This window comes from Odocoileus virginianus, chromosome 16 (genome assembly GCF_023699985.2).
Source record: "Odocoileus virginianus isolate 20LAN1187 ecotype Illinois chromosome 16, Ovbor_1.2, whole genome shotgun sequence".
NCBI classification, from domain to species: domain Eukaryota; kingdom Metazoa; phylum Chordata; class Mammalia; order Artiodactyla; family Cervidae; genus Odocoileus; species Odocoileus virginianus.
This window is the reverse complement of record NC_069689.1, coordinates 53,001,743-53,578,458: the sequence shown is the minus strand read 5'-3', so window position 1 is coordinate 53,578,458 and position 576,716 is coordinate 53,001,743. Positions and strand designations below refer to the sequence as shown.

Genomic DNA, 576,716 nt, shown 5'->3' with positions numbered 1-576,716 from the left:
GGAGAAGGGAACGGCTTCCCACTCCAGCGTTCTTGCTGGGAAATCTCACGGGCAGAGGACCCTGGTGGGCCACAGTCCGTGGGGTCGCGAGGAGTCAAACTCGACTCAGTGACTGCCAGTTTTCACTTCCCATGCAGCAAGGCCACGTGAAGGACCAACGTTACGTTTGTCCCTGTCCTAGGCAGGGGGGCTAAAACAAGGCCGACGGTGCCAGTGCGGCCAGCATGACAAGATGCTGGTTCAGGTAGGCCTAACAAGGGCCCGCAGAGATGCTCCCCTGCTAATCCCCTGAACCTGTGGCCACATGCTCTGCCCTGGCACAGGGGCCTCAGCAGAAGAGACTACTTTCAAATTTATTTTTAATTGGGGTGTAATTACTTTACAACGCTATGTTGGTTTCTGCTATACAACAAAGTGAATCCGCCGTACGTACACATAGATCCTCTTCCTCTTGAGCCTCCCTCCCGAATTCCAGCCCATCCCAGCCCTCTAGGTTGTCCCAGAGCACAGGTTTTAGATCCTGTGTCATACGGCAAATTCCCACTGTTTCACATATGGTAGTGCATATGTCTCAGTGCTACTTTATCTGTCCCACCCTCTCTTCCCCCACTGTGTCCACAAGCCTGTTCTCTATGTCTGCATCTCCACTGCTGCCCTGAAAATAGGTTCATCAGCACCACCTTTCTAGATTCCCTATGTATGCATTAATATATGATATTTGTTCTTCCCTTTCTGACTTACTTCACCCTGTGTAATAAGGCTCTAGTTTCACCCACCTCATTAGAATGGGCTCAAATGCATTCCTTTATGTGGCTGAGTAACATTCCATCGTATACACACACCACAGCTTCTTTATCCATTCATCTGTCGATGAACACCTAGGACAGGTGACATTAAGCCGAACAACCTGAGAGGGGAAATGATCCTGGATTATGAGGGTGCGCCCAGGGTCACCCCAAAGGTCCTTCCAAGAGGAGGCAGGAGGGCCCGAGTCAGTAGTAGGAAACGTGGTGACAGCAGCGAGATGCTAGAGGGATGCAGGGAGGGGGCCATGAGCCAAGGGACTCGGGTGGAGTCAAGAAGCTGGAAAAGGCAAAGAAGCAGAGTCTCCTCTGAAGCTACCAGAAGCAATGTAGCTTTGCTGGCACCTCAATCTTGGTCTCTGACCACCAGACTGTGTCTTCAACACAGGGTGGTGGTGACTTTCATTATTGATAGTTCTGGGGATGTTAACATCTTTTATTTGTTTCTTTAAAACCTGTCCACAAGCACCCTTTATAATTTGCTTTGTTGCTTTTTAGTCTGGCCCCACTAAGCCACCTGGGAAGCCCGCCCTCTGTAATTAGACACTTCCTTAAAAGTCTCCTCGCTTAAACCATCTGAATGAATTCCACTTCCTGTCTGGACTCTGACTGATGCATCCACGAGGAGGAATACTTCTTCCCCTTTGACAAGAGAGGCAGAGGCAAGAATGAGCAGAGATGCAGATGGGTTGGGTAGAGATGAAGTGGACAGGAGTTGGGGGAGATCGCATGCTTGACTCCAATTTCCTTTATGAAGAAAACTGATAGTGAAAGTGTTAGTCCCTCAGTCATGTCTGCCTATTTACAACTACATGGACTGTAGCCCGCCAGGCTCCTCTGTCCATGGGATTCTCCCAGCCAGAACACTGGAGTGGGTGGCCATGTCCTTCTCCAGTGGATCTTCCCAACCCCGGGATCAAACTTGGGTCTCCTGCATCGCAGGCAGATTCTTTACTGTCTGAGCCAGCAGGGAAGCTGTTAAAAAGAAAGGTGGAAAATTAAATGCTCAAATGGAATCAAGGCAGTAAAGCTTTGAAGCGAGTGGCCGAAGAAGTGGAAGGACCACCGTGAATTTTCTGCCTCTTTGGGTGATTCTTTTTATCGACTGAGCAGCTGAGTCAGGTCACATGTATCTTCAGGGCTTTGTACTGTTCCGCTTATGAAACCCCAACAATAGCTAACAGTCCAAATGATGTTCAGGGCAGCTTGAGTTCATGGACTAAATAGGGCTCACTGTATTTGTCACAAGGGGATCAACAGTTCTGGGCACATCAGTGAAGATCAAATGCACAAAGGCTGCAGAGTGAGGGCCCTACCCCTTCACATCTTATCTTGGAATATGTCATGGCTGAAATTATCAGAGGAGAGTTCATGACTCCTAATTCACCAAGGGCCACGTCAACTGACTGTGTAATCCGCAAACACAAACACCCATGTTAACGCCTTGAGACAGCATGGAGCAGTGGGACAAGCAAGGAGTCTGGATAACTTGACGACTCACTAGGTGAGTTTTGGCAAAGCCCTTAAACGCCTTGCCTTTCCTCTTTCTCATCTGTAACACGAGGACACGTGCGTGTGTGCTCCGTTGCCTGAGTCGTGTCCAACTCTTCACCACCACATGTGCTAAAGCCCACAGGTTTTCTCTATCCATGGGATTTCCCAGACAAGAATACGGTTGCGGGGGTTGCCATTCCTTCTCCAGGGGATCTTCCCCGACCCAGGGATCAAAACCAGGTCTCCTGTACTGTGGGCGGATTCCTTACTGATTAAGCCACCACAGAAGCCCTTTTCTTCAAGTGATCTGAGCCTTTGAGCCCTGAGAACCAGAGCTGAGCTGGGAAAGGCGGGAAAAGAAGGGAAGCAGCATTCGACTCGTCGATCCTGGAGCAGCGCTGACTGCAGCACCTGCTACAGAAAGAGCGCTGAGTGAGGGCATCATCTAACACACACACAGTGAGAGGACCAGCCTGTACAACGGACCCAAACCCGAGGCTCGGAAAAGTTAAGTCACTCACCCAAGGTCACACAGCCAGAAAGCATTCTTCCTTGGTGTGACGATGGCTAGGCGTGTCCTACTCCAGTTTTCTTTATTTGAACTTTGATCTACTTGATCAATGGTTGCAGCTGACATATACCCACTACTATGAATATATGGGCCTCCCAGGCGGTGCTGCTGGTAAAGAACCAGCCTGCCTGTGCAAAAGATGTAAGAGACACAAGTTCGATCCCTGAATCAAGATGATCCCCTGGAGGAGGGACAGGCTACCCACTCCAGTATACTTGGGCTTCGGTGGTGGCTCAGATGGTAAAGAATCTGCCTGTAATGAGGGAGACCTGGGTTCGATCCCTGGGTTGGGAAGATCCCCTGGAGGAGGGCATGGTAACCCTCTCCAGTATTCTTGATTGGAGCATCTCCATGGACTGAGGAGCCTGGCGGGCTACAGTCCTTGGGGTCCCAAAGAGTCAGACATGACTGAGTGACTAAGACACACATCACAGCTGGTTCCCTTTTCTGTACAGCAGAAATGGACAGAACATTGTAAAGCAGCTACACTCCAATAAAAGTGTTTTTGGAAAAGAAATATCTGATTTTCTAAGATAAGAGATAGTGCTCTCGGATCCACCTGTCTCCAGATGGTTCAGACAGTGAGCAAATTCAGCCAGCCCCATATCCCCTTGCTAAAACCCACACTGAAACAACTCAATAATAAAAAGATGAATAGCCCAATTAAAAACTGGGCAAAGCATCTGAAAAGACATTTCTCCAAGGAAGATATGCAAATGGCCATTAAGCACATGAAAAGATGCTCAACATCGTTAGCCATCAGGGAAATGCAAATCAAAGCCACAACCAGATTACCACTTCACAGCCACTTGCTACGGTTGTCATCAAAAAGTGAGATAGTAGCGAGTTCCCTGGTGGTCTAGCGATTGGGATTCCAAGCTTTCACTGCCTTGGCCCATGTTTGATCCCTGGTTGGGGACTGAGATCCCAAAAGCTGAGATGCACAGCCAAAAAAAAAAAAAAAATTTTAAAGTCAGCTAGTACAAATGTTGGTGATGATGTGGGACCCTGAGACATTGCTGGTGAGAACACACAATGGTGAAACCACTGGGGAAAACTGTCTGGAGGTTCCTCAGATGGTTAAACATAAATTTATCATATGATCCAACAGTTCTTCTCCTAGGTACATACCCAAGAGAAATGAAGATGTATGTCCACACAAAAACTTGTACATGAATGTTCATAGCAACTTTATCCATAACAGCCAAAAGGTGGAAACACATCAAGTGCCCATAACCCAATAAATGAATAAATAAGATGTGATGTATCCATACAATAGAATTTTATTCAGCCATGGAAAGGAATAAAGCACTGATACACGCTATGCATAGATGAACTTGAAAACCTGCCACGTGAAGGAAGCCAGTCACAAAGGACCGAGTGGTATGCAACCCCGTTTCACAAGAAACGTGCAGAGCAGACAGCTCTATAGAGACTGAAAGCAGGTGAATGGTTGCCAGGGGCCCGGGGCGGGGAGCTGGCACTGCAGGGTATGGGGCTTACTCTTGGAGTGATGAAAGTGCTCCAAAATTCATTGCGATGGTGGCTGCACAACTCTGAATTTATTGAAAGCCACTGAATTGTCCATTTGGAATGAGTAAGCTGTATGGTGTGTGAATGACATCTCAATAAGCCTTTAAAAAAAAAAACCCACCATACTGTGCTCACCTCAGCCACACACATACTAAACTCGGAATGATACGGGGAAGATAACCATGGCCCATGTGCAGAGGGGACACGCAAACCTGGGACACATTCCATATTTCATCTGTTGTCAAAGCCAGACCTCCTCCCAAAAAATGCTGAAACCTTTTTGGTATGCTTTGCCTAAAGAGAGAATCCACCAACATAACTCAATTTTAAATGTTTTCTTTGTTTGATTTCATAATATGCAAATGTATCATTTAAAGTCAAAAGCACACATTGTTTTTAAAAATGGTATAAGGTTTTGAAAGACACAGTCTGGTTCCCAGACCTGCCCGGGGCTGAACGTTGGTACATTAGGCTAGTCACTTCCGCTCTGGGCCTGGGTCTCCTCTCTGCAAAGGGGGAACAACATTACAGGGTGCCTATGCTACCCTGTAATGGGGTTCAGGCTGCACCTCACCAGGGACATCCTGCGAGGAGGTGAGGGGGGCCCGCTGGCTGGATCTGCTCACTTGTTGGTGCTGTCATGTCTGACACTTTGTCACCCCATGGACCGCAGCACGCCAGGCTTCCCTATCCTGCACTCTCTCCCAGAGTTTGCTCAAACTGACGCCCGCTGATTTGATGATGCCATCCAATCATCTTGTCCTCTGACACCCTCTTCCCCTCAATCTTTCCCAGCATCAGGGTCTTTTCCAATGAGTCAGCTTTTCACGTCAGGTGGCCAAGGTATTGGAGTTTCAGCTTCAGCATCAGTCCTTCCAATGAATATTCAGGGTTGATTTCCTTTAGGATGGACTGGTTTGATCTCCTTGCAGACCCTCAAGGGTCTTTCTCCAGCAGCACAGTTTGAAAGCATCAATTCTTACGCACTCAGTCTAGAAATACTATTTCTAAAATGCTAAACAGGGACTTTCCTGGGGGCCCAGTGGCTGGGACTCCTCAGTCCCAATGCAGGCCAGGTTTAATCCCTGGCCAGGGGACTAGATCCCACATGCTCAAGTAAAGATCCCAAATGTCCAACAAAGGTCGAAGATCCCACGTGCTACAACTAAGTGCAACCAAACCGAAATTCATTAATGACACAATGACAATGCTTTTAATTAAATGAAATAAAATGCTAAACAAAGTGAGGGTGCAAGCTAAGTGAACAGCTGAACACACAGGATGCCTTCCGCTGCAATAACAGAAGACACTCTCACAAAACTGCAAATCCTGAAGGACAGTGGGGACCAGGAGGGCTAGTCGGGCCCCTGCTCAGGTGTGCCTTTCCTGAGCTGCCCTGTCCTCAGCCAAGAAGCCCGATGGCAGCAGTGTCTGTGCTGTGGGCATGTGTGAGCACGCAGTCATGGCCAACGCTTTGCAAGCCCCTGACTATAGCCCACCAGCCTGCTCTGTCCATGCGGTTCTCCAGGCCAGAATACTGGAGTGGGTTGCCATTTCCTCCTCCAGGGGAGCTCCCCAATCTGTGTCTCTTGCATCGCCTGCATTGGCAGGCAGATTCTTTACGACTGCGCCACCTGGGAAACTTGTAGACTGACACTCGAATGTCCCAAGACCTCACATCTTAGAGACTTAGCGACTCAGGAAGCTGAGCAGAGTTCTACGTTGATCCACTTCCTGAATGTCTTCCGTCAGGACTGACGCAGGCTGAGCCCACTTCTAGGTCCTGGAGATCCTTACATCCCTGGGGGAATCAGACAGTGATCAGAAAACAATGTGAAGACACAGTAATTCCTGATGGTGAACAGTTAGGAAGAAAGAAGCCGCGGTGAGCGCAGCGCCCCTGGGGAGCAGACTGCACAGGGTGCTCTGGGACGGCGCCTCCTGGCAGAGACGGTAGCGCTGGGGAGGGCAGGGCGGGAGGAGACCAATGAGGCCGGTCCTGGATGGCCGTGTGCACGAGCAGTTCTGCTAAACTCCAAGAAAAATGTAAAGCATCAAAGGACGAGAGGGGAGGACCTCTGATGTGAACAACATGGATTGAATCACGGCTCTGTCAAATGACTCCCTTTGCCTGACCCTCAGTTTCCATGCCTGTAAAATGGGATTAAAAAGGGACTTGGTGCTTCACTGGTTAGGAGTCCACCTACCAGGACACATGGGTTCAATCCCTGACCCGGAAAGACTCCACAGGGCGGGAGCAACTAAGCCCACGCACCACAGCTACCAAGCCTGTGTGTCCCGGAGCCCGTGCTCCACAGAAGAGGAGCCGCTGCAGGGAGAAGCCCCAGCACCGCAACCAGAGAGCAGCCCCTGCCCACGGCAACCGGAGAAAAGCCAGCACATAGCAAGACCCACCACAGGCAAAGATAAATAAATAAAATAATAAGAAATAAAAAATTTAAAACTGGGATTAAAAATTCCTACCTCCAGACTTCCCTGGTGGTCCAGAGGTTAAGACTCCTCATTTCCAGTGCAGGGGGCATGAGTTCGATCCCTGGTCGAGGATCTAAGATCCCACGTTGTATATTTGAAAGCTGCTACAACAATAGATGGAGAAGGAAACGGTAACCCAGTCTAGTATTCTTGCCTGGAGGATTCCATCCAGAATACATATCAGAAGTTCTCATCACAAGAAAAGAAAAAAAAAAAATTGGTCACGACCTAAGGTGATGGATGTTAACTAGACTCTGTGTGGTGACTATTCCACAATATATACAAATATACAAATACCATTATGTTGTACACCTGAAACTAAAGTAACATCATATGTCAATTATCTGAACTTAATAAATAACTCATTCACAGGGTTACAAGGACAAAACATGAAAATGGAAATGTACATTACAGCCCCACAAAAATATTAGCAACCTCTTCCACTTGTTTTTTTTTTTTTTTTTAAGGAACTGAAGCCTGAGATGTTTAGGGGGAGATGTCTGCAACCTGCTTTGAAATGCATCAGAAAAATAAACCGTTTTGATGGGTTGGGAGTGTAGGTGGGTGATGGGTGTGTATGCAATGAAACAAGTAGAATAAAATGTTAATAGATGAGTCTGGGTAATAGATATATGTCTATCCACTGTAAAATTCTTTGCACTTTAGCTGTTTTTGAAATTTTTAGTAATAAAACTTTGAGGAAGGAAGAGAGGTACCACTATTTTTTTTTTTTTTAAAGAATTGCAAATGCTTGTCGCCTCCCTCTGCAGTTTCTTTCTTGTCTGATGGCGTTAGCAAGTCACCCCGTAGCGAGTGATTCGGTCCAAAAAGCGGGATAGCCACCCAGGTTTGATGTGGGCCCCGGCTGTGCGCTGACCTTGACGGTGACAACGCTCCGGGCTTTGCAGGGAAGCCCCTGGCTAAACCCAGCCTTGGTCGCTGGAGAACGTGCGGGGCTGCCGCCGCCAGAGGGCGCGCTCGGGGTGTCCTGCACTCGGGGCCGCGAGGACCGCGCGGCGGGAAACCTCGCTGCTCCCCTGGAGCCCACGGCCCTTGCGACGACACGACCTACAGAAAACAGCCCTTCGACCGGGACGGTCTCCCCGCAGATCCTGATGAAGGGAAGGAGGCAGCGCGGGAGGGAGCAAAGTAACGTGGAGCAAGTGTCAGTGTGAGATGCTTCCACCACTTTTATCTCGTTTTAGTTTTGAATTGGAGAAGGAAACGGCAACCCACTCCAGTATTCTCGCCTAGAGGGTCCTGTGGACAGAGGAGCCTGGTGGGCCGCCGTCTGTGGGGTCGCACAGAGTCGGACACGACCGAAGCGACTTAGCATGCATGCATGCATAGTTATGCATCAGTCTGAAAACTGAACGGGAGTTGAAGCGCAAAGGATACAGGCGTCATTCCTGGCAGAGACTCCCTGGTTCTCCCGGGGCAGGGCAGCTTTTTTCCGGGTACTGACATTTCTCCCCAACCCCCACCCCTCCACAAAGGGACTCAGAGTAGCTGCGTCCCCAGGGCTGACAGAGCACTTCGTGGTGGCTTCCGGTGACCTCACCCAGCATCTTCAAGGAGCCCACCCACCCCACCCAGGTCTGCCCGTGGGGCTTCTTCCTGTGGGGTTTCGGGTGGCGGGAAGAGGGAAAAGGAGGTGAACTCTTCCACAGCTTCATCTAAAGGAAACACTTTCAGAGACCGTCTATCTGGTACCCTAGTTACCGAGATTCATATATAAGTTATCAATACCTGGGTATTTTTAAGTCATAATCACTCAAAGCCACTCTATACAAACCAGTAGTTTGCTCAAATTTTCTTTTTTGTGTAACCAGAGCCTACATGGGTGCTAAGTGGCTTAGGTGAAAGTGTTAGTCGCTCAGTCGTGCCGGACTCTTAGAAACCCAATGGACTGCAGCCCACCAGGCTCCTCTGTCCATGAGATTTTCCAGGCAAGGATACTGGAGTGAGTTGCCATTTCCTTCTCCAGGGGAGCTTCCCAACCCAGGGATCGAACCCAGGTCTCCTGCACTGCAAGCAGATTCTTTACCGACTGAACTAGGAGCTAAGTCTCTTTAGTCATGTCCAACTCTTTGCGACCCTATGGGCTGTAGCACCCCCAGGCTCTTCTGACATGAGATTCTCCAGGCAAGAATACTGCAGTGGGTAGCCATTCCCTTCTCAGGGGATGTTCCCGACCCGCAGATGGAATCCAAGTCTCTTGCATTGGCAGATGGGTTCTTTACCACTAGCACCATCTGGGAAGACCTGAAGTCTCAAATGCTATCCTCAGAAGCTTCTACCCCATGCCCCCATCTCTCCATCCTACAGACCAATCCAGAGCCTCTGGGTGTGAAGCCCCGGGGCCAATAGGACTTCTCAAATATCAGCCACGTTATCCTCCCCTAGAAAGGAAGACGGATTCTGCCAGAAAAGTCACCTCCTGACTTTAGACTTGCCAGATTGGGAGGAGAGGAGTTCTGAATCCCATGGAAATTTGGTTAGAAAGGATGATATGTCCCAGATTTTGATTGGTGCTTCTTTGGTGTTTAAAAACTTGTATTCACAAGTAATACATGCTAAGCCCAAGAAATAAGATGAGCATGGAGAAAATTAAATTCATCCATGAACCCATCCTGAAATAAACAGTCCTGTGTTTTGGTGTATACTGCACTGAACTTTTTATTTCTGTGCATCTATCAACACACATGCCATTTTTCTTTAAAAATATAAGGTACCTTATTTGTAACTTGTTTTTGTTATTTAATAATGATAATGAGTAGCTTTCAATGGTTAAAGGATAATTTTTTAAGGATGAAAGTATGACTCTCCTACATATGTAAAATGAGCACATGTTTCACATTTTATTTAATCTGTTACTAATGAGGGAACCATTCAGTTCAGTTCAGTCGGTCAGTCATGTCCGACTCTTTGCGACCCCATGAATCGCAGCACACCAGGCCTCCCTGTCCATCACCAGCTCCTGGAGTTTACTCAAACTCATGCCCATCAAGTCGGTGATGCCATCCAGCCATCTCATCCTCTGTCGTCCCCTTCTCCTCCTACCCCCAGTCCCTCTCAGCATCAGAGTCTTTTCCAACAAGTCAACTCTTCACATGAGGTGGCCAAAGTATTGGAGCTTCAGCTTCAGCATCAGTCCTTCCAATGAACACCCAGGAGTGATCTCCTTTAGGATGGACTGGCTGGATCTCCTTGCAGTCCAAGGGACTCTCAAGAGTCTTCTCCATCACCATAGTTCAAAAGCATCAATTTTTCAGTGCTCAGCTTTCTTCAGAGTTCAACTCTCACATCCATACATGACCACTGGAAAAACCATAGCCTTGACCAGATGGACCTTTGTTGGCAAAGTAATGTCTCTGCTTTTTAATATGCGATCTAGGTTGGTCATAACTTTCCTTCCAAGGAGTAAGTGTCTTTTAATTTCATGGCTGCAGTCACCATCTGCAGTGATTTTTGGAGCCCCCAAAAATAAAGTCTGACACTGTTTCCACTGTCTCCCCGTCTATTTCCCATGAGGTGATGGGACCAGATGCCATGATCTTAGTTTTCTGACTGTTAAACTTTAAGCCAACTCTTTCACTCTCTTCTTTCACTTTCATCAAGAGGCTTTTTATTTCTTCTTCACTTTCTGCCATGAGGGTGGTGTCATCTGCATATCTGAGGTTATTGATATTTCTCCCGGCAATTTAGATTCCAGCTTGTGCTTCTTCCAGCCCAGCGTTTCTCATGATGTGCTCTGCATATAAGTTAAATAAGCAGGGTGACAATATACAGCCTTGACATACTCCTTTTCCCTATTTGGAACCAGTCTGTTGTTCCATGTCCAGTTCTAACTGTTGCTTCCTGACCTGCATACAGGTTTCTCAAGAGGCAGGTCAGGTGGTCTGGTATTCCCAACTCTTTCAGAATTTTCCACAGTTTATTGTGATCCACACAGTGGAAGGCTTTGGCGTAGTCAGTCAAGCAGAAATAGATGTTTTTCTGGAACTCTTGCTTTTTCGATGATCCAGCAGACCCATTCAGAGGTAACAAAGGAGGCGTCAAAAGCAGAGACAGTGGTTTAGAACGCGCCTGCCAATGCAGGGCACACAGGCTCCACCCCTGATCTGGGAACTGATCCCACACAAGAGCAACTAAGCCCAAATGCCATAACTGTTGAACCCACCACCCGCAACTGCTGAAGCCTGCCTCTCCAAGAGCCCGAACTCCGCAACAGAAAAGCCACTGGAACGAGAAAGCCTCCCACGGCAGCTAGAGGGTAGCCCCCACTCTCCACAACTAGAAGAAGCCCTCATGCAGCAACAGAGACCCAGCGCAGCCAAAATGAACAAGTGATTTTAAAAAGAAAGCAGAGACGTTTATGAGAAATGCTGAAATGGATTTACAAATGAATGCGAAAGTAGGTTCTTCCACTGGAGAGGGGCTAGTCAAATGAACCGCCACTGGACACAATTTATTTGCATGCCTATAAAGAATTATTTGCATGGCTATCTGTTGTGAGGATACAAAATAGCCCAAAGGCCATGAAATGGGAAGAACCCGGTAGGATCAGAATCAGTTAACCCAGGCACTTTGCTGGTGGTCCAGTGGTGAAGAATCTGCCTTGCAATGCAAAGGACAGGAATTCGATCCCTGGTCCGGGAAGATCCCATGTGCCTTGGACAGAGCAACGAAGCTCGTTCACCACAACTAGAGAAATCCTGAGGGCGGCAACAAAGACCCAGCACAGCCAAAAAAAAGAATCAGTTAACTGAGTGGCTATGCTTCCCACAATGCCTAGTTTTCAACTGAGGCACAAATTTTCTCTTACACTGCATAAACAAATATATATCCTTGCTCTCTTTTTGAGTTCAGTTCAGTTGCTCAGTCATTTCCGACTCTTTGCAACCCCATGGACTGCAGCACGCCAGGCTTCCCTTTCCATCACCAGCTCCCAGAGCTTGCTCAAATTCATGTCCATCCAGTCCATGATGCCATCCAACCATCTCATCCTCTGTTGTCCCCTTCTCCTCCTGCCTTCAATCTTTCCTAGCATCAAGGTCTTTTCCAATGAGTCAGTTCTTCACATCAGGTGGCCAAATATTGGAGTTTCAGCTTCAGCATCAGTCCCTCCAATGAATATTCAGGACTGATTTCCTTTAAGGTTGACTGGTTGGATCTTCCAGTCCAAGGGACTCACAAGAGTCTTCTCCAACACCACAGTTCAAAAGCATCAATTTTTCGGTGCTCAGCTTTCTTTACAGTCCAACTCTCACATCCATACATGACCACTGGAAAAACCATAGCTGTGACTAGACGGACCTTTGTTGGCAAAGTAATGTCTCTGTTTTTTAGTATGCTGTCTAGGTTGGTCATGATTTTTTTCCAAGGAGTAAGTGTCTCTTAATTTCATGGGTGCAATCACCATCTGCAGTGATTTTGGAGCCCCCAAAAATAAAGTCTGTCACTGTTTCCACTGTTTCCGCATCTATTTGCCATGAAGTGATGGGACCAGATGCCATGATCTTAGTTTTCTGAATGTCGAGTTTTAAGCCAACTTTTTCACTCTCTTCTTTCACTTTCATGAAGAGGTTCTTTAGTTCTTCTTTGCCTTCTGACATAAGGGTGGTGTCATCTGCATATCTGAGGTTATTGATATTTCTCCCAGCAATCTTGATTCCAACTGTGCTTCACCCAGCCCAGCATTTCGCATGATATACTCTGCATAGAAGTTAAATAAACAGGCTGACAATATGCAGCCTTGACATACTCCTTTCCTGATTTGGAATCAGTCTGTTGTTCCATGTCCAGTTCTAATTGTTGCTTCTTGACCTGCATACAGGTTTCCCCGGAGGCAGGTGAGGTGGTCTGGTATTCCTATCTCTTGAAGAATTTTCCACAGTTTGTTGTGATCCACACAGTTAAAGGCTTTGGTGTAATCAATAAAGCAGAAGTAGATTTTTTTTTCTAGTATTCTCTTGCTTTTCTGATGATCCAGCGGATGTTGGCAATTGGATCTCTGGTTCCTCTGCCTTTTCTAAATCCTACTTGAACATCTGGAAGTTCACGGTTCACGTATTGCTGAAGCCTGACTTGAATTTTGAGCATTACTTTACTAGCGTGTGAGATGAGTGCAACTGTGCGGTAGTTTGAATATTCTTTGGCATTGTCTTTCTTAGAGATTGGAATGAAAACTGACCTTTTCCAGTCCTGTGGCCACTGCTGAGTTTTCCAAATTTGCTGGCATATTGAATGCAGCACTTTCACAGCATCATCTTTTAGGATTTGAAATAGCTCAACTGGAATTCCATCACCTCCACCTGCTTTGTTCATAGTGAGACTTCCTAAGGCCCACTTGACTTCACACTCCAGGATGTCTGGCTCTAGGTAACTGATCACAGCTCATGGTTATCTGGGTCATGAAGATCTTTTTTATATAGTTTTTCTGTGTATTCTTGCCACCTCTTCTTAATATCTTCTGCTTCTGTTAGGTCCATACCATTTCTGTCCTTTATTGCTCTCTTTTTAATGGTCACATATTTTTATTACATTGATATTTCTATAATTTATTTAGCAAACTGTTACTGGACTTCCAATTCTTCATTTGTATAAAGAAAACAGGGACATTTCCTTCACTTTGAATATCTTTGAACATTCCCTGGTTAATTCCTTCAGATAACTTCCTAGAAATGAAGTCTTGTGTGGAAGGATAGGCACATTTCCAAGGTTTCTGATACCTGATGACAAATGGCCTTCATAAGCCTCTTTCTAACACACTTTAAATCCACCCTCAAGTCCAAACTTTCTCAAGTCTGATATAGATTCAGAAACTTTAGGCTCCACTGAGGTAAAACAAAGGTTGTCAGTTATTTCTCCAGCAAAATTGGGTTTATTTAGGATCAGAAAAGAATTGCAGCTTAGGGTCTGCAACCATGATGAGCCACATGCAAACCCACCAGGCAAAAACCAAGAGGAGCGCCCTTACACCTGGGAAAGGAAGTGAGCGGGCTGTAACATAGTCTGTGGCTTTTCATTGGCTGGGTTGTGATGGCCTCTCATTGGCTGAATTCCTGTGTCCCATTAAGACGGAGTTCTTTCTTTATTGAACCTGAGAGCTCCTTGATCTGGTCTTCCGACTTTATATTAATTGAAGTTTCTTTTTATTAATATTTTAGATGCCCTTTAGCAAGAAATGATTCTTTGCACTGAAATTTCACTCGGTTTCTCAGTAAAATTATTCACTAATGAAGGAAAACACTTCAGAGTGTGAAATCAATGGAGAATTCAAACAAATGGGCAGATAAATCAACCTGCAGTTTCGTGCATGCCAAGACGCTTCAGTCATGTCCGACTCTTTGTGGCCTCGTGGAGCGTAGCCCACTAGGCTCCTCTGTCCATAGCGATTCTCCATGCAGGAATACTGGAGTGGGTCGCCATGCCCTCCTCGAGTGTCGCTCTTTCATAGTCTGCTCCCAATAACACCCTCTCCTCCCTGTCTCCACCACCACCAAGAACTTCTCCCCACCCCATAGCACCCTCTGCTCAGAAGCAGAGAGAAAAGAATCCTTCGGAACACAGATACCAGGACTTCCCTGCTGGTCCAGTGGTTAAGACTCCACGCTCCCAGTGCAGGGGACCCAGGTTTGACCCCTGGTCAGAGAACTAGATCCCACAAGCAGCAACTAAGATTTGGCACAGCCAAATAAATTTAAAAAAAAGAAAAGAACAGCAGTGTCTTGAGACCCAGGTTTTCCCGCCCCTACTTTTTCCCAGTTAGAGTGATTTCCCAGCACTTTTGAGCGAAGATCGAGGACTTCTTATTCTACCAAGTGTGTTATAAAATTAGTCTGATAACATCTGTCAGTCAAGGTCACTGAGATTTTGATAATGAACTTTACCCAAACCCAGTTCTTCCAGCAAACAAAGATGGTGAAGAAATTTCCCCCCAAACTTGTATGTTTCAAAGTCCTTCCATCATTTGGCATTCTGGAAAACAGAAAGCATACCGCAAAGGACTGTCCGTCCCATCTGACTTAAATAAGACTTGCTTCAGGCTCTCTCATGACTCCCATAAGACTCACAGATATCCCACTTATTACCTGTGATGAGGCCAGACATAGTCCTTCCCACCTCCCGTTCTTTGTGATTGCACAAACTATTGGTCCGCCTGAAACTAGACACAGAGGTGAACACTTCCTGTCTGGCTGACTGAGCCGCCCCCCTGATTACAAAAACAAGTCCAGTTGGATGATCACCCCATAGATAACTTGTCTGGTCCTCCCTAGACAACTTTAAGGTAATTTCTTTTCAAGATTCTTTTTTTATGTGGACAATTGTTTAAGTCTTTATTGAATTTGTTACAGTATTGCTTCTATGTTTTGGTTTTTCCACCACGAGGCACCTGAAAGCTTTTGTCCTCAACCACGAATCTAACCCACACTCCGTATATTGGAAAGTGAAGTCTTACCTACAAGACCAGCAGGGCAGGCCCCAGGACTCTCCCCTACAAGACACTCAAATCTTCAGATCTAGAGTATCCTGCCTATTGCAATGGCTTAAACCAAGTCAGTGACATTGGTCTGATTTTTGCTTGGTTTGGAAGAGGAGGGTGGGAGTGATGGGGGACCTTTAACAGACTTCTCTTAACTCAGAGTGCAATTCTCTCTCTCCCTGGCTCTCCTCTCTCACTCCCAGAAACCATCAGCTGGGGGTAACTCCCAGCAAAAGCCGAGGTGCATCTTCTCCCACCAAGGATCCCACCCCAGGACCTCTCTGCCTGTTTCCTTTCTTTAAGGGGTGCCTCCAACTCCTGAAGACTTCTGCTGTTTAGCATCCCCACCAAACCCTTGGACTTCCCAGGGGGCACAGTGGTCACGACTCCACCTGTCAAAGCAGGAGATGAAGGAGACATGGACTTGCTCTCTGGGTGGGGAAGACCCCCTGGAGGAGGAAATGGCAGCCCACTCCAGTGTTCTTGCCTGGCAAATCCCATGGACAGAGGAGCCTGGCAGGCTACAGTCCATGGGGTCACAAAGAGTCTGATATGCCTGAGCACGTGCGTACACACACACACACACACACCCCTAGCCCATAGGACTCTTGTGCCCATTAGAAGGAGTGCCCATTAGAAGGAGTGCCCATTGACAGACCCAGCACCCTGGTCCTGTCATGGGGCAAAACGTTTAATACAAGTTAATCACTAAAGGGATAGTGCCTATAAGCGTTAATTATACATAACGGCCCATCTCTGGCAACCCTGCCTCCCAGGTAATGAGCATTAAGCTAAAACACCTTTGTTCAGCTCACAAGAAACATCTCCACCAGCTCCTTCCATGACTGGTTGTAGGCAGGAAGGCATTAACACATCCTCACCCCACCCCCACCCCCACCTTCCTCTCCAGAGTCTGGTCCAACCAGGTCTCCCGGCTCCGCTTTTGCATATAAATGAAGCTTGAGTTCTAACTCAGGGAGGATGGTTCTCTGGGACACTGGTCTGCTGTCTTCTCAGTCAGCAGGGCTTTCCCATAAAGTCACTGAGGCTCGCTCCAGTAACTCGGCTCTCGTTTTACCCACCTGACGCACCGCGAGCCAGAGGAGCGTGGGCTCGTGATAGACTCCGCGTCTGGCAGTCAAGGAGCAGGCTGGCTTTTAAACCCCATCCCTCTCCTCGCCCCCTCCGCTGGCCACCCCAGGTCAGGACTCCGCCGGCTCCTCTGTGAGCGGCTTCAGGACGGAGAAGCCGTGGAATCTTCTGGAAGGACGGGCAGGACAGGTGGAGACGGGGAGGTGGGGGGGAGGGGGGAGGGGCGTGAGAGCAGAGGCAGGGTCATCCAGGCGGAAGGGGTGCCTGAGCGGCCCCCCAAAGTGGGCAGCGAGGAGCAGCCCCTGGGGGCGGGGAGCTGCAGCTGGAGCCCTGCCCCGCGGGGTCACAGCGGGGTCCCCCCCCTCAGGCGGAGTGCTCCCAGCCCAGAGAGCCCAGACAGGGCAGCCTGGTGACTCAGAGAGCGTGGGCCTCGGAGCCGTGGACTGAACTGGCCGCCAGATTCGTCGTCCCCAGAACCTTAGAAAGTGACTGTGTTTGGAGACGGGTCCTTTAAAGAGATGAAAGTGAGTTGTGTTCAGCTCTCTGCGACCCCATGGACGATAGCCCACCAGGCTCCTCTGTCCATGGGATTCTCCAGGAGGAATACCGGACTGGGTGACCATTTCCTTCTCCAGGGGAATCTTCCCAATGCACTGCAGGCGGATTCTCTACCATGTGAATCACCAAGGAAGCCCTTTAAAGAGGTGAGAGAGTGAAGTCGCTCAGTCCTGTCTTACTCTTTGTGACCCCAAGGAATGTGACTGTGTTTGGAAACGGGACCTTTAAAGAGATGAAAGTGAAAGTCATGTTCTGTCGTGTTTAGCTCTCTGCAACTCCATGGATGATAGCCCACCAGGCTCCTCTGTCCATGGGATTTTCCAGGCAAGAATACTGGAGTGGGCTGCCATTTCCTTCTGCAGGAGATCTTCCCCACCCAGGGATTGAGCCCAGGTCTCCCGCGTTGTAGGCAGACGCTTTACCATCTGAGCCACCAAGGAAGTCCACTTGAAGGAGGTAAGAAGGTTACATGAGGCCACCAGGGTGGAGCCCTGGTCCCATCTGACTAGTGCCCTCATAAGAGGGAGAGGCCGCCGAGATGCACAGGCTCAGAGAAGAGCCCCTCTGAGGACACAGGGGGAGGGCGGCCATCTGAGAGCCCAGGAGAAGGGTCTCCCGAGAAACCGGCCCTGCCAGCACCTTGGTCTTGGACTTGCCGCCTCCAGAACTGTGAGAAACCAACGTCTGATGTTTAAGCCCCTGGGTCCTTAGATCGCGTTTTCATTAGAGCAGCCTGAGCAGGAGTCAACCTCAGACTCCAAACCTCCATGCACGCGTGCTCAGTAGCATGCAAAGGGTCCAACTCTTTGTGACCCCATGAACTCTCGCCCGCCACGTTCCTCTGTCCATGGGCTTCTCCAGGCAACAGTGCTGGAGTGGGTTGCCAATTCCTTCTCCAGGGGATCTTTCTGACCCAGGGACCGAACTCATGTCTCTCATATTTCCTGCACTGGCAGGCAGGTTCTTTACCACTAGTGCCCTGTGGGAAGTCTCCAGACCTCCTTACTGGGTACCAAAGGCCTCACTCAGCCTCTCTGAGCCTGTCTCCTGATCTGATGCATAAGACAGAGAGAAACCCCACCCAGGGCAGCCATGAAGCTGGAGTGAATTGTGTTTGTGAAATGGGCATCTAAGAAGTGTGCAGATGTGGACAGAGACTGTAACCTCTAAAATGAGATACAGGGACTTCCCTGGTGTTCTAGTGGTTAAGACTGCACACTCCCAATGCAGCAGGACCCAGGTTCAACCCCTGGTCAGGGAACTAGATCACACATGGCGTGACTAAAGATCCCGCATGCAACAACCAAGATCCTACATGATGCAACTAAGGCCCAGCATGGCCAAATAAAAATAAATAAAATGAGGTGCATGTACCTGGGGTAGAAGGGAACAGACGCATGGGGTGGGGGGAGGAGGAAGAAAAGCTAAGAACTTCTTTATTCATTTATTCTACATCTTCCCAGTACTTGTCCCTTTTTACATACAGTGTTCATGGCGTAATACAGAAACACATGGGTGTTTCCAATGTATGAAGAAACATCACCCTTATACATTCTTAGTTTGTGCACGGTCTTAACGCACCTTATACATAAATGCAGTGCTGTGTGTATGTGTGTATGTGTGTGCGCTCAGTCTGACGTGAGTAAACAGATTCGCATCTTGTAGGGGTCCGTGATTCTTAGATGGACTGACATTGTTTCTGTTGTTTAGTTTCCAAGATGTGTCGGACTCCTTGTGACCCCATGGACTGTAGTCCACCAGGCTCCTCTGTCCATGGGATTCTCCAGACAAGAAATACTAGAGTGGGTTGCCATTTCCTTCTCCAGGGGATCTTCCTGACTCAGGGATCAAAACTGCATCTCCTGAATTGGCAGGTGGGTTCTTTACCACTGGGCCACCAGGGAAGCCCCAGATGTGCTGATAGGATTGTGCAATTTTTGGGAAAAAAAAAAAAAAACCTCTGGAGACCTGTGTGGAGAATAACAACTTGGCCACTAAGATTTCTGTGCATCCTCTGATCTGCCAGGGGAGGGAGGGAGTGTGGCTGTGGCTAGATGGCATCAGGATGTGGGAGTTTAGTGGAGAAGGGCAGAGTACCTGTGTCCACCTACTCCTCTGGACAGGACCTCTGGGTGGGAGCTCCAAATCTCTCCAGAGAGTCACTGTGAGATTCCATCAATGAATGAGGGCCTTCTCGGCACTGCGGGAGCCTCACTGGCACAGACATTGGCCTGAACATCACTCTTCAGATGGTACACTTTCAAGATTAATAATACTGTGGTTATAACCAGAACATACTTAATAGTCACAGCAGGAAAGCCGTGAAGGATAGACAAACAGAAACCAGAACACAGGAAAGGGGAAAGGGGTGGGCGCTGAGTGAGGGTGCCCCTGGCAGCCTGGGCATGTGTGAGGCTCCCTTTGAGGCCTCCCCATAATGAGCAGGGGCACTCTGATGGGGCAGGACATGTGGGGGGACTAACATTCGTGTTTGGAGAGATAAATGGCCTGGGGCTCCTGTCATTTGGGCATCAGTGTTAATGTGGCCGGTGTCACAGTCACAGGCCGATGAACAGTTGAGGGCCCGTGCTCATGAGTTCTGTATGTCACGGAATCTCTGGGTCCGGGGAGCTCAGTGCCTAGAATCCTCACGAGGTGGCAGTCCAGGGTTCCCCAGAGCAGACCCAAGCGGGGAGGAAATGGGTCTGCATTTGCCCAGGGAGCAGCTTTTATCTGTTTAGCCTGAGAAACACAATATAGACCTCTCTGGGTCTGTGATGCTATGTTGTATCCAGAAAAAAAAATGCCCAGACTTTGGTTTCACCCAGTTGATTGAAATTCCTGGCTGTGCGACCCTGGACAAGTCACTTAATGACTCTAAATCTCAGTTGCTTTGTCTGTTGTTTAGTGATTCTGTTGCGTCCAACTCTTTGCGACCCCACGGGCTGTAGCCCGCCAGGCTCCTCTGTCCGTGGGATTCTCCAGGCAAGAGTACTGGAGTGGGTTGCCAGTTCCTACTCCAGGGGATCTTCCCAACCCAGGTGTTGAACTGGTGTCTCTTATATCTCCTGCATTGGCAGGCAGGTTCTTTACCACTAGTGCCACCTGGGAAGCCCTACTGGATTGGGATCCAGCCTTCATTTTAACTTAATCACCTCTCTAAAGATGTCATCTTCATATATGGCCACATTCCAAGATGCTGGGGGTTAATGCATCACCATATGACTTTAGCGGGTGGGGGATACAAATAGCCCATAACATTGAATAAGTAAGAAAGATTCTGTACTATCTGGGAGCTCAAAGAGGTTCTCTGACTCCTATCATTAAAGCATGTGCATGCATGCTAAGTCACTTCAGTTGTGTCTGACTCTGTTCAACCCTATGGACCATAGCCTGCCAAGGCTCCTCTGTTCACAGGATTCTCCAAGCAAGAATACTAGAGTGGGTTGCCATGCCCTCTTCCAGGGGATCTTCCCAACCCAGGGATCAAACCCCTGTCTTCCTGTCTCTTTCATTGGCCAGCAGGTTCTTTACCACTAGCACCACCTGGGAAACCCTATCATCTAAGGCAGTTTTCAAATATATTGTAGGCGACCTGTCTTACTATGTAAAAAAGATAAAAACTCTGGTATCTCTTGTTGCAGAAGCAAGAGCAGGAACCCACATCACACCCCCAGGATCTGAAGGGAGTTCTCAAACCCTTATCAGGACTGTGAGATCTTGAAAACGAGTTACAGCTATGGTTGATTAGGCAATGATTACAGGCCATAGTGCACTTCTAAAACCAGGAGCACATAACTCAGGCAGCAAACACCTGAGATGAGAGCTATAATCCCACTTTACAGATGAGAAGGCAAGCACAGAGGAGGTCACTTTCCTTCTCCAGCTGACTCTGGAGCCAGGACTTAGGCTGAGCTTTCCTACAAGCTGCGAAAGTACAAGGTAAGTAATTCTGACTCCAGGGCCGTCAAATCATGATGATGATGGTAATAATGACGCAGAAACTCTTGAACTTCATCTTCCTGGAGGGAATGGCTGCTTCCTCTAGACCAGGGATCTCCAACCTTTGGGCCCCAGACTGGTACCTGTTATCAAATCAGTGGTGGCATTAGATGAGAAATAAAATGCACAAGAAATGGAATGTGCTTGAACCATCCTGAAACCATCGCCCTCCTTCCCGGTTCATGAAAAAACTGTCTTTCACAAGACAGGTCCCTGCTGCCCAAGAGGTTGGGGACTGCTGGTCTCAACTGCTTTCTCTGCCGGGTGCCCGTCCTGCTGTAAGTGCCTTCTGTGATAAGACATCTCTAACGTTTGGGGAAGGAAACCACGTGTTCATTAGGAAGGAATACCGCTTGCCTAGGCAGCCCCCTTTTCTTCAGCCAGTCACAGGAGAGTGACAGGGAGACAGAATATGAGAAAGTCTGCTAAAGACGTGAGCTAGGCACTCAGTGAACATTAGAGGACAGACATGGGCATCCAACCCACCTTATACTATACAACATCAGACAAACGCTCTCAGTTTTCTGAGCTCTGGTTTCCTTGCTTGTAAAGCAGCAGATCCCATAATAGATTTTGCCCACATCAAATGAAATGATAAACAACTTACCCAGGACCTGGAATATATTGGAACCCAGCAGGCATTGCACCACCCCACCACCACCCCCAACCGCCCCCCACACCGGGCGGTTGCCTGGAGCCTGGTCCAGTGTGGTTCTACACTGCTTCCGTCTTGGGGTAGAAAGCTGAGGATTTTGAAGCCTGGTCAGGTTTACCGCCTGCGGGCACCGCACTGGGGATGGGACACAGCTCTCTGAAGGCGCAATTAGGCATCATTTGCATTTCTTATAGAGAGCAGATGCTCATTTCCATCAAGAAATGTTCCCATACGGCCCTGGCCTCGTTGCAAATTCCATCAAGGGCCGGTCTTGAAACTCGCAATTAAAGGTGTCTCTAGGCCGCGCCAGAAAAGGAACTGATTTTCCATCTGGCCCAGAAGTTCTTTGTTGCGCTTTAAACAGGAGGGAAGCCGGCCTTCTTGCGTGCAAAGTCCGCAGCAGCTCTCCCTGATTCCCACGTGGGGGAAGGGACAGGCGAGCACCAGGCTCAAGTCCGTCCGCACACGCCATCTCCACCTGGGGGCGCCCCTGGGATTCTACCCCACCGTTCCCCCGACCCCACCCGGGATAAATTTGTGTGCGTGCGCTCAGACGTGTTGGACTCTTTGCAACCCCACCCTAGATTTGGCTATAAAATGGAGAATCGGATTCCCAGATCAGGAGACTTCTTCATACTAAATATGCAAAGGGGGCTCCCCTCTGGGCTGCGGTTCAGAGGCATCCTCAGAGTCCTAAGGGGTCTTCAGGCAGCCTCCACCGCCGCGACCTGATTGCTGGTCCAGCTCTCCTTCCTCAGGGCCTCCAGTTCATTGTAGCTTTTCCCCAGGCTCTCCTGGCCTCGCTTCTTCAATCTGATTCCTGACCGTGCCGGCTTCTCTCACCTCCACCCACCCGCCTCCGCAACTCGCCCTCCCCTCCCCGGGACTGCGTCCCCCATCGGTAAATGCATCCAAAGCTCTGCGCACTTCTCAGGCGCCTTCCCAAAGACCGGCCCCACCCACCTGCCACCCCGGCAAGCTCGCCCTGCTGCTCGGCCTCGGTCGTGCCGTGTTTTCCCAGAAGTGGCCGTCAGAGGGCGCCGGTTACCTCCCGTCCCCTGCCCTCTGTCCTGCTGCTGACTCCAGGGCGGCCACTCAGTCCCCGCCTGCAGGGACCACTCAGCCTGCCCTCCTAAGCAGGGGTCCGGGTCTCCCCTGACTGCCCTCTTCCATCGCGAGATCGTCTCCTTTTTCGTCCTCTCAGGACCCGCCTGGGCCCTGAAACCCTTCACTGGAAGTGTGAACTGAACTCCTTGTCCTGTCTGAACCGCACGCTCCTTAAACGTAAACCGGTGGATCGGGTGTGGCCACAGCCGTATCACTGGCTATTCGATGATTCCATGAGATCAGTAGCAAAGTCTCTCTCCGCTTTCTGGGAGGCAGGAAATGTCTTGGAGGGAGCGTGGGCCAGAAAGAGGCCATCTCTCCTTGAGTTGTTGTTTAGTCATTAAATCGTGTCTGACTTTTTGGTGACCCCCCATGGACTGTAGCCCACCAGGCTCCTCTGTCCATGGGATTTCCAGGCAAGAATACTGGAGTGGGTTGCCATTTCCTCCTCCAGGGGATCTTCCTGACCCAGGGATTGAACCTGCATCTCCTGCACTGGCAGGCGTGTTCTTTACCATCTGAGCCACTGGGAAGGTCCCGTCTCTCCCTTATATCTCTTCCAACCGTCCCAGGAGTTCCTAGCAGACGTCCTCTCAAGGCCTGTAGGCCTGAAATATGCCATATGCCCTTATCTACATCCACCAGCGACAGAGTTTGGGCCTTCATGACTGACTTGGATCTATCAGAATTGTTCCCCTCAGGCTGGGGCTGAGATGAACGCCCCTCGAAGCCCAAAGCTGACTGAAGGAGGACAGATGGGTGTTCTGATCCGGAGAGGAAGGGCGGGTGGGTGAGAAATGAATGTCGAGTGGGCAACTGGCAAACTTCTGGTCCCCAGATCCCACATGGCTATAGGGCTCTTTCCACCAGATTTTTTCAGATCACGCCTAAACACCCATCCATGTGTTGTAGGCAAAGTTTGGCAGGAAGTGGCAGAAGGTAGCATCCCACCAATGTTCTGATCTGACGTCAGTAGCACAAAGGGTGAAAAACAACTCGATCAGCTTTCCTGCTGGTTGCATAAACTCGGAAGTGGCTTTTTGAAAGGTGGCTTTAGGAGACCTGTGAGAGGTGGGGCACACTTCCCTGCTGTGAGTCCATGAGCCAGGACCTGGGCTGTGCCCGCCCCTGCTGTGTTTCTTGGCTAGAGCCCTTCGGACGCCCTGCACGTAAGCTCCACAGCAGAGAATCCCATTCACCACCTTTTCAGCTGGGAAAAGAGCCTGAGAGGGCGATTCCAATCAGGCCAGTTGGTTTAACCTCATGAAATCAGGTGGTGAGCAGTTGGAAAAAAAATCTGTCTTTTCTTGAAAAATATTTATTTTACTTTTGGCTGCACTGGGTCTTCGTTGCTCCGTGGGCTTCCTCTAGTTGAGGCGAGTGGGAGCTGTTCTTTGCAGAGCAGGAGCTTTTCATTTTGGAGGCTTCTCTGTTTGCAGAGCACGGGCTCTAGGCACGCGAGCTTCAGTAGTTGCGGCTCATGGGCTTAGCTGCTCATTAGCATGTGGGATCTTCCCAAACCAGGGATCGAACCTGTGTCCCCTACATCGGCAGGTGGAGTCTTATCCACTGTACCATCAAGGGGGTCCAAATGGGTTCTCTGCCGTCAGGCTCCAGCCGTGGCAGCCTCTGAAAGGAGCTACGGTCGCGGTACCCCAGGCCCTGTTGGGTCAGTTTGTGGAGAGCCGTTGAGCTCTGGCGGCAGGAAGGGAATCTCCTCTGAAGCCAGCCCTTACGAGGGGGAGCCTCAGCCCAGTTTTCCTGGGATCTGCAGGGCTGGGGCAGGGGCCTCTGGACTGGGGTAAGGGAAGCCACTTGGCGGCTGGGGCAGGCTGGGGGTGGGAACCGTGTCCCTGGTAGGGCCTCCTGGCACAATTCTCCTTGCCCTTATAAAGGGACATAAATGAGAGAGGGACGCTTCCTGCCTCAGAACTTTGTACCTGAACATGATACCTGGACCTGCTTCAGCCACCCTCTGGCCACACAGGGACCCTGGCCTAGGAATGGTTCAAACACGTGGAGAAGTGCAAAGCCAGGAGACTCTCAGAGAAGCACAACTGGAGGAGGCGTCCCCGCCTGTCCTGCCTATGACCCTCCTGTTTTGCTGGCTTAGTTGGGGTTGGTCATGTAGACACCTGTGTGACACGTGGTGTGCTTCATCAGACCTGATTAATATGGCGCCCACCCCTACTGGGCCCCTAAAAAAGATCTTATTTATTGCTAGTGGCAGCTAATAGAATTGTGACTGCCAGTGTCTGTATTATTTCATGCATCTTAAGGATTCTTTTGGTTGTCTGTGACAGTCACTCAGAGATAAAGAAACCATCTGCTAATGCAGGAGACGTGGGTTTCGATCCCTGGGTTGGGAAGATCCCAGGAGGGGGTCACAAACTCAGCAGGTGAACAACAGCAACAACAGTCACCTAACTTGAAGGAGGTTTAAACACAAATGAGAATTTACTGTCAGAATACGGGCCTGTCTGAGAACACGCAAAACTTGGAATGTGGTTTTGGTCTTGAGAACACATTGAAATCGAGGTTCCAGATGCCCTCAGGCCACCTACTCTGTACCTGGGTTGTGTAGTGTCCCCAAAAACTCATGTTGACCTGGAAGCACAGAATGCAGTCTTATTTGGAAATAGGATCTTTGCGGTATGATTAGTTAAAATTAAGGTGAGGTCACACTGGGTTCGGTTGAGCCTTCATCCAACGACTGGTGTCCTTATAAGAAGACATGGGGAGGTCTTCCCTGGTGGTCCGGTGGTTAAGAATCCACCTGCCGACGCAGGGGACATGGATTCCTTCTCTGATCAGGGAACCGAGAACCAACAGGCCGTGGAGCAGCCAACCCCGGGAGCCACACCTACTGAGCCTGTGCTCCGAAGCGAGAGAAGCCCCCCCCCCCCCCCCCCAGTGAGAAGCCCACGCAGTGCAGCAAGGAAGCCCAGGTGCAGATGAAAATAAACAAAAACAAACATCTTAAAAAAAAAAAAAGGAAGATGTGGAAACAGGTGCAGAAAGAAGATGTTGTAAAGACACACAGTGGAGAATGCCATGTGAAGACAAACACTGAAATATCGGAGTGATGTGTCTACAAGCCCAGACACGCCAAGGACTGCCAGCAGAAGCTAGAGCAGAGACAGGGAAGGATCCTCTTCTGGAGACTTCGGATGAAGTATGGCTCTGCTGGTGTCTCGATTTGGAACTTCTAACTTCCAACTGTGACACAGTTTCAGTTGTTTTAAGCCCCGTAGTTTGTAGTAATTTGCTGCAGCAGCCCTTGGAAATAAATATACCTTCTTCTTGCTTACATCGGTTTCTCTTTTCCCTCTGGCTACAGACCAGCCTCTCTACACCTTAATCCACCGAGCTGCCAAGAGCTTGCAGATTGGATACTTATCCATCAAGCTTCAAAGAAAAAGAGTCAGTCCTTTCTGCCTCCCCAGTGGATTTCTCTGGGCAAGAACTTGAATTAGCCCAGCTTATTGCAAGATAAATCTGGATCAGTTGGGACTTCCCTGGTGGTCCAGTGGTTAAGATTTTGCCTTCCGGTGCAGGGGGTGCAGGTTCAATTCCTAGTTGGGGAGCCGAGATCCCACATGCCTGGTGGTCAAAAAATCAAAACATGAAACAGAAGCAGTATTGTAACAAACTCAACAAAGACTTCAAAAACAGTCCTCATTTTAAAAAAAAATACTATAAAAAAGAAATCTAGACCAATCAGCTGTGGCCACAGGCAGTGACGTGGCACCGGGATGGTAGCTCCCAAAATACCCATGAGGATGGAAATGAGGGTAAAGGAGAATTTAGGGTAAAAAGTGCTCACTGCAGACACCCTTAAGTCATTATTCCATAAATATTGGCTTCTCTGGACCATGTTCATCTGTCCTTAGTATGTTCATGTGTATCTGTTGATGAAAACTGGGGTAAAAAAATGGAGAAAGAACAATGAATCTAAAAAAGCCAGAAATCTAGGCTGACCGATGGAAGACTTTGGCAATTTGCAATGTCAAAGAGAGGAAGGATGCCAGTGTTCCTGGAAGGACTAATGGCACAGCTTACAAAGTAAATAATTTGATGGTCCTTACCCCATGCTGTCTGCCGGGAATGGTGAATTGATGGCATTCAGCTCTGTGGATCTCAAGAAATGGTCAAAGAAAACGGTGCTTGCTTCAGTCTTTGTCTCTGCGGGTATTTCTCTTCTCATTTGCAGTGTGGAAACGGAGACAGTCACAAAAAGACACACACTGTGTGATTCTACTTACAGGAAGTAAGCAGAGTAGGTAAATTCATAGAGACAGAGGGTAGAATGCTGGTTGCCAGGGGCTGGGAGGAAGGGAAAAATGGGATTTATTGTTTAATGGGCAGAGTTTCAGTTTTGCAAGTTAAAAAAAGTTTTGAAGACAGATTGCCCAACAATGTGACTGCGCTAAACTCTACTAAACTATACACTTAAACATGTTAAAATGAAAAACTTCACATTACGTGTATTTTGCTACAGTTTAAAATATTAAGTCTCCACTAAGAGCATCATTCAGTTACTGCCCCAACTAGAGTAGTGAGGAGTGGTTAAGAGCACTTATTGGGTTGACCAAAAGGTTCGTTTGAATTTTCCAGTTATGGAAAAACCTGAATGAAGCTTTTGGCCAACCTAATACTTTGATGTGAAATAGACCTGGGTTCACCTCTGAGTTTCCCACAGACCTGAGCATGAACTTGGTTGGGCAACGTAGATGCTCAGTTTTCAAAAATGTTTATTGAACCAGAATATACATTTTTCTCTTTCAAGTAACTAACTCGTATTGAGTGCCAGGTTCCCTACAGTTCTTTGGGCCACCATCCACAAATTTGCAGTAGCCTCTGATTCCCCAGCCCGAGCTTGAGTTGGCAGACTGCCCTAGCCCATGAACATCTGGGAGTGTGCACTTTCTCTGCTGTGTGTGCAAGGTACTGACAGCATTGCAACTCTGGCTTCAGAAATGAAGAGCAACGTAGCCCCACTGCCATTAAACTTGTCAAGTTTAGTTTCCCAGAAGGTACTTTGCATATCTAACACTGACACCTAACGAGGACCCTGGTTGGTTACTTGGACTCATCTAGCCCAGCTCAGCAATGCAGTCATTGACGTTCTCATTAGTCTATTAGGCTCACATCAGGAGGAGCTGGAATTCACCCCTTAGAATGTTCAACATGGAAGAGTCTCAGCCATCATTTAACCTTCTGCTTGTTTTTTTTTCATTCATTTTTATTCATTGGAGGCTAATTACTTTACAATATTGTAGTGGTTTTGCCATACATTGACATGAATCAGCCATGGAATTACATGTGTTTCTGTTTTATTTTAATTTATTTATTTATTTTTGGCCATGTGGGGTTTTAATACCAACCAGGAATTGAACCCATGTCCGCTGCAGTGGAAGCAAAGAGTCCTCACCAGTGGACCTCCAGGGAAGTACCCCCCCTCCTTATTTTTATTTATGTAGTTCCGTTTCGGCTGCATTAGAACTTCTTGCTTTGCCTGGGGTTTCTCTAGTTGAGGAGAGTGGGGACCACTCTTCATTGAAGTGTGTGGGCTTCTCCCTGCAGCAGCTTCTTTAGTTGCAGACCAGAGGCTCTGGAGTGAAGGCTCAGGAGTATTGGCACATGGGCTTCGTGCTCCAAGGCATGTGGGATCTTCCTGGACAAGGGATCGAACCCGTGCCCCCGGCATTGGCAAGTGGATTCTTATCCACTTCAGTACCAGGGAAGTCCCCCACCTCCCCCCTTGTTTTTAAAAATGAAGAGACTGACTCCCAGAGACAGTTAAGGGGCTTTTTAATAGAAACAAAAGGTAGAAATGGGGATCAAACCCAGACCTTTGGAGACCAAGTACAGACAAATTTCCACTACAACAGGCTGCCTTCTAAGTTTTTCAAGTCATCTCTGCTCAGGAACTTAGCCAATTTTCTTTGTACTTCTCCAGTTTTAATGTATGCACTGTCAAAGTAAGCGTGTATAAAAATGTACATTGTTAACTATGATAATTAAATCCTGGACTCCTCTGTACATTTTACTATAATAGCATATATCACAACATTTTATAATTATCTCTGTGGCCTGTCTCCCATTCCTCCCCCACCAGACTGTAAATCCCCTGACAACAAGGACCGTCTTGTTCTCAGGACCCAGCAGAGCAGCTGACACAAGTATGATCCCGGATGGATGGTAGTTAGATCATTAACTGTGAGCAAGACGTGTATCGTCCATAATAACAAACATGCATTTCATCTCATAGCTTTAGGAGAAGCAAGTTGTCTGAGAAAGCTTAGGGTATCCGTAGAGGCCCCAGTAAATTGTCAGAAGCATTACAGAATTCTGCAGATTCCTTGTGGGTTTTTGTTTAGGAGGTTTTTGTTTTATTGCTCCGTAATAAATTTCAAGCGTCCTCTATGTGTCAGGAGACAGGATAACTGAATCAAACTTTTTAGCAGGACCCAAATTTTAAGCATGTGATCTGCTCTATTTTCAGAATTAACTCAGTTCTTCATTAATCCTTTATGTGTTAAGAAGCTGGGTGGCCCAGCCAATGATATACCCATCTGGGAACCAAAAGCAATTTTAGAAGAAGTCAAATCCTTCACTCGTGTTTCTCAGAAACCAGAAAGTACAGCTTAACACGTGGTCCAGAGAAGCCCTTGTTAGAAAATCCTCTCTTTTCCTAATGCTCTCCCTCATAGCCTGCAAATTTTCAGCATCACCTTCTATACCTTTTTGGTGCACTTCTGGATCAAAGTGGTGAAATCATGTCACCAATGCATCTCCTCTCCAGCCTCAAGCCAATAAAATGGTACTAAATTAATTTTAAAGGTACACCCAATAGAAAAGAGATGAAAAAAATACAAAAAAGAAAAGAAAAGATGAGGAGATGGAATACAAAGAGGCAAGAGATTTCAGCAAAGTCCTGCAAGACAGTGAGCACACTGAGACACCAGAGTAACTACTGGGTGAGAAGAAGTCCCAGCCAAGAATATTCTAGACGCTATTACACTTTGAGAGGCCCGCAGCCTCTCAGGCAGACAGAGAGACTCGGGATTCAGAAATGCTTGGTGCACGTGAAACGTGAGACTGAAACAGAAAATTATCAAATCTGTGCCCAGGGAGCCAGCGGACTCACCACTTCACACACACACACGTGGAAACACGGACATCTGGAAGCAATGCATACTCCCCCCACGCAAACAATCAGACAGCTTCTCCTTAAAGAAATGGAATGTTCCAGGGCAAAGAAACTCTGTGTTCTGGCATCTAGGCACCCCGGATAATGAACAACAGCTCTCTTGATCATCTTTCTCGAGAAGCCTCACCTGGGAAATGCAACAGGGTACAATCCTTACAAAGGGGAATTTAGCAATACCAAGGGAAGTGACATATGTGTTTGTTGTCAGGCCAGCAGGTCAGCGTCCACAAACCTACTCAAGCAGTATGAAAAAGACATATGCACAAGGATATTTTGTAATAGCAGCCGACTGGGCCCAAACATCATCCATAGGAATGGGTGGAATAAACACTGGTACATCAAGGGACTTCTCTGATAGTCCGGTGGTTAAGACTTCATCTTCCAGTGCAGGGGTTTTGGGTCCAATCCCTGGTCAGGGAGCTAAAATCCCTCATGCCTGGGAGCCCAAAAAACACAACATAAAATAGAAACAGTATTGTAGCAAATTCAATAAAGACTTTTTAAAAAAATGGTCCACATTTAAAAAAAAGCTTTATAAAAAAAGAAACAGTGGTACCTCAAAACAATGGGGAGATTTACTACCATAAAGGGAAATGAGGAAGTTGCTTATAAACTTAAGACCCCATGAACTGTAGCCCACCAGGCTCTTCTATCCATGTGTTTCTCCAGGCAAGAATATTGGAGCAGGCTGCCATTTCCTTCTGCAGAGGATCTTCCCAGTCCAGGGATCGAACCCGCATCTCTTACATCTCCTGCTTTGACAGGCGTGTTCTTTCACTAACACCACCTGGGAAGTCCTGCAGCAATGTGATCTGCCTTTATTATACATACATCCCCTCCCTCTAGAACCTCCCTCCCTTCCCCCCAATCCCATCCCTCCAGGTCATCACATTAACAGGGGGGGAAAAAAGCAAAGTACAGAGCAATATTTAGAGTATGTTACCTTCTGCATAAGAAAAGAAATATGAAAGAAAAAACATATTTTTTAAAGAATAGAATGATAAAACCAGTTGTAAAAACCATTTACCTAAACACCTCACTTAAAAGTCAGAAATTGACAGACTCAATAAAAACAAAACCTAACTGTGCAGCATACTAACACATATATATGGAATTTAGAAAGATGGTAATGATAACCCTATATGCAAAACAGAAAAAGAGACACAGATGTACAGAACAGACTTTTGGACTCTGTGGGAGAAGGTGAGGGTGGGATGTTTCAAAAGAACAGCATGTATATTATCTATAGTGAAACAGATCACCAGCCCAGGTGGGATGCATGAGACAAGTGCTCGGGCCTGGTGCACTGGAGAGACCCAGAGGGATTGGGTAGAGAGGGAGGTGGGAGGGGGGATCGGGATGGGGAATACTTGTAAATCCATGGCTAATTCATGTCAATGTATGACAAAACCCATGAAATGTTGTGAAGTAATAAGCCTCCAACTAATAAAAATAAATGAAAAGAAAAAAAAAAACCTAACTGTATTATTTGCAGGAAACACACTTGAAACATAAAGATGGAGGCAAGCTGAATGTAAAAGGATAGGTTAAGATCTTTCACTAAGCATAAGAAAGCTGGTGTGACTCTAAAAATAGTAGACAAGAGACTTCCCTGGTGGTCCAGTGGCTAAGACTTCACACTCCCAGTGCAGGGGGCCCGGGCTCTATCCCTGGTCACGGAACTAGATCCCCCATGTAACTAAGGCCTGGCACAGACAGATAAATTAGAAAAGAGCTACCAAGGTAAACGTCAAGAGAAAGAATACTACTAACAATCAGAAAAGGGCATTTTGTTATAATACGGGGGTCAATTCATCAAAAAAAAATATAGAAATCTTAACTGTGCAAGCAGCTCATAACATAGCTCCCAGATACATGAGATAAAATACGAGAGAACTGGTTTTCATAGCAGATCCCTGCAGCTTTAGGCGGTAAGCTTCTCATTTGTCACTTTGAGAGCGTGCCTGGAGTTGACAGTTGGCTGCCCTGATTTATCAGTTTTGTTTTTTTTTTAAGGCTTCTCCTGCTGTTAACAATAGCCAGTGTGCTCCAGGATCCTCATGCTTTTCTTCGCTCCCTACCATCCAGCTCACAGCCACTGCATCAGCAGATGCCTTGCTTTCCACCCACATTTTGCCCAAATTAACCACAGGTTAAAGACTTAATTGCCACAATACCATTGCATGCCAGGTGATCATCACACCCTCTTATCACTAATAACAGGATCCTCAAGGCTTCAGTTGGTGAGTAATCCAGCTCCAAACATCTGTCTGCTTTCTAGGGTCACACCTGTTATGACTATATGACTATCTCTGTCTGAGCATCCCAGGCAGCCAAACCTGAGGCCATCTGAAAGAGCTAGTGTGTGTGTGTTGGGGGGTGGGGGGGGGAAGGAGAGTGGGCTGCAGGGAGGGGAGGGGAGGGGAAGCGAGGCAGGAGGGAGAAAGAGCCGGTACAGGGGTGTATTGCCAGCTGGCCATTGCCTATTAACGTGCACAGCCCTGTGGGACCGCTCGCTTCTCAGCACAGTCTGTCTAGGAGGGGAAAAAAGGGAAGAATTGATCGGTTGGCTCCATCTCCACCAGTCAAAGGTTGGCCCTAGAGTTGCCCTTGTGGGGGCACCAGCAGAGAATCAGAAAGTGTCCCACCTCAGCATCAGTGGGGTAGCCCTCTGGCTCAAGACTAGAGTCTCTTAACATGGGAGTTGTGAAGGAAAGTGCTATCAAGGCGTGTGATGGCAGTCAGAGCCCGTGAAAAGAGGCTTCTTGCAGCAACAGCTAGGAAAGCACATCTGAGGCAGAGAATCCAGATGGTCCATAGGAAGGGTCTGATACAGCGTATCTGCAAAACCCAAAGAGTAAATTGGTGCAGCCACTATGGAAAACAGTACAGAGATTCCTCAAAAGACTAACAATAGAGCTATCACATGATATAGCAGTCCCACCCATAGGTATATATTTGGGGGAAAAAATGAAAACAGGAATTCAAACACATGCATGTTTATGGCAGCATTGTTTACTAGTGCCAAGATAGGGTAGCAATCCAAGTGCCTATCAACAGATGAATGGATAACGATATGGATAAATATGGTATGTGTATACAATGAACACTACCCAACCAGACTGGTTCCAAATAGGAAAAGGAGTACGTCAAGACTGTATATTGTCACCCAGCTTATTTAACTTATATGCAGAGTACATCATGAGAAACGCTGGGCTGGAAGAAGCACAAGCTGGAATCAAGATTGCCAAGAGAAATATCAATAACCTCAGATATGCAGATGTACCACCCTTATGGCAGAAAGTGAAGAAGAAATAGAAAGCCTCTTGATGAAAGTGAAAGAGAAGAGTGAAAAAGTTGGCTTAAAGCTCAACATTCAGAAAACTAAGATCATGGCTTCTGGTCCCATCACTTCATGAGAAATAGATGGGAAAACAGTGGAAACAGTGTCAGACTTTATTTTTTTGGGCTCCAAAATCACTGCAGATGGTGATTGCAGCCATGAAATTAAAAGACACTTACTCCTCGGAAGGAAAGTTATGACCAACCTAGATCGCATATTAAAAAGCAGAGACATTACTTTGTCAACAAAGGTCCGTCTAGTCAAAGCTATGGTTTTTCCAGTGGTCATGTATGGATGTGGGAGTTGGACTGTGAAGAAAACTGAGTGCTGAAAAATTGATGCTTTTGAACTGTGGTGTTGGAGAAGACCCTTGAGAGTCCCTTGGACTGCAAGGAGATCCAACCAGTCCATCCTAAAGGAGATCAGTCCTGGGTGTTCATTGGAAGGACTGATGCTGAAGCTGAAACTCCAATACTTTGGCCACCTCATACGAAGAGTTGACTCATTGGAAAAGACCCTGATGCTGGGAAGGATTGGGGGCAGGAGGAGAAGGAGACAACAGAGGATGAGATGGCTGGATGGCATCACCAACTTGAGGGACATGAATTTGAGTAAACTCCGGGAGTTGGGGATGGACAGAGAGGCCTGGCGTGCTGCGATTCATGGGGTCGCAAAGAGTCGGACACAACTGAGCGACTGAACTGAACTGACCCATCCACCAAAAAGAAAAAAAAAAAATAACGAAATTCCACCTTTACAGTAACACAGATGGACCTAGAGAACAGTATGAGAAAAATGAAATACTGCATGATATCACTTATATGTGGGATCTAAAAAATAACACAAATGAACGTATGTGAATGTAAAACAGAAACAAACTCATGGATATAGAAAAAAAAATAGTGGTTACCAAAAGGGAGAGGGAAAGGAGGAGGGACAGATTGGAAGTATGAGATTAACAAACACAAGCTATAATATCTAAAATAGATAAGCAACAAGGATACATTGTATAGCACAGGGAATTATGGCCACTATCTTGTAATAACTTAGAGTGGCGTATAGCCTGCAAAAATTCTGAATCACAATGCTATACACCTGAAACTAATATAATATTGTAAATCAACTATACTTTGATTTTTTAAATAATAAAATGGGAAATTCTCACCATCCAAAAGGAAAATCCCTACAAACAGTACACTTAAATGTGAAGTATCAAATGCTTTCCCCTTGAAGTCAGAAAGGAAACAAGGTTGCTAAGAACACCATTTCTCTCTGAAATGACTCTCCAGGGCAGGTCAATAAAGCATGAAAAGGAAAGAAAAACTATAAGGATTGGTCAGGAAGCAATAAAGCTGTTATTATTCATAGAGAATAAGGCTGTATTCTTAGAAAATTTAAAAATCTATAGATGAACTATTAGAATTAATAAGTGAATTTACAAGGGACAGTGGGAGAAAAAGGTCCGTTTAAGAAGTCAATTTTATTTCCACATGGGAGCAACAAACCAATAGAAAATGAAAATTTTAAACATATGCCATTTACAAAAGTACCAAAAACACCAAATATTGCTCAGCTCTGGAGCCCAGAGATGAGCCACTCAACGCTAATTACTGAAAGGCAAAAAAGCAAGTCAAGATAAAATGAAGTAAAAACGCTCAACGCCCAAATGGGCTCTGAGCTATTAATTTCCATTTCTGTTTCATTTCATTCGTTGCCTCCAGCCTAGCCCAGGTCCTGTCTACAGTAGTATTCCTCCCTGGGAGGCGTAATTGAAAAGGTGATAAGACCTGTTCTGTAAACTGAAAGATAAATATGGGAGGTAGATTGAATACCACCAGACCACTCTGAAGGCCTTCTGGGGAAAAGTCAAAGATACTCCCTGGATGAAATTTGACTCTCACAGTGTACCTGGAGGCCAGAATGTGAAAGAGGAGCTCAGAAACTTTACAAACTGCATGATGGAGCCTCTGAGTCTCCTCTCCTTCCACTCAGACATGGCATTGGGAGACTCTGCTCTGCACCTGTGTCAGTCAGTTGGGAGAAGAACCTTTCTCACCCACAGGAAAAGAAACCTGTCCGTTGTTTAAAGAATTGGGCGGCAGCTCCCCTGGGGTTGAAAAGTGAAAAAGTGTTAATCATTCAGTTGCGTCTGACTCTTCGCAACCCCATGGACTGTTGTAGCCCACCAGTGTCCTCTGTCCATAGAATTCTCCAGGCAAGAATACTGGAGTGGGTAGCTGTTCCCTCCTCCAGTGGATCTTTCCAACCCAGGGATCGAACCCGGGTCTCCTGCATTGCAGGTGGATTTTTTACCCACTGATCTACCAGTGAAGCCTGGACGGTTTATCCACAAGGCAATTTGGTTTCCTTAACTAAAGTTGACAAGGTTTAAATGACCTACTGACATGCTAGAAACAAGGGGAAATGCATGGACTCTAAAACACAAAAAGGCAGTGCAGTGGTTAAGACTCCACACTTCCAATGCAGGGGTTCAGGTGCCAGGCAGACTCTTTCCCATCTGAGCCACAAGGGAAGCCTGGAGTCTTATATATGGGCCTCCAGAATTCCCAAGGTGGGCTTGCAGGGAGCTTCACAAGTTGAAGATTAAATGAGATCATAGAAAGTAAACTACTTTGAAAGAACAAGAAGTATCTGCATAAATGCCAGTAAATGTTTTTTTAGGCTCTTTGAGGATCTCTTCTTATACGCTGCTTTTCTGATATTAGAGAATGAGTCACGATTCCCCAGGCCTCTTCCATCCCCAACGCCTACTCCTGTTTCCTCCACTAACCCAATCCCACTCTAAATCTGCCACCCAAGCCTAGACAAACTTCAAGTAAGGAAAACTTTGCTCATCATTTCTTGCGCCCCAGAGAAATGTGGCTTTTCCTAAGGCTCACAGGCTCACAATGCTACATCACCCGTGCCTAAAGTGAAAAAGGTGTTAGTCACTCAGTCGTGTCTGACTCTTTGTGACCCCGTGAACATCAGCCCACCAGGCTTCTCTGTTCATGGGATTCTCCAGGCAAGAATACTGGAGTGGGCTGCCATTCCCTCCTCCAGGGGGTCTTCCCGACCCAGGTTGGAACCTGGGACTCCTGCATTGCTTTACCATCTGAGCCACAAGGGAAGCCCCACCCATGCCTAAGGTATCAGCAATTGATTTAGGAAGATTTGGGAACCAAGACTAAGAGGGGAAAATTCGGGGACAAGTGGGTCTCCTCAGTGCCCTGCCCCAGGGACAGGCTCGTGGAGTTTTTCAGTGGTTGGGGAATGGAGTCTGGTGGTGGTGGGGAGATGTGCTGGCAGTAATGCAAGTGATGGTGGGGGTGCGGAGAAGCAGATAAACCTGTCCCACTGCTCACCTCCTGCTGTGTGGCCGTGGACTGGGGGCTGGGGTCCCCGGCCCCAGCCCACTGTCATCTGTCCTCCTGGAACCCTTCCCTGTACCCCTAAAATGTTCCCAACATACTTAGCTCTCATACTTAGTCCTCCAGGATTGAAGCAAAAGGGCATTTCTTTCCTTCTTCCTCCCTATCTTGGGCGTTTGAAAGCTCTTCTCAGCAAAAGCAGGATTGTCTCTCACTGTTGTTAGTTCATGGGCAGAGGATGGTAGTGATAATGATGATGTGTGTGTGCATGCTCAGTTGTGTCAGATTCTTTGCGACCCCATGGACTGTAGCCCACCAGGCTCCTCTGTCTGTGGGATTGCCCAGGTAACAATATGGAGTGGGTTTCCTACTCCAGGGGATCTTCCGGCCCAGGAGTCAAACCTGTATTTTCTTCATCTCCCACAGTGGCAGGCAGATTCTTTACCATTTTCGTCACCTGGGGAGCCCAATAATTATGATACTAATTTTTGTGTCAGTTGTTTTTAAGGGACGTAAGACCACACTTGGTATCTGCGATTTCTCCCAGCAGCCACTTGGCCTTTAGAATCCATAGTCTCAAACTCTAGCAATTATTAGAGAATGTGTGATTAACCCAAGTTTTGCTCATGGTTTAAAACAATCCCCTGGGGTGTTAGAAGACCTTGAGTCTAAAGCACTGGGGGTTCTTTGAGGAGATAGTATTTCCCTGCACTTGGCATCACCTGTGGAGTTACAGACTAATGGACAGAATCAGGAATTTTCTTCCCTACCTGCCAAATCTGCTCTTCCTCCTCTGCTCCATTTCTGAGTCTGAAATTGCTCATTGATTCACCCTCTGAACCTCAGAGTCACTTTCAGTTTCTCTTCTATCTTCATGGCGAAAGCCAATGTCAAGTTCTTCTCCTGTGACCAGAGGCCAGCCCTGCTCTGAATCCTTGCCCTGTGATCAGTCCCCACACCTGGAGCCTACCCACACTGGTCCTTACCAAACAGTCCAAAAGTTGATGTTTTCCCAACCGAAGTTCATGTTATGAAGAGCTGGGGATAATTCCTTACCTGATCATCTATCGGGTTAAGGAAATTTTCTTTCATTAGCCATTTAAAAAAATCAGGAATAAGGATTTAATGTATGGCACATATTCAATATCTTTTAGCATCCTGTCATGGAAAAGAATCTGAAAAAGTACACATATATATGTATTTACATATGTGTGTATGTATATGTGTATATGCATACATATGATAAAAGTATATATGCTGAATGTTTGTATACTGAATCACATTGTCATATACCTGAAACTAACACAATATTGGAAATCAACTATACCTCAGCTGGGCTTCACAATTGGCTAAAATGCACAGGGAATCTGTCTGGACTTGGTGGTACTCGTGGTAAAGAACCCGCCTGCCAATGCAGGAGACATAAGAGATCTGGGTTTGATCCCTCTGTCGGCAAGATCCCCTGGAGGAGGGCATGGCAACCCACTCCAGTGTTCTTGCCTAAAGAATCCCATGGACAGAGGAGCCTGGCGCGCTGCTAACCATGGGGTCTCAAAGAGTCAGCACGATTGAGGTGACACAGCACAGCATACCTCAATTACATAAACAATTTTTAAAATCAGGAGTAAGTATTAAGTTTACTATTTCTTTTTTAGTATCTCAAACAGCATGTGGAATTCTTATTGGATCTACTGGTATGCTATATCTTATTAAAATATTTTCTATTTTTATGCCATTTTTACCCTCCTATGACAAACCCTACTTCATTGTCATAGCAGATAATTGTTTTATGTTGAATTTTGTTTCTCAGTGTTTCATTTGGAATTTTCACAGATATGATTCTCAATAATTAGGGCATTACAACAGTAATGATTTTCGAACAGTGAGCTGTATGGCCCTTAGTTTCCACAGAGGCCCCAAGTATATCTGAGGGTGAGAAATAGGAATAGGAAGGGGAATAGAAAAAGGAATAGCAACTCTTTAATTTGGCATTTTTATTGAAATGATTGTAGATTCACATGCAGTTATAAGAGATAGTCCAGAGAGATTCCTTGTGCATTTTGGCCAATTTACCTCATTTGTAACATTTTCAAACTTATAGTATAATATCAGAACCAGAATATTGTCATTCTGCAATCCAGGGTCTTACTCTGATTTCCTGACTTTTACTTACACTTAGTGTGTGTGTAGGTTTAGGTAAGTTCACCTGTGTAGGTTCATTTATCCACCAGCACCGTCAGGGTACTCAACAGTCCCAGCACCACAAAGATCCCTCATGTTACCCTTTTATAATCACTCCCATACCTCCTGACAACCCCTTCACTCTGCTCTTTTCTAATCCCTGGAAACCTCTATTATGTCCTCCATTTCTTTTTTTTCCCCCACTTAAAAAATGTTACTTGAATGGAACCATATAGTTTGTAACCTTTGGGGATTGGCTTTTCTCACTCTGCATAATTTCCTGGCTACTCATTCAAGTTATTGTATGTAGCAACAGCCGGTTCCTTTTTCACTGCTGAGTAGTACTCCATGGTGTGGATGTTCCAAAGTTTGTTCAGCCATGTGTCTGCTGAAGGACATCTGAGTGGTTTCCAGTTTTTGACTATTACAAATAAAGCTGTTATGAATATTTGCATACAGGTTTTTAGGAAAATGTAAGTTCTCATTTCCCTGGGATAAATGCTCAATTGATGGGGTGTATGGTAAGTGCATATCCAGCCTTATAAGAAACTGTCAAACTGTTTCCTGGGGGTGATGGTACCATTTTATATTCACTTCAGCAAATGTAAGAGTGACTCAGTTTCTTTGTTTCCCTGCCAGCATTTGGTGTTGTCACTACTTTTTATTTCAGCCATCCTGATAGGTAGGTAATAGGAGCTCATTGTGGATTTTTTCCCTTTGAGATGTAGTTGTATACAACAATTATTAATTTCAGGTGTTCATCATGGTTTTATTTTGCATTTCCCTGATGGTTGATGATGTTTAAGACCTTTTCACATGCTTATTTGTCATGAACTGACAATGAAGTGTCAATTCATATCTTTTACCCATTTTTTTTTTACTGTTTTGTTTTTTACTGTTGAGTTTTGAGTTCCTTATATGTTCTAGAAATTACTCCTTTGTTGAATATGCTTTGCAAGTATTTTCTCCCTGTGTGTAATGTCCCCTCTTTAGAACAAAAGTTTTAAATTTCAGTGACATCCAGTATCAGTTTTTCCTTTTATGGATCATGTTTTTTGTGTGTCAAGTCTAAGAACTCTGTCTCTAGTTCTAAATTCTAAAGATTTTTGCCTGTTTTTTCTTAAAGTTTATGGCTTTATGTTTATGTCTATGATCTGTTTTGACTTAATTTTTGTTTAAGGTGTGAGATTTAGGTGAAAAGAGATTCTTTGTGGATGTCCAGTTGTCTTAGCACCATCTGTTGCAAAGGCTATTTTCTCCTCCATTGAATTATTTGCACACCTTTGTCGAAAAAACAGTTAAGCATAGTTGTTTGGGTCTATATCTGGATTCCCTATGGCCTTTTGTATATCTCTCTGTCATTAACAAACAGCCTTGAACACTGTCGCTACACAATGTCCTGAAATCAGGTAGATTGATTTTTCCCACTTTATTCTTCCTTTTCAAAATTGTTTAGTCTATTTTGTTTTGTATGTCTATATAAATTTTATTTTTTAAATTTGTATTTATTTTTGGCTGTGCTGGATCTTCATTTCTGTGCAGGCTTTCCTCTAGTGGCAGTGAGTGGGGGATGCTCTCTATTGAGGTTCGTGGGCTTCTCATTGGGGGGGCTCCTCTTGTTGCAGAGCACAGGCTCTAGAGCGCAGGCTCAGTAGCTGGGGCACATGGGCTCAATTGTCCCATGACATGTGGGATCTTCCCAGATCAGGAATTGAACGTGTCTCCTGCATTGGTCGGAGAAGGCAATGGCACCCACTCCAGTATTCTTGCTTGGAAAATCCCATGGACAGAGGATCTTGGTAGGCTGCAGTCCATGGGGTCGCTAAGAGTCAGACACAACTGAGCGACTTCACTTTCACTTTTCACTTTCATGCACTGGAGAAGGAAATGGCAACCCACTCCAGTGTTCTTGCCTGGAGAATCCCAGGGACAGGGGAGCCTGGTGGGCTGCCATCCATGGGGTCGCACAGAGTCGGACACTACTGAAGCGACTTAGCAGCAGCAGCCTGCATTGGTAAGCAAATTCTTTACTACTGAGTCACCAGGGAAGCCTTCCATATAAACTTTAGAAAAGGCTTATCTGCATCTGCAAAAAACCTTGTGAGATATTGATAAGAGTTGTTTTAAACCTATCAGTCAGTCTGGGGAGAATTGGCATCTTTATTGAGTCTTCCAATCTGTAACAGTACATCTTGCCATTTACATAGTTCTTTGATGTTTTTCATCAGCATTATGCAGTTGTTAGCATTCAGATCCTGTACACGTTTGGTAAAGTGTGTAAGTATTTTATTTTCATTAGACTGACTGAATGGTATTGTGAGAATATCTTTATTAGTTCTCAGAGGGTTGGGGGAGGGGATTTTCTTTGTAAACAGTCAGGACATCTATAGATAAAGGTAGTTTTCTTTTTTCTTTCTTAATCTGCATGCCTTTCATCTATTTTTTCTTAAATTTGTGGAATGGCTAGCACTTCCAGTACCATGCTGAGTAAGAGTGATGAAAGTGGACACCTTTTGCCTAGTCCCAGATCTTAGAGGGAAGGCAGTCGGTCTTTCACAGTTAAGTTTAAAGTTAACTAGGATTTTCATAGAGGTTCTTTATCAAGTTTTAGAATTTCCCTTCTGTCACAAACTTGCTGAAAGTTTCTATCATAAGTGGGTATTGGATTTTATCAAATGCTTTTGTGTCATGAGAATCAGGCTGCTGACACAGGTTTGATTCCTGGGTAGGGAAGAGCCCCTGGAGAAGGAAATGGCAACCTGCTCCAGTATTCTTGCCTGGAAAACTCCATGGACAGAGGAGCCTGGTGGCTCAGAGTGAGGCACAACTGAGTGACTAAGCACAAATTATAATCACATGAGTATTGTTTTTTAGCTTGTTTTTAGCTTGTTGGATTTCATTGAGTGACTTTGAATGCTGAACCACTCTTGCACACCTAGAATGAATCTTACTTGGCCTTGGTATATAGTTCTTTTTATATTTTGCTAAATTCCACTTACTAGTATTTTGTCAAAGAATTTTGTGTCTGAGTTCATGAGAGAGGTTGGTCTACAGTTTTCATTTTTCGTATTGTTTTTGGTATCAAGATAATACTAACTTCATAAAATAAGATGGGAAGTGTTTCCTTCTCTGTTTTCTGAAGAAATTATATAGAATTATATACTAATTATATAGAATTATATAGAAATTATAGAATTATAATTATATAGAAATTATATAGAATTATATAGAAATTATATAGAAGAATATTAATTCTTCTTTAAATGTTTGGTAGAATTCTCCAGTGAATCTGTCTGAGGATGGATATTTTTTTCAAGACTTTTAAAATGACTGATTCAGTTACTCTAGTGGTTACAAGACTAGTCAGGTTGTCTGTTTCATCTTGGTTGGATTTTGGTAGTTTGTGGGGTTCTTTTGAGGAAATGGTCCTATTTAATTAAGTTGTCAAATTTATCACTGTAAAGCTATTCAGTATAGTATGCCCTTGTTATCCTCGTAGTAAAAGATCTATAGTGCCCACTTGTTTTTAAAAGAGAAAAACATAGAGTTTGTTACTCTGTTATATGTTACAAAAGAAATATATATTGTGGAATGCAGTTTAAAGATGACATATGCCAACAAGCACCTTGTATTATATGGCACTGCCATAATTCAAAATTTTTTTATCTTGGAATTGTTTGGAACCAAAAATTAAAATTTGTGTTCACAGGCACACCAAGGTGAGTATCCTATAAGGATGATATCAGTGACTTTTTAAAGTTGTTATTATTCCAGAGCCTCAAACAAGCATTATAACTTCTGCGATAATAATAATTATTTGAATTATTTAATTATTTCTTTAACGTTTTAATGTTTATTTCTGTAACACTCTACATTGATTTTTGGAAAATCACCCCCCCCTTTTTTTTTTAACAAAAAGGGTAGGAAGTTTGTTACCCTATTGAATGACAAAAAATTGACAGAATCTGTAGTGATATCCCCTATTTAATTCTTTTTATTGTTAATCTATGTCTTTTTCTGCTTCATCAGTTTTCCTACAGCCTTATCAGTTGTACTGATCTTTTCCCCAAAAACCAGATTTTTGTTTCATTGATTTCCTCTATTTTTCCTATTTTCCATATCATTGATTTCTGCTTTTGTCTTTATTCCTTCCTTCTTGTTTTGGGTTTATTTTGCTTTTCTTTTTCTAGACTCTTGAGGTAGACACTTGGGTTATTAACTTGAGACTTTTCCTCATTTCTAATATAAACATTCATTGCTGGAAGCATCCCTCTGAGCACTGCTTTTGCGTCATCCCAACATATTTTGATACATTGCATTTTTTGTTTTCATTCAGTCCTATAAGGTTTAATAGAGTGTGCTTTATTCATTCTCCAAGACCCACTCTTAATACAATGACGCCATGAAAAGCTTCAGTTTACAGACAATTCTCAGCTGTGTCCTGTGTAAAAAAGAAAAACACCAGGAAAGTAGAAATGCTCTCAAACTCAAGTGTGCATCTGGAAGCAATTCAAAGGTATCACACCGACAGTAGAGGGTATTCAGGAAGAAATTGTGTGGGAAGAAGTGAACGTAGTAGACAGTCAGTAGAGCCAATGTCAGCTTCCTGAAGACCTGCCCTCCTCCTTTGAGGAGGAGATACGAGGCATTTACTAGCTGGTGTATGTGAAATTCAATCCTCTTTTCATTATGCCAAAGAGCTTCTTACTAAGACCTCGTTTTCTCTACTTACAATAGTTTTACTGGGGATTGGACTTCTGTGGCCTTTAATATTGAAAAGATGTCTTACTGAGATTGATTGTGTGTGTGTGTGTTCCACTTGTTTTTTTCCCCCGAGAGGAAGGCTTCTTTTTTGATCCATAGTTTTTAGGAACTGAGTTGTTTAATTCCTACATGTATAGAAATGTTCTAATTGTCTGTTATTGATTTCTAGTTTGATTCCATTAGGTCAGAGAACATTGTGTGATTTCATTTTATTTGTCTATTTTTTTATTAAAGCAATTTTGTTTTTTAAAAAATTTATTGAGGTTTATTTTATGCCTCAGAAGATCATCTATCTTGGTGAATATTTCTTGGGCACTTGAAAGAGAACTTATATTTTGTTGGTGGGTGGAATGTTTTATAACTGTGAATTAGAGTCTGATGACTGATTATGCTGTTCAGACCTCCTGTATCTCTGATTTAAGGCTGCTTACAACTCTAGTTGTTGTTGAGTCACTAAGTCATGTCCGTCTCTTTGAGACCCCACAACCTGTAGCCTACCAGATTCCTCTGTCCATGGAATTCTCCAGGCATCTAATAATTCTTTTTTAAGTTATTTTTTATTCATTTAGTTATTTGGCTGTGCTGGATCTCAGTTGTGGCATGTGGGATCTCTAGTTGAGTGTGGGCTCTAGTTCCTGGACCAGGGATTGAACGGGGGACCCCTGCGTGGAGAGCTTGGAGCCTTGCCCACTGGATCACGAGGGAAGTCCCTGTAAGATGCTGAGGAGGGAAGTGTTGAAATCCTCAACTATAATTGTGGATTTGTCTGTCTCTCCCTCCAGGTCTATCAGTTTTTACTCCACCTATTTTGAGGGCCTGTTGTTTGCTATATATGTAATTCTATTTTCCTAGTGGATTGATCCTTTTTAATAACTTTTTAAACCCCTTTTGTTGTCATTGAGCCCTTTCTGTTTCCTCTTCAAGGTATTTTTTAATAACCTATATTTTCCCAGAAAACCTTCAACATCATTGAGGGTCTCAAAACATTTTGCTATCCCAAAGCATATTGTGTGTATATGCATACATGGTGTTTCTATATTTACACAGTATAAACAATAATGTGCAAACACTATATACTTTACAGCATTGCTTTGGAAGATTTTCTAATATACATAAATGTGATTGCACCCTATGTATCTGTTTGTAGATTGCTTTTCTTACTCAACATCGTGTTCTCCAGATGTATCCATATTAACACACAAAGATACCTCGTTGTCTTTAAGTGCTGTGCAGTAACCCTTTGTATGAATACACATGTACAGTTTATTCGCCCTGATGCCTGGTCTTTCCTGTCCTGAATTTTCATTGTTCTGGGCCTGCGTAGGCGCTGATGCAGTTCAATTGGCAGGACAGTTAACTGGGAGTTACTCACGCTCTTCCCTGCCTCCTGGAGTTCTCTCCTCCCCCCCCCCCCCACCTCCCATCTCCCTTCTCCCTGCCCTCCACAAAACTCCAGACTCCTCCTGGGGCTCCTCTTTTTTTCTGAAATCTCTCTCCGCAGTTTTTACATGTCAGGCCTTTATACCTTGGGAAGCTTTCTCTACCCCTGTGGAATTTTCCTCACTCAGTCAGCCCAGGGCCAATGCTGTTGTTGTTCAGCCTCTTAAGTCCTGTCCGACTCTTCACGACCCCATGGACAGCAGCATGCTAGCTCCTCTGTTGGAGAAGGCAACGGCACCCCACTCCAGCACTCTTGCCTGGAAAATCGAATGGACGGAGGAGCCTAGTAGGCTGCAGTCCATGGCATCACTAAGAATCGGACACAACTGAGTGACTTCACTCTCACTTTTTCACTTTCATGCATTGGAGGAGGAAATGGCAACCCACTCCAGTGTTCTTGCCTGGAGAATCCCAGGGATGGGGGAGCCTGGCGGGCTGCCGTCTATGCGGTCACACAGAGTCAGACACGACTGAGGAGCAGCAGCAGCAGGCTCCTCTGTCCTCCACTATCTCCCAGAATTTGCTCAGATTCATGTCCATTGAGTCTGTGATGCTATCTAACCAGCTCATCCTCTGCCGCCCCCTTCTCCTTTTGCCTTCAATCTTTGCCAGCATCGGGGTCCTTTCCAGTGAGTCGGCTCTTCGCATCACATGGTCGTGGTATTGGAGTTTAAGCATCAGTCCTTCCGATGAATATTCAGGGCAAACACTGCCTCCAAAATTCATCTTTCCCTCCTCAGCTCTGCCTCAAACTTTCATTCGAATCTCTGTGGAATTGTCAGTTTCATTTTGTAATGTGTGCATTTTCTGCCCCCACTGGGTCTGGTTTGTGCTATTTTTAAAGACAAGTACAATGATTCATTGACCTCTGTGCCCCATCTCCCTTCAGATCTACTCCGCTCCCAGCGTTGTTCTAGAAACTGCTGGGTGCTTGATCGACATTTTTCAAATCAGCACACCAATGAACAAAGCCTGCAGCTTTTAAACAACTTCTACAGGCCACTCCCACTCAGCTATGCAGGGACTCATTTGAGTGTGGAATAAAATCCCACAGGGCACACTGGCTGTTTTCCTAGAGGAGCTTTTCTGGAGCCAGACTCAGGAATCCTGCAGTCCAGTCCTGGCCACAGCCTGTACTGCTTATGTGCATGTTTGAGAGAGGTCCTGAGAGGTGGAGGGCCCCCATCCCAATAACCGGGAGGGCTCAGACCCCTAATTGGAACAGATTTTCAGGGGTGGCCAGTGAGAGGGACAGGGCTCCCACCTGTCCAGCTGGGGAGTCACCAGAGGCCACCTGCAGAGTTTGGGTATTCCCGAATAATAATTACAATTAATTCAATACCTAGGGTAAGGCACCCAGAAACATTCCTCAGCACTTGACAAATCCCAGCTGCTAATTGTTTATGGGCTATTAGGCCCAAGACTCTGGACTCGGTGCTCCTCGCAGGCTTTTCTTCTTAACTGAACCTTTTTAAGTACCGCACGTGTGCTTCCTTGCTGGATCATCGGCAAAGAATCTGCCTACAAAGCAGGAGCCGCAGGAGACCTGGGTTCGATCCCTGGGTCGGGAAGATCCCCTAGAGCAGGAAATGGCAACCCACTCCAGTATTCTTGCCTGGAAAATCCCATGGACAGAGAAGCCTGGTGGGCTAGTCCATAGGGTCGCAAAGACTTGGACACGACTGAAGCGACTTAGCATGGCATGGCACAGCAAGAACCCTATGTAGCAGGAACTAGGAGCAGTGCTAGTCATACTATTCCCACTTTCCTGATGGAGAGTCTGAGGCTCAGATGAGGCAAAGTATCCTGCTTATGGTCACACAATAAGTAGCAGAGCTGGGATACAAGCCCAGGTGAGTCTGCTGTCTCCAAATGCTGTTTTTCCTTCCCTCCCTTCCTCCCTTCTCTTCTTTCTCCCTTCTTGTTAAACACGACTCTTTATCACACAAAGAAAACCTGATTCCAGGCCACATACGTAGAGTACAAATGTTCTTTACCCTTCTTCTCCCATCCTGGGCCTTCACTGGTGGCTCAGATGACAAAGAATCTGCCTGCAATGATGAAGACCTGGGTTCTATCCCTGGGTTGGAAAGATCCCCTGGAGGAGGGCCCTGCAACCCACTCCAGTATTCTTGCCTGGAGGATCCCATGGACAGAGGAGTCTGGAGGTCTACAGTCCATAGGGTCACAAAGCATTAGACATGACTGAGTGACTAACACTTTTTCTCCCATCCTAATCTGAGCATAGAAACACGTGGCTCTATTTCATTTCGAAGCCCGTGACTAGTTTTTAAATGATATTTTTGGAGAGGCAATAGATTCCCATGGCTCAGAAATCAAACTCTCTAACTCTCCAGGACTGTCAACACCTCTACCCCGCACCAGCCCCACCTCCCCTCCTCACCCACTGGGCCCATTTTTCCAAGTCCTCCCAGAGCATCTTCATTTGCATTCATGCGTGGACATCCAAGTCCTCCCAGAGCATCTTCATTTGCATTCATGCGTGGACAAGTGCCCTTTCTGATTCCTCCCACTTTGTGCCCCAGAGATAGCACGTTCTGCACACTGTTTTGCATCTTCAACAGTTGTTTATGAACCATTGTTCCATACTGTGTTTTGCCTCTGGTTCTCGAGAAGGAAGGGAGTGGGTTTAAGGCCCCAGCCAACATTTCTCAAAGGAGGCGTTTGTTCTGAAATGTTCTCTTATCTTCCTTCCTTCGCTTCATTCCCAGTCCCTCTGCCTGGCTCCTCTTTTGCTGGTCCCTGGATGTCTGTCCCTCGGTCTCTGCATGTGCCCACTGACCAAAGGCATTTCTCCCTTTGCCCTTCCCACACCTCCAGGATGCACTGCTTGATACAGAAGCGTGCAGGTCCCACTCTGTTACGTAAAAGGGGCTTTTCCAGCGGTGTGGGGAGAGTGCCTGTGACAAATGGGCTTCATTTGTTGTTGTTCAGTTGTTCAGTCATGTCTGACTCTTTGCAACCCCATGAACTGCAGCACGCCAGGCTTCCCTGTCCGTCACCAACTCCCTGAGCTTGCTCAAACTCATGTCCATGAGTCAGTGATGCCATCCAACCATCTCGTCCTCTCTCACCCCCTTCTCCTCCTGCCTTCAATCTTTCCCAGCATCAGGGTCTTTTCCAGTGAGTCACCTCTTTGCATCAGGTGGCCAAAGTATTGGAGTTTCAGCTTCAGCATCAGTCCTTCCAATGAATATTCAGGGTTGATTTCCTTTAGGATTGACTGATTTGATTCCCCGGCAGTTCAAGGGACTCTCAAGAGTCTTCTCCAGTACCACAGTTCAAAAGCATCGATTTTGTGGGCTTTATGGGCACTGCTGAGATCGCCAAATGGCTACAGCCTCTTGGGGAGGAAGGAACAGGAAACCCAGAGTCCTTCTTCCTCATGCATTCCCACGCTGCCACCAGTGAGGGCAGGACACTGTCCCCGCCTCCCATAGCCTCTGTCCTGCCAGCCCCAGCCCTGCCCAGCTCCTTTGTACTCCCAGAGCTGAAATGATGACTCATCAGTGACCTTGATCCCTGCTGCTCCCCCAGAAGGGCCATCACTGCCTCCCGGCCCCTCCCTTGGGAACCACAGCTGACAAAGCCATCTCTTGCCACAGCCTTGCCCTAGGTGGGGCCCACCTGACCAGGAGTTCCATTCTGGGGGAGCTTGACCAAAAATGCAAGTCCTGATTGAATGTATCCAACACTGAGATCAGAAACTTAATGGTGGTTAATACTGCTTGTAAAGTACATTCAGTTCATTCTGAATTCATTCAGTACAGTGGTATGGGAAGCCTACTATAAAGCAGGCACTCTTTAGGTCTAGAAATGGAGCAGTGAATACAAACCCTTGTTCTCAGGGAATTTACATCCTGGGAGAGCAGGCAGCCAGTTAGATACCCCCAAGCCAAGTAAAGTGTGTGTGTGGAGGGGTGGGGTACTGCCAATACTTGTGTGTTTGCATGGTCAATCAGGAATACCTGTAGATGAACAAGTTGAGCTTATTACTTGTTGCAGTGAGGGAGCCCACATACCATGGGAGAACTGAGGGCATCTCAGCCCAAGGGTGTTACGAGGAACCTAGCGTAGGATTTGGGCTTTGGCTGGGTAGTTTGGGAGAGAGCCCAGGGAGGTGGGGGCATTGATTTGGATGGTGTGCTGTCAGAAAGCAGTGATGAGTTCATGATGGTGTATCTTAGTAAGCCTCATCTAAAAGGAAGGAGACCAGGTGGAGGCCAAAGATGCAAGTTATAAAGAAACAGAGGTCACTCCTATTAACCAGGAGACACAGACTTGAGTATTTTGGGGCTGGGGTGGTGCTCATGTTTTGCAGTGTTCAGATGTGATTATGGTCTTGTTTTTGTCTTGACCCAGTGTGGTCACAGAGAGACCTTGTCTGATGGTGATGTTCTGCCAAATTATTTACATTCAACTGGAAAACAGCAAAGCCTAGCTGTGCATGCAGGGCCAGCTCCCTGGGGTCATGGCTGCTTGTCCGTCAAGCTCTCTCTCACTTATTCGCTCTACCTTGTCCAACTCTTTGCAACCCCATGGACTGTAGCTCACCAGGCTCCTCTGTCCGAGGGATTTCCCAGACAAGAATACTAGAATGGGTTGCCATTCCCTTCTCCAGAGGATCTTCTCCACCCAGAGATCAAACCCAGGTCTCCTTCATTGCAGGTGGATTCTTTACCATCTGAGCCACAGAGGAGCCCATATCTGCTAGTATACCTGTTTAAAAAGATAAATAAATAAAAAGACCCCTCCAGCTGCTGTGTTGAGAATGGACTCTAGGGAGCAGAGATGGAAGATGCTTTGGGGGACTGCTGAGATGGCTCAGGGGAGGAGAGATGATGGTGGTTTGGATAAACTTGGCAGAAAAAGTGGTAGGAAGAGCTCAGATTGGACACAGATTTAGAGGTGGGGTAAAACAGAACGGTGCCAAGATTTTTCTTTCAAGCAAAAGATTGAATTGTCCTTTCCTGCGATGGGGAAGCCCCCTGAAGGAGCAAAATGTCTTTTGCAAGGTAATGGATCAGGAACTCCCGGGGCGGGGAGGTGGGGAGGTGCCAAGTTGAGGTGTCACTAGAATCCAAGCCCAGCCACTGAGTAAGCAGATGTACCTGTGGGCCTGAAGTTTGGTGGGATGACAGATTCGAGAGCTGCCAATGTTTATGTGAATATAAGGCAGGGCCCTGAATGAAATCACAGAGATCTGAGCCCAGATGGGGAAGAGGTTTTGTCTGTCTTCACTCACTTCCCAAGCACTCCAATATTTGGACATCTGGGAAGTGAGGAGCAATCACCAGAGGAGACTATCACCAGAGGGAAAGTAACATCCAGTGAGGTAGAAGAACCAAGAGTTTAGTAATCTATTCACAAATATGTATTGAATTCTGCACCAGAATTTCTAAGACTTTAGATTTTGAACTACTGGAATACTGGACAGGTGGCATTGCCAGGCTGGGGAAAAAAGTGTGAGCCAAAACTGTTGGCTGACACCAAGCATCTGTTCCCTTTTTCTTGATAAAAGAACCACGACTCTGTTTGGAGAGGCAGTGTACCCATATAAGTATCTACATAAAATGTAAATGCAAGTGTCATGTGGGACTTTTGCAGCCTGCTTCAATGGAGCTAATGTGGTTGGGAGGCACACACCTGCTCTTCTACTCTTATTCCTTCCTGCTGTCTGAAAGATGGATGTGACAGTTGGCGCTCCAGCAGCCATCTTGAATCATGAGGGCTCAGCAAATGGAAACCAAGCATTAAGGATGGCAGAATGGAAGTACAGAAGCCCATAATCCTCCTAACTGTGGAGTTGCCAACAAGTCATAGATTCCTTAACTTTAGATTAAGTTAAGAAAGAAACTTCTGTTTAAAATTCACAGTTATTTTAGGTTTTCTGTTATACTGTAGCAAAATTCAATTCTGACATGAGATTTATTCACAGTATTTCCAAACTATGTGGGCAACTTGTGTGAGGAACCAAGCTGTCTACAGAGTTTGTCATGGTCCCTGCTCTCCCAGGACTCCCTGTGCAGTCAAGGGCTCACCAGTGCACCACTGGTACTTGGGTCATAACAGCATTGGTTGGTAGGGGCTGTGATGGTGGGTGTGCTCCGGGGTCTACAGTGAGGACTGAGACAGATGGCAAAGCAAGTTTCATCTTCTCAGTTCCTTTCAAACCATATCTAAATGCAATGACTCAACACGTGTTCTTGGTCTGATTTTTGTTCCATTGCCTACATTTAATTTTAATTTATTCCAGTACCTAATTTAAGCTTGGAGTTGAGGAGGGGGAAAAAATGATAATGTGGACCAGATTTTAGGTGGTTGGCACTTATAATTTCAGAGAACTTCGATGGAATAATAAGTAATGGTTATGAACTTGCTAAGAATCAATTTGGTATGTGGAGCTTCATCCAACTGACAATTATATAAAGACGCAAGCTCTAGAAAATTGGCAGGAGGCTAAAACTACAAATGTGATCTGTGTCATTTCTTTAATGGACCAGTTATTTTGATGCCTCTTTTTCCCCTTGGAAGGCACCTTAACACACACTTGGCTAACTTCTTACCTCTGGCCAAGAATGCTCTTGACTATCAGAACTTTTGTCAGATCGAGGCCCAGTGGAGACATAAATCTATTACATGTGTAGGCTGTAAGTGCTCAGTCGCGTCTGACTCTTCTGACCCCAGGGACTGTAGTTCGCCAGGCTTCTCTGTCCATAAGATTCTCCAGGAAAAATACTGGAGTGGGTTGCCATTTCCTCCTCCAGGGGGTTTTCCCTACCCAGGGATAGAACCCGAGTCTCCCTTGTCTCCTGCATTGGCAGCTGGATTCTTTACCACTGCACCACGTGGGAAGCTGAAATCTATGATATACTGAGCACCTACTAGGTACCAGGCCCACTGCACGTGTTCTCTCATCTGTTTACAATAACCCTGCAAAATAGGTTCTAGAATCTTCCTTTCACCAATAAGAACCATCACTCAGAAAGCCTGAGCACTCTGTCTCTAGTCCTCAGCAACTCTTGAGAGGAGAGCTGGATTTCAAGCCCTTTGCTCTACACCATAAGGCTTCTCTCCCACAATGCCTTGTGTCGCCCCCTGTCCTCTAACAGTTTTTGAAGCCTGGAATCTCTTCTGTTCAATCTAAATGGCTTTCTGCCCTTGGGGTCTCCTTCCCAGGGTCCACCAGTCACAATCCCACCCCTCACCCAAATCTTTTGTGCAATCTCCTTCCCTCGCCAGAAACTTCCTTGTGCTTCCCGTCTGTGTGAAGTCTGCTTCCTGGGAATTCTCCCCACCCCGTGCGTGGCTCTTGCAACGCATCCTTTTCTGTACTTCACCGGGGCTTTTTGTTTCTTTAAGTGACATAGCTGAATGATCCATTTTCAGTGGGAGGGAGGAACGATAGGACATTTTTTTGTGCACTTAATTTTGTTATAGGAGTTTGTTTCTTTTGATTCCTCAAATAACCCTATGAGGGCTTTTTAACGCGCCACTTTACAGATGAAGAAGTTGGATACACAGCCACCTAAAGCGGTGCAAACCCAGGAAGCAAGGAGAAATTAAAATCCGCCCCCCCACCCCCCGCCCGCCTAGCCTAGCTCATTGCTCAGGCATCCAGCAAATGTTTGTGGAGTGAATTAATGAACGGATGAATGAATGAATGCCTGCCGGTCAGCTTCCAAAAGGAACTCGGTGAGAAATGACACCAGGTGGAGGTCTGAAGTACCCTGAAAAATACAGATTCCAAGTACAGATGGGGTTCAGTGCTGAAGAAAAGCTCAAACACTGAGGCAAGCTCAGAATAAAAGAGAAACGTTTGTTTAACACTTTAATGACTAAAAGTATGTCTTCGAAGAGCAGGCAGAGAAGAGGTATTCGCAGTCCACAAAGCTCGCTCCTTAGGAGCGCCCCGGAACACCCGTCGGGTTTTGTTCACCAACTTCGGCCGGTCGCGGGGGCGGCCCGGCGCCTGCCCCTTTAAGAATCTGGTCGAAGTCCTTTTCCTCCGCCTGCCCCGCCCCCTCGCGGAGCCGGCGCGTCCCGGCGCCCACCCCTTTCTCTCCCGGAGGGCTTAGCTACGGGCTCGACTGCCCTTCCGTCACAGAGGCGCCGCCTCTGATTGGCTGCAGGTCGGGAGGCGGGGCGGGAAGGCCGGAGAAACTAGTTTGTTGGCGGCGCCGGGGCTGAACCGCAAAGCGGCGGCGCGCTCCGCGGCGTTCGCGAACCGGGGGAGGGGAGCGGCAGCGGCAGCGGCGAGGGCTGAGGGACCTCGCGCGCGCGCGGCCAGGGGGGCGGCCTCTGAGCGCGGCGGGCGGAGCAGCACGGAGCGGTAAGTACCGGGACCGGGCTGGAGACGAGAGTCGGTCTAGCAGCACTCGCGGCCCCGGCGTTGGCACTTGTCACCACCCACCCCGCCCCGCGGCCGGGACCTGGGGCGCCGGGTCCTGCGCGCCCCGCTGTGTGAGCAATCCCCGGGCAGAGCGAGCCTCGCGGGCCCGCCTGCCCAGGGAGCAGCGCCCCGGGGCTCGAGCCCCCGGAGTCCCCTCGTGCACCACGGGGTCTCGGGGCCGGAGTGGGGGGCTGGAGTCGGGGACAATGGTGGGGAGTGGAGGTCTGGAGAGAAGCACCCCTCCCAGCTCCGCTCCTCCGGCCTCGTGCGTGCCTGGGGACCCGGCGAGGGTATTTGTTTGAAAGCTCTGAGCGACGGAATGAATTGTTTTGCAAATAGGATGTTGCGCGCGGGAGCTGCAACTCTTTTTTTTCCCCCCTGGGAGTACTTGATTCATTGAGTCCGCAGACTCTCTTTTTAAAAAATTACTATCGATCCTGGAAAGAGGAGGCTGCCTGTCTTTGAGGATGTGAGCGGCCCGGGCTCTGCGAGGTAGTCCCCGCGCACTTGACGCCAAGGGGCCAGATGGTTGCCTGCCTCTCGCAGAGAGAGAGCCGAGGGGCTTCCTCACGGGAAAGATCGTCCACGCGAGCCGGGCCCCGCTTGCGTCCCACATGACGGGGCCCCTCGTCCTGTGCTGGAGCTTGGAGCCGCCGAGGAGTGGGCACCCGCCCGAAGTCCCGCCCCCCGGGGTGGCCGCCACCCTAGCGGGTGCAGAACGAGCCTCCTTTGGCCCGGCTGTCCGGTTCACCCCATTCTGCCCGGGCTCCGGGACCCCGCTGCACCTGGGCACGCCCTCACTCCTTTTCCCCCTTGTGGTTGCTTGAGGGATCTTCGGGTTGGGAGGCCGTACCCCTCAGGGACACCGTACACTTCTGCGCTGGTGTTTCAAAGCTGCCCCCGCCAAATTGATTTGCGCTCTCTGAGCAGAGGAATCTTTATAGAGACCTTAACAAAGGGGTTGGGGTGGGGACCCACCCGGGACCCCCGCAGGTTTAGTGCTGCGGCTCTTGGTCCTGCTGGGTTGCTTTGGGGCTGGGGCAAGGCTCCCTGAGCTTTGGCCCTCCCTGCTGACTCAGGGCGGAGAAGGCCAGGTGTCTGGGCCTTTTGGTTTCACTCTGGCGGCATGCTGGAGGGAGGGAAGTTGCCAGTGGCCCTGGGAGAGGAGGCGGGAGCCCCAGCGGCTTGTCATGGGCCAGACTCTGGTGACTGTGACTTGAGGTCAAGCCTTTTCGCACCCAGGGCCTCAATCGCCCCATTCACAGGTGGGTCTGATGCTCTTGAGCCCAGGTGCTGTTCTGATTGCTCCCGGGTGTTGCTAAAGGCTTGCATTTGAGGACTGGGAGGAGCAGGACCCAAGGCCCACCCCACCCAGGGGGCAGGTTTGGTATTCTTAACGTGGGGGCCTCGAATCCCTAAGACCTGCCTTTGAGGATGACAAGTCTGTCTTTTTACAGGCCGGGCGGCTGTCTCCGCCTTGAGTCATTCCCTTTGTCAGGAAGTGACTCCGCGGAGGTTGTTAAAAGGAAGGTAGTTAATGGTAGAGACCTTGGTCCTGGGGCTGCAACCGGTTTTATGTTTGCGGTGCCCAGAGAGGAGCTGGGGGCGAGTTGCACCCTCCCCCTCGGAGGCGGTCTTTGCGGCCTGATGCCCCTTGATAGCATCTTGGACCTGCGGGCGCTCTGTGTGGGAGAGGAGAGCAGGAAGAGAGACCACATTACTCGGGCCTCGGACTTCCTGGGCTGCAGGGAAAGAAGGCTTGGCTGTTTCCATCTCTCACTGTCCTGGGCTAGGGGAGTCAGAGGGAGTGTCCTTTAGCGGGTGGTGTGTTCATTGGTGCATTAATTGATGAATCGGTTCATGGTTTGAAGGGGCTTGATTGGGCTCACGCCTTCCAGGAGGCCCCCTGGACCAGGATGTGCTGCCACGTGGGGTTAGGAGGTGCCCACGGTACCCCCAGTGACAGAGACAGCGAGGGGATTGAAGAGGGGCACAGGAGGGGAGCACGGGTGGCGAAGGCTTCCTGGAGAGAGGATGCTCTGCTAGAGTAAAGATGAGAAAGGCACGTCCGGGGCTACCGCCTCCCCCCACCCTTTCATGTTTCTCCCAGAGGCCGCTTCATTGCCAGCCTCCAGGCTGGTGCCGGTTGAGGGCAGAGAGCAGGAGGTGGCAGGCACTGAAATGTTCACCTGGGACTGTGGTGGTCTGGCCCAGGAGTCCCCCAGGAAGAAGGAGGGAGGTGCTCCTGGATGCAGCCTCTCTGCTCAGGGAATCCTGGGAGGTCCCACCCCATGAACCCCCAAGACCAGCCCGTCCCCTAAGCCTTCAGTCACTCTGGACCGACCAGCTCTCAGTGTGGGTGTGGCCCGTGAAAGGAGGCGGCCAGCAGATCTGGCGCGAGAAAACAGGGTGACCAGACACAAATGAATTGGCTGATTGAGATGCTGGTTTTCATCTAATGTGGTAAATTTCATAATTGAATTGCCTTAGGCAGCCCAGGCGGTTGAAGCGTTTTCCCAGCCAGAAAACACTTAGTTTTCCCAGACATCTGGGGGGCGGGGGGTGGCAATGGGGAGAGTGTGTGTGTCCACAGCTTTTTACACCCCCTCCCAGCAAGCCTTTCCCTTAGCAACCTGGGTCTGCCCGAACTGATGGAGTCAGTCCCGCCTGCCCAGCAGATTCCAATCCCTCTCCTGGACCCCCTGGCCCCTGAGTCACACTCCTCCCAGCCCGATCGGAAGGCGGCTGAAGCTGATGCCTGTCACCTTCAGGTGCTCACCTTGCCATCCAGACTCTGGGTCCCTCAGCCGTTCATTAGGAGCAGGGAAGCGGGTGTGTGGGGCTGGAGGTCAGAGAGGGACTCGGGGCTGGGAGGGCTCCCTGTTACGAAGTCTCTGCAGCACCTGGCTGGGGAGGAGGGAGAAGAGCAGGGGCTCTTTGAACCAGACTTGGGTTCACATGAAGCTTCTGTGTCTGTGTCAGCCTTCTCCTGCGGCCCCGGCCACCTGCAGCCACCCTGCCCCCTCCCTTAGTGCCAGGAGACTCTGTTCTTTCTTACTGGTAAGCCTTTCCTTCCCAGCCCTCTCACTACCCTTTTGGATGAAAAATGGTAGGCGTGTGTGGCTCATCAACCTGTTTTTAGAAGTGCCAGCTCTGTGGTCTCAGAAACCCAGTTAAGCTGGGAAATTTCCCTACATTTTCTGCAAATACGCAACCATCTCCCAAGCCGTTCCTTTCCCCACAATCGTCTCCTGTACCCTTGGGCTGGACAGAGTTTAGAAGAGGGTCTCTGGGCCCACCTTGTTTCGGTGTGACCGAGGCCAAGTCCAAGGCCACCTCTTCACTGGCCATCTCGCGGTTGGAACCCTCGCACCTGGAAGGTGTTGGCAAATAGAGCCCTGACGGTGGGGTCCTGGGGTCCTGCCCCACCTCTGCTTGGCTATGTGACTTCCCATAGGCCTGCTTACGTCTCTGGGCCTTGATTTGCTCTTCTGCAAATTGGGTGGATGCTTTCCTGTACAGTGCTTCTATTAAATGTCTTGCTGTTAAATCTCAAGGAAGATTTTTGGTATCATGTCGTTTTATAAGGCATGAGTTATTTGCATAGCTCTCCTGGGCAGGAGCAGGGGAGGGGCAGCCGGTAAAGTGGAGGGAGCTGAATTAGAAGGCAGGAGCCTGGCATCCTGGTTCCCAGCTCTGCCTCTGACGACGGGAGCTGGGCCTTTGGGCAGGTCACCTTCCTTCTCTTGGCCCTCAAATTTTCCACCTGTAGAGTGAAAGGAGGGTAGTAGGCAAGCGCCCCACTTCCTTTTCTTTCTGGGTGAGTGAAAACTGAGTCAGACTTTCCCAGTAACCCCAGAGGGACAGGGCTGTCCCCTGCCTCTGGCCCCTTGGAGTTCGGGGCCCTGGGGTGAGGGGCAGCAGGTGTGGGAGCATTGAAGTTGCTCCCTCCACTCTGGAACAGATGGAGTGAGACCTCGCCTGGGAATGCCGAGGGGACACCTCGCAAAGGAAAGAGGGACAGAGAGGTTCCAGGATCCAAGTGGGATCACCAGGGAGTCCAGGGGCACAGAGGAGGACACCGGGCTCCAGGGGCACAGAGGAGGACACCGGGCTCCCCGCACTTGGCCAAGGAGGAGCCTGCAAGACCAGTCTGATGGCTCCACGTGTGAGGAGGCAGGCGGCGGGGGCTGAGCAGGGCCGTGGGAGAACTGTCAGACGCCGCCAGAGGGAGGCCCGCACTGGCTACGGCGCGCGGCTCCCCACCCACTTCTGTCTGCCGGGAAGGCACCTCCTGTCGGGAAGGCGACTGTCGGCCGCCCCTCAGAGTAGGATGCAAGGGATCCTGGAAGCCTGGCTGGTCTTCCGCCTACTCCTTGAAGGAGAGGCTGACCACAGATCAGCGCAGGCTCCCCAGAATTGATCTAGTTAAGATAAGGGAGGCTCCGCTCCTCAAACTCCAGGACGAGCTGCCTGCCGGGTTTGCAGTTGGCCAGGTCAGATACGTCTGCTTCGTCTGGGCTGGGGTGAGGGCCGAGAGACGGGGGAGCTTTTTTCCTCGAAAGCCATGGGGATCGCATCCTCCATCCAGTGTTCAAGTCCTGCTGTGTCCCAGCGGGGCTTGCGAGATCCCGGGCAAACGAGATTCCCCTTAACCCACGAGTGAGCGCCTGTGTTGTTCGCAGCTTTGGAAATCCGAGGAAGTGAGAGGTCCAGCTCCATTCAGGCAGCGAACATGTATTTAGCATCTTCTGAATGGCTCACCCCGGACTAGAAACTGGGAAGGGAAAGTCAGGTTCAAGGAGGGTTGTGCTTGGAATTCTGCTCAGCCTCTGGCTTGGGAGACGGACAGCTAGCCGGGTGGTTATGGCTCAGAGCTAGGCTGTAAGTGACGTGACCGGAGCCACAGGACGCGTGAGGAGATGGACTGTCATTGGTGGCCTGATTCTTTGTGTGGCCGAGGAATTTTTGAAATTTTGTTTATTTTTGGCTATGCTGGGACTTTCTTGCTGCACACAGGCTCTCTCTAGTTACAGAGAGCGTGGGCGACTCTAGTTGCGGTGCTCAGCCTGTTGCTCTGGTAGCTTCTGTGCAGGGCATGGGCTCTCGGTGCATGGGCTCAGTAGTTGGGACTCTCAGGCTCAGTTGCTCCATGGCATGTGGGATCTTCCCCGACCGGGGATCAAACCTGTGTCCCCTTCATTAGCAGGCCGATTCTTAACCACCAGGGAAGTCCCCGATGAGTGTTTTTTGCAAGCTGTTTTCTGCCAGGCTCTGCAGTGCAGCAGAGAACAAGGCAAGGTCTTCACCATCCTGGAGCCCCCATTCAACTGGAGGAGGCAGACAACAGATAAATAAACAGAGCTGAGGTTGGGCTGCAGGAGGTGGGTGGGGTGGGGTGGCAGCGAGAGGAAAAGGATTGAGGTGGGGCATCCGCTTAGACTAGGGAGCCTAAAGAAAGCTCCTCTAGGCTGATGACGTTGACCTCCAGGACAGCAGGACGCAGCCGTGGGAGGATCTGAAGGAGAAGGTGTCAAACAAGTGCACAGGCTGTGAACCCTGTGTGCTGGAGAGGGGTTTGAGATGAGACCCAGAATAAGCTGCTCTTCTGATTTGTACAAAGGCCAAGAAAACATGTTCCTTTTAAGATGCTTTATTATCTTTAATGTCAATCATACATTGGTGGATTCCTTTATCAACAAACAGTATTAGAAGAAGTGGAACCTGCTATGAAAGCAGCCTGGTCCTTGGTATCTGTCTGCAGTTTGGGGCATATCCTTCTCGTCCCCCTTTTCATATTATGTAATTTGGATCACACTCAGTATTCCAGTGGCTATCACTTAGTGTGTGGGTGGATCTTGTTCCCTTTTCACAGCTGCGAAATAGTCCACAGCATGGCCAAACCACTATCTTTTTTTTCTTTTAGTCTCCTAACAAGAGACTTTTGGATTGTGTCTGATTTTTTTCCTTTTATCCTCCGTACAATCCATGAATTCACATACATCTTGGTCATGTATCTTTCTGGTCTTTAAATTTTCATTGTCAAGACTAAAATGCCCTTTGCAAAGGCTAATAAGCCAGTTTACTCTCCTACTGATGTTGTCTGGGAGCCCACCTCTCCACCCATACTTGCTATTATCTACATTTTCCCTTTTAGCTAATGTGATTGGTAAAAATGATCTCATACTCCTTAAAAAAAAAAAGTGATCCAGTTTATTCAGGCTTCCAGTTTTTATTGTAATCCATCATTGTTTTTTCCAGAAGACCAAGGTTTAGCAAGTGCTGGCTCTGCCTCTCATTGGTCTCCTGACCACGGCTGGGGACTCAGCCTTCACCCTGCGTGCTCACATGTGAAATGAGGCCCTTTTAATCCCTGCCCCCTGCCAGGCTGCTCTGTGTTGCGCATGGGGAAACATTCCGGAAAGTTCATTTTATGCTGAAAAGCTCTGCAGACATCATGGGTTTTACTAGTGAAAGGAGACTATCTGGAGCCTAGAACATTTGAACGGATGTGAGTGTTTCTAAGCAGCTAGCATGTCCAGGGGAGGGGCCGGGGTGGCTTTAGGTGGGACATACACCTTGTATCCCTGAGATGGAGGGGCCTCATCCAGCCCAGGAGGATAAAGAAAATTCTGAAGCTGGTCCAAGGAAAGGCTCAGAAAAGGGCATTGATCACCACAGACTGATCCCTCCTTTATCTTTTGTTCAGTCGCTAAGTCGTGCCTGACTCTTTGCGAGATCCCATGGACTGCAGCATGCCAGGCTTCCCTCTCCTTCACTGTCTCCCTGAGTTTGCTCAAACTCATGTCTGTCGAGTCGGTGACGCCATCCAACCATCTCATCCTCTGTCGTCCCCTTCTTCTCCTGCCTTCAGTCTTTCCCGGCATCAGAGTCTTTTCCAGTGAGTTGGATCTTTGTATCAGGTGGCCAAAGTATTGGAGCTTCAGCTTAACCATCAGTCCTTCCAGTGAATATTCAGGATTGATTTCCTTGAGGATTGACAGGTTGGATCTCCTTGCAGTCCAAGGGACTCAAGAGTCTTCTCGAACACCACAGTTCGAAAGCATCAGTTCTTGGCGCTCAGCAGGAACTCTCAGATTCGCACATGACTACTGGAAAAATCAGAGCTTTGACTACGAACCTTTGTTGGCAAAGTGACATCTCTGCTTTTTAATATGCTGTCTATATTTGTCATAGCTTTTCTTCCAAGGAGGAAGGATCTTTTAATTTCGTGGCTGCCATCACCATCTGCAGTGATTTTGGAGCCCAAGAAAATAAAGTCTGTTACTGTTTCCAGAGGCCAAAGGCTGGGGCTCCTAGAGTGTTGTGGATTGCCACGTTTATTACTTTGGGCCTGCTTGTCTGTTGCCCTGTAATGGGAGGATTTAAGCAAAAGATTGACCCAAGAGCTTTTGTACTTGATGTGGAGACAGGCAGGAAAACGGTGGGGCCTGATGAAGGAAAGATGGGACCTGGGGCCTCTGGCCCCATAGTGGGGAGGCTGGGGCGCTGGTGTACCGGTGTCCCTGGAGAAATTCATCTTCACTGGGATTCAGGAGCCTGGGGACGTACAGCCAGGCCCTCCTGTCCTTCCCCAAGTGGGCTGTGACATGGCGAGCCCCTGTCTTGGGGAGCAGGCAGCATCCAGGCTTGGCTACAGTTCCCCTGCAGCTGCCTGGGACCTCAGGCCTGGCGGAGGCGTCAGCCTGACTTGGTTGGGACGGCTGCAGGGCCACGGACCGGAAGGTGAAGCGGGGAGGGTGATAGCATGTGAACGAGGGGACAGTGGCACTCCCAAAAGGCTCCGGTCAGGAGGCCTCCTGCCTTTCTAGCTTTGCAGCCAGCGAGCAGGAGGAGAGGAGGCGGGGACCGCGGCTGCAGACGTGTGTGTGCATTTATTGGTTGTTGCTCAGTCACCAAGTCATGCCGTCTCTTCTGCGACCCCATGGACTGTAGCCGGCTGGATCCTCTGTCCGTGGGATTTCCCAGGCAGGAGTAAGGGAGTGGGTTGCCATTTCCTCTTCCAGGGCATCTCCCAGGCCCAGGGATCAAACCTGCGTCTCTTGAATTGGCAGGTAGGTTCTTTACTTCTGAGCCACCAGGGGAGACCTTTTTGCAGTTATTGGGGTTGGGTTTTTCATGGAGGGAGTGGGGGAAGCATCTCACACAGGAGCTGGCCAGGGGGCAGTCAGTGGGGGCAGGGCAAGGCAGGGTTTTCTGGCTAGGTACCCCCTCACTGCATGCCCAGCCCGGCTCAGAGGGGCTTTGTGGAGTCAGAGTCAGATTGAGTCCCCAGGTTCAGTTTCAGGCAGCAGGATGGACTGGCCTGTCCATGTCGCAGGAAGTTGCAGCTACTATTTTTACCGCTCCAACTAGGACTTTTTACAGGAAGGTACAATTACAATACAAGCAAAATGTCAGGGTTTGGCTGGTCAGCTGAGCCCTGGGAGGCTGCCACAGCCCCAGGCCGAGACCACAGCACGGTCTGTGCATGTGTAAAGTGAGACTCATTTGCCTGTGGACACATGCCTACCCTGGGTGCTGGGTGACTTCCTCTGAACTGCCTGCAGTGTCTGGAGTTTTTCCTTCAGGCCAGAAAGAGGCCTTTGCTGGGATTTGCCTAGATTGGTACCCCTGATTGGGGCACCTTGACCTTGTGGTGGTCACACAGTGGTGAAGCCAGCCTGGACCATTCTGTTCCTGACTGCCCGGGAGGTTGAAATCTTATCAAGTGAGATTATTGAGAACCTGCCATGTGATAGCCACACTGCTGAGTGCTCGGGGCAGAGGTGGGTTAGGCAGACCCCGCTCTCGAGCATCACCTGTGTAGCGGTAAGGACGCAGCAAGTGTCAGTGGTCCCTGAAGTGTTTGGACAAGCACCTGATTTTTTTTTTTTTAATATCTATTTATTTGTCTGTACCAGGCCTTAGTTGTGGCCACACGGGATCTTCAGTCTTTGTTGTGGCATGCAGGACATTTAGTTGCAGCAGGAGAAATCTTAGTTGCAGTATGTGGGATCTAGTTCCCTGACCAGGGATCACACCCATGCCCCCCTAGATTGGGAGCTCAGAGTCTTAGGTACTGGACCAGCAGGAAAGTCCCCACCTGATGTTTTTCATGTACATGCGTTATGGCTAGAGGACAGGCAGGGCTTCTGTTGGCTTCTGTTGCTGCCTAACAGATGAGCACTGACTTAGTGGCTTAGACAGCACCTGTCTGTTAACTCACAGTTCTCTGGGCCAGGAGCTTGGGCTGACTCAACTGAATTCTCCACCTAGACCGTCAGAAGGCCAAGGTCAAGTGTCAGCGGGACTGGGCTTTTGTCCTGCGGCCTTAGGTTGGGGGTGGGGGAGGTTCTGCTTCCAGGCTCGTTCAGGTTGTTGGGAGAATCAGGTTCCTGGTGGTTGTGGGACAGAGGTCCCTCTGCTGCCTGGCTGTCAGTAGGTGGGCTCCTTAACTCCGTGCCAAATAGCCCTCTACCCTACCCCACCTCCAGACCAGCAGCGGACCCTCAGGTCCTTCCCCGCTTCAGATCTCGGATGTCCACTTCTGCAGTCAGCTGAAGACTGCTTTAGAGGACTCATGTGATTAAGGCAGGCCCACCCAGAGCATCTATTTTAAGGACTCCTGATTGGTTAGTGACATCATCAGTTATGTCTGCAACTCACTTTGTCATGTAGGTAACATGGTCACAGGGGTGGAGATCAAGAGAGTCATCTTTGAATTTTTCTGCTAAGGGCTCATGTCAACAGGGTATATGATAGCAATAGTATTAGTAACCTCTGTTCTTTTGAATGGAGTGAATTTTGTGTGTTTCACTGTGTTCTTTACATGGGCTGCCTCTTATTTATTTGGCTGCGTTGGGTCTTAGTTGTGGTATGTGGTCTTTCCCTGTGGCATGTGGGATCTTAGTTCCCCAAGCAGGGATCAAGCCCTCATCCTCTGCTTTGGAGGGCAGACTGTCAACCACTGGACCACCAGGGAAGACCCTGGACTGTCTCATTTAATTTTCAGGATAGCTGTTGATATAGAACAGTTATTTCCACCACCCCCCCCCCACCATTTTCCAGATGGAAATACTGAGGCTCAGAGAATGTAAGTACCTTGGGCCAGTCATACGGGTAGAAACAACAGTGCTAGGATTTGAAATCAGGGCCTTAGCACCTCACCACCCCATCAGGGTGCTTGCGGCCAGCATCTCCACTTTGAGTCCTGTGATTGGCAGGACACCCTTTAGAACACGGATGAAGGTTGCTCTTTTCCATCCAACCTTTAAAATACTTAGGTGTGAAACATGCCAATCACACTTCAGGTTAACACAGAAGATGCTGAGGGCCACTCAGGTGGATATTTTTGAACCTTATTGAAGTGGATATTTGTGGTTCATCTACTTCCCTGCTCAGCAATATTATAAAATATTTGATATATTCCAGGCAGCAAAGAAGACACAGAATACCATCCCACGGACTGTAACCACCAGGCTTCTCTGTCCATGGGATTTCCCTGGCAAGAATACTGGAGTGGGTTGCCATTTCCTTCTCCAGGCGATCTTCCTGAGCCAGGGACTGAACCTGGGTCTCCCATGTTGGCAGATGGATTCTTTACTGCTGAGCCACTGGGGAAGCCCTGATCGCAGGAGACAAGACAAAAAAATGTTCTCTTATTCTCTGCTGTGTTCCTGGTGCATAGCTCAGAAATTACTTGTTAGTTTTTTGAGTATCTGTTGGGTTGGTTAAAAAGTTTGTCTGGGATTTTCTGAAGAATGGAACGGAAAAACCTGAGTGAACCTTTTGGCCGACCTAATACTGTGCCCGAGGTCCTGTACATGCCAGACAGATGTCAAGTCCAGGAGGCTTTTGGAGAGAGGGAGTGGGGCTTGAGCAGGATAATGGGGGAGGAGAGAGCTTGAAAGTCCAGCATGTGCCCCAGCGAGGGGCTGGGGAACAGAGTGAACGAGGCTTGGACGTCAGAGCCTCCTTGAAGGCTTTTGAGCAGGTGGTCCAGAACCAAGTGTCTGGCACCGCAGTGCCAGGAGAGGGGGAGCCCAGCCTGCAGTGGTCAGGGCCTCCCTGTGTTTCTGGAAGAACTAGCCACACCAGGGACCCAGGAAGGAGGATTTAATGGAACTTGGTGGGGCCACACGATATGCTAAAAATGTATGTATGAATGAGTTGCAGTTTCTGGGCACCCATGTATTTGGCTATAAATACACATTACATGTGTAATTTCAAGAGACCAAGAATTATCAGCTGCGAAGCCCAAGAGCAGCAGCCCACGCCCAGCCCCTGTAGTTTGCTGTCTCAGGCCCTGCCCTCTGCAAACCGCCAAGGACTGTTATTTGGGGGGAAATGAGGGGTCCTGTGGCGAGAAGACAGCGTCTGGTGATGGAGGGCAGAGGGGCCTGGGCGCCCCGAGGGGAGGCAGCAAGTGGGGATCAGAGGGCGGCCCCTGTATGCCATGTGCCTGCTTGCCGGAGAGGGGCTCTTATGAGACCCTCTGAGCAGCTGATTGCCCTGTCACTGCCCATCACTTTCCATGGCAGTTTCTTTTTCCGAGTTCTTACTTTAAAAACATGGTTCACGTGGAGGGTGAGGGAGTTCTGCTTCTCACAGCGTGGTGCTAGAAAGTCCCTGGGATTCTTTAGGGGTCCACAATGTCAAAGCTGTTTTCATAGTAACACCCAGATATTATTTGCCTTTTTCACCCATTCCCTCCAAGTGCACAACCCCGTGAACCAGTGTTTTCCAAGTAACCATTGCACAAAGCCATCAAGTCACGCATGGGTAAATGAGCCAGAGTGCAAGACAGACCGAAGATGGGGAGGTCAGAGTACACCTGTTCGCTTCAGGGCTCAGGTCCCCCGCTGCAGCTGATCTTTAAGAAACTGCTGCTCAGGCTGCCCTGACTCAGTGGTGAAGAATCCGCTTGCCAGTGTGGGAGATACGGGTTCGATCTCTGGTCTGGGAAGATCCCACAGGCCACAGAGCAAGTACTGCTCGACAAGTCTTAGCGTTTTGTCAAAGAGGAATATCCACAATAATCTGGAGAGGCTCTTAAAATCTCCCTTTACCAACTCCCTATCTGGGCGAGGCTGTATTTTCTTCTAGTCTTCAATGAAAATATTTTACAATGTTTACGAGTATGGGATTCACAAATACATACTACTATATATAAAATAAGCAATGAGTATTTACTGAATAGCACTGGAAACTGCGTTCAGTATCTTGTAATAATCTATGATAGAAAATAATCTAAAAAAAATATGTAACAATCATTTTGAACACCTGAAATTAATACCATATTGTAAATCAACTGTATTTCAGTTAAAAAAAAAAACACTTAACAATAAATTGAATGCAGAAGCAGATAGAGAATCTGGCTGTTAATAAATTTTTTTTGAAACTAGATTTATGAAAAACAACTTATTTATGCTAACATATAATGAGTTTATTATTTTCAGTTAACTAGTAAACATTTCAATTTTGTCTCAGTTTTAATTTTGTATATGATAAATATCAATAGATTTACGCATGTAACAGAGGCCTCTGAGGGCCCTCAGTCACTTTGAAATTGTGAAAAGACCCTGAGACCAAACCGTTTGAGAACAGCTGTGCAGGGCAAAGCCCCTGCGAGCTGGGGGCTGGATATGAGCCCAGCACCCATCTCTGTTCATCTGTTTTCCCCTTCAGTCCCTCAGGGATCCTGCGAGGTCGGTGTGATTCTCTTCACACCCATTTTACAGACGTGGAAGCTGAGGCACTGAGTGTCTGAATACCTGGCATAAGCTGTGCAGTACAGAGGTGGCTTTGCTGGCAGCACCGGCCAGCAGGGAGGTCCCAGACCAAAGTCCCTGCTCCCCAGGCAGGTAGGAAGGCAGACGCCCAAGAGAGAGCCTGTTAACGCAGGCCAGGTCTGTCCTCATGTTACTTTCAGATGTATCACGCGCTCTTCAGGGTGGCACGGGGCCTGGCCAACTGTGAGCACACTTCCTCACCCTGCCACCTCTCCAGAGGCCCAGGAAGGAGGGCTCAGGTTTGCCAAGTGGCAGCAAGGCACTTGAGAAATCAAGTGCTTTTCATTAAGAACAGCATCTCCTGGTCAGGCGCACACAGCCTTGGCAGCCAGGAAGTTTCTTCTTTCTCAACAGCCCATAAAGTGCCATTTGAGCAGGCACTTTGGGGTTTTTTGGTTGGTTTGTTTTTTTCCCAAGCTTTAGTAATCAGGAATAAAGCTGCTGTAATAATTTTTATACAGGTTTTTGAGTGAACATGGTTTCATTTCTCTTGGAAAAATACAGAGAAGATAGTGCTGCTAGTTACTGAACAGTGATTTATGTACAGCAGTTTCCTGGCGGCTCAGATGATAGAGAATCTGCCTGCTATGTGGGAGACCTGGGTTTGATCACTGGGTTGGGAACATCCCCTGGAAAAGGGAATGGCTACCTACTCCAGTATTCTTGCCTGGAGAATTCCAAGGACAGAGGCGGGCTGCAGTCCATGGGGTCGCAAAGAGTCGGATCCAACTGAGCAACTGATACTTCCACTTTTCATGAATATTGTATAAATGTATTAAATGGACTTTCAGTATAGCACAGAAAAAAAACACAGTAATGATGTTTTGGAAGCAAACTTTCCAGTTCTTTAAGCCTGCTGACTTCTCAAGGCTAAAATTTCACATTAAAACCTTGGTCCTTTCTTCGCTGAAAAAGGCATTCGGTTGGCCCAAAAGTTCATTAGGGTTTTTCTTTTTTTCTCTCTTTCTTATTTTTTAATGGGAGGATAATTGCTTTACAATGTCGTGTTGGTTGCTGCCACACAACAACCCGAATCAGTCACAATTATATATATATGTCCCCTTCCTCTTATGTCCCTTGCCTCTCTCCCATTACACCCCTCTGGGTCATCACAGCATGCCAGACTCGGCACCCTGTGTGAGCAGGGACTCTGGAACAAAACAGCTTTGAGTACTGAGGGCGTGTGCACATTTCTTACCTTCGGTGGGCCTCAGTTTTCCCATCTGTGTAATGGGGACAATGATGGCCTCGAAGAGGTGCCATAAGAATACAATGAAAGAAGGCTTGTACAAGGCTTGGCAAAACACTCGCTCAAAGCAGGGTTTAAAAAAAAAAAAAAAGGTGACCCTGGGTCTGGCATAGCATCTGGCAGGTTCTTGGGGTTGTGAGGTGAAGACAATTTTCTCACCCTGCTCACCAGCAGTGCCTACTGTCAACTGGCTTTCTTGCTCAGCCTACTGAGCCAGTCTATGCATCTCCAGCAGGTGTGTGTGTACTGTGGGTCTGTGTGGGTGACTAGGTAGTTGGTTTTTAACAGATGTAAGAGACAGCCTCCTATTCACAGCACTTCTCGTTTTAGCAGAGAAAGCCAGTTGCTTATTGTGTGTGAGTGTATATATATATAGTTCCGTAGTACTCCACTGTATGAATGAACCACTGTTTCTTTTACTGGGCCTCTCACTCATGAACATTGAGGGATTTGCAATCTTTTGCTTGTAGCCAAAAGGCAACAGAGGGCAGGATTCCTAGGTGTGGAGAGGCTGGGGCAGAGGGTATGTCTTCTGTCCTTTTGAAAGATCTTGCCAAAGCACTGTCTAGCCACACACCCCTGCCCTCCGCCCTCCCCGTGGGAGGGGACAGACAGAGCTGTGTCCTGGGCTTCGACACTTGAGGCACCTTCCCATTCTGGTCCGACACTGCCAGCCTGGACTAGAAGAAGCTTCTGGACACTGGGAGAAAGCAGCTCATGACCAGTAAGTGGCTGGTGCTTCACTGGTTTTTTTTTTTTCCCCTCTTCTGTCCTTTTCTGCATGTTCATTTTCCTCCCAGGCTGTCACTCCAGGTGGCTTGCTGAAAGTGATATCTAGGCCAGAGTGCTCTTAATGGCTCCATCTGTGGGCCGCTGCAGATCTTTCAGGGGGCCAGACAGGAAGAGAGACAGCCTCCCTCCCGGTCCCCAGCCCCCGCACCACCTCTGTTTGCCAAGGGCCCAGCCAGTCCCGCTGGCGGAGGAGGAACCCAGGACCGGGTGGCGATGTTTGCTTTGCACGGGGGCTGTTCTCTGGCCCCTGCTTTGTTCTCCGCTCTGTCTCGCTCTGGATAACTGAAAGGAAACAAGCGATTTCAACAGATGGGCAAACCGGAGCACCGAGGTCTTTGTCCCCTCTGAGAGCCGGGATGTCTGTTTCATTGGCCCTGCTCCTGTCTGCAGCAGCAGCTGGGCTTGCAGACTCGCAGACCCCCAGTCTCGGGGCCAGAGCTGAGGAGCAGCAGGACACAGCAGTGGGGCCCGGGTGGCAGCCTCTCTCTGCCCCACTGAATTTGGAGGCATCTGAGCCACCGCTCTCTAAGCTGAAAGAAGCCTCTTTGTTGCCAGGTTGCTTTCCTGAAGCAGGCTAAACAGAGCTGCTAGGACAATCTGACATCAAACGTCTGTAATAATTCTCCAAAGATTTTTATCTCAAAGCGAAAGTTGCTCAGTCATGTCTGACTCTTTGTGACCCCATGGACTATACAGTCCATGGAATTCTCCAGGCCAGGATACAGGAGTGGGTAGCCTTTCCCTTCTCGGGTTCCATCCCTGGGTCGGGAAGATCCCCCGGAGAAGGGAATGGCTACCCACTCCAGTATTCTTTCCTGGGAAGTCCGACGGACAGTGGAACCTGGTGAGCTACAGTCCATGGGGTTGGAAAAGAGCTGGACGTGACTGAGTGAGGAAGCACACCTCAGCACAGAGATGTTGTTTGTTGGATACAAATTCAAAACTACGGATGAATGAATTAGGAAGTCAGGGTGGGTTCTGTGCTGCACAGACATTAAAATTACTGCCAGCGATCCCAGAGAGACTGAGCAGGTTCATCCTGGTGTTTGTAAGCAGGAGGCCCAGCCAGTCTGTGTTCAGTGATGAATGGAACATGCCGACTCTGTGAATGGGTAAAAACAATGTGAAATCGTGTTCCGTAACTGCAACAATGTAAAATGTTTGGGAATAATGGCTGAAAATAAGAAGCCAAAGTGAAAATAGTTACTCTCTTCAGTATTTCTCAACCTTAATCACTTCCCTACCACAAACCTTTTTGGACCTTTTATTCCTAATTGCATTCAACCCTGTGCTTCCCCCGCATAAATTTTAATACCAGGTATACTATAAGGATATACTTAACCTTCCCTGGTGGCTCAGATGATAAAGAATCTGTCTGCCATGCCAGAGAGTTTGATCCCTGGGTCAGGAAAATCCCCTGGACGAGGGCATGCAATGCACTCCAGTAGTCTTGCCTGGAGAATCTCATGGACAGAGGAGCCTGTTGGGCTGCAGTCCATGGGGTCACAAAGAATCCGACACGACCTAGCGACTCACACTGTGTGTCTGTGTTTGGTGTGTGTGTCTGTGCTTTGCACCTAGAACAAATAAGAGTTTTTTCTGTCCTCCAAGAGCCAGTGGTTGCCTCCTTAGGACAGTGTTCCTGCCCACCACCTCCTGATAGCCTCATCCCCATGAGAACGTCTGTGCTGGGGCTGTGATTCCTGGGGATCTTCATCTTCTGTATTTTGCCTTCTCTTCCGTGTTGTCTTCAGTAATAATGACTGAGCTCTGGGGTGTGCCTGTTGGCCTGTCTCACTTGGTTCGTGGAGCCACACCCAGCGGAGGGGGTCTTGAGCAGAAGAAGGGGCACTGACCATCCGTGGCTGCATCTCCTGGGCTGGACGTGTGGCCCTGGCAGTCATTTCAGGGAGTCATTCCACATCTCCTTGCCCTGTGTCCCAGCCTGTAAAAAGCACTCAGCACAGAGCCTCGTACGTAGTCGGTGCTCATCACTATGGTTTGTTAGTAGTACTGTTGTCATCCCCATTCATCTCTGAGCTTCTGTTTTCTTATTTGTAAATTACAGAACCGAGAGGCTGTGTGGTAGGATCCCACCTCTGATGCTCTTCTAGGTGAGTGAAGCCTCATGACTGTGCCTGCTAAGTCATTTGGGTCGTGTCTGACTCTTTGCGACCCCATGGGCTGTAGCCCACCAGGCTCCTCTGTCCATGGGATTCTTCAGGCAAGAATACTGGAGTGGGTTGCTATTTCCTCCTCCAGGACATCTTCCCAACCTTGGAATCGAACCCATGTCTCTTAAGTCTCCTGTACTGGCAGGTGGGTTCTTTTACCACTTAGCGCCACCTGGGAAGCCTAGTTTTGGCCAGTGAGATGGGGGCAGAAGTGATGTGTGTCCTAAGCCAAGCACCAGTGCCACACTTGCTGGATCTTTCTCTCTTCCCAGTGGCTGTGACTGGTGCTGTGGTGTCATTTGGGTCGCCGGGAGTGATGGTGATGGGAAGAGCACTCTCCTCCCCTCACCCCAACCACCAGCTAACCCACAGAGCACATCTCATGAGCAATGAATGTCTCTGCCCCCAGCGCCACTGAGGCTCGGGGGTGTTGGTTGTCGCAGCACAGCCCAGCCCATCTTGATTAGAACCGAGTCATCACCTTGTCAGGCTTGGCTATGAGGATGAAATCTTCCATGTAAGATGCCCAGTGCAGTGTGGGTACATGGCAGTCAGGCGCTCCATCTGGCTCCCTTCCCGACCAAATTCCCCGCTGATTCTTTGCAACAGGTGTTGCTTCATCTTTCAGCAGCCTTTCACAGGCCTTGACCCCTTACCTCCTGTCCTCTGCCTCTTCTGGGAAGAAAGCCTGTTGCCCGGGAAATGCCAGGGCAGCGTGCCACCCAGACCCTTCCTCGGGGCGGCCCGCCCACCCTGGTGGAGCTGGCATCCATCCAGCATGATCAACTCAGAATAATAGCCCTGATGACCAGAGGCCACTGTCCGCCTGGGATCTGGCTTATATCAATCATGAGAGCCCAGTGGCTGCATTTCAGGTGTGCTTAACAATCGTGTGCATCAGGTGAAAAGGCCGGAGCATGTGGAGAAGGCCCTGAGGCGCCTGCCTGCCCCTCTGGGTCCTCTGGGACCCCGTTTCCCTTCCTGACTTTGGGTGTGGGTGACAGGGTCACTGCCCGCCTGGGAGTATGTGTGAGTGTGTGCGAGTGTGTGAAACCCTTTTGCGGTGGCGCTGCTGCTCAGATCTCAGGACCGCAGGTCGGGACCTGGCTGCCCCACAGGGTGCCTTGTAGGAGGGTGTGCAAGGGCTGGGCTTCGGCCCCGTGGGGGTGACCTCTGGGGTGGCCTCCGTGTTCTAGAACCGCCCCCACGGCCAGCCCAGTGCCCTGCAGAAGGGCTGGGGCTTGCGATAAGGCCAGGCTTGGGGGAGGCCGCTGGCTGGGGCAGGGCGGAGCAGCCCCCAGCAGACGCTATAACCACACAAGACCAGGAGGTGTGCCTTACACAGTTTCGGGACATTCCTGCACGTTTGAAACCTTTCACAATTCCAAGCTGAAAAACGAGATCAAAATAAACGCACAGTGGAAAATATCAACAGTTTTAAAACAGGCCAAAGATGAATAGATGTATAGTTTTTTTTTTTTTTTGGTTCTTTTTTTTTTTCAAAGAAAGGGCCATTGAAAAGTAGAAGCATCTAGGGAAAGGCCCCATTGACAATTTGTTTGTATCTAGAGTGATCTGTGGCTCTTGCTTCTGTTATATTGGTCATGCTGATTTTACTTTCAGTTAGCAGGTCTGCCTGCTCATGAGGGGCTTAGTTTGTTTTCCACTTGAAACTTGAATGGATGGCTGCCCCTGCACCCCAGGGGCTCCCCGAGGTGTGTGCGTCCTCCAGGCGTGGGCAGAGTGGGACTTGGGCTGCAGCATCATGGGGTGTCCTCTCAGAACCCCCCTCCTGGGACCCTGGCTGCAGCATGCGACCCTGCGTGGGTGTGTCATTTGATAGCTTTGGAATCCTTCCTTATCACAGTTCTAGAAGTAACCCAGACCCAGCAGGCTTGAGGAAAACCTTCAGTGTTTTTCCTGACTACAAAAATACTGCATATTCATTAAGGAAAAAAAAAATCAACTTAAAAATGAACAGAGTGGACAGTGAAAAAGCCCTTTATTCAGAAGTGAAGCTTGCCGTTGGAGCATGGCTGGGGGGAGTGTCTTCTCTGATTATTCCGTGGCAGTGGTAGTGGCAGCAATAATTAAACAGCTGGCTAGGTGAGGAGGAGAGGGCCCGGCCGTCCCGATGCTTACCATCCACTTGTCTCATGTATTCTCCCGACAAACCTACGAGGCCGCAGCTGCTTTCATCATCACTTTCGTGGCTGAGAAAAATGGGCGCAGAGAGGTGAAGTCACTTTCCCAGGGTCACGCAGGAAGGGCTGGGCTGTCTCCAGGGGCCCTGTTCCTGTGTGGCAGACCCGGCTGCAGAGTGCACGCTGCCCCTCCGCTCTCCGGGCTGGGGTCCGCTTCTTACAGCTGGGACGTCCGAGGCGAATTCTTCACGCGCACATCTGGCTCCAGGGCTCCGGAGTCCCTGGCCCCGTGTGATGGTGTCCCTGCCCGTCCCTGGCCTTGCTCTTCCCTGCAGGGCGGCGGAGAAGCCTCCCTTCCCTGCCGGCATATCCTGGCTCCACGCATCACTCAAGTCTCAGGCCACGCGTCCCTTCAAAGGGGCCTGAAAGAACCCGCCGTGGCCTTGTTGCCTCGTGGCCCACCACCTTCTTACTTTCTTCATAGAACTTATGAAAGAGAAGTGAAAGTGTCCAGTGGTTTCCTCACTGCAGACGGGTCTTGTCTGCCCCTTCCCTCCTGCCTACCCCAGCGTGCAACCCTGCTGAGGCAGGAACCTGTCTCCCCGCCTGGCATGTGGGAGTTGTTCAGAAAGTTTGTGGTGGATGAGCGGGTCAGGACCACATTACCTGCAACCCCTCAGCTGGGCCCTGGGCTTTTCCAGCTCCCTCTGGCCTGGAAGGATGGAGTTGATACCCTCATTCAGAAAATTGCTGACTCCTGGCTGGGGGTGGAAGGCGGGGAAGGGTGAGTGATACAGGACAGAGCTGGACCTCCCAACGAGTGACCCCCAAAATGCAGCTCTGGTCTCCTCCGGCACCTTTTTCTCTGGGAATGGCACTGGAATCTTTGGAGAGCTTGGCAAGGTTTCTTCTGAATGTCTTGCCCCTTGGCTTGTTTCCTTGTTTATTTGAGTAACTTTCCAAGGGGCATGGAAGGGGTGAGCTGGAACCCATGTTATTTGGTGCCTTATTTTTGGAGGAGGGGGCAATTTTAAAACATTTATTTTTATATATTTTTTATTTTATTGGAGTATACTTGATTTATAATGTCAGTTTCAGGGGTACAGCAGGATGATTCAATTAGACATACACATATATTCTTTCTTTTTTATTGTGTGAGGTGATGCCTCATTGTAGTTTTGATTTGCATTTGTCTAATAATAATAAGCTATGCTGAGTGCTTGTTTTGGCCATCTGTATGTCTTTTTTGGAGAAATGTCTGTTTAAATCCTCTGCTCATTTTTTGATTGAGTTGTTTGTTTTTTTGGATGCAGAGCAGCAGGAGCTGTTTGTATATTTTGGAGATTAATTCCTTGTTGGTCACATTGTTTGCAAGTATTTTCTCCCATTCTGTGGGTTGTCTTTTCATTTTGCTTATGGTTTTCTTTGCTGTGCAGAAGCTTTTAAATTTAATTAGATCCCACTTGTTTACTTTTGTCCTTATTTTCATTAGGAGGTGGACCCAAAAAGATACTGCAGTGATTTATGTCAAAGAGTGTTCTGCCTATGTTATCCTCTAAGAGTTTTACAGTGTCTGACCTTACGTTTAGGTCTTTGATCCATTTTGAGTTTATTTTTGTGTATGGGATTAAATGATGTTCTGATTTCATTCTTTTACATGTAGCTGTCCAGTTTTCCTAGCATCACTTGAAGAGACTGTCTTTTCTCCATTGTTCTTTCTGCCTCCTTGGTCATAGATTAATTGAGCACAGGTACAGGGGTTTATTTTTGAGCTTTCTATCCTGTTCCATTGATCTGTTCTGTTTTTGTGCCAGTACCATACTGTTTTGATGACCATAGCTTTGTAGTATAGTCTGAGGTCAGGGAGTCTGATTCCTTCAACTCTGTTTTTCTCTCCTAGGAATGGTTTGGCTGTTCAGGATCCTTTGTGTCTCCATACAAACTTAAGAAAATTTTTTGTTCTAGTTCTGTGAGAAATACTCTTGGTAATTTGCTAGGGATTGTATTGAGTCTGTAGATTGCCTTTGGTAGTACAGTCATTTTAACTATTGACTCTTCCAATCCGATCTCTGTGTCATTTTGATTTCTTTCATCAGTGTCTTAGTTTTCAGTCTACAGGTCTCTTGTCTCTTTGTGTAGGTTTATTCCTTGGTATTTTATTCTTTCTGATACAGTGGTTAATGGGATTGTTTCCTTAATTTCTCTTTTTGATCTTTTGTTGCTAGTGTATAGAAATGCAACAGATTTCTCTGTTAATTCTGTATCCTGCAATTTTCTCAGATTCACTGATGAGCTTTAGTAGTTTTCTGGTAGCATCTTAAGGATCTTCTGTGTATAGTAGTATCATGTCATCTGCAAACAATGGCAGTTTTACTTCCTTTCCAATTTTGATTCCTTTTATTTCTTTTTGTTTCTCTGATTGGTGTGGCTAGGACTTCCAAAACCACACTGAATAAAAGTGGTGAGAGTGGACATCCTTGACTTGTTCCTGATCTTAGAGGGAAAGCGTTCAGGTTTTCACCATCAAGAATGATGTTAGATGTGGGTTTGTCATATATGGCCTTTATTATGTTGAGGTATATTTCCTTTGTGACCACTTTCTGCAGAGTCTTTACCATACATGGGTGTTGAATTTTGTTGAAACCTTTCTCTGCATCTATTGAGACGATCATATGACTTTTAGTCTTTGGTTTGTTAATGTGATATATAACATTGAAGAGTGTGGTGACATTTGTTAATGTGGCGTATAATATTGAAGAATCCTTGTATCCCTGGGATAAATCCCATTAGATTGTGGTGTATGATCCTTTTAATGTATTGTTGGATTCAGTTTGCTAGAATTTTGTTGAGTATTTTTGTGTCTATGTTCACTGTCCATGAAATTCTCTAGGCAGAAATACTGGAGTGGGTAGCCATTCCCTTCTCCAGGGGATCTTCCCGACCCAGGGATCAAACCCAGGTCTCCTGCATTGCAGGCGATGTATTACCATCTGAGTCATCAGGGAAGCCCCTCATCAGTGATACTGGCCTGTAATTTTCTTTGGGGGGGGGGGGGCAGTGGTGATGTCTTTGTCTGCTTTTGGTATCGGGGTGATGGTGGCTTTGTAAAATGAGCTTGGGATGTGTTCCTTCCTCTGCAGTGTTCTGAACAAGTGTCAGAAGGGTAGGTGTTAACTCTTCTCTAAATACTTGATAGAATCACCTCCGAAACCACCTGGTCCTAGACTTTTGTCTGATGGAAGTTTTTAAATCATGGTTTCAATATTAGTACTTGTAATTGGCCTATTCATATTTCCTATTTCTTCCTGGTTCAGTCTTGGAAGTTTTTATCTTTCTAAAAATTTATCCATTTCTTCTAGGTTGTCCATTTTACTGGCATATAGGTGTAGTAGTCTCTCATGATCTTCTTTATTTCTGTGGTATCCATTTAAGTTCTCCTTTTTCATTTCTGTTTTTATTGATTTGAGCCCTCTCCCTTATTTTCTTGATGAGTTTGGCTAAAATTTATCAATTTTGTTTATATTTTCAAAGAACCAGGTTTTAGTTTTATTGATATTTTTCTGTTTTCTTATCTGTTTCATTTATTTCTCTTCTCATTTATTTCTCTTCTTTATCATTTCTGGGCCTTTGGGCTAAGATCAAATGTATTTCTGCTCTAATCTTTATGATTTCTCTTTTTCTAACTTTGGGTCTGTTTGTTCTTTCTCTGGTTGCTTTGGGTATTTGGATTTTTTTGTTCTTTCTCTAGTTGCTTTGGGTATAAGAGTAAGTTATTTGAGATTTTTCTTGTTTCCTCAGGTAAGACTTTACTACTGTAAACTTCCCTCATAGAACTGCTTTTGCTGCATCCCAAAGGTTTTGCACTATCATATTTATGTTTTCATTTGTCTCAAGGTACCTTTTGATTTCCTCTTTGACTTCTGTGATCCACTGATGGTTTAGTAACGTATCATTAAGCCTCCAGGTTTTGTGTGTCTATAGTTTTTTGCCTCTGTAATTGATTTCTAATCTCACAGCATTGTGGTTGGAAAAGATGCATGATGATATGATTTCAGTTTTCTTAAGTTTACCAACGCTTGATTTGTGACCTAAGATGTGACTCTGTGTTGGAGAATGTGTGATGTGCAGTTGAGAAGAGAGTGTGTTCTGCTGCTTTTTGGATGCAGTGTTCTATAAATACCACTTCAGTCCATCTGGTCTACTGTGTCATTTAAGGCCTATGTTTCCTTATTGATTTTCTGTCTAGGTGTTCTGTCCAGAGAAGTCCCTCACTATTGTGTTACTGGCAAGTTCTCCTTTTGTGGCTGTTAGTGTTTGCCTTATGTATTGAGGTGCTCCTATGTTGGGTGCACAGATATTTACAGTTGTTACATCTTCTTCTTGAATTGATCCCTTCATCATTATGTAGTGACCTTCCTTGTCTCTTGTAGTCTATTTTGTCTGATGTGAGTATGGCTGCTCCAGCTTTCTTTTGATTTCTATTTGCGTGGAGTACCTTTTCCCATCCCCTCACTTTATATTTGTCCCTAGATTTGAAGTATGTCCCTTGTAGACAGCACATATACAGGTCTTGTTTTTATATCCATTCAGCCAGTCGATGTCTTGGTTAGAGCATTTAATCTATTTACATGTAAGAGCTAATTATCGATATGTATGTTCTTATTTCCATTTTAATTGTTTTATTTTTGTAGGTCTTATTTCTTCTCTTCTTTTGTAATCTTTTGATTTGATGTCTATCTTTATTGTATTTGGATTGCCTTTTCTTTTATTGCTTGTGTATTTACTGTAGATTTTTGGTTTGTGGTTCCTGGGAGGTTTTGATATTGCAGGTTTGATATTTATGTGCCAGTTTAAGTTGCTGGCCTCTTTTTTTCCCAGTGCATTTCCAGTATCCTGCATTTGTAGTCTCATCTACTCACAGTTACTGGCTTTGATATTATATTTAATGTGTAATTGGATTTACTTTATTTGCCTTTACTTTGGGTTTGCCTTTATTGATGAGCTTTCCCATTTGTAATTTCCTTGATTCTATTGTAGTTGTGGCCTTTTCTTTTCCATGTAGAGAAATTCCTTTAGGATTTGTTTTAAGGCTAGTTTGGTGGTGCTGAATTCTCTTAGCTTTTGCTTGTCTGTAAAGCTTTTGATTTCTCCATCTAATCTGAATGATGAACCTTGCTGGATAGAGTATTTTTGGTTGTAGATTTTTTTTTTTTCCTTTCATCACTTTAAATATATTGTGCTACTCCCTTCTGGCTTGCAGAGTTTCTTCTGAAAAACCAACTGTTACCTTGTGGGGATTCCCTTTTATGTTATTTGTTGCTTTTCTCTTGGGCTTTCAGTGATTTTTTTCCTTGTCTTTAATTTTTTTCAGTGTGATTAATATATGTCTCATCCTCTTCCTCCTTGGGTTTGTTTTGTATGAGACTCTGTGCTTCTTGGATTTGAGTGTTTCCTTTCTTGTGCTGGGGAAGTTTTCAGCTATTATGTCTTCAAATATTTTCTCAGGTCTGTTCGTTCCCTTTTGGGACCCCTAAAATGCCATTGTTGATGTGTTTAATGTTGTTCCAGAGGTCTCTGAGACTGTCCTCATTTCTTTTCATTCTTTTTTCTTTATTCTGTTACATTGCAGTGATTTCCAACACTCTCTTTCAGCTCAATTATTTGTTCTTCTGCTATTCTTCTGCTGTTCTTTCTGCTATTAATTCTTCCTAGTGTATTTTTTTAAGTTTAAAAAAAATTTTAATTTTACTTTTTTTTGGCACAGCATACTATTACAGAGGTACATTTTGTGGTCCTTTCTTTTTGCTTTTAATCTTTAAAGATTTTTTATTTAGTGTTATTTTTATACAATTTTAAAGGTTACTTTCCATTTACAGCTGGTCCTGGGGCTTGTTCAGGCTTCCTGGTGGGCAGGACGGGTGTGTGCCCACTGGCACACGGAGCTGGGTCTTGTCCTGGTGGTGGGCAGAGCTGCATCCAGTGGTGTGTTTAGAGGTGACGGAGCTCAGTACCGCTTTAGGCGGGCTGTCTGTTGATGTGTGGGGCTGTGTTATATGCTACTGTTGGGCCTGAGGCGTTCCAGCACCGGCGCCTGTAGGTTACTGGGTAAGGCCAGGTCTTGATGCCAAAACGGCAGCCTCTGGGAGAGCTAACTCTGGTCAGTACTCTCTCGGACCTCTGCCATCAGCGTCCTGTCGGGCAGTCAGCCACAGCCGACCCTTGCCTTCCTTGGAGGCCCTCCAGGACTCATAGGTAGGTCCAGCCCCGGGTCCCATGGAGTTCTTGCTTTGGGCTGGGTCTCGGTGTACGGGAAACCCTGCGCGCCCTCCCAGGGTGGAGTCTCTGTTTCTCCCAGTCCTGCGGAGCTCCTGCACTCCAGCCCCACCAGCCTTCAAAGCCAAATGCTCTGAGGGCTCTTCGTCCCGATGCCAGACCCTCAGGCTGGGGAGCTGAGCAGGTGCTCAGGACCCTCTGGTGGGAGAACCTCTGTGATGCAATTGCTTTCCAACCTGTGCTGCAGGATCCTGGCTGCAGGATCTGATGGTGTCGTGAAAGCACCCCTCCTACTATCTCGTGGCAGCTTCTTTGTCTCTGAATGTAAGATGTGTTTTGTTTTGTTTTGTTTTTTGGTAGCTTCCTGTCTTTTTCTGCTGATGGTCATTCAGCAGCTCATTGTGATTTTGAGGTTTTTGTGAGACAAGGTGAGCTCGAGTCCTTCTGCTCTGCCGTCTTTTCCAATCGAGAGCCTTCCTTCAGTTTGAATGCTTACCGTCTCTTCTGCCTGTGCTGGCTGTTCCCCTCTTGACACGGGGTATGCAGGCTCAGAGGCCCTTGTGCACCACTGTGATGGCGTGGGCAGCACTTGGCATCTGTTTGCAGGTCTCGTAGTGGCAGCTTTTGTCCAGGCCACTCCGGGGACAGCGGGAGCAGGGTTGGAGCCTGCTCGTAGGTCTGCTTGGGAATTCCCTAGTAGCTCAGTTGGTAAAAAATCTGCCTGCAGTGCAGGACACCTGGGTCAGGAGGATCCCCTGGAGAAGGAAATGGCAACTCACTGCAGTATTCTTGCCTGGAGAATCCCATGGACGGAGGAGCCTGGCAGGCACCAGTCCTTTGGGTCGCAAGAGTCGGACATTACTTAGCGACTAAACCACCGCCACCACATGGGTCTCCTGGGGGCAGCTGCTGTCTGTGTGTTCCCGGGACAGCGGGCACAGCGCTTGGCACCTGCTTGTGGGTCTTAGAGCGGCAACTCGCTCCCACCCCCAGAGCTCCTGCAGGCAGTGTCCTGTTGCCTAGGAGCAGTCACAGGGAAGCACACCCTTATGATGGTCTGGCCCCTCTCCCGGGGCTCCCCCCTTACCTCTCTGGCGGGCCCCGCTGCTCCGGAGCACACCCTCGGTTGCCACACCCCAGCCTCTTCAGGCCATCTTCACGCGGCCAGCCCCTGTCCTTTTCCTGGGTCTGACCTCTGAAACCTGAGCCAGTGCCCAGCCCCACCCACACCAGCAGATGACTCGGGGGAGCTCTGGGCGGCGGGGCCCACCTCCCGTGCAGTTCCTCTCTGTGCGCCTTCTGCAAACCGGTTGCCACACTCTCCTCCCTGGCTCCGAAGCTCCCCCTCCGTCTAGCCTGATCTCCCCGCCAGTGAGAGGACTCCCCAGCTTGCAGGGACCTTTCCTCCTCCACAGCTCCCTCCCTGGGGCACGGGCCTGTTCCGATTCCTTTCTTTGTCCTTGTGTCCTGCGTGGTTACACGGAGGTTTTCTTTCCCTTTGAGGAGTCTGTGGCCTTACGGCGGCATTCAGTAGGTGTTGGGCGTGAGTCATTCCGCTTGCAGGTGTGTTATTAGCATTTGGTGGGAGCAGGTGAGCACCCCATCCTGGTCTCCTGCCATTGATCCCGTCCCTTCTCTTTGCTGCATTTTAACCGCTTCCCTGCAGGGAAAGCCTGTGGTCACAGGAGCAGAGCTGCTGTAGGTGGATCGATACTTCTCAGCGGGATGATAAATCGCTCGTTGGGAGCCTGGCAGTGTCGTGCAGGTCATTGATGTGCCTCGTATCCCTCAAAGCCTGGGGTGACGCTTAGGTCATCAGAATAATCCTGAGATGCCTACAGCTCGAGAGTGTCTGACTTACTGGGGCCCCCGAAGGCAGGGGGCCTTGGACAGACAGGTCAGATCAGGACAGACCTGACTCTGCAAACACATTGTTGTGTGTTTTTGTTTTTTTTTCTCCCTTCTCAAAATCTTTAGTTTTGAGACAGGAGAGAAGTCTTACAGGTACTCATGGAAAAGCAATACATGATCACAGTTGACGCGAAGACAGTCCAATTGGAAGGGTTTTACACCTGTCAGCTAATGCTGAAGCTGAAGCTCTGAGCGTGGCAGGCTGCAGGGCTCAGAGGAATGGGAGGTAGTATCCCTCCCCTTTTCCTCTCTCTCTCCCAACAGAATCCACGCCAGCCTCCTCATAGTCCTCCTCGAGGGCAGCCATGTCCTCATGGGCCCCAGAAAACGCTCCTTCCTCCGTGCCCCGACCCACGTGGCCGTGACCAGAGGCACGCTGGGCGTATATCAGGTCAAATGTGTGGTCCAGGCTGCAGCGACGGCCATGGTGTCGCTCAGCAGGCACCCAGCTCACTGGACTTGGCCCACGCTTTCGGCACTCACCCCTCCCGCCGCGGGGAACCTTCCGGCTCACTGTCTCCGGGTCCTCCAGCCCCAGTCACTGGAAATCATCCTGTGAAACGTATTCGTGGTGAATGGGGTGGCCTCCCCTGGTGGTGGGAGGGGTGGCAGGACTCCCCCTGCCGAGGCCCCCTGGCAAGGCCAGCGTCCTGTCCTCCCGGCGGCCCGGGACGGGAAGGAAGGGGCAGATGGCCTCAGGTCGGCGGTCACCAAGCCCCGCACTCCTGCGTGCAGCTCCCGGCCTGTGTTCAGCCTCTCAGCAGCCCCGGGGATGGATGCCGCATCACCCCGCAGCTGAGTCAGCACCTCAGACTAGCGTCTCCAGGCCCCTCCTGGGTGTGGGGCCTGTCACCATGGCTGGGCAGGTGCTGGGACCCCGGGATGCGGTGTTTTGGCCGGCCCTGGATCCCATAGATCCTATGTCTAAACAGCCTGGAGTGGGAAGAGAGTGGTTCCTGAGAACAGGCGGGTATCCGGGTAAGCAGGAGGGGGTGCCCTGCTGGCTCAAGAGTCTCCCACCTGGGTCTGTTGTCACAGTCGGCCTGGTAGCATCCACAGCTGGGTCTCAGCCTGCATCTTCTCTGGGCCTGGAGCACGGCCATGTGAGCGCCGCAGCGGATGTTAGCAAGGAGAGCCTGCGCGCTGTGCGCACCTCGTCTTGGTCATTCAGTCCAGCCGAGCCTTCGCTCCATGCCAGGTCCTGTCAGTTAGCACCACGCACGGTCCTTGCCTTCAGGGGCCGGAGATACAGAAGGCAGATAAGCCTGTGGTTGTAAGCTGTGACAGGTGCTGTAAGTGGGGAAGGTGTGGGGAGGAGATGGCCTCATCCAGGCAGCCACAGTCAGGAGCAGAGCGAGCGAGCCACTCGGGCAGCGGGGTGGACGGCAGAGCATTCCAGGCAGGAGAGCAGCTCATGCAAAGGTCCTGAGGCCAGGCGCGTCCAGCAGGGCTGGAGGGGCCGCTCCTCGGGAAATAGCAGCATGTGAGGACGCGGGGGCCACGGTGCGGGCCTGGGATTTTACCGAGAGTGCCGAGACGTCCCTGGCAAGTTTAGAGCTGGGTGTGGTGTGATCCAGGTGGTGCTTTTTAAAGGATGACTCTGGTCTCTGGGTGAACTCAGACCCAAGCAGAAGCAGAGGCTGGTTTGGGGGTTCTGTGAGTCGGGATGATGGGGAGGGTCAGACAGGGACTCGTGTAGGAGGTGGGGCCACAGGGCTTGTGTGAACAGGTGTGTGTGTGTGCGGGGTGGGGTGGGATTTGAGCACCAGGGAGTGTGTTGGTGCTGTTTCGCAGGTTTGGGGGAACACTGAGAACTTTCTCAGACATGTCACAGTGGAGGGAACACCTCGGCTTCTGGGGATCTTGTAGCTGAGGCGAGGAGCCCAGGGTGGGGCACACAGCCCCGGGGGCACCCCAGCTCCCAGGCCTCACCTCCCACACTGCTGGCCCAGAGCTGAAGGGCAGCCCTGGGTACCTGTGGGCCCCGGGTGGACACTGCGGTCCCCTCCCTATGTCTGGGCCTCAGTATTCCTGTCTGTAAACTGGGGGCAGTGGGTCTCTCACTCCCTGGAATCCTGGGGCTTCGGGGCTGTTGCTAAAAGGCTGGCTCAGGTCCTGGCATCTCCTGAGAGGACGTGGGACAGACGGAGGCGGCCAGCCTGGCAGGTGCCCCTGCTCCCAGCTCTGCTCCACGGAGCCAGGCTGGCCGCCGTCTGGGGGCCAGAGCCCTCTGGGTGTATCTGGGCACCTCAGGATCTTGGCCTGGGAGGGGGTTGGCATCAGCGGGCAGGCATCCTCTGCTGGGCAGGACAGGAATCAGCTCTGGGCCCCAGCCGCCCACTCAGCGCTGCCCTCGGAGAGGTCACCTGACCTCATTTGCGGGCACACGTGGCCACTCTGTTGGGGTTTGCTGTTCTCTGGGGCACTTTTTCATCTTGGAATCCTGCTCTGTCCTGCCCCTAACCCCCCACCCCCACCCCCACCCCCACCCAGGGATCTCCACCTGGATCCCTCCAGGGCGGTCCTAAGCACAGCACCCCAGGGCGGAGGCGGGTCCAGCCCAAACCCATGGCTCCTGGGCTGGCCGCCCCAGCATGGACCTGGGCCCGGAATGGAGGGAAGCAGGTCACACGGGGCCAGAAAGCCTGAGAGGGCTTAGAGTCTGTGTCCACGTGTCACCACGTGGGGAGAGCAGGGCTGTCCACTCTCGGGCTGGCCCTGGGGCCAGGCCCTGTGGGCAGCAGCCTCCAAGCCCCCCATAGGAGCAGGCACTGGTGACATCCTGGTCACATGGTTGGCATTTCGCCCTGGCACTGTCTGTAAAGTGAGTCTAGGAGGACTTGGGTGCCCACATGGGCGTCCAGGCCCCAGCATTCAAGACCACACTCCAGTGGGGCTCAGAAGCAGCCTGGCTTCCTGGCTGGGTGGGGTGCTGGGCAGCGGTGCTCAGGGTCCGGGAGCAGGTGTGGCTGTGGGACAGCAGGAACTGAGGTCCAGCCTCACTGTGAGGGCCACGAACCGAGTCCTTGGAGCCAGTCCCCCCGGCACCCCCAGATCAGAGGCCACGTCCCTCTAACAGCCCTGGCACACAGGGGTGTGGTGGATGGCATCACCCAGTTGCACGTGTGTGTGCGCTCAGTCGTGTCCAACGCTGTGCGACCCTGCAGACTGTAGCCCGCCAGGCTCCTCTGAGCATGGATTCTCCAGGCAAGAATACGGGAGTGGGCTGCCATCTCCTCCTGCAGGGCATCTTCCCGAGCCAGGGACTGAACTCAGGTCTTCCGCGTCTCCTGCATCGGCAGGCGGATTCTCACCACTGAGCCACCTGGGAAGCCCCGGTGCACGGCCGCATTTGGGAAGGTGTCCGATGATTGAGGGGCAGAAGCGGGAATGAGGATTAAGCCGTCACACAAGGTGTGAGGACCGTGCTGTGCAGTCTGGAATCGAGGGTGGGCAGTTCAGACCTGGGTGGGGGTTGCCGCTGCTGAGCTTCTGAGGCCAGGTCAGCACAGCCTGTCGTCTGTGACGCCCGGTCCCAGGGCCGGGCTTGGGGGTCAAGCTCTGTAAATAATTGCCAACAAGTGGGGGGCTCTCAGGAGGCCTGAATAGGGCAGGCCTTGCAAAAGAGGAAACGGAGTTGCAGAGGAGGGCGGTGCCCCTGGGTGGGTGGTGGCACGGGGCCACTGTGTATAGTCTGGTGTGGGGTCCTGCATTCTCCCACTCCCGCGGACTGCACACGGACAGGCACACACCTCTGAGCCTGAGCACATCACCTGAGTCCCGTGGCCCATAGTGGCTGGTTTGCACAGCAGTGTTCCTGGCGGGCCACCAGCTCACAGTCTGCCTGGAGCTTGGGGGCCAGAGCAGCAAGGCCAGGCCCAGCTCCAGTGACTTCCCCACCTGGCCTGGGAGCTGCGGCCCTGCCTGGGCAACTCTGATCACATCACTGTGGCTACCCTGGTTCTTTGCCAGGAGAGGCGTGAGCAAGGGAGACAGCCGTGCACTTGGACTCTAATTTACAATCCACTGAAGTTGGAGTGCCGCCTTCCTTCATCAGGTCATTGTTGTTGTTCACTTGCTCAGTTGTGTCCAACTCTTTGCGACCCCATGAACTGTAGCACGCCAGGCTTCCCTGTCCTTCACCAGCTCCTGGAGTTTGCTTAGACTCATGTCCATCGAGCCGGTGATGCCATCCAACCATCTCATCTTCTGTCACCCCCTTGTCCTCCTGCCCTCAATTTTTCCCAGCATCAGGGTCTCTTCCAATGAGTCAGCTTTTCAATTCAGGTGGCCAAAGTATTGGAGCGTCAGCATCAGTCCCTCCAATGAATATTCAGGGTTGATTTCCTTTAGGATTGACTTGATTGATCTTGCTGTCCAAGGGACTCTCAAGAATCTTCACCAACACCATACCAGTTCAAAAGCATCAGTTCTTTCATGCTCAGCCTTCTTTATGGTCCAGCTCTCACATGCATACATGACTACTAGCAAAACCATAGCTTTGACTATATGGATCTTTGTGGGCAAAGTGATGTCTCTGCTTTTTAATACACTGTAGGTTTGTCATTGCTTTTCTTCCAAGGAGCAAGTGTCTTTTAATTTCATGGCTGCAGTCACCATCTCGGTGATTTTGGAGCCCAAGAAAATAAAGTCACCAGATCATTGCTTCAGTATAAAAGTGACTTGGAGTTGAGGAGGGGTCGGGGTAGTTACACACTTTTGAAAGTAAAAATGAAAAGGGGGGTTTTCTGGCCTCGTTACCAGCTGGAAGCACAGACTTTTGGGTTCAGGATGCTGAATGCAGTTTGCTTTTGGCCACTTAGAGGCGTTGGGTTTTCCTGCTTGTTGGCTGAGCCTAGTTTCCATAGCACCATAGTGGGGTCTAGGGTCATGTCATTGGCCAGACTTTATTAATTAAAGTGTTTTGGGATCCCCATCTTTGAGCCCGTGTCTGCTTGGGACCAGCAGAGATGGGCAGACCAGGGTACATGGGGCGCTCGCTGTGGCCCAGGAGCCTGGAGTCACCTCTCGGGACCAGGGAGGCTCCGCTGGCTGCAGGTGTTCCAGCTGCTGTGGTTGAGTCAGATTCGGATGCTTTAGTGTCCCGCTGTCGCCCAGGACTTGGTCTCGGCTTCCCACTGGGATTCAGACTTGAGCAGGTGTCCAGCGGGTGAGCCACAGGCCAGCTGGCCTCATTGCAGCTGGGTCCAGAGGCCCCTAGAGAGCCCTGGATTTGCGGAGCGTGTCTACAGTGAGCGCTTGGGCTGTGACAGTGACTCAGGGGGAGCTTTCCACGGGCAAAGGGGATGAGGAGTGTGGCCGAGGCTGCTTGGAGCCCAGCTCAGGACAGGGCCCCGCTGGGGGCAGAGCGGGGGCGTGAGCCTCTGCGTGGGGTCTGCGGCTCCTTGGGGAAGTTTGCAAAAGTCCCCCTGCATGAATCTGAGCCTCCTTGGCTAACGGGGTGGCAGCTGGGCTGGAACCGGACAGCCCACGTGGGAATCCTGGCTGCAGGAGTCAGGCAGCTGGGGCGCCTCTCTGAGCCTTGGCTTCCCTCGCTGCAGAATGGGGCCATGCAGCAGCATCCCTGAGCTGAGGAGTGTATCCAGAGCACATGCTGCTTATCACTGCCCCGCTGTCCTCTTTTTTATTAAGATTTATTTCTTATTGGCTGTGCTGGGTCTTCGTTGCTGCGTAGGCTTCTCTCTAGTTGCAGCAAGCAGGAGCTCCTCTCCAGCTGCAGTGCACCGGCTTCTCATTGCAGGGGCTTCTCTTGTTGCAGAGCACAGGCTCTGGGGCGCACCACCTTCAGCAGTGGCGGCTCGTGGGCTCAGTAGTTGCGGCTTCCGGGCTCTGGAGCACCCGCTCAGGAGTGGTACACAGGCTTAGTTGCTCCCCAGCATGTGAGATCTTCCCGGATCAGGGATCCCGTGTCTCCTGCATTGGCAGGGGGGTTCTTTACCCTTGAGCCACCAGGGACGCGAGCCCACCTGCCGTCTTCTTAACCAGGCTGGGGACAACGTGGCATGTTCTTGCAACCACAGGAGATGACTCTAGGTCAAGGTCACCTGGGCAGGCTCCTGTCCAGAGATGAACCTCAGGCTTTACCACCCCAGTCATCCTTTGGCCGTCAGATTGAGGGGCGGAGCTTGGTCTAGGTGTGGCAGGGGTGGCGGGTGCTGGGGCTGGGTTTGGGGGGCCCAGCGGGGAGCTGGGGCCTGGCCCTCTCTCACCTGTGGCCTCGTCCTTCCCCCTCCCCCTGCAGCAGGTCGGCTCAGCATGTCGGTCAGCGTCCACGAGACCCGCAAGTCGCGGGGCAGCACGGGCTCCATGAACATCACACTCTTCCATAAGGCCTCGCACCCCGACTGCGTGCTGGCGCACCTCAACACGCTGCGCAAGCACCGCATGTTTACCGACGTGACGCTCTGGGCTGGCGACCGTGCCTTCCCCTGCCACCGCGCCGTGCTGGCCGCCTCCAGCCGCTACTTCGAGGCCATGTTCAGCCACGGCCTGCGGGAGAGCCACGACGACACGGTCAACTTCCAGGACAACCTGCACCCCGAGGTGCTGGAGCTGCTGCTGGACTTCGCCTACTCGTCGCGCATCGTCATCAACGAGGAGAACGCCGAGTCGCTGCTGGAGGCGGGCGACATGCTGCAGTTCCATGACGTGCGGGACGCGGCCGCCGAGTTCCTGGAGAAGAACCTGTTCCCGTCCAACTGCCTGGGCATGATGCTGCTGTCGGACGCCCACCAGTGTCGCCGGCTCTACGAGTTCTCCTGGCGCATGTGCCTGGTGCACTTTGAGGCTGTGCGCCAGAGTGACGACTTCAACAGCCTCTCCAAGGACACGCTGCTGGACCTCGTCTCCAGTGACGAGCTGGAGGCGGAGGACGAGCGCGTGGTCTTCGAGGCTGTGCTGCAGTGGGTCCGGCACGACCTGGAGCAGCGCAAGGCCCACCTGCCCGAGCTCCTTCGTGGCGTGCGGCTGGCCCTGCTGCCCTCCGACTGCCTGAAGGAGGCCGTGTCCGGAGATGCCCTGCTCATGGCAGATGAGCGCACGCGGCTGCTGGTGGACGAGGCTCTGCGCTGCAAGGCCCGGATCCTGCAGAACGACGGCGTGGTCACCAGCCCTTGCGCCCGGCCGCGCCGGGCCGGCCACACGCTGCTCATCCTCGGGGGCCAGACCTTCATGTGCGACAAGATCTACCAGGTGGACCACAAGGCCAAGGAGATCATCCCCAAGGCGGACCTGCCCAGCCCCCGCAAGGAGTTCAGTGCCTCGGCCATTGGCTGCAAGGTCTACGTCACGGGGGGCCGAGGCTCCGAGAACGGGGTCTCCAAGGACGTGTGGGTGTACAACACGGTCCACGAGGAGTGGTCCAAGGCGGCGCCCATGCTGATCGCCCGCTTTGGCCACGGCTCTGCCGAGCTGGAGAACTGTCTCTACGTGGTCGGGGGCCACACATCGCTGGCCGGCGTCTTCCCGGCCTCGCCGTCAGTCTCGCTGAAGCAGGTGGAGAAGTACGACCCCGGGGCGAACAAGTGGACCATGGTGGCCCCGCTGAGGGACGGCGTCAGCAACGCCGCAGTGGTGAGCGCCAAGCTGAAGCTCTTCGTGTTCGGCGGCACCAGCATCCACCGGGACATGGTGTCCAAGGTCCAGTGCTACGACCCGTCAGAGAACCGGTGGAGCATCAAGGCTGAGTGTCCGCAGCCCTGGCGCTACACTGCAGCCGCCGTGCTAGGCAGCCAGATCTTCATCATGGGCGGCGACACGGAGTTCACGGCCGCCTCCGCCTATCGCTTCGACTGCGAGAGCAACCAGTGGACGCGGATCGGGGACATGACCACCAAGCGCATGTCCTGCCACGCACTGGCGTCAGGCAACAAGCTGTATGTGGTGGGGGGCTACTTCGGCACCCAGCGGTGTAAGACCCTGGACTGCTACGACCCCACCTCGGACACGTGGAACTGCGTCACCACCGTGCCCTACTCGCTCATCCCCACGGCCTTCGTCAGCACCTGGAAGCACCTGCCCGCCTGAGGCAGCTGCGGAGCCAGCCAGGTGAGCCCCCACTCCCCCGCCCGAACCCACTCGGGGCAAAGGCTGCATCTTGCAAAGGAGGCTGGGCCAGTCAGGAAGCAGGTGACTGGGGTCCCTCTGGGACCCCTTTTTTCTACTCTGGAGCCAGAATCTAGTTCCCCCCCTTACTTAGTTAATCTTGAGCAAAGCAGGTCACCCTTTTGCCAGATGGGGGCAGCCGTCTTAGACTAACTCCTGGGGCCTGGCTGCAGATCAGTCATCAGGGATCTGTGGACAGTTCCTATGTGGTGTTTAGGCTAACTTTTGAAGTCTGAGGGCACAGTCTGTGTGCAAGGGCACCCTCAGGAAATGGGGGTCTCCAAGGACGTGTGGGTCTGCAACACTGTCGCAGACACCAGCTGTGAGATGAGGGTTCCCCAGAACCATCTTAGATCCAGCACTGGAACCGCTCATGAATGTGCTGAAGGTGTATATCCCCAGTTATGGTTTATTTACAGGGAAAGGATGCGGATTAAGAGGAGAGGGCGGAGATGCCTGGGGCAGAGCCCTGGACGGGGGTCCAGACGCAGAACACCCCGTCCACTCCCCGTGTACTAACAGCATCCGCGAGTGACGGCACACGCACAGTACTGCCCACCAGGGGAGCTCACACAGCGTGGTGTCCAGAGTTTTTATCAGGGCCCCATCGTGTGGGCGTGACTGACTGATTGTCCACACGGTTACTCTCAAGTCAGCTGGTCCAACATGACCCAAAGGTCACACAGACTTCACTCTAAACAAAGACCCTCCTATCGGGTATGACACAGATCACCTCCCAGAAGCTAAGAGCGGACCTCTGGGGATTGAACTTGGGTCAATTACAGGCAGATTCTTGACCGTCTGAGCTACCAGGGAAGCCCCTCTGTTTGGGCAAGGCCACTAATTCTGTCCTGTGCAAATGCTGAGCCCAGGCCTCAGCCTAGACCACTGGAGTCGGGGCATCTGGGGCCCAGGGCTCAGAGCCATGGTAGCTCTGGGCGAGTCCAGAGTGCAGTGAAGGTGAGCACCCCGCTGGGCAGGCCCATGAGGAGCAGCAGGAGGGGGGGTGGGTACGGGCACCGCGGAGCCGGGTACCACTGAGGGCATTTGGCGGGGCCATGGCACTGGGCCCAGTGGCCCTGCGCTGGGCCCGGCCTCTCCTGGGGGCAGCGTGTGCTCCCCTGTGCGTGGGGGAGCCTCTGTCTCTTCCCTTCCCTCCATGAGATGGAGAGGAGGTCTTCCTTGGAGCATGGGAACAGCCCCGAGCAGGGCTGCCCCGGTTACCCCAGGTTACCACACTCTCTGATCTCGGCAACATCGTTTCATGAAGTCACTGCGCGAAACAGGAAGGCCACAGTGGAGGCCAGGGGCGAGGTGACGTGTTCAGGCGCTCCTTGTGGGCATCAGAGGGGCAGGGGGATAGATGGAGGGGCTTGTCCAGGGTGCAGGACGGATGCAGTCAGGGGAAGGGGGCCAGCCTGTCCTGGCGGGGCCCTTTCTGACGGGTGGGAGAGGGCTTGCCTGCAGCCCCCCGGGGTGATCCAACCGGCGCTGAGGTTGGATTCGTGTGTTCTGAGTCAGCCTGGCAGGGACGTAGGGGCTGGGACGGGGTGCAGGACGGATGCAGTCAGGGGAAGGGGGCCAGCCTGTCCTGGCGGAGCCATTTCTGAGGGGTTGAGGAGGTGCTTTCCTGCAGCCCCTGTAGGGTGACCCATGGCCGGTGCTGAGGTTGGATTCGGGTGTCCTGAGCCAGCCTGGCAGGGGCGCAGGGGCTGAGACGGGGTGTAGACTGGTGGGCGTTGGAGAAGGTCGTCCATGGTCAGGTCCCGGCTCTTAGCTCGCCTCAGGTCTTCATCCCTTGGGGCAGTGAGGTCCCGGGACCCCTGGTGGACAGGGCAGAGGCGTTAATCCTGGGGGCACCAGGAAGCGCGGGGGAGTGTGGGATCAGATGCCAGGTCACGCCAGGGGCGCCTTGACGCCCCCTAGGCTGTCCTGGTCCCAGCGTCTCCCTGCCCACAGCCGCCGCGCCGTCCTCCTGCACATCGGAGGAGCCAGCCCTTGGCCCGTGCTGTTCAAGCCACAGGAGCCTCGTGAGGAGCCGGCCTGAGCTGAAAATTCCTCAATGGCCTGGCGACTGCTGACAAGAATGCTGAAAGCTCCAGGCGGCGGAGGCAGTCGTACTTGGCTGGGTGGCTTCTGAATGGAATCTGATGTTTCAGCTGTTAGATCAGATCCAGCCAGGCCTTCGAAGCCCTTAAAGGGCTCCATCCCTGGCAGGCAGACAAGGCTGGCCCCCGCGAAGGTGTCAGATCTGTACAGATCGTAAAGAACGGCCTGGGTGGGAACAGGCTTTGTTCTCTGTTAAGGTTTCTCTGCGCTCTTTGTTGAATATGCTGTCTTCCTCTCTGGGAGAAAACTCTGGCCGGCCACAGACTTGGGTCCCCTGGGGAGTAGGCTTCAAAGAGAACGTTGGCGTCTCCTTGGAAACCCGTGGTTGCCTATGGGCCCTGACGTCTCGTCCCATCTCAGGCCACCCAGGGCCAGGGACTCAGACCTCGTCTGGTGTTGGCCTGTTCTCGGGACCCTGGAGGGCAGTTCCTCCCAAGTGGGACAGAGTGGGGGGGAGGTCAGCAGGATCCCACGAGCCTTCAGCTTTCCCAGGACTTTCCCCTGTTTCAGGCACTGGGGAAGGGAAGCAGGCGTGGGCCCTCAGCTCTGACTCTTGCTGGCTGCTTGACCCCAGTTGCTTAACTTCCCTGAGCCTCAGCTTTCCCATCTGGGAAATGGGGATAAAAATAGTATTACTCACAACAGTTGGGTAGAAGAGATCAAGTGAGGGGCCGGGTTCAGAGTCAACTTTCCTCCGAGGCTGTGATGAAGCGGGGATGGTGGTGATGGTTTCAGAATGCTTTGGGTGGCCGAGGCCCCTGGATTGGGAAGCCCTGGGCCAGCCCCTCCTTCTGGAAGGGCCCCTCCTACACGGTCAGGATTGCCCTTTCTGCGCCCCTGGCTGAGTAATGCGCAGGCCTTGTCCTTTCGGCGCTCCCCAGCCCGTGGCAGGGTGCTGTTGTCTCGGATGAGGACCCAGCAGGGGCGCTGGGGCAGAGGGTGACACCTGGGTGTGCCCTACCCACCCGTGGCTCCAGGTGGATAGCACGGTTGTGGCAAGATGGCCACCTGTGTCTGCTGCTGCCAGGACCAGCGCAGAAGGCCCCGGCTCAGGTACTGAGGGTGGTCCTGGGCCGGGGACAGGGGGGTGGTGGCAGGTGGACGGGGTGGGAGGGGCCAGACAGCAGCGGTGGGTGAGGGGCTGGGCTCAAGCACGCTCAGCAAGGCTCACGGAGGTCAGGTTGAGCAGAGACTAGTGCCCCTGCTGCCCCTGCCCCCTCCAGCATGGAACCCCCCCCTCCACCCAGCCTGGCTGCTAGCTGGGAAGCCCCAGTGTCAGGGCGAGAGAAGGGGGTCCGTACCCAGCATGTCCCGAGTGCACCCCTCCCTGGGCTGCTGTCCCAGACCCTCCTGCAAGCATCGGACTGGCCTGGGGTCCAGCCTGCAGTGCCTCTCGGGTCCCCGAGCCAGAGACTCCAGGGACCACCAGCCGGAGAGCCCCGCACTCTGCAGCCCCTCTTCACGACCCCGGTGACTCCCCCGGTCACCCCCAAGTGTTCTGTTTCTCAGTCGTGAGCTAGTTCTGTCTCGGAAGCATTTGTTGGAGGTGCTGCTGGCACCGAGACCCGGGGTGGGTGGCTGGTGTCAGGCCACAGCTGGAGGGCCGGAGCGGGATTTGAGCCCTGGCCGGGCCCCAGGTCTGCAGGGGGCTCTGGAGACCCAGGCCCTGAGCATCCCCGTGTCTGTGCCCTGGCACCGGTCGCTGCCCGCTGCAGCCCACACGAGTGCTGCCTGGCGGTGGGGGTGGGGCGCTCTTCGAAGCTCACCGCCGGCAAGATCTCCAGGGCCAGCCCTTGGCTCCCGGGTCGCAGTCTGATCCTTGTCTCTAGGTGACAGTGGCCAGGAGGCCCCTGGAGCTGGGGTGGGCGCCCATCTCTCTGGGCTGCCCGCCAAGTGTAGACCATGCATGGACGTTCTTTTCTCTTGTTTTCTCTCCCCCCGAGCTCCCCATCCTGACCCTGCCTGCCTTTGTTTGGCCTGTGGTCTTTAGAACATCAGGGTGGAGATGCAGGCTGCCAGGAGCTGTCTTCTCCTCCTGGGCACCGTGGGGGACCAGCCCCTGCGACAGCCCCAGGGGGTAGGGGTAGGGGCACGCGCTCCAGTCCTGCTCTGGGAGAGGCTTAGCCTGTTATTCCCCCCCACCCGAACCCCAGGGGCCCCGCCACCACAGGAGGGTGGATTCAGCACGACCTGTCCTGCCTTAAAGAGGTGGGGGCCGGGAGGAAACCGTAGACCTCCGGGTTCAGAGCTGGGCTGGTGCGGCCAGGGGGATGAAGCACCCTGCGTCCGTCCGTCCGTCTGCACAGTGTGGCCCCATGCCAGCCGGGATGGCGTTGGTGGCTGCGGGCCGCCTGCCAGGCCCCCCGTGGGTGACCCTCAGGACCATGAAGGGCGGTCACAGGCCTGGTGGGATGGCTGTGCATGGCGGTGGGGTGACCGCTGACCCCACGTCTGCTATGTGGGGTGGACACGGGTCCTGTTGACTGGAAAAACAGTGCATAACCTAAGGGTTGAGAATTATGTTTTGTTCAGCAGACAAAACTCAGGACTTAAGCCCAGAAGGCAGCATCTCAGCTCTGAGGGACCACTCTGAAGAGGTCAGAGGGGGAGCCAGGGTATATAGGAGATTGTACAATGAAGACCAGGGAGTTGGAACATGAAAAGATAACTGTTAAAGAAAACGAGCAGCTCAGCTGGTAAAGAATCCATCTGCAGTGTAGGAGGCCCCGGTTTGACTCCTGGGTCTGGAAGATCCCCTGGAGAAGGGACAGGCTACGCACTCCAGTATTCTTGGGCTTCCCTGCTGGCTCAGATAGTAAAGAATCTGCCTGCAATGCGGGAGACCTGGGTTCAATCCCTGGGTTGGGAAGATCCCCTGGAGGAGGGGCATGGCAACCCACTCCAGTATTATTGCCCGGAGAATCCCATGGACAGAGGAGCCTGGCGGGCTACAGTCCACGGGGTCACAAAGAGTCGGACGTGACTAAGCAGAGCACAGCACAGACATCACAAAAATTCTTTTCTGCGTGGGAAGATGCAGGGGTTCGGGCTCTCTGCACGCACCCCTCTGATGTGCTTCTCTTCCTAGTCTCCTGTGGGTGCACCGTCCGGGGGGGCGGTGATGGCTGAGGGCTGCAGCATTTTTCTTTCCTGATGTGGCAGGCAACTTTTTTTTTTTTTTTTAATACAGTCCCATTTCACAGATAAGGAAACTAGGTCCCAGAGAGGCAGCTGCCAAAACTCCGGGGGCCCAGACCAGGGTGGCCTGGGTGACCTGGGAGGGGGTGCAGGCCTGGGCAGTGCTGCTCCCCAGCTCCTCTGCCTTCGGGGTGCCCCCTCCTCCTCCTCAGCATCTCAGGACAGCCTAGAGGGGCTCCCCCCCGCCCCGCCGGGTCAGAGCTTGGTCTGGGGCAGCAGTGGCACCCTGCCCCGAGGGGAAGTCCATGTCCGCCCTGTGTGCCGGGCAGGGCTGGGGGGCCCAGGCCCCCGAGTTTTGGGTTCACCACCTTAGAGCACCTCTGGGTGTTCGGGGCCCGTGAGGAGCTCTGGCTAGCGAAGCCCTTGGAGAGATGGGGGCTTACAGCAGTCGCCCTGCCCAGCGCCCCCTTCCGGGAGCTTGCTGACCCCACGCTCCAGCAGCTTCGGCAGAGCCGGAGTCCGCCTCCCAGAGCCGCGCGAGCGAGGGCTGCGTCCCAATGAAGGACAAGGGTCCACAGGCCCCTGCGCTGGCTGGAATTGTGTTCGTGATACTGTTACTTAAGCACGTACAGACTTACGACTTGATGTCAGCTCCCTGCCCTTGTAGCTGACAGCTGCCCAGGTGAAAGACACCCAGAGCTGTAAGACTGAGGATGCGGTTGCTGGTGACTGAAGCTCTGCCGGAGGTGGTGTCGTCTCTGCCTCTCGGATGGCTGAGTGTGCGGGTTTACGGGGAGGGGGCGCCTCCGTCTCTTTCCTTTTGGAGTCCCCATGACACCCCCTTCGGCAGCTGGGTGTCGTGAGGCGGGGGGCATCATCCGTGTCCCCTGGCACAAACCTGCCTCCTTGGTTTAGGGCCACCTCTGAGCCCATGGCGCTCAGCCAGCCAAAGTAAGAGTGGCATCTGGCATGGAAATGGTGCGTGGATGGGTGTGGACCGCTGGGGTGGGGAAGACCCTTGGCGAGTACCCCAGCCCTGTTCCCAGTACTCCAGAGAGCCTGCTTTTGTTTTTAGTATCTATTTATGTATTTGGCTGCGCGGGTCTTAGTTTCATGTTTACCATCTGAGCCACCGGAAGCCCTCAGGTTCGGCATGTGGGATCTTTCATCTTCGTTGCAGCATGCCAGCTCTTAGTTGCGGCATGCGGGATCTAGTCCCCTGACCAGGGATTGAACCCAGGCCCCCTGCATTGGACGCATGGAGTCTTAGCAACTGGACCACCAGGGAAGTCCTCAGAGAACCTGTTGTTAAAACAGAACCGCACGGAGGGGGACAGCCCTGCGTCGCTGTCCCGAGTGTTCCCCGCTCCGCACCCCCTCCAGCTCCTTCCTGGGCCTGCTGTGTCCTTTCTCCGCCAGGTGAGCCTCCCAGGAGCTGAGCTCCGGCCAGGGACCCCACCTGCTGGACGGACACACAGACACGGCCACATCCCTGCTTGGAGTCGGGCCCGATTACGCCGAGCTGTCGCTGTGGCTTGGGCTTTAGAAACTGACCGTACTGGCCAGTTGGGTTTTCTTCGTTGCTTCCAGGACGGTTTACACTACACCTCTCACATGCGCTAGATGGCTCCATCCTTCTCTGGGAGGCAGGTCTCTCCTCGTTTTCCTGTGAAGCTCAGAGCGGATGCCACACTGCGAGCCCGGCTCTGCAGGGTGGGCTCTGCAAGCTTCTGACCTCGTTCACCGCTGCATCCGTCCTGTGGGGTCGGGGTTGACAGGCTGTGCGGTGAGTATTTGTCGAGCGCAGGAATGAACGTGTTGACTGCTGCCCGCAGCTGTGCCGTTCCTCCTGACGACGTGACTAACCGTGACCGCGTCTGTGCACCTCCCGCCCCCTTCTCTGACCACGTCCACCCGCCCTCCCTTACCGTTTCCACCTCACTGGCCTACATTAAAATTCTCAGAAGTGCAGGACTCCCACCCCAGGGTCTTCGCACATGCTACTTCTTCTGCCTGGACTGCTCTTTGCCTCTCGAGCTAATTCCTGTCTGTCCTGCAGGTCTAAGGGTGTCCTTCCCACACCCTCTGCCAAGTAAAAGTCCTTGTTTTAATCTCTAATTTTTTCATTTTAGTATTTAAAGAATTTTTTTTTATATTGGAGTAGAGCTGATGAACAATCTTACGTTAGTTTCAGGTGTACAACAAAGTGATTCAGTTATATGTCTACTTATATGTATTCTTTTTCAAATTCTTTGCCCATTTAGGTTATTTTAGAATATTGAGCAGAGTTCCCTGTGCTATTCAATAAATCCTTGTTGGTTATCTTTTAACTTTTTTTTATTACTTAAAAAAAAATCTTTGTGTCAGAGGATAATTGCTTTCCAGCATTGCGCTGGTTTCTGCCATGCACTCTGTCTGTGCTGGGTCTTTGTTGCTGCGTGGGCTTTTGTCTAGTTTTGGGGAGTTGGGGCTGTTCTCTGTTATGGTGTGGGGGCTTCTCACTGCAGTGCTTCTCTTGTTGGGGAGCACAGGCCCCAGGGCGTGCAGGCTCAGGAGCTGAGGCTCCTGGGCTTAGTTGCTCTGTGGCGTGTGGGGTCTTCCCAGACTGGGGATCGAACCTGAGTCTCCTGTATTGGCAGGCAGATTCTTTACCCCAGAGCCACCAGGGAGCCCCTCGTTATCATTTTAAAATATAGATTCAAACTCCCAGTCTGTGCCAACCCCCAGCTCTTCCCCTCTGGTAACCATAAATTCATTCTCTTAAGCCTGGGAGTCTGTTTCCATTCTGTAAATAGGTTCATTTGTATCATTTTTTCCTATCCAAAGTGATATCCTATGATACTTCCCTTTCTCTAACTTCACTTGGCATGAATCTTTAGGTGCATGCATGATGCTGCAAATGGCACTATTTCTTTTTTTTTTAGTTCAGTTGCTCAGTCATGTCTGACTCTTTGCGACCCCATGGACTGCAGCATGCCAGGCTTCCCTGTCCATCACCAACTCCTGGAGCCTGGCTCAAACTCATGTCCACTGAGTTGGTGATGCCATCCAACCATCTCATCCTCCGTCGTCCCCTTCTCCTCCTGCCTTCAGTCTTTCCCAGCATCAGGATCAGTGAGTCAGCTCTTCGTATCAGGTGGCCAAAGTATTGGAGCTTTAACATCAGTCCTTCCAATGAATATTCAGGATTGATCTCCTTTAGGATGGACTGGTTGGATCTCCTTGCAGTCCAAGGGACTCTTAAGTGTCTTCTCCAACACCACAGTTCAAAAGCATCAATTCTTCAGCGCTCAGCTTTCTTTATGGTCTCTTACATCCTTACATAATTACTGGAAAAACCATAGCTTTGACTATATGAAACTTTGTTGGCAAAGTAATGTCTTTGCTTTTTAATATGCTGTCTAGGTTTGTCATAGCTTTTCTTCTAAGGAGCAAGCGTCTTTTAATTTCATGGCTGCAGTCACAATCTGCAATGATTTTGAAGCCCAAGAAAATAAAGTCTCTCACTGTTTCCAATTGTTTCCACATCTATTTGCCATGAAGTGATGGGACCAGATGTCATGATCGTTGTTTTTTGAATGTTGAGTTTTAAGACAGCTTTTTCACTCTCCTCTTTCACTTTCATCAAGAGGCTCTTCAGTTCCTCTTTGCTTTCTGCTGTAAGGGTGGTGTCATCTGCATATCTGAGGTTATTGATATTTCTCCCAGCAATCTTGATTCCAGCTTGTGCTTCACCCAACCTGGCATTTCGCATGACGTACTCTGCGTATAAGTTAAATAAGCATGGTGACAGTGTACAACCTTGATGTACTCCTTTCCCAATTTGGAACTAGTACATTGTTCCATGTCCGGTTCTAACTATCACTTCTTGACCTGCATACAGATTTCTCAAGAGGCAGGTAAGGTGGTTTGCTATTCCCATCTCTTTAAGAATTTTCCAGAGTTTGTTGTGATCCACACAGTCAAAGGCTTTAGCATAGTCAATGAAGCAGATTTTTTCTGGAACTCTCTTGCTTTTTCTATGATCCAACGGACATTGGCAATTTGATCTCTGGTTCCTTTGCCTTTCCTAAATCCAGTTTGAACACCTGCAAGTTCTCAGTTCATGTACTATTGAAGCCTGGCTTGGAGAATTGAGAGCATTACCTTGCTAGCATGTGAGATGAGTGCAATTGTGTAGTAGTTTGAACATTCTTAGGCATTGCTTTTCTTTGGGATTGGAATGAAAACTGACCTTTTCCAGTCCAGTGACCACTGCTGAGTTGTCCAAATTTGTTGGCATATTGAGTGCAGCACTTTCACAGCATCATCTTTTAGGATTTGAAATAGCACATCACCTCTACTAGCTTTGTTCATAGTGATGCTTCCTAAGGCCCACTTGACTTCACACTCCAGGATGTCTGACTCTAGGTGAGTGATCACACCATCATGGTTATCTGAGTTGTAAAGATCTTTTTTGTATAGTTTTTCTGTGTATTCTTGCCACCTCTTAATATCTTCTACTTCTGTTGGGTCCATATCATTTCTGTCCTTTATTGTGACTGTCTTTGCATGAAATGTTCCCTTGGTAGCTTTAATTTTCTTGAAGAGGTCTCCAGTCTTTCCCATTCTGTTGTTTTCCTCTTTCTTTGCATTGATCACTGAGGAGGGCTTTCTTAACTCTTGTTGCTGTTCTCTGGAACTCTGCATTCAAATGGGAATATCTTTCCTTTTCTCCTTTGCCTTCCGCTTCTCTTCTTTTCTCAGCTATGTGTAAGGCCTCCCCAGACAGCTGTTTGGCCTTCTTGCATTTCTTTTCCACGGGGATGGTCTTGATCACCACCTCCTGTACAGTGTTATGAACCTCTGTCCATAGTTCTTCAGGCACTCTGTCATATCAGATCCCTTGAATCCATTGGTCATTTCCACTGTATAATCTTAAGGGATTTGATTTAGGTCATATCTGAATGGCCTATTGGTTTTCCCTACTTTTTTCAATTTAAGTCCGAATTTTGCAATAAGGAAAAATTGTTTCTTGTAACAGACTTAATAAAGTCTGTTTTGTCTGATATGAAAGAAAGCTCCAGCTTTCTTTTGATCTCCATTTGCATGGAGCACCTTTCCTCATCCCCCCCTTTCAGACTGTGGGTGCCCTAGATCTGAATGGGTCTCTTGTGGACAGCATGTATCCTCTCCTTTTGCCATCTTGTTGATTTGTTTTTGTAGATCTTTTTTCATCCCACTTTGTTCTCTTGTGATTTGATGACTAACTTTAGTGTTGTGTTTGGATTCCTTTTTCTTTTTTGTGTTTATCTATTAATTTTTGGTTTGCAGTTACCTTAAGTTTTGTTTTAGCAGCCTATATATAAACAAGTTTGTTTTAAGTTGCTGATTTTTAAATTTCAAATGCATTTCCAATATCCTGCCTTTGTATTCTTCTCTCCTCACTGCTGCTGCTAAGTCACTTCAGTCGTGTCCGATTCTGTGCGACCCCATCCCTGGGATTCTCCAGGCACGAACATTGGAGTGGATTGCCATTTCCTTCTCCAGTGCATAAAAGTGAAAAGTGAAAGTGAAGTCGCTCAGTCATGTCTGACTCTTCGCGACCCCATGGAGTGGGGTCTCCGTCTCTCCTCACAGTTGATGTCTTATTTGTGTATAGGTCATTTCCTACCTTAACTGTATGTTTACCTTTATCAGTGAGTTTTCCCACTTGTAATTTTCTTGTTTCTAGTTGTAGCCTTTTTTTCCCACCTCGAGAAGTTCTTTTATCATTAGCTGCAAAGCTGATCTGGTGGTGCTGAATTCTCTTAGCTTTTGTTTGTCAGTGAACCTGTTGATTTTTCCATCAAATCTGAATGAGAACCTTGCTGGATAGAGTATTCTTTGTTGTAGATTTTTTCATCAGTTTAAATATAGTGTGAAGCTTCCCAGGTGGCTCAGGGGTAAAGAGTCCTCCTGTCAATTCAGGTGGTGTGGGTTCAGTCCCTGAACCCCTGGCAGGCAGATCCCTGGACAAGGACATGGGAACCCACTCCAGTATTCTTGCCTGGGAAATCCCGTGGACAGAGGAGCCTGCTGGGCTACAGTCCACAGGGTTACAAAGAGACGGCTGTGTTCTCAAGATGTGTCTAAGCAGCCCGCCTGCTGAGGGGTGGGTTTGGGTTCCCACCCTGTTGGAGCCCCGAGCTTGTTGGGTGGGGTCAGGTCCTGGTGAGAAAATGACGCCCTCCAGGAAGGCTCACGTCAGTGAGTACTCCCCAGAATGACCACCTTCAGTGTCTTTGTCCCTGCCGTCTGCCACAGCCGCCCCCCACTTCCACAGGAGACCCTCCAGTACCAGCAGGTAGGTAGGTCTGGCCTAGGCTCTTATGAGGTCACTGGTTTTGTTATTTCTTCCCTGGTGGCTCAGATGGTAGTGTCTTCCTACAACGCAGGAGACCTGGGTTCGATCCCTGGGTCGGGAAGATCCCCTGGAGAAGGCAGTGGTGCCCCACTCCAGTACTCTTGCCTGGAAAATCCCATGGATGGAGGAGCCTGGTAGGCTACAGCCCGTGGGGTTGCAGAGTCAGACACGACTGAGTGCCTTCACTTTCACTGGGTCTTCGTGCGCCTAAGATCATCTGTGCGCTCTCCCAGAGTGGAGTGTGTTTCTCCCAGTCCTGTGGAATTCCTGCAGTCCAGCCCTGCCGGCCTTCAAAACCAGGTCCTCTTGAGGTGCCTCCTTCCGGTCCAGACTGGGGAGCCCGACAGGACCTCAGAACTTTCACTCCCATGGGACAATTTCTGTAATAATTTCCAGCTTGTGAGTGTCCCTCCTCGCAGGTACGGGATTGGATTTTATCGTGATTGCACCCCTCCTGCCATCGTATTGTGGCTTCTTCTTTGTCTGTGGAAGTAGCGTGTCTTTTCTGGTAGGTTCCAGCTTTTTTTTTTGTCGATGCTTTTCAGCAGTTAATTGTAATTTCGGTGTTTTCCTAAGAAGAGGTGAGCGCACATCTTTCTGCTCTGGCATTTTGTCTCCGCTACTGTTTTATGCACTTGCTTCCTTCCATGTTTTATTGGCTCTTTTTTCCCTTTGAGTGCAGCTCAGTATCACTTGCTCATAGCTTGCTGGCGCAGAAGGCTCTCACCCAGGATTTTAGACCACAGTTCCTGGTGCAAAATGGCTCTCTAATCTCACTTTTTTTCCCACATACAGCACTTCTGTGTGTGTTGGCTGTATACATTTGTTCGTACAGGCCTGCAAGTTTCTCCCACTGGAGCCGATCCACTGAGATGGTAGCTGTGTCTGCCGTCCCCTTTCTCTGGGCCTGGCACGGTGCCTGCTGGGTTGAGGGTGTGCAGCGTGTATGTCTGGAGAAGCTGGATGGAGGTGAGCAGAGCCCAGCTCAGGGAGGTGACGGGCGAGCTCCGTTCTCACTCCAGGCCTTCCGCCCAGGGTCTGCACCCCAGCCCCTCCTCGTGGCCTTGTGATCAGGTCCGACTCCAGGTGAGGACAGAAGGCAGTGGGCGCGACTCACCTTTTCTCTCTCGTTCCTCTGCAGACGCTGTGTGTTTCTCCCCGCCCCACGGCCGCGGCCCTCGCTCTTGCACGTGGCCTGACCTTGTCTGTGGGTCGCTCCGCCCGGCCCACTGCTCTGAGTGGCCAGAAGCCGGCCCACCAGCCCTGGGAGCGGCGGCCTTGGGGGCTGCTCCGAGCTTCAGGGAAGAAGAGCCGTCTCCCGCGTCCTGTGGGTCTGGCTGAGGCCTTGCCTGCTTTGTGGTGGTTTGCGGGGGGAGAAGACCTTCCAGGGGGCTGTGGACGGACAGCAGGAGTCCCTCGGCCTGGAGGAGAAAGACACGTCTGCAGAGCCTTGAGGGCACCCTGGACTGGGGCGGGGGCTGGGCGGGTGTGGGACAGCACAGTCTTGGGCTCCGGGCTTCCCTGGTGGTGGTGTAAAGTCTCCCCACACAGGACGCCCCCAGCCCCTGGGAACTGGGTGTGTGGGGGCTGAGCAGGATTGTGCTGTGGAGAAAGTCTTACGGGAGAGAACCGTTCAGTGACAGCCACCAGGCCACCAGTGTTAAACAGGCTCCCGAGAGGCGGGCCTCACCCCCAGCGACCCCACCATCTCTCGGGTGCAGGCACAGGTGTGCAGGGACCCTGGGGGGCTGCCCATCACCTCCCCTCAGCACCCAGCCCAAGAGGCAGGGATGACCTCAGAATTGGCCCCTACCTGCCCAGACCAGGAGCAGATGTGAGCTGGGGCCCACTGGGGGACTCCAGGATGCCTACGACAGACCCCACCAAGGGCTGGACTCAGCTTGGAGAGGATGACAAAGCCCTGTGCCACTGGCCTCTCAACCTTCCAACTGGTGATGGGGTCTGCCTCACGTGTCCCCTAAGCTCACAACGTGACAGTGGTTGCAAGAGAACTGCCAAGCATTTGTTCATTCTCCCACCTTCCAAGTATTGGGCACCTCACAGGTCCAGCCGCAGCCTCGGGCTTCTGGAAAGGTCAGCTCCTATGGGTGCCCCCTCACCTAGCGTTTGAGGGTCTGGCCTTGTCCCTTGCCTGCCCCGGTGCACCGCGTGGCCTGGGGCTCCCAGGTAGGCTGTACTACTTGTGGGGCCAGTTGCTTCCCAGTTGGCCCTGCCCCCTACAGGACCTCTGTGCTGGCTCCAGGCCTGTGGGTGTCCCCGGGGCCCCAAGGGCATCTTTAGGGCAGGATTGGCCCAGAGATGTGCACCAGCCATAGCCCATCCGCTTCCCCTGGGGAAAAAGCAGAAGGCGCATCTCCAGGTTCCTGGGACCCCACGGCCCCCACCTGTGTCCGAGGCTCCACCTTGCTCTCGGTGCTTCCTCTCAGACACCCAGAAGCCAGGGGCCTGGTCCCCGGAGATGGCCCGGCCCGAGACGCCGGGGAAGCGGCAGCCCCGGTCCAGCGCCCGCACCGCCTGGCCTGTTGGATTGCTGTGCTAGGCACGGGTCTGGCAGCACAAAGGACCTCACAGTGGTGCTTTCTCCACAAGTTGTGTTGTTTTTACCCATTTCTAACTTAATAAAAGAGTTGAGAAATCTTGCCTTTCTGGGGTGCTGAGGCCAGTCTTGGGGGATGCAGGGTGTGAGTGGGCTGATTTCCGCCGCAGCAGTCAGGGCTCACGGCCTGCCGGGCTGGGGGAGACCCACCGGCACCCAGAGGTCAGGGCCTCCTGTCCTCAGATCGTTTCAGCAGCACAGGCCTCATTGTCTGAAAAGCCCGTGCATGAGTGTCAACTTAAAGGTCTAATTCCACCGATTGCCACGTTTGTGCGCTGTGAGCCCCCAGTTAACACTAATTTGTGTGAAAGTAACATCAGCTGCGTTAAGGGGGGCATCACTACTCGAGTGTCTAGCATCAGTTACAACACTAATGCCCATGTTTGCCTGCGCTCCTTTCACTCATTTTCGTAGCTATTAGGTGCTGTAAACTCCAGGTGGGACAGGCAGGGCTGTGACAACCACAGAGTAAAGAGGAAGCCCTGTACAACGTCCCACCGCAGGCTCTGGACACCAGCCACACCCCTGATGAAGGGGACAGTGGCCAGCACACCGTGGGGAAAGATGAGGCTGGCGTCCATTCCAACAGTGGCCTTCACACCCAAAATACTGGACTCAGTCTATGCAAGGATGCTCCCACATGAAAATACCCCTTCAGGACCACAGTGAGTAACTTTTCCGTCTAAACTTACAGAGATGAAAGTAAAATGAAAAAGCAGAGGAACTAATCCCAATTAAAAGAACAAGAAATCCTGTGAAAGAACAAATAATGAAGCAGACCTCACCAGTCTACGAGACCCCAAGTTCAAAGAGCAGGTAATAGAAGTGCTAAAGTCATTAAGAAAGATTATTGATAGAAATTACTTCAGGCATCTTTTCTGAACACAACAGATATGAAGCTCAAGATTAATCACAGAAAGAAAAATGGGGAAAAAACCAAATACATGGAGACTAAGCAACATGCTACTGAAGAAGCACTGCTCAATGATCAAATCAGAGGAAATACCTTGAGACAAAAGACAATGAGAACACAATCTTAGAAGATCTATGGGACGCAATGTAACAGTTCTAACAGAATTTCATAGCGATACAGGCCTTTCTGAAGAAACTAGAAGAATCTCAAGCAACCTAAAAGAATTAGAATAAATAAAACTAAAGTCAGCAGAAGGAAGGAAATAAAAAGTTCAGAGAGAAAATAGAGATTAAAAAAGGACAATGGAAAAAAAAGTGAAACTAAGATACTTTTTAAAAAATAAAATTGACAAACCTCTAGTCAGGCTCATCAGGAAAAAGAGAGAGAGAAGCCAGATAATCAAAATAGGGACGGAAGAAGAGAAATAACTTCTAGTACCAGAGAAACAAAAACATCATCATGCTGGAATACTAGGAACCATTGGTGGTACAGTTGCTAAGTCATATCTGACTCTTGTGACCCCATGGACTGTAGTTTGCCAGGTTCCTCTGTCCTGGAGATTTCCCAAGCAAGAACACTGGAGTGGGTTGCCATTTCCTTCTCCAGGAGATCTTCCCAACCCAGGAATCAAACCCGGGTCTCCTGCATTGCAGGTGGATTCTTTACTGACTAAGCTATGAGGGAATCCAGTGGACAGTTAGGTGGCAACAAATTGGACACCACAGAGGAAATAGGTGCATTTATAGAGACCTACAGGCTGCTGAAATTGAGTCAAGGAGAAGCATCGTTTTACCAAACCAATCACTAGAAGTGAAACAGAATCTGTAATTGTAAAAACTCCCTGCAAACGGAAGTCCAGGACTGGACAGCTTCACTGGGTAAACAGAGGATTTATCCTGATCCTTCTCAAACCCTCTCAAAAGACGGAGGAGGAGGGAACAGCCCCAAAGTCACTCTATGACGCCACTGTCACCCTGATAGCCAAACTAGACAAAGCCACTAAAAAAAAAAAAAATTTACAGGTGACTATCTTTGATGAATATTGATGCAAAATTCCTCGACAAAATATTAGCAAACCTTGACAACCGGCAGTCTAATGAGAAGGATGTATCGGGATCACGGCCGCAGGGACTCTGTGGGATCCCCAGTACGTGGCCTGCTCTAGATCTTTCTGGTGTGCATTTCTTGGCCTGGGACTGGGGCTGGGCACCAGGGAGACAGGGACTTGGTTACCTTTTACTGAAGGTTGCTGGGCCAGGTACAACTGCCGGGTGAGGGTGGACAGGGTGGGTCCCTCTCCAGCATGCCTCCTGGTCTGTGCCGACACTGGAGTTCACTTCGAGTTTCACTGCAGGCATCCTGCTGGGGTCAGCTAGCCAAAGCACTCAGAAATTTTCACCAACGGAAAGATGTGCTTCCTACAGCAGCTTCTGTCATTTGGACACCCTTTGTGCGTGGAGAAAGTACTTTTTATCCTCCACTATTGCTGCAATGAAAAAAAAAATCAATAAAAAAGACTAATAAAAATACGGGAATATTTAAAATAAAAAACTCAGCACACTGAGGGACTTCACTAGTGGTTAAGACTCCTTGCTCCCAATACAGGGGACAAAGGTTCAATCCCGGATCGGGGGACTAAGATTCCACATGCTGCATGGTATGGTCCTAAAAAAATAAGCAAACAGAATTCAGCAGTACATAAGAAGGATTATACACCATGGTCCAGTTGAATTCATTCCAGGTTTCAAGGATGGTTCAACATACACAAATTAATAAATGTGATATACCCCATTGACAAAAGAAAAGACAATTATGGGTAGCAGGTTATACAGAGAAAAACAGCATACATATCACGCTGCGGTACAATCTAAAAATGGATAGAAGTACATGAATTGACCAAACAAATACACTCAGAGGCTTAGAAAAGAAACCTATGGTTACTGGAGAGGGAAAATACTGGACAGGGATAAATTAGCATGTGCAATTATTATATGAAAATGGTATCTGTATAATCAACAAGGACCTATTGTTTTGTACAGGGAACACTAGTCAACACACTGGAGAAAGCTATCTGGGAAAAGGGGGCAAAAACCAGTAGATGTAATGGTATGTATAACTGAAGGCATGTGCCTGATGGAGAAAACAAAAGCAACATTGTTTATCATCTCTGTTCCAATAGAAATAAAAGTGATACAAAACCATAAAAAAAAAAGACAAAAACTACATGATCATCTCAGTAAAGGCATTTGATAAAATTTAATATCCATTCATGATAAACGCTCTCACCAAAGTGGGTATTGAGGGAACATATCTCAACATCATAAAAGCAATTTATAACATCCCCACAGCTAATATGACAGTGATGAAAACATAAAAACCTTGCTAAATTAATCGAGCAAGACAAGGATGCCCACTCTCACAACTTCTGTTCACAGTATTGAGTCCTAGCTGTGGTGACTGAAACAAGAAATAATAGGTATTCAAATTGGAAAGGAAGAAGTCAAACTCCCCACAAACCTAAGGCCTAGAATAGAGAGCCCAGAAATAAACCCACACACCTATGGTCAACCTACAGCAAAAGCCAGAATATACAGTGCAGAAATGGCAGTCCCTTCCGCAGTGGTGGTAGCAAAGCTGGACAGCTACATACGCTAACAAATGAAATTAGAACACTTCATATACAAAAAGAAACAAAATGGTTTAAAGACCAAAATAAAAGATAATGACATCCTAAGACTCCCAAAAACACATGGGCAACAGCGGTGGTATTGGGAAAGCTGGACAGCTACATATATTAACAAATGAAATTAGAACACTTCATATATAAAAAGAAACAAAATGGTTTAAAGACCAAAATAAAAGATAATGACATCCTAAGACTCCCAAAAACACATGGGCAACAGCGGTGGTATTGGGAAAGCTGGACAGCTACATATATTAACAAATGAAATTAGAACACTTCATATATAAAAAGAAACAAAATGGTTTAAAGACCAAAATAAAAGATAATGACATCCTAAGACTCCCCAAAACACATGGGCAACAGCGGTGGTATTGGGAAAGCTGGACAGCTACATATATTAACAAATGAAATTAGAACACTTCATATACAAAAAGAAACAAAATGGTTTAAAGACCAAAATAAAAGACATGATATCATAAAACTCCAAGAAACCATGGCAAAACATTCTGTCATAAATTGTAGCAATATTTTCTTAGGTCAGTCTCCCAAGACAAAAGAAATAAAAAATAAATGATACCTATTAAAAGCTTTTGCACAGCAAAGGAAACCATCAACAAAATGAAAAGGCAGCCTATGGAATGGGAGAAAATATTTGCAAACAATGCAGATGATAAGAGGTTAATATCCAAAATATACAAACAGCTCATACAACTCAATAAGAACAAACTACCCAATCAAAAAAAAAAAAAAAAGGGCAGAAGATCTAAATAGACATCTCTCCAAAGAAGACAATACAGATTGCCAATAGGTACATGAAAAGAAGCTCAACATCACCATTAGAGAAATGCAAATCAAAACCACAATGAGGTATCACCTCACATGGGTTAAGAATGACCATGATCAGAAAGTCTATAAATGCTGGAGAGGGTGTGAAGAAAAGGGTACCCTCCTACACTGTTGGTGGGACTATAAATTGGTACAGTCACTACAGAGAACAGTATAGGGGGTCTGTTCAAAACTAAAAATAGAGCTACCATATCATCCCATCACTTCATAGCAAATAGATAGGGAAACAGTGGCTGGCTTTATTTTTCTGGGCTCCAAAATCACTGTGGATGGTGATTGCAGCCATGAAATTAAAAGATGCTTGGTCCTTGGAAGGAAAGTTATGACCAACCTAGACAGCATATTAAAAAGCAGAGACATTTCTTTGCCAAAAAAGGCCCATCTAGTCAAGACTAAAGTTTTTCCAGTGGTCATGTATGGATGTGAGAGTTGGACTATAAAGAAAGCTGAGCACAGAAGAAATGATGCTTTTGAACTGTGGTGTTGGAGAAGACTCTTGAGAGTCCTGTGGACTGCAAGGAGATCCAACCAGTCCATTCTAAAGATCAGTCCTGGGTGTTCATTGGAGGGCCTGATGTTGAAGCTAAAGCTCCAATACTTTGGCCCCCTGATGCAAAGAGCTGACTCATTTGAAAAGACCCTGATGCTGGGAAAGATTGACGGCAGGAGGAGAAGGGGACGACAGGATGAGATGGTTGGATGGCATCACTGACTCGATAGACATGGGTTTGGGTAAACTCTGGGAGTTGGTGATGGATAGGGAGGCCTGGCATGCTGCGGTTCATGGGGTCACAAAGAGTCGGACATGACTGAGCAACTGAACTGAACTGAACCATATCATCCATCAATCTCACCCTGGGCATATATCCAGAAAAGGTGAAAACTAATTTAAAAAGAACATGCACTCTAGTGTTCACAGAAGCACTATTTACAATAGTCAAGACATGGAAACCAGTGAGGCGTGCATCAGCAGATGATTGGTTTAAGAAGATGTGGTATATATAAACAAATATTAATCGGCTGTAAAAGATAATGAAATATCGCCATTTTTAGCAACATGGATGGACCTAGAAATTATCACACTAAGTGAAGTAAGAGAAAGACAAATAGGATACCACTTCGTTGTGGAATCTAAAAGATAATACAAGTTAATCTATATACAAAACAAACAGACTCACAGATGTAAAAAACAAACTTGCTGTCATCCGAGGGGAAAGGGAGGGGTGGGGAGGGATAAATTAGGAGTATGGGATTAACAGATACAAGCTACTATACATAAAAGAGATAAGCAACAAAGATTTACCATATAGCACGGGGAAATATATTCAATATTTTGTAATAATCTACAATGGAAAGTTACCTGGAAAACACACACACACACACACACACACACACACACACACACACACACACAGAGCTGGGTCACTCTTCTGTATACCTGAAACCAACACAATATTATAACTCAACTATACTTCAAATAAAAAAATAAAATTGTGGGCACAGGCAAGACACACCCCTGGGCGGTGCGGGTGACCTGACTGCACGGCGCCCCCTGGTGGCAGGGGGAGGGCACCTCTGCTCTAAACCTCAGGGTGTCCAGGCCCCCAGAGCCAAGCCTGTGTTAAAGCCAAGCTTTAACACTGTGAAGTAATGCTTCAGATGCTGGAGTGGAGTGTTACATTACGTTTCTCATAAAATTGATCATCACATGAATGAGTGAGTGGATCTCAAAAGTACAGTGCTGGTAGAACAGCCAGGAACAGAGCTGCCTGCGTGGCCTCCAGGGCCACCCCTGGGAGGACACTCTGGCCCCATCACACTGTTCACTCCTGCTGCAGCGCTGAGAACAGCCAAGGCAAGCACTATCTCCTCCCAGGCCTGAGATCTGGACACTTGGGATCGGCCTTGGGTCAGGCTGCTGTAGAAAAAGCCCAGACAGGAAGTAGGTGGGTTTCTCATTTATGCAGCTGTGCTGTGAGTGTAAAGAAGCCAAGACCAGAGTGGCTGCACAGGGTTGGGCCCAACCTCCTCCTGTCTTGTGGATCTGCTGGCTTGCATTGAGGCTTCTACCTCCTGGCCCAATATGGCCACCTAGGCCCTGCCCTCTCATCTGCATTCCAGGCACTGGGAGGGGAAGATTATGATATGACCAGCAAGCCTCTTTAAGGACACATAACTTCTGCACACTCCCAAGGAAGGCTGAGAAGTGTCGGTAAACCTGTATCACTGAACAAAGGGGAGAGAAGCTATCAAGGGACAATACCATCTCCATCTACCTGCCTGGTGTGGAGTGGAACCTGCCTATGTAGACCTGCTTCCTCTTCTCTGAGCAGGACATGTGAGTCCAGCTATCAGCCCCTGACAGAGCCTGGCCCCTCATATGCTGGCATCCGTCAGCTGTAACTCTGGTGCCCTGACCAGTGCTTTACATCCTCACCTCCTTTAATCTTCACAACGACTCCCTTGGAGGTGGGCATCCTTGTCCCCTTCCTGCTGGTGAGGAGAAAGGCCAAGAGGTTAAAGCTGCTCGTCACAGGCTCACACTGGTGGGAGACACCAGGCTGCGGTGGACAGAAGGTGGCCTTCAGGGCTAAGCCCGCTGTCCCAGCTGTCTCATTTGTGTGCAGGCTTGAATAAACCATTTGACTCTCTGATAGAGGCTTACCGATGGCGGGGTTAACAGAAGAGATTGAGGTCAAGCTCTGAAAGCACTAAACACCAGGGGGCCCTGGGTACAGTAGGAATGGCCACCACCATCGCAGGGGGTGCGACATGCGCCCAGTCCATGCCCTGCAGGCGTGACCCCAGGCTCCTTGGCTTCCCAGGGGCCACACCAACTCTGGGATGTGAGCAGGAGCCCTCCCACCCGTGATGGGATAAGGGGTAAATAATGAAAATGTAAAAGTCTGTTTGGTCAAAGCTATGGTTTTTCCAGTAGTCAGGTATGGATGTGAGAGTTAGACTGTGAAGAAAGCTGAGTGCCGAAGAATTGATGCATTTGAACTGTGGTGTTGGAGAAGACTCTTGAGAGTCCCTTGGACTGCAAGGAGATCCAACCAGTCCATCCTAAAGGAGATCAGTCCTGAATATTCGTTGGAAGGACTGAGGCTGAAGCTCCAATACTTTGGCCACCTGATGTGAAGAGCTGACTCATTAGAAAAGACCCTGATGCTGGGAAAGATTGAGGGCAGGAGGAGAAGGGGACGGTAGAAGATGAGATGGTTGAATGGCATCACCAACTCGATGGACATGAGTTTGAGTGAACTCTCGGGGATAGTGAAGGACAGCGAGGCCTGGCGTGCTGCAGTCCACGGGGTCACAAAGAGTCGGACATGACTTGAGTGACTGAACAACAAAGAAAGGAATGTTTGAAAGGACACGACAAAGCATGAGAGATGATTGACAAAATTAAACACCCTCCAACAGCAGGGTAGTGTCTCTAGAGCTGCCGAGTTTCCCAGGGTGATGAGGGGCGCCCACTGCCTCCCCTCCCTGCTCCTCAGTCAGGGCACCCTCCCGGAGGTTCCAGGAGGAACCTTACTCCATAAGGATCTTTGCCATCGACATGTTTGTCCCCAGCATTTTCACTGCCTGACTAATAGGTCATAAAAGGCAGTGTTGGTGCAGAAAGTAAAATAACTGGTTGACAGTTTCATAACTGGTTTCATTTATCCCTTGATGCAGTCTCCTAGTTACATATTACATAAATCTTAGGAATTTTCAGGAACCACTGGCATTTAGCATTTTCACAATGACGTATGCAGTGACAGGTATAGACGTAGGGGTCTGAGAAGGGTGGATGACTGACCTCCCTGGTGGTTCAGTGGCAAGACTCAGCTCCCAATGCAGGGGGCCTGGGTTGGATCCCTGGTCAGGGAAATAGATCCCACATATTGCAGCCAAGAGTTCACATGTCTCAACTAAAGATCCTGTATGCAACAACTAAGACCCGGTGCAGTCAAATATTTTTTTTAAAACTGTGGCTAAAACCACTACGTATATGGCTACGACATATACGACAGAGGATGAGGTGGTTGGATGGCATCACTGACTCGATGGACATGAGTTTGAGTAAGTGCCCAGACTTAGTGATGGACAGGGAAGCCTGGTGTGCTGCAGTCCATGGGGTCGCAAAGAGTCGGACACGACTGAGCGACTGAACTGGTAACGGCCATGATGGGGCTTCCCAGGTGGATCACTGGTAACGAATCTGCTGCCAATGCAGGAGACATGGATTCAATCCCTGGGTCGGGAAGATCCCCTGGAGGAGGAAATGGCAACCCACTCCAGTATTCCTGCCTGGGAGATCCCATGAACAGTCCATGGGGTCGTAAAGACTGAGCAACTGAGCACACATGCAGTATGGACATGTGATGAAACTTACTGCAGGTGTGAAGTAAGAAGGTGAAGCCATACTATACTGCCTGCTATACTAGGCAACGGTAACATGGCAGTTTGCAAATCCTTCTGTGATCTGAAGACGCAGAGCTGAAGCTACATTTCCAGTAGAACTTTGGAACCTCTATCAGTGGACATGTGACAAAATGCCAGAAACAGTCGTGAAAGAAGTTTTCACAACACAACATAGAGCTCACCTATGAATATGCTCTTGTTGCTTGGAAAACAGGCATTTCATACCTTTCTTAATGAAGGAGGAAATGTAATGAAAAAAGTGTGATATCAGCAAAACAAAAGAGTAAGTCCAAGAAATGTATAAAATACTATGACTTGGAAGATAAGTGCTTAGGTACAACTCACAAAATCAGTTATTTCTGCAGTATTGCCATGAATCTACACATATTTTAAATATATTCAAATATTCTGTGTGTCGCAACAAAGTTTTTTATTTTGTTATTCATTTCTCATGTTTTACTATGTCCTTTTTAATGTCCCTCTCTTATTTTTCATTATTTTATCTTCTTAGACAAAGTTGCCTTATGGCCAATTAGTTACGCAGTGGAAATACTTGGAGCAAACATGCTTAGGGCAAAAGAACCAGACATGCATCCTGGTACACCTGAGCCTGTAAATTATAGTGAGGAAAGAAGGACCTTTAAAAAAAAAACCAAACAATTGAAGTGTGTTGATTTACAATATTGTGTTAGTTTCAGATGTACAGCAAAGTAATTCAGTTATACATTCATGTGTTTTATCTGTGTGTATATATGTGTGTGTGTGTGTGTGTGTGTGTGCTGAGTGCTTTCAGCCGTGTCCGACTCTTTGTTATCCTACGGACTGTAGCCCACCAGGCTCCTCCATTCATGGGATTTTCCAGGTAAGAATACTGAGTGGGTATTGCATTCATCAAGAATACTGAAGATCCCTCCAGGGGAATCTTCCCAAGCCAGGAATCAGAACCCACGTCTCCTGCGGCTCCGGCACTGCAGGTGGGTACTTTACTGCTGAGTCATCTGGGAAGCCCAGATATACACTGTTGTTGTTCAGTCGCCTGGTCGTGTCTGACTCTTTGTGACCCCGTGGACTGCAGCTGCCAGGCCTCTCTGTCGCTCACCGTCTCCCGAAGTTTGCCCAAGTTCATGTCCGTTGCATTGGTGATGCCATCCAGCCATCTCATCCTCTGATGCCCTGTTCTCAAATATATATGAGACCTCAAGTATATTTATATTTCCTTTTCTGTTATAGAAGGAGCTGGAGGGTTCCAAGGGACAGGAGCCCGTGGCCCAGGCTCACTGTGGGGTGTCCTGCAGGGCCCTCAGCCGGGCCCCAGGCCCCCGGCAACCCTCCCGCCCTGATGTCCAGTACAGGAATGGCAGGGCCTGCCCGGCCTTGAGGTCCACTCCAGCGCCCGGGTGGGCAGGCCTGGGGCCCCTCTCCTCCCTGCCGGCTCGTGTGGCCCTGCTCCAGGGGCCCTGGCCAGACCTCAGGTGATGTGCCCAAGCTCCGGCCACCCCATCCAGGGGTCCCAGGGCAGCGCCCACTCGCTGAGCCTTCTCCTGACCCTCAGTGCTTCCAGGAGGCCATGGCTGTAAGAGCTGCTCCTGGGCTCACGTCCAGCCTTATCCACCCGACCGCAGGAGGCCAGCCCTGCACCCTGGGTGGGAGACGGGCCAGCTGTGCCTGTCAGGCGCCCTGAGTACAGCGTGTGAATCCATGACAGGTCCACGAAGCCAGGATCCCGTTTCCCCGATCCTGGGAAGGCCTCGAGGGCCAGCCCGAGCCACGAGCCCCTCCCCCGGGGCCGGGGCAGAGCCTGCGGGTGGGATGGTGCTGGGTCTGTGCAGCCCGTCTTCCTGTGCCCGCTCACCTGGCCGCCAGGTGCTTGCCCAGGGCAGGACCTCCTGGCCACTTCGTACGAAATGACTGTGAAGGATCTAAGTGGAGAAGTTCACACCACATGCGTTTCATCCTCCAGCATGCACGTGCATCTGACAACAGGCTTGGGGATAACCCTCCACCAGCTTTTGTATTCTTTGGCTTTCGTGTGTCCCTGTCCCGCTGCTCCAGACAGACAGGACCCTGAGACTCACACACTCGGGCCTTGGCACGGACCCTTCAGGTCCCTGTGCTTCAACTGTGTGCGTGCCGAGGAGCTTCAGTCGTGTCCGACTCTCTGTGACCCTATGGACCTTAGCCCACCAGGCTCCTCTGTCCCCGGGATTCTCGTCGGTTGCCATCCCTTCTCCAGGGGATCTTCCTGATCCAGGGATTGATCCCGCATCTCTTATGTCTCTTGCACTGGCCATTTCACCGGGTCCTTAGGAGAACTGAACACATGTGAGTCTTAGACAAAGTCCTGAGACAGCGCCTGGCGCTCAGGAAACGCTCCACAAAGGTCAAAGTGAAAGTCACTCAGTCATGTCCGACTCTTTGCGACCCCATGGACTCTACAGTCCATGGAATTCTCCAGGTCAGAATACTGGAGTGGGTAGCCTTTCCCTTCTCCAGGGGATCTTCCCAACCCAGGGATCGAACCAGGGTCTCCTGCACTGCAGGCGGATTCTTTGCCAACTGAGCCACGGGGGAAGCCCCACAAAGGTGTGCCGCCCTTAACTCTCACCGTGAGCTTCCTGTTGGTCAGCACATTTCCCTGAGTTGAGACCCCACCCCGGCTCTTTCCCGGGCACGTCTCATGCAAGTCGTTAGGGGTTATCAGTTGAATCACCACAAGTATTTTCGTAAACGTCACTCTCTCCTGTTGATGCTTTGGGCCATACTATACCCAGAGGTCAGACTGCCCGCAGTTTTCATGGAAAAGAAGCAGGCGTGGAGGTGAAAGGGGAGGGTCTGCACTGGAAGAGCGTCTAGCTTCAAAGCCAAGCAGATCCCAACTGATCTCTGGCATCGCCCCCAGCCAGCCTGGCCTTGGGCAAAAGACTCTCTAAGACTCGTTTTTCTCGTTTGTAAAATAAAGAAGAATCCTTTTACCTACCTGGAAGGATTGGTGGTGCTGTTAGTGGTGGTGATTTAGTCACTAAATTGTGTCCAACTCTTTGTAGCCCACCGGGCTCTTCTGTTCATGGGATTCTCCAGGCAAGAATACTAGAATGGGTTGCCATTTCCTCCTCCAAGGGATCCTCTGGACTCAGGGATCAAACACACATCTCCTGCATTGCAGGCAGATTCTCTACTGCTGAGCCACTAGCGAAGCCTGGAAGGGTTGTTAAGGGGCTTTGTATAAGAATATGCCTATTTTTTCTTCCCTTAAAAATCGAGTTGGGTTGGGAAAGATCTGGGGGTGGAGGGGGGGTCCTCCAACTTCAGGCTCAGGAGGGGGCTTCAATCCCTTTGGGATGCAGACTTTGGGCCCTCAGGCATCAGGGCGCTTGCTTGTCACCTGGAGCTCCGGTGTCTGCCCTGTCTGGGCATTTTTTCCTAGGTGGGCTTCAGAGGCCGGGGCAGGGGGGCGTTCTGGCGTTCTTCAGAAGAAGGCTGAGCGAAACAACTGTGGTCAGGACCTGGGTGGTACCAGGGAGCCTCAGCCAAGGGGGTGGGGTGGGGTGGGATGGGATTTCCTGGGGAGCATTTGGGATTTGGTTTAGAGAGCGTGGGCGTTTGTTCCTGTGCCCAGGGCGACCACGTGTCCTGGTCTCAAGATGTGGGAAAGCCCCCTGGAGACCCGGACAGTCGCTCGCTCCTCCCGAGGCCCCTCTGCTGACCCCTGGCCTTCCAAGGGAGCCTGGCTCTGGGGCTGCGGCTGACCTGGGTGCGGCAGCTGGAGGTCAGAGCCCGGGGGTCACAGCAGAGGAGAGGCTCTCGGGCCTCCAGCCACATGAGGGCCACAGGAGGACCCCAGCATCTCTCCAGTCCCGCGTCTGTCAGGAGGACAGTCACCCTTCGCAGGGTTGATTACACACACTCCTGTCTGAATGCGCCCGGGGGCAGTCCCCGAGGCAGGCAGGCAGTCAGTCACTGGCTTGTTGAGCTGAACTGGGTAAGAAGGGAGCTGCGCTGGCCTTTCTACAACAGAGAGAGAGGAAGGGCCTTGCTCTGGGACCCCAGAAGGAGCTTCCGGACACCCCTGTTCTGCACAACCAACTAATTCATCTGATGCGGGGTACCACCCCACACCAGGCACTGGCTCCAGGTGGGGGCCTGTTCCCCTCCCGGGGTCCTGCCCTCCCTGTGAGTGACAGGGCCACCCCCCCCCCCGGCCCCCACCAGACACCCACGATTGTAAAGCTGTTTGCAGGTAGCCCTGTGCCTGCGGCACCTGTGACACCCAGGGTGGTCCCGCCCAGCAGCACCCTCTGGGGTGGGGATCCAGGGGAGGAAGACGGGCATCTCTCCCGTCCCCAAGATTCATCCGAAGGCCAGCACGGAGGGGAAGCGGGCTCTGGGACCAGGTGGCTTCTCTCCCCCACAGGGGCTCATTTCAGCTTCGCAATATCTTTGAGACAAGCCTACCCGTGTCCGCAGAGGGTCACGCTGGTGCTCTGGGTCACATCTCCTACGAGGGTCTTGTCTCTACCCCTGTCCAGCCCCAGTTCTCAGGGAGAGACATGAGAGTTTAACACGAACGAAGAAACGATACCCCAGAGGCCCGGCTGCCGAGTTCGGCTGGGGGTCCGGCTCCCCGCTCTTCTCCAGGCTGTGTTCCGATGCCCCGGCCCCTCCCGGGGGAGGCTGAGCTGTGCTTCGGCCTCGCAGAGGGTGTGTGCCGTCCCCACAGCTGAGCCCTTGGTGCACGCCCCAAGGTGGTATAGGGGTGCGCTGGGAGTCAGGCCAGCGGGGGCCCAGGTTGCAGCCCCCTTGTCTGTGGATACTCTTATCCAGAAGGTTCCTTTACTCCTCAGGAAAATAAAGACCTCCTTCCACAGCGTTCTGTGCCCCAGAGACGTTTCCAATGGAGTCGTTGTGGGGGACGTATTAGGAAAAGCATCATCACAAAGGAGGAAGCACTCCAGAATTCTGGGGGTGCAGGAAGGGTCAGAGGAAACTCCCATCAGAAATCCACGTTTGCCCATGAACCCTGGCTGCAGGAAGCCCGGAGCCGCCTGGGAGCCTCAGCGCTGAGGCCACCATCTCCCTCATCGTGGTACACATGCTTCCTCCTCCTGCCGAGGCCCGGGTGTTCACTTCAGGAGCCAACAGTTCCTGCAGTCATAGGACCTCGGCTCCTGCCTAGAAAGCGAGCAGAGTCTTAAGGAACCCACTGTGGCTCCTGATGCAGAGACGTCTCTCCTCGGGAGGCTGACTGCCTCCAGGAAGGGCTCAAACTGCAACTAAAGACTGTGTATGCTGCAACTGAGACCTGGCACAGCCAAATAAATGAATGTGTATCAGCCGCTCAGTCGTGTCTGACTCTGCAAACCCAGGGACTGCAGCCCGCCAGGCTCCTCTGTCCGTGGGATTCTCCAGGCAAGAACACTGGAGTGGGTTGCCATTTCCTTCTCCAGGGGATCTCCCCGACCCAGGGACCGAATCCGAATCTCTAGCATTGCAGGCAGATTCTTTGCCATCTGAACCACCAGGGAAGCCCAAATAAATAAATAAATCAGTTAAAAAAAAAAATCAAACTTCTTCTGGGGGAAACAAATTCCGAATTGGCCAGTTTGCCAGTAAGGATTGGCTTTGTTGATTAGGTTATGTGGTAGACGTCTCCTATGAAGCAGACAGCTTAAATCTTCAGCCCTCAATCTATTCAAAGCACATAAATACTGTGACAACTCCTAAAGTTTGTAACTACTAAACTTGTGACATCATTTTAGAGATCAACTTAAAAACGCAAGAAGTGCACATTGTTCTGCAATCATTTTCAGAAGGACACGTGACCCTGAAAGTCTGCTGATCGCTGCCTGGGTGGCCCGTCCTGTGCTGGCACGGGGCCGGGGTGAACTTCTCTCTGCCTTCTGGGCCCCCTGGGGTAGAGGAGCCTCTGAGGCCAGAAAGGCTCAGAAGGATCATATGGGATTCCCCTGATTGGAATTAATTTGCTGCATTATTGGACTTCCTGAGTGGTACATCGGATAAGAGTCCGCCTGCCAATGCAGGGGACGTGGGTTTGATCCCTGGCCTGGGAGGATCCCACATGCCTTGGAGCAACTAAAGCCTGTGCGCCACAACTGTGGAGCCTGGGCTCCAGAGCTCACGAGCCACAAACACCGACCCCACGCGCCGCAACCACCGAAGCCTGTGAGCCCTGGAGCCTGTGCTCGGCGAGAGGCAATGAGAAGCCCACACACCGCAGCTAGAGAGTAGCCCCTTCTCAGAGCAAGAATCCCATGGACTGGGGAGCCTGGCAGGCTACAGTCCCAAGAGTCAGTCACGGCTGAACGACTAAGCTCGTATGCATGCAGCACGGAGGACCCAGGGCAACCAATAAATAACAAAAAACTTTACTGCATTATTGAACGTAAAAGGCTATGTGGCCATCAAATATTTCCTAACCTTTTAATGATGTGGAAAAATGATCATGACACATAACCAAGTGTAAAAAGAGCAGGGTTACCCCATTTTGTAAAATAATCTGTTCAGAGAAAAGAGATCGGAAGGATATATCATACTGTGAAGTGTGCTTATTTCTAGATGCTCACTGTAGGTGATTTTTAGAAATAGTTTTATGGGGTGTAACAGATATGCCATAAACTGCACCTATTTAAACTGTACAATTTTATACCATTTGAGGTATACCCATGAAATCATCACAGTCACCAAGTGTTGTGCTATATCCATCACCGTGAAAGTCCTACACCTGTGAGTGTATGCACAGGGTTACGTGACCATGATCAGAGTCTATTTTAGAATATTTTCATTCATCCCAAAAGAAACCCCATCCCCATGAGCAGTCACTCTCCTTCCCCGCCAGCTGCCGCAGTCCACGGCAATCATGGATCTCCCTGCATTTGCCTGTATTCTGTACATTTTGTATAAATGGAATAAAACAGTGTGTGGTCCTCTGCGACTGGCTGCTCTGACTTTGCACGATGTCTTCAAGGTTCATCCTTATAGCAAGTATCAGTACACTTTGGTTAACCACTTGAGAAACCGTCAGAACATTTTCAAAAGCGGCTGCATCATTTTATATTCCCAGGAGCAGCACACGAGGGTTCTCATTTCTCTACAGCCTCCTGTACACTTGTTATCTGGTTTCTTTTTTTTTTTTTAACTATTATAGCCTTCCTAGTGAGTGTGAATTGATATTTCACATTTTGTGGTTTTGATCTGCATTTCTCTGATAACTAATGATGTTGAACATCTTTGCATGAGCTTATTGGCCATTTATGTATCTTCTTTGGAGAAATGTCTGTTCAGCGGCTTTGCCCATTTTGAAATTTGGTCATTTGTCCTTTTATTATTCAGCTGAAAGTGTTCTTAATATATTCTAGATAAAATTCCCGTGTCAGATTAACAATTTAAAATATTTTCACCCATTCTCTGTGTTGTCTTTTCACTATTTTGATGGTAGCTTTTGAGGCACAGAAGTTTTTAAATTTGATGAAGCCCATATTATTTTTGACACTTGTGGTTTTAGCCTCATATCTAAGAAGGCTTTGCCTAACCTCAAGTCATGAGGATTTGACCCTGTTTTTTTCTTAGCTCTTACAGTGGTGTTAGTCCCTCAGTTGTGTCTGGCTCTGTGCGACCCCTGGGCTGCGGCCCACCAGGCTCCTCTGTCCATGGGGTTCTCCAGGCGAGAATGCTGGAGTGGGCTGCCCTGCCCTCTTCCAAGGGATCTTCCCGACCCAGGGACTGAACCCGTTTCGCTTATGTCTCCTGCACTGGCGGGGGGTTCTTTACTGCCAGCGCTGCCGGCTCGTTTACTTGGCTGCACTGGGTCTCGGTGCTGGGATCCATCACCCCGGCCTGCTGCTTCCCTGTGGTGGCGTGCGGGCTTCTCTCTAGTGGCACGTGAGCGCGGCGGCTGAAGTTTGGGGGCTTAGCTGCCCCAAGGCCTGTGGGGTCTTAGTTCCCCAGCCATGGATCGAACCCGTGGCCCCTGCACTGGAAGGCACATTCTTCACCTCTGGACCACCAGGGAAGCCCCTGTCCTGCCAGATCTATCTCCCTTGATCTCATGACTCTCAGCTCCATGCCCTCAACTTGGGGAGTCTTCCGGATCCCACCTGTGCCTTCATGCTTGGCTGCAGCTGGGAAACTCAGGGCAGTTGCAAGGCCTAAGGTAGGCTCAGACAGGCCCTTGGTCTCTTGGGGGTACCTGTACTCTGTTGTTTGATTTCCAGTGTCCTTAAAACCATCATTCCACATATTTTGTGTGGAGTTTTGGTTGTTTTAGGTAGGTGAGTAAATCTGGTCAATATTACTCCAACTTGGTTGGAAGCAGAACTTCCTACTATAATTTTTATTTATTTATTCTACATATTAATAGTTTCCACATTTTCTCTAATAAACATGTGTTTACTTTGAAACGGGGGGGAAGTGGTGCTATAAACCAGCCCTGCATGTTATTTATAAGAGTGAAACGTTGGCAATACCTAAAGATATTAGGTACCCAATGTTCATATGAAAATGTGAAATGAAGTAAGTAGGATATAAGTGTCTATATAGAACATGACTTTAATTCTGATAAATAAAAATGTGTACAAAGACTGTTGGTGGGAATGTAAATTAGTATAGCCACCATGGAGAACAGTATGGAGCACCCTTAAAAATAACAACAGTGACCATGTGACCCAGCCATCCCATTCCTGGGCACATACTTAGAAAAGATGAAGACTCTAACTTAATGATCCATGTGGGGCTTCCCTGGTGGTCCAGCGGCAACGACTGTGCTCCCAACGCAGGAGCCTGGGTTTGATCCCTGATCAGGAAATGAGATCCCTGCAACTAAACTGATCCTGGCAACATGCCTGTGACTAAAGGTCCCACACGCCACGACGAAAGAGATCCGGGATGCTGCAACTAAAAAGGGCCCCAAACAAAAGGATACATGCACCCGAGTGTTCACACAGCACAGCTTACAACAGCCAAGACACAGAAGCAATCAAGACGACTGGTTTAGGAAGATGCAGTACGTGTATACAGTCATCACAAAGAGTGAAATATTGCCATCTCAGCAACATGGACGGACCAAGAGAATGTTATGCTTAGTGAAATAAGATGGAGAATGACAAATACTATATACCACATCACTTATACGTGGAATTTAAAAAATACAAATGAATCTATATACAAAACAGATTCATAGACATAGAAAACAAACTTATCATTACCAAATGGGATTGGTGGGGGGAGGAATTAGGAGGATGGCATTAACAAAGTAATATACATAAAACAGAGAAGCAATGAGTTTCCCAGGTGGCTCAGATGATAAAGAATCTGACGGCAATGCAGGCAACCCAGGTTCAATCCCTGGGTCAGGAAGATCCCTTGGAGGAGGAAATGGCAACCCACTGTAGTATTCTTGCCTGGAGAATCTCATGGACAGAGGAGCCTGGAGGGCTATAGTCCATGGGGTCACAAAGGTTCCGACATGACTGAGCGACTCACACACACACACACACACACACACACACACACACACAGTAAATAAAATAGACAGCAGTTGAAGATTTACTGCATAGTACGGGGCCAATATCTTATTATAATGTATAATGGAATATCATTTGTCCCAACAAACAAACCCCAAATCACTATGATGTACACCTGATTTACATATAAATTAACTATACTTCAATATTTCAGTATTATAAATTAACTATACTTCAGTTTAGAAAAATGAGTATAAAGAAAACATGACGAAATACTAGTGGATAGTTTTTTTCTGGCTGATGGGATTATAGGTGTTAAAAAATATTTAAAAAATAAATCTCAATATTTCCCACGTGTTTTTTAGAGAATATGAATTATAATCATATCAAACAATGAAGCCCCCCCGCCAAAATATTAAGACAGCATCCTTACAGAGGAGTGGCTCCTGTCACGTTGGGATAGAGGGTAGGTGGACAGGCTGTGGGTGTTGAAGGGCAGGTGGGGCTGGAGAAGTGGCCCTGTGGTCTAGAATCCGTGGGGGAAAGTCAGCTGGAGGTGGGCACCAGAAGCTGGGACTTGCAGGCGGCACCTGACTCAGCCCCCAGAGAGGGCTGGGTGCGCTGTCTTCTCTGCCCCCCACTTTCAGGACTTCTGGAGGCCCCCTGATGGCGCCCTGGGGCTGTGCTCCCCAGGGAAGAGCTTCTGCCTCCTGCTCCCTTGCGTTTACCCCCCAGCCTGTTTGTGAGCTGTGCCCAGCTCGGTGCAACCCCGTGGACTGTAGCCCGCCAGGCCCCTCTGTCCATGGGATTCTCCAGGCAAGAATACTGGAGTGGGTTGCCATTTCCTCCTCCAAATCAGTCTTCCGACCTAGGGATCAAACCTGAGTCTCCTGCATTGCAGGCAGAGTCTTTACTGCAGAGCCGCCAGGGAAGCCCTTGGCAGCCTCTTTCGGGAGTCAAAGGCCCAAGGGGAGAGCTGTCACCCTTCAGGCCTGGAGCACCGGCTGCTCAAAGCTTAGGCTCCCAGCAGAGACAGAGCCAGCTCTATCCATCTCAGGGGCTCGTGGAGATGCCCAGGGAGGTAGCCTCGTCTGCAGAACAGAGCTGATCTCTGGGATCAAGCTTGAGGATCAACGAGCCTCTCAATATCAGCCGCATGTAGGAACCAACTGGAACTGCTCAAATGTCGGGGTGTCCAGACCCCTACCCCCAAGGTTCTGGGCAGGGCGGTCCCCCACCCACCTGCTGATGAGTCCAATGTGCGCAAGGCCAAGAGCCTGGCTCTAGTCCAACCACCTGCTTTGTGGATGTAACACATTCAGGGCCACCAAGCCCTCCAGTGACAAGGTCGGCGCACACAAGGGGGAGGAATCTCCGGCAGTGATGCTGTGCTGCCTGTCATCTCAGCAGCCCGGCGGGGTTGTAGGGGTCCCACCTTGCAGATGGAGAGACTGAAGCCCGTCTCTTCAGCCCAGGGTTGTGTACCAGCTCCCATGATTTGTCAACAGACTCGTCAACAGCCAGAATGTTCATGGAGAATTACCTGCAGAACAAGAGCGGGATTCCATGGAGGTAAGTTCTGTTTGTAGAGTGGAGAGGACCTCACTGCTCCAAGGGGTGGGATATGGGCGCTTCTTTCTTCACCTCCCTTTCCCCACACTTACCTCTCCTGGGTGGGGGGGAGTCTGGGGGTGCACCCGGGGCCTCTTGAGCTGTCCCCAGGGATTTCATGAACCCTGCAAATTCCCCAGCTTCCTCCTCTGAGTCATTAAACCTGGGTTAGGTCCAGATGCATTTTTAACAGGCAGATAGTTCAAACGCAGAGATCTAAAGACTGGTTTGAGGAGCTTGGGCTTAAGGGAGAACCTGGTATCTGCATGTTGGCAGGATGGACCTGACGCCGGCTCTGGCTGGGCTGGTCTAATTCCATGAGCCTTGGTGTGATCATCCCCACACGGGGGACCCGGACCCCACTGAGGCATCAAGGGTATGAGATCTGTGGCTCTCCAGCCAGTGAGTGCCCCTCGCTCTTGGGCCTTCCACAGGAAGGTCATCCAAAGCAAAAACGAGACACTGGCCAAGTTTCTTTGACCCAAAAGAACCTGAAACACTATGGGAGCCCTGGCATCACAGTAAATACTTCCAACTAGGCCCACATGTCTGCACATCCTAAGATCCACGCCTTTACCTTGTCCCTTCCTGCCAAGTAAAAAGAAAGAACATGCAGGGTTTGTTTTTTTTTTTTTCAATAAAAGGATGGGGGAAGGTACCTTCATGCCCGTTTTACAGACAAAGAAATTGCACTCAGAGAGGTTAAGCATGTTGGCTCAGGACACACAGGAGTGGGCACCGGGGCATGAACTCGAGGGGATCTATTTCCAGACCTGGCTTCTTGTGCTTGCCTGGCCAGAGCCAGGCGGAGGGGACGCTAGCCTAAGGCCGGTGATTCCAGGCGCCAAACAGTTCTAAGGCAGGTGGGTTCTGGATGCTAAGGGACAGGCAGGAAGGAGCGGCTGGGCTTGCCCTGGCCGTCCCGGAAGGCTTCCTCTAGGAAGTGACCGTTCACCTGAGCCAAATGACGAAAGGGGGGACAGGTGTTCCAAACCAGAAGCCCAAAGACGAGGAGCACTGAGCCACACCGTGCGCAGGGCGCCGGGGCTGGGTGATGGGAAGGTGGTCTCTGCCGCCGGGTGCTCACCTTCAGATGTGGAGACAGGGGTAGGGACGGGATTCCGGTGCAGCAGCTGCTGGGACAGGCTCCTCCTGCAGCCACGTGTGACAGCTCAGGGCTCAGGCACCAGGCCTGGGGACCAGCATCTAACCTCTTGTGGAATCGTCACAGCAAGTCTGTGATCGGCACCCTGGCTGCTGCCGCATGGAGGAGGGAACGGGGGCAGACAGGACCAGTAACTTGTCCCAGGTTATTCGGCCATCAGATGGCGAGACTGGGTGTTGAGCCCCGACTCTGCAGTCTGTGGTTCTCCCACTCACCCTGTGGCCCCCAGACTCTGTCCACGTCCCCTCAATGGTGCTTGCTGGACCCCAGCCTGGCCCTGTCCCCAGCTCCTCACAGCTGCCAGGCTCCTGCGGGTGGAAAGAGCATTGTTTCAGGTGACTGGGGCCCCCCTCCCCTGGATGCAGATGCCCCCAGGCTGGGGGCCCGGTTGTCCAGGCAACCGCCCAGCTCCACCGCTGAGGCTGTGGGGGTGGGGTGGGAAATTCAAGGCCCTGGAGGGGATGGGCCGACAGAAGCAGGCTGGTTCTCGGAGGCCCCGCAGAGCTGGCCTGCCGCTCCCTCGGCCTGCCGCTCCCTCGCCCCGAGTCCCGCCACTCAAGGCCCTTCCCTTTCTCGGGTCCCTCTCCTCTCCCCTCCTCCAACCTCCATCCCGAGGGTCCAGGGATGCTCTCCCAGGAAGAAAGGAAGTCTCTCAAGGTGGCTGGACGGAGGAGCAGCCCAAACCTGAGTGGGACTGTTCGCAGCTGTGTGAGGAAGTGATGACGAGAGTCCAGAGGGACCTGGGGACAGCCCGGGTTAACTGGGACACCGAAGGACTTGGGAGGCCGGTGGGGCCCACAGCCGCCAAGTCTGGGGTGCACCGGCTTCCACTCCTGTCCACTGCAGACTCCTCTCAGGGCCCCCGAGGAGGACGAGGTCCACCTGGATCGTTCTGCCACCTCTGGGCCACCTTCTGGCCGTGACCTGAGGCCACTGAAGGAATGCGGGGGTGGAGGGGGGGGTGGGGGTGGTCCTGGGAGGGAGGTGCGCAAATTCTCCAAGCAAGAATACTGGGGTGAGTGGCCCTCCCCTTCTCCAGGGGCATTTGCCCAACCCAGGGATCCAACCCGCTTCTCCTGCACTGCAGGAAGATTCTTCACCCAGCCACCAGGGAAGCCCAAGAAGGAACTTCCCAAGAAGTCTGGAACGGGCTGGGTGGCTGGGGAGGCAGGGGGACTTGCTGGGAAGGTGGCCGTGGCCCCAGGCCGAGCCAGGAATGTGGTGACAGAGGGAACTTTCGGATTTTTAATGAAAGTTTTTGGCTGTGCTTGGTCTTCGTAGCTGCAGAGGCTGGCTCTGGTTGTGGTGAGTGGAGGTGCAGTGCGTGCACTTACTGCCCTGGCTTTTCTTGTGGAGCACGGGCTCCAGGCAAAAATGGGCTCCAGCCGCTGTGGCACGTGGGCTCAGCAGTCGCGGTCCCCAGGCTCTAGAGCGCAGGCTCAACGTTCGGGGCGCGCGGGCTCACTGGTTGCTCCGCGGCAGGTGGGATCTTCCCAGACCAGGGACAGGACGAACCCGTCTTCTGTGTTGGCAGGCGGATTCTTGACCACTGAGCCGCCAGGGAAGCTACTCTGATCCTCTTTTTGACCTCAGATCTGCTTCTATTCCCGGTTCCAAGGAAGTAACAAAACCGGGGCCTGTTCCTCCCTGCCCAGCAGGCTCTCCTCCAGCTAGCTGGCTTCGTTCATGACTGTGTCTCTGTCCTGCGGCATCAGTAAGCACAGTTGCTTCCTGGGTGCACGGCTGGGTTTCCCTTTGAGTGGGGTGCGGGTCCTTGGGCAGAAGTGGCCCCTTCTCCTTCAGGAGCAGGCGGGGACCCTGCGCCGGAGCCCGCCCAGCTTTGTGCCTCTGGCTTCTCCTGGAACAAAGGATGGTGCCTCCTCCCCTCTCCTGCCTCCCAGGCGACGGGAGCCTGTCCTTGGCTCAGACCCAAGCTAGGAGCTGGCGGGGGCCGTGGGAACCACTCTCCCACCCTGCTGGGGGCGTCCAGACGCCGCAGCTGCCCTGATGGCCAAGGGAGGGTGTTGGAGAGAAGGGACCACTGTTCCCTGGCTTCTGGGGCGGCAGCTATTGCCAGGGCTGCAGGACTCTTTAGAAGGAAGGAGAGAAGGCGCTTGGCAAGCCGGCAGGACTTCCTTGTCGGCCGTCGCTGCGTGGGGAGGGGCGGGGAGCTTGGGAGCAGAGAGCTGGGAATCCGGGCCGATTCTGTTTTCCGCATCACACTGGGTGACCAGCTGCACCCGGGGCCTCTCGCTGGGACAGCAGGGCAGGCCCGGCTCTGGGAGGCACCAGCAATGCAGGAAGAGCAGCAGAGGCGCCTGCAGGCGGGTTAGGGTCAGGAAGAGCAGATCCTACCGTGCATTCCAGCAATTTCTGAGGACCAGACAGTAAATCCGTGAGGAGCTACATGCAAACGAGATTCTTCTCCCTGAATTCGTTTTTTTGGCAATTGCCTTGTTTGGGGGTGGGACAGGCTGGAAAAAAGTCAGCAGAGAGAGGTAAACTGACATTCATCCTTTTTATGTAGTAGGATCTACAGCAGCAGAATCTGCGACAAGGAAGTTTCTCACCGCACTTATCTGACGGGAAATGGTTCTGACTCTTGGAGCCTCCAGGCTAGGGTCTGGCTCTGGAGGACTTGAGCTCCCCAGGAACCGCTTTGTGCTCTGGGGCGGTCCTTCCCGGAGGTACAGAAATAAGGCTTCACTGGGCCGAAGGCTCACAGCCAGGAGGGGGGCAGGCCCTTCACCGGAACCGGAGTACCCTGGGACTGACTCACTCCAGGAGACCCACCCCGACAGGAATAAATCAGAGTCACCATCGAGACTTAAAGGACATTTATTATTATTATTTTTTTTTTGGAAGGTGGAGGGGGGCTTTACAAGGGTCTGAAGCTGATAACTAGAAAGGAAGATAAATAAAATACAAAGCCAGTATGTTGTGGCAAAATTCCAGGAAACACACTGAAAAAAAAAAGAAAACAACAACCTTTACAGTTTAAAACTGCTTTTACTTTATACATAATTACAAATTAATATACAGCATCTGGGTTTTAACCCCTCTTTATTTAATAGAAATAAATGCACAGAAATGTCCATTTAGCATCTGAAAACGACAAAAGGACAGCAGAGGTATCAGGTGTCTGGGAACCGCCCTCCTGCACATCCTGGGGTGTCCTGCGTGGCAGGTGGGGTGACACGCCGGGAACCTCAGACGGAACGGTGACGGCGGCGGCCCATCAAGGCCCCGGAGCCCGGGGCGGCCTGGGCGGTGGAGGGCGGGGTGAGCAGAGGCTCGGCGCGACCCGGGGGTCCGGAGCAGGCGGCCGCTGTCTGCGGCAGGAGACACGTCAGCCAGCTGGGTCTGCCCGTCTTTAATTAAACCTTCGCAAGATGGAGAAGGAACTCAAGGCCAGCTAAGCTTCTGACAAATTAAATTTGATCGGTACATGGAAAGAAGCCTTTGTGTTTTTTTTTTTGTCTTTTTCCCTCTTATGGCAGCACTGAAAGACTTCTTGTCTTAAAACCTGGCCAGCAGGCAGTAGATTTCAAAGCGCTGGTTAACTAGGAATGTTACGCTACACTGCAAAAAAGAAAATGAAGAAGCCAACCAAAACGAACCCCTGGTCTTCTTGTCTCTGAGGGTAGGTCGGAGCAGCGGCGCCAGATGGAGCTGTGACCCAGGGCCGCCGGTGAGCATGTCCCATGGCCCTGCTGCGGGATGGCGGCACTGTGCCTTGGTCCCTGCCACCGCGACACGGAGGGTTCTTTCTGGGCGTCTGCAGTCCAAGCATGTCCAGAGCCCTTGGCAGTGGCTGGGGTCCCATTCGAACCACCCTCTTTATAGGCTGCTGAAGCCCACTGTCCAGTCCGTTTCTCCCAACCTCCCCCCCGCACCAGCCCCTGGGCCTGGTCGTCCACGGGACACACCGGGCCCCCCATCAACGCTGCATCAACACCCACAGCTCCAAGCTGACAACAGATCCTCGGGAGCAAGAACTGGCTGTGGAAAAAAGAACCTTGGGGTCTGATGAATGAATTACAGAGTACTTCTGTGAACCACACCTTCCGGGTTGGAGGTCTGGCCCTAAGGCTAATGGTGCTACCTTTTAGCTAAGGTGGGGCCTGTTTATAAACTCCTACACACTAACACCCACCCTCCAAACAAAGGGGCAACAAACCCCAAGGGTCTTACAGCGCGTGCTCCCTACCGCTGAAACTAGGGGCTTGGGAAGACAACAAGTAACAGGAGAATGTCCGCAAAGAACAACTTTTAGTGGTATTACCCTGAGACGTGAGAGGATAAAAGGTAGGTTCGTACCTTTCCAAATAAAAACCGAAACCTCGTTAGGGAGCGCCTTCCCACAGACAGCTCTCGTGGCGGCAGAGGGGGATGTTGGTAAAGGCTGAGTGACGGCAACTGGGCTGCTCTTAGGCCTCTCCGTTTTCAAAGAAAACAGTCAATAGCTGATTGTCGCGTTGGAGCCAACCGTGGGGAGCGTTTAAAGTGCACATGTCGCCCGTCGCCAGACTAGGACAGCGACCGCTGAGATGACGGGAGTCCCGAGAGAAGGCGCAGCCTCCTTCCAGGTGAACTCACGAGATTCTGGGAACCTGGGGACCCTGGGTGGCGTCTCCATCTGCCCCCCAAAACCTAAACACAAGGGAGGTCAGGCCCCTGATTCCCTAAGCTGAGAAGCTCGCCTTCAGACGCTGCGGAGAGCAGAGTCTGAGTCACCCGGAGAGGCAGCCCCTTCTCACAGGAAAGAAACCGCAGCAACCAGGTCAGGCCTCGAGGTCGGAGACGGCTTCGAGGTCTGAAGCAAAAGCAGGAGCAACAGGAATCCTAGGTGGCTCCCCAAACCCTACACCGGACGGGAAGGGGGGCCAAGGCACAGAGAAGCACAGGTCTGGGTCGGGGGAGACGCCCTCGGATTCAGATTTGAAACCTGTCCAAGCACAACCCGACCAGGTTATTTTTTAAGTTGTGGGGTGCAGGCGGAGGGCTAATCGTTTCAGAAAACTACCACCAAACAGCCAAGGCAACCTCAACTTCACAACTAGGTGGGAATGAAGGACACTTTGAAACTGAAACCCAGCTGTGTGGTGACGGCCAGAAACCGTCCGGGCGCCTCTGGTGCAGAGCCTGTGTGAGGGCAAGGCCGCCAGCACCGAGCGCCGGCTTCACGCCCAGAGCCAGGGGCGCCGGGCCTACACAGACGCCAGGAGGACGCAGGTCCCCGCTCACCGGCCCCTTCTTCCAGCAAAGCCGCTCTCTGCGGGACGGGGATCCCAAACCAGGGACAAGGACAGAGCGCTGAGCTCCCCGGGGTCTAAGCAGGGCCACAGCAGGCCAGCCATCCTTGGAGCTGCAGGGATCGGCAGCGGAGACAACCTAACCTTCCAATGTTTAGGGTCTTTGGTTAGGGGATGGGGATGGGGGCGCATATCGAGGTTCAGTAGAAGATCAGCTGGTTCTCAACGCATTTCTGAAGGGTAAGAGATTGCCGTGATAAAAACGAGGCACATGGAACCCATGGGTGGCAAGTTTTTTTTAACTCTCAAGCAAGGAAGAAGACCTCTCTTGGTCAAAGAATGAGGTTGGGGTGGGAGGAGGGAAGGAAAGGGACTTCACCCGCCATCCTTAATTTTCCTTTGGGCCTTCAAGGCACTTTGACAGACCTGGAGGAGTGAGGATGCAGCGCAGGCTGCCTGACCGGACACAGTCAAAACCGTTGAGCTGGTGTGTTCACCCTTAACACGCACATACGCACACACACGGACACACACACACACGCACCCGGCACACAAATAAATAAAACAAATCTAAAGCTAAAACTTTTAAACCAGACCTCTTTCAAATAAACTGAAAGATAGATATCTCCATCTGCAAGGCCAGCTTGCAATTCATCAACAAGCACCAAGGTACAGATCTGTTTGTTTTTAGAAAGGTTAAGTTCAAAGACCTATGCTCCTGAGGGGCGAAAGGCAGGAATCAAAGGCCACATAGGAAGCACAGAATTTTCCAGGGTCTCCCCCCACCACGAGGCAGGTAACAAGCGTGGCAGGTGCGGGGGCCTCATGGGGAAAGACTCTGCACTGGCCGGCTGGTGACGAGCCTCCAGGAATACAGATGGAAACACAGAAAAAAAGAGAGAAGGAAAAAGAACATGCAGACAGCACTTGTGGCATCTTCAAGGGACAGAATATAATAACCATCAGAACTTTAGACTGCAAAACTTGGAGAAATCAAAATTGTGCCAGGCCTCCTGACAGAAGGAGACCCTTCCAGGCCATACCTTCGGGACCAGCTTGTCTCCTGGTCTGAACTGGAGGGAACCACTTCATACCCCCAACGCGCCTACCTGCACCTGCTTTTCAGCCAATTGCCTAGGATAGGGCGGTCACCCCACCCCGGAGGAAGAGGCAGGTGGCCCCAGGGCAGGCAGAGGAGCGCCGGGGGGCCACCCTTTCCCCTGGCGGGGGCGCAGGCAAAAACAGCTTCCCTAGGGAGCCACTGCGAGGCCCTAGGGGGACAGCCAGGGGGTCGCGGTCACATGTGAATGGCCAGTGATGACCGGAAAGTGTCACTCTGCAGGGGTGACGGGGAGGTAACCTCTCCACTTCATCTGTGCCCAGAATCCATGAGCAAACATCTTGGAAAGCCAATATAGGATTTCTTTTAGACCTGATGACATTACTTTTTTTTTCCCCCCAAAGTGACTGAACCACCAAAATCAAGGTGTTTCAGGATCATTTGCTTTTTAAAGACATCCAGCCTTCTTTCACTGGTATTCACAACTGTTTGCCGTCCCTTCTGAGTGAGAAATACACACAGCAGTGGGTGTGAAGTGTGCATGGGTAGGTTTGCCAGGAGACAGCCCGGGGGGAATGCTGGATGAGACTCAGAGCACACCCCCCGGAGTGGTGGTGGGGTAGCGCCCTTGAGCAGAGCTGAGCTGAGCCCGCCAGGCGTCTGGTGCAGACGATGCACGGTCCGTGGTATTCCACGTGTCTATACAGACGGGTACTGTATGCATTCAGATGAAGCGCAAACTACCTGCGGTTTGATTTTTGGTTCTGTCCCAGAGCTTCAGACCACATTCGCAAACACCCTCTCGGCCTTGAGGCATTCCTGACATGTCACAACCATCCCCTGGACTTCCGGGGCCACTATCCTCATTGTAATGTGACCTCAGCAGGGCTGGCCAGCGGTTGGGTTGCAATCCTGGGCCTCCTTCCCCACCCTGACCCCCAGGACCGTGTGTCCCTCGGGCCCAGGCCCTGGGGCAGCGGGGAGGGCTGCCAGGCACGGGCGTCAGTGGGGGGCAGTGCGCACAGGATGGCGGGGGTGAACGGTCACCATACAGGACAGCAGCGGGACCGGTCAGCAGAAAATCTCCTCCCCCTCAGCGGGTACCTCCGAAGCAGGGCCGTCTGGAAAAAGGAAGCCAAGAGGGAAAAAGAAATTCAGACAAAACTGGTCTTTTCATTGGTAAATTCTGTCCTGTCTTCCCTAAACACAAGTCCCCCAGGATGCAAACAGATGCTGGGCAGGTGGGCGATGACTTCTGCTGTGGTGCCCCCCTCACTGATATAGTGAATGAGGTCCTCAATGATGTCCCGTGTGTCTACAGATCCTTGAACTCGACAGAAGACAAAGCCTGGAAACTGGGATTTCTCTACACCCTCCCACACAGAAGGGGGAAGCCAATCCTGATGAGAAGGACTCAACCTCGTGTTGTGTGGTCTGATCGTGTGCCCGGCACTGGCAGGCACTCAGCTAACCCTGAGCTGCAGGGTTCCTGGGTGTCTGGGCTCAAAAACACCGGCCTTGTATCTCCTGCAGGATTAAAGCTGCCCTCGGAAAAGGCTCACCAAGCACCTATTAGTACATTATTTTTCTTTTTTCCCCTGGGTCTTTGAGAAAACCGTGTCAGTATTATTGCTTTTTGAAATGCTATGTAAACCTTTAAACTTTACAATAGCACATAAGCAATTTGCATCTTTTACGTTTAAATATGTTTACATGGTAAGGGGAAGTACTTGCATGAGAATATATAGAATCTTTAATAAAAAGTGATCCTCCTTTACAGTAGAAATTTCTTTATACAAGTATCTCAACTTGTGTCTTTAAACAAAAAAGTTAGTGACTGGTTAAGAATCTTATGAGATTGCAACAAATTCAGCTTTCCATTGAAGCAGCTTATTACTGGAGCAGCCGCAAGGCAGTGAGGACTGTAACCGAGTCGCTGAGTTTCCGCTCCTCGTCCGGACAGTGAGTGTGAGAAAGGAGCCCGCGCTCTACTCTGCACACACGCCACGCAGAGTGGCTTCCTAAAGGCTCCCTGAATGTCAGTTCTCAGCGTAAGCTCCAACAGCCCTCTGTGGGCAGAATCAGTGGGTTTGGTGAGACGTATGCGGGTCAGCTTCTACACGCCTGAAAGGCAGGCACCTCTTTTTGACCCCTCCTGTGCTGCTAAAGCCCCCAGGGGCGGCGTGGCCAGGGGAGACCTGGTGTGTGACTCACCCCCGGGCTGTGAGCGGCTTCCTTTGCCCTTCTTCTTTTTCTCCTTCTTTTCCTTTGGCTTAGCTAACCCGAACAGGCGGGTGGACGTGGACGTGGACACTGGGGTCTGGCTCTGAGACTCTGGCGCCCTGTTTGTCTGGCTGGCGGAACCCAGCATGTGAAAAGGCCCCTTCTCTTTGTGTGTCCGAGACATGCTGTTCCTTTTGGGGGACACCGAGAGTTCTGAGTCCAATGACCCTGATTTGGCTATTGAAGGTGCAGGTGGAGAGGGGGTCTCCTCGGGGTTCGGAGAGAAGGATGGGATCCGCAGCAGCTTGGTGTTTTGATACGAAACCTGTACATGGTGGAGAGAGGGATGTCACCTGGGGGACCGGCAGCGTCCTCAGCGACTGCTCAGGGAACACTGCACAAGGTCCCTGGGGATGCTGGTGTGTCAGCCCCATGTGCACTCACTGCCTTGGACTCTCGAGAAGCTGAAATACCCTGAACTTCTCAGTTCCGTTCCCCACCCCCTGTAGTATCTGCGGAAGTGCTAAATGACCATCTTCATACCCTGACTACTTCTATTATTAACACTGTAATGAATGAATAGCACCTTCAATGAGGCAGCTCACAACTCCCATCCCCTGGAGAGGCAGGAAGAGCTGCTTATCCAGTGACTGACTTACATGCAGGAGTGGATAATTATTTCAGGGCTGAGAGATTAGAGAGGTCTGTTTAGGTTAGACGGCAGGTGGAGACGTGCTTACACCAAGATCCTGGTCAAAGGTCAAACTGAAGATCAAAGAGATAGACTCTGTGTTCTCTGGGCAGCCTTCCCTGGGGAACCCATTCTTGCGTCACACGAAGCACGGCCCGGCCCCTGGCTGCCCCCCTACACACCTGGAAACCTCTGCACGAAGCCTAACTGCCACGCCTCTGGAAGATGTCAGGGTCCTTTTCCTTCACTGTTGAAGGTCAACTGAGCAAACGCATGGCAACATGGGTATCAAGACACCCAGGAGGCTCTGGCTTCCTGCTCTAGAAGCGCCAGGGACTACCACTATAACAAACTCGGGGGGGGGGGGGGGGGGGGGGGGCGGCGGTGTGCTCCCCACAGGTGGAAGGCCTTCCTGAATCAGCAGCGGCTGCAGCAAAAGGCTTCATCCACAGTGGCGAGACGCATCGGGATGAAGCAGAGCCCAGATGGGCTGGGCCAGTCCCTGGAGCTGATGTCCACTGGCCCCACGCGTGCACTCTCTCACTGAGCCGGGCATCAGAGCCCTCACTGCTAGCCGAGCTCAGGCACCGGCTGCCTGCTGCCTGCAGTGCGTTCTCTCTGTTCAGCTACAAGGTCCTTTAGGTTCTGATTTCTCACGTGGCACAGAGGGGTTGCTCCCCAAATCCTGGATGGCTGACCGCCACCCTCACAGACACTGAGACTACCCCAGCCTAAACTGGCCAGGCCGAGGGCAAGGGCCAGGTACCTCCCTTCACTGGCCTGGCCAAACTCCAAACTTACATGCAGGTCTCAACCCCTGAGACAAAAAGGAGAAAAAGACTCAAGTCCTCACCTGCCCCTCTGCGGATGCACAAACAGATTCTATAAAGTCGGCCTTTGTACACTGAATATTCTCTCTGCCTACTCTCCTCCATGCTGGGCACACTGAGGGGGATGTTTTAATTGGAGGATAACTGCTTTAGCCTGCGGTTAGTTTCTGCTGCACCACAATGCTGATCAGCGGTGTGTACGCACACCCAGGCCCTGCCGGGCCTCCCTCCGCCCCCACACCCGGCCCGCGCCGGCACCTGGCTGAGCCGCTCCGAGTCCCGCCGGAGCTGCTCCTGCTCGCGCTCGAGCAGCCGCTGGGCGGCGCGCAGGCGCTCCAGGTCGCCCTGGTAGGCGGCCTTGCGCTGCTGCAGCCCGTCGCGCTCGTGCTCCAGGTCCTGGCGGCTGCGCCGCAGCTCGTCCTCGCGCTGCGCCAGGCGCGCCTCGCGTTCCGTCAGCGCCCTCTCGCGGGCCTCCCACTCGCGCTCGTGCCGCCGCTTCTCCTCCAGGTGCTGCGCCTGCTGCCGCTGCAGGTTGGCCAGGTCCTGGCGCTGCTTCTCCAGGCTGCGCTGCTTCTCCTGCTCGATGAGGGAGCTGGGCCGCGACGCCGTCCGCGTGAGTGCCCGCTCGCTCAGCAGCAGCTTCTGGTCCTCGATGTAGCTGTCCTGCTGCAGCACCACGCCCTGCGGGAAGATGCACGAGGGGGCGATGGGCACTAGGGGGTGATGAGCACGAGGGGGAACGATGCCCACAAGAGGGGACCGTGTGCCTAGCCCGCCTGGAGCATGGCTGGCGCCCTCCCCTGCTTTCTAAGCTGCTCTGGGAAAAGTATGATGCCCACAGGAGGGGACCATGTGCCTAGCCCGCCTGGAGCATGGCTGGCGCCCTCCCCTGCTTTCTAATCTGCTCTGGGAAAAGTACTTTAGGATAACCCTGGGCAGCAACCAAGTGGGAAGGTCAATGGTGCCAAGACTTCAATTTTGCAGTCAGCAGCCTTGTCTGGGGTGGAGTGTGCCTTTGGAGGTGGGAGGAGTTATGAACTGGATTGGTCAGATCTTTTAAGAAAGGAAGGGACCCGAATTTGAGGATACTGTGTGTGAATGTGTGCTCAGTCGTGTCCCACTCTCTGCAACTCCATGGACTGGAGCCTGCCAGGCTCCTTTGTCCATGGGATTCTCCAGGCAAGAATACTGGAATGGGTAGCCATTTCCTTCTCCAGGGGATCTTCCCGACTCAGGGATTGACCCTGGTCTCTTATGTCGCCTGCACTGACAGGCGGGTGTTCTTTACCACTGGTGCAAAAAGTCGGACACCTACAAAGGCCGTCCAGACTGGAAGCATCTCCTCTGTGAAGGCCCGCACCCCCTGCGCTCTGGGGCACAGCTGTTAACTGTGCTCTGGGTACCTGCCATCCACCATCTGCTCGGCAGCTCTAGCCTTAGAAGATCAGTGAGCCTCTGTAGTGGAGTGTAAGTTGCTTGGTCATGTCTCTTTCTGACCCCAAGGACTAAGCCCACCAGCCTCTTTTGTCCATGGAGTTCTCTAGGCAAGAATACTGGAGTAGGTTGCCATTCCCTCTGCCAGGGGACCTTAACCACTGCATTTTGGAATCTTCCTCATCATGATAGCCAGTCTCTCTTGTCTGAGGGCTGTATTTACCCGTAAGATATGTATAAACCTCAAAGATCCAGGGCAGCCACATCCTTGTCGGTCTCCCTCTCAACTAGGAAGTGAAGGGACAAAGGAGAAAAGGCACGTACCTGCAGAGTGCTGAGGAGCTCGTGGAGATGGACGACGCTCTGGATGACCTGCTGCAAAAGGAATCAACAAGCAGTCAGCTCAGACCCCAGCAAGGCTCTCAGATTCATAAGCAAAGTCAAAAACATTCTAGTAGAAAAACAGGCAAGGAACATAAACCTGCAATTTACAAAAGAAGAAATACAAATGGCCGAATATGTAACATATTAAAAATGATTCAACCTTTAACATATTAAAAATGATTAAAAATGATTTGAAGTCACAAAAATGCAAAAATGAAATAACTACTTGAAATTCTCAAGCCAACAAAATGTCAATTAAAAAAGAATTCCCAGTGTTGGTGAAAGCATGATGAGAATGGATGAATCCTCTTGTACTGACAGAGTTGAGTGCAGTATAACCTTTCTAGGAAGAGGATGGCATGCGGAGGAAATAATCATAGCCTTGCAAAAAAAAAAAAAAAAAGTATGAGGATGCTCGTGGCTGCATCATTTACAAAGCAAAAAAGCAGAGAAAGAATTGACCATTGGAAAGATTAAATTATGGCAACTAGCATAATAATACACAGCTGTTAAAAAGCATGTTTTGTACAAACGTCTCAGAAAAATGCTTCTCGAGGGTTAAGAGAAAAAAAGCAGGATATGAAGTTCCAGGGAGTATTGAAACAAATTGTGCAAAACTATTTTTATGCAATTCACACTCACATAAACTTAGACACATAAATACATGTCCTGTGGAAGAAAAGGCTGAAAATAGAACACCATTTAATAATAGTAGCTATTTCTCAGTGGTAGGATATTTACTTGTTTTCCTGTTTTACATTATTGGATGTTTTTCCAATCTTCTACCACGAACATGTATTCCTTTTATCTTAGTTGAAAACACAAAAACTTAATTATCAGGCTTAGCTCTTCGGAGAATACTTTCTGCCCCTCATTTTAAGTTTATTCTTAATTAACAGAGAGGAGGAGAAGTCCCAGCTGGCCAGCTGACTCTGGCTGAGCACCTGTAGTGTGCGGTCGTGCCGGAATGCCTGGAAGCCACTGGTCTCCTAGACCTCTTACCCAACTCTTCTCACTCAGCGTGGGGTGGGGCGCGGGGGAGGTGGCAAGTGGAAAAAAACAACTAAAGGGCTGCTCTTTAAACAGCACACGAGTGGGACAGTCTGTGTGAGAGCAGGTTTACTTCATTCACTGAAGGGGGTTCTTCAATGTGTCACAGTGTGCAGACTAACAGGCCAACACAGACGACAAACAGCTTCTGTGTTTCAGGGGGAAAAGGAGCGATTCCCTGCATCTGAAATTCTGAAACGAAGCCCCTCTGGGATTTTAAGGTGTTCTATGAAAAGCAGGAGAAGCAGAGAGCACGACCTGAGAGGTATACCCTCGCCCCTCCCTGTCCCGGGTCTAGCTCCAGCCTGCTGACAGTGTCACACGTGCAGACTCAACTGAGCTTGGAGCCTTCAAGGAGGATTTCCTCAGAGGAACCCAAGGAGACGGGGAGACGGTGAAAGACCTGGGTTACCCTACAGGGTCAGTGGAAGGCAGGGAACCTGATCTCTAGCCAGGGGACGTCTGGGATACTTTTTAGAGTGACATATGGAGTCAGAAGCAGTGCTCAGAGAAGAAAACTCAACTTGAGAGTCACTGTGCAGAATCACTCACAAGTTCCTCTGTCATGCTTCACACTGCAGCTTTTGGTGCCAGGTTAAAGTTAGAGCCAACCTGGCGACAAATTCTGCTCAGCGTGTGTGGATGGACAGAAGCCACGGTGGGAGCTTCACGGCCCACGTTCAAAGAAAGCAAGGGGCTGCTCAAGGACAGAGGAGCAGAGGCTGGTTTAGGAGGCAGCGATTTTCTGGCAAAAAACTGCCAGGACAATGCCCAGGGGCCGACGACAGCACAGTTTGCTCAACACAGCAAAGCAGAAATGAACAGGCTCAACCGAGCAACTACAACAAAATCATACTCCTTTAAAGAGCTCATAGTGTTCTTACCTCACTGTTTCTTTTAAGCATAAATACCAGGTTAGCATTTCCACCCTATAAAATAATAAAAAGTGCATGTAAAAAAAATGAAGATTGAGGCAAAATTTATATTCAGTGTGTGTCTAAGTTATGCTGTGACGTGCCGTGTTCATTCTTTTCTACATTAGGGCAGTGAAGAGGTGAGGCTGAACTGTTGCGGAAGCCTTGCAATGAGTTCAGGTGGGGGTTGTGTGTGTTTAAACAAGGCTCTCAGTGAAACCAGTCCAGCCGGCGGAGCTGTGTGCTGGAACGTGATGTCCAGAACCAGAGAGGCCCGATGGCCAAGAACACGGGGCTCAGAACGGTGCTGTTTGTTTAGAAAAGTGCTTTCCTCGCAAGATTATGTAGGATATAAACAGGGCAAACTGGGCGTCCAAAACACAATCACAGTGGACTAATTTCAAGATGATGAGCTTAGAAGAAGGGCCCAGGAGGACGGAGGGAGGGAGCGTCTCTTAGGAAGAAATACCTTTTTCAGACCGCTGTCCGACTCGGTCCTCCTGAGGTCCTGGCCATCGTCTCCCTCCTCCTTCTCACCTCCTACACAAACAAACAAACATTTTTTTCAAGTTGCAAAACAGATTAGCCAAGAAAATACTATATACACAGCTTAGGTTCAAAATACTTCTGAATCCTGGTAATGCCAGTAGAAGGGCAGCCACATGATTATTAAACAGTTTTACTGATAAAGAACTAGGGGCAGAAAGGAAAAAACCAGTCTTATTACCCCTTTTGCTATAGCTTAGCTGAGATCCCAGGAAAACCTCTTATTACTCAAAATGAACTCAACGCAGATGGAGGTCCCTGAGTTCCAGCAGCTGGATACTTAGGACCTCACTAAAACCTTCACCATCTAAGTGGGACAGAGGCGGTGGAGCACAGATGGTTTTTCGTTGTGATGGTGAACGACTGCCCAGAAGAGCACATGAGCTCAAAACCACTGACCTGGGGGCTTCTCTGCCAGGAATCCACCTGCTAGCGCAACAGACTCGGGTTCGATCCCTGATCCGGGAAGACCCCGCATGCTGCGGGGCAACTAAGCCCGTGTGCTGCAACTACCAAGCCCGCGCGCCCTAGAGCCGGTGCTCCGTAGAAACCACAGTGAGAAACCCACACACCAAAGCCAGACGGCAGCCCCAGCTCACCGCAACTAGAGAAAAGCCGGCGCAGCGACAACGACCTAGAGCAGCCAAAAGTAAATAAATACAGTCAATTAAAAACACCACCCCCACCCCACTGACCTTTTGATGCGTTCATCTGATGGCTGTCAAACCCTCCAAAGGTCTCCGCTCTCCGGGGCAGGGACACGGGGCCGACCACGCCCTCCTGCTCCGAGGGGCTGCTGACGACCTGCCCAAGAGAGCCTCTTAGGCTGCCGCTCACCAGACCCTGCAGGATCTCCACTGGAAGAGAGGAAACAGGCAACACTGACATATCCTCTTGCAATGGAAAAAAGAAAATCTCCTGATTAACACATTATATGCTCCGGGAAGATGATCAGAAAATCCAAAGTAGACCTCGAGACTTCCTTTGCTCACAGAAAGCTCTCAGCTAAGGACAGGTGTTGTAGTTGGAATCTGTTGGAAATGCACAGGTTAAACCTCCAGCCTTATTCACGTGAGATCTAGGAAATGTAGAAAGGGTACAGGAAAGGCTGGAGAAGGAAATGGCAGCCCACTTCAGTATCCTTGCCTGAAAAACCCCATGGACAGAGAAGCCTGGCATGCTACAGTCCAAAAGGTCACAAAGAGTTGGACACGACTGAGTGAACACAATACAGGGAAGGCAGAGTAATTTACTGGAAGGAGCACGGCTCCTGCAGTCAGACCAGAAATAGCCAAAAAGAAATCCCCAGGAAGTGAGGTGTGCCAGTTTGAGAACAGCAGTGCAAAGTGGCAGGCTTTCTGCCCCTCCTGTAGTGAGGTCAGGGGGATAGGGAAGTCTGAGCATCTGAATTATCAACCCCAACCAGCCACGGTTCTCTTCTAGAGCCAGCAGTGTCCCATAGAAAGGAGCTGAATATGGAGTAGAAATCGAGCAGGAGAGACGAAGGAAAAAGAAGGTCCATGTGGAAAAAGGGAGAAGAGAGGCCAGGAATCTCCTAAGAAAAGTCACAGTCACCTTCTAAAAACACTGCAGGAGAACAATAGAAGAGTCCATGAAGTGAAAAAACCTATCTGAGCCTAAAAGTTTCAGTTCAGTTCAGTCACTCAGTTCTGTCTGACTCTTTGTGACCCCATGGACTGCAGCATGCCAGGCTTCCCTGTCCATCACCAACTCCCAGAGTTTACTCAAACTCATGTCCATCGAGTCAGTGATGCTATCTAACCATTTCATCCTCTGTCGTCCCCTTCTACTCCTGCCTTCAATCTTTCCCAGCATCAGGGTCTTTTCAGATGAGTCAGTTCTTCACATCAGGTGGCCAAAGCACTGGAGTTTCAGCTTCAGCATCAGTCCTTCCAATGAATATTCAGAACTAATTTCCTTTAGGATGGACTGGTCTGATCTCCTTGCAGTTCAAGGGACTCTCAAGAGTCTTCTCCAACACCACAGTTCAAAAGCATCAATTCTTCGGCACTCCGCTTTCTTTATACTCCAACTCTTACATCCAAACATGACTACTGGAAAAACCATAGCTTTGACTAGATGGATCTCTGTTGGCAAAGTAATGTCTGCTTTTTAATATGCTGTGTAGGTCGGTCATAGTTTTTCTGCCAAGGAGCAAGCGTCTTTTCATTTCATGGCTGTAGTCACCATATACGGTGATTTTGGAGCCCAAGAAAATAAAGTCTGTCACTGTTTCCACTGCTTCCCCATCTATTTGCCATGAAGGGATGAGACCAGATGCCATGATCTTAGTTTTCTGAATGTTGAGCTTTAAGCTAACTTTTTCACTCTCCTCTTTCACTTTCACCAAGAGCCTCTTTAGTTCTTCTTTGCTTTCTGCCATAAGGTGGTGTCATCTGCATATCTGAGGTTATTGATATTTCTCCCGGCAATCTTGATTCCAGCTTGGGCTTCCTCCAGCCCAGTGTTTCTCATGATGTACTCTGCATAGAAGTTTAAGCAGGGTGACAATACACAGCCTTGATGTACTCCTTTCCCAATCTGGAACCAGTCCATTGTTCTACATCCGGTTCTAACTGTTGCTCCTTGACCTGCATACAGATTTCACCGGAGGCAGGTCAGGTGGTCTAGTGCTCCCATCTCTTTAAGAATTTTCCACAGTTTGTTGTGATCCACACAGTCAACGGCTTTGGTGTAGTCAATGAAGTGGATGTTTTTCTGGAACTCTTGCTTTTTCTATGATCCAACAGATGTTGGCAATTTGATCTCCGGTTCCTCTGTGTTTTCTACATCCAGCTTGAACATCTGGAAGTTCTCGGTTCACATACTATTGAAGCTTCGCTTGGAGAATTTTTAGTATTACTTTGCTAGTGTGTGAGAGGAGTGCAGTTGTACGGTAGTTTGAACATCCTTTGGCAGTGCCTTTCTTTGGGATTGGAATTTTTAAACGAAAATGAGTGACAGAAAAATATCAAAGTCAAATCCCACACAAAGTTAAGAAAAAAGAGAGAGAAAGAAAAAGGGGTGCAGCTGCCCTACACATAATAAAAGCACATCAGAAGGACATGTCCATAAAGTAAGTGAGCTAACAAGGTTTAAAAAAAAAAAAAAGACTCAAGATTTGGAAGAACCTAGTCAGAATGAAGAGACACAGAAGGGAGGTGGCAAAACTCAAATAACTAGAAACAAACAAAAAAATACCCCTTTCTGAAAACTAAACTAGAATCTGAGAGCAAGTAAACCCAACAGAAAATGACTTAAGAAAACAGAAGGTGAAAGGATATATTTACATGTTAAAAGATGAAGATATAAAAAAAAGCACTCTGGGAAAGCAAGAAGTGCTGAAGACAGTCAAAGGTGATCCAATAATATAGATAGTGGGAGTTCTTGAGGAAGAAAATCAAAGCAAGTGCACAAGAAAAACACTGAGAGCTATAAGAACACATCTCTGAAATCTGAAAAGTTTGCGACTATAAATCAAAATAGAACACTGTAAACCTGAGAACATCATTCCAGAATCACTGTCACCAAGGCACATTCTAGTAAAACAACCTGGATCTAGGGAAAAGAATCCTGTGGGTGTCAAGGCAAAGAGCATGTGACTTACATATGGGGGAAATCAAATTATGACTGGACTCTGAAATGTTTTACGTCAGAGAAAAATAAGTAACACATCTGAGAATTAGGGTACTTGAAGAAACTGGGAACCAAGGATTTTACACCCAGTAGAACAGACTTTCCAGTATAAAGGCACAAGTTATCACCAGTATGCAAGGACTTGGTGGGTATTATCCTCATGAATCTTTTGGAGGAACTAAAGAGTAAGCTTCAGACATCCAAAATGACTGGAGGGTCGCTGATGAGAACTGGTGATGATCCCTGCAGAACGAAGACTACAGGTCTTAAAAGGGGAGTGTCACACACAATGGTTGGAAGCTGACAGTGTACCACTGATCAAACGGGGGGATGGGAGGGCATAGCATGTAACAGTCCTATTTAGTGATAGTAATATTAGTACCTGTGTGTTAGGGTAAATATAGGATACTTTATTTCTATAATGTATCCTTAAGAATGAGGATTCACAATACGGAAGAAAAGAGATACAGGTGCAATACAGAAGAGATAAAGTAGAAACAGGGCTTCCCAGGTGGCTCGGTGGTAAAGAATCCACCTGCCAACGTAGGAGACACAGGTTTGATCCCTGGGTTGGGAAGACCCCCTGGAGAAGGAAATGGCACTCCATACCAGTATTCTTGCCGGGATAACCCCCTGGACGGGGGGCCGGGAGGGCTACAGCCCATGGGGTCACAACGAGCCAGACACAGCTGAGCACGCAAGTAAAAACACCACAGTTCACAAGCGGAACTAAATACATACCAGTGTAATCATTACCACCCCCCACATACACATTTCCACCCAAGAGGTCCACTGACAAGGCCCAACCTACTAACAGTGAAAAGTCCAGCAGTGACAACCACCCCCAGCACCTAGATAGTGGTCGTGAGACATCATTTCCCACTAGAAGAAACCACAGCTTCTCAGAGAAAGGCTAATGCCAGACATGTGCAGAAAACAAGATGAGCCCAGAACATCTTAACAGAGCAAACAGCAGAGCGGCTCTCAAAGACTGCTGGGGTCATGTCAAAAGGGTTCAGAGGCAACACGAAAAGGTGCACGTTGGCAGAGAGGGAGGCCCTTTTAAACCTTCTCAATAAGGATAAGAACTGCAATGGCTCAAAGCCCATCAGATATATTTAAATCCATGAGTCTATACTAATATTTTAACAGTACTGGTCACTTTCAGAATATGACCATAAGACAGTTCACTATTTTGAAAATTGGTAAATAATAGGGGGAAAAAAAAGATGTATCCTTTTATCGTGCTTCTCCTATATGTTACAAAAAATAATAAAAAAGACAACTAGACAGTTTGTGGCTCCAGATGAAACACTACAGGAACACAGCCTGCCAAAGGGGTTTCACCTCTGAGCAATTGAGCCCCCAAACCCAGCTGAGCATCTGAAGGAAACAGAAGGCAGAAGAACAGAACCACTGCATGAATAAAGTCCAAAAAGAGAACCCTGTAGGCCAAAAAGCTCACGGATAACCTGTGTGGAAAAGAAAGGGATGGTGGGGCAGGTGGAGGACTGTAAATGAAGAACCTTAAAAATGAGTATCAAAAACCACAGACACAACTAAATCACAGTGTCTATAAACATGCCTAAAACCACATATATGATTTTACATGGCCACATAAAACCATCAAGAAACCTAAGTCATTACTCTAAAAGTCATAATACCTGTGCCTTGTGGGAGGGAAGGAGAGAGCTGTGATGGGGACAGGAGATGTGGAAAGGCTTTTAGAGATCTGGCCACATTTTATTTCTTGACCTGGGAAATAGTTATAAGGATGCTCACTTGATAATAATTTACTGAAGCAAAACACGTTTTGGGTTGTTTTCTGTATTTTGTGCTTCATTTTACAACGAAAAAAAGTACTCACTGGTAGATAATGCTAGCGTGCAAACCACTGTGGCGGGGGTTGGGGGGTGGTGATGCTGAATGTAAATTACCTTCATTTATTGCACTTTTCATTAAAGGTCCTCCTTTGAGAGCCTCTTCTGTGTTGGAGCGGAAGAGGGTTCTACAGCTGTGGGTTGGGGAGCTGTCCTCTGGCAAGGGCGTGCTGCATTCAGTCATGTCCCGGAAAATCATCTCCTTCTCTTCCAGCAGGAGCAGGATCTGCTGGTCCTTTTGCTGAAGTTGCTCTGCGGGCGTTTGGAGAAGGGATCTGGTCATCTGACAGGTCAGCGAGAGGCGATGACTGAGACACATACGCCACCTCGTGGCAACGCCTGGGACAACAAGGAACACAGCTTCCCCCACGCCCCCTTCCCGTTTCACTCTGAGGGCAGTATCCGATTTTTCATCCATCATGTCTACTTGGAAAACTATCCTGGGTCTTTTGAAGCAAACCTGGGAATTTCTGATGTAGCAAGTGTGCGCTGTGTCCCACTCTCCCATCGCCCTGTTCATTGCTCAGCCCCTGCACTCTTCCCTGGCTCTGCTCTCTCCAAGGGGACCTTTCACGCCTGCATCCAATCAAACCTTCCATCTCTTCTCCAGCGACAGGGAAACCTGTTCCCCGCCCCGGGCCCTCAGACACTGCTAGGCCGGCTCCCTTCCTCCCACGCTGTCTCTGGCACGTTACAGACCTGCACAGGCTTGGTCCCCGCCACCCACCCCCCGACTGCTCTCCACACCTTACACACTTCCTTCTGGGGGATCTCATTCACCCCCACAGCTTCAGTTACCGCTCACGGGCTGACAACTCAAAGTGTTAGTCGCTCAGTCGTGGCCGACTCTGCGACTCCATGGACTGTAGCCCGTCAGGCTCCTCTGTCCACAGGATGGAGTGGACTGTCATTCCCTTCTCTGGGGATCTTCCCGACTCAGACCTGAGTCTTCCACATTGCAGGCAGATTCTCTACTGTCTGATCCACCAGGGAAGCCCATTAACTCACACAAGGTATCCAAGTCCTACTCACTTTTCGGGCACCAGACTGCTGAGTCTCATTGTCAAGTGGCATCTCCACTGAGACGCCTAGTTCTCTGCAGGTCAGAAGCCTCTGTTCTCTGCTCCTGCCCCCACCCCACCCACCTCCTCCCTGGAGCCCCGGCCTCTTCCTCAGTCAACAGCACCTTCACCCCCCGGATACCCAGGCTGGAGAGCTGGGGGAGGTTTTTCTCCACACTCTGTCCCACCACCCCCAGCGGTTCCCCATTTCTCACTCGCCTCCACCCTGCCTCCAAGCCCACTTCTCACCCAACTTCGGAGATTCCCCCAGTTGGCGTTCCCACTCCTACTGGGCTCTCCCAGCGCCTGCAAGCAATTCTCCCAACTGGCATCAATACTGATTTAAAAAACTTGTTTACATTTTGCTCAAAAACTGTATCAGTCCCCGTTTGAACTTCAACATGTGGTGGCTTCCAGGCTTGGTCTCCCATCACTCAGCCCTGACTCCCAGACACACTAGACCTTCATTCCTTTTTCATTTTCTACCTAACTGTTCTTCATCTGGTGAGTTTTTTTTTCCCAGATGTAGCGTCACGGGTCAGTTTCTCCGTGAGACTGACTACAGGCAGGATTCCCGGGTCCCACACACTCTCTATGTGGCTGGGGTCTGCAGGGCCTGTCATCTACGTAGGTCTCCCTCACGGGCAGGGACTCCAGGTCAGGAATCACTGCATCTCCAGCCCCGAGCACGGTGCCTGGCCAGGTGCATCAGGCGTGTGAAGAGAAGGCTGTTCCCTTCATGCTCATGTACATGGCAGAAAACCAACACGATACTGTAAAGCAATTATCCTTCAATTAAAAAACAGGAGGTTCTCCTCTCTGCCATCCTACTCACAAGAAGAGATAACAACGAGACACTGGCTCCAGTCTAAATCTGTCCATCTTTTTTTTTCCCCTCTCAATGTTGAAAGAGAATGAACTGAACACCTTGGAAGCCTACATGTACTTGACTCTGGGCCTTACTTCTCTCCAGAGCACCACACACGCCTCTTTCAGAACACTCAGCAGCACCAAAGCGGAAGTCACAAGAGCAGCTCGGCAGACAGCAGAGCCCGGCTCTGCAGGGACGGGGCTCGAGGCCCCGGGCTGCTCCGCTGTGGCGGGCCCAGCTTTCTCACTGCTTAGAGTAGAGCCTTGCAGGGGCGGAGATGAGACCGCACAGGACAGCAGGCCTCGACAGACAGTGGTCCAACCTCAGCTAGAAGCACACTTCGCCCTAAGTGACACCCTTGGAACGCAGGGCACCGTGGCAGCGGTGACCGATAAACGTATTAACTGGGAAATTCTTTCCCTCAAGCACCTTTCTTCTCTCCTTCCTGTTTTAATCTCAGATGTGCCTGTGAATTCCAGCAACTTCTTCCGTGACAAAGTACCGAGCCTGTCCCCAGGGCCCACAGACACTGACCCCGAGACAGAGAAGCAACATCCGCACAATCTGGTGTCAGACGCGTCCCCCCCGGGCCACACTCACTGTACAGGAACCTGTGTCGGCTCTGACCTGGCTTCTCTTTTGTCTGGCTGGCTCTGGGATCGACTGAAAACCTGCAGGGGTTCTGTGTGACGGCGCCCGCTTCCCCTCGCACCCCACTGCCCTGACAGGCCCTTGGGCCACTTCCAGCAGCTTCACCTTTTAACTCCCGGGCCTTGGTGTCCAACATCTTCTTTTCTTCCTCGTTCTCACTAGGAATTCCTTCATCTTCATCTCGGTTCCTGACACAACCACAACAGAACAGCACGTCACTCAGAGGTCTGTCACCCTGACGGCGGCCCGTCCATCACGCGATCCCGGAGGGTGGGCTGAGACTCACAGGGTGTTGATCGTGTCCTGGATGATCTGAATCCAGCTGTTGCGCTCCTCCTTGGAGCTGGCGTGGACTTCCACCATCTCCGGGTCCTTCATCCCCATACTGATGAGGAACAAGCCTTTCTCCTCGTGCGCTACTTCCCTCACAATCAGCTTCTTCAGAGAGATCACTGTTGATTTCTGGTCCTGGAAAGTGGGGAGAGCATAGCTAGAAAGATGTGGATGCAACAACCCAACTCTTAAGACAGCTTCCATCTCAGGACGGACTAGATGCCCTTGAAGAGCCTGTGGCTTACACACGGAGGTGTATATATGCCAGGGCTGCTCTCTCAATGCATCCCACCCTCCACTTCTCCTGCTGTGTCCACAAGTCCGTTCTCTACATCTGCATCTCTATTCCTGCCCTGAGACAGGTTCATCAGTACCATTCTTCTAGATTCCAAATATATGGGTTAATACATGATACCTTGCTTTTCTCTCCAATTTAAAAAAAAAAAAGCATATGGCTTAACAAACAATGGCAGATTTAGGAGAAAAACCAAATAGCTCGTTATTTCACTGCATTTTACCCAACAGAAAATTTCCAAAAAGGAAACAAAAATTTAAGGCTATCAAGGTTCGAGTCCTTTCTGGTTTTTGTCATAGACTCTGGTTGGCAAGGTTATAAGGGAGAATGATTTGTAAGACATAATACATGAGAAGACTACAATGACAGATTTCTTTTTGGATCAAATGCCAAAGGCTCTCAGAAGGTTTCTGAGGGAGCAGAAAAACAACTGGGGGGAGGAAGGTGGGCAGAAAACTGCAAGGCTATGTGAGAAATGACCCAGAGGAATCTGCCTGGGTCAGTGTTAAGAGGGTGACTGAGCAATAACACTGAACTATACTCACCACCGACCCTCACGGTTGTGAACACTGTTAATTACAAACAGTAGAGGTGAGCAGCTCAGCTTACCAATGACGCAAAGACGTACTTCTGGTCTTTTTCTTGAAGGAAGACCAAGATGTCAGTCAACAGGACCGCCTGAACCTCTGCAGAGCGGGGAGGAGAGAGAACCACGATCACTCCATCAGTGAGCAGGGAAGCACCTCCAGGGCACCCGACCAGATGATGACCCAGCAGCTCGCCCACACTGCACTTCATCACGCTCCTCCCAGGCAAGGGTCTGACACTTCTGCAGGGTCCACATCTGGCCAGTAGAATTTTCAGAGGCATTTTGAAATGGGATTGATCACCAAAAACCCTGTTCTGGGAAGGTCTGAGTACTCAGTGCTGGAAAGACGGATCCCACAAGGCAAGGTTTTTAAGCATAAAAGTTGGGAAGCAGGACTACAGCAACACATTCCACAAAATACTCTTGGTCACAGTGTTTCTCGGCTTCAGATCACGGTAAGGGGAAAGGCGTGGGGCAGCAGACAGAAGGCTACCAGGATGTGATGCAGAGGCCTATCTCAGCCTAATCATCAAAGGCAGGCTTCCTCCACAGGCCCTGGAGGACAAGGGGGCCTCCCAACACCCAGGCCTTCTCAAGTACATGAAGCACCGCGCTCTGCTCAGCCCAACAAGGCGCCAGCAACCTCAACCTCTCCGTGCCACGGAGATGGCCTGCTCTTCTCAACTGAGACGCAACCAGAGGCAAATTAACATCTCTAGCTGGTTATGCTTGCCGGGGGTGGGGGGTGGGGGCAGGGGGAACAACGGACAGTTAGGAAGGTCATGCATACACCGCTCTATTTACAATGAATAACCAACACGGACTTGCTGTCTAGCACAGGGAACTCTGCTCAATGCGATGTGCCAGTCTGGATGGGAGGGGTTTGGAAAAGAATGGATACATGTAAGGTTGAGTCCCTTTGCTGTCCACCTGAAACACTGTTCCAACACTGTTAATTGGCTATATACCAATACAAAATGTTTTTGGTGTTCAAAATAAATAAATAAATGAAAAATAACATCTCTAGTTGGATCCAGAAATCAAAAGAATGCCACCAACAGTTGCTCTAATTCTTGAAGAGTATGCACTGACATTTCCCAGCACTCCGTTAAGGACAAAGCGGGACATGGAGGCGAGTCGTCAACTGAGACCTCACGGGCTGGCCCCTGTTGGCACCACCTTCAGCCAGGAAAGGGGCTGGGGCGCCTATGACTCCCTGGAGAAAACAAAAGGCTGACTTCTGCAGCCCCCTCCTGGGTGGTCAGGCCCCTCCCGGACTTTTCCACCACTTCTGCCAAGACGGGGGTGCCCCCCTGTGTAATTCACGGTAAAGCTACAAGGAACAGAAGCAAGCAGGCTGGAGTCCTGGGGAGGTCTAGTTTTCAGCACAGACCACAGTAATTTTCCATGCACTACCATTAGTTTTGACAACTTAGTTTTTTTTTAAATTTACTTTTACCTAGTTCAGGTGTCTGCCAAAAATAAATAAATAAAAAAGGTCCCAACACATTAAGTTTCAATTTCAGTTTTGATCCTGAAGTTTATGTGATCAGTGTCAGCAGATCAGAGAAAAACAATCCCACTCCCTTGCAAGGGTTACTTGACACAGGACTGGCTGTCCTTGGCACAAGTTCACCGTGGGGGGAAATGACTAGAAACCAACTTCTCTCACCGCTGGAGACGTTTTGGGCCTATCATTCTGCCACTGCTTGGACCACGACTTCATTCCAACAGCTGGAACCGATTATTTTTTATTTCGGGAACGAATGAATCAATTGCTGTGTAGAGAAGGAACACGGCGCTGGCTCCAGGCAGTGGCCGCTCTAGGAAGCCTGCTCTCACAAGAGGACCGGCACTTCATGACCAGGTGGCGGCGGGGAGGCCAGAGCCCCCGGCTGTGGCCTCAGGGTGTCACAGGGAGCCCTGGGGACCATGCAATTCACCATGGAGTAGGGAGATGCAGAGCTGGCTGGGGCCGGAAGGGGTGTTTCTTCCCTCTGAAGTGACCCTGCCTCGAGGACCCTCCCCCAGGTCCCCGCACCAGGGACTGTCCTCGGCTCGGTCGGCGGTCCCCCTGGGCTTCTCGGCCCTATGCAGCCCTGCACCGCCCACACTTGGATCCACCCCTGCCCTGCTCACACCCTCTGCAGTGAGCCCCTGCCACCCCCGGAGCTCGTGTCCACCCCCAGCCGGCCCAGACTCATGCTTTGGCTGTACTTCCTGCCTCGCTCCGCTGCCTGCCCGCCTGCCCCTCCCAGGGTCTGAGCTCTCATGCTGCCTCCTCTCCATCCTTCAAAACGTGACTCGAAGGCCCCTCTCCTTGTCCCCAGTTCACACCTCTGTTCCAGCAGTCATCACACTGCAGGGCAAGAACCTCTTTAAACGTCTCTGCAGTCCGAGCCCAACCTCTAAGCAGGGTGTCCTGTGTCATCCACCTTCATGCCTCGCTCTGAGCAGGGGGAGACCCGAGCTGGCTAAGGACGCTTGGGCGTTGTCGGCAGCCTGCGGCATCACCGACCCCGTGGCCAGTTCACTCCTGAGGTTTTTTTTGCCAGTGGGGCGGCTTTGTGTGCTCAGCTCACTGAGGCCAGGGAGGCAGGCTGGGGGCACTCAAGGCTACTGGTGAGGTCAGAGTTACCAGACAGACCCAGAGGATATGGGTTTGATGAGGAAAATTATTAAAGAAACAAAACAAAAAACCCAACAGACCAGATGCACAGATGAATGAACAGACCTCCTAACTTCCTTAACTTGATGGGGCTGATCATTACAAAAAAAAAAAAACTAAGATCAAACAGGAAATGAGTATCCTTCATGATCTCATTTTCTTAGAGAAAAATAAAAGATGCGAACAACAAAGTATAATAATAAGTCGAGTTGTGAGTTAAACATTTCTCTAAGGTCTCAGGAACTGAGAATCCTCTAACATTTCTTTGGAACAACTGATGAGGTATTTTTAACCTCAGAGAACCTATGAATGGTGCAACTGATGGTGCATCCCTCCTGGCAGTGGTTTTGCCAGAGACCCCGACCCCAAATTTGCCGCCCGTCTCTCATGGGAGACTACATCTGCCTTAAGAGCTCGCATCTGAGTATGACGCTGACTCTTTGCTCTTTAAAAATCTTCTCACGCACCCGACTGCACCAGATCCTTGTTGCCTTACTGTGCTCGATGTGGCTTGCGAGCCACCTCAGCCCAGGCCTTTCTGAGAAAACTGAGGACTGGACGGCGGCTGCTCCCGGGGAACGCCTGGACGAGGGTCCCGGCAGCGGTCTGGGCCACCTGCGCCCTGCCCGCTCCCCCTGGAGCGCGCGGAGCGTCAGGCGCGAGCGGGCTCACCTTTCAGCCTCCCGGTCGCGCTCTTCAGAAACACGCTCCCATCCCGCACCAGCTTCTTCCGCCTCAGGTCCTCCTTGGCGAACATCTGGCCGCTCTTCATCCTCATGATTGACTTGCTGTCGGTCTTCGTGTAGATCTCGTTCAGACGGACCTTCTTTTCATAACTTGCCACCTTGCTGTCCACGGCGCTGATCACTTCCTTCACCATGCCCAAGGACTGCGTCAGGTCCTGCTGCTCCGCCTCGTTGTCTGAGGAGGAGAGGAGCGCTCGGTCCTGACGGGGCCGGAGGAGGGCGCCCTGCCTCCGTGCCCCGCCGCCCCGTCCGTGCTCTGCGGGCACATGGGCAGAGCGAGGCCAACACGCTGCAGCCACGTGCCGACCTCCCGCTCGGTCAGCGTTTAAATAAGGTTAGGCATTTCAGTGGGACAGACGACGTGCACTCACGAGCTACGTTCTCTCTCTCTATACACATATGTGCTGTGCTTAGTCGCTCAGTCCTGTCTGACTCTGCGACCCCATGGACTGTAGCCCGCCAGGCTCCTCTGTCCACGGGATTCTCCAGGCAAGGATACTGGAGTGGGTTGCCATGCCCTTCTCCAGGGGATCTTGCTCATCCAGGGATCGAACCCAGGTCTCTCGCGTTGCAGGTGGATTCTTTACCATCTGAGTCATCAGGGAAGCCCCGTATACACATACATAGATGTATAAATACTTATTTGGCTGCACCAGGTCTTAGTTGGGACCTTTAGCTGACGCATGTGGGATCTAGTTCTCTGACCAGGGATCAAACTTGGGCCCCCTACACTCGGAGGGAGGAGTCTTAGCCACTGGACCACCAGGGAAGTCCCACAAGCTACCTTCTAAAGTGGTAGGAATCCAACACCTTTAGGGAGGAAGAGGTGCCTCTGGTTTTTTAACCTATGTCTTTGTTTCAGCCGATCCTTAATGTAACTGGCGGAGCAGGAGCAGCAGAGAGAAGAACAGGAGGCACCGATTAACTGAGAAACAGTAGCGATCCCTGCACTTGCAGGTGAGCTGGGCGTGTCCTCTCCCAGCAGGGAGACACGTGCCAAGCTCTTCGGGCCACTGAGCTCTTGGCTGGGATCACGGAGCGGTTCCTCCCCTTCTCGCTCTCATTCACTCTAAGTCTGGTGACGTGACATCTCACGTTTGCACTCGAGAAAACCATTTTTAAGAGAAAACACAGGCTTCTCTTTTAGTCCTCCTTGACGTGGAAGAGTCCTTCTACAGCGCCTCTGCTGGACAGACAGGGAAGGGGCCACTGGCAGGTAAGACTGATTCAAGACAGACTCACCTTTGGTACACTGCAGTATTCTCTGGAACAAAACCGGGTATTTGGTGATCCGCTGGGTTACAAGCAATATGCACTCGGGGATTCCCAGCCTCCGAACGACCGAGCTGCTCATCTTCTTCTGCAAGGGAGGAGACTGAATGTTAGGAATGACCCGGAGGGGAAGGGGAAGGCTAAACCTCACAGGGACACCAGGCTCTGGGCAACGGTGGGGAATTCCACGTTTCACGTCACTACCTTCACAAAGGCCTGAAAGCGCTTGTCTTTGGTGTGGAGGTCTTTGAAGTAGTTCACAGACTGGTTGTGCTGCCCACAAAACTTGCCGTATGTCTTCTTTAAGCGTTCGGCATTCTCCCCCGAGAACTGTGGAGGAAAGTGAGCAGGGGTTACGCCACCACTCGGGGCACTAAACTCGTGTTACCACTGTGTGCCAAGGGTCACGCTGTGCGTATAACCCAGGAGGGCTTCCTCATTGCGCTCATGCTTGGTGGCTCAATCATGCCTGACTCTGCAACCCCACGGACTGCAGCCTGCCAGGCTCCTCTGTCCGTGGGATTCTCCAGACTAGAATACTGGAGTGGGCTGCCATTTCCTCCTCCAGGGGATCTTCCTCCTAACTTCCCCCACAAGAGTGAAATGGTGCAGGAGCTTTGGAAGACAGGCAGTTCCTCAAGAAGTTAAACACACAGTCACCATATGACCCAGCAGTTCCACTCCTGGCCATAAAAACATGTCCACACAAAAACATGCATATGAGTGTTCCCAGCAGCGTTGTTCACAACAGCCCTCAACCAAGGGGAACTAATCCTCATGTCCATCAAAGGATAAATGGATAAAATGTGGTACTTACACATGAAAAGTACAATCACTAAGAACAACATACTGTTTTATTCCATTTATATACAATGTCCAGAACAGGCAAATCCAGAGAGAAAGTACGTCAGTGGTTGCTTAGGGCTGGGGAAGTCGGGGAAGTGGGTGTGGGTGATAACGATAAAAATGCTCTATGACTGGCCCTGGTGGCGGCTGCTCAAATCCATGGATATACTAAACACCACTGAACAGCACACTTTACATGGGTGGATCACACGGCTAATGACTTATATGTCAGTAAAGCTGATACGGATGTTTAGAAATAATAAACACAGAAGGAGCCACACGCTGTGCAAAACGTGTTCTGACTCCCACCCATCGTAAAAACAGCAACAAAAGGAAGGGACTCACTAGGAGTCTTTCATGAAGAAGCCATCGTAAGAATGTCGCCTTGGTAAGTCAGAAAGCCATCAGAAACAGCCATGGTAACTAGGGCTATTTATCCTAGTTGGGCCAGTGGTCCCAACAGTTCTGTGTGGCCCTTCCATCATCCCCACGCGAGTGCTGCCTCATCTGAAGCTGTGCTCACCGCAGGGCGGCCGCCGAGTTTCTGCAAGTGGTCCCTGCAGCACACGCTAGCAGCCATCCCAGGCGGACTGTCTCTGGTCAGCACGCGATCCTCATCCCAGAGCTTCACGGGAGCCTTTCCTTCCCCACCCCGGCCAAGAGAGAGGCTGGAAGCAGAGATGCTCTAAGCGACCACAAAGCCAGCACCCCCCAAAAGCAAGGAAAGGTGACTTTCATGGCACACCTAGCATGTACACTGGGCGCTTTATATACGCATGGCTTTTAAGTTTTAAAACCGCATTAGAAGAGAAAACCTACTGTCCTCAATCTCAGAAAAGGAAAACTGAGGGCTGCAGACATGGAACCACCTGCCCAAGCTCACAGGGATCACAGGCAGTTCAGCCGGGACGAGCACACACGGCTACCGGCCCCCTGTGCGCGCGCGTGTGTGTGTGTTTGGGTGTGTCTGTCTGTCTGTCTGTGTGAGCGAGAAGTGCCCGGGGCCCTGCTCCCGCTCACCTGCTGCACAAGCACGTCCCCGATCCTCTTGATGAGAAAGTTCTTCTCGCTTTTATCTACCAGGGAGTCCTTCTTCCGCTCGAGGATGCGCTGGAAGAACTGGCTGTGGATACTGATGAGCTCATCCAAGCAGGGGAACAGCTTCTCCACCATCTGCTGCTCGAAGAGCAGGTCGGCCATCATGCCCCGGCTGTAGACGTCACTCATGATCTTGAGGGTGCGGAGGTGGTGGAACTCTGTCTGCATCAGCTCTGGGGGGCGACAGGGCTGGACCGTCAGGGACGCCCCCCTTGCCGATTCCCCTGCTCCTGAAAGCCCAGGCCTGTCTAAAGGCTGCTTATGGTCCAACTTAAACTTTAATGCTGGGTCAAGAGCTGCCTCTTCCCTTAAGAGTTTTCATCCTGTTCCTGTTTTTAACGGGATCTCATACTACTTTCTGACGGGCATACTGGACTCCATCCCTCTCAAATGGTGGTTTCCAAAGTTATCTTCACTGGGATTCAGGACCTTCCATAACTGACTGTGCTCCCATTTCCCAGAAAGGACTTGTATTTTAGTCTAGTTTCCACTGCAGCTGAGGAATTCAACTGTGCTGTCATAGGGGATCTCTAAGAATACTGCATAAATAAGCACTCATATTCAATAAAATGTTTGATAAAATTCAAGAAGATCATTTTACAGAGAGAGGGAAGGACAGAAATAAGATTAATGTCTCTATACCTCAAACATTTTAAAGAAAATCTTGGAGATGGCTATAATACATACTTGAAAACTGACTTGCCATAGTGCAACAAACCACCCACCAGACTACGTGAATCAGATCTCAGCAGAGCACGTGAGGCGTCTCACCATAAATCACTTCTTGCCGCTTGACGACATCTTTCTTGTGTTGTTTCAGAAACCTGCTATCCACGATCTGACTCCAAGACTCTGCTTCCAGCTGTTTGGACTCAGTCTCAAAATCTCCCATTAGCTGTCCTTCATTCATGTCTGTACCTACTCCTCAAAAAAAAAAAAAAAAAGAAAAAATCGGTGTCAGAGTCCTGCATCAGTGACTTCTAAAAAAACCTATGCTGGACATTCCTCGGGGTGATAACTTCATGAGACTATGCACTCTGCACTAAGACAGTGATATTCACAGAATATATATATATTCTATTAGAAAGGAGCATTTTCTGTTCGAGAGTGATGTATACTATATTCAAGACTTTGGTTAAGGGTGAAAAAGTCACTTAAATTAAAGGTGATTAAGACATGATTACTTCGTGAAGCAGGAGCTAGAAGGGTCCTGGTGACTTTCCTTGTTTAAGAGAGTAGGTTTACAACTGTGAACTGAATGTGTACGCAAGTCTAGGGGAAGAAGCAGCGTTTGCGGCAGAGTCTGACCACATTAAACGCAATGGCGTCCTTCAGTGGACGAGTACCCAGCAACTGGATAGGCAGGTTCAGCAGCTCACTATAAAGCATCTGACGCTGCACAGGCAGTTCAGAGAAGCGTCACAGGAGCCAGGAGGCAGGCACCGTTGCTTCGTCGGTGCCTGCATCCCAGCTAACGGCAGTCTCTGCAGACGCCTGCCACACAGGGCGTGGCCTCCGCTTACCCTCATCCGTAAGGGACTCCGTGGACTCGTTGACCTTGCTGATTTTATTCAGCGAGTCTGTTGAGTGGGACAGGAACTTCCAGGTGTTCGAGATGTTCTCATCGTTGCCAACTCTAGGGACAGAAGGAAACACATACTTTCAGGTGTATTCTGAGAAGCCATGGTTTGTGGAGATTTGAAAAACTATAAAATGACAATGTCGAAGGCAAATTACTTATGTCAGGTTCCTGCCAACGTGCAACATGAACTATGAAGGGGGTCAGAGGCTTTTAAATTCACTTTAAGTTCACTGCAACCGTGAACTTCTTGAACCTTGCAGTTTTATTTTAAACCGTAAGTAACAAGAAGAATGCTCTTCTTTCAAACTGCGTACACATTACAAATGAAATTTCTGTTTGAAACTCGTGTCTAACCACAACACCTTTCCCTTGTGTTCCCTAAACACCTAAAGAGCCATCACTTAACGCTAAACCATATTCTCTGGACTTTTCTCGATCCCAGCTAGCACATCAGGCACCCGCTATGTTTGTGGTATGGCACAGAGGTAAGCCAGAGTCACTTAAAACTAAACTGTGTTTAAAGGCCAACTTTTAAAAGTCATAATATAAACCAACTGAGATTAACTCAACAACTCTGAAAAGAATATAATCACACCACTGAGGCAGATGATATAAAAATACTTGTAGTTTTTTTTCTTCTTTTTTTTTAAGGAGGAGGAAGTGTTATCCAGCACAGAGGTGAGGACACACAGACAAAAGGAGATTTGCATCCTTCAGCTGGGAATCTTCCTCCAGCCTGGGTGAGGAGAGCTGCCAGGGACACTTTGAGCCCTACATTTGAGGTGACTTCTTTACTTGGTGGGAAGGCAGGCACCTGACCCCCAACAGCCAGCCACATCACAATCACCCACAGCCAGGGGCCACGGCAGCTCCCACAGGACCACAGAGGAGCTCAGGGCAGAGGAGGGGCTGGGAGCCTCCTGTCATTCTCGGCCCGTTACTCACTCCCGTGACTGGAGAGGCAAGACGCAAGGATGGAGAACAGAATAAAAAAGAAGGTAAAACAAAACTACCCTCTCCTCCCACGTTCATCTGACCAATGGAAAAGTATGACATCTAAAAATATAAGTGGTTGCAGCCCAACATTCAGCATTAAATCACTTTTTTTTTCCTTTCCTATTTCTACTTCTTATTTTGACCTAAAAATCATCCTCTTAGAAGGCAGGTTCTTTAAAGGCAGGACTGATCATGGACAAAACCTTACTTGAGATGGTGTTCAGTGGGGATCCTTGTTAGAGAACGGCTGCATCCAATGTAATCCTCACCCTGCCTGTCTCCATCACTCAGCTGTGCACCAACTCGTTAGGTTACACGTTCTTTCCCAAGAGCATCTTTTTGTCAAATGGTATATGATGCTCTCGTCGCCGAGATGTCAACTGTGCCGTCTCCACACCCCCACTTACCCAGCGATGTTCTGAATGGAGACGCTTTTGGAAAGCATGGTGCTCTGCTGGGACCGTCTGTTAGCAAACACGGGGGCAGCAGTGGTTTCATCGGCCAGGAGAACGGCTGACCGAGGGCGCTCCTTGGGCTGGGAGGCTGCAGAGTACGAGAGGACACCACGGAGCGTCAGTGACTTGGGCCCTCCAGCACGGACCCGCCCGACAAGTATCAGACAGGAACAGACTGCTCCGTAAGAGATCACCCTGGGGGTGTAACTGGAGACAAAAACTCTGCGGACGTCAATGTGGCAACAGTTATTGAAACTATTGATCCAGGGGTTTCCTTCAGGACATGTTCATTCCACAAGACTTACTTGTTTACACTTGCAATGGTATATGACCAAAGGTACTCAGTGCAAAGTTCAGTAAAAGCAAAATGAGTTACCAAAGTAAGGTCAGTTAATAAATCATGGTATATCCTACTGGTGGATACTACGAAGCTGTAAAATAAAAACGAGCACATCCTGCATGAACTGACACAAAACTGCACGATAACACATTAAGGGGGAAAAAAAATCGAGGAGCAGAATAACATGCGCCACAGACCATTGCTGTGTTTTAAAAGCAATAAATAATCCAAATTGGTATCTGCTTTAAGAAAGAAACTTGGAGAAGATAAACATAAGAAATGGAGTTACCTGTGGAGTGTGATGGAAATGAGGCAGTAAGGATAAAGAATCACTGAAAGTACATATATTTAAAAATTTAAACTAATTCAAAGAGAAAAGGAGATTGAAAGAATTTTAAGGACACAAGCAGCCTCAGAGATGACCTAGTCCAGTGTTTTTCGTGTGAGGGGCTTTTGAGTTATACAAATACCCAGCCCTGTCTGTCATGTGTGGGTGGGACTTAGGGGTCTAAGACGTTTTTACCAGCTTCTCAATCATTTCTTCTATACATGTCTGAGAACACAGATTTTGACCAACTCCTCTAATTTACAGAGGAGGAAAATGCAACCTGTGTTCGATGCAACCCAGCTAATCTGTCCTCATAACTGAGTATTTCTTGTGCTGTTCAGTCACTCAGTCGCGTCCGACTCTTTACGACCCCAAGGGCTGCAGCATGCCAGGCCTCCCTGTCCCTCACCATCTCCCAGAGCGTGCCCAAGTTCATGGCCATTGCACACGCCCGAGGAGGACAATGGAGCTCTGATTTTGGGTCAAGTAGTCACACTGGCATCTGGGTAACAGATGATTTTTCCGTGGTAACGAAGCTGCTGTCCCAGACGCGAGCAGCATTATCCGTCCAGCCCTAGGAGCGTCAGGAGCTGAAGGAAATAACTGGGGCAGCTGTTACAGTTTCACAGTATTACAGGATGTGCCTGACTTAATAAAATGGATAAAACCATTCAGATTCTATTCAGAAAAAGGTGATGCAATCAGCAGAAACCTGCTGCACGGGGGCATGACCAGACCCTTCTTGCAGGAAATATGCAGAACACCAGGAGATGGGGGGCCTTGCCCAATAGGGAAGCAGGGCAAGAGGCAGAGAGGCGAACAGGCTCTAGTGTGCGGGAGCTGGGGCACACCGCAGGGCCTCCGAAGGAAGCTGGTGAGCAGATAAAATATGATGCAGGAGCAGTGCCCTGGCGGCTCAGTGGTACAGATCTGCCTGCCAACTGCAGGAGACACAGGTTTGATCCCTGGTCCAGGAAGATCCCACATGCTGCAGGACAGCTAAGCCCGAGCGCCGCAACTTGTGCTCGAGAGCCTGTGCTCCACAACAAGAAAAGCCTCCGCACGAGAAGCCTGTGCACTGCAACTAGAGAGCTGCCCCTGCTTCCCGCAAGTAGAGAAAAGCCCATGCAGGAACCAAGACCCAGCAGAGCCAAAAATAAATAAACAAAATTATTAAAAAAAAAAATCAGGTGGAGGGAGAAACATCAGTCCTTGAATGGGGAAGTCCCTGAAGTGAGGACGTGGCCAGGTAGACAGGCAAAGAGGACATTCTGAGGAGGAGGACTGTCTGAAGGAGGCAGAAATGCTCACGCAGTGCCACCGTGAAATGGAGATGACAAGCAGATGAGGAGGCAGGCCGGGCGAGGACATGCAGGATCGGGGCAATGGCTGGAGAAACAGAACCAAGTCAGGTCACGCAGAGCCTTCACGATTATCAAGAGCAACTTGCATCTAAGGGCGGCGTGGGTGTGGGGGGAGGTGAGAGAGAGAGCTCTGGGAATGCTGGAAACCAGTCTATCCCCGCTCAAGGAAGCTGCTCACTGTCTCTGAGCCCGGCATCAGTGCCCGTGAAGCCGACGGCAGCGGGAACGTTCACACTGAGGCAGGCCCAGCACCAACAGCTTCACGGGCGTCACCTCACTTAAACTCAATGATCGCCTGATGGTACCACTACATCCTTCCACGGAGGAGGAACACGAGGAATGGGGGGGTGGGGGGAGCCGTAAATGTTCGTCTTGAGGTTATGCAGCTGCTAACACATTATTAACTAGAGGATTTTTGCAGAAACTAACGTTTGTGGCTGGCAATTTGTTAGGTAGGTGGATACCAATAAAGTCTCCAGTCAATAATGTTCAGGTAACGAAAGACGCATTAATACGTCTCTGGCCAGTAATTTGTTAAGTGGGGTGCTAGGACTCACACCCACACAATCTGAGTCCACCACCTGGACTCTTACTGCTACCTTACTTTGGTGGGTAACAGGGGAATAAGAACACACATGGGGGTTGGAGGTACTATCATAGGAAGCTTTGGGGAAGACTGCTTGTATCTGATTTGAAAGAAAGCAGATTTCTGAAAGAAGAGATAAATGTCATAGACTCAAGAAAAAAATTTAAGTAAGAGTGGGCTTGTAAAAGGTGTTGGGATGGGCTGGATCACTGCTTACAGTGGGTGACAGTATGGCATAACTTTTCCTCTAGGAATTTACATGCAAAGATGGGTAATAACGAGACTTCTGTCTGACAGGACTCCACACCCTCACTGGCAGCACAGCCTGAGTGGCCGTTCCGAGCCATCTGGAAGTGCTCAGAATAGTCAGGCATGGGGCAGTGGCTCTCACACTCAAGCATGGACATCACCATCACCTGGAGCGTCTACCACACAGGGCACCCAGCTCCACCCCTGGACTCTCTGATGTCGTAGGTCTGGGCAGGGCCCAAAACTGGCACTTGTAATTGATCCAGGAAATAGGCCTTGAAAAACACAGCCTGGGGGCGAGTCTCAACTGGGTTCCATGAGCTAATTAATGTGGTATTCATTACTGTGTTATTTATGGCAGCGGGCGGAGGCAACTCAAGTCTTGGGGGGAACTGGTAATTAAAATGTGGTATATGTTTCTGAAAGAATACCACGCAGCAATTTGAGATGATAGCTTTCATATAATATCACATGCAGATCTCAAAACCATATTGAGGGGAAAAGCAGCAGCAGAATGGATAAGTCATACTGTCTAATTTAAATTCAACACACAAAACAGTAAGAGATATTTTCAGAAGTACACATACGTCTGAAGATACGGCAAATTAGAGAGGTCTGCATTAAATATACCACAGTGTGTACTAATGAGGGGAAAGGAGTGAGATGGAGAATGAAAATGGGAAAACATTCAGCAAAACCAAAGTGGAGCTTTGCACAGATGGAGAAGACAGGCTGATGTGACAAAGTGTGACGAGCTCAATCTATGTACCTCTTGAAGACCTTGAAAAAAAAAGAAAAAAAAAACCACCCCCAAACTATATAATTTCGCAGTCTGTCAAGGAGTTTAATAAGCAAGATCTCATTTGATGTTGAGAGCACTAAAAGCAAGTTTCACTGCTGACTCATGGAAAAGGAGTTTCAAAAAACATGGGGGTCACTCGCTCAAATAAACAAGGCTCAAGAGCAGCCTTGTAGGCCCACACACACACACACACAATTCTAAGACCTTCCAGGGAGTTTGATGGTGGACTGCCAAGTTTTTGGTCAACGAAACTGCAGCCTTCTCTAAGTTACCACAAAATAGGTATTCCAACTGTGATTAAGAATAACAGACAGACACGACAGAAGTGTGTGTAAGTCCGAACCAGAGAGGCCAAGGGGGCCATGAGGGGCGGGTGGACTACTCACACTTGCTTCTCATGATGACTGTGGGCAGCGAGGATGTGTCGTGTGCCTGCATGTTCCCTTTGGGTTGCTGTAAGAAAAAGAGATTTCGATAAATTTCACAAGTTTTGATGAATTTTACAACTTATCTCTGTCAAGTCTCAAGAAGCCTAGAACAAAAAGCCAGCCGCTCCCCTGTTCCTGCCAACGGCCCTCAGGGTCCTACTCTCAGACACGGCCACCCATGCTTGCCGTCGCCCTGAGCCCGCCCAGCCTGCAATTCTGCGAGAGCCGTCTCCTCTGCTTGGAACGCTCCTCTCCCTTCACAGGCCAGGCAGTCTCCTGTTTCAAGGTCAGACCTCAGGGGCAGAGCCACCGTGAGCTTCCGTCTTCTCCTCCCGTGAGGCAGTGACTGGCACCCCTCAGAATGCTGTGCGTACCCCTCAGAATGCTGTGCGTACGCCCCCTCCCCCTGCCCCGGCTAGTTCTTTCCTTATTTATGGTCACTGTCTGCTGGTCCATTGTCCCCACCACAACGCTGGTTCCTTACAAGCAGCATCTGTGCCCTTTCCATTTCCATCTCTCCGGTGACCAGCATTTATGTATAAGGTGTTAAATAATTCTTAGGGAAAGTGCTAATTTTAAGACTTTTCGTGGCGTGGAACAGAGACAACGTGTGGGAAAACTCCGGGTTGAAGCGATTCGTCGGAGATAAACCATTAGTGGAAAAGAGTCTGTTGAGAATGGGACTCCCCCTCTTGGATGACACTGTCACACAAGGCAGGCGATGTCCCTGCTGCTGTCCTTCTCTGGCACAGTCACAATGACGACACTCGTACCAGAGTCACAAATTCAAAGGCCCAGGGGTCAGGCAGGTGACAAGAACAGAGGCAAGCTGGAGGCGGTGGCAGGCAGCAGCCTGGGCCTGCGCATCTTGTCCGGAGGAGGCGGCAGCCACTCAGCCCAGTGGGCCGTCACCTCCATTCGCCTCCAGCATCTAAGGACCCACAGCCCAGACTCTGTTCTATGGGCTTAGGAGCTGCCAACGGATCAAACGCTCCTGACTTCAGACTGCCTGGCAAGTTTGATGCTTACATACATTCTAGTGGGGGGAAGGTACAGACCACAGAAAGTAAATATAATAAATACACAGACCCTAAGAAGGTGATATTTTGCATTAGTCACTCAGTCGTGTCTGACTCTTGACGACCCCATGGACTATAGCCTGCCAGGCTCTTCTGTCCATGGAGTTCTCCAGGCAAGAATACTGGAGTGGGTTGGCATTACCTTCTCCAGGGGATCTTCCTGACCCAGGGATTGAACCCAGGTCTCCTACACTACAGGCCACTTCTTTACCATCTGAGCCACCAGGGAAGCCCCAAGAAGGTGATAAATACTGTAGAAAAAGAGAAAAATCCAGCCCTTGGACAAAATTTATGTCCATGGGCTGAATAAGACCCAGGGTACAGAAGCCTGTCGTCTTTACACTAGTTAGTGCTTCTCAAAGTGCAGTCCTCGGACCAGCAGCATCAACATCTTTTGGGAAGTTATTAGAAAGATAAACTCCTTGGCCTCACCCACCCAGAATCAGAAATTCTGGGAGTGGGTCACTGGCCCAGTGTCGTTTTATAACAAGCCCCTGAGATGAATCTCAAGTCTGAGGCCACTTCACTAGATAAACGTGTTTGGTTACTGGAAGCGAACAGCACGCTGAGCGTGCGTGTAGATGGTGTTGGAGAGCACTCATCTGACAAGAACAAAGACAGTTATGAGTGACTGAAACACTGAAAAACCACACGGGCTACCTAAACGCCCGTCTGCCCCCAGCCTCGTACTCTACAAGGGCCTCTGACGTGCACTGGGTGTTATTATGTGACGTGCACACTCGGAGCGTGGACGACCATCCACTCCTCTTCTTGTTGTGTGATCTATATAGACCTGTGGAGAAAAGGGATGCCGGGCAGGCTGGCTCAAAACCCTGCCCTCCCCAGGCTGTCAGCACGTCAGAACCCCTGATTTCCACCTGCTGCCCTCGGGGTCCCCAAGGAGGAAGGCAGGAGTGTGCAGAGCAGGGCAGGTCTGCAGACATGGTTAAGAAGAAAGTCACTGCACTGGTGACAGACGACAATCACAGCGAAATGTGTGTCTAATGTGGACAAGTTCTGAAAGCATTTTATCTTCCGAAAGTCACAAATTCCCGAGTGTGTCAAGAAGAGATGAAATGTTTTGGGTTACTGCAGTCTCAAAGGAGGTACCAGATGATGAAAAGACAAACAGAAACTCTAACCCCGAGTCTCCCAACTCTGAGGATTTCATTGGTTCAGGCAGAAATGTCTTACCTTCATTTTGACCTTTGCACAGGAGCTCAGACTTTCTCTGCAGCCTTTGTGGACCAAGGCGCCACAATCTGAAAAGAGAGCAGAACGCCAGGTGACATTAAACACACAGTGACTACAGGTCCACACGGATTTTCACTGCCACGGAGGCCTATGGACCACCGGAGAAGCCACTCACATGTCAGGGTGTGACTACCCGGGATTACAGACTGCAGCCCTCTTCCAGGAAGCAGGCATGTGACATCATCAGGAGGAGGAGAAACAAGAGCAGATAAATGACAAACCTGGCGCTTCTCGGGCAGGAAGCTGAGAGGCCACCAAAACTAAAAGTGAAAGTGTCTGCTGTCGACATGTGAGTCTGTGTCACAAATAATACGTAAGTGGTACGGATCTGTATTTGTACATCTGGAGGAGGAAATGGCAACCCACTCCAGTGTTCTTGCCTGGGAAATCCCATGGACAGAGGAGCCTGGTGGGCTACAGTCCGTGGTGTTGCAGAGTCGGTCACGACTGCGCATGCGTGCATGCCCACGCACACACACACAGACATTAACATAAACATGTAAGAACAACCACAAATGATATGTAAATGCACCCCATCACAGGGGCTTTGAAATCTGTACAACTGTGTCACCGGCGGAGTGTGAATCTGAAAATCCACCTGTTTGTGTCCTTTTGACTTTGACTCCTATCCACCTTGAACTTTGTGCAACACTCCAGGTCAAAAGTTGCAGAAGAAACATCAGAACCACCCCTCAGCACCTCCAGGAGCCCTGACTCAAGAGAAAGTGGGAGACTTCCTGAAAGATGAAGCAGCACCCACGATCTGCTGAGGACATGATTTTTATCTCAACTCCTAGACCCACAAGGGCTGCTGACAGAAAAAACCCAGTCCTCAGGGCCTCAAGAGGGCCAGCATCAGCTTGCACTGCTGCTATGAAGTCATACTGAGCTGGGCCAAGAGGCTGGAGGGGAATTAAAGCAAGTAAGAGATCTGTCTGCGGGGATTCCATGGCGAAAGCCTCCCCAGGGAAAGGCTCCCTGAGAAAATCAACAGACACCGCCCTTAGGCAACGCTTCCATTCTGACTCAGGAAGGACTGCAAGTCCTTGAATGGTCACCCGTGAAGCAAGGGCAGGACGCTCTCCTGACTTACATGTCCGGGTTCTGAGGTGTGAGTGTGGAAAAGGCCAGAATCCTAGACCCCCGGGCCTTCTCCGTTCCTCTGCAGCATCTGCCAGGCCCACAGGCCTCTTTCCTCACACCACCAGTCACAGTGTATTGGATGGTCCTGTGATTTTCTCCTCCACCGAGGAAAGAGCCTGCCTGCAGTGCAGGAGACCCAGGTTCACTCTCTGGGCTGGGAAGATCCCCTGGAGAAGGGAGTGGCAACCCACTCTAGTATTCTTGCTTGGAGACTCCCACGGACAGAGGAGCCTGGCGGGCTATGGTCCACAGGGTCACAAAGAGTCGGACACCACTGAGCGACTAACATTTTCTCCTTCACCGAGTGTTCCTCCAGGGCAGGGCCTCTCCATCTCCTGCTGAAACTTTAATTAAGTCTCCCTAGCACAGTGCCTGCTCATGCCGCCTATTCCAATGTCCGTTTTAGCCTTTATGCTTATTTTATACAAAAGCCAAGTGCCCTGTCACAGCCTTGATTCCAGCAGGTCAAACACACACTTCTAACAGTAAAAGGAGCGCTAGAGGCACAGCTGTCACACTAAGTGTGTTTCAGGTCCTGGCTCCCCAAGTTACTCACTGTGACTCTAGGCCGGTTCCTCCTCCATAGGCCTCCATTTCCTCAGATCTCCAAAGTGAAAGGCCTGCATTTGCCCTCCCAATTCCCTTTCTCTGTGCTTCTGTAAGACTCCTTATGCTGCATATCTTGAAAGAGATGATTTTTCAAGGTAAATTACTTTAAAATGTTCTACAAGGCTCATGCTGCAGAAGAGTTTTCAACTTCTTCAGTCATCTGAATCGTCACTAGGACACAACCATCCTTCAGGGCCTGGTTGGGGCAGTTCACACGGAGGAATCACGGCAGATACGACCCCCACGAAAGAGGCCACCTGGAGCAACTCCGCTTTGGTCAACAGGATGGTCCAGAGCAGGAACTAGCTTGGAAGTGGGATGGGGTGAAGCTTTATCCTGGGCCTTTAACTCTCAGGCCTACTGAGCTTTCTGTTAAGTAACCTCTTCTAGCTCCACCCCATGAGAAATTGACTCTCCAGTCATTTTTCTGATGCTCATCAACTAGAAGAGACCCTGAATTTCATTTCCCAATGTCAGCATGAGGGGAGCCTCTCTGGGAAAGGTTTACTCAGGGAATCAACAAGAGGAAGCAACCTGGAGGGTTCTCAGAAGTCCACTCTTGCTTCCAGCGTCCTCTCCTCCAGGATGACACTGCAAGGAGCCGCACGGATGCTGTGCTTCTGGCAGCTTCCACTGCTGGTGATTATGCACACTTCCACGTTAAGTCATGAAGTTGCTCCAGAGGTCAGCAGTTATGAAAGGGTTATACATCCCTAAATATTAATGCCAGGGCAGAATTCTCAGCAACATCCCTTTCTGGGCACAAGGGAGCCTTTGCAGAGAGCCCCCCTGGGGAGTGACTCATTCTAATCAGCGAAAAGGAAACATTTTGAGGATACTTTTCTCAAGAATTGGAATACTCTAGCCCTTGTTAAATTGTCAAGTTCTCTGCTACTTGGAAATAAAGATACATTTTGACTAAGAAATCATCATACTGCTCCCAGAAAAGAGAAGAATTGGCAAACAGAAATCCAAATAACTCCTGAGACTCCAATGCCTTTGTACCCTACTATACATCATGCAATGAAACTCACATTACAGATCTAGACTCTGGTGAACTTTCATCAAAGGCTTTAAGCCCCACGAGCCAAAGGCCTTCCACAAAGGGTCAAACAGGAAACAGGTGGGCCGGACCGAATTTGTCCTACTAATATTCAAAACTGACTTATACTCAAAACTTTTTCCCACTTACCTCTCAGAAAATGAGACTCCAAGACTCTCAGAAAGTGACTCTTCCAACTCTGCAACCCCATGGACTGTAGCCCACCAGGCGCCTCTGTCTACAGAGTTCTCCAGGCAAGAAGACTGGAGTGGGTGGCCATGCCCTTCTCCAGGGATCGTCTCGACTCAGGGATCGAACCTGGGTCTCCTGCACTTCAGGCAGATTCTTTACCATCTGTGCCACACTCCTTACTTAGCTTAAGCCCATCTATGTGTGTGTACACTTCTAGCCCCTTGGCCACACCTCTGAGCTCTGAACAAACTCTTTCCTGCAACTGTGTCCCTTGCTCACTCTTCCTTCCCTGACTGGGTTGGCAGGACTCAGCTCTCTGAAGTCTTCTCTGACTCTCCCAGGGAAGCAGACCCCCAGTGATCTCTGAGCTTCTGGTATCCCATGCCTGCCTCCATCATGGTACTGTACCGTGACAGTCTCCCCTCCCTTGCTCCACAGACACCTGAGACCATGGTGCAGTCCTGCTGACCCCACATGTCCTCACGCACAGGCTTCTCAGCTCCCCTTCCTACCTTTTTTCTTTGTCTTTCACATGAAGTGAAGTGAAGTCGCTCAGTCATGTCTGACTGTTTGCGACCCCATGGACTGCAGCCCGCCAGGCTCCTCTGTCCATGGGATTCTCCAGGCAAGAATACTGGAGTGGATTGCCATTTCCTTCTCCAGGGGATTTTCCCAACCCAGGGATCAAACCCGGGTCTCCCGCATTGCAGGCAGACGCTTTATCCTCTGAGCCACCAGGGAAGCCCATTGTTTTTAATCCCATTCTTCCTTGCCCTCTGTGCCTTGCCTAAGTATCGTAAGAGAACCTCTTCTTCATACCATTTTACTGACACAAAATAATACTTTGAAACATGGGTGAAAAAAATATGGGGAAAACTAATGAATTCGTATCACAGCCAAAGAAACCACAGATTTCGAAATGGAATTAAAAGGGAGTGCCACACCTAACAACCTTATCTTCAAAATGTGTAAAACTCATCATAAAACAGAAAGACAAAGAATAAAATAGAAAAACGATATGAAGATTATGAACAGGCAATTCACAAAACCCACAGTTTCATCACCCTATAGAGAATTAAATAGTGGGAATGGTGCAATTACTTTTAATAGATTTTAGGAATATTTAAGTTCTCAGACCAGTGTTTGAGATTTAAAGGACAACTCCAATTGACATACCATAGAAACAGAAGTAGTATTTTTAAAATGTACTTCTGGTAAACAACTTTTCACACAATCCACTGTTCTAGTTAACTGACACACACGTCCCCAAAGCCACAACCCAGCTGAAGTTTCAACATACTTTATAACATGGCCACAAGTCTGAGACACAAACAGTTTGCATGCATGTCTCCTTAACACACTCGAGTACCTACTTGAAAACCACTCAACTTGCTACCCAGCTGTCCTGGACTCAGTTCACGGTAATGGTTTTAGTGGTGTACGTGGGCGACTTAGAAACTTCGGCCCAACTGACATCAGCTGAAGTCTTGAGGTTAAAACCTCTGTTTTGGAAAACAGACAAGTACCAAGAACATACCAATTGAAGACAATCTAATACCACTTTCAAGCTCCCTATCACAAACTCTATACCATGTAGTTAGGGAGATCAAAGAATTATTTGGCCTTTTATTTATTTATTTTTCAAAAAAGATTTCCTAATAGCAGTAAGCAATATGCTTTCATTCTTCAAAGTTCTTCAAAAAGGTCTTGGCACCGTGGTTTCCGGGAACAGAGCTGACCCTTAATTGGACTCCTCTGAACTTAAAAGCAAACAGCCCAGCCTTCAGCTTCTTTCCTGGCTACACGGAGGCATCAAACAATAGAATATGAAGGAAAACCCACAGGGCTGTGAGCTCGCATCTATTCGTTGCTTCATCTTGTGAAAACTCTGCCACCAGAGCTTTGGTGAACTGTTATATACCATACATCCATTCACTTTCAGCAGAGAAATCCAACAACCCACTACAGAGACTGGCCTAAGAAAATCAGCTTTAAAGAAGAGTTAAGAGGAGACACCATGCCAAACTGAAATGGAATTAGAGAATGGCGTGAACACTCCAGGCCTGCCTGTTAAAGGAAGGATTCACCTTCCTGAGTTGTGTCAGGTTCTGAAGAAAGGGCTTGTCCACCGCTTTTCCAGGGCGGGCTGTGCTGAAGAGCTCGGACTACCCTTCCTCCTGGAGACTGGTCTGAGCAGCAGAATCCACGCTGGGGAGAACTCTCAGATCCTTCTAAAGGTTAGGGGTTGGAGAGACTTTTCTAACTTAAAGGAGAGAAAGGTCCAACTTCTTGCTAACATATCAACACTCACCAACAAAACAACAACAGCAGAAAAACATTTAAATACTGATAAATTTAGAAATACATGCTCAAAAAGGATTTCTGCAACTTCTGGTTTAAATTCTCTGGGGACTGTGAGACACGGCCTGGTCTGGACTGATAGAGCGTAGATACAAATGACTTGTAAGATATTCTCGGTAGCTGGTGTGATAACCACAGTGTTGGTTATACGGAACAAGACGAAAACCACAAAAGAGAGCTACATCACAGCAGCTGGAGGGCTCACCTAACAGAAATTTTTGTAAGAATGCTGGCAAACAAATCAACAAAAAGCAAAACCCAAAGTGCTCTGCTTGGGTAAGAACTGGTTTTACTGCTGAGGCTCTTCCACCGTCCTTTCCCCTAAACACACTTTTAACTGGTTATATGTATTTCACCATCTAAGCAATGAACTCTAAATGTGAGAAACCTGCTTGTCCAGAGAGCTGCCTTTCAGGACAAAATCTCGAGGTGAACCAGACCATCACAAGCAGTCTGAACTCTTTATGTTTCCTACTTGGGTTGAGGCTGGTCCACTTGTTTCTTTTCTTCCAATCAAGAGAGGCAACCTACCACAAAAGTACTCAGAAGCTGCTAACACAACAGAAAATAAATCCACAGTAATCTCAGTTATCATCTTGCATGTGTTTAAAGCAAACAAAATAGAACCACTGGCAAGATCTGAAAACCCGAATGTAGCAGATTCCTTGTGCTGAAGGGCTCCACCAGGCATTCCAGAGACCAAGTTATTCGTGGTGGCTGGAAAGAACAGCTGACTTATTCAAGGCAAGCTTTACATAACTGCAAGGGGGAAGAAGTGGTAAGATGCTCTCCTCCTTTCTCTATTAAAGTTACTAAAATCCTAAAGTAAGAGTAGAGTTTTGGCAGAGTTAAAACAAACAAACAAATTCGCCAAGTTTCTCCTAAATTCAATTACTTATTCCCGACAAAGGGGGAACTCTGCTTCCACCGTGTGTTTGTTTTCCAGGAGTAAACTGCAGAGGAACCAGCTTCAGGGAGGCTTTGCTCCTGCCCCTTGGCTATTTCTAGCGTCTGTAATCTTGACCATTTCCACCTAAGTCCACCAAAGGAACTCAGCTTTCACCACGACTATGACTTCAGACGGGTCCAGGTGTTTTCCAGTGGGGTCAAGAGATGTTGACTTGTTTTAAAAGTTCCAGCCTGCTGAATCTCTCAGTATTTGCATGCAGAAAGATGTATTAGAGTGACTAGAGATGTTTGAAAGACAGGCGAAGACCAACATTAGCCATCGTCACATGGACCACGATGGACCAGGTAGCTGATCTTTCTAAACCGTGAGTCAAAACTGACTGAGCAGCCACTTGGGGTCTGAGGCTCCAGGGTCAGCAAACAGGATTATGTTAATCCAAGGAAACGGTTGCTAACAGCACAAGGGTTTCCTACGAGGTAAAGGAACTGGAGGTTCCTGTTTCCTGAGATTCCTGCGAAGATCCCGGACATGAGAGGGGATGGAGGGAAACGAAAAAAGATTCTGAGTCCTCAAATTACTCATAGTTTCCACTTCCTGCCAAAATCACAAACGGTGCTTCACACCCACAAACATGCACTGCAGGCCCTGTTCTTCAGGAAGCTGCAGAGAATCAGCCCATTACCTCTGTTCCTTGGGGAAGATGACTACATGTTGTTTCCTTTGCTTTCAAGCCTTGATTTTTCCTCTTCTTTTTACAAGTGGCAGGCTGCACCCTGCCACACACAGATCTTAAGGCCACCACTGAACGTTGAGCTTCTTTCAACACTAACCCTGGAGCGGACTGCAAAGCTATAGTTGAGACTGGGAGCCCCTAAGTTTCTGAGGTGGGGTGGTATGCAAACTGAAAATGTTATTTTTGCACCTAGGTATATATACTAGGGTAACCAGGCCCTATCAAACAGTTCCTTTTTGTCATCTGATTCTTTCGGTTTAAACCTAAAAGCATTAACTCTTCTTCCTTGTTGTGCTAAGCAGACCTAAGATAACTTGTGACGTCTGTAGTTAGATCAAGTGACTTCCGTAAGTCAAAGAACTGCTGGCAGAAGACATCAGGACAATAGTTCCTCCCCCGACAGAGTCTCCAGACAGAAGACTCTTGGGATGGCACAGTGGACTCCATGAAACAGTCTGCTTCCAGAAGAACCAGACAACTTGGGTGACCCAGCATCAAAGTCACAAATTAAGACAAAAAACCTCCACCCTACTGTTATAAACACTGTTAACACAGAACTAGTAGTCAACCCACTATTTTATTGATCTTCCATATTTAAAAAGCCTTAATAAAATATTGCTATATTGTGTGCTATCAAATATGTAAAATATTTAGCACAGATATTTGAACTATAATTTCAACATTTACTTTTGCAATGAAAGAGAACAGTGAAGCTGTTCTGAGGGATCAAAATATGAGCAATCATGTGGATATTATACTTGCTGTTCATGTATCTACCTCAGCATCTAATTTATGTCTGTATTTCTTTTTGTGGCTCAGACGGTGAAAAATCTGCCTGTGATGCAGGAGGACCTGAGTTAAATCCCTGGGTCGGAAAGAGCCCCTGGAGAAGAGAATGGCAACTCATTCCAGTATTCTTGCCTGGGAAATCCAACGGACAGAGAAGCCCGGCAGGCTACAGTCCATTTGGTCGCAAAGAGCTGGACACAACTGAGCGACCTTCACTTTCACTTTTCATGCATAATACAGAGTACAGTATCTTCATTTTCACAGATAGGTAGGTACAAATATTAGTAGTTTTCTTTTTAAAAAAATGGCTTGCCTTGCAATCATATTACATTCTTCAATTAATTCAAGATGGAAGGAAAAATTCAAACAAAGTAGGTAGACTGACAGCTAAGGTTAATATGTTGATGTTAAAATTTGGTGACACTTTTGAGAGTGTATTTTTAAGTGGGTTGTAAATTAGTCTTAAAAATACATAAATTCCACAATTTGTGGAACTTCCAAAACACCAGTTCCACAAAAACCATTCTGAAAGCCACTGTTCTATCGAGCTATTTAATTACTACACAGACCAGTGGCTGAGAACTTGAGTCTACAAGCCTCAAATCTCTTCAGTTGGGTTGTTCCCCGTCAGTAGCAGCCCCGCCCCCATCAAGTGATTCTTCGTGAGTGGCTCAGCATCCTTGGGCCACAGATGTTTCCCAGAGGCAACACGAGTCCCCTCTTCAGGGGGCGTCCTGTAGACACTATTACTGATAGTATAAGCACTTCTACAGTCTGAGGTGCCCTAGCTCTATTTCATCACGGAGTGAGTCCAGTAGAAGAGAATTTCTACTGAGCAGGGAAAGGTATGGAGGAACAAAAATGGGTTTAGGATGCCTGGTTACAAGAGGTGCATTCTCTTCCATCAGAGGGGACATTCTGTTCTTTGACAAAGCAGTCATGTGCCAGGTATAGGTTCAATTCAGAGTCACTGAACTCTAACACAGACTAACAATAATTCAACTCTTTTTACCCGAAAATAATGTGTATGCAAAAATCAATGACAGTAATAAGATGATTCATATACTGACAACATCAGACAACTTTTTCCAGCCTGCACTTAAATTGAAAAGTTATCTGGAGCTACTAGTGGAAGTATATAGTGAGTCATCCACTCACTATAACCATAAACCTATGGTGCTCTATGAAAGTCAAAGAGTTAGTCGCTTAGTCGAGTCTGACGCTTGGAGACCCCAACAGAGTGTAGCCCGCCAGGCTCCTCTGTTTATGGAATTCTTTAGGCAAGAATACTGGAGTGGGTTGCCATTCCCTTCTTCAAGGGATCTTCCTGACCCAGGGATCGAATCCCGGCCTCCTGCATTGCAGGCGTCCCGGAATCTGAGTTCACCGTTCATCACCTGAGTCACCAGAGAATAGCACAGAGAAAAGGATTCTTTGCGTCCTCAAACAGGATTTTCCTTTTCTTTTGTCTTCTGCTGGTATTTCACATCACAACGCAGAACGGAGAGCTGGTGGGGTCTGCTTCTCGTCCACCTGGTGCTACCAGGACAGTGACAGAGCGACTCTCTCTGAATCTTCTGTCCAACTAACTGGTTAAAGCCATTACGTTCTTCAGTCAACATCAACATAGTCTGCGCTTTCTTCAGAGACCAGCTGACAAGCAGAAAAACCTTTGAAACTACCAGTGAGATGACATTTACATTTTTTTTAAACTCAGAGAGCCAATATTCAAGTCCAGTCTTAAAAAATTCAAACAACGCAGAAGTATAGAACAAAAACTTAGTCCCCTTCAATCTCTCCTCTAACCTCTTTTTCAAATTGTTAACAGTTTGGTGTATATCCTTTTAGACATTCTCATATAGCTACATAAACAATTACTATTTATTTATCTGTTTCCTATCATTTGGGATCATACAGACAGTTCCATTTATTGCCTCTCAAGTTTCCGAAACATCTTGGAGATATGTCGATACCTGCAGATCTATTCCACTGGCTGGGAAACCACAGCTTGGGGGCTGAGGTCAGCCCACACCTGTTTTGTAAAAGCGGGTTTATTGGAATATAGTCGCGCTCACATTTATGTCTTATCTATGGCTGCTTTTGTGCCACAAGAGGCGGGTAGGGTGATCACCACAGATGCCTAACAGCCTCTGAAGCCTAGTGTCCTATCAGCTTCTTCACAGAAAGACATTTTTTAAAACTAATTAATTTATTTGGCTGTGCAGGGTCTTAGTTGTAGCAGGTGGGATCTAGTTCCCTAACTAGGGATCGAACCCAGGTCCCCTGCATTGGGAGCTCAGAGTCTCAGAGCCACTGGACAACCAGGGAAGTCCCTACAGAAAAACTTTGCTGATGACCTTTGAGCTATTCCATTTTTTACCACTGGCCTAATATTCCACCTAAAGAATACATTACATTTTACTGTTAAATATTTAGCTCCTTTGAAGGTTTCCACAACATGAACAATGCTGCAATGAGTAAGTACCAAGGATTATATCTTGAGAGCTCTTACCCGAAGCCACTGTGAATATGCAACTTGAGAAAGGTGTTTCTAATTACATATTCCAACCACTGAAAAGGATCATGTGATGTGACACAGGTGCTAAATATGGAAACATTAGCACCAATCAGATTATAATACACAAATGCATCAAGTTAATGCTTGGCACTTTCAAATTCACACAGTGTTACATGTCAAATATACTCATGGAAAAAAAGAGAAATAAGAAAAAATAAGAGAAAGGTGCCAGGCACACAGGTTGTTCAAAGAATATTTGCTGACAAACAGCTTTTGAATGAATTATACAGTGCCTTGCCTATTGCAGGCAACTGATCTTTGCTGAACAAATTAATTTACGATAAGGAACTCAAATGCATACTTATTGGTGCTGTTAGTCACTCAGTTATGTCTAACTCTTTTGAAACCCCATGGACTGGAGCCCACCAGACTCCTCTGTCCATGGAATTCTGCAGGCAAGAATCCTGGAGTGGGGAGCCATTCCTTTCTCCAGGGGATATTCCTGACCCAGGGATCAAAGCCAAGAGTCCTGTGTCTCCTGCATTGGCAGATGGATTCTTTACTGTCTGTGCCACCAGACTTATTGACAGTTAAAAGTAAAAAAAGAATTCAGTATGAAGTCACCAAGATCTCCTAGAATATTCACTCAGCTCTTCCCCACTACTGAAGCAGATGACAGAATGGAAGCCATTGCTCCTTTATGTATATAAAATCTAAATCATAGTAACCCACCAATGATGCAGAACACTAAAGTATGTGAAAAATCTCCATGAAGATTTTTCAAGAGCTGCTTGCATTCAGTTATTTATTTTTTATTATTAGTTTTATTTTTACTGTTAGTTTTATTCAGTTATTTTTCAAATCCACCCACTGGTTGTGCAGTATTTTAAGAAGCAGAGAGCGTCCCCCTCAGGCACGTGGTCTCTGGGCACATAGTGGCAACTGGAATTGAGACCCCTGAATATAGTCAAGAGGTTTAAACTAAAGACTGTAACAGCCCTGCCAAAGAGCCTGGAAAAAACCATGCACACCTGCCCTCCCCTGGACCTGGTGTGAGAACTGTGTGTTATATATGAGTCTAGGGTCCGGATTTATACCATTTGTATCTCCTAGAACCCTGAGTTAAGGAGCTGTCTCTAGAGGTTTAGTGGAATTCCAATCCGGCAATGATGAAACCCTGTGGGATCCCCGCTGAAACAGACGCAGGACTGCGGCACCGCATGGCCACTGCGGCAGGACGGGGACTCCAGAGATTCCCACGGGAGGGGGAAAAGTCTTATGAAGCTGAAGCTGAACTTACGACAAAAAACCCCCCAGATACCACGTAAGCAAGGTAAACCAGGATGAAGAAGCATTAGCAAATGCAGGCAGAAGATGCTGACAGTTATTGAATGGTTGACATGAATCAAGTCCCTAATGGCGAACAGGATGTACACTGTTTGCGGATTTTCTTTTCTGCATGCTCACTTATGTACTAGTTTTCTACAAAACTTATTTTGTTGAGAAGACATTTTTAAGAACTATGTTTCATAGCAGAAAGCAGGTGTTCAGCCTGCTGTACTGCTGGGAGTTGCTGGAATATGAATTTCATGCAGCCAACCAAGAAATGTGGTCTTTCCCCGTTCTTCTCTGAGGCCAACGTTCCTGTCATGGAGAACAGGCACTTTACAGGGGAGACGATTCTTTGCAGTGGAGGAGGAAATTCCCACAGCTCTCACTGGTACAGATTTAAAAGAGAAATGGAGTGTCTAACACACAGACTTGACACATGGGTGGCTCACTCCGCCGCACTGTTAGGCAGACACATGGTATGTGTGATCCTGGAGGATTCTGAAGGGAAAAAGAGGCGCCGGGATGGTAGGCCTGGGGTGTGAACAGCATCCTCCTCCTTGTGTTTACTTTAAGCACTTGGTGATGAATGCAAATTTACCTGTGCTCAATAATATCACTTATAAATTATATGTAGTTTCAACTAAAATAAAAGACAAACTCCTGCAGAAACTGTGCACCTGAGAATCTTAAAAGAACTAGTAACTGATCAGCAAACAAGAAAATGGCAATGCTGACTTCTCATTCCTAGAATGAGCTCTTTGGAAGTGTAATATAGGACATGCATGTAATCTTTTTACATCACACACACACACAGAGCAGACTCTTCTGCCCACAGAATTTTCCAGGCAAGAAAACTGGAGTGGGGTGCCATTTCCTACTCTAGGGGATCTTCCTGACCCAGGGATTGAACCCGTGTCTCTTGCGTCTCCTGCATTAGCAGGTGGATTCTTTACCACTAGTGCCACCCGGGAAGCCAAGACAACCAAGTCACTTCAGTACTGAGAAACTGTGTCTAGCAGCTAGGAAATTATCCTGGCGACAAGTGGCCAGTGTCCTAAGAATGAGTCCTTTCAGAGCCTGAGCTCCAGACTAAGGTGCTGGGGACATACAGACAGTGACAGCCTTTTGCTTCCCCGAGGTCGCACAGAACGTATTACAACACTGGAGCCCTCTATCTCCTGGTAAGTCACACATGACGGAGGGCATACATGTGATATCTGCCCACGAGGATGCACACAGACACGAGAGCTCCCCAGAGGCTTTCTTTAAGGAAAAACAGGACAGTAGAACAAAGAGGGCTGCAGACAACATTTGGAGTAAAATATATCCATAAAAGGCATTTTAGGAACATGTGTGTGTTAACACCAGTTGTCTAAAAAGTCACAACAGCTGCAGCATGGATAACACGGGCTCTTTGCCAGCTGTCACTCCACTCTGCCTCTAAAATTTAAGGAAGTAAGCAACTATTTATTATTATTGTAACTCTTGACTCTGCTCAGATACAGTTTTAAAAATTTTCAAATTTCAGTAAATTAACTATCTTGAGTTAACAAGTCACTCACGATATTTCACACAAATGACTAAAATCAAGACCAGGTCGTGACATCATGGGCAGTGCTTCTTGGGGACGGTGTTAGTCACTGTTGGGTCCAAACTGGTTGCAGGTGCAACGTGACGCCCATCACCTCTGCCTTCTGGATGACTGGCCCTTCATTCAGCCACGTCTGACCGCAAGCGGCCTCCTTGACTTTCCCCGGCGTGCACGACGAGCACGACTCCTTTCTGTGTGCAACCGCATTGAGACGGGACGCCTCCTAACAAGGGTCTGCAAACTGCAGCCTGTTTCCACATGGCCCGTGAACTGCCAATGGTTACGCCAGAGTAAAAGGCGAGCCGAAGCGACTGACAAGGGATTGCTGGGCGGCCTTGGGGTGTGAGGCTCTAAGACGGTTTTTTTCAGGCTGACATGGACTTCCGGAATGAGGCAGTGGCTTAGGGTCAACAGGAGAGGATATTTGAAATCGGGCTCTTTGAAAAACATGAAGGGCTCTGTATTCTCTTATCTGGAATGTGTGTCTCAATGTTGTTTAAAGGAAGACAGAAAAAAGGCTACTTCTCCACATCAAAGAGGAACAGATAAGGGGTGGGAAGGACAGGAAACGAGAAACGAACGTTTCCGAGCCTGGAGCATTCTACTGCACAGGAACACATGCATCTCTTACTTGCACACGTGTAGGCATCTTTGCTGGTGAAGAGCTTCATGCACTGGTGGCAGCTAAAGGGACCCACAACGGAGATGGAACTGAATGCATGCCCGTTCACAGTCTTCTTGTCCTTCTCCTTCTCTTTAGAGTCTTTCTCCTTCTCCTTAATTTTATCTTTCTCTTTTTCCTTTTCCTGCCAAAGAAAATAATCGACATTACATTGTTAATCGAACACTGGAAGGCCTTCCCTTCTAGAAGGCTACTGGGCTACCTGTGGTCAACAGTGGCTGGTAAATGTTTTGAATCAAAGTTAGGAATGCTGTCCTGGACATAAAAAATTTTTTTTATTAACTTGTGTGCATTCGAGTTGCATTAGAAAAACCTTAGGAGGACTGGGCAGGTTGAACAGTTTTGTCCCTGGCTTGAAAAGTCAAACTGTTAGTCGCTCAGTTGTGTCTGACTCTTTGCAACCCCATGGACTGTAGCTTGCTAGGCTCCTCTGTCCATGGGATTCTCCAGGCATGAATACTGGAATGGGCTGCCACTGCCTTCTCCAGGGGATCTTTCCAACCCAGGGATTGAATGCAGATCACCGGCACTGTAGATGGATTCTTTACCATCTGAGCCGCCAGGGAAGCTATGCCAATCAACACGTTCATTGCCTAGGGACCAGCATGGGTGCTGGGGGAGGAGAAGCCTGCAGTGGCCCTGGGGCCTCCCGAGACAGCCACGCTGAGCCCATGGGGGAAGCCAGCGTCGAGCCCAGTAGCAGGGCAGGGAGCAGAAGAAAGGATGCGATGGTTCTGAGACCAGCCCGAGGGAAAGATGATTAAGCAGCGTGAAAAATGACTCAAGGTTCCCCATGACTGCCTCCCACCCACCACATACCCTCAAGAGAGGGCACATATCTGATAACTGCCTCCCCTACTCTAGCCAGAAATATGAACTATCCCCCATATAGACACTTGCTGTTCTTACTAATTAATTTCAAGGTTCAGCTTTGGCGCAATTTTCAAACTGGAGGAGAACGCAAAGAAATACTAATGAGTATTAGACCCTTGGTAAAATATCCAAAGCGGTCAGGGGCATTTCAGGTACACGCTACCCTTAGGAGATGAGGACTGTGTGGTCTAACTACACACTCTTCATACAAAGGTCCTTCCAGACACGGTTAGACAGACCCTTGGCTGGTTAATCAACAGCAGATGAATGACTTTCTTCCAAACTAACTGGATCCTGAATGGCAATTTACAGAGGCAGAGGGATGCATTTAGTAGTGGTCATCATCACCAACGTTAGGGTGCCCATTTTCCAGGGCATATAACAACACTATTGCTGTCATCCAAAACAATTCCTGAAAAAAGAGACACCCTGAAGTTAATGATCATTGACAACTACCAAAGGCCTTAGATTTTCAATCAATGTTTTCTAACTACATTATTTCATCTGATTCAATAACTCTGAAGTGAGTAGGGTGGGCATTATGCCTCCCATTTCCTAACTGAAAAGATAAACAACAAAGATAATAGCAGGCAAGAGTTGGAACAATCTCTACGTGCCAAGCACTGCAGAAAGCAACTGACATGAAATTTCTCATTAACAACCCAATGGCGTGTAAGGACCAGCTCTGATTTCCGTGTGACACTCGAGGAGCCGAGGCTGAGAGATGGCTCATGTACTGGAGGTCATACACCAGTACCTGTCCAAGCTGGAGCTAACTTTCAGATCTGCCAACTGTAAAGCTCAGCTCTTGGTCACTGCACTCTACTGCCGAGGACTAGAGACATTTGTGGACTCACAGAATGTCACACAGCAAATGATCTGCAGTTAAAATCAGAAACCCAGGTCTTCTGACTCTGTATTCAGAACTCATCTGCTATCCTGAAATGGTGAATGTTTGCTAAGTCTGTGATTCACATAAAGTCCTTTGTTAATACCCTCTGAGCCACCAGGGAAGCACCCTATGTTAATAGCATGCATATGATAAAAATCCAAGAATCAAAGAATCTAAAGAATCACTTTAGAACTATAAAAAACAACAGGAGAGGAAGGGAGGAAAAACAAACTACTTCACTTTATAAAACAGGAAACTGTTCTGAGTGAAAATTCGTTAACTGCTAAAGTATCTAAAACTCTAATAGAAATCAGTATGAAGAAATTGAGTTTTTCTAATAATTTTTCTCTGAACTAAATTTTGCTGAAGGCTTCTTATATACAAAATGTTAAACTGAAGAGCACCTGAGCTTTTTGCTCAAGAAAGCTAAAAAAGTTGCTCTGAGAGTTAAGAAAATCTGTAGGCAACTAGCTTACTCTCCCCCAAGCCTTGCTATGCTCTTCAAATCTGAACAGATAATCTCCCCATCCTTTGCAAGAACCCTGACCAGCTCCTCCAAGGATAAAAACAAAACAAAACAACAGACTCCACTGTGTCTGTCTCTGTTGATCGGAAGCTAGTGCTGTAAAGAAGTCAGGCGCTTACCTCCCCATGCCTTGCTCCTATGAATCTCACTGTTATGAGGGGTGCTTCATGAAAACGACCCCATTTTGCCGACATGATTCGACCCCCATGCCAGGAAATATGCTCTCACGGGAGGAGGGGCTCATGCCGGCGGGGCAGGGCCTGGCAATATTGAGCTGCCATTAGAGCAACCACTAGAGAAACTGTAAGAGGAAGCTGGGGACGGGTAGAGAAAAGGAACGGGGGAGGGCTGAGGCTGCGGGTTTCCTCAAGACAAGCTTAACTCTTTGCACGCTGCTGGTGCAGCCCGCCACCCAGGCACAGAGGACCCAGGGCGCTACAGGACAAACTCCCCCGCACACGCTGTGAGCGGGCAGTGCTTAAGTGGCGGGACGGGAGCCCTGGCAAAATGAGGCGGGTTTTTTCCTCAATGCTGCAAGTTAAGGAACACATCTATTTAAACACATGTCCTCATTTTCTAAAGAAAACTTTTTTGGTGAAGTCGCCTATGGAAAGGCAGTGATTGGCTGTTTTCTGAAGTTTGATTTTTCCAGGCTTATCTCCTGCCAAAATGCCTTAAACTTGTGTGCTGGGGAAATGGAAACTAATAATATTTAACGGGAATAATGCAAGAGACAACTGCACTAGGATACGATGAGGGGAAATGATATTTTGGTTCTTCTAAACCTACCATTTTAGACAAGTAATTACGATTAAAAAAAAATAATTCTCTGGAAAACTGTAAAGCATACTATGATTAAGGAACTGAAGAAACAAGAGGGATGATGATATCTAATGTTGCTTTAAGTCTTGGCAAACACTACTTTACCCTAGTTAGCACCTCTGAAAGGCTAAGATGTTTAGTTCTGTTTTAGACACTTCACAGGAACTGGGAGGTGAAGTTGAATGTCTTGCCATGAAGCCGGGGAGTAGATTAACATCTGTGCAGGAATCTAATCCTTGCATCCAAAAAGGCCTATTTCAAATCAGATTAAGAATTTGTCTCAAACATCTCTGACCATCTCCTACTCGTCTGCAAAGAGGAAAGCTTAGGAAAAAAAAATCAATGTGACAGATGGTTTAGAAAGGGTCACACCCCACTCCCTCTGTAATGAGGACATTTTATATATATACACACACACATATATACTATGTGTGTGTGGCTGTTATGTTATGAGTCTGCAGCAAGCAGACTTACTTAGCAGGAAACAGTACTACTTCTTAAAGATACTAAAACACAAAAGCAGAAACTGCCTGCCAGTCTTCCTGTTTTATTTCCTGTTTAGGTTCTCCTTCTTTCACACACATACACGGCTCAACATATTTATCTATTAACTCATGCCAGTTAACGAGAATTCTTGAAAGGACCTATGAAGGATCAATACTCAATTTCCCCCAAATGCCTCATACTCACATGGCTACAGATATGAAAATATATATAGCGTATATTATGTTATACATACAGTATATTATATAGAGAGTGCTTACACTAAAAAACTAGTGCTAACATCTATAGTAGCATTTCAATTTTTTAAGCATTATGGAGAAGTAACATTATTCAATGGGTAAGAAAATCAGTAGAGCCAGCATCATGACACGAAGAAAATATTCACTCATTTTTATGTTATCCTTTTAGAGAATCAAACATTCTGAACGGAAAAGCCCTCCTGTGGATACAATGGCAAAGACAGACAACGTATTTAATGCAACCTAACATAAAATGTGGGGCTTCCCTGGTGGCTTAGTGGTAAAGATTCCCCTGCAATGCAGGAGACATGGGTTTGATCCCTGCGTTAGGAAGATCCCCTAGAGAAAGAAATGGCAACCCATTCCAGTATTTTTGCCTGGGAAATCCCACAGACAGAGGAGACTGGTGGACTATATAGTCCAAGGGGTCACAAAAGAGTTGGACATGACTTAGTGACTAGACAACAATATCATCATAAAATGCATTACTTCACCAATTCTCCTGTTTCTTACTATCTTTTGGTATATGGACAAAAGGTGAGCTATCCTTTTGTGAGGACAAAACAATCTTATTTGAAGTGAGCTGGTAACAATGATCAAAGATGACTCTTAAGCTTCTTAACACACTAATAATGTGGCTAAAGGGGTGCCTACATCCCTGATAATGTGAAATGGACTGCAATCCAGGGTTACAGATTTGTAACTTTTGGAGAATTTCCATCACTAGAGATAGCACTGGAGAAGGCAATGGCAACCCACTCCAGTGTTCTTGCTTGGAAAATCCCATGGACGGAGGAGCCTGATGGGCTGCCGTCTATGAGGTCGCACAGAGTTGGACACGACTGAAGCGACTTAGCAGCAGCAGCAGTAAAGATAGCACAAGCTGCCAGAGACCAAATCTTAGGGCCAAGAGCCTGAAAGGGGAAGCAGTCTCATTGCAAAAGAGTGCAGTCACTCTGACAAAGAGAAGATGGGAGGTGACAGGTCACCTGAAGACACCCTGCTGCTGCTGACAGACTGCACTTGCACACAAATTACCTTCTTTTTGCCTGCCCCTTTTCAGCCCTCTCCTAGCAAACTCCAGACTCCAGTCCTTTGAAATTATTTAAAAAAATTAAAGGAAAGAGACATTGTGCAGCTCACTCTTGCTGAAGAGCGAACATGAAATGAACAGTATTACTTGGTAGACGTCAGATCACGAGATATGACCCAGTCTGTGACCTGAAGCGTACTTCTCTGTGCCGCGGTTGGTAAAATGAGACCGGTGCGAGATGCTTTTAAAGGTCAGGTCCCAGTTTCTGCGTTCAGTCTCATGTCGTTTAATTCACGCCTGCCTGTACTGCCTCGCCAAAGCCATCAGCGACGTATTCACTACTCTGCCCCTAAGCTGGTGTCACGAGGGAGATGGATGGAAAAGGGGGAATTCTCCACTTTACTCTGGTCTTCTGGTTAGAAGTTTGTTTGGAGAAAAGATTTCACAGTTTAAAACCAAAATAAAAGGCAAGAGAAACACTTGAAATCATCCGAACAGATGGTAAAAGTGGTCCAGGTAAAGACTATGTGCTTTGGCTCCTCCAGAGGCCCGTCAGCACCTGGGAGAATGCTGACTCCATTCAAACACACTTGGCCAATTAACACTGCCCTTTCAAGGAGGCCTTCTTCTGCTGATGCCAGCCAGTGGCCACGCCAGCTGATAAGACAGACACGGCTCTATTTTCAGCCCTGCTGCCACACAAAGAATAATAAGTGTTCTGCCCTCTTTAACCTTAACTGTTTTGAATTATAAGACAAGACTAAGCATGAGGTTAGCGCTTAAATATGAGACCATTCCAGAAACAGTTTGCTAGACTCTTCATGAGTCTTCTAGTTTGCCTACTTTCTGTCCATTCTGCACCTGGGCAGGTGAAATAAGGAGAAAATGTAATTGTGATGGCAGGTTTTCTGGAAAAATTTGAGTGATGACCAAACCTAGTATTTGCTGAAAGAAGAGATCTTACCTCATTTACAAAACTCAGTAATTATGTACCTGAGTGTACGCATATAACACACAGATATATAGTGATTCCCATGCAAGAAGTCCTTGAGTCTCAGTTTTTTCCTCCTTATGTTGTTGGAGGTTAGGTGGGTGAATAGAGTGTAGGAAAGTGAGAGGCAGAAAGTTTTCCTCACTGATTTGAAACAGAATCTTCCGGTTTAGCAATGGGAATTAGTATAAGAAAGTTAACTGTTTTTTTCCTTTCTAAAAATATATTTAAAAAATATTAGAAGAGTATTTATCTCTATGTGGGATTATTACAGGTAATTTTTATTTCTGATTTTTTCCCAGATGAGGCACCTTACTCCTAATAAAGGGAGATAATATCTACTTACAATGTGTGGAAATGATTAAATCAGATAATACATGGGAAGCTCTCAGCATACAGTAAAAATTCAATTAGTAGTGTTATCTCTTATGGTTGTTTTTCTTGCTGTTAGTTTTCTTCAGATATTAGCTTCCTGGAGTCAGCATCTGTCAACTCAATTCCACAGGACCCCATCACGTAATTAGTTTCCGGCTGTGTGCTGTGCCCGGAGCCTACTGAGGGCTGGCTGAGGGGTCACCCAGAAACCCCACAACAGTACTCACCTTGCTCTTTTTACTGCTGGACATTTTGTTCTTGATGTAGCTGAACGTACGACTGACTTTGGTTCCACTCTTTATTTCAAAATCTTTCTTGGGGCTTTGTGGCAGGAAATTAAAGTTCTCTTCTGTTATACTAAATAGAAAACAGAAGAGTTTTAAAAAAGATTACAGAAGTTGGTTTTTTAAAAATTAAAACACTCTACATATAATTCTTTGTAACCATCACCGTCAGGTATTATTCTGGCTACAAGTTACAGCCAACTTACATGCTCACGTGCAAATGGGCAAAGGAGTAAGGGTGGCCAGAGGCTGCTGAATGGTTTTATATAATCATATCAACCCAAGAACAGAGCATACCACAATGCTCATGTCCTATTGCGAAAACTTGGCTAAATTTTCTATGTCAGTTATTAGTGTTTCACTAATGGGTTTTCAGGGATCTGATGCTAATTGTTGATTAGAATTAATGACTAATTAGTCATTAATTAAATTAAATTAATTAACCTAAAACAGCACCCAATGTATAAACTTCTTTGCATTTAACAGGTGTCTAAAAAGAAGCCCACAGATGCAAACTAAGGAGTTTTTATGACTGAATGCATATACAAGTTCCCTCATAGCAGAGATCACACCTTTTCTTTAGGTTTCTGGCACACTGGACCGTCAATATGTGAATTCAGTTATGCACGATTTAAGGAGGCAATATATTGCATGGTAGGTAGAACGGACACTGTGTGCAGAAAGAGCTACTGGAGGAGTTTCAGAGACTTGGAGGTACCGGTCTACTTGCTTAGGACACCTGTGTCCTAAGCCCATCCGTGATGGGCATCTCCAGACCCTGGGAAACTCACAAAGGCTGAGTTCCTCAAAGAATGCTGGACCCTTGTACACAGTATCATTTGTGTACACACACAACTATGTAGAACTGTTACATAATACATCATCTGTTATATAGAAACCTATTCAAACTACTTTCCCTAGGGTCCCAGAACAGTTATGCTAGAAGTTTTCCATGGAAAAGTAGTGTTTGCCTCAAGGGCTTCTGTGAGAGTAGAGACAAGTAGGACCACATGGGTCCTGTTCAGTAGCTCAAGTCTATTTATATTTAAAATACTGCTTGGAATATATAGTAGTCTGTTACTAAGACAAAGGGGAAATGAAAATCACTGCTCTACAAAGAACAAAGAGTAAGCAGAATTTGACGTAAGTGCAAACAAGAGGACTCATATCGATAGAGTTCTGGATTACTGGGTCACAATTGACGCCTTTGTGAAAAAGAAGGCAATTTATAAGACACTGCAGTGCAACAGTGAGAACCCCAATTATGCTTAAGATTGAATAGTTAATCTTGTAAGCTTGAAAAGTAGAATATAAAAATAAACAATGAGTCAAAATAGCAATCTCTAGCCTGCTGTTAAAAACTAAGTCACTTCCCTGGACAGAGGTGTGTACTGACTGGACCTCTACAGAAGAAAATAGCTTTAAAGCTTACAGGGGCTAAGTAGGCAGCAATATTGCATGAATACCAATACACACACACTGTGAAACAAAATGTTCTTAGACTTAGAAGTTAAAAATTGCCATAAGCAAAGAGTGCAAAGTACATAAAGTTAATATAAGTGTATCCTATGTGACTAAGTGCAACCAATAATCTTTATCCATAGGATGCTATAAAGAATAAAAGTAGAAAACTATTCAGGACATAAATTAAAAGACCAATATTCCATATTTATCAATCAAGGAAGTAAAATTCCAGTACGTTCAATTAACTTATTTTGCATAAATGTGTTAAGACATTTCAGATTTCCTTCATTTTATCTTGAGAAAAGGAGTAGCAAAATAAATGTATATCGTACCTCCCAGTCAGATTAGAACTGGTGCTGTGGAAGGGCCGTGAACCTGGAAAACAAGAATGGCAGGATAAAAGTTAGAACAAAAGCATTTTACTTGGATAACAGATAAAATGTTTAGTGTTTTTATAACTGACACAGATAAAGCAAAAAATAGCCTCTGAAAGCCCGTGTGGCGTGCTTTTCCTTCTGAGGGTTTAGAAGAAGGAAAAATTAAAAATGAAACCTTCAAATTAGAACTGGAAATTGGCAGCAATTGGGAGTGAATTTCTCATGGGGAAAATTTCTTTTAATCCAGGATTCAAGTAACCAAAGAAACCCCAAAATCAAACAATGAAAATGCTCAAATGTATGTTTAATTTCTGTTCTTATGAAGGTTCATCAGAGTCCATAGACCATCTTTCTGAGATGCTGTCAGAGAAGGAATATACTACAGGAAGTGACATGTCATTTTCTGTATGCTGTTAATTTTGTATTCATATATTTCTACACTAAAAGTCTAGCTAGTATATGCCTGACATTTTCCTGAGCATGCCTAGAAATGGATTAGTGAACAGGAAAGAGCATTAGACCCAACTTATAAGGTCTAGGGTTTACCACTAATTTGGGGTGAAATCTCCGATTTCATTTCTCCATCTCTGAAATAAGATAAAACAGATGCTAAGGGTCTTTCTAGGTTGATACTGATAAAATGAGTAGGGCAGATATATTTTTCCTCCTTCCATAACTATCAGACCATAAACTGAAATGAGTCATTACATCAACAGCTAAGTCAGACAGGGTATTAACTGGAACAAATAAAGAAGTAATGATACCATTATTTTACCTATGATGTGTTAATAAAGGTTAACCTACTTTAGGACTCAGATGATAGAGAGGCCGCAATCACACAGTGACAAGTGCTTTCCAAGTTTTAGGAGATCAAGTATAGAAACACCTTCTGTGTGTGATTCCAGGTAGACAAAGGTTGCTCTGTGTAACTACTGTTATTATGTGGACAAAACACACCTTTCTCCTTGAGGTTACTGAAACTTCGATTTGATAGAGGTATGAAAAATGTTCCACTATCAGATTATCAACATTTGAAACTCTCAAAAACTCCCAAATTGTTCCAGATTTTGAATAGAAATGCAAAGCTGAAGTCATTACTGACATAGAGCCAACAGGTGTAAATAATGCATTAGAAACTTAAAAATGAATTCAAAGGCTTCAAAAGATGGCTTTTATAACTTTTCCTTTTAATTGTTTGGGGCTTTCCTTCTATTTCACTTATGATGCACAATAACAACAGCCAGAAGAGAGAGGAAGAGGAAGAGGAAGAATAAGACCTGGGACCTATCTTTCAGTTCTGCATGATCTGGTGAAAACACCAGCATTTAAAGCTCAGAATGCCTTCATTTACCTAAACAAAAATTAAGAGTGTGGTTTAGATTAGGGCTTTAAAACTTTTACACTTAAGAAGCCTCGAATGATATAAGCACCATCAAGTTCTCTCAGGCTGCCAGGATTCTGCTGTACATGTAATCAATTACCTAGTAAGTTACCACCTCAGTAATATGAACAAAGTAAAAATAAAACTCATAAAGAAAAACACCAACCAGCAGAGAGCCTGGCCAAGAATAAGCTCCCAGAAGGTTTCTGTCAAATAAACTAAGAACTCAACAAATACGTGATACAAATACTGTGAGAATCTGTAACTCCTATAAGGATTTCTAACTTTTTTGCTGCTAAAAAATACTTCAATTCATTTTAATTCATTTACTATGACCTCTCAGGTATGGTTCTGAAAACAGTGACTAATTCAGCAATGTTTCTAAAATAAATGCTTCTGACATTCCTGAAGTGTCAAGTTTTCAGAGCATCTAAGAACATGATATAACCAACGTTACTTCCATGACATAATTACAGACAGAAGCAAAGAAATGTCATTGAATTTAGCCTATTAGGTACTACTGCAAGTAAATAGCATATTTCAACGAGCCTTTTTTTGTTTTAAGGCATGAAACAACCTGCAGACCTAATACAGTAACATTCCAGGACTGGAACTGTTAGACGGACATAGTATTTTTAAAAGTGTGTTCCATGGAACACTTGTCTCCTGAGACGTCATACATTGTCTTGCACATACTATGGTTTACCTGGTTAATACATTTTGGAATCACAGCATATTGAACACTACCTTCAAAACTCACAAGATACACATAAGCCTTTGAAATCTGCTTAAAATAGTTTCCTAAATTTATATGTTCAAGAACCAAACTCTTCCCCCCACATCTCTCTTATCCCCCCTACCCCATAATTTTTCACTGTATTTTTGAAATTAAGGAACACATTTTGAGGAATGCTGGATATTTGATTCAAGGGTTTCTTTGAGCTTCTATTCTTTGTGATGACATTATGTTGGATTAACTGAGTAACCAGTGCTGATTAACTGCATAACTGGTAATAATTTTATATTAGTGGTAGAAGAAACACTATTGGAAACTTAGTTTTATTTGCCATGCTAACCTATTTCCAAGCATATTACAACTACTTTGAGATGAACCAGCCTTGAGAATTTGGAAAAACTCAAAAAGTTGTAGAAAAAAGTTTGACAGTGTCTTTTAAATGTCACAGATGGACAGCTAGGTATCTGTCCCATGAGACAACTTCTGTCCTGTGACAACTGGTATGGAGTGAAAATCTTATATGCCTATACCAAAGGCCGTTTACTTGTGAAAAAGTATTGAAAATATAAGATCTTCATTTGTGCCTAAGCCACTTTCCTTTAAGAACAACACAAAAATGTCACCTTGAACTTGATATTGCTAAATATTAAATTTTATTTATTTTTTATTTTTCTGCCTTTTTTCATTTATTTTTATTAGTTGGAGGCTAATTACTTACTTTACTAAATATTAAATTTTAATATTTAAGTATTAAATACTGCTCAAACTTAGGATCAGCAAATGGTGCTGAATAAGCATGCTTAATCATATTTATAACTGCCTGAGACTAATTTGATTTATATGAAAACAATTATTTAGCTTTATACAGCAAGTAGTTTTTCCATTAATAACAGCAATCCTGGAATTGTCTAGAAATCTCATACAACTATAAAGAGTAATTTTCATGGCGGTCAGGATTCATTTCCTCTCCGAGTTTACTAAAACTAATATTAAACTAGATTATTAAGTAATGATATAATAATCTGAAACCTACAGTGTAGTGAAAGGATTGAAAAATAAAAGTTCCAAAGGAACTTCTTCCACCCAATTAATTCACGTGGTTTAATCTCACAGAAAAGATATTCTTAAAGAACTGGTCTGGGGTAGCTGCCTGGTGGCCTAGAGGTTAGGAGTCGAGCTTTCACTGCCATGGCCTGGATTCAGTACCTGGCTGGAGAACTAAGACCCCACAAGTCATGCAGCGCGGCACCCCTGCCCCGCCAACAGACAAATAAAAAACTGACAAAGACTCGGGGCAGGGGGGGAGGGGAGAAGAAAAAAGTTTGACAGTGACTTTTAAACGTCACAGATGGACATCTAGGTATCTGTCCCATGAGACAAAAGAGGGGAAACAATGACAGTGAGATTTACATGCCTGAATGGAACGTTTTGAGAAGTTAGTACACAGCATTACAAAAGGCACAAGGCGGGCTGGGAGCCCCTTACGCCTTTGCAGGTATCTCTGTTCTGAGGTGATGTCTCGGGCCCTGGAACTGGGTCAGTGAATCAGTCAACATTGGTGGTGTACAAGACAAAAACTTTATAATTTTATCCAAATTCATTTTCAAAGCAAAGCATGAAGGCAAATGATTCAGCAGTGGTGACATGCAAGAGGATTAAAGCCCCCCAGTCTCTTAGTACCAAGCCTACAGCATTTCAGCGCTGGTCAGGCCCTGGAGAGCAGACCCTGGACCCCAAAGTTGCTTACTTACTATGCAACTCCTCCTCCTCATCACTGGAGTGAGAAGAGCCAAGAGAAAAGAGAGTTTTAGACTTAAGGAGGAGAGGTGAGATGCTGACGGAGAGCGAGATCCGCCGTGCTGGCCGCATCTGCTGCTGGGCTGAGGAACAGGTTAACAGAAGACATTAGCGCCTGTGGATCACACCAAAACAAAGACCACGGTGCCGAGAACCATGTCACTGGCCTGCAGGATGCCAGGGAGGCTGTCTAGGCTTCTAGGTGTTCTGTATTCACATTTTCACCTTTCTTCCTCAATATGCAGAATGGTAATGCAACTTAAGAAAATGCATCCAACAAAGATGTACTTGTTAGATTGTGAAAACAGGAAGTGTGCTACTTTTCACAGCCATCATTTACAGCCAGAGTTTGGTTGTTTTTTTTTTTCCTTCAAGGTTAGGAAACGCCTGGCATGGTGGTGTTCCTTGGGATTCTCTATTGGCTCTCTTGCCGCCCACCCCAAACCTCCTTATTCACTGTTGCCTCTTCAAGTACAATCTGCAGGTGATACAGTGATGACTCACAGCTTTCTATTTTCAAGTCTGGTCTGTCCTTTGAATTCAAGCCTCATTCATCTCACTGCCTACCTGTGGGCAGACATCCCACAGCAGCTCAAACTCAACAAGCACATACACCAACTCAGGCCCTTCCTCCAATCATTCCTCCTCGTTTACTCTTTCCTCTGGTGAATGGTACCTAACACCTAACTCATCATACAGGACAGGAACCTGGACACCACCCTTCAATCCTTTTATCGCCTCTCACTCAGCGCTTTTAATTCTGTCTTCTAGAATTCTCTGAAGATCAACTTCTTCTCTACTGCCACTGGTTTGTGCCTGCTTCGGGCCAGCACCTGCTCTCATCAGAGCTCTGCAAGAGCCTTCTACTCACCTACCAGCCTCTCCTTCCCAACACGATCTTCAGTGAGGTCTCTCTGCAGTGTGAGAATCAGTCGACTTAACAAAAATCACTCCATTGCCCTCAAACAAGAAGCCCAGAGTCCTCAGTCTAGCTTTCCACCTGCTAACAAACCCAGTGATTTCCCAGTGATTTCCTCTTGGTCTTGACTTTGGCATCACTTCTCCCCAAGGCTTCCCTGGTGGCTCAGACGGCAAAGAATCCACCTGTATCCGGAGACCTGGGTTCGTTCCCTGGGTTGGGAAGATCCCCTGGAGGAGGGCATGGCAACCCACTCCAGTATTCTTGCCTGGAGAATCCCCATGGACAGAGGAGCCTGCTGGGCAACAGTCCAAAGGGTCACAAAGAGTCAGATACGACTGAAGCGACTTAGCACGGTCCCCAGTTAGGCTTTTCTAACCCCACAAGTCTAGGGTTTCTAAGCACCCAATGTTTCTTTCAACTGCCGCACGTATCATCATCTGCTACACTCAACAGTTCTCATGTCCTTGAGCTGAAGTCTGGTGAGAAAAGGAATCGTTTCTGGAAGGTCATGCCTCTCCTTCCACTGTCTCACCTGGTGCCTAGCAAAGGACAAGTTCTTAACTGTTGACTAATTTAACAAATGAATCAATGAATTTCCTTTTGTCAGGCTTTCTGTAAGGTCAACACCCTAAATAAAATGAAAGAAAAAACCCTGTGCCTATCCAGCACAACAGACACTCCACAGCCCAGACAAATGCCGCGTGATGCAGACCACAGGGTAGAGCCACAGCTCCTAACAAGGAGCGCCTGCCACGGACTCGCATGCATTGGCTTTTCCAGCAGTGACAGTCCAGTGCAAAGGCGAGATGACATTTTAACGTGTGTTCTACAGTATTCCCAAACGTGAAGCAAATATAAGAAATGAAAATAACCTCTCTTAATTACCCAAATCTCAGAGTATCCCCTTCTTCTGTCACACGATCAAGGACCATAAAGAAAAACCTACTTGTAAGAATAAGGAGTATCTTCAACATGTATGGAAAGAGTATGTTCTGCTAACACAGGGATTCAGTTTTAAAATGCACTAAAATTTAATGACCATGAATACATGCCATCCTCATAATTTAATCAGAAGGCCAATATCAAAAGTCAATCTGGGGATTTCCCTGGTGGTCCAGCAGTTAAGAGTCCGCCTTGCAATGCAGGGACACGGGTTTGACCCCTGGTTGGGGAACTAGGATCCCAACTGCTGAGGAGCTTTTAAGTCTACATGCCACGACGAAAGATCCTGCTTGCTGCCTGAGACCCGACGCAGTCATAAACACATATTTTTTAAAAAGCCAATTTGCCTGACCGAATTTCTCTTCTGATGAATTTGTCAAATATTATCTTCTCCAAATAGAACTACCCTAAGAAAGTAAATGTATTCCAATTAAGTCTCCTCCCACTGACCAGTTAGGAGAGAGACTAAGTACAGAAAGCAGAGATAAAATACCCTCATTGGCACTGCTGCCCAGCTGCCCAGAGGCCCACTCTGATCTTTGGTCATGTGGGTCACTTCGTGTTGAAGAGCTGGTGCATTTTATACATCAAATGCCACAGTTTGCTTCTTAAGACCCACTCCGCTTTTGTGGTCAATTACAAGTGAGCGCCACCATCAAAGCATGCCTAAGAACTTGGCCAACTCACCCACCCCGAGTGAAGGTCTGAGAATGTTCCCAAGGACAAGTGCCACCTGGGGACACTGTTCTCTGTGATAACAAGCCATGGGAGATGAAGGGCAAAATGAAACCTCAGTAAGCAGCCCAGGAGGTTTCATGGTCCAGTGGGCATCATTCTCCTCTGATATTACCCACCACTGACGCTTAGCAGTGCATGTGTGTGTGCATGCTAAGTTGCTTCAGTCGTGCCTCTTTCCAGCCTGATGGACTGTAGCCCGCCAGGCTCCTCTGCCCATGGGATTCTCAAGAATACTGGAGTGGGTTGCCATGCCCTCCCCTCCAAGGGATCTTCCCAACCCAAGGATTGAACCCGAACCAATCCCACAGTTTATTGTCTGTAAGCATCTTCTGGGTGCAAGCAGTGACAAGTTTAAAAATACAGACTTGTGAAGGGATTGTCTGTAATAACTGCCTTATTCTGTGTATGCAAAAATAAAGTTTATTCTTAAGTTCTGATGAGAAACCATCAGAGTCTCCTGGCGAGCTGGGAGTCTACACTCAACCCTAGGCTGCGAACACATTTCCTGGAGCAGCTTCTCTGAGAGCAGTGTCCCGCCAGTTTGGGAATAATGCCGAGTCTGTCTGTTTTCCTAATCTGGCCAGTGACCCAAGGACAGTTCAGGCAACAGTTTAGTGGACGTTTGCAGAAAAGCTCAAATGGTAACAGCTGGGAAAGGCTGTGGGAAAAGTTGCTAACTTCCTTCAAGAGAGAATCTAGAACATAAGTAAGAGCTGGGAAGTAGTGAGAGAACGCTGAGTTTAGGAAGTATTAATATACTGTACTGAGACAAGAGGTTTTTAAGACACAGCCACTTAAAGACAAAGGAGGGACCATATTCTCGTTTCTTCACCACTGCTTAGACTCTGGTCAGAGAAAAACAGTCTCTTACACTGCTGGACGACGAACACCCTCATTCCACAGTGACAACAAATGCTTCCCACAAGCCAGGAAACAGGCTAGTGCAAATTTAAAATAAATACACATTTAAGCCCTACCCCATTATTAGCCCCGCTGAACAGTTCAAGGACGCAAGGTCACACAGCCACTAAGTGTGCTTACCATTAAGCATTCGTTAAAATACCTGAAGTGCTCCACACACTTCAGGCTTTAAAACCACTGGGTAGGTTTTAATTCTGATACTTTCAACAGGGAAGACCATGACCAAAGGTGAATCATGCAGAGTATTTAAGAGATTTGGAGTGAGGATTTGCGTGTGTGGCAAAAACCAAGAACCATTCAGTTACCCTAAGGCTTAGAGGCATAGCATGCAAGAGAGAAGTTTTATAAGCCTTCTGTTTAACAGCCAGAATTTTTATATCAGCCAAAAAAAGTATGTTTCCAGAGCAGAATAAAAAAAAATGGTCGGGAAATTAATTCAATTGTACGTGAGGAGGGACTTAAGAGAAATACTGCCATTAAGAGTGGATAAGCCCTCCAATTATAGCCTGCGCTCACTTAGGGAAGTAGTTAGGGCCAGTTCATTATTCAAATCTACATGAAATGTACATTAGAAATCAGAATGAGTGACCTCCACTTTGATGAAAGGGTTGAACTTTCTCGCTCCAAGCTCTATGCATGACGGCCACCGGCCACAGAGCTCGGACCCCCTCGGGGAGGGACGGCCAGCGGCCATGGAGCTGGGTCCCCCTCGGGAAGCTCAGCTGCCTGGACCCCACAACAAGATGAGCCAGAGTTCCTGGTACTCAAGGACTGTGCTTGCTGGAGGGGAGCCGCACCACTCAGAGTGTCTGGCTAGAAACTGAAAGCACAGTCAAAAACCATCTTGCTTTTTGGAGGAAAAATAAGAAGAGTTTGTGTGTCACCGAACACTGGCCACTGGCCACCTTCTGTTGGTTCTGGGTGGCTAGTGCTATAGAGATGCAGGCCCTCCCCAAGCCCCGGGAGGAGGGACGTGGGGCTGAACAGCCTCACTGACTGTTGGGTTATCCAGTTCTAGTACTCCGGGTCCAAAGCCACTATAAACTGTTCTGTTAGAATAATGTCCCTTCTATACCAGCAGAACCACTTGCCCAAAGCCAAGTCAAAAGCAAATCAAGATCCAAACAGGAACAGTAACAACTACTTTAGTCACAACTCTGTGAGTCTGTACCTATTATTGGAGAATAAGTCACCATAAGGCACCTTTATTCCGACAGGCCAGGTTGATACTTGAACTACTAATCATATTAAAATGAGAATGAAGTTAATACAATCATCTATTTAGGCCTTAATGCCACTGCGGACATTAAAAAGATGAGGCCTTCAGTAAGTCATGAATTGAGACAAAATCCCATTACCACAGGGCAGCTACTTCTGTCCTCAACTCTCTTAAGATGAGTTTTGTATCAGGAGATGGTGAAGAAAAAACAGAAACACCAGGAGGGTTTTATACCCTTTATTATAAATAATACCCTTTATTATTATTACACCCTTTATTTCAGCTTCCTGAATACATGATCTCTCAGCAAGAATGTAATGTACCATACTCTCTCTGATGAGAATTTGAATCTTGATATCAAGGTCCCACACTGCAACTACTCATGAAAAAAAAAAATCTATTTTGAAAATAAAAAAAAAGTGGGGCTTCCCAAAGACACCTGTCTGTGGCAAACATATGGATCCAATTCAAGTGTATCTTTGAGCATCTCTGATTTACAAACACTCTGGGCCTTAGTGTAACTTTCATAGCTCATCGATCTTCAATCTGTATACAGTTTCAGTATATCGTATTTGGCTGTCATCCTTTTGGCATTTTCTTCACTAAAAATGTATCTCAGTCTCTCTCTGTCCTTCATGAGCTTGACATTTTTGAAAAGCTCAGGGAACTAGTATTGCATAGTGTTTGGGTTATCTGTACTATGGTAATACAAGACAGTGTCTTTGACAAAAGAGCATTATATGTGTAACTTACTTTCCTGTGTTTCAGAAAAATCTTTAAGGAAAGTGATAAAGTCAGGGAAGGGAGCAAGATGGATAAAACAACTGCTAAAATAACACTTTGGAGGGTGCAGGTGAAGACTATGTGGTGTTAGTGCTGTTTTTTGCAACTATTTTAAAAACCAGAAATTATTTCAAAATAGAGTTTGAAAAAATAATGCTGGTCAGGTTTAGGCCCAAGAATACAATGAATTTAATGTGTTAAGGAGATTTTCATGTAGTAAAAGGAGAAAGGTGTCCAAACTGAATTCTGTGTCGCCTTTTCTGTGAACGACCATTCACTCATTCAGGGGAAGAGTCAGGCAAATGCTGTAAGGCACTGCCACAGGGTCTTAGAGCGAAAACAATAAATGAAAGGGGAAATGTTCTGAATATATTTAATGGAAAAAAGTAGCATACTCACTGTCCAACCCAGAATGGCTGATTGTCGTTAATGAGAAGGATTTTGTCAGTGGAGAAGAAATGGCTGATGTACAGTAGTTAAATCCCTGTTGTTTAGATCTGTGACATGTCTGTGAAAGAAATAAAGGTAAAACAGTTCTCAGTTCATGCTCTTATATTTCTAGGTTAGTACAAAACTTGACATTCCAACTCAGCAGAAGGAAATAAGGCAGTACACAGAGGAAAAGACCACAAGCTTTGTAGGCCACAAAACAGCTGCTCAACTTCAGAGAAACAATTGAGCTTTTCTGAGCCTCAGTGTTCTTATCTGTAAAATGGGAACAGTTAGAGTATCTACTGCTTATGGACATTTCGTATCCTTCCTAAGAGGGACATGTAAGGATGTCTCAAACTTCGTAAGCACTTAATACATGTCTACTGAATGCGCAGTCAGATAAAAATAACTTCACTGGAAATATCAGACTATGTATAGTGCTTGCCTTTTGAAAATTTAAATATCATGTACAGATATAATAGGATACCAGTAATATCATTCTGGGTCATGTATGGATGTGACAGCTGGACTGTGAAGAAAGCTGAGCACCGAGAAATTGATGCTTTTGAACTGTGGTGTTAGAGAAGACTCTTGAGAGTCTCTTGGACTGCCAGGAGATCCAACCAGTCCATACTAAAGGAGATCAGTCCTGGGTGTTCATTGGAAGGACTGATGCTGAAGCTGAAACTCCAGTACTTTGACCACCTCATGCGAAGAGTTGACTCACTGGAAAAGACCCTGATGCTGGGAGGGATTGGGGGCAGGAGGAGATGGGAACAACAGAGGATGAGATGGCTGGATGGCATCACTGACTCGATGGGCATGAGTCTGAGTAAACTCCAGGTGTTGGTGATGGACAGGGAGGCCTGGTGTGCTGCGATTCATGGGGTTGCAAAGAGCTGGACACAACTGAGTGACTAACTGAACTGAATATCATTCTGATGTTAAAGAGTTAGAAACAGAGATACAAATAGAAAAGGTTTTAAGATCACAAGCAAAGTAAGCTCTGCATCTGGATAGAAACCTAAATCGTTTTCACTTCCTCTTCTGAGATTAAACAGATTATATGTGAACATGTGGATGACTGCAACTCCCTTGGTAAATTCACAGCCAATTCAGGGCTGTGTAATCAGACCCGCTGCAGAAGAGCCTGCAACAAAACCCATTTCCGGTGATGGTGGGACTCCTCTTGCTTTGCTTGGAGAGAGGCCATCCTAATTGCTAAGTAACTTTAATTACCATAAATCCCTTCCCTTCCTAGCAGTCTGAAATCTGTATGTGCTGAAAGGGAAGCAATGAAAATCCGTTACTAGGGTGAACTTGACTCAGTTACACCAAAGACTTCTCATTATTTAGAGCCTGTTCCACGGGTAACCATGGAGTCTGAGACAAACAGTTGCTATGTTTCGAATACAACGGTGAGGTCTGCAAAATGACGTCAGCTGAAAGGCAGAGACCTTCAGCAGGAAGCAGGCTGCTGGCGACTTGTGCGCGTCAGAGATACGAGCGGCTCAAACATCCACTCTGAGGCTGCGCACGGGACGGAAGACGGTGAGCAGAGCCCCCGGCAGGCTGAGCACAGCGGCAGGGGCAGCGCTTCGTCTCGGCAGGCTCAGCAAGGCCACTCACACAGACGGCCGCCTCTCAGACTCCCAGGGGCGTCCGTGCAGAAGGCCATGCATAAACACGACGGAGAAAACTGCAACGCCCTCACTTCCGCATCAAGTGGCGTCTACTTCAAAGTAACAGTGAGACTGAACGTCTGCCATTCTGAGTTTAATACTGCTCAGCTGAGTTACGGGGCCTTAGGCAAATCACTTAAATGGGCTTGACTTTCTCACACACAAAGGCTTAAGCAGATTCTGAGGGGATTTACTGGCTCTAAGTAAACTCAAGTTTTGGTATTTTACCTGGTCCTACAAGTGATTTCCAAAGGACTCTCTACACATAAAATGCAACATGTTTTTCAGACGAATTTGTCAGAGATGCTCTCTGTAGTCACCAAATTTATTGTTTCCTATTTTCCCCTCTTTTCCTGTTACCACTGGGCTGAATAAATAGACACCATCTACTTTAATAACTATATTCTCCATATTCTCGTTATTTTTCTCAACTTCCAAGAAGCCACGAAGAGGGGACAAAAGGAGGCAAAATTCCTTTAGGCCTTCAATTTCATTTCCCTTAGACCTTCACATGACCATAATTGATATATTCATTACTAAGGTAATCACGTAGTGCTAGATTTAAAATATTTGGTCACATCATTGCTACATAGCAGGATGTAATAAAAAACTAGATTTCTACACAAAACCTTAGTCACTGATTCGAAGAACAGGTTATTTAAATTTCTGTTTGCTAAAAATAAAATAAAATAAAATAAATTTCTGTTTGTTTAGTTTGAAACGATGCCTTACACTTCTACCTAAAATGAAAGTCACCTACTCAGAGACTGGCATTTTAACTTTCTTGCTTAATTAGAAAAAATTTCACTTCGAAGTGTATCTCAGAATACTCTCAGAAGTTCATCCAGGTGTTAGTTTTAAAATTAATACCTTCTTAAAAGTTTGCTTTGCTGAAATATTTAAATGTATGCAGATTAACTGTATTCTTTAATTAGCATTGGGCTTCCCTGATAGTTCAGTTGGTAAAGAATCTGCCTGCAACGCAGGAGACCCCAGTTTAATTCCTTGGTCGGGAAGATGTGCTGGAGAAGGGATAGGCTACCCACTCCAGTATTCTTGGGCTTCCCTTGTGGCTCAGCTGGTAAAGAATCCACGGGCAATGCAGGAGACCTTGGTTTGATCCCTGGGTTGGGAAGATCCCCTGGAGACGGGAAGGGCTACCCACTCCAGTATTCTGGCCTGGAGAATTCCATGGACTGTATAGTCCATGGGATCGCAACGAATCGGACATGACTGAGCAACTTTCATTTTCAAGTAGCATTAAGTGCTAGAAACTGCTGTTTGCAACACTGAGTATATGCGTAATTGTAGCTACTAACCTTATGTGAACATTTAAGTCTTGCCTTCTTTGTTCCTAATATGAGGAGGTATTTAGAGAAAAGAAACCAATCCCCCCCTCCAAATGAGCAACATACACCTCTCTCAGCCTTACCTGCTGATTAAACATTCTATGTTCCCTCTGGCCTGATTCAAGATCCTCTTCTGAAAGCGACACCAGAGAGTCACCCCTTTCCTGGCCACTGAAAGGGTGCCTGAGTTCTTTGGTGTTTGAAGAGCTTCCTTCAAGAGATGAGGACGGCTTGTTTCCAATAACAGCTCCTCCTGTCAAGCCTTCTAGACTGAAACTGAACACAAGACACGAGAGTTAATTCATTCTGAGACTCAGAAAGGCAGGAGGGTACAAAGCCCCTGCACTTTTGTCTCCCCTGCCTCTAACTTTCTGTCACCCAGCAAAATCGTCTGCAAGGGCCTGGCCAAATGAATGCCCCCTACCCTTCCCCCTGGATCTTGGTCGGCTGAGAAATATAAAAAAACCTCATTCAATTTACTCAAATGTTGAACTACTTCAAGCCATTTTCTCAGACATTTTTCAATATACCATATGGATAGACCATATTATCTATAGGTCTTTTATTTTTTTTTTTTACCCTTGATCTGATGTGATCAATTTTTGTCAGAATCTGAAGCCTGACGATGCCAAAGAATTAAATAGCACAGAGAAAATACGAACATTAAGTGAGCTTCTGGAGGAAAATAGGGAAGATCCAGACTTGCCCTTGCAGCTGTCAAGTGGACCTTTGTAACTTCACATTCGACTGCAATCCAGGTAACATTTGTAACTTCACGTTCCATGACAGTCTAGGTGACCTCTGTAACTTCACAGGCATGCGTCCACCCCAGAAACCCCACATCACACAGGCGCATTACCATCTGTGCACACCTGCCCCGACAAGCACCGCTTTGGCAGGTTTCCTGAGAATGGTTAGTTGCAGACAGGCACATGGGACACCATAAAGGGCAAAAGTTGAAAGGTGTCTAAGAGAGGTTTAATTTCTTTTTCCTTGATACTGACAAAGTGGGAGGAAAAAAGCAAACTTAAGGTTTGGTATGGAAAATGGGACCCCTGGAATAAAGACTGCAGAGTGAGAAGCATTTTCTGTGAGGAGGAGGCTGTAGAGAGAGGTTAGCCAGCTTTCATCCTTGGGGATGCTAGCCACAATAAATCACGTGTGTTACCACTGGATCTCAGAATGCAGGGCGAGAGCACCATGCCTTCAGTTACAAGCATGTGGAGCTGTATTTGAAGGCATAATGAAGCTCTTTTGTTATCTCTGGCTCAAAGATAACTGCTACAAAAAAAGTTCACGTATGCTGGTCTAGAAGGATTTCTATTTGCCCTTTTTCCTATGAATCACTTACTATGAACTGAAACCATATGCCTCTATAAATTAAACAATGGATTTTATTCTGATTTCAATATGATGATAGAAATCATGACTAACTCCTAGCAAATGTCTCTGTAAAACTCATTTTCAGTAGCAAGAGTAAGAAGACAGACTAATTGAAGAAGAAATTTAGTTTTCTGTTATGAATTATTTCTAAAGCCTGAGAAAGCCAGATCCTATGCTTACCACAACATTTAATCCTGAAAGTGATTAAATCTGGCAGCTTAGCTGAGAGAACATGTAATGCTGAGCAATCTGTGAGCTTAGAATCTAAAGCGATGACTGGATTTGGAAGCGTAATTAAGAAATGACTGCATCTTATCAGCTGCCTTGTGTTTGTTACTGTTTTCCTCAGGATGTGCTAATTCCTAGGAGCTGGGAATTGGGATGGATGAAAACAGAGAGAAGAGGTCTACCACAGCATGGAGACAAGCCTGTGCAGAAAACACCCAAATCTATAGCCACTTTAGACGAACAGAATGCATCGGGGACCAACATCCAGCTCCGAGGCTGCACCCCTTGAACTGGGTAGGATGCCCACAGCAGAGGCAGCAGAACACCATGCTCACAAACAAAGCAGGCCGCCATATGCATTCTAGCCACACACAAGCCAGTTCAAAGCCGAAAGCTCAGGTGCTGTGTTTTATGATTCCCCCTTTGGTGGCTGGACACGTAACAATACCATACCTTCTGTAATTAAAATCAGCACTCAGGGCAGCAGAGTATTGCACACCAGAGGGACACCAGCTCATACTGGGGATGACATCAAAGGCAGAAACAGAAATGAAAGAGGAAACAGGGATGGGATTATTGGGTTTAAAAAGAAGGGACACAGTTAGAGACAGATGGATTTTTCTGATCATCAAAAAATTAGGAATGTAACATTGATTTAGAATTTAGAAAATGGATGGAACAAAAAACACAATTCTTCTATTGATGTCCATCTACATAGTATGTTAGAAATGACTACGTGAACTCTTTACAGGTTAACAAGTTCAGTGTTGGAAACCCCAGAATTCCTCCTAGCAAATCCTGAACAGAGTACCCACACTCCCTGAGGCTTCCTGGCTGGGCATGCTCACAGCAGTGTTTCAACTCCACTACTAAGGACACACTCTCTATACTGCCCACCACTCCTCCACCCATTTAGGCTAGGATGCTAAAGGTAAAGTATATAACAACGGTCCTGTTTCCCTGTATTTTAATAATGAAGGGATGTCTTTCCTTGAAAAGGAATTTTATAGTACTGACCAAAGGGTCCCCTAATTTCTTGTGGAAAATCTATTTTCCCACAAGATTAAAAAAATAAAAATCCATTTGGTCATCTATTTCCTTGACTATCTCAGCACTTACATTTATTCTCATGCAGTAGGAACAGAAAATCTGGGGTTGGAAATGGTAAGTGAACATAAGCAGACAAAAAATAACCAACTCAGAGTATCAGGTACTCTGCAAAAGGAGCTGCAACCACAGGTCAGGACTTTTGATTAATAAAAGCCACTATTAAAAAAAAATACACTGCTACTTAAAAAAAATAAAAAATACACTGCTACTTTTTCAGCCTTAAAGATCTAAGCGACATGCTTTTGTTTTCGGAAGGGAGATAACAATAAAACTGATCTGCTCCCTGAAACTTCAATGGGAAGACCTGCAGACACCAAAAAAACCAACCAACAAACAAAAAGAAAGCTAAAAAAACAATACAAACAAACACCCCCCCCCAAATAAAAACCACCTTGTCTTGAATATACACAGCTGATAACTTTGGGCTGACAAGTGGAAGGTTTTGATAGACGAAAAAAGACAAGGAAAATGACAGGAAAATAAATATGAGCTAACCCTGCGGATCTTCTAAAAGTAAATCTTTAAAATAATACCATAAAAATAAATTAAAAGGTAAGACATTTTAAATCAGATTGTATTAAACTAGTACAAAGTTCACAAGTACAAAAGCAGAGAATGGAAGTACACAGCTTAGACATGTCTCTACAAGTCTACTAAGCAAGACCAGACTGACTTAGGGTTTACGTGTGAGGGAAGCAAGCCTTGATACAGTTTACAAATGCACATGAGATTCACAAGTCTATTCTTTGAAAATTATTAACTTAATTTTATACCTCTAAGCTGTTAGTGAAAAGGCATATTATGTCTACATGGCCAATTTACTAAGAACAGAAAGCGGAAAAAATTAGAAAGTGAATATACATGCCAATTTATTATTCACTAAAAATTAAATAATGTCTTTCCATGGATTTTAAACATCCCTTTACTCAGAGACTGGGATGAGATTTAGGATCAAGAGGATGAATAACGGAGACAGCAGGAATGTCAGAAAACCCTAAGGATCCAGGGAGGAAGCTGCAGATAGTCCTAGGGTTGCAGAACCTCCTTTCACAACAGTAAGAGTATTTTTCAGAGCACCCTAATTTCCTCAATTCCTCAGCTGGGAGAGTTAACATTTCATGGTTCTTTAGCTTTGAGATTTAGATAGTTCCAGATTAAAAAAAAGTATCCTGATGCCCCATCTTTTAACACTTGCTGAACTGTTTCCATTTTAGTAGCTAAGGCTTAACACAAAATTAAAAACCATAACTCCTGTTCTTCTTACAAAAATACAACAAAGGGTGAAACCGTCATTGAAGTGGCTGTGACGGCTTTGTCTACATGGTAACCTGGGCTGTATCTGGCAACGGGTCATCTTCCAGGGTTATTCAGGGCATGTTTTTAATAAGTTCATATTGAAGAGTTTAAAGAACAGTCAGACAAATAAATCTCTAAAGGTTTTAGATATGTCTACTGAAAAAGGCCTTTAATAACTTGTTGTCCTGGAGACAAATGTAACCAGGCTTATGATTATCTGAGATTCATGACAACACTGTGCTTGAGTTCAACTGTGTGCCTAAAATCTGAAATCAAAGGAAACACCCACTTAAAAAGACCAGGTAGGCAACAAAGATCATTATCCATCCACTTCCTAAAAAGACAGCCTCAGCTAATAATTTAAAATATCTCTTTACAAGTATCTCCTAATATGAGACACTAACCACAATCAAACCATCATTTTCAGATTTCTAGATTTTTTTCAAAAACTGGAAAAGTCACAAATGACTCCTGTACAGGAAATGTACTGATAAAACAAAAGCTCAGCATTTGAAAAAACTAAAGCAAATCAGTACTTTTCGACTAAAAATGACTTTTCAGCTGATAAATTACTGCAATTTTTAGCTTCAAAATTTTATGTGACCAAAAATCAGTATGGGATTGAAAGACTGAGAGGAGCCCTGAGAAATCAGGAGCACATCAGCAGTGGACGGGAGACTCCCAGGTGGCTGAAGAAGAAAGGCTTTCATCACATTATTGAAGAACGCGCTGAAAATAGTTTAGGGCCTGGTCCACGAGCACACTTCTATTTTCGGTTCTTCCTCTCCCCCTTTTCTTGGGAAAGAAAGAAAAAGTACTCCCCAGGGTCCATTACCTATGCACAACAGACACTTCTTAGACTCCTCCTTAGATAAAGCTGGGGAGACCCTACTATCAAAGTGATCTGAACACCAAAAAAAAAAAACAAAATGGAAAAAATATTTAACTTTTTTTTTTTAAATAAAAGTAGAACAGGAAAAAACTCAAACTCGAGAAACCATTTCATACAGGATGGACATTAGCAATTAGTAAGTACCTGTATTTTATTTGTCTGAAGCAGACAGGACTTATTTAAAATTAGACTGTTTAATCGTGGATGAAGCAGAATGAGATGCTTGTTAGTAAAATAAGCTCAGAGGCAAACAGTTAGTCCATCAAGTTAGTGAACTCTGTACCTTCTCCTATGAATGGGAGGTCTCCTGACAACATCCCCAAGAACTCGCATTGAACTGAAAATGAATGGTGGAAGAGGTCAGTGTCCAGGTGAAACAAAATGGATACAAACGCATGAAACATACAAACATCACACAAGGAAGAGACAATCAGCAAAGAGAAATGGTTTGGGTGTAAGGGAATGAAAGAACGTGGAATAAGGAAAACATCATCACCAAAAAGGCCTGATAATCTCTGAGCAGGGCTACTTTAACTCCTTGGAGCATGGAGGGGACAATCAGGTGACCAGGAATGAGGTTTATTAAGTTATAAAAGCAGAAGGACTTTTTATAAAGGCCATGCAAGAATAACTTTAACAGGGTTTTCTTAAAGACTTTAAAATTCAGGTAATTCTCTATGCAGGTAATACTGTAAGAATTAAACTGATGAAAATGACCCCTGACTCTCATTCCATTATCTCTAGAGGTACTAGGACAGTGGTACCAGGCAATTCTGAATGATAACTGTAAATAGGAGAGTCCATGATATTATATAGGTTGAAAATACAAGCAATTTAGGTGAAAGGGTTCTAATTGTAGCTCTATCCTAAAATTGTCATGTAATCTTGGGCAAATCTTTTAATCTGAGCTTCAATATCCTCACTGGAGCAACATGATGCATACAGTCACATCTAGCTTGGAAATTAAAGTCATGGCAAAGGGATCCATCATGGTTTATAAAGGAAAACAGATTCCATATAAAAGGAATCCTCCTTTCTCAATGTTGTTGTCATTTAGGACACGTGTATCCTGTCAGGCAGATTCTCTTGCCTCAGGAAGGGAATTCTGCCTGTAGGGATCATTTTCCCATCCTTATTTTCCCATATGAATGCTTAAAAAAAAAAAAAAAATTACAGCTTGAACAAAGCTGGGAAGGAAAGCTTTTACAAACTGCTTTTTACATAAGCTAGGATTTCAAAGACATAAAAACTGCCCATCAGATAGAGCAACTGCTTGTGTTATTTTTAAGGTTTGCATCCTGAACTGTATCCCAGAATAAAATGGAGTTGTAGAAAGACTGCTCGACCAGGAGACTGGAAACCTGGATTCCACTGACATTGTGTAAATGGTTTAAACTACTTACGTAGTCTCAGCTGCAAAAATGGGGATGCCACCTGACTCATGAAGAGGATGGGAAAATTACATGAGACAATGTGTTATTACAGGAATCTAAAAGGATAGCAAATCAGGAGGCTGTAAGGTACCATATGAAGGTAGGACTTCTTTCACCTTGGGGCCTCCAGAACCTAGAAATGCCTGCTGTGCTTAATACATGTTGGCCGAATAAAAAAATACATGAGTGAGTGAATGTAATCAGATTACATGTACTTACAGCTATGAAATCTAGGCCAAAATATTAGGAGGTCAAGGAATTTTTAAAAAGCAAACAAGCCAGTAACTGCTCCAGGTAAACTGTTGATATCAGTTGTTTTACAATGGTCAGCCTCCTCCCCTGGCTGTTTGTCCTCATTTAGAAAATAGCCTTGGAGTAGGCACACTTTTACACATATAGCAGGCATCATGGCACCTGTTCTTTAAACTTAAATTCACCTAGGCAGCCTATGGTTAGAAACCAAATCTACATTTTCATACAGCTTGCTTGGGAAACTGAGAGTATGAGACTCACACAAGAGACCCCCAGACTGAATGATACCTGGAAAAACAGTAACAATTTAATAATTATTATGATCTCTTTAACAGTTAAGTACTGGTAATTTAGATTTTATCAAAACTTTCTAAACTAGAAACAGATGGCAAATCCTATGAAGCACTGTGAAAAACTTGTGTTGAGACTGTAAGATTTCAAGTTTATTTTTTAATTCAAAATTGACATGAAACTATTCCCTTCAAATTTTCTAACCTTTCAATATCATGAACAAATCTGGCCTAAACAAACGGTACACCAGTTAATGCTACACCAGTGTTTAACCCACTATGTAACTTACATATTTCACTGTAATCTTTACTCTTACACTCTGAAAGGCAGGTGTTTTACAGATGAGAAAATTAAAGCTCAGAAGGGTCAGGTAACTTGCCCAAGGTTACCCAAGTAGTAAGTTTCAGAGCTGGAGTTGGAACACAGATTTTCCTGATTCCAAAGCCTATATTCTTTCTTCTATACCATGGTATCTCCTGAAAACTTTCACGAACGGTAACACCAAATCGAGAGCAAGCAGACACTGAGAGGAGACGAACGGCCTGCCGCCTCACCTCCGGTGGTTCATTTCTGCGTCGCTGGCTGCGTTCTTCCCGGGACCCCAGCTGTGCCTCCGGAAAGGGGACAGAGAGCGCATGGAGCTCCGCAGGACAGAGCAGCTCGCGGGCACCTCGGTGATGCTGTCCATCTCCTCCTCCTCCATCTCACCCGAGCCGGCGGGCTCGCTCTCGCTCTCTCGACTCTCAGCTCCCAGCCCATGGCTGTAGAAGCCGTTGAGACACTGCGGGTCTCGGGACCTGTTCAAACTGCAAACCTGGGGGAGGGACACATCACTGCCGTGAGACGAATGCTGGTCCAGGGACGCCGTGTCATCGGTGGAGGAACTGGATCCAGTGACATCGCAGGCCAGCTGCTCCTCCTCGGGCTGCAGTGGAGAGAAAGCACGAATGGTCAGAAACAGCAGGACCGAGAGGCCTCAGCCACTCTCCACTGAGTCAGTGCCTTTACAGGGGGTGGAGAGGCAACATCACAGCTGGCTTCAAACAGCTTGCTTTCTTAAAGCACAATCAGAGATGGATTCAAACCGCCTCCAGTCAAGGTTTATACTTGGTTTATACACAAGTATATAAAGTTTATATACAAGTATATATACTTGGTATATACAAGGTTTATATCCAGGATTATACTTTTTCTACACTAGAGGTGCAAAATGGGAAATATATTGTCTTCCCTTTCTTGCAGAGGAAAAGATCTAATTCCGGTCAGTTATTTTCAGTCAATACTATCAACTGAAATGAAGGGAACCTATTCTGAGGTTTCTGATGTATGAAAACTCTAAATCCATACCATGTAAAGTTAATTTTTTTTTACAAGCTTTAACTAAAAACAAGGTAGTGTGCTTGACTATAACAGTGATACACAGAAGTTTATATTCAAAAAGCAAGTCTATTTTCAGTGGCATTTTCAAAAATGCAGAACAGCTTATGATCCCACCTAAAGTCTGCCACAAATGTCCAAATTCTGGGCCACAAATACCTAAATGCAAGAAATTTATCCCCCCTTTTTTCCTTTAACTGAGTACTGGCTGAGTTTTATCAAGCCAAACTGTACCTAAAATAATCATCCTCTGCAGTCTTTGATAAAGTGATGGTGCTCTTTCCCTGGCCAACTTCTAAAGCCTACCAGGAATTGTGTCATTCTGATCCAGCAGACTGACAATCTCTACCCGCTGAAAAGCACCAGAACACATTATGTGATGTGTGAGGGAAAGATGAGCGTTGTGGCATTAAAAAAATAAGATTACCCAGAATATAAGTCAAGTGTCTAAAAGACACATGCTCACCCTCTCAGCTACACAGGCGGGCACTGTACTGTCTTTGTATCTTTCTTGTGCATTCTTACGGGATAGGGAGCAGGAAACAGAAAGAGACTGTGATTCCGTCCCCCGCCCCCTTCTTCAGAGTATTTCCCTAATTTGCCAATCTACTTAGTTTTAATTAGGAGTAAAGAAACTTATAGTTCTTCAAAAGAGATTTCAAAAATTATAGAAACTCATGAGCCCTTTTAGTCTTGAAACAGAAAATAACTTCTATACTAAAGAGGCTGCCTCTTTAAAGGCTTAACAAAACACTTCAAAAGCACTCTACCTTCTCAAAGCAATCTTTATGCGCTCGGGGCTGGATCTCACCAGCTCATATGAGGTTCTTCTTCCTACTCTCTAGAATCTAGTTCCCCAGCTTAACTGCTCTTTAAACAAGCAGTGAGGGATGAGACTGAGGGAGATGCAAGGCGCTGGAGAGTCAGAACTGTGAGGCCCAGACTGTCTCCTGGGCTCCCCCAAAGGCAAAGGCAAGATCTGAACGCAAGCTAATTTCAACTTTTAAAAACGCCCTGCTCTATTACTATCTTCATCACTTAAAAAACAAAAACAAAAAGACTCTGTAAGAAATAAGATCTCAAAGTATGTATCAGAAGTCCTCAGTGTTCCTTTCAACTGGGCCACACTGGGCCATATATTTTTATTTTATAGTAAAATGAAACTATACTGAGTAGATTCTAAAATACAGTAAGTTTTGGTTTAAAATAAAATTGTCAATGACTCCTTTCAAGTTAGTGAGGAGTGACCTGAGCATCCTACAGTTTCTATTCCTGGGGCCATACTCCATCCAGAGGAAGAATATAAATGGTCATGAATAGCAACTTCAGAAGACACTTATAGGATGTCTTAGCTTTTTCACTGGAATGGGTTGAATAGTGTCCTCCTCAAATTCACATCCTTCTCAGAATGTGACCTTATTTGGTTGGGTCTTTGCAAATGTTGTTCATTAAGATGAGGTCATACTTCACATGAGAATATTTCCTGAATCCCAAAGGAGTAGATTCCTTGTAAGAAGACAGAGCAGCCCCTTGGATACATGGCTTTTAGGACCCCCTGCCTCCAGAACTATGGAAGAACAGTTTTATATTGTTTCAAGCCACCAAATGTGCAGTAATTGGTTACAGCGGCCCTAGGAAACTAAAGCTGCCTAAATGTCTAATTCTCAAAGCAATATCCAGGGACAAACAGAATAGGCAACAGAAGAGAAAAATATGTGACAAGTCCGTGTTAAGATACACAAGCAAGGCTTCAAAAGAAGTTAAAGTTTCCATTTATCCATGTATCACACGTTTTTCTTACAATTTAGCTCTTCCCAGTGCGGAAATGACTTGCAGATGGGAAAGCAGGTACTTTTCTCTAACAAGAAGAAACCTGCCTAGCATATATCGTCAACGTGGTCTTATCCCCGGTGTGTGCTTTTAACTCTGATCTTAATTTTTAAAAAAACAAAACCACAAGCTAAAAGACAGGGAGTTGTTTTGTTTTGCTTTTCATAGTAACTGCATGATTTCTTTAGTTTTGCATTCCTGATTCTGATTTAAGAATGAGGTTCAGACAGTATAATATTCTTACACTCAAGTATTTTCATGAGCCGGCAGTTGCAACTTGAAAATGGAAAAACAGGACAAATACAGAAGTTACGAGAGAGCTCATTTATTAAGTACTTGAGGCAAATGGTTTTAACTTTAGATTGAATCTAAAGAAGGCTATAATACTCTTCTCCAGGTTTGTGTTTTATTTTCCCTTTAGTGTTCTCAAGAGTTTCCCAACTTCATCACATCCTTATACTACTTTGCAGACTAGAAAGCAGTCAGTGGCGTAATGAGAAACCAAACCTGGAATATGGCCATGGCCCTTCTACAGCGAGGTATGTGTCTAGGGATGAGCCACGTGATAATCTTCAGAGCTAAAGAAGTCAGAAATTAATGTAAGGTCTGTGTACAAACACTAACTATTTTAATCATGGATAATAGAGGAAAAAAGAAAAACAGGGTTTGTTTGTTTAACTTTTGGGGTTTTTTCTTTTTTGCAATGTTCCCTTTCCAGTCTCTGAATGTGCAGTGCTAAAGCTCTCAGAGAAAGCTGCCAAAAAGCAGATGGGAGAGGTACGACTTACACTATTCCTCTCCCTTCTCAGAAAAGTACCAGGTCTTGGGGAATGCTGTTTTTGTATTTCTATAAATTAGAAGGGGGAATGGTTTCCAACACAGAACAGAATGCTCCATGCTTAGCAGTTAAGCCCCTCTAAGAGTTTGAGCTGGTCTTTCTTTCTTTAGAGAGGTCCTCTTTCTTAGAACACCTGCTAGTTACATGACTTTCAAGACTCAGGACATTATTCCTGATGGTCTGGAGGAATGGTGCATGGGATCAGTTTAACTAACAAATATTTTAAAACTTGGTTTTGAATCCATGTCAATCAAATGTACCAGTTAAACTGACCCACGGCACCATTCCTCCTGAGAGTATCAGGACGGATCAATCAGGAATAATATCCCAAGGCCCACACATATACACACACACATATATTTATATGGACTAAATATTACATTTAAATACATAAGTATTTATATATAAATACAGTGAATATATAAGAATGAAAATATGTGTATATATATATATTACATATTTTTTCATTTTTAGAAGCAAATGGCCAAAAACAACTGTGATGAGTATTAACTGGGTTAGGGCAGAGAAGAAGAGACTCTAAAAGGTAGACACAGGAAGGAAGGGGTGAATGGAGTCATGTATGGGCTTGGCCACCTACTCCAGTATTCTTGGCTGGAGAATCCCATGGACAGAGCAGACGGTGGGCTACAGCCCATGAGGCCACAGAGAGTCAGACACGCCTGAGCGACTAACACACACGCACGCAAGAAAGCAAGCTTACTAGGGAAACGAAGACCATGGTCTGTACCTGAGGCTGACAGACGAACTCGTCCTCTCTGGAGTTCTCATGACTGCTTTTCCTCCTGCATATAGCAGGATGGAACACACACAGAAACTATTATAGCAGGATGGAACACACACAGAAACTATCACCTCTACCATAAGCTTCTCTTTTCTTGGGGTTAATAAAATTATGAATATCTGCAAATGGTGATCAGGCTAGAAAAACCACTAGGTGTTGGAGAGAACGCCCTCTGGGCACAGAAAGGTGTGAGGGTGGCTGAGCTTTCCAACACTGACCTTGAGGCCTCAAGGGCAGGGCTGAGCTGACAGACTGACCTGAGGACACTTAGGTTTTGCCTAATCTAAGGCCAAATAAATTAGGGAAAAAAAAAAAAAAATTAGGGAAAATAAAATTACAAAATAATTAATAAATAAAAGTTAACATAGAAGTCTAAAATAAATGATGCTTACAAAAAGCTTGAGAGAATCTATTACTTAAATATACGTGCATTATAACTATTACATAAACTTGAATGGTAATTATGTACTAGATACTCATCACTGTGAGGCTTTTACTAAGAGATTTAGATGTATGATTTCTTTTAATCCTCACAACTGTTTGATTTAGTAGCTGTTCTTATTTGCATCTGATGAGAAACCTGAAGCTCAGTAAGGTTACATAATAAACTCAAGTTTCTGAGGACAGGCTCTTCTTTTGTGTATTTCCTTTCTTCTCCAAGCTCTCCAGGTGATTCTAGGTTCAGCTAGGATTTATACACCTAAAATATATGATTTTTATTTGTCAATTATAACTCAATAAAGTTGGGGTGAAAGTCACTGAATGGTACCCTTGAGACCATGTACTTCATTTTATGTAAATATTATAAAAAAAATCTTACAAATACTGAATTCTAAGTATTGAGAAGTGGAGTGCATTAATATCTATAACTTTGAAGTGTATTAAAGAAATTAGATGACCTAATGGAAAGAATGAGGGACAGATGCATAATTATGTAACAAAGCAAATAATAAAAGGTTAATTGTAAAGTAAAAAAAAAAATTAAAAAAAAAAAAAGGTTAATTGTAGAATCTAGGTGGTGGGTATTCACCGCAGAATTCTTCCCACTTTTGTTTCAAAATTTTAAAAATAAAAGTATTGGGGGAGAAAAAATGCCTGACTGGCTTTCTTAACCAGAGTTACAGCATCAGGTATGATACAGATAGGTACACGGAGAGGTGTAAACACTACACACACATATATAGAAATCTGGAGATGGCCATGCGTTCTGAATCTTATTACTACACCTGAAGGAGTCACCCTTAACACTGCCAAAATACTAGTCCTTTAATTTTCATTCATTTATTCAAATATTCATAAATTATTATCTGTTATAGTATACTTAAGGCCCTTGGCCATGTGCCTTGAAAATAAAAGCATATATTTTAAATGCCTAGTATCTGCCAATCACTTAATCCATTTATGTGCTATACTGATGGCAAGCACTAGCCCCACTTCACAGTTCTAAAATTACAATCATTTCAATACTTGTGCATTAAGAGTTCACAGGTTTTCTAATTTGGATTCTGTAAATATATTTACTTTTATCTGAAAAAGTTTAAAAAATTTAAGGTAAATTTTTGGCTTGATGTTTAAGTACTTGAGAGCAATTGACAGCATACAAAACAAAGGATTTTCCTTTAAGAGCTAGCATGTTGGTGGAGTCACTTTGCTTTTTCTTAATCAATTGTGGATAGTATCTTATGATTGCAGGGGGTGGGGGGGAAACAAGGTGTAAGGGTTTTGTCTTTGGGAAAAAGAGGCAGCAACTATTAGTATAATTCTGTGGGCTTCAATTACCTTTTGGGTAGCAGAGTGGTTCAGATCATGTATTTTATAATCACATTTTCTTTCTTAGCTTGGACCAGAAAGAACCCTAGGATTTCTTCTCACTTTAAAAGCAAAAATTAAATTTTTATGCTACTGATCTATGGAAAAGCCAAGACCTCAGGAACCAGCAATTATCCATCAGAAAAAAACATGAAGCTCGCAACACTCACCAAAGAGTCATATTTGCCAGGAGGCCGGCATGCCAAGTGGAAACATGAGGTTAAGGTGGAAAGTTCTGACAAACACTGTGGGCTGATATTAAAGAGCTTTCTGTAAGGCTAAAGTCACACAAGTGGCTGCAGGAAGTGACCTAACGTACCACTCATGGTTCACAGAAAAGGATGGTGCAATGCCTTGCCTACAGATTAGTCTTTAGAGAAGGGAGTGTGGGAGGGCTGGAGCCTGCAGAGAGGCTCCGGGAGGGTCTGACGCTTCACAGCAAATGCTGGGTGGATGACCACAGGGGAAAGCCTCTAAGGAAGTAGCTGATGGCTTGTCTGCCACCACTGCCATGCTTCTTTTTTTTTTTTTTTCCCATTTATTTTTATTAGTTGGCCATGCTTCTGTATAAAGCACTGGTTACTGAAGCAGGTGCTTGGAGATTAAAAGCAAAATCAATGAGTGGATTTCAGAGTTGGGCCTAGCTACACATCTCAATTTTGTCACTTACTAGCTGAGTAACGTTGAGTCAACCTCTTTACCAACCAGAGTCTGTTTCCTCAGGGGTATAATGAGGATAAAACCACCCACCTTGCAGGGCCGCTGGGAGCATGAAATGAGATCACCTATGTAAAAAAATTCTGTTCAGTGCCTCACATAAAGTAAGCACCTTGTAAACGTTAGCCTGTCCGTCTCCTTTTCCTCTCACATGTTAACCCTTGGTTTTGTGAATGTTAGAGAAAACGTGGTTGCAAAACCTTTCCTGGTCACCACCGCCGTGGCAGGGTGGAGACATCAAGAGAAGGACCCTCCAACCTCACCCCCGGCTGCCAGACATTCTCGTGCGAGCATGAAGAGGGGAAGAGTGTCTCCGCCATTTCCAGACTTTCCGAGGAGCACAAAATGCACAAAATGTTGGTCAAAGTTTAGTCAGGGATATACCTCGGCTTTTAAAAAATGCTTCTGTGCTATCGTCCTGGAAAAAACTCCTAAAATCCAGTACTGGCCATTTTTAATGAACAAAACCTAAATGATTTTAGCAGGTTGGAATAATTAAGTAGTAAAGTAACATGTAGTCAATTCTAATTCTCCTCAGCTAGGAAAACCATTCAACTTAGAGATGGCAACATTCAGGGCAAGCTGGCATGCACCTAGGAGGTTCAAGCAAGTGTTTCTTCATGGAGGAAACTTTACAACTGGTGAAAAAGTTTTTTACTGAGAAAACTGTCACACATATATAAATGCTGAACAAATCCTCACATATCCAGGGCCCAGTGTGAGTGATTACCAGTGATTCCATCTTAAAACTGGAACTTAAGAGATAATATCTAATGTATTCACTGAAGCCTTTTGAGAGATAGGCACCTAGAGAACGGCATTCCCCTTGGGGAGAAGCAGACACTTTTAGGAGTCCTTACAGTGCAAACCTCGAATCACAGTGGAAATCACCTAAATTCTGTTGGCTAAAACAAAGAAGAGATCTTACTGATGTCCTCCTCTGTAAATAACTTCAGAGAAGGATAGCTCTGCCCAGGTAGTGGACGTTTCTACTTTACTTTCCCCCTTCTACGAGGAATGATGACAGGAATGCTGAAGTCCCTGAGTCTTTCTAAGGCCCCCTGGAATGGAAGGAACACAGGAAAGGGAAAGAGGCCAGGGCAAGGGGAGGCCCAGTGGACACATGAGAGCCGCCGAGCAGGAGGGAGGGAAAGTGCAGGTCGGCTCAGAGAGGGAGAGTGTGTTTGTACCAGAGTCCCAGAAGGCCTCTGGTGCAGAGACCCAGCACCATCAGCCTGCCCTCGGGACCTGATGAGCCACTGACCCAACGCCCGCCGCTTCTCCCACGAGCTCCTCACAAGGGCGTCGGCGTGGCCGCTGGGTGTCTGCCCCTCCCCAGCTCTCTGTTAAGACAACCCACTGCAGCAAGTTAATATACCATGCGCTGACCCGGCTATGGGAAAGGCCTCTATTCTTGGGAGACAAAACAGACCTCGCGGCAACTAGACGCAAACCTAAGTTAAGAGAGTGCGTCTTGGAGCCTCAAACACTATGAAAATGTGAAGTGACTCATGTGGATGGGTGTGGCTTTCCACCAGGGAGAAAGCTGGATTCCCGAGCAGAGGTCTAGAAAGATCCAAGTAAGCAGGCAATGAGGAGGGCTGACGTCACCAAGCTCAGCCGTGAGCTTCAGGCCTGAACACATTAACCAGCCAGGACTCTGTGGTAAGCTTATTCACATGACGTCTTACAGTCCATCCCGCGGTCCTTCCTACCCCCTGAGAAGCAGTCACCGTCATCTGACTTCTAATTCACTTGACAGGAATGCCCATTTCTTTAGGCCTCAATCTGAGTTTCACAACCTGCATGGAACCAGCCACGATTCTATAGAAAAGAAAGTAGTCAAGGCCTCTTTCTAAGGCCCAGCCACCTGGAGCTGCATTCTCCAAAAGGGAGCCTTTACAAGTCTCTGAGATCGTGTAAGAGACGAAGGCTAGCCAGAGGCGCACACTGAGGCCAGCAGTACCTTGGAGAAGACAATGCTGTCCACGTCTTCACTGGGCGAGTGAAAAAGGTCAGAATCACTCCCAGATTCTCTTTTAAGGACACCTGGTTTTGAGGCACACTCTCGGCCCAGTCCAACATCCAGGAAGCTGTCACATTCTGAAAAAGAAAATCCATTCAACCACTGCTTAAAAAAAAAAAAAAAAAACAGTTTCTTTTCATTCCAGCCATCAGCCTTTTAAATCGATAGACTACCCAATCTCCCTCTCTTCCTATATTTTTTCTATTAAAAAAAAAAATTGATGGATTTTAATTGGAGGCTAATAACTTTACAATATAGTAGTGGTTTTTGCCATACATTGACATGAATCAGCCATGGGTGTACATGTGTCCCCATCCTGAACCCCCCTCCCACCTCCCTCCCCATCCCATCCCTCTGGGTCAGCCCAGTGCACCAGCCCTGAGCGCCCTGTCTCAGGCATCCAACCTGGGCTGGCGAGCTGTTTCACATGTGATAATATACACGTTTCAATTAAAAAGCTGTAAAGGAGACAAATTTAGTGGCTTTCAATTCTCTGTTGATAACCTGAGTCTGTCATATAAATCATGGGCACAGAAATGAAAACAACAGTGATTTAGAACTATAATAACACCTATGTATTTAAACATACATCTTTTCCTCTTGGTAGTTAGAGAATTTATTTTTTTTGCTACCAAACTCTAAAGTTCTTCGTTAGGAAACTATGTGATAGGGTGTGCGGGCAATTTCTGTTTTGAGACTTAAGTTCTTTCTGGAAACTTGTTACTTTATCAAAATACTAAGATGAAAGACAAAGAGGAAGCATAACTAATAAGCATGCCAGTGTATTAAACTTAAGGATTTTATTATGCAATAACAGAAATATAACTATTTAACTTTTCCTAGATAGAGCTGATATTGGATGAATAATGTGACGAAGAAAAACACATAATCTAGAATCTGTTTTCAGTTCAACAACTAGGATCTGAACTCTGGGGAAGCAGACAGAGGTGGGCCTTGACAGAAATATTGTACTGGTGCCTCAAAGAATTCTCTGAGCAACTGAACTGAAACAGACCTAAATTAGCTCAGTATTTAACCCATTCTCTCCCTTAACTCTGTAACCAAAAGGGACACGTGACCTGGTAACAACAGAGATTAAAATATTGGTACAGTGATACCAAGAAAGATATCAACCTCCTTCAACAAGTTTTGAAAGATGAAGTGATTCTATTCTAACTGGCATGATGCACGGCTTGGAAAACACATGTAAATTTATCAAATCTTTAGGTGCTAAGTGATGAGGGACAGTTGTAGACAAGCTGGCTGCCTGGCAGTTCAAGAGAAACCCTACCTGGAGGTTTTGCTTGAAAGGAAATTCAAGAGCAGTTGACAACACAAGGTGATGGCAAAACAGAAGACACTGGCAGTTTCGGGCTGGATTCACAGACAAAGCACAGGCGTGACAGACAGTGTACCAAGTCCCACACGGGGACAGTCTGGCCACGGCCAGCGGGCGCCACCGACGCTGCACCGCCAAGGCTGGGTCTGTTCCTAGACAAACCAAAACTGAAACACTGATAAACGTGGCAATGAGGTCAAGAGAGTGGAAACACCCGAGATACATTCAGGCTGCAGGGGAGCTTGAAGAAAATGTGTCTGAGGACGGCTGAAGGCTCGCCCAGTGAAACCAGAGCTTCACTGTAACTAGGCTTCTGGGCCACAGGCTGACAGATAGCTGAAGTCATCAGGGTCATTCACTAGAAGGGCTGGAGAAGAATGCGTGCCTGTGGCAAGAGGTCTTGAAAAAACTGTCTACACAGAAGAGGGAGTGGAGGTTGAACTAGATGATGCTAATGTCTCTTTTAATTCTTAGAGTCTACGCTTAGACAATGTGCTTCCCAAGTGGGGCAACAGTAAAGCGGTAAAGAATTTGCCTGCCAGTGCAGGAGACGCAAGAGACACAGGTTCAATCCCTGGGTCGGGAAGATCCCCTGGAGAAGGGAAGGGCATCCCACTCCAGTATGCTTGCCTGGAGAACCCCATGGACAGAGGAGCCTGTCGGGCTACAGCCCATGGAGTTGCAAAGAGTCAGACACAACTAAGCATGAATGCACATCACACATAAGCTTAGACAGCAACTGTGTGTATACATGTCTGTGTTCAGAGATAAAGAGAAAAAAAAGGTTTTCTCATCTAAACTAATAAGTGATCATTAATAAATTATTAGCCTTGGATTCACATTGATGTTTGACAGGAAACAATGAAATTCTGCAAAGCAATTATCCTTCAATTAAAAAATAAATTTATTAAAAAAAATTATCAGCTCTGGATTAGCCAGGAATCTAAGACAAGGTCAAAAAGGCACTGCACTGATACAGGTCATGAATTACTTGTCAACAAAATTACCTTTTCTGTTAGTGAGGCATTTGACTGGGGACTGGGGATTACCCAAATAAAGAGCTGTTTCATGTTTGTGTGTGGGAGGGTAGGGGGCAGTTTATAATCCTGGGGTAGACATGAATATATTAAGAGGTAATTTCAACACAGAAATATTAATACATAAATCACGCCACAGGAATTGAGGTGGGGCTTACAGATTAATCTGAAAATGTTTCTACTTAAAGTAGAAAAGTAGTCCATTTCAATCTTGGTCCAAACTCTTTCTGTGTGTAGTTCAATGGGAATAGCCCCGCTTTTAAAAGCCTGGAAATCACAGGTATTCTAGAATTTTGGGTGTTTTTTTTCCCCTCACAGTTAAGAGTATGTACTAACTTAGGTGGAGTCAGTGGCTGTGAGTTTTCTACTTGCTTCCTCCACCCCCCACCATCCCGGCTTTCCCCACTTGGAAAAATAAAAAACTCCACTCTGCGGTTGAGGGGAAAACAGCAGGGGGAGGGGGCTGCCCAAGAGCAGAAAAGGCTGTCACAGCAACTACGCCGAGCCGCTCGCCGCCCAGCTGGCAGGCAAAGAGACCACGTCCAGATTCCAGACTGGAAAACGCAGTGGTTCAAGACATTCTAACGGAAAATTCACAGGGAAGATCCAGACTCGGTCCCGGGAGGAACACCTCACCCAGGGAACGAACCCGAGTCTGGGATGGGATACGACGCTGACTGTCGAGCTGGGGCCGAGGGAAGAGGATGAAAACAAGGAAAGAGGGAGAGCAGAGGACCCGAAGGCGTTGTGAAACCCCAGCAGACGGAAGTGCGGGGACCCTCAACTCACACGTGCTGGCAGGTTTTCAAAACAAGTGGAACCTTTCTCCCTAATCCATAAGGTGGGGCGTAAGGAAGGTGTAAACGGGAGCAGCCATTGCTGGGTTTAGACAGAGTGAGGTGGCTTAAATCCGGATCTGACTACTAGAGGAAGTCATTCTCGACCTCTAAGACTCCTTACCAACGAAATAGGAAAGTACGTCCCTCCCTAAAATAGTTGTAGTGATGGTGACTAAGAATTTATACACTTAGTAATGGACATCTGCGCCTCGGCACACAGCAGGCATAATATGATACACACACCTACTGGGGTTAATGCTTCATTAACCTATAACTTGTGATCTGACAAATGTCCAGTAAGGACATGACAGTTTGTGGTGGGTCAGTCCTATTTTATGACCTGTTTATAAATCTGTCTCTTACTTTTGTGCCCTGAGCCACCACCTTTTTAAAAGCAAGCAAAATGTAATGTGCACTTTCAAAGTGCTTATCAAGTCAATTGGGCTTTAATTTTACATATGCAAACAAATTATAGTTGGGGAAGGGTAGGAAAACTTATCAGCAGCCTGCTCACTGGGCTTTGCTGAACTATGTTAACCGTAATCCATGTGCACTTATTTCTACTTAAGTGTGCATTTATCCTGGGCTGAAGATTATACAAGTGAAAGAAAGTGAAAGTGTTAGTCGCTCAGTCATGTCCCACTCTTTGCAACCCCATGGACTCTATCTAGCCCACCAGGCTCCTCTGTCCATAGGATTCTCCAGGCAAGAATGGAGAATGAGTGGGTTGCCATTTCCTCCTCCAGGGGATCTTCCTGACCCAGGGATCGAACATGGGTGTCCCACACTGTGGGCAGATTCTTTACCTCTGAGCCTCTAGGGAAGCCTGAAGAGTATGCAAAGTGACATTAAATAAAGGTTATTATCTTATTTAGTCTAACACTATTGTTCTCTTGAGCTTTTGTTTAAAAGCAAATGAAAGAATCCTACATGATTGAACGTATCTAGAATTCACAAGAAACTATGCCTACTACAATCATAATCTCAAGCCTGAAATTCAGGAGCATAATTTAGGATTTTGTTAAACTGAGGTTTAAAAAGATTCGAAAGAATCAAAGTCTTTCAGGGGGCTGCGGTATGGAGAAAGTCAACGATATTTAAGATTATGCCCTGGGGAAAATGCTCAGGGGTTCAAATTCACCTCTTTTAAGTAGTAAAAATAAACTGTGGCATGTGGAGAACCTTCCTGTGAATATGCTAACTGTGAGGCAACCTCTACAGGGCAGACAACTTCACAGCTTGAGTGGCTGAGAATAATTACACTTCTAGAAAAAGCCCCTAACAGCTAAGGAACTAAAACAGAGTGAGTAGTATACTTTCAAGTCGAAGATTCTAGGGGGTTAGATGGGGAATGGGTCAGTTACATCTGTGAGCAAGGTCAATCTTACAATATTTGGAGACCCTAAACACAACAACAGCATAATAATATTCTTTAACTTCTGTATGAGAGAAAAATAGAAAGAAAAAAAAAAGCTATTCTCTTGTTTCCAACACTTTCTTTGGAGCAAAGTCAGAGGGTTGAGAATCAGCAGGAAACTTCTCTTTAGGAAAAGGATTTGAACCATGTTGGTCTTAAATTTCCTCCTACTGCCAAACATCCACAGCCAAAGTGTTTCTAAAAAGACCAGCAAATGAGAACTCAGTAATTTTTAAAGCAAGTCAGGAAAAACTGAAAAGGTTAACAGAGGTTTTGTTGGGTAAAGCAGACTCAAGAGCCCAAAATGCAGATTACCAGCTGCAAGAACAGGCGTAGGGTACTCGAGCTACTCATCAGTCATCTGGCCTCTTCCCTTAAGGAAAGTCAGTAGGCTTCAGAACGGAAGACAGCAGCACAGACATCGGGAACAAGCCTTGCATCACAGTGAATTAGTGGCTCAACGTGGGTAAAAAGTCAGGACTCCTAACGACCACAACACATGCACCGTGTCATTAACCACCGAGGTCTTAAGGGCCTTTTACCCTCATCTAATGTCACTAGTACCTCGTGGGTGCTTAAGGAGAGCCTCAACTGCTGACAGTGTTTCCAAAGATTACGATTCTCAATCTAGGCTACACAGCAGAGGAACCAAAGGCTCTTTAAGAGATCTGATGCTCAGACCTCACCTCGGCCTAAGTAAATTGGAATCACCAGCGGGTAGGACCCAGACATCAGTATATTTTTAAAGCTCTCCAGGTAATTTCAATGCTCAGCCAAAATCAAGAGACCTGAGATTAGTCCTTAATAATATATATTTATAGTTTTATTATATTAAGAAACCATTATCACATGTACATATATGCACAGCACATATGCCTTCACAGATGAATTAATCAACCATAAAGCCACCTATGGAAACTTACTACTAAAATGAAATTTAGGTAATTACACATTCATTTTCAGCTGTGAACAGATAAAAGGCCTAGAAACCCAAATCACGTAATACTCTTCTCACTTATCCCACTAATGCTCATGAAGGACAGATCGCCAACATTCTGCATTAGAGTGGGATGGTGGCTCCGGAAAAGGGACATTTTGGATGCAGTTATGCAAGCAAACCGGAAGATGGAGAATCCCCGCTCACCTGGGCTCTGCGTGGGAGCCAGAAGAGATGCTGTGTCAGGGCACGGCTCAATGGTACACCAGTTTTCTCGGTTTATCTGAAGGGAAAGAAAGAGAGATTGAGTAAAAGTCATGCGTAAAAAAGCACAACGGAAAAAGACATACAAACAGGAAGATCATGGTGCAGCCAAGGGCGAAATAAAAAAAAGACGTTAACAGCTAAAATGGATCAAATGTTCAACTATGTATCTCACATCCTGGTTTGCAAGTCAGAAAAAAGTGCAAAAATAATTCCTGTTTATTCAAGGGTTACTGTAGTTTGGGTATCAGGTTAAGAATTCTACATACATTATTTCAATTCATCCTGATAATTCTACATATATCATTTTATTTAATCCCCACACTAGCTTGAAAAAGTTTGTATTATTTCTCTTGCCAAAAAATAACTAGGCTTGGAGGACCTACATTTGTCAATTTCTGATCTTTGGTGAGAAGATGCTAAACTATATGGGTGAGAAAGAACAACAGGTTTCCTAAACATGCTAAGCAAGATAAGGTAGAAAGTTATGGGGCATTCTGTCAAATTACAACTGTCTGACAAAGAGCAAACGCAAGAAATTAAACTGCTTGCAAATAAACTGTGCAAACCTAGAGCCACAGGAAACAAACACCAAATCATTGACTCGCTTCAGCTCTTTTCCCAGTAGACAGGAATGGAGGCTGGGACCAGAGGCCATCAGTGTTTAAACTCCTGGTGTGTTACAGAATGATGCCAAAAATTTGAAAGTGATCCTTGAATGGAAAAGAATATTCAGCAGGGTCCCTGGGATTATGCAAAGTATCCCCTTTCAAAATGCAATCTGAGTGAGTATTAAGGATGAAACCTCAAATTCAGTAACCTTAACAAACCCAATCCCCATCTTTCAAAGAATGGAAACAGCAAATTTTTCTTAAAAAACAAAACAGACCCTTTCATTTAGAGAAGGATTTTCTGACTGTGAACTGCACCTCATTTGAAACGAGCCAAACTTCACTTCCAGTGAAGAAAGTTTCTCTGTCAACAGGAAAAGCAAGAGTCCATAATTACTGTACTTTTGCTACATGAACATAGCAACAAATTTTAAAGAGATAACGGACATTTTAAAATCAGACCCTTTAACAACAGTGAAGAACGCTGAGCCACTCTGAATTATCATGACATTGCTCTCTCCCAGTCCATGATCTTCAACACCTCTCCACTCAACATTTTAGGAAACTTTGTTAAAACTTTTGACCCGAGAATGTTTTTATCACCTTTTCAGACGTTACTCAATAGCCAATGAGTAAACAGAATTTTCTTCATTGTTAATACTTGAGGGACAAATTGGCGTCACTTTTCATGTCATTTTAGGCATTTGTGTGTTACAGAAAATGAGTTACACATTTTGCAAAATAACACATAAATATATAAATAATACAAAAATAATGTATTATTTAATAAAAAAGTTAGCAGAGTATTATTTAAAATAAATACCATAAATATGGAAAGAAAGAAAATTAAATCAAACCCCTTTAATGAAATAGGCTGATTTCTGAATAATAATGAGGAGAACATACTAGTGATGGGCGACAACTCCTCAAGGATCTCCCTGTGTGTGTCTAGTGAGCAAAGGACACTGCCTGTCCTTTCATTCTAGGTTGTCTTGTTAAGAACGTCTCCATATCGCACAGCCTGGGGAGACAGAGATACTGTTTCTTTCTGTGTGAAGGCAGATGTGTGAAGTCAGAACAAAGGTGAGGCAGGCTCACTGCACGGAGTAAAACCTCAGCGGCCCCACGGCTGTGACGCAGCATCTCCCCGGGCCCCTGTGTTGCCCCCGTGGAGCAGGGCAGCCGGCAGCACCAACAAGAAGCCGGTGCTCAGGGTGCTTTTTGACTTCAGACAGCAGCCATGAAACTGTCAGGCTGACTTGGTAGCTTGCAAGTAGGGTGAAATCTCAGACCCCATCACAGTTTTGACAGTTCAGTTCAGTTCAGTTGACAAGCTCAAACCGTAAAGCATCTGCCTACAATGCGGGGGACCCGGGTTTGATCCCTAGGTTGGGAAGATTCCCCTGGAGAAGGAAATAGCAACCCACTCAAGTATTCATGCCTGGAAAATCCCATGGACCGAGGAGCCTGGGGTCTACAGTCCATGGGGTCGCAAAGAGTCGGACACGACTGAGCGACTTCACTTCAGTTGACAACTAGTATATATTAAATAGTACTGCTATACTTAAAGGTAGCAGCAGCCAAAAATCTCCTGATGACACCTATGTGGTGAAAAGCTTTAATCTGATTCAATGTTTCATTGAGTGGTTATGCCTGAGTGATCATAAAAAGACAACTAATATCCACTCTACCTTTTCTATAGGTTCCTGAGTCTTCTTTAATGACTATTAATCAGCTATACCCCAATACAAAATGTCTGTGGTGTTAAAAAATAAAATTAAAACTTAAAGAATGAAACCAACACTGGAACATTTTGTTAATTAAACTCCAGACTTTGGATTTCATTCCTTTTTCCATTAATGTTCTTTACTGTTCCAGGATCCAATCCAGGGTCAGCTAGTTCAGTTCAGTTGCTCAGTTGTGTCCTACTCTTTGCAACCCCGTGAACTGCAGCACGCCAGGACTCCCTGTCCATCACCAACTCCGGGAGCTTACTCAAACTCATGTCCATTGAATCGGTGATGCCATCCAACCATCTCATCCTCTGTCGTCCCCTTCTCCTCCCGCCTTCAGTCTTCCCCAGCATCAGGGTCTTTTTCAATGAGTCAGTTCTTCGCATCAGGTGGCCAAAGAACTGAAGTTCAGCTTCAGCATCAGTCCTTCCAATGAATATTTAGGACTGATTTCCTTTAGGATGGACTGGTTGGATTTCCTTACAGTCCAAGGGACTCTCAAGAGTCTTCTCCAAGACCACAGTTCAAAAGCATCAATTCTTCAGTGCTCAGCTTTCTTTATAGTTCAACTCTCACATCCAACATGACTACTGGAAAAACCATAGCCTTGTCTAGATGGACCTTTGTTGGCAAAGTAATGTCTCTGCTTTTTAATATGCTGTCTAGGTTGGTCATAGCTTTTCTGCCAAGGAGCAAGCGTCTTAATTTCAGGGCTGCAGTCACCATCTGCAGTAATTTTGGAACCCCCCAAAATAAAGTGTCTCACTGTTTCAATTGTCTCCCCATCTATTTGCCATGAAGTGATGGGACCAGATGCCATGATCTTCATTTTTTGAATATTAAGTTTTAAGCCAACTTTTCCACTCTCCTCTTTCACTTTCATCAAGAGGCTCTTTAGTTCTTCTTCACTTTCTGCCATAAGGGTGATGTCATCTGAATATCTGAGGTTACTGATATTTCTCCTGGCAATCTTGATTCCAGCTTGTGCTTCATCCAGTCCGGCATTTTGCATGATGTACTCTGCATTAAGTTAAATAAGCAGGGTGACAATATATAGCCTTGATGTACTCCTTTCCTGATTTGGAACCAGTCCATTGTTCCATGTCCAGTTCTAACTGTCGCTTCTTGACCTGCATACAGATTTTTCAACAGGCAGGTCAGGTGGTCTGGTATTCCCATCTCTTAAAGAATTTTCCACAGTTTGTTGTGATCCACACAGTCAAAGGCTTTGGCGTAGTCAAGTAAGGCAGAAGTAGATATTTTTCTGGAACTCTCTTGCTTTTTGATGATTCAACGGATACTGGCAATCCAGCATACCACATCACATTTTGTGTGTGTGTATTTGCACATTTTTGTTCATAATTGCATATTGTGTGCAATTTTGCATTTTAAGACCTTTATTGAAATATATGACAAAGGTTTGTATAGTCAAAGCTATGGTTTTTCCAGAAGTTATGTACAGATGTGAGAGCTGGGCCATAAACAAGGCCAAGCATGAAAGAATTGATGCTTTCCAGTTGTGGTGCTGAAGAAGACTCGAAAGTCCCTTGGACTGCAAGGAGATCAAACCAGTCAATCCTAAAAGAAATAAACCCTGAATACTCATCAGAAGGACTGGTGCTGAAGCTCCAGTACTTTGGCCACCTGATGCAAAGAATCAACTCACTGGAAAAGACCCTGATGCTGGGAAAGATTGAAGGCAGGAGAAGGGGATGACAGAGGATGAGACTGTTGGATAGCATCACTGATTAAATGGACAAGAGTTTGAGCAAGCTCTGGAAGACAGTGAAGAACAGGGAAGTCTGATGTGCTGTTGTCCATGGGGTTGCAGAGTCAGACAAGACTTAGCTACTGAACAACAACAAATTGAAACATAATTCATATACTCTAAAACTCATCTATTTAACTGTCTATTAAATAGCCCGTTCAATGGTCTAGTGTCTTAATACAGTTGGGAAACCATGGCCACTATCTAATTTTAGAACATTATCATGGCACAAAAAAGAAACCTTGCCTTCATCAGTAGTCACACACTACCCCAAACCCCTCCCCTCCCAGTTCCAGGCAACCATTAATCTATGTTCTATTTCTATGTATTGGCCTACTCTGGACATCTTATCATACATTTTGATGTCTTTGGTTACTGGCTTCTTGCACTTAGCTCTTAAGGTTCAAGGCTTTCAAAGTTCATCTGTGTCTCAGCATTTATCTGTACTGTACCCTACCGCCAAATAACCCATAACACTGTATGGATATGCCCACATTTTATTTATTCATTCTTCAGCTGATAGACAAGTGGGCTGTTTTCACTTTCTGGCTGTTATGAATAATCCTGTCATGAATATCCATATACGAGCATAGGACATGTTTCACTTCTTTTGGGTATACACCGAAGGGTGGAACACCCATGTCATGTGATGATAACTTTACATTTATTAATAAAGTCTGAGGGTTTGCCAGACTTTCCAGAGTGGCCGTGCCATTTGACATTCCTACCACCAATGTCCAAGTGATCTGATTTCTCCACTCACTTGCCAACACCTGCTACTGCTCTTCCCTGTGTTTAGATGTATCCCACTTGACAGGTGTGAATGGTATCTCATGTGAATATATGATATACACTTTCAACTTTTCCTTTTTTAAAATATATGTATTTTATCAAAGCACAGTTGACTTACAATGCTTCAGGAGCACAGCAAGGTGATTCAGTTATATACATACACATGTGTTATTTTTGAAATTATTTCCCATTATAGCTTATTACAAGATACTGACTGTAGTCCCCTGTGCCATACAGTAAACCTCTGTTGCTGGTTGCACTTTTTAAAATTAGAAATCTAGCCTTCTATTCCTACTAAGTAGAATCAAAATGTCATAAATTTTTTAGGCAAAAATTCCTAAGTTTTCTAAAAATATATATATTATACATATTATTTATATTCATGTAGACAAAAGTTTTTCTACTAAGCTTGATAGCGGCATGAGAAAAAAATTTTAAAAGAGATGGAGAAACTGGAAAACAAACTAAATGAAATCAGAGCACTGAATATGAAATGGAAAAAGTGAAACAAACTAGAGAAGAGTAAATAAAACATGATCATGTAGTTCAGCTGGTTTTAAACATGACTGCTCATTAGAAACATACTTCCAACTTTTCATTCTTTTAAAATGGAAACTATTTTTTAATCTATTGATTACTTTCTAGGAAAGGAAGACTCTATGAAGACATAATGCTAAACACCCTCAGATTCATATCCTTCTTTCATTAAATAAAAAAAGTACTAAATATCTTCAATGTATCAAAACATTTGTGTCAAGCCTTAAAAGCAGAAGTAGTAAAAGAACTGAGTCCTCAAAGAACTCAGTGGGTGTGGGAGAGATGTGGAAAAATTAAGTAAATAAGTCTTCTACAGCATTCTGTATACATTAGGCACTGAAATGAGGGTGGACAAAGTGTCCTGTGATCAGGAGAAATGGGAATCAGTTCTGAATGAGACACTCGAACGCCAAACTCTATCTGAAATGCTTTATACATTGCTGCCCAGGTCACAAATGTAACACACAGAAACACTGGGCCAGATAACAACTCCTCTCTTCCACTTTACACAAGGCATCACTGCAAATGTGGGGGAGGAGCCGGAGACTGCCACACTGTACAAGAAAAGAATTCAGAGATTAGAGTTTCACTGAAGTTAAGAAAAGCCGAGGGCTGAAGACACAGTGTCAACTGCTGCTGAGAAGTTGGAACTGATAAATTTTTAAAAAGAAGTCACTGAATTGGGCAACCGTGAGGTTTATGGTGACTTTGGAAAGAAGAGTTTGAAACAAGACAGGTGATACCACAATTAAAACTGTAAAACATCTCACTATATTTCTAAATTGATGGTACTTTCAAGTTTGCAGACTACTGTTGCCTGGATGGGACCTGTTGCCTGTCCCATTGGGAGGCACATCGCCATTTCTGAGATGAGGCAACAAGGGTGAGGCTAGATTTGGGGATGGTAGATTTATGTGCCAACTATATTGTACTGGTAACTGCATCTGCTCAAAGACGGTAAAATCCTTGAGAAGTGAATCCTATCTTTAAAATTTCCAAAGATCTCCCCATGAGTAGAGAGCAGATGCTTAATGAATAAACTTTGAATTTATTATCCTCAATCATTTTTAAGGATAGAACTAAAGGGAGAACCTTTATGATTATCACTGCCTCCCTTCACCAGATCCTTTAGAAAGTGGGGCGGGCACAGGGGGTGAAGGGACTTGAAGGAGTAACAGAGCATTTAGAGACGGAGTGAGGACTCGTTTTTCCTCACTCCCAGTCCGGTGCTCTTTACCCACCCTTGCAAGTATCTCTTCTTATTCTTAACTTTTGTCTCAGAATTCAACAACTTTAAACAATTTTTAATAGCAATATGAAACTGAAAAAATCTGGCAAAGGAGCATTTAACATCTCTGGAGATTATTGGCTGGAAAAGAGGGACAAAAATAGATTAAGTTAGACAAAAATATTTAGAAAGTCAAGTATTATAACGAGAAAACTAAAATATGAAACTGGGGGTGCCAATTTTTGGAACATCAAAATGCTGTAACTGAAAGAAATGTTTTCTGTTTGTTTGGCTTGGCTTTGTCTGCTTTCAGGAGCCTGCGTTTTCAGTCACTGACAGTTAATTACCAACGATGTGCTGAGCAGGCTCACCGCTTCCAAGCACTCAAGGAAACCTCAGGAAATCTGAAGCTATGCAGCTCCAGTGAGTTCCTTCCATGGAATCAGGATTCATTCACAAACATTTCAAACTAAAACCTATGCTAAAAAGCAGTATGATTTCAGGTAAATCAGGGGCTTCCTCACCAGGAAAGGGTGAGCAAATCTAGCCCAGGAAGATTTCTTCCTGTTGCTATCTTGTTGATTAAACCACGCAGCCGGCCAGTCAGCTTTTGGGGAGTACCATGCCCACTTTCGGCAAGGAACAGTGCCAAGGTGCAGCAGGAGAAAGCCGAGTCGTGAGCCTGGTGACAGTTTGCACGACAGGTCCCACAGTTTAGAAGCATGAGGCACCTTTGTTCATTTAAAACGTCAAGGATGGACTTCCCTGGGGGCTCAGTGATTAACAGTCCGCCCCCCCCATGGCAGGAGACACGGGTGTGATCCCTGATCTGGGAGGAGCCCACATGCCCTAGAGCAACGAAGCCCGTTGGCCAGAACCACTGAGCCAGTGCTCGGGAGCCTGGGAGCGGCCACCACCAAGCCCACGTGCTGCGGACCCACGTCCACGTGCCCTAGAGCCTGCGCTCTGCAACGAGAGAAGCCACAGCAGAGAGAAACCCGCAACTGAGTAGAAGCCACAGCAGAGAGAAACCCGCAACTGAATAGAAGCCGTGCACCAACAAAGACCCAGCTTGGCCAAAGATAAGCACATGAAGTATAGAGCATCGAGGGTTATACCTGCCTCCACACCCCAGGACAATGCATGTAACCATATGGACCCACGGATTACCAGACCTCATGAAATAACTCCACAGCCACGGACTACAGACTAGGTAGTACTGACTAGCATGTGAAACACAATAAGTACACGAGTACCTGAAACCCAAAGAGGGAAGGGAGTCTCTAGTATAAAGAAAGGTAACTTCTGGCTCAGAGATTTGGGGCAAGCTTAATGAGGCTGGTGGTATAGAAAGTGGGCCCTCCAAGGGGGAAGTGTGCTGAAAAGGGAGATGGTGACACAGGGGATTCCTGCCACGGAAAAAAAGAGGCTGAGCAAGGCCACCAGGACACTTCAGAGCTGGAGTTCGTGGCCTTTGGTGGCAGAGACTCCGTCAAGGATCTGAGGGAAGCCAGGGACCGCTCTTTCCCAGAAACACACATGTGTGTGTCCAGTCAGTGGTTCTGGAGGCGGCTTCACAACTCAGAGTAAAGACTTCTCCTTACAAGTTGTTGAGGAGCACGAAAAGACCAAGGGTGTCCAGAAGTATGACTGAGGAAAGAACAGGAGACACGGCAGCCGTGAATCTAAGGTTTGACCTCCACCAAGGTGAACCCTTGACCCCAGTTACACCAGCAAGGGAGCGAAAAAATCAGCATCATCCTGGGAAAACTGCAGAAAGTGTTCCTTTCTACAGGCAAGGAAGGCAGGCAAGCAGGGACACAGCCCAGTAAGAGGCGTCTAGGCAGCTCCGGTCCTTCTCTTTGACGAGGTTGAGTCTGAGGTGTTAAGATGTCTTTCAGATGCTTAAAAGTTACCGATATTGAAAGACTGGAGCTGGTTTCATCTGCTCTTAAGTAAAAGGTGGTGAGAAGAATGTGAAGTGGAGTGGGAGCCCAATGGACGTGCCAAGAGAGAAGACACGCAGCTGCAGGTGAAGAAACCGGAAGGCTGGCTACATGCAGACGGAAACAGCACAGAAGCGGGCGTGCAGTCACAAAATTAAATAAATCAAGACCACAGTGAGATACCACATCATAACCATCAGAGTGGCTGTTATTTAAACCACGCACACACACACACACACACCCTCCAAAACAAAACAACCTCCAGAAAATAACCAGTGTTGGTGAGAATGCAGAGAAACTGAAACCTGTGTGCACGTACATTCTTGGGAATGGAAAATGTGGAAAACAGTACAGGGGTTCCTCCAAAAGTTAAACAGAGTCAGCACACGATCCAGCAATTCCATTTCTGGGCACACGCCCCGAAGAATGAAAACAGTACTTGCATTTATTAGTCGACACTCACAGCATCACTAGTCACAATAGATAAAAGGGGAAAACAGCCCAACTGGCCATCAACAGATGACTGGATAAACAAAAGGTAGTATACACATGCAATGGAGCCTTAAAATAAGGAGAGAATTCTGATACCTGCTTCCATATGGATAAACCACAAAGACATTATACTCAGTGAAATAGGCCAGTCATGAAAGGACAAATACTGTGCAATGCCACTTATATAAGATACCTAGGGTAGTCAAATTCTGGAGCCAAAAAATAGAACAGTGATTGCCAGGGACTGGGGGCAGGGGGAGATGAAGAGTTACTGTTTACTGAGTACAGAGCTTCAGTTTGCAAAGACAAAGAAATTCTGGACAGTGGTGACACAACAGCTGCACGACAACGTGAACGTACTTGATGCCACTGAACTGTACACTCTTGTGTTGAGTGTTGTTATGTTATGTATTTCCTCATGACAACAGAGTGAGTGTGCGGCAGTTCCAGAGAAGCGAGCGTGTTTAGAGAAAAGCGGTCAGGCGGCCCACAGCTGGAGGCAGAGCTGGTGATCCGGGCCAGATGCTACCAGTTGTGGTCAGTGCCATTAGCCAGAGGACAGAGTCCGCAGACACGCGTGTGGGAAGAATGTCAAAACTGGCAACAGCGTTTCCGACCACACCCTGCACACAGGGACAGCAGCGCTGAGCAGACCGTACTCACGTGTGACCAATCGCTGAGCGTGTGCAAGTAAGCCGCCCAGGAGGCAGAGGCTGATCACAAAACCTTTCCCCCTCCTCCCGCCTGCTTTCAGAAACACCGATGTGACCGATAAATCACGCCATCATCTTGGGTCTATTTGTCAACAACTCCACTGTTTCTCACTCACACAGTGAGATAATTTAAAGGCCACACACCCAACGTGGCTCCTCTGGAACGTTTTCAGAGTGCTTGCTACAGACCAGAGAAAATGCCAGGCCCTGATTATTCTCATGGTAACACATTTCTTCTCATGGTAGTCTCTTTTCCAAAAGGTGACCTCTAAACCCAGGTTTCTACATTACTGGATGACAGACTGGTTCTCTGTACCACTGACACTCTTCTTAGCCATCTTGAGACTAGGTTTGGCAGGAAATTCTGATGGCCAGCAGAATTAGGAGATGCACTAGAAAGAAACAACAGTGTTGAGGTTGCTAATAATTTCAGCTTAAGGGGAAAACAAAGATAATAATTAACAATAATAAGGCCCTTTACCCAGGTGTAGCTCTATGGAATCTTTGAACTAGTAGCAAAATACAAGATTGGCAACTGATTAAATGGGTAGGAGAAGGAGTAGATCAAAATGATCCTGAAATTTTGTTTAGCAAGCAGTTGGAAATGAGGAAAATAGAGACCGTGCCATTAAATATCCACATCTTCTGGGGGAATAAGCCACCCAAAAACCACTTTCTGGCTCTGACTCTATTTGCAATTCTTTAGCTAAAAAACAAACTTCGTCCTCTGTCCATGTTGTATCTCCATGGCAATCAGATTGTGGACATTACAGGTACCAAGCATCCAAAGTTCTGGTGAGTTACAGTGCATATGGAACATGGGATGGGAGAAGTTAATTCAAAAAAAATGTTGACCATCCTGGTAATTTTTCATGCCTGTCTTGAAGCCTTGGGTTCCTTGGAATGATCTAAACCACACCTAAACTGTGTTCCCATCAGTCTGAAAATAGAGCTGTACATATTTTCAGTGGAGAGGGAACTGCCTTGTTTTTGGCAGTGTTTCTGCTACTGTTTATATTTGAACATCCTAATAAGACAGCTCATGGTTACACCCAGCCTTCCCAGTCACTGCCTGTACTAACTTCCTCTGCAAATGTCTCAGGAGATGTAGCTGGAGTTACAAGGCTGAACAAAAGGAAGCAGAAACCCCACCATCCGGACAGGGCAGCCAACACTTGAGTCAAAAGCCTTTTCAGGGACCAGACTCTAACTGAGCAGACAGGCAGGGCTGTCTTCAGTTGTCTTTTGCCTCCTAACGTCTTTTGTTTAAAGCGGCATGCAAGTGTCTTTGAGCAAGTAAACTTGTTAAAGGATGTGTATTTCCTGGAAGGTGACACTGGGCTTACAGACAACTGCTCCTGCATGCTCACTAATGAGGCCAGGTGGGCTGCCTGGGCATCACGGACGGGAGGAGGCTGTCGTCCTCCTTACACACGTCACTCAGTGTCCACAAAACTTGGTTGCAAATGTTTTCACCATCCATCTGCTACTCTGATTTACTAGTTACAAAGTACGCTGTCAGTAAATCATCAGCAGCAGGAAGAATCATGTTGTTACTAGTAGGCAATATTTTTGCAAGTACCCAAAGTAATAAAACTAGTGAAATGGAAATGGTCCCTGGATTAAAGTCAGTAGCTGAACTAGGATTCTGACTTCTTTGTCTTTGAAGAAGACACTTTGTCTTCTTCACATTTCCAAAGTGCTTTGTCTTTTTGAACAGTCTCTTAATGTGATCATGAGTTAGCTACCGAACTGTGTGAAGACAAAGGCTCCTCTCACCAACTTGTATAGGCTTTAGAGGGACTTCCCTGGTGGTCCAGTGGTTAAGAGTCCACCTTCCAATGGAAGGGACTGGGGTTCCATCCCTGGTCAGGGAACTAAGATTCCCACACGTGGAGGGGCAGCTAAGGCACCACAACTACTGAGCCGCCCCGCTGCAAACTACGGAGCCCACACGCCGCAACTAGAGAATCCCGCATACGCCAATGGGAGCTCTCTTCCTGCAAAGACCCAGCGCAGCCCCCCAAACAAAAAGACACAAAACTAGGCTTTTGAAAGATGCTGGCTGAAGAAAATGGGCCTGTTGATACCAAAGGGTATTTGCCAATGATTCAAATTCTTCCGTATCCCATTCTGTGCACACAATTCATAGTTACTAACCATTTACCTACTATAAGAAGCCAGAAGTCACACAGGCACTGGGGGATACTGTGAGGAGTGACATGTATGTATGTGTGTATTGGGATGGCAGAGCCAAGAATACTAATAACCTACTTTATTATTAGAAAAAAAAATTCAAGAAGGAGCTAAGACTTCAGCATCTATTGGGTGTGACGATGGGAAGCAACGGCTGATGTGAGGATAAAGACTGGTGTACCCAGCCTTGGGAAAAATCCCCAGGGAAGGCTTTGATGCAGAAGAGCTCCCATGAAAGTCACTGAACAGAACTGACAAAGGGAATGGGTCAGAATGCAGAGTAAGTCTCAGAAAGGAGGGGCATATAACAGAGGATAAGATTTTCAAGTTAATCCACAGTGAATTATTCGGATGCCAGTGGGAAGGAATGGAGTTGTAAACGTTATGATACCAGAAGGAGAGGGTCACGGTCCAAATCTTGTGACGACTGTCACAACTCACTCATCTCTCTGCTCTTTACCCCAACCATCCCAGCACATTAAGTACAGTTTGCATACCATGATGCTTTATGAACCCATACTTACAAATCTTAACAGATTAACTCATTCACCAAACAAAACTTATTGAGCATTTAACACGAATAGGGACACTGTTTTGAGTGCTTAGACATAATGAATAGATTAAAAAAAAATTACAAACTCCTTGGTATTAAAAAAAAAAAAAATCTTCCACTGGGAACATAGTGCATGGCCACTTGGGAACTCAAGTAGCACATACATCCATTATAATATATTTTTAAAAACACTGATCTAAAAAAACTGAAATTCAAAATGGAAGATAAGTGAGGAGGCCACTTCTAAATGAATTAAAAAAAAAATAGTTGTGGGGGAAAGGCTGCTAAAAATGGTGGGTTCATATCTGAATTCAAAGTGCTGTAGAAGGAATCCCCATAACCAGGAAAGAAGTGAATATCAACTTTTCATACTGAAAATGTCTTAGCAGTTAAAACTTTAAAAGATACATACAGATACAAACATTCATGAAATAAAAGTGTTGGCCAACTCAAAGAAGAAGTCTAGGGGACTAAGAAAGAACATGAGCTTTGAAAAGAATTACGTCTGGGGTTGTATCCTATTACCTAGGATGAACTGTGAGAAAACTACCAACTATCCAAAAATGTTTTTCCCCATAAGATGAAATGAATACTAGGGATGTAAAGATTAAGTGCCTGCCCACTGGAGACCACAGAGCCATTCCATAGCATCTGGCCTACTATAATGGCAGCCTAAGAGACTCCCACGTGCCAGAATGACCTTTTGAAAACGTAAGCTGAGAAGTAACATACCCCAGCAAAGCAGACCCCTCACGATGGGTCAAGGCCTGGCTCTTCCAGGCCCGGCCTGCCCAGGGCTCTCCCATCACCGTGGCCTTCCCCATCCCTCCGCGCCCCAGGGCCTCTGCCAATCCTTCCTAGAACGCCTTCCCTAGGGGCAGCGCTGGCGTCTTCTAATTCTCGGGAGACCAGTTTTTTAAATGTCAGAACCTCAGAATGATCTACCTGAAATGACTTCCCATCACTTCTTATAGTGCACACTGTTTATTTCTATCAAGTCGCTTACAGTAACGTGTATTTTCTGTTTGTCTGTTGCCTGTCTTTAAGCAATATGGGAACTTTAAAGACCCAGTGCCCCTTGGACCGAGCACCACGCCTGACACTGAACAAGTCATTAATACTGTTTTCGTGTCGATCTCCCAGTGACGTGACCTTCTCTGTCTTCAAAGCAAAGAATCAGCACCTAAGTTGCCCACCTCATCTTCCTTATTTGTAATAAATGCCTGCTTTCTGAGAAGTGAAGTTTCTTCTACTGAAATTCTGGTTATGTAAAGGCAGTATGGTGCAAAAAAAAAAAAAAAAAGAAAAAAGAATACAAATACAGGCACATCCAAAAAACAAAGAGAGCAAGAGAGAGAAAACTAATTATGTCCTTTATGTGCTGTGGCCTTGTGTGTGTGTGTGTGTGTGGGGGGGGGGGGGGGGGGACAAAAACACATCACATCACTTAAGTCTTTAACGTTCTTCAGCCGGGCTCAGGAGATGCCTCAAACTCTTCCTAAGAAAAGGAGTCTGGGTAGGGGTGTGGGGACCACTGCTGCCTGACCAATCGTCTCAAATGAACGTATATAAAACCGTAAAACAGCATCTATGAAGGCAGTAAGCCTGTGCTGAGTCAGCTCCACTACTCTCATGCCCTGTGAGAGTGGAGAGTATTACGTATTTCAGCATGGTCTTAAATGTACCACATTCCTGTGATACTGAGATTTTCTATCCTCCCTCCCCTCTTTCCATTTTCTCCCCAAACAGGGAACATCATAAAGCATGCAAAGTGCTCAGTCGTGTCCGACTCTGTAACCATAGACTGTAGCCTGCCAGGCTTCTCTGTCCATGGGATTCTCCAGGCAAGAATACTAGGGTGGGTTATAATCTCCTCCTCCAGAGGATCTTCCCAACACAGGGATTGAACACTCGTCTTCCACATCTCCTACACTGGCAGGTGGTTCTTTACCACTAGCGCCACCTGGGAAGCCCAACATCATAGAGTCAAGCACGTACAGGTCCTGACAACTATACTCTTCCAAACAAAGGAGGACAAAACAAACAAACATCACTGTGATTTCACAGCGGAGCTCACATTTCAGAGAAACTAAGATGAATAAGATCTTGGATTAAGTTCAAAATGCCAGGTTGCCCACTGCTCTGAGCCTCGCCCTGGCAAGTCAGAGAGCCAGCTGATAGAGGCTATGGAGGGACAGACAGCAGCTCTCCACAGTCACAACCCCGCCACCAGCCCCTCACTCGTGTGGCGGTCTTAGTTCACTGGCATCTGTGTCTAGCTCTCTGAGCCATGCTTGGCCTCAATGGATCAGTGGAAAAAATGAGGGAGTCTCAAGTAATAAACTGAACTGATCAATCAATGCGAGAGCTCCCCTACCTCCTGGACCGGGTCAATACATTCCTACTGTGCCTGCACACCTCTGGCTCCACACCCTCGTCAGCTCAGGTACTGAGCTTCTCTGGCAACTCTGAAGCACTTGGCTGGCTTCCAGTTTCCCCTGCCTTTGCCAGAAAATGGCTAAACTTCCAAAAAGTGCTCCCAGAGTCGTCCAACATTCCCAGACTCCCACCTTATGGCTGGAGGCGTTCTTACTAATTTTAGACCCAAGGATGCCTTCTGTGAGCAATTAGCCGTCCAGAGGCCCCACCCCCATCCTGCCGGAGACAGCCAGCATCACTAGCTAGAGAAAACAAACACAGCAGTTAACAGACAAGAGGCGAGACCTGTAAAGCAGTCAAACCAACCCAAAACGGCCACTGTGCCACCTTGATAAACAGACTGAGTGGAGATCTTTCCAAAGGAAATAAGTACTGTCTTTCCCCCAAGAGTTGTGAGTACAGACGGCAGAAACAGCAGGAAAAAAAAAAGTCAGGCAAAGGACAGACTAGGAGACAGAGGCAGAAGGGGAGAGACTGAGAGATAATGATGACTCTACAGACGGGCCCCGGGGCGGGGACGATGAGGGCAGAGGGACACAGACCTCTCTGGGAAAGAGCAGCGGACAGTGAACTTCTCCACCTGTGATTTACAAGAATAGGAGGTTCTCTTGAGCAGAAGAATCCATTTTAAAGCAAGTAAAATGACGCTGAAACCTAAGTGAATTGATGATTCTTAAGTCCCCATTGTTTCTGGTCAGATATTCTGCTAAGAGCCTTAAGATCACCAACCCAACTCCACAGTCCCCTCTGTACACGCACACACATATACACCTCTCAGCTTTTCTCCCAATACAGGGTGGCCAGGGACCCAACTATTGGATGCAGAGCCAGAAAGAGGCTGCGGCAAGGCCCCTTACCTTCAGCAGTACCACGTCCACGGTCCTGTCCACCTTGGAGATGTCGCACAGGCTGTAGCGCCTCTTGTGCCGTTCATACATTTTGTCCAAACGCAGAAGAGAGGACACGAGATGCAGGAGCGGGACCCACTGTAACCTGGGGGGGTCAGGGTGCGCCCGCAAACCCCCAGGTCTGAACCTCTCACGGGGAGCTGGCTGGGGTTTCTGCCGTCTGGACTCCTCTATGAAGAAAGCCTCGAGGGGGTCAAACCACACAGAACCCCAAGTCCCTCACGGGACAGAGAACTTCCTGGCAGTGCCTGAGCCCCGGGGTGATGCACGCACAACTCACAGTATCCACAGTAAACGCCCCTCGATGCTATACTTTAGTCAGATCTTGACGGAGAGAGAAGCACAGACTGTTTCCATCAAGGGCGATAACTCCAGGAGAAAAATGAAGGCTTAACGGGCTATGCATGCCGGCCGACGCACGTGGCGGGGAACAGCCCAGGGCAGGCAAGGAAAAATCCAGTATGTACCTTGTCGGGCAAAGACAAGCAGAGGAGAAGAGAAGACAGCTCTACTTCACAGGGATGGCGGGACAAAATTTTCTCATGAAAACCTCCTCTTGCTTAAAAAAACAAAAGCAAGGAAAAGCAGTATTTCCTTCACAGCAAAAAAAAAAAAAAAAGCAAGCAGGCAAGCTGAAATTCTGAGAGTCTGTTCAGAGAAAGAGTCTCTAGTCAGCCTCTTGCTCGCCAGGCAGTAGGGCTTGGTTCTGATTTCAGTTGAAAAGATCTAATGACAGCAGAGTGAAAGCAGGAAGGAAAAAAAAAGACCACTCCTCCCCCGTGCTCCCTCCCTTCTGGAACGCGGCCCCTCTTCCCTCCCTTCCTCAGGAACGTCACGGCTGGCCTTTTCCTCAGCACCAGCAACCTCCGAGGCTTGAAAACCTAAAGGCGGTGCTGGGAACATGATTCATCCCCAGACGAAGAGGAGAAAAACAAGGCTTCCTTTTCCCGCCGGCTTCCTCCTCCTCTCACGCTGCTTCCTATGAAAAAGGCTCTGTGGGGCACCCCCGACGCGCCCGGGCTGAGGTCGGGGCGGCTGGCATCCTGCACGCCGCAGGCAAGCGCCACACGCGTCTCGGTCCCACGAAGTCAGGGGCGCGGCCACTACCCCGGGCGCGCGCTGCAGCGCCCTGCCAGACGCAAACCAGTGATTTAATGTGAGAAAAATGCTAGCCTGAGACTTCCGGGGACATGTCTCAGGATCCACAAGGGCTTACGGAAGTGGCAGGCAAGGCTGAGAGATCAAGAGGTCAGTTAGGTTTTTCTCTCTCTGTTTTTGCGGAAAGGGAGGGAGCGATGAGGAGCGGGCGGGGAGGAGCGGTGCTTTGAAGACACCTGGCGAGGAGAGGAGGAGAAGGAACTGGTGTCAGCCGCACTGCGTGGGGGCTTCTCCCGCTCTCGTGACTGAGCCCGCGTGGCGCTCCATTGCTCCACACGCCCGCTCTCTTGCCACCCGGGCGCTCTCCCGCCCCACCCTAGCCATGATCGCCAGGGGCAGACCTGCTCCAGAACTCGTCTTCTCGCTGGTGTCAGAAACAATTTGGGGGGGAAAGGAAGAGAAAGAACTGAGGAGGACACGGCGGGTGGGGTTGGGGGAGAGTGGAGATGGAAAAACTGAAAGGATGTTCTCCTTCCAGGAGCGTCAGGCTGCTGACATTCCCCTCAAGGGGCCACAGGAGGAGTCCTTGGCTTGGCCTTGCCAGTGTGGGTGAGGGGGCTCCAACGCCGTAAGCCAGAGGAGAAGAGATTTAATACTGAAGTTTCCATCAGTGTCACCAAGAGAGCTGACGGGGAGGCTTTCCAGGAGCAATAAGAGAGGCAGAGACGGGCCGGTGAGTCACCATGTCCTCTGGCCAGGCCGTCAAGTGGCCGACCAGCTCAGAGGAGAGTGAGGCAGCGAACCCCGCGAGGACGCACCCCCCTGCTCCCCCGGACACGCGGCGGCTGCGGCTCAGCCAGCTCAAAGCCTGCAGCCCGTCCGCCCCGGTCTCATCCGCGGGCTGGGGTGGACCGGCCCTCCCCTTCCCCATACACCCACAGCGAGCATCACTCTGTGACGCTACCGACGCGGACACTGAACCAGATGCTGCTTTTCATGAGAGTGACGATGGAAAACAGACGATTGGAGAGAGAGTAGAAAGCGGTAAATAAAATTCTAACTCAGGCCGGCGACTTACGATGACTTTGAAAACTATGGTCTAGGATACGAATGGAAAGATCCTTTAGGTTTTGGTGCAGGGAAAAATGGATGGTTTATTATCTTTTCTGTATGAACTTTCATCAAGCTGTCACTCAGAACTCTCCCTCCTCCCCACAGAAAGACAGAGCCACCTCCCCTCTGTCCTCAGCATGGTTTATTCCCCACTGCCGCTCCCTTCTGTTTTAATTAGAATCAAATGTTTCCTGCTTCCAAGGTTCCCAGGCTTCTCCCTAGGGATCATAGATGCTTTAATCACCATACAGCCTTTCTATTCCCAGTCTTGTCTAACTACTGACTTCAATTCAGATAATCTACACTGATTGAACAGATACTCCACATTTGGCGTTATCTGCATTTAAACTGCCTTGCAACAAAGGCAAACAAAAGAAACAGAAAACAAAATCTCTGTCTTCGAGAAGTTTAAAAGAAATGTTTCACAGTAATACAACTGTCTGAAATGGCCCAGGTTATGGTTTTGAGACAGTTTTTTAATTTCTGCTGAGATGTTGGCTTTGCGCTGCAGGCTGGAAACTGAGACTTCCTAGTTGTTCGGTACACATAAACATGTTAAGAGGATTTGGAACTGTAATTGCGTGTTCTGTTCCTTCTTGGAGAACAAATCCTCTGGGTAGGGAACACATGCCCTGGGTGGGGAACACGAGTCTGCTTTGCTGTCCCTCTGGATCTGTTCGCTACTCGCCACAGAAGACAAAGTCTGCGGTCCTGCGCTTTCGCTGTTGATCTGACAATTCCAAGTTTTTATCAAAAACATCTGGAACTGCTGAGCAGTTATTCTGTTAGGATTTTGAAACTCAGAAACCAATCATTTTATATCCAAACCAAAGCTGAGACCTATGAAGCTTCGCTTTGAGGATATGTCTCTTTTCCTTTAATTTTGGGAACTTAAAGAGTAAAATATGTTTATTATTTACAACCTCTTTTCACAAGAGTAATTATTCACAAGATTACTTACATCTCCCTTCTCTCTGTGCCCTCCACTCCACATTCCAGCCACAACAAGGAGGCCTCAGTTCAGTTCAGTTGCTCAGTGGTGTCCGACTCTTTGTGGCCACATGGACTGCAGCACACCAGGCTTCCCTGTCCATCAACAACTTCTGGAGCTTACGCAAACTCAAACAAAGAGGCCTACATTCTTCAATACAAGCAACCAGTGCTAATAGTCTGTTCATACGATAGGCATGATGTATCTTATTAAAGATTCCAGAAAATAAAGTATAAAAATATTTTTTGAATTTTATTTTAACTACAGCGTTTCTGTTCATGAGTTAGATTTTCCCTCGATATTTATCTAATACCTTATCCAAATTATTTAAGCATTCTTATGGGTCAGTGCTATTTGGGTGCTTTTTAGTGAGGGCAGAACCCTACCTGAAGCCCTATAGCAAAGTTCTGAAACAGGACACCATCTAGTAAGTGTACTGAAGACCCAAACAGAACACAAAGGCCAGTGAGCACTGTGGTCGGAGGGTGGGGTGTCTACTGCTACTGAAACATTTGTTTTGTAACCTCAAAGTCTGAACATACAGCAGTAGCATGTCACTGGCTCAAAGACACACCAGTGATCAATTCCGTCTCTGCAAGGAGCAGAAGGTGAAAATCAAACGTTCTTTCCATTCCTAGGTCTGTCACATCTCACTGAGCACCCTGGGATAATCAGACTGACTCTTGGGTGTCCAGAACTGGGGAGTGAGAAGGGCTGGACACTATGTCATATCTGAAGTTCCTTTTTGATCTGATATGGTCAACCCGAGACTAACAAATCTTTATCAGTTGCCATATAACTCATAGGATGTGGATGCAGTGGAGAAAAAGGAATTGAGAAGTTCTCTCAAAATCTGTTGTGGAAAACATGCAGTGTATTCTTGCATAATTATATTTTCCACCTCCACTTTTCACATGAAATGAAAAGGAAGGAAACGACTAGCAGAATCATCAATTTTCACAAATCTATGATTTCATTAAGTTAAAAACAGTCATCAAGAGCTACAAACTTGTTGGTGGCAAAATTTACTAAAATCCAGATAAAATATTTATACTGTTTTTTTTAAAATTATCAACAGCCTCCACTTGAGCAACTCGTCTGTTGAAACTAAACCTGCTTCATATAAGATACCTGAGTATTTGAGAGAAGACGAGAAGGATTTACAGCAACCGCACTGTGCCCACAGAGGATTTCCTTTTCCATTTCAGTTTAGGTGTTTGATCAGGTGCTGCTCATCCAGGAGAGCGAGGCCCGAGGCCCCCTCCCCTGCATTTCTTCCACGCCCAGCTCTGGAGGCTGCAGGGAAGTTCAAAGAGTAACGGGGAATGGAAGACCTGGAGGGCAGCAACCAGCCGACCAGCAGCTCCACTGGCAGTACCTCTGCTTTAATCCCTTCTCACCTTTCCCAAGAAGAAACACAAGCCAGCTGATGGCAGCGGCAAGAAGCAATTAAGATGGAAGAGAGTAAGACAGCGCTTTAAAAAGTCCCTTCATGTAAATCCAGGGCTAATTCATTTCAGTGTATAACAAAAACTACTGTAATGATGTAAAGTAATTAGCCTCCAACTAATAAAAATTTAAAAAAAAAAAAAAAAAAAAAGTCCCTTCACCAACCTGTGCGCCTCACAGGAAAACAGGTCTCAGGGAACAAGCACACAAATGTTAAATTTTAGTAAAATTACCAGCAGCTTGATGACAGAAAAGGAAGGAGGGAAGAAAGGCAGACAGCCAGATCAGATTTCATCTGGAAAAGTGGTGATAGGATAATTTAACCTCTAGGACAGGTCTTCTGGGGGCAAGATTTATTAATAACATTTACTGAGTGCTTCCTGTAGGCCACGTGCACCCACATGTACCATTTCGTTTATTCTTCATAAAAAGCTAAAGTGTGAAATGTCTCTGTCCACTTTACAGATGCAGAAAAGTACCATGGAGCTTAAGTCGGTTTATCAGGTCACCTGGGCTTCCCTGGTACCTCAGTAGTAAAAAATCCACCTGCCAATGCAGGAGATGCAGGTTTGATCCCTGGGTCAGGAAGATCCTCTGGAGAAGGAAATGGCAACCCACTCTAGTATTCTTGCCTGGAGCATCAATCTCAGGGACAGAGGAGCCTGGTGAACTAAAGTCCATGGGGTCGCAAAGAGTGGGACACGACTTAGCAACTAAACAACAACGAGGTCACACAACTAATGAGTCTGCATTAAATCCAATTTAAGAGATCTTTCTTTCCATATGCATCTTATTTTGTCTTGAGTAATCCCCTAAACTGAAAGAAAGAACTCTCAGCAAGAAAATGTAAGTCAAAATTTCAGGAAACAAAACTAGAACTCACTTCTCATCTCTTATCACTGGCATTCTTTTTTTTAATCATTGGCATTCTTCCATCTGATTCTACAGAAACCAAAAAGGACAGAAAAAGACTATTTTTTCAATAAAAATGACAAATGGTTCCTAATTTTAGAAAGTACTGGTAGAAAAAGTGTGTTATTACACTAAATGGACTCAACTTCTTTGCCATCATTTTAATACTTGACATTTAATTTTTTTTAATAGCTTCTCACTATGTTAATGTCACAAAAATCAGAACTCACACATCCAACATAGAGACGAAGGGTTTTACTGACAACTGGTCTCCAGGTCTCCTTCAGAATGAGTGGCGGTACTGTTCTCAGTTTTCCTCTTGGGAACAAGCATTAGTTACTTCTTATGGCAGCTTTTCAATGAGTATCTGAAGATACTCATCATGGCTCCCCACCCTCCTCAGAGCTTCTCCTCTGGCTCGTGGTTCCCACAGCTGTTCCCCGTGCCATGGGTACCCGACTGGGGGCCCTCCAGTTAGTGGGTGTCCCTCGAGTGACACGAACACCAAGACAAAAACCCTCTCGTGCTGAGGACACTGGGACGACTGGGATCAAACTGCCTTTCTTTTCAACACACACACCACATTGCTGGACAGATACAAGCTTGCGGTCAAGTAAGTCACTTCCCATACCTTTTCATTGGACATATCAAAACAGGTCTCTTTCATACTATAATCACGTGATTTTACTGTAAACCCTACTTTACACATTTTCCTCTTTAAAGTGTACTAGGTATTTTGTAAACATTTAATTTTTTAGAATTTTCGAAGTGTCCCAAAGAATGCAGAGTTAAAATATATCAGTATTTTAAAAACCTAGACTGCTACGGATGTCAAAAATGGCAAGTTTAGTATCAAAAACCAGTTAAACCCAGAAATTTTACGTGGAAGAATACTGTTGTGATTGCTACAACGTCTCACGAGTCACTGTCCTGAATCTTCAACAAGCTTTTTGAAATTAGTTCAATCATTAGACAAATATTCACTGAAGACCTATGCTTGGCACCGAGAATATAACAGAGAGAACCAGACGGACATTAAATAGTAAAAACAATGTGTGTGAGAAATGCCCGAACAGAGGACTCCCAGGCCACCATAAGCTCACCTGCCTCCCGATGGAACGTGAGCGCCTGTGCCTGGGGCTCGGGAGAGCGGCTGGGATGGGCACAATGATGATGGAAATCAACACAGAGACGTGACTCGAGGAGCGAGACAGCAAGAGTGGTGAACAGAGCCCGACGCCGTGGCAAAGTCAGGTCGTGAGAGAGCTGGGTTTTGCTGTGTGAATGCTCCGTGGACCCTGGCTGGGGACAGCAAGTTCTGGGGCCGTAGTGGAGTGAGGAAGGCTCAACTGCAATTTCTTTTCAATTTCTACCATTTCACAGGGGAAAATTTAAGCTCTGCCATACACTCCGCTTCTTCCGGTTTTCTCCCGAGACATCTTACCCTTCAAAGTGCCTCAGTGAATCCTTAAAGAACGGCTGCTACAGGATGGCTGACCTGGGAATAAACACTTTAGTGCATAAAAACCGTTCCGAGAAGGAAACGAAGCATCAGCAGAGAAAAAGGACTGCTGACACGACGTGAGTGCCACGCCCGTTGTTACGGTTCTGTCCGAGAGACTGTGTCAGAGACCGGAGAAGTCTTGAGGGCACGCGCAGGGTCTTGGTCAGGAACAGACAGGAAGGCCACAGCTTGAGGAGAGAGCAGGGCGGACAGTGATTGGCAAGAAGCGGAAACAGAAGGGAACGGCCCGCAACTGAGACTCCCTTTCCATACGATCATCTGTGAAAATAAGAACAGACCTCATTCTACAAAACAAAGGCAATGAGGTCAGGGAGACAGCGCTGACAACTGCAAGGCATAACTTCCCAAGGGACGACGACATCACCAGCGCGTCACGGCCAACGAGCGGCCAGCTAGCGGATATCAGCCAAAATGACTTATCTGTTGGACAATACCTAAGTAGCGGCTGAAGTTACAGGGCTCTGTGAGCTGTCATGAGAGATGTCAAGATGGATGAGACACTTTTGGGACCTTAAAGAAACAAACCAGGGACCACGGCATGAAATGTACACATGAGGAAGCTTGGGTAGTACAGATGAAATGCAGGGTTTCACCAAGGAGTAAGGCACTCTGCCTGAGACCCAGGTAGAAAAGTTTCAAGAAGGTGGTGGTTTAACAGAAAAAGGGAGGGAGGAGGCAGGCAACCCCGATGCAGACAGAGATCGAAGGTACAAGTGCTGATGTGAGGCAGGTATGACCGAGGACTGGCAAGGCGTCCGTTACCTGCATCGGACTCCAGACGGTGCTGTGACACTGGTCTGGACAAGTGTCCACAGCCTAGATTACAGAAGCTTGCAATGCCCTGCTTTAGAGTCGGATGCTGTTCAGAGGCAACCAGGAGCCACTGAAGACGTTACAGCACAGAAGCGGCGCAGCCTGTGCTGGGATCCAGAACACCTGTGAGAGTCTCTGCCCCATCAAGCCTCCTGCCTGTGGAGACACCACACCGTGATCCTTATGCTGGGATCCAGAACACCTGTGAGAGTCTCTAGCCCCATCAAGTGTGCTGGGATCCAGAGCATCTGTGAGCGTCTCTGCCCCAGCAAGCCTCCTGCCTGGGGGACACCACGCCGTGGTCCTTATGCTGGGATCCAGAGCATCTGTGAGCGTCTCTGCCCCAGCAAGCCTCCTGCCTGGGAGACACCACGCCGTGGTCCTTATGCTGGGATCCAGAACACCTGTGAGAGTCTCTGCCCCAGCAAGCCTCCTGCCTGGGGGACACCACGCCGTGGTCCTTATGCTGGGATCCAGAACACCTGTGAAAGTCTCCAGCCCCATCAAGCCTCCTGCCTGGGGGACACCACGCCGTGGTCCTTATGCTGGGATCCAGAACACCTGTGAGAGTCTCCAGCCCCATCAAGCCTCCTGCCTGGGGGACACCACGCCGTGGTCCTTATGCTGGGATCCAGAACACCTGTGAGAGTCTCCAGCCCCATCAAGCGTCCTGCCTGTGGGGACACCACGCTGTGGTCCTTCTCCAACTTTGTTTACTGTCGGTCCTCAAGATGTGACAGTTGGTCTCTCAAGGTTCCACATCGAGGATGTGGGGGTTCTTCCTACGTCAGTGACCCTGGTTCTTAGGACACCTGTGGTTTCTGTAATTCCCTACCTGGTCTCTCCACCTTCCCACATTTCTATTAACAGTCATGCTCTCTGCCAACTCGAACTCTCCTTAGAATTCTGTGCTGTGAACCATGGTGTCCTTAGGCCACCACACTGGTGTTACAAGTTCCATCCTGTGTTCTTCCTTGCGGCTGCATGCTGCTCTCTGAGCAGAATGCTGAGGGCAACTAAGTACTTCTTAAATCTCTCCCAGGGTGCCAAAACCAGTCCTAGACATCCAAGGGCTAGAGAAGAAACTGATTATACATCCGTTTCCTGCCACAATCATAATCCTAAGACTTTCAAAAGGCTGACCAGATTTAGTCAGTAAATGAGAGAAAAGGTCTTGGTCAATGTTAACATACACAAAAGGTGAGCTGTCTGGAAGAGTTTTTAGACTTAAAGGATAAAAGTCCTGGCCAGACATGAAAACTGGTGCTCAAAATAATCATATCTTTAGGAAAAATTTGAATCCCACATAAAATGAAAACGTGTCACTTTAGGAAATCACTCGACTTATTCTTATTTTTCACTTCACAGAATGAAGAACAGCTCCAGCAGAGTCAGTCAGACGAGCCAAAAAGTGACTCAGCTTCCCATGGACAATGTCCCTTGGCCCTCCCAAGCAAACACACAGTACAGTCACGCCTTCCAAAAAAATGAAGAAGTATAACTTGCTTTTTATATCAACTGTTGAAAAAGACAAAACAAAGGGAAAAGAGAAAAACCCTCCAAGAAGAAAACCTCTTTAACACTACTGACAGGAGACAAATAATAAAAAGACATACAGTAAAAAAAGAATACACATAAGTATTTTGTATATTCATGCCTGTGGCATGAATTCTATCTAAGTATTAATTGCTATGATAGTTTTATTTTTATTATCATTGCATCTTTGCCTTATTTTACAAGGAGGTATCTAAGTCAGCTTACAATTGATGCCTTCAAATTGTGGTGCTGGAGAAGACTCTGGAGAGACCCCTGGATGGCAAGAAGATCAAATCAGTCAATTCTAAGGGAAATCAACCCTGAATATTCACTGGAAGGACTGATGCTGAAGCTGAAGTTCCAATACTTTGGCCACCTGGTGCAAAGAAGAGTCTCACTGGAAAAGACCCTGATGCTGGGAAAGATTGAGGGCAGAGGAGAAGGCAGACAGAGAGGACAAGATGGCTGGCTGGCATCACCGACTCAACGGACACGAGTCTGGGCAAACTTCAGGAGACAATGAAGGAGAGAGGAGTCTGGTATGCTACAGTTCACAGGGTCACAGAGGGTCAGACATGACTTACCAAGTGAACAACAATAGCAACAGAAGTGTGCATATAAGAAAAAGGCATGTAACGGAACACCCCGACTCAGGTTATAGCTGAAAGAACACAACACTGCTGCTTTGATTCAGATCACAGGTTCCCTCTGAAAACATTCTGTACCATGAGATGGGAAACCAGAGGGAAAAAGGCTTTCATTCCTCTGCTAAGTGGAGAAGCTGTGGAGCTGCCCTGGAAGCTAAGACTAAAGGAACCCCTCAGTATCTGAACCTGAATGCCGAGCAGTTTTAGGGAGAAGTGGTTCTGTAAACTTCAAGGTCAAGACAGGACTGGGGACCCAGATGAAGAGTTAACCTTGGGGAAAAAAAGAAAAAAGTCTCTTCATGTGAGGGTAAGGGGAGGAAGAAAAAGACAGGTATTTATAGATGTTTTTCCTGGCCAATTCCCAAGTGCCCAATTTGGACTGAACTTAAAATGTCCCTGAACAGTCCCCCTCCAGACGGCCAGACCAGTGACCGCTGGGACAGAGAGCACGGGGCTCTCGGGGGCGACTCTGGGAGGAAAGCTGAGGGCCACGCCAGCCTTGAGGGCCTCTCCCCTCACCTGCCCCCGAAGACTCGCCCATGTGGCTCAGGTGAGACGCTGACACCTACCTGCCTGCCTCCGAGTCCATGCTCCTTCCTCGTGCTCCTCCCCACGGAAGCAAACCCGGTCAGAAGCCGCCTTCAAATGCCATCACAGCCAGAAGCCTCCACTGAACACCTCATCAAAACACTGGCCGGTCCTTCCTCCGACTCTATCAGAACTGTGCTAGGCCTCCTACCACACTTAAGTTACCCACACACTGATTACCACCATTTTCTGGAAAGCTGCGGTACAAATCTCCTGGACCAGGAGATCTGTTTACTTGGGCTTTCCTATAGGTTCTTGGGCTTACTGAGCATTTGACAAACAGTTCATATATGAATGAATAAATATCTACCTCTCTGTCTAAAGAGGAACTTTCAGGGAAGGTCACCCATTCTCAGGAGCAGATCAAACTGGGGTAGGCAACCTAGATTCAGAATCTCCTTTATTTTACATAATTCACAGATTTTTGATAGAGAGACATGCACTCTTGTATCAAAGGGATGTCTGCTCTGCTCAACACAAACAGATGGTGTTAGTTAAACCTCATCAATAAATAGGACATGTTAGAAATTAATCAGCAAGTAAAGACAGAAACCTCTGCCTACCCTGAATGTTTTTTGAAAACAATCTCAGTTTGGGCGGCTTCTGTAAGATCATCCCTGCTAGAGATTTGTCTAACTAAATAGATATTAATTTGTGGTTATTATTTCATTTGTTCATAATTTTCAAATGATATCCCACTATATATTTTATATGTATTTACATAAATAAAATATGTGTACACAACAGTCAATTCAGGACCAAGTTTCATGGAAGTATTTTGATACTTTCTCCAAAGATTTGCATGTGTGTAGGCAGGCACGCACACTTGTGTGTGTGTGTTCATGTGTGTATGGGTGTGTGTGCATGTAAATTTAACTCCTCAGAAGACTGCACGTCACTGACCGACCACGCACTGTGTCAAGAATAGCACATCTAACCAACCAGGGAGCCCGTGGGGACAGCATGAAGTGCTATTAGGGTCACCCCGGGAGCTCCAAGCACTCGGCAGGAAGGACACGAAGGCCCTGCCCAGTCTGCAATCTGTACATATGAGAGTGTTATTAACACTGCTCTTTTGCCTCCCCTGTGAGGATGTTACAACAATAAGCACTGCGTCCATGCTCATTTGCTCAGGCCTGTCCAACTCTCTAGCAACCCCATGGACTGTGAGCCTGCCAGGCTGCTCGGTCCATAGGATTTTCCAGGCAAGAACACTGGGGTGGGTTGCCATTTCCTTCTCCAGGGGATCTTCCCTACACAGGGACTGAATCTGTGCCTCCTGAATTGGCAAGTGGATTCCTGTACCATCAAGCCACTTGGGAAGCAACAGTAAGCATTAGTATTCTGAAGAGCACAATTTGTTTAATGTGGCTTACTGCTACTACCTTTCTTTCATACAAAGAGACTTTCCCTAGGTCTGAATTCTAATAGCTCCATTCCATTCTTACACTGATAAACCCTAAGAAGCTTTGATCTGTTACTGCAAGGGTCACTCTCAATTCTATATAGATATCCAATCCCAAATACTTGTGTTAATGGGTTGTCAATGAGAAACTTCCTATTCTCCATGTAATTTTTAGATGCAACTCCTGGCATGCTGATTAAATCAGCCTTTTTAAGTTGTACTAACAAAATGTGAAAGCTTCAAATATATTTGCTATAGAAATAGGAAATCAAAGAAAAAATTAAGGAAAAAAAAAAAGAAGGAAACAGGACATCAAATTTCAAAAGAAAGGGAACTACTTAAGGTTTTAACAGTGCCCTAAGGAGAGACTTTGACAAGTGAAGTATGATCTTCAGTCCAATGAAGTCATACTTACAAAAAAAATTGTCAATTAACTAGAAAATACGCCTTGTCAAACTACTTCCTGTGTTTCTTCTTCTTTCAAGATGCCCACCAGGCATCCCACATGATAAACGCCTATCATGTTTGGGAGCTGCGGCAGGTCCCTAACATGGCTGAGGAAGCATCCCTGGCAGGAGGGGCGGTACTGCCAGGCTTCTCGGTTCCCAGCAGCTCCACCAAGAGCGAAGAGGAGACTACACAGGAGGCCTGTGCTGCAGGATGACACAGCCCTTCTGAGAAGGGTCTCAAAGAGTCAAAGACCAAGTACCCAGGGAGGTTCCAAGGATGCGTTTCACTCATAATACCTGGTAGAGAGGAGTCTGGCGTGGCTGGCAGCTGGCCTGGGGAAGAGCAGAGCTGACGGGACTGTCCAAGTAATCCGAGGAGCCAGACCGTGAGTCCCTGCCACACCACCAAGTTCAGAAAGCGTCTCTAACATGACCCAAAGCAGTGGGTCTCGATGAGTGGCCTGCAAAACCTTCAAGGGCCTGGAGACCTCTTCAGGGCATCTGTGGGGTCAAAGCTACTTTTATAGTCATCCTAACATGTCAACAACCTCAGACATGCAGATGATACCACCCTTACGGCAGAAAGTGAGGAAGAACTGAAGAGCCTCTTGATGAAAGTGAAAGAGAAGAGTGAAAAAGTTGGCTTAAAGTGCAACATTCAGAAAACTAAGATCATGGCATCTGGTCCCATCACTTCATTGGCAAATAGATGAGGAAACAGTGAAAACAGTGTCAGACTTCATTTTTTGGGGCTTCAAAATCACTGCGGATGGTGACTGCAGCCATGAAATTAAAAGATGCTTACTCCTTGGAAGGAAAATTATGGCCAACCTAGATAGCAAACTAAAAAGCAGAGACATTACTTTGCCAACAAAGGTTCATCTAGTCAAGGCTATGGTTTTTCCAGAGGTCATGTATGGATGTGAGAATTGGACTGTGAAGAAAGCTGACTGTGAAGAAAGCATCAAGAAAAATTGATGCTTTTGAACTGTGGTGCTGGAGAAGACTCTTGAGAGTCCCTTGGACTGCAAGGAGATCCAACCAGTCCATCCTAAAGGAGATCAGTCCTGGGTGTTCATTGGAAGGATGGATGCTGAAGCTGAACTCCAACACCTTGGCCACCTGATGCAAAGAGCTGACTCATTGGAAAAGACCCTGATGCTGCGAAAGATTGAGGGCAGGAGGAGAAGGGGACGACAGAGGATGAGATGGTTGCATGGCATCACCGACTCAGTGGACATGGGTTTGGGTGGACTCCAGGAGTTGGTGATGGACAGGGAGGCCTGGTGTGCTGCGGTTCATGGGTTCGCAGAGTCAGACACGACTGAGCGACGGAACTGAACATGTCATTTGCCCTTTTGCTGTACTGACATTTGCACTGACAGGCCTCAGCACAAACTAAGGCAGAGGTACCAAAGTGAAGCAGCACTTTGTACTTCTTCACAGTACAAAAAACAAAGAGAAACAACGTTTTCACACAGAACTCCTTGAGGAAGCGGTAAACATTATTAGTATCATTCAATTTCAAGCTTTAGGCACACATCTTTCTAATACTATGGGTGATAAACAGGAAGCTGACATAAACTCCTCCTGTTATGGAGGTATGAAGGTTGTCTTACGGAAAATCACTTGTGCAACTGTTGTGAGAAACTATTAAAATTTCCCTCCCTTTTCATGCATTATATTTATGAAAGGCTGGATTTTTCCCTACTGCAATGGTTTGAGTGTATAAGAGATCTGAAAATCTGTTTTCTACTGAGCCAGAAGTTTGAGTAAAACAATGTCACTTCTTCTACTCTTGTTTTGGAAAAGTTGTTTTTCATGAAAATACATTCTTTATGTTAACAAGTAGTGAGTTTACTACTGTTGAAAAGTGAAGTAAAACTGTTATTTGCTCAGTCATGTCCAACTCTTTGTGACCCAATGGACTGTAGCCAGGGTCCTCTGTCCATGGGATTCTCCAGGCAAGAATACTGGAGTGGGTTACCATCTCCTTCTCCAGGGGATCTTCCTGACACGGGGATTAAGCCCAGGTCTCCTACTTTGCAGGCAGGTTCTCTAGCATCTGAGCCACCAGGGAAGCCCCGACATTACTGTGAATGAATTAACAGTTTAATGTATCAGTTTTAATTTCTAACACAGCAGATATTTATAAATATAACTCCTATAAACAAAATTTTTTTGGAGTCCTCAATAATTTCTTGAAGTACTAACGAATCTTGAGACCAAAAAGTTCAAGAACAGCTAGTTGTAAGGCAGAAAGAGATGAGTGCTAAGGAAACCAAAGAGCCCAGGTGAGAGAAGACGAGGGCACAGACATTTAAACCAGGAGTTTGAAGGCACAAGGTAAATTTGACCAAAACATTTTTTTTTTTAAATTTGGGCTAAGAAGAAGGAATCTGGGATGAAAGCTTTCTAGCTGGCAGTCTCTTCAGCAAGTGGTGTTGGGGAGCTTGACAGTCACATGTAAATCAATACAGTTAGAACATACCCTCACACCAAACACAAAAACAAACTGAAAATGGCTTAAAGACTTAAATGTAAGACATGACTCTTACGGGCCCTAATCAAACTTCCAAGCTTTTGGACAGTAAAGGAAACCATAAACAAAACAAAAGGGCAGTCTGTGGAACGGGACAAAGGCTGTTTCCAAAATGTGCAAACAGCTCATACAACTCAACAACAACAGAGAACAACCAATCAAAAAATGGCCTAAAAAGACGTTTCTCCAAAGAAGACATACAGATGGCCAAAAAGCATGTGAAAAAATGCTTGGCATGGCTTAGTAGTAGAGAAACTCAAATCAAAACTACACCTTACACTGGTCAGAATGGCCATCATTAAAAATTCTACAAATAGCAAACGCTAGAGAGGGTGTAAAGAAAAGGGAAGCTTCCTTTTCCACACTGCTGGTGAAACACAGTTGGGTGCAGCCACTGTGGAAAACAGTATGACGGTTCCTCAAAGAACTAAAAACAGACTTGCCATACGGTCCAGCAATCCTACTCCTGGACATAAACCCAGACAGAACTACACTTCAGACAGATACATGCACCTCTATGTTCGTAGCAGCACTATTCACAACAGCCAAGACATGGAAAACAACCTAAACGTCCATCAACAGATGAACGGATAAAGATGACGTGGTCTGTGTACATACACACACAGAGAGAAATATTAGTCAGCCATAAAAAGGAAAGAAATAACGCCACTTGCAGCAACATGGATGGGCCTAGAGACGATCGTACTAGTGAAGTAACTAAGAGGAAGACAAACATCCGGATATCACTTACACGTGGGATCTAAAATAGGACACAGATGTACTAATCTGTGAAACAGAGACTCACAGACACAGAGAAAGACTTGTGATTGCAGGGGAGGGCGGGTAGGAGGCAGAGGGACTGATCTGGAGTTTGGGACACAGAATGGATATGAAGGTCTTACTTCATAGTACCGGGAACTATATTCAATATTGTGATAAACCATAATGGAAAAGAATGTATATATGTGTAACTGAATCACTCTGTTGTATAGTAGAAATCAACACAGCACTGTAAGACAACTGCATTTCAATAAAATATTTTAAAAAAAAGAAAGCAAAATAGAGACTATATGAAAGCAAATGCCTATAGTTTTATGTATGTGAAGTGAGGGACCAACAATTTCCTAATATGTTGAATGAAGCTGATGAACTGAGAGAAACTACAGCAGGAATGAAAAGCAGAGATGGCTTTCCGAAGAGCAAATACAGCTCTTTAGGAAAAGACTATTTCCATGAGCCACGTGCAAACAAATTTACCTGAAAGGCACTTTCTCATAGACCATATGGCTAATTTCATTTTTGAGAGACTGAGGCCCCTGACCAAGCTGTAATGTGATATGAGTAACTCCTTCACCCAAGTCACCCAAGTTTCTGAACTGCTAGTGAGACCAGTGCCCAGTGATGCTCACCTTTATGACACAACAGTAATGACAGTCATAGTGATGCTGGCAAGCCATCAAGAAGAGGGTAAATTTTTTTCACAATTTAAGAAGCCTGTCAAATACATGGGTATTTCAGAAATACACGACAGCAAAGACTTAAACGGAAGCTCCAGCACTTGAGGCTTTACCTCCAGTGATCTGAAAACTGCCATTTCTAAAAGACTCCCGTGTCCAAGCTTCCAGAGTGGAGAAGCTCCCATCTAACTGTACAGTGGTCTTCACTCCTGGGCAGGTAGCATGAGGAGCTGCAAGCCACAGTTCTAAGGAATGGACGCCAACGACATGGTAGGCGGCTTCGTAGGTTTTTCTCTCCCTGCCAGAGCTGTCTCAGCTCTGCTATGCCCTGTGGTCATCAGCGCATACACACATTTGGGAACAGGGGGTAGGAGGAGTTACATCTCTTTAAAAGGCCATCTTGTAAAAATGACAAGCATTGGTCACATGTCTTAATTAGTCTTTCTTTATTAAAAAGAAGTTCCCAAAGAAATACTTGTTTGGTGAAAATGGATGCCAATATTTATAAAGTCCTATCTATTACTTTAAAGGAGGCTCAGAAGTGCTGCACTGAGCAATAGCTGTTGAAATTTCCTCTGTGTACCAGTTTCTATCTAAAAGTTAAAAACCTTGCTTTAAAAAATATTGACAATACCCACTTTTTCCTTAGCTAAATTTGTCCAATTATCATCCTCCTTAATTATCAATTAAACTAATTGGTTAGGTGATAAAATCCTTTTCACAAGAAGGATCAGCCAGCCCTTCTTTTTTGAATATCTCATTTTATAAACTTCTCCAGTCTACCCTGGAGTGATGAATTACAAGAACGCACATGAACAACCTCAAGAAGAACTAGACAACCCGGGTCTTTCCACAGCTGTTACCATTTCATGCCTTGGTCAGCTGCAGATGCTGTAAAGAGACTCAGGCTGCTTTATCCTTCTGCTTCCTCAGCCCCCACATTAAAGCTCTCCTTCATCTTCCCTTTCCTTCTTGCCACCTCCCTCTTTCCTGCTCCACCTTGGCACTAACTAGCTTGAGGGAGGAAGGATCAAGGCAACTTTTCACATCAGTCACTTTCAGGGCACCTTCATGCTTGCCCACCAATAAACAGGTGGTAACCCACGGCGACATTAAGTTTCAAAGAACAGTAAGACTGTCAAAGATTATCTTGTTGAAAGGGTGTGCACCGCTTTTACTAAACAGCCATGCCATGAGATAGACGTGTGGCAATAAAGGCAAAAATTCCCCCATTGGGAATTAAAGATGAGAAAACTTAGCATTTTTCACATGCCTAAGATGAGAAATTCTTAGGCATTGATGAGGTTTCCACCTCCGGCCCCCACCCCCGCCAAGGACGGCTGAAACAGCAGCTTCCAGTATGACACCACAACCAAAGCGAACAGGCAGAGCAACCTGGCGACGGGGACGCTGAGCGGCAGGGGTCAGTCACCCATTCAGCACTTCTCAAGAACCTCCCCTGGCTTCATGGAGCCTGGGGGGCTATGCGGGTGGAGTGTGCCAGGCACAAGCTCTTTTTCAAGGCCTGTAGGACACATTCCTTGGACTTAAAAAGCAATGCAAACCTCAGAGTACAGTCCACATTATAAGCCAACCATGAAACAGTGATTTCTGCTCACAGCCTGTACGCTGGGTTCTGCTACAAGAGCAAACGCATTTAAGTCTCACGTCAAGAGAGCCTGGCCTGAAACCCTCTTCCTGAGTCAAGGAGGAAACAACAATCTCAGGCAAGGAGAAAAACAATTCAATGAGCTTGATGTGAGGCAGACACAGCACTAATGAGGGAGCAGGGCCAGAGCTCTATTTTCTTCCTCTGGATCATCTCATTAGGGAAGTCTAATGACTCCTAGGAAGGAACGCAGCCCATCGTGTTGTTGAATGATGGTGCTGGAGACAGGAACTGTTCCCTGGCAAAACAGCGACAACACGAGCATCACCTTCTGGAACTGGAATGAAACGACTGGCTCCTTATTTCAAGGCCAGCAAGGCTGTCAACAGGGGAAAAATCCCCACGTGAAACATTTTGGCAGAACTCCACTGAACGGCTGATGGTATAATGGCACCAAAGCGAACTGCAGGGACACAGGTGTAAATAGGCCTCAGCAAGAGATGGCTCCTTCTCTAAGCTCCCGTGACTCAGGGCCAACTAGCGGCTCATTCCTTTGCCTCCCCCAACACGGCTTCTTGAGGGGTGGGATGTCTCCTACTCATCTGACCATCACGGCACCCCCCGCTTCTATTACAGGGCTCAATACACAGAACAGGAGATGTTTGCCAACAGAAGGCTTGATTTAGTTTTGGAAATGCACAACGGTTAAGTCAGACCTGTAGGAAGGGAACACATCCCAATAGTCTCACTTACCACTGGAATCTTTTGTTATAAATGTTTAAAAGCAAGGAGCCCATGCATGGATACACATGCGCTCTCCCCACGCGGCCCCCACTGACAAGTCAAGCAGTGGCCTTCCACCAGCCCTGGCCTCACAGGGGTGGAACGAGAGAAGAAATCTCCCGCATCTCCTGGAATGAATGTCCTGCTGCCCACAGAGTGGGGGTCGCACGCGACAAGGTTCTGGTGCAGCCTCAAGGAGACAGCAGCTGGGGTGGTGACCTGACTCTTCTCTCGACAATGGCGCCACTAGCCCGGCATGGGGGGTAGCTCTGATGCAAACCCTTGTCCTGAGACCCCTAGACCCCGCCACCTCCAAGGAGCTTGGCTTGTAGATGATTCAGTGGGGAAATGAATGTGAGAATTTGACACAGACGAATTTACTTACAAAACAGAAGGAGACTCACAGGCTTTGAAAATGAACTTAGAGGGCAGAGAGGGGAAGAAAGGACAGTTAGGGACTCTGGAAGGCCATGTTCACACGGCAGTGTTTAACACGGGTAACCAACAAGGGATCTACCACACAGCACAGGGGCTCTGCTCTGCGGCAGGCTGGATGGGGGGTGGTTTCGGGGCAGAATGGATACATGTATACGTATGGCTGAGTCCCTTTCCCTATTCACCTGAAACTACCACAACGTTGTAAAATCAGCTACACCCCAATACAAAAGAAACGATTGGGGGGAGGGGGGGAGGAGGGGAGGGGGAGGAGGGGGAGGAGGAGGAGAATTTGAGGTGGCAAAGTAAGGAGGAAGGTTGGCAAAGAAATAAACTGATGATGTCAGGAATGAAAAAGCCCACAAGCCCATTTCCAGAAATGATTATTTTCACAGGAACAGCAAGATGAAGGGCGCTGCAAAGGAGGCCCCACCTTTGTGCTCTCCCCAGGCTGCAGGGGTGTCTCCTGAGTGGACACGGCATGCACAGGGGAGCACAAGGCCCTCCCCCGTCTCACGCCACAAGGGCACACCCAGGAAATAAACACCGTGAGGCCACGTGGAGTCCTGACCAGCTCACACGTGCCTGTTTAGATCCAAAGAACCCCCTGCCTCGGTAGATAATCTGCATTAAATCACAGGGAAGGCAACGTGGGTCGAGCACACGTCAAATTCAAGATGCCACGCTCTGGCGTGGGGAAGGCCACAGGGGTGCAACCCGTACCTCCGTCCGGACGGCCCAGGACTGTGCTCCCAGCACCAGGCCCCAGCCTGGCCTCCAAGAATCCACGTGAGCCGGCAACCTGCTGAGGCGGAGCTGCAGGGCCCCCCGGGCAGCGGATGAGCCCTGCACAGATCCAGCTATGCCCGTCCTGTGACTTCTCCCTGCATACAGGGATGGCAGGGGGGCTCCACAAAACAGAGAGGGCCACTGCGCAGGAGAGCTGGTCCTGCTTACGGACTGCCCCAGCAGAGCCGGCCCAGGCCTGGAGAGGCTGGCAGGCTGCCTCAGCCTGGGTGGGACACAGAAGAGCTGACTTAGAGAGACGAGGTGGCCTCGCAGGTAGAGGCGGGTAGGAAGGGAGAGGCTGGGCTCCAGGGTGTGGGGTCCTGGGCTGGGCTCTGGGCCAACCATCTGGGCAAACAAAGGCAAGCCCTTCGGGCACTGGAACACACTGGGCTCCAGTCGCTTCCTTGCAAAGTGCAGGGTAGAGACAGCACATCTTATGTGCTCCTCCTCCTCCCACTACACATCTTATGATCCCATGCTTGCTATTTCTGCAAACCAACCAAAGGGGTGGCGAGGTGTCTCTAACTTCAGCCCATTTTTCTACTGGACTAGCTTTCTTCAAGGAGACTGCAAGCAAGAAGAGTAAATCTTGCCCGTCAGCCACTTTGTAGCTTTTCTGGTTATCAAAATGACTATCTCAGTATCACTTTGCAGTGTTCAACTAACCCTTATTTTATTTCACAAGTCCCAAAGCACAAGAGTAGTGACGCTGGCAATTCGGATCTACCAAAGACATAAAGTGCTCTAAGTGAAAAGGTGAAAAAAAGTGAAAGTCGCTCAGTCGTATCAGGCTCTTTTCAACCCCATGGACTATACCATCCACGGAATTCTCCCAGCCAGGATGCTGGAGTGGGTAGCTGTTTCCTTCTCCGGGGATCTTCCCAACCCAGGGATCAAATAGGTTTCCTGCATTGCAGGTGGATTCTTTACCAGCTGAACCACCCCGGAAGCCCGAAAAGGTGAAAGTTTCAGACTTAATAACGGGTGAAAAAAAAACAACAAACAAACAAACTATACGTTGAAGTTGCTAAGATCTATGGTAAGAATGAATCTTCTGAGAAACTGTGAAGAAGGAACAAGAAAAAAGCACTAGTTTTGCTGTCTCATCTCAAATTACAAAAATTACAGGCATAGTGCAATGGTAAGTGCTTAGTTAAGATGTAAAAGACATTAAATCTGTACAATAAGGTATTCTGAGAGAAAGATCACATTCATGTAACTTTTATTACTGTATGTTGTTATAGCCATGACATTTTATTATTGCTGATGTTAATCTCTTACTGTGCCTAATTGATAAAGTAAACCTTATCACAGGTGTGTACGTATTCAAGAAACACAGGGTGTATAGGATTTGGCACTATTCCAAGATCCAATAGTTTGGCCACCTGATGCAAAGAGCTGACTCACTGGAAAAGACCTTGATGCTGGGAAAGACTAGGGGCAGGGGGAGAATGGGGGCGGCAGTGGATGAGATGTTTGGATGGCATCACTGACTCAATGGGCATGAGTTTGAGCAAACTCCGGGAGACAGGGAAGCCTGGTGTGCCGCAGTCCATGGGGTCACAAAGAGTCGGACACGACTGAGTGAACAAAACAAGGTTTCAGGTGTCCAAATGGGTCTGGGAACATACACTCCACAGATAAGGAGGAACTACTGTTTATTTCACATAAGTGAACGCTCCAAGTCAAATTTAGACATAAATAATATAAATATTTTATAATTATTTATAAATAATAAATTTATTATAATTTATAAATTATAAATAATTATAAATAAATATTTCCCACAATGTCCACTTTGGGAGCTATATACTTATTTTAATTATTCCTACCATAAGTAATTCAAACAGTTTCAGAAATCTAACTATCTCAATAGAAATCTAGGAAACAAAGACAAAAAATCTATTTCATTCTTGTATTAACACTTCAGTTCAACTCCAAGCTCCAATCCCTGCATGACTATGTTTTCAAAACTCTTAAATATGTATCAGGTCTGATGACTCAGGACAGAATGCCAACTGCTACACAGACAAGGAAGATCAATATAATAAACATTTGGCTTAGTTGGACTTCTTATTAAGGCTTGAACTGAAGACATTTTAAATGTGCTCGTAAGAGTATTTTCTGTTCTGAACTTTATTCTTCCACCATCAATTAAAGAATACATGTGTGGTGCGGGCTTAAGACCATGTCACAATTCTTCGGGTCCACAAGCCAAGATGGGGGCACGTGGGATTCTCAGAATGGAAGAAAAGTGGCTCTATCACTGCATGAAAGAGGCAAAGAACGGAAATGTTTAAACAGAGAAACTACTGTTTCATTCCTACATGATTCACACACCACCAAACACTTCCATTCTTTACACATGCATGTGTGCTAAGGTGCCTCAGGCGTGTCCGTCTCTTTGTGACCCTGCGGACTGTATCCCACCAGGCTCCTCTATCCATGGGATTCTCCAGGCAAGGATACTGGAGTGGGCTGCCATTTCCTCCTCCAGGGGTTCTTCCTGACCCAGGGATCATCAAACCCACATCTCACTAGCGCCACCTGTGAATCTCTTTCGGTAAATGTTACTTTTCAGCTTCCTAAATGGAAACAGGGGCATATCCGGTAATTCTGAGATCCCACAAGAGCTGAGCGCACTGTGGAAGCCCAGCCATCAAGCAGGGAGCACACCAAAGGCTCCTGAACCCATCTCTGCTTTTCAGTGAATACTGAGACGATGAGCATTGCAGCAAGGCTATACTAAGGAAACATCACTGCATCCAGACAAGCATGCCTCGGGAAGAACTCACCTGAGTTCCGGGAACTTCTCCTGCAGCACCTTGAAGGCACCATATGGCACATCTCACATACAACAGCCAGAGAGTGTGAGTGTGCCCGTGCGTGCTTGCTTTACTTAACTGGACTGGGGGCAGGGATAAGATCTAACCTCTTACTTCCCTACATATTTGGTTTGGGTAGACTCCGGGAGTTGGTGATGGACAGGGAGGCCTGGCATGCTGCGATTCACGGGGTCGCAAAGAGTTGGACACGACTGAGCAACTGAACTGATATTCGATGCAATACCTTGAGAGGGAAAGGTACATTCACTTAAGGCTTACTAAATGAATAAGTAACTTGAAATCAAAGCCACAGGCCCCATCACAAAGTTGAGCAGCCTAAGAGGACCAAGATACGATAAATCAGTTCCTCTGGACCCTTTCCTGGCTAAAGAATCCCACATACAGTGTGCATCTTCTATTCTTATGGTGGCCAACCAGCAAGGCCTCTTCTTTAAACACAATCAAAATCTAATCTGAGAATATAACTGTCCCAATTATGCACATTACCAAGGGACCTAAGCCTTTCTTCACAGATCAAACGGTCCCTTAAAAATACATGGCCATATACAATGGTATACTACTCAGCGTAACAAGGAATGAGTTTCTGCCAGTTGCAATAATATACACAAACTTGGAGGGAATTATGTTAAGTGAAGCTAAGTCCAACAGAGAAAAACACATACTGTATGATATCGTTTATATGTGGAATCTAAAAAAAACTAGTGAATGTAACAAAACAGAAATAGACTCAACAGATACACAGAACAATCTAATTGTTATCAGAGGGAAGAAGGGCAAGACAGGGCAAAGGAATGGAGAAGTACAAACTAATATGTGTAAAATAAGTTACAGGACATAGCTGATGTTTTTATTAATTATAAATGGAACACAACCTTTAAAAATTGTGAATCATTGCTAAGCAGCTAAAATAAAGTATTGTACACCAACTGTACCTCAGTTTTTTAGACAAGGGAAAAATTATGCTATTTTGCTTTAAATTAAATCATTAAATTATATTCTTACATATATTATCTATAGATATTAAATTATACTCTTACAGATCACTAAATTATACTCTTACATTACTGAGCACACACACACGAACTTACAAATATTATCTACATACAGATATTTTTACACTAAGGTTGCAGGTTTTTCCGCTTGAGGCTTTATGATCTGGGGTTCTTCAAGGCGCTTCTTTCTGGCAACTATCTTCTCCAGAATATGTTATTGTTATTTAGTTGCTAAGTTGTGTCCGACTGGGCAACCCCACGGACTGCAGCATGCCAGGCTCTTCTGTCCTCCACTATCTCCCAAAGTTTGCTCAAACATTTGCAGAAATTTCTTGTTAACTCTATGTCAGAAGAGACATCCAGAGTATCTCTAAATTTTTGTATGAAAAAGCTGAGGAGTAAGTTTCCCTGTGACTAAAGCTAGCTCTACATTTGGACCCAAAAAAGATAACTGGCAATGGGGGCAGAGGGACGGGGGTGCTGCTTCTCTTAAATATCAAATATATAGAGAGAAGACTTACTGGCGAGGCCACTTTGCTTTTTCCTGGGTGACACACACACCACAAAACTCTATATGTAAATATGATAGCACAGACATTTTCAAAACTCTTTAAAAATTGCAAACTGTCAAATAACAGGATAGGCTGTGTGAGCCATCTTGGGTTATTAGTGCTATGACCTGTCCAGTCAGTTACCAAATAGTCTGAGAGAGCTGCCAAAATTTTGTACGGCAGCTAAGCATAAAGGCTGTGAAAAGCCACACATGAAAACAAAAACAAAAACAACCCTTTTTAGAGACTCCTGGCCTAGGTATGGAAATGCAAGCTCGCCCCCTTGAGACCAGAGGAAGAAAAGAGAACATAATCAAAGCACAGGGAGAATTCAGCAAGATTTTAACCAAAAACAGTCTAACCCGCCCTTAACAAAACCATGGAGAAACAAACAACAACACTGTTGCAGAAATAATTAAGAAGGAAAACTGAGCTAATTTAACGTTTGGCCATGTAGTTCTTTTTTTTTTTTTTAAAGGGAGTGCTTCTGATTGGGGAGTGTGTGTTAAATGAAGACTAGACTTTCCCAGTAACCTAATACTCAACATATGGGATTTTATAGTTGTGCTTGAATATATTTCTTCTCGAGTGTTTGGCTGCCAGGACCATGGACATCCTGACAAGACACTCTGGCTTGCGGAATTAACTCTTCCGTAAGGCTAACAAGCTTTTGCAATGATCATTTGGAAAAGGAATTATTACAGAAATACCTCAATGAACAGACAGTCTTCCCTGATTAACCTGGCCACATGCTGAAAAGATCGACAGAGGACACGGAGTGCGCTGGTCTGAAGCACCAGGGCAGGCGAGTAGGAGTCAGAACTCCTTCCTGGCCTCTGTGGAGCATTTTCTCAAGGTAAATGGTCCCAGAGGCTTTCTGTTCTGGGCTCAATATTCAGTCATCTCTACAGAGCATTCTTTAGGAAATAAGCAGCACGTCTGGAAAATCTTAAGTTATTTATTCAGCAAAAGCAAACTCTTTGGACAAATACCATCTTGATGGTATTTACCTACAGGTGAACAAATTATAATAAGAACACAAGACTTCTTTTAAAGCAAATAAAAGTAGGTGCTGAAGTAGTCAAAGGAATTTCTCCGACTATCACTGAAAGCACGAGAGTATAACACAATGGTTTCAAAATCTTCATGTGTGTATCCATCATTCAGGGCTGTTTGTTTAAAATACAAAAAATCAAAGTGAACTGAACTGCCCAGAAGTATATCCTCAGGATGAGTTTTCTGAAAACCACAGTGTAACAGAAACATTACCCATACAGAAATGAGTTCTAGTCTAGCGTACAGTTAACTAGCTGTGAAATGAGGCTAGTTGCTTAACTTTCCAGAAACCATTTTTTTCCTTCCTATTTCAGATAATCGTTCAGGTTCATTCAAATTTCTAAAGATCTCAGAACTAAAACAAGCACCCTATCTCCCAACTTAAATTAATGCTTGTTGCTACTCCTGAAGCTTTCATAACAATGTTCAAGCAGCAGAAACTGCGGTTTGACTGCTTTAGGAACCACTGTAAGTCACTGGTTACTTTAATGAGTAAAAAGGATACTGGAATATGAAGTTATGAAAGTAATTAAGAATGTTAAGCTGTACTTACTACATGTCGAGCTCTAAGTACTTGATAGATGTTAACTCACTGGGGGAAAAAAGGACAACAAAAGGTAATCTAGAATCTTGAAACCAGTGATGTATGGTAGAAGAGATAATGGTGAATATTAAAGTGTAACTAGTATTAAAGCTTTGGCAATACTTAGTGACAAACCATGAATATAAAATGATGATAAAATGACTAATGGGAATGGACCATTGTGTGTATAAAGCTGGGCCTCTGGAATTGTGAACTATTTTTGATTCAGTAGGGAAGTATCTGTCAGGACCATGTATCACATGCTGAAAAACCTGAAGCATTTAACATGTGTGTGCTTTCTCTGTAGATACACAAGTACTTTTTTGATACTGCCCGATTCCTTTATGCATCCTTTATTCCTTATGCAAATCTATGTTCCAGGTTTTCAAGACAGTAGCAAAGCGTTAAGACACACAGATTTTTTCCTGTTTTACATTTGGAAGAGGTTGATTCAGAGAAACAATGAGTCAATGAAGCAATGACTGGTTTATTTCCAAGGGCAACACACAGACTGGGCATGTGTCTGAAAAACCAAATTAAATAATCCTAAATGAATGCCATTCCACCCTCGACTACAGTCACAATCTCAGACTGCAAGCCCAGGCTCCAGAAGGTTAAGGCCAGAAGACGAATAGACTAAGGAAGCTGAGCCCTGGAGATACCAAGTCAAAAGATACACTTAGGAGAGACATGAAACTCTCTGTTTCCTCCGTGCGGTTCAGTAACAAGCTCTGCCACAGGGTGAGACCATTCAGAAGAGAAAAAGTTCTACTTGCTTTCTCTTTCTTTTCATCCACTGATGCACACATACTCTAAAGGCCAGGGGCCGACAGATCACCACCACCCGTTTTTGTACAGCACATGGGGAGAAAAAAAACACACCAAAGAGCAGATTTTTACATCGATTTTTAATGATGAAAAAAAAAATTCAAAAAAGAGTATTTCATGATATGAAATCATTTCACAATATGACATGATTGTACAATATGAAATGATTTCACAATATGAAATTCAAATTTCAAAGAAAAGAAAAAATTTTTTAAAAAATAAATTCAAATTTCTATGAAGTTTTTATCAGAACAGTCAGTCAAATGCTCGTTTACAGGTAGCCTGTGGCTGCTTTCGCATGCAACAGCAAAGGTGATTAGCTGTTACAGAAACTGTACATCCCACAAACTCTGAAGTATTTATTCTCTGTCCTTTATAAACATGTTCGCAAACTTCTCCAGGAAGAGAACATACAGAGTTAAATGGGGGAAAAAAGCAGAAAATGCGACACAGGGAAAATGCGAAAATGTCTATGCTTCCTCCTTTCAATCCACAGCAAGGGAGGGCAGGTCAGAGGTCAGATTTCATGTCACTGTTAAGAATGCTGTGAACACTAGACCTGAAGATCCTCACAAACTAAAAATCCCATCAAAGTATGCTTTCTCTAACTACATGGAGTGGAGGCAGACACAAAGCAAAGACATACCCCAGCAACAACAGACAAATTACATGGTTCTCAAATCCTGAAGCTCCTTAGGATAAGCCCGCAGTAGGGAGCCTGGGGTAAGAGTTGGGGAGGATTCCAGGGTAGAACCAAACGAGAAGCTCCCATTCTAGCATTCTAGCAGGCCCTGACCTTGAGCTAGCCAAGGGGCTATTTGGGGGTCTACTGCTTCTATCTGCAAAATTATGCCTCATGCCCAACCAGAGGAGTGTCCTCTGTCTCGGCTTCTAAAACTGGAGGGAAAAATGAGAAGAGGAAAGGAGCAACTTTAAGTCAGTCAGACAGAGGAGAAATATCCTATGACAGCCCTTGTATCTGGAGTCTAAAAAGAAATGATACAAATGAACTTACTTACAAAACAGAAACCAACTCACAGACTTCAAGAAGGCAATTAACAGTTATCAGGGGGAAGGACGGGAGGAGGGGAGAGTCGGGAGGCAGTTCGGGATGGAGATGTGCACACTGCTGTATTTAAAATGATGCCCAACAAGGGCCTGCTGTCTAGCACAGGGAACTCTGCTCAGTGTCATGTGGCAGCCTGGACGGGAGGGGAGTTTGGGGGAGATGGATTCACATGGATGTACAGCTGAGTCTTTTCAATGGTCACCTGAAATGATCACAACATTGTCTGTTTACCAGCTATACCCCCAATACAAAACAAACAAACAGAAACCCAAAACAAAACAGAGTTTTGCTTTCTCCTTTGTAATGGTTAAGATACAGTCAGGACAGAGCTATCCTCATGAGAAAGCACAGGGTCTGTGGCCAAGCCTCAGGCTGCATACAGGACGCTAACCACAGGACTTCATGCGGAGGGTGCAGAAACAGAGGTGTCTGAATTCCAGGATGTGAGTTTCTTCCTTCCCCTTTGCAGGGGCTTCTGGAAACAGACACGTTACCCATGCAGGGCGTGTTCTCTTTTCTTTCCCCAGGGGCAAAAGCAACACTGGTCTGAATAATGCCTGCTGCACAAGCAGCCGCCCAGGCATTAGTCATGAGTGTTATTGGTAATAAGGGGTGGGCGAGAACAGTCAGCACTCCCTACCGCCGCACTCCAATAAAATGAAGCTTGTTCATCCCAGTCCACACACTTGAAACAGCGTGGAAGGGGACCGTTCTGTTTGCAAACTGGGGTGATTCTATGAAAAATACTCAGCCCTCTGAAGAGCAAAGAAAAAAACACACCCTCAAGTCTAGACAAGGATGGCTGGCTTTCTGACGGGCAATGTGATCTACTCCAATAACGTGATTTTCCAGCCAAAGATGTGTGGGGTTTTTTTTGTTTCTTTTTGTCGCTTTTTTTAAAAAAAACAATCATGGCATCTAAAGCTTAGAGCACTGTTCAATAAGTTTATAAGTTCTCTTGTTTTACAAGTTAATAGCTTCAAACAAGAACAATAATCAAGACTCTGAAAAAAAAATCACTTTTGAAAACTTACTGAATACTAAATATTGAATTACCACATGAGCCAACACAATAATTACTAAGCATATAAAAACATATGTCCATACAAACGGACAGTTCGTTAGCAGTTACTATTCACAACTATTCAGCCAAAAAGTAGAAACAATCCAAATATAGAAAAAAATATGGTACATCCATACAATGGGTTACTACTTGGTAATAAAAAGAAACTAAATACTGATCAATGTTACAGCATGGATGAACTTTGAAATTATACATTAAGTGAAAGAAATTAGTTACTGAAGGCCACATGTTCTGTAACTGCATTTGTATGAAGTTCTGGAAGAGGCAAATCCTTGGAGATGGAGAGGAGACTGGTGACTACTGACTGAGGTGGGTAGGGGAGAACTGCTAATGATTATGGGTTTCTTTCTGGTGTGATGCCCATGTTATAAGTTAGACAGTGGTGTTGGTTGCACCGCTCTGTAAATATGTTAAAAAAAACCACTGCACTGTGCACTTTACCTGAATGAGTGAATTGTATGGTTATGTGAATTATGTCTCAATAGAGTTGTTATGAAAATCTAAAAAATCTTTTTTTTTAATCATTAAAAATGACACACTTCCTATTTCAGTCAGTATTGGGTTTCAAATTAAAATATCACCTTTGCTATCAGTTTCTATATAAAGAAAGAAGAGTCAGGTTTAAGAAGTGTCAATAGATCCCTTTTTGTGGTAATTCCCATCTTGAGACATGTTAAACCTCATGACAAATTGGAAAGTCTTGTGCTCACAGGGAAAAAAACCTTTTCATTACAATCTCCAAGGGATCCCTGCAGGGATCTAAAACATCCATTCTAAAACGATGCTGTGTAAAAGCTTCACCGCACCATGTCCACATTTGCATATTAGGGAACACGGGAGAAGGGGAAAAACCCTACTGTGAATTTAAAAAATCCCCCAGATAACGCCACAGAGCAGACACGCAGAGCAGGCTAAACACATTTTGTGCTCGGACAGACTCACCGCCTGGGTCTTCGGGTCTTGTTTCACCTCCGGCGTAGAAGTTCTATTTCCCAGAGCCGCCTCTTCAGAAACTGAACTCTCCCGGGTGTTACTCAGAAAATCCACTTCATCTTCAGCTTTTGTGTCAGGCATTTCTAGGGAGAGCAAGGTGGTTACAAAGTGCATCTGAAAAATTGATTCCCTGGCCTTTCTATTTACGCAACTTGCTCCAGGTTTCATGCATTTTGTTTGCTTTTGCCCCCCCCCCCTTTTTTTGCATTAAACAGCAAGTATTGTTTGGGAGCTGGTGTCATTTCTGGCCCTGTGCTGAGCCCTGATCACAGGGGTGTGTGGTTTTCTCCAGCCTCTCTGTGTGGGTTTGTAGCTAAGGAAATATCTTGTTCAATGCCTACTGAACTTCCATTTTCACCATTAACTTTTCATGATGATTCTATGAGTGTGGTGCTTACTTGCACATGGAGCAGAAAACTTACAAGCTTTAAGGGAACCAATTAACAGCTACAGCTAGTAGTCAGCCCATCTTATTATCACAGGAGCAAGACATACTTGCAAAGGACAAGAAGAATAGAGCTGCTGAGAATGAGATAAAGCCTTTGGGAAGAGTCTTTTAAAAACATACTAAACACACTCATCCACCTAAAGTATCCTGAACAAATTAGATTTTAACTTTTATTTCTTTCCAAACCAAAACACACCAGCAGGACCTTTTCTTAAGAAAAAATTTCTCATGTTTTCTTTAGACTGATGCTCAAAAGACTAAACAGTAGCGGTTTTGTTACCTGACCACCATATGGTCAAGCTAATACAGGAAGGAAGAGATAAAATGATGCCTGAGACAAATTTAGGCTTTGACACTTTTTTTTAAAGGGGACTCTGATGGCTGAACAGTCAAAATTCATGTTGATAATACAAATACAAATAGAACTATCATTTCAATTTCATTTTGAAAATGTTCTATGATTATTAATCTAGTGACACGACTACTCTGGCAGAGAAAAATGCTCCCTACAACAGAGGGCACAGAGGTTTCTTTCACCAAAGAATAAATTTTACAGTATAGTATATACTTATTATATAATAATCAAGTATATTAAGATCGTATTTTAGGGGTGGGAGGTGGGAGAGAGGCTCAAGATGTAGGGGACATATGTATACTCATGGTCGATTCAAATGGCAGAAACCAACATAATACTGCAATTATCCTCCAATTAAAAATAAATCTAAAAAAGTACACTGTGACATGTATAAAGCTCTACTTTAGATTTAGGAAAGCTACATTACTATTAATGAATATTTGTAAGTCTCCTTTCTTTGCCTTTATTTTTAATTACATGATTTTACTAGCAATTAAAAAAAAAAAAGGGCAAACATTTTGTTTTCCAAAGAATGAAAATCTGTCTTCCATAATATGTGATTAAAATTAAAAAAGAAAAATCTGACTAGGCAATTCCCTTAAATATTCCTTGATTAAAACATTTCTGAGTGAGTAGACAATTTTTTTTCTTTTTTGGTGGGGGTCGGGGGACAGGTGTTGATTTTTATTTCATTTATTTGAAGATATGATTTCTCATAAATCCTTACTATCCTGATGATAATATCCATCACCTGAAAATTGTATCCTGGCAAGCAGCAGCCAGTCACAGCAGTAAACAGAGATTACCGGGACTTGCAGGGTGCTGGCAGCTCCGCAGGACCGACCTGGCTCCGTCAGGCAATGCTGACTTTCCAAAGCACTGCAGGCAATGCTCTTGCTTATGTATCGGGCCCCATCCCCTCATTCGAACTGGAAGGTATGTGATTTGCTCCTCCTGATTTCTATTTGGCCCTGCCAAAGGCACTACATAATAAAAACAGAGGCCAACGCTATGTGGGTCCTTCCAAACCAGCAGTTACACTGATGTCTGCCCACTTACAAAGCAGTAGAGTTAAATTCATAAGTGGAATGTAAACTTCCTAGAAAATACCCTTTGGTCTGAGATCACACTTGGGTGCTTTTTCTCTGGGGCAACGTGACCAGGGACTTTCCCCAGTCCTGGCTATTTTCTGAAAAAAGCACCCATTGCTTCATCACTGGGTACTTCTCCCTGTCCTTGGAGGCCATGAGCATGGAGCACACATGACTCCTCGAGGCATCAGCAGTAACTCTCCCACACACATCCACCAACTCCACGACCACAGACGCTGTTAAAACTTGATTTCTGTCTCACTTCCCTTCCTACAGCCTTAAAATCTTAAACGTAATTCCTTGGCATCCTTAATATATTTGTGTACTACTAAAAATCAAAGTCTGAAATTCTTCTTGGTATCTACCTTTTCTCATAAGGTACTCTGAACACAAACCTTACTTAGTCTGTACTTACTTGGGTTAAATTGTGACTACTGAGCCGGAAAGAGAAATAATTCCAGCCCATGTGGCCAAAGACGCAGCACCCAAGTGAAAAGAACACAGCCGGGCATCAGCTTACAGCCACTCCCATTCTTCCAAAATGTCACCCTGCCAGGGCCCTCAAAATAGACCTGTTGTTGTGCCTTATTTTAAAAATTAGAGACCTTCTTATTTAAATCCTGAGATTGACAGTGACAGAAATTTGTTCATGGCTAACAATCCAAGACATTAAGAAAACAAAAAGCCTAAAGCCACCAAAACTACTACTTTGGGCTTCTTAAATCCCTCAACTGGAAAAACAGATGATAAAAGGTTAAAAACCCTTTATCAGGAAAAATGGCCACTGTGTTTAAATGGCTCTTTCTCCAAAGCAACCTCTTTCCTTCTTCTGTTCGTTCATTTCTCTTCCTGCCCCACCCCCGCAACTCTTAACACATTACAGTAAAGCAGTTTTTCAAAACTCAGAAGGAACTGCAAAAACAATCGGACAATAAAAACAAAATAGTCTTCTTACCTATGAGAGGCTGGGGACGAGCATGGAGATAGGTCCTCTATCTCTGCTAACAGGTGGTGGTCTCAGTGTGAACTCAACTGACCTTGAACGATGTCAGGAGTCAAAACCTAGGCCGACTGCAGTTTAAGCCTCAGCCTCAACCCCCTGTAAGAAGTTCTATTCGGCTGGTCTTTTTCCACCGAACACCAGCGGCTTCTCTTTGCGCTCTCTGGACATGGTTACCCGCAGATGGAACCAGGCTGCTGCCGTGTGAGTAATCTGCTTGCTGCAGCTGCTTCACCGAGATAAGCAGATACAACGTCTGCCCTGTGACAGCGGTGCGGCAGACCAGGCTCGGGCGGAAATCCTGTATCCTAGGCCCTGCGCTGCGCGGGGTCCCCAGTTCCCAGACGGCTGGCTGCCCAAGAGCCACCGGCAAAGGAACAGGAGGCCAGCTCCCCGGGCAAGAAAAGTAGGGCGTTCCCTTCCCCCCAGGCTCCACCAATGACCTAATGCCACCATGTGGGATGCTAGGCCATCGGCTGAGAAAGATACTGCCAGCTGTTCTGAAACCACCCTGACTCTAGGTGTGCTCAGGACACAGACTAGGATGGTGGGCAAAGAAAGGGAGTCTCAGGTTTATAAATAAAACAGACTTTGTCAGCACTGTGTGTACGGTTCTCGAGAAAAAGGACTAAGACACATGACTCAAAACATCTGCTCCATCCCTTTATCATTTTGGAGCACCTGGGATCTCAGTACTGTTTTCCAGGTTAGGAAAGTTGCAGCTGCTCCAGTGGGACAGAGAGAGCATTTATAGGTTCTGAGCTATCAAGCCGGGGCTCTGGAATACAGGAAGCAAAATCTGTCCCAGTCTGACATGACGTGTCTCTCCGGATGGTGTTGACTGGTAGCCTGGCAACCGACCCAGTGAACACACGGCCTCTAAACAGCAGCGACACTTCTGTTTTTACCAGCACATCCCAGAGACTCTGAAGAGAATCTATCCCTCAGATGGGTGCTCTGTACTCCGTGTGGCTTACCTGTCTCTGGTGCACGTCCTTGGACAGGCAGAACCGTCTCTGGCTCCTCGCTTCCAGCAAAGCACTGCTCAAGGCTCCCAGAGGCTTCTCCGCCACCACTGCCCACCGGCGGGGTCTCCGCAGGCTGCAGGGCGCTCGTCTCCCCGGTGGAAGCACGCGCTGTGGGCTCTGTCCCTGGGCCCGCCTCCGGAGGCCTGGGCGGTGACCTGTGCCCAAGGGCCCCCCCTGTCATCAGCACTCCAGAGGCCTTGACTTGCTCTATGACAGAATCCACGATGCGGCTGGCAGCCTCCTCGATGGAGTCGGCACCCTCGAGCCGATGCAGGGCTTTGGTGGAGACGGGGCAGGGCAGAGCGGGGGCACCCCTTGCCTCACCCGAGGGCCCCATCTCTGGGGGGCGCTCTCCACCTACAGGCTGTAGCGGGTCGTGATGCATCTTACTGTCCCCCTGGGCCTCCTGCGGGCCAACAGAGCCACAGTCTGCTTCCTCCAGATTCTTCTCCCCACCCGGAGGCGCCACCAGCTCTGGGGGCGCGGCGCCCTGAGGGTTAGTCACACCTGTGGCTGGTGAAGCTCCGGGCAAACCCAGGATCATATTCTCCTCTTGGCAGGACAAGGTGTCTGGGGCGTTGTGAGATATATCCTTTGTCCCAGCCCCGAGGGCTTCTTGTAGACCATGAACCCGGGCACCGTCCAGCACTGCATCTCCACTCACCTCACAGCCGGCGCTCTTTCCCGGAGATGGGGTGTTTTCTACCTCAGCATCCAGAACTGAAGAAGCTGGACTGCAGTTTGGCGCCTTGGGCCCACCTGCTAACAGATCTGGCGCCGGAGCTGAGCTGCTCGGCTCTGCACCTAGGGCATCCTGGCTGGAGTCAGCAGCCAGACCGGCTCCTGGTGGCACCAGGCCCTGTGCGGCCCCACCTCCCGTCGGCCGGGAGGCTGCCGGGGCCACTTCCTTGTTGGGTTTAGTTTCTGCGTGAAGACGGGCCAAGGGTGTGCCCGGGGAGCTGCCGGGCTGCAGCGCTCCGTTCTCTGTACAGGCCGCTGCGCCGGGCTCTTCAGGGACCCCCGGGGCCTCTGGCGCAGGAGGCGGTGGTCTGCACTCTTCCCGCGATGCTCCTGAGCAGAGAGGGCCGTCCCCAGTGGCAGGACAGGTCCTGGCTTTACCCTCACCTCCTGGGCCCTCAGGAACCACCTGAGTTTTTCCTCCTTCAGTCGCAGCGGCCTGACCCCCAGGAAGCAGCGCAGAGGTGGTGGGCCCCTCGACGGCCGGGGCTTCGGAGGCCGCTGAGAGGGAGGGGCGCTCCTGCTCCCCAGCGAGTCCTCCGGGGCTGGCGTTCCCCATGCCGGGCGGCGGGTCTAGGACCACGGTGGGTGGGCCCAGGGCCGCCGCACCGCCTTCTGGAGGCTGCTCCTCCGGACGTCTTGCGTCTCCGTCAGGCCCATCTTCTCCATCTGTGTGTGGTTGGAGGGCTGCTCTTCCCTTTTCATTCTGGGAGGGGACGAGCGAGAGTGCGTCATCTTTGGTTACTGATTCACTGCCGGGACTGCCTGCCAGAGAGACAGTCCCGCCTGGTGTCACAGCCGGGCCTGACGCCCCTTCTTTCTCAGCCTTGCGGGGAGCGGCCTGCGGGTGTGGAACCACCTCAGCTGGATCTGCTGACCATGTCTCCACTTTCAGAGCTTCTCCTTGGCTTTCTTTATCTGAAACTTGGACAGAAGTATCCACACGTTCTGGGGTGTCTGGGGTGCTCTGGGTGGAGCTGGCCTGTGGGCCGCTGGGGCAGCTGGCAGTGGGCGGGGGCCGTGTGCCGAGCTGTCCCGTGGTCGTGCTCTCAGGCTGGGGGGCTGTGTCATCACAGTGTTCTGCAGGCGGCACGCCACTCGACACCCCAGTGCTCGGCTGACACTCAGAAGCTGAGCGAAGTTTATCACCCCCAGCTGCGGAGCAGACGGGTGACTCGCTGGTCTGGCTGTGAACACCAGATGACTCCACTTCTGATTTCGGGTTAGGCGTCACATCTTTGTGCGGCCCGGGCAAGGTTAGATCAGAGGGCGACCCCGGCGCACACACGCTGGCCAAAGGAGTGTTGGGTTGGAGCCCTTCTGAAACCTCGTCGCCTGCAGTAGCTGGAATTAACTGAAGATTCTGGGTTCCTGGAGTGTGAGCACTCTCTTCACAGCTTTTAGAAGTTTCGGTTTCTGCAGTCTGGTCAATGACAGCTTTGCCATTACTAATGGCAAGTATCGATTCTGCAGGTTTGTTAGCATCCAGGGGACTGGCAGCCAAGACACTGTCTGGAAGGCTGGCTCCATCCACAGGCTCGTCTGTGACTTTTCCGTCAGAGGCTCCAGCCGTGCTGATACTGGAGTCCTCAAGTCGTTTCTTCATACTCTCTTCCACCTCAGGCATGTTCCCCCTGATGGTGGCATCAGGGTGCCCGAGACCATGCTCCCTTTCTCCTGCAGCCTCGGGGGTGCTGGCACTTGCTGGCGAAGCGACCACCAGCTTGCCTCCAGAGCAGGCCTGCGCCACAGCCCCCTGCAGGACACTGCCTGGGGACGCCAGGTCAGTGGCCCCTGCCAAAAACGTAGTTTCTTCGTCTCTGACTCCACAGGACGGAAGGCTTTCTGGGCCCTCTCCTCTGCCATCAGGCAGGCTCTGAACACAGCTGTCGGGAGCAGACGCCGCTCCAGGGTCTGTGGCAGGTGCTGGCCCCACCTCACCTCCTGTTCTCGCCACGCCCGTGCTCCTCTTCCTGCAGGAAGGGTCTGTGTCCTCCTCCGTGGCCACACCTGGCAAATCGCAAGAGCCCTCAGTCTGCCCCACGGTGCTCCCCCGGCAGCGCTGACAGCTCTCGGCAGCTCCAGGAGAGGCAAGCTGCAGGCTGGCTGTGTGCTCGGACGCGCGGGGAAGAAAGTGGCCATCTGCATCCTGGTCGTGGGGGGCACCTGAAGGGTCCTGTGCTGTCACCGCCGAGGGCGTGGGACTGTCCATCTGCTTGAGGTTTGTTTTCTAGGAGGAAATAGAAGATGTTTTTTTAAAAAATTGACCATGAGAAAAGACATCACTGACATCTGTAAGCGAAAATTCTGTGGGAGAGAAGTCATTAGCATGTTAGCCCTTCTAAAGTCACGGGCTGAGCCAACCTAAGTAAGTGCCAGTGGACGCGCCCTCGGGCCTGAGCTGGGTCCTCTGACAGCTGCAGTCGCTAGGAAGATAAAGATGCCAAGAAAAGACAATATGGCTATTTTCTATATTATCGACTTATTTTAGAAAGGAGATTAAAACTGAGCATCAAAAACCTTCCTTTTATAGGGGTTTTAGAGCGGCAGAGGCAGCTTCTGTCCTGCCTCGTATATACAAGTGAAAACAAATCCTGACCAGTCTGGTAAACTCTCTTCAATCACAAGCAACAGACACATGCTCCCATGCCCTGAATTCTTACCTAGGAGTTACACAGCATGCTTCAATCTCCAAACTAGGCTCTGTTCAATCTAGGTTAGCTATTTCAGTTATGGGGCGATAATAATTTCAGAAGAGTGGCATGATTCAATTCTTCCCTTGACTGATAAAAAGAGTTCCTCTACTAATGAATATTAAACAAACAACATATCAAACGAGCGACAGGGAATTCTTTGTTATTCTCAGGTGGTACCGTGGTTTGAGGATATTTTATAGGTCATCTCAGAAACAGGTCTTTGCAACTTGAGAAACAGACGTGAACAACTATATAGGAATAAGGTTAGAACGATCGCGATTAATAACTTGGTGGAGGACACTATGCTGTCATATATTCCAAACGTTAACAGTGAAGACCACAGTGAAATCAGAAAAAGGTATTTATATTGTTTTAGAAAATAAAACAGTTAATCTAAAGTTAAAATTATGTAAAAACCACAAGCACATGTTAGACGAAGCTTAGTGAAAAAATGGAGAGAAATAAAACACGTCTGATCATTAAGAGTGGGTCTACCTCTGTATCAAAGTTTCAGGAACCCTTATAATGACACTGTTTTTTTAATCACATGGTTTTCTTTCCTTATTTATTTTTCGGCCACACTGCACAGCCTACGGGATTCCTGGCTTCCTGACCACAGACTGAAGCTGGGCCACAGCCGAGAAAGCCTGAAATCCTGACCACCCAGCCACCAGAGAACTCGCAGAGCTGTTTTTTCAAAAGCCTGGCTCACTCTTCACTCATCATTCGCTCTGTTACAATACTCCCGTGCACACACCGTGAGCCGCCGCCTCACTCCTACACCCACTCGGCCCCTGTGCCTCCAGCCCTCGACCATCAGCCTACTCCTGTCTACACGCTGGGTCTCCTGTGAAAGGTCACACGTGGAAGTGTAAAACACGTCAAGCTCACCCAGGTCCTTCTAGTAAGACAGTACAAGAATAACAGATTTTCACTGAACTCTGCCGTGCTATGCTTCTTTAAGAGAGCTCAAAATCGGTTGCTTCCTTCCTCCTGAGATGGTGACCAACTCCAAAGAATTATGAAAACAGGTCACTGAATTTAACAAAGGGTGAACATGACAGAATGGGGATTTGGAGGAAAAAAGTGGTATGGCTTGAAAATGCTCCTAACACATGCATCTTCTCATAGTTAGATGCTTCTCATTGTTAGATGCTCCTAACACATGCATCTTCTCATGGTTTTAATTTCTCATGGTTTCCAGGAAACTATTCCCACACCTTGTGGGTAGCTTTGGCATCTGCAAACTGCTGTTTCTGAATGGACTACCATTCACCCAGTAAGAAGAGGTCTAAAGAAAATCTGACTTTTCAGCCATCTCCAGAGGAAAATAAAATGACACCTAGTTTGGAATAAACACAACCTGGAGAGGCAGAGACAAGTGCGTCTACAACCCTGCTATGAAGTGTCCTGGCCCGCCGGTCTCTGAAATAAGGGCTGCTCCCAGGGAAGACTCTGGCAGTGAGCTGACCCCAGATGACCTTAAATGAAATTACTGCCAAGAGTTTTCCAAATCAAATCAACTCTGAAATAAAATGGGTGGAAAAATTATCTAAACTTAGCCTTTTAGATGTTACGGCCAAGAGAGATGTATCCACATGACGTGTATATTATCCATAATAAATGCCACCAGGGAGTCTGTAATGTTTTTATGTCTGGCAACAACTTTATCTTGAAGGCTTGAGTGGATTATAAAAATCTTTATTTTTTTTAGTGATCTTTTTACCGCACATCAATTTAAATATAGCAACATGGTCATCACTCATTGAAATAGTTGAGGAAAGACTGTTTCTTAGTAAATTTGGTTCCTGTTCTTTAGCAACCATCTCATAAACAGTTTAGCTCATTTTGTTTTATAAAGTTAAACCAACAAATTTATAGTGTTAAACAAATTTCCTTTTAAGCCAGAAAATTTTAGCTCTAGTTGTTGCATAGTTCTCTGTCAGCAATGTATACGTGTATCTTTCATTATTTTAAAGGCCTGGCAAAAACCAATGAAGAATTTTCCCAGTCTCCTCTTATTACTACCCCAGTGCTAAGCTCTATCTCTATAAGCGCTGACACTGAACGCAGCTAAAACCGCTCCACAGGCTTCACAATCTCTGAGGGAAGCACGGCTACGTTCTAATTATGGCAAAGCTCACTGGGGGAAGGGGTGAGGGTACGAAAGACTGAAAATGGAAATTTTCTTCCTTACCATTAGCTGCTGTTGAATGTTCATAAGTTTAAAAATATGTCCAGTGCAACTGTCTCCAGGAAGTGGGGGCTCCTGGTGTGGCTCCGACTCGGAGGTTAGCATATAGACGTCCAACTCTCGGTGATGCCTCACAGAACAGTCTCCGTAAGGGATTTCATAGGACAAACTGCTCCAGGAGTCTGGTTCTCCAGCATCCTCCCTGGAAAGAAGCAAACGCTGGTTAAGGTACACATAAGGCATGTGTGTGCTCAGTTGCTCAGTTGTGTCTGAGTCTTTGCAACCCCATGGAATGCAGCCTGCCAGGCTCCTCTGTCCATGGAATTCGCCAGGCGAGAATACTGGAGTGGTTGCCCTTTTCTTCTCCAGGGGATCTTCTTGACCCAGGGATTGAACTTGCATCTCTTAGGTCTCCTGCACTGGCAGGCGGGTTCTTCACTATTAGCACCATGTGGCAAATTCCAATACATATGTATATTCTCTATGTAATACATGTGAATACACTGTAATATATGTGTTAATATATAAAAACATAGTAATATAATATACATATATAGTCAGCCTCTCAGGCATAGGTTAAATTCCCTAACTCTTATGTAAAATTTCTAACCTCACTGCTCTTTGAGGCTCTGCTCCAGAAAGTTGGTTTGCACAGTTCCCAGGTAACTTGGACATGTAACTTCACAAGAGGTCACAAATGGGCTAAATGGAAACTGCCGGATTCCTTCCTAAGGATGTTCTCTGATCAAGATAAAGAGAAGACTGGGATCCTAAGAGAGTTAATATTATGCTCACAAACAATGAGGAAATGTAAGGAGAATGCTTTTGCTCTGGTTTCCAAAAAAAGAAAAAAAGCAAGTCTTCCAAAGCGTTTGTCTTAAAACGGGTTATAGCATATGCTTATTGCAGCCAATTTTACTGAGAAGGGAAGAAATTAATCACTCCAATCTATGCAAGGTCAGTCCAATTTTTGTTAAAAACAAGTGGGGGTGTATCCTCAAAATTCTCAAAGTCAAAACTATATAGAGAAAAATACTATAATGTCTTATCATACTATACTTGTCAATGTAATTATAAAATCCTAGTTTGAATCAAGCACTTGGTCCCAATAACTTAAAATTATAACTTTTTAAATTTAAAAGATGACCAACTCAGCTCAACTCACATCATTGCAGATACACCTCATATTCAAATAAAGTGGAAAAAGGCATAGGTAAGAAAAAAAGCATTTCTGAGTCAGACCTCGAAACATGAAATCTCTTTACATGGTTCTAATAAACCAGCATGTTGACAAAGTGTCCCTGAGATTCTGGAAGAAGGCAGAAAGTGGTGTTGGGGATCACTATCACATTTTAAAAAGGAAGAAATGAAAGAATTCAGACATAACAGACACGTCATCTACTAACAAATATGAGAGGGAAACAATACTTCAACTCTCAACCCAGTGTTTCATCCACTAAATCACACCTGTCTATCCTTAACAACTCACCAGGGAATACATGGACTTTGAAAACTAAAAATATGCTATAGTAGAAAATCTATAGCAAACTGGAGAGCCACATACTGGCTGAAGGTGACAATTAAGGCTGTCCCAGAAGAAAACTATTACAATTTCCATACTCAAGCAAGACTCCCAACAGTTGCTTAAAATATGCCATGCTAAATATCTCACATATTTACCAAGTAAGAGTGTGAGTCACTCAGTCGTGTCCAACTCTCTGAGACTCCAAGGACTGTAGCCTGCAAGGCTCCTCTGTCCGTGCGATCTTCCAGGTAATACTACTGAGGTGGGTGGCCATGCCCTCCTCCAGGGGAATCTGCCCAATCCAGGGATCAAACCTGTGTCTCTTAGGTCTCCTGCATTGGCAGGCAGGTTCCTCACCACTGCGCCACCTGGGCCGAGGTGACACTGTCACTAGCTCTGCTTAATTCAGACATGACTGCCCTATCTGCTTACTCAGATTACCACATACAACCTTGCTCCAACCAGGAAAAAAAAATTCTTTGATAACACGACTTAACTTATATAGTACCATACGGTATGAATCAAATACACAGCAAGCAAGAGGGGGCTGCCGGCCAAGGCAGAGGCAATTAAACAGTGATACAGTCCATTCCTGGCAAAATGGCATTTTCTACTAACCATGTCACTGTTAATTCTCAAAACTACTTCTTTTGTAGTATGGAAACCTTGGGAAATTCCCTGCTGGAACCACAATCTGCTTACCTCCTACCTCTCCCACGCTCTCCTGCCAGAGGAATGCGTGCCTGCTGCCACAAGCGCTAACCCTACAATCTCCCAATTCATCAGCCACGTGGAGTGCTGTTGCTTCCGAGCCCACCTGGAAACCAAGTACTAGTTAGTGCAATTATCCTCCCGCTGGCTTCCATGAATATACGCTGCTATGGACACTGTTCAAACCCACCACCCAGCAAGTATTTACGTGCCAGTATTCTTTGTGCCTGTGAACCGACCCCAAATCCTTGTCCTGTGGGAGTTTGTGGACTTAGCAAGGGATATAAGAGCAATCGAGATAAAATACCCAGTGTTCTGGAGACAGCAGGGGTGGTGGAAGAAATGAAGCAGAGATGAGGTTTGCAGTTTTAAATGTGGTGGGTCAGGGAAACCTCAATGAAGTGACACTGAGGCCAAAACATTTTCTGCTCTGCATTCAGCACTGAAGCCTTTACTGGATCCGCAAATAAAGCCTGGCAAGGCCCCATGAGGGTGTGCTACATCAAGGACAACTGTTACTAAGGACTGGACGCAACCTAAGCAAGTCAGTAACTAGAGGGCTATCTGGCTAATTAAGGAGCAGATCTACAGAGTGTTACTTTCGTGCAGTCTTACAAGTGAGTCATTCAGTTGCATCCAACTCTTTGCGACCCCACAGACTCAGCCCATTGGGCTCCTCTGTCCACGGAATTTTCCAGGCAAGAATAGTTGGGTAGCCATTTCCTACTCCAGGGGATCTTCCCAACCCAGGGATCAAACCCGCGTCTCCTGCATTGGCAGGTGGATTCTTTGTACCACTGAGCCACCAGGGAAGCCCTGCAGACTATTCTGTAGCCATTAAATGTAACTGAAATAACAGTTCAGTAACGCTGCAATCTATATCCAGCAAAATGAAAAAGGCAAAAAGCATTAAGTATAAACAGTAAAGTGCACAAATTAAAATAGTGTTACAGTGGTTGGGTTATAGGTTTATTTCTTCTCGGGGATTTTTGTTTTACTTTTTCTTTCTTTTTTATTTTTGGCTGCGCTGGGTCTTTGCTGCTTTTGCATGGGCTTCCTGTAGTTGCGGTGTACAGGTTTCTCACAGTGGTGGCATCTCCCGTTGCAGAGCACGGGCTCTAGACACAAAAAGGACTTCAGCAGTTAGGGTCCCCGGGCTCCATGGCACCAGCTAAGCAGCTATGGCACACGGGCTCAGATGCTCTGTGGCCTGTGGGATCTTCCCAGACTAGGAACTGAACTTGTGCCTCCTGCCCTGGCATGCGGATTCTTATCCAATGAGTCACCAGGAAAGCACTCTTCTCTAGGATTTTAATTAATGTCTTAAATAATTTTTTAAAGTCCCTATTCAGCCAGGCCTCGCTGCTGCTCCGGACCGCTTTTTACTCTTGTGTGTTAATCCGTCCCCACAGAGGTTACCAAAATGTTCTCTAATTCCCTCAAAGACCCAACATTGACCTCATCCACTTCATCCTCAGGTGATCTTTTCTTTCTTCAGAGAGAGAAGTTCAAGGGCATGAACCAACATGAATTAAGTCCACCTTTGCCCACCATTAAACACGTCTGCCCGGCTCCTCTAACTTCAGGGCACCTCTCTGAACAGTGGGTTTGCCCTGTTCCCCTATCAACCGCCCTCAAGTAACCAATTCAGTCATCAGCCCTGGATGCCTATAGCTTCCCACCTGTTTCTGGAGCAGTTCCTTCCCCACCTGCCTACAAGGACCATGAACACCCCAGCAGATGACAGAAGGGGAGAAGTGTATGGGTGCCAGCAGCAATCTTGACTCAACCCTGCAGACCAGCCCCCAGGGGACATCTGAGAATGTCTGCAGGCATTTTTCACTGTCACACGTGGGGGCGGGGTGGCTGTCCTCCAAGGCATAGGACGGCACCCTACCATACAACAAACAGTCTTCAGGCCCCAAGCCATCAGTAGTACTGGCGCTGAGAAATCCCTGCTGTAAGCCCCTGATCCGCATACAACGCCCCCCTAGGCCTTCCCTTCTGCCCCCCCACTGGCTGTTTAAAGGCTTTGCCATGTGGAGCCTACGCTCTCCCTTGGCTGCTTGCCTGGAAGCACAGTGGTAACGAATCCACCTGCCAAGTGCAGAAGATGCTGGTTCGATCCCTGAGTGGGGAAGATCCACTAGAGAAGTGGCAACCCACTTCAATATTCCTGCCTGGAAAATTCCATGGGCAGAGGAGCCTGGTGGGCTAACAGTCTATGGAGTTGCAAAAAAGCCTGGCATGACCTATTAGAGACCAGTGTCTCTCCTGTGGCTGCTAAGACTTCCTGTCATGGGTTTCCATTGACAAAATAAACCCCCAAGTCCAGCGGCTTTTTTACCCACTGAATTTGAGTTTCGTAGAATCTAAAAATGGTGACCTGATTCTTCTTTGAAAAACTTTTTCTCACTTGATGCCCTTAAGAACCCTCCTATTCATCCACTGTTTTCTCTGGCTTTTTCTTCCTCTTCTCACACCTTAGTTGAACACATGTCAACTTCCTGAACTTGGGCTTCTACTAAACGGCAGGCACTTTGCTAGACGCCAGGGCTACCAGGATAAGCATGATACCTTTCTCAAGGACAAACAAACACCGTTCTAAGGTCAAACATGGGATTCCTGTCTGGTGACCACAATGTGGCTTACTGCTGTTACTGCCACCTCCGTGGAAACAAAAAGCAGAAAGAATCTCATGGGGGTTTTACCCCTGTGTGGCATATTATGCACTAAATATATTTCATTGACATTACAATGCTGTTACTTGCAATAATAACATCATTTTTACATATTACTAAGGAGGAAAATAATGGTTTTGAGTTAAATTATGACACAAGCTAGAAAAATATGTATCTTAACAGATATAACAGAGTACAAACACAGTCAACTGTGTCTCTAAATACTGGCAGGGGTGGTACAAACAGTTCAAGTAAACAAATGGTCCCAACATCATCTGGTTAACTTCACATGGACACTGGCCTGTGAGCCCCTAGTCTTCAACACACGGGCAGCAGATACACGTGAAACAGTCCAGCTCCGAGGCTTGAGAAGAATTGCAACAAAAGTCACCGAGACACTAGTCTTCCCACTTTCACGGAGTTGAAGAGTTTCAAACAAAAACATATGCAGAAACGGAGCTGCCCTTGTGATGGGGCCGAGAGAGAGCGGGAAAGGCCACCTCTCCTGCCGAGGGGGGCTGGAGGCTCCCTCCTCACGCTCGCAGTTCCCGAAGGACAGGCTTTCTTTATGCACAACCGCCCCTCCCAGTTTACGTTCACTTTCCTTGTTCCTGAGTAACCTCTCCCCGTTCTCCTGATTAGAAGCTCTCTCTCTGTCTACGTGATCCTTGGCTTGCACTGACATTTCGGCCACGGAGAGAGAGGTGGTGGGTGTGCGGGTGGGGGTGTGCGTGTGTGTGTGTCTGTGTTTCTCTGCAAACCCATGGACTGCAGCCCGCCACACTCCTCCGGCCACAGCCTTTTCCAGCATGAATACTGAAGTGGGTTGCCATTTCCTTCTCCAGGCGGACCTTCCTGATCCAGGGACCAAACCCAAGTCTGCTTCGTCTCCTGTGCTGGCGGGTGGGTTTCTGCAGCACTGAGTCAGTCACCTGGCCCTTGGCCTTGTATTTCTGCCGTGAAGAAGGATATGCCAGGGTATCTAAAATTTACCTTAGAAACACACACTAAGATGTTATGTCATCAAGTCTGGCAGGACAGAGAAGCACACCCACAAATTCACTAGAATTTCTGGTTATTTCAGCTGGTGGATTAAGAGGTACCAGAGCCTCAGATGAGGCTTTGAAAAGAGAAATAAACAACTAAAAACGAGAGAAAGAAGATCTGTAGATGAAGGCGTGTAAACGCTGCAGGGAGAGGGGAGTACTACGGATCTCCATAACCTTTCCTTTCTCACCCCACGAGGACACCACCACCGCGAGCCAAGGAAAGGGTGCTTTTACTGCCAGCGGCGTCAGCAGCGCAGTAGAGGCGTTACTTCCTTACGACAGCATCACAGGGCACCGCGGGTCTTGGAGAACCTCTCGTTTGGTCACACTCAACCACGCCCCAGAACAGACTTGAGGATATAAAGGACTGGCGTTGTGAATATGGGAAACTTTCAAGCATCATGTTAATATGCTGTTTTCAAACCATTCTTGGGCACCCTGAATTTTATCTGGAGAAACTCCTAGAGTGGTCTCCTACCTCTGAGATCTGACAGACCTCTTGTGTCGTCCTGCAACTTCTCCACTCCCTGCAACCCCTAAGGAGGGCCAGGGCCTCCCATCTTCTGACCGGCCGGGTCGCACCGCCCTGTTCCATCTCCCGAGCAAATGGTTTGGGATCACTAAGAACACACTCTCTCTGAAGGGATGGATAAATCAACGCTTCAAAGGATAAAATGCTATGTATCTATTGGCGTGTGCATGCTAAGTCGCTTCAGTCATGCAGCTAAGTCGCTGCAGCCTGCCAGGCTCCTCTGTCCGTAGGAGTTCCCAGGCAAGAATCCTGGACTGGGTGGCTGTGCCATCTTCCAGGGGATCTTCTCGATTCAGGGATCAAACCCACATCTGCACTGGCAGGCGGATTCTTTACTACTGAGCTACCTGGGAAGCCCCAGCATGCATGTGTTAAGTACTCATTAAATATCGGATTCTATTTTCTTCCATGAGCAATGGGTATAATCATAATCACTCCTTTACTGCTAAATGATTCAACAATGTATCAAATGTTGAGCTGTGTTTTACATACATCACCTAATTTATTCTTCTAACTACCCTGTGAGGGAAGACCGGCAGATGAGGAAACTAAAACCATAAGAAATTTAATAATGTGCCTAACAGTCAGTTAAGCCAGAATTTGGGCTGACATTCTAAACCACCACTTAAAACTATCTTCTGCTGCCTAGATTGCACTGAAAAACGCAGACCAATGAAACAAACTAAATATTCTTTAACATATGGACTTTGAGGGCTTAAGCTTTGAAGAGATGTGAGTTCTAATGACTAATCAGCCCATGCTCACACATAACTGTGGTGTCCTATGTTTGGTATTTTTCATTTTTAATTACTATCATTATGGACATAGAGGACAGTGTGTGGTCCGTGACTTCTGGGGACATTTTTCTCCGCTGCTTTTCCCTCCTAAGGGGCGACTTGGGCTCTCTTACTCCACGGTTCCATGACTTGTAAAATATCATGTTCCTCTAATACCCAAAGGTCTCCCTTTTCTAGCTTCACCTTACTGCACTGTTTTCAAGATCCTAAAAAACGGTTTTTAATATCCTACCATGATACTAGGTGTGTATACATCAAGACCTAATATATCCCCAAGTTAAAAAAAAAAAAGTTTACACTAGATTAACATCTAAGTATTTATTGATGTGATCAAGCTATTGATACTTCATTGTTGATTCTTCTTAATCAGATTTAAGCCACCAACCTAATTCAACAAGCTCTCAGGAATTAATTTTCAGATGCAATGTTAAGCAAAGTTCTTAATCTTAACTGCATTTCAGATATACCTGGAGAGCTTTTAAAAATTCTAATGTCCAGATCATACCTCACGCTAATAAAAGTCTCGAGGAGGCCTTGAGGCATCAGTATGTTTTAAAGGTTCCCAGGAGACTGTAATGTACAATGAGAATTCCCCTGTGATTCTAATGTGCAGCTAAGGAGGTGACACACCACATAGGTGTTCATTCATTTAAAAAACAAAAGTATAGCTAAGGCTGGCAAGACTGCTATGAATACTGGCATGTTAGTATATCATTTCACCTAATTATACTATTCCCTGGAATTTATCCTACAGAAATAATTTAACAGGTAAAAATTTGTAAGTAAAAAAAGAAGTTTACTGCAGCATTCATTAGTTAATTTCTGTTAGATTTTAAGGTTAAAATTAACATTCAACATTAAATGGTTTGAATACTTGTGATAAACAAAATACTTTAAGAGCCTCAAAAATAATTAGAAAGACCAGAGAAATAGGTAGAAGTATCATAAAGTGAAAATATATCAGAATACATAATGGAGTATCAGCTACAACCATTTAAGAAACTCCATGCAATGTGGAAGGTAATATCTGACAAAGAAATAAACCTGTCTTCCGGTGGCAGCATTATGAATAATTTTGTTATGTTAACCTAACTGTTTAACACCGGCTAACTCCCCCTCCCTATGGTCTTCCTTGCTTCTGGCCTAAGTCACAAGACAGAGGCAGCTTAGTGCAGGTGTCACTGAGACTGCTTCAAGGGAACATGGAGAAGTCAACCGCAACACAGAAGTCTCAGCGTGGACTCTGACACAGTCATATTTAATCTGTCCCCAGGACAACAGCAGGCACTTCAAACAGATCCTCCGCTAAGAAGCAGCCCAGGTGGCTGACCTCTCCTCACTCAATGTATCTTCTCTTGCTCAGCCCTCCTCCATCCCCAGATGACTTAGGTCAGCCAAGTGAGAGAGATTTCTATTTAAACATTACTTGGGTTGATCCACTGACTGCTCGCAGAACTTACGGTCCGTTGCCTATTCCACAACAGTTATTGGCTTAATATCTACTTATTTCCTTTGTCTGGGCTTCCCTGGTGGCTCAGATGGTAAAGAATTCACATGCAATGCAGGAGACCCTGGTTCGACACTGAAGTCGGGAAAATTCCCTGGAGAAGGGAATGGCCATCCATTCCAGTATTCTTGCCTGGAGAATCCCATGGACAAGAAGAGCCTGGCAGGCTATAGTCCATGGGGTTGCACAGAGTCAGACATGACTGAACAACTAAGCACATAGACACATGTCCTTTGTCTACAAAGTGCCTGATGTTACTTAATGAGAATGAAAACACAGGCACGTGGGAACTATTTCAAAAGAGAGGACTCTGTCACTGCTGACTAAAATTAAATTCAAAGTTGGAAACGGAAATGCTAACTATTTATTTATTAAATAAATGTTATTTCTAGCATGATAGAAATGCTTACAAAACAGCATTTTTAAGCTGATTTAAAATAACCTGTTCAAACCTTATTGATTTAAATAACCTATTTGCAATAGAGGGAAAGGAATACACATCCATTTTTTCTGACAAGCATTTGAAACTCAATATGACAGCAAGGTTCCACAATAAACTGGAAAATTCTTAAAAAGATGGGAATACCAGACCACCTGACCTGCCTCTTGAAAAATCTGTATGCAGGTCAGGAAACAACAGTTACAACTGGACATGGGATGGGGAATACATGTAAATCCATGGCTAATTCATGTCAATGTATGACAAAAACCACTACAATATTGGAAAGTAATTAGCCTCCAACTAATAAAAATAAATGAAAAAAAAAAAAAAAAGAAGAAGAACTGGACATGGAACAACAGACTGGTTCCAAATAGGAAAAGGAGTACATCAAGGCTGTATATTGTCACCCTGCTTATTTAACTTATATGCAGAGTACATCATGAGAAATGCTGGGCTGGAAGAAGCACAAGCTGGAATCAAGATTGCAGGGAGAAATATCAATAACCTCAGATATGCAGATGACACCACCCTTATGGCAGAAAGTGAAGAACTACAGAGCCTCTTGATGAAAGTGAAAGAGAAGAGTGAAAAAGTTGGCTTAAAGCTCAACATTCAGAAAACTAAGATCATGGCATCTGGTCCCATCACTTCATGGCAAACAGATGGGGAAACAGTTGGAAACAGTGGCTGACTTTATTTTTCTGGGCTCCAAAATCACTGCAGATGGTGATTGCAGCCATGAAGTTAAAAGTCGCTTACTCCTTGGAAGGAAAGTTATGACCAACCTAGACAGCATATTAAAAAGCAGAGACATTACTTTGTCAACAAAGGTCCATCTAGTCAAGGCTATGGTTTTTCCAGTGGTCATGTATGGATGTGAGAGTTGGACTATAAAGAAGGTTGAGCGCAAAAGAACTGATGCTTTTGAACTGTGGTGTTGGAGAAGACTCTTGAGAGTCCCTTGGACTGCAAGGAGATCCAACCAGTCCATCCTAAAGGAGATCAGTCCTGGGTGTTCATTGGAAGGACTAATGTTGAAGCTGAAACTCCAATACTTTGGCCACCTCATACGGAGAGCTGACTCATTTGAAAAGACCCTGATGCTGTGAAAGATTCTCCTCCTGAGAAGGGGACGACAGAGGATGAGATGGCTGGATGGCATCACCGACTCAATGGACATGGGTTTGGGTGGACCCCAAGAGTTGGTGATGGACAGAGAGGCCTGGTGTGCTGCAATTCATGGGGTCGCAAAGAGTCGGACACGACTGGGCGACTGAACTGAACTGATGACAGAAAGATTAAGAGCTAAATACGAATCCCAAGCTCCAGGGTAATTGTGACCATTAAAATCAGCTGATTGACAGGCTTCAAACAGTGAAGATTTCGTGATTCTACAGATAAACTATTTGCCTTACCTATACAAACCAGTAACTTTAATCACAAGTTGTCACTCTGAAAACTAGCTTTTCCAGTTCAGGAAGAAGAAAAACTAATTTTTGTTCATTAATCTGGGCAGGACTCATCTTCAGGCATGAAGTTCATGTGACTTTATAGTATGTTACGGTCATTAAAAAAAAAATTTTAAGAAAGGAACCCATACTTAAGTCTAACAAACTTCTAATGATCTTGTCTATCTTTTTAAGTCCCACTGCCCTTACTCAGCACTTTTCATAATTCAATTGATGAAATGGATTAATCTTATTTAGAAGCAATCAGACAAGTAAACGAAGTCAAAATAAAGACTGGTCACGGCCTACATGTGACATTTTTCCTGGTAACTCTTCTCTACTCTTTCCCCAGAAACTCTGCTACTTATACAGGAACCATAAAACATTGATCCACTCTCCCTGATTTACAGCACCGCAAAATAAGTAGATTAAAAGGATCAGGTGAGAACTCAAACTATTTATGAACGGTCAGATTTTTTCTTAAATTTCCCATTCATCACAAAATTAAAAATTCTAAAAATTACTGGAAAAACAAAACTTATACAAAAAACTTAGGTCCAAAGCTTTGACAGATTAAACAGATATACAATTATTCTATTACTGTCTGTGTGTGTTCAGCTGCTCAATCATGTCCGACTCGTTTTGACCCCATGGACTGTGGCCCACCAGGCTCCTCTGCCCGGGAATTTCCCAGGCAAGAACACTGGAATGGGTTCCCATTTCCTCCTCCAGATCTTCCTGACCCAGAGATCAAACCTGCATCTCTTGCATCTCCTGCATTGGAAGGCAGATTCTTCACCACTGTGCTACCTGGGAAGCCCATGTCAGATCACTATAAAAGTTTCTAAACACACAGTCCCAACATACTTTACACTGATCTCATCATGGAGCAGGGACAAAGAGCTGGCAGAGCAGCCCTGATTCAGGGCCTGCCTCATGCTGAACAACAGCGATCCCTCCAGTCTGCCAGGAACCACAATTCACATTCTTAAAATCTACAGACCCTGGGGGGACAGGCCAGTTGCAGCAGAAAGAAACAGCACGGCATGGATGGAAACATGGAATGTGGTACCAGCTACAGACCCGCTGGACAAATTTTCTTTTCTCCCAGGGAATACTTCACATAGGCCCGGAAACTAACTCAAGGATATTCAAGAATATTTTAAAAGCTCAGTCCCAACCAGTGTTTAACTACTTTTAGAAAACCAAAAGCATCTGAAAATCTACTTTAACAGGCATGTCACGAAGAGCTTCTTTCACTAATACAATGACATGATTTCCTTTAATAAAATGTGAAATATAGAAAGCTAGTCACCGTACATAGTAAAAATGGTACAGCTGATCCCTAAACAACTCAGGTTTGAGCCGTATGGGTCTCATGTACATGCGAATATTTTTCAATAAATCCACTAAAGTACTATACAGTCTATAGCTGCTTGAAACTGAGGCTACAGAACTAGAGATACAGATGGCCAACTACGGGACTTGCGCATTCATGGATACTGGGACGAGTGGCCGGTCCTGAGCGACCACCATACACTGAACAGCAGGACTCAGCTTTTCAGAGTTCTTTCATTATAAATACGTGTGATGGTCCAGGTGACAAGGCTGATGTTCTACATGTAGATGGAGAACAAAGTTCAGGTAAACCAAACAAGGTTTCACAGAGTTAGGGCTGCCTGAGGGCTAAAACATGATTTCTTAAAAAAAGATTCATTCCAAGCAATCTATTCCTAAGCAATTTAGTACAGTTACTCATGTAGATTAATGAGCTAAAACAAAAGCTAAATGCTCCTTTAGATTACCTTTTAAAAAGGTACTGAAGGTATTCTACTGAACACTTGTACCTTAACAGAACTATTTTCATATTAGCACATATTCTCTAAAATGGTCTGCATATAAAAAGATCTTGGAAGATATTTCCAGTATAAATATACAGAGAATTTTACTTTACTCAGTACAACCTTAAAATGAAAATCCATATCCTATTAAATAGGAGCAAACTGGGTTATACATGTAGCAATTACAAAAATATTGTTTCTCTATACATGAAAGGTATAAGATCTATATGAATGCTTGTTTTCAAATGCTTTAATGCCAAATAAAATGCTTCCAGAAGTCCACTAAACAGATAACACTACAGGTAGCATGCCATTGTGCTACAAATGCATTCCACCGGAATTTAGTCTTCTTTATGCCGTTCTTAAGTTATCTCAGGATGATGTTAAAAAACAAAAACAAACAGTAAAAACACACATACATTTTCAGAAGATGACCTAGCTATATATTTTTTCACTTATTCAAACATGCATACTCATGCAGTATCTATTATGTTTCCAGGTGTGAGAAATAATATTGATGAATAAATGAGACAGCCAAGATTCCTACCATGTTGGAGGTTACAGTATAGAGAGAGGTATGATTACAGTTAGAGGTAAGTGCTTTAAAGCAAATAAAACAAGGTGCTTATGGCAGAAAATTCCTTGGAGTGGAGACACAGGCTCTGCACACAGGTGCCAGAAGATGGTCTGAGAAGATACGGCAACTGATCAGAATCACGTGAAAGAGCGAGCATGTGAAGCTGCCAGGACAGAATGTATGAGGCAAAGGGTTCAGCAAGGACAGACAGCCTGAGAAGAGGCAAGCAGCTGGCCAGCACGGCTGTGCAGGGAAGGTGACGGAAACGAAGAGAACGTTACGAAACGAGGTCTCAGAGCTCTACACAGGTCAGACCTCACAGAGCTTCGCCGATCATGCAGAACTAGCACTGTCTTCTGCGTGGGGTGAGAACATGCTGGAAGGAGTAAGCAACAGAGGGGAAAAAAAACAAAAGAATGAAACTAGTGATACTAGTAGTATGGCTGGTTAGTGTTAGCAGCTTTGGTGGTGTCAGCCTCTTGGTGACTCCAGAGACCACAGCCCGCCAGGCTCCTCAGTCCATGGGACTTTCCAGGCCGGGGCATGTTGCCACGCGCTCCTCCCGGGGATCTTCCCGACGCAGGGTCCGAACCCCGGTCTCCTCCCCTGCAGGGAGACTCTACCATCTGAGCCACCAGGGAAGTCGGGTGCTGCAGGGTCAGGCGGACAGCAGGGACTTCTGATCTTCACAACAACTCTGACACACAGGTGCTGTGTGCCCACTGTTCCTGTGGGAACAATGAGGCTCGAGGAATAGCTTGCCCCAGTCCACAGTAAGTGAAAAACCCAGAATCTGTAGTAATTCAGATCTAATTCCAAAACTTCTGTACGCTTTAGACTGTCCACAGTGATACCTACCCCCCACACTGTCCAATTATGAAGTGAAATGAAGTGTCAGTGTTGCGCAGTTGTGTCTGACTCTGCGACCCCATGGACTGTAGCCCACCAGGCTCTGCTGTCCATGGGCTGCTCTAGGCAAGGATACTGGAGCGGGGAGCCAGCCCTCCTCCAGGGATCTTCCTGATGCAGGGATCGAACCCAGGTCTCCTGCATTGAAGGGGGATTCTTTGCCGTCTGAGCCACAAGGAAAGTCCATATCAAATTATGAGGACACATTCAAATTCTGAAAATTCTAAGTCTGCTATAACACTTATCAGAAGCTAGTCAGGTGTCAGGTATGGTAGGGGCTTCCCTCATAGCTCAGTGGGTAAAGGATCTGCCTGCAACACAGGAGACCCAGGTTCGATCCCTAGTTGGGAAGATCCCCTGGAGAAGGAAATGGCAACCCACTCTAGTATGCTTGCCTGGGAAATCCCATGGACAGAGGAGTCTGGCAGGCAACAGTCCATGTGGTCCCAAGAGCTAGATACAACTTAGCGACTAAATCACCACAGTCAGGTATAGTAGGCTTTCTGTCAAAATTTTTATAATATCCAAAGCAAGTTTTCAACTGTAGAAAAGCACAAACTAAGAGGCCACTCCTCAGAGAAAGGGTTATATCATCCAAATGGAGAATCCATGGCTGGCTCCAAACCTCAAGGTCTGTGCATGTGGTCCAACAAAATTCAGTAAGCCCAGGATGAACTAAGCTAATCTGCCGGCGTCCAGCTGTTGTCACACAACGGCCAACCACCACTCAGCCTCCGCCTTCTCCCCTTGTGTGTCGCAACTCAAAAAGAAAGTTCAGTTTCTCGCTAACATACTTGTAAGACCCCGACAAACCAACTGCAGAGAAGAACACCTCTCCAGTACTACCACCACCGTCACTTGCGGGGGGAGCTCAAAGATACTCGCTGAGATACCGCAAAAGGCCCCATCAAATGGCAGAGAGTAGACAATGAAGCTCAGCAGTGCATCTGTTTGGAAGAAGATACTCACTCACGGCTGCCCACGCACCACGAGTACCGCAAGCCCATCCTATCTGGGTCCTGGCTTTAAGAGCAGAGGAGGAACGGCCAGGTCAGGCCTCCCCAAAGGCGTGTTTTGCTGAGTCTACTTCTGACAGGAAGTGCAGCACCTAGTTCCTTATTTGAGGGTTACTGCAATATCTTTCATGAAACCACATCACCCTCACAGTGCCAGACCTCAAGGAGTCCTACGGCATCAACCACAGCTCCACGGAGATGGAGGGAGAGAAGACAAGCGCCAGCAGATGGGGGCGGGGAAGGAGGACCACTGATCCATCTTAAAATGAAGGGAAAGCCACTACCTTAGGTGTTACGAACACACACTAGACTATTTATGCTTCACACACACGTGCAGGTTCACTAGGACTCTTAGCACTGATACTCTGAGTTTTTGCCTTCCTTCCTTTCTGACACAGTACAGCCACCTGCCCTTAACGACCAGAATGGGAACAGCACAAAGGAAGAAGAGCCCATCATTTGAACAACTACTCTGTATCAGCAATTTGGCACAGATTCCATGCTGCTGAATAATTTAAAACACAAGTTTTATAAGACGATAGTTAGAACATGAGTTGGAAAGTCTGACAGACTTGGTTTGACTCCCTACTCAGACTGTACCACCTGTGGGATCTTGGGCTAGTCATGCTTCAATTTCTCAGCAGCCCAATTTCCCCGTCAGTAGAGTGGGAATACTAGGTTTGCTGTGAGATCAAGCGACCCTGACTGTAAAGTGTTACCAGCATAGCATCTGGTTCTCCCAAAGCGCTCAATAAACCCATGGGACGCCAGGGGTGGTGTGACTCTAGTTAGCAAACCAGAAGGCAGTTTCTGAGTATTAGACATTTAAAAAGCAAAGGGCACGGAGACCCTGCTTGCGGGGTAACGGTCAGGCAGCCACCCCTAAACCACTCTACCGCTAGGAGAAAACAGGACTCCCAGTGCCCTGCTGTTTCACGAGATAGCATTACAGTTGTGCAGTGAACCTGACCAGGAAAAAACATGTTAGAAATTGGGATGGTGGTGTGCAGAGACGTCACGCTCACAGTAAGCTGAGTGCTCGTCTCACGGACGATGAATCTTTGTCCCCAGCTCTCCAAATAAAGGGACGGGCTAAGTTCCTGAGAATTTCACAGGCATGCTCTCATTTAATCTGAACAGACCTATGAGGTACATGCTGTGACTTCCTATGTTACAGATGAGGAAAACTGAGGTTTACAGAAGACAAATAATAGGGATGAATTCAAGTTCTGCTTTGCTCATTTTTAAGGCCAAACAGCTGAATGCCTACCCAATGTGTATGTGATCAACGATCAAGTATGTAAAGTGCAAATCTCCTTATACACTCTTGCTGCAAAAATTCTAAAACCAATTAGAGCATACATGTATTTACTGTTAAGAGTAAAACACTACAGTAATTAGTGATTGTGCAAACTGCTAATGCCACTATGCACTATACAAGAGTGTTTCAGATGGTTAAATTAATAGAGAAATAACTTAACAGTTAATACGAATATTAAAAGAGTGCTCTAGCTAGATAACTTTATGAAGATCATCTTACTATTTCTGAGCCACTACTGTTTACAGAAAAATAAATGATACAAGGAAGAATTATATTGGATATATAAAAACTAATTCTGATTAACTGTTTGCTAACTTGTTCATAACACCAAATAAACACTCACTAGAATAAATGCTTTAAGTTGCACATCTCTCATTCCATTTAAGCCATGTGCCTTTCAAGGAAGATTCTATTTGTAAATGATTCATGTCTTATAAGAGAAAAAAAAGCTGAAAAGTGAACATTGCCACCTTCAAATTTTACAAAGAGGAGACATGTCAAAACCATGTATAGCCACTATGACAAATTATCCTCAATCCAGATAGAAACGTATAAAGAAATAACAGGAAAAAATGAGGTACCTCAAATATGTTTTGCTAATCAAATGTCAAAACAACAGACTTTATTAAGAATACTTCAAGGACATCACAATACACAACCATGCCTCTGTATCTGCAGGAATTGGTTCCAAGACCCCTCACCTATACCTATATCCAGGGATGTTCAAGCCCTTTATAAATGGCGTATAAAGTGTGTATGGACAATAAAACTGTTGAGCAAAACCTTGCCAAAATGACTTTCCTAATGCTAACCACGTTCAACAGCTCAAGGACCTTTGAAAATCACTAAATCAAGAATCCTAAGTGCAAAACTCTTCTTAGAAAAAACACGCTCTGGAAGAACTCTCATGAACTATAATTTTCTAACACCTACCTGTTCAGGGACACTGATGTATCAACAGAAAGTGAGTATGTTGTTAAGGAATCAAGACCGATGCAGACAGACACTGGTGATGCTGAGAAGTTACCGCTTTTCCACTACAAGACTTTCAAAACCATTAAACCTTCATAAACACATAGAACTACTCTTTATACTATTTCATATTTATTCATGTACGATACAACTTCATTCTACACTGGTGATAGTCAGCTTTGGCCAAATACGGATTTTGGTCACATAGGTTTATTCAACATTCCTTATTTTCTTTGCTTAAAAATCATTTTCATTTCTGTTAATAATAAATGCAGGTAAGATGTTCAAGTCATTCTTCGTCCTGGTATGCCTTTAAGGAAATTTCAAAATTCATCAAATAAAAATAAAGCGTAATATACTAAACGTGTGTGTTCCTTAGAGGGTAGAAAGTGCCAACTGATCCTTCATTTTCTCTCAAACATCATCAAGTCCTATGCTCTAGTTTCATGTTTTCTTCCACCTGGGTCTATAGTCAAGTCAGAAATACTTTCAATATCACATGCTGTTGGTCACAGAAACTTTGTCACCACAAATTAAGGTGTGTGAATTCATAATTCTTTGAAGAAAACCTCTGAGGCGTAAATGTTGCACCAAGAATAAACACAGGCTGGGACTATTTGCATGCACACTGCAGGGGGGAGAAGAAGTACACAGCAGGAGGCATGAGACGTGTGGAATGGCTCTGTTGTTCTGACCACCTACCAGGACCCACTCACCTTCTTAGAAAGACCAAGGCAGTATAAAAGACCACGGGTTTTAATTCAGATTTCCCATCTGGTTCAAATTACTGCCCCATTACTTGCCAGCTATGGTGATCACCTGTTACCTGAGGATAATGTGCCCACCCCCAAAGGGTTTGGGAGGGGAGAAAATATATGAGAATTCATCCAAAACGCCTGACACAAACATAATAAATGGTAACTAGTGTAATTGTTAGATAAATACAAACATTATCCTCAGAATGTACATTTTGCAATTTGCCAGCAGGTTGCCAGATAAGGAAATCCTGAGATCAGTAGCTGAATGGCTTTTTAAAAGAGCAAACAATGAAATGTCAAAATTCTTAAAATGCTTCAGATTAGAAATTTACCAAAAAAGGAAGGGGGATGAGGGGGGGCTTTACTGAAAATCAAATCTATGAATCATTAGTTTGGTTAAAAGTCTGACAAGGTTACCAAACATGCCTCCTCACAAAATTGTATTAAAGAGTTTTGAAACAACCAATACACAAGTTTGTGAATAATGCCAATTTACTAACCACATGGCCTTGGGCAAACTAGCCTTTCTGGGTCTATCTTCTCATGTGTAAAAAAAATACTGATACCTGTATTAACTCTGTCTTAGACATTCGCTAAGAGGTTTTACTAAGAACACAGTGTAAAGTGCCAATGCAGCAGGTATTCAACACTCAGTTACTGTTACCACCCCTAGTTTCCACTCAATTTTGCCACCCTATCTTGACCAAAACAAAAAGCTCCAGGTGACACAATGAGAAAAGAGGATGAGTGAATGGATACATGGAGGAAAGGAGGGATGGACCAACAAACATATGGCTGGATAAGACTTGGGCCAGAGAAATGTAAAATTAAAAACTGCTTTTTTCATCATTTTGAATGTTAAGTTTGTACATCTGTTTCATCCTTCCTCCTCCTAAGCAAAAGCAAAGCCTACACACTTGTTTTGTATCTGATGGGCTACCAAGGACCCACTTGTCAAGTACCTGAAGAGGACCCTAAGAAGGCAACCACTATGTTCACAGGACGTCTTGCTCAACAGGGCTCGGTCCCATTGTGAAATGTGTACACCTGCGTACCAGTTACTCTACCACATGACCCTGAACTCGGATTTCAAGAGCAAAGGTGTCAGAAGATGGGTGTGGGGGCCGCACCCCCAGACTCTCAGAGGGGTCAGTGCTGCGATGCTACAGCGTAAACCACCCGCTGAGGCCTCGGTCTGCCAGGCCGCGTCTCTGCCCTGCACACGCAGTCGTGTCAGCCCCACCCGGGGAACACTGGACTCCACGCCTGGTGTGGCCTTGTGACGCGGGGCCACGCACCTCACCTCTCAGTTCCCCCAATTATAAAACGGGGACACCTACCCGACCCACTCATTAGGATGTCGGGAGCATCGGAATGCAAAAGGTAGCCTAAGGGTAACCAAAAAATAGATCTAAAACCATATGATGTGAAATACAAACGTTAGGTTATTTTAGTGAGACTCTTGCTCTGCTCGGGAGAATAGGGGCTGGGACTAAATGGAAAGCTGGTTGTCCCCGAGTGAGTGATGCCCACCCAGCATCCCAGGGGCCTTTCCCAAGTCTCCCTCCTCCTGTCAAATCTGCGCTGAGGGAAGCACTGGGCCCTGGCAATTCCACACTGCGTGTGTACCAGGAGCGCCACCATTTCTATAAAGCCTTGGGCCAGTTACTTCAATTCTCTGAGCCTCTATATTTTATCTATAAAACAGATAAAACCTATTTCACAAGGCTGTAATAAGGTTAAAATGAAGTATGACCTGCAACGTACCAACCATGATTTCTAGGGCACTGCAGGCATTCAACAAATACAGATTTGTTGAACTGATACGGAAAATGAAGTGAAGTACTGTTAGGACAAATACTTTCAAACTCATTCTTTGGGCAAATAAAATATTTTGGCACCTTTATGTCAACACCGGGGAGTGGAAATGCCTCAAAGAAATATTCTTCCTGTAAGGGTGACAGCACTGTAAATGATTCCTTACTACTCTAGTTCCAACAACCCAGAGGCACCGACATCACTGTGCGTATGAGAGCCACACTAATTTTCTAGTGTTACCTGCTACACTGCGAAATAATCTCAAACTCTTATCAAAGAGCAGTGTTCAAACGCTGCCTGCAAAGACTTCCAACATTTTGGCCATATTTTTCTTAATATATGAAGAAAAGGACAACAAAGGAAGGAAAGGAAAAATAAGAAAAGGGTAGATGACATCTATGTCAGCCACTGGGCTGTGCCCCTCTCTCCCTGAAATGCTATGCACTCTTCTCTCAAAGCGACTCCCTGAAGATGGTCCCTTACTCTTGCCAAGTTATAAACAAGGCACTAAGGCTTCACATGAGTGGATCACCCAACATCACGCAGTTCTAGCTCTACACAGGCAGACCCTGGACTCAAAACCAGACTGCTCCACTACGACTCTCCCGACCTTTCTACTGACTGTAATTCACAGACAAGTATAATTAACATTACAAAAAGGACAGTGTAGGCAGACCAATCAACAGGGGACAGGAAGGGAAGGTGAGCTTCACTGACCAGTGAAAATCATTTCAGTGATTTTATGACTACATAGGACAATTTCATACAGAGTCCCTTTGACTTTAACAAGGCATCTGCACAAATCTCACTGGGTTCTAACAACCTATGGTGTGGACATACGAGATATTATCCTTAAGTGATGAGAAACATGAGACTCAAGTGGGAAAGTGACTTTTTCTGAGTCACTCATGCTACTAGCTGGGGAAACTTAGATATTAAGTTTTTCATCCCTAAGCAATTCCACCATACTATACTGTCTCTCTTGTAGCTGAAACATATTTATAGCCCCTTTGTGTGTTCCAAAAAACGGCCATAAACTGTGGGATCAATAAACCCTGATTTTTTTCACACTGTACATGCCCAACCCTTAGTCATTATTCTAGAAAGTAGATATTACTGAAGCTCAGAGAGGAAAAGTTACTTCGTGTGTCCAAACTAATACAGCTAAAAATGGCAGAGTCAAAACACAAGCTTAGATTTGACCCCAAAGTTTGCATGCTTTGCCTTTACCATGAATTGCCTCTGGGTCTCAGCTCTAATGAGTGACCCAGGTCCTAAGGTTTCTGATTTGTCATTAAGTGAACGAGACATCAGGTAGCTCCCAGTTCTAACATTCTCCTGTCAGACAATGCCAATGCAACACTTCTCCAATGCTGTCATTCCTGAGCAATCTAACCTAAGAGCCTGAGGACCTGGGTTGTCTCCCTGCTCCGCCCCCATCACCGAGGGACCTTGGGCAGCGTGTGCAACTAGCTTCTCAAAACATGGGAGGTAACTGTGTATCCACCTAAAAGGAGGAGGTGCAGATGTGCAAGGTCCTCTTCGAGGAGTAAGATTTCTCAGGCAAAACTGGTAACGTTTTATTTACGGTGAATTTTCAGATTACAAATGCATCCATATTCAAAATGGACATCAAAATATAAAGCTCTGTGCTTAGTTGTGTCCAACCCTTGTGACCTCATGGACCACAGCCCGCTGGGCTCCTCTGTCCATGGAGTTTTCCAGGCAAGAATACTGGAGTGGTGCCATTTCCCATTCCAGGGGATCTTCCCAACCCAGGGACTGAACCCACATCTCCTGTATTGGCAGGCAGGTTCTTCACAACCGAGCCACCTGAGAAGCCCTAGTCAAAATAAAAACTAAAGCAAAAGAGCTGTAAGTCAACAAAATCTCTCTCTTCCCTGTCACTGAACAAAGTGAAAATTAACAGCTACAGGTTACAGAAAAGGGAACTCCCCAAACTGCCCTAAACGGAGGTTCCCTATAGACAGGAGTCTTACTTAAGAGAAAGTTTTTAACCCAAAGCACATTTCACATAGAGATGGCTCAGTCGATCAAAACAGACTATGGAAATAAGCCTTAGGGACACAAACGTAGAATGGAACTTGGACCCATATCAGCACGGCACCCTTTGTTCCCCACTCAAAACACTCGGTATAAGCAGCAAAGAATCAAACACCAGATTTATCTTGGGAAACATATAAAAGGACTGAAATAAACTTGATGTTTCAGCTGAGGCTAAACTGTCAACAGCTACAATCAATGTAAAATGGATACAAACGATACTTAAATTTCATACTAACTGAAATGGGAAGGTAAGAGGCCACCATGAGAATTTACAATTTGAAAGGGAGAAGGAGTAAGCATACCCAAGTCTAAAGATTTTAGTCAACTACTAAGAAAGATAACCATCCACAGTGCAGCAATTCTTAACTTCCCACAAATCTCACTGTGAATTTCACAAGATGAACTCTTTATTCAGAAACACACATGCATAAACTTCTGTTAACTGCAAAGGCTGTGGATCCCAGGAAGTCTCCTCCTGGGTTCTCTGAATCTCTGCGGGGAGCCTGGCCACTCTGGCCAGCCTCGCAGGAGATGCGGCTTCTGTTTCCAGCTCGGCCACCTTGTCCCTCTTGTCCCCTCACTCTGCCACTCTGGATCCCAGCTTCCTCATCTGTCAAAGATAATCTCATCTCTCCTGACTCTCTATGGTGGAAATTCTAGAAGAGTCTACTGACATCACAGGAAGAGTGAGGGCTTTAGTAAAATCACCTCCTGATCATTTCTTAAATTGCTAATTATGACTCTTAATAGTCTTGAGAGTCCCTGGGACTGCAAGGAGATCAGTCAATCCTAAAGGAAGTCAATCCTGAATGTCCACTGAAGGACAGATGCTGAAGCTCCAATACTGTGGCCACCTGCTGTGAAGAGCTGACTCATTGGAAAAGACTCTGATGCTGGGAAAGACTGAAGGCCAAAGAAGAAGGGAGCAACAGAGGACGAGATGCTTGGACAGCATCACTGACTCAATGGACATGAATTTGAGCAAACTCTGGGAGACAGTGAAGGACAGGGAAGCCTGGTGTGCTGCAGTCCATGGGTTGCAAAGAGTGGGACACGACTCAGTGACTGAACAACAATTAGGACTTGGCACTTTTTCTAGGCTGCAGAACAGTAACAGCCAGAAGAATCTCAGTTCAGAGTTAGATCTGTGGTGGGTGCTCCCACTGCCCTACTGTGGCCGAGACTTCTCAAGTGGGCTTTCCTTTACCTACCCTCTTTCGAAAGGAGCCAAGCAGCTCTCTCACATGCAACAGAGGTGGCAGGATAAGGCAAAGCAAAGTCTCTCCAAAAACACACACTCTAGTTTCCTTAAAGCTGTGCTGCAAGAACGGTCTTGTGACATCCTCTCCCGGCATATAAAGAAGCTGTTGTAATCATTCTATTTCCCCATCTGGATGGCAATCCGTAACCAACTCTGCTTCCCAGAAAAACCTCTGCACTCTAAGATTGAATCTGGAGAAAACTGCACTTGAACTTCATGGCAGTAATATGGAGCTGATGGTCTCAACTTCTGGGACGAGGCCTGTCTTCCAGAGGCAGACAAGCAGAAGGAATCCAGTCTCTGGCCAGATGGTAAGTGCGAGGGAACGGAATGCGTTGCCCTCTGGAATATGGTCCTGGGAGAGCTCAAATATCCACAGCTCATCTGACATGAGGTGTGCCCCCTCCCACTGTCACTGGACCGGAGGCACCCATCAGAAAGCTTTCTGCAAGAAACCTGTTTGGAGTGACTGGGGACATTATAACCATGGGCAGGTAAAGGAAAACAAATAGCCCCCCACCCCCCTTTGTATAACAAAGTTAAATTACATTGAGATCTCTTCTGGGCCCTTCCAGACTACCCCCCCCCCACACACACACACACATTTTAGAATAGTAAAAAATAAAAGGCAACTAAATCGAACCTAACATGGGTAAAATACCTGAGAATTTGTAAAGACTCACTTAATTTACAAGGGTCCCTCCAATGCTAAAGAACACAGATCCAATGGGATTGATTCTTGCTCATGCGGTGGAAAAGATGGTGATAATCATAAAGCAGTAAAAAATACATTAAATAAAAGAAATTATAGCTGACATTTCCTGTTTTTTATAAATACTCCAAAGAAAAGTACTGGCTGGGTAGAATGGATACGTGTATATGGATGGCTGAGTCCCTCCACTGCTCATCGGAAACTATCACAGCTGTTTTTGTGTGATACCCCAATACAAAATAAGAAGTTAAAAAAAAAAGTGTTGGCTGTCCTAAAGCATTTATTTTTCTATTTACTCAAGAAAAAGGAAGAACTCATTGAATGTTTTGACGAACTGCCTTCCTTCCAAGCACTCTCTGAAGAGTCAGAAATGTGTAACAACCGGACCCACACACACACAGACAGGACTTCCGACAGCACGTTTCCAGGACAACTCGGCGGTTCTTGCTGCTCCTCGCAGGAAGGGACCACTGCTCTCAATTTTACTTACAGAAATCACACTCAAACCAAAACTTAGTGGTTCAGCATACTTTCTATATGCAATTATTAAAAGTATTTGTTTCGGGTTAACTCTTTCAAGTCTTAAAGACATATCAGGGAAAAAAGTACATGGCACAGAAAAACTGTCCCCTCTTGGACTAAGTTGGGGAAAACTGGATACCCTGGTTATAGAGCGCTACCCCTACAGACCAGACTTATTCTGAGTTTTTAGTAAATTTAAGAGGCAAGAAACAGTGAGGGCAGAGAAAGCTGAGGAAAGGGGAGAAAAGGGAAGGTGACTTACGCGCGTTCCTCTCAGACAATGAAGTGACTTACGCGCGTTCCTCTCAGACAATGAAGGGCTGAGCAGGAGCAAGCTTACCGACCTCCAGCCCAAGGCAAGGCTCACAGCTGAGGGTTTAGTTCCCAGAGAAGGCTGGAGATGCCACGTGGGCGGGGTTACTGTGAATCGGGGGCGGGGCCGGGGCCCAGAAGGAGGAAACGGGAGACGGCGCACTTACTCGGTCAGGAGCCGGTGCAGCTTGTGATAACCCCGCTCCAAGGCCAGGCTCACAGGTGTTGCTCCTTCCTGGTTGTGGATGCTCAGAGCTCCGCGGCCACCTGGCTTCTGCAGTAGGAACCACGTCAGCCTCAGCAGCCCCAGCCGCACGGCGAAATGCATCAATGTCTCCCGGGGGCCACCATCTGCAGACAGCCGACAAGACAAAGATAGGGAGGAGAACGTGAAAACTCAGAACAAAAGAACAAAAGGATGGTTCAGATCAACGCCACTGCCTCCAAGCCCCTGAGAGCATGCCATTAAGCCTCAACATACAGCATGAACAATTTTATCCTGGCCAAGTAGAATCAGCTCTCAAAGACAAAACAAAGCTAGAAAAAAGGGTGAGAGGCCAAATCTCCTATAGGAGACAGTCCTACAAAAGAGGAACCATGTCTATGTTCTGATTTAATGCAGACGTCAAGGGTGACTGCACACATATGGGAGGGGAGGGAGGGAGACAGAAAAAAATTTAAGAAGTGAATGCAGCCTCGCTACATGGGGGTCAGGATCCAAGGGGAATAGCTGTTGGGGCTTAGATGGGTGTATCAAGAAGTATAATTACTTAAAAAAAAAATATCACCCAGAGAGAAGTTGGCTAGTTAAACACTAAAAACAGGTTCTGCTTGTTAAGTACACACAGGTCTTTTTATTCTCCCACATGAAGGCCAAATCAAATTGCTGGCAGTGGCAGCTTTTTCTTGTTGTTTGTTTAAGAAAGAAATGCATCTTCAGGCATAATAAGACAAACCGACTCCAAGATGATAGGCTAACAATTTTAGAAGGAAAAATATGTACCTGTTTGACCTGAAGCGAAGGCCCTTCTTGGTACAGGGTCACTCTGAAAGTGGCAGAGTGAGGAAGGACTTTGGAATCAGACAAACCTGGGTTCCCATTTGGCATTTACCGTCCGTGTGACTGGACACAACCCGTTTCAGCTCTCGGAGCTCCCCTCCCTGCCTCCCTGAAGCCTGGTACCACCACGTCCGCTCCCATGGCCGCAGTAACAGCTCAGAGGGGTGGGCGAGACGCCTGCCAGGTGACGGCTGCAGCGGGTGTTCAGTGAATGTTGAGTTCCTGCCCTTCCCCGCTCTCTGGGCTGTCCCTCCTGACCTCCAATCACAATCCAGGTTCACTGGCAACACTGCGCCTCGTCTGACTTGGAATGATGAGGCTGGGCTTACCTGACCCCAGGGAGCACCACTCAGAGTCCGGAATGGGAATGGTGCCCTGGGGTTGTGCCTGCTTTCACCCCTTCAGCTGCACTAACATCTCTTTCTCCAAAGCTTCCCGGAGGCCTCGACTTACCCCACCGGGCACGCTCACTATTCTTGGACCCCAGTGTCTTCCCCTTACATTTAAGTCCCTGATGGTTCAGATGTGAGCAGTAGGGTAAGAATAAATGCATCGCAACTCTGCAACTGTACGTGAACTTCACTGTCTTCTAATGTCACACATGTCTTAGTCTAGTCTCCTTATTGCCGGGGGAAGTTTCCTGGGAGGAAACCATCTTCCGTATTTTACACTGTCCTTACAGAACTCAGCACACTAAATGGTTTATAAATGGTGGCAGAGGCATAAGGCTGGAAAGACATCAACACTACGGAAGGAACCAGTGCACGTGTGGGTGCCAAAGTGAATAAACAACTCGGAGCAGGTGGCCAGGCCAGAAGAAAGGACGGAAAGAATTTTCAGAAAAGATCAAGTATCACCACGTGACTTGTGCCTTGCGCTTGTTCACAGGCACTGACACCCTTACCAAATACAAAAAAGCGAACAAGGCACTGCCGGGGAGCTCGTGATTTTTTACAGACTGGTTAATCCGGCCTCACTAGCCAGCACCTCCTTAAAGCAGTTCTTCTGCACCCCAGTCTTCCTCATCCCTCGCTTGCTCTGAGTCAGCTCAGCCTTCGAAAGGCAGAGTTCCAATAACAAGGCAATACAGCTGCTTGAAGCTGGCACCCTGATTCCAGCACCTGGAGGACCCAAATCTCATCCTACAGTCCTTAGAAGCAGGTGCCACGTCCGCTTTTAGGTCGTCCCCTCCCTGTGATCAACAAGTAATAAGAACAGTAATATCTGGTGAAGGCTGCTCAATGCCATGCACTGGGCTAGGTGCTTTGTATTCACTCTTTCCATTCTCACAATAACCCTATGAGGCCTCGTTATCCTCTTTCTGCGGATGAAGACAGGTTAATAACTGCTCACAGCAAAAATCAGCAAGATCTGAAGATGCTTCTGTCTTGAGTCTAGAAACCAATTCCTCTCCGTTACTCCACCCCATCTCTTTTTGTAAAAAAAAAAAAATCAATCACACAAGCATTCTCATGCTGTAGCTTAAGAAGCACCTTCTCTTGTTTTCCTCCAAAAGTAATTTTTCTTACCTAACACACACTTTCATCATTGCTTTTGTTGCTTTCGTCTCAGTTTAAAAGCCAGAGGATCTACAATTTAGAATTGGCCTCTGCTCTGCTTTTTTCTCTCTTGCGATCTTTGTGTTTTCTCTGTAACCGTGAGAGCTGCTCAACTTTGTTGTTCAGATCACTAACTGCATTTCCTCTGATGTCAATTGGGTCCTTTGTCCCCAATCTGAATTTAATTATGCTATGGCTTTCTGGTTGTCCTTGCATCATTTAAGACAACGCCCTTCCATCTTTGCCCTCATTGTGATGGCTTTTCTGCAGATGTAATTAAAGGGCCTAATCAGTTGATTTAATAAGGAAGATTATCCTGGCTAATCTAGGAAGGCCTAACTGAACCAGCTGGAAGGCTTTAAAGACAGAGCTGAGATTCCCCTGGAGAGAAAAGAAACCCTGCCGGAAGAGGACGGTGTCAGCCTGTGGCCGTGGAGTCCATCCAGCGCAGGACTTCCCCTCCTGTCCAAGGAGGACAGCCTTGGCTCACACTGGTGGGCTGGAACTTGCCCCCATCTTCTCTTCTGCTCTCGCCCTCCAAATTTTGGACTTGCTTAGCTAAGTCCCTACAACTGTGCAAGCCATTCCCTGAAATAAACCTTAATACTTATCTTCCTACCGGTTCTGGTTCTCTGGTCGACCCTGATTAACACAATCATTAAACTTATTTTTTTCTCCCTCATTGCTTCCTTCTTATTTTATAACAGGTCTGACTTCTTCAATCTCTTAAAGGACAAATGAAAAACCTCTTCTAAATTTTTCTTAGGTTTCTTAATGAAAATTAGAAAGGGTCCCATCTGAATACTCATGACCCTTTTCCGTTCCCTTTCTGTTTCACTGTTATTTCAAGGGCCTTAATGCTGGTTGGTTGATTTTCCTGTTTAACTATTTTCAACTGGAAAAAAAATAGCTCTGTGGACCTGGGCCCAGCTTCCCATGGAGAAGGCAGGAGGAAGCGTCTTGCTTCCTACCTGCTCAAGTGCTGGAAGCCTCCCTCACACTCAGCTCAGCAGAGAAATGGGCTGTGTCCCAGTCCTCGTGAGAGACGTCTGCACCTTTTCAAGTCATAGGATTTTCTGTCTAAGCAAAGGGTTCTGAATTCTGTAAACAAAACGGTGATCCAAGGCTACATGTGCTTTTCCTACCGCACTCAGCCAGCCTGCTCGCAGTGAACTTTGAATGTGTATCTGGGAGACTCCAAAGTCTCCGTTCCTCCGACTGTTCTGGTCTCCTCAAATAAACCTCAGGTCCAGTGTGATGCAGGAATCCTCACGCCTAGTGGGGATGGGCAACAGCAGGCCCATGTGAGAAGCGGGCATTTGGAAAAACGCCACTCGCAAACTTGTGAGAGAATCAAGGTCTGAGAGGCAATAAAACCTTTTGGAGCTAAAGTGCTCGATAATGAGGAAGCACTTGTCTTGGAGTCAGTCCTGTAGGTTACTATTATATATTATAAAATATCTTTACTAGCTTATTTTCTTTTTTAGCAGCTATGAATAGGTGAAAATATACAAAAATTCTAGTAAGTGTAGCTAAGGAAAAATTCCATGGAAAGCTCAAACAATCTAGAAAAGGTACGGGAATTAAAAGCCCAAATGATTACCACTGTGGTTTCACTAACCAAACACCAGATACAAAGAACTGAGAACGCAACAGCTGTGTTTAGTGAGAACTGGCTTAAACCTGTCTCATCCTTCTCTCCACCCCACACCTCTCTGCCCCAGAGATGATCAGAGCTTCTCGGTTAGTTATACAACACCATGACTAAATAAGAATGTAGCTTTCCCCCAAGACCGTGCTCCTCTTTGCTTTCTTTAGAGCAGGGCTTTCAAGGCCCACCTTCTGTTACCAGAAAGTTATGTTGGCTGCTACTGTGCGAGGGTCTTTCAGGGGAAAAACCATCTTCGTTCACCCTTTCACTAACCACAGAGGTGCCGAAAACCTGAGACAACTCAGTGAAACCTGGTAGCTCAGAGGGAAGATACTCCCATCCCACCATTCACCCTCCATCCAGATGAACCTGTATTATTTGCCTTTAAGGCAGAACTAAGGCAAAAAAAGTCCAGTGCTTCATGTAACTAGGCATCAAAGAACACTGAAGAGGATAAAATGGACAAACTCCCTCTTGATGATGTATGCGTAAAGAAAGACTTTAGAAATAAGCTCAAAAAAAATCTCATTCTGCTTCAAAGAGGTTTTTTTTTTTTAAGTCCTTTTATAGAACATGCTGCTTTCCCGCATCAGAGCTCATCACTGTTTTGTCCAAAAGGTTACTGGATACTGGCCATGGCATACTAAAAATGAAGAGCCTGGAACTTCCCTGATGGTCTACTGATTAAGAATCCACCCTGCAATGCAGGGGACATGAATTCGATCCCCAGTCGGGGAACTAAGATCCTATATGCCGCCGGGGAACTAACCCCATGCGCTGCAACTGCAGAAGCCTGCATATCGCAACTACCAAACCTGCGTGCTTTAGAGCCCAGATGCCACAGCTAGGGAGCCCAGCATAGCCAAAATTTAAAAAAAAAAAAAATTTTTTTAATAATAAATTTTTTAAAAGCCTGCAAACTAGCACACACTCCAGGATTTTTCCTCCATTTTAGAGATGAAGAAATTGAGAAACAGATTAAGTATTCTACACAAACTCTTGCAATGAAGACAGGATATTAACAAATTGACCCTGCAGCCCATGCTTTTTCCACTTTATGATATCAAGCCTAAGCCAAGAGTTTCTTTTATTGTTTTTAATTTATTTTAAATTGAAGGATAATTGCTTTACACTATTGTGTTGGTTTTTGCAAAACACCAACATGAATCAGCCATAGGTATACATATGTCCCCTCTCTCTTGAACCTCCCTCCCCATCCCACCCCTCTAGGTTGTTACAGAGTCCCGGTTTGAGTTCCCTGCTAAAACCAAGAGTTCTTAATGTCATGTTCACGCCTGTGGTTCAGGGAGATTGACTCCTGAAACAATATGTAAAATTTTGCAGGTAGGTTCCTATGTGTATTTTTCCCTCCAGAGAAATCAGAGCTATTTCCAAAGGAGTTAGTGACCTGAGGAAAAAAAGTTAAAAAGCACTGCATCTAAACGATTAGAGAGGGAGGATTAACCATAAATCTTCCCTGACTCCTTTGTACAAGTATTAGGCTGGAACACCTGTAAACACCCAGCTTTCAAGAGGAAACAGTCCAGTTATGTAACAAGTGCTCTATTTAGCTGCGTGATTACCCCAGGCACCAAGCTAACTTCTTCCTTTAAACATCTTTCAAAAAGCATCTGATGTGCAACTCTCTGCCCTAAGCAGACTGTTTCTTTGCATTTCTCCCCCTTCCCTGGTGGCTCAAGCAGTAAAGAATCCTCCTGCAATGCAGGAGATGTGCAGGAGACCCAGGTTCAATCCCTGGGTCAGGAAGATCCCCTGGAGCAGTGAATGGCAACCACTCCAGTATTCTTGCCTGGGAAATCCCATGGACAGAGGAGCCTGGTGGGCTACAGCCCACAGGATCAGAAAGAGCTGGACACCAATGAACGACTAAATCCACCTCCACCCAACAATAAGCAAGGACCTGTTATTGATGCTTTGTTTGTTGTTCAGTTGACTCTTCTGGGACTCTTCCCTTCTCCAGGGCCCTTTCTAGAGTATCATATAAACCTGAATCACACAGTAACTTTGGAAACTGACTTCTTAGTGCAAAACATTTAAAATGCATTCAGGTTCTTGCACATGTCAACAGATTGTTCCTTTCTATTGCTGAGTAGTATTCCATTGTATGAATGTACCATAGTCTGTCTGTATAGTCACCTAGTGAGGGAGATATGGGTTGTTTCTAGCTTGGGGTGATTATAAATAATGCTGCTATAGGTACATTAGGGCAAAGGTTTCTTTAGGTAAATGTAACTTTTCATTTTTCTAGGACAAAAAGCAAAAAATGGGAATGCTAGGCCACATAATAAATTAAACTTTATAGGAGACTGCCAAACTGTTTCCTGGGGTGGCTCTATTCCAGCAAGGTATGAGATACATTGTTTTGCATCCTCTGCCAGTGCCTGGTATTTTTTATTTTGGCCTTCCTAAAAATGTGTAACAGTGCCTTATTGTGGTTTTCAGGCATTTCCTTAAGTGTCCAAATTTGAGTTAGCCTTCCTGTACAAAAGAAACTTAAGAAGTACATGGAAAGTCCATAAAAATATTAAATCTGGCAAGCTTCCTATTAAAGACAGAGATGCTAAGGCCCAGAGAAGGGAAGGATATGTCTAACATCTCAGACCTGTGCTTTTCCTACGGTTCTTTTTAACCAGGTGACATGAACAAACTATCCAATTCCTGTGCCTTCTTTAAACAAGACAAAGCAAAACCACACAAAACAACTTTTAGCCCCATAAATAACTAATGCAACCCTTCTTGATACTGATTTATGAATGGCAACCAGAATAATCATTCCTTTTTTTTTTTTTTTTTCAGAATAATCATTCCAATCACAACACAGAAACAGCAGAGCAGGAGTGGACTTCCCTGGTGGAGCAGTGGATAAGAATCCTCCTGCCAATGCAGGGGTCAGGGGTTCGATCCCTGATCCCGTGAGCCAGCGACCACGGAGCCTGTATGCTGCGACGACTGAAGCTTAGCTGGAGCCCGTGCTCTGCAGTGAGAGACACCACTGCAGTGAGCGCAGCCCCCGCAGAGACGCCCACACAGCACAACAAAGAGGAGCCCCTCATGGCAAGGAGGGAAAGCCCACAGAAAACGATGAAGGCCCAGAGCCATCAATCAACCAACAAACAAATCAACACTGGAGGGGGGGGAAGCAGGCACTAGACATGTCGGATCAGAACACCAGGTTTCTGGGAAAGTGCCCACTGTCCTGTATAACGGCAAATCTTCTGACCTCTAGACCTCAGTAATGCAGAGGTTTCTTAGACACTGCTAAAAAGGAAAAGGATAAATGCGTTTTCCCTTCATTTGCGTATCCAAGGTTCCTTTTGTATTTTACCTGGCAGGAGTGCCCCTTCCTATCTTGACAGGAAGCCCCTGATAGTGGGGGCCCCTTCCTGCAGCTGGTCATTGCCCCAATGGTTAAATTCAGTGAGTCTAAGAGAACCAAAGCTAGCAAAACCTCGCTCCCTTCTTCCATGAGAACACCACAGCTATCTGACGGGTCTAGAGAGTGGGGACCTGAGTGCCCTCCCATTCAGCCTTGCTGAGCGCTCCTCCTCAGTCAGAGGCTACTTGCCTGCGGGAGGGCCGGGGCCTTCTGAGCGACCCCTTCATAAGGCAATAACCAAAGTCGAGAACACTGCAGGGCGGTCCTATGACTGTCCTGTTCTTCCAGAGATACAAGTCTAGAGGATAAGCAACCCCTTCCGGCAAGCCGACTGAAGTCAGCCTTTCCATTCAGTTTCTGCCAGGAACAGAGGAAACACTGATCTCTGTGTAACTCCTAAATCTCTCCATTAAGATCTGCACTCAGGAGGGAAAGACGACGCTGTTCGCTGGACTCCAGGTATATGCTGCTTCATCAGATGTGTGTGTGTGAGTGTACAGACACACACATTCACAACATCTAATAGGTGTCATTTACCACAAGAATAATGACACAGGAAATCCCCATGAGAAAAAGAAGAACATACATAGATACCTACTACATCACTGCTTTTTAAAAGGTGGAGCCCTGCCTTCCATGAACTCTAACGGGGAGAGAGAGCAGATGAAATAAACCAGAGTGAGTACGCTCTGGTTAGAAACCTGGGGAGAGCGTCCCAGGTCTCGGTTCGCTCCCCTGCGCGCCCCTCCTGATGACTCCCGTCTTTTCCTTCTTCCAACCTCGTGGACTTGCTAGAGACCTTGAGAGTACACTAATGAAAATCCTGTCTTTGATCTTTAGCACGGAGCGTCACACGTTCCTCTGCTGCCCTATCACGAAGGACAGGCCTCGCTCACACACGGGAGATCAGGCGTGAAGTCCGGGCCACAGAAGGCCAATGAGCCGCCCTCTGACAGCTGCCGCTGCGGGTGAGCGCTCTGCGGGGTCGTCTCATGGCAAGAACAGGCCTGACAGCTCAGCAGGAGGACCCAGGAGGCCACTGAGGCCACACCGCTCCTGTAACGGCACAGTCTATGCAGGCACCATGGGAGACAGGAGACCATCCCCACAGGAAAGCAGCCCCAGCCAAAAACAGCGAACCCCAAGCTCAAAGGCTGCGCGTCATCCAAGGTCCTTACCGTGTGAGGCTGCGTCTGTCCCCAACACATTCCACTCCGCTGGCAGCTTCAGGTGCCTGAAGGCCAGGGCGACTTTCTCATCGAGGGAGTTCACGTCCGTGGGCGGGGGTCCTGAGCGATCCAGGAAACGGGTGAAGTTCAGGGCCTGCTGGTTGCCGGCGCTGGTGGCCAGGAACTGGGCTGCGTCGTAGGCCTCGTCCTGGACGAACTGGAAGTCCTCTTCTGCCACCACGAACACGGGCAGGCCCTCTTTGGAAGCGCAGAGCAGCACCTTCACCGTCTCGCAGCAGTCATGACCTAAGGAGACACAGGCAGCAGGAAGTCAGGTCAGAGCCCTCCTCCTGAGGACAGGGCGCCGGCAGGGATCTCAGCTCTTCCTGCCTGACATACATGCTCCCCCTCCTGAAAGGAACCCCCTCCTTCCCCCAAGCTCTGATAGCAATCTTCCACACTTCGCAAAACTCCATCTCTAACTCATTTTTCACAAGTGCTATTTGCAAATATCAATTGGTTCCCCTGCTGTTGTTCAGTACATCAGTCATGACTGATTGTCTGCAACCCCATGGACTGTAGCCCACCAGGCTCCTCTGTCCATGAGATTTCTCCAGGCAAGAATACTGGAGTGAGTGGCCATTACCTTCTCCAGGGGATCTTCCCGACCCAGAGATTGAACCCGCGTCTCCTTGTCTCCTGCATCGGCAGGCAGGTGCTTTACCGCTGAGCCACCTGGGACGCCCCGGTTCCCCTACCGGATAACAGATTAAGTTTGTATTCCAGCTGCCACCATGCTGGCAGCATAATGTTTGGCATTAACAGTCTTTGAAAATCTCAATATACACTAATTTGTTCAACTTGAGCAAATTAAAGAATGAAAGCTCAAGGAGCTTGCGATGAGGCCTAGCATCCAGTGGGAAGGCTCCTGAGCCACCCTGGATCTGGAAACCCAGCAGGGAAAAAGTCACTTCCACAGGTTACCCGGCAGGAACTGGACTGAGGCCCCAGCGCCCCGTGGACAGAGCCTGGCAGGGTATGGTCCATAAGATGGCAAAGAGTCGGACACAACTGAAGCGACTGAGCAAGCACCAAACAGGCGACCTGATTTCACTTTACTATTGTGAAGCAATTCAAGGCGCAGAAAGTAACTTTTGCTCTGAGATGCCCATTCTTTCCTGTAATGCAAAGAGAACTTCAAAGAAATCGCCTGGTTTGCACAGGGATGACGCAATGCCGGGGCCAGAGACCACAGTGCCCACTGCCCAGAGGGGCAGAGACTGCACGGGTTGTGACATCAGGCACCTAGCCACCCGCCACCCAGGGCGCTCCACTGGCGTCTAGACCGGGAAGGTGTGAGCACTGTTCCCGCAGGGAGGCATTCCTGGAAAATCAGATCTTCCCTGGGATTTTCAGCCTCACAATAATATGCATTTCCAAGATGCAGAATGCAGTCATCAAAACACACTTTTGCTCCACCTTCAGGCACTGATCTCAGCTGGTTGGAACTATGTTCTTAACATCATCATTTCTTCCATAAATATCTTTCTGATGAGAAAAGAAACTGGAGTTGGTGTTTCTGTGTGAGCTGCGCCCCCTGGCGCGCTGCCTACGGAACTGCAGGCACCTGAGGGCCAGGCACCCAGGGACCACCCACACCCAGAGCCCTTCCTGGCTTCTGGATGAGCTGGAGGGTCTCTGAGTGCCACTCCCCAGACCACAGGCGCAGCCAACAGAGGCTTCCACCCGGCAGAGCAAACTAAGCTTTCTGCCGTCTTTGAAAGAGAAAACACTCATTTTTTTCCCCTGTGCGACCAACGGGAGAAGTAAATCAATATTCTATATACGCCCCCCACCACCCCCACCGTGTGTGTGTTAGCTGCTTAGTCGAGTCCGACTCTGTGACCCCGTGGACTGCAGCCCATCAGGCCCCTCTGTCCATGGGATTCTCCAAAGCAAGAACACTGGAGAGGGTAGCCATTCCCTTCTCCAGGGGCTCTTCCCAACCCAGGGATCGAACCTGGGTCTCCTGGCATTGCAGGCAGATTCTTCACCATCTGAGCCACCAGGGAAGTCCCTTTCCCCCCAGAAGCCTCTTTAAAGGCTTTCCTTTGTGACGAAAAGTCTCTCACTGGTGTGTAATCTAAGGATGGGAAAAAGCACTGACTAACCAAGAACCTATGATACACCAGGCATCTGATGTGTCATTTTCTCAACACAACAAATTTATATGGTGCGTACTGTCCTCACGTTACAGATGAGAAAACTGAGACTTCAAGAGATAAACTGCCCAAATTCACACAACCATGAAGCAGAATCTACCAGGTCTGATGCTGAACAACATGGGGTGAGAGTTCAGTAAAGCATCGCTTATACATAAAGTAACAGTGACAGTTATGTCCCTGTCTGCAAGGAGTCCACCCTATACTTGGAATTTCAGGCCAGTATGACTATTAAAGCAAGAGGAACAGGCTCACGAACCCCGGAAATCAGTCTCCATATAAATGCATAATTCCACCAGTTGCTCCCACTGCCTTCCCAGCTGAATTCCTTCTAGAAAGGCTGTGGGAATCAAGCATCCTCTGCCCACATGCGCGTGGCTGTTTATGTATACTCAGGTATGCATTTCAAGTCAACAAATACGCTGAATGTACATCTATTACACAAAATGAAATTGGGGGGAAAAATATTCATCTTTCTTTGGAGGGCAGCCAGCCTAATTATATAAGACAACGTCAGCAGGAACAAATCAGCTGGTTCAGGTAGTTACAGTTCAGGTGGTTTTCCTGGCAGAAAATATTTCTTTGAAACTGTTCTGTTACATTTAACAACTAACATCTGGGGAGTTCCCTGGAGGTCCAGTGGTTAGGACTCGGTGCTTTCACGGCTCAGGCCCAGGTTCAATTTTTTCAGAGGGAAAAAAGAATTACTAATATCTATCTGGACGTCTACCAAGCTCAGGACACTGTGAGTAGAAGCTACACACACACACACCCCAGCAGCAGCTAATCACAGGGATCTAAGCCCTACACACACACACACACACACACACACACACACACACACACACACACACACACCCAACAGCAGCTAATCACAGGGATCTAAGCCCTCCAGACAGACAGACAGACACACACACACACACCCCAGCAGCAGCTAATCACACACACACACACACACACACACACACACACACACACACACCCAACAGCAGCTAATCACAGGGATCTAAGCCCTCCAGACAGACAGACAGACACACACACACACACCCCAGCAGCAGCTAATCACACACACACACACACACACACCCCAGCAGCAGCTAATCACAGGGATCTAAGCCCTCCAGACACACACACACACACACACACACACACACCCCAGCAGCAGCTAATCACAGGGATCTAAGCCCTCCAGACACACACACACCCCAGCAGCAGCTAATCACAGGGATCTAAGCCCTCCAGACACAGACACAGACACAGACAGACAGACACACACACACACACACACACACACACCAGCAGCAGCTAATCACAGGGATCTAAGCCCTCCAGACACAGACACAGACACAGACACACACACACACACACACACCCCCCAACAGCAGCTAATCACAGGGATCTAAGCCCTCCAGACAGACAGACAGACAGACAGACAGACAGACAGACACACACACACACACCCAGCAGCAGCTAATCACAGGGATCTAAGCCCTCCAGAGGTTTAAAGAAACACAAACCACGCCACTCAAGGGTGAGAAGCAGTGCATCTCACGATTTCACACGTGGGTGAAAGGTGGCAGTTAAGGGCCTCCCACACCACCCCATTTGTAAAGTCTTTATTGAATCTGTTACACTGTTACTTCTGCTGTTTATGTTTTGGGTTTTTTGGCTGTGAGGCACTTGGGATCTTAACTCACCGACCAGGGATCCCTCTGCACTGGAAGGTGAAGTCTTAAACACTGGCCTTTTCTGATAGGTGTCCTGCTCCCAACTCTCCAACCCCAGAGGTTCCTCACTGCAGCCCTCAGCACTCAAGACACCCAGTCGGGCCCCATCCTTCCTTCCTACCTCTATCACTAATAGTAGTGATAATAATTATCACCATCGCTAACAATCTCTGTTCCAGGCACCATTCTCAGTGCTTTCCAAATAACAGCCCATTTAACCCTCATCACAGCCCTAAGCGGTAGGTACTATTATAATCCCCATTTGTCAGATGAGCAAATCAAGGCACAAAAAGGTTAAATATCTGGCCCAAAGTTCTAAAGCTCCTACAAGTGGTAGAATTATAATCTGAACCCAAGTTTCCTTGCTCTCAGGTCTGCCCCGACACCAAGACTCCCAGAGACAAGAAGGCTTGAAGAGGAAACGATGCTACCATGGAAGAACCAATGGGAAAGTACGGACAACGCCAGGCTCAAATCCTGGCTGTGGGGCTCCTACGCTGCCTGACCTCAGACCATCTCTGCTTCTTCACATACAGCGTGAGTGAGCTATGGTGCCTCCAGCTGGACCAGTCTGTGGGTTTTACCAGGCAGAAGGCGAGGAGACAGAAACTCAGGTCCCAGGAGTAGGAAACGGTTTCAAAAACGTAAAAATGGAAGCAGAGTCCAAAGGACGGAATAACTGCTGTAAGACACAGTGTCGGTAAGAGGACTAATCAGGCTACTTCTAGATGCTTCGTGTGGGGACAGACCTAGGTTTAAACCTAGTTTCTTACTTCCTAGACTGTGTGGCCTGAGATACACAATAACCTCTCTAACACTTTTAAATCTACAGAGTACCCTCATCTTGAAAGTGAAGACCTAAAATTTAGAAGACTCCTCTCAAATTCTTTAATACTTATCACCCCCAAACAACATACACACAGCCTCATTTCATTTCCAAATTAAACAGACAATACATATTTCTGTCAGAATAACTATAGCTGACCCTTTAACAAGACAGGTTTGAACTGCATGGGTACACTGATTATGTGGATTTTCCCCCACATGTATGTGCTTCTGTATTTACGATACAAGGTTGGCTGATGGAACCATGGACACGGAGGGTGGACGAAGGGACCAGAGCATCTGCGGATCCTGTTATCTGTGGGGCTCCTGGAACCCAGGCCCCTGCAAATACTGAGAGGCAACTGAACAATGTGATGGTTCTCACTCACGAATCTCACCACTAATAAGAGCATTTCCCATTTATTCAGGGCTTCCCAGGAAGCTCACGCTTAGTCCTTCAAGGTTACTTTTCTTTTTTAAAGAGAACTATTATGTGTGTGTGCACATATGTATACACATACATATAACACACACACACAGGCTACATATAAACACACACACACAGGCTGTATGCACATATACACGCTTCCTTGGTGGCTGAGCAGTACAAGAATCCACCTGCAAATACAGGAGATGTGGGTTCCATCCCTGGGTTGGGAAGATCCCCTGGAGAAATGGCAACCCACTGCAGTATTCTCGCCTGGGAATCCCATCGACAGAGGAGCCTGGCAGGGGGTCGCAACAGAGTTGGACAAGACTCAGTGACTGAAGACCAACAACAAAGCTCATTTTAAAACTCCTGACAGTCCTTCGAGGTAACTATGAATAAATGTCAATAAAAGCTAAAATCTGAGGTTTCGCAATTCAATGATGAGAATGTGAATAATGTGGGATCCAAACTGAATTCTACCTTTAAACACACTTTAAGCAGAGATCTTACACTAACCTAACCTACAGTAGTAATACCCACTGCCCCACCCAGCTTTCTCACCGTCTCCTTCCCCAAGCCTGGGCAGAGGTGTCTGAGACCCCGGGAGCCAGGTGTCACACCGTCACTACGGTAAACATCAGCGCTGCTCTGTGAAGTCACCTCCCGTGTATACAGGGGCCAGGCCACCGTCCAGGTCTTCAACGTCCTCTCACACTCCCCTGCACAGGCACACGCATGTGCATGCACACACGCGCACACACACTCTCTCACAGCCAAAGGCCACGGCGAAGCAATACCCACATAATCCCAAACCGGAAAGTGCAGAAGTAATGGATCTGCACAGAAATCTAAAGCTGCTAAAAGGACTGTTTACTTGCCTAATAGGGTGGGGACAACAAAGGGGGCAGAAAGAGAAAGTTTAAGAGGGTGTGTGTCTGTGTGTGTGCGCGCGCGCGTGCATGAGCTCAGCAGCAGAAGCACGCCTAATTCTTTGTGCTGCTTTAGCTGTTAGAAGGTGGGTGGGTGCGTGGGCACACTACGGTCTGCTCTATTCATGTGGAACTAAAACAAAACCGTGGGACAGAGGAGGCACAATGTCAGAAAAGGCCATGGGACAGAAATTCAGAGGAAGTCATCCAACTGTGTGCCCAACACTCTCCCTTCAGACACGAATTCACAATCTGAAGGAGAAACTCTGAATCATGCTAAGTAAAATGTGCCGTATAACTGGAATCTGCTTCGCACGACTATAGGCGCTGAGGGTAAGGAGAACGGAGGCCTTCCTGGCCCAGTCTTCACCAAACTCTCAGTTAGCTGGGAGCACAAACCAAGGGCCTCCCCGATATCTGCAAAGCCACCCTGCAAGGCTGACAAGGCTCCCCTCTCACATTTGCCTTTTCTATTAGGCTCAAGCGGTTCACCGAATTGGTGTTTAATCCCTATGACCTTGCAGATAAAGTATACATGGGGGAAAAAACATTTTTCAAAAGCAAAGGTTATATACTAATAAGGACCCATTAATAAAACTGAAATCACTGCACCTACCCACATAAAATATCTTACTACCACAAATTAGCTCTAAAGACTCAACTATTTTCAGGGGCCATTAACTTAGGACTGCCTTTGCACACACAAAATACAAGGTATTAACAATGTCTACATCTTCATGGCAAAAGAAGGGATGGGATGGGAAACCATATCCAATGCGACACAACGACCACAATTTAACTCCTTTTTACAAGAAAACAGAAGCTGCAGCATGAAGAAGAGTAACAAGGTTTCCGACTAGTCCTGTGGCGGTTTCCCTTCCACTCAGGTTCCTGGTAACTGAGAGAGGAAAGAAAAATCACAAGTCCTTTCAAAGAGGGGGGAAGTACTGGAAATTCTACTGAGACTCTTCTGAGGGAAAGACCTCCAAAGAATTGAGAGAAGGGAAGGAGAGAGAGAGACTGTTAAAGAAGCAAGGCCTGAACCTCAATTCCATTGTTGTTTTTTTTTAATACACTGACTTCTGAATATAATGCACAATCAGGTCCGGTAAGTTTTACATCAGAAGTATGGAGTAAATCATGGGCTGGGAGAGGTCCGACCATTCCTGAGTGAATTCTAAGAGGTCAGGAAGGAGACGAACAACTAGGGGGAGAGTTAGAGAGGACCACGTTTGAGACGGCCGTATACACGCAAGCACCTACAGAGACAGGGTCTACTGCCGTCGGTAGTTAAGGTCACTTTAACACTATCAGCTATTGTTGTTGTTCAGTCCCTAAGCTGTATCCAACTCTTTGCAGCCCCATGAACTGCAGCACGCCAGGCCTCCCTGTCTCTCACATCTCCAGGAGTTCGCTCAAACTCAGGTCCGTTGAGTCAGTGATGCCATCCAACCATCTCAACCTCGGTCGTCCCCTTCTCCTCCTGCCCTCAACCTTTCCCAGCATCAGGGTCTTTTCCAGTGAGTTGACTCTTCGCCTCAGGGGGCCAAAATATTAGAGCTTCAGCTTCAGCATCAGCCCTTCCAGTGAATATTCAGAGTTGATTTACTTTAGTATTGACTGGTTTGATCTCCTTGCAGTCCAAGGGACTCTCAAGAGTCTTCTCCAACACCACAGTTCAAAAGCATCAATTCTTCAGCACTCAGCTTTCTTTACAGTCCAACTCTCGCATCCACACATGACTACTGGAAAAACTACAGCTTTGACTAGAGGGATCTTTGTCAGCAAAGTAATGCCTCTGCTTTTTAACATGCTATCTAGGTTGGTCATATCTTTTCTTCTTCCCAAGGAGCAAGCATCTTTCCATTTCAAAGCTGCAGTGATTTTGGAGCTCGAGAAAATAAAATCTGTCACTGTTTCCATTGTTTCCCCATCTATTTGCCATGAAGTGATGGGAACAGATGCCATGATGGTCATTTTTTGAATGTTGAGTTTTAAGCCAGCTTTTTCACTCTCCTTAAAATGCTCCTAATTCAGGTGACTCAAGGCAAACAGATCTCTCTTACTGTACCAAGAGCTTCCACATAAGCCCAGCACAGCTTCTGAGCTAAATTCTGCCCCTGAGACATTGGAGAAATGAAAATATAAAGGGGGAAGAATGAAGAAAGAACAACATACAACCAGGAGCACCTGGCGGGAAACAAAACTTGAACCGCTCATGGTCCTCTTAAAAGCATCTAACCCTTTTTTTGAGCTCAGAGGTCACGAGGTGTTGTCCTCCTGAGGTCAGCGAGCGTTTCCACAGGCTCCTTATCACTGTACGAAGCACCTGTATCCATGGCAACAAAATGGTGCTACAGATAAACAAAAGGGCTTAAGCATGACCCAACAATTACTTCATTTCCTATTAGGCTAAAAGTGGCACACATCCCATCCGGGCCTTCTCTTTTGAGGATGAAACAATCGGGACTTTGTTTTGCCTGTGCGCCAACAAAAGGGAACCCTGGAGTGCTTGCTGGGCCAGCCAAGCCCAGACCACTGGGTCATTTCCTATGACAAAGAGTCAGTGGCGAAAAAGACAAAAATAATACACTTTACTACTTCACTCTGGCAAAGTATTTGAAACTTTGGTGTCTTTTTCTTTGCTCTGGACTGGTTACACAGTTAAAGGAAATTTTTGGTCTTCAGACACTCTAACAGGAGTGAGGACTATCTGCTGAAGTATGTACCTACTGTTAGTTTTCAGTGGTCGAATGGTAGATGTGCAGATTTGCATATAGTTGCCAAAGATCTCTGTATGTGTGTAGAGAAGCATTTAAGGAGAAGGGGAGAAACAGCAGGCCCAGGAATCACGTACACCTAGGGCAAGAAAGGGCCAGACTGACACTAAAAATCTGATGAACTATAATCTAGCTTATTACTCCAATCTTCTAGTCACTGACATCTCCCAAGCAGCTTTTCTAAACATTTCTCTCTGTCTGACAACATCCCCACCCCATGAAATTTTAATACTGTACATTTGTATGTTATATCTGGGCTTTATATGTGAAGAGTGAGCTCGGGGAAGTGGGTGCTTTCCTGGTGGCTCAACGGTAAAGAATCCGCCCGCTGATGCAGAAGATGTGGGTTCCATCCCTGATCCAGGAAGACCCCACATGCCGCAGAGCAACTAAGCCTTTGTGCCCCAACTACTGAGTCTGCACTCCACAGCGACTAGCCCCCGCTCACCGCAACTAGAGGAAGTCTTCATAGCAACAGAGCCCCAGCACAGCAAGAATAAATATGCAAACAAAGTTATACTTTTTTTTTTTGGAAAAAGAGTTAAAAACAATTTTTTTAAACCACCTGAGAACCAACTCTCATCCTGCTGGGCAGACACTGGCCCCACGGGGACACGTGAACTCCATCCGAGTGCTGCGCCCACAGCTCGAGATGGTGCAGGGTCCACACAGGCACTTCACCTGGACACCAGAGAGCACACAGCTTCCGCCACCTGGTCCTCCCCAAAGGTAGCCACGTATACTGATTAGCATTGGGACAGAAATGCAAGTCTTTTAAAATATAAAATCACGTCTGTCTAGAGATAGCCTTGTAGGAGGAGTACCTTAGGACAGGGAGACTTAGAAAACGTCCAGTGAAAAAGTAACTATTACTTTGGCAGAGCGCGAGGGCATCTCTGATTGGGCAAGGAAAAGCCTAGAACTTCTCAAGTGTTATTTGGAGACCTCGGGACGTCTACTGGCAGATACAGAGCCTTGGTTCACAGGAACTGAGAGACACGGTGCTTTCACTGCAGGCTACCTGCTGAGACCTCGGCTGTAAGCAAAGATTTTTTAATTAAGCCCCCAAGGACTTCTGATCATGGCAGATGTACTTTTTTCTTTCCTTTCAATAACAAATCTGCTTTATATAGTATCTTCCCCTGATAAGTGAGAAAGAAAGGAAAGATACCAAAGAGCTGAGTCAAATTCTGGGTCAAGGAATGTTTGCTATTTTCCTGTCAAACAAGAACCTTTGCTATGAATTCTAAAAGCAAATGACAGACATGTGGGGTGATGCTAGGATTTCATGTTATGAGAGATTCTGCACCAAAGCCTTTCACAAGGATTCACCCACTGAATACCCTGCCTCATTTTCCATCCTGCAGTTCCTGTTTGCTTGGTCTACCTTCACATTTAATTAATAAAAATGAGCATAGGACAGCACCTCATATCCCCCCAGAATTAACTTCAGCGGGTACTCAGATTTCTTTATATTACTTACTCATCCTACAGCCTTTTAAAGAAAACATCTTGACCTCACCCTGCAAGAAGAATCATTGTTTTGTTAAAATGGGATTGGGGTTGGATTTGTTTTATATGAAGACAAAAGAATAGAGGTATTTTATTTTTATTTATTACAAAGGCAACACCTTTTGTCTTTAGACATATGTTTCATAGCAAATTATATTCTTAAACTAGTCAATTTCATAGGTATTTTGAATGTAGTCTTATACTATAAAACTTTTTTTGTCTAGTGTTAATTAGGACAAAGACAGCTTTACTTTCAAAAGAGAGGACAGTATTTCCAAAGTCTTCATATGTTTTTCTTAAAAATTACTATATATGTTAAAAATTACACATACACTTTAAAACAGTCAAACAATTTAAAGGCAGATAAAGTCTCTAAGGCTCCAGTTAACTGTCCCAAGATGTTGCTACTCTTAACATAATTGCATTTTTTAAAAAGGGGGGACTGTATCATGTCTACAGCCTGTCTATGATGATAAGGCAAGAAAATGGCTTTACAATTTCTTTATAACTAAACATACATATACAATTCATTGTTAAGTTTATCATCAGAAAAGTCAAAAAGTGAGAAAATATGAAAAAGTGTTGGGGGGGAGGCAATGGACTGTAATCTCAATATCTGGAGTCAAAGAGATTTTTTTCAGGGACTATCAAGAAATGTCTCATCTCTTTATCCATCAAAATCATAAAAGGTCACAGATGAATGAACATCAAGGAATAGCTGTCTTAGGAAGGTCAATCAATCATCTCGTTTTCGTGAAAACTAAAATATTACACAACAGTGGCAGAGAAACATATGGAGAACTCCAAGAAAAATCAGAGCCAGCGATCTGGGTGAAACCTGACGTTTGCAGACACAAAGCTCTTGTTCTTCCATGGTCAGGCAGACGACGAGGACCCGAGGAGTGAGCCCCACATGGCGGGGTGCGGGGGGGACGCCCCAACAGCAGCTGCAGCGGACAGACCAGACCATGCGCGTTCCCCTCTAACCAGGACGCACCAGGCAGGTGCGGACTTGCCACGAGGGATCGCGAGTAATCTGACGCTGCGCTCCGCACAAAATCTGAGGCCATCAACAGGACACACAGAAAGCATCAGATGCAGCTCTGGACAGAAAACACAGGCTCCTGCCCCCAGACAAGAAAGCAACTCAAGAAGCCAGACAGTCCTCTGACAGTTTGCAAAAGAAAGGGGTGGGGGGCATTGTGTGTGTGCAGGGCAGTCTCTGAGAACCAGGATGAGTTTCAACATGGTAAAAACCTGGTCCCATCAACTGGTCCCATCAAGTGGCACCAGAGAACATGACAGACACGAACCCACGCCCTGGTGAAGCTGACGCTCCAGCAGAGGCGAGCAGAAAATAAATCAAACGTGTCAACGAGTGGGAAGTTGATCAGTACAGTGGAGAAAAGTAAAGCATCAAAAGGGGCCGGGGGGTGTATAGAGGAGGCAGGTTTTTAAAATACATAAAGGAGAAGGTAAACTTTTATAAAGTGGACAGGAAAGGCCTCACTGAGAAGGTGATTATCTGCGTACGACCTCAAGGAAAATAAGAAACAAGTCAAAGAAATCCCCCAAGGCAGATTTAAGGCCGTTTACTTCTTCACGAAAATATTAACTCTGTAATATAAACAAGAAATTCAAAATTAGCCTATGAACCCCCAAATCTGCCTGTGTCTCACCACTCCTCCACAACAGTTGCTGAGCCAGTCTGGACAACAGCAGCTGAAAAAGACAAGAGAAGAGGAAAAACCACACGCCGATGACCAGAGCGGTGAGATCCCCTCAAGTCTTTCCCGCTTCAGTAGCTAACAGGGGTCCTCTCCGCCAAGGAGGGAGGCTCCCGGGGACCCCTGCACAGACACCCAAGGCTCAGGCGGCGCCTCGCTCTTCACTCGGCCTGCTCGGACCACGGGGTCTTCAAGGACTGGAACCCTTTGTCAGCTCCACTGGGATTAAGGGCCCCATGCAGCAGCCTGACTGAATCAGGCGGGCTGCAGAACATGCAGGCCGGCGGGGAGCAGAGGGGACAAGTTGAGAGAAGATGGCACTAGGTAAGATCACAATTTGAGGGGAGGAAAGCTGCTGAGAGGCAAACTAGGAAAGGCCAGGCACTGGGATTCCAAACTCCAAGCAAGGGGTCAGGAAGGTACCGAGGATTCGGATCAAATTAGGGAGAAAGGGCAGAAGACAATGTCCATTCTGGCGGGCCGGAGCCAGCAGAACGAGACTGGTACAAAAGGACACCCAGTGATGTGTGGGGCTGGGAAAGAAGGGGTCCTGAGACTTATTACAGAGGTGGCAGCCCAGAGGCAAGGGGGGGAATGGAAACTGAAGTCGAAAAAGTAGGCTGGGGACAGCATACAAGGATCTGGTAAGAACTTTGAGCGCTTGGCTGTCATATGATACAGTGGATCTGTGAACCGAAGGCAGTAACTGCTTGCAGCCCACACTAACTTAGTACCTTCACACTGAAGGTATCAGGGCCGCCAGGCACAGCCCTCTCCCCCAAGAGGCTGGACCCTGCTGTGGCTGAGGGCGGCATCGAGGACACAGGGCTACGTCCTAACAGCTGTCCTTCCTCTGGGTGAGTCGCTCGGTCGTGTCCGACTCTTTGCGACCCAATGGACTGTAGCCCACCAGGCTCCTCTGTCCATGGGGATTCTCCAGGCAAGAAAACTGGAGTGGGTTGCCATTCTCTTCTCCAGGGGATCTTCCCCAACCAGGGATCGAACCTGGGTCTCTTGCACTGCAGGTGTATTCTTTACCATCTGAGCCACCAGGGAAACCCATTCTCCTGGTATCTGCTTGCAGGCTTTCTTGCTATCTTACCTACCTATACACACACACATATCTATACATCTACACATCCACAAACACACAAACTGATATGGTACTTCTAAATCAGGAGGAAAAGTAAGTTTATAAAAGTTATCCTCATTGCTTTCCTAATAAGAGTGCAGTCAGGCACTGACTGAGTCTCTAATACCCAGCTGAGGGGCTGTTGCTCACTGCCACGCACACAGAAGATGTGTCCAGCAGGGGCAACCCTGGATAGCTCCCGCTCAGCAGACTGCAAGCTCCAGATGAGACCCTCTGACATGACATCCATCACAGGAACAAGACGACTGGGGCTCTAAGTTACAAAGGAGGATGCGTAACACTCTTTAGGGGAAAGAAAAAACAATCAGTGCCTCTCCTGAACTTCCTCACTCTCCCAACCCTAAAAGTTTGAGGGAGAATATACATCGGAATTGCCAAAACCTTTAAATTCTGTATTTTCAAAGTCACTTTTGTCAAGGAGGAGGATAAATACCGCTTTTAACTGTCAGAATCTCAGCTTGTGAGCATGGTATAACTTCTGGGACCTGGCAGGCATCAGAAGTGAAGTCAGTTTATGTAAAACGGCATAGCAGCAACCAAAAACTGGCGGTTTTTTAACATGATCTATTTCAACGAAAAGTGGAATCAATGTTACATAAAAACACTGAAGACAAGAAAAGTTCCAGGAAGAACGGAATCCATTTTGTTCTCTGAAAGCAAATGGTTCAATTGTCAACACTTTTTATGGGTTCCCCCTAAATGTCCCCTCTTTTGTACTCAGATGAAATTTAACCGATTATTAACTTTGAAGCAAGGTTGAGGAAAGACAGAATAAGTTCATTTCCAAACACAAATCAGTATACCTTTAGATGCCTGGAATCGGTCAAAAGCCGTTTCTGGTGGAATTAGCAATGATATAATGACTTTGCAAAGGATTTTTAACAAGTACACAGTTTCCTTTTAATTCCATTAAACGGATAAATGCAACAGTGATTAAGTATTCATTTCACCGTGAACGATAATCTGTTCATTTGGGGGAACTTTGGTTTTTACATTCTTCCCCTCACAGATACGAAGGAATGTATTAGCAATTGCATTTTTTACCTTTGCTTTTGCCACAATGAAAGTCAGAATCAAAATTGTAGCCACACACAGTGACCACATGAATTTTTATCTTTTAAATGTATTTTACTTTGCTCAACATTCCAATAAATTAAAATTTTTGTTGATCTTAACGACTGTCTTCTAATTTATGACACCATTCTATTTCAATTATTTTTAGTCAGGCTCAGATTTTGTGCAACAAGCAAGAAATAAACAAAATGAAGTACATTTAAAACAAAAATGCAACTGCAGTTTCATCACCCTGATTTGTTCTTCCTATCACTCTGTGCTAGAACACAGAATAAATAAAGGCGGGTGAAGATTGTGTTCAAATACTTACCAGGAGCAATGGTCTCCAGCGTATTAGAACTGACCTTCCGAGTACTTGTACAGTGGTGGAGGGTGGAACCCGAAAACACCAAGTAAAAAACTACATCATCTTCAACTTTGTCCTCTTCCGCGAGCAGTACAGTAACAACACAGTCGCCCTAGGAAAGGCGGAGAGAGCAGGTTTGCATTAGTAAGGTTCTCCTGGGGAGCTGATTTTTTTACAAAACATCAAACTGAAAGGGAAATCAATGTATCACACAAACTGCACCCATTCTAGCAAGTTTATACAAATACTGACTGAGCCCTTAATGTGCTGGGAAGTGGTCTAGGCATTGAGGATATGAAACAATCTGTCTTCTTCAGCTTACATTTTAGTGGAGGTGATGAGAAAAACAAGTAAACCAACAAGATATTGGGATATTTACTTGGAAAATTTTTTAAAAGAACATAAAACGGCTCCCTTAAAAAGTTCTGTAAAAATTCCAGGAAAATCTAAAAATAAGGCAGAGAGGATGGAGGAAGTATATTAAACAGCTACATCCTTATACTTCGAATGCCCTTTAACCTCTGTGTTCTGTTTGCCGCAATAACTCTCTAAACTCTACATCCCACGAGTCACTGCCAAGTCCACCCGTTCTCCAGTAAATACGGAGTGCCTCTAAAGAGCTGGCCTGCAAGCAGTAGAGTGCAAAGGACTTGGGCTCAAGATCAATCTGGGTTTAAACTCCATCTAAAAAGATTTTACTTAAATCCTCTAAATCTCAGTTTTCTTGACTGTATAAATGGAGATAATACCTTCTCTTCTTACAGCTAACATGTGAGAACTCTTGAAACACATTCACCACTCAGCCTAGGATAAGACTCTCAACCTGTGAGGATGGGAGGGTTGCTTTTCCAACAATGTGTGTTTCCAGACCATCTGGAATTGCTGTTCTTCTTTATCCCACTCCTCCATCAAGCCATAAATCTAATCCTAGTAACTCTGCCTGTGACTCTGCAACTATTTATAAGTTAAGACATCTTCATCCTTCACTTGCTGATTATCTTCTTCCTGGTAAAGAATTTGCCTGCAATGCAGGAGAATTGGGGTTGATCCCTGGGTCGGGAAGATCCCCTGGAGAAGGGAAGAACTACCCACTCCAGTATTCTTGCCTGGAGAATCCCATGGACAGAGGAGCCTGGTGGGCAGTTCACGGGGCTGTAACTATCATTTTCAATCATCTTCTAACAACTTTTTTTTGGCTACACCACACAACATGCGGGATCTTAAGTTTCCCAACCAGGAACTGAACGCACAGCCCTCTGCAGTGGAAGCTGAGTCCCAAACCACTGGACCACCAGAGAATTCCCTCTTCCAGCAATTTTTATAGATTAATCTTTTTTTAACTGAGATCAGTGGCTAAATTAAATTTATTCTATGAAACAGAGTCCTAATTACCATTCTCCAAAACATTATATAATTTATGTGGTAACCATAAACAAAGGACTTTAAAGCACTGAGGCTTAGGTTGTGTACATCTTTAATGATGTGCTATGGAAAATCTAATTAAGAGAAAGGCCATTTTACCATTAAATAGGGGAGAATTCTCATTACTTACAGCATTTTTTCCCTTTCTACATTAGCAGTAATAAAGCCAATTAAAGAACCATGCCACTCTGTGGCCACAACTTAATGGCCAGCAACAGAACAGAGAAGCAGGTAGTGTTTCAGTCCTTAATGAAAACCAAACATCTGAAAATCAAACTTGGGATCAAGGCTAGTAATACGAATGCTCTGAATTCCAAGTAGTTCCCAGTGCCTCTCTCTAATTTTTTCCCAGAGTTCTATGCAGTGCCCTGTGTCCAACATGGGTTCCAGTCTGCTGTAAGAAGTCAGAATGAACTACAAATAAGCTGTAACCTACCAAGACTGATGAACTGGAAAGTTCCCAAGCACCCTAACACAGGAATAGCACGGTCAGTACAACAGCATTACCACTGACTTCAGACACTATTTAAACTTTAGAACTTGTAAGTCCCTATTTTGGAAATGTTTTTGAAAAGTTTAAGCTGGTAAAATGTTTACTATCCTTTGGCACAATAAACTACAACCAGAAAAATGTCTGCAGCATACAGAGAAGAATCAATTTTTCAAGGTATTGAAATATCACTATAACCTGAAAAAAAAATTACTCAAAGTTCTAAAGTTTCCTTTTTTAGAGCACAGGCTGGCAAAGTATGAGCCACGGGTCAAGTCCGGCACTCTCGTTTGTGTGCGACTCACAAGCTGGGAAAGGCTTTACATTTTTAAGTGGTTGAAAAGAATAAATAAATGTGTGTGTGTGTATGTATATATATTTATGTGTGTGTGTACACACACACGCGCGCGCGTGAGTGCCAAGTTGCTTCAGTTGCATCCAACTCTTTGTGACCCCATGGACTACAGCCCATCAGGCTCCTCAGTCCACAGGATTCTCCAGGCAAGAATGCTGGAGTGGGTAGCCATGCCTTCTTCCAGGGGATCTCCCCAACCCAGGGATCGAACCCGTGTCTCCTGCACTGGAGGCAGATTCTTTACTGCTGAGCCACCGGGGAAGGGAAATATATATACATATATACAAACACACACACACACACACACACACACGTATGTATATATATGGAAAAGTAAATGGCAACCCACTCCAGTATTCTTCCCTAGGAATTCCCATGGACAGAGGAGCCTGGTGGGCTACAGTCCATGGTGTTGCAAAAGAGTCGGACATGACTTAGCATTTAAACACACACACACACACACACACTTAGGACTCATAAGCCCCTATTTTGGAAACATTTTTGAAAAATTGAGGCTGGTAAACTACCCTTTGGCATGATAAAACTACAACCAGTTAAAATGTCTGCAGCATACAAAGAAGAATCAATTTTTCAAGGTATTGAAATCACTATAAACTGGAAAAAAAAAAATGCTACTCAAAGTGCTGAAGTGTCCTTCTTGGAGCACAGGTTGGCAAGTAAGAGCCACGGGCCAGGCCCAGGCCTCCGCTGGTTTGTGCGTGGCTCACGCACATTGACACGGGAAAATGCTATGACATTCAGACTTCGGTATCCATAAATAAAATTTTATTGAAACACAGTCATGTCATTTGTTTACAGTGTCTGTGGCTACTTTCACAATACAATGGGCCATCAAAGAGTTGACTTTGCTCTGTCACTTAAGTTGTATCTGACTCTTTGCAACTCTGTGGACTGTAGCCCGCCAAGCTCCTGTCTCTGGGATTCCCAGGCAAGAATACTGGAGTGGGTTGTCATTTCCTACTCCAGGGAATCTTCATGACCCAAGGATTGAACCCGAGTCTCCTACCTGCATCTCCTGCATTAGCAGGCAGCTTTTTTACCGTCTGAGCTAGCAAGGAAGCCCACTGAAAAGCTGAGTTATTGCAAAAGAGATCACAGAGTCTGCAAGCCTCAACTATTTACAATGTGGACTTTTGCAGGGGGAAAAAAGTATGTTTTTCACTTAGATATCTAACCTGAAATTCAAGGAATACATCTTTTTTCAAAATCAAAAAGGTCCTCTCCACAAAAGCCCCAACATCTTGCCATGCAACTTTCTGTGCCCAAGACACTAGCGACACCTGGGGCCTTCTCTTAACTGCGGCCAGAAGGGATGGCTAATAAGCAGTTGAAATTCCTTTTAACAAAGCTTTCAGGATCAACCTCTTTTTTCATTCCCAAGACAAAAGTAAGTTTTAAATTGCTTCCATAGCTCTATTTTTTTTTTTTAACACTGAGTCAGCTACCCACAATATTAAATAGAAGTGAACACAGAAGCCTAATTCACCTCAAACTCACTTGAAGTTTAGGTTCTGAAGGCATCTGGAATTAAAGCATCTGTTCTCCATGAAGGAATATTCTCAGCACTCTGATAAAGTTGCTAGGAGCAAACAATAAACATTTGGACTCCGCATTTCAGCCACATGACTCCTGTTTTACTGCAGTAGTAACCAGACACTTAGAACTATTCGAGATGGCCTTAGAATAGGCGATTAAAAAATAAAAATGGAAAACAGGTCTAAGTAAGAAGCTCAGTTGAGGTGGTCGTTTTGATCACACCTTCCCCAAGAGATAACCTGGTGATGGATCTTGCTGCTCAGGGGAAGGACAGGCCGGCCCCGAGGAACAGACAGGTCAACCAATCCAGGCTGCTAACCAGTTAACACGTCTGTTGTGTTTTTACCTATAACAGATAACTTATTAACAAGGAAAACTTCCAAGACATTCTTGATGAAAATTTTAGTTTGACCCAATCCCAAGAAGAGAACGCATCTATATCTGCATTTCTCTAGTAATCTGAACTCAAAAACCATGGCGTATTATTACAAAAATATCCCATGTTTTTTCTTTCATGAGAAATGTATCCTTGAACCTGACCATTTCTCCAGGGTCCTAACTAGTTTTGCTGACAAATGACACAAGAACTAATGGAAAGTGCCATCTACACCAGGCCTCATTTTGTAACTCACAGGTGATCCCCGATAGATAAATGCATTGTAATTCTAAATGACATGGATAATCACTTACATAGCTTTAAACGGTAGCTATGGTCTCCGTTCCCCATCTTTAACTCATTTACATTGTAGATAAACTATGAATAGAACTAAAATCATCTTTATGTACCTACTAATAATCAGGAAAAAAAATTTATTTTCCACTTAGATTTCTATCCTGGAGTCCTAAGAATAAATCTTCTTTTCTAGATCAAGGATTCTCTCTCTGCATTAGGCCTACCATCTTGCTGAGAGTCTCTCCTTGCCCCAAGATACCAGTCGTGTCTGGGACCTGCCTTTAACTGGAGGTGGTAACTGCCTTTAACTGGGGACAGTACCGTGACGGGGACAAACTGGATGGGGCAGAGAAGAGCATCTGAGGCATGGGAAGGAGCGACCCTCGGCGTGGGGACAGACAAGGCCCTGGAAGCAGGCAAGGTGCTGGGTTCCTGTGGGAGGAACACTAAAAGAAAGGACGGCGCTGATCTCAAAGACAGCAAGACAGTGTCAGTCACAAGGTTCCGAAAGGTGGGCCCCTTCAGCAGCAAGATAACTGACGTGGAACGTGTGCTGGAGCTGGCCTGTACAGGCCTGTGAGGGCACATCACGTCTTCAGGAATCCCACAAGCCAGCTGCTAGACACGGCCACTATTAAAAGTATATGATCTTTGCTTTCCTGAATGGAGAAAGTAGTATCAACACATATAGGCTATCACGTATAAAATGGGTAGATGTGAGAAGCTGCCGAGTAACACTAGGAGCCCATCCCGGCGCTGTGATGACCCAGAGGGGCGGGATGGGAGGAGGCTCAGAGGGAGGGGATATGTGCATCATTATGGCTGATTCTCCTTGCTGTACCTCGGAAACCAAGACAACACTGTAAAAATTAAAAAACAAACAAAAAAACAGACATGTAATTAAATGCCAGATGAAATGCAAAAAAAAAAAGTAAATGATTTAAATTTATAATTATGTAAATATTAAAGAGATGTAACAAACCCTCAAAACATCCTGTTGTAGTTCTTTTGCCACCTGAATAAGTGGCACAAAACCATGAAATGAACTAACATCGCCTGTCTCCTGATCCTACCCGCTGAGGACACAGCATCGCAGTGCTCCTATTAAACAATGCATGCCCTCGACTGAGTCAGAAGAAAACATCACACACAATCAGACTGAGAGGCTTTCTATTAAAAAAAAAAAAAAAAGTTGATCTGAACCTTTCAAAAATGTCACTAATGAAAGACTCAGATTAAGAAGACTGAAAAGACTTTCCAACTAAATGCGGTGCATGGTCCTAGGCTGGATCCTGAACAACAAACTGCTTTGCTATTAAGGACATTAATGGGACATGTGTCCAGATTTAAATGAGGTTTACTATACGTCATTTAACATTAACATTGGTATATCTAACACTGTACCAGTGTTAGAATTTTCCTGATTTTGATAACTGTGCCGTGATTTATATGATCCCTGTTCTTAACACACACAGTGAAGTATCTGGGGTAAAGGAGTATGGCTATAGGTTACTCTCAAATGATTGGGGGGGGGGGGGAGAATGATTAAGCAAATGAGGCAGAATGTTAACAGTTGGTGAAGCTGGGTTTAAAGCATACGGGATTTCTTTGTACTATTCTTAAACCTTTACTGTAAACTTGAAATCATTTTAAAATAAAGTTTTCAAGAAACAATTTTTCAAATAATTTATATGGCCAGATATTCAAAGTTAAAATGTGCAAAATTAAGTTCCATTTCTGAGGCTTTAAAAATTTTTTTTAACATCTTGCACTAACCTTGGTCACTAATACCATTCTCTACTAAAAGGAACCAAGGCTGCTGGAAGATGGCTGTTTCCAGGTCTAAGTCAAGAGTATGTCAAGATGAGCTTGGAACATTTAGCTTTGACAGAAAGTAAGGAAACGTCCTCCTCCCTCCCCCATAAAAGGACAGGAACATGCTGACATGATGCACGTTGACATGGCTTCCTCTGGCCAAATCTGGGACAATATTAGACCAAACTGTCAATGAAGAACAGTAATGAATTATAAACAATAAAAAACAAAAAAGGAAGGAAGCCATGACTCTATACCAACAATAGACAAATAAAGAGGAGAAAGGTGAGCGCCTTCATATATGGGAATGAGGAAGGCTGATGGTCACAGTGGGAAGAATGTCAAACTAATGAAAGTACTATCATTTTGCCATCATAATGGGAGAGATTGAGTCTGGCAAAAACTTTCAGTGAGTCCTCAAGTCAGGGGAAAATTCTGATGAGGAACAAGCTATTTACCTTGTCTTCAAAGTGTCTCCCCAGGCTGTCATGTTACGCGGCAGCCTGGACGCGAGGGCAGCTTGGGGGAGAACAGATACACGCACGTGGACTGCTGAGTCCTTCACTGTTCACCAGAGGCTATCACAGAACTGCTAACCAGCTGCACTCCAATATAAAGTTTAAAGAAAAGAAAAAAAAGAGGGGTACTGTATTTGTGGACTCGTCTCAGATAACGAAGGCTGAGAGAGACATGACTGCTAAAAACAGTAATTAGCTCTACTGTGATTTATAGGAGAAAAGCTCCTGCCTTAGGAAATTCACACTGAAGCATGTAAGGGGTAAAAATCCATTGCATATGGCACTTAGGCAAGACAATAAAGGAAACACTGTGTGTGTGTACAGGTTTTTAGAGAGTACGAAAGATAAATCAAACGGGGCAGAATGTTTGCGAGTGCTAATTGCCCTGAATGACTAGCATCGGGGTATTCTTTGCCCTGACTGTTTTTTTTAACAACTTCTTATGAATTTCAAATTATTTCCACACATAAGATTTTAAAAACAAAGATAAGGGGAAAATGTTTAATTCACAAAGGTTTAAAGGACTCACAGACTAGAGATATGGCAAGCTCAGTCAACACAGATGTGGACAAAGGTCTACGCCGACAGCAAACTGTTTATACAGTTCCCCTGGTGCTCCAGCCCAGGCTGAGAGTGTGGAGCACCCCCTCCCCATGCACAAATGCCTCTCACCCAACAAGAGAGGACAAATAACTAACACACCACAGCAACCATTTTAATCACTAAATTAGTTTTCTACAAACAATAAATACACAGGAGCCTGGTGACAGGAGAAAGGGACGCGGGCTCACCACAACCATTTTCTGAGCGCCCCCTGCAGGTCAGAGGCAGGACCAGCTGCTTTGCAAACTCAACCAAGTATTTGCAAAGCAAATTTCTTTACCCTTCTTGGAGATGAGAAGAGCAGCCCAGAGGACGTTAACGTTTAAGAACACATCTGGAAAAGGCTAAAGCTGGGATTCAAATCCAAGTAGGATTCCAAAGTCTCTATTCCTTCCACAATTCTGACACCAAGGTTAGTGCAGGAAACAGAAAGGAGAGAAACGCAAAGAGGTAATTCTCAGAAGAAACACACGTTCAAGAGCAAGCAACAGACACCCGAAGGTCTGCAGGTAGAGGGAAAAGGGTGCTGAAAACAAGGGAGACGGAGGATCCGGAGGTGACGTGGGAGAGTTCAGGCAGGAGACAAGCTGAAACTGAGGGTAAACTCAAACTCAGGCACACCGGCTGCCTGGCCCCAAGGCTGTGTGACAAAGCCGAAGAGTGCGTGTAAATGTACACTCAGCACACGAGGGCTTCCCCGGAGCCTCAGCAGCAAGACTCCACGGGCAGCGCAGGTGCTGCAGGAGATGCAAGTTTGACCCCTGGGTCGGGAAGATCCCCTGGAGGAGGGTATGGCAACGACTCCAGTATTCTTGCCTGGGCAATCCCATGGACAGGGCGCCTGGCGGGCTGCAGTCCATGGGGTCACACAGTCAGACATGACGTGACTGTGCATGCACACACACAGCCCACTATGTTGTACGTGTGTCTCATCAACATCTAAAGTTTATGGAAAGCAAGAACTGTGTCTCAGGGGGCACTGCACACAGTGTCTTTGTAGCAACAAGAAGCTTCTCAGTAACTACATGAATAAACGAACGGAGCAGGTAGCAGTTTACACAGAATATTAATGACAAGCCAAAACATTCATATTTGAACCTGAATGTAGGCAAGAAAAAGAAAGAAAAAACAGCTTTGAGTGGTATGTTTTGGGAGAAAATTGGATGTAGTGAATGTTCTGGGAAGGTTTATCTCTCAGAAGTATTCTAAGAAGGAAAAAGAGAACAGAGGCAAGAAAACCAGTCTAGGAAAATATTACAAAAACACAGTGCAAGGAAGCAAAAGGTACTTAAACTACTCTGGCACCAAGATGACCTAAAAAGAAATAAATGTGAGAAAGGCATGTGGCTGAAAATAATTTGATGAAATATGACAGCTGACGATGGGAGCTGGACAAATATAGGAAGAGAATAGACATGAAGCAACACTAGGAGAAAAAAATGGGTATCTCTCCAAGGAAAAATGGGAGGGGGCTGTGAGAATGATTTGTGAGAAAGTGGATGATAAGCTTTAAACGTCAACTTTCATCTACCAGCAGGAGGGGAAACTGTAGACATCATATAGACAGGACATGCACGTGCTCAGTCATATCCGACTGCAACCCCATGGACTGCAGCCCGCCAGGTTCCTCTGGCCAAGCAGGACAGGGTATCAGAAAAGGTCTGGGTTGGTGAGGCAGATCTGAGAGTCAACCCACACTAAGTTAAGAAGCCTTGCCAGCAATGAGGTCGCCATGGTAACAGAGAGCCAAGGCCTGACCCCAGGTTCCTGTAGAGGAGGGCAGGGAGGGACAGACCACGCAAGGACAGGCCAGCCAGAGAAGAGAAGAAATCAAGGAACACAGCATCAGTGATGCTAAAGGAGGTGAGGGGTAAAGGATCGGCAGCTTTAAAAGCAATGATGTTTAAGCAGTCTTCAGAACACACAGGGGAGGAGAGTTGGGAAGACAGGAAAGCGGCAAACTCAAGAACTGTTTCATTTTTCTCCAGCCTTAAATGGGTCTTTTCACAACAGACTATTCCAGGCCCTCAACCCCAGCAATAAGCTCCTCTGGACCCAACAGGAACTGAAACGCAAATGCCATCAAGGAAGAGTATGAGGCTGACCATACTTCTCTCTGTTTAACGGCAGCCGCAAGCGAGTCCTCTCTAGCCCAAAACTTAAAATACGGAGATTTCTTTTTCATCTTGCATACTCCAGACAGCTCACAACTAAAATAAATATCACTTCCTAGATTCGTGATACAGTTAATTTCCAACCATCAAAAATATTTCAAATTTCTCTTTACTTTAACCATTTTGTTAATAATAACCTCAGTAACTACAAAAGTCTTTGTATTTTTTCCGAGATCTATCACTCACAATCACTGATCTGTACTAATGAGGTAGAAAGCCAGACTGAACTAATGAAAGTTAAAGGACTTTCAGAGGACTTATTGCTATCAAATATACTATAGGACCACTAGCCATCAGTTATTGGGGTTATTTTTAAAATAGGAATATTTGAAATTTTAATGCTGATATGTAAATAAGCCTTAAAATACTTGAAAATATTTTATTACTTGAAACATTTCCTTGAGTGTGTTTTATTAGTTCATAACTTTTTACTGCTAGTATAAATTTTTATTCCAGCCTATCCATCAAGTAGATAAGTTAAACAGTTGAAAGATATTTAACAGCCCAATATTAATGTGTTCGTTCCCTTCCCTTCTGCCCTGTTCCCATTACCAAAGCCTTAAGTTATTCATCCAGTGATGCTTAACAAGCACACAGTGCCTCTGTTTAATACAGTTCGTCTCTGGTATCAACTGGTACTAGAATTATAAATACTTCCTGTCTGCCAGGAGCCTAGACAGACACGTCTATGGACGGAAGGCCACCCTGTAAGTGCTCTAATTAGCATAAACACAAGCGTCTCGTCCCTAGGCACCCATACTCTGTCCTGAGGTAGGTATGAGGAAAGCCTCTCCAGGGAAGTGGCTGCGCCCGAGTCTGCTCATGGCTCAGGACAGATCACCCAGGGAGGAAAGGGTCTTCTGAACGCTTAGCCATTTACAGTGGAGTTGGGGCTGGGCCCTCATCCAGCTCATCTCTGTACATGCAACATCTCTTCAGAAGGCCTGAGACATCGCAAGTGCTTAATGTCTGCTGGGCTGAACCAAAAACATGTCATCCTTTTGCAAAAGCAAACTGTAAAATGCCACAAATTAAACCCAACACTAAGTCTGTCTTCCTTATCACTCACTTAACAGTGGTGGAGCATTTGGGGAGAGCACTAATGGCATCTAGAGGAAGAGATGGTTGGATGGCATCACCAACTCAATGCACATGAGTCTGAGCAAGCTCGGGGAGTTGGTGATGGACAGGGAAGCCTGACATGCTGCAGTCCATGGGGCTGCAAAGAGTCGGATATGACTGAGCAAATGAAAAACAACAAATATTAGAAACTACTGTAACCATTTTATATGACATTTGAAGTTAGTTTTTGTTTCAACCAGGCTAATCTTTTGCCAGATAAAGATACAGGTCAGTGAAATCCCTATAACCTGCTTTCATTTTTGATCATATGTTTATATTCCAGCCAAAAGGCATTCCCCTTCCCAGTGCTAACATTAAACTATTAAATATTACTAGCAATTATGATCAAAATTCATATTGTCTTCCAGCTTCATAATTTTGCAACACTACAGTGGAGTTGCTCAGTCCTGTCCGACTCTCTGTGACCCCATGGACTGTAGCCTACCAGGCTCCTCCATCCATGGGATTCTCCAGGCAAGAGCACTGGAGTGGGCTGCCACTTGCTTCTCCAGGGGATCTTCCCGACCCAGGGATCAGACCCAGGTCTCCCGCACTGCAGACAGAGGCTTTACCGTCCTAGTCACTAGAGAAGTCCCAAGACGCACATAAACACTTGAAAGGTCTCCAAGCGCCACCGACGCGGGCCGTCAAATACACGCCAGTAGATGGCGCTCAATTTGTCTGCAGAGTGCTCCGTATGGACTGGTTTTAAGGACTGCTCTCTCAGAACAGGGAGGAATCTTGAAACTTCAGTTGGAAAAGGAATCAAAATTACAAAAAGCTTGGAAATCATTTAATGTATGGACCCCTTGATGTTTAAGGAAAGTGTTCCTTAAAAAGAACTTTTTTACAACTCTAAGAGGATGAGCTTTTTGTTTCGATGCACAGCCCTACCTCTCAGTCTATTCCTGTTAATAAGCAAAGCTAAATTGGTCGAAGGGTGTTGGCTGGTGGCTTTAAAAAACAGCCTCACCCTCTCACAAATGTTTCACAACTCTGGAACTGCTCGAGTATTTGGGTCAACACTTAAAGAGACAGTCCCCCTTTCCTAACAGGTCCAGGTGTTTGGTTAAAATGCAGACACCATGAGGATTTTTTTCAATTAATTCTTGACAGAACATCTCTCTCTTCCTTCTCTGTCCTCCCAGGAAGCAGATGATTGAAGTGGGGGCATTCTATCATTAAAATCTGGCAATTGGACTTGTGTTCTATCTCCCACACTTATTTGTGTAGCTTCCTCGGCTATCCTTGATCAGGTCTCTTTCTTTCCTCTAAAGGCATCTATGAAACTGGGTCTCCAGGCTTCCAGACTCACCCTCCAAACAATACAAGGCAAAAGGACAAATCTCCAAAATACAATCTAGTCAAGTTACTCTCCTGAGACTCATGGGCGACCAACAGGATGACGTCCTAACTCTCGAGCGTGTCCCTTCAACTTGCAGGAAACGAGGTTCCCCTCAACACGGCCCTTGCTCCCCAGCCGCCTCTGCCGCCCAGAGCCCCTCCCGCCGTTATCCGTGGACCAACTCTTACGATCCTATGCACTGTAGCCCCCCAGGCGCCTCTGCTCATGGGATTCTCTAGGCGAGAATACTGGAGTGGGTTGCCATGCCCTTCTTCTCTACCCAGGGATCGAACCCCGGTCTCCTGAGTTGCAGGAGGGTTCTTTACCGACCGAGGCACCAGGGAAGCGCTGCACAAACCCTGCAAGCGCACAACACACGGACGGTAGAACACGTCAGCAGGCTGAAGCCTCACTCTGACTACGTGAGTCTCGCCACCTGGCCACATGGCTGCCTCCACCTGTCACGTCCTCCTCTCACGTGACCGATGACGCCCAGGAGGGGAGGGTGTGAAACCAGCCCCACCTTTCTATTCCGAGGACTCACCTGGTCTCCTTCCTCGGGTGGAAGGCCTGCCTGCTGATCTAACACACGGTGCCTCCCTCTGGGCGTGGAGGCCAAGGTCTCCGATTCCTGTCCTGTCTGTGCAACGGGCAGTGTCTCCATGGGGGGAACCAGTGGGTCCAGGGCACCTGCTCAGATCTCACTCCCAGCCCAGGATGCGAGACCATGAAGAGAGACAATCAAAGCTGGAAGCGGGGACACTGTCAACTACACCAAGATTTAGGAAAGTGGTAGTTGCTCAGTCGTGTCCAACGCTCTATGACCCCATGAACTGTCCAGGGAATTCTCTAGACAAGAAAACTGCAGTAGGGTGCCATTTCCTTCTGCAGGGGGTCCTCCTGACCCAGGGACTGAAGCCGGGTCTTCTGCACTGTAGACAAGTTCTTTACCATCTTTAGGAGGGAAGACGCAAATACAGAATGGGGGGCATCACTGTGGAGGGGAAACCAGGGGCCCCAAGTCCCGTGACTCAGAACTCCAACGTCAGTTGCTATCAGCTCTGGGATTCTTCTGAGAACCACTCAAGTCCTTCTGGGGAACCACAAAATTGTGAGCTCCACAAGGGTAGAAACTGTATTACTACATTCACATATTTTGAAGTGCATGAAATAATTTAATAATGGCTCTTTCATCATGTGCTAACTATAACAAACCAGCACGACTCTCTTAAACAGATTAGGGTCACTATTTAACCCAAAGTACTAGTATTTCAACAAGTACCCAGCATACAGCAGACATCAAACACATGTCCCCACTCATTCAAAGTAAACAAAAATATCCCACATTTCAGAATCTCCATGTTTTTACTTTCCCTTATACTCTCCTCTAGTAAAATATTTCTCAAAGTAAAACAAAGTAATAAATTTTACTGTTTTTTAAATTTAATTACAGGTGAAGGATTTTAACTGCATGGCAAAATCGGTTTTATGACACCCTCTGAAAAGCACTCAACAAAGACATGTAGAAAAAAAATTTAAAACTTGATTAGCTTTAAAGGTAAATTATGAAGCCTTCTTAAAGCTGGCTAAATATTCTAACTGATATTGAATAGCTATATGGACACTGAATGATCCACAATACTTAAAAATCATAAAGTAGTAGGAAGAAATAGTCTACCATTTCAGATAACAGCAAAATTACCACAGTTCAAAAGCATCAGTTCTTCAGCTTTCAGCCTTCTTTATAGTCCAGCTCTCACACTGATACATGACTACTGGGGAAAGCACAGCTTTGACTATACAGACCTTTCTCTGCTTTTTAATATTCTGTCTAGGTTTGTCGTTGGGAGGATCCCTGAAGAAGGGAACAGCTACCAACTCCAATATTCTGGCCTGGAGAATTCCATGGACAGAGGATCCTGGCAGGCTTACAGTCCACGGGGTCGCAAAGAGTCAGACAGGACTGAGCGACTTTCACTTTCAACCACAGGTGTACATATGTCCCCTCCCTCTTGAATCTCCCTCCCACCTCCCGCCCATGGCTGTCATTTTTTAAATCACATTTAGCCTTCACAGAAAGCCTGTAATTCTGGCATTATCCTGCTGAATTTTACAGAGGAAGACTGTAAGGCTCCCACAGCTGATTAGTACTAGAGCAGGAATTTCACCTCTGTCTACTTGACGCCTACAAGGAAGTTACATTTCTCGACCCGGGCTCTCCAAGTGTTGTCCCAGAACCAAAGAATCACCCAGAAGTTAATTAAAAATACATGCTTTCAGCCCTCCCCAAAATTAAAGAGCAACAAAAAATGAGGCCCCTTAGGATTACCATTTTTTCCCTTAATATATATATTTTACTGACGTATAGCTGACTGTTTCAAGTGCGAAGCAAGGTGATTCAGCTATACATATGCACATATATTATTTTTCAGATTATTTCCCATTATAGGTCATTAAAAGATATTGACTATAGCTCCCTCTGCAACAGAGTAAATCTTTATTGCTTGTTGCCTATTTGTTTTTTTAATTAGAAACCAGCATCCTATTCATACTACGTCCAACAAGTGGAGTCACAGCGTGTCACAAACTTTTTAGCGAGGCAAAAATTCATTCATAAGGATTACCATTTTCATACCACCTGCATTTCTGCTGCCTTCTCCTGCATACACATGAACTACAGCAAGTAAGAGATGAAGAACCAAATCATCTTTAATCAAATAGAAGTGAGGAATGCAGGAAGTGAGTAGAGAGGAATGCACCATCATAAGGGGAAGTTAAGATCACCTCTGACGTTTAACTAGATGAAGATGATAACAGGAACAGCAGAAAGTAAGTCCACAGTCAGATCGATGGATCCCACAGACCAAAAAGGGAATGTACCAGTGCCTGGGTTCAGTTCAGTTCAGTCGCTCAGTCGTGTTAGACTCTCTGCGACCCCATGGACTGCAGCACACCAGGCCTCCCTGTCCACGGGATTCTCCAGGCAAGAGGGATGGGTTGCCACGCCCTCCTCTCCAGGGGATTGTCTGGATCCAGGGATCAACCCTGAGTCTCCTGGGCCTCCAGCACTGCAGGTGGATTCTTCACCACTGCACTGCCTGGGAAGCCCGGAACAGCTTTAACTCTGTTTAATCAAAAACACTGAGGGCCTCTTATGTGCAAGGTACTGTGACAGACGCTGAAGTGAGAGCAACAAAAACAATTCTGTCCAATTTAATCTGCAGGAAAGGGGCTTTTAAGACCATCCTTTTTGTTTACTGGTTCATTCTTAAAATACTGGGGTGCAACAGAATCATCTGGAGGGCTTATTTAAAAGTGGCTTGCAAGGTAATGTGCTGCGGAATCAATGACCACCACAACCAAATAACTGGAATTGTTTACAAACAATCTACAGTCTGAGATTTTTATCAGTGAAGTTATATGAACAGGGTTTCCCTGGTGGCTCGGCTGGTAAAGAATCTGCCTGCAATGCGGGAGACTTGGGTTCGATCCCTGGGTTAGGAAGATCCACCGGAGAAGGGAACGGCTACCCACTCCAGTATTCTGGCCTGGAGAATTCCATAGACTGTATAGTCCACGGGGTCACAAAGAGTCAGACATGACTGAGCGACTTTCACTTACATGAACAACTATCATTAAACTTTTTTTTTTTTAAATGAGGACTTCCCTGATGGTTCAGAGGTTAGGACTACGGGTTTGCAAAGAGGGGGTGCTTCCACTGCAGGGGATGAGGATTCGATCCCTGGTTGGGGAACCAAGATTCCACAAGCCTCTCGCATGGGGGGCATGGGGGAGTGGGGGCGCGAATACACACACACACCCCTGTTTGTAGGGCTCCACCCCAAGCATTCTGATTCAGTAGGTCTGGATGGGGCCTGAAGATCTGCATTTCTAAGAAACTCCTAGTGATGCTCATGCTGGTGGGACCACACTTTGAAACCCAGTGCTCTAGAACAATTCAGCTGCAAGTCAGGCTGGGCAACTCCTCACACCAACGACTGCCCTGAGTAAACAACGTTTACAAGATCTCCAGCTTACATTTGAAGAAGCGACGGCAAGTGGAATCCAGTACTGATGCCAACCTCTAAATGTAGAATGTGACAGAAGCATCAGGCTTCGAGGTCCCAGGTTGAGAGAGGGTGGCGGCAATTTAAGGGACTGGGAGTGAAACCATTCTTACTTGGAGAGAGTAGATAGAAAGGGCGAGAGTTCTGAGTTCAGAGCTCTGCTTCACCTCTTACCAACTATATATTCCTTCATCTGTAACACAGGCCTCAGGCGGGTGAAGAGATAATGTACCTAAGTCACCTTACATGAAAAAGTACTCCGTTAAGTGTCGTTCTCTTTCTAAGCAAACAAAGGAAAGAGCTACCAACCCAAGTGCTTGTGCAGAGATGCAAGAAGAAGCCACACAATCATGTTTATATGCTTTTGTGCTACACAAAATAAAGGAGATGGGTCTCTCTAAAAACTACCTATGTATTTAAGGTTTCTCTCCGTCATGGCACCCCTCGCTCTGGCTCTACATTATCCCTCTTCCTCTTTTAGGAAAATCCTTGGTGGTCACATCTGTGGCTCTCTGATGCTTTCCGCCACTCTGTCAGACACAGTCCACTTGGTCTCTGGAACCGCTTTCCCATCCTCACGAGCACCCCGCACGCTCGAAGGGTGACCAGGCCCACCCGCTCAGCAGGCCCTGGCGGTCCCCTCTGCTCGTCCCACGCCCCTCCTCCATGGCCTTTGGGACACGACCGCTTCCATCGCGCGACCCCTGGCCTCGTCGGAAGACCTCCAGTCGATCCCTGTCCTGCTTGTCAAACGCCATACTCTCTTCATCAGTGCTGGCCAACGGAATTTTCTGCACTGATAGAAATGTTCTATCTGCGTTGTCCAACGTGGCGGCCGCCAGCCAGCGTGGCAGCTAAGCTCTCTACAATGGAGGAACTGATTTTTCAATTTTCTTTTATTAATTTCCATGGCTCCATGGGGCCAGTGGCTACCCTAAGCAACAGAGCATGTCTATGCCATCTCCTCCTCACCACGTGAACTGTCCTCTCCAGTCAAGCCAGCTTCCTCACCACCCCGATAACCCCATGTCCACAACTTACTTCGCAGATTCTATTCCCCACTCTCATTCTGCTCTTTCCTTTCTCCAGAGCCACATCTGTCCAGGCTAACGGAACCCCATTTTCCCTGAAGGCCTTCCTATCATTTCTGCCAACATCTCATCCCTCTTCTTGCCATGAACCATCACTGTCTGTGTAACAAATCCAGCATCTGAGGCAATACTACCTGTACTGTCATTTAATTCCTCATGCATGTGAACTCCGGCGAAAGAATCTATTTCCGAAGACCAGGTCCTCCATTCACTCCATTCACAAGTGCTTTACGAATACTTGATGAGTGAGTGAGCTAAGGACACAGAGCATTACATCTTGGTCTTCTTTGGAAAGCAGGACTTTTCTTCACTGGAACCAAATGGAAAATTTAATTCTATTGCCCTCTTCCCACCACCACTCCCCTTCCCAAATATCCAGATGCTTGGGAAACATCAAGTTAGTGTAAAAGCATCCTACAGAGAGACTCTGAGAAGGCTTTTGGCCTTTATGTATCTCCACTTACTCGGAAAATGCCAAGGAAAAGAAAACGCTATCTGCAAATGCAAAATCTGTTAACTTCAAAGCAAGTTTCTGCAGATGGGCTAACAAGCCCAACAGAAGGAGACTGAAGCTCTTGCTCTGTAAAGTCATCAAAAGCTAAATTGAGGAACACTTGACTTCCTTATTTCTTCTGGCACTACTGACAAAATTGTCATTATTTAAAACACAGTACTCAGATCTGGCTGGAAAGAGCCTCCAGTCTACAAAACATTACAGCTGACCCATCCGACATGTATTGTTGAGGCAAAGACAGGTAATTCATTTAAGAGATCAGAAAGTTGATAAAGCTCTCTGTAGGAGCAACATGTAACACAACAACAGCCAAGGAGAGGGAGATAGCCTTGTTATTTCATCTCCTGCTAAGGAAACACATTCATCTGGAAGAGATAAAATGCTGCCACTACCAAATAGGTCCTCTTCCCCTCCAAAGACTCAACGGAGGACATTAAAGCTGGAGGTAACCTACAGTAAAGAATCTGCCTGTACATCACTGAGAACTTGGTGTGATTCCTGGATCAGGAAGATCCCCTGGAGAAGGGAATGGCTACCCACTCCAGTATTCCTGCCTGGAGAATTCCATGGACAGAGGAGCCTGGTGGGCCACAGTCCACAGGGTTGCACAGAGTCAGACACGACTGGGCAACTAACACTTTTACTTTTCTCAACTATGATTATTTATACCAACTATCCTTATGCAAAAACAAACTGTTTTAATTGCTCATGTTAAACCCCCTTCTTTCTGAGCATGACATGGCCACGTGGACTGGCACTGACGTCAGTTCTGATTAACACACAGTTGTTGTTGTTCAGTCACTAAGTGACGTCCAGCTCTTTGCAACTTCATGGACTGCAGTACGCCCATAGACTGCAGTACGCCAGGTTTCCCTGTCCTTCACCATCTCCTAGAGCTTGTTCAAACGCATGTCCATTGAGTCGGTGATGCCAACCATCTTGTCTTCTGTCGCCTCCTTCTCTTCCTGCCCTTGGTCTTTCACAGCATCAGGGTCTTCTCCAATGAGTCTCAAGGATACCCTCCCCTACTTGACAGAACAGAGAGCGACATCATCTCAAACACTGGTCCCTATTCTAATAGAAATAGTTATAATCACTGGATATTGTTTTGTTTTGTAAGGAAAAAGGAATCCAGTGCCAAAGATACGACAGGATGCTTTTCCTCCTCCCAGAAGCAGTTACAGGCAAAAACATTCAGTGCTATGGAAAAAAGAGAAATGTGAAAGGACATAATAAACCAGATCTGTTGGGGTTCTGAACATCTGCTTTGTAATTAGAATAGCTCTCCCCCTTGAAAATCTAATAAATGTGGGTTTCATCCCAATCATATGGCAGGTCATGATAAGTATTCCATACTAACCTATATCTAATGTCTATCTCTCTGCTTTTAAAGGAGTATGTAGTTTTGGGATGGGGGTTTTGGTTTTCCTGAGGGAGACCTTGAGATGGGTTCACCCAACCACAAATCTTGGGGACACCAGCAAGTTTATAACTGAAGGATCTGAGAAATGAACCCCAAGTTTTTCCTCTTTAAATGTGCTCTTATGGTGATTTTAGTTAGCGGATCATCAAGCATCCAAGATAAACCTTCTGAGTCAGTGTCAGAGCCGAGCCATCCATTCTGGGGTTTCATTAACCATCAAATGCCCAATGCCCACTGGAACACTTTGGCAACCAGTAAGGACATTATTCTAACACAGAAAAGCAGCAAAAAAACAAAAACCAAACCCCTGCAGGAGCCGTGCTATACACAGAAATGCCTCCGTCATTATTCAAGAGCCGTGGCTACCTCTTCCTTTCACTGGTCCAGGGCTAAAGAGCCACCCCCATCCTCCTGTAAAAGATCTAGGGATAAAGGTAAGTATCTGACCAAGTAATTCACCAGGATGGTTATTAATGACTTCTTACAGTCAAGTGTTACAACCCATGTTTTATTTTTACTCGAGGTTCAGACAGTTAAAAAATCTGCCTGCAATGCTGGAGATTCAGGTTCGATCCGTGGATTGGGAAGATCCCCTGGAGAAGGAAATGGCTACCCACTCCAATATTCTTGCCTGACAGGCTACAGTCCATGAGGTCACAAGAGCTGGAGACGACTTGAGCAACCAACACTACTCTGAAAGAGAGTTCAATGCTATCTTTTGAAATACTTCTCTCTCCTTCTGGCATTCCCACTGTTCCCTTTTTTCCTCCTACATAGCCATGTATTCCCAGGCTTCTACCACAGCCCTGAATTCCAACCTTCGCCTCTGGCATGCTGGCTGGGCGAGTTACCTGCAGCTCCTGCCACCTGACCAGAACCATCACAACCTCCATGAAACTTCGGGCAAATCCGCCAGTCTTGCAGTAGCTCAGTTTCTTCACTCTTCCAGCGGAGTGAGGTCAACCACCCCAAAAATACCATGATTCCCCTGACTCATCTCCCTGTTCTGCAGTCCTGACCTCAGTCACAAAGTTCATTCCCACACGGGGCACCAACCGTGGGGCAGTCACTTGGGGGGCATCATCGTGGCTTTTTCTCCAGAAAAGTTTAAGTCAGGGCGGGGAAAGGAAGTGACTTTCTCTGGAATAATCCAGATCTGCTTATTCTTGACCCCTATTGTCTCCTGTGCCCTAGAAAGGATAGGGTGTGAGGGATGCTATCAGATGACAGAAGAAAAAGCCTTCAGGGCTGGTCTGCCCAGATTTCTTCTAGAACAAGCCTGGGGGCCTTAGATAAGAGGCATTTAAAGAGACCCTTTCCTCCTCCTCCTTCCTTGCTTCCTTTTCAGCTGTTGGTCTGGGGGAGGATTTATTTACTGTTGCTCTTGTCCAGTTGCTAGGTTGCTAGGTCCGGTAGTGCTTAGTGTGTGGGGATGGTGGCGGGACCTATTTTGTTTGTTTTATAAATACCAACTTTTGTTTCATGTGCCTGGCTTTCTCTTTTATCATCTGGTAGCATCCCTCACCCCCTATCCTTTCTGGGATAAGTATGTGCTTTTATCTCGACAGTGAAAAGGGCTCTACCACCAAAGGGTACATGTACTACACTTATAAAAACCATTTGCTGTATGCTGCTTACTGTAAAAAGTGGCTCAGACCAGAAGTCCCAGAAGGACTAAAGATAGTATTTCCAGGACCCTACATCTACCATGCCTGTTCAACTGGCTAAAGGAATGAGTAGGTTATTTTCACAGAACACATATCTAAATAAAATCAGACATTCTTAGCTATACTTTGCAAGGATGCTGTACACATCTCCTTACAGCTGTAAGAAGTCAAAGGTGCACAATGAAGACATTGTTATCACATTTATTTCCTTGTGAGCAATAGTTTTAATCACAAATATGACAGCACTGATTCAGGACTCACACAAGGTAAATCTAATAATGAAACCTGGGAAACAATTAAGCATCTTTATTTTACTTTTTAATGAGCAACTTTGAAAAGGCAATTGTTTTGTCAAAAAGAAGTGAAGGTGACTTGAATTTATGTAGTATTCCTGACCAAATCCAGAAAAACTTCAGCAAAGTAACTGGCTAACTGGCCATTCTCTTCCAAAATGTTGGCACCAGGAAAGACAAAGGAACTGTACTCGGTTAAGAGACTGTAAATAAATATAAGGTGTAATCCTGGGTTAAACCCTGAACTGGGGAAATGCGGGAAGGAGGATGGTTTAAAGGACATTTTGGGATGATTAGAGAACTCTGGATATGGACTAACATAAGAGTATTACGTAAATGTTATGATACCTGTTTTGTTGATTGTACTGTCATCATGAAAGAGAATGTCTCAGTCTTTAAGAACTATTGATACAGGCTGAAATATTTAGGGGGGGAAAGGTATGATGCCTGCAACTTTCACACAGTTCAAAAAATACATAATAAAGAAAATGGTAAGAAAATCACATTTAGGTCACACCTAAATGTTAATAAAAGGAGAGCAGAGGTGAAGCTGCATTCTTGTCATTTTTCTGTAAATGTGCACTTCTTTCAAATAAAACATTTAAACATTTTAAAAACAAGAGAAATGGAAGATTAAACGTGGGTTACTTAGCGTAAAAAGGACTTTATTCGTGCAAGTCTGTGCTGCGATGCGCTCAGTCACTCGGTCATGTTTCTGCCACCCAAGGGACTGTAGCCTGCCAGGTCCTCTGTCCTCGGAACTTTCCAGGCAAGAATACTGGAGTGGGCTGCCACGCCTTCCTCCAGGGGACCTTTCCAACCCAGGGATCGAGCCACGGCTCCCACATTGCAGGCGGATTCTTCACCGTCTGAGCTACCAGAGAAGCCTATTTGTGCAAGTCTCTACCACATAAAATGTAGTGAGATTTGCTGTGTCTTAGGTAACAACTATGGATAGCAACCCTGCTTAATAACAGCTTGGTATACAGCAGACAGACCATGGGTTTGAGATTCACAATCTCTGGGTAAAGCAAACACTAAATGAACCTTCTTGGACTCTCATTTCTTCAAGTATTATGAGGGTGAGAATGAAGCTTCCTCCCCGCCTCACAAGGTTGTGAAAGAAAGAATGTGAAAGTTGCTTAGTCGTGTCTGACACTTTGCAACCCTGTGAACTATACAGTCTATGAGATTCTCCAGCCAGAATACTGGAGTGGGTAACCTTTCCCTTCTCCAGGGTATGTTCCCGACCCAGGGATCAAACCCAGGTCTCCGGCACTGAGGCGGATACTTTTACCAGCTGAGTCACAAGGGAAGCCCAAGAATACTGGAGTGGGTAGCCTATCCCTTCTATAGTGGATCTTCCCGACCCAGGAATTGAACTGGGGTCTCCTGCACTGCAGGCGGATTACACAAGGTTGTAACAAGAATCAAATGATATTCTGTGTGCAAATGTGCATTTTAAACCTGGAGGCAGTATACGAATATGAACTCTTGTTTTTAAGGAGCTGTCATCCAGAAAGGTTATGGGAGATGGAGGTGAGTGTGACGCCAGCTGGTGAAGCAGTCACAGAAAACCAGGGGCTGAAAGAACCACTGTGAGATTGCATCACACATCGTTAATGAAGGTTCACAACAGCAGGTTTTTGGGAAGACTTACTTTTCTCCCCAAAAGCATGAAGAAAACAGCAGAAACTTTTAATCCCACCGCCCTCAGACGAATGAGAGTCGGATCTCCTTTAAAACATTCTTCCATTCAAGGATGTTCCATTTGCATCAAAACACAGATCTTAAAAATGACTACAGAATATGAAAACTGTTTCTCCTCAAATGGGGAATCCAAAACAATATGCTTCAGCTGCCTAAGAATGCAGTCTGTCTGGGGCCCAGCACTCTGCCTTACGATAAATCCACTGTCCCTGAAAGGCTAGACCTGACCGTGAGCCAGAGGCTGGGGTGCAGAGGACACTCAGAGGTGGGCTTCAGCTGTGAGAGAAGGCAGGCCTGGGGGAGTCACCCAAGGGTCTGTGAAAGCCTTCCAGGTCAGGCTTCTCCCTGTCTCCTCCCTGAGTCTCCAGTTTCCTCCAGGAGCGCACACCCCGCCCCCAGCCCTGGCTTCAGAGCCCTGCACTTGTGGCCTTGGGCTGGAACACTGGGCCAAGACCCACACACAGCTGGCTCGTACCGGTCACTCAGGTCTCAGCCTAAGTGGCCGGTCCACTCCGCCCCGGAGCTAGAGGTCCTCCCCAACCCTTTCCCCGAGCACCCCTGAAAGAGGCCCTACTCAGACACCACGTCACATCCTCTTGTTTAATTTTCAAGAAACTGTGATTCCGGGCATTTTCTTGTTTAAGAGTTATGCCTTCTCCTCGCTATAATGCAAGCAGCACAAGAGCCTTCGGCTTTGTTCAGGGCTAAATCCCCAGCCTCCAAAAAGGGGTCTGCACAAAGCAGGCATCTAAGAACTCTCCAGCTCCATCCCCAAGTTCACTCCCAGGACTAACGTGTGACTGAACCTTAAGAATTTCAGGGCTAAAAGGCCCAAAGTTCAAATGCAGCCCAGATTTCCGGAACTCCTCCTCTCTCGAGTCAACTTCACCTTCTCTTGCTACAGTCCACCATCCTAATTCCACTCACTCTTTTATCTTTCTCAAAGAACTCATCTTTTCTAAGAGTCAAAAGTATCAATTTCTTATAAATGAGTCAAACTCTACTTGGAAACCAACTTGCTCAGCCCACAGTTCCAAGCCCACATCTGCTGCAAAAGGGAACATCAACATGCCCTTAAACATGCTTAAAGAACAAAGTCATCACTTGCCTCCTTTTTCCATATCTGGCAATGGCACAGGCTGCCATTCACATTCAAGTCCTCAATCCACCATCATGCTTTCATTTTTAAAGAATTCCGATCTACTGCCTCTTTTCAATATTTCTTGTGCCTTCCACTGCCCCTCCATTTTTACTTCCACTAAACAATCCAGATGGTAAAGAATCTGCCTGCAATGCAGGAGACCTAGGTTCAATCCCTGGATCAGGAAGACCCCCTGGAGACCTGGGAATGGCTACTCATTCCCGTATTCTTGCCTGGAAAATTCCATGGACTGAGAGGCCTGGCGGGCTACAGCCCATGGGGTAGCAAAGAGTCGGACATGTCTGAACACCGAGCACTTTCACTTTCCAACAATCCAGGCCCTTACCACCTAGAGGGGTGTGACTGAACCTGTCCAAGTCTTTACCACCACCACCCAATGGTCCTGAAGCTGCAATTCTTATAAACATTCACCTGGCAACCATCAGTGTTTTTGTAGAGGCCGAGGAAAACACCTGACCTGGTAACGTAACGAGCTGATCACACCAAGGGTGCAGTTGTGAGATCAGAGCTGACAGGCAGGGAAACTGAGGCAGAGCTAGATTACAGTTCCTGGCCCCCGAAGTTCCAAGTTCCCTGTGTCCCACTGTTAACAGTCCACAAAAGTCACCCATTACAACAGCTTCACTGAAGCATCTGACAGTGCTGCCACCTGAAAATCTGGGATATCCCTTACATTTTAACTACTGCAGCTTTTTGTAGACTCGTTTTTATGCAAAGCCTGGTCAAGACGTCTATTTGGAATATTTGGAATCCAGCCTATTTTTCTTAACTTTCAGGTGAAAGTTATTCTCCATGTTCAGCGTTTTTCCTCATTAACTAGGAGTTTTCTCTCTTCTGTTGATGACATACACCCTAGCATATCTCAAATCATCAAGAAGAGTTTCAACACACTCCATTATTTTGCTTAGTACTTGTCGAGGTGCAGAGAACTGACCCCCTCACCAATGGACTGCCCTGAAACAGAGCAGCTCTCCCATCCAGGGGGTCACATTCACCACCCCTCAGCAGATGCTTCAAACCATGGACAGTCCTGACTCTGTATATAATTAACAAGTTTTTTTCCACACACACACACACACACACACACTGGTGATAAAGTTTACAAATTAGGCATAGTAAAGAGATTAACAATAATAAGAAAATAGAAAAAGATAACAGTTCTATACTGAAATAAAAGTGAGGTAAATGTGGTGTCTGCCTCCTCCTCTCAGAATATCCTACTGTACAAATTTAATGCCTTTTCCATCTTAACTAAAGTACTTATCACATTTTGTGCCTGTAGCTTTTGCAGTGTGAGGTGTGAAAGCAAAAATAGCATGAATTTAGTTTTCCTTCCTCACAATTTCATGGATAGAAGATTCATTCTTATCATAGATCTTAGCAACCTTAGCATATGAATTTTTTTTTTTCCTTATTAAGTCAAGAACTTTCACCTTTTCACTTCAAGGCTTTTCACTTTTCACACTTCACTTTTCACTTCAGTGTATCTGAATTGCCAGCCTCACTACTCTTGCACTCTGGGGTCACTGTTAAGTACAATAAGGGTCACCTGAACACAGCAGTGAGATACCACAGACAATCTGACAACCCAGGCAGATGCTAAGTGACCAGTGGGCAGGCACACTGGAAAAGGGGATGATTCATATCCCCTACAGGATAAAGCGGGACGGGGCAAGATCCCACCACACCACTCCCAACAGTGGGAAACTTAAAATTTATGAATCATGGGGCTTCCACGCAGGGGGTGGGTTCGATCCCTGGTCAGGAAACTAAGATCCTGCATGCCTCCTACTTTAGTCATAAATAAATAGATAAAATACATGCATTGTTTATTTCTGTAATTTTCCATATAATATTATCACCATGGTGACTGAAGATAACTGAAACCACAGAAAGTGAAACTGTGATGCTAGATCACTAGAAAAGTGAAGGGGAGATAACTATACTTTCCTTCACCCAAACAGTGTAAACCCCTGAGACTTGCCTTAGTTCACTGAATATGGTCTTCCCAGTAGAGCCTGTCCAACCACACTAAACACCTAAGTCATATATAAAAGCACTATGTTAAGTATATTCTTCAGAACTGATTTTTAAGAGCCTTGCTTCCCTAACAAAATGAAGCTTTTTTATGCTTCACAAACTTTACAGTGATTTCTGTGACTAAGCCCCCCAAAATTCAATGTAAATCACAATTTACCACCAATGAGCTGCATGACCTTATCACGGTGTCTTCAGAATGCATTTCCTCATCTCTAAAATGGAGAGGTTGAAGCAGGTATCATCTACAGCCTGTTAGCTCTCAACTTCTCAGATTCAATGATGGCAAGACAAGAAAATTTCTAACTCACCTCTCAGCCTCTTCGCGCTCCTTCTAAATTATCCTGCACACTACTAACTGAGTTTTCCCGAACTACCACTGTGTTAGCTTTCTACTGCTGTTACAACAAACCACCACAAACTCGGAGGCTTAAAACAGCACAGGTTTTATCACCTTACAGTTCTGAAGGTCAGAGGCCTGAAAGATGTTCACCGGGCTAAAATAAAGATGTCTGTGTTCCTTCTGGAGGTCGTAAGGAAAGGCTGTTCCCCCGCTTTCCGCAGCTTCAAGGGGCTGCAGTCCTTGGCTCATGGACCCTTCCTCATTCAAAGCCAGCAGCGTGGCATCCACACATCTCTGCCTCCCTCTCTCACTTACAGGAATCTCTGTGATTACACTGGGTTATCCAGATAATTAAAGGATAAACTCTGGTTTCAAGATCTTTAACTTACTGAAATCTGTGAAGCCCCTTTGACATGTGAGATAAACATTTGCAGGTTCTGGGAATTAAGACATGGACACACTTGAACCATTTTTCTGCCTACCACAACTATGCAGTCATATCAGCCCATAATTAAACTCATTCATGGCCAAAAGCAGACAAAAACATCAGGAGAAAACTATGCATAGACACAAAAATACTAGCAAACCAGATCTAGCAACACACAAAAAGGATTATACACCATGACCAAATGAGATTAATCCCAGGAAAGAAAGGTTGGTTTAACATTTAAAAATCAATCAACATAATACAATAATGGAATGAAATAAAAAACCCACACAATACATCTCGACAGACAGAAGAAAACATTCAACAACAAAATTCAATAGTCTTCATGATAAAAATACTCAAATTAGGAATAGAAGAGAACCTCCTCAACCTGATGAAGTCTCCTATGAAAACCCACAGCTATCGTCGTACTAATGTTACCAGTGAAAAAATGGATGCCTTCACTTTAAAATTAGAAACAAGACAGGAATGTCTCCTCTCACTATTTTATTCAACTCTGCATTGAACTGAAGGTTCTCCTCAGGGCAATTAGGCAAGAAAAAGAAATAAAATAAAAAGATTGGAAAGAAGAAAACTATGTCTATTTTCAACAGGGCTTCCCAGGTAAAGCTAGTAGTAAAAACCCTCCTGCCAATGCAGGAGACGTAAGAGACGCAGGTTCGATCCCTGGGTTGGGAAGATCCTCTGGAGGAGCATATGGCAACCCACTCCAGTATTCCTGCCTGGAGAATGCCGCAGACAGAGCAGCCTGGCAGGCTACGCTCCACAGGGTCACACAGTCGGACACAACTGGAGCGACAGCACACACAGCACATTTCCAGCTGACATGATCTTGGATATAGAAAATCCTAAAGAATCCACTAAAAAAAGTACTAGCTAATAAACAAGTTCAGCAAGGTTGTAGATTAAAAGATCAATGCAGAAAACTAAACTGTATTTCTACACCAGCAATGAGCAATCTAAAAATGAATTTAAGAAAACAGCATCACTTACAATAGCATCAAAAAGAATATAATAGGAATAAATTCTACAAAAATTAAAGACATGTACACTGGAAACTATCAATCACTGTTGAAAGAAACTTAACCAACGAAGAATGACATAAATGAAAGGAACAGAATTGAGTGTCTAGAAATAATTCCCTACATTTAATAACCAACTGATTCTCAACAAAAGTGCCCAAGAAAAATCAATGGGGAAAGAATAGAGTTGGGCGCCTACACAAAAATCTGCTGTTCACAGCAGCATTAACCTTAATAGCCAAAAAGTAGAAACAGCCTAAATGCCCATCAATTGAGGACTGGATAAATAACATGTAATTTGTCCATATGATGGATTATTATCTGTCAATAAAAAGGAACAAAGTACTTATACTCACTCTAATATACACCTTATATATAAGATGTTAGGTGAAAGAGACCAGTCACAAAAGGCCAGATACTGCATGATTCTATTTATATGAAATTTCCAGAACAGGTAAAACCATAAAGACAGAAAGTAGAGAGCAGATGCCAAGGGCTGGAGGAGGGAGAACTGGGGAGTGGCTGCCAAGGGGGGTGGGGTTTCTGTCGAGGGTGCTAAAAAATGCCCTGAAGTTAAGATGACACAACTATGAATATACTAAAAACCGTGAATTGTACACTTTAAATGGGTGGATTTTATGGTGTGTGACTTTTATCTCAATTGTTTTCTTAAGTCCAAGGTATTCAATTCACATGCAAACCCACTGGTGAACATAATAAATGGTCTCCAAGTGGTCTGGAAGGAATTTAAGAACACAGGATATCGCCTAAGAACATGTGTTTTGCTTTGTATGAAGAGCAATCATATGATTGCTCCATGTTAGGTAAGTACATATGACTTTTACTAACACAGCACAGTTAAAAAAATAAACACATAAAATGAGCAGCTGGTTTGAACACCATTAGAAGCTCCTCAGTGGTCACGAAATAAACTCCACACACTCTCGTGAGCTGTCGCGACTGAGCGTCACCCACCTCTGAGGATCCGACTCGCGTCACCGCGAACGCAAACTCAGCAGGGCCCGACCGCCTGCTCAGCGACACCACGCCCACCGCCACCCAGCCCTCCGCCTGCTGGTCTGCGTCCTCCACAGACTGCGCACTTTTCCGCCAATGAACCGGTCCTTCATCTTCAGGATTAAGGATCGGACTGACACCCTGTGCCATCAAAACAGCTCTGTGCGCCTCTCCAGACCCCACGGACAGCAAAGCCCCCGGCCCCTCACAAGGCCGAGCCACACCTCTCCGACGGCTGCTCACCAACCAGGCGCTTCTCACCACCTCCACTCGGCTCACTCACAACAGTTTGGTTCTTTGTTTAACAAAAACACCTAGAATTTACTTTTTCCAGTCTCCATTCATTCATTTATCCATGTCATCTTCTAATTTCCCCACTTTCTAAGGAGAGGATGGCTCTTACTCAGGTTCTTAAAAGTAAACGGCACTTTTGCCAATGACAGAGCGCCACCTAGTCGTGGAACAGGGTAACTCACAACAGCAGCAGGAAGCGCGACACCCTGCTTCTGCAGAAGTGAACTGTGTATCCAAATGAGAAGTTGCAGAATCACTTTGCAGGGCAATGAAACTGCCTTATACATGCGTCTTCTCTACCCGATCAGACTACCACACAAGGCTTACAGGTGTCATTTGTTCTCCACTCAGTATCATGCATTATTCATCATTTAACAGTCACTAAATCAAATTCAATTTCTGAAGAGTATCATGTCAATATATTCATATGCAGAGATGGTTCAACATTCCTTTGATAACCACAGGAGAACACTTTTGAGTTTATTATAAGAATTAAACAACAAAAGTAAGGATAAAATGAAATCTGGTGATTTACTCACATATAATGGAGCTTGCTGTGGATTAAGTTTCATGACCCAGGACACTGGAACAGAAGAGAGAGAAATAAATGAGAATAAAATTAAAAGTTATTAAAAATTTAAAACCTACTGGAAAAGTCCTAGATGTCAAGCAAGATTACATGAGCAAAATCAGCAGTCTGGGGTTACAGATACCCAGCTTTCCTCAGAGGTTTGGAAACAGAAGTTCAAGGATTGTAACATGCCGTGTGGCCCAGATTCAATCTTTACAAGTGGGGAGAAAGATGTTCTGATTGAAAAACAGAGACAAGTCTTTGCAGTCATAGAAGATGTTTCAACAACCAACAACAGGATATTAAACGCAAACCAAAAAAAGAACAGTGCGTGCGCAAGGTACACTTCTATATAATCCCCCAAACTCATAAGATGCTTCCCCCAGTTATCACTAGGGCGCTCAGGGCGGAGGGGAGACCAGGAGACAGCTCCTCCTCTCAGAGGAGGGGCGCCACAGGTGGCCTCCATCAACTAGAAGCTGTTGGTCTCCTGAAATCAGTGGCTGGATTCCCTGTCATTACCTGTCTAAATGAATTCTCACAAAAATCTCAGGAAGAACTTTAGAGAAGACTTACAACATTATATAGTACATTTGTGACTATTAAGAACAGCATGTTCTTAAAAGCTCACCTTGGTGATTTGACCAGGATTTCATCTAAGCTAAAATTATCGTAGTCCAGAATTACTTGAGATAGGCAAATCTTTTGTTAAATAAACAAATCTCAGAATAAGCTAATCCCATCTTCATAAGAATCAGAGAAGACCCAAGTAATTTCATTCTAACAGATTTTGAGTGTCTTGCTCATAATAGGGAACCTGATCAATTACGATCTAGCAGTATTTAAAAAAAAAAAACCCTACAGGAACAGCATTCAAGACGCAAAAAGAAAAAGATAAAATCCCATACTTGGCAAGATGCCACACCAGATCATAAAAACCTAGCAACTGAAATGCCAACAGCCTAAACTAGAAATCAAAGACCAAATTTTAGAATAAAAAGCAATGCCTGAGCAACCACACACAGCTCAAATTAACAGAATCCTCTCAGTATAAAAACTTCTTTACAAATCAGCCAGTTTAGTCAGGTTGTGTGTCTGAGGATCAAAGTGAAAGTGAAGTCGCTCAGTCGTGCCCAACTCTGCAACCCCATGGACAGTAGCCTGCGCCAAGCTCCTCCGTCCACGGGATTTTCTGGGCAAGAGTAATGGAGTGGGTTGCCATTTCCTCCTCCAGGGAATCTTCCCAACCCAGGGATCGAACCCAGGTCTTCCGCACTGTAGACAGAGGCTTTACCGCCTGAGCCACCAGGGAAGTCAAAGGCTCACCCCAAAAACAGTTAACACACACCTCTAGGGAAATAGATAAATCTATAACCGGACTCCCACACACGATCATCTGCAACCAGCAGCGGGCCATGGGTTTCCTCACTCTGCTGCAAGACGTGCCCACAGCCGGGTGGCCCCACAGGGACTGACCACCTGCCCTGCCTGCCCCGATCGCCCTCTAGTCCACACCCCCACCACGCATGCGCGCGCGCACACACACACACACACACACACACACACACACACACACATTAACAGACCTGCCCAACACACACACACACACACACACACACACACACACAAGGCTTGTCTGTCCTGTAGTCCACACCCCCACCCGCCCAACACACACACACACACACACACACACACACACGAGGCTTGTCTGTCCTGTAGTCCACACCCCCACCCGCCCAATACACACACACACAGACACACACTCGGCTTAGGGCACTCTTTCCTTCCTACCAGCCTTCATTTAATGATTCTGTACCCTTAAGGTGCAAAAATCACCTACAAAAATCCACACTGAAAACCAAACTTGAGAAATGGAGCAATAGTCAACTCTTTCAGAAAACCTTTGTTTTTCTAACCAACAGATTCAAAAAGCAAGCATGGATGATTTAAAAAAAGAGAGAGAGAGAGAAAAGAAAGATTGAAGGCAGAGTACTTTCTCAATGCATTAAATATCCATTTAACTTAAAATTAAGCACTGTGCTCACTAGTCTTTTAATCAGCTTTCTAGGTCCTGTTCAGACTTGCCTGGGACAAAAGACTGAAACAATCTATAAATGCACGAACCAAACCCATTTGCTTTAACTGACTTATGAAGTATTCCTGACCATCCCAACAGAAGAAACATCAGTGGAAACCAAAACAAGAATTAACACCTTGTGACCAGACCAGGAAAGGTTTGAAGAAATCTATGGAGACCAACTAGTGACCTACCAGCCTTCTGATGTTTCTTGATTTGCCAGAAGACCTAGAATGACTGTGTGTACAAGGAACACAAATAAATTGCTCTGATGCACCCGCTGCATTTGGGCGAAAGGTCTGGTGATGCCCTCTGAACTGTCTGGAATCGTGGACTCGCCTAAACTTATTTCAAAGCCAGAACCCATACAAGTTATTCTGATATGAGGATTAAAGAGGGCTGACAAACTGTCTGTCCACCCACACTGGTCAAAGGGACAGTTCATTGTTGTGCTGGCAACACAGGCTGCTGGAAGAATAAATCTGTCAGAAGTCATCAAGGTAATGACCCTAGAAGCATCGGATTGCTAAATTCAGACTGCCTTTAGGCTTCAATGCTGACAAACCAGGGGAAAGCAAGGACTAACATTTACAGAGCTTTATAGCCAGTATCATTTTTTTTTAAACACGGGCCACTTTTAAAGTTTTTATTGAAATTGTTACAATTTTTCTTATGTTTCATGTTTTGGTTTTTGGGTCACGAGCATGTGGGATTCAAGCTCCCCGACCAAGGATTGAACCCACAACACCCCTGCGATGGAAGGCAAAGTCTTAACCACTGGACCACCAGGGAAGTCCCTCCAATATCATTTTTCATCCCCTTTTAAAAAACACTAATTTTCCCCATCTCACTGGTTGGGGAGGGGGGTGTTTCCTTTCAATGATTATTTAATATCAACATAAGAGGTGGATGAACCTAAAATTCAAGCCCAGTCTGATGTCACCAACCGACCTGCCCTGCCTGCCTCTAGCCCTCATTCTACAAACAGTACAGACTCTCCTCGATTTCATTAATTCAACCATCACCGGGCATCCACAGTGTGCTGGGCACCCAAGCATTGAGAGTACAGACAGAGCTTATCTGAGGATTAACAGGGATAGACCAGTACTGAGTGCTACAGGAAAGCAGCAAGGAAGAGGGAACAGGTAACGATGGATACAGTTTTAACACGGGGCTGAGGGGAGGCCTCCTGAGGCGGCTTTTACCCCCAAAGGGAAAGAGAGTTAAGAAAGCAAGTAACACAGTAGATGAAAGACCCTCAAACTGGTCCTAAAATCGAGAATTCAAGAGTCCTGATGCTAAACCATCAAACACTTGCTATGTACAGTGCATCAACTTATTTCACACATTTAAACAGACTTAATTTACTTGAGAACTGTGTTCTAAAAAAAGGAGCCTACGTATTACAGGAAGGTGACCGTCTCAGTCAGAGCAAATGCACTTGAAAACCAACCTATTCCCCAAGACCAATCTGGAGACCACTGGAGTCTTTGCTTTGTCAACAGACTTCGTATCAAGAGGAAAATTAAACAAAAGCACCATGTCTACCCAATCATTTCATCAAGGAATTTTAAGAGAAAATCCTAAAAGAGAAAATCCTTCTGTCTCCGATAACAAACTAGTGAGTGACTTCACAAGCACCACATGCGCCTGACACTGTGGGGCCAGTAAAGGCGGCACGCCATTTGAAAGAGACCATGAAAAAAAAGAACTATCAAAATGCAAAGATTTACATGATATGATGTTAGGTATGTCTACCAACTCTGCCACTCCATAGTAACCTGTTACAGTTCTGGGAAAGTCATAAACTTGGGTGTGTGTGAAATATTAGTAATAACAAGAGCAGTAAGTATATTTATTCTTTCCACATTTTGAGTTTTATTTCAAAACGCTCCAAGAAAAACCAAACAGTTTGCTGTTGTATAAATGGAACAAGTTCACTTTATGTCAAAACAGGCTCACCCCATTTTAATGCAACTGTGTCAATTACATAAACCGGCACACCCCGCCACAACACCCACATGCGCAAAGTCTCAGGATGGACATCCAGGCCGCCTCCATGTCCTGTCACTGTGCGCGCGCTCAGTTGTGTCCAGCTCTCGGCAACTCTATGGGCTGCAGCCTGCCAGGCTCCTCTGTCCATGGGATTTTCCAGGCAAGAATACAGGAGTGGGGCTGCTATGCCCTCCTCCAGGGGATATTCCCAACCCAGGCATCGAACCCAGGTCTCCTGCACTGCCCACATTGCAGGCAGGTAGTTTTATTCCTAGTTTCTTAAGGAATCTCCACACTGTTCTCCATAATGGCTGTAATCAACTGACATTCCCACCAACAGCACAAAAGGGTTCCCTTTTCTCCAAACCCTCTCCAGCATTTATTATTTGTAGATTTTTTGGTGAAGGGCTTTCTGACTGGTGTGAGGTGATACCTCATTGTAATTTCAATTTGCATTTCTCTAATAATGAGCTGCCTTGAACTGCAAAGAGATCCATCCAGTCAATCCTAAAGGAAATCAGTCCTGAACATTCATTGGAAGGACTGATGCTGAAGCTGAAACTCCAATACTTTGGCCACCTCATGCGAAGGGTTGACTCAATGGAAAAGACCCTGATGCTGGGAAAGACTGAAGTTGGGAGGAGCAGGGGATGACAGAGGATGAGATGGTTGGATGGCATCACTGACACGATGGACATGAGTTTGGGTAAACTCCAGGAGTTGGTGATGGACACGGAGGCCAGGTGTGCTGCAGTTCATGGGATTGCAAAGAGTCGGACAAGACTGAGCGACTGAACTGAATAATTAGCAACCTTGAGATCTTTTCAAGTATTATTGGCCATCTATATGTCTTCTTTGGAGAAATGTCTGTTTAGGTCTTCTGCCCATTTTTTGACTGGGCTATTAAGTTTTTCTGCTGTTGAGCTGCTTATATATTCCAGAGATTAAATCCTCTGTCAATTGTTTCATTTGCAATTCTTTTCTCCCGCTTTGATGGTGGAGCTCAAATCATGCTCTGTGACAATCTAGAAGGGTGGGAGGGAGGTTCAAGAGGGCGGGGATATATGTATACCAATAGCTGATTCATGCTGATGTACAGCAGAAATCAACACAATAAAAAGCAATTATCCTCCAATTAAAAATATAAAAGAGAGAAAGGGGAAGAAAAGTCTCAGGGTGCTGCTGATTAGAGAAGCAAAGACTACTGCAACAATCTGTCCCTGTACTTTAACACAAACTAGCATCAGCCTTTTCCTCACAGGGTGCAAAGCACAGACCATCATCAGAATATACCAGCACTGGGCGCGCAGCGCTGACAAAGTTTACAGCAGCAGAAGTCCTGGAATGTTCTGCACCTCGCTCTACCTGAAAAGTGACTGTGCAGAAGCTCAGTCACTATACAGGATCACAATGAGCCTGTCTGACTAGTTTTCGGGACAGTCAGGACAGCAGGCACTTCCAACAACTGATGGGCCTGAGCAAACAAATGCAAAATCTTACCAGGTACCCCCCGCACCCCGGAAAATACAGTCCTAAATAAAAACTGGAAACCTTAATAGCTGTCAGCAAACATTTTTGTAAAAAGTCAAACAGTACATATTGTATGCTCTGAAGGTCACAGGGTTTCTGCTGCCATTATGTATGACTGGGCATAGCCATGTTCCAATAAAACTTTATTTACTAAAAGAGGCAGAAGGCTAGATTCAGCCAGTGGATCACACAATGCCAACTCCTGGTCAAAAGTTAAAAAAAAAAACACCTCTCAATAATCCAAAGAAACATTATGTCTTCATTCAAAAGTTTTATATGTCTCAAAGATATTTTCCATCTTTAAAAAAAAAAAAGCATGTCTCAATAAAGTAAAGGCATAAGTCCCCTGTTACAACAGACCTAGAAAGGAGTAAAAAGACCTTTTTTTCCCCTTCAATGTCAAACTGAATAAATCTACCAGCTTTACTAGAGGTCCCCAGAGCTGATAAAAAGCAAAGCAAATAAAACATGAGTGTCTGCACCTGTATGTCTGTAAACATAAACCAAACTCAGTATTCTTCGGTCACAGTCACACTCTACACTGAAGAAGCCTTTAACAGGGGCTACTGTTGAAGTGAAATGTTCAAGGAGGGGAGGCGGGCAAGTCACAGGCACCCCCAACGCCACAGCAGGTAATTATACTGCAAACTCTCTTTTCCTAAGGACCAGCTGCCCAAGCCTGACAAACTCCGCATGGTTTTTGTCATTCACAACAGGGAAGCGCCTAAATCCACAAAAAAGATGTGCAAACTGCCCCCCTAAACACAACCACCCCAGTCTCGTTAAGGGAAGGACAGCTGCTTGGGACGCGGCCAAGCATAAACAGTGTTTCTACCTGCAGGGTATTTCCATGGAAAAGTGTGCTTCAGACAAATTTCCATGGCCAGGGACCCAACTACGACTGGGCTACAATAAATCCTTCAAAACCCACAAACATCTGGGTGGGGGTTAACATGGAAATGACAATGCATACTCTGGATTCTTGCAGAACGGTCAACATTCAGGTCTTCCTCAAGAAAACAACAAGATTCAAAAGACTCTTTCCTTCATTCCTAAGGAGTTTGGGCTGCTGGCTATAAACATGTCATGCACTGGCTGAGGGTAGGAGCCACGAATTCTGAACAACAGAAAAAGCAGCACAGTACAAGGGGTAGATGGGCTTTCCCTGGTGAGGATGTCAAGTTCTGCAAAGAAAAAAAAGAAAAACTAAACATACCAAGTATATTTGCTGAGTAAGGAACTGAGGAAATCTTACGGAAGTCTCACAAATGTCCAAGTTCTTCTGTTTAAAGATGCACTCACGGATTAACTGAGCAGTGAGCTTTAAGCAGTGATGCTCAAACCTCATGGCACATGAGCATCTGTTGGCGCATTGTCAGATAATGCCAATTCTTGCCCAGCCCCTCCCTGCCTACTTCAACATCAGAGTCCAAATCAAAAAACCAAACCGTGAGATGTTTTTCCTTTGAAATCACAGCCCACACTTTTGGAAACAACAGTGTTGAGACTCGGATCAGGTGTCTGATTCTTACGGGACAGTGAACCTTGCCCTATCCCACCCTCTCTGACATAGTGCTTACTACACACCAAGAAAAAAGCGAAGCACTAGTCAGAAAGGGGGCGGGAGGGGAAGCGGGTGCCTAGGAGAGGTTGTCAGGACACAGATCTAACAGAGGACAATACTCACAGGAAAACAAAAGGATACAGCAAACTGAGACAAAAACCCAACAACGAGACACCAACAGCCGCATTCACTCATCTGATTGATTCTTTTATCAGTGCTGGATTACCTAGTAGGCAGAATGACCTGGAATTGATGGCAAACATCACACACAATCAAAGTAATTATTGTGGAATAAAACAAATCAGAGCTTTGCTGCAATAGTTTATCAATTAATTAAAATAATTAAAGAAATTAAATTTAAATTTAAAACTCTGACTTTCTTACACTCATCTTAGAACGTGCTCTAAAATCCATATGGGTGAGCACACCATAGTCTTTAGTGATTGGGGCCTCATTTTCTTTATATATGTTTATAATATCTGCCTGGCACGTAAAGACTTAATGATGGTAGATAATCTCATATTACTGAGCCCTTAAAATAGTCCATGGACAACCAGATACTGAGCTTTAGGGACAAATAAAATTTTGTTGCCATTCACTTGCTAAGTCGTGTCCAACTCTTTCTGACCCCACAGACTGCAGCATGTCAGGCTCCTCTTCCCCCACTATCTTCCAAGGTTAGCTCAAATTCATGTCCACTGAGTTAGTGATACTATCTAACCATCCCATCTGCTGCCACCCTCTTCTTCTTTTGCCTTCAATCTTTCCCAGGATCACAGTCTTTTCCAATGAGTTGGCTCTTCGCATCAGGTGGCCAAAGCATTCAAGCTTCAGCATCAGTCCTTTCGATGAATAAAGTGAAAGTGAAAGTTGCTCAGTCGTGTCCGACCCTTTGCAACCCCTATGGACTATACAGTCCATGGAATTCTCCAGGTCAGAATACTGGAGTAGGTAGCCCTTCCCTTCTCCAGGAGATCTTCCCAACCCAGGGATTTAACCCAGGTCTCTCACAATGCAGGTGGATTTTTTACCAGCTGAGCCACAAGGGAAGCCCAAGATTACTGGAGTGGGTAGCCTATCCCTTCTCCAGCAGATCTTTCTGACCCAGAAATTGAACCAGGGTCTCCTGCATTGCAGGCAAATTCTTTACCAACTGAGCTATCAGGCAGGGCTAATTTCTTTTAGGATTGACTGGTTTGATCTCTTTGCTGTCCAAGGGACTCTCAAGAGTCTTCTCTAGCACAATTCAAAGGCATCAATTCTTCAGTACTCAGCCTTCTTTATGGTCCAACTGTCACATCCATACACGGCTACTGGAAAAACCACAGCCTTGACTATATGGACTTTGGTCAGCAAAGCGATGTCTCTACTTTTTAATACACTGTCTAGGTTTGTCATAGCTTTCCTTCCAAGGAGCAAGCATCATTTAATTTCATGGCTGCAGTCACTGTCTACAGTGATTTTGGAGCCCAAGAAAATAAAGTCTATCACTGTTTCCATTGTTTCCCCATCTGTTTGCCATGAAATGATGGGACCAGATGCCATGATCTTTGTTTTCTGAAAGCTGAATTTTAAGCCAGCTTTTTCACTACCCTCTTTCACCTTCATCAAGAGGCTCTTTAGTTCCTCTTCACTTTTTGCCACTAGACTGATATCATCTGCATATCTGAGGTTGTTACAATCTCTCCCCAGCAATCTTGACTCCAGTTTGTGATTCACCTAGCTCGGTATTTCACATGATGTACTCTGCATAGAAGTTAAATAAGCAGGGTGACAATAAACAGCCTTCCTGTACTCTTTCCTAATTGTGAACCAGTCCATTGTTGCTTCTTGTTCTGCATACAGGATGTTCAGGAAGACAGGTAAGGTGGTCTGGTACTCTCATCTCTTTAAGAATTTTCCACAGTTTGTTGTGATCCACACAGTCAAATACTTTAGCATAATCAATGAAGCAGAAGTAGATGTTTTTCTGGAACTCCCTTGCTTTCTCCATGATCCAACAAATGTTGGCAATTTGATCTCTGGTTCCTCTGCCTCTTCAAAACCGACCTTGTGTATCTGGAAGTTCTCGGTTCACATACTTCTGAAGTCTAGCTTAAAGGATTTTGAACATAACCTTGCTAGCATGTGAAATGAGCACAACTGCATGGTAGCGTGAACATTCTTTGGTATTGCCCTTCTTTGAGACTGGAATGAAAAGTGACCTTCTCCAGTCCTGTGGCCACTGCTGAGTTTTCCAAATTTGCTGGCGTACTGCATGCAGCACTTTAACAGCATCATCTTTTAGGGTTTTAAATAGCTCAGCTGGAATTCCCAAGTAGCCTACTGGACACCTTCCAACCCAGGGGGCTCACCTTCTGGTATCATATCTTCTTGCCTTTTCATACAGTCCATGGGGTTCTCATGGCAAGAATACTAGTGACTGGCCAATACTACCTCCTCCAGCAGACCATGTTTTGTCAGAACTCTTCACTATGACCCGTCTGTCTTGGGTGGCCCTGCACAGCATGACTGATCGCTTCACTGAGTTACACAAGCACCTTCGCCACGACAAGGCTGCGATCCATGATAGGGAAACAACACATGGCCCCTACCAGTATCACAAGTGACGCATACATTTAAATACTTAATTTATAGTACAATATGATAAGCGCAATAAAAATTTTTACAAGGATCAGGAAGGAGCTATAAACCCTCTAGAAGGCGGAGCCCAGCCATAGCTTACTGTAGAAGGCCAATCTGAGGGAAGGTTTAACCAAGTAGACACAGCAGGAGATGTGCAGTACAGAAAAGAAAGAAAACAAAAACAGCATAGCCAAAGACAAGTGAGTTCTTAACAGCTATGCAGAAGAATGAGAAGAGCAAGCAGGAGGTGATGGAAGAAGTCAGGAGAGACACTTGTGTAAATTCACATGCCTCCAAGTTGCCGAGGAAGGAAGACAGAAGAAAATACACAAACCGCTGCGACACGGTGCTAACCCAAAGAAATGATGGCCGTACGATGACACAGGCATCAACAAATCTTTTTTATTATCATCATTTTCTGGGTTTTGCTTTGTCTTCTGTATTTTTTAAGCTCAGCTCAAATGTCTGTTCACAACTCAGGTTCAAAGATTCATAAAAAGTACCATTGGAAGGCAATCTCCTGTAGCCTAAATTCAAACCCTGAGAGTCCAAGTATCCGCTGTGGGTTACAACCAGGAAGGCCAGGCTAGAACCCCACGGTGGCCTCCCCGAGGTGCAGCAGGCAAAGGCTGGCTATCCAACCAATGTCCAGGGGCCCTGGGATCCTCACCCCAAAACCGAGCCAAACCCTGTGAGCCATGAACTCTGTAATTAGAAGGGGTCCCAGAAGCAGCCCACATCACCTCCTTCCCCAGGCAGGAAGCACCGCCAGTCGACCTGCCTCTGCTTGTAAACCTGAGTGCCAGGGCCTTATCACCTTGAGAAAATCTCTCCATGCTCCATGTGCACCTCTGACTCAGCCTTCCTAAAATGCTGCTTTCATTCTGCAGCTTCCTCTCTGCCTACACAGTGGTAAGACATATCTTACCTCCTGGAAGGTTCTCTGGGGGCACCAGTCTCTTCTCTTTAGGAAGTTCCAGGCAACAGTGCTAAGATCTGCCAGGCCTCATAAAAAGGAGCATTGCATGCATGCTCAGTTGTGTCTGACTCTTTGCGACCTCATGGGCTATAGCCCCTCAGGCTCCTCTGTCCACATAATTTTCCAGGCAAGAACACTGGAGTGGGTTGCCATTCCCTTCTCCAGGGGATCTTCCCCATCCAGGGATCTCCTGAGTCTCCTGCATTGGCAGGCGGGTTCTTTATCACTGAGCTACGAAGAAAGGGAGAGAAAAGCCTAAAAACAAGAAGTGATCACAGTCTGGGGAACACACTTAACCCATGTTAGTTTTTCTAAAGGGGGAGCCTTGAACCCGAGGGATCAGGCCCAGATGCTGCATCCACACACACACAAGGGCCGCATGGGACGGGCAGCTGCCAAGGAGGAGGTTATAAGCTCGGAACATTTCCTCTGCAAAAAATTCAGCATCATATTTATTTTTCCCCATCTTTCTATTATAAGCCACTTGGATGAATAATGAAGATATTAAAGAAACACATGGCTGAAAAGCACCCATCTAGATTGAAAAGACAACCTTCTAGCATTTAAGGATTCTTTAGCAGCCTCTATTAGAATACTGTATACTTTTGTCCTGATGCGAACAGGTGACTCAACGGAAAAGACCCTGATCCTGGGAAAGACTGAAGACAGAGGAGAAAGGGGCGACAGAAGATGTGATGGTTGGATGGCATCACAGATTCACTGGACATGAACTTGGGCAAACTCCAAGAGATGGTGAGGGACAGGGAAGCCTGGCGTGCTGCAGTCCATGGGGTCCCAAAGAGTTGGACCCGACGTGGCGACTGAACAACAAAAACAACTAGAATACTCCAAGAATAAAAATGAGAAAGGCAACACAATTCAGAGAAGGAGACAGAGTTGGATTTGAGCTGTATAACTCTTGCACTTCTGGCTGCACTGCCTCCTACAAGCTATTTAACTGCCAAGCTTTAGTCTCATGTGTAAAATGGGGAAACCTAAGAATAAAAGATGTATGTAAAATGTTTATACGATACTAAGCAATGAGAAAATACTTAATAAATTATGTTCCTATCCTTACTGCCTGGCATGGGTTATGTCTTTAGCCCTCTCAGCATTAATCTCACATCACGTTCGAGTACTTCTCTTGAACCATCCTAATTGCCGTGCTGACCCCTAATTCTAAATGAAGGGTACTGATGAGAGAAATGGGAACCCCAACAGACAAAGCACTCTATTAAATATGCCCTTCATCTCCGGTGAATCTGAGAGGCCATCCAGGCTCCCCCAGAGACCCACCCTGACTTCTCCAAATATTGTTCAGCGCACTATCTGCAGCGCCTTACTGAGCGCTCCTCTCCTCCTCTCCCCCCACCCACAGCGGCCCTCCAGCTCCCATCCACCATCTGCATGCACCACCCTCAGCCCAGTGCTCACTCCTCTGGCTCAAGATAATGCCCTCCGCCCTGCTGATTACTGCTGATAGGCTAATCCACACAGTCAGCAGTAAGTCACACACTGGTATTTCCCCCTTTATTCCGTGCCTGCCTTTTTCCCTTGGCTTCTTTATGCTGGCCTGCCACACGGCAGATGTCCTCTGGAGTACTCCTCCTCCACACCACCACGGCTCCTGACAGCATCTGGCACAGTACTGGACACCCAGTAAATACCAAAGAGACACCTGCCTGACATGGCCATTAGAGACAGAAATGAATGAGCTTCCCCATACCATCTGATGGCCAAGGGGCCACAGCGTGTAAGAACAAAAACCAATCTTCCCCAAAATATCTGAAAGTCCCAGAAGGCTTACCTAGTAGCTCATTATGAAATCCAGCCTGGTTCAACTTGCTCAGTTGGCCGGGCCGGAGAGGCAATAGAGACCAGAGAAGCAGGGAGTCAGCATCAGCTAACTAAACAAGAACCTCAAAGCCAAGGGGAGGGCAGAGGCGGCCCTGCACCACACGGGGCAGCGCCCGCACGCCGACTGGTACCTTCGGGAAGAGGAACACTCACACGTGTTATTTCAGTTCTCCCTTGGTGTTTAACACAGGTCTGTGGTTTCCTGCAAAAATGGTTTCTGCTCTTTGCAGAGACCTGCAGGAGAGCGCTCCAAAGGGCTATTCCACAGGTGAGAACTCAGCCACCAGCTGTATCCTGTTACCCAAAGGAAACGGAACCGTGAGCTGCCAGGACGTCCAGACAGAGGAGAGCAAGACCGTAAATTCAGGCAGTGCTGACAATCCTATCACTATGGTAATAAGAATAAACTTTAAATTTAGAAAACTTCGCACACACACACAGCTGGCTTTTATGTAAATTAACCTCAGCAGGGGTTAAAAGAGACATCCTGTAAAGAGACTGCCAAGTTCAAGCCTTTCTACTTCCTTCATCCTCCCCAACCTGTATCATCCAAAAAGCAAGCAATCCAATGGGCCGAACCACTTACAAACTACTTGGAAAGACTAAATCTAGGCAAGTGGGCGCGCACACAAATGCAGACATTACTGAGCTGTAACAACCTCAACCTGGATAAATAAAATCCCAAGGTCTGGAGTTGCTAGTTGGTTAGAAATCATTCCACAGTGACCCGAAGCCCACCTTCTTGGTCACGCTGCATGACAAAAGCACTATTGCATCATTCCCAGAAGGGGCAGGCAGAAGAGTGTATCAGAAGCAGATGCTAAGGATGTCAATGTTAGGTTTTAAATTGTTAAAATGGTTCTCATATGTTGAGGATAAATAACTGCCTTCAATATTATGATTCTCCAGTAGTAGGTCTTCAAATAATGGTATTGGAGAATAATGGTATTTGAAAACACAAGGGTTTTTTTTTTTTTTAACCATCTCAAAATGGGAGGGAAGGTTTTTGAACAATAAAGACTTCAAGTAAAAGAAATTTGTGTGTTACATAATTAAATGAAAATTTTACAGAGTCAAAGAAACTCCAATACTTAGCAGCAGCCCACTAGTAGGTTTAAAAAAAAAAAAAATCACTCTATTAACTTACATGAAGACTTTCATTTTTAAAGGAGAATTTCTATTCATAAAATATCCCTTGGGGAGTCATTTTTTTTCATATCATACAGTGAGCAGAGAGTAATTTTTTTAAATTACTGATAAACTTAATTTAGGTGGAGACAACTAGGGCCAGTCAATTAAAAGCACATGAAAATTATCACCCCTGCGTCTAACAATCTGGAAGCCATATGGAACCGCAATATGCTGTAGAACCTGTGATAACTTGATCAGCAGTTTCAACAGAGAATTCAGCTACTTGAAGACCAACACGTACCCGTGTTCTGACATGACAATCCCGGCCCTGTCACTCTATGGCAAGGTCTCAGTGATCTGTCCCCAAGTCACGCTCAAGGCGAGTGTAACACTGCAGCCGCGGGGGCCACAGTAGAGGAGGAAGTGCCGATGCATTTTGAAAATGGTGCTTTAAAAGAGTTGTGTCTAATTCTGTTCGGATGTTAAATAAAGCCAACTCACTTCCAATTCGGACACACAGCTTCACAAAACAAACACAGGTGTTTGACAACACAAAGGTAAAGAATCGGTAAGAGGCAATCTCAGCTGAACTGAAAATCAACGACAACATGCTCTGCAAATTCTCACTTGATCAGTTCACTGAAAACAGTTTTAAAGCTGATGATTCAAAAGGCAGCTCTTCATCAAATTATTAAAAGGTTAACACTTGTTCTGAAATTAGAAATAATAGAACTAAGAGGAACTTCCGAGATTATTCCCTGAATCTCGAGTTTTCTGAATTCCTCTTACAAGGAAACTCTTACAGGACCACATATATTAATAACTTACACAATAGGAAATGGAAAATTAATTTCCTCACTTCGACTAAAAAAGAAAATTGCTGCTTTAAAACATTTAGCATTTCTAGCTATGTGTGGAGGCAAGTGGCGCTTAACAGAAATGCATAACAATGAATTGCTGCTTCTAGCTAATGTACAAAAAGACAGTACTGCTATGCACTGTGAAACGTCAAATACTTAAAACAGCCAGAGAAAGTCAAGCTTTACTACACAGTACCCTTTCCTTTACATTTCAGAATACAATATGTGTGTGTGTGTGTGTGTGTGTGTGTGTGTCTGTGTGTCTGTGTGTGTGTGACACAGTCAGCATTATCACAGAATGGCCCAAGTGCTAATAATCTGATCATCATCGATGCTTCACTTGGCTGCTTTTCCTGAAAACCTTTACAACCAAAAGGTAAACTAATGTAGAGGAAAAGAGTGAAGACCGCCTGGCGTACTGTCCCCAAAGTAAAACTGCGGCTTTGCAGGTTTTGTCCTGCACAGGAGTCTCCCAGGGCCCAGCCTGTCCAGGAGCCACCCTGAAGCGGAAGGGATGACGCAGACAGACGTAAAGGGCGCCAGACAGAAGGGGTGGGCAAGGCTCCGAGAGGCAACAGTTCAGTCCAACAGGCATGTGAGCGTGCACTCCTGACAAGGGGCTGCGAACAGAACAAACCACACATAGTCCAAATAAACCCGCCTGAGGGCTCTGAGATCTCTGACTTTCTGACTCTCCGCATAAATTAAACAGGCCCCGGGGCCACACCCCACCGCAGCAACAGTGGGCTCGATGCTGGATCAGTCGTGGTGAGCCGATGGCCAAGGACTCTGACTGCTCCGGAAGACTCAGCGGCCACACTGCTGCAAAGACCCCGGGGGGCAGAGAAGAGGCGACACCTTAAACACCCCCGCCCCCTGAGGAATGCAAGGGCTGATCTGACCAGAGTCAGAGGCCCCCCCCCGGGGGGGCAGGGGGCGCTGAAGTCAGGCAGGCGTGGGCAGCGCTTGGGTACGGCAGTGACAGAGCAGGTGCTCTCTCCACTCTGTCCTTCACGGGCACAAAGCCAGCCCGCACCCGGCTCCAGACAACCACGAGAGCTGTGCAAGGTGAAGCCGCTGCAAAGCAGGCCCTGAGCCCACACTTGCAGCAACAGGAATCTCTGCGACACGGAGGCCGCTCCACTAACCACCTGTTTGGCAGCTTAGAGTTAAAACCTCCGTTGTTGCTGCCTCTCCCTCTAAGTGACTTGAATAAAACGAAAAGGGTGATTTCAACCAGCAAACTTGGGCCCAGGAACAGCTGACTCTGTGGCAGAGCAGGAAGTAAGATGGTGAAAACCGCAAGCCAGCAGTCTCAGCCCCTGCCCCTTGAAGTAGAAGCTCATAGGTCAATTTTTTTTTTCAGAGTTTTAAAAATGTATTCCTGGTTCCTCTTTCTTTCCCTCTGTTCCCCTGCCCAAGTGCTGGTACAATCACACTGAAGATGGCATTTCTAAAATAATCTTCAGAGGCTTTTAAACAGAACCCAATGGCCTCAGCACCTACTACAGGCTCAGCATGGGTGAAGGCTGAAGGCCAGCTCTGGGCTCTGACCCTCATCCCCCTCGTCCGGTGCGTCACCCTCCAGTTTGACACACGACATATCTATGGACAGACCTAGTCATTTTCTAGCTCGTGTGTTTCTACAGAAATAGAAACACTAAATGTTCAGAGAAGAGAGTAAAGGGATTATCAACTAGCTCCAATTATACCAACTGACCTCATCCTCTTGCTACAAGCTGCTTCCTGGCATCTGAAATCCACTTTTGAAATTCAACCAAGGGCATTTTAAAAGAAAAATACTCCTTCCTCGCCCATTCTCTCTCTAGGAAGTATATGCTGGAAATAAGATCGGTGGTAAGAAGCACACACTGGCCTGCAGAATTCATACTCATCAGAAAGCACCCAGTGTGTCTACCTCACCGACAGGTACCGCACACGGCTCTCCCACTTCATTCCTCAGTGGGTGTTCTTGTCGGTTCATCCAGAAGGCAAACCCCGTAAATTCCACGTTCCTGACACCCTACATCGTAACAACTAACCAGAGCTAACTACCATCACCATCATCTTTACTGGCACTTAAAAAAGAGTTTTCCAACTCTGCTTCAAGCACCTACAAATCCTCACATTAATCCATTTCACAAGTAAAGAGATCCATGTCTCTTTAACACTTCATAATTTCACGATTAGAAATACTGGGTACCTTAGGTCTACAAGCAGGGAGGCAGAAAGGTGATTTTGTGAGCTGGGAACTAAACCCCATGAGGATGAGAAGAATTTAAATGGAAAATGCTTGGTGGTAGAAGCAGTGCCTCACCAATAAAAGACTGATGGGAGAGGAAGAAGGCAAAGACATACTTGTTCAGCACTTCTCTGTAGACTAATTCATCTGTTTCATCTCCCCCAAAACTCAACCATTTCCAACCACTTTATAGACATGCCTTATTCTGTTCTCCCACAGTAGTAGGTAATGGCCTACAGGAAAAGTCAGCTTCGCAATTACCCAACAAGTAACGCAACTCAACAGACCAACATGTTTCTACCCACCTCCAAATGGAAATGTTTACAAGCTTGAGAATCGACCGGGAATAGACAAACTCCCTTTTACACAAACACAGGCTAACATCCGCCAGCTAAAATCTGCTGGCCCCCAGTATTCAGCTGCTGTTACGTAAGCAACAGGAACTCCTGAGAATGTTTTCCCTGAAATGCGAAAAAACTCTGATAAAGCAAATAATGAAGCTTCAAAACCAACGCCCAGGCTTCAAGAGAATCAACAGGGAGTCTTTCCCATTCAAAACTGCAGTCAGAGCGAAGAGCCATTTCTGCTGCTACGATATTAAATTTTACAAACCACAAGTACGAGTGAGAACCATCCCATCCTATCCCACGCACACCTGGCACATACACTGGCTTTGCATACAGCTGATCAGCAGTCTTAACGTCTGCTACTCAAGTGAACAGAAAATTAAAACACAAAGCACTTAAAAGCAAAACGGACAGACCAGAGACATGCTCTGCGCCCTTCCATTACAGACCTTGATGGCTATCCCAGGTCAGAGCAAGGAGCAAGTCAAGAATGCAGCCACCCACAGAATACCTCCCCACCCAGTCCAAGAGAAAAAGAATACCAAAGGGCTGGGGAATCTAAAAGCTCAGTTACGGAATCTCCAAGGAGACACTCCTTATGGGCTAACAGTCTGAGGCCTGGAGCTTTAACAAACACAACGAAACACCCCACTCAGGGCCAGCATCAGCCACACTTATGAAGACAAGCTCTGCCCTTCAAGGAGTCAGGTCAAAACAGACAGGAAGCAAGGAAAACATTTTTTAAATCTTGCAGAGCAAATCAACCTATTTATTTCACTTTCAAAAATCTGAAGTCTTGAGGTAGGCTTCCAGTCCCTCATTAGAAGACATATACTATGGAAAGTTAAGTGCAGATGACCAAAAAAGAGTGTCACTATTTAAAAAGTCAACAAAAAAATGAAAGCAGATTACCCTGTATCAGATCACTGTGCCTGCCTGTGTACATGCTCGGCAGCTTCAGGGTCCGGCTCTGAAACCTCACCTTACAAGCCCCGAACCTAAGCTACCAAAGTCCTTTCTACACCACCTCCCTCCTCAAAAACCTCCCCTTGCTCACTTCCTCTCACAGAAGTGGAAGAGAACCTGTCAGTAGCTCACAGAGTCTGACTCTTTGCGACTCCATGAACTGTAGCCCTCCAGGCTCCTCTGTCCGTGGAATCCTCCAAGCAAAAAGGGTGGAGCAGGTCGCCATCTCCTCCTCCAGGGGATCTTCCTGACCCAGGGATCGGACCCACGTCTCTGCATCTCCTGCAGTGCAGCCGGATTCATTACTGCTAAGGCATCAGGGCAGATGTGCTCCTGGATAAGCACTTGTAACTGACTAAAATACAAAAAGCTACCATTTCAAGGCACGGGAAGGAGATAAAAGCAGACAGAAAGCTGAAGAAAGAGAAAAGCACTGAGTCAAAGATTCACTTTTACTTTGCTTTTCAACTATGGTTCCTTCCCAGATCCCTTAAGACAGTAGACAGAACTAAAGCAGAAAGCTGCATTCTTAAAATCTGCATATAAGCTTTCCCTAAATCCTTGGCAGACCCCTGAATTGTACATATACTGAGTCTCAAGATTTCCAGCAAAAAGCAAATCTGTGAGGCTGAAAGAACTGAGCAGATATCAAATTAAACTAGGAGTTTAAGTCCAATTCAATTAGCTGCCTGCCAGAACAAGTTAACACTTTTAAGAAGAAGATAAAAAACAGAGCAGTCTCTAAATGTATCACCCAGAATGTGTAACATACAATAAAAAATTACCAGATATGTGCAATCACACATCACATTTAACATCTTGCTGGATACCTCATTAATAAATGAATTAGATAAAATCTTCAACACATATTCATTTTATATTTGACTAAGATTCTTAGCTTTACCTCTGAGAAGCCAAAGACAATATCCATAAATCATGTATCTGACAAAGTACTCACATCCAGGATTTCTAAGGAACTCTTCCAACTCAATGTTAAGAGTCCAATAAAAATGGCTATTTTTCACTAAAGAAGATGTATGAATGGCTAGGAGGCACATGAAAATATGCTCAATATCATCAGGGAACAGGAAAATTAAAACTACTGTGAGCAGCATATCTACCAGAATCACCCCATTTCTATTACAGAACCTGAATTCTGAGCTAAGATGTATCACAAAGAAAACTGGCCCAGAGAGCATCAGTGACACCAAAAAGATCAGCAAAAAAAAAAAAAAAAAAAAAAGACATCAATATCAAAAAATGGAGGGGTGTGTGGGGATTTTCTAACTTCCTTTACTTACATTACCCTGATACTAATACCAGACAAAGCCACTATAAGAAAAAACATACAAGCCAAACCTCTCATCAACACGGGCACAAAACCCCTTAAGAAAATGTTACTAATTCAAACCCAGAAACACGAGAAGCGATAATACACCATGACCCAACTGGGTTTATCCTGGGATACAATGTTGGTTTAGCTTTTGCAAATTCACCACATCGATAAAATAAAATAGAAAAATGACGTTACCTCATTAGCAAAAATCCATGCTACAACAGACAACTGGAAGTTGAAAGTTCAAACATCTATAATTGTACCAAAACCATGAAATACTAAGTATAAATTCAACAAAATGTTGTCATTTAAAATATGCTTTTAAAAAATACATAAGATATTTTAAAACATAAAAAAATCAACATACACACATCATAGTTCAACTCTCCCCAAATTGAGCTACAGATTTAATGCATTTCCAATAAAACAATAAAAAGCAGTATTCATTACAGAAATCAACAAGATGATTTGAAAATGCACCTGAAAATGCAAATGATCTATAATATCCATATGAATTTTGAAATGAACAAAGTTGGAGGGTTTACACTACCGTCAAGACTTGACCACAAAGCTATCAAGCTATCTTAACTAACACAGGGTAGTACTGGTCTAAGGAGAGAGATAAAGACCAATGGAACAGGATACCCCAGAAAAAGACCCACACATAAATGGGTCAAGGTAATCTGGGAAGGAAAAAATGGGTTTTTTCCAACAAATGGTGCTGAAACAAGTGGGCATCCAAAAGCAAACAATGAATGTCAACACTTAACCTCACATCAGCTGTAGACGTTAACTCCAACAGACCACAAACCTAATCTAAAAAAGAGAATTTCTCACAGGAAACACATGAGAAAATGCTTGTGACCTTCAGTTTGGCAAAGATTTCTTATACAGAACACAAAACATATTAACTAGAGAGGAAAAAATAAAACCACACACACAGTAACTGCTAACAAAATCAGTAACTTCTGTTCTTTGGAAAACATCTGGCAAAGGACATGTATTCAGAATATATAGAGAACTCCTACAACTCAGGAAGACAAATATCTCCAAAAAATTGATTAGGGCACACCGACTTCATTAGTTATAACATCAAAGGCAGAGAGGCGGGAGAGAAGTTATTTTGAACAGGGAAAAGCTACATTTAAAAATCTGTAAGCTAAGGTAGAAAAGCCTTATACAAACCACTTTATCTCTCTAGGCATCAGTTTATTCCCCTGTACATCAAACTATAATCCCCAGGCTAATATTCTGAGACTTTCTGTTTAGGATCGAAGGTGTCCTGGCCAAAGTTTACATGCATGGTTATTAAAACAGATCTGCTGTGTTATTTAATACATGCTGCTTAACAGTCACAGTGTCCTTGGGTTGAAAGCAAAGAGGTTCATAGTTAATATATCTGAATGGTAGCAGAGTACATCTACTTCTGTTTTATTGACTATGCCAAAGTCTTTGGCTGTATGGACCACAACAAACTCTGGAAGATTCTTCAAGAGATGGGAATACCAGGCCACCTTAACCTGCTGAGAAACCTGTATGCAGGTTAAGAAGCAACAGCTGGAACCAGATATGGAACAGTGAACTGGTTCCAAATTGGGGAAGGAGTACAACAAGGCTGTATATTGTTACCCCGCTCATTTAACTTATGTACCAAGTACATCATGCAGAACACTGGGCTGGATGAAGCACAAACGGGAATCAAGGGAAAAGTATCAATAACCTCAGATATGCAGATGACACCATCCTTATGGAAGAAGCTAAGAACTCAACAGCCTTTTGAGGAAGGTGAAAGAGGAGAGTGAAAAAGCTGTCTTAAAAACTCAACATCCAAAAAACGAAGATCATGGCACCCGGTCCCATCACTTCATGGCAAATAGATGGGGAAACAATGGAAACACTGACAGACTTTATATTTTCTCAGGCTCCAAAATCACTGCATATTCTTGAGCAATCCAACTGTACCTCTGAACATCAGTCAGCTCTCTGTAAGGATAGGTAAGAATGAGAAAAACTATCAGTTTTAGAGTCCTCCTGTAAAATTACTTACTTAAAACAGAATTACACAAAAATGTACAAAATTAGAGATGACCTAACAGCTATGATGAAACCAAGAAGCCTATTACCATATTATCTTATTTAAATCAAATAAATTAAATTAATTGAATTATCATATACAGATTATTTTAAGCTTCGATAGGTATTATCCCTATTCTACAAGAAAATGGACGTCAGGGTTCAAGGAACTTATCTAAAGACATCCTGCCCAAAACTGGTAGACTCTGGGGTCAGTCTGACTCCAAAACTCCTTTTTAATCCTTAGACCACACTATCTCCCCAAAATTTCTAACGCCTATATAGGACACATACTGGTGCACTCACATGGATGGACACGGGAACTAGAGGGACAGACAGGCCAAGGTTGGAAAATTTATGGCCAAGGAAGTCACTAGTCTGATAAAGCCTAGCAGAGGAACCCAGCCCTCATGCCAGACTTGACCCCTTCGGCTGCTGGTCACAGGGAGGTAAGCTGGCGGTGGCCAGCTTCGAGGGAGCGTGATTTCCAAAGGCAGGCAGAGCGGGGAGGAGTGGGGACAAGGGCTTCGGGCAGTATTTCCAACTTGTAACAATCAGCACGGTCTCACCAGTGCACACTAGCTGGATGCGAGCATGCTAGCAGGCTTTTTTCTTTTTTTTTTAAAGGTTAAGGTCAGAATTACAGGACTGTGGCTTCCACATTTCAATCAAGGCACATTAACACTGACTCACTACCAAATAACTCCAAGCCCTGCCATGAGCAACGGCATCTAGGAGAGGAAAGCCAAGGCCCTACAAAGGTCTCCCTGGTGGCTGGACTCTGCCAAAGCTGACTGGGGTCTGAACAGGACTCACTGCCTTTGACTCACCAGTCCAGCTCACGTGCATCAGGCTCTCTTCTCAGAAACAAGAAGGCAGCTGGAAAGGAAAGCCACGAAGAAAGGCAAAGTGCAGACACAAAAGGACCCAGTGTTCACTGCAGACCTCCCCGAGAAAGCAGCCCTCGCAGGTTTCAAAAACCACTCGATTCTCCCACTCTGTGCAATTCAGTTTTGGGTGCAACTTAGCCTCCTGATCTCCTGACAGTGTAGACCTGAAAGGCCCAGAAACAAACACCACAGGGAAGAAATCAGGCAGGTGCGGTTAAGACCCGACATTTGGGAGAAAGGAGGGCGAGACCGCCTCAACTCTTCCTGGGCTCTATGGAAACCATCCCTTTTCCCTTTCTTCTCATAAACAATGTCAAACAGTAATGATTTCTGGTTAATTCACTGAATACTGGTATCCATATTCCCTCAAATAATTCTTCATCCCATTCTCCTCTTCTCCTTCTGGAACTTCAGCTGCACGCACATTACAGACCCTTTAAAAACTGCCCCACAGGGCTCAGTGGTTCTGTTCATTTCTGTTTCAATCTTGTGTCTCTCTGTTCTTCAGATTCTTCTTGCTGATCTAAAAGTTCTGTGATTCTTCTGTCTACTCTCTCCTGTTAGACTTATCTTGTAAAGTTTTTATTTCAGACAGGTTTTCTTCATACGTTCTATTTTGGTTTTGAGATTTCATAGTTTTTCTTTACAAGTAGATCTCCCTGTACATGACTGAGTATAGTAATGATAGCTGCTTAAAAACCCTTCTCCCCTCAACCCAAGATTTGGGACATACTGGGATCAATCTCCATGGATTACATTTCTTTGGAGAATGGGTCACTTTCCTGTTTCTTCACATTTTGAGTAATTTTAGAACGTATCCTGGATACTACAGAGGCTTTGAATTACTTAATTCCTCTAAAGAATATTTTTGTTGCTTGTTTTACAGGCAGTTAACTGAACTCAGACGACAAACTTCTGTCTCCTGGGTGGCAACCCCCGTCTACAGTTGAAGCCTTAGCCGGGCTGCCCTGTTCACGCACGGACCAGGGGTCAGGCAGAGTCTGAACAGAATTTCTACAGAGAATTTGGGGCACCTCCTCTTGGGGCTCTCTCCTCTCCTGAATTGTTCCTTCCTGTTCAGTGGCTGTGATGGTCCTGAACTGTGCCTTCTGGTGACACAAGCCAAAAATATAAATACTGGGGCTTTCCTATGAACTTAAAACTGAGGAATCCACCCACGGACTGAAAGCTTCCACAAGTCAACTGCCCTACAGAATTCACTCTATTGGTTACTCTCTAGTCCCGTTACACTGTTTTTGTATTTTACCCAGAAATTACGGTTGATAAATGACAGGCTAAGTCAACCAGAAATTCATGCTAGGTTTACACAGAATGCAGTTTAACAAAAAGAGTGGGAAAATCAGTAATTTTGTTTCATTTATAGAAATTACTTAAGTAAAATTTTGGTTCAGATTTGTGAGAAAGAAGTACACACTACCTGTAAAGAAGGACTGATTAAATAAAATAAGACTATATCTGCACAAGCTTCTCTCCTAAGGGACAATGCTATGGTAAATTGTCACCTGCAAATGATGTAAGACAGACAGTACTGGAAGCAGGAAAAAAAAAGAAAAACAGGAAAGGAACCACCATAATTAAAGAAAACAGGAACAAAAGGACTTCACTAGTGATTCAGTGGTTAAGAATCTGTGCTCCCACTGCTGGGGCACAGGTTTGATCCCTGGTCCAGGAACTAAGATCCCACCAGCCACACTGTGCACTCACCTGCCCCTGGCCAAATATTTAGAAAAAAAAAGAGAGAGAGAGCGTGAGAGGAGAAAACAGGAGCAGTAGAAAAGTAAGTTAACAGGGAAAAGGAGACAGAAAAACTATTTAAAACGAGCAAACATTAACTCAAAAAGGAGCTTGGGGAATTTATGTGGCAAAAATCCTAGAAGATATAAGGATATAAGTACTGCTCCCCTGGTAGCTCAGATGGTAAAGAATCGGTAATCTGTCTGCAATGCAGGACACCCGGGTTCAACCCCTGGCTGGGAAGATCCCCTGGAGAAGGGAATGGCTACGCACTCCAGTGTTCTTGCCTGCAGAATCCACGGAGAGAGGAGCCTGGCAGACTACAGACCATGGGGTCGCAGAGAGTCGGACCTGACAGAGCAACACTTTCACTATACTAGCTAGTTTGTATGCTCAGACTTTTGGGTGTTAACAATGTGTTAGCACTCCTACTACATGCTGAGGACAGAGGTGAAAATCCATATAGTCCTGCTCTCACAGAGCTTAAAATCTAGTGAAAAAGTCATGAAAGCAGACATATAATAAGATACAATGGATGACAGTTCTCAAGTTTCCGTGAGAAAACTACCACAAACCTAGTGCTGTAAAACAACAACAACAAATCTTACTTTACAGCTCTGTAGGTTAGAAATCTAGTAACCTGACTCTCACTGGGCTGCAAACCAAAGTGTCGGGAGGACAGGACTGCATTCTCTTCTGGAGGGTCTCAGGGAATATCTGGTCCCGTCATTTCTTGCAGCTTCTAGAGGGTGCCTGTATCCCTTGGCTGCAGCCCTTTCCCTCCACCTTCAAAGTCAACAAAATCGAACTTCTCTGACACTTTTTCAATCCCCCTCTTGCCACAGCCGCCCTGGAGGAGGAAATGGCAACCCACTCCAGTTTTCTTGCCTGGAGAATCCCATGGACAGAGGGGCCTGGAGGGCTGCAGTCCACGGGGTCGAAGAGTCGGACACGAGTGAGTGACGAACACACACACACCACAGTCAGGAAACGTTCTCTGCTTCTAAGGACCCCTGTGGACAGACCGGCCCACCTGCATAATTCAAAGTACTCTCCCCACTTCAAGGTCCTTGATCACGTCTGCAGTGTTCTTTCTGCCACGTAAGGTAACTTATTCACACACAGAAAAGATGTGCACATCTCTGGGAGCCATCAGTCTGCCTACCACAGGCAGTATCATCTAAGGTTCAATAGACATGAAGCAGGAGAGGTACTTCTGGCCAGCATGGGCTGCCACGGTGCATGAACAGTGACACGAGTGAACTCAGCTCTATCCTGTAAGAAACTCATCAAGCTGAGGTAACATTACGTCAGGGGCTTAACCTGGTGGCTCAGTGGTAAAGAATTCGCCTGCCAATGCAGGAGACGTGGGTTCAATCCCTAGGTTGGGAAGATCCCCTGAAGAAGGGCATGGCAACCCACTTCAGTATTCTTGCCTGGAGAATCCCATGGACAGAGGAGCCCGGTCGGCTACAGTCCATGGGGTCGCAAAAGAGTCGGGCACAACTTAGCAACTAAACAACCAGAGCAAGCTATGTGAGGAGCTGTGTAGTCTCCAGCAGACCAACAGCATGTGCAAATGGGTATGCATATTAAAAGTTCATACAACATTCACACAACTGCACAACTATGAGAACTCCGGTAGCAAAAGCGCTGTGATTATCTGAGAGCGCGTTGACTGAGTACGTGCCGCGGTATGTTTGTGTGTGAGAGACAGACAGACAGAAGATAAGACCAGAAAGATATGAAGAAACAATTCCAGACTATTACGAAATTTAGTCTTTACTCTCGAGGCAATGAGAAACCTATAAAAGTCTGTAAGCATTAAAAGTGCATGATAAGCACGCCAAAGTGTAATTTCTGGCCATTATGTGAAAATAGACTCAAAGAGTTAACAGTCTATAAGTAGGAAGTTGAAAGACTACTGCAACTGTCCTGGCAAAAACTAGTGAGTTTAAATATAACAATAAGGATGGCAAGGAGAAAACAGATTTTATGAAAGGCAGCCTAGCTAGAATTTAGTGATCAGATATCCTTAGGAGTGAAGACTAATCAGGAGTCTAGGAAGATTTTTACTTTGACGACTGGGATGATGGTACTTTTAGGAAAAAAACCCGATGAGCAGGTGGTAACCTGGGGGTGACACATGAGTTAACTAGATATGCTGGCTTTGCAGTACCCTTGACATAGACAAGTCATAGCTCGTGACAATGAAGTTCACGAGAATCACATGCATGTGTGCTCTGTCACTTCAGTCAAGTCCAACTCTTTATGACAAAAGAAATCTAGAAATAACCTATTTAACATCAGGAAAATGATTAAGGTTATTTAAACCATATAAGGAATTCAATAATGAATAGTGTGTGAATTGCTTATAATGTAAAGTGATAAAAATCAGAATACCAAAAAAAAAAAATCGGAATACAGAAATGCAGCTTTCTCAGACATACAGTAAGGACAGAGGGAACAGACTCAAATGCTCAGTGATTATTCCTGGAAGGTGCAATTATGGGTAATTTTAATTTTCTTTTATTTTATAGTCTAACATTTCCATAATAAGTTCATACGTTCTGCTTATTCCAGAATTTCCATAATGAGCATCACCAAAAATAAAGGGAATCCTTACTTTTAAAGGATACTTAAAAGTTAGTATTTTCCTCCAAACTGCTTAAGGCAGATACCTCATCCATTAACGGGACCTACTTCTATTTGGCAAACATTCAAATCTCTTTTCTTGACCCTTTGGCTTAGAAACAAACATGGTGTTTGTAACAATTTAGCAACATAGATAAAAATCAAAGTCACCCTCCACCAGGGGCTGGGGTTCTGTATGTGAAGACAGATACAGTAAATGGAAGAGCCTACAATAAAGGCCAACAATTTGTTATCACCTGGCAGTGGACAAGGCCTGAGCCGTGACCAAGCGGGGGGTGACAGACAGACAGACAGACAGCTGCAACAACATCACAGTGCTGAGACAGGTGATCTCCAGCCACATCAACTACAGATCCAACTCCGCACACTCATTAGCACACTCATAGACTCAGCCCACTGCTTCCCAAAGAAAGGCAGATCCTCCCCTAAAACTCTCAACGGCTCCCTTTACCATTATTCTTCAAAAACGTCTTCAGAGGCCAAGAATGTGTTCTCTTCCATTTCACATCCTCCAAAGCAGCGTGCCACATCACAGTAGGCCCCCAACAGCAGTAAGAAAAATCACTTACTCTGGAGGTCAAACAGACCTAGGTTAGAGCTCCAGATATGACTCTTTACTATTTCAGGTGAGTCAGTTTCCTAAAGACTGACAGAAACACACAATTATCACACATTATTTCAATGAGGCCTGGGGCAACTCATTTAATCTCTCTAAGGTTCCAGTCCCCAATAAAAGGGTGGTATACATTTCTTACAAGGCTGTTGAGAGGACTGGGCCTCCCTGACAGCTCAACTGGTAAAGAATCCGCTGGCAATGCAGGAGACCCTGGTTCGATCCCTGGGTCGGGAAGACCCCCTGGAGAAGGGACAGCTCCCCACTCCAGTATTCTTGGCCTTCCCTGGTGGCTGAGCTGGTAAAGAATCCGCCTGCGATGCGGGAGACCTGGGTTTGACCCCTGGGTTGGGAAGCTCTCCTGAAAAAGGGAAAGGTCACCCACTCCGGTATTCAGGCCTAGAGAATTCCAATTCCCGGAGGATAAACAAGCACATTTATGTAGAATGCCTGGCACACAGTAGACAGTAAGTTGCAGTCACTGTAGTCTAAAGTATTGAGAGGACTGAGGAACATCTCCCCAGAGCCGTAACGTTCACGGAACTCTGAGGGAAAGTTCATGATTACAACAGGAGCTCACAGGCAGTGGTCTTCCATGAGCCACAGACTCAGTGTAGGGAAGAAAGCTGCCAACCTGAGCAGGAAGAAAACAGAAAGCGAGCGCAGAGTCTCCCACGGACTCTGAGGCGGCAGGGTCCTGATTATCTGGATTCTGATTGAGGAGGAGTGGTCAGGATTAGCTTTCATCTCTAACACCTTATTAATTGTCATCTCCAACCCAAAGCAGAAAGGCCTGTTTAACTAAAATGTTCAGTGTATATGGCCGAGTGACTGAACCATCAAACACTTCTGATTTTTGCTTACAACAAGAAGGGTGAACTTACAACTGTTTAGAGTAGAAAGGCAGAAGGTGTAAGATTCTTTACTCCAAAAACGACCGGAAGGTTGGGGAAATGGCTTGGGACTCCAAAAAGGCTCTTCGGACTTTCTATGTTTGAGACAAGACAAGGACGGAAGAGCTAAGACCCGCTGCTCAGGGCGGTAGTACACAAAAGAACTCCTTATCTACTTTACTTCCTCTTTTTCTCCCAATCAGAACGAACTGCACGCTTCATTATTTATAGCAAAGAAAAAAATTAACAGCCCAAGACAGGGAGACACTATAAGTGTCTGACTTAGAGCAGTTTGTCCCAGGCTAGAAAGAGAGACTTCCCAAGTCCTGAAAGACGATTTAAGAATAAAGGAGAGGCAATATTCTGTAATAATCCACACGAGAAAAGAATCTGAAGGAGATTCACTCTCTGAAGGAGAGTGAATATATGTAAACGTATCGTTGAGTTTCTATGTTGTACACCTGAAACAACACTGTTACTGACTATACTCCAGTAAAATTTTTTAAAAAATTAAAAAGAAAATAGATTAGAGATTAATTACAGAAAATGGCAGTTTGCAATACGAAAGCAGATTCCATAAACTGTAAACTATTGAATTTTATCTCAATATCAGACACAGATTGTTAAAGGGATGTTTTGTAAGCCTTGGGGAACAATAACCTAAAAACCCAGCAAATAGCCACAATTAAGACACACAAGACAGTTTGTGGCTTGGTTTCTGCTTTTTTAGCATCATTTTTTCATCCTAGGGATTGATAGTGGATCTGATTTTCAATAAAACACCTGCCCAAATCTCCCATGATAATGCTGTGAACAAAATGAAACCTGGCAGCCTCAGATATAAGCATAGGGTGACTAAAATTCTCCATCTCCCGGTACATGATTTTGTCTGTATTTCGGAAGCCACAAGGTATGCTTCTAGGCTACAACATGTTCCCGGAACTTGAGGAGACATTTTAGGAGAGGCAGAATGTGCCCCAAGTCCCACTGTTTCCATCCTAACCCTATAACAGTTTCAACAACAAAGCAAAAGGAATAACCAAATGAATGACTACAGGAACAAGGTTCTATTGTATATAGTTAACTGCAACTCTTTCCCTACCCCACCTCTGTCCAATTCTGGGGAACACTTTTACCAAGGGCGTGAAATAGCTAATGATGAAACGATCCAATATACAGACTACCTGAGATTCATTAAGAACACTGACATGCTGAAAGTTAAGACTGAAGATCCAAAAACCCTGAAAGACTAAAAGGGTGAACCAAAGAAATACATGAGAGACCAAATGTGCTGAGATGAAATTTAACATGGGTTTAAATGAATCCTGCGCTTCTACTTCAAAAACACCCAGAATCTACATCAAAACACCCAAAGAAACAGAGAGAAGAGAGAAGAAACCTACCTTGTCAACATACACAGAAGACCTGTGACTTAGGATAACCAACAATTTCTCCTTTGTCAATAGTGATCTGGCTCAATTTCTTGACAGCTGTTAGGAGTTCAAACAAGAAAAGTGAAATGAGCCTCAGAGAGCGTTAAGAGGGTTGAAATGAGGCTGGAAAGGAGTGTAGAGGCCAGACCATATAAGGCCTACTGTCAACTATTTTGGTCTCTATTTTAAAAGTAAGGGTCATGATTAGATTCTTATTTTAAAAGGCTCACTTGTTTATGTAATGGAAAGATGTGAAAGAAGGCAGGAAGTGGACACAGAGACTCCAGCTAGAACGCTGTGTAGTAATTCAGGTAAGCAGAACAGCCAGCACTAGGGGGAAGTGATGAAGATGGAACGAAGGGGGCAGATGACAGATATGGGGATACTAAACACAAGATCTGCTGATAAGTGTAATATAAACAGGGAGTAAGAAAAAGGGAGTATCGAGAATGGTTTCTAGATTTCTGTGTCACATGACACAGACTGGCAGTGATGCCAGTTACTGAGAGAGTAAGGAGAGAATCACAGACCAGGTGGGCTGGCGAGACTTTCGATTCTATGACAGTTACAGAGTGGATCCCCAGGTGCTAATTAACTGATTAATGGTGCACACTGCCAGCAGCCCTGTTTCACTGACTCCTCCGTTTGAGTCAATATTGAAAAATACCAGGTGAGCAACAGAATAGAAAACGTCTTCTTGAAAACTGAGCTAACATTGAGTAACTATCCCACATTTCAGGTACACCTCTCAAAAGCACATGCCAAAACACTAAGCCTGTTCCCCTCAAACACCAGAAAGCTGTAAATGTATGTCTTTCCCCAAACCTGTTTCTTTCCTGCACCAAACGATCAAGCTATGGTGACATTCTGTAATAAAACGATAAAACACTAGTCATTTTTACACCCGCTTCCTTATTTTCTACATTTCTTGCTAGGATACACTTGACTTTTGAGGCCTGTTTCCAGGAGTGACATTATCAGAGCTCGATGGAAATGCTGATAGTGAAGACCCCATCCGTTTTCTCTTATAGAGAAGGACAACGAGGCCCTAAAAGGTAACGTGTTCAACGGTAGAACTGGATGGACTCAAACCCTGACCACCCTCCCAATCTCCCACATTACCAAGGCCAGTCTGCCTGACACAAAATATTACTTTTACTTACCTGGCCTCCTCTGAAATTTCTAGTGATTACAGCAGCTGACTGGAGGATTAAAAGTGCAAAGTTCAATGAATTGCAGCTCATCTTTAAGCCCCTTTAAGGGGCTGACAGCAGCATCCACACAGAAAGAGTAGAATGAGGAGGAAGGACAAGAAGAAGCAACAGGCTCAAGATCTACTATTGCTGTGGCTACACTTCCTATCTCATCTACAACCAAAAGGGACACAGAACTGCTCCAACTTCACCCAAAACACAGCAAGGAAAAGAGGAAAAGAAATTCAAATCCATTCCTGCTCATTAGTTTTTGAAGTTACTGGCAAGGGAAAAAGATCTGGGGAGAGTAATTTTTAACTGCGAGTTATTGGACTCTGAATGTACCAGATGACCACTAGAATCATCTAGAACAGATATCAGAGTGTATGATGACAATAGCTAGTTAACTGTAACTTGAGCTTATGACATGTCAAGCTCTGGTATAAGGGCTTTAAGTAAGAAACCATTTAATCCTTGTGATAATCATTTTACCTCAGCTTTACAAAAGAGGTGGAAGACACTCCAAGGTCACACAACCAGTAAGTGGACAGCCCAGGCAGCCTGCCTTTAGAGTTTATGCTCTTATTCATCAGGCAGGACTGCCTCCACGGAGTACATTCTGAAACCCAAATATTTATGCTGTTATATAGTTATACAATGATTAACAATACAATGGATTTTAAATTAAATTCTCATCAGAGCCCAGTGCTTTAGGAAGGGTTGGGCAAAACGTGGAGGAAGAAAAGGCATGTTTACCTCGAAGAAAAGGCATGTTTACCTCACCAGATGACCTAGGCAACAACTCGCTACCTCCAGACAGCCCTTGCAGCCAACAAATACTCTTCCCGCGCCACTCCCTCAGTTTCAACCATCACTCATCCGCAGGGTGCTCTTGACACTGACTCCCTAGCTCTAACTTAGAAGCTCCACACCCTCCTACTTGCCAACTGCCTGCCAGACGTCCTATTCCCCATGAATGATCCCTACCAATCCATCCCCTATACTCTCATCCTCTGTCCTTGGCCCTCATTAACGGTCTCGCCTCAAGCTCTCCCACGCACTGACTTCCCGCTCCTTCAAACCCTACCTTCCATCTGTCGCTGGTGTTCAGCCTCTAAGTCGTGTCCGACTTCGCAACCCCATGGACTGCAGCACACCAGGCTTCCCTGTCCTCCACCATCTCCCTGAGTTTGCTCAAACTCATGTCCACTAAGTTGGTGATGCCATCTCACCATCGTCTCATCGTCTGCTGCCCTCTTCTTTTGCCTTCACGCTCTGCCATCCTCAGGGTCTTTTCCAATGAGCTGGCTCTTTGCATCAGGTGGCCAAAGTACTGGAGCTTACAATGTCTCTGTATCTGTTCCTCCTACCCACATCCTAACCCTCTCTCTCTGACCATATAGCTTCCCTACTGTTCTCCCTGCCACTAAGCATAATCACCAGTTATCACAAGGTTCAACTTCCCCACAATTTGATTACGATTTGTGTGGCAATTCTCTGATGAAACCCTCCCAAGGATTCCTTGCTTTCTTCACAGTAAGGTTAAATTCACAAGCCCCAAACCGTATCAAGATCTTTAGATCCTACTGTCATTCCAACTATAGCAATACCCGGCTGCGCACTGATCATGGTATTTCTATAACTAAGCCAAATACATAGAGAGAAAAACATCAGGTAGTGGTGCCATTTACAATAAGACAAATATAAATACTCTTTGGCTCTGGCCCGTTATTACCTTTATTAATTTAATTATAAACTGGCTTTTTTTTTCACAGTTACTATCTTTCATCCCAAGTCAGTCTAAGGTAAATTACAGTGCTGCGGGAGCCCAAAGGAAGATGTAATTAAATGAATTTATACAGACTGTACTTCTATATAAACTATCTTCATAATATGACAAGCAGACAGGAAAACAGAATTTAATGACATTTCAGAATACAGACTACCTTCAATAACAAATTTCCTGCATCAACAATCACTAAAAATTCTAAGATACATTAGTTTACATGTCTGTTCCAAAAAGAGAACATATCAATCAAGTTTTCTCTAAGCTGACTCTCAGGAGTATCATTATAACCTGTAACTTCCACTGTGAGTTCTAGAAATGTTGGTTTAGAGACGGTGAAGTGCCAAGCTGTTATCACTTTCTTCGGTGTTTGAGGGACTTCAAAAACAAGGCCCACGAACTATGCTGAGTATTCATGAAGACTATCCCACATCTTTAAAACAATGTAAATAACCTCAAAGAGGCTCATACCAGAGAACTGTCTTGATCAGATGATAATTTCCCAGTACTTATCAGAGATCAGAAGATAAGGGATTTGGGGTTGAGAAAGCATGAGGAGGGTGAGGGAAAAGTAGGGAAGAGTTCAGGTCTCAAATCCTGCAAGAGAAGGCAAGATGTGAGACGGGAACACAGTGTGAACGATGCCATGCAAACGCTCTCTGCCTTCCACCCCTGATGACTGTGCCACATGAAGACTTAACTAGGGCTTCCCTGGTGGCCCGCTGGATAAGAACATGCCTACCAATGCAGGGACACAGATTCGATCCCTGGTCCCAAAGGATCCACATGCCACGGAGCAACTGAGACCGTGTGCCGCAAGTACTGAAACCCGGGCGCCCTAAAGCCCCGCTCTGCAGCTTGAGAATAGCCCCCACTGGCCACAACCAGAGAAAGCCTGTGCGCAGCAACAAAAACCTAGCACAGCCAAAATAAATTAACCAAAAATGAATGAATATAGCAGTGTGTGCATGTCAAAACAACAATAATAAAAAAGATGTTAATTTTTTTTTAAAAAAAGGAACAGTTAACTATTCTGTGGTAACACAGTTCTCCAGGGCACAGCGGCTGGGAGAGAACGTGGCTGGCAAGGAAGAGGTTCAAAAATGGAAAGCAGAAGCCCGCCCAGAACAAAATCAGATCACCAGGAAGTGCTGCAGGATTTCCTGTTAAACTCGCTAAATTGTAACTAAATTGTAATACCTTTCCCACAAAGCCTACACTGGCTGGTGTCTTCTGAAAAAGGTAGAACCAGATTCCGCGTTTCCCCTCCAACATCCTAGACAGACACTGTTGAGCTTGGTGGTAATTTCAGTCAACCACTGACAGCTTCCCACCACCCCCCAGTTCTTCTGAACATGTGAACAGCAAAAACAACAATCAGTGCAAAATAAAGGTTTCACTCTCAACAACTTCCTATTCCCATGTGGATGCCTCCTGCAACCAAGTCAGAGGTTCATTGGCACTAGAATAAGAGCCCTGCTTATTTCCTTTAGAATTTCTCTTCCGCGTCTCCAGAACCACTTTATCATTTTTCACTCTGATTCACTGGGCCAAATATGTTAAGAGTGGCTGGAGCTCACGGTCTTCTGTCTTGCTTTCTGTCTTGTTTTAATGAGTCTGATACACCAAGAGGAGCAGGAAGATGCACCAGTCTTAGTTCTGTATGTTCAGCTCAAACATGACATTTGTCAGGAATAAATGTAATTCCTAAGACAAGTAGATGGTTCAAGCAGAAAGGCTTAAAATCACTAACAGTTTAGTGATTAACAGAGTGGGTTAATATGAAGACTCTGCTTTTAACTATCCAGAGTCCAAACAAGCCACCTCCCCCCACCCACCCCCCAACCCTTAGCACTAATTATACCCCCAGGTCTTGGCCTGAATCATGAGAAGAAAAAAAATATGTATTTATCTGCTGGCAAATGTCAATGAGGGGGAAAAATCTGGATTCCTGTACAAACTTATCAACCACCTTTCTGTTTCCAGACAGGATACTATGGCAACAGCATAAGCAAAAGATTAGAGTAAGCTATGCTATCTGATAAAATGAGGGCGTCAATGGGAAGTTCTGGCTGTCAAGAAGGCCTTGACAGTCGTAAATACCTCCTAAACAAGAAGGAAGAAACACCAGACTCCAAGATTACAAATACCCGACACAGAGTGCACTGCAATTGACACTTTTTACCCATTAACTCCAGTGCAAATAGTATTATGATCTGAGATTTAAGGATACTGTGGAGAAAACAGGGGCTTCCCAGGTGACTCACTGGTAAAGAATCCGCCTGCCAAGGCCGGAGACACAGGAGATGCAGGTTCAAACCCAGGGTCAGGAAGATCCGCTGGAGGAGCAAATGGCAACCCACTCCGGTATTCTTGCCTGGGAAATCCCATGGACAGAGGAGCCTGGTGGGCTACAGTCCACGGGGTCAGAGAGACTCAGACACAACTGAGCACCCACACACGCAGGAAAAGACAGAGGTTTCTTTTAATACTGATCCTTACGGCAATTACTCCCAACCCTATCAACAGAAATGTATTAAATCTCATGGCTCCACTAACACAAAAATCTAGCAATGCTAATGTACGATAGAAAAGTCTATGTGGAGTAGCTGATTCATTTTAGAGATGAAGAAACGGAGTGGCTTGCCTGGTAGTCAACATCTAGTTAATGCTAACTAAAATTACTGATGGAAATCAATCCAATTCAAGAGATTTTCCTTGTTAAAAATCCCAGCTCTCTTCTTTATCTTTCTATTCAGTTAACAAATACCAAAGTTAAAACTAAGGCTCTCTGGAGCTGCAGGGAGTGGCAGAGAGTAGCAGCCTTAATTTGAGCAGGACATAACGAGAGGGGGGAACTTCTAATTTTGACAGACAACAATAAAAGGGAGGCCACACGAGCAGGACAATAAAAGCAACAAAAGAACTATTTCATCCTCTTGCTTTTAAAACTTTTCCAACCACAAAAGAAAATGCAGGTTAACTATTTTAAATGAATGATGCTCACACTTTCCACCCACCAACCCACCCCCCACCCCCGATATTCAGCTTCATCATACTGGCTGAAAGACACTGGGCAAATAATTTAACCCAAGACTAAAAAAGCAAGGGGGAAGTAAGGAAGTTGGGGGGGGGGGGGGATAAATTTTTTAGAACTGAATTGTTTAAAATTTAATAATATTTTAAATAACACGTAATGTAATTTTAATACTTCATGGAGCTTTATGGGGTACAAGGCTTGGCTCACAATAGATTCTCATCAAGCATTAGCTCTTCATCTTTTCCCTTTCCAGGAGAAATGCAAGACAGGCCTGAATTCAGGAGATCAAAATACTGTTCTCCAAAACTATGCTGTACAGGGTCCATATACCAACCACATGAAATTCAAGTAACTGGCAGTACCAAAACCAGGTTGATAGTGGTGAGGAAAGAAAGGTTTTTCTTTATACTTTGATAATTTCCAAGTTTCTGTAATAAGCTGTTTCACTTACACAGTTAGAAACAACTATTTTGAAAAAGAAAAAATGTTTTCAGTAGGGTTTCATCACTCTGCTATTAGAACTAGTTTTAATAAATGTGCAAGTTAACTTGTACTATCCCAGGCTTACCCAACCCAAACTGTGTGTTAGAAGAAGATTCCATAATCAGCCTCAGAGGGAGAGGATAACAGAGCATCATCTTAACTAAAGCCAAGCGGGCTAAAACTCTACTGCTTACAAAGCCTCTGTGGATGTCTTAATAGAACAAAATCAGAATCAAGCTAACTGTGGTACAAGATCGCCTCACAACAAGGCCAACACTCAAGACAAAGTGCCTCTCTCCTTCTTCCCCTACCTCGGCCAATAAATGAAGGCTTCTGCTCTTTAGTGAATCCCACACTGAGAGGTAGCAATACAGCTTAAAGCAACTATTAAGAATCTTTTCAACAAATGACACCAGAACAAGTGAATATCCACAGCCAAAAAAAAAAAAAAAGGAATTTAAACCCTTAGCTTGCATCACACACAAAAATAGATCACAGACATTAAGCGAAGAGCTGAAAGTGTAAACCTTCTGGAAGAAAAGCAGGAGAAAATCCTCATGATTTTGGCTAAAGCAAAGACCTCTTAGATATGAAGTCAAAAGTACAGATCGCATAAAAGAATACAAGACAAACTAGACTTAGTCAGAATTTAAAACTTTTCCTCTCCAAAAGACATCAGTAAGAAAATGAAGACAAGCCACAGAGAAGGAAAAAATATCTGCAAATCAAATATATGATTTGTATCCAGAATGTATAAAGAACTCTTAAAACTTAACAAAAAATTTAATGCTCCATTGGTACTTCATCAAAGAAAATAAACGGCAAATATGAGTACAGGAAAAAATGCTCAACATCAATAACCATTACCAATACACATCCACCAGATGGCTCCAATGGAAACGACTAACAGAGTCCATATACCAATCACGTGAAATTTAAAGTAAATGCTGTTACTTTAAAATAACAAGTGCTGGCAAAAGTGTGGGTGGAAAAAAATGAAACCCTCTAGTACTGCTGGTGGGAATGTAAAATGGTACAGCCAATTTGCAAAACTGTCTAACCTAGCAATCCACTCCTAAATATTTACATGTGTGAAAATGTAACCACATACAGACCTGAACAGAATGTTCAAACTTGCAAATGGCATGAGCCTGAGCTCAGAGTGAAGTATGTTTTTTGCAGTTCCTCCTGCTATCATACTGTTGGCTCTCATAACCGCTATTGCAGTCCCTTTAGTGAAATCCATTTACATTGTTTAAACCACTGTTAAGAACTTTTTTTTTCCCCCGATTTCCACCACACTAAGCCATTCCTAAACTTAACCTTTGGTTTCTGAATGGCCATAATTTACTTTGCTAGAGGCTGGGCAAAGAGTTGCAAGCAACCTTCTTCCAACTGCATATGAGAAGAATAAGCAAATGACTGAGAAAGTAGTTTTCCTAGGATAAATAAAAAGTGTGTGAGAACTCTGATGCACCACCCTACTGACATCTTTGTGAGAGCGCCTGACCAACCTTAAGGTAACTGAAAATTAGTGAATTTAAGAAAACATGCAACCATCTGATATCAGATGGGACCATTTCTACCAATGAATTTAGAAGAATTGCTCTTTTTATCCTTACGACAACTGCTTGTTGAAGATTTTTGCACCAGTTCTCTCCACAGCATCAAAGTCAAGTCCTCCCTGGGTAGGATCATGAGTTTACAATATAGTCAGTTACAGTAAGTAAAGCATTTCAGAACACGGGATGAAATTCCAGAAGGAGAGAAATTTAAATAAAGAGTTTTACCTATAAAACAAAAATAGGTCTAGTAAATATGGAGCTGAAGTTGAATAAGCAACTCTGCATGCAACCTGTCAACTAGCTGAGAACCTCTGAGTTCCAGTCAAAAGAAAAGGCAACATGAGGGGAAGGGCAGAGAAGTCTGGGCTGGTTCTTCTGGATGCACAAACTGGTTCTCCAAAAGTAACTGCTAACCATACAGGGGATGAGCACAAAACACCATAAACACGGATAGCTTTGCTGGGTGTTTTTCCTTCATGGAGAATTGGCAAATGTTTGCTTAACTATTCAGTGATAGTGGGGTTTTATCGAACCCACTCCAGATCTGGTCTAACACAAACACTCAGGTGTTTATTACAAAGCTTAGATAACAATTTTGAAGGGATGATCATGAAGTCCCTAGAACTGGGTTCAGATCAAAACGAAGGCCAAGGAGCTTATGAACTAACCAGGCAGTCACCGCATTTCTAAGAGAGGTATAACTTCACTGTCTTTTTCCACATATAAAACAAGAAACGGCAAGAAAAACAAAAGCACCTGTTGATGACAAAGATGCAGCAAAATATTCCCTTACTCAGATGATAGGTATGAAATGTAAAGCAGTCAAAGCATTTTAGATACAACTTGATGATTTGTATAAAGAAACTTGAAAACTCTCAAAGTTTAACTTGGTAATTTTACTGTACCACAAGGAAATGATGATCAAATTGAGGGAAAACATTTTGGAAAAAAAAAAATTTTAACTAACACAATTAGTTAAATATGTTAACTCTAAGCAATAGAATTATGTTTTCCCTTAAAGTAGTCAAAACTGTATTACATGGGAACATATGATTAAATGAAAAAAAGCAGAAAACAGTTTATATAATCTGATCAACAGTGTATTTTTTTTTAAATCATGTAGTACAAGGAAGAAAAAGGCTAGAAGAAAATCAAAATCTTAACTATCTCTAGGTAATGGAACATTACCTAGGTGATTAATAACTCTTTCATATGTTCGCCAAATTCTATGCACCACTTGCATAATTGGGAGGTGGTGGGGGAGCAGAGCGTGCCACCGTCAACACTTTATAAAACATGATGGCAAATCTTTGAAGCATAAGAAGCAGAGTTGTTGGAAATCTGCCCAGAGCGCGCTCTCAATAGTTTTCTGCTTTGGGGGAGGAATATAATTCTGCCTTATACTGATCAATCTATGGCAACACTGGCAGGATTGTAAACCATTTTTCTCACCTTAGGGTAGCTTCATAAAGTCCAAATATGCAAAGTGAATGAAAATCTAGTTGTATAATGAGGCTTACATACACCTAGGTCTTTTTTAGATGTCAAAGTTTTTCCTGATTTCCACACTGAAGTAAAACTCTAGCTGGTCTTGTTATTCAGTCACTAAGTCATGTCCAACTCTTTTCAACCCCCTCAATTGTAGCCCACCAGGCTCCTCTGTCCTCCACTGTCTCCAAGAGTTTGCTCAAACTCATGTCCACTGAATCGATGATGCTGTCTTAACCATTTCAACTTCAGTCACCCCTTATCCTTTTGCCTTCAGTCTTTTCCCAGCATCAGAGTCTTTGGTAATGAGCTGGCTCTTCGCATTAGGCAGCCAAAGCATTGGAGCTTCAGCAACAATCCCTCAAATGAAAATTCAGGGTTGATTTCCTTTAGGATTGACTGGTTTGATTCCCTTGCAGTCCAAGGGATTCTTAGGAGTCTTTTCCAGGACCACAGTTCGAAAGTATCAATTCTTCAGCACTCAGCTTTCTTTACGGACCAACTCGTACATCCATACATGACTATTAGAAAAACCACGGCTTTGTATGGACCTTTGTCAGCGAAGTGATGTTTCTGCTTTTTAATACACTGTCTAGTTTTGTCATAGCTTTCCTTTCAAGAAGCAAGTGTCTTTTAAACTCTAGCAGACTCTTTCAAAACCTGGAACTATCCCAGAATAGTAAGCTGGGGTACTAGTAAGCTGTACTCTATCACCAGCAAGCTGCTACTGGATGATGCTTTGAGAGGGAATTTGCTAGAATTCTCCCACATTTCACAAACCACTCCTACATAAAAAAATGCTTCAGCTACCCTCAAATTCAATCAACTTTTTTTAAGACTGGCAGAGGCATGGCAAGGGGTTATGAAAATAATAGGAGGAAAAGGTAGTCCAAAATAAATATGCGTTCACTTGCATTTTTTCCCCTCATTGAAGGAAAAATACATTTTTACAACAGATAAAAAGTGGGCAGGATTTTGCAGCCAAAATAAACTATGAAGTTAGGTTAAGTTAGAAAGGAGGCTAGAATGAGTTAAGACAGCTAAAAGTAAAAGCTGTTTTCTATTGTTCTTAAGTAAAGTACATAGTCTACTAAAAAGGAAAAAAAAAGAGAGAACTAATCTGGTATGCAACATTCAATACTCAAAAACACACAATTCCAGAAATAGAGTTGGGAAGAGCTCCTAATCTAAACTGCCTTTTAACCAAATTCATTATTAGTTAAAAAAAAAAACTCTACCAATTGAACTTTTGAAATTTTCAAGTATTCAATTATTTCAGTCATTATTTCTATCAGATGATGACAATCATAAAATCCTAGAGCTGAAAAAATTCTTAGATATCCTCCGGCTCCAGCTCACCAGCTGATTCAGATACAACCAGTAAAATTGTCACTTTTCCTGCAGTTGTAAAAATGCAACACAAGTTTATCCTTTAACTGACAAAAGGCTTGAAGGTGAGGGCAATACTGCACTCTGTCACTTTCTCATCTGAAGGCGGCTATGAATACACGTACCACTCTACAGAAAAGCCAGCCAACAGCTTCCAACACTCTGCTGCCCACCTTACCCTCCATTTCCTTCTCCCTGGACTGACCACAATATATATTAGAAGCATGCTGCTCCTTAAACAGTTTTAAACAGTCTATGTTTATAATTTCAAACATGGAAATTGAAACCAAAAAAATCACCAATTAAGTAATTTACAAGTTATTATTAAGTCGGAGATCCTACAGTGAATTTTTGCACGGTTCAGAGGCCTTTGTTAAGAAGTAAATGGTTTCCCACCCCCACCTTTCATGGCAAGACAGTTTTCTTTAATGGCTTTCTTTTGAAAACTTATGATGTGTTTAAATATTACAGAGAAGACAGAGTTTAGTTAGGTAAATGCTATTTCTCAAAGTCATTTTAACATTAAAGGCATCTTTTTCATACACCAAACCCCACAATTGGCACGATTACATCAACCCTTCCTTCTGGTCAATAACTGTCACTTGACCTCGCTTCTCCCTGCAGCCCTCCAAACAAATACAAACACACAACAGCTCTACTTCACATTTTTCAAGTTTTAGCTATCCTACAAGTCAGTCTACTAAAATAACCTAGTAATCGATTTTCTTACCATTTACTTCAGTATCATATTAACAGGAATTTTTTAAACATAAGCCACTCTAAAGTGTTTCAAAATACTTCAGAAGTTGGAATTATAATATTCCTGAAATTACTATCTAAGGTTGTGAAACAGCAGACCTTAAGGCCACAGACATGAGTCTTGCTTAACACTAAGGGACAGACTCGATCACGTCCACCTCAAAGCTTTTACATAATTTAAATTTAGTACTACAACACCATGATCTCCTATTGGCTCACAATAGGAAGGCACTATGTGAAGTTCACTATTTGCAAAATACTCTGGGTAACTCATATTATCTCATTTCATCCTCAAAATCTCTCTTTGGAGGAAGGTACTAGTAATACCCTTGTTTCACAGGTAAGGAAACCGGGGACTGGAAAGGCTGAATCGTTTGTCCGGGGTCACAGGACTGGCAGAGGTAAGACATAAACGTAAAACAGCTCAGCTCCCCACCTGAGTTCTTACCCACTACAACTGCATAACCAGTGGTAGTGCAGATTTTACTGATACACCCAGTTCCTAAATGCATAACAAATATGCTTCTACTGAGCGAGAAGGAAATGGCAAACAGCTCCAGCATTCCTGCCTGAAATGTGCCATGGACAGAGGAGCCTGGTGGGCTGCAGTCCATGGGGTGGCAGAGCTGGACGCGCTGAGGGATAAGCACATGCTTCTACACAACTTTCTAGTGGTGGCTGTCCTGGCCTGAGCGTGACCCTCGACATCATCAGCGCCAGTGTCTGGGAAGTAATACACTTGTGGCTGGCTATTCCATCCCCCTGGAATCACAATCCCCAGTGATCATTTAAAAAAAAAAAAAAAGGGCTGACTAGTCACTGACTGTATCTCTCCCTGTTAGCATCACCAGGAGACGGCTCCTGAAGGAGCAGCGATGCTTAGCAGCTTGAGCAGAACACTGATGATGAAGACCCGGCGTGGTCCTGGTACCAAGTTCCAACTCCGGGCTCCCGGCACAGATGTGAATCTGCATTCATTTGTTACCTCTATGACCTAAGGCAAACATTTAAATCCTCAAAACTTTCTCATGTGCAAAATATGGCGAACAGTACTATGCACACAGGTGTTAGTATTACTATGAAGGTTAAGCTAGTAAGTGTAAAGCCATCAAGCACGATGCCTGGTAAACAGTGAGTATTCAAATGCTACTTGTTAGGTGTAATGATCAGGAACAGGAATGGAGGCGGCCAGATCAACAGTGAGCCAGACATGTTAAAACAGGAGGAAAAACAGAAGCACGAGCAAGGCCCGCAGTGCCACTTCAAGCCCAAGCGCAGGAGTGACTAAGAGCTGCAAGACACGATGCACAGCTGGAAATCAGACAGGCTGGTTCAGCGAGACACAACCCACCAATAGCCACTAACATACGTATCACTTATCTCCCCTGATTGGAAAGACTGAGTCATACACAGCATCTCTCTAAAATTAAAGAGAAAGTGTCAGCACATTTCTGTACAGAAAACAGTTCACAACTTCAACCAGTTTCAAACTGCTTTGGAAAGATAAGCTCCTTAATAGTTTTGACTAAATTTAGAAAGCTTTACTACTTTAATGCAGATAAATGGAAATTGGAAACCAATAAAAATTATCAAAAAGAGGTTCTATTTGACCTGCTACAATATTAAAACATGCAATCGGCAGACTCAGTACAGTGGTGCCGTCTGCCTCCAAATACAAATTTAAATTAAGAGTCCAAATTAATGAGACTTTACAGAATATGATGATGCTTTGCTATTAAATAGATGAATTTAATCCCAAAAGATATGCAAACAAGCGAAGGCTACCTCACTACATTCTACATTAACTCCTTAAAAGACTGAATGTACCTCTACTCCACTCTGGAAATTCTGTTAAGTGAGCCACAGATCACGTTCACAGATCCACAAACTACACAAGGGGAATGAGTCAAAATGCACCCGAATTCAACTTAAAGTACAGTCTAGAGGAAAATGCAAAAGTTTATTCAGCAAAGAAAGACAAACCTGTTTCTGAGAACTAATTGTTACAAGAGATTCTCCTCAATGGCATAAATCACTGTGCCTAACAGAATCACCGATTCCTGCCCTACACCATACCTACTGAATTAAAATCTCCCCCAATATTCTGATCTTAAGCCAGGATTGAGAACCACAGCCTCTCTGTAATATCTAAAATAAGTTGTGCTCCTTTCCCGTTCTAAACAATTGTGTGGTTTTTGGATTGTCTGGCTGTTAGACAATCAACCAAGTGCCTGCACTTATCCCAACGCCAGCTGTACATTAGCTCCCAACACATGCGTGTGTGCTCAGCCGGCAAGTCGTATCTGACTCTGTGGCCCCCTGGACTACAGCCCGCCAGGCTCTTCTGTGCATGGGATCCCCAGACAAGAATACTGCAGTGGTTGCCATGTCCTTCTCCAGCGGATTTTCCCCACCCAGGGAACGAACACATGCCTCCTGTGTTGGCAGACAGATTCTTCACCACTGAGCCCCCAGGAAGCCCGTTAGCTCCCAAACTAAATCCTCAATCTCCAGAGGGCATGTCGGGCCACATCATGTCCATACCAGATGCTCAGTCAATAAAGGAAGTTAGTCCAACAAAAACAAAATATTAAGAAGCAGTTTAGGGAATTACCTCCCATGCTTCCCTCTTCCCTGGCCTGAAAAACAACTCCCAGATGGACCATTCGTCTTATAAGGGAGACAGGAAGCAAGAAGATAATCCGGGAAAATTCTAAATTAGAAACTCAAAAACATTAAAAATTCAAGAAAATTCACCAGGGAAAGAGGGAAAACACGGATAAAAGGCCTAAGAAGTATAAAAGGAAAAAACTGGATAGAAAAGAATGGTGGTTGTTAGGCCATTCTAAATAAGAAAAAAGCACTAATTTGTCTTCCTTGCTCATAAAATAAAGGTGACCCAATATTAAAAAGCAGACACTTTACTTTGCCAACACAGGTCCGTCTAGTCAAGGCTATGGTTTTTCCAACAGCCATGTATGGATGTGAGAGTTGGACTACAAAGAAAGCTGAGCGCCGAAGAATTGATGCTTTTGAACTGTGGTGTTGGAGAAGACTCTTGAGAGTCCCTTGGACTGCAAGGAGATCCAATCAGCCCATCCTAAAGGAAATCAGTCTTGAATGTTCATTGGAAAGACTGATGCTGAAGCTGAAACTCCAATACTTTGGCCACCTGATGTGAAGAACTGACTCACTGGCAAAGACCCTGATGCTGGGAAAGACTGAGGGTAGGAGAAGAAGGGGACGACAGAGGATGAGATGGTTGGATGGCATCACCAACTCGATGGACATGAGTTTGAGCAAGTTCCAGGAGCTGGTGATTGACAGGAAAGCCTGGTGTGCTGCAGTCCATGGGGTTGCAAAAAGTCAGATACAGCTAAGTAACCAAACTGAAGATCTTTTGAGTCAAGACACAAATGAATTCCAGTATCTACTTGGCGTGACACCGTTCACGAGCCAGTTTCTTTATCCTACCCTGTAAATGGGGTAAGACCATTATTAGACGATAAAGAGATAGTTGTAAAGCATCTGGCTTCTTATCCAGATGCTCAATGAAGATTAGCTCCCTTCCTCCTCAGGTGGAAATCCGTATGGTCAGATAATACAAGATGATGATTATCTCGCAGAAGAGGACTGTGTGGTCATTCCAGCACCATGTGAATGTGTGTCTTCTCGGGTGTCTGCTGGTTTTTGACTCCTGTAGCTGTGTCATTCCTCAGGGCTGCCCTCAGCTACCATCTCTGATATATGCATAACCCCAGGGAAGCTAAAAGGTAATGCTCAGGTCCAGAAATCTCTAAAGTCCTTTCTGGAAATGAAACCTTAACAGCAAAACTACAAACCCATAAGTGACCATTTAAAACCTGCGCCCCAGCCATCACCCCTCAAAAAAGCAAAGAGGCCTCATCTTTACTGAGGTTCAGGGTGTGACTCCACAAGACACTGAAAAACAATCTTCTATCCTTCACAGCTTTAAATTAGGGTACCAGGTCCTAAGCAAGCGTGGAGAAAAGTAAAAGGTGTTATTGTGATCCCAAGGCAGTAGACAAGGCTAGAGAATCATGTTAAGGACAAGAAAGAAGCCAGCCTTGCTCTGGTGGCCAGGAACACCACCTGAAGAGCTGCCTGGGGCGCCTGGTTTCAGGCAGTGCTCAGGAGTATCAACTGGATAGTAAGACAAACTCATCTGTCAATGTTTCTCTGAAAACAGATAACCCAGAACGAAGTACCTTAATAGTCTGACTCTTCAGGAGTGGTCTTCTAACACATCACCAAAGTCTCTTTTTTTGGACATTATGCTTTTACTATTGCAATTCAAGATGACTATTGTAACTCAAGGTGAATTTAGTGATTCTGATGGCCATGTCACTCATGACTAAAATATGCCTATTATGGTCAATTAATGCTCTAATTAAATCAAGACCTCCTCCATCTATACCTGCACAACTGGTTTTCTAGACCCAAATGCAGATCTTTACACATACTTCTACTACAATTAGTCTTATCAGATCTGGCATGCTATTGCAGTCTCTTTCCACTCCTTTGACCTTTACTTCTCTCATCAATGAAATGAACAAACTGGACAAAACGGTTTCAGTGATGTCTTCAAGTTTTAAAACTATATTTTAGCATTTACCAAACATTTATGGCAAACATTTTACTTGAAAAGCAATTTTACTCCACTAGGATTTTCAAAGAATTAAAAAAAAAAAACCAAAACACACAAACAGCTACAGATTTTCGCCTAAAGGAGTCATTATCTTTGCATGTCTCCCACGCCCCTGTCTAAAACCACCCTTACTGGCTTTCAGTTCAGGATAGAATAACCTTCTCCAAACTTCCTATACTGGGAGAAGGAAGAAAAACAAATCCCACCATTTCTGATGACCAGGATTCTCTACTCCTATTAAAGCATGAAGAACAAGGTTTTAACTTCTGTAAACCAGAAGATCATGTTGAAACAGGAATTCAAACGTGCAGTCTAAATCTCTAGTCACAGTAATGACATACACAGGAGATGTCCACAAGAAAACTCCTCGGAGATGGTGATGAAGGAGAGGGTCTGGTAGAGAAGGAAGCCAAAATCTCCTGCAGGGTACCACCCTTTAAAAAAACCATTGGGGTGGGGATAGAATTGTGGCTAGAAGTCGCTCCTCTTAGGATATTAAATGACAAAATGGTGGTTCAGCAGGTAAAGAATCCACCTGCCAATGCAATATGTGCAACTGTCAGTTAACACTAAAAAAATTTTAAAAGATTTATCCACAGACTATGTTACCTTAATACATACAAGTGAAAATGATTAAACAAAAACTTAACTCTCTTAAGATTTTTACCTAGTTTCATATGATCCTTGACGATAATGTCAGAGGCCCCCAACAGTAAAGGCTCATTCATTCACTGTAAGAGATGATTAAGTTCTCATCTTAGTGACCACTGAACACTGTTCTGCTTTAATTAGCACTTGGCTTAATAATTACCAAGGCCCCATACAACAGTGAAACCTTACATTTGCATTAGTTAAGGGAACTACCCATTACTCAGTAAACCAATACAGAATATTAAAAGATTTTTATAACAAAGAATTCTAACTGAAGAGGGAAGCCTTCGAGAAAACCACCACACTTTCTTATTTTCAAATTAGCCATTTAGTACACCAAGCGCTCAAAACTGGAAATGGCACAATGACCCTATTCAAAGTCCTTCTGGAAGCATCAGTTCTTATTCCACCAGCACCGCCCATTGTTCAAAGCATTTTTGGATCTTCTCCTTTACAACAATCTTCAAATAGCATTGGATATTTATAGATACATCTCTTATTTTCTTTCTTTGCACCAAACTGTTCTTATGCAATTTATTATCAATCTTGTTTCTAAATATCTTTGGGGCTATTTTTAAAAACCAAAACTATCTCTCACCCCCCAAAATGTATCTGTCCTCCCAGCTAATATTAATACTTTCAAAGAGGCTTTGTCTGGAAATGAAGATGACAAGTCTTCCAAGTGCTAAAGTCTCTAGAGGACTTTTTTAAAATGAACAAATACTGTCTGACACTCCAAGAATTACTTCCCAAGAACTGAAAGTTTTTACCTTTTATAATTTAAACATGCTCCCCAAATTACTGTTTGTAATCAGGCTCTTCATTATAAGTAACCTAGAGGCAACTTCAATAAAAATACAATAAACCCACATATAACGCTGTACAATATTCAAGTAGCTCACTTGTACACTGGCCATGCAATATATTAGAATTAATAAGGTATCAATATCAAACAGAAAATATGCCATTAAGCACTTTTCAGTTATCCATTTGACTACATTACTGCACCCACATTACTGTAGTGGACTTGCTGCCAATATAAGTAAGTGTACAATAACACAACTTCTACCCATAAGAAAGCTGAAATGGGTTTTTTCCTTAATTTAGAATCATATACGGGAACATAATGGGAAGGCTGCAATGATTGATCTGGTTTGCTTAAGTTAGGAAGGATTGATAAAAGAACTTATTATTTTTTTATTTTAATAATACATTTTATTTAACTGCATATATCCAAAATATCAACATTCCAACATGCATAGAGCATAAAATGATAAATGGTATATTTTACCTATTTTGTTTCCTAAGTCTTGAAATTTGATGTATACTTCACAGTAATAGCACAACTCAGTTTGGAGACCGATAAAGAACTTATTCTTTCTTAACCCTGCTCCACTGGTAAGGAACTTTGTTCACATTACAAGAGGAATGAAATCCAAATGAAGCCAATTACTCCTTACAGATCAGTCAAACTGGTGGGTAACCTGAAATCAATATAGCACTTCTGCACTGCAAGGGACAGGGCCTCCTTGCCTCCAAGCCTCTCCTGCCCTAACCCAACTCTGCCCCAGCTAACTCCTGCCCCTCCTTCAGGACAAGGTAAAATAAACATCCTCACGTTCAGGAAACAATCACTAATTCTCTCAATGCATGAAAAAACTGGGTCAAGCGGCCCCCCTCTATACTCTCCAAAGCACTTTCAAACCTCTTAACATAGCACCTCCATACTGCAGTCATTGGGTGACTAGTCTAGCCTTTCCTACTAAAATATGAACTCCCTGAGGGTGAGATCAGGTCCTAAAAATGTAGATCGCCAGGACCGCACACATTGGGTGGTATACAGTGATCATTCAAATGACTGCAGGTAAAGCATTTTCGGAGAGAACCCAGGACCGGCCCAGCATCGCGTGTATCACTCACACCAGCCCTCCAGCCGCGGAGGAGCTCCTACGTTAGTGCCAGGCAGTGTGCTCTGGGAGGTGGATGTGAAAAGGGGGTGAGGGGAGGGCAGACCTCCCTCACTCACAAAGCAGGCGGCAGCGACACTGCTAGAACAAAGAGCCCCTCAGTCACTATGCAGCTGTTAAACGATGCATCCAAACTGAAAAGCCGTAACTTGAGAAATGAGCTCTGATTCAAAGACTTAAAAACAGTATTAATGAACTCACGAAGTAAGAAGTTCCCTTCAGTACCCTCCATGCACCTATGAAAGTTTGCAACTCATTTACAGAGAAAGAGGAGTCTTTGTCTCGTCCATCACATTGTCAGAGTCTAGACAAGAATGAGTATTAGACTGGAAGAGATCAAGGCAAAGGGAAAAGAAAAAAAGAATGTGAACGTGAACACACACACACACTCTCCGCCATCAAAACATCAGCTACTCTCTGGAAGAGAGAAAGGTAAAGGAAAAAAAAAGGACGTGAACGGACACACACGCTCTTCTCCATCAAAGTATCAGCTCCTCTCTTGCAACTCCTCCCATCAAATCTTGCTCTTATTTGACAGTGGCAGAATTCATCCAATGTCCCACGCTACTCAATCCTCTTTCTGTGCTCCAGCCCAAGCCCCTTTCACGCCTTTCTCAAAAATGCCCTCAGAGCCGGTGAGGATTTCTCCGAGAAGCTGCTAACAGAGAGGGAGAATTACTGGGCTGGGAGGAGTAGGGGAGTTAAGAGACCTGCTCCAGCTGCTCCAAGAGTTCAAATGTGCAGATAAGCCTCCATCTATTTTTAGGGTTAGCTCTGCCCACCCTTGAAGAGTCTCCAGCACACTACAAGAGCTCTGCGGCAATCTAAAGCAGCATTCTCCCTTAACTGACCTCAATTCTCTGTGCGCAGGGTCTGTCTGACACCCAGGTATCTCACAAAGGACCTGTTTACTTTTGAGACTGCTGTGCTATTTATTTTTCAGTTACCATTTTTTAAAAACTTAAGAAACCAAATAAACATAATCAAAACCATTATCCTCAGGATTTCTGAGTCACCGTCCATTCGCACCTTTGTTTAATGAGAACGGAAATGGTTTGCAGACTTCCACATAATTCAAGATTCCTAATCTGTGAAAAACTAGGAATGAGTCATAACCCCATTAAGTGTGAAATCTCATTTTTTAGGTGTAGTCCCTTAAAATTTTTTTCCACAACTGAAGAAAGGAGTGAAAAGAAAAATTATTCTATATTTCAGCTTCTCTTCCTACAATTCCATGCTGTTCAGGTAACTTCTCCTTTCACATAATGGAGTGAGCTCGTGAGCCCGTGAGCCCCTTCATTTTTACCCTCAACAGAATTTCCTGGAGTCGTTTTCTGGTAAAATGAGGTATTCCTCCCTCCATGTCCCAGTCATATATAGTATGAGTTTTAAGTGTCAACTTCCAACTTGTATTGGCCTTTTCTGTCTTAGCAGATGGTCAACTGACTAGCTGGGCAATGGTCCCCATATCCATTCCTTCAAGCAGGAAGGGTCAGACTGGACTAAAGATTCCAACAAAGGCAATCCAAACTGAGACTTTCCAAGAAGCTGTTCTGCAGATCATCATAAAAATTAAGTGACAATAGTCTGCATACTGAAGCTACCACTGCTCTGTAAAGACACTGTTTCGAGGGTCAGACACCCCGTGGCATCTAGAAATGACACGACAATATAAACGATATGTCTTCTTTCTCCCATCCACTTCACTTTATAACCCCAGAGAGAAAATGAAGTGACCTTCTCACAGCCCTATTCACCTGGAGGCAATGGCCTTTTAGCAACAGAAAGTATGACACACGCGCACGTTTACCACTGACAAAAGACATATATTATCTTTAAGAGATTTTGCTCTTTTGAAACAACAAATAAGTGTTGATTAACTGATCATTTCTCTTCATTTCCCCTTTCCCCTCACCAGAAAAATGAGTGATCTTGGAAAAACATTACTCTCCTTCCCAACTCCAGTAAACCAGAATGCAACCAACTCTTTACATTTAAAGGATGAGGCACCTCTACTTCCTGGTAACCAAACAACCCTCCACATAATGATACCCAGCTCAATACTGACATACAATCCCGCTCAGGACAATACTTGTATGAAAAGCTTAGGGGAAAACGCACACCAGTTAATCAGCATGATCACAGTTCAATTTATCAGGAACAGAAATGGGGCAACATAATGGCAAGTCACAGACCATCAGAAGGAGAACAGTATTTCTTAAACTTGTTCTGGGGCTCGCAATTTAACCCCTTTCAGTTCAATATAATACTTTCTTAAAGTATTATACACAGAGATACACAGTTTGACTCTTCCCATCAATACCAATTAGATGGGGAAATTTTTTTTTTCTTTCTGGAAACAACTGTTCTAATTAAACCCCTGGGAGTGAGATTCTTGAGTAACAGTCTATTTCTTATTTTAATCTCTAAACATGTAACAATGCCTGACACCCAGTAGACACTGAAAGTAGACTGCTGAATTTAATTATCTACCTTAAACCCATGTACACTATTTCAGCTGTTCCCCTTTTGTGGTTAAAAGCGTTCTTAGCCACTTGTGGTCTTTATTATTAAGGACAAGTATGTGACTGAATTCCTTAAAACCTCCAGGCATACTGCTTGAGTAGGCAATGCTACGGCTGTAGCTCTAAGCTGAAATCAAAACCATGCACAACTTGGGGTGACACTGAAGTAAAACATCGGCAACATCACAGGCACGAGGACTGCACCATCCAGGCCAGGAGCCCCCAGCCACGAGGCAGTCAGTCTTTCCTGGTGGTCCAGGGGTTACAACTGCACCTTTCATGCAGGGGGTGCAGCTTCCATCCCTGGTGGGGGAGCTAAGATGCCACCTGCCTCAGGGCCAAGGACCAAAACACCAAAACAGAGGCAGTATTGTAACGAATTTCATAAAGACTTTAAAAATGGTCCCCATTAAAAAAAGGGGGGGGGGGCAGTCCAAACTGAGATGTGCTGTATGTGTCAAATACACATTGACTTCCAGACTTAGTGCCAAAAAAAAAAAAGTACAATATCTCAATTTCCATATTAATTATATGTTGAAATAGTATTTTTGTAATATTTTGAGTTAAATACTAAAATTAATATCACTTGTTTTTTGCTACTACAAAGTTTTAAATTACATGAGGCTCACTTTGTACTTCTATCAGACAGTGCTAAGTTGGAGCCAGACAGATCTGGGTTTAATTCCCAAGACCAGTAGCTCCCTTGGTTCTGTGCAATCTGAACATCTGACCAATATTTGGGTTTAATTCCTCCTTGTATGAAATTACAATAATGTCATCTTCTTCACTGGTCATGGCTGAGGATAAGTGAGTACTTAGGACATAACGGCTAGAACACAGTAGAAACTCAGTGAATGGGAGCAAACAAACAAAAAAAAGGTAATACATTCTGCCACTGAGGCCACTGCGCTCAAATAAGTATCACAAAAAGTCTGTCGACGGGTTAACGAAGGACTGTTCTCTTACACTGTGTGACCTGTCACTGAATTTCAATATTTCTATGTCTGAAAAATACCCTTCAATCATACTGATTAACTTAACTCAGCAACATTGACCAATACGCCAAAACCATATTTCAGTGACTTCTGGTTTATTTTTACATAAATAATATTTTCTAACCTAAAGGTCTATTGTTTGAATGCTGTTCCAATTTTATCAAAAGAAATGTATCCGAAAGATTCATTTGGTCATACACAACAATTTTAAGACAAAGAAAAGCAGCCAAAATCCCACACAAAATGAGGTTTCTAAAATTTCAAAGTCCAAAAACTACTAGAACTTACTTGGTATACATTTAGGAGGGAAGAAAGACCTCACCCCTACCTAGAATGAACATGTGAATATTTCTAATACCACTTTAGGACTTACTCAGTAAAAAACAAACAAATAAAAACAGAAAGCAAGAAAAAGTTACCTGCTGTTCATAAATTAGCAAGCTTGTAAGAAAAAATTATTATAAAAATCAAGTTAAGTTGTTCAAGGTAACCATTAATAATAATCTTCTGGGAAGAAAGGAAGCAAGACCATTTGGTGAATAAAATCCCGTATCTCATACTGAAATCTAACACATCTCCACGATGCCAACATATCAAACTCCACCACAGATAACAAATGTCAATTCTAATAAGTATACAACCCTGAGAGGACAGGTCATCTTCCCTGTTCCAGTAAAATGTTAAGGAAGCCTGTGTGCAGAATGCCTAAAATCTACCTTTAAGCAGAGAAGGAAGAAGGGGAAGAGACGAGGAAACTGTGGCCTGAGAACGGACTAGAGCGGACATACTGGCTCTCAGATGGGTCAGTTTCCTGGAGAATGACCTTGACGTCACCTCTGGCATTCCAGCACACACCAAAGTTCCCATAATCTATCATGATGTGATATGATACTTCACATGTCTTGCAAGTCACAGCTGATTACCCAAATGCTCTCAAATTTCCTTTTCCCCACTGAAAACTAGTCAGCCGTAGAAGAAATTAAGAACCTTGGGTACTCTCACTGACCACTGAAGGCCTTGAATTACTGTGGCTACCGCCCGTGACCACAGGTACTCACGGGGAGGGGCATAAGGTGTGATTTTACATCAAGGAGATGGATGATTTCCAAAGTGAATTAATAGCAGAAGAGGGGAGATTAACAGAATTAATAAAAAGGCACCAGTCTGCCACAGTACCTACCCACATGTGAGTCTTAAACCCAAAATTAATCAGGCTGCTCACAAAGTACCCCCCAAAATTATTGAGGCAATTTTAACATATAATTCTTTTGTGACTCTTTCCCCAAGCACATATCACAGAGCTAAATATAAACTGCACAACAAATAGTTGTTCAGAATAGAAATTCTTAAGTATCTGGCAGTCTAGTGAACTCCCGAGTTTATAAAAGGATAATCTCATCCCATTCTTCTTTAACACTCTTGAGGTTTCAGAATGCAACAGCTGACCCTTGAACAAAGCATGGGTTAGGGGCGCTGATCCTGGGGCTAAGCTGAAAATCCACATAGAACTTATAGTCAGTCTTACCATATATGTTCCTCGATAACCATGGTTCAACATTTGTGGACCATGTAGTACTATTATATTTACTACTGAAAAAACTCCACATGTAGTTCCAATCAGTGTTGTTCAAAGGTCATCTCTACTCCCTTCTTCCCTTCTCAAAGCAGACACAGCTGCTCTATCATGCTTCCACTTTTGTTCCAATCTTTCTAACGCCCTTTACCATACCAACTCAGCATCTTTCTGTTTATAAATCTGTATCAATCCACGAATTCTGAGCTTAGTCAAAGCACCAGTTCTCTCAGAAACTTCCTGTCGCATTTTTGGAGCTAATCTTCCATCTATGCGTGTCTCACTTTTAAAAGTCACTGCTTAAAAAATAAATAGATAAATAAATAAAAAGTCATTGCTCTCTGAAATTTTGCAGGAGACTAAGCAAAGAAAAAAAATGATCAGACTTCTAGAGTAAATTCCCTACAACCCCAAACCTGAAACTAAATTAACACACAAAACATCCCAATTCCAGAGAACTCAACCAAGCAAGCTCACATAATATAGCCTTTGTCACAAGCAGGTTTTTCCCTTCGTCAAAAAGCTGCAAACCTATGTAACACAAAGCCTGGAATCAACTTTAGAAAATAGAAAACTAACCCTCCTCCCAGGCCATGCAAGTTTCATCCAGTCATATACTTCCCGAATACAACGGGAAGGATGAAGAAAAAGTCTCAAACAGATGCCAAGAGTCTCAGAGTTAGGACATCTTTTCAATTTGTCATTTGCTCAAAGACGGTCATTGAAAAGAACCAAGAACAAATTAACCATTCATCTAAGAAACCCATCCACATGAAGAAAAGGCATTCTGACATAAGAGTTAACAAAACACGGAGTCCACCAACTTGTTTATCCAACTCTGGAGCTCCCTAACTCTTCCCAAATTACTAAATAAAGGAACACTCTGAAGCCATATCGTTTGTATTTATAGTACATTTTCCATCTTCGTTCTATATATAATCAGCTACATCTCACTAAAACTCATTTTCCTTATGTCTGGGAATCTTTTTTGTTAATGATCATTGGAATAAATAGCTATTGACCAGTTCAGAGGAGAAAAAGCACAATGTTCATTTTCCTCTTCTATTTTTTTTAAACTGTGCAACTATTCATAAGTTCTTGTTTTGTCTTCCCCTCATTTTAAAACTCCTTCAACACAATTAGCAATTCAATTCTACCCCAAAATACAGTTTTAGAAATGAATAGGCAATCTTCACAACAGTTCAAATTTGCCCCCTGTCAAAGCCTATTTACATGATACAGAAGTCCAAAAGACAAGTTCCAATTACATGCTGGCCACAGCAGTGCTGAGCAAAAGTTATGACTCTGGCTTGAAGGCACAGTATGAGAAACCTGGGAATAAAACTAGAGTTAGTCAAGACCAAAATACGAAAAAAGAATTGCACCTCCTTTCCCTGCTTTTTGGGCTAAAACAGATACTCATTTCCATTTCCTTGGAGGGGGCTAAAAAGAAAGAAAACAATGAGAGTTAAAAAATTATAGTAAAGTATAAAACATATGGGGCTTCCCTGGTGGTTCAGGGAATCGCCTGCCGATGCAGGAGCTGCGGGGTTCGATCCCTGTGCAGGGAAGATCCCCTGGAGAAGGGAACAGCAACCCAGCCCAGGATGCTTGCCTGGGAAACCCCAGGGACAGAGAAGCCTCAGGGTTCACGGGTGCAAAGCGTGGGGCAGGACCCAAAGACTGAGCACACAGGTACACAACAAGACATACACACTCTATTTTTAATACAGTTATAATGTGTAGTGTAAATGAAAGTGCTCCTATAATTAATTCAAAACACATTTACAAAGACAATTCTGAAGTCTCTAAATAGTAGAATACCCAGTTGCTCGAGCATCTGGGACACAGAATACAAACGTGGGTGACATTCTCTCGGGTAGCAAACCATTCTACCAGGCAGAAACAAGCGTTCTGCAGGTGATCCCAAATGAGCGGGTCGCACTCCATCTGGAGTGGAAACCGGAGCATCGCAGCTCCTGTGCGAGGTCCCTGGGTGGGCTGGCTTCCCCTTTTCTCAATCTGCTTTCACACTTGCTTGTCTCAAGGTCACCTGATGCTCTCAGCAAGTAACACCCAAAAGCCCAGGATCAGACACACAGCACTATCCTTGATTTACCGCCTTCAACCCCATTCCCGTTTCCTCTTCTGCCGCTGGGGAAACCAACCTCTGATACAGAACGACACTTTGATGACCTAAAGTTTCCTGTACCCCAGGGTGAAACCAGGAACGGCAACTAGCCCAAGCAAGGGTCTCTCAACTACAGCCGCCCTGAAAGTCTCCCCCACCTTGAACTACATCACATACTAACGACTACTAACCTATGCGACATAAAGCCGGGCTTCCCTGGTAGCTCAGTGGTGAAGCATCCGCCGGCTGGTGCAGGACACTCGGGTTCGATCCCCGGTCTGGGACGATGCCCCATGCTGCAGGGCAACTAAGCCTGTGAGCCACAACTACTGAGCCTGCGCTCTAGAGCCCGGCAGCCACTGCCAGAGAGGAGCCCCCTCCTCGCAGCACCGAGAGAAAGCCCATGAGCAGCAACAAAGACCCAGCACAGCCAAAAATAAATCAATCTTCAAAATAAAACAAATAAAGACAAAGCCTACAGCCTTCCAGGCAGGGTCTGCTGTGAAATTCTACTCGCCTTCTAAGGATCTGGTTCCATGAAACAGCAGCAGACTACGGTCTGGGTTCAAAAACAAACCAAAAAAACCAACCACAGGCAGGACCTTTCACCAAGCCAGAGCCCTCCACGAGCCATCTCCAGATTACACACTCTTCAGAACATCCCTGGCTGTCCAGTGGTTAAGACTCTGAACTTCCACTGCAGGGGGGCATGGGTCTGACCCCTGGTCGGGGAACTAAGATGATCCTGCATGCCACGGCATAGCCCTCCCCCCCCAAAAAGATAACGCACTTTTATTCCAATGTTTACAGTGCTGATTCATGACACACAGCTTTCTGTGCCCTGGTAGAGAATCGCAATGACCCCAGGCTTTTGACTCAGACTTGAGCGCGCCCCAAAGCCTGGCTCCGCTACTTAACCTCCTGAGTGAGTGTGAGCCAACGACTTAACCTGTCTGTCTGTCTGTACCTCTGCTTCCTGGTTTGTAAAACTGGGAAGATATATGCACTGCAAGATAAAAATTAGAGGGAGTAATTAATATAGGTACTTTGGCACAGGGCCAGACACATGTCAAGTGCCCAGTAACTCTGCACAATACAAACAGAAACTAATTATTTCTCTTTTCTTGTGTGTTGTTCCCATACAGATTTTCAGATATGCCGGAATCTAAAGTTTTCCCTCAGATGCTAATTCCAACCTGTAACCTACAATCAATGGTTTCAAACTTTACATAGAATATAAACTCACTATATAGAATGAAATCATAAGATATTAAAATAACCCATTTTTATGAAAAATAACTATTTTCCCAAAACATAAGTTTAATGAAAAAGTGGCTTGTTTTATATTTTTGCATATATTTTAAATCTCTTTAACGTCTGGCTTAAGAGAAGACAACTATTAGATTCTCCTGTCTGCTTCTGCATTCAAGCTATGTAACATATGAAGTTCTGACTGAGGTATATGAAAAACAATTCAGCTTCAGATCCACAGCTGGAAAAAGTTTTTTAGCCTTTGCAAATAATTGCGAGTATTTTCTTTTCTTTTGATATTACATTAAAACTTGACAATGGTAGGTAGTTCCTCGTAAGTTAGTGGTAAGTCCTCTATTAAAGTCACTGATCTTTCACTTTGAATGAATCCTTACCTGTGGGGTACCATTTGGACTTCCCTGGTGGCCCAGTGGTTGGGACTCCATGCTTCCACTGCCGAGGGCACAAGTCTGATCCCTGGTCAGAGAGCTAGGATCCCACACATCATGCAGTATTGGCGGGGGCGGGGAGAGAAAGGTACTATAAAGGCTGAGATTTGATAAAAGTGAAAATTTCCTGCTTCATGGAGAACGTTAAGTAAAACCAGCATTATTTTTCACTCGGAGCACACAACTGTTCAGTCACCATTACTACTGAAGCTCACCTGAGCGCCCCCGCCGTGGCTCAGGCGAGCTCAGCAGCAGTCTTATCCAGCGCTGCTCCTGCAATACTGGCTTCCCCAGTGGCTCAGCAGCGAAGAATCTGCCAGCAACGCAGGTGATGCAGGAGATGTGGGTTGGATCCCTGGGTCGGGAACATTCCTCTGGAGGAGGAAATGGCAACCCACTCCAGTATTCTTGCCTGGAGAATCCCATGGACAAAGGAGCCTGGTGGGCTACAGTCCATGGGGTCACAAACAGTAAGACACAACAGAGTGACTAAACCCAAAAGAATACTAGCTGCATCAAAGGCCACAAACAAAAGAACAGACTGGAAAAAAACATGTATAAGTCATATATTAAAGAAGGGGTTTCAGTTCAGTCGCTCAGTCACGTACGACTCTTTGCGACCCCATGGACTGCAGCACGCCAGGCTTTCCCGTCCATCACCAACTCCAGGAGTTTACTCAAACTCACGTCCATTGAGTTGGTGATGCCATCCAACCATTCCATCCTCTGTCATCCCCTTCTCCTCCCGCCTTCAATCTTTCCCAGCATCAAGGTCTTCTCCAAGGAGTTGGTTCTTCACATGAGGTGGCCAAAGTATTGGAGTTTCAGCTTCAGCATCAGTCCTTCCAATGAGCACCCAGGACTGATCTCCTTTAGGATGGACTGGCTGGATCTCCTTGCAGTCCAAGGGACTCTCAAGAGTCTTCTCCAACACCACAGTTCTAAAGAATCAATTCTTTGGCACTCAGCTTTCTTTACAGTCCAATTCTCACATTCACACATCACTACTGGAAAAACCATGGCTTTGACTAGACGGACCTTTGCAGGCAAAGTGATGTCCCTGCTCTTTAACATGCTGTCTAGGTTGGCCACAGCTTTTCTTCCAGGGAGCGGCATCTTTCCGTTTCATGGCTGCAGTTAATAAGGGGCTCGTGCACGGCGCATATAAAGAACTCCTTCCACTCAGCAACAAAGCTGGAAGAGCCCAACTGTAACAAATGGGCAGAGAGCTTGGAATGTTCTCCAAGGACGACAAACGGATGGCGGATAAACACATGAAAAGGTGCTGGATATTACTCATCATTTGAGAAATGTAAATCAAAACTACACCCATTAGAATGACTACTGTTGGGGGGTGGGGAACAAGAGGATGGGGAGAAATTGGAATTCTTGTGCACTGCTGATGGGAATGTGAGACAGTGTTGACCACCATGGGAAAAAAGTATGGCGGTTCCTGAGAAAATTAGAAATAGAACTACATATAATCCAGCAACTCCACTTATAGGTGTACACACTCCAAGAACTGAAAACAGGAACTTCAAGAGATATTTGCATGCCCACGTCCACAGCAGTATTATTCACAACAGCTAACGGGCAGAAGCAACTCAAGTGTCTATTGGTGGATAAATGAATAAAGAAAACACGGTACATCCATACACTGAAATACTATTCAGTCTTGGAAGGATATTCTGAGATATAAGTGGACTTTGAGGACATGATGCTAAGTGAAACCAGCCAGTGACAAAAAAGACAAAAACTTTTATGATTCTACTTAAATAAAGTGCCTAGAACAGCCGAACTAAAAGGAAGAAACTAGAATGGTAGGGGCTGAGGGGTTAGGAGAAAACAGGCAGTTATTGTTTAATAGGTACAGAGTTTCAATTCAGAAAACAGATGGTGGCAATGGTTGCAAAACAACTGTAAATTTACAATTGTAAATGCAGTTAAGAATCCCTCTGCAGTGTGGGAGACCTGGGTTCGATTCCTGGGTTGGGAAGATCCCCTGGAGAATGGAAAGGCTACCCACTCCAGTATTCTGGCCTGGAGAATTCAAGGACTGTATAGTCCATGGGGTCGCAAAGGATCAGACACGACTTTCACTCACCACCGAACTGCATACCTAAAACTGGTTAAGATAGTAGATTTCATGCAATGTGTATTTCACCAAAACTAATTTAATTTAAAAAATAAAGATTACTGGCACACAGTAAGCTGACAGTGTTTTCTGGACGAATAAATGACCTCTAAAAGACTGTTAGCAAAAACAAAAACCAAGGAAAGAGATAATCTCAGCCTGGCTCCAACATCGCCTCCTCCAGGAAACCTGCTCCTCCATACCCACCATGCCAGGGTGAATCAGGCCGCTCAGTACACAGTCATTCACCCTGCAGCCTGAACTGGAACTGTCCAGTCACCCTGGATACCTGGCACCCGCCGCATCCCACCACCTACTCACCAAGCTTAATCCACGCAACCTGGACAACGTCCAGCGAATCTGCCGGCGCCCATCTCCTCTCTGCAGCACCCAGGCCCTCTGCACCACTGCCCCAGACCAGGGGGACTGTCTGCCCCGCTCCTGGGGGCACAGCACCCCTGTCCCCACGTCACTACCCACACTGCTCCCGAATAAACCATCAAAATAAAAACCGAGGCTCCCCCCTTTAGCTTCTGGGGGACAAACTCAATTCCTAGCGTGACACAGAGACACTCCACCCATTCCACCTTAACCACCCACACGACACAACGCCACCCACTGCCCAAGCGTACAGGGCTGGCTGTGCTTCTCTGACCAGACTCTGTCCCGGCAGGACCACTGTTCTACTCCTCCTCTCCTCAACCCACGCCTGGCCAACCTATACTCACGCTTTAAGATCCAACCCAAACATCCCATCCCTCACCTGTGTCCCTTAGAGCTTTTTAGGTATCACTGTCATACCACGAGTTTCCACCTCACCCAGAAATTACCTGCGGGGCTTCCCTGGTGGTCCAGCGATTAACACTTGAAACTTCTAAAGCAGGGGGCGTGGGTTCCACCCCTGGCTGGGGAACCGAGTTTCTACAGGCTGTGCAGCGCGGTCAAGAAAAAGAAATTATCTTCGCATTCCTAGTGGCTGGTTCCACTCACTTTGCTCATTTTCTTCAATGTGCTAATACTACTCATAACTGGCATAACATTAATTTTTGTCTTGTGAGCAAGACGCTTACCCTCTTGAGATGCGCTTTTAGTGACATGAGACTGTGTCTTACTCTCCACTCTCCATAGGTTCTTTCAGGGCCTGGCACATAACAGGATGCTTCAAATGTCTGCTGAACAGAATCCCCACATAATTTAGCCCTAGAAAGTTACTTTCATGTTCATATACTTTCCCCTCAAAGTGTCTAAGCTCTGCTTTAAGATGTTAATTATTACATTTAATTGTACTTAACAATACTCCGCAACGAAACAAAGTTGTAAGCAGCTTATTAGGGCTTATTATTATTAAGAAAACGCCTGTGTCCTGAAACAGGAAGACACAAATAACTTGCTTCTTAAAAGGAACGCACACTGCCGAAGTCATGCCTTCTGTGTAGGCCTTCTTACCTTCCATCATCCTGGACCACGATTTGTGCTGAAAAGTGTTTTTCCCCAATAACAAGTGCAACTACAGACGAAATCCAGCAACATGCTATAGCAGGTAATGTTTATCCCTTCTTACACACAAAAACTACATTTCCAAAAGGTTATGTATGCAGCCGAAGGTCGCAAAAAACTACTGAGGAGCAAGCAAAACTTGAGCCCACACAAAGCTGTGGGGACGTCAGTCAAGTCGCTTCATCCCAGGCTGTAAAGCACAAGAACAAGGGTAACGACTCCACTCTGGCAGGGCACACAGGCTAACAGAAGATCCAGGAAAAAAAAGCTTATCCAGTCACTCTGTTGTATTCTAAGATTATTCTACAAACTATCATATGCAACAGGTAGTGCTTCCTTCAAGACACATCCAGACCATGCTTCATTTTGCCCCAAAGGCCACTCTGTTAGCAAAACCAAGAACTGCCTGCAATCTACAACAGGCTTTGTAAGTGAGACTTGGCTTTGGAGTGAGACTGATTTGGACCAGTGTTCTGGATCCTGCTCTTACCAGCTGTGTGGCCTACACAAGGATCCTCAGAGCTTCCTGGAGCCTCAAATTCCTTAATTGAAACACAGAGATAAAAACTCCCTCACAAGACAGTGAACAGACAGCATCCAGAACAGAGTAAGCACTCAATAAATCCATAAATCTCCTTCATGGAGAAGGACAGGCTCCTTCATCCTGTCCCAGCTTTAGGAGGATGCTGTCTCCAATTTTTGCATCTACACCAGATCAGAATTCAAAGTACTTGGTCCTCTGCAAAATCAGAAAAAGAATCACAGATTCTTGTCCAGCCCACTTGTTCTGTGGATACCACTGTCACGACAAAACACCACAGTTAGCTAACAGCCAAACCAGAGGAGGATCTGGGCCTTTCTCACCACCCATTTCAAAGTTCTGAATCAGTGGCACAGATTTTTCAGGAGATTGTCAATAGAGACAGCAAAACATCAAGACAAAAAAGTGTGAACTGGTTAAAACATCTGATCCACACATTCTTATGCCCTAGAATTATCCCACACGTCACATTAAGCAGCGCTATGGTAACTCTTTAAGAAAACACAAGACAGACCTCACACAATGGTAAAGAAGACTCATGTGTCTGTGTTCCAGGGTACAGTAGCATAGGCATGCTTTTCTTTTTTTAATGCCATTGCCACATAAGGTCCTACTACTTAACCCCAGAAGCCAGAAGACGCAACGTGCAAGCAAAGAAGGCAAAATACCTTTAACAATAACACCACTTGTCAAACAAAAGCAAATTAATCATTAACTGACTTTTCAACACAATCACACTCTAACAACCACTCACTCGGTAAATATTACTGAGTCCCTACCCTATGCTAGGAGCTAGGGAAAAGTGTGACATAACCCCCAGGAAACGGAATGAGACACAGCATAAAAATTTACAACACAGGACACAAAGTGGGGTGCCAGAAAGGCTTGAGAAGTCAGAAAGAGAAATTCTATGCGACTACTAAGAATAAAGCAGGGTTTCAATAGGAAATATCCTTCAAAGCTCATATCAAAAGTGAAGTCAAATCTGGACACGCGGAGATGGTAAGGAACATTCTGTGTGTTCCCAGAGTCAGATCTCAGAACAGGCATGCCAAGTGACTAGCGAGTGTTTCTCAAACACGTGAATGGTCAAAGGCATGTCTAGTTCAACACGACAAAAGAACAGGTTCAAAGCACGTGGTGGGCGGGACTGAGGTTTTATTCTGTGGGCACTGAGGAACTATTAATGTTTTCAAGCAGAGCAGTGATAGGACCGAAGCTGTACTTCTGGAAGAATTAAACTGACCAAACACACAATGGATGACAGCTGAAAGAGCAACTTGGCTGTTACATCACTGAGGTTCTCTATATCCACACTAAACTCTGCTCTGCTCTCGGTCAGACCCTCTCCTCAGCAACCTACCACACCCATCAGTGCTGGCAACGCACATGCAGTAACATCAGCACAGAATAGGTTACAGTGCTCAAACCAGAAGGTGGAGGAGGCGGAACTCAAAGCTTATTTCTCACTCATTAGCATCGGTCCCAGGAAATTCTCTAGAGAGGCTGTCCTTCTCAACTCAGCATTCCCTCTGGACTAGTCACGTGGTAGGATCCCAACAGCAGGGAAAGCGAGAGGATTTCAAATCAGCTTTTAAATGCTTTCACATTTAAAAATGTGACGTGTCATTTCTGCTCAATTTCATTGAGTACAGCAGGACACCTGGTCACCGGTGGACTTGAAAGAGACTGGGTGATGGCTCTTTTTACATGAGTAAGGAAGAACTAGAAACCCTGGTGAGCAGCATCACAAGGTGGTGTCTCTACAAGGCCCAGCAGTCAGTTATTACATTTTGAAGGGAAAAAAAATGCCTAGTTTCTTTGTAACTAGGTAGTATCACAGTAAACTTGTTCTCGAGGCATGAAAGTTATTACCAAATTTCCCTAGCTTTATGGATATCATGAATCTCACACTGATTATGAAACAATGTAATCTATAAATGCTTGAATGACTTTAAAGAATTTATCATCATCTACTGCAGAATTCTGTTTTCACATCTATTATTCTCTCAGGAATCATTTCCAAGCTTTCACACAGACTATTTCATCCTGCTCTAATTCGATAAATGTCTCATTTATTCCTTATTTGGAAGGAGATAATGTATAAGGAATATATATATTCAGTCTGATCGAACCATTTCTGCCCTCTGATAAGTCCGTGGCATAATCCGAAGCAGTTTAAGAGCAGCGAGGGAGCTTCCTAGTGATCCAGTGCTCATGACTCGAAGCAGTCACTGGTCTGGACCAGGTTCAACCCCTAGTCAGGGAGCAGAGATCCCACAAGTCACACAGCGAGGCCGAAACACACAAAACAGAAACAATGAAAGCTGCCAATTACTTGCATTGCCTGATTTCATTAATGAGTAACCACGAGTGACGGTGGTGCTCTAATTTCTTCGGCTACAAGTCTAACCTAAATGGAGGAGAGGCACGCTAACAACGCATGCACGCATTTTAGAAGCGCAATCCCACTTTCAAGCCCCAGCTCTCCCCGTTGCTAACTGCGGGAGCTGGGCCAAGCCACACGATCTCCGTGAAGCTGGCTGGTCCTCACCGACGGCGCAGTTCACCCCGGCTGCTCACAGGGCCACCCCAGGCTTAAAGGAGACAACTTACACGAAACGCTATACGGCAGATGCTCAAAGAAGCGGCAGGCAGTATAAATGTTTTGATAAGCACAGAATATGGTTTTCTTTACCATTTTATTAAGATTCTCCAAGCGAGCAGAGGTAAAAAGCACTTCTGATTTCTGTGTCGTTGAGCAGCCTCTCACATGCAGTGGGCATCAGAGTGGAGCCAGACAGCACGCTTTTCTCCACTGGTCTGCAGGGTGACTTCACAACCGAACCGGAACCAGTACCTCCCCACCTCTGAGAGAGGCACACCAAGAACAGACTCTGCAGGAGGATTCAGAAACACCACTTCGTAGCAGCCAAAGGCATTTTCAAGATGTTTCAGTCTAGATGTTTCCACACTGATTTTGGCAATGGGACTTCTTCAAAGGAATTATCAGAAAAAACCCGCAAAAGTTAAATTTTCTCAAGTGGGGTACTCTATGGGGAACAATTTGGTCTCTTTCTCATGGCTGCGCCAACCCTACTTGGACCCCTGATGTAACGCTAAGGAATCCAGAGGGATTGAGAACACCTTTTGAAAAAAGAAAATGAACTAAAAAACAAAAATGGGTGCACGTCACTTTTAACAGCAGAAATTGGGGATGGGAAGGGTGTGTCTAAGTGACTTCCCCAGGTTGTCAGTAAAAAACTAAGTCTAGAACCCAAATCTACTGAATCCGCATCTACTGTCTGTCCACTAACAATCAAGTTTTTCTCAGCTACAGAATGCTCTCCATCAAAATTTACCTTTACCTATATCACAGTCCAAGAGCTTTGATTCTCAAATTTTATATCTGACATCCTTACTTTCTTACTAATTTTATATTACTCTATTACTCTCACATTACATTCTGCTAATACTTTTTTTAATCTTAAAATTTTATTTATTTTGTATTGGAGTATAGCCGATCAACAATGTTGTGATGGTTTCAAGTGGATAGCAATGGGACTCAGCCATACACATATATGCATGCATTCTTCCCCCAAACTCCCCTCCCATCCAGGCTGCCACATAACATTGGGTTCCCTGTGCCAGACAGCAGGTCCCTGCTGGTTATCCATTTTAAATAGAGCAGTGTGTACATGTCTACCCCAAACTCCCTAACTACCCCTTCCTCCCGGCAACCATAAGTTTGTTCTCTGAGTTTGTTTCTGTTTGGTAAATAAGTTTATTTATATCATGTCTATTCTCTTATTACTTTGTTCCCCAGTAATCTTGCCATGTGTCCCAGAACAACTGCAGTGAAACATGGAGCTCCTAGCACCACTGTATTACCAGGCCCTTTAGGTTAACGCCCCAAACCATAGGCCAAGAAAGAAAAAGTAACCCAGACTCAAGGGGCAAATCCTCTGAAATGTTACACGCTGAGATCCTAGTCCTCGCCTGATCTGCTAAATGTTGTTATTCCCCTTTTTATCTCCCAAAGGGCAGTGTGTCAAGAAAAAGCTAGGATTAAAACAACTCAAGTTGCCAAGGGGGAGAAAACAGTGAATGAAGGATGGTATACTTTTTAACATTCAAGTCCAAGCCATGTAATTGTAACAGGGAAAAGAAGGAGAAGGTGAAAACTCTTCTGACCTCGAAAGATTTTCCAAAGCAGTAGCCCTCTGAAAATTCAGGTCAGCGGAGACGATGTCCTCAAAACTCCACTTAAGAGGGTTCCTATGAAACCAAAACAACACCCAGACACATTGATGAGATCTGAACAGTTCAAGAATCAGGTATGCTACATAAAAAGCTGGGTGTTTCCAAGATCACAGTTGTTCTCCCTCAACTGAATAACAATCTACAGGTTCCAGGCAACACTGTTACAGAGCTATCATAAATCAACTCTTCTAGGAATGATTTATCTACTAAGTCAACCAGCAAATCTTTCTCTATAACCAGGACTTGGCTAAAGATCAGCCACATAATACTGCTAAGAATGCCCAACACAACTGACATACTTTGGTGTATCAACACTGTCTGGAGACCAACTTATACAACCTACCTGACTTATAATTTGCTATGCAACTGATTCTTCCTACCTATAGTACAGAAAATTCTGACAAACGTTACCTAATTAGAAATCACTGCTATCACAGTTGAGACCAAGTAACTCATCTGTCTCACAGAAAACTGTGTGGCCATATTAGTAAGTGAGGAGCATGGACCAATGTTTAATTTGATTTTTATTTTCCTGCTTAAACCACAATGTCAGCACATGACTGTGATTTTGGACACGTATGTGAATTCTGCATGTTCATTATTAGATACAATATTGATTTTTAAAGCTTTCTATATGCACTGGATGTGTAACAGAATGGCCACGGATCCTCTCTCATGGATCACTCTGTGTAGTTGTTCTGTCACTCAGACGTGTCAGACTCTCTGCAGCTCCAAGGACTGCCGCACACCATGAGTCTGAGCAAACTCCGGGAGATGGCGAAGGACAGAGTCGCCTGGACACGGCTACTAACAAAGAGTTGGACACGGCTAAGTGACTCAACAACAAAGCTTCCCTGTCCTTCACTATCTCCCAAAGTTTGCTCAAACTCGTGGCCACTGAGTCAATGATGCCACCCAACCATCTCATCCTGTCACCCCCTTCTTCTCTGTGTCCTGTGTAGGTTACCTAACTCTGTATCATCTCTATAAATAAATCTTATCTCAAACACTTCTGCACCTCATTCCTGGAGTTAATTAGGACCGCCAATTAAGGTGCTGCCAAAGAACATGACCATCAGAGACTTTATCTGAAAGTTCCCTTATGGGAACTTTAATACTGAGAACCAATTTTAGATTAACTCTCAGTGCTTAAGAGAGTAGGGAATATGGTTCATGAGCTTCTTTCTATTCTTTCAGAAATACAGAGTTCTTTTACTTATAATTGGTTGCCAGTAGTTCAGTAATTCTACTAGTAATTTTACTATGGCATTTAAAACTTCCTTTTAAATGTTGGGTTAAAAAAACAACTTTAAGATTATGGAGAGTTCGTTCTCTGGTGGCCTAGTGGTTAGAATTCCAAGCTTTCAATCTCCGGGTTCAATCCCTACTTGGGGAAACTAACATCCTGCAAGTCACACAGTGCAGGCAAAAAAAAAAAAGATGGAGAAATAAACGGTAAACAGGCACTCGTATTTTGCCAGTGGGAGTGTAAATGATGATAAGTTTTCTGTAGACATCAATATTTATTAAAAGCTGTTGAAACATACAGTCTTTGCCCTAGAAATTCCATTTCTGTGAGAAATAAGTAAACAAGAATACAAAGATTATGTACATGGCTGTTCATCACAGCAGTGTTTACTACAGGATAAAGGGGGAAGGGAGGGACGGAGGGGAAAGAAAAGAAACACCACTCCTAAGAAAGTAATGAGGGCACTCCCTCGTGATCCATTGGTTAGGGCTCCAGGCTTTCACTGCCAAAGACATGGGTTCAGTCCCAGACCAGGGGACTAAGATCCCATGAGTTGTGTGGCATGGTCAAAAAATGAAAAAAACAAATAAATAAATAAAAAGGTAATGAGTGATCTGAGGATAAATCTAAATCCATACAATGAAATACTATATAGCCATTACATTCACTTGACGTTGTGTAAAAGTATAGTCGTGAAATATACTTTATAATCTATTTATACATAAGAGCATACAAAATGCAATCACATATGGTATACATAAATGCACACACACCTTCTACAAATTTAGTTTGGGAAGAAAACCACCAGTTGTACCCAAAATATTTTCCAGGCAGTGTCATTTATTCTTATGTGTACTTTTTTGTTTATGGGTAATTCCTGAATTTCTGCAGGGACTGTACATTACTGCTGTTAGTAAAAATAAAACAAAAAATCTCTCTCATGAATCATGAAAACTCTGATGACTTCTAGAATAAGAGATTATATAGCAGAAACTGAACTTTAAAAATAAATCTACTGGCAAAGTCAAAGTTACACAAAGTTCTGCCAAAATCAGAGCTCACAGTGGATGTTCCTTTCACATAATTACTTACTTCAACTCTTGGTAGCAATGTTCTTGATGCATGAAGAGCTTGGGCCCTGAAGTCAGAGACCGGCATTCCAGTCCTAATTCTGCCACATGCTGTGAGACCCGAGCAAGTTCTCCAGCCCCTCTGAGCCTCAAGTCCCCTCATCCGTTAACTGTGTGCAGCTGACCCCAGCTCTTAGAGCTGCGGGGATTAAAATGAATAAGGCTTACAGAACACAGAGGACTAAGCTTGGCACACGGAGAGCAGTAATACATGACAGCAGTTGTCACTGTTATTGTTGCTATCACACATTAACTAAGAAACAAAATCAAGAGCACTTTAAGAACAGGAATGGTGTTTTTATTTTTGATCATCCCTGGACCCCCAGCACCTAGTAAGTTACCCTAAATGTCTGCTGATTAAGTATACCTATTAATACAATTAATTAATTTATCACCCTCCTTGGACCTCAATCTCCTTCTATGGCTAAATCATACAAACGCCCTGCAGAGGTGAGAACTGATAAACGTAAGATACCCAGTTCGGTCGAGGCTCCCACTAAATGATACCTGTTGTCTTCCGCAACAGGGCCCTGTAGATTTCCACAGGCATCAAGACTGAAGGGACAGGACAGATCTAATTTTTCCTCCGAGTTTCCTTTGGTTGTTTGGGTCCTGAGGTATCTCACAGGTAAATCATTACTTTTATTCAGACTCAGGAAAGAAAATTCTCCGTTTACAGGCACATATCCTAGAGAGGCAACTATTAAAGTTGTAAATCTCTAGACAGCCACAAGCGCTTTTACCAAAACAACCCGAACAGCGCCTGGGGTTGGGGGAGTGGGGGAAATAGAAGGTGGAGGCAGGCGGGTGGTATTCCAGAGAATTGTTGAGCTTAAGGACAGAATATATACAAATAAGGGCCATGAAAAACAGTGGATCAATTGTTCTCGGGCTTCAAATGAAAGCTTCTAAGATGACAATCTGAATTAGGAAGCAATTCTAAAATCAACACTACCTTTACATACACTGCCAAATGAATTCTTAAGGAAGTACTAAATTTATGAAGATATTCAATTACCTGAAAAGCATTTCCTTCACAAAATAATCAAAATAAATAGGAATGCATTTTAGGAAGAAAAAATAGATTCTTAAAAGAAAAAAAGAACCATTAAATTCTATGGGGGGTGGTGAAAAACTACTAACATGAATCCAACAATAATTTCGTATAGATCATAACCTTCTTGTACTAGTATTTAAGAAACAGTCATCCGAAGAAGGGGGGGCGGGCGGGGAAAAGCCTAACCTAAGGGAGAACTCAAAAACTGCAAAGATCAGTAACTCGTGCAGCTCTGTTTAATTTTCCATGTCTAATTTCACAGAAACCTCAGATTGCAAACAAAAATGCTTAACAGAAGGTTTATGATCCTATTTCTGAAATGATTCTATTGAAAGGAAAAAAAAAATCCTACTCAGCACTCACTAGCTTTGAGTTAAAGTTGTCTGTTCCGTATCCTGGAAACATACCATGCCATGACTTAGAGACATTTCATGGTTTACAAGCATTAAACACTGGAGTGAAAGTCCCATGTAAAATTCACTGTTAAGAAAATAAGTCTGGTAGGAAATTTCAAAACAACTGGAGTAAACATATTAAGTTTTATTCTATACGGATTATATCACAATATGACTGTGATTTAAAAAGAGATGTGGCAGAGAATGGCAAAATCTCACTAATTCTCCAGAATCTGAGTAATGGGCCTGCAGGGATCAATTCTACTGTTCTATTTTGAATATGATTTTAAAACACATTTTTAAAAAATTAGGCAGGCAAGCCACACCTACACTCATGTGCGAGCCACACTAATATGACAGTGACGAAGCTGCTGAACAGGTTAAAATATAAAACAACAGACAGTAAAAACAAGGAAGAGCTGAACAAATACTACTGCCAGACTAGGTCACAACACCAGTCAATCTTCCATTTAACATGGTGCCCTTCGCTTCCCCCCAAAAGGCTAATTTAACTCACCATAATCAAACTATAATTGATGCTGGATTTTAAAAAAAAATTCTGTTCATTTAGTCTCAAAAAATAGATTTTATTAATAGTGGGTCAGCCAAAATGTTCATTCAGTTTTCATACCATCTTATGGGAAAACCCATACAAACTTTTTGGCCAACCCAATATCAATAATAAGCACATGTTATTAATATATAGTTGTATTACAAACTCAACCCTCCATCCAAATACATCCTGAGGAGTAACTAACTGGTATGTGCCATGAACAATGCCACATACTGGGAATACAACAGTGAACAAAGCAGATACAGTCTGTCCTCCCAGGCCTTATAATTGAGGAGGAAATACAGACACGTGGGTTTACCTTGTCCCCACCTAGTCAGTGAGCAATCTGACAGTGACTCCTACTGAAATAATGGGGAGAGGGGCAACGGCGGGCAAAGAAAATACAGAAAAATTAAAGAACTCACCAATAACAGTACAATCCAAGATACTCAAAAAACAAGAACAACATTCTTTTCACCTAGTTGCTGGCATAGAATCTTAGAAAAATTCATTTATTCCTGTAGTTTATGATACTTGCCATCAGTTCAGCTCAGTCGCTCAGTCATGTCTGACTCTTTGCAAGCACACAGACGGCAGCACGCCAGGCCTCCCTGTCCATCACCATCTCCCGGAGTTTACCCAAACTCATGCCCACTGAGTCGGTGATGTCATCCAACCATCTCATCCTCTGCCGTCCCCTTCTCCTCCTGCCCCCAATCTTTCCCAGCATCAGGGTCTTTTCCATAACCACCTAAAGTTTCCAAAGCTTCTATCTTGTCTGTCTAATTTATACCAGTGTTAGTTGCTCAGTTGGGTCTGCCTCTCTGAGACCCTGTGGACTGTAGCCCACCAGGCTCCTCTGTTCATGGGATTCTCCAGGCAAGAATACTGGAGCGGGCAGTCAGTACCTTTTCCAGGGGAATCTTTCCAACCCAGGGATCAAATCTGTGTCTCCGGCATTGCAAGCGGTTTCTTTACCATCTGAGCCACTGGTGAAGCCCAACTGATACAAAACTTGGCCCAAAAAGAGTCCTTTTTCAAAAAGTATTAATAAACTTGTTACCCTACAGGCATCCTCTAAACTAAAATGGTGGGTTCCAACATTTAACTAAGTCAATCTCAATTACTCAAAGTTCACCATACAGTACTAAGGTTCAGCTGTATAACAAACATTCCTTCCAAGTTACCAAAAATTTAGGTGAAACAGGGTGAAAAGCTTAAACCTGGATATTTAACGTTATAAAGAGGTTCAAAAGCCAACTCACCTCACTTGTAAGTTTTCAGTGAAGGGAAAGGGCAGTGGAAAAAAGATTTGAAAAACGTTATTTGACAGAGTAAAAAATTCAGGGCCATTCCTACCTAGCCCCATTAAAAGGACAGATTCCCATCCATAATAAAAATGTATTAAGTATATATGCCAAGCTCTCAGAATCCTTCTCCTTTCTTTCATAACAGACTAAGGTTTCTCTGGCAAGATCAGCTCAACAAAGACTCATCAAGAGGTTTCTCTGACTGACAGGGCTATAAAGCAATGATGACAAGGAACTTGCAGGTCCTGTCTTAGGGAAATAACTCAGATACAATCTTTACCAAAGCGTTCTACTTATTGTTCTGTATTAGAAAAAGGGCAGTGGAGGGGAGATATTTAAGGTACAGCAGGGTGGTTGGCAACAATACTAAGACAATTAATTATCTAAACTGAAGTAGGAAGGACGAAGTCACTGCAACTTTGAAGAATCTTCACTGATGTGAAAATACCACCTGTTCCATTTCATGTCCAAGAGAGCAAGTTTTGTAGCGTCCTGCCAGTCACCCTGCGAGGACTCAATGAAAGGTGACTTTAACACATTATTTCACAGAACATAAGAATTCAAGGGCAGAAAAGGAGCAGTAACCAGCTCAAGGTCACACAGCTAGCTAGTTAGGTGACAGAAACACAGCTGAGCTGACTATCATCTTCCTTTCCGATCTTTTTGCAGCTACACAACTTTGCCAGGTTAAATGCCATTTTATTGGGGGTGGAGAAGGGAGGAGGAGGAATCAGGAGACAAGTGAGGAAACTAGCAAGGTATTTAGTTACAGAGTTATTATCTCCTCAGCCAGGAGTGAAAAGGAAAAGAATTTTTCCCAGAAATTACCATGCATAACGACTCTGTTCACTTGCCAGAGGCGCTATGCCAGTCACTTCGCAATCACTTCACAGCCCCACGGGAAGGAAGGACCGTTCACGTCGCAGGGTCTGCAGGACAGAAAGCTGCACCACAGTGCACGGAATCATCCAGATCTCTGCACCCTGTATCCTACAGTCCACATAATTCCATCCCCTGACATTAAGCAAAAGATGTGCATACCACCCCCAAAAAAACACTCCTGGTGTGAGCTAAGCTGGGCGCAAAGCTAAGGGACTCGGAAGAGACGTTTAATGTTTCACGGTTCATACCTACATTTTTCTTACTGAAGGCTTACGTTCTTAACATTTCAGGACTACTAAAATGAACCTAAAAAACTGGTCTTTCAACTTCCAATATAGGTTAAACATGAACTAATTAACTGTTTGCAAAACACTTTGAAGTTGTGAAAGAGTATGTAAATGTTAATTATTAATGCTGATCCACAAAGCCCCTGCATCTGAAGTAAAATACAATTCTTCGGGCAAGTTTCTGCTACTTTCAAGGTACAAACATGGAAGCCCAGCATGCTTTTAGGAATTCTAGGAAAACTTGAAAGGCAAACCACAATGATTTCTATTTACAACAAGAACAAGCTGGAATTTTAAGCCGGCTGTGTTGGGTATAATTATATCAGAATGAATAAAAAATGTGACTTATGCCATATATAATAAAAACTAGAGTATGTTTATAGTCACAAAGCCCTGGATGAAAATTATAGTCCATTAACCTCAGAGGGGCAAAGTCAAAGCTCTGAACCATACTTTTCTCATGAAAAAGGCAGGGAGGATCAAACCTATCTTACAGGATTACCGTCAAGAATTGAGAGAATGTAAATCCACACACAGTAATACACATGCAGGCATCCAGTACTAGGTTCTTCTTCCCTTTCGTGAGTTCACTTTTTAGAAGACACTTCTTGGGAAATGGCCTGATCTTTAGTAAAAGATCTCTCTCGAATGAAAAAGTCCTTTAAGTACACACCAGCTTATGTCCTAAGCACACAGACAGCACTTGTTTAGCAGAAGGGCCCAGGCAAAAACTTTTGGTCATTCCTGTCCACTGACCCATATACATTCTTAATCCTCAGAGGCAGAAAGCACCTCGGCCAGGCCCCAAGGCTTCATGTGACCAAATGAACAATTAGAACTCTGCTTCTCAAACTCTAGCTGTCCCGTCTTCCTCCTAAATAACCCCCAAATTGCAGAGCCACAAGCAGACTTCCTTTGTATTCTGAGCCCACCCTCTCTGTGCACAAAGAATGCAAGGTTTAAAAGCAAAAAACCGCTTTCCTCCAGACAGATCATAAAGGTAACAGAAATGATTCCCGCAATGCCCCAATGGGTCTCTCTTCTCCAACTCCAGAAACACAACTGCCTTAAACAGGGCAGAACTCAACAGGCAACACCAGGTACATGGATTGATTAACAGACATATTTCAAATTATACTGCTGTGTTTTCAGAGGTGATTCATCAATTACAGAAAATGTCAAATCTGCAAAAACTCCCTGTCACCTTTGGCACTGTTATCACCTGGGAAAAGGAATGCTTCTAACGATCTAAGCTAGTACGGAAAGTTATAATTCAGATTTAAGGGGGGGAAAAAGAATTCACGCTTAAATCAATTTACCTGAAGTGATCTGCCCACCACAATAGGAACACAACACAACGTCCCCTTTGAACGACATGGTGCCACAACTAGCTTGGTGGGGAGAACATGTGCTAACAATTTTCACAGGAGCTGCTGTGAACTCTTCTATCAAAACCACTCATACTCTTTCCCCTGACGTCCCCCCTGGTGATCAACGGCTCAAATTTTCAAGACAGCAGACCACAAAGACCCATCTGTGGAAGACGGAGTGTGAACAACCACAAACAAATGAAACTGCATCAGCCCAGAGACTCACCAACCGAGCAGATGCTCCGAAGTATTACCTCTGTTTGAAAATGAAAAATTAAAATACATACAAAGAAAGATACAGATATAGCAAAGTATTTAGGAGATTAAAAAAAAAAAAAATTCTACCATCATCTCACTCCACAAACAAAACTAGAGTTAACACTGTGATAAACTCCTTCCAAACTAACTTGTGTGTAAAAGTTACCACAATACACCCCTGTGTGTGTCCTTACTCGCTCAGTCATGTCCGGCTCTTTGCAACCCCATGGACTGTAGTCCAACAGGCTCCTCTGTCCATGGGGATTCTTCAGGCAAGAGGACTGGTGTAGGTTGCTATGCCCTCCTCCCAGGGATCTTCCCAACCCAGGGATGGAACCCAGGTTTCCCTCACTGCAGGCAGATTCTTTACCGTCTGGGCCATCAGCGAAGCCCCAGTATGCCCCTGCATCACATGTAAAGATCGCTGATAGATGGGCACAATAAAGAACAGAAATGGTATGGACCTAACAGAGGCAGGAGATACTCAGAAAAGGTGAGAAGGACACACAGAAGAACTATACAAGAAAGATCATCATGACTCAGATAACCACAATGCTGTGATCACTCACCTAGAGCCAGACATCCTGGAATGCAAGTCAAGTGGGCCATAGGAAGCATCACTACGAACAAAACTAGCAGAGGTGATGGAATTCCAGTTGAGCTGTTTCAAATCCTAATAGATGATGCTGTGAAAGTGCTGCACTCAATATGCCAGCAAATCTGGAAAACTCAGCAGTGACCACAGGACTGGAAAAGGTCAGTTTTCATTCCAATCCCAAAGAAAGGTAATGCTAAAGAACATTCAAACTACTGCACAATTGCACTCATCTCACACACTAGCAAAGTAATACTCAAAATTCTCCAAGCCAGGCTTCAACAGTACGTGAACCCGTGAACTTCCAGATGTTCAAGCTAGATTTAGAAAAGGCAGAGGAACCAGAGATCAAATTGCCAACATCCCTGGGATCATCAAAAAAGCAAGAGAGTTCCAGAAAAACATCTACCTACTTCTGCTTTATTGACTACGCCAAAGCCTCTGACTGTGTGGATCACAATAAACTACGGAAAATTCTGAAAGAGATGGGAATACCAGACCATCTGACCTGCCTCTTGAGAAACCTGTATCCGGGTCAAGAAGCAACAGTTAGAACTGCAAATGAAACAACAGACTGGTTCCAAATCAGGAAAGGAGTATGTCAAGGCTGTATATTGCCACCCTGCTTATTTAACTTATATACAGAGTACATCAGCGAAGTGTTAGGCTGGATGAAGCACAAGTTGGAATCAAGATTGCCAGGAGAAATATCGATAACCCCAGATATGCAGATGATACCACCCTTATGGCAGAAAGCGAAGAAGAACTAAACAGCCTCTTGATGAAAGTGAAAGAGAGTGAAAAAGCTGGTTTAAAACTCAACATTCAAAACAGGAAGATCATGGCATCTGGTCACATCACTTCACGGCAAATAGATGGGGAAACAGTGACAGACTTTATTTTGGGGGCTCCAAAATCACTGCAGATGGTGACTGCAGCCATGAAATTAAAAGGTGCTTGTTCCTTGGAAGAAAAGCTATGACCAACCTAGACAGCATATTAAAAAGCAGAGTTATTACTTTGCCAACACAGGTCCATCTAGTCAAAGCTATGGTTTTTCCAGTCATCATGAATGGATGTGAAAGTTGGACTATAATGAAAGCTGAGCGCCAAAGAACTGATGATTTGGAACTGTGGTACTGGAGAAGACTCTTGAGAATTCCCTTGGACTACAAGATCAAACCAGTCGATCCCAAAGGAAATCAGTCCTGAATATTCACTGGAAGGACTGATGCTGCAACTGAAACTCCAATACTTTGGCCACGTGATACGAAGAACTGACTCACTGGAAAAGACCCTGATGCTGGGAAAGATTGAAGGCGGGAGAAGGGGATGACAGGGGATGAGATGGTTGGACGGCATCACCGACTTGATGGACATGAGTTTGAGCAAGCTCCAGGAGTTGGTGATGGACTGGCAGGCCTGGTGTGTTTCAGTCTACGGGGTCGAAAAGAGGTGGACACGACTGAGCAACTGAATGAACTGATATCCTTAGAGACTGAAAATGAACAACAGATTTCATTGATAACACTTTTATCACGCTCAGAGGAGAAAGGTTCTCAACAGGTTTGGAGTCTTAACTCCCTTGGGCACAAATATACAAGGTGTTTTAGGTCACTACTATCTTGCTTAAACCCGCCTCCCAGGGAAAGAGACAAAGCTTAATCCCTGGGTCAGAAAGATCCCCTGGAGAAGGAAATGGCAACCCACTCCAATATTCCTGCCTGGAGAATCCCGGGGACAGAGGAGCCTGGTGGGGTGCCACCTATGATCGCACAGAGTCGGACACGACTGACGTGACTTAGCAGCAGCAGCAGCCAGTTATTCTTGCCTGGGAAATCCCATGGACAGAGGAGCCTGGCAGGCTACAGTCCACGGGATCGCAAACAGATGGACATGACTTAGCAACATGACTTCTTCTCTATTCCCGACAGAGTAAAGGCCAGCTACATAGACATTTAACAAACATTTCTTTGATATTTATATCCACAAAGACTTGAAGACTCCTGTAAGGAGATCTTGAGCGTCATCAATAAATTATACTCTTTCAAAGGATTTCAATTTCCAACCTTGATGGAGTACCTGGATCCAGACTCCTTCCTGCTATCACCCCCCACCAACAACCAAAAAAATGGAGAGCAAAATGGCAACATCTTTTAGTCACTGGACCACCAGCAGCACAGGACTGGGAAGAGGTGAACTCCACACATACAGGAACTTTCTCAGCCTGGAGGCACATCCTGGACCATGTGCTTTGAGGAGCCCACGCAGAGCAAGGCAGGCTTGTCAAGTAGGAAGTCCAAGAGCATGAGAAGGCTCAGGAACCTAAAAGCCGGAGTACCAGAAAGGAGGGAGTTGCATGAAGAAGGATCTCCAGAAATCAGCACGGAGGCCTGGCTGGGTCTAATAACGAATAATAAGCTATGTGTGCATACTGTGAATCTATCAGGGCAGGCAAAGAATGACCCAAGGACCATACGCTACATAACTCCAGAGCTCACATAGGGCTGGCAGAGACTCATACTCAGACCAGCGAGAACAGAGAACATTCTTCAATGAAAACTATGGCGGCTTCATGACTTAATAATGGGGTAAAACAGTCTTAGAGTAAAAGGATACAGCTAGGGTTGATCTAACTTGGACCAATCAACAGCAATCAACAAATTAAAATTCACTATTTCTAGGATCTAACAAGAAATTACCAAGCTGTGACCCAAAAATTGAAAAAAAAAAAAAAAAGCCTATAGAAACAAATAATGGAATTAATGAACTAGGACTTTAACAACTATGATATGAGTATTACACGTATGACCAAGAATTTTTTAAAGGAACATTAATAGACAAATAAAGGAAATAAAAAAGGTTCAGTAGCAAATTGAACCCAACAATATATAAAAATACAGCATGACTGATTATCAAAAGAATACAAGGCTAGTTCAACACTGAAAAAGCAGTGCAATTCACCATATCTACCGATTAAAGAAGAAAAAATATATGATAATCTCAACAAATGCAGAAGCCTGTGACAATATTCAGAACCCATTCATGATAAAAACTCAGCAAACTATAAACAGAACTTTATCAACTTGATAAAGAATACCTTTACAACTACAAAAACTATTAAGAACATCATGTTAGTGGTGAAACATGAATGGTTTTCCCTTAACATCAAGAAAAGGTCCGCTTTCAAAACTCCTATTCATCATCATACAGGAGATGCTAGCCAGTTCAATAAAGAAAAAGAAATGAAAGGCATATAGACTGCAAAGAAGAAATCAAACTTCCTGTATTTGCCAATGACATTACTGCCTACAAACAAAAGACCAATTAAGTTTAGCAAGTTTTTAAGGCAAAAGGTCAGCATAAAAAATTCAATCCTATTTCTACATACAAGCAATGAACAGGAAACTGAAATTTTAAAAGCATCATTTACAACAGCACCAGAAAATGTGAAATACATATTAATCTTATTTTAAAAAACATGCAAGATCCAATTACTAAAATCTACAAAACATTAATAAAAAAACTAAAAAAAAAAAAAAGGTCAAAATAAATAGATCATCATAAATCATGTTCATGGCTCAATATGACTAAGCTGTCAATTCTACCCTAAGTGATTTACAGATTCAATACAGGGCCAATCAAAAATCCTGGTGGAGTCTTCTAAACAAGCTGATTCTAAAATACACTTGGTGGGAATTCCCTGGAGATCCAATAGTTAGGACTCCACGCTTTCACTGTCAAGGGCCCAGATTCAATCCCTGGTCAGGGAACTAGGGTCCCACAAGCTTTGAAGGACAGCCAAAAAAAATAAATAAAAATAAGTAAATAAAACGTACTTGGAAAGGCAAAGCAACTAGAACACTCAAAGATAATTCTGAAAAATTACGCAGTTAGAGAACTCATACTACCTGATTTCAAAAATTACTATATAGATACAGTAATCAGTAGTGTGGCAAAAGAAAAATGAAAGACAGAGACCAATATGACAGAGTCCAGAATCCAGGAACTGACCCACACATACATGATCTACTGGCTTTCAGCAAAGGTACAAAGGCAATTCAATGGAGAAAGCTGTCTTTTCAAAAACCACTGCTGGAACAACTACACATTCACATGACCAAAAAAAAAAAAAAATCAATCCACACTTTGCACCATTAGAAAAACTAACTCAAGTGATTCATAAACCTAAATTGTAAAATTTCGAAATATAAAAACTCTAGGAGGAAAATATAGAGCAAAGTCTTTGTAGTTTCAGCTGGGGCAATAATAAGAAGGCATACAACTAATTTGAAAAGTTTGAAACTAATTCAAAAAGATACATGCACCCCAATGTTCAGAGTGGCACTATTTACAGAACTATGTCCAAATATGCGCGTGCCCACACATATATACACACATGCAATGGAATGTTATCCTGATTTTTTGTTTAATTTTCATCAACTATGAAAAGCTATTTGGAGGACAAACAGGAAAAGTTGAATACGCACTGAATACTACGGGACAGCTCAAATGTCATCATTATAAGCAGTTACACAGATCAAGGCTCAGCAAGCCTTTTCTGTGAGACAGTAAATATTTTCAGCTTTGTGGATCACAGGGTGTCTTGTAACTGCTGTCACTGTAGCACCAATGCAACCACAGGACAACATGGAAACAGAGGAACACTGCCGTGTCCCAATAAAACTTTATTTAAAAAAAAGCAGGGCACATGTGGTCCGTGGGCCACAGTTTGTAAACAAAACTCTGACAGGGAGCAGAGTGGCGGCTGCCTATGGTGAGCTAGGCAGCAAAGTGAGGGGTGAGGGCACAACTCTCCTGAGAACACAAAGGATCTTTCTGGAGTGACGGAAGCATTCTATACCTTTACTGTGCTGTTAAGTTACATGCATGAACATATTCATCAAAACCTGTCGAACTCTGTACACTTAAAATGGGTGCATTATATCATATAAACAATGACTCAATAAACCTGATTTGTTTACAGATTGTACTCTTTTCAGGTGACAATATTAGTGATGTGAAAAGCATGCCCTTTGCAGCCAAAATAAAGTGAATTCAGATTATTCAAATTTTAGCACCAAAATTTAAAACTACATGACCACTATCAAATCATTTTCATGGGTGTCTCCGCCTCCTGAAAGTATCAGTCACTCAGTCGTGTTCAACTCTTTACGACTTATGGACTGTAGCCCGCCAAGCTCCTCTGTCCATGGAATTCTCCAGGCAAGAGTACTGGAGTGGGTTGTCATTTCCTTCTTCAGGGGATCTTCCCAATCCAGGTATCGAACCAGGGTCTCCTGCATTGAGGTAGATTCTTTACCATGTGAGCCACCAGGGAAGCCCTCCTAAAATGCGTCAATAATTCCTGCCTCATAGATTTGTTTCAAAAATGAAATAAATGTAGGATTTCCCTGGTGACCCAGTGGCTAAGACTGCACGCTTCCAATGTAGGGTTCAATCCCTGGTCCGGGAACTAATATCCCACATGCCACACAGTTCAGTCACATACAAAATGTAAGACACACAACATAACATCTGACATATAAGAGGCACATTTCCTGATTTGAGTAAACCAATTTTTTAAAAATAATTTTTAAGAAAATGAGTCAGTAAAGATCAGACAGTGAGTAGGCTAGCTTCTTTTGTACCCGTCTGACACATTCTGACATTCTCTGTTCACCGTTTATTGTGGTTTCACCTGACTTCAAGTACTGGGATCCAATGCCAGTTCCTGTGATTTCAGAGTAATGTGGGTCTCCCAGCAAGCACTGAATTTAGAAAAATATCCCATAACAAATATGTTGTAAAAGGAAATCTGCAAAGAGGCAAAAGTGAGAAGTATCCATTTTCCTAAGAATGGCAAAAGAAATGATATAATGTTTACAAAGAAAAATCAATAAACTTCATTAGCTGTGTTCCCATTTTATAGACTAGGATTTGAATTTTATCCAAACCAGCAGCCAACCAACAAAATTACGACATGTACATATACAAAGCACTTGTATAGTGTTTTATGTCGAGTTTCTCACTGACAGGAGAGGCAGGAGACTGGATGACAATGTCAAATTTGTCCTTATTTTGTAAGTAAGGATGCTAAGCCTGAGACACAGGAAGTGGCCTCCTCAAGGACACAGTGCCAATAACTGGTGAAGCTCAGGAAGTCAGCCATGCAGCCCTGTATCACATGCTTTCAGCGGACATCACCAGCGATTACCTCGGGTTGATGGAACACTACATTGCATAACTCCAAGGTACTTTTCCTCTTGCTTGACATCTTCAGTTGTCTCAAAGACGAACTCATTACAGTGCAACATACTTAATTCCTAACCATTCAGGAATAACTAGCCTTTTGAAGTGGTAAAGACGATTTCTGTGGCCAAACACAGGCTTACGATAGGATCATAAGTGAAAATTCAAAAGGACGGATTACTAATAGGAGAGCTTACTGAGTGACATAAATGGTAAATCCCTCACACTGTTTCCTTCTCCCCACCCCAACAGCCACATCACGCACACTGATATCCACCTTTCCAGGGCTCTGAACACAGCTCTAAACAAGTAAAATACACCACTGTCCTACACAAACATTCATAACAATCATCGTTTCTCAGTGTCAGGTCTACTGGTGCCTTCTTTGAGCAGGACTGACCAAAATGGGTTGCCTACCCATCTTCTACCCAATCTGTCCCAATCAACCCCAAGGTGGACTACAGGACCACAAATGCGAAGACATGTGAAGGAAGCTAACTTCTTTCCACCCACAGCTTCCTCCTCTCGCCCCACGAACAGTGGGTAAGACAGCCTGACAGTGACTCGGGAGGACAGCTTCCAAACGGGACGCCTGTCCCCAGCAGTAATAACCCTGTGTATTCAAGCGCACCGCAACAGTAACTTTAAAAAGGGGTTATCGAAAGACAAGTATGTTCATCTAGCTTTGTCAGCTTTGGTTTTTCCCCTCAATCTGTGAGTCTGGTCAAATATAATTTTTAAAGGTTTACTGTAATCCTTCATGATTAATTTTTTGCCTTTATTTTATTAAAAAATGGAATGATGAGATTCAATATACAGAAATGCCCATGACAGGTTAATATTTCTAGAATGTATTCCACTTGGTATTGTGAATTTTCTAAACAATACGCTGGTATAACTGATTTAAATCACTGCTTCCTCCCACAAATGGTGGCACCTTCAAAAGTGTTTTTGAAGAGGAAGTAATACCACCTCTGTTAACCCACAGGCCAGTTCCATCTTAAGCAAGTTTAAGAAACATAGTCATAATCCATATCTACTCTTTTTCAAAATTAAGGTAAAATAAGGAAGAAGAGCTGGAACTAAATAACTCAGATACCCTACTCCAAGTCTTGAAAACAACCCATTTCTGACCATTTCCTAAACACTATAAATGCAGAGTTCTATACTGAGTCATACTACAAGGCCCACTCAAAGATTAACAACTGACTGAGAAGATAAAACTGCTAATTCTATTAAGATTCAGCTCAACTCCACCTTTAAAAAAACTGCATTTAAGACTCAATTCCCAGAAGCATTCCCTCTTTTTTTTTTTAATTGTTATCCTAGGGGCAGTATTTTTATTTATAGAGTTAACAAATCCAAACATAATAATTATATATATTAGTATCAGTAGGAATACCAAATATTATTTCACAACAGCCACTATGGATTTCTTCCTTTTTTAAAAATTAATTTATCTTAATTGAAAGCAAATTATTTTACAATATTGTGGTGGTTTCTGCCGTGAATCAGTCACGGGTGTACATGTGTCCCCCATCCTGAACCCCTGTCCCACGCCACCCCATCCCTCTGGGTTGTCCCAGAGCACCGGTTTTGAGTGCCCTGAGGAGTGTTCCCTCTTTATGATAAACAGCACTATGCTCAGATGCATCAGACTTTTAAACATGCTTTAAATCATACAAAAAGGTACCCAAATCACTGTCATTACCAGGTAACAGGCATACTATGAAGATCACCACACAGCTTCATTTATTTCTAAGAATGCTCTAAAGTATGTTACTATACCTAACACAGTAGGAAACAGAAGCTCCGAGGGGATCAAGGACCTGCCTGCTCAAGGCTGCCCACCTAGTCAACGGAAGGGTGGGGATTTGCATTCAAAGTTACCTAATTCCAAAGAATGTGCATTCTTCTACACTGTGCTACCTCCCCAAGTCACAAAACAGAGGTGTAAACAGGCAGGGCAGTGAATGCATTTGTCCGGCAGTCTTAGCCATTTCAACAAAAAAGGGAGCAATTTTCCCAATCAAAAACCACTTTATAAAATCCACAGCACACTATTTAAACCTCGATTCTTTTCAAGAAGTAATTAACGGGTTAACAGGAAAGGTCAGACATCCTTGTATGAAGTACACTAAATCGCATTACAGGCCTGCAAGTAAGCTGTCGCCGTGAACGAGTCCCCAGGATCTGTGGTTCTCTGGGTCCCACGTCCGGGTGAAGTACCAACCAAGCCACTTCACCCAATACAAATACCTCCTGAGCACCTGTGCTGTGTTAAGACTCCTTCTGGGCAAAGAGGCATACAGTTGAGACTCATCACAGCCCTCGAGAGTTAACAGGATGGACGAGGAGTCCATTTACACTACATATGCAGTTACTAGTTGTCAGGCAAAAAAATGAAGTGCAAGAAACCCTAAAACAAAAGTATGTATAACCCTAAAACAAAGGTATGTATAACATGCTATCAGAGAGGCAGAGGAACTGACCTGCTTGTCACTTAAGGTTCTAAGCAGTGTTTGTTTACATTTTGTCCATCCCTGACAACTCCTTCCAACCTCTGTCAACCCCTCCTCCCAGCCCCCACCCCACCCTCTACACACAAGCCATCTAAAGCTGCACAACTTTGGGAAGGAAAACCCAAAGAACAACGATTATGACTCCTAAAACCAACTTTGTGACTATACTTCAAAAATCCAAGCTTATGCCATCGGGACATTTTTCTTTAGCTTTGTCAGGTGAACATAGCTGCAAAATGAGGCCAAAGAAACCAGAAAAACTCAGGGCACACCTCACATCAGTCACTCAGCAGGAGAAACGAAGCGAAACGCAAGCTGACCCGCACGGTGTTTGTCCGAAGTTTTCTTGTTAATTTACCAGAAGGCAAAGGAATACATACTACTGATGGAAACACATTCTGGTCATTTTCTTCCACCAGGTAATTTGACAGACATTTACGCTGATTCCACCGTGGAAATTTAAACAATCATTCTGACTTCATAAGCCAAATGAACTGAATTCAGCAGGAGGAAGCACCCAAAGCTTGACAACAGGGTTTGCCGTCTGCAAATCCCCAAGAGACCACGGAAGCCTACAAGACTGTAACAATGATTTATCACAGCTGATCACAGCTCCTTTACAAACTTGCAGAAAATGATTTTTCCAAGTGATTTTCCCAGCGTTTATCCTGATCTGGGCGATCCAACGATTTAAAAAAAATAAAAATTAGAAAAAAAAAAAGGAAAAGTTACTTATGAAAATAAAACAGGGCAGGGGGTTGCTGAAGGAGAAAAAAGGCACTGTTTTTCACTTTAGTTCTGTATGCCTGCGGCAACAAACTCTCAAAATAACTTCACTGAGGAGTGTTAAAAGCTAAGACCGAACACCAAATATTGCTCAATCCAACTTAGATTTGTGAACTCCTGAGTTCACAATTAAGATCTAGAAAACTAAATGCTACGGAGTCATTTTGCTCTAAGCACTACTAGCAAAAAAAAAAAAAAAAAACCCACAAAAACCAAAAAACCCTATCCTTTCTTCTGATGGAAAAACTCTTGAGGACTTCCCCCATATTTATTTTAAAAGTTTAACCTACTGGTTGACTTTGGGGTGGGGGGGACAAGAGGGGGTAAGGGAGCGGGGTTCAGTAAGTCGTATTTACCAAAAAAAAAAAAGTATTGTTTGGTTTCAAAGTTTGGCTGCACTTGAACTCGACGAGAGCGGAGCCCAGAGCACGGTCCCAAGGCGGGTCCCCCCAGGCTGCACGTCTCCGACCCCGTGCGGGCGCCCCGGCCGCGCCCCCGGGAGCAGGCGCCCAGGGCGCCCCCGCGAGGCCGGCCCAGCCCGGCGTGTTTACCGCTCGCCGCGGCCCCCTACAGCCGCTCCCTGGCGTCCGCGACACTTGTTCGCCGGCTCCCGGACCGGAGGGACCCGCGAAGCAGCCGCAGTTCCCGGGGGGCGACTGCGGCCCCCGCTCCCGGAGGAGCCGACCCGGAGAAGACCAGGGGTCCGGGCCCCGCGGGGATGCCTCGCGGGAGGGGGGCATCGCAGCCGGGAGGGATCGGCCGCGCCCCCCCAGCCCGCGAGCGGAGGCGGCCCGGGGTTGGGCTGCGGGAGCCGCGAGGGAGCCCCGGCCAGACAATGCGTGATGGGGGGCCCGGGCAGGGGCGCCGGGGGCCGGGGAGCGATCCCCCCGCGCCCATGCATCCCAGCCCGCGCGCGCCCCCGGCCGCGCCCCGGCAGCCCCGCGCCCCGGCAGCCCGCCCCCGCCCGCAGCGGCCCGCGCTCCCCGCCCGCGACCCCTCCTCTAACCGCAAAACTTCCCCCAACTCCGCCGAGTTCAGTCGCGCTCTCACCGTGCGGCGCCCGGGGTCCCCCGCGGGCCGAGCTGGAGCAGCTCCGCACCTTGGCCGCGGAGAAAGACAATAAGTGGCCGCTCCCCCGGCGGCGGCGGCGGCTTGGAAACCGGCGGCCGAAGCGAGGAGCGGGCGCGGCGACCTCAGCGGAGTCCAGGAGCCTCTCCGCAGCTGCTCCGGCTTGGCGCTAGCCCTGCACACAGCCCCAAACGGCCCGCGCATGCGCCGCGCGCAGTTCGGGGGTGGGAGGGGCACCCGGGGGGGGCGGTAACGCCTCCGAGCCCTCCCGTGAGTGAGCGCGGCGCCAGGGGCTGCGCGCCGGGGTTGCGCGGTAGAGCTGCCCATCAAACCCCTCCCGGCCAATAGGAAGGCGCCTGGGCGGTCCCTCAGGTTGCTAAGGAAGGCTGAGGTTGACCGCAGCTGCTGCGCTGCGGCGAAGTGATCAAAGTCGGGTGGCTGGTCGAGGTGCCGACTGATATGTTCACCCACCCTCTCCTCTGCTCCCTGACTCCGGAAACCGCCCTTCCTCTGTGTGAGGGTGCTCACCTGAGCTGCAGCACTTAGCATAACACACCCTGAAATGATGTACTCTTCTCTTTCCCTCCCGTTGAGATCAGAAAGTGGGGTCTTTTCCGGAGAGTGGAGTGCAATGCCTTGAGAGTCGCTGCTAGGTATTCAACAAGTGTTCTAGTTAGATGGGTGGCTGGCCTCTGATGGCATCGGGATTGTGACAGGGTATTCCATAAACTTTGGGCTTTTCACCGCAAATCTTCAAGTTGCAAGGACCTCAAAAATCATCTGGCGGCTTTTGAGAAACAAACTGTGGTCTCTTGGTACGGGAAGAAGCTCATTTTCCAAGTTGTGCGTTTTAGTGTATATTGAGGGGAAACGCCTATCACATCAAACAACTATTTCATTGATGTTATTTCTTAGATAAGTTGTAAAAATGAATCTACTTAGAGAAAAACTTTAAGTAAAAAATGGACACACTTTATATGAACTTCATATAAGTTCAGAGATGTGCAAATTGATTGTAATCAAAACAAGAACAGTGGTTACCTAGAGAGAGAGACATTATTGGCTGGAAAGTGCAGGGCGGGTGCTGGGCACGTTAGGTATTTTGATCTGGATGGTAGATAACAAAGGTATAGACTTAAAGTGAAAATTCATCCAGTGTACAATGAAGATTAGTGTACTTTACACATATTCATATTTTTATATCAATTTAAAATGCTTACAAACTATATGGCCCACAAAAATGTAAAGATGCAAAGGACTATCTTTTGTGAAACCCTGATCCAGTCAAGCTCCTACCAGAGTGGGGGTTTTGTGGATACTTCCTGCCTGTATGGAAGACAGAGACTCAGCCCGCTATCGCTGCAGCTCCCAGCTCTTTCTTCTCCTCCAGTCTCGGCAGGGGTATCAGGAATGGGCCCCAAATGCCACAGGCCCCACACCCTGTGCCCTCTGGTCTGTAGGCCCCAGCAGTCTGAGGCTGGCCAGTCAGCTTCTCACCAGCCCTCACCCCAGCCAAGCCTTCCCCACCCCAAATCCCTGGGAAGGAAAACGCCTCCTGCAAAACCTGTATGCAGGTCAAGAAGCAACAGTAGAACCCCACATGGAACAACAGACTGGTTCCAAATTGGGAAAGGAGTCCGTCAAGTCTGTATATTGTCACCCTGTGTATTTAACGTTTATGCAGAGTACATCATGCAAAGTGCTGGGCTGGATGAAGGACAAGCTAGAATCAAGATTGCTGGGAGAAATATAAATAACCTCAGATACACAGATGACACCACCCTTATGGCAGAAAGCAAAGAACACCTAAAGAGCCTCTTGATGAAAGTGAAAGAGGAGTGTGAAAAAGCTGGCTTAAAACTCAACATTCAAAACACGAAGATCATGGCATCTGGTCTCATCACTTCATGACAAATAGATGGGCAAACAATGGAAACAATGACAAACTTTATTTGGGGGTGGGGAGCTCCAAAATCACTGCAGATGGTGGCTGCAGCCATGAAATTAAAAGATGCTTGTTCCTTGGAAGAAAAGTTATGACCAACCTAGAAGGCATATTAAAAAGCAGAGACATTACTTTGCCAACAAAGGTCCATCTAGTCAAAGTTATGGTTTTTCCAGTAGTCATGTATGGATGTGAGAGTTGGACCATAAAGAAAGCTGAGTGCTGAAGAATTGATGCTTTTGAACTGTGGTGTTGGAGAAGATTCTTGAGAGTCCCTTGGACTGCAAAGAGATCCAACCAGTCCATCCTAAAGGAAATCAGTCCTGGGTGTTCATTGGAAGGACTGATGCTGAAGCTGAAACTCCAATACTTTGGCCACCTGATGTGAAGAATTGACTCTTTGGAAAAGACCCTGATGTTGGGAAAGATTGAAGGCAGGAAGAGAAGGGGATGACAGAGGATGAGTTGGTTGGATGGCATCACCAACTCAATGGACATGAGTTTGAGCAAGCTTTGGGGGTTGGTGATGAACAGGGAAGGCTGGTGTGCTGCAGTCCATGGGGTTGCAAAGAGTTGGACACGACTGAGTGACTGAACTGACTGCCTGCCTGGAAGAGGCACTTTCAATTGTTTGGCTCTAAATCTTAGAAGGGTTCCTAGCCTTGAGCTGAAATTTGCTTCCCTGTAAATGAACCTGGTTCTCAGGTATATTTTCTCAGTTCTGCCTCACAGAATGAAACACCAAGGCCAGCTGTTTTCCAGTGCTGCATGTGAAAAATATTTCCCAATCACCTTATCATTCCCTCCTCCATTCTCGCTCTAATCTGTCCTGTCAATATTTGAAAGGTAGCCCAGAGAAAGGAAACTCCTAGATCCTAGATCCTGCCCAGAGGCGCCCACCTTGGGCAGGTCACGCCTTCTCCAAGAACCTCAGTCTCCTGTAAAGCAAGGGAACTAACCTAGAAAACCTCTAGGACCCTAACACGTGAAAACCTCATGATCTTCTCCAGCAGCCTGGCTGGTCTGTTACAGAAGCAGCAGCAGCAAATGTCCCCGTTTCTAGCGACTGCTGACAGCAATATTCCCTACTCCCTGCCTCAGCAGGTTTTACACCTTCCCAGTGAGCTGTAGAAAAGATTAAGAGTCCAGCATTTTTCAAAGTTTACCATGCCTACGAATCACCTGGGCCACTTCATTAAATGTGGATTCTGACTCAGTAGGGCCGGGGTGGGTTCTGGGATTCGGCATGTCTAATAAGCTCCCAGGTGATTCTGATGCTGCTGGTCTGGGATCTCCCCTTGAGGAGCAAGGTGCTACTCCACATTTCCCAGCTACACCCTCCGTCTTCTTGGGAAGTCCTAAGTAGTGATTTGCATGGTTGGCATTTTCTCATCCTCCAAGCACCAGCTCTCATCCCACCTCAGAGAAAACATCTGTCTTAGTCCCTCTTATTTATATCGCTCAAACTTACTCATGGCATTTATCTCAGTGTGAAAGTATCTTATTTGTGTTTCTATTGGTTGTCTCTAATACGAGCTCCCTAAAATCTGTTTTGTTTACCTCTCTCTCTCCTACACCTAACAGACTGCCAATGGGAATAGTTAGGCACTCAGAAGTTTTGCATGAATGAATTTGTACAGAAGGAGCTACTGTGAGGTGCCCTGGAACTGACGGTCCCCGATACTAAAGACTTGTTCTTCCAAGGGACACCAAGTGTCTGCATTCAGTATGCCCCATTTCACCAGAAAGAGATTTGCAGTTCATTCATTCTCTCGCTTTCCTGAGTAAGTTTTCAAGTCAGGAAAGATACCAAGGTCTTATCAAGCAGCAATAGGATTTTGTGTCTCTCAACTATCTCTAACCTCTCTCTCTAGTCAACTTACTGAGCTCTCCAGTTGATTTACACAAAGCTTCCATGATGGCTCAGCAGTAAAGAATCCGCCTACAATACAGGAGACTCAGGTTCAATCCTTGGGTAGAGAAGATTCCCCTGGAGAAGGGCATGGCAACCCACTCCAGTATTCTTGCCTGGAGAATCCCACAGACAGAGCCTGGTGGGCTAGTCCATAGGGTCACAAAGAGCTGGATACAACTAAAATGACTGAGCACAGCTCAGCACATAATCCCTGTACATCTAACAAGAATAACTCCCATTTTACAGAGTCCCTTGATAATGCAAAAGCAAGGGGAAAAAACAAAATCAGTGCAGTTGTAAGAACATGAATTTTTCTTGAGATCCATGGTCCCGAAAATGTCTCCTTTTGCAAAAGAAGGTACTCCGGAACCAGCTTGCCTCAGGGCTCTTCTTTCATTGCAGCGGACTCTTCACTCCCTTTGAGTAGGAACCCTGCTGTTGCCCTTAGGAGTTTTGCTTTCCGTCTCTTGCTTGGGGTGAAGTCGACTGCATCATAGTCTCAATTCCATTTCTTCATCATATGATTAAACCTGAGCCAATCAATGTTTCTCTCTTTTTTTTTTTCAATCAATGTTTCTTATCCACAGGTCAACAATCATTAGTTCAGACTTGGACACATGACCCCCAGACAGGCCAATTAGGGGCAGCAGGAGTAAATTCTACCTCTGTTCAAACTATCAAGGTGGCTAACATTGTTTTTCTCAACTGGAAACTGGAAGATAGGCTTATCAGCCATCTCGTTGCACTAAGGACAGAATCTCTCTTCACACAAAACCAGCACAGTGGAGAGGTAGAGAAATGAAAAAAAAAAAAACAAAAAACAAAAACCAACATCTCAGTGACACTGATTGGACAATCAAATCCAGAAATTCCTGAAGCTAGAACAACACATAGGCTTTTCAATCCTGTAAGACAATCAAACCAGTCAGAGTGGAGGTTTCTGTCCCTTGCATCCACAAGAGTTCTAATTGATACACCATTTGGGAGTGAATGGGTCCCTGGTCAGTTATCTGACCTGCTTCTCAATCCAGTTACAAGTAGCTATTGAATGTTCACTGGGTGCCAGGCTTAGGCTTGGTCCTGGGATTCGAGATGAAGAACAAGGTTCCTGGCTTTAAGGAACTGAGTCAAATGAGGGAAGCAAACGATCAAGCCAGCAGGAAATCAGAAGTGTAAGTGCCTGCACAAAAGCAGATGGAGGGTGTTAGGGGGCTTAGAGAAGACCACTTAAGAGGGTGAAAGTTCAGCGGAGGCACCAACAGGAGTGACTATAAAACTAGGTCTTAGAGGACAATCCACCGGTTAGAGGACAGTGGTTGATATAGCTAATGCAAGAGGTTTGGGTGTGTGTGGCAAGCAGAGAGGACATTCCCAGGAAAAGGAGGAGCCAATGCAAAGACGCGGAGGTATCAGAAATACAACACAGACAAGAAACTGGAGCAGTAAGGGGTAAGAGGTGAAGCTGGAAGAAGTCAGACAAAGCCAGGTTACACTGCTTTGCTAAGCAGTATGGCCTGAAAGGCCAAGATAAAAACTCCAAAGGATTTTAAGCCATGGAATCAGGATGAGAACAGGCTTTCATCTTGAAAGATTACCTTCATACCATGTGTTTAAACTGAATTTAAGTGCAGGATGACGATGAGGGTGGGGAACAGGAGAATCTCTGAGAGAAACTGGGCTCCAGGTGGCAGGTTCTGCAGTCCAACACTTTTTCACTTCTTGGGTGGTTGAGAGAAATTTTCTTTCTCAATATCAAGCCCAAACCTGCCTAGTAGAAATATATGGTGAGCCACATATGTGATTTAAAATTCTCTAGTAGCCACATTTAAAAAGAAACATGAAATTAATTTTAATGGTATTATATTTAAACAAATGCATCGTAAACATGGTCATTTCAACATGTGATACATACAAAAATTTATTAATGAGATATTCTTTTTTTTCAACTTTCAACTAGAAAGGGTTAATTTTTGGTTTGTTTTTAAATTTTTCTTTGGAGTATAGTTGCTTTATAATGTGATGCTTTCTGCTGTATAACAAAGTGAATCAGCTATACATATACATATCCCTTCTTTTTTGGAATTCCTTCCCATTTAGATCACCACAGAGCATTGAGTAGAGGTCCCTATGCTATACAGTAAGTTCTCATTAGTTACCTATTTTATACTAGTATTGTATGTGAATCAATTTCAATCTCCCAATTCATCCCACACCCTTTCCCCCTTGGTATCCATAAGTAGACACAGACACTGCATCTGTGTCTCTATTTCTGCTTTGCAAATAAGTTCATCTGTACCGTTTTTCTAGATTCCATATATAAGCGATATTATAAAATAATTGTTTTTCTCTTTCTGACTTACTTCACTCTGTTTGACAGTCTCTAAGTTAGTTCATATCTCTGCAAATGGCACTACTTCGTTCCTTCTTATGGCTGAGAAAAGGTTTTTTTTTTTTTTTTTTAAGTTTATTTTTTTTTTTTTGGCTGCATTGAGTCTTCATTGCTGAACAAGGGCTTCTCATTGCAGTGGCTTCTCCTGTTGAAGAGCACAGACTCTAGGCATGCGGGCTTCAATAGTTGCTGCTCGTGGACTCACTAGTTGTTGATCCCGCCTGGGCTCTAGAGCACAGGTTCAATAGTTGTGGTGCACGGGCTTATTAATAGTTGCTCCGAGGCATGTGGGATCCTGTGTCCCTGTGTTGGGAGGTGGATTCTTATCCACTGCACCATCAGGGAGGGCTTCCCAGGTGGCTAGTGGTAAAGAATCCACCTGCCAATGCAATAGATGTAGGAGACATGGTTTCGATCCCTGGGTCAGGAAGATCCCCTGGAGGAGGAAATGGTAACCCACTTCAATATTCTTGCCTGGGAAATCCCATGGACAAAACAGTCTGGTGGGCTGCAGTCCATAGGGTCGCAATGCACGACTGAGCATGCATGCACACACCACCAGGGAAATCCGAGGTATTCTTTTGAGTCTTCAAAAGAAAACAATATGTGTTTTATACTTATAACACATCTCAGTTCAGGCTAGCCTCATTTCAAATGTTCAAAACCCCACATGTGGCTGCAGCTACTCTGCTGGACAACATAGCTCAGGCTGACTGATTCTGATAGAGTGTCCCTCTGGGCATTTGCTCCAACCATAACATGTGCCTAGGCCATAATACAACAAAGGTCTGTATAGTCACAGCTATGGTTTTTCCAGTAGTCATGTATGGATGTGAGAATTGGACCATAAAGAAATTGGATTGCCAAAGAATCAATGGTTTTGAACTGTGGTGTTGGAGAGTCCCTTGGACTGCAAGGAGATGAAATCAGTCAACCTAAAGGAAATCAACCCTGAATATTCACTGGAGGGACTGATGCTGAAACTGAAGCTCCTATACTTTGACTAGCTGATGCAAGGAGCTGACTCATTTAAGACCCTGACACTGGATGGCATCACTGAGTCAATGGACATGAGTTTGAGCAAACACCAGGAGATGGTGATGGACAGGAAAGCCTGGAGTGCTGCAGTCCATGGGGTCGCAAAGAGTGACTGAACAACAACAAAGGCCATAATCCCTTCACTACACCTCTTTCACTTAAGGTGTTAAGAGTGCTGATTTAAGTTCTGATTTAAGTTCTTGTATTAGACAGAATGACCAGAACTTTAGAAGCATCCCAGGGCTGGCTTCAGATCCTGGATGCTCAAATTCTTTGTAAAGCGATCACCCACACCCACTAGCCACACGATGGCCAATACATAAAAACAGTCTCTGCATAGCCCTTAGCACATTGCCTGGCGCCATGCAAGTGCTCTGCCAGCTGTAACTCCCTCCTCCACTTCTTTTTTTACAGACGACAAGCAAAGACTCTAGGAGTAGACCTGATCATGCAAAAAAAAAAAAGTGCTATTTATATAGAAATTCAGGGAAACCTGGACTCTGTCAGAATCTTAATGGTAATTTCCAACAAAAAGTACATATTGTCATGTATTGATCTCTCTCTCAATATATGTTGCAGCCACCTACTCTCTTGCCCCGAGGGGTTTCCCAGTCTTTAATTAATATTGGCCAGATGTACCAGTTAGTGATAGATGATTTATTTAATTTCTGGGACCCCTCCTTTTCTCCATATGACCCTTCCAGCAACAGGTTTGCTAAAGTCTGCTTATGGTATCAAAGTAAGCTTCTGAGGTCATTGTATTTCCCAGGGGAGAAGAGTTGAGGGGCTGCTGGGTTGGTGGAAGAAAAGGGAGCCCCAAAAGCTTTAGGATTAAGGGACATCCTGCCCTCCAAAAAAAGCTACTGCCATATTTCTCAGTTTGGAGTCAGGGGAATTTAATTTGAGGGCCCAGAGATTCTCTCCCTATAACTGTAAAAGGAAACCAGACTCACTTTGGGGGGTTGCATAATTTTGATCTGGTTAGGTTTGCTCTGGTGTTTGCTTTAAACATACGTTCCAGTTTGGAGAAGACGGGGAACTGTTATTCTGATTGCAGAGAGATTTATGGGCTGACTCCAGCACTGCACATTTCATCCTATGGTTTTTTTTCTTTGTGCCCGGGCTTTTCCAGTTTATTCAGCTGCTCTCATAATTATCCCCAATTATTTATAATGGTAGGTTTCTGAAGCTGGAGTTAAAGAAACACCATGGTCTTTTTTTTTTTTTTTTTTTTTTGAGCCTTAAACACTATTTAATGAAAAAGGACTCCAACAATTCATGAGAGATCTAAACTTGGGGGTTTTTTTTGGGGGGCGGATTTTTATTGGAGCACAGTTGATTTATGATCTTGTGAAAACTCAGGTTTTCTTGGGCAGATTTTTTATAAATTTTCATCTCTATACAATATTGTTCCCTAACTTGTATGGAGTTTTTAAAGAAGTGTTTATTTGCACACACAGTGTTCCCAATAACTACAGTTTCAGTACAGCTTAAAAGAGTTTTTTTCTTTTTCTTCTTTTTTTTTTTTCGATCAAGGGGCATGTGGGATCTTAGTCTCTGACCAGGGATCAAACTCACAAATCCTGCATTTGAAATGCAGAGGCTTAATCACTGGACCATCAGGGAAGTTCCTTTTCTTTTTCTTTCTTTTTTTTTACGTGGAACTAGCATACTACTTGGGCTTCCCCGGTGGATCAGTGGATAAAGAATTCACCAGCAGTGCAGGGGACATAGGAGATGCGAGTTTGATCCCTGGGTCAGGAAGATCCCCTGGAGGAGGAAATGACAACCCACTCCAGTATTCTTGCCTGGAGAATCCCATGGACAGAGGAGCCTGGCAGGCTACAGTCCATATGGTCGCAAAAGAGTTGGACGCAACTGAGCACACGGCACATACCACTTGTAACTGTCATGCTTTTAGGTCTTACAGTATAGATTCCCAAGTACCAAAGTACTTTGGGAAACATCTGGTGAATAAAATGTAACCAAGTCAGATTCTTATCGTTCCTCTATTTTGTATTATCTAATGACAGTGTATTTTCAAACTTTACCAGTTGTTCCAATGAGGATCTTTACAGCTGTGCTTTTTTGTCCCCTAAGTGATCTGAACAAAACTCATTCATTGCATTTATTAATAGTAGCTCTTTAGACTTTCATATCAGGACTTCCCTGACAGCTCAGATGGTAAAGAATCCTCCTGCAAAGTGGAAGACCTAGGTTTGATCCCGGGGTTGGGAAGATCCCCTGGAGGAAAGCATGGCAACCGAACCACTATTCTTGCCTGGAGAATCCGCATGGACAAGAGGAGCCTGGAGGGTTATAGTCCATGAGGTTGCAAAGAGTTGGACACGACTGAGCAACTAAGCACAGACTCACATAATTTAGAAACATTTCCCCCCTCCCTTTTTTTTCTTTTTGTCTTCCATGACATTGACTTATTTCAGGAGTCTAGGTTGCTTGTAGTTTCTTGCATAAATGGATTTGAATCCTCCTTGGTAGAATAGAGTGGTTTATTTGTTTTTATAAGAATACTACATAGGTGATGTTATAGTCATATAATTAACCTAGTTTCTTTTTACAATGCTGTCCTTAAAACACTAGTTTCTGGAACTCTTCCTAAGAAAAACCACTGTCTATTTAAGATAATATGAGAAATGGTTTATATTCTGTAGTCCTGTCCTCTTGAGGCTTCACTGTGCATAGTACCATTACGTATGAAGACTCTGAGAAGAACTGCCTTTAAAAATCTGTTTAGCTTTTTTTTTTTAATACTCTATTTCCCAAACTTCTTTCATCATGAAACCAATTTTTCTTGGAAAATGCATTAATATCTCATATTGCATTAAGGAAACATTTTGAGAAACGATCCCTGGAATTCATTCAATTCATCTTCCAGAGAGAACAGTATATGTGCATGTTCAGTCTTGTCTGACTCTTTTGTGACCCCATGACTGTAGCCTCCAGGCTGCTCTGTCCGTGGGATTTCCCAGGCAAGAGTACTAGAGTGGTTTGCCATCCCCTACTCCAGAGAATCTTCCTGACAAAGAGACTGTACTCGCATTTCCTGTGTCTCCTGAATTAGCAAGCAGTTTCTTTATCACTTAGCCACCTGGTTTAAATCTGAAGCATTATTTACGATTTATCCATTGTTCTCAACCAAATGTTTGAGCCTCCTAAGAATCATATGTTGAAGATAGAGGAAGTGATATTAAGATATCAGATAAAGGTGATGTCTCCTTTGGGAGATAATTAAATATAAATGGGTCATGAGGGTGGAGCCCCCATAATGGAATTAGTGCCCTTGTGAGAAGAAAAGACAGCGGAGCCTCCTCTGTCCACTTTGTGAGGATGCAGAGAAGTATCCATCTGCAAGCCATCTGCAGGCCAGGAAGAGGGCCCTCACCAGCAAACAAATTTTGAACTTCCTAGCACCGTGATCTTGGACCTCCCAATCTCCAGAATTGTGAGAAATAAATGTCTCCTGTTTAAGGTACTCAGTCTATCATCAGTGTCAGTTACTCAGTCGTGTCTGACTCTTTGTGACTCCACGGACTGCAGCCCACCAGGCTCCTCTGTCCATGGAATTTCCCAGGCAAGAATACTGGAGTGGGTTGCCATTTCCTTCTCCAGTCTATAGTATTTTGTTATAGCAGCCCAAGCTGACTGATACACCCACACTGTTATACATTTCAAAGAGTCTTGATTCTTTCATCAATAAAGGAAAACAGATGCTTCCTAAATCTCAACTCTAGCCTAGTCCAATTATTGCTGTGATATTTCTACTTGCAGTCCCACCCACTGCAAACCCATTTCACTTGGATAGTCTATTGAACCTCAGACTTTATTCCAAAAGTGAAATCTCCTTCTCTTCCTCAACTGCTCCATTTTCTGCTTTTCCCTTCCCTCAATTCCATCTAATCATTTCCAAAATTCCACCTTTTTATAATCCTCTGTCCCTTTTACAGGGCTTCCCAGGTGGCACTAGTGGTAAAGAACCTGTCTGCCAATGCAAGAGATGTAAGAGACAGGTTTGATTGCTGGGTCAGGAAGATCCCCTGGAAGAGGGCATAGCAACACACTCTCATATTCTTGCCTGGAGAATCCCATGGACAGAGGAGCCTAGCAGGCTATAGTCCATAGGGTCGCAAAGAGTCTGACACAACTTAACACACATGCATCTCTTTTACAAATCAAAAAGCCAAGTTTTCTTTTCTGATTCTCTTGTAATCAATTGCCAACTTGTGACTGAATGATTTCAATAGTCTTGTAATGGGTTTCCCTGCCCCTGATATCTCCCATCTAGTCCATGTTTCTCTCTGCTAGAGAATGGTATGCCTAAAGCACAGCTCTAACCTGTTGTTTCCTATCAAAAGACTATAATTGCTCCCAGTTGCTTACAGAATAATACTTAACACCTTAGAAGACAATCCAAAAATAATTGACTTCCAGTGTCAATTTGCGCAAAAACTATATTAGACTTCTTTACCTGAACCCAAGTCCCTGTCAAAGCGTCTAACTCTCCCTGTAGCCATCTTTTCCAGGAAGTTTTTCACTATCCACAGGGAAAAAAAAAATCCTATTTAATATAAGCTATATTTGTCCCATTTAGAATTTTATTTTATAATTTACACCTTTAGTCCTTATCCTCTGCCTTCAAACTTATTCAAGTCTTTATTACCCTAAAAGATAGATAATATCCCAACACAAATACATTCTTAAGACATTGTCCCATCTTCTTGACTTCCCCATTATACTTTTTCGCCTATAGTCACTGATTCCATTTCCTCATTAACAGCCCTCTTTTCTTAAAGTCAATTTTATTTATGGAAAATAAACATTCAATAAATAACACCTATTTTAAGTATACAATTCAGTTAGTGTGTCAAGGTGTGTAACTGCCTTCACGAACAAAAAAATAGAACATTTTTTATGATCCTCAAGAGTTCTCATGTGACTCATCTTGTCAAGCCCCACCACCACCTATGGTCCCAGACAACTTAGATTTGTCTTCTCTAATATTCATGAAATCAGAGAGTTTATGCCTTTGGCAAGTATATTGCTTATTGTTGTGTAACAAATGATCCCAAGATTTGCATTAAAACAGCAAACGTTCTTTACTTGCACAGTTTCTGGGGGTTAGGAATCTGTAAGTGCTAAGATGGGTGGTTCTGGTCCAAGGCCTTTCTTGAGGATGCAGAAGCTGGCTGCTGGAGCCACAGTCTCTGGACTACAGCTGGAGAAGCGACCTCCAAGTTCACTCCCCTGGCTGTTGGCCGTGGTTTCAGTTCCTGGCCACCTGGTCTTCTCCATAGGAATGCTGACTGTATGACTAATGACAGACTGCATTATGAGAAGCAGAAAAAAGGAGAGACACGCAGAGAGAAAGAAACAGATAGTAGAGGCAACAGTGCTTATTATGACATAGTCTCCAAGTCATGTACCAATGTTTCTTCCTCCTTATATTCATTTGAAGCAAACTGCTGGGACTTCCCTGGTGGTTCAGTGGTTAGGAGTCCATCTGCCAATGCAGGGGACACAGGTTCAATCCCTGCTCCAGGAATATTCCACATGCTGCAGGGCAACGAAGCCCTCACGCTGCAACTACTGAAGTCCAAGCACCCTCGAGCCTGTGCTCTGAAGGGAAAGTAGACATTGCAATGAGAAGCCTGCTCACCACAACTAGAGAGTAGCCCCTGCTCACCGTAACTAGAGAAAGCCTGCACCAGCAGTGAGGACCCTGAGCAGCAAATAAATACACAAATGAAAGAAGCGAGGTACTAAGTCCAGTCCACATTTAAGAAGGGGAGATTATACGAGGGACTGATTTCTCGGAGATGGGGACCACTAGGAGCTCCGTTGGGAGCCATTTTGGAAGCTATTAGAGTCTCTTCTCTGATCTCCCGTTGATTCACCATCTTCTCACATAAAAAATGTACTCGTTATATCCCAAGGCTGAGAAAAATATACTCATCACATCCTAAGGTCTTCAGACGTCTCTAGACCATTGTAACATCAAAGTCTAGAATTTCATAACCTAAATGAAATCTAGGGATGAATATGGCTTCTCAGGTATAGACCTTAAGTATAGTTCCTTGAGTGTAGCTCTTAATCTTTAAACTTGTGAATCCTATGAAATAGACAAGTCATCTTCCTCCCCCCACTCCAGAGTACACAGCCAATGCATAACAGGCATAGGATATTGGTTACAGACATCCTGTTCAAAAAGGGAGGAATTGGGAGCACAGAGTCATCACTGGCCCATAGCAATTCTGAAATCCATCTGGGAAAATACTATGAGTACCCAGATTTGGACTCAGTCTTATCTCTGCCCAGGAATGGTTCTCATAGTTCTTGGTCCCAGGGTCTGAGTTATCTTTCCTTTTTTAAAGAAATGTAGTGTGTATCGGCAACTAAGTAGTTTCCTCGGTTTGGTTCTGTCTTGTTGAATTTCAAGAGCCCAAGGTCCTTGCTACATTTTGTATGGTTTTCACCTTTCTTAGTCCAATCTGGCAGTATTTCTGCTGATTGCTGCTGTTACTGTTCATTCGCTAAGTTGTGTCCGACTCTTTGCGGCCCCATGAACAGAAATATGCCAGGTTTCCCATCCTTTACTGTCTGGCGGAGTCAGCAGATATTCTGTGAATCTTGTTGGGGGTCCACTCTAGTAAAATAAAGCCACACTCACAAATGTCTTTGATATAATTCTTCTCTACTTTTAAATTCTAGGGAAAGACAATACCCTTAAGCTTCTTAGAAGTCCTATTCTTTGATTGAGAAGACCTGTTAGTCATACCCTTAACATCTTAGAGGGCTTTTTGTTTGCCTGAACAGTACTGTGAGCAACACCTCTAAGCTTTCCAAGTATTAACAAAGCATTTTACAGACACACCTTGGGTTTTATCTCTGGACCAGGTTTTCCCAACAGTACTCTGGATTTGATCTTTTCTCAGAAGCCATTTTTAAATGTTGACATCATTTGGCATCTACACATGATGTGACTCTTCAAACCCTTTGGTTCCTTTTTTGTTTAACAATCCTTCCATTAGCGTATTATCTCTCTCATTTGCATTTTATTATAAGCAGCTAGAAGAAACCAGGTGGCACCTTCAATACACTGGCTGGAAATCTTAATTCGATCACCCAGTTAATCAGTTACATTTTCTACCACCCACATCACTGAAGACAATGATATTACTAAACTTACTGCTATGCATAATGAAGACTCCCTTTTATACAGTTTCTAATAAAGTTTTCTCCATTTTTCTTTACACTTTTACTGATGGGCTCTTCAAAATCCATAATTCTACAAATTGTGTGTTTGTGGCCCTTTAAGCTTTCACTAACACCCTCCTCAAAATCCTTACAGCTTTTCTAGTTTCCACTCAAGTTTTATTTCCAAAACAACTTGGACATCTTAGATTTTTATTACATCAGCACCCCATTCTTGGTACCAACATCTGTATTAATTATCTGCTGCTGGGTAGCAAATTAGCTATAAGCCCATCAGCTTAAAACAAATAATGACTTTTTATCTACACAGTTTTTGAGGGTCAGGAATTGAGAATGGCTTAGCTGAGTGGTTCTGGCTCAGAGTTTCTCAGGAGGTGAAGCTATCAGTAGAAGTTATAGTCTCTGGAAACTTGACTGGGGTTGGAAGATCCACTTCCAAACTCACTCTGATGGCCATTGACCGGGGACTTCAGTTTCTCACCTCATGAGGCATTTCATGGGGCTGATCACAACATGGCTTTCCTCAAAATGAGTGATGAGAGAGAGAGGGAGGAGCGTAGAAGCTATACCATTTTAATGATTGTCTCCAAGTCACACACCATCACTTCTGTCTTATTCTATTCATCAGAAACAAGTCACTAGGTCCAGCTCAAACTCAAGGGCTAGGGGGAAGGGAGAAGGGAATGATGGCATGAATAAGGAGAGGCAGGTTTCACGAGAGTTGTCTTGGAGTCTGGCCACCACAGCAAGCTACTTAACTTCCCCAGTGTGTGCACTAATGTCCCCCTCAGTAAAATACAAGTAACTGCTTTTTACTCACACAGTTTCTGTGAGGGGAAATGAAGGAATAACTATAAGGCCCCTTAGAACAATACCTGGCACTTATCTCTTCTTATTGCTTTTTTTTTTTAACCCTATGGATGACTTTTAAAACTCTATCTTTGGGTTCAAGGGAGGCATCCAGGGCACTAATTTTGCTTTGTTTTTTGAACTGTCTGGGTGATTCCCAGCACCTAAAATAGATCTGTCCAAAAATAGCATCTTTAGGACTTTCCTGATGGTCCAATAGTTAAGAATCTGCCAGCTAATGCAGGAGACCAGGTTCCATCCCTGGTCCAGGAAGATTCCACATGCTGTGGAGAAACTGAACCATTTGCCACAACTCCTGACCTAAAAGCTGCAACTACTGAAACCCACATGCTTAGAGCCTGTGCTCCACAGCAAGAGAAGCCACTGCAATGAGAAGCCCATGCAATGCAACTAGAGAAAGGCTGCACACAGTAATGAAGAAGCAAAAAATAAAATAAATTAAAAAATTTAAAAATGGCATCTTTATATTGATTTCTAACATACTTCCACAGTAATATAAGTGGAATATACTTACACTCTGTATAAGTTCAATACCGTTAGACCCTGAAATTTTGCACCTTGTTTTATGTCCCTGGATATGTTCCAGTGTCTCCTAGTTTACAGTCTACAGGAACTTGAATAAAATTTGTATTCTACTGTTGTGTGAAAATTGTATAAATCTTAATTCTGTTGAATTGGTTCATGGTGCTTTTCAAGTCTACTATATCCTTCTACTTTTCTATATATTCATTCTATTAATCTTTGAGAGTTTGATATTGAAACTTCAGCTAAAAATCGTAATTTACCTACTTAAAAAATAATTGTACTATAAAGTGGAACTCTGTACATTTGTTCTGTAATTTCCAAGTTGCCAGTAAATGTGTTATCTTGCATTAATAATTTTAAAAATAAAAAAAGAGGAAAAAATAACATCTTTATATTCATTAAGACTTTTTTGGTTCACTGGTTCAAGAAAAAAAAGAAGAATTAAATCCAGTAACAGACTCCAAGCAAGTCTGATTCCAAGTGATTCAGTGATGACATTAGCAGAAATCTGTCTCTCCCCATCACCTGTTTTGTCTTTCACCATCTCCTTCTCAGGGATCTGCTCTCTTCTGTCTTGGGTTCTTTCTTAGACAGTTCTTCTCTTATAGTAACAATGTAACTACCAGAAGCTCCAAGCTCCCATTTCATCAGCTTTGGACCCCCAGTGAGATGAGAGCTCCCAACACTTTGATCAAAAGTCTCAGGACTATCTTTCACCGGCTCAACTTTGATCACATGTCCACTCCTGAATCAATAGCACTGGCAGCATAGCACTGCAAACAGGTCACTGAAGAAGACCTAGCTCCCCTGTAATCACATCATCCCCCTATTTTTAGTGATTTCTTAATCTTATAAAACACTATGAGAACACAGCTTAAAGTTCCACCATCCCACCATTACATTAGCATCTATAAGCAATTTTATATAAAAGTATACAGTCCTGATGGGCTGGGAGATGAAGTCCTGATTAGTCAGGCCTGGGTCATGTGTCTACCCACTGAACCAAAGATGGTGTCAGTTACACCTGAACCACGTGAATACAGGATACAGGATGGGCGTTTGCTTGAAGGAAAGTTGAAGTACCATGGATAGAAGGGTGTGAGATAGATGCTGGGAAGGCAAAATCAGCAGATACCTGTCTCAACCACCTCCCATTCCAAATTCATTCCTTTTCCTATTAATCCATTCTTCAGTAGACATCACCACTGGACGGAAACCCGCAAGTCGCCTCCAACATCTCCCTCTGCCCTGCCCCAAACATCCAGTTTGATTCCAAGTCCTCTCAGCCCTTTATCTTCACATGTCCAGAACATTTCCTCTAGTTTTTTCCTTCCCGCCCTTGCTGCTACAGCTACCTTGGCCCAAAAACTCTTCCACTGCATCACTGCCTGGGTAAGTCTTGAGAATCAGCTCCAGAACACCACCTCTGTGAAGCTCCCGATTAGGGAAGAGTCAGATTAGTAACTGACACACAGGAAGATAGTTCTGGGTCTCACTTTAAGTTGGGAGCTGCTCTCACAGTTAAACAGAGCACTTAAACCAAGATCTGGGGAACTTAGGAAACCTTGGAACCAGCTACAGGCTAAAAGCTGGCCCTTCACCTCCCTCTTCTTTCTCTCCTGTCCCCACACTCATTTTCCCTCACACAGAGCAAGTGCCTTGCAAATGCCAAAACTGCCTAAATGTAGAAACCTATTCATCTAGAATGAAGGCATCAGAGAATGTTTTTTTTAAATTTCACATCTGGGTCTGAGCATGTGAAACTTGAATGAAATTTATGAGAGAACTATTTAATTTTGTTTTCTTTCCCCTTTCTGGCTTCAGTTCGGACGTGATGGGTCTCTGTCATGTTAGTTTGAAGAGGTCCTTTGTTCATGCGCTTAAATCTTGACCTGCAGACCCCGGAGGGTGTATAATTCCTAGCTGAGCTGTGACTAGAAACTCTGCTTTCAGAGGCCTTGGCCTCAGCGTACATTAGGGACAAAGCTTGTGGACACAAGACACTCTGTAGCTGGAGTAATTTTAACTGGTCTCTTGAAGTGGATATCAGGTCAGTTTGGAAATCTGCTTTCCTCCTTTTGTTTTTCTCTTGAAGATCTTAGTTTCTCTCTTCATTGTAAGTATGACATTACCTCCTGATTTTCTACTTTAAGTATTCAGTGACAGAAAGACAACAGCTGTGTAATGCACTCACATGCATGTGTGCATGCGCACACTACTGGGGAGATTGATTTTAAAAGTAATCTCAAACCTAGGCTTCCCTGGTGGCTCAGTGGGAAAGAGTTCACTTGCCAATGCAGGAGACACGGGTATGATCCCTGGTCTAGGAAGATCCCACTTGCTGCGGAGCAACTAAGTCTGTGCACCGCAACGACTGAGCCTGTGCTTTAGAGCCTGGGAGCTGCAGCTACTGAAGCTGGCACTCGCTAGACCCCATGCTCTGCAACAAGAGAAGCCATCGCAATGACAAGCCTCACACTGCAGCTAGAGAGTAGCCCCTGCTCTCCACAACTAGAGAAAAGCCAGTGCAGCAATGAAGACCCAGCACAGATAAAAATACATAAATACAATTTAAAAAAAAGAAAGTAAGCTCCAACCCGTCTAACTTCAACCGGGTGGCCAAATCAGGACCTTGCCTGTCTGAGCTGGTGGTTACACATTCCAGTTACTCACTTGTTCCTGAGTTGCTCTCCCAAATGCTTCCATTGAGTTATGCCACTTATCATCTGCTTAGTATGTGACACTTCATCTGCCAAGACAAATGTGACATTAGAAAAGCCTTCCAGTGAATGAGGGCAATGTAGGATTGCAACACAGAAAGTTTGTGCTTTCTTTCTTCATCCACTTTCTAAATCTGCTTTCCAGATCTTGCCTGCTGTTGAGGTCGGGATTTTTATGATATGCGGGCGTGTTGTATTGAAGTTACAGAGACAGAGCCTCAGATAAATGGGTTCTGATTTGTAGGATAAACTGCCCTTGAAACTCCAAAACCCTGACAGTTGATTTGATCAAGAGAAGTGACAATGATTAAAAACAAGTCATCATGAATGTTCTGGATTTACCAAAAAAAAAAAAATTAAGTCATCAGATTTTTCAGGGCATTCAATAGACTTCTCATAATCATAACCTTTTTTTAATTGAATGAACTAAATGCTTTTGAAAGTGAGAAGCTAACAGCTTCAGTTAGGGCCAGAAATAGAAGGCAAGCACAGGGGTGCCTTAAGAATGAGACTTGACAGTCATAAACTGATTCTGCTAATAAATTTCAGGGTTGGGTTACAGATCTCCTGCTTTTTCACTCAGGGAGGCCTCTGAGAACTCATTTGTTAGAGTAAATATCATTGTCTCCAGATTTGGTAAATATCTCAAAACTCCTGTTCGAGTTACAAGAACCATGGACTTGGGGCTTCCCTGCTGGCTCCGTGGTAAAGAATCCGCCTGCTAGTGCTGGAGACACAGATTCATCACTAGTCCGGGAAGTGATGTGCATGCGTGCATGCTAAGTCACTGCAGTCGTGTCCGACTCTTTGTGACCACATGGACTGTAGCCCGCCAGGCTCCTCTGTCCACAGGGTTCTCCAGGCAAGAATATGGGAGTGGGTAGCCATTTCCTGCTCCAGGGGATCTTCCTGACCCAGGGACCCAAGCCGCGTCTCCTGCATTGGAAGGTGGATTCTTTACCACTAACGCCACCTGGGAAGCCCCATAAAGTCAATATTCCTAATCAAATCATCTCTTCCATTCCCAACAGCACCTCAACATAAAACCAAAATCCCATCTAGCATGTGGTTCTTTGAAAATTTTAATTTTTGAAGATATAATTTTCTCTTTCCATGGGATAAGGGCAGTGGGTTTTTTGGGGTTTTTTTGGCTCAGTCAATTCAGTCTTTGCGATGCTATGGACTGTAGCCCTCCAGTCTCCACTGTCCACAGGATTCTCCAGGCAAGAATACTGGAGTGAGTTGCCATGCCCTTCTCTAGAGGATCTTCCCGACCCAGGAATTGGGCCTGCATCTCCTGTGTCTCTTGTATTGCAGGTGGGTTCTTCACCCACTGAGCCACCTGGGAAGCCTGGGAAGGGTAGTGGGGTAGGTAATGTCATAAGTTCCTAGAAACAAGTTAAATCTGTGGACATAAGTTGTCATGGCAACTTTTTTGGTTGTGCTGGGTGTTCGGTGTGGCACAAGGCTCCTTTCTAGCTGCGGCTCCAGAGCACTCAGGCTCAGTAGGTGCAGTGTATGGGCTTCCCCAGTGGCTGCGCAGGGGCTTAGCTGCCTCATGGCATGTGGGATCTGAGTTCCCACTTTGGAAGGGATGGAATCCAGGTCCCCTGCATTGGGAGACAGATTCCTAACCACTGAACCATCAGGGAAGTCCCTTTCTTGGCAATTTAGAAAAGCAAATCTGATCATGTTACCCTCCTGCTTGGAATGATTCAAGGACTCACTGTACGTGTCCCGTTAATAGCTGAAAATTGCATAGCATGCCTCCCTAGGCCCTTTGCAATCTGACCTCTGCCCAACTCTCCAGCCACTGCCCTGGCCCCGCCCCTCTCCTGGCCCCGCCCCCTAGCATACGCTGGTCCCCGCGACCAGAACCAAAGGTGATGATTTCACATTTCGTGCCTTGGCACTGTTCTCTCTACAGGCAGAGCCAATCCCACCTGCCTACCTCACCTGGTCTACTTCTGCTTGCCCTTTCAGGCTCCCACCTGCCTCCCCTCACACACACACACATACACACACGCTTAGGCAGTTCCTGAAAATCCCATTTAAATACTTCTTCTGGGATGTGCGCAAACTCTAGTTTTGTCCTTGCAGATATCCCAACTATAGTCTGATTTGTCCGTTTCCCCCCCTCTGAGACCCACAATTCATCTATACATCCCCAGCTCCTAGTTCAGTCCCTAACCCAGAATATGTGCTTCATCATTTTATGGAATAAAATAAAAGCTGAATTGCCCATTTCTGTTTCTGGAACACAGAGAGAATCCCAGAGTAACCTTCAGTGCATTTCTGATCTACGATTCCTGTATCATAGAGAATAGATGGTGCTAGGACTCTCAGAAGGACTTGGGAATACAGAAAGAAGCACAGGTCAGCCAAGGAGATTGAGTGATGAAGATCTAATTAACTACAAGCCAGCCATCATCCTGGGCATTTTTCTTTTTTTCAATATAGTGAACATTTGTTAGGTTTTTCTTTTTTTTTTAATTGGAGGCTAATTACTTTACAATATTGTAGTGGGTTTTGCCATACATTGACATGAATCAGCCATAGGTGTACATGTGTTCCCCATCCTGAACCCTACTCCCACCTCCCTCCCCTGTCCTGGGCATTTTAACATGTACTTTCTCACCTAGTCTTCTTAACCTCTTTCCAAGGTTAAGTCTCGTTTTCTTCATTGTTACAGATGAATAAACTGCCCAAAGCTTATACAGATGGTAAGTAGCAGAGTTTGTTTCTGGATCCTTATGATCCTAAAGTCCTCTTCTCTTTCCACAAGCATGGATGGATAACTCCCTCTTCTTTCTCTAGAAGGATATGAGAAAATTTCATAGTTTCTGTGTTTTTAAAGAAAGAAGTGCAGATTAGTCTCTCTATAAGAGCCTAGGTCTGTCTGAAGTTGGAGCACAAGGTGATTCTGACACCTTCTGACCCTAGAATTTATTCACAAAGTTCAGATTCAGAGAGAGAGGTGGACCTGGAGGCAATGTGGAGAACCCAGACCAAGGGCAAACTAAGATAAACACTTTTTCATTTGTTTAGGTCTCTATAAACCCATGCAGGGGCTTCCCTGGTAACTCAGTTGGGAAAGAATCAGCCTGCAATGAAGGAGACCCCAGTTCGACTAATGGGTTGGGAAGGTCCTCTGGAGAAGGGAGAGGCTACCCACTCCAACATTCTTGGGCCTTCCTGGTGGCTCAGTTGGTAAAGAATCTGCCCACAATGCGGGAGACATGGATTCCATCCCTGCATTGGGAAGATCCCCTGGAGGAGGGCGTGGCAACCCACTGCAGTATTCTTGCCTGGAGAATCCCCATGGACAGAGGAGCCTGGAGGCCTACAGTCCATAGGGTCGCAAAGAGTTGGACAGGACTGAGCGACTTTTGCTTTCACAAACCCATGCCATTGTTTTTAGGATAGCACGCAAGCATTGTACTGACATTTTATTTTTGGTTACTTCACGTTGCAAACATTGTATTAGTAATACAAACAAATCCGTGCCTCCATTTTGAATGCATTATACACACCTTTACTGAGTATCTGGGTACAGTGCAGAGGAGAATCAAACAGATATACCGCCATCTACATGACTGCAGGACTGTCTTCTGCCACAGTAGCACCAATGAAATTCAGTCAATGACAACAATTTCTATGACTTGTCCAGTGGTCTCTCTCCGGCCAGTAGAACGGCTCTTTCTCCCCAGGGCAGTCCACTTTGGTCCTCTGGAGTTTGTGAGAGCAGCTGCACCTTGGCAAGCCCTGGCCTGGGATTAACTTGGCAGGAGGTTATCCTAAGACTTTTCTGACTCATAACTTTGGGGCTAACTCTAAGCACCAAGCCCCAGCCCTGCCCTCTTTTGCTTTTTCTTTGTGCTGATTCACACTGGGTTGGGATTTTATTGTCAGCGGTCATAATTGTGCATGGGTGGAACTTGGATTTTAAAGATGACAGGAGGCCAAGTCCAGGGCTTCTGTTAGCTTTGTTAACCACTGTGTCATTTTTAATTGAAAAGAGGAAGGAAAGCAAGGAGGGAGGATAGGAGAGAGGAAGGAAGGAAAAAGGGAAATGTCCCCCAGGGGTTTCCCTGGTGGTCCAGTGATTAAGACTCTGTACTCTCTATGCAGGGGGCCCGGATTCAATCCCTGGTCAGGGAACTAGATGCCATATGCCGCAACTAAGAGTTCATATGCCATGACCAAAGATCCTGTGTGCCACAATTAAGATCTGGCAAAGCCAAATAAATGAAGAAATGTCCCCAATCCATGCTAAATCTATTTTCTTTCACCCTCTGTATTTTCTCTAAGACCTTGGAAAGGCTTATTCTGAATCTAGCTCACAAGAAGCCAGGTATAGGAGAAAACATCTGGATGTTGAAGTCAGCATATCTGAATAACTGGGTGAAGGTGGGTAAATTATTTAACTTCCTTCAGCCTGTTTCCTCATCAGTAAAATAGCAGTAATAATATTGACCTTGTAGGACTGTCATGCTGCTTAGGAGTATCATATATAAAGTGCCTGGCACATTAGGAAGCATTTCATAAATGGAAAATATAATTGTTAGAGCTCTGTTTATTAAGAGGCCCTTTAAAGCAGTGAGAATGTAGCCTCACAGAGTAACTGCAGGTTTCTATTTCCTTTCTCTGAGATTGTGGTGGATTGTCATAGCCTCCCCTTGAGCGGGGCTTGGGCTGTGTCTAGGGTCATCATGGTGGTTCGGTCCTAGGGCAGACTCAAGCTGTCAAAATACCCCAGACAATCAGTATAAGAGAGAATGAGGCAATAGATGGGGGGATAAGGAGCTCTGTCTGGCTCAGAGGCCAGCGGCTTTCCCACTTACTATCAGCATAATCACAAGCAAGTTGCTTAAATCACTATGGCTTAGTTCATTTAGCTGTATCTGTCCTTTTCAGCTGTCTGGAGGAAATCACATATGTAAAATACCTAGCACCAAAAGAAGTTGCTCAGTAAAAAAAATCTCAGATATTAAGAAAACACAGGTTGGAACGTATGAAATTCAAATGAAGTTTGGTGTGAGACTTTGGAACAATACTGCCTGGTTCAAATCTGATTTCCCCTACTCTGGGCTTCATTTTCTCATCTGTAAAATGGGTATAATAACTTCCTTATCTGTATTTATCGCATACTTTTGTTATGAGAAGTAAATGAGTTAATACACACAAAGCCTTTAGAACATGACTTGATATATGGCCAAATACTATATTAATATGTGTAAAATGGATAGAAAGGCAAGTGCTGGGACAAGAACAGAACACAAAACTGGAATAGTAGGAAACAAAATTGGTTGACCCTGCCCCAGAAGGCAGCATAAAGAAGAAAAACAGTAATGAAGCAAGAGTTTCCAAAGCAGTTGCCCTAAGTGGAGCTGAAATATTCACATTCAAAGCATCTTTTTTTTTAAAATTGTGTGTCAGCCTGGGTTACAGACCAGGATCTTAGTGGACACAGTCCTCCTTACCAGCTGTGGACTCCACGAGAGGACCTCGGCCCCACTGGACCAGCAGGTCCTGTCTGCTCGGCTTCCAGACCTGGTGCTTGAGGAGCGTGGCTGGAAACCTTTTCCGGGGAGATGGGTTTGCTCAGGGCAAGGCCTGCTTTTCAAGGAAGGGCCACTGCTTCACAAAGGCCCGGGACCATTTCCAAAGTCAACGTACAGAGCTGCTGAGAAACCACGGCCTCTTCTGCTTCTCCTGCTGTCTAACTCTGGTACACAAGCACAACGTGAAATATTGAAATTCCAGCGACAGAGCCAACTGTGCAAATTCCTGATGGGCAAATTGAGGCCCATTATCCGTAATTACACTTGCCCGAATAACATGCCAGAGAGACCCTGTTTTCCAGCCGTCAGTAATCGCAGCTGCTGCCCTGTTGCCAAATGTGTCCAGGGAAAGTCCCAAGAATGGAGCCGAGCAGCCCTCACAGAGGAGTCTTGGCAGCCGCCATCAGGCAACCCAAGTCTCCTCTGCTTACCACATTCGAATGGCTCTATAGTCCTCAGGGTAAACTAGTTAGTTAGGCCTGTCATCACCTGGTCCATCTCCAGCTTGAGCTTTTTCTCCCCTTCTTCATTCAAGCCGTATTGAATGACTTGTTCACCATAAGTGACCTGGTCTTCAGTTCCATCCTGTTGTCCTTCATTAAGGTGCTTTCCCAAATGTGATTTAGTCCTTCTGCCTGGAGTTGCATCAGCACTAACTCCAATTCATCCACAAGCACTTAGCTCTGCCCCTTTCTCTTCTCTGTGAAGCCTGTCTTGACTCCTTCAGGCTGTATTTAATTCCTTTTTGTCAGGATCCCCTAGTATTGGGTTGACCAAAAAGTTCGTTCAGGTTTTTCCTTACCATCTTACGTAAAGACCCGAATGAACTATTTGCCCAACCCAATACCTGTACCCACACAACACAGCATGATTGCTCTGTTTGATTTGTTTATCTCTCCAACTAGGCTATGAGCTCCCCAAGCTCAGGGACCATATCTTATTAGGGTATCTTAGAACCTAGTGCAATACCCAGCATCAGTAGGCAACCATCCAGTAGCTGTTGGCTGTGTGAACAAATGATGTCTTCCTGTGTGTGTGTGTGTGTGTGCTCAGTCATGTCCAACTCTTTGTGACCCCATGGACTGTAGCCTGCCAGGCTCCTCTGTCCATGGAATTTCCCAAGCAAGAATACTGGAGTGGGTTGCCATGCCCTCTTGCAGGGGATCTTCCTGACCCAGGAATCGAACCCAAGTATCTAGCATCTCCTGCATTGGCAGGTGGATTCTTTATCACTGCGCCACCTAGGAAGTTCTATGTCTTTCTTGCTTGAGCACTAATGGATTACTCCTTCATTTGGTTAGATCAAAAGATTCCTTTCTTGGGATTACTGCTCACACTAACTTTAAAAGCAACCAGTGAAAATTCGAGAAGAGTATTTCATTGATACACTGGGCATAAATGCAACTTACCACATGCCCTTCTATCTTTAATATTGTTTAATCTAAAGAGGCTGGGTTCCTAGGTATATAATAGAACATAAAGACTTAATTAACCTTATTGCTTGTTTCATCATGATGCACTTATGAAGGCCTTATTTAAGTATGATTTGCTATTAGTCTGCTTCTAGTTATCAAAGTCCAAAGGTTTTTTGTTTGATTTTTATTCATGGCATTACTTGAAGTGTAACTATTAAGAAATGTTTATTTTGAACAGAAGAACAAAAACCTAGCTATTTAAGTGATTGTATCCCCTCACTGCAGACTTTTTGTAAGTCTAGCCATGTCTCTTGTGATAACACCGTGGCTGTTCAAAACATTCTGGAGTCTCAAATTTTTCTTTTGCTTTCAGAGACAGTGGATGAGCCTTGCTTAAAAACTGGTCTTGTTACTCTAGAACCCAGAACAGCAGCAACAAACAGTATTGTTCATTGAAATGTTCACCTTTTTTCACTTCTGGACACAGTGTAAGGTTTTCCAATGGTTGAACATGCACACCATTAGAGGAATATGTTAGGTCATATGCACATGACTTTAAATTTAAAAATTAATAGGTTATATAGTTATTTTAGTGTGAATTAATAATATTGTTAACATAGAGCTTCTCAGATCGAGCAGTGGTGAAACATCTGCAAAAAAGACCCCTGGGTCTGAAGATCTACTGGAGGAGGAAATGGAAACCCACTCCAGCATTCTTGCCTGGAGAATCCCATGGACAGAAGAGCCTGGTGGGCTATAGTCCATGGGTTAAAAAGAGTCAGACAAAAAAAAAAAAAGGCAAAAAAAAAAAAAAGGAAAGTGTCAGCACAACTAAGTGACTGAGCATACACACACAATAATATTGTTAATATAACATACATATCATATAACAAGCACATCAACTTCATAATTTCATGAATACTGCTTAAGAAAAAATTAAACTTATAATACAGAGAGTTAATTTGCTGAAAAATGTTAAACAATCATGCATGTTAGACGGTAAGACAAAGATAGTGAAGAAGGCACATATAGGAATAAAGCGTGAGGAACACTGATGGAATGAAAAGAGCAGAAGCTGTTGGGTTCCCATTATTTTACATATTAGCTGGAAGTCTGCAGGCAAATTACTTAACCTCTCTGAGCTGGGATTGCTTATTCTTACAATAAGGAGAGTGAGTTGCAGAAAGGTTCATGGAGTAACTAGGATAGGACCTAAAGGGCTCCACAGTGAGAACTGTTCTTTGAAAAACTCATATCCACTATTATAGGACAAAAAGGAGTCTATTTTTAAAAAGTTGCCTGGGCTCCCTTGATGGTCCAGTGGCTAGGACTCCACGATCTCAACGCATGGGGCCTGGACTCCATGGGGTTGGGGAACTAGACTCCACGAGGGTGAGGATGTCACATGCTGCAACTAAAATCTGGTGCAGCCAACTAAATATTTTTTTAAAAACTTATAAAAAATAAAGAAGTTGCCACCAACTCAAAAGAGAAACTTCATTCAATGTGATAAGCCAAAGCAGGCAGCCTATTGGATAGAAAAAGTGAAAGTGAGTTAGTCACTCAGTTGTGTCCAACTCTTTGCAACCCCGTGGACTATAGCCCCCCAGGCCCCTCTGTCCATGGGATTCTCCAGGCAAGAATACTGGAGTGGGTAGCCATTCCCTTCTCCAGGGGATCTTCCTGACCCAGGGATTGAACCTGGGTCTCCTGCGTTGCAGGCAGATTCTTTATCATCTGAGCCACCAGGGAAGCCTCAGCCTACTGGATAACTTCTCAACAGTTGTTTTTCTTCTTTTTCTAGCTATGCCACATGACATTCTGGTCAGGATCTTAGTTCCCTGACCAGGAATCAAACCTGGGCCTCAGCAGTGAAAGCACTGAGTCTTAACCACTGGGCTGCCAGGGAGCTCCCTTGGCAATTCTTAAAGTTCAACATGCTCACTTGAACCTACTCACTTGAGCTTGTTTGTTAAGGCCCCAATCATATAATGATGGAGTCAAGGAGCCAAACCTTATACACTGCTAAATAATTGACCCTGCTCTTGAACTCAAGAAGTTTCTAAACCTCTAGAGATTAAGCCAATGGGAAACTGCCCTTTGCTGACCCTTACAGTGTCTCCCTCTATCTCTTTTCTCTGGCCAGCTGGAAGCTCATAGAAATATAAATCTCAGTGCTCAGTTCAGTTCAGTTCAGTCGCTCAGTCGTGTCCGACTCTTTGCGACCCCATGAATCGCAACATGCCAGGCCTCCCTGTCCATCACCAACTCCCAGAGTTTACTCAAACTCATGTTCATTGAGTCGGTGATGCCATCTCGTCCTCTGTCGTCCCCTTCTCCTCCTGCCCCCAATCCCTCCCAGCATCAGGGTCTTTTCCAATGAGTCAACTCTTCACGTGAGGTGGCCAAAGTATTGGAGTTTCAGCTTCAGCATCAGTCCTTCCAATGAACACCCAGGACTGATCTCCTTCAGGATGGACTGGTTGGATCTCCTTGCAGTCCAAGGGACTCTCAAGAGTCTTCTCCAACACCACAGTTCAAAAGCATCAATTTTTCGGCACTCAGCTTTCTTCACAGTCCAACTCTCGCATCCATACATGACCACTGGAAAAACCATAGCCTTCATTAGATGGACCTTTGTTGGCAAAGTCATGTCTCTGCTTTTTAATATGCTCTTTAGGTTGGTCATAACTTTCCTTCCAAGGAGTAAGCATCTTTTAATTTCATGGCTGCAATCACCATCTGCAGTGATTTGGAGCCCAAAAAAATAAAATCTGACACTGCTTCCACTGTCTCCCCATTTATTTCCCATGAAGTGATGGGACCAGATGCCATGATCTTAGTTTTCTGAATGTAGAGGCTTTTTAGTTCCTTTTCACTTTCTGCCATAAGGGTGATGTCATCTGCATATCTGAGGTTACTGATATTTCTCCCGGCAATCTTGATTCCAGCTTGTGCTTCTTCCAGCCCAGCATTTCTCATGATGTGCTCTGCATATAAGTTAAATAAGCAGGGTGACAATATGCAGCCTTGACACCCTCCTTTTCATATTGGGAACCCATGAACTACTTGCTCCTCCCCTTCCTCTAGGCTTTCTGTTCTAAGGTGCAGTTTCTTTGCCCCTGACATTTTTAATTCTCACTTTACTTTTAATTACACAGATTCTCATTTTTTTGTGTATGCAACAAGAAAGGAAGACTACCCAAGTGTCTTTGTCAGCTTGGGCTGCCATAACAAATACCATAGACTGGGTGGCTTAAACAGCAGGTATCTATTTTCTCACAGTTCTGCCGGCTAGAAGCTTGAGATCAGGGCAAGAGCACAGTCAGGTTCTTGGGAGGTCTTTCCTCCTGACTGGCAGATGGCTACTTCCTTCTGTGTCCTCATTTGATGGGGAAGGTGGGGGAGAGAGAGATAAAGGGCAAGCCCTCCTTTGTTGTTGTTCAGTCACTAAGTTGTGTCTGACTCTTTGTGACCCCATGGACTGCAGCTCGCCTGGCTTCCCTGTCCTTCACCATTTCTTGGAGTTTTCTCAAACTCATGTCCATTGAGTCGGTGATGCCATCCAACCATCTCCTCCTCTGTTGTCCCCTTCTCCTCCTGCCCTCAATCTTTCCCAGCATCAAGGTCTTTTCCAATGAGTCAGCTCTTTGCATCAAGTGGCCAAAGTATTGGAGCTTCTGCTTCAGCCTTGAGCCACTTATTAATTTTTTAAAAATGCATTTTATTTATTATTTTTGATTGCATTGGGTCTTCCTTGCTGTGTTCCGGCTTTCTCTAGGTACAGCGTGCAGGGCCTACTTGTAGTTGTTGTGCCCAGGCTTCTCAGTGCGGTGGCTTCTCTTGTCGCCGAGCACAGGCTTGAGAGTACAGGCTCAGTAGTTGTAGTTCGCGGGCTTCGTTGACCCACAGCATGTGGGGTCTTTCCGGACCAGGAATCGAACCGGTGTCTTCTGCATTGGCAGGTGGATTCTTTACCAACAGACCACTAGAGAAGCCTGGACACCACCTTTATTACCTCATCTAACCCTACTCACCTCCCAAAGGCTCCATCTCCAAACATCATCACATTGTCGGGGAGAGGGCTTCAATACAGGAATTTCAGGGTGGACACAAACATTTAATCTACAACATTCAATAAATAAGCAGATAATACAAGTCACATCATCTTTTGCCAGTAGACAGCAATTTATCATCTGTGTCCCACAAGAATTCCCACACCATCCAAAAGCCTTCTTTCTTGGACCAGTCACTCTAAAACCAGGTAGACGTGCTAGCAGTGTACAAAAATCTTGGTTGTCATACTGAGTCAAATATATACCCTTGGTTGTTCCTCAGTCATCATGGGTTTGCAAAAGATGAGCAGGGTCTTTTGATGTATCATTTTAGTGAGTTCTCTTTCTCATTCTGGTTGGTTGCCCTATGTATAGGTAACCTATAATGGAAGCCTATAGGATGGCAGGCAAGGATGTATCATCTCACCTGATCTCACAATAATCCTGAGAGTATCAATTATTACCCCCACCCTACTTTATATGTGAGAAACTGAATCTCAATGAAACTTATGTAGAGCAAGTAACCAGTCACTGGGGAGTCTAGATTTAAACCCAAGTCTGTCTGAGTCCAACGTGTTAGTTGCTCAGTCGTGTCTGACTCTTTGTGACCCTATGGACTCTAGCCCCCCAGGCTCCTCTGTCAATGGGATTCTCCAGGCAAGAACACTGGAGTGGGTTGCCATGCCCTTCTCCAGGGCATCTTCCTGACCGAGGGATCGAACACAGGTCTCCTGCACTGCAGGAGGATTCTTTACCATCTGAGCCACCAGGGAAGGCCATGGAGACATTAATGAATAAAATAGACTAAAAAACCCCACCTTTATGACTTACCTTCTAGTTATGGAAGACAGACAACAAACAAATAAATAAATAAGTAGTGTATTGCATAATGAAAACTTAAAAATAAGGAGGGGGACAAGGGAGGGGGACGGGGACAAGGTTATTGGGTTGGAGGAAGTCATAATTGAAATGACTTTAGTCAGGGAAGGCCTTACTGAGGAGACAGTTATGCAAAGATATGAACAAGATTCAGTTCTATCAGACTGTCATTAACTCAGAGGCCCCAAAACCTCAAGGGAGAGGGACTTTTCCCTACCCCCCGGAGGGACTTCTGTTTTGAAAAGCCATTGTGTCAGGACTTCTTCTCTTGCAAGTGATACAAAAATAGATTCAAACTGACTTAAGCAAAAAAGTGGGAATTTATTATCTCAGGAAATTGAAAAATCCAGGCCAGCTTTAAGGGTCAAAGAATGTCATTAGGACGCAACCCATAGGGCGCGACTGCAAAACAAGGGCATTAGGACCGTCTTCATTTGTGTCTGTCTCACTGTGTTCAAGCTGCTGTAACAGAAATGCTGATGCCATAGACTGGGTGGCTTATTCTATTTAGTCTATTTTTGGCTGTGCTGGGTATTCGTCGTTGCTCACGGGCTTTTCTCTAGCCATGGTGAGTTTGTTTCGGTGCTCAGGCTTCTCATCTTGGCGGATCCTCTTGCTGCCGAGTGCAGGCTGCTCCAGGCGCTCAGGCTTCGTTAGCTGGAGCAGAGCCTCAGAGGCTGTGGCACACGGGCTTGGTTGCTCCATGGCATGTGGAATCTTCCTGGACCGGGGATCGAACCCACGTCCCCTGTATTGGCAGGCGGATTCTTATTTACTGCGCTACCAGGAAGTCCAACTGGGTGGCTTAAACAGCGGACATTCAGTTCTCTCAGTTCTGGCAGCTTAGAAGTCTGAGATCAAGGTACTGGCATGTCAGTGTTTGATGCGGGCTGGCTTGCTGTTTCTTAGATGGTTGTCTTCTCACTGTATCCTCACATGGCAAAAGGAGCAAAAAAGCTCTCTTGGAGTCTCTTTCATAAAGGCAATGAGCTTTACCCATTGATGAGGGCTCCACCGTCATGCCCTAAACGTCTCCCAAAGGGCCCCACTAACTGATACCGTCACACTGGGGTTAGGATTTCAACATACGAGTTTGGGGCTGGAGTGCAACCATTCGGTCCACAGCAGTATCTCTGCTTTCCTCTGTGGTGATTATTATTATTATTTTTTTTAATAATAGAGCTATATAGGTATATATATATATATACACACACATATGTAAAATCACTGCAGATGGTGATTGCAGCCATGAAATTAAAAGACGCTTACTCCTTGGAAGGAAAGTTATGTCCAACCTAGATAGCATATTAAAAAGCAGAGACATGACTTTGCCAACAAAGGTCCGTCTAGTCAAAGCTATGGTTTTTCCAGTGGTCATGTATGGATGCGAGAGTTGGACTGTGAAGAAAGCTGAGTGCCGAAGAATTGATGCTTTTGAACTGTGGTGTTGGAGAAGACTCTTGAGAGTCCCTTGGACTGCAAGGAGATCCAACCAGTCCATGCTGAAGGAGATCAGTCCTGGGTGTTCATTGGAAGGAATGATGCTGAAGCTGAAACTCCAATACTTTGGCCACCTCACGTGAAGAGTTGACTCACTGGAAAAGACCCTGATGCTGGGAGGGACTGGGGGCAGGAGGAGAAGGGGACGACAGAGGATGAGATGGCTGGATGGCATCACTGACTCGATAGACATGAGTTTGAGTAAACTCCGGGAGCTGGTGATGGACAGGGAGGCCTGGCATGCTGCGATTCATGGGATCACAAAGAGTCGGAACACGACTGAGCGACTGAACTGAACTGAGCTGAACTACATATATTGTTTAGCTCTACTATATATATAGTTGCCTTGAGGCGTATGTGACGCTAGTTCCCAGACCAGGGATCGAGTCCCCAGCATTGGGATCATGGAGTCTTAACCAATGGACCACTAGGGAAGTCCCTCCTCTGTGTGGTGACTTCATCCTCTAACTCTCAGGAAAACTGGCTGCTCTCAATTCTAAGTCAACATCCTGCCAGGTGAAAACCCAGAAGGAAAGAGAGGGTGTCCTTCTACCTACAGTGCAAGCAAAAGTCTCATTGGATATCACTGGGTTGCAAGCTTATCAGAACACAGAACTGTGAGCCAGAAGAGAACACAGCACTCTGATTGGCTGGGCCTGGTCACCTGCCTGCCCTTGGTCTCATTGGGAGAGTCAGCTTACTGACAGCAGGGAAGGGCGGGGCTCAGAGGAAACCTAGGGTGTTTCCAGGAAGGAAATGAATGACTGCTAAGCGGAGAAGGCAATAAGTATTTGCTGTATCTCTGATTTTAAAATGATTTGTGTTATTCCATTGTGTGCAATGTTGATCCAGTGTGCTCCATGACCAAAGGATGGTTCAGCAGAGATTTCTCCCCAAAAGATGGCCTGCGGATAGCTGTTTAAACTTATCCAGTGGGACTGGTGGTTTCTGGGGTCTCTTGCCACCATATAGATGTACGGGCAGCACGCTCATGGGCAGTCAGCCCCTGGAGGATGGCTGGCTGTGTGGTTTTGGCTTGGGACCTCCTGCATTTCCTCTTGTGGTCTTCAGAGAGCCACATCATCACAATAAGTGCCTGACATCATCGATGTCACCAGTTTGTGGCTTTCAGAGTCTTATTCCACTTACATGGAACACCACGTTACTGATTGGGTCTGACAACCTGCCAAAATCTAGTCCTCAATTCTGAAAACAGAGCCCACTACTTTGTTTTTTCTTATAATTATTATTTTTAAAATGTATGTATTTATTTTTGGCTGTGATGGGTCTTCATTGCTTTGCATGGACTTTCTATAGTTACAGTGAGTGGGGGTTACTCTTTGCTGTGGTGTGCAGGCTTCGCGTTGCAGTGGCTTCTCTCGCTGTGGACCATGGGCTCTCGGGCACAGTCTCAGTAATTGTGGTGCATGGCCGTCGTTGCCTCAAGACATGTGGGACATGCCCTCCCAGACCAGGGATTGAACCTATCTCGCCTGCATTGGCAAGTGGATTCTTAACCACCAGACCAGTAGGGAAGTCCCAGAGCCCATTACTTTAGTAGACCATCACTGTTTTCCCAGGAAGTTCCATGTTTGTGCTTTGGGTTAGGTGATTCTAACCGTCTGGATCTTAACACGCACTTGCGGGGGGTAACCGGGGAAAGTCATGTGACTTCCTGAGCTTGGGTTTTCTTATTTGCACAATGAGGTGACTGGGAAGAGTGAGTGTGTATAAAGAAGCTGGGGCTGGCATAGTGCTCATTTTGGCAGCACATATACTAAGACTGGAATGATACAGAGAAGACTAGGGTGGCCTCTGCACGAGGATGACATGCAAATTTGCAAAGCGTTCCATGTTTTTGCTCTGTGGTGACCTGTGGGAAGGCAGTACCAAGGAGAGGGGATGTACAGAAACATGTTATCGAGCCTAAGCTGGCAACGCTCACCCCAGAGAGGCCAGTAAATCCAAGGATGAGGTGTTGAGGCAAGGAATATTACTTTATTTGGAAAGCCAACTGACTGAGAAGATGGCAGAGTAATGTCTCAAAATAATCATCTTGTCAGCGTCTGGATGCCAGGTTCTTTCATGTATCAGAGATACACGATACATGTATCATACAGAGATACATGATTAAAAAGCCATTTAATCTTGCAAGTATCTTCTAGAATGGCAAGCCACAGGCAGGGGGATATGTTCATTTCTTCAGGATTCTGAATGAAAGCATGTTAGCTTAACAGTCAGGCAAAGGGGCAGGATTCCCTGTGGCAGGCCATTTTGTGTGAATATAATAACAAAAGCGGCCAAAGAAACAGATCTAACATGAAAGAGTCAAAATTTACTCTTCTCTGTTTTAAAAAAAAAAAACTTAAAAGAAATTGCAGGAATATCTTATGATTATGAAAGTGGGGAAGGAATTCTCAAACAAGATACAAAAAGTTTAAATCATGATGGAAAAGACTGATGGATTCAACTATATTAAACTAAAAAACTTCATCAAACAGCATTTTGGAAAAATGAACAGCTAAGACACCAAATAGGCTTCCCTGGCGGCTCAGTGATAAAGAATCCATCTGCCAATGCAGGAGATGCAGACTCGATCTCTGGCTTGGGAAGATAGCCTGGAGTAGGAAATGGCAACCCATTCCAGTTTTCTTGCTTGGAAAATTCCATGGACAGAGGAGCCTGGTAGCCTACAGTCCATGGTGTCGCGAAGAGTTGGACACAACTGAGCAACTGAACAACAAGATTATCAAAGAAGAAAAAGAAGAAGCTAGCATATGGCCTGGCACACAGTGGAGTCTCAGAAAAATTTTTTCCTCTTTCCTACTCCCTTTTATCAGGAGGCCATTATCATTCTCCCTTGGAGTCGATGTTATGCAACTTACAGATAAGCCTGTCAATGAAGAGGAATGAGCAGGTCGGGCAAGTCAGCCCTGGAGCGTAGCTGGGGGCTGTGCAGTTGAGCAGAAGACGATAGGGTTTGGAATTAGACTGGGCTTTGAATCCAGAAGGCCTTGGGAAAATAACTTAAATATCTCAGAGTCATTTTTCTCATCTCCAAAATGAGAAAAACATTAATTGCTCTTTATGGTTGTTGTGAGGATAACTGAAATAATGTGTGTGAGAACCTGGCACATTGAGGTCTTCAGTAAATCTTAATTATGTTTGTTTTTGAAAGTCACTAATGCCTAAGTGAAATCTGATTAGCAATCAAGAAACTCATAGGAAAATGCCCAGAGAGAATTATCTATTTTTCTATAGACTGGAAAGCCCAGACCTTTCCCCTATTTGCTTGTGTGATGTTTTTCGTTATTTTGGAGGCTGGGCCAGAGGAAACAAAAGGTGGCCAGGCAATCTGTCATATGTGAAGAGAATGCTATGTGTCAGGGGTGGGAAACCAAGTAAATAAAAAGATAAGATCCTTGTCCTTGAGAAGCTTCTGACTTAAGGGAAATAAAACATGCAAAAGAGTCAATTTTAAAAACTCATGAACAAAAAATAATAGCCTGTTTGCCAAATGCCAAGATAGAGTGAAGGTGTGACCAGAGCTGGGTGTGAAAAGTCAGGGAGATTTTTTTTTTTTTGCTTCTCTTTTTTTCCTAAAAGAAAATAATTATTTATTTGGCTTCACGGGATCTTCTTCAATTGTGGCGCATGGGATCTAGTTCCCTGACCAGGGGTGGAACCCTGGTGCCCTGCATTGGGAGTGTGGAGTCTTAGCCACTGGACCATTAGGGGAGATCAGGGAAGTTTCTAAGGACAGAGATCAGCAGGGAGAAAGGGCCCCAGCAGAAGCCCAGAGAAAGAATGGAACATCTCCTGCAAGTCGATCTACCTGCACAGAAGGAAAGATCGTATGGAGACAATGAGATAACAAGTCAAGAGGCTCTTAGGCAACTGGATGAGGTCAATCAAGTCAGTGTTTTGACCTGTTACTAGTGCTGGTAACCAAAACAAATCCAAACAGTCTCCCCAGGCAGACTGGTTGGAAGAAGCGTTGAAACTCTCATCCATACAAGGTGGGGACCATTCTTGTAGTTTTATTGAAGTGTGAACTTTCTGGTGACTCTTACAAGGGGGCAAGGCGACCTTTCCCTGGGTAGGGTTGCAATGAACGAGAGCTAGAAGTCTCTGCAGTCAGTTCAGTCGCTCAGTCGTATCCGACTCTTTGTGACCCCATGGACTGCAGCACCCCAGGCTTCCCTGTCCATCACCAACTCCCGAAGCTTGCTCAAACTCATGTGCATAGAGTCTGCGAGAAGTCTCTTAGGTACTGTATTTCAGCATAGAGCAAGCCATGATGTGGCCTCTTGTTGGAGCTTAGGCCACTAGATTGTTACCCTCACAGTCCAGGACAGAGGATCCTGAAGACAAGGTTTCTACGTGTGGACACTGGTCTGCAATTTCATCTTCCCAAGCCTGCCAAAGCTTCTGAATAGAACTTCCTCTCTGCTATAACTAGATGACATCATGGCATGCTGGTTCTGCGCATATGGCTCTGTTTCTTACTGGCTGGGTAATTTAGGCAGCTAACAATAGGAACCTTGATGCTGGGAAAGATTGAAGACAAGAGGAGAAGGGGATGATAGAAGATGAGATAGTTGGATGACATCACCGACTCATTCGACATGAGCTCGAGCAGGCTCTGCGAGATAGTGAAGGACAGGGAGGTCTGGCGTGCTGCAGTCCACGGGGTTGCAAACAGTCGGACACGACTGAGTGACTGAACAGCAACAACAACAATAGGGATGATCTGAATACATGCAAACGTTGTAGATACTATTGATTTGGTTCCAGACTGCAGCAATAAAGCGAATATTGCAATAAAGCGAGTCACATGAAATTTTGTTTCCCAGTGCCTATAAAAGTTAATGTTTACACTACGCTGCACTCTGTTAGTGTGCAATAATAGCATTATGACTAAAAAGAAACACATCCCTTAATTAAAAAATTGTTATTTTTTAATCGCTAAGTCATGGATCTCCTAAATTAATCCTTTAATATTCTTATATTTTTATCCTTTTTCCATTTCTACATTTTTATTGTATTTTGGGGGTGATTTCCTTTTTTCCTCTGTGTGTGTGTGTTCAGTCTCTGTCATGTCTGACTCTTTTGTGACCCCATAGCCCGCCAGGTTCCTCTGTCCATAGAATCTCCCAGGCAAGAATACTGGAGTGGGTTGCCATTCCCTCCTCCAAGGGATCTTCCTGACCCAGAGATCAAACCGGCATCTCCTGCACTGTTGTGGATTCTTTACCACTGAGCGACCAGAGAAGCAAGTCATAAGTTTTTGTAATAGTAACAAGAAAGATCACAGATCACATAACGAACACAAATATAATGAAAAAGTCTGAAATATTGCAAGAATTACCAAATTGGGACACAGTTACATGATGTGAACAAATGCTGCTGGAAAACTGGTGCCAGCAGACTTGCTTGATGCAGGGCTGCTGCAAACCTTCAGTCAGTAAGAATACAGTATCTGTGTATGAAATGCAATAAAGTGAGGAGCAATAAACGAGGTATGCCTGTCATATAATTCTCTTCTATGATTGCCAGGCAGTAATTAATTTAAAAGGCCTAGCCCTGTGTCTGGAACACAGTAATCACTTAACTAAATACTTATTTTTAAAATTATCTTAGACTAGTTTAGCATTGGGTAAAGTTAGCATACTGCTTTTCTCTAGAGCACAAAGGACAGATTTATCTGGTCCAGAATGGACTTGAATTTAGGTTAAATCCAGGTATGATTCAGGGACTTCCCAGGAGGCGCTAGGAGTAAAGAACTGACCTGCATGAAGGAGACATAAAAGACTCGGATTTGATCCCTGGCCCAGGAAGATGCCCTGAAAAAGGAAATGGCAGCCCTAATCCCATGGACAGAGGAGCCTGGCGGGCTATAGTCCATGGGGTCGCACAGAGTTGGACACAACTGAAGTGACTTAGCATGCACACACATGAATTGCACTATGTTTATTAACCTTCAGTATGACAGATCAGGTACCACTGGAGACAGAAAGACTCCACACTGGCCGTATCACTCACTAAATTTGTGTCTTAGAGAAAGTTATTTTACCTCCTGCCTCAGTCTCCTCAATTGGCAATTGTAGTTATCAAACTCTTGTGAGGATTAACTGGGATGAATGGAACACATCTGGCTTAGAGAAGTACTTGAATTTATTTTTTCCTGTTCTTCAGTTAAATAAAAGTTAAACTTGGATCTAGAGCATTGTCAGTAAGTCTTGGTGGACTTCTCTAGCTCCTTTATGGTCTAGGACAGTTTGGAAGAAATGACAGAGAAGAAAAAGCCTGCTTGGTAAGGAGGAGGACTGAGTGGGTGAATATATTTCATGCTTGATGCAATTCCAATGAATGTAATGACTGGAAGTTTCTCTAGACAGATGATGACATCATGTAGCCTACTTAGGAAGCAGGTTTCAGAATGAATTGCCTTGGCGGTAGTTCCTAGGTTGTTTAGATAAAAGAGTGCACTTAGAACCTAGATCCACTCTATCTCTGGACCACAGTTAGCACATGGAAGCCGCTGGATTCTCAAGGTTTCTGCTCCAGGAGGTTGAGAGGATGCAGTTCTGTCACCCTGGGCTGTGAGTGAAGATGCCTGCCTTCTGGTCCCGCTCACTGCTTGCCCATGGGTGTGCCACTTCACCCCGGGGTTTCAGCTTCCAACTGATGTTCTCCAGATTCCTTCCAACTTCTAGTATCTTGTAATTTCACGAACATGCGAGTTGTTTCCTGGCTGCTGGATACGGTCTTAATGAACCCAGGCTATGCCAAAATGAAATTGCCTCATTCCTTTATGAAATTTCTCTGACTTTCTAAAAGGGGCAGGAAAGAGTTCTGTGAGATTAATAATGAGGATAAGCAAATACATTACTAAATTCAGGATGCAGAGTCTGGCCTTTAATGACTTGGAGGTGATGTCCTGATGCCTCCAACGCTCTTGTCCCACCGTGATCTGAGTCTTCTTGGTTGGGAAAGATCATCTTAAATCTCTAGCTGAAATTGTTCTCTTACATTCAGAGCTGGTTTTCAAGCCATGTCATTTCAGAGAGGCTTCGTTCTGCTCTCAGACACCCAGCTGGGGCAGTCTGTGACCTCTTTCCACTTGTTACTGTGGATGGATGCGTCAGAGCGAGGCCAGTCATGGGGAAAGCATGAACTCTCCTACGTGCTCCCCAATCAGGTCCCCTCGGGGCTGTTTTCTCTGGAACCAAGCTCAGTCACTTGCCAAACTCTCCAAACAGAGATGTCTCTAAAGTTTTATGAGGTCTCTTTGTTCCCAGGTGAAGCTCGTTGCTGTGTTTATAAAACTGATAGAAGGCTTCTTCTGCAAGAAGCCACCCATTGAAGGGTGAGAACTGGCCACCCAGAATATGACTGGGAATTTTCTAGTACAAATATAATCAGCCATTTTTACATTTTTAAAGCACAAGGCCATTGATAAAGCCCCTTCACATGTCTTGCATGACCTTATTGGCTTCTTGATATCTTTACTTGGTAGGTATTAGTAAACCCATTTAGCAGAGGAAGAAAGTGAGGTTTAGGGAGAGTACATTTTGCTCAAAGTCAAAATGGAGTGGATCTGGGACAGCCTTCTGATCCATGAACAAAGCAGCACCAGGAAGTCAACTCAAGCCCACATCCCCACAGGAAGAATCTATGAACACTTCAGTTCATGATCTCATGACTCATGGGTGCAATTTGTTTGCCAATGCCATTTTTATGGTGGTTTAGTCATTTTCCTGACACTCTATGTCTCATGCAGATCTAAATTAAGTAGATAAGATACTGGGACTGTTCGTAAGAAGACTGCATTCCAGAGAAACAATTAAAATGGGAGAACAAGCTGAATTTTGTTTTTTGTTTCAAGTGAAGGCAGAATAAAGGACAGGAGACTAAAAAAAAAAAGTTACTATAGGAAAAGTTGCTCCATTAAGGCAAGGTGAAATCATCAATACATTCTTTCATTCATCAAATATTAACTGGGCATCTATTATGTGTCAAGCTCTGTACTAGCAGCTGGGGATACAATGAAATATAAGACTTAGTTCCCAGATGAAGTAACTGATAGTGCCATGGGGAGACAGAAAAGTCAATCAGACACTGCAAATAGCTGTGATAAAGATTCCAGTAGAGATATATATGTGAAGGTTATGGTACACCAAGACAGAGAGGCCTGACAGAGCAGGTAATATGACCCAAATTGTAAAGGATCAATAAAATCTTGCCAACTAAATAAGGGGCAAATTATCATTTCATAAAATTATCATCAAGGGACTTCCATGGTGGTCCTGTGGCTAAGACTCTAAGCTCCCAAAGCAGGGGGCTCAGGTTTGATCCCTGGTCAGGGAACTAGATCCCACAAGCGGCATCTAAGACTCAGTGCAGCCAAATAATTTTAAAAAATCATCATAATTATCAGCACCATCCCTGCTACCATATAGATATACTTCCTATATGCCAGACACTGTAAACATTCTTTAGACATGAACTTATCTGATCCTTACAATAAACCACAGGGAAGTTTTGTGCCTATCCCCTTTATTCAGATAAGAAAAGTAAATAGAGAGATTAAGTGAGTTACCCAACATCATGCAGCCAGGAAGTGGCAGAGTCAGGATTTGAACCTGGGCCATCCAACTCCAGAGACGATGGGGATGCCTACAGTGGAAGGCCCGGCTGGTGCAGAGCTGAGCAGGTGTGTGTAGGTGACTGTGTGAGGAACTGGGAGCCAGTCAGTGGCACACAGCACACAAATTGTGTCTGCCTTTGTTGTCCTCCACCCGACTTTTCTTACTTCTCCTCCCATTTTCTCACTGTATTCTTGTTTCTAATTTCTTAAAAATTAATTAACTAATTAATTTGGCTGTGTCAGGTTTTAGTTGCACAATCTTTCGTTGCAGTGTTTCGGCTTCTCTAGTTGTGGCGCAAGGGTTAAGTTGCATATGGGATCTTAGTTCCCCAATCAGGGATCAAACCAGAGTCCCCTGCATCGGAAGGCAGATTCTCAACCACTGGACCACCAGGGAAGTCCCATGCACGATTTTAAGTGCACAGCTTGAGCTTTTGAACCACACCAGCAATGCAGATTTAGGCAGTGCATCTGCAAAAATGCCAGCCCATGGTTACAACCCCTTAGAGACAGTTGTCCTCTCCTTTCCTCCTGACTCTTGCTGAAATGTCAAGACCTCACTCTCTGCAGTCTAGGGTGGGTATTATGGGAAGGGCCTGTTCACTTCAGTTTCACCAGTTTTTGAAGAAGAGCCTGTGGAAGCTCTGGCAATCCCTGGCCTTGACTACTGTCCCCCTTGTCCTGAGAAGCCAGTAAAACCACAGCTCATTTTCACAGCTCAGATGATCCAGACCAACAGATGCCTTCAGAAGAGAAGCGATGCTGACCCTCTGCTTACTTCTCTGAGTTCTTGGGGCCTTTTAGATTTAGGCCTGGAACTTTTTTAAAAAATATTTTATCTGTTCTTTGATGGCTTTGTGGAGATGAAAAGAAAATTTATCCAGCGTGCTTAGTTATTTTCAGTAGGAAGCTTCATCCAAATGACTAGTCCTTCAATTACGGGAAACTCAAAGTTCCAGGACTCACCCAACTTTCACAGCAACCCGATGATGCAGCTAACCTGATTTTTTCCAATGAGGCACATGTGATTCAGGGAGTTTAAGTAACTTGCAGAAGGTCACACAGCTAACAGATAATGGGGCCAAGATTCCAACCCAAGTTTCTCTAAACTGAGTCTTTATGTTTCTCTCTCCACATACGCACATTTACCACTTACTAGCTGTTTGACCTTGGGGAAGCCATTTTACTTTTCTGTTCTTAAATTTATTCATTTACAAAGTGAAGGCTGTATTGGGCTGGCCAAAAACTTTGTTTGGGTTTTTCCATACCATCTTAGACATAAACCTGAATGAACTTTTTGGCCAACCCAATAAAATAATGTACATGAAAGATTGTGCAGATGTAGATTTCAGAAAGATTCAGAAAGAGAAAAACAACTGTCATATCCTAATGCATATATATGGAATCTAGAAGAATGGTGCTGACGAACCCATTTGCAGGACGGGAATAGAGACACGGACATAGAGGACACACTTGTGGACACAGCAGGGGAAGGAGCGGGCGGGACGAACTGAGAGGCGACTGAAGCACACGCATCACCGTGTGTAAGACGGACAGTTAACAGGCGGTTGTGTGTAACACAGGGAGCTCACGGTACTCTGACAACCCAGAGGGGTGGGATGCGGCCGGGGGTCGGGGAGAGGTTCAGGAGGGAGGGGCCACGTGGATACTTATGACTGACTCACGCTGTCAAGTGGCAGAAGCCAACACAACATCATGGGTTTCCCTGATGGCTCCGATGGGAAAGAATCTGCGTGCAGTGCAGGAGATCCAGGTTCAATCCCTGGGTCAGGAACATCCCCGGGAGACGGGAATGGCTATCCACTCCAGTACTCTTGCCTGGAGAATTCCACGGACACAGGAGCCTGGGGGGCTACAGCCCATGGGGCTGCAAAGTTTTGGACACGACTGAGCAACTAACACACTTTAATTTAATATCATAAAGCAATTATCCTCTGATTAAAAATAAATTAAAAAAAACAATTATGCAGACAAAATGACTTGATACATGGAAAGACTTATAGCTATGCCTTGCACATAGCAAGAACTTACTACATGTCTGTGGTTGTTATTATTATTATAGTTCTCTAGGGAAGTTCTGCTTGTCTAGAATCTGGAAGTTTATGACTTGTTTAGAAGAGAAGACTTGTCAATCTCTTTCTCATACCCATAAATCCACCTTTTACGGGCTGCCTGCCCCTTGTGAATATATTTAGTATATATTTAGGTCTTCTAGAGCTTCTAGAGCTCTGGGCCAAGGCCATGGGTGTCTCTGCAAGTTCGAGTCCTATTTTCCAAAGGGAGGAGTTATTTCCTTTCTGGTCTCTAGGATAAGAGAGAACGCCTGTCTGAGTAAATGTTTTGTAGTTACAGGATTTGTTGATCTCATTTCATAATTTGTTCTCCTGTTTTTGAAGCCTTCTTCCTTCCAGCCTCCAGACACACAGTGGATACGTTTGAAAACAGGGACTTACTATTGTGAAGGCTCTACCATTAGGCCTTTCCTCTCTCAGACTGCAGGACTCCTATGACATTAGTCAGTTGTCTCTCTTTCTCTTTTTAAGCTTTAGCTACCTCTTCAGAGACTTCCAGACTCTCTCTGAAAAAAGGGAAACAAAATTCAGCCGAGTCAGAGTTACCCCTGAGACAACCATCCACTAAGTACCTGCCATTATTCAGGCATTCTGTGCTGGCATTGTGGAGGGGATGAGGGTAACCATAACACAGTCCTATGGCAAGGGAGAAAACATGTGAACGTTGCTCAGTCGTGTTTGACTCTTTGTGATCCTGAGTTCTTCAGGTCAGAATACTGGAGTGGGGAGCCTTTCCCTTCTCCAGCGGATCTTCCCAATCCAGGATTTAAATTGGAGTCACCTGCATTGCAGGCTCTATGTTGGCATTGTGGAGGGGATGAGGGTAACCATAACACAGTCCTATGACAAGGGAAAAGGTGTATGGGGCCACAAATTATGTTTTATTTAACAGCAGAAGATTGCCATAAAGCCATATTTAGGGACAAGGTACATTGAACAGCTACTTGGGTTGGGTGCAAAGAAGTCAGATGGGTGAAAGGGAAGTGTGTGGATGTGTCTGTATGTTTTGCATTTGGTGTTAGGGCCCCTCTTAGGGATTCCCTCATAGCTCAGTCAGTAAAGAATCTACCTGGAATGTGGGAGACCCAGGTTTGATTCCTGGGTGTGAAAGATCCCCTGGAGAAGGGAATGGCGACCCACTCCAGTATTCTTGCTTGGAGAATCTCATGGACAGAGGAGCCTGGCGGGCTACATTCCATGGGGTCGCAAGACCTGGACACGACTTAGCGACTAAACCATCACTATCACCATCAGAGTCCCTCCTGGGGGGCCAATTGAGTGAGAACACTGTGCATGGGGTGGGAATGAAGCCATGGTGGGTTTCAGGTTCAGGAAAAATGGGGAAAAATGACTGGAGACAGATCCATTCAGTTAGAATAGAAAGATTCTCATGGAGTTCATTTAGTTTAGCTTAGTTTTCTTTATATTCCACATATAAGTGAGATCATGTGGTATTTGTTTTTGTCTTTCTGACTTATTTCACTTAGCGTAATGCCTTCAAGATCCATCCATGCTGTCACAAATGGCAAGATTTCATTTTTTAAATAGCTCAATATATACACCACATTTTTTCACCCATTCATCCGCTGATTTACACTTAGGCTCTTTCCATATTTTGGCTAGTGTAACAATGCTGCAATGAACATAGGAAGCAGACACCTTTTGAAATCAGTGTTTTTGTTCTTTGGATAAATACCCAGAAGCGGAATTAATTCCCGGATCATATGGTAGTTCTATTTTTACTGTTTTTGAGGAAACTTCATGCTGTTCTCCACAGTGGCTGCACCTATTTACATTCCCTGCAACGGTGTGCAAGGATTCCTCTTTTTCCACATTCTCGCCAACACTTATTTCTACCAAGATGTAAGTTTATTGAAATTTTTAATACTGATAATCCCACCATTTAAAAATGTTTGTAATTTTGTATATGTGTGTGTGCTTAGTCGCTCAGTCATATCCAACTCTTTGTGAGCCCAAGGACTGTAGCCCACCAGGCTCCTCTGTCCGTGGGATTCTCCAGGCGAGAATACTGGAGTGGGTAGCCATTCCCTTCTCCACGGGATCTTCGCCACCCAGGGATGGAATGCGGATCTCCTATATTGCAGATGGATTCTTTATTGTCAGGGGCCACCAGGGAAGCCCATCATGTTGAAGCTCCGTTTTCTCTGTATTTCTTCTTTTAAAAATTGGAATATAATTGCTTTACAGTGTTGTGTTAGGTTACACTGTACAGCACCGTGAAGCAGTCATATGTATTCACGTATCCCCTCCCCACTGCGCCTTCCTCCCACCCTCTCATCCTACCCCTCCAGGTCAGCAGCGTCTGGTGAGTATCCTAGGTGTGACTCCATGCACTCTCTCTCTGTCATCTTGGCTCCCGATATTTCTTCACCTTAATGTCTCCAGTTAAAGGGTTTTGAGGTATGTTCAAGGCAGCTCTTCCTTGCGTCACTTTGAGAGAAGGGATGAGGGAATAAACATAGCAGGATGAGCAACAGAAAATGGAGAGAGTGGGATTTCAACCCTGGTGTCCAGGAGGCAGCAAAGGAAAAAACAACACAAAGCAAATGAGAAATCCAGAAAGTCACTGAAAGTAGAGGGGAACGCCTCAGGAAATGCAAGAGAAAGCAAAGGCCAAGGAGGAGGAAAGAGATAGAGGCTGAGAGTCCCAGTCACGGGCAATAAAGGGACTCAGAGAGTCTCAGTTGGAGAGGAGGCGTTTTCCAGAAAGATGAAAGCCTGTCACGGTGGAAATGAGATTGGAAGCTGAGGCCATGATGCAGTGACCGCTGTGCCATGGTTCACGTGATAGACGCCAACTGAGGTGAGGCAATTTGAATCGGAGCTAAGAGGAAACTTGTTCCTTCTCCATGGGCAGACATATGCTGCAAGCTTGGAAATAATTCCAACACAGACCCCTTAAAAAAACATGAAACGGTATGTGGAAGTGGACTTCCAACGATTTACTAAGTGTTCGGGGTTGCAGCTGGGCTGGGCTGGAAGTCCCTAGAGATTTGTGTGGAGTAAATTTTTTACCACAAAGGGGAAGTGAATGGACAAGTGTTGAGCAGCACAGTGATGCCATGAGAAGGATGCTATTGTCTCCATTTCACAGGTGAGCCCAGAGATGGTGTCTAAGGTGACAATGTATTATTCATCCATGTCCAAGGTCACACAGCTGAGAAGTGTGAAGCTGAGAACCCCAGGCTTTCCATCCTTAAGCCTTACCACTTACATCATGCTGGGCATTATTTCATTCTGGAAATCTCACCCAGGGCCAGGTTCTTTATATACTTTCTCTGAGCTATAACAGGATCCAGCCATGCTCTTAAGTGTCAGCATGTCAGCATTTCAAAAACTTGCCACTTCCACATGACCCTAACACCTAGAGCTAAAATTGGACAGGATCTCAGAGCCCAAGCGGTTCTTTCCTTTTCTGATGATTTCACGAGGTTGGGGGGTGGAGTTCGGATCCCCGAATGGGTAGAGTTCAGATTAGAAAATGTGTCCTTAACTGGCACTAGGGTTTGTTCTCACATATTCTATCTTGTATTCATAGTCTTGTTTAAGAACTATAGACTCCAGAAGCAAAAAAGAAAAAACACAAAAAACCAAATCTATATGTTTGCTTGCTGCTATGTTGAAGAATGATGTGATATAATTATATCATTGTCAAAAAAACACTTGACTATGTCTTCTGTCTGCAATTATTGAAAACAGAAGCATAAAAAGAAAGGAGAGTAGAAGCATTTTCAATAACAGTATCAGCTGTTTTGGGGAAAGGAAGTGACATTCACAGTGAGCTTGTTATCTCTTGGGTACTTTATATTATGTTACTTACTTCTGGGAGGAAAGTATTAATACCCTCACTTGTAGATGAGGAAACTGAGGTTTAAGGACATTACAAAAATAGTAGGTGGCAGAACTGAGATTTGAACCCAAAGACACTTGAATCTTAACAAGGCAGTGTGTCAGGTTTTAAGAAGGAAGTGTGGGGATTAAAGGAGATAAAACCATTAAAGAGTGATCTTTAAGTGGCTTAGAACAGCACCGGGAATATAAGAAGTGTTCTAGTCATGTTAATTACTGTTACTGGCATTATTATCATCAGAAGACCATCTGAAAAACCATGCTTTGTAGAGAATCTCTGAGACATGCATTCCTCAACCAAATCTAGCATACCCACTAATACCCGGACGTATGATACCTGGAGATTATGCTGATGATAACGTCAGCTGTTCCATTCACAGAGTGATGCTGGCTCTAAGCTTTCCAGTGTCTCCGTTCTTGGAGGTAAAGCTTTGTCAAACAGGCTTCCAGAAAGCTGTTGACTTGTCCTGGCATAGATAGCTGGAAGGAAAGATAAAGGAATTGCCTTAAGTTCAGAGCGCTGATGGCAGTTTTTAAAAGGCAAACTCTGGCTGTCCTTGTGATTACAAGAAAACAGTCACGGGTCAGAGATAAGAGACAGAAGGGCCTTGCCTGGAACTCTGTCTGCCTGACGTGTTCTGAGGTTGGGGAAGATTTGGGGGGAGCTTATTGCTGAAGATCCATTCAATTAAGGTAAGAACATAAGGAATGGCCAATATTTAAGGACTGTAGAATCGAGATCAAATTTATCTCAGTTTTCACCTCTGAAACTTGCTCCATGTGGGCTACTAGCTTGCTATCTCATTTGAAAACAAACAAACAAACAAAAACAAAAACAAGAAAACTTAGGGACTTCCCTGGCAGTCCAGTGGTAAGGACTTTTCCTTCTAATGCAGGGGGCAGGGGTTCGATCCCTGGTTGGGAGGTAAGAACCCACATGCCTCGCAGCCAAAAAAACTCAGAACATAAAGTAGAAGCAGCATTGTAAAAATCCAATAAAGACTTTTAAAAAATGGTTCACATTAATAATAGTAATAATAATAATAAACAAAGTTCCATCAGGTTGATAGGGCCCCTACTCCTTCCTTCATCTGGGCCTTTGCTTAGGCTGTTTTCTCTGTTCACCTTCTTGGCTGGAGCTCCTCCTATTATTCCTCAGGACTCTGTTCAGCACCATTTCCCCAAAGAAGTCTTCCTGAACTGCTGTCCCATCTCCCTATCTCCCTACTGTGGGTTAAGCGCCTCTTCTCTGAGCTCGACAAGACCCTGGTTGTAGTTCTCTACCTACGTCATGATTCATGTCACTCTGATCTGTTCTGCATTGACAATATCTGGTATGGGCCTGACTTTCCTTTTAGACCAGAGCATCTGGGCCTTCCTGTCATTCATGAACACAGTTACTGGTGTGCAGTCAGCTCCCAAGAACAAGGACTTAGCTCAAACTGCATCTGACACAGGGTGAACCCATCTTGGTGAACTATGCAGACAGTAGCTGGAGTCACTTGCATTAAAAAAAAAACCTACCTTCTCTTTATTCCTGCCCCACCCACCTTGCCCAGTACTCTCTCTAATCGCCATATCCTGTTTTGAGAAACAAAAAGCTACCTTCAAAGACAAACCTGAAATCTAAACATAAAAAGCGATGACAAAATGACCACAGATGATGAGAATGAAAGGCTGGGTGATGCATTTTATCTCTTCTGGAAGGCAGTCTTCCTTGGGCCTCTCTGATGTTGCCGCCGTTCATGTCCCTTTAAGTCAACAGCCAAAAATGACGATGGATGCTGGCTCTCAGCAGTAGACTCAAGCTCATCCTCCTTCCAGTTCCAAGCTGGGATCCAAGCCTGGTGTGGGCTGCGGTATGCAGGCTTTGAACTTGCCTGGCACATGTATGAAACAGTGTGATCCAACTGGTAGCAGAAATTCCATGCTTATGCAGAACAACATCTGCAGATTTTATCTGCAGTTACAGTCACACTTGGTATTTGAAGAATGAAATGAAGCAACCACAGAAAGAGATAAAATGGCAAGTATTCTCTGTCTGGACTCTCTGTAGCTGTTGCAAATACAAATAGGTTTCACAATGAGAAAAGGAAAATAGGAATATTGGGGGTTAGGGGGAAGACAGAGATATAAGCATTTATCTATCAGAGCTGGCATATGTAATTGGTCCTGTGTCAGCTTTGGAGTGGAGGGAACATAAACTGCTTAGAGCTAGAAAGATGTGGCTCTGGCATGTGCAAAATGACGTAGGTACAAAGTTATTCATTGCAGGACTTCCCTGGTGGCTCAGTGGTAAAGAATCTGCCTGCCAACGCAGGAGATGTGGATTCGATCCCTGGGTAGGGAGGATGCCCTTGAGAAGGAAATGGCAATCCCCTCCAGTATTCTTGCCTGGAAAACCTCAGGCACAATAGAAGCCTGGCGGGCTCCTCTTGACACAGTCAGACAAGACTTAACAACTGAAAACAAATTCATTGCAACATTTTTTTTTTTACAGTAGCGAAACACTGGAAACCACCCAGTAACCAAGAATGAAGTCCTGGTTAATTAAACTGTAGTATGTCTGTACAATGGAATACTGTGCAGCTGTAAAAGGAAAAGAATGAGGAAGGTTTTCAGGCACTGATGTGGGAAGATCTACGAGATAATCTGTGAAGTGAAAGAAGCAAGGCACAGAGCAATAGGTATCATATACCACGCTTTGTGTACACATGGAAGAAAAATAAGACGATATAGTTCTCATTAACTGGTATATGCACAGAGAAATGCTGAACGGGTATCTATGACAAAGAACATGTACCAGTGGTCACCTGTGTCCGTGGCAAAATAGACAAGATGAGGCAACTGGGTATTTGGGGGTCAGTGGGGATGAGGTTTTTTTTTTTTAACTTTTTATTTCATGTTGGAAAACAGCCTATTAACAGTGTTGTGGTAGTTTTAGGTGATATCAAAGGGACTCAGCCATACACATACATGTATCCATTCTCCCCCAAACTCCCCTCCCGTCCAGGCTGCCACATAACATTGGGCAGAGTTCCCTGTGCTAGACAATAAGTAGGTCCTTGTTGGCTATTAAATATAGCAGTGTATCCATGTCCATCCCCAACTCCCTAACTAGATGAGAGACTTTATTGTATCTTTTCCTAGCCTTTATGCTTTTGAAAGATGTGACTGTGTTATATGCTTATGTGCTGTGCACAGTCACTCAGTTATGTCCAATTCCTTGTGATCCCATAGCCTGTAACCCACCAGGCTCCTCTGCCCTTGGAATTTTCCAGGCAAGAATACTGGAGCGGAGTGCCATTTCCTGCTCCAGAGGATCTTCCCAATCCGGGGAGCGAACCCACATCTCTTGTGCCTCCTGCACTGGCAGGCGGATTCTTCACCCGTAGCCACCTAGGAAACCCATTACTGTTTGCAAATTAAATCAAAGAAACAAGCATCATAGCTCTGCCACTTTGTTACCAGCTGATCCTGAAAAATTACTTAACATCTTTCAGTCTGCATGCTGACTTCAGGGCGATGAAGATATTTACATCTCCCCCCCCCCCCCGCCCCCCCCATGGCCCGCTAGGTCTCTGAGCAACAGTAAGCAGAAAGCCCTAAGCCCAGTGCCTGGAGGAGTGCTCACAAATGTTCCGTGAGTTTCCTTCCCTACGGGAGTGCCAGGGCCTCTCTCTGTCCTGGGGCTGAGCTGTGAGCCACACTGGCTCCGAGTTTCTCAGGAAACACTAGGTGCAACCTTCTCCTGCTTGCCTTGTCGTGACTTTATCTGAGTTCTGGCTCTCCAAGTAAAAATGTTCGGTGACCTTAAGAATTCAGGGGTCCCTGAACACTCTTTTGGGCGGGGCAGCCTCTAGAAACCTCGGCTTGCTTTCCTTGTTGGTTTGTCTCTTCCACATCGGCTCAGCTTGTAGTCAACTCTTGCCTGACTCCCTGCGGAGCAGTCCCAGGGCTCAGGTGCCTCCCTCGGGGGAGGCACCTCCTTCCCCAGGAGGCTGCTTGCCTGAGCTCTGGGGTTCGGTCTCTCTCTCTCTCCACCTTGCTCCACTGCTTTCTCTCCGAATCAGGTCTCTGGGCTTCTCTCCCCGGGAAGTGAGGGGACCGAAGCCTGTTATCAGTGAATCAAGCTTTCTGCCCCAGGAGAAGCTTTGCGAAGAGAGCCAGGAGCCGGAGGAGGGGCTCCGAGGGACCACCCAGCATCCCAGCCCGGTCTTGTGATGCGGGGTCACGGGGTGCTCTGACGTCGAGGTTGGTGTGTGATCGTTCGCAGGTCAACGCCGAGAGAGTCGCAAGCGGAGCGCGGAGGTTAGGAGAGAACGCGCAGTGCTGGGCGGAACAAAGCCAGCCGCACACACGCTTGCCCCGGCCCTTTCGCTTCCTCGGGGAAGGGACGGCGCGCGGCCTCTAGCGGCCTCTCCTACACCTGCACTCCCGAGTCTACACCCTTGTGCATGATGGTTCGTGTGCAATTCGGCCACGGGTACGTGGGCAAGAGGCTGCAGGACCGCGTGATGTGGTCCTCGGAAAACCCTAACCGCGCAGAGTTGTGGCGGGTCCGGCCGGCAAGCGTGTGAGTCAGGCTGGACCCCACCCGCCCCTCGCCGCGCCGCTCCGGGCACCACCCGCCCATCCACGCTGCATCCAGAGCTCCTCCCCACGCCATTCCTCCCGCTCCTCTCCCAGCTCGGTTCCCCTCTCCGCTTCAGTTATCAGGCGCTGTCTGCTGCCCTTAATCTCGGGCGATGCTTCGCAGCACTGGTTGCTGCATGCCTTCAGGCCCTCCTCTGCACAGATCCTGGGACCTAATATTTCTTGAATGAGTGAAGCAAGCCTGTTTGAGTAAGTTGAGAGAGGACCTGAAGTTGAACTGCTTCCATTCACCATCTATTTTCTAGGTTATTTAAAAACATGCAGCACTGACTCTTCTGCCGATTGTTACAAAATTTTGGTATTATGAAATGTGCTGGACACAACGATCAAATCAAATCCTCTGATTTTTTTGGAAGATCAGATCCTTTGTTCCCTATTGAGAAACAAAACAAAAAATGAAACGACAAAACCCACAAAAGACAAAAAAACCACCCAAACGCTTGCACACTCACTGGGTAAATGAAGCTGTTTAAAGTACTAGTACTACATTTTTTTGAACCCAAGATGGATCCCTTTAGGGCAATTACAGAGATATAACATGGTACTGACTCTCTGTGCATATTCTTACTTCAAATTTCTGTTTTCTGTATTACAAGCTACTGTCCACAGAGGGTCATAAATCCCCTGGAGAAGTCATATGTTACACCACGTGATTTGCTTTGCATCTGTTTTGCAGCTGTTCACTTTGCAGTTTTATTTTGCCTGTTGGAAACCCTAGAGCAGTACTTCTGAAACATGAATGTGCATACGAATCACTTGGAGGATCCTGTTAAAATGCAGATTTTGTGTTCGAAGGTCTGGGGAGGCCTGAGATTCTATAGTTCTAAGGAGACGCCAGGTGGTGCCGATTCTTCTGCTCCAGACACCACCCTTAAAATGGTGAGGTTATGGAAAAATAGGAACAAAAGGACTGAATGCTCGTGGCATTAGTGTGGACGCGCTTGCACCGAGAACGAGTCTGGCTATGGAGGAGTTTTCCTTGGAGAGTCTGGTCTACTCTTCCCCTTGCCCTTCACTTTCCCCTTTCTTTTAAATATTCTTTCCTGTTGTCTTGATTGGAGAGAAACTGGGAAAGCAAAGCCAGAAGCTATGTTGATCCAGGATGTGTGGGTAACATCTTAGGCTTCTTTAGGTCATCTGGGCTGGAAGAAAATGAAAGGATCTGCAGCTTAGCTGTCACTGAACCCTTTGTGGCCTCTGAACTTTGTGTAAGAGCAACCAGAAGGAGACCCGGAACCATGGTTTCAGTTCCCTCAACTTTATTTTACTGATGTGAGAGTACAGCAGGCATTTGCAAGGGGCTATGCTCTGTTCTTTTCTTTCTGTATGCTGTGATCAAGGGCGGGGGTTCTCAGCTGCTGCACTGTTGAAATTTGGGGCTGGATAAATATTTGCTGTGGGAGAACCTGAGTGTCCTTGGTGTTATAGGATGTTTAGCAACATCTCCTGGACTGTTACCACTTAGAAATCTGTAGCACCTACCCCAACACTAGTTCCCAGTTGTCACAACAAAAAAAGTCTCCAGACATTTCCTAAATAACATCTTGGGGACCAAAACTGCCCTTGTTTGAGAAACACTAATCTAAGATAAAGAATATTCTGTCAGTTTTACTCGATGTCTATCTTTCCCAGCTTTATCTGTCTTTTCAAATAACATCTTAATTTTCCACTTTCTAGGTGGAATGTTTCTAAGTGGGATACCACAAAATGAAATTTCCAAATTAGTGAAGCTAAGGCATATCGGTTTGTACTCTGTGCCTATTCCAATGGATTGGTTCTGGCTATGGGAGACACTAGGTTGAAAAGGGTTCTGAAGATTCCATTTGCAGCAGGAAATAACGCTGTCTGCCATGAGTGTGGGGTAGAGTGGCCATTATGTATGCCATGAGTTTGTCTCATTTAAAACTATAAATTACCAGCTTCCTCTGCATTCTAGTTTATTCTCAGGGGGGCAGTAGCTGGAGTCTGTTGGGAAGCATGTTGGCTTTGGGATCTGAAGATCTGAGTTGGAATTCCAGCTATGCCATTTACTAAATATGACCTTGAATGAGTGGATCATTTAATCTCCTCGAGTTTCAGTTTCCTCAGCTTAGAAAATGGGCTATTCATTCCTAGGTCATACAGTGGGTGTGAGGATTAAAGGAGACAAATGAAAGTATCAAAATAGTACCTGTCTTACAGGGCAGAGGTCCCCAACCCCTGGGGCCATGGTTCGTGGTATGTTAGGAGCTGATCTGCACAGCAGGAGGTGAGCGGTGGGTGAGTGGGCAAAGCTTCATCTGTATTTACAATTGCTCCAGGTGGCACTGGTGGTAAAGAACCTGCCTGCCAGTGCAGAAGACATAAGAGATGCAGGGTTCGATCCCTGGGTCGGGAAGATCCCCTGGAGGAGGGCATGGCAACCCACTCCAGTATTCTTGCCTGGAGAATCCCACGGACAGAGGAGCCTGGAGGGCTATAGTCCATGGGGGTCACAAAGAGTCGAACATGACTAAAGAGACTTAGCACGCACCCATCACTCAGATTACTGTTTGATCTGAGGAGCTCCGCCTCCTCTCAGATCAGCTGTGTCATTAGTTTCTCATAGGAGCAAGAACCCTATTGTGAACTGCGCATGCAAGAGATCTAGGTTATGGGCTCCTTATGAGAATCATCCTGAAGCCAATCCCTCATCTCCACCCCCAAGTCCGTGGAGAAATTGTCTTCTGCGAAACCAGCCCCTGGTGCCAAAAAGGTTGCGGACTGCTATTACAGGGAATGCTCAATAATACTTGTGTATTGATATATTATTTATTCAATCAATAAATAGATGCCACAAATATATGGCCAGGGAATATTATCCTATATTAAATATTTGGAAATTTTCAGAAGATAAAAGTGGGGTCCTGAAAGAGCTTATCCAGAAGAAGAAAGGAAAGAGACAGAAGGGTAGGGCCAAGCATCCTCTCAAAGTGGATTTATACTTGGAAGCTGTTAAACTGGCCCTCAGTGAGAAAATAATTTAGAGAAAGTAAGAGATATTTGTAGAGATGACTCACTAGGGAAGCCCTAAAGAGTTCTCAAAGTTTGTCCCCAGACAAGCAGCAACAGCATCACCTGGGAGCTTGTCAAAAATGAAGTCATAGGACTCCCTGGTGGTTCCGTGGTTAAGAACCCATCTGCCAATGTAGGGGACACAGGTTCGATCCCTGATTTGGGAAGATTCCACACGCTGTAGGGCCCAGGTGTCACAACTGCTGAGTCTGCACTCTAGTGCCCAAGAGCCGCAACTAGAGCTGGTACTTTGCAACAAGAGAAGCCACCACTTAGCAACCACAAAACACAACCAACAAAAATGAAGTTACAATGGCCGGACACTAAAGCACTTGATTCACAGGCAAGAAACTCAGGACCTCTGTCAGAGCTATTATCTCTTAGTCTTGCCTCTTACAGAGTATGAGTTTTCTAACCCCCAATAGAGAAGAAACAGCAAACTCAAGGATGTGAAGTGGAGGTAGTGGATCCCGAATGCAAAGAGTGATGAATGATAAAGAATGGAAAACCCTCAAATATTAAGAAAGTGACAACTGATAGAATAGAAAACCCCCAGATATTAAGACTGGACTTGGGTTATGTTAAGTGGGGCAAACAGCCATGTACCCCTCAATAAGTCCTTTGGTTATTGTTTAATATTCTAAAAGTTGATATCTGCAATGTGACCTAGAATCAAGAAAAATTTAAACCATGTTTTTTGTTCTTGGTTTAAAATCATAGGAAGGTATAAATATCAGAAATATTTTTTATCCACTGAAATCTGTACAAGAAAATTTAGTATTTGTCTCTGCAGTTGCCAGTTATATAGTAATCTATTTTGCATATTAAAGTTTGTATTTAACTGTTTTGTTCATTAAAAACCTTACAGTGGTTATGCATATTTAATTTCAGAAAGTTAAGAGTTGGTCAGAATATATTTTGCAGTACCTACCATTGCTTTTCTGAGATAATAAAAGGTTGTCTGGCAGAAACTGAAAAAAAAAGAGAGAAATATTGTTTATTTAAACAAAAGGAACATTTCAAATAAATGAAGTCTGAATACTTTAAGGAATCATCGTTGTTGTTCATTCGCTAAGTCGTGTCTGATTCTTTGCAACTCCATGGACTGTAGCACTCCAGGTTCATCTGTCATCCACTATCTCCCAGAGTTTGCTCAGATTCATGTCCATTAATTTGGTGATAATATCTAACCGTCTCATCCTTCGTCTCCCCCTTTTCCTTTGCCTCAAGTCTTCCCAGCATCAGGGTCTTTTCCAGTGAGTCGGCTCTTCCAACCAGGTGGCCAAAATGTTGGAGCTTCAGCTTCAGCAATTACAATGAATATTCAGGGTTGATTGTGTATTAATCATAATTAGAGATCTTCAAGAGTTAAGTGAATTTCATCCCATGTTACCAGCTATGAAGGTCAGTGCCTCAGGAATTGGCTATTTGTTGAGATGACTTATTAGGCAAAACAATGAGTTCTCAACATGTGGTCCTTGGGCCAGCAGCATCAGCCTCGCTTGAGAGCTTGTCTGAAATGTGAAATTTCAGGTGTCACTCAGATTTACTGAATTAGAAACGCATGAGTGGGTGGAGCCCAGAAAATCTTGGTTAACAAGCCTTCCAGGTGATTCTGGTACATGGTCAAGTTTGAGATTCCCTGCTCTAGACTGGGGTACCAGCCTTCATTCATGTCACCCCAGTGGGCACAAGTTGTTCTCAGTTCAGAATATTTTGACCGTAAATCTAGAGTGGTACCTAAACCTAGAAGAAAGAGCAGATTGAGATAAACCTGGGCTTAAATTCTGGCTTCACCACTTGCTACTTCTGTGCTTTTGAACGCATTATTAATGCACACTAAATACTACTAACTGTTTGGAGATTTAGTTGTTCTGAAAATGGAATGAGCTGATATGCATTAAAACACAGTTTGGACACCCCTGGTGGTCCAGTGGTTAAGACTCTGTGCTCCCAATGCAGGGTGCAGGGGTCCAATCACTGGTTGGGGAAGATTCCACGTGCTGCCTGGCACAGCCCCCCAGTGGTAATAAAAGACACAAAAGGCCAATTATTAGAGCTCTTGCCTTTCCTTATTTTGGTTAGGCATCAGAGATGTTTCTACTTGGAGAATGTGACTCCCTATAAAACCTAGAAGGGTGGGAAGGGGTGGGAGGTGGAAGGGAGATTCAAGAGGGAGGGGACATACGTATACCTATGACTGATTCATGTTGATCTATGGCAGAAAGCAACACAATATTGTAAAGCAATTATCCTTCAGTTAAAAATAAATTAAAAAAAAAACCAACACTAAGTGCTCAGGACCAAATGTATCTGATATTCTAGTATTAACACTATACCTTATGTAGATTATGGGTTAAAAACAAGTCTAGCAGGCTTTGATGTGCTGACCTGGGACCAACTTATTTCTTGGCTTAGTCATGCCTTTAAAAAGCACAATACAATTTCCCTATGGGGAAATAGATGCAAAAAATGTAATTTACACATGGCTTTTTGGACATGCCCTATTCATTAGATGTTTCTAGGTATATATCTTTAGTGAAATCCAGATAGTTAAACTCAAGGAACCAGGGATTTGGAAGGGCCATAAAATCTGTGCCTTTCCTAATACTAATCATATACTTTGTAATCAGGTAAAAATTAAAGGACAGGACAGTTGCAACTTGTTTTTGGTGCTGGTCATGTTAATTTGGAAATGAAGAAGTCAGACATTAGGGCAACGCCAGCCTGACTGAGGCACAGAGGAAAATGGAAATGCCTGGTCTGGCCACGAAGTCACAGTAATTGTCTGCAATAAATTTTCACTGAGCATCCTGTCACCTCAGTCACCACATCATAGGATGGCTTCAATGCTGTAGTTCAAAGGCAAGAGCTCCAGGTGCTTGAAATGAACCATTTATATATTCTGCCTCCCAGGGAAAGTACAAATTGTGAAAAGAGCTTACAACCTTTATTAAAGGTGCATGACAATTTTTCTCCTCCTTAAAATTGGTCTGGGAAAATTTCAGTGGCTACATCCCAAGGAACCTACTAATTTATCTGAAGCAGTGGTGGTACAGTAGACAGTGGTACCCACGGGGCAGATACCTGGGTTATAACTTTGGCTTTACAAGTTGCATGTATCTTTTTTTTTCTTACACCTTTCAGTTCAGTTCAGTTCAGCTGCTCAATTGTGTCCAACTCTTTGCGACCCCATGGACTGCAGCATGACAGGATTCCCTGTCCATTACCAACTCCCAGAGTTTACTCAAACTCATGTCCACTGAGTCAGTGATGCCATTCAACCATCTCATCCTCTGTTGTCCCCTTCTCCTCCTGCCCTCAATCTTTCCCAGCATCAGGGTCTTTTCAAATGAGTTAGTTCTTCGCATCAGGTGGCCAAAGTATTGGAGTTTCAGCTTCAGCATCAGTCCTTCCAATGAATATTCAGGACTGATTTCCTTTAGGATGGACTAGTTGGATCTCTTTGCTGTCCAAGGGACTCTCAAGAATCTTCTCTGACACCACAGTTCAAAAGCATCAATTCTTCAGTGCTCAGCTTTCTTCACAGTCCAACTCTCACATCTATACATGACCACTGGAAGAACCATAATTTGACTAGATGGACCTTTGTTGGCAAAGTAATGTCTCTGCTTTTTAACATGCTGTCTAGGTTGGTCATAACTTTCCTTCCAAGGAGCAAGTGTCTTTTAATTTTATGTCTGCAGTCACCATCTGTAGTGATTTTGGGGCCCCCCAAAATAAAGTCTGTCATTGTTTCCATTGTTTCCCCATCTATTTGATAGGAAGTGATGGGTCCAGATGCCATGATCTTAGTTTTCTGAATGATGAGTTTTAAGCCAACTTTCTTACGCTCCTCTTTCACTTTCATGAAGAGGCTCTTTAGTTCTTCACGTTCTGGCCTAAGGGTGGTATCATCTGCATATTTGAGGTTATTGGCATTTTTTTCCCTGGCAATCTTGATTCCAGCTTGTGCTTCAGCCAGCCCAGCATTTTGCATGATGTACTCTGCATATAAGTTAAATAAGCAGGGTGACAATATACAGTCTTGATGTATTCATTTCCTGATTTGGAACCAGTCTGCTGTTCCATGTCCAGTACTAACTGTTGATTTTTGACCTGCATACAGATTTCTCAAGGAGGCAGGTCAGGTGGTCTGGTATTCCCATCTTTTTAACAATTTTCCACAGTTTGTTGTGATCCACACAGTCAAAGGCTTTGGCATAGTCAATAAAGCAGAAATAGATGTTTTTCTGGAACTCTCTTGCTTTTTCGATGATCCAGAGAATGTTGGCAATTTGATCTCTGGTTCCTCTGCCTTTTCTAAAACCAGCTTGAATATCTGGAAGTTCTCAGTTTACGTACTGTTGAAGCCTGGCTTGGAGAATTTTGAGCGTTACTTCACTAGCGTGTGAGATGAGTGCAATTGTGTGGTAGTTTGAACATTCTTTGGCATTGCCTTTCTTTGGGATTGGAATGAAAACTGACCTTTCCCAGTCCTGTGGCCACTGCTGAGTTTTCTAAATTTGCTGGCATATTGAGTGCAGCACTTTCACAGCATCATCTTTTAGGATTCGAAATAGCTCAACTGGAATTCCCTCACCTCCACTAGTTTTGTTGGTACTGATGCTTTCTAAGGCCCACTTGACTTCATATTCCAGGATGTCTGGCTCTAGATGAGTGATCACATCATCATGATTATCTGGGTCATGAAGATCTTTTTTGTATAGTTCTTCTTATACCTTGCTGCTGCTAAGTCATGTCAGTCGTGTCTGACTCTGTGCGACCCCATAGACGGCAGCCCATCAGGCTCCTCCGTCCCTGGGATTCTCCAGGCAAGAACACTGGAGTGGGCTGCCATCTTCTTCTCTAGCGCATGAAAGTGAAAAGTGAAAGTGAAGTCGCTCAGTCATGTCTGACTCTTAGCGACCTCATGGACTGCAGCCTACCAGGCTCCTCTGTCCATGGGATTTTCCAGGCAAGAGTACTGGAGTGGGGTGCCATTGCTTTCTCTGTCTTACACCTGAAATACATTCAATTTTTATTTATCAATTATATGAAATAAGGACTTCCCTGGTGGCTCAGTAGTAAACAATCCACCTGCCTAATGCAGGAGACACAGGAGATGCGGGTACTATCCCTGGGTGTGGAAGATTCCCCCAGAGGAGCAAATGGCAACCCCCTCCAGTATTCTTTCCTGGAAAATCCCATGAACAGAGGAGCATGGAGTCAGACATGATTAGGAAACTGAGTACACACACACAGAAACACACACACACACACACATACACACTCAGTAAAGCTGAAACAAAAGCAAAAAATTAAAACGGTAAGTTATGAACAGAATTATTAAAGCTTAGCAAATTTGACCCCGTGTGAATCAAGTTTGACTTGCGATGAATCCCACCGGTGCGCTGAGGTAGTGAGTGTAGTCAGAGATCTAAGTTAGAAAACAGGAGAGAACTCAGGTTGTTCAAGTGCAAACCACAGGACTATTAACGTGGGCACTGCCATAGATTCCCATTGCCGTGGCTGCAACAGCTCCTTAGAAGCAATCAGGAGCCCAGTATGCCCAAGTCCTTGGCATGACTTGCTATTTCTAATCCCAGCCTTGCCTCTTGGTTCATCAATGATAACAGTAAAAACAGTAATAATGATACCCAACCTTGTTTATTCACAGGACTGCTGTGATAAGGAACAAATGAGATGATGTATATGAACATCTTAACCATGTCTATATGGACCTGGAATATTTAGGCAAAAAAATCCCTAGAAAAGCTTTTCTTTTTTTTTAAACCACAGGAAGACCTTTAGACAACAGAAGACACAGGAAGCAATTACACATGGAATTGTCTTGGATAATGAGAGAGATTTTTCTAGCAACATTTAACCTTTTTTCCTGGGCTTCCCTTGTGGCTCAGCTGGGAAAGAATCTGCCTGCTATGAAGGAGACCTGGGTTTGATTCTTGGGTTGGGAAGATCCCCTGGAGAAGGGAAAGGCTACCCACTCCAATATTCTGGCCTGGAGAATTAATTCCATGGACTGTATAGTCCATGGGGTCGCAAAGAGTTGGACATGACTGAGCGACTTTCACTTTACTTTCTTTTTTCCTACCTACAGCCAAGAATTCTTGATCCCTTCTACCTCAGCTGGAGAAGGTGTTCACATACATTTCTCACGATCTTTGTAGGGGTGGTTCTGCAAAAGGCATTTGCAGAATGGCTTAATGTAAACACTCACCATATTTCACATTCGTGTGTAGCTTTTCAGCAGTCAATGGGAAGAAATTACTTTGAGCAAGAGAAATGCAGTTGAAGACTCTGAAGTTGAAAAACTGTGAACAGTAAAGCTATGTTGCCCTGTCACTCACTATCTATTCTGACAGAGATCTGAACAGTTAGTCTCAGGCTAGAACAGAGGGCCTCTGGATGGGGGTACTTCAGACATATCTGTGGATGGCGGCACTATACCATGTCAACACTGCACCAGAAACAGAGTAATTAAGTGACTGTGTGTGTTTGTTCAGTCACTCAGTCCTGTCTGACTCTTTGTGACGCTATGGACTGTAGCCTGCCAGGCTCCTCAGTCCATGGGATTTCCCAGGCAAGAATACTGGAGCGGGTTGCCATTTCCTACTCCATAAGTGACTGTATATACAATAAATTCAGAATGAAGAGACCTGTTCCTCTAGATGGTGTCTAGAATACTGGACAAGGGTCTGCCTCCAGGCAGGAGGAGATTGGAAGGCTCTTCTTTGAGATATTGACCAGCCTAACAAATTGAGATCAGGGTTTTACCCCAAAGGGACCATCTATACAATCCCACAGTGAAGCTCAGAGTCGACAAGGCTCATCATATGCTCAGAGCTTCCAAGCAGGTTTTATTTGCTCCTGGTTATTAAAAGTAGATGGTCAAAAGGCATTAGATAGCTAAGACAAGTCACTATTGTGATAGGTTGACATGAACAAAAAAGGAAACAAACAATAAGAATTTAGGGAATATAGAGACAGGACAGGGAGAAGAATGTAGTAAAAAAAAAAAAAATCAATATTTAAAATACTCAGAAGGAAAGGAGAGGATACCATATCTATGAAAAAGGAACATGAAGTTATAAAAAAGAAGCACTCAAAGGACAAAATGTGCTTATGGAAATAAAAAAAAACTCAGTAGAAGAAAAGGAGGGCTTTCCCATTGGGTCAGTGGTAAAGAATCTGCCTGCAGTGCAGGAGACATGGGTTTGATCCCTGGGTGGGGAAGATTCTCTGGAGGAGGGCATGGCAGCCCACTCCAGTATCCTTGCCTGGAGAATCCCACGGACAGAGGAGCCTGGTGGGCTACAGTCCACGGGGTCACAAAGAGTCGGACACGACTGAGAGGCTGAGTGCAACACACAGAACAAAAGGAAATCACCCCCCCCCCAAATACAGTAAAAATATAGAGATGGGAATAAGAATAAAAATATAGGGACATTAAAGGCTTAGTTTAGGAGATGCGATATCTGAATAATATGAGTTTCCAGAATGGGAGAACAGAGAAAATGAAATTATCAGAATGTAATTTAGGAAATTTACCCTGCATTGAAGGACATAAGTAGCCAGATTGGAATGGTCCATTCAATGTACAGCAAAATGGATAAAAACAGACTTAACTACAAGGCACATATTGTGATATTTCAGAACATTGGCAACAAATACTAAGTTTCTATAAGCTTCCAAGGAGAAAAAACAAATAAAAGGATTGTGAACAAAAATGGCTTTTGACTCTTCAGTGGTAACATTGAGGGTAAGAAGATAATAGAGCCATGCCTTCAAAATTCTGAAGGGAAATGATATCCATCCTAGCATTCTATACCTAAACTATCATTTAAGTTTGAGACTCAAAAACTTTACATCTTCAGGCACACTCAGTCTTGAGACCTTTATGTCTCATGCAACCATTTTTCATAAAGGTTGGATAGCATCACCAACTCAATGAACATGAACTTGCACAAACTCAGGGAGATAGTGTAGGACAGGGAAGCCTGGCGTGCTGCAGTCCACGGGGTTGCAAAGAGTTGGACATGACTTAGTGACTAAACAACAGCAAAACCTTTTTCAAGAAGCTCATCTCAAGAAGGATGTTGTCCACTAAAAATGAAAGAAGAAACCAGGAAAGACATGGGACATAAGAATTAAAGGATCCAGTTAGAGAATCTGAGAAGGAGTCCCCTGGAGGATGGTGAGAGAAGATTCCAGAATGTGAGCTGCACGGGATTGGCCAGCTGGCGCAGGTGGGAAGAGTGGACCTGAGCGTCAGGTGAGGGCTGCCGGCAGCAAGACCACCACAGCCATTTCCTTTCCTTTTCTTTTTCAACTTGAGAGCAACATGTCAGAAATTCATATTCTGTTCTGAATGTGGCTTGTCTTGACCACATACTAATGAAATGCTTACATGTACAACCACTTAGATGTGCTGAGAATATTCATTTCACCGCACAGAACTTTTCTGTTTCCACTTACTCCTGACAGCTGGTGACAAGTAATGGGTTTAGAAGCAGAAAGCACTCAATAGTCCATTTAGAAGCTGGATGGCCCATGCCTGGTCCACACCCGAGCCCTGCCCAATGCCCCAGCTCTGGCAAGCTCTGCATTTCCGAGGCCTCACCAACAAGACCTGGCCTTTCTACCTTCACCAGAAAGGGCAGAAATGACAGCCAGATTATGACTCAGAAACTCAGTTCAGCTTTGCTTTTCTTGGGTGCCTTTATCTAAAACAGGCGATATTGCCTGCTCCTTCCAGGGTACGCTTAGACTGAGTTTTCTTAAAATGAAATAATATGCTGTATAGGGAGATGTACAATCACATTACAGTTATTTCTTTTAAACTCAGAAGCATGTTTTCATTAAAATCAGGATAGTGGTTATTCTCCGAAGAGTGTCAGGGTTGTTGCTTTAGTCAAGTTGTGTCTGACTTTTTTGTGACCCTGTGGACTGTAGCCTGCCAAGCTCCTCTGTCCATGGGATTCCCCAGGCAAGAAGACTAGAGTGGGTTGCCATTTCCTTTTCTGGGGGATCTTCCCGACGCAGGAATTGAGCCTGCGTCTCCTGCACTGGCAGGCAAAGTTCTTTATCACTGAACCATCAGGGAAGCCCAAGTGCCATGGAACAGGACACAGTTAGAAAGGGACACACCGTGGAGTTTAAAATGACTTGCACTTCTTCTTTTCCTATCTGGATTCCTTTTATTTCTTTTTCTGCTCTGATTGCTGTGGCCAACACTTCCAAAACTATGCTGAATAGTAGTGGTGAGAGTGGACACCCTTGTCTTGTTCCTGACTTTAGGGAAATGCTTTCAATTTTTCACCATTGAGGATAATGTTTGCTGTGGGTTTGTCATATATAGCTTTTATTATGTTGAGGTATTTTCCTTCTATTCCTGCTTTCTGGAGAATTTTTATCACAAATGGATGTTGAATTTTGTCAAAGGCTTTTTCTGCATCTATTGAGATAATCATGGCTTTTATCTTTCAATTTGTTAATGTGGTGTATTACATTGATTGATTTGCGGATATTAAAGAATCCTTGCATTCCTGGGATAAAGCCCACTTGGTCATGGTGTATGATCTTTTTAATATGTTGTTGGATTCTGTTTGCTATATTTTTGTTAAGGACTTTTGCATCTATGTTCATCAGTGATATTGGCCTGTAATTTTCTTTTTTTGTGGCATCCTTGTCTGGTTTTGGAATTAGGGTGATGGTGGCCCCATAGAATGAGTTTGGAAGTTTGCCTTCTTCTGCAATTTTCTGGAAGAGTTGGAGTAAGATAGGTGTTAGCTCTTCTCTAAATTTTTGGTAGAATTCAGCTGTGAAGCCATCTGGTCCTGGGCTTTTGTTTGCTGGAATATTTCTGATTACAGTTTCGATTTCCATGCTTGTGATGGGTCTGTTAAGATCTTCTCTTTCTTCCTGGTTCAGTTTTGGGAAGTTACACTTTTCTAAGAACTTGTCCATTTCTTCCAAGTTGTCCATTTTATTGGCATAGAGCTGCTGGTAGTAGTCTCTTATGATCCTTTGTATTTCAGTGTTGTCTGTTGTGCTCTCTCCATTTTAATTTCTAATTTTGTTGATTTGGTTCTTCTCCCTTTGTTTCTTGATGAGTCTGGCTAACGGTTTGTCAATTTTATTTACCTTTTCAAAAAACCATATGCCATATGACCCAGCAATCCCACTCCTGGGCATACACACCGAGGAAACTAGATCTGGAAGAGACATGTGCACCCCAGTGTTCATCGCAGCACTGTTTATAATAGCCAGGACATGGAAGCAACCTAGATGTCCATCAGCAGATGAATGGATAAGGAAGCTATGGTACATATACACTATGGAATATTACTCAGCCATTAAAAAGAATTCATTTGAATCAGTTCTAATGAGATGGATGAAACTGGAGCCCATTATACAGAATGAAGTAAGCCAGAAAGATAAAGACCAATACAGTATACTAATGCATATATATGGAATTTAAAAAGATGGTAATGATAACCCTATATGCAGGACAGAAAAAGAGACACAGATGTACAGAACAGACTTTGGGACTCTGGGAGAAGGCGAGGGTGGGATGTTCTGAGAGAATAGCATTGAAACAAGTATACTATCAAGGGTGAAACAGATCACCAGCGCAGTTGGATGCATGAGACAAGTGCTCAGGGCTGGTGCACTGGGAAGACCCAGAGGGATCGGATGGGGAACACATGTAAATCCATGGCTGATTCATGTCAAAGTATGGTAAAAACCGCTACAATATTGTAAAGTAATTAGCCTCCAACTAATAAAAACAAATGAAAAAAAAAAAAACACTCCAAACATCAAAAATAAATAAATAAATAAATAAAATGACTTGTAATACATTTCTTAGGGCTTCCCAAGTGGCTCAGTGGTAAAGAATCCAACTGCCAATGCAGGAGATGCAGGAGTCGTGGATTCGATCTCCGGGTTAGGAAGATGCCCTGGAATAGGAAATGGCAACCCAGTCCAGTATTCTTGCCTGGGAAATCCCAAGGACAGTGGAGCCTGGTGGGCTACAGTCCCTGGGGTCGCAAAGAGTCAGACACAACTTATCGACAGAGCACAATATACTTCTTAACCCAGGGGGTGGATGCATTGTTGTGTAACTGTTATTTTAAAGGGTACCTATAATTTTTATACAGTCTTCTCTGTCTATTACACAAATAGTAATAAAAGTTTTGAAATAAAAAATGGACTTAAAATCCAGCAGATGGGAAATTTCTAGAGTGGCTGCTTGAGAGATGTTGGGCTCCAAACTGGACAACTCAAGGTGCAATTATTTTGACTCTGATAGAGGTGGAAACTCCCACTTACTTAGGTACTAAACTCTCCTACCAAGGTTTTTTTCTTTTTTTTCCTGACTTGCAGGGACCTGTTCTTCAGGAATTGAGTCATGGAAACACCAAGCAAGATGTGGTTACTTCTTTACAGCCTGCTGGGCTGTGCTATACTCTCCACCTTAATTCAGATATTACTAGTGGGGGGGAAAGCCCCTAATTATAGCCAGTTACTGACTCATAACCATCCTTTGCTTGTGGTTATTTCCCTTAAGAAGAAAATACGTGGTGTTCTTGCCTAATGGGTGTGTGTGTGTGTGTGTGTGTGTGTGTGTTGTTTACTGTATTATCTCTCTAGAACGTCTTTGCATGACCCTTAGCCATAGGGTGGGCCTTCTTAGGAGCTAAGTCAGCTTCAGCTGGGTGCACGGCTGTTGCATTGCTTTCGCGGACACACCCAGGATATGGGTGTGCCTTTGAAATTCTCAACTTTCGCGAGTGTTCATTTCTTTAGGTCTGTGGTGTCAGTAGTAACAGAGCAGGAGGTGGCAGCTGACCTATTTCCTCTGTCCTGGTTAGGAGCCTGGGTTGCAGAGGGCAGAATCCCAACTCACAGGTTTAAGCAGAAAGGTTTTCGGGGTGGGGGAGGGATGGATGGGAAACCTGGGACTAGCAGATGCAAACTATTATATGTAGAATGGATGAACAACAAGGTCCCACTGAATAGCACAGGAAACTATATTCAATACCCTACAATAAATTGCAATGGAAAGACTGTGAAAAAGAATATATATATGTATGTGTGTATAACTGAATCATTTTGCTGTACACCAGAAACTAACACAACACTGTATATCAACTGTGCTTCCATAAAATACATTAAAAAACAACAACAACAACAAAGGAATTTATAGGCTTGGTGAACCGCACAGCATAGGAGGAGATTCAGGTACAGCTGGATCCAAATGCTCTAAGAAAATTAGGACATCTGTTTCTATCTGCTTCCTTCCACATTGGCTCCCTTCACAGGCAGGCTGTCCCCAGTGAGATGGCCCGGAGCAGTGACAGCTTGTATTTCACCTGCTTAGGAAGTCCAGAATAAACCCCCGTCAGGACTTCCCACTGGTCCAGTGGTTGAGAATCCACCTTCCAACGCTGGAGACGCTGGTTCAATCCCTGCTTGGGGAACTAAGCCCTGGCACCACAACAAAGACCTGATGCAGCCAAAAATCAATCAATAAAATTTCTTTTTTTTTAAAAACAGTCTTCCTCAATCATTCCAGCAAAATTATGGGGCTCTTATTGGCCCAGTTACAGCCATAATGACCAACCCTGGGCCCAGGGGACAGCACACATGCCTACTCCTATTCCCAGGGAGGGGCTTAGATCCATCATTTAACCTGGCCTGAGAGTAGGAAGGTAGTTTTCACTATAGCAGCTATTTGTAGATAGAAGCTTCTCTTGGACTTAATTTTTAGTATCTAAGTTTTGAATGTAGTTATGCTTGAAATGATACGTCTTCAGACTTAGTTATGAACTGCTGTTCTGTTCTGACTTAGCCATACTTCATAAATTTCCACGCTTAACAAATCATAGTTTAAAAACATAGAGGCTTCTAATTCAGATGAGTCATGAAAGCCTCTTCTACTAAAGAAATTTGACAATAATAGAGCCCTGTAAATTTATACTGAACAGGAGGGAAAAACTTCAACAGAAGAAATCTGCTGCTTCAGATGCACCACAGAGCATAGTTTAGTCTTCAGTTCAATTTGATTAATCAGCTCATGACTTTAGTTCAAAGGTTTGTACCTTTAGTCTTCTTACTGAAGGCATTTCTGATACAGTACCTGGAAGAAGAAAGTGCTTTTACAGCTAAGGAGTTTATTCCAAAGTTTCTTCCTTATTAAAGGGAAACTCACATTAAAAAAAGAATTCAAATTGTGAGTTTCTTTATTTTCTTCTTAAATGGAAGTAGAGTTGGTTTGCAATGTTGTGTTAGTCTTAGGCGTACAGCAAAGTGAGTCAGTCATACATATGTGTCTCTACTCTTTTTTAAAACTTTTCCCTTATGGATTATTACAAGATATTGAGTGGAGTTTCCTGTGCTATGCAGTAGGTTCCTTGTTGGCTTTCTATTTTATATAGAGTGATGTGTGCATGTTAATCCCAAAGTCCTCATTTGTCCCTCCCCCCTCCCTTTCCCCTTTGGTAACCACCCGCTTGTTTTCTCAGTCTGTGAGTCTATTTCTGTTTTGATGTAAACTAATTTGTGTCATTTTTTTAGATTCCACATATAGGTGATATTGTATGATATTTGTCTTTCTCTGTCTGGCTTTTTTCACTTAGTATGATATTCTCTAGGTGCATCCATGTTGCTACAAATGGCATTATTTCACTCTTTTTTTATGTCTGAGTAATATTCAATTACTTTGCCGACAAAGGTCCGTCTGGTCAAGGCTATGGTTTTTCCAGTGGTCATGTATGGATGTGAGACTTGGACTGTGAAGAAAGCTGAGCGCCAAAAAATTGATGCTTTTTGAACTGTGGTGTTGGAGAAGACTCTTAAGAGTCCCTTGGACTGCAAGGAGATCTAACCAGTCCATCCTAAAGGAGATCAGTCCTGAGTATTCACTGGAAGGACTGATGCTGAAGCTGAAGCTCCAATACTTTGGCCACCTGATGTGAAGAACTGACTCATAGGAAAAGACCCTGATGCTGGGAGGGATTGGGGGCAGGAGGAGAAGGGGACGACAGAGGATGAGATGGCTGGATGGCATCACTGACTCGATGGGCATGAGTTTGAGTAAACTCCGGGAGTTGGTACTGGACAGGGAGGCCTGGCGTGTTGGGATTCATGGGGTTGCAGAGTCGGACATGACTGAGCGGCTGAACTGAACTGAATATTCCATTGTACGTATGTACCACATCTTCTTTATCCATTCATCTATTGATGGACATTTAGGCTGCTTCCATGTCTCGCCTATGGTAAGTAGTGCTGTTGTGAGACAAAGGATTAATCTCAAAAATATACAAGCAACTCCTCCAGCTCAACTCCAGAAAAATAAATGACCCAATCAAAAAATGGGCCAAAGAACTCAACAGACATTTCTCCAAGGAAAACATACAGATGGCTAACAAACACATGAAAAGATGCTCAACATCACTCATTATCAGAGAAATGCAAATCAAAACCACAATGAGGTACCATTACATGCCAGTCAGGATGGCTGCTATCCAAAAGTCTACAAGCAATAAATGCTGGAGAGGGTGTGGAGAAAAGGGAACCCTCTTACACTGTTGGTGGGAATGGAAAACAGTGTGGAGATTTCTTAAAAAGCTGGAAATAGAACTGCCATATGACCCAGCAATCCCACTTCTGGGCATACACACTGAGGAAACCAGATCTGAAAGAGACACGTGCACCCCAATGTTCATCGCAGCACTGTTTATAATAGCCAGGACATGGAAGCAACCTAGATGCCCATCAGCAGACGAATGGATAAGGAAGCTGTGGTACATATACACCATGGAATATTACTCAGCCATTAAAAAGAATTCATTTGAATCAGTTCTAATGAGATGGATGAAACTGGAGCCCATTATACAGAGCGAAGTAAGCCAGAAAGATAAAGACCATTACAGTATACTAACGCATATATATGGAATTTAGAAAGATGGTAACGATAACCCTATATGCAGAACAGAAAAAGAGACTCAGATGTATAGAACAGACTTGTGGACTCTGTGGGAGAAGGCGAGGGTGGGGTGTTTCAAGAGAACAGCATTGAAACATGTATATTATCTAGGGTGAAACAGATCACCAGTCCAGGTTGGATGCATGAGACAAGTGCTCGGGCCTGGTGCACTGGGAAGACCCAGAGGGATCGGGTGGAGAGGGAGGTGGGAGGGGGGACCGGGATGGGGAATACATGTAAATCCATGGCTGATTCATTTCAATGTATGACAAAAACCACTGCAATGATGTAAAGTAATTAGCCTCCAAGTAATAAAAATAAATGAAAAAAAAAATAGTGCTGTTGTGAACACTGAGGTGCATGTATCCTGTCAAATTAGAGTTTTCTCCAGATATATGTCCAGGAGTGGGTTTGCAGGATCATACAGTAAATAGACTCACATTTCTGTCTTCATATTTTGCCTTCTCAGTGAAGGCTTGTGTACAGTTAAGCAGGCAAACATACTCTGGGGAAGTACCGGTTGGTTTCAAATCCCTTACTAACTGACTGTCAGGCAGTCACTTTGCCTCTGTATGCTTCCCTGTCCTCTGTGAAAACCTCCTACGCAGGATTGCCTGTATAAACTCCTTAAGACAACGCCTGGCACGTATGAACCCTCTATGAGTATTTGCTACCATCATTGTTATTTCATGAGCTCTCAGAGCACGTAACCATGGGCCTGTTTTACTTCTGGTTGAGATGGAAGTTAGGAGGGCAGAGGGCAGATGCCTGAAGCTAAGCAGCCTATTAAAAGTAGAATAGAAAGAAACGAGAGGAAACCCTAGCGCTTTTCCCTTCAGATAGTTATCAAACCACGCTTCGCTGCAGACTATGGGCTTGGGTATGGCCAGAGATCAAAGGCCCTCTTATGTGCAGTGACATTTGTGAGCACAGGGCTGAGTTATAAAACTCTTGAATGGAAGGTTTTGGCACTTGGAACAGCTTGGGATAGAAAGGCAGGGTTTTTATAGAGGCGACTCACGGAGCTGCTTATGCTGGTGGAGAATCCAGACTGTTATGACTCACTTGTGTCTTTATTGCTTTGGACCAAGAACTGTTGTTTTCCTTTTAAGTCCCTCCGTAGGAGCTGAGCTACAGCCCAGGGCCAAGTAACTCCTTCAGGAAGACAGTGTGGCTTCAGTGAGTGTGAACAGGAATATTTCTTTGTTGGGCTCTGGGTCAAGTGGACTGGACAAGCAGAACAAGGATTTTATTTTCACCAGGGGATAGAATTTCTCTTGGAAACCAGCAGCATCCTTAATGCCTTTTCTAACTTGAGATAGGCTTTCCTTTTGTCTGTCTGCCATTTTCATTTTCTGAAAGCACAGGCTAAATCTGCTGGCGTGACTGGAAGAGGATAGGAGAATAACTTTGGAAAGTAGGAATCGGTGTGTCTGGATTGCCACATGTGGAACTAAGGAAAGCAGAAGGGGTCATTGAGAGTCCAGTTTGCATTGCTAGGTCTCCCGGGAAAAACTAGGAAGAAGAATTTTGGACTGATGGTAAGACCCAGCGGTAGGCAGACTTGTAAGATAGCTCCCAATGTCTTTCACCTCCTGGTACTTGTTCCTTTGCGGAATTTCCTCCTCTTGTGTTTGGGCTAGGCCTCATGACTAGAATGTGACAATGGGAGGATATTCTCATAAATAGAATACAAGAGTAATGAGATGTCATTGCCATGATCAGGGTACAAAAGACTGTGATTTCTACCTTGCTAGGACTCTCTCTTGCTGCCACTTTCTCTTTCTTGCCCTCTCAGCTTGCATTTGTAGTGGAGAGCTGTACCTGATGATCTCAGAGATTCCCTGGCCTCACATTCTATTATCATAGGAGGGAAAAAAAGGAAATAGTTGCATTTCTTTGAACTCATTTCTTAGTCTGATAAATAGGGATGTCACCTCTTCTGTTCCACGGTCCAATTTTTAATAAGCTATGCTATCGTGAAAATTTTAATAATTTAGATAAACTTTTAGTTTGAGAAATACAAAACTAAGACAGGCTTTGGAACATTAGCCTTTTGCTTTTTTTCTGGCTTCTGAAGAAGCCAGATGCTGTGGTAGAGAGGAATGTATGACCAGGAAGCAAGGATGGCTTCTGGTCAACATCCTGCAAAGAACTGAAATCCTTGTCTCATACCTGCAAGCAACTGAACCCTGCTAACAACCACTGGGTGAGTTTGGGAGTGCGTCCTGCCCCTGTGGATGACGGCAGCCTCAGCTGTCACCTTGACAGTTTTTTTTGGACAGGTACACACTGCTTTATTTATTTTTGGCTGCCCTGGATCTCCATTGCTGTGTGCAGGCTTTCTCTAGCTGTGGAGAGTGGAGGCTTCTCTTTGTTGCGGGGCATGGACTTCTCACTGCAGCGGCTTCTCTTGTTGTGGAGTGTGGGCTCTAGGGGGCAAGAGCTCCAGTCACTGAGGCACTTGGACTCAGTAGTTGTGGCACACAGGCTTAGCTGCTTTGCAGGATGTGGAATCTTCCCGGACCAAGGATCGAACCCATGTCCTCTACATTGGCAGGCAGATTCTCATCCACTGAGCCAGCAGGGAAGTCCACTTTGATTTCCTGAGGGATGCCCTGGAAGCTGAGGAGCCAGCTAAGAGTATCTGGCTTCCTGACTCCTCAAAATTGTGAGATAAATCGATGTGTATTCTTTTAATCTGCTAAATCTGGGGATAATTTTGAATGCAGCAATAGATTAGTAATACATCGGTACTATATGTCATTTTTTTAGCAATTATTTATTTGGTAGTGTCGGCTTTTGGTCTCCATTGGCAGGATTTTCTGTTGCAATGCTCAGGCTTGCAAGTTGTGTTACCTTTCGTCATGCGGGATCTTAGTTCTCTGACCAAAGATTGAACCCGCGTTCCCTGCAATGCAAGGTGGGTTTTTAACCACTAGACCACCGGGGGAGATGCCCAGTACTGTATTTTAAACTGTGTTTCCTTTCCCCAGTGGTTTCAGACGACATCACTATCAAGTTCCAAGTTACCATTCATATGGGAGTGGGTCTGCTGTCTGCTTCTAGGCTTCTTATTCTGTTCTCTTGACTTTTTCATTTTTTGGTCTTTGTGCCTCTTCTATTTTCTTCACTTAACATTACTTCATAGGAGTTTGTGAGTTTGCCAGAGGTGTCTGGACCATGGAGAACACAGCTGTAAGAACTGGAATTTTGAGGCACTTGGGTTCCCAGTGAACACAACAGAGATAGACCCAGGAGAGAGAGAACACTCTGGATGTGGGACTGGCCCTCTCACTACGAGCCATGATCAGACTTCATGGCTGGAGTTTGCTTATATGTTCTCAGTAAAAAAGCAAAAGGGAACATTAGCCTGTCTTAATTTTATATTTCTCACACTAAAAGTTTATCTAAATTATTGAAATTTTCATTATAGCATAGATTATTAAAAATTAGACCATTTAACAGGAGAGGCAACATTCCTATTTATCAAGAGTAGGAAATGAGTTCAAAGAAATGCAACTATTTCCTTTTTTTCCCTCCTACAGTGATAGAATGTGAGGCCAGGGAATCTCTGAGATCATCAAGTGCAGCTCTCCCGCTTTACAAATGGGCAGAGATGCCGGGGACGGTTCCAGTCTATGACAGTTGTTCCAGAATAGTAATGAAGAGCACTTCCTTTCACTATCAAAACGTCTTGTCTTAGATAATAAATGATGGGATCATCCTTTGGAGGAGAAAACAGATTCTTAGAAGTGAAGGAACTTTCTTCTCTTTTAAACTTTTTCATCAGTCATAATAATTGAATAATATTGACAACAGATTTCTCTAATCCCTACCTAGGAAGTACATCCAAAGGTAAATATGCTTAAATTTTTTCTTATTAAGTATGATGTAAATTTGAGGTCTCAACTAACTCAGCCCCTGGGAAACTAGTTGATATTTAATTGGTTTGAAGACATGTAGTAGAGTGACAGAATGATTGAACTCAGAGCTAAACTAAACACGAGGGGTATGCCATTGTCAATAAGTCATACAAATACTCTAGATGGTGTCATGAGGACTAAACTTTAAGCTCCTGGATTGTTTATTGCTCTTTCTATGGAGTTTTCCTTACAACCTGTATGGTAGGTTTTGGCAAAATGCTGGACTGAGCTAAGAGATATCCCCACCTTCTATTGCAAATGCATAGAATAAAGGTAAAGAGCAATTTCTTATGAAGAATAAAAAAAGACATCTCAATTGACCATAAAGGAATAGGTTGATAAGCCTAAGTTCATTAATTAACGTCTATGTATTGAAAGGTACCATTAAGAGAGTAAAAACACGCGGCTACAGAGAGAAAGGTATTCACCACACATCTACTTGATGAATGAGTTGCATCCAGAATTCTTATAAATCAGTTAAGAAAAAGAACTCAACAGAAAAAGTTGACAAAAGCATTAACAGGCACTTCAGTAAATAGGAAGCCTCCCTCTCTCTTCTAACCTAAGATGAATCTAAGTAAAGAGCTTATAAATGTTGAGCATACTATTCTTTTAACTTACTGAAAACTTTTGGAATAAAACATTGGGAAAAGTAAAAATACAGCAAACTCAAAGGAAAAAAGGAATTATGAGATGGCAGAAATGAAGAGGTAGTTCACAAGGGGAGCATTAGGTGTACCAGCCAATCCTACAGTGACTTAGAAATAGACTAGCCTTTGATATGGACCCCAGGAATTTGGGGGAAGGGATTAAACTCCCGTGCAGTGACAGGAGGCTTATGACACAAAGAACTAAAACTGAACCTCCTGCATATAATCAGATCTCAGAGAGTGGCTGCTTTCTCCAAAAAAGGAAACAGAAAACTCCTTCTATCATCCCCCCAAAAGCAGTAAGGAAGCAAATCCATGCCTAATATTCTGGGTAGGAAAAAAGCCTTCTGTGAAAAAAAAAAAAGAAACATCTTTCCTGTGCCACATGTGAGTGTTGAATCCAAATGGTCTGTAGCTGTAACAGTGTAAGAGTGTTATAGATAGAATGGCTCCAGACCGCTGAATTCTAATTAGTCAACAGAAGCAAATGCAAACTACTCTGAAGGGATACTTTCATAACCTCAGGTGCACGGTGGCTCAGACAGTCAAGAATCCGCCTGCAATACAGGAGACCGGCACTCAACCCCTGGGTCAGGAAGATCCCCTGGAGAAGGGAACGGCTACCCGCTCCAGTATTCTTGTCTGGAGAATCCCATGGACAGAGGAGCTGGCCGTCTACAGTCTATGGGGTAGCGAAGGGTCAAATGTGACTGAGCAACTAACACACACACATGACAAAAAATGACAACTCACATAGTGAAACTATCCATCATGCGGAGTGGTTGGTAGGCACAAGGTGAGGAAGGGTTAGCACTCTCGGGACTTGAAATTGTGTAACTGTCTGAGAGAGATGATAACATTAGAATCTTTAAAACAATCAAATAGATTTTAGACAAAAAAAATTGAAATGGGAGAATGGGACACTATGAAAAATGAAAAGGTATATTTGGGAAAAAAAACAAATTAAGCACCTATTGATTAAAAATAGTTGTTGGAATTAAAAAAACCCTCTGTGGCAAGGGTTAAATAAGAGATTAAATGCAACTGAAGGAATGTTTAGTGAACTATAAGACTTTTGTGAAGAAATTACCCAGCATGCCACATAGAAAAATTATGGGGTGGGAAAAAATGAAACAGAGGTCATGACCTTGAAATAGGATGATAATAGAATGAGATGGACCTATGTTACATGTCCAGTTAACATTCCAGAAAGAAAAGAGAAAGGAATTGGGAAAAGCAATATTGAAAAAGATAAAGACTGAGAATTTCCCAGAAAAGATGAAAGGCATGTCTAATTAGGAAGATATGCCCAACTAAAGGCAGAACTCCAGAGAACAGCAAGGAGAGACAAGAAGGCCTTCTTCAAAGACCAATGCAAAGAAATACAGGATATAACAGAAATGGTAAGACTAGAGATCTCTTCAAGAAAACTGGAAATATCAAAGGAACTTTTCATCAAAGATGGGCACAATAGAGGACAAAAATGGTAAAGACTTAATAGAAGCAGAAGAGATCAAGAAGAGATGGAAAGAATGCACAGAAGAACTGTACAAAAAAGATCTTAATGACCCAGGTAACCATGATAGTATAGTCTTTCATTCAGAGCCAGACATTTTGAGGTGTGAAGTCAAGTGGGCACTTGTCCCAATAAAGCTAGTAGAGGTGATGGAATTCCAGCAGAGCTATTTAAAATCTTGAAAGAGGATGCTATTAAAGTGCTGCACTCAACATGTCAACAAATTTGGAAAACCCGACAGTGGCCACAGGACTGGAAAAGGTCAATCCTCATCCCAATACTCAAGAAGGGCAGTACTAAAGAATGTTCAGACCACCAGACAATTGCACTAATATCCCAAGCTAGTAAGGTTATTCTCAAAATCCTCCAAGCTAGGTTTTGGCATTATGTGAACTGAGAGCTTCCAGATGTCCAAGCTGAGTTTAGAAAAGGCAGAGAAAGCAGAGATCAAATTGCCAACATTCGCTGGATCATAGAGAAAGCAAAGGAATTCCAGAAAAATATCTACTTCTGTTTCATTGACTATGCTAAAGCCTTTGACTGTGTGGATCACAACAAACTATGGAGAACTCATAAAAACTGTGGAATACCAGACCATCTTACCTGTCTCCTGAGAAACCTGTATGTAGGTCAAGAAGCAACAGTTAGAAACCTGTATGGAACAACTGACTGGTTCAGGATTGAGAAAGGAGTATGACAAGGCTGTTTATTGTCACCTGTTTATTTAATTTATACACAGAGCACATCATACAAAATGCTGGGCCAGATGAGCTACAACCTGGAATCAAGATTGCCGGGAGAAATATCAACAATTTCAGATATGCAGATGATACCAATCTAATGGCAGAAATCAAAGAGGACCTAAAGAGCTTCTTGATGAAGGTGAAGGAGGAGAGTGAAAAAGCTGGCTTAAAACTCAATATTAAAAAACTAAGATCATGGCATCTGGTCCCATGACTTCATGGCAAAATAGAAGGGGAAAAGGTGGAAGCAGTGACAGATTTTTTTCTTTTTGGGCTTTAAAATCACTGCAAATGGTGACTGCAGCCATGAAATTAGAAGATCATTGCTTCTTGGCAAGAAAACTATGACAAACCTTGACATTGTATTAAAAAGCAAAGACATCACTTTGCTGACAAAGGTCTGTATAGTCTAGGCTATGGTCTTTCCAGTAGTCATGTACAGATGTGAGAGCTGGACAGTAAAGAAGGCAGAGCACTGAAGAACTGATACTTTTGAACTGTGGTGTTGGAGAAGACTCCTGAGAGTCCCTTGGACTGCAAGGAGATCCAATCAGTCAATCTTAAAGGAAATCAACCTTGAATACTCTTTGGAAGGACTGATGCTGAAGCTGAAGCTCTGATACTTTGGCCACCTGAGGTGAACAGCTGACTCTTTGGAAAAGATCCTGATGCTGGGAAACATTGAAGGCAGAAGGAGAAGAGGGTGACAGAGGATGAGATGGTTGGATGACATCACTGGTTCATTGGATATGAACATGGGCAAACTCCAGGAGATGGTGAGGGACAGGGAAGCCTGACGTGCTCTGTCCACGGGGTTGCGAAGAGTCAGACACAACCTGGTGACTGAACAACAGCAACATGACTAACTAGATGTGAAAATAAGACCATTTTTACTATCTTCTGGGATCAAAAGATAAAGAACATACTCAGTAGGTCATGAGTATTACCCAGATTTTAAAGTTAGCTGCTTCTTGGTCACAAATGCAGGACATGCTAATAGCTTGCAAAACTAGTTCTGACAATATGCGTCAATTGTCTCCTTCGGATCTATATAAGAAGTTAAAGGTGAAAAGACTTAGAGAGGGAGCTTTCAGGAGAGACTCACTGATATGCTATGTTTTTATGACCACTCAAGGAGAAGCAGCAGGAACATACTTCCCCTTCATTTTAAACCAAGACTTCAGTGGTGGTATCTGGAAAGCTTGACATGTGTCTCCTGAAGATGGAGGATCCTAGGGAATATATATACCTGATGCCTGAGAAATCTAAAATCAAGAGACCATGGCTGGAGGTGCTCCTGACCGGCAGGCAGCAGAGTGACCAACAGCGGCTGTGCTCTGGGGACCGAGCTGCACTTGGATTAACAGTGGGAAAAGACGCCTGCTTCTTGAGCCATGGAAAGACAGATTGGATTTTGAATAAGTTTATCATTTTGATATTATGAACCATCCTAAATTATGGTCCAATTATGGTAATTATTAAGTTATTATTTAAGATTTCATGTAGGAATGGGGAAGGAATTGCAGAGAAAGCTTGAAGAGACTGAAGAAAGAATAAAGTGATTTTTTTCTTATAGCTTTCTGGGTCTAGCTTAATGAAAACACCAATTAAATATGAATCTTCAGGTTGTTGAATCATAGCAAGTGACAGTTAGGATAAAATCAACTGAAGTTTGCACATTTTGTTAAAATCACAAAGAGAAAACATTATTTCTCTTCGAGTATGATGTGCTTCCAAACGTGATACTCTTGAATGTACATCACCTATAATCAAACTCCAGACAGAAACATATAATGTGAATCTAGTGAAGAAGCATCAGAAGGCCCCCCACAAAGAGGAACATTTCATGTAAAAGTTGGGGAGGGGGTGTAATAATACTGTCAATGTCCTAAGAACAAGGAAACAGCCCAGATTTACAGATATGTAAGCAGCAGAGATTCATCGAGGTTAAGGATAAAAAAATAGAATTAAATGTAATACCTGAGATTAGACTGGGGATAGGGAAGAATATGCTATCAAGGACATTACTGGTTCAGTTGAGAAAATCAGAACAAAAATGAAAGACTAAATAAAAATGTATCATTTAAACCTTGATAACTATACTGAGATTATCCAAGATGATGTCTTTAAAGAAATGTACATTCGAAGGCAGCTATGTACATTTCTTTAAAGACATCATCTTGGATATCTCAGTATAGTTATCAAGGTTTAAATTCCAGAAAAATGAAAGACCCAATCAAAAAGTGGGCCAAAGAACTAAACAGACACTTCTCCAAAGAAGACATATAGATGGCTAACAAGCACATGAAAAGATGCTCAACATCAGTCATTATTAGAGAAATGCAAATCAAAACCACAATGAGGTACCATTACACGCCAGTCAGAATGGCTGCTATCCAAAAGTCTACAAGCAATAAATGCTGGAGAGGGTGTGGAGAAAAGGGAACCCTCTTACACTGTTGGTGGGAATGCAAACTAGTACAGCCACTATGGAGAACAGTGCGGAGATTCCTTAAAAAACTGGAAATAGAACTGCCATATGACCCAGCAATCCCACTGCTGGGCATACACACTGAGGAAACCAGAATTGAAAGAGACACGTGCACCCCAATGTTCATCGCAGCACTGTTTATAATAGCCAGGACGTGGAAGCAACCTAGATGCCCATCAGCAGATGAATGGATAAGAAAGTTGTGGTACATATACACAATGGAATATTACTCAGCCATTAAAAAGAATACATTTGAATCAGTTCTAATGAGGCGGATGAAACTGGAGCCTATTATACAGAGTGAAGTAAGCCAGAAAGAAAACACCAATACAGTATACTAACGCATATATATGGAATTTAGAAAGAAGGTAACGATAACCCTGTATGCGAGACAGCAAAAGAGACACAGATGTATAGAACAGTCTTTTGGACTCTGTGGGAGAGGGTGAGGGCAGGATGATATGGGAGAATGGCATTGAAACATGTAAAATATCATATGTGAAACGAATTGCCAGTCCAGGTTTGATGCATGAGACAGGATGCTCGGGGCTGGTGCACTGGGATGACCCAGAGGGCTGGGATGGGGAGGGAGGTAGGAGGGGCGTTCAGGATGGGGGACACATGTACACCCAGGGTGGATTCAAGTCAATGTATGGCAAAACCAATACAATGTTGTAAAGTAAAATAAATTAATTAATAAAAAAGAAATGTACATTGAAGTATTTAGGGATAAAGAGCATGATACGCATAACTTGTTCTCATATTATTCAGAAAAAAAATATGTGCTACATGTGTGAGTGTGTGTGTATGTATGGATATATAGAGAGAACAAACAAAGCAGATGGAGTGAAAGGTTAATAGTGGATGTATTTAGGGAAATGGTATACAAATATTTTTAATACTTTTTTATTTTGCAATTTTTCTTTAATTTGAAACTATCTCCAAACATTCCAAAAAACAAAAACAAACAAAACAAAGTACCAGAGAGACAAACAGATTATCTACAAAGGAGACACATCAGTGGGGAGCAGATTTCTCATCAACAAGAGCAGAGGCTAGAGGCAACAGAACTGTATCTTCAAACTGCTAAAGGAATGCAATTTTCACTGCAGTAATTTTATCCTAGCTAAACTATCATTCAGGGATGAGGGTGAAATAAAGACATTTGGAAAGATAAAAACACAGGGATTTCCCTGACAGTCCAGTGTGTAGCATCAGCCTTACAATGCAGGGGGCTTGGGTTTGACTCCTGGTCAGGGAACTAAGATCTCACATATGCTGTGGAGAACGAGGCTGGCATGCTGCGACTACTGAGCCTGCATACCACAACTAGAGAATTCATGGGCTACAATGAAGACCCCACACGACGCAGCTAAGATCCAGTGCCACAACTAAGACTTGACGCAGCCAAAACAAACAAAACAAGGAAGCACTTCAGAATGATTAAAATGATCATTCACAGTTTCTTGCTGAAAGAATTACTAAAAGATGCACTTTCAGAAGAAGGAAATACAGCACAGAAGAAAGAAATAGGAAACAAGGCAATTAGTAAACATGTAAACTAATATAAAGTTTGACAAAAACATATTTTCTTAAAAATTTTTTTTTATTTTTAGAGAGAACATTTTTATTGAAACAGAATCAGAAATTTAACAATTTGGTTAGAAATTGTTATGACTCTTGCTGGCATATATTGTTATTAAAGGAATTTATTAAAAATAGTGAAAGTGTTTATTAGGTACATCAAATATAATAATATTGACAAGAAGACATCAAAAATGTCATTCCACCATGTTGAAGATTAAAATTAAACAATATATACCAGCAAACAAAATAAAGCATGAGTGACAGTCACTCAGTTGTATCCGACTCTGTGATCCCATGGACTATAGCCTGCCAGGCTCTCTGTCCATGGAACTGTCTAGGCAAGAGCATTGGAGTGGGTTGCCATTTCCTTCTCCAGGGAAATAAAGTGTACCTTCCATGTAATTATACAAGGCAACTTCAACTCTATTCCAAGTGATAATTCCTGCTAATTAAAAGAAAATATTGCAACTATACAGTATACATCTGTGTCTTTGATCTTTCACCCAAAGTTCAAGGCCATAGAGTTCTGTGATTGTCAAAGTTACCAATATATAAGGAGCATTAACTGCATGGTCGTAAGACCATCTTAAAAACATATTTTCAAATGATTATATTTTATGGTTAAAGATGTGGAACTAAAATTCTAGACAGCAATAACATGGAAGGTGGGAGAGGATAATTCAGAGCTCAAACAGTCTAATATCTTAATATTTTCTTTAGGCCAACTATGCATGTTAAAAAATTAAGATAATAAATTAAAAGAAAAGAAATAGAATATGTAATTCCCTAAATGGGTAAAGGAAACAGAGGAACTAAAGAAAACATGGTTCTTCCCTTCACCCCCTACCCCCTGCAAAAAAAGAAGGGAAGAAAAACAGAAAATAGAAAAAACACAAAATAAGAATGGTAGAAATAAATTCAAATACATTAGTAACACAGGGAATGTAAATATTCATATAACGGAAAACTACATAGAACTCAAAACAGACTAACCAGAGCTGTATGCATCAACATAAACATTAATCAATCTCAAAAACATTGTGCTGACTGTATGAATAAGATTCAAAAAGGACACACACAGTATGGATCACTTTGTAAATTACAAAGTTAAACAAACAATGTTATATATCGTTTATGGATACAAGTGTATGTAGCAAAATTGTGCCTGGAGGAATACATACCAATTTAGTGATTATCTCCAGAGCAGATGGGAGAGGGGAGGGATTAGAGGCAGGAAGGAGGGTGCTCCCAACTTCATCTGCAATTTTTTTCTTTAAACAATAATATCAACTCTGAAAGAGTCATGACAAAAAAATCCATGTGTTACATCTGAGTTGTAGGTGTGTATCTGTTATATTTATTTCTGGACTTCTCTGTATTTTGAAAGTATTTAAGGATTGAAAAGATTAAACACTCACTCAGCTCCCTTACCAGAGGGCTTGCAGGTTCAGCCAATGAGAGCCGTGGAGGGCACGGCGGGGTTTGGGGGAGATGAACGGTGGAGTGCAAAGAGGCCTGGGTATTTCTTCTCTGCGGTTTTTACAATTTTGGAGTTTTAAATTTTTTGTATTGCTACTTTTTGTAAACATGTAGACACTGCTTTACTTACTTATTCGTTAGCTTTGACCGCACTGGGTCTTCGTTGCTGCAGGTGGGCCTTCTCTAGTTGCGGAGAGCAGGGGCTACTCCCGAGTTGCACGGAAGCGTCATTGCGGTCCTTCTCTTGTGGAAGCACAGGTGCTAGGTGCGTGGGCTTCAGGAGCTGTAGCCTGTGGCTCAGTTGCTCCGTGGCATGGAATCTTCCTGGGCCAGGGATCAGACCAAGGTCCCCTGCGCTGGCATCAGCAGGGAAGTCCTGCTTTGAACTTTTATTTTTTGAAGTTTATAGAACTTCTTTGCTGTAGATGAAAAGCTTGATTAAATCATCTGTCTCCAGACTATCTCCCTCAAAACAACCTGTCTTGAGCGTGTATGGTTGACAACTTGATGAAAAGGAATTGTGGCTGGCATACACAGGAAGATCTGCTTTCATAAAATCTCATATCCTAAGAATCGTATGATTCCTTCAGTGGTGTCAACTGTGTTTTATACTCAGTTTATTTTGATTGTGTGCTGCTGTGTACTAGGAACTGTGCCAAGAAAAGTGGATACGTTACAAGAGAGAATCCTTTGCCCTCAAGGAGCTTAGAGTAGTCAGGGGACTATATGCACGTTTTTAGTGTAAAGAACTATGGCAAATGCTACGAAAATGAGAGCGGAGGGTGGATGGAGTACCCAGGAGGGTTAGTCAGTCCAGTCTTGTACTCTCAGGGAGCATTTCCCAAAGGAAATAGCATCTAATCTGAGACCTGAATGATAAATACTATTAGCCAGATTAAGTAGAATAGCTGGTCAGAGGGAATGGGTTTTTTTAAAGTATTATTGAAATATATATTTATTAGCTTATTTTTGCTACACTAGGTCTTAGCGGCGGCACGGCACGTGGTATCTTTGATCTTTGTCAAGTCATGCAGGATCTTTATTTTCAGCACGGGGGATCTTGGCATGTGAACTCTTAGTTGTGGCATGTGGGATCTTAGTTCCCTGACCAGGTATCAGACCCTGGTCCCCTGTACTGGGACTGCAGAGTCTTACCTACAGTTCAGTTCAGTCACTAAGTCATGTCCAACTCTTTGTGACCGCATGGACTGCAGCACGCCAGGCTTCCCTGTCCATCACCAGCTCCCAGAGCTTGCTCAAACTCATGTCCATCAAGTTGGTGATGCCATCCAACCATTGCAACCTCTGTTGTCCCATTCTCCTTCAATCTTTCCCAGCATCAGGGTCTTTTCCAAGGAGTCAGTTCTTTGCATCAGGCTGCCAAAGTATTGGAGCTTTAGCTTCAGCATCAGTCCTTCCAATGAATATTCAGTACTTATCTCCTTTAGGATTGACTGGTTTGATCTCCTTGCTGTCCAAGGGACACTCGAGAGTCTTCTCCAACACCACAGGACCACCAAGGAAGTCCTGAGTTTAGTTGTTTTTTTTTTTTCTCCCGGGTTTTAGTTTTAAGGTATTCTAGGCAGAGAGAAAAATAACTTGGGTTCAGACCAGCAGGGAATAAAAAGCATTTGGGAAATTGAAAGTAATTTCTTGTGTTGATACATTGCAGGGGAGAGGAAGAGAGATGAAGCAGGAGAGGAAAGCGGAGGTCAGGTTATGCAAAGCCTTATAAGGAAGATAAAATGTCTGGGGGTTACTATGAGGACAGTGAGGAGCCATTGAATCTTTTTACATAGACGGTGTACAGTAGAATCATATTCGTATTTCAGAAAGCTTACCCTGAGGATGAGCTTGAGATAAGACTGAGACTAGAAGGGGGCTTTGTTAGGAGGTGGTTGCAGTAACTGGGGCCAGAGCTGATGAGCTGGACTTGGCTGGAGACAGTGGGGCTGGGGAGAGATGGCCATCCATGTCTCCAAGACGGTGTGAAGCAGGCAACCCAAACCTGGCATCCTGTCACGTTCAAACAGTTGCTGTGATGATGGGACAGACTGGCAAAATGCAAGCTGTCATCTCCTTGCTTGGTTTCAGCTAACTGTGAACTCCCTGGGGGTGGGGAGGGGGGCAGGGAATATTTTGTATTCATCTGCGTGTCTCTAGAGGCTTCCCCAGTGACTCAGCAGGTAAAGAGCTCGCCTGCGGTTCAGGAGATGCAGGAGATGCAGTTTCGATCCCTGGGATGGGAAGAACCCCTGGAGGAGGGCATGGCAACCCACTCCAGTATTCTTGCCTGGAGAATCCCACGGACAGAGGAGCCTGGTGGGCTACAGTTCAAAGTGTTGCAAAGAGTCAGACATGATGGAGTGCTCAGAACAGAGTGTCTCCAGTATCTCACAGATGCTCAGAGAACGAATGTTCTTTTTCAAAAAATAATTTTATTTATCTATTATTTTTATTTTCGGCCGTGCTGGTTCTTTGCTGCTGCGCAGGCTTCTCTCTAGCTGTGCAGAGCGGGAGCTCCTCTCCAGTTGCAGTGCTCGGCTTCCTGTTGCAGCGGCTTCTCTCGTTGAGAGCACAGGCTCTAGGGAGTGTGGGCTCAGCAGTTGCAGCTTAGCTGCCCGCGCAGCATGTGGGGTCCTCCTGGACCAGGGATTGAACCTGTGTCCCTTGCATTGCAAGGCAGGATTCCTAACCACTGGACCACCAGGAAAGCCCATGAATGCGCTTGAGTAAATATTTTAGATACACTTGCTGCTCTCATGATTTTCCAGACCAAACTTCGTTAGGAAAAATTAATGATGATCAGGAGATCAAGGTCTAGAGTTATTCCAGCCTGTACACTGAGGTGTGAATGCTTTAACTTGGTTCGCTGTGCCTGTTGAAATGCCCTGGATGGTTTTTCTGACTCAGTTCTCTTCTGCCATCTGCTGGGACAAGCATTTCATAACATACCAAAGTGAGATAACCAATGAAGACAAGCCTAAAAGATTCATAGGTGAAGCAAGGGACAAGACCTGAACAAATTTACAATTTAATTGGAGAAATAAGTATTGTACCCAGGCTACCTTCCATCTGCAGCTGATCTCAGTATTTTCCATAACCTTTTCTATTTTTTTCCCCATGCAGACTATCCTAAATATCTGTATTCTCCTTTAGTTTTTGCAACAGCCCTATGATAACAGTCACTGTTACCATTACTAGTTTCGAAACGAGGAAAGAGAAGCACAGAGATTTTAAAAAAATGCCAACTCGAAACAGTAAATAAGTGGTTGAGTCAAGGCTGAAGCCTGCTTTACTCCTAGTTCCACTTTTCTCACAAAACATCTTGATCAAAATAAGAGAGTTTAAGAGAGGATGAGATGCCCTGATGTCCGTGGGGTGGAGAGGAAATATCTGCAGGACAGAGGCAGAGAAGGCTGGCAGCTCCTCGGTGCTCTGTGCTTAAAATGCTCAGTGTTGGTGTGAGGATTGGAGGGTGGAGAGCAGTACTTTATATGTCTCCCAGGGAGCGTCAAGGGGGACTTCCCTGGTGGTCCGGTGGTAAAGAATCCATCTGCCAAGGCAGGGGACACTGGCTCCATCCCTGGCCTGGGAAGATTCCACGTGCCGCAGGGCAACTAAGCCCGTGCTCCAGAGCCTGTGCCCCACAGGAAGAAACCACCGGAGTGAAAACCCGAGCGCTGCAACCAGACAGCAGCCCTGCTCGCCAAAACCAGAGCAAGCCTGTACAGCAATAAAGACCGAGCACCGTCAAAAGACAAAAGATGTCCAGGGGATGTCCCTGTGGGGGGACATCAAGTCTGTGAAGACTGATAGAGCGTGAACTGAAGAACTAAAACGTTTGGTGGATGTGGTCAAAATAGATACTGTTGATTGGTTAATATATGTGGTTGAGACAAAGACTCAGATACAGAGAACAAACTAGGGATTACCAGCGGGGAGAGGGAAGGGGGAGGGCAAGAAAGGAGTAGGGAAGTAAGAGGTACAAGCCGTTAGGTATAAAATAAGCTATAAGGATATATTGTACTTAGAGAAGGGAATGGCAACCCAGTCCGGGATTCTTGCCTGGAGAATCCCATGGACAGAGGAGCCTGGTGGGCTATAGTCCATGGGGTCGCAAGAGTCGGACACAACTTAGCAACTAAACTACCATATATTGTACAACACGGGGAAGATAGCCAATATTCTACAGTAACTATGAATGGAGTATAAACTTTAAAAGTTGTGGGACTTCTCTGGTAGTCCAGTGGCTAAAACTCCACACTCTAGTGCAGGGAGCCCAGGTTCGATCCCAGGTCAGGGAATGAGATCTCACATATTGCAACTAAAGATCCTGCATGCCGCAACTAAGACCCAGCACAGCCAAATAAATAAAGTAAATATTAAACAATTGTGAATCAATATATTGTATACCTATAACTTATATAATATTGTATAGCAACTATACTTCAGTAAAAAAAAGACAAAGACAAGAGTGCACCATCTTTTTCTCACCTAAACTTGAGTGTGCATGCATGTTGAGTTGCTAAGGTGTGTCGACGCTTTGGGACCCCATGGACTACAGCCTGCCAGGCTCCTCTGTCTGTGAGATTTTCCAGGTGAGACTACTAGAGTGGGTTGCCATTTCCTTCTCCAGGGGATCTTCTCGACCCAGGGATTGCACCACTGTCTCATGCCTCTCCTGCACTGGCAGGCAGATTTTTTTTATCACTGAGCTACCTGGGAAGCAAGCTTGTTATTTGTATATAAATACATGCTTATGTAAATGCACAAATAACCCCAAACATTCAGCTAAAATTCTCCTTTACTTTCCCTAGAGATACCACTGTCGGGGGTAAGCTTCCAGATCCTTTTCTATGTGTTTACACAAACATGTGTGTTGTCACGGGAACGTGGACTGTTGTTTGGTGTTTTATTTCAGTATGAATGATAGCTCTCTGTACTTCCCTGACTCTGCATCTGAGCGCGCCACGCTTTCCTGAAGCACTGGGACGTGGCGTGTACTTCACAGGAGGCCCTCCCGGGGCTCCACCTTACTACCTCGTGACAGTCGTCCTCTGCCCAGCCCCGATCCTCTCACACCACGCCTGCAGACTGGACGCTCTCTATAGCTTCTACCCAGTTTCATGATCAGTTTTCTTTCTTCTTTAAACTGGGGTAAAATATACACAGGCAGATTCATTATTTTAACTGTTTTTAAGTGAGCACCGCAGTGACTCTCTAAGTGCACTCACATTGTTGTGCAGCCATCACCACCATCCATCTCCAGGACTTCTCCATCCTCTCAAACTGAAACTCTACCAATCAAGCAGCTCCCCGCCCCGCCTCCCCTGCAGCTGCCATTCTACTTCCTGTTCTATGAATTTGATGACCCTAGGTACCTCGTATAATTGGAATTATACAGTATTTGTCTTTTTGTGTTTGACTTCATTCACTTAGCATAATGTCCTTAAGGTTCATCTATGTTGTAGCACATGCCAGAATTGATTCCCTTTAAAGGCTGAATGATAGCTTCTATATATATACCCCATGTTTTATTTATCCACCCATCAACTGATGCACATTTGCATTGTTTCCTCTTTTTGGCTGTCTTGAATAATGCTGCTATAAATACGGGTGTGCAAATATCTGTTTGAATCTCCTTTCAACTCTTGTGGATATTTGCCCAAAAGTACTGTCAAAGCTTTCTGAGCATATTTCGAGCTGTCGTTTTCTATTTTACCAAGTTACCCACCCACCAAGGGTACTCCTTTTTGATTTCTAGGATAGCTATGGTGTTAAACACATATTTTTCCCTTTCTAAAGATTTTGGGTAAGATTCTTGATGAAAGTGAAGGAGGAGAGTGAAAAAGTTGGCTTAAAGCTCAACATTCAGAAAACTAAAATCATGGCATCTGGACCCATCACTTCATGGCAAATAGATGGGGAAACAGTGGAAACAGTGTCAGACTTTATTTTTTGGGCTCCAAAATCACTTCAGATGGTGACTGCAGCCATGAAATTAAAAGACGCTTACTCCTTGGAAGGAAAGTTATGACCAACCTAGACAGCATGTTTAAAAACAGAGACATTACTTTGCCAGCAAAGGTCCATCTAGTCAAGGCTATGGTTTTTCCAGTGGTCATGTATGGATGTGAGAGTTGGACTGTGAAGAAAGCTGAGCGCCGAAGAATTGATGCTTTTGAACTGTGGTGTTGGAGAAGACTCTTGAGAGTCTCTTGGACTGCAAGGAGATCCAACCAGTCCATCCTAAAGGAGATCAGTCCTGGGTGTTCATTGGAAGGACTGATGCTGAAGCTGAAAGTCCAATACTTTGGCCACCTGATGCGAAGAGCTGACTCATTGGAAAAGACCTGATGCTTGGAAGGATTGGGGGCAGGAGGAGAAGGGGATGACAGAGGATGAGATGGCTGGATGGCCTCACCTACTTGATGGACATGGGTTTGGGTAAACTCCAGGAGCAGGTGATGGACAGGGAGGCCTGGCGTGCTGTGATTCATGGGGTCGCAAAGAGTCGGACACAACTGAGGGACTGAACTGAACTGAACTGAACTGAGATTGTTCTCAAACCCCTATGTTTCAAGACTCATTTCAGAAGTCCTCAGTCCTGCTAACACTTCCCTGATCCATGCTTAATGCACTGAGTTTCCTTCTCCTTTGTGCTGCGTTAGCACTGTGTTCTCCTGCGGAACAGCATTGTCTCTCTTTGTAGCTTTACCTTCCACACAAGACTGTGAGCTTATTGAGGGGGAAGACTGTCTCTTTTTAATCTTTAATCTGCTATATTGTATATAGCTGTCAGTGTCTGTTTTTAATTTTTTTTTAGATAAAATATTTGGGGACTTCCTTGGTGGTCCAGAGGCTAAGACTTAATGCTCCCAATGCAGGTTCAGTCTTGGGTTGGAAAATTAGATCTCACATGCTAAAGATCCTCATTCTGCAATTAAGACAAGGAGCAGCCAAATAAATAAATAATATTAAAAATATCTTTAATAATTATACACAGTTAAAAATTCAAACAACAAATAAAAGGTTTATAAGCCTTAACCCACCACTCCCCATCTTGATACTGGTCTCCAGAAGGAAACAATTCTGCTTCAATTTTTAGTTCTCTGAATGCTAATTTGACCTGTGCCGCTACACCAGCCATCCTGTGGAGTATTGTCTCTCAGGTTCTGCATTGGTAGTATTTAATTCATCTATATGATAATTTGGTTCTTCTCTACTGCCACTCACCTTTCCTGCCCCCAACTGACTGCAATTCTTCACCCTCCCCATCTCCATGCCCACTGCCATGGGGTTCTGCTGGTCCTCCCACCTCTACGCTTCACCCTGTGACTCTGGGTTCAGCCATGTGACATCCTTTCACTAACGGGGTGTTCGCACACATGATGCAAGCAGGGATTAGAAAGGCGCTCATGCAGTGGGGTCTGCCCTCACGCTGATGTACCTGGCTAGTCTACTGATCTCAGAAGGATAAAAGATGTGGGGCAAAGTTCTCCCAGTTGATTTGTAGACCCACAGAGGGAAGCAAAGTCATCCAGCCAGATCCAGTTCAGATATGCTCAACTTTGGTTCATCTGCAGATGAGGGAGTGATAACAAATGATGGCTGTACTAAGCTGTGGAGTTTTGGGGTAGTTTGTTATGCAGCAGTAGCTAACAAATGCATACTACTACCTATCCTATTATTTATCTTTCCTGCCCACTCCAGTTATACCATCGTTTCCCTCCATCTATTGTCACCATTTCAACCTTTTCATTCTATTAATTGCTAATGGTAAAACGAAGGAGGACCCTGTGGTCCTTACCTCTCCATATCCTCAGTCTGCCTTTTGCCTGTGGAAGAACTTTAGCCAAAGAATAAATTTAGCCAGAGAATAAGTTTAATCAGAGAAATGAGAAAAATGCAGAAACAAACAAACAAAAAATGCAGAAACAAAGGAATACAGTCAAAGGAGATCTAATAACAATAATTTAGCCATTAAGCAAAGTCAAGGACCTTCAGTTCCTTCTCAAGAGCAATAGAGAATATTCTGAGCCATATCTGAGCTGTCTTGTAGATACTGAAACCCCTGCCACATGGAAGAAGTTAACTACACGATGCCTAGACTGTAGCCATGACATAAGCGGCCACAATTCTGAGGACTGGCCTTGAGGAAATGGGAACAAACTGACCCTGGAACTGAAGACTAACTGTACTTAATCAAGATGACAGTGGTCTGACCACTGATGACCAATTTCAAGATGACTGTCAGAGCTGACTGTGCTGTTTCTGCACGTAGGCCCTATTCAGCCTATGAAAGCTCTTGCTACCTTATTGTCATTGAGGGGGAGTCGGCCTTTGGATTGGAGTCTGCCCCCATCCCCCTGAGTTGCCAGCATCAAAAATAAAGCAAACTTCCTTTCCACTAACCTGGCCTCCTTATTGGCTTTTGAGCAGCGAGCAGCCCGACTCTACTTTTAGTTACAATGTTATCACTTTTCTTCCCATTTTGTACAAGTTTATTCTCCCTTCTCTTCCTTCTACCTCCACTCACCATTTCCTGAATCCTGATTTCCATCAACTACACCTTAGCTTTTAGGTTTTTTTTTTCATTTATTTTTATTAGTTGGAGGCTAATTACTTTACAATATTGTAGTGGGTTTTGTCATACATTAACATGAATCAGCCATGGAGTTACATGTATTCCCCATCCCGATCCCCCCTCCCACCTCCCTCTCCACCCGATCCCCCTGGGTCTTCCCAGTGCACCAGGCCCGAGCACTTATCTCATGCATCCAACCTGGGCTGGTGATCTGTTTCATACACCTTAGCTTTTAAACTTTGAGATTTGATTTCACTAAATTGTGTCTGTTACGGAAATTTTGGACCCTTGCTACTTTCTAAACCCATTGTGTTCCTATGGAGGAAAAATGAGAAAAGATTAGAGCATACCCACAATTTACGATTAACCAGTTTGGTGTATTTTTCTTCCTTACAACCAAATGAGCCCAGATTAATACATCCCCAGTTCCATCAAAGCTCCTGGGGACAAAGACTCAAAGAGCAAGGGGAGGAGGTGCAGAGAAGAGTTGCATGTCGGGATGAGATTTCTTTGCATGGGTTTTGTTGGGCTATTAAGAAGAGGTAATAAAAAATAAAATATTTCCTCTGCGACACCTCTTTCTTTCTATTGCCACACACGCTTGTGCTAGCAGCAGATGGCTAGGTCACATCAATTTAATATAACAACCATACTTTACAAAGCTCTAGCTTAATTAATAAAGATAAATTAAACCAAGTTGGGCACTGTGCCCAGAAAATCACTATGACATAGGATAGTAAGAAGAATATTACCTAGTGATATATTTTGCTATTAATTTAACCAGACACAATGGGAAATTGGACATGAAAAATGCATAGATATATTGGAAAGTTTGGGCTGGATATGGTGATGTCTGCCATTGGGATTCTCTGTTGGTATGGATGCTCTGTTTGGGTTGGTGAAATTTCTTAGGTCTTTCCTAACCCCTCTACACCTGTGTGGATCGGAAAATGTAATGAGGGACTCTTCCCTTCCCTTTGTGGGGCAGTGGTGACTTTCATTTCCCCCTATTCTCTGGAGGAGAAGGGGATGACAGAGGATGAGATGGTTGCATGACATTACTGACTCAATGGACCGGGAGTTGGTGATGGACAGGGAGGCCTGGTGTGCTGCAGTCCATGGGGTCATAAAGAGTCGGACACGACTGAGCCACTGAACTGAACTGATTCTCCAGAATTCTGAAAAGAACACGAGTCAGGGATTAGAGAGTTTTAGATTTGAGCAGCCACTTAAGCATATCTTGGAAGTGTAAACCTGGGCAAGTTCTTTAACTTTCTTGACTTTAGGATTTCTCCAGATAATGAAAACAAATTGTAAGTTTTGCTGTGAAGAGTAGATGAGATGACATTCAAAACATTTCACATGCCTGTATCATAGAGGATATATAACAGAAGGCAGTTACTGTTTTTCTTACTCATCAGCTTGAGATACACATTTATTTTATTAAAATTATTTTTGTCTGCACTGTGTCTTTGTTGCTTTCCCTGGGCTTTCTGTAGCTTCAGTGCACAATCTTCTCATCATGGTGGCTTCGCTTATTGCAGAGCACAGGCTCTAGAGCATTCAGGCTTCAGCAGTTGTGGCACTCTGGCTATGTTGCCTTGTGGCTTGTGGAATCTTCCCGGACCAGGGATCTAACCCGTGTTCCATGCATTGGCAGGCTGATTCCCATCCACTGAGCCACCAGGGAAGTGAAGAGATAGATATTTATTTTGATATTTAACTTGGGTCATCCATTGACCTCCAATGAGAATGTATTTTTTTCTTTTTCTACCAGCCTCTCTCCTCATCTCACTTGGGATACGGTGTGATTCCTGGGTAGGATCATCTTCAGCCAAGAAAACTGGAAAACCACGGTGTCCAGGATCTTTGTTGTTTTCGCTGGTTCTGCCACACAGTGTCACTGTTGAAACAGGCAATCCAGCCACTGTGTGCCATCCTGCTGGCCAATGCCCAGGGATCCTAAGGAATGAAGCAGATACCTCCAGGAAACACAGTGATCTGAGAGCAGCTGCTGTTTGCCACTTCAGTCTCCTGGAGAGGTTGCTTCTATTTAAATATTTTTTATGATTGAAAAAAGCCGTAAGACCAGTGTACAGGAGGGACCCTCACACCTGTGCATCCTGCCCATGACTGGGGCTTAGCCTGGTTGCCTAGCTTCCTTCTCAAATCTTTGAGTAGACTCATCCAGAAGCTCCATGCTGGACAGCTTCTTTGCATGTGGAGTGCTGCCAAAATGCTCAAGTAATTAGCATCTTCTCCCTGGCAGTACTGACTTGTAGATTCCTGCTACAGAGAGTCCCTCGTAGGAGAGCCAACCATGACAAAAATTGGAAAACCTTCCTTTCTTTGGACATCTCTGCCCAGTGAGTTCCTTCCGTGCTTCCTATGTGGCACTAGTGGTAATGAACCCGACTGCCAATGCAGGAATGTAGGAGACATGGGTTCGATCTCTGGGTCAAAAAGATTTCCTGGAGGAGGGCATGGAACCTGCTTCAGTATTCTTGCCTGGAGAATCCCATGGCTAGAGGAGCCTGGCGGACTGTGACCCATGGGGTCGCAAAGAGCTGGACATCGCTGAAGTGACTTAGCACGCCCAGATGAGTTCCCCGGTCATGGCTGTTCCTGCCATGTGAAGTGGGCTGGGATGAGGAGGCAGACGGGGTTGAAGGAGTGCTGAGTTAATATCAGTTGTTCATTCATAGCTCTAAAGCCAGGTCTCAGGTCTTTAAATGTACCAAGGGTGCTTGTCATAGGAAGGCTGTCCATAAAGAGATGCCCAAGACAAATAGGTTAATCCAGAAAACAGACAGACAAACTAAATATAAAACATGATCCCATTTTCCCTATTTTCCCTTGCATTTATCTATTATCTGAATTTATTTTTATATAGTATATGCATGATGACTTTGCACATAGTAAAAAGACAATAAAGATTAGAAAAACACACTAAACTGCTGGCATATTGGTCAGGAATAGAGCCTTCAATCGAAGGAAAAATAGGGGGATAAGGTGGCATCTTTATGAGGACTGTTTTTGGAAACATTGGAAAAGTCATATTATCAAAATTATTTTTTAAAATGATGAAACACAAAGTAAAACCCATTGTTGTTGTTGTTATTTAGTCACTAAGTTGTGTCCAACTCTTTGTGACCCCATGGACTACAGCATGCCAGGCTTCCCTGTCCATCACCATCTCCTGCAATTTGCTCAAACTCATGTCTATTGTGTCTATGATGCCATCCAACCATCTCATCTTCTCTTGTCCCCTTCTCCTCCTGCCTTCAATCTTCCCCAGCATCAGGGTCTTTTCCAATGAGTCAGCTCTTTGCAGCAGGTGGCCAAAGTATTGGAGCTTCAGCTTCAGCATCAGACCTTCTAATGGACAGTGAGCTAGGCTTTATTTCCATGAAATGATTGTAAAATGATGAAAATAATATCAATAAGCATGCACTAAAACAGCAGAATCATACACAAACAGATGGTGTTTCTGTCTGCTTGTGGCCAAGAAAATTTTCTGTGCCTTCTCTTCATGCAGGCTTCGTTTTTCTGTTTTCACTTTTGATTAAGTGGTAAGTGGCCATGTTCTCTCCAGTGGTCATGCCAGTATCTGAATAGCATCCATTATCTGATTAGAGATTAGGAATTGAGAAGATGAGGGAAACTGACATTTAATAGTACTACTGCGTGTTCAGCACTGGGCCAGTGACTTTACTGCTCTCATGACCCAAAGTCCTTGGATCCAAGAGGGGCTAAGAGCAAATTTAGAGGTTCTGACTTCCCTTTAGTTCAATTCATATACTTTTTTAAAGATTTTTTTTGATGTGGACCATTTAAAAAGTCTTTATTGAATTTGTTACAATACTGTTTCTGTTTTATGTTATGGTTTTTTGACTGCAAGGCATGTGGGATCTTAGCCTCCTGACCAGGGTTTGAAGCCACATCCCCTGCATTGGAAGGTGACATCTTAACCACTGGACCACCTAGGAAGTCCCCATATTTTTAAATAGACTTTAGTTTTTAGAGCAGTTCTAGTTTGCAGCACAGCTGAGAGGAAGGTACAGAGATTTGCCATAAACCGCTGGCCCCCATGGATGCATAGCTTCACTTTTATCAACATCCCCCATCAGAATGGTGCATTTGTTACAACAGATGAACCTACTTTGACACGGCATAATCTCTCCAAGTCCACAGTTTACATTAGGGCTCACTGTTGCTGTTGGATATCCGATGGATTTGGGCACCCGTATAATGACTGGATCTACCATTATAGTATCACACAGATTAGTTTCACTGCCGTAAAAATCCTCTGTGCTCTAACTTTCAACCCCCATGACCCCTGACAACCACTGATCTCTTTATTGTCTCCATAGCTGTCTTCTCCTGGATATCACATAGCTGGAATCATGTAGTATGTATCCTTTATAGATAGCTTTCTTTCACTTAGTAAAGTGCATTTAAGTTTTCTCCACAGTTTTCATGGCATGACGGCTTATTTCTTTTAATACTGAATTATACTCCATTATCTGGATGTACCACAGTTTATTTATCTAGTCACCTGCTGAAGCACATCTGGGTTGCTTCCAAGTTTTGGCAATAATGAATAAAGCTGCTACTCTAAACACCCATGTGCAGGTTTTTGTGTGGACATGTTTTTAACTCCTTTGGATAAATACCAAGGAGGAGATGTTAGCTTTTGGCACTTTCTCCTGCTTCTATGAACTTGAAAACTACAAATATATACACCTGTTTTATTAAAAGGGCTAATTCAAATTGCCCACATATAAATTAAAGTCTCTTTTAGTTGCATATGTTTTCTGTATTAACTTGGATGATATTAGCTCCTGGGGCAGATTAAAACTGATTTTTTTTCAGTGGATTTACAATAAAATAAAAATTTACAATAAAAATAATTTCTTAGTTCCCAGTCCAAACTAGCTGGAACGCTTTCCATGTGGCTATTCAGGGTCCTGGATCCTTCCATCTCCACCAGGTGCCCAGAGTTCTTTCCATTTAGCTGATGGCCTGGGAGAGAGATTATGTGGGAGTCAAGTGTGTGTCTGAATCACCTTAACCTGCAGGAGACAACATCACTTCTGCACATATCTCCTTGGTAAGAACTAGTCCTGTCTAGGTACTGGGAAATGTAGTGCTTCCTGGGCAGCCATTTCCCCCTCAAACTCTGTACTCCAAAAGAGGCTCACGCATCTTTCATGGTCACCCAATTATCTACCACAGGTATATGTGTGTGCATGCATGCATGCTCAGTTGTGTCTGACTCTTTGTGACCCTGTGGACTGTAGCCACCAGTCTCCTCTGTCCATGGGATTCTCCAGGCAAGAATACTGGAGTGGGTTGTCATTTCCTCCTCCAGGAAATCTTTCCGACCCAGGGATCAAACCCGAGTCTCTGGCATCTTCTGCATTGGCAGGTGGTTCTTTACCACTGTGCCACTGGGAAGCCACGATTGAGCCTGCATGCGCAACGAGAAGGTATAGAGATTCAGATCAGTCATACTGGAGCTTCCTGCTTGAGCTTATGCAAGCCATTGACAGATGTGACATCCGCTGAGCAGAGTGGTCAGAGAGTAGAAGCGTATCTGTTTGTTAGCAAATTCTTTAGATGGGTAAAAATCTTCCATGGATTACAAAGAACATCAATGTCATGTGTATTTCCAAGTGTTAGTCACTCAGTTGTGTCCGACTTTTTGCGACTCCATGAACTGTAGCCCACCAGGCTCCTCTGTCCGTGGAATTTTCCAGGCAATAATACTGGAGTGGGTAGCCATTCCCACCTCCAGAGGGATTAAACCCAGGTCTCCTGCATTGCAGGCAGGTTCTTTGCTGTCTGAGTATTTCCAGAATTATTAGTAAAACTAAACACCCCTTTGTGTAAGAAGTAGCTATACCTCTAAAACACTGCACTGCTGTTGGCATTTCTAATGGGTTCAGCTATTTGGAGAACAAAATAGTATCATATCTTAAAGTTGAAAACATGGACATCTTATAACCGGCAATTCCATCAGTGCTATCGATAAGGATTTATTTTCCAGTCAACGACCCCAGATAACGAAATAGTGAAAACAACTGCATATATAAATAACTCCTAGTGGCTTCATTTTTGGACAAGATGACATCTGAAGAGCAGGAAAAAATTGACCAAGTTCTTATGAGAGAGAAATCGATTCTTTTGGAATGCCGCTATCAGAAGGGGAAAATGCACTTTGACAGCAAGTTTCTAAATGATGGAGCCCGTCATGCTGTTTGTCTCACAGACATTCCCAGGGCAAGTCTGAGAATTAGAATTTGAGTAGGTAAAAATATCTGTGCAGAAAAGAATCAATGAATTACTTTAGGTAGTTCATGTGAGTAGATGGGCAAATATATGAGATGGAATCATAAATTTTACAGTAACATTTTAACTCATTAAAAAAAATCAACAGAAGTATTGATTCAGGGAGAATGGAAATGTTATAGGATTTCTCAGTTGTAGGAGAAGTGAGATTTAGAGATAATACTTTGCTTTGCAGACTGACTATTCAAGTAACATGATAAGAGCATGATCATGATCACCCTAGTGATACATGTGGTAAATTTTCTTTTGTATGGTCACTTAATTGAGGACCTCAGCTCTACAGAAGAGTGTGCTGGAAATATAAAATGTATATAATTGGGTATAGACACGGATGGACCTAGAGACTTCACACAGAGTGAAGAAAGTCAGAAAGAGAAAAATAAATATCATATATTAATGCATATATGTGAAATCTAGAATGATGGTGCAAGTGAACCTGTTTGTAAAACAGCAATAGAGCCACAGATGAAGAGAACAAACTAGGTATGGGTACCAAGGAGGGAAATGACGTGGTGGGATGAATTGGGAGCATGGGATTGGCATATATATATATGTATATATATGCTACCGTGTGTAAAGTAGAAAACTAATGAGAACCTACTGCATAGTACAGGGGACTCTACTCAGGGCCCTGTGGTGACCCAAATGGGGAGGAGAGCCAAAGAGGGATCAGTGTACACTGACAGCTGATTCACTTTGCTCCACAGCACAAATTAACTCAGCACTGTAAAGTAACTACAGTCCAGCACAAACTCACTAAAAAATAAAGTGTATATAAAATAAAATAGATCTCAGAGCAGAAAGCCATGTCACAGACTTGATGGGCTTAAAGCTCATACACTGTACTCAGAGTAGTTTCCGCACAGTCCTGCTTGAGTTTATCTAATTTAACTGTGTGTTTGTGTCTGAAGGAGCTGACTGGCTGTTTCCTCCTTTAAATAGCATTGTTTAAGAGCAACACATTAGAGGTGTAGAGGTGTGTGTGTGTGTGTGTGTGTGTGTGTGTGTGTGTGTACACACCTAAAACATGGTTATTAAGGGGGTCATTTTGCTTCTCCCTCTACCAGGCAACATTTGACACAATGTCTGGAGACATTTATTTAAACTGAAGTGTAGTGGGTTTACACTATTAAGTCAGTTCGGATTTGCATGCGTGCTAAGTTGCTTTTGTTGTATCCAACTCTGTGTGACCCCATGGACTGCAGCCCACCAGGCTCCTCCGTCCATGGGGTTCTCCAGGCAAGAATCCCGGAGTGGGTTGCCATTTCCTCCTCCAGCAGTGCAAGTGTACAGCATAGTAACTCAGTTATTCTTTTCAGATTATATTCCATTATAGGTTACACGTTATTAATCATGATTCTCTGCGCTGGACTGTAAATCCTGGTTGCTCCTCAGTTTTATGTATAGTAGTTTGTACCTGTTAATACCATACTCCTAACTTATCCTCCTTGCTTCCTTTCCCTTTTCATAACCAAAACTTTGTTTTCTATGTTTGTGAATCTGTTTCTATTTTGTATATAGGTTCATTTGTATTATCTTTCAACTTAAAATTTTTTTTCTCTGCCTACCAGAACAACAAGGAGTTTCTGTTTTATTTTTTATACAATAGTATAGATTAATTTAACTTTAAAAATTTATATATAGTCTCTAAACCAAATACATATCATAGGACAAAAATTATTTATTGGAAAAATTATTTGTTGGCTAATTTTGTTTTCTAATATAATTAAATTTAATTAAACATGGTTGAATATCTAAGTGAAGAAATAATTTTGTAGTATTATTAAATGTTTTATTAATAAACTTAATAATACAGTGTTTGACAATACACTGATCTAATACAAAATATTTCTACTCAAAATAACTTCTTTATTATACATCATGCAAAATTACAAAATTATTTGAAAAAAATCCTAAGAGAACTTTTTAAGAGATGTATTTTTTTGTGGAAAGGATTAGTATATTGAAACAAAAATTTAGCAAACTTATCTAAACAATTTTTAAGGTCTTTCCAGTTTTGAGTGTCTATAATCTACATTTATTCCATTTATCAGTTTATTATACAAGTAAATTAAATTACTTAATCATTTAATATTTGTTGGATCTCTAACCTTACAGCATAATGACCTATATTATTATTTGTACAACAATGGATGCATTATTTGGTTATGATAATGCATATTCTTTATGGATACATTTTAATTTTTATCTATTTAACTCCAGTTAGACTGTAAGTCTTTCAAAAAAAACTGTATGTGAGAATTCTTCACTTTCTTTTTTTTTTTTTCATTTATTTTTATTAGTTGGAGGCTAATTACTTTACAACATTGCAGTGGTTTTTGTCATACATTGAAATGAATTAACCATGGATTTACATGTATTCCCCATCCCGGTCCCCCCTCCCACCTCCCTCTCCACCCGATCCCTCTGGGTCTTCCCAGTGCACTAGGCCCGAGCACTTGTCTCATGTACCCAACCTGGGCTGGTGATCTGTTTCACCCTAGATAATATACATGTTTCAATGCTGTTCTCTTGAAACATCCCACCCTCGCCTTCTCCCAGAGTCCACAAGTCTGTTCTATACATCTGAGTCTCTTTTTCTGTTTTGCATATAGGGTTATCGTTACCATATTTCTAAAGTCCATATATATGTGTTAGTATACTGTAATGGTCTTTATCTTTCTGGCTTACTTCGCTCTGTATAATGGGCTCCAGTTTCATCCATCTCATTAGAACTGATTCAAATGAATTCTTTTTGATGGCTGAGTAATATTCCATGGTGTATATGTACCACAGCTTCCTCATCCATTCGTCTGCTGATGGGCATCTGGGTTGCTTCCATGTCCTGGCTATTATAAACAGTGCTGCGGTGAACATTGGGGTGCACGTGTCTCTTTCAGATCTGGTTTCCTTGGTGTGTATGCCCAGAAGTGGGATTGCTGGGTTATATGGCAGTTCTATTTCCAGCTTTTTAAGAAATCTCCACACTGTTTTCCATAGTGGCTGTACTAATTTGCATTCCCACCAACAGTGTAAGAGGGTTCCCTTTTCTCCACACCCTCTCCAGCATTTATTGCTTGTAGACTTTTGGATAGAAGCCATCCTGACTGGCGTGTAATGGTACCTCATTGTGGTTTTGATTTGCATTTCTCTGATAATGAGTGATGTTGAGCATCTTTTCATGTGTTTTTTTGCCATTTGTATGTCTTCCTTGGAGAAATGTCTGTTTAGTTCTTTGGCCCATTTTTTGATTGGGTCATTTATTTTTCTGGAGTTGAGCTGGAGGAGTTGCTTGTATGTTTTTGAGATTAATCCTTTGTCTGTTGCTTCGTTTGCTATTATTTTCTCCCAATCCGAGGGCTGTCTTTTCACCTTGCTTATAGTTTCCTTTGTTGTGCAAAAGCTTTTAAGTTTCATTAGGTCCCATTTGTTTATTTTTGCTTTTGTTTCTAAAATTCTGGGAGGTGGGTCATAGAGGATCCTGCTGTGACTTATGTCGGAGAGTGTTTTGCCTATGTTCTCCTCTAGGAGTTTATAGTTTCTGGTCTTACATTTAGATCTTTAATCCATTTTGAGTTTATTTTTGTGTATGGTGTTAGAAAGTGTTCTAGTTTCATTCTTTTACAGGTGGTTGACCAGTTTTCCCAGCACCACTTGTTAAAGAGGCTGTCTTTTTTCCATTGTATATCCTTGCCTCCTTTGTCGAAGATAAGGTGACCATAGGTTCGTGGATTTATCTCTGGGCTTTCTATTCTGTTCCATTGATCTATATTTCTGTCTTTGTGCCAGTACTATACTGTCTTGATGACTGTGGCTTTGTAGTATAGTCTGAAGTCAGGCAGGTTGATTCCTCCAGTTCCATTCTTCTTTCTCAAGGTTACATTGGCTATTCGAGGTTTTTTGTATTTCCATACAAATTGTGAAATTATTTGTTCTAGTTCTGTGAAAAATACCGTTGGTAGTTTGATAGGGATTGCATTGAATCTATAGATTGCTTTGGGTAGTATAGCCATTTTGACAACATTGATTCTTCCAATCCATGACCACGGTATATTTCTCCATCTGTTTGTGTCCTCTTTGATTTCTTTCATCAGTGTTTTATAGTTTTCTATGTATAGGTCTTTTGTTTCTTTAGGTAGATGTACTCCCAAGTATTTTATTCTTTTTGTTGCAATGGTGAATGGTATCGTTTCCTTAATTTCTCTTCTGTTTTCTCATTGTTAGTGTATAGGAATGCAAGAGATTTCTGTGTGTTAATTTTATATCCTGCAACTTTACTGTATTCATTGATTAGCTCTAGTAATTTTCTGGTAGAGTCTTTAGGGTTTTCTATGTAGAGGATCATGTCATCTGCAAACAGAGAGAGTTTCACTTCTTCTTTTCCTATCTGGATTCCTTTTACTTCTTTTTCTGCCCTGATTGCTGTGGCCAACACTTCCAAAACTATGTTGAATAGTAGTGGTGAGAGTGGGCACCCTTGTCTTGTTCCTGATTTCAGGGGAAATGCTTTCAATTTTTCACCATTGAGGGTGATGCTTGCTGTGGGTTTGTCATATATAGCTTTTATTATGTTGAGGTATGTTCCTTCTATTCCTGCTTTCTGGAGAGTTTTAATCATAAATGGATGTTGAAGTTTGTCAAAGGCTTTTTCTGCATCTATTGAGATAATCATATGGTTTTTATCTTTCAATTTTTTAATGTGGTGTATCACATTGATTGATTTGCGGATATTAAAGAATCCTTGCATTCCTGGGATAAAGCCCACTTGGTCATGGTGTATGATTTTTTTAATATGTTGTTGGATTCTGTTTGCTAGAATTTTGTTAAGGATTTTTGCATCTATGTTCATCAGTGATATTGGCCTGTAGTTTTCTTTTTTTGTGGCATCTTTGTGTGGTTTTGGAATTAGGGTGATGGTGGCCTCATAGAATGAGTTTGGAAGTTTACCTTCTTCTGCAATTTTCTGGAAGAGTTTGAGTAAGATAGGTGTTAGCTCTTCTCTAAATTTTTGGTAGAATTCAGCTGTGAAGCCATCTGGTCCTGGGCTTTTGTTTGCTGGAAGATTTCTGATTACAGTTTCGATTTCCTTGCTTGTGATGGGTTTGTTAAGATCTTCTATTTCTTCCTGGTTCAGTTTTGGAAAGTTATACTTCTCTAAGAACTTGTCCATTTCTTCCAAGTTGTTCATTTTATTGGCATAGAGCTGCTGGTAGTAGTCTCTTATGATCCTTTGTATTTCAGTGTTGTCTGTTGTGATCTCTCCATTTTCGTTTCTAATTTTGTTAATTTGGTTCTTCTCCCTTTGTTTCTTAATGAGTCTTGCTAATGGCTTGTCAATTTTGTTTATTTTTTCAAAAAACCAGCTTTTAGCTTTGTTGATTTTTGCTATGGTCTCTTTAGTTTCTTTTGCATTTATTTCTGCCTTAATTTTAAAGATTTATTTCCTTCTACTAATCCTGGGGTTCTTCATGTCTTCCTTCTCTAGTTGCTTTAGGTGTAGAGTTAGGTTATTTATTTGACTTTTTTCTTGTTTCTTGAGGTAGGCATGTAATGCTATGAATCTTTCCCTTAGCACTGCTTTTACAGTGTCCCATAGGTTTTGGGTTGTTGTGTTTTCATTTTCATTCATTTCTATGCATATTTTGATTTCTTTTTTGATTTCTTCTATGATTTGTTGGTTATTCAGAAGCGTGTTGTTTAGCCTCCATATGTTTGAATTTTTAATAATTTTTTTCCTGTAATTGAGATCTAATCTTACTGCACTGTGGTCAGAAAAGATGACTGGAATGATTTCAATTTTTTTGAATTTACCAAGACTAGATTTATGGCCCACGATGTGATCTATTTGGGAGAAGTTTCCGTGTGCACTTGAGAAAAAGGTGAAGTTGATTGTTTTGGGGTGAAACGTCCTATAGATGTCAATTAGGTTTAGCTGGTCCATTGAATTCTTCACTTTCTTTGGGGAATTAGTTAAAAGGAATATATCAATCCTGCTGCTTCAAAATGTCTTGTTGAAAAAACTCTAAAATTGTATTATTCTTAAGATTCCAGATATGAGTGATATCATATAGTATTTGTCTTTCTCTGTCTTATTTACTTCAGCAAGAATACTATTCTCTAGGTCCATCCATGTTGCTGAAAATGACAATGTTTCATTCTGTTTTATGGCTGAGTAATATTCCATTGTATATATATATATATACACTGCAACTTCTTAAGTCAATCGTGTGTTGATGCCAAGACATGGGAACAATCCAAGTGCCCAGTTTTTGATTGGATTGATTTTGTTTTTTGATACTGAGTTGTATGAGCTATTTGTATATTTTGGAGAGATTTTTGACTGTCCTGACTGGGAAGGAAAGGAGAATTGTTACTGGCATTCAAAGACAAAGGCCAAGGATGTTGATAAAAATACTAAAGTACACAAGACAGCCCCTACCCGAATGAAGAATTATCAGGCACAAAATATCAGTAGTTCTTCTCTAGAAGCAGGCAGAAGAATATCAGAAGCATGTGTGTGGCAGCTTACAGCCTAACAGCGAGGTAGGAGGTAGAAAAATGATATAAACAAACACATGAGTTTCAAAAAATTAAATATGCAAAAGCATGTCAGGGTGACATGGCTTGACATGGAGGCAAAGAACTCTATGCATGTCAGTAAACTGCTGAGGCTATCTCTGTATCAGTGCGCTGAGTGGTAATGGCTGCTCAAATAAGGTTAATGTATTCAGTTTAATAAAATATGTGGGTGATCTTTATTACCTACAGCTAAGCCAGAATGCAGATGGCAGAGACTGACATCAGTGATAAACAAATACTTCTGAACAATGCCTGGAGCTGAGGGGCTGATACCCAGACTACTGCAGGCAGAATTTATGTGAGGAAGGATGTGCACTCAGACATGCCAGTCCTCCCAGTGTGTGACCTTGGACAAATTTTAAATCTTCTGACTCTCTGCAGAGGATTATCAGATCTACCATGCTGAGTGCGATGAAGATTAAATAAAAATATTTGTGTAAAGAGCCTGAGGCATAGAAAGCACTTAATACATAATACATAATGTATTGATGTATTAATTCTTAATACATAAGAATTTTTACTATAGAAATGATAAAGAAATCATTCATTCATAAGGTTAATAATAAGTAAATACTACCTAGACATATTAAAAAGCAGAGGCATCACTTTGCCAACGAAGATCTGTATAATCAAAGCTTTGGTTTTTCCAGTAGTCATGTACGGATGTGAGAGCTGCATCTTAAAGAAGGCTGAGCACTGAAGAACAGATGCTTTTGAACTGTGGTACTGGAGAAGACTCTTGAGAGTCCCTTGGGTTTCAAGGAGATTAAACCAGTCAATCCTAAAGGAAATCAACCCTGAATGTTCACTGGAAGGACAGATGCTGACGCTGAAGCTCCAATACTTTGGCCACTGGATGTGAAGAGCCAACTCACTGGAAAAGACCCTGACATGGGGAAAGATTGAGGGCAGAAGGAGAAGGGGACAAGAGGAGAGATGGTTGGATGGCATCACCAACTCAATGGACATGAATTTCAGCAAACTCTGGGAGATAGTAGAGGACAGAGGAAGCTGGCGTGCTGCAGTCCATGGGGTCACAGAGACTTGGGCACAACTTAGCAATTTAACAGCAACAAGATCTATTTATATTTATGATGTATTTACATAATAACAAAAGGTGAGGAATAATTTTTATAGAAAATCTGATGTCTTGAGGTCTAGACATTTCAGTATCTTGGTGTTTGGCAAGTAAAAGGTGATCAGCACAATGCTGGCTACCTGAACTCTATGACCAGCCCACTCATCAATTTATAGAGAGACAGCAGTGATGAGTATCTAGAGCAAGATGGTAGAATGAGGGTGCCTCTCAAGCAGACAGACCTCAAGGGTGGGAAGAAGAGAAACAAGCATTTACCTGAAAGTAAACGCTCTGGATATTGAACAAAGGACTGTACCACTACATTGCTGAATTTGATCCACCCAACAGCCATCTCATCGGAAAAGATCCTGATGCTGGGAAAGATTAACGGCAGGAGGAGAAGGGCGCGATAGAGGATGAGAAGTTTGGATGGCATCATTGACTCAATGACCATGAGTTTGAGCAAACTCCGAGAGATGGTGATGGATAGGGAAGCCTGGCGTGCTGCAGTCCATGGGGTCGCAAAGAGTCAGACACGACTGAAAACTGAACAACTACAGCAGCCATCTCGGTGTTGGAGGGAGACTATTGGTCTTGCCTATTCCGGCTCCTACCTGCTGGGAAAGCAAAGAAATCATGCAGCATCTGCACATGGAATTAAATCACTTCCATCAGAAAGAACCCACATCAGTGAGGCAGTCACATACCCAAGACATGGCTAAGGGCATCAGTGATTATCTCTCTCTCCGTTAACTCCTGGACCTCTTATAGCTTCATCTTCAGACAGAACTAGGTTAGTATCCTGGCTTCAGGGCTTACTACCTTCAGGGCCTTGTTACCTTGGTGAAAAAACTGTAGAGAAGCAAGTTACTTTATCTCTTTAAGCCTCAATTTCTTCACTTGCCAAATGGGATAGTTATGATTCCTATTTCAAAGGGTTATTGTGTAACAAACATTATTAAAGAAAAATTAAATACATACATTCAATACATATAAAATATTACAGATAAAAATCATGTCCATGAAGCATTTAGCTCAAGGTTGGCATATAATAAGAATTCTATGAATGTTGACTGCTCTTTTCATTATTAATTATTACCACCATTGGGATGACTTTGGATGAAGATGTTATTGAATATTACTCTGATGATCTGGGTCCTAAGTTGGCACTGCTCTCAAGGGGTAATTCTTCTACTGGATGTCCAGTAGTTAGCTTTTAAAATTTGCAAAAAAAAAGTCAACTTTGAAATTCCTTTTCAATAAGGAATAGCAACTTTTTCCTTTTTTAAAAAGTTCAAACAGTATAATTAGTTAGAATTACTGTATGAAAGTGGACATTATCAATAAAAAGAAATTACAAACTCATTTTTGCTGGAATCACAAACTCTTGTTGAAATTACAAACACATCTTATATCCTTTTTATACTTTCACACTGGTGAAAGGAACATGTCTTGGTTTATCCTGAGATATTTCAAGTATTTTGAGTTACTGTTTTTTATTTTATTTTATTGCCTGTTTATTCTAAAATAAACAGGTAGGTCCTCACCTGCTCGAGTCCAGTGTCCCTTGTGGGAAGGGTCTAGCCTTACTCCTGGGACACATGACTTTTGAACAGGTTGTGTGTACTCTATATAAGATGGAACTTGTCTCAATTGGGATAAACTTTCATTTTTTTGCTGTCTGAGCAGATAAAGGTGAGACAGTAGCAAAAGCAGAGTTGTAGGTAATAATAACTCTAAATACTGGTTTGCTCTGGGGCTTAGACCTGGACCAGCTTCTCTATTAATGTCAACTTGCTAAGTGAGTTCACCCTGGCTGCTGGTTTTGAATACCATTAGCATGCTGATAACTATATTTATATCTACAGCCCAAATCTCATCCCTGAGGTCATTTTTATCCATTGAACTGCCTACTTGACATCTCCATGTGACTGTCTAATTGGAAATCTAAACTTCACACATGCAGAACCACACTCCTGATTCCAGACCATGACCGTCACCAGGCCTGTGCCTCTCTAGCTCAGTAAGGGGCCTCACTCCAGTGATGAAGAATTGTCTGGTTTTTGTTTCCATCCCTGGGACTCTCTAAACCCTTGGAATCTCCCAGGCAATAGGACCGTCTTTGTTAATCATGGTGGGTCTCTTAAGATCACACCCAATTTTATGCTAATGAGATGACTTAGGACAAGGGCTGGCCATGCCAGGAAGACAGCTATGTGATTTGAGGGTTGGGGCCTTGAGCCATCTGATATCAGCCCAACCTCTGAAGATGGGGGAGCTGGAGAGTAAATGCAATTCTGTAGCCTAGGATTCAATCCATCATGCCTATATAATGAAGCCCCCTTAAATACTCTGGGCACTAGGGTGAGTGAGCTTCCTGATTTGTGATACACAGTGATGTGCGAGGATGTTCCATCCCAAAACATGGAAACTGCACTTCTGGGCTCCACCCAGACCTCACCTTATGTGTCCCTTCATTTGGCTGGCCTTAATTTGTATCCTATATTATAAAATTGCAAGTAAAATGTTTTCCTGAGATCTGTAAGTTGTTCTAGCAAATTATTAAACCTGAAAGGAAATGAACCCCAAATAGGCAGCCAGCTGGCTAGAAGTACAGGTGACCTGCACACTCTGAAGCTTGTGGAGGACCATGCTGCAAACCTGTGAGGTCTGAACCAACTCCAGGCAGTTAGCCCGAGCTCATCCTCTTCTTCCCGTCTCTACTGCCCCCTCCTCAATCTCAGCCACCGCCACTGAAGCCTGAACAACCGTGAGGGTCTTTTCCTTCCACCCTTGGCCCTACAGTCTACTCTCTATTTTCTTCCACTCTGTAATCAGAGTGATCTTATAGAAATGGAAATCACTTCATGACATAATACTGAAAAACGCTCCTACAGTTTCCCCTCACACCCAGAATAAAGTTAAAATTTCTTCCCAGGGCCTACCAGGTCCCGCACAGACTTGCACTTGTGTGTTTATTTAACCTCAATTCCCTTTATCCCCCAACGGCTCAGTGACATCACAGTGGAGGAGCTGGTGTGCCTATTTGTTGTCCCGCCTCTCAGGGGCTGTCCTGTCTGCATTCTCTGAGCACCCAGGACAGTGCCTGGCAAACAGCTGGAGCTCAAACGAGCACTGGAGGCACTTGAGCACAGGACAGCAACAGGAGAGGTTTCAGAGACATTAAACTGGGCTCAGACCCCAGCTACTTCCTCAATTGCATCATCATCCTGGACAGAGTTACTTCATTTAGCCGATAGGGAGAACAGTATCTACCCTCAAGAGCTGGGGGCCAAAGGAAGACTATACTGGGAAATGATTTTTAATAGCTATGTCCATTTAGTGATAAGTTTATTGACTTCCATGTGGTACACATTAATATATACAATGGAATATTACTCAGCCAAAAAGAAAGGAACAAAACTGGGTAATCTGTAGAGATGTGAAGGGACCTAGAGACTGTCATACAGAGTTAAGAAAGCCAGAAAGACAAAAACAAATATCTTATTAATGCACATATGTAGAATCAAGAAAAATGGTATAGATGATCTTATTTGCAGAGCAGAAATAGAGACACAGACTTAGAGAACAAATGTATGGATACCAAGAAGGGGAGAGGGTGGATGGGAGGAATTGGGAGACTGGGATTGACATATATTCGTTACTGATACTATGTATAAAATGCATAACTAATGAGAACGTGCCCAGTGCTCTGGTGACTGAAACGGGAAGAAAATCCAAAAAGGAGGGGATATGTGTACATGTATGGTGGATTCATTTTGCTCTACAGTAGAAACAGCAGCAGCAGAAATTAACACATCATTGTAAAGCAACCATTCTCTAAAAAAACTAATTTAAAAAAATCTACTGGCTTCTCTACTATTTTCTCAAAGCGGAGACCTGAGACCTGGCCAGCCATTTCAGACCACGGGGATTCATCAGGGAGCACGGCTGTGCCCACTCTGCACCTGCTCTTACATGTTTTTTTCAGGCAACAGTTTCCCCCCAAGTTTCTTGACTAGTAAGTAGGGCTCTGAGCTGGTGCAGATTCTGTGAAGACCAAGCTCCCCTCTGAGTGGGTGGCTTTGTGGAGACCTGAAGGATGGGTTAGCATCTGTGACATGTAAACAGAAAATACATGCTGGGGTCTTTGGGTCACTTTCTTTCCCTGATCACTAAACTACAGAATGTGCAGGAAAGCTGCGAGACTGAATATTAAATGTGGGGAACTGACAGTGGCTTTTTTTGATGGATAATTCTCAATCTGATTCTCAGGAACTTAATGGTAAGACCTCATTGCTTGATTGATGAGGTTGTTGCCAAGGATTTCTTTTTTTAATCTTTGACATTTTTAGCTTGCCTACAATCCAGGAGCTTCAGGAACAGGCAGTTCTATTCTTTTCTAGGAAAATGAACCTCTTTCCATGAAATAAATTTGTTTCTGAAGGCTCATTTTGATGTTGTCTCTCTCTCTCTTTCTCTGATGCAAGAAAGCTGCAATAAGGGAGGCCCTCTATCTGCAAATCTGAAACCATGGGGAATGAGGTTGTGCTCAGGAAATTAAAAAGAAAAATTCATGCTAGGTGGGGCTACCTATCTGTGGAACATACCATAAGACTGTCTGTGAACATTTAAGCAAACAGTTGGAGGACACCACAAGCACTATCCAAGTGGAAAAACACATCTACAGTTGGAGAAAATCCATTTCAAATCTTGGCTCTGTAACCTACTACAAGTGTAGTCTTGGGAAATTTTCTTAAATTCTTTAAATCTTAGTTTCCTTACTTTTCAGTATATAGTTTGCCAATGTATACAGCAAGGAATTTGTTACAATAATCAATTGAGGTATTATGGTATCTGAAACCCCTTGGATAATGCTCATACATCACAGGCACTGAGTATAACGTTATTATCTCCATGGCCATCTTCATTATGAAGGTTCTTAGGGTACAGTTTCAAGGAGGTGGGAAAATTGGATGTGACCGCAACTTTGAAAATGAATTGTCGACATTTTTTGGAGCACTTATCTAAATGCTGTGCGACATGTATTAACTCAACAACACTGTGAGGTAGGTTCTATTATCACCTCTGTCGTATAGATTAGGAAAATGAGGCACAGAAACAAAGTCACACAGCTGAACAGTGGCCAAAACAGGATGCCAATTTAGGGGGTGCAGATCCAGAACCTGTGCACCAAGCCACTGACTGTGTCAGCTTCCTTCCAGGGTATAAATCCAATTAACTTGTTTCATTACGTTCAGAAGGACCAATGAAGAGGCGGGAAAGAGTACATTTTATTTATTTGTTTGTTTACTTATGTCTGTGCAGAGTCTTCGCTGCTGTGTTGGTTTTTCTCCAGCTGCGGAGAGTGGGGACTACTCTCTAGTTGTGATGCGAGGGCGTCTGACTGTGGTGGCTTTTCTTACTGTGGAGCCCAGTTCTAGGGCACAGGCTCAGTAATCGCAGTGCATGGGCTTAGTTGCCATGCGGCATGTGGCATCTTCCTGGATCAGGATCAAACCTGTGTCTCCTGCATCGGGAGGTGGATTCTTTACCACGGAGCCACCAGCAAAGCCCCTATGTTCCTCCTCCTGACTTACTGCACTTAATGTGATAATCTCTAGTTCCTCTCATGTTGCCCTGGCATTACTCGCATTACAAATAGCTTTCCTTCCTCTGAGGCCCAAGGGCCCTAGAGCCTGTGCTGCGAACGAGAGAAGCCACTACAGTGAGAAGCCCGTGCACCTGGGGAGCAGTCCCCACTCACCGCAGCTGGGGAAAGAGCCCATGCAGCCACACAGACCCAGCACAGCCGAAAACAGATAAATCAACCTGTAAAAGTTCAACACAGACAAATACCATATGATATCACTTATATCCTTGTTTAGTTCCTAAGTTGCATCTGACTCTTTTGCGACCCCACGGACTGTAGCCCGCCAGGCTCCTCTGCCCATGGGGTTTCCAGGCAAGAATACTGGAATGGGTTGCCATTCCCTTCTCCAAGGGATCTCACTGACTCAGGGATTGAACTCATGTCTCCTGCATTGCAGGCAGTTTTTTGTTTTTTTTTTTTAACCACTGAGCCAGCAGAGAGGTCCCTATCATTTATATATGGAATCTCAAATATGACACAAATGAACCTATCTATGAAGCAGAAACGGATTCACATAGAGAACGGACATGATTTGCTAAGGGGGAAGAGAGATGGGGGAGTGATGGAGTGGGAGTTTGGGGTTAGCACATGCAAACTATTATATATATTAATAGAACAGATATATAGCTCATGCTCAGTTGTTTAGTCACGTCTGACTCTTTGCTACCCTTTGGACTATAGCCCATCAGGCTCCTCTGTCCGTGGGACCTTCTGGGCAAGAACCCTGGAGTTGGTTGCCAAGTCCTCCCCTAGGGGATCTTCTCTACCCAGGGACTGAATTTTTATCTCCTGAATTGCAGGCGGATTCTTTACTGCTGAGCCATCAGGGAAGCCCCAATATAGCTCAACAAAACTATGGTTTATCACAATAAACCATAATGGAAAGGAATATGAAAAAAATATATATAACTAAATCACTTTACTGCATAGCAGAAATTACCGCAACATTGTAAATAAACTACACTTCAAAAAAAATTATTTTTATGTTTTTAACATCAAATTTATTATTTACAATATAATATTATTTGTATTAATTTTTTAATCACTTATTTTTATCTACCAGTTCTATTCTCTATCATTCTTCTCACTTATAGTGTTATTACTCTTAATTTTAATAATTTTAGTAATATTTTAGTTTTATAAATGTATTTAAAAATTAATATAGATTTTATCTGCTTTACCTAAAACCAGTGGTCCACATATAGAAAAATTTGAGAGACACTTCCCTATCTAATCCTACTCCAAGCTAGCACTGGGGGAAAAAGATGAACAAAACATGCTATTCCTGATACCAAGCACTTGAAATCTAACTGGGTAATTTACATGCATAAATTTCCAGAATAATGAGACAATGTATGATATAGTTATACAAAGAAACTTGTATTTGCCAAGTGACAGGACTAAAGCCAGGAGAGAGTTTCCTTGACTGTATCACTGTATCAGTAGTCTTAAAATTTAACATTTAGTGTGAAGAATTTTGATTTTTTAATTGCTCAGTCACTCAGTCATGTCTGACTCTGCGACCCCATGGACTGTAGCCCTCCAGGCTCCTCTGTCCATGGGATTTTTTTAGGCAAGAATACTGGCGTGGGTTGCCATTTCCTCCTCCAGGTGATCTTCCAAACCCAGGGATTGAACCTGTGTCTCCTGCGCCTCCTGCTTTGCAGGTGGATTCTTTATCTCTGAGCCCCTGGGGGGATTTTAAGCAATACAAAAAAGAAGAGTATAGTCTGGGGAGCCACAGTTTACTCATTACACAAATTCAATAATGATTAAACTCATGGACATTCTCATTTGATATATATTGCCAGTTACTTCTTCCCACCCCATTCCCTGGATTATTTTGAAGCAAATCCCAGGTATATTGTTTCATGCATAAATATTACCAGAGTATCTTTAAAAGGTATGTGTCTTAAAAAAAACCTAATAATATCATTAAATTGCATAAAAGTTATTTACTTTCTAATCATTGATCAATGTCCCAAATTTCCCTGATTGTCTTATAAACATGTGTGCATGCAAATGAGCTTATGTGTTCTTGTGCATGGGCATGCGTGTGTGTGTGTGTGTGTATTTATACTTGGTTTGTTGGAAATAGGATGCAAACAATCCATATATTACATTGATACTTTGAATTATCTTGAAAATGTCTTTTTAAAACTACAGATGCCCTTTCCTTTTTAAAGAAATTTTCTGTGATCATTAAGAAAAAAAAATGTAATCAAATTGATCCGTTCTTGCCTTACTGCTTATGGATTCTCTGTCATGGTTAGTGAAGATTTCCCCATTCTTAGAGTAGATACATTCACACATGTTTTCTTCTGCATGTTTTCATATTTAATATTTAAACCTCTGATCCATTTGAAGTTTATTCTAGCATAAGTTGTGAAGAGTGGATCTAATTTTGTATTTTTCCAAATGACTATCCAAATTTCTCAGCACCATTTATAAAACATCCATCCCCATGCTTCTCTTTTAAATTTACTGACTTGGTCAAGGGAGAATAGCAGTATAGACAGATGGACAAATATTATTCAGACATTATAACAAATCAAGCAATCCACGTGTACTGATGCAGAAAAACATCTTTCATATGTTCAGTTCAGTTCAGTCACTCAGTGTGACTCTTTGCGACCCCATGGACTGCAGCATACCAGGTCTCCCTGTCCATCATCAACTCCTGGAGCTTACTCAAACCCATGTCCATTGAGTTGGTGATGCCATCCAACCATCTCATCCTCTTTTGTCCCCTTCTCCTGCCTTCAATCTTTCCCAGCATCAGGGTCTTTTCAGATGAGTCAGTTCGTCCCATCAGGTGGCCAAAGTATTGGAGTTTCAGCTTCAGCATCAGTCCTTCCAATGAATATTCAGGACTGATTTCCTTTAGGATGGACTGGTTGGATTTCCTTACAGTCCAAGGGACTCTCAAGAGTCTTCTCCAGCACCACAATTCAAAAGCATCAATTCTTTGGCACTCAGCTTTCTTTATAGTCCAACTTTCACATCCATAAATGATTACTAGAAAAATCATAGCTTTGACTAGACGGACCTTTGTTGGTAAAGCAACGTCTCTGCTTTTTAATAAGCTGTCTAGGTTGCTCATAACTTTTCTTCCAAGGAGCAAAATCTTTTAATTTCAGGGCTGCAGCCATCATCTGCAGTGATTTTGAAGCCCCCCCCAAAAGTCTTTCATATGTTATTGAACTAAAAAAAGATGTAAAGGTGAATATAGTATGAGTCAACTTTTGTTTTAAAATTATACATATACATACATATTTATATAATATACAAGAAAGAATATATATATAGGAAAAATATATATGGAAAATATCTGGAAAAATTTTCTTCAAACTGTAAATAATGGTGAATAGTGGTTACCTCTAGAGGTGGAAAAGGGGTTGAGTTTTAATATTTTTCTTTGTATATTTTAGTTTTTTTTTTTATAATAAGCACATTCTATATTGGCTCAAAAGTGAGATCTGAAAAAAAAGATCATTAGCATATCTTGAACTGCGTTCAGCAAATGTTTACTGAGTTCCACCATGTGTTAGGTTTGCTTGTATGCTCTGTGTCTGTGTTTCCCCACAACGCATTTTCAAATCATCCACTTTCTCTGTTTCCTGGTTTCCTACTCTGAAAAAAGTTTTAGAATGCACTCAGGATGGACAATTAGGAGACCTAGATTCTGGTCCCCGCCCCTCTGGACGAGCTTGTGAACGTCAGTTAGTGTATGGCTTCTCTGATCCTCTGCTTCTATACCTGTTAAAGGCGGCTTGGATCAGGTCCTCTCTGCATTGTGCTGTCTCTCTCTGGAATTCTGCGATCTGACAACATTTCCATGTACTCTGCATGCATCATGTGACCAGTCCCAGTCTAGCCAGGCTGGCCAATTCCAGTAAGTCCCTGACCATCCAGCCTGGCTGGAAAGTAGAATTCAGAGAATATTTAGTCTGTCTAATTATGCCCATTCTGCCGACCAGGATAGATTACTTAGGATAAATTATTTAATTTATATTTAAATTAAACATAGATTATTTAGGATAGATAGATTAGTTAGGATAGAAATTATTTAGGATGGATAGATTATTTAGAATGGATAGATTATTTAAGATAGATTATTTAATTTATATTTAATTAGTATCATAGGTGGCAAATGTCAGGGAAATTTGGGGGAGGGGAATTAAAAAGGGATTACATAAGTCTCTTGAGTAGCAAGTTTTCTTTTTGGATAGTGAAGTTATTCTATTTCCTTTAATACCTTTTATTGAGTAATAACTGTTCAATATAGCTTTTAAAAAAATGAGTACAGTGTGATTATGTTATAAAAGCATTCAACTTAAGCAAAATCAGCTATATGTATGTGATTCTAGTGTTTTGCATACAACATGGACTTTATATGCAAGTTGACTTTCTTATCTGGTGCTTAGCTGGAGAAACAGCTATCTGTTCCAATGCGACAGGAATTACTGGTTAGATTGATCAATCAATAACTGACCAACCAGCAATTGATCAGTCTGAGCACTGTATTTAGTGTACAATTAAGAGAATTCAATTTTAACTATATATAATTTTTCACATTGTAAGCTGCCATTGGAAGCTAATATTGACATAAAATATATTTCTATTGTAATATCAATATATGCTCAGTGTAAAAAGTTGAAAAAATACAGCAGCAGAAGAAACTAAAAGTCATCTCTAATCTCTCTACATGGAGATAAAAACTGTAATGGTTTTTCAGGTTTATGGCTCTCCAATATTTACTCTAAGCACATATTAATGTGTTAGGCCACATTTGAGATATTATTTCAGGTATTTTGCCCACGGGATTCCTTTGTACTTTGTACTTTATCCTGGAGTCATCCCTCACTGCCCTCCACTCTATCAGTTCTTTAAAGTTCAACATTACCTTTTGAAACTTTTGTCAGAATAAAGAGCCTTGAATATCTAGCTCTGGGATGTCAATATTTTGAAGGTCTATGTCCTGGAGAATTCAGTGCATAACAGTGCACGAGTGGGGCTTCCCTGGTGGTCCAGCAGTTAAGAATTTGCCTGCCAATGCAGGGCACACAGGTTCAATCCCTGGTCCTGAAGATTCCATATGCCTCAGCGCAACTAAGCCCGCATTTGATAACTGTGTGCCACACTTACTGAAGTACTGAAGTCCTTGCCCTGTGGAGTCCCTGCTCCATAGGGACACAGAGCACTTGCGAGGAGGGAAGCAGGTGGAGTTGAGAAAACCTATGTGGCCTTGAGGGGACCCAGCATCAAGCTGCTGCCCATTCTTTGCTCAAGAGAGCCCCACCTATGCTGGCAACTGAGAAATGTGTCAAGTCCCGCTGACTACTGCGCCCTTCCTGGAGTAAGCTTTTGTATTACCAGGGCCAAGAAACAAAGTAGGTGTTCCCTCCCTACCATCACACCAGGATCACCCACAGAGATCTGTCAGTGTGTTTCTGGCACGTTGATCACCTGGCGTGAGTGTTGGCCATCTGTTCCCCGAGACACTGCTGGTCTCAATAGAATCACCTCGTGTGTCCAGTGCCCACTTTGCTGGTCAACAACACTTGTGAGCCCAGCTGGAGCCTGGGCCCTGGACAACTGGAGGGGCAGTGGTGAGGTCATACAGAAAGACCCAGCTGTGGTTCTTTGGTGAAGTCAGCTCTCTGAAACACCAACCCATCCCTTAGACATTCAAAATTGGCACATAGTCCACGGCCTATTCAGAGAGCCTTCTTTTCCACTTAATAATCTAATCATACATATCCTCCTATGATTAAATGTTCTCTGGGAGAATGATTTTCATGGCTTCAGGGCATGTGCAGGTAGCATAATTTATTTTTAAAAATCCCCTCTTGTTGGACATGTAGATGATTTCCAGTGTTTTGCTGCCGCAAATAGTGTTACAATGACCTGCCTTGTGAAATCTTTGTGAATGTCTCTGAATTGAAAACAGACTCATAAAAAATGTCAAGGAATCACAAAACAAGGACTATGAACATGATTGTCTGGGTTTTGCCCTTGCTTTCCAAGATTATTAGCAGCCCATAAAGCAGCTGAAGCCTCAGCTGCCTTGCAGATGGGCGAAGCCCACAGGGGCTTCATGTGGACTTAACACACACTGGAGAGGGGAAGAAAGGCAGACATAGGAGTTTAAGATTGTCATGGAAACATGTTTCCTGGCTAAATGCGCATCTTGCTATCTAACCCATGTCTCAGAGTCTACAATGACCAGTATATGCGGAGCGAGGTCCCACTTTGGGGTCAGCAGTTTCTGAGGAGACTCTGCAGTCCCTAGCAGCCTTTGCCCTCTCCCTTATGACTCAGGAAGTCCAGTTGGAGTTGTCCTCACACATGAACAGAAAAGCCCTGAAATATTAATGTTCTGTTGCTGACTCCGCTGCAAACACTTGGAGAGTATCAGCCCCTTCCAAATCAATAAGCTTTGCATTATGCATGAGTGCCCCGAAGTCACGCTTATCCTTTTGGTTACGCTGTGGGAGGACTAGGAGCACAGGCCAGAGGAAGATGCCAAACTGGGAGGGTCATAGTCCCTCTTTTCAGTGTTTTTAACTGCAGAACTAGTTCAGTCAGTGCAGAGAACGAGAGTGTGTTACCCATCAAACAATCCATGATTTGGAGAAGCCCAGTGGGTCACTTTGATTTTTCTACTGTTTCATATTAGAAAAAAAGAAAGTCGTGTTGTGCAGCAGAAACTAACATGACATTGTAATGCAATTATACTCTAACTAAAAAATAAATAATTAAAAAAAGAAAAAGGGAAGTGGTAGGATTTTAACATATTTTATCTCTGTTTACACACTCATTACAGTAAACTTGGAGAGTACAGAAAGATATTAAAATTTTTAAAAATTTGCCATTTCCACTCCCTAGTGGGATGGAAAGTTCACAGCATTTGCATATTGCGGCTGCACCCGCAAGAGGCATAATTATCAACATTCCCCTTTAGAGTGGTACATTTGTTACAGTCATAACTTATACTGACACATCACTATCACCCAAGTCTGTAGGGTACACTGTTGGTGGTGTATATTCTATGGATTTGGATAAATGTATGAAGACATGCATTTACCATACGAGTGTCATAAAGATTAGTTTCACTGCCTTAAAAATCCTCTGTGCTGGATTTTTAGGGCAATGAATACATTGTACATGATACTATGATGAAGCATACATGTTACTGTACATTTGTGCAAATCTTCAGAATGTACAACATCAAGAGTGAACCCTCATGTAAACTGTAGATTTGGGGTGATTCTGGCGTGTCAACGTACCTTTATTAATCATAACATAGTACTACTCTGGTGGGGGATATTGATAATGGAAGAGGACTTGATGGACATGCGTCTGAGCAAGCTCTGGGAGTTGGTGATGGACAGGGAAGCCTGGTGTGCTACAGTCCCCGGGGCAGCAAAGAGTCAGACACAGCTGAGTGACTGAACTGAACTGACGTATGTATGGGAGCAGAAGATATATAAGAAGCCTCTGTACCTTCTTCCTTACTTTTGCTGTGAACCTAAAACTTTCCGAAAAAAAATAAAGCCTATTATTTTAAAAAAACCCTCCACGCTTTGCCTACTTATCCCTTAATTTTAATTTACATGTGTCTTTATATTTAAAATGGGATTCTGTAGACATAGAATGGAGTCTTGCTTTTTGATCCACTCTGTCAAAGTCTATCTTTTAATTGGGGTGTTTATACTCTTGACATTTAAAATGTTTATCGATACAGTTGGATTACTATCTATGCTATTTGTTTCTGTTTTCTGTTCATTGCCCTTGTTCTTTATTCCTATTTTTGTCATCCACTCCTTTTCTGTTATTTGTAGTTTTACTTGAGCACTTTATATGATTCCATTTTCTCTCCTTTCTTAGCATAACAGTTTTACTTCTTTTTCAGCTTTATTTAAGGTGTTGCCCTTGATAGAAATTGAGCTTCTCAGGTGGTGCAGTGGTAAAAACTCTGCTTGCCAATGCAGGAGACACAGGAGATACAGGTTCGATCCCTGGGTCAGGAAGATCCCCTGGAGGAGGAAATGGCAATCTACTCCAGTATTCCTGCCTGGAATATTCCATGGACAGAGGAACCTGGCAGGCTATAGTCCACAGGGTTGCAAAAAGTCGGACAAGACTGAGCAACTGATTATGCACACAGGCAGGCCTAGATAGAATTTTCAATACATATATTTCAGATAAAGCCAAGTCTACTTTCTTTCTAATTTATTAATTAATTAATTTGGCTCCACCTACCCAGCTTGTGGGATCCTACCTAGTTCCTTGACCAGGGATCGAGCCCTCACCCACAGCAATGAAATGGAGGAGTCTTAACTACTGGATCACTAGGGAATTCCAAAGCCCACCTTCAAATAACACTATACTGCTTCACAGGTAGTGCAAGTACCTGTGAAAACAAAATATTCCTAATTTCTTCCTCCCATCCCTTGCTTATATCTTATATCACTGCAGTCATTTATCTCATTCATACAGAAGCATATGGAAGTGTATATGCTTATATTACAATTGCATATGCTTATATTGTATATATTGGAGAAGGAATTGACAGCCTACTCTGGTATTCTTGCCTGGGAGATTCCATGGGCAGAGGAGCCTGGTGGGCTACAATTCCTGGGGTCACAAAGAGTCGGACATGACTAAGCAACTAAACGATGATGATGTTGTATATATATAATAAACATACAGAATCAAGTACACTGTTGCTAACATTATTTGTAACAAACTGTTGTCTGTGAGATCAATTAAGAATAATAAACATAAAAGCTTTTATTTACCTTCATGGATTTCTTCTCTAGTGCTCTTCCTTTCTTTATGTGAATGTGAGTTTCTGACCCATATCAATTTCCTTCCACTGGAGGAGTTCATCCAGAGGATGTGACCACTTGATGACCGGGGGGCTTGTCCCAGGAGGTGGGAGGCTCCTCAGCCCTCCCTGTCCTTGTAGCCTGCACTCTGTCCACCGTTCCCACAGTGTGAGCCATTTTAAAAGATGCAGCTTTAAAGCCATCTGTTGTTCAGGCCATCTGGATGGTACGTGTGCCCTAACCTTGTTCAGTCCTCTACGTAAACTTTAAGATTCTGGTGGGCAGGTCTGGAGACTGACTCATCTTGTGGCGCCTAAGGTAAGTCTCAAGGTAAGCCTCAACCTAATTACCAAATTAGGTCATGTGGATGCCTACAGGAGCCCCAGCTGGCCTGGGTGGGGAAGGTTTTTCCCTATTCAAGTGGGACAAAAACCGAAGCTGAGATGGAAGCAATATAAGATTTATTCAATGGCCAGAGGCTGGAGAAGCAGGAACTTAGTTGCAAATCAACTTCTTGCTTGGGTGAATGATTCAGGCATGATTTTAAGGGTAAGGTTCATGAGGGGGAGGCATCTGCATCAGTTTTCTAAGAGGCAAGATTCTTCCTGGAACTGAGTTGCTACTTCTTTTCTGCCCATGCTTGGTTCTTTGGCATCTGGGTCGGAAGCTGGTGGAACCATCCTGGTGTGGATGGCAGAGAGGTTAGTATTATAATGAGATGGTAACGAGCTGCAGGATGGTCTTTGCCCCACTTGTGATGCTGAACCAGCTTGCCAGGGTGTTCTTGTGGATGGACTCTTGTTCCTGTGCTGTGAACAGGACATGGTTTGTTACTGTTCAGTGGCTAAGTTGTGTCCAACTCTTTGCGACCCCATGGACTGCAGCACACCCAGCTCCCCTGTCCTTCATTATCTCCCAGAGTTTGGTCAAATTCATGTCCATTGAGTTGGTGATGCTACCTAATCATCTCATTCCCTGTCACCCCCTTCTCCTTTTGCTTTCAATCTTTTCCAGCAACAGAGTCTTTTCCAATGAGTCAGCTCTTATCGTTGGGCTTGCCAGGTGGTGCTAGTGGTAAAAACCCTCCTGCCAATGCAGGAGACACAGGAGATGCAGGTTTGAACCCTGGGTTGGGAAGATCCCCAGAGAAGGAAACAGCAACCCACTCCAGTGTTCTCACCTGGGAGATTCCATGGACAGAGGAGCCTGGTGAGCTATAGTTCATGGTGTTGGATATGACTGAAGCGACTTAGCACGCACGCATGGTTTGGTCTTTTCACAGTCCAAGAAACTCTCAAGAGTTTTCTCCAGTACCACTATTTGAAAAGTTAGTTGTGGTTTTCTGCATTTTACCTGGAGGGAGGGGCAGGGGTATGGTCCTGGGGCCACAGCCTTGGTACCAAGTCCCCTTGCTTGTTAGACCTGCTACCTACCAGGCTGGCGTGTCTGCCTCTTTCTTACGGCTCTCCTCATCCTCTGTGTCTGGGAATCTCTTTCAGATTTTCCATGGGAAGCTCTAGGTTGTTTTTTTTTTTTAAATTAAAAAATATATATTTATTTAAAAGCATTTTTAACTTGTTTTGGTAGTACTGGGTCTTAGTTGTAGCTTGCAGGATCTTGTTCTCTGGCTTAGGATCCAACCAGTACCCCCTGCATTGGGAGCACAGAGTCTTAGTCATTGGACCACCGGGCTGTTGGTTTTGAACCAACACCTTCTCTCTGAAGAAACTTCTTTTAACATTTCAAGGCAAGACTACACATTCTCTCAATTTTTGTTTGCCTTAGAATGTATTTATGGTTCGCTTTTGAAGAGGACCTCAGAATACAGAATCCTAGGTTGGAGTTCATTTTTTCCCCTCTCAACACTTCAAATATTTCACTCCTTGCTCTTCTTGCTTGCATGGTTTCTGAGGGAATAGGTGGATATCATTTTTCCTTTGGTCCTTTTAGAGGGAAGGCATGTTTTCCCTCTGGCTCTTTTTAAGATTTTTATCTTTGATTCTCCTCAGCTGGAATATTATATGCTTAATATTTTCCCCCACTATCCTATCTCTTCTCTGAGCTTCCTGAATCTGTGGTTTGGTAGCTGATGTTAATTTGGGGAAATTCTCAGTCATGATACCGAGTGCAAGCTCATTCTGCTTGCTGCTTGACAGACCAGTATACAGGGAGAGTTCCTGGGGCAAGGAATGACGATATTTGGAAAGGAAGCAGGCTGAGGAAATGGTGGACAAGCGTCTCAGAGAACCATCTTTTCCCCAGTCAGAATTCGGGCTCCTTCATATTGGGGTGGGGGGCACACTGCGAGGCGACTGTTGGTGGGGCAGGAGGCTAACAGCCAATCAGGAATGGCCCACTCTAACGGCTGGGCGTCCATTCCGCCCTTATTATAATTATTGCTTTGAATATTTCTTCTGTTCCTTCTTTCCCCCTTGGTATTCCTTTTACTTGGATGTTGTCCCTTCTGTAGTTGTCCCACAGTTCTTGGCGTTTCTGTTCCATTTTTAATCTTTTTCCTCTTTGCCTTTAAGTTTTAGAAGTCTCTAGTGGCGTATCAGGCTTCCCAGGGGGTGCTAGTGGTAAAGAATCCACCTGCCAAAGAAGGAGACCCAAGAGCTGAGGGTCTGATCCCTGGGGCAGGGAAGATCCCTTGAGAAAGAAATGGGAACCGGTTCCAGTATTCTTGCCTGGAGAACCCCATGGACAAGAAGCCTGGCGGGCTACAGTCCACGGTCCCAAAAGAGTCATGTGCATACGCGGACTTGTGCATACATGGTGTCTAGATGGAGAAGATATTTGGGGATGAGACGGCAAGCCCGTCACCCAGCTTGGGTGGCTTCCTTAAGTGGGAATACATGAGCTGAGTTTCTAATGGTGACAAGAATTCAGCCAGATGAAGACCAAGCTGACAAAGGGAGCTTAAATAGAGGAAACAGCTCATGCGAAGCTGGAGGCGTGGAAACGGGACAATGCCCTGGACGGCAGGTGAAGACTGACGGGGCACTGAGAGAGGAAAGATTAAGAGCTGGGTTAGCGGGAATTATGTTCGTTTTCAGCTCCAAGAACTGTGTTTTCCCTGGAAAGAGAAGAGAAACTCATAGTTCCAATTCTATGTAGAGGACAGTCTGGAACACGCACTGTGCTCAGTTGTGTCCCACTGTGTGTGACTCCAAGGACTGTAGCCGCCCAGGCTCCTCTGACCACGGGATTTTCCAGGCAAGAATGCTGGAGTGGGTTGCCCGTTTCCTGCTCCAGCGGATCTTCCCAACTCAGGGATCCAACCCATGTCTCCTGCATCGGCAGGTGGATTCTTTACCACTGAGTCACTGCATGTCAAGCTTTACAAAGGAGAATATGGTCCAGAAATCTTCTTTTATTATTATTTTTTTCCTAAGGGATCCTCTTTTATTATTATTTTTTCTCTCAGGAATCCTCTTTTATTATTATTATTTTTCCCCTCAGGATCCTCTTTAAGAAGGTATGGGACAAGGGTCAGTTTTTTTTTTTTTTTTTGATGTGGACCATTTTTTAAAAAAGTATATTGAATGTGTTACAATATTGCTTCTGTTGTTTATGCTTTGGTTTTTTGGCCTTGAGGCATGTGGGGTCTTAGCATCCCCACCAGGGGTGGAACCCTCATCCCCCTGCACTGGAAGGTGAAGTCTTAACCACTGGACCACCAAGGAAGTCCCAAGGGTCGTTTTTAAAGGATTTCCATCAAACATAGAGTTTAAAATGAAAGTTTTATACTTAAGATAAATGTCACTTATCTAAAAAGTCCACTTACCTGGCTTCCTTAGAAACAGTGCTTTTAGGCTTTCTTAATTAGAAAAATGTGTAAAAGTAAATATTGAACATAACTCTGGAGTAAAAAAAGCAAGCATCTCAGCTTGAAACAAGGCTGTGTGTGTATGTGTGTGCACACGTGTGTCTGTACTGAAGCACCCAGAACTCAAGTGATATAAGCATGCCCTTCGCCTGGAAGACTAGAACTGTAGAACACAATTTACAAAATATTGACTCAGAGAATATGAGAGATAAAGGAACTTACTGATGATTTAATCAATTGTTAGAGTTCTAAACCCTTCATGTTAGAAATAGGAATTCTAAGAGTTGGCAAGGCATTGTAACTGGTTTTTCCAGGGAATGAGACCAAATGTTGTCTCAGGAACTCTAAAAATTCTGATGACTTAATTTCTCCACATGCTTTCTTTTTCCCAGAAAGGAACTTGACATACTGGGACCATCTTGGGCCTCAATTCAGGAAGTTTAATAAAACATTAAGTATAAAATTTGTTATTTTGCAAGCACTTTCTGTATTTCCTACACTGTGAAAGCATTTTCTATTTGTTGTCTTAAATTTTTTAAAAACTGTGATAAAATACATAGAACAAATTTTGTCATCTTAGCCACTTTTAAGTATACAGTTTAGGAGTATTAGGTAACTCACATTTTTATGCAACCATCAGCACCATCCATCTCCAGAACTCTTTTTATTCTGCAAAACTGAAACTTGGTACCAATTATGGAACAATTCCTACTACCCTCCTGGCAACTACCATTCTACTTTCTGTCTCTTTGAACTTGATTACTCTGGCACTTTTTATAACTGGAACTATACAGTATTTGTCCTTTAGTGACTGGCTTATTTCACTTAACATAGTTCTCCACCTTCATCCATGTTGCAACATGTATCAGAATTTCCCTCTTTTAGGACTGAATTCCGTTATATGTATATACCACCATTTGCTTATCCAAATGGTTGCTTCCTTCTCTTGGCTATTGTCCATAATATTACTATAAATGTGTTTTAAAATATCTCTTTAAATCCTTGCTTCCAATTTTTTAGGCATCCTCATACATGGATTCTGGGTCAAATGGTAATTCTATTTTTAATTTTTTAAAGAACAACCTCACTGTTTTTCATGGCAACAGCACCATTTTACATTTTTATTAACAGTGCACAACAGCTCCAGCTTCTCTGCATCGTTGCCAACCCTTGCTATTTTGTTTTCTTTAAACAACAATAGCCATTCTAATGGGTGTGAGGTGGTAACCCAGTGTGGTTTTGATTTGCATTTCTCTAATGATTAGTGATGTTGAGCATCATTTTATGTGTTTACTGACATTTGTGTATTTTCTTTGGAGATATACCAGTTCAAATCCTTTGTCCATTTTTTAATTGGGCTTGGTTTTTGTTTTGCTGAGTTGTAAGGGTTCTTTATGTCTGCTTGCTATTAACCCTTGATGAAATAGACCACTTGCAAATATTTTCTCCCATCCTGTGAGCTGCCTTTTCACTCTGTTGATTGTATCCTTTGATGCACAGAAGCTTTTAATCTCATATGTAGACCAATTTATCTTTTTCTTTTTTTTGCTTTTGTTGCCTGTTCTTTTGGTGACATACCCAAGAAATCAATGCCAAATCTAATATCATAAGAGTTCTATAGGGTTCACACTTATGTTTAGATCTTTCCTCCATTTTGAGTTAATTTTTGTATAGACTGTAAAGCAAGGGTTGCATTTCATGTGGATATCCGGTTCTCCCAAAATCATTTGATGAAGCCACATGACTTTCTTAAAGCCACCCAGCTAAATGGTAGCACAGAAGGGAAAAAGCCTGAGTTTCCTTTTTTCAACTTTTTAAGACTTACCCTCTATTCTTTGTCAGTAACCCATGGCCCATTCTTTTAGGTAACTGAGGCATTACTGTCATCACACACAGGTGTGATGGAGCTTACAGTCTTGAGTACACTTGCATTTTTAAGGAAGAATTTGTTGCCCCTAATATTTTTGAATAAATAAAGAATTCACCGCCTGCTCAAACGGTCATCCAGTGTCCGCCTCTACTCACCATTCTTCTGAGTTTGGAACAAAGGCAAAGCAAATCACGAAAATAGTCACTTGTCATTTGTACTTTATTTCACATAGTTATCCTTACTAAATCCCAGGGCCCCTTAAGCACCAAGCATCTTTCCACAGGGAAGGAAAATAGGCTTGCTCAATGAGCTGTAAATATATGAAAATATGAATTATGAAATGATTAATGTGAGAGGTCCAAACTTTGCTAACTTAATTTCTAAACTACATTCTATCTACTGAGACTCTCTTTGATCATAATTCTAGTTTGATTCATCGCTAAACTGCCTTCTATCTAATTTTTTTTGCAGGAACTGGTACTTAATATATCTCAGAGGGAAAAATTTATGAGTAAAAATCCTAAGAGTAAAAACATTTAAAAATCACTTTCAAAATGTGTTAAACAGGACAAATTTCATTCTGTGTAAGCCTGTGTAACTCTATGTATACTGAGTCCCACAGAGTCCAGTCTTTGCCTGGTGTTGTAGTTAAAGAAACACAACCCAACAATTAAAAGTAATTAGAGTATTCCAGTGTTAGCAAGCATATGCCTATTGATCAACAGCAAAGTAGATTCAATTCATCACCCACATTTCTTTCAGCATGTGGCTCTTTCACACTCTGTAACCGTCCTTCCAGCTGAATCAAATGTCCCCCCCTACCCAACACCTATCCAGTAGCCTTTTTTATTTTAATCCCTTCTTTCTTTCCTTCTAGAATCCATTTCCTTCTTCAAAGATTTTACTGCAATGCACAATAAAGGGAATGGCCTTATCACCTTCTTCCCCACCACTCTTGTCCAGGCCACCATCACTTCTAGCCCAAATTGCTACATCAACATCTAAATAGTCTCCTTGCTTCCACCCCAGTCTCTTTCAAAAACCAGATGATCCTTTAAAAATATATGCCAAAAAAAAAAAAAAAAAAATATATATATATATATATATATATATATATATATATATGCCAGTCTCACCTTCCCCTGCCCTTGAGTACTCATTTGTTTACTGTCTGTTTCCCCTAGTAGAGGTGCTCTTTAATGATGGGGAATCTTGTCTGTTTCTGGGTTGTATCCCCAGGGAGGAGAGCAATGATGATTGGTACATGAAAGGCACCCCAAGTTTTCTGAATGAAAAACTGAGCTGATGAACACACTTCTTGCTTGCTTTTATGCATTCATTTATTTGTTTTTGCCTGTGCTGGATCTTCATTACCGTGTGGGCTTTTCCCTAGCTTGAGCTTCCGTCTAGGTGTGGATGAGGGCTTCTCACTCTGGTGGCTTTCCTTGTTGTGGAGCACGGGCTGCAGTAGTTGCGTGTGCTTGGTACCTGTGGCTCTGGGGTTCGAGAGCACAGGCTCAGTAGTTGTGGCGCGGGGGCTTAGTTGCTCCACAGCGTGTGGGGTCATCCCAGATCAGAGATTGAACCTGGGTCTCCTGCACTGGCAGGAAGATTCTTTACCCTTGAGCCACCAGGAAAGCCCCCATCCTTCTTTTGTAAATACTGTTTCTTCTGTAGAGAATGCCCTCTGTAAGAACTGGCAAAATTTCAGCTTCAGGTTACAGAAAAGATAGTGTGCTTTATTTCACATAAACAAGTAGCTTATGCACATTTTGAGCATGGCCAATGCAATACCCATAAGTCTTCACAAACAGTGAGGTAAACAAATCCTATACTCAAGGAAAACAAATGCTATGTTTCTGCTACCTTCCTACTGCTACCTGTATGCAATGCCACAATTCATATGAAAGTGTAAGTCACTTGTCCTGTCTGACTCTTTGCGACCCCATGGACCCCTGTATGGAATTCTCTAGGCCAGAATACTGGAGTGGGTATCCTTTCCCTTCTCCAGGGGATCTTCCCAATCCAGGGATTGAACCCCGGTCTCCTGCATTGCAGGTGGGTTCTTTACCAGCTGAGCCACAAGGGAAACCCAAGAATACGCAAATGGTTAGCCTGTCCTTTCTCCAGTGGATCTTCCTGGCCCAGGAATCAAACTGGGGTCTCCTGCATTGCAGGCAGATTCTTTACCAATTGAGCTATCAGGAAAGCCTATATATATACAATTTTTTTTTTCCTTAGTGGATTCCTCTTAATAAAGGGGATATTAAGAAGAAAGAAGTGACTTAAACAATAAGGAAGTTAATGTGTTTCCATTATTGGAAATACGAGGTAGCCAGATTCTAGTAACAGGATGATGATGTTGAGTTTGAAGGTGCTTTTTATGTCTCTCTCTGACATCTGCTACTATGTGTGGACACCTCCTGTGCCCCGTCTCATATCCTCTCAGTCTACCTTCCATCCAGCCTTGAAGGCAAGAGTCAGCTCTACTCAAGTGTTTTGGCACCTTGCCTCAACTACACAGTGTATTTTTTACTTTCTGCCCCAGGGCTTTTCTGATACTAGATATGGGATTCTTCTGGGAACCTGCTCGTCCAACTCAAGGACCAATGAATGATCCAGTCGCAGAATCATCAGTTCTTTTGTGAAGCCTCTGTGAGGCAGCTAAACCAACTGGAGCACCAGCTGATGCTTCCACCTAAACAAATGTGCAAATGTGAAATTTACATTCAGTGCACCAACCTTTGATCAATGAGAGATGAATGTGCCAGATAAACATTTCATCTTAGAACATCTAAGTGGCCTGGAATAGTGCGCAGCACATAGTAGGTACTCAGTAATATTGGCCTATTATTAATATGGTTGAATACAGTGTATATATGCATACACATATTAAAATATTTAACAACACATTTTATCTTTATACATCTGTTATTGGGTTTCACTTCCAGTCATCTCTGTGTTTCTAGAACTTGAAGTGAATAAAGATCTGTTGAATGAATGAATGAACAAATAGTACAGAGAATATATGCTATACAAATATCTGGAAGGGAGAGATTACTATGGAAAGCTAGGGGAGGAAGTAAGTTTATCTGGGCAGGTTCATTGGAAGAAGTGGAATCTCAGCAGGTACTTGAAGGATAAATTAGGTTTTTATAGGGTTGAGGATTATAAACAATATTAGTATGAGGAGCTGTGTGTGTAATGATACAGAAGAGAAATCAAGTACAAAATATTCAAGGAAGCAAACCGATTTGGGTAGAATGGGAGGTGTGGGGACAGGCATGAGGAGGAATAAGACAGGACAGTTAGGTTGGAACTAAAATTATTTCTATAGGAGAACAGTGATTTTATGGAAGAATCCAGGCTTTGGAATTTTACTGTTATTTGACTCCTAACCCTTTTTTTTAATTGGTTGTGTGGCCTTCGAGGTATTACCTGACCTCTCTAAGCTTTTAGAAACAAATTTAGCACATGAAAATAAAGTGCATAGCTTGCAGTGTTTTGGGGAAAATTAGCAAAAATATATATAGAATGGCTTTCAAATGGTAAGTACATGATAAAAGCAACTGTTAAGTCGATTGTTATGCTGGCAGGTAATGTTAAAGGTTTTTTTAAAAAAATACCAGAAGAGTGGCATCTTAACATCATTTGATGGTATTATAATTGAACCATCAAAATTTACAGAGTGATAAAACCCAGGAAATGAACCAGCAAGTCTGCCAGACGCGTCCAGTGCATGGAAATAACTGTCTTCTCTGGTTGACTGGGAAGCAGCAGAAGGTAAAAGAAATATTTAAAATCCTGTGATGCGATTTTGTGGGTTCCTTTTTTCCTCTTTTAGATTTAGTTTTAAAATTCTGCTTTCAGGCAGACAACTGCCTTTTAAAAAACGGAATTGTTTGATTTGTCTGCAGTATCAGGTGATACTTTCCTTCCTAAGAGCCAAAAATCAAATCTTTCTCAGTAAGCGCACATACTGAATTTTGGCATGGTCAAGTCTGGAATTCCTTCCTGCCTGTATAGCAAGTGGAAGAGATTCTGATTCTTTGCATCTTAAGTTTTTCTATTGATAAAGCTACAGCCAGAAGAGACTTTATCATTATCACATTATTCTTAGGCAAAGGCCCAGAAAGAGTGAACACCGGTTTTGTAAAGAAGTTCATTCATATCACTTTTTAAAGATTCTGCGTATAAGTGATATCATATAATATTCCTTTGTAAGATTTACTTCACTTAGAATGGTTATCTCCAGGTCCATCCATGTTGCTACAAATGACATTATTTCATTCTTTCTAATGGCTGGGCAATATTGCATACCATTGTATATACCTACCAGAAACAGACTTAGAGAAAGAATGTATGTTTAGCAGGGGGAAAGGGTGGGGGAGGAAGGGCATAGATTGGGAGGTTGCGACTGACATGTACACACTACTATATTTAAAATAAATAACCAACAGGACCTACTGCACAGCACAGGAAACTCTGCTCAATATTCTGTAATAACCTAAATGGTAAAAAAATCTTGAAAAAGAAAAGGTACATGGATATGTATATGGCAACCCACTCCAGTATTCTTGCCTGGAGAATCTCATGGACAGATGACACTGGCAGGCTACTGTCCTTGGGGTCGCAGAGAGTTGAATACAACTGAGCGACTAATACTATGTATAACTGGATCACTTTGCTGCATACCTGAAATTAACAAAACATTGTTAATCAACTATCAGTTCAGTTCAGTTCAGTTGCTCAGTTGTGTCTGACTTTTTGTGACCCCATGGGTTGCAGCACTCCAGGCCTACCTGTCCATCACCAACTCCCGGAGTTTACTCAAACTCATGTCCATTGAGTCAGTGATGCCATCTAACTATCTCATCCTCTGTCGTCCCCTTCTCCTCACACTTTCAATATTTCCCAGCATCAGGGTCTTTTCAAATGAGTCAGTTCTTTGCATAAAGTGGCCAAAGTATTGGAGCTTCAGTTTTAGCATCAGTCCTGCCAATGAACACTTCAGACTGATCTCCTTCAGGATGGACTGGTTGGACTTCCTTGCAGTCCAAGGGACTCTCTATACTCCAACATAAAATAGAAATTTAAAAAATTAAGTGAAAGAAAAATAGTAAATGCCAATGCTTTTCAGAATGTGGTTTCCAAATCGTAGCTTCAGTTGTGACTCAACCTTTGCAGCCACAAACCACTGGCAGCTCTCATTTGGTATTCGTTGGCACTTTCAAAATGCAAATTGATTGTGGATTTTCCCATTTCTACTCTAATTACCTTAACCTTTGCTGTTCTAAGCAAGCAGTTTAGGAGTCCACTGTACTTACTTTCCAAAAGTGAAAACAAAATGAAAGTGTTCTTTTAGATGCATTTGTATTCCTGAAGTGAATTGTTGTAATTAACAATAGAATTCTGTGAGAGGAGGACACAGAAATTTGACAGTTGTCCCCCTGTTTCCTGAAGAAAAGAGGACCCAAAATTCTTTTGATTAAGTGAGGTTTATCTCTTGAGGCTTGAGGGATAAGAAAAGGTAATTTAGTTTCTACAGAAACATTTTGGTGAGAGATGTGCCTTGAATTTAAAGTAAGTTACATATTTGACTCAAAACGAATCTCAAAACAAAATTTTAAAAATGATCCTTCCTTCAGATTTTCAGTTAGAAGTCAGAATTAGCATTTCTTTACCTATTGAAAAAGGAGATTTCCATTTATTAGAAGCAGTATATCATCGTGGTTATTGTCACTCCTGTTTTTAGGATGAGATAGCGTAGGTTCATCTCCTGATGTCATTACTTACTATTAAGTGATCTTTGGCAAGTTACACAACTTGTCTGAAAAATGTACCTACCTCATAAAAGTGTGACAGTTAAAGAGTTAGCAAATCAATTTCTGCTTTCCAGTAATATTTATTTATTTATTTATTTTTCCAGTAATATTTAATAGGTGGCATGTCATTAATCTTCTGCATCAACTAAAAAAAAAGAATTAATTATAGGAATCATATTTTATTTTTTATTATCTAAAAATATTTTTTAATTTATTTGATTTTGTTGAGGCATATGGAATCTTTCATTGAGGCATGCAGGCTTCCTCTATTTGTGATGCATTGGCTTCAGAAAGTGTGGGCTCAGTAGTTGCAGCTTTTGGGCTTAGTTGTGCCATGGAATGTGGGATCTTAGTTCCCCAATGAGGCATCAAACCCAATCCCCTGCACCGGAAGATGAATTTTTAACCACTGGACCACCAAGGAAGTCCCAGAAATCATATTTTATTTTATTATTTTTTATTTATTTATTTATTTTGTTTTATTTTATTTTTTTCCATTTATTTTTACTAGTTGGAGGCTAATCACTCTACATCATTGCAGTGGTTTTTGTCATACATTGAAATGAATTAGCCATGGATTTACATGTATTCCCCATCCCGGTCCCCCCTCCCACCTCCCTCTCCACCCAATCCCTCTGGGTCTTCCCAGTGCACCAGGCCCGAGCACTTGTCTCATGCATCCAACCTGGGCTGGTGATCTGTTTCACCCTAGATAATATACATGTTTCAATGCTGTTCTCTTGAAACATCCTACCCTCGCCTTCTCCCACAGAGTCCACAAGTCTGTTCTATACATCTGAGTCTCTTTTTCTGTTCTGCATATAGGGTTATCGTTACCATCTTTCTAAATTCCATATATATGTGTTAATATACTGTAATGGTCTTTATCTTTCTGGCTTACTTCGCTCTGTATAATGGGCTCCAGTTTCATCCATCTCATTAGAACTGATTCAAATGAATTCTTTTTAATGGCTGAGTAATATTTCATGGTGTATATGTACCACAGCTTCCTCATCCATTCATCTGCTGATGGGCATCTAGGTTGCTTCCATGTCCTGGCTATTATAAACAGTGCTGCGATGAACATTGGGGTGCATGTGTCTCTTTCAGATCTGGTTTCCTCAGTGTGTATGCCCAGAAGTGGTATTGCTGGGTCATATGGCAGTTCTATTTCCAGCTTTTTAAGAAATCTCCACACTGTTTTCCATAGTGGCTGTACTAATTTGCATTCCCACCAACAGTGTAAGAGGGTTCCCTTTTCTCCACACCCTCTCCAGCATTTATTGCTTGTAGACTTTTGGATAGCAGCCATCCTGACTGGCGTGTGATGGTACCTCATTGTGGTTTTGATTTGCATTTCTCTTGATAATGAGTGATGTTGAGCATCTTTTCATGTGTTTGTTAGCCATCTGTATGTCTTCCTTGGAGAAGTGTCTGTTTAGTTCTTAGGCCCATTTATTGATTGGGTCATTTATTTTTCTGGAGTTGAGCTGGAGGAGTTGCTTGTATATTTTTGAGATTAATCCTTTGTCTGTTGCTTCGTTTGCTATTATTTTCTCCCAATCTGAGGGCTGTCTTTTCACCTTGCTTATAGTTTCCTTTGTTGTGCAAAAGCTTTTAAGTTTCATTAGGTCCCATTTGTTTATTTTTGCTTTTGTTTCTAAAATTCTGGGAGGTGGGTCATAGAGGATCCTGCTGTGATTTATGTCGGAGAGGGTTTTGCCTATGTTCTCCTCTAGGAGTTTGATAGTTTCTGGTCTTACATTTAGATCTTTAATCCATTTTGAGTTTATTTTTGTGTATGGTGTTAGAAAGTGTTCTAGTTTCATTCTTTTACAGGTGGTTGACCAGTTTTCCCAGCACCACTTGTTAAAGAGGTTGTCTTTTTTCCATTGTATATCCTTGCCTCCTTTGTTGAAGATAAGGTGACCATAGGTTCGTGGATTTGTCTCTGGGCTTTCTATTCTGTTCCATTGATCTATATTTCTGTCTTTGTGCCCGTACCATACTGTCTTGATGACTGTGGCTTTGTAGTATAGTCTGAAGTCAGGCAGGTTGATTCCTCCAGTTGCATTCTTCTTTCTCAAGGTTACTTTGGCTATTCGAGGTTTTTTGTATTTCCATACAAATTGTGAAATTATTTGTTCTAGTTCTGTGAAAAATACCGTTGGTAGTTTGATAGGGATTGCATTGAATCTATAGATTGCTTTGGGTAGTATAGCCATTTTGACAATATTGATTCTTCCAATCCATGAACATGGTATATTTCTCCATCTGTTTGTGTCCTCTTTGATTTCTTTCATCAGTGTTTTATAGTTTTCTATGTATAGGTCTTTTGTTTCTTTCAGAAATCATATTTTAAAAGGTATCTGAGAATAGTGAAAACAAAAAGGACTAAATGAACTATCATTCCAAAGAAGAAAGTTCTCTTTCTGTTGTTGTTCAGTTGCTAAGTCTTATCTGACTATTTGTGGCTCCATGGATTGTAGCATGCCAGGCTTCCCTGACCTTCACTATCTCCCGGAGTTTGCTCACTCATATTCACTGAGTTGATGATGCCATCCAACTATCTCATCCTCTGTCACCTGGCTGCCCTCAATCTTTCCTAGAATCAGGGTCTTTTCCAATGAATCAGCTCTTTGCATCAGGTGGCCAAAGTTTTGGAATTCCAACTTCAATATTAGTCCTTCCAACGATCTCTTGCTAGGTGAGCTGATTTTACTTTTTTCTTCCTTATGGAGATTTGCTGAGTTCAAGCATGATTTGAGGATCAGGCGAAGGGGCTCTCCTAGGGGAAGACAAACCAGCAGAGCTTTAGAACACCATATGGCTTTATGCCTGTTTAAAATGTACAGAAACCCCAAATGTACAGTTTGCCTGGTGGATCTTTGCTGAATGTTGAGTGGGGGGGTGGTGTAAGAAGCTAGATGTTGAATTGGAAAGGCAGAGTGAGATATTTTGCAGTCTCATAGTGCTGATGAGTAAAATCCTTCCTGAGGCAATGTCCTGCAATAAACACATGACCGCTGTCATCTTTAAGACATATGAAAACAGAGGTGAAATTAGCCTAAGTAGAGCTAATATCCAGTTCCTTGGAAGCTTATTTTTGAACGGATTGAGGTGAGTAACCCCTCATCTTATCTGTATAACAGAGGGCAAGGTAAATGATCTCTAAGAAGCAACAATAATTTCAGTTTTCAATAGTTCCTTTACACACAATATCTGAAATACAAATTTTAAAAAAGGGATACATGCAAAGAGACAAGAAAAATTTTACTAATAGTCAACAGAAAAGACAATAAACTAGTCTAATTTATTCCTATATTGAAGTTAGTAGATTTTATTATAAATGTATTAAAGAACATAGAAAGATGGATCAAACGGTTAAGAATAAAACTTCAGCAAAGTCTATGTAAATTAATCAAGTAGCCATTGGAAAAAATATAATATCTAGGCTTAAAAACTCATTGGATGGGTTTAATAGCAAACTGGTCATAGCAGAAAGCAAATTTAGTGAACCTAAATAAAGGTCAATGGAAAACTCTCAAGCTAAAGTACAAAGAAGGTGAAAAGCTAATAGAAAGAATGGAGCATAAGACATGAGGGATAATAGCAAAACCATTTAATTATGTGTAATGTATGTGCTCTCTCAATCAAAGAGTGTAGGAGAGAGAAAAGAGGGCAGAAACAACATTTGAAAAGATAGTCTGAGAATTTTCTAAAACTAGTAAACAACATTAACCCACAAATTCAAGATGCTCAGTATCAGAAAAAAATAAAGAAAATCATGTTGTTGTTCAGTGGCTCAGTTATGTCCGTCTCTTTGCAAGCCATGGACTGCAGCTTGCCAGGTTTCCCTGTCCTTCACCAACTCCTGGAACTTGCTCAAACTCATTTGCATCAAGTCGGTGATGCCATCCAACTATCTTTTCCTCTGTCATCCCCTTCTCCTCCTGCCTTCAATCTTTCCCAGCATCAGGGTCTTTTCCAATGAGTCGGTTGTTTGCATCAGGTGACCAAAGAAATCATACATAGGAACAGAAAAATTAAACTTATGAAAGAAAATATTAAAAGAAGCAAAATTTAAAAATATTACTTTCAGAGAAGTGAAAACAAGACTAATTGAGTTTTAGACTGAATATACGACAGACATCAAGAAGACAATAGAATGACATCTTAAAAATGATGAAAGAAAAAAAACTTCCATCTACAAATGCTATATATAGTGAAAAGGGACCTTCAAAAATAAAGGTCAAGTAAAGACATTTTTACTTGAAAAAAATCTGACATAATTAGTCTCTAGCAGTCTATAGTCTCTTCCCTACAAAAATTACTAAAAAGACCTATTCAGACTGAAGTAAAGGAACCTCCAATAAATACACAGGAAGGAATGAAGAACTGGGTAAATATATGATAATATATAGAAAAACATTGACTGTAAAAGAACAGTAATAACATGTCTTGTGAGTTGTGGGGTTTGGTGTATATATACATATATATATATGTGCGTACATGCTAAGTTGCTTCAGTCGTGTCTGACTCTGTGTGACCCCATGGACTGTAGCCCACCAGGCTCCTCAGTCCATGGGATTCTCCAGGCAAGAATACTGGAGTGGGCAGCCATGCCCTTCTCCCGGGGCTCTTCCTGAGCCAGAGATTGAATCTGCATCTCCTGCACTGTAGATGGCAGGTGAATTCTTTATTCACTGAACCATCAGGGAAACATATACATATTTATATAAGAAATTTCTTCAGTTACATCTGTCATCTGTCTCCCCATGATAGGGATGGTGTATGCTAAGACCTGTCAACCTCATTTTATAGCATTTTTTTTTTTTTGCCACACTACAGCTTGTGGGATCTTAGTTCCCTGATCTGCACCCTTAGCAGTGAACCTGTGCCTTTGGCAAAGAAAGCATGCAGTCCTAACCACTGGACCATCAGGGAATTCTCTACGGCAGGTATTACAATGCATCAGACTGACATCTAAGGGTCAGGTGATATAATGAAATTCACTCATGTAATCTGAGAGGGGTTATTTGAAATATATATTAAGAGAGAGAGACCATTGGATCTGTTCCTGTTTCTGCCTGGGAAATGAATAGCTCAGAAAAATTGCTTGGACATAGCAGCTGGTCTAACTGAAAAACAAAAAAAATTTAAGTCTGTTTACTAATCTTTACACTTGAAGTTATGTCATTGTAAATTAAAAAATATTTTAAAAATTTTATATTAAAATATATATTTTAGCACAAAGTTAAAAAAAATAAATGGAATTGAACTTAGATTTTTGCATTTTTTGGGCAGTGATAAGTTATG

The 576,716-nt window shown here is 45.0% G+C and overlaps 2 protein-coding genes, 1 long non-coding RNA gene and 2 other non-coding genes across 23 annotated transcripts; 4 read left to right on the top strand and 1 right to left on the bottom strand.

Moving 5' to 3' along the window:
- The first annotated feature begins 4,528 nt into the window (after nt 1-4,528).
- On the top strand, nt 4,529-4,635 carry LOC139038794 (U6 spliceosomal RNA). The gene has a single exon (XR_011491937.1). It is a non-coding gene; the product is annotated as a U6 spliceosomal RNA (small nuclear RNA).
- A 48,684-nt stretch (nt 4,636-53,319) lies between these two features.
- On the top strand, nt 53,320-103,279 carry KLHL25 (kelch like family member 25). Of its 8 annotated transcripts, none has more exons than XM_070478216.1 (4): nt 53,320-53,464; nt 70,428-70,473; nt 87,127-88,928; nt 101,759-103,279. In XM_070478216.1, the coding sequence occupies exon 3, from the start codon at nt 87,138-87,140 to the stop codon at nt 88,905-88,907; it is 1,770 nt and encodes a 589-aa protein (XP_070334317.1). In that variant the 5' UTR covers nt 53,320-53,464; nt 70,428-70,473; nt 87,127-87,137; the 3' UTR covers nt 88,908-88,928; nt 101,759-103,279. The 8 variants fall into 8 exon arrangements, with proteins under 8 accessions (XP_070334317.1, XP_070334315.1, XP_020750832.2 ...); XM_070478214.1 differs by having other exon boundaries at nt 87,124-88,928; XM_020895170.2 differs by lacking the exon at nt 53,320-53,464 and adding an exon at nt 68,084-68,291.
- Nucleotides 103,280-127,163: 23,884 nt separating this feature from the next.
- On the bottom strand, nt 127,164-441,184 carry AKAP13 (A-kinase anchoring protein 13). 10 transcript variants are annotated; one of them, XM_070478204.1, is made up of 38 exons: nt 441,007-441,184; nt 355,109-355,152; nt 325,372-325,519; nt 310,692-310,988; nt 302,014-302,197; nt 277,072-277,270; nt 271,390-274,408; nt 267,468-267,601; nt 221,403-221,478; nt 215,567-215,703; nt 206,782-207,152; nt 204,535-204,588; nt 201,407-201,472; nt 199,426-199,618; nt 196,279-196,387; nt 186,396-186,438; nt 184,543-184,672; nt 178,010-178,184; nt 164,099-164,166; nt 161,784-161,850; nt 157,681-157,816; nt 156,219-156,331; nt 155,467-155,619; nt 154,618-154,868; nt 152,956-153,081; nt 152,722-152,839; nt 151,406-151,654; nt 148,086-148,162; nt 147,135-147,316; nt 146,954-147,036; nt 144,323-144,517; nt 139,424-139,585; nt 138,652-138,722; nt 138,153-138,197; nt 136,159-136,209; nt 134,659-135,081; nt 132,871-133,204; nt 127,164-131,777 (listed from the first exon to the last, which is right to left on the bottom strand). In XM_070478204.1, exons 2-38 carry the CDS (start codon nt 355,139-355,141, stop codon nt 131,728-131,730), a joined length of 8,322 nt encoding a protein of 2,773 aa, XP_070334305.1. In that variant the 5' UTR covers nt 355,142-355,152; nt 441,007-441,184; the 3' UTR covers nt 127,164-131,727. The 10 variants fall into 10 exon arrangements, with proteins under 10 accessions (XP_070334305.1, XP_070334307.1, XP_070334308.1 ...); XM_070478206.1 differs by having other exon boundaries at nt 155,467-155,616; XM_070478207.1 differs by having other exon boundaries at nt 155,467-155,613; nt 441,007-441,183.
- LOC139038744 (uncharacterized) lies at nt 238,210-242,628 on the top strand. Of its 3 annotated transcripts, none has more exons than XR_011491898.1 (3): nt 238,210-238,623; nt 239,012-239,517; nt 241,656-242,628. It is a non-coding gene; the product is annotated as an uncharacterized lncRNA (long non-coding RNA). The 3 variants fall into 3 exon arrangements; XR_011491899.1 differs by lacking the exon at nt 241,656-242,628 and adding an exon at nt 240,586-240,879; XR_011491897.1 differs by lacking the exon at nt 241,656-242,628 and having other exon boundaries at nt 239,012-240,163.
- A 33,638-nt stretch (nt 441,185-474,822) lies between the features above and the next one.
- Nucleotides 474,823-474,929, top strand: LOC139038784 (U6 spliceosomal RNA). Its single transcript, XR_011491932.1, has one exon. It is a non-coding gene; the product is annotated as a U6 spliceosomal RNA (small nuclear RNA).
- Nucleotides 474,930-576,716: the final 101,787 nt, after the last annotated feature.

Coding starts and splice junctions, on each gene's coding strand:
- AKAP13 (XM_070478204.1), bottom strand. CDS start 355,141: ATGAAACTTAATCCACAGCAAGCTCCATTATAT. Junction 186,439..196,278: donor CAGCCATTCTGGGTTGGACA/GTGAGTATGCTA, acceptor CTTGTTTTCCAG/GTTCACGGCCCTTCCACAGC. Junction 155,620..156,218: donor GGAGTCCCTTACGGATGAGG/GTAAGCGGAGGC, acceptor TTTTTTTTTGAG/GAGTAGGTACAGACATGAAT.